The 576716-nt window shown below is 45.3% G+C and overlaps 2 protein-coding genes across 3 annotated transcripts; one reads left to right on the top strand and one right to left on the bottom strand.

The window, feature by feature from the left end:
- Positions 1–124246: 124246 nt before the first annotated feature.
- Positions 124247–417620, bottom strand: REPS2 (RALBP1 associated Eps domain containing 2). Of its 2 annotated transcripts, none has more exons than XM_075336286.1 (20): positions 417275–417620; positions 354541–354664; positions 336922–337064; positions 297395–297500; positions 272096–272196; positions 248991–249129; positions 235844–235907; positions 233091–233233; positions 226229–226305; positions 212097–212174; positions 206903–206969; positions 205641–205709; positions 204190–204235; positions 190877–191013; positions 177911–177984; positions 175462–175542; positions 153261–153338; positions 145303–145448; positions 127508–127613; positions 124247–124930 (listed from the first exon to the last, which is right to left on the bottom strand). In XM_075336286.1, the coding sequence occupies exons 1-20, from the start codon at positions 417473–417475 to the stop codon at positions 124862–124864; spliced, it is 2049 nt and encodes a 682-aa protein (XP_075192401.1). In that variant the 5' UTR covers positions 417476–417620; the 3' UTR covers positions 124247–124861. The 2 variants fall into 2 exon arrangements, with proteins under 2 accessions (XP_075192401.1, XP_075192400.1); XM_075336285.1 differs by having other exon boundaries at positions 248991–249132; positions 417275–417619.
- Positions 417621–524085: 106465 nt separating this feature from the next.
- Positions 524086–576504, top strand: LOC142290249 (uroplakin-3b-like). Its single transcript, XM_075334198.1, has 6 exons — positions 524086–524143; positions 528667–528810; positions 544982–545198; positions 555446–555522; positions 557442–557571; positions 576330–576504. The coding sequence occupies exons 1-6, from the start codon at positions 524086–524088 to the stop codon at positions 576502–576504; spliced, it is 801 nt and encodes a 266-aa protein (XP_075190313.1).
- Positions 576505–576716: the final 212 nt, after the last annotated feature.

The raw sequence follows: 576716 nt of genomic DNA, 5'->3' as shown, positions 1-576716 counted from the left end.
TGTTGATACTCTGCCATCTCTGCCAGACCCTTGGCTCAGTCCTAATGTTACGGGGGCTGTCGGATAATAAGGGAATGGAAGGCTATCCGACAGTCAGGGTCCACCGTGCAGAGCTCTGCTGCAGAGTATGGCAGAGGATAGGGGAAACCTGTACCACCAAAGCGGTACTGACACTGTTGCGTCACAGTGTCACCAAGACCAATAGCGGCGTATACTGTTTAAGTCACAGCGACTACCTTATTAGAATAATATAGGAGTGGAAATGCAAAAGAGTGAGGAATACAACATAAAAGTGCATAGAAGTCTTACAGTCTGTGAGCATGAAAGCACCTGTCTCAGTTAACAGTCACAGAGACTAGGTGTAGTGTGTGCAATATGGCACCTACCTATGTCCGCTCCACTTGTGGTGCAAGGATACGGACAGCAGCAAGGCTGCTAGCTTGAAACTCCTGCCTATGACCGCTCCCCTAGTATGCGAGGATACGGACTGCTGCAGGAGGCAGCGTAGTGGAGCGTTACCCTAGAAGGCAACGACCACCTAACCTACCTATGTCCGCTCCACTAAGGTGCGAGGACACGGACAACAGTATGGCTGAAAGGTACAGGAGCGCTACCCTACCGATAGCGCTCACCTCAGAGTAGAACCACAAGGCCCAGTCAGACCATGTGTAGCAAGCACCTGCCTATGTCCGCTCCACTAAGGTGCGAGGATACGGACCACAGCATAAGCCGCAGGGTACAAGAGCGTTACCCTACCGATAACGCTCACCTAGATAGAATAGGTGCCGCAAGGGACATGCACAGAGCGTCTACTCCTATGCAGGAACCAAGAGGACTGAGCGCTGGGTGGCCTGCGTCAGGGTCTTATATAGACTCTGTGCCTCATCCAAGATGGAGGACACCAGAGACAATCCGCTGCCAGAATGACAGCAATGACGTCACGCTGGCCTATCACCGAGCAAAGCGTCACAAGCACATGACCTGCGACCAATCGGCATAGAAGGTGTCAGAGACATGTGACCACGTGTCACAAGCACATGACCAGCGGCCAATCAGCTTAGAAGGTGTCAGAGACATGTGACCTCGTTTCAGCGATGATGTCACCCGCACATGTGCAATGGCTCCAAGATAGGACTAAAGGCCCTGTCACACACAGAGATAAATCTGCGAAAGATCTGTGGTTGCAGTGAAATTGTGGACAATCAGTGCCAGGTTTGTGGCTGTGTACAAATGGAACAATATGTCCATGATTTCACTGCAACCACAGATCTGCCAAAGATTTATCTCTGTGTGTGACAGGGCCTTTAGTCTCCAGCGCTAGCACATGTGCAGTAGCAAGAAATCCGAACATAGTCTCCAGTGCTCGCACATGTGCAGTAGCAAGAAATCCGAACATAGTCTCCAGTCCCACAGCAACCGTAATAGTACCTCCCCCTCAAGGGCCCCCCTCCCGGCGACGCAGGTAATCGGCAACTAAGTTGGGAGCATGGACAGCCTCCTCAGGCTCCCAAGAGCGATGTTCCGGACCGTAGCCCTCCCAATCTATCAAGAAGAACCTGCAGCCTCGAACCATCTTAGAACCAACTATGGCTCATACCTCATAGCTAAAGCGAGAGGAATCAGAGGCAGGAGAGTGCACTTCACGAGCGTGAGGTAAAATAGCTGGCTTTAACAGTGAAACATGGAATTTGTCATAGATCCTAAGATGGACGGGTATCTTCAATTGGTAGACTACAGGATTTACCTGTCGAAGAACCTCATAAGGACCCAGGAAGCGAGGAGCAAATTTGACAGAGCTCACGCTAAGTTTCACGTTTTTTGCAGAGAGCCACACAAAGTCCCCAGGAGAAAAGACAGGGGCCGGGCGACGAAACCGATCGGACACCGCCTTCATACGGTCCTTAGCTTCTTGGATCGACTCTTGAGTCCGATCCCAAACCTCTCTGGCATTAGTCGCCCAGTCGGCCACAAGAGGAGGAGGTGCAGCAGCGGGAAACGGTACCGGTACCCTAGGGTGTTGCCCATTGTTGAGTACAAACGGTGTCTGCCCAGTGGCCTCAGCCAGAGAATTGTTAAGGGCAAACTCTGCCCAGGGTAGGAGGGAGGACCAGTTATCGTGGTTCTCAGCAACAAAGTGTAGAAGGTATATAATCATGGATTGATTGGTACGCTCAACCAAACCATTGGTCTCCGGATGGTATGCCAAAGAGAGATTCAACTCAATTTGCAGAAGGCTACAAAGATCTCGCCAGAAACGGGAAGCAAATTGCGAACCTCTATCACAAATGAAACGATCTGGCATCCCGTGAAGCCTAAAGACATGCTTGAGGAATAGTTTGGCTAGTACCCTGGAAGATGGGATTCTTGCTAATGGTACGAGATGAACCATCCGGGAGAAATGGTCCGTAATGACCCACGCAAATCGATGTCCCTGTGAACACGGAAGATCACCCACAAAGTCCATGCCTACCACCTCTCATGGTCTATCTGGCACTGGCAAAGGATGCAAGAGCCCAGCTGGTCTCTGCCGTAACGGACGGTTGCGAGCACATGAGTAGCAGGAACTGACATATCTTTTGACGTGGCTGGCTAAGTGTGGCCACCAATACCACCTCTCGAGTAACTCTCGTGTCCGTCTAATACCAAAATGCCCACCCACCTTTGAGGTGTGGGCCCATGACAATATATCATTTTGTCGATTAGGCGGACCAAAGGTCTTGCCCGGTGGGATTTGGTCTAACGTTACAGGAGAGAGTGTGTGAAAAACCCTAGATGGAAGAACGAGACGAGGGTCCTCATTCTCTTCATGAGATGATTCCATAGAGCGAGAGAGTGCGTCGGCCTTATTATTCTTACTCCCGGTAAGATAATTAATGGAGAAGTTAAACCGAGAGAAAAACAAGGACCAGCGAGCTTGCCGAGGATTCAAACGTTGTGCAGTTTGCAAATATGTCAGGTTCTTATAGTCTGTAAAGACCTGAAAGGGCTGCCTGGCTCCCTCGAGCAAGGGACGCCACTCTTCCAATGCTAATTTTAGGGCAAGTAGTTCCCTGTCACCAATAGTGTAGTTCCTCTCAGCAGGAGAGAACGTCTTTGCAAAGAAAACACATGGTCTTTTTCTACCTGAGCTGTTCTTTTGATATAGAACCGCTCCAGCTCCTACAGAGGACGCGTCCACCTCCATGAGAAAGGGCTTATTCTCGTCAGGTCTTTGGAGGACAGGAGCAGATGAAAAGTGTTCTTTAACTGCCTTGAAATCCTGGGATGTCTCAGTAGACCAGACCTTAGGATTGGCGCCCTTTTTAGTCAAAGCCACTAACGGAGCTACCAAGGTAGAAAAGTGTGGTATAAATTGCCGGTAATAATTTATGAATCCCAGGAAGCGTTGTACTGCTTTCATGGAATGAGGTTCAGCCCATTCCATAACTGCAGAAAGCTTTGCAGGATCCATTGCCAATCCGTCATGAGAAATGATAAAGCCTAAGAAGGGTAGAGAGGCTTGCTCAAATATACATTTCTCGAGTTTGGCAAACAGAGAGTGCTCCCTTAGACGTGACAGAACCCTGATCACATCCAACCGATGTGTCTCCAGGTCGGGAGAAAAAATTAGTATATCATCCAGGTATACCACCACTGATGATAACAGTAAATCCCTAAACACTTCATTTACGAAGTCCTGGAACACTGCAGGTGCATTACACAGACCGAAAGGCATGACGAGGTATTCATAGTGACCGTCTCTGGTGTTAAAAGCGCTCTTCCATTCGTCACCCTCTCGAATTCGCACTAAGTTATAAGCACCTCGCAGATCCAACTTCGTAAATACCTTAGCTCCCCGTAGTCTGTCAAACAGTTCAGAAATTAGGGGCAAGGGGTATCTATTCTTTACAGTAATGGCGTTAAGACCCCTGTAGTCTATGCAGGGACGCAGATCACCCTCTTTTTTCCGCACAAATAAAAAACCAGCCCCTGCAGGTGAGACAGACTTGCGGATGAAGCCCCTCTCCAGACTATCCTTTATATAGGCTGACATAGCCTTGGATTCTGGGATAGACAAGGGATAGACCCTGCCCTTTGGTGGAACAGAACCCGGCAAGAGGTCTATAGCACAGTCATAAGGCCTATGAGGTAGAAGAGTCTCAGCACCCTGCTTGGAAAACACATCAGCGAAATCCACATAGGGTGTAGGTAAGGGAGAGAGATCAGTTGATGCAACCACAACGACCTTAGGTGGTAAGGGAAGACATCGGGACTGACATTTCGAACCCCAACTAATAATGCTGTCGGACTCCCAGTCAATTAGAGAAGCATGAGTCCGAAGCCATGGGAGACCCAGACGTACGTCGTCTATACCCTCAGGCAAAACAAGAAAAGAAATCTCCTCTATGTGACCATGAGACAGGGAAAGGCGCAAGGGAACTGTCCTCAATGTAATGGAGTAAGACAACATAGTCCCATTAACAACCCGGACAGGAATAGGCGCCTCTAACATGATAGAGGGAATATTGTGTCTCTTTACAAATCCTGAGGACACAAAAGTCCCGTCAGCTCCGGAATCCACAAAAGCCATAATAGGCCATGTATTCTCAGAGAATGAGAGCTGACCTGGGACACTACACTTAGAGGGTGCAGAAGGCGTCTCTAGTAACCCCCCTCTAATGGTTACTAGGCCTGGGAGTTTCCCTGATGGCTAGGAGACTTGTTGGCATAGTGCCCAGCCTGACGACATATGTAACAGATAGGAGAGCCCGCCTTACGAGGTCGGGAAGTAGTATAACCCAACTCCATAGGAGTAGGAGATATCTCAGATGCTGAGGAAGATGGAGAAGGAACCACAGCATCTGAACCAACTCGACGCTTGGGACGTGACAAGGTAACCTCGAGTCTACGTTCCTTATGGCGTACATCGATCCTAGTTGCTACCATAATTAAGTCCTCCAGAGAAGGAGGAACTTCCCGAATAGCAAGAGCATCTTTGACATAGCCTGCAAGACCCCTCCAGAAGATAGGTATTAACACCTTCTCAGGCCAGTCTAACTCTGCTACCAAGGTACGAAAAGCAATGGCATAAGAGCTGGTAGATAACGAACCTTGAGACAGATCTAGCAGTCTCAAAGCCGCATCATGGGTAACCTGCGGTCCCATGAACACCGCTTTAAGAGCATCAAGGAAGTCTTGATGTCTCTGAGTAACCAAATCAGAGCGCTCCCATAAGGGAGTAGCCAACTCTAAGGCTTTATCATGAAGCAGGGATATAATAAAGCCTACTTTGGACCTCTCCGTAGAGAAGTGAGAGGAATTAACTTCAAGGTAAATCTGACACTGGCTTATGAACCCACGACAAGACCTGGCATCGCCAGAGTATCTGTTGGGTAGAGCAAGTCGTGGGTCATGTAGTGAAGACACCAAAGTTTGAGGTTTATCCTCTACAGTCTTGAGCCTTGCTTCAAGAACCTGTATATACTGATGTAATTGTTGATACTCTGCCATCTCTGCCAGACCTAATGTTACGGGGGCTGTCGGATAATAAGGGAATGGAAGGCTATCCGACAGTCAGGGTCCACCGTGCAGAGCTCTGCTGCAGAGTATGGCAGAGGATAGGGGAAACCTGTACCACCAAAGCGGTACTGACACTGTTGCGTCACAGTGTCACCAAGACCAATAGCGGCGTATACTGTTTAAGGCACAGCGACTACCTTATTAGAATAATATAGGAGTGGAAATGCAAAAGAGTGAGGAATACAACATAAAAGTGCATAGAAGTCTTACAGTCTGTGAGCGTGAAAGCACCTGTCTCAGTTAACAGTCACAGAGACTAGGTGTAGTGTGTGCAATATGGCACCTACCTATGTCCGCTCCACTTGTGGTGCAAGGATGCGGACAGCAGCAAGGCTGCTAGCTTGAAACTCCTGCCTATGACCGCTCCCCTAGTGTGCGAGGATACGGACTGCTGCAGGAGGCAGCGTAGTGGAGCGTTACCCTAGAAGGCAACGACCACCTAACCTACCTATGTCCGCTCCACTAAGGTGCGAGGACACGGACAACAGTACGGCTGAAAGGTACAGGAGCGCTACCCTACCGATAGCGCTCACCTAGATAGAATAGGTGCCACAAGGGACATGCACAGAGCGTCTACTCCTATGCAGGAACCAAGAGGACTGAGCGCTGGGCGGCGTGCGTCAGGGTCTTATATAGACTCTGTGCCTCATCCAAGATGGAGGACACCAGAGCCAATCCGCTGCCAGAATGACAGCAATGACGTCCCGCTGGCCTATCAACGAGCAAAGCGTCACAAGCACATGGCCTGCGACCAATCGGCATAGAAGGTGTCAGAGACATGTGACCATGTGTCACAAGCACATGACCAGTGGCCAATCAGCTTAGAAGGTGTCAGAGACATGTGACCTCCTGTCAGCGATGATGTCACCCGCACATGTGCAATGGCTCCAAGATAGGACTTAGTCTCCATCGCTTGCACATGTGCAGTAGCAAGAAATCCGAACATAGTCTCCAGTGCTCGCACATGTGCAGTAGCAAGAAATCCGAACATAGTCTCCAGTGCCACAGCAACCGTAACAGCTCCCTCTTCTGTGAATCAATTACCAAAATGAGTTAGAGAGTGCCTGGGACAAAACTAATAAATGCCGCCATACACATTACATAATCTGCGCCAAACCAGATCTTTGAATTTCAATGCATGACTCTTGTTCTCTGGGAGACAGGCCACCACCAGGTCTGTATGGCAGTGGGTTTCCCCTTCTCCCATTGAAAATACAGTATATGAGCATTTGGTCAAAAGCTATTGCACTTGTATGGCTAAGTTTGAGTTTAATGACCTGATCCTTAAGGGCTCTATCAAGATGCAGAAATGGCAATTTTACTAAAGATAGACAGGGACAACGTATAAATTCAAAATTAATTTTGGATTTTTTTAATTAGATGACAATTGATTGTCTACAAGACCTTTTAAATGTTATGTGAAATAGGAATATAGGACTCGACCAAGAGCTTCAAGTAATAAATATACTATACTTTTTACTTTCTTGAACAACATTGATTGAAAGGCAAATGACCACATAAGAATGCATTATCCTTGAGGCAATGTATTTTGGCTGATCCATCTTAGATTATTGTATTGGTCTAGAGGCGACAGGATAATTTTGTATTTTAGCAGAAACAGTCAAAATAATAACCTAATAAATGTCAATAGACAAACTGATGGGACTCAGGAGATAAGCAGGAGCTTGCAGAAAAAAATGTGACTCTAATGACTGGTTCTATGAGTAAATTAGCCAAGTATAGGCAAAAACACGTATACATAATTTTTTAAAGCATATGTGTACCTTCCAATATCTTGCAGCTTGTCATTGAGCATTGGTAGGATTCATGTTTTGTTCTGTAGACTAATAAGCTGTGGTGCTCTAGAGATCACTTTTCCTTACTTTTCCAAGATTGTGATGCTAATGAGACATTACAGTCCTTTTAGAATTATACAAAGCCTTGGGTGTGACTTTATCCGATAAGAGTCTTAGGCGGGCTTTGCACGTTGCGACATCGCAAGCCGATGCTGCGATGTCGCACGCGATAGTCCCCGCCCCCGTCGCAGGTACGATATCTTGTGATAGCTGGCGTAGCGAAAATTATCGCTACGCCAGCTTCACATGCACTCACCTGCCCTGCGACCGTCACTCTGGCCGGCGACCCGCCTCCTTCCTAAGGGGGCAGGTCGTGTGGCGTCATAGCGACGTCACACTGCAGGCGGCCAATAGCGGCGGAGGGGCGGAGATGAGCAGGATGTAAACATCCCGCCCACCTCCTTCCTTCCACATAGCCGCCGGCGGCAGGTAAGGTGAAGTTCCTCGCTCCTGCGGCGTTATACACAGCGATGTGTGCAGCCGCAGGAGCGAGGAACTACATCATACCTGTCGCTGCAGCATAATTATGAAAAAGTCGGAGCCTGCAACGATGATACGATAACGACGGTTTTGCGCTCGTTAATCGTATCATCTACCATTTACACACTATGATCTCGAAAGTGACGCCGGAAGTGCGTCACTTTCGATTTGGCCCCACCGACATCGCATGTGCGATGTTGTAACGTGCAAAGCCGCCCTTACAGTCCCCAGACATACTAATATCAATTGATCCTGCCAATTTCTTTGAGATGAACTGACCATATTATATATGGTGTTCTCTGGAGTAGTATTGGAAATTTTGAATTTGAACACTCAATCCTATAACATTACCACCAGCTTAGAAGGACATTAGGGCCCACGTAGGGAAAAGAAAGTTGGAGTATTTTACATCAGTGACACTTTCTTCACACTGTGCATCAATATATCCCCATTTCCACAAATTCTTCTTTAGTGTCACCTCAAGAAGAAGACCAAACGAAATGCGCGTCAGGAGAATCCTATTTTCATTCAGCAGACTAATTGTGGTAATTTTTATGTCCCACTGCATTTAGTCTCCTCATCGGAGGTTTATTGTATAGGGTGCTTTGTGCAGGATAACTTAACATGATAGATACATTGCTCAGTTTGTTGCTCAATATTTCCACCTAAATATTGTTGACATTCTTAGATGGACCCCTGCATTAAGCACTGTATCATTCCTTCTTATTTCATGTGCACACATTAAGTATTTAGAGAGGTTTTTTTTTTTACCTCAGTGTTTGTAATCCAAAACCAGTTATGGGTAAAAAATGTAGAAGTGGTATCCATATTTCTATTATACTTTTCCTCAGATTGTTCCACTCCTGGATTTGGCTACAAAATCTGAGGTAAAAACTCACCAAATACTCAATATATGCACATGGCCTTACAAATACTGAGGTAAAAAACTCACCAAATATTCGTGTGCACATGGCCTTACAGATACTGAGGTAAGAAACTCATCAAATACTCAATATATACACGTAACCTTACAAATACTGAGGTAAAAACTCACCAAATACTCAATATATGCACGTGGCCTTACAAATACTGAGGTAAAAAACTCACCAAATATGCAATGTGTGCACGTGGCCTTACAAATTCTGAGGTAATAAAAGTCACCAAATACTCATGTACACATGGCCCAGTCATATCAGCACTATATGGGTATTACCTTTTTGTATGTTGGAATGGAGATGTATGTAATTGCGCTAGCACCTTCCTACTCCCTCCATGGATTAACCATTAATAGCACTGCATATGTATTACCTTTGGTATCTACACCGTATTTAACCATCTATTACCTAGAGGTTAATATATGTACATGGGCCTTGAGCTTATTACTTTTTCCCACAACTACTGCAACATAGCTATGAAATGTATCCATTTTTGCATTTTATGTTTAGCTGTGCTATAGGTTCTGCTACTTGTTCTGCTATATCTCTTTAATTTTTAATAGAAAAGTCTCCTCTTCTTTGATAGGATTATATAGACTCAGATGTGGTCCTTTCTTTGAAATTCCACCTTGGAGGCACACATTCCTTAAGCTGGGTTTACACACTGCAACATCGCAAAGGACATCGCTGTAACGTCACCGGTTTGGTGACGCAATAGCGACCTCCCTAAGTCTCTGCTAAGTCTCTGGTGAGCTGTCAAACAGGCAAACCTGGCCAACAACTCAACAGCGATCCGGACCTGCAGAGCGACCTAGCTGGTTGTTGGGGACGTTGATAAGCAGCCTTTTGAAAGGGAAGTTGCTAACAAAGTCGCTGCAAAGTCTTCACACACTGAAACTTCATGCTGCACAGCGGGAAACAAAGGACCTAGGAATGGTCCTGAACGATTTGTAACGATTACAACTTCACAGCAGGGGCCAGGTCGCTGATAGGTTTCACACACTGCAACATCGCAAACAACATCGCTATTGCGTCACAAAACCGGTGACGTTACAGCGATGTCCTTTGCGATGTTGCAGTGTGTAAACCCAGCTTAAGTTGTCTCTATACTTTTGATGATGAGAACTAGTGTTTGTGAATACTATTTAACAAAACCCAGGACTTGTGAGGTGTTTGCTTTTCAGATAAGATGTGATGACTTGCGTTGATCCTCATGCACTATCATAAGAGGTGAGGGGGCACCTTTCCCCTACTGGGATCACCACCAGCAATAATGAACCATATTATAACAGAAAGAAAAAGAATTGCTGTATATAGGGACCAACCAATGAGATTTTGTTCAGATAAACAAAAAATATAATTTATTGGTACAAAATTTATGCATACACAAAATCCATACCATATTTGCGCCGATCCTGGGACTTCACACCACCTTATTTTGACTTCTAGCAGGCGGTAATACATTCCTGTGATGAATTTTTGGACTAATCTGGACGGTTAGTGGTCCATTTGGTCTAATCATTGATTTTGGTACACTGATTTCCTTATTACAAGGTTTTTTCAATACTTTCCTGCTAGGATTTTGTATTTGCCATATTGAATATCTTGATGGTGGTGTCAGATTGGGTATTATACATTTGAGTACTATATGGCACATGGTTAGCAGTGACAAGTTGTGCAGAGGTCCTGCATTTAGGCCTGCATATACTATTGATTGGTACATGTAGTGTAGTTTTATTCAGGATCTTGGTGCCAGGTTCCTAACATGGAACTATGTATTGGGGTGTTTGTTGATTGTCTAATTGTGATGTTTTAAATGTTTTTAATTCTTTCACTGTTCCGTGTGGATTTTGTGTATGCATAAATTTTGTACCAATAAATTATAATTTTTGTTTATCTGAACAAAATCTGGTTGATCCCTATATACAGCAATTCTTTTTCTTTCTGTTATAATATGATCCTCATGCACTAGACTAGGCCTCAACTTTTGTTCGACCAAAAAACATATCATCAATACATTGTTAGAGAAAGATATTTCTCTACAGCCATTTTGAGACCATAATAGAACCCACAAATGGTGGTTTTTAAAATTGATATGTTACCGAAAGATGGGCAGTTTAATGGCTTCTTTTAACAGTGCAACACTTTCCAGTTATGCTAACATAATTGCTAAATGAAGGGGTAAATAATGAATTAGTCTTTGAACATGATAGCACTGCAAAATAAAAAGCAAACTCACCATGTCGCCAATTAACCATGTATCCAGTTAAGAATCATATTTGATATCAAGGGCATAGAGGCTTTTAGCCAACAGGTAAATGCACACTTCATCAAAAATACAAAAAATATACCATGCACCAGCACTTCATAACAAATATATACATTTTAATTTTTCATCTTGTTAGCTAGGCCAGGCTCATCTCCCTTCTCCTATGGATGCCATTTTTTACTGTGCTCCAAATCGTGTTTTACAAATTACTCAATGTATTCTAGTGACATCATCTCACTAGGCCTCTGCAGGATCCGTTAAAGACAATCCGGTGTCTTAGTATTGAGACTATAGAGTTGAAATATTATTTGGTGTGCTCCACTATCACACTATGTTGTCATCTTGTAATACTATTGTGATTCCTGCATACCTATAGTCTTGCTGATTAACTCTGTGCTAGTCACCCCATCAGTTGTAGTAAGCATAACAAACTGGTAATGGACTCTGTTCATCTATATATATAATTGCCTTATTCTGTCTGTCTGTCTGTCTATCTGTCTGTCTGTCATGCTCCGAAATTGTGTCCTTACGGTGACACAAAGCTGATTGGCCGCTGGGCTCGCCATGGCCCCGCCCCCCCACACGGATTGGCCTCTCGCCCCGGCTCTCTGCAGGCCCCGCCCCCCTCACGCAATGCACGCTCGCTCTGGCCCAACTGACACGGGGCTCCGATTCCCAGGTGAGTACACACACACATCAGATCACACTCACTCTCACACTCACTCTCACACACACCTCACACATCACAACATGCTGGGATATCGCTTGCTTCTACACCGGCTCCGTCAGGATCCCGGCAGCGCCAGACATAACCTTGCGATGCTGGGATCTTAACGGAGGCCGTGAAAGCTGGTAACCATTATACACATCGGGTAACTAAGGTCCCTTAGTTACCCGATGTGTATCATAGTTACCAGTGTACACCGGCTCACACTCACTCTCACACACACCTCACACACACATCACATCGCATCCACACATCAAGGTCCTGCAGCTGCGGAACATACATGTCACGCTCCCCGGGTCCTCGGCTCCCCTCCCCGGGTCCTCTGCTCCGCTCCCCGGGTCCTCAGCCCCGCTCCCCGGCTCACCTGCCACGCTCCCCGCTCTCCAGCCTCCGGTGCCCGTCCTTCCCAGGCCCCCTGGTCTCCGATCCCGGCGCCCGACGGCTTCCCAGGCCCTGGCCGGCTCCCCTGCGTCCTCCTCTCAGCTTCCTTCCCTGGCTTCTGGCACCCGGGCCGCGCGCATGCGCATTAGGGCGCGCGCGCGGTCACTGACCCTTTCTTAAAAGGCCAGCGTCCATTAACAGGAAATGAGGCTAAACAGGTACAGGGTATAAAGGGGTTTATTGTCCAAGGGGGCGGGGCCTGATCTTCGTGTTTCCTAAGCTAGGAGTCAGGTCTCCTGGTGTCGCTGTGCATATACTCACCTATCTCTCTTGTAGAGCCGTGCCTGCCTCGCCATCCAGTCCTGCCGTATCCTGAACCCCGAACGCTGTCCATCTGCCATCCTGACAGTCCGCACCATCTCGGATCCCTGCGGTGACCCGTCATCTCGCTCCAAAGGTTCCGGACCCCGCCTGACATCATCTCGGCTTCCGAACCTGAGCTGCGTCACCCGGACTACCACCCGTGACTCCGTGGTCCCAGGGACTTCTCCGCTATACTCGTGTGCACGGACTGTTCTGCTGTTTATAGTGTTCCAGCTACCGGACTCTTTACTACCATCTTGGAGTTCGGCCCAGTGGATCCACCTCCTGGGTCTGCCCGTCCACCTGGCCGTGACAGTAAGATCAGGCCATGGATCCCGCTGCAGCACTAGCAGCCGTACAGGAGGAACTCCAACGCCAGCGTGAAGTCCAGACCCGCATGCTGCAATTCATGTCTTCTGTAGACGCCCGCCTGAACACGCTACAAGTGGCAGTTACGACTTCAACATCCCGGGCTTCCACTAGTCAATCCACGGATCCAGCTCCTGTGGCGACTTCTTCAGATGCCACCAGACTTCGGTTGGCTTCACCACCCCGGTACGCCGGAGACCCCAAGACCTGCAGGGGATTCTTAAACCAATGCTCCCTCCATTTCACGCAGCTGCCGCATTTGTTTGCCTCCGACCAAGCCAAGGTCGCCTTCATCATGTCCCATCTAGAGGGTGAGGCACTGGCGTGGATGAACCCCTTGTGGGAGAAGGGGGATCCTGTGACCACGAACATCCAGGAGTTCCTGCAGGCATTCCGTGGTACCTTTGATGAGCCCGGACGCGCCTCCGCGTCTGCTTCGTCTCTTCTCCGGTTACGTCAGGGGACTCTGACGGTGGGTCAATACGCGATCCGGTTTCGCACCCTGGCCTCAGAACTCGGGTGGAACAACGAGGCCCTAACCGCCGCCTTCTGGGAAGGACTCTCAGGGCGAATTAAAGACGAGCTGGCGGGTCGTGACGTACCGACCACCCTGGATGCCCTGATTGCCCTAGCGACTCGAGTGGACATTCGCTTTCAGGAGCGATCCAAGGAAGTGTCCCGTGAGAGACGTCCGGTACGGCATTCCTCTCCCCCGCAGAAACCCTCCGTACTTCAGTCATCGACAGCTGGGGCCCCCGTCCACGAGCCCATGCAGATCGACCGAGTGCGGCAGTCTGAACAACGTCGAGCAGAGCGGCTCGCCAAGGGCCTCTGCTTTTACTGCGGAGAGGACACACACCTGCTACGCTCCTGTCCAGAGAGGCCGGGAAACTCCAAAGCCTAGGGTTGGTAGGAGAGGCCACCCTAGGTGCTGGGACTCTCTCTGACCCGGTTACATGGACAGTGCAAGTGACAACGGGAGAGACGCGGTTCACGGCTGATGCCTACCTCGATTCCGGGGCAGCAGGCAATTTCATCCAGCAGGCCACGGTGGACAAGTACCAGGTGCCTGTTATTCCACTCGACAAGCCCCTAGTGATTGCCTCTGTGGATGGGAGACCCCTCTCTGACATCATCTCCTGGATCACCAGGCCGGTCGAACTGCGTATCGGTGCCCTTCACACCGAGAACATCGCTTTCTACGTCCTCCCACACATGTCCCATCAGATCCTGCTGGGACTTCCATGGTTGCGGACACACGAACCATCAGTCAGCTGGGGCACTGGCGAAATCACCCGATGGGGCTCTTCGTGTCATGAGAGGTGCCTAAAGTCCATACAACCCATCCGACGACCTCCGGTTCCAGAGAACCTACCGGGGCTGCCCTCGGCCTATTGGTCCTTTGCAGATGTCTTTGATAAAAAGGAATCCGAGGTACTGCCGCCACATCGTCCATACGATTGTGCCATCGACTTGTTCCCAGGAACAACACCACCACGAGGACGGATATATCCTTTATCTCCAGCCGAAACAAGGGCCATGTCTGCTTACATCTCAGAAAGCCTGGCAAGGGGATTCATTCGGAGATCCTCCTCTCCTGCTGGAGCAGGTTTCTTCTTTGTCAAGAAGAAAGAGGGCGACTTACGCCCATGCATAGACTACCGGGGTTTGAATCAAATCACCGTAAAAAACAAGTACCCTCTGCCGCTCATCCCCGAATTGTTTGACCGGCTTAGGGGAGCTCGTGTGTTCACCAAGCTGGATCTTCGGGGTGCTTACAATCTGGTACGCATCCGCTCTGGTGACGAATGGAAGACCGCGTTCAATACGCGCGATGGACATTATGAATACTGCGTGATGCCCTTCGGCCTGTGTAACGCTCCTGCCGTCTTTCAAGAACTGGTGAACGACGTGTTCCGGGACCTTCTCTACATCTGTGTGGTAGTGTATCTAGATGACATCCTTGTCTTCTCTCCGGACCTCCAAACCCACAGAGAAAACGTACAGCTGGTTCTACAAAGACTGAGGGAGAATCGTCTGTACGCAAAGTATGAGAAGTGTGTCTTTGAGCAGTCTTCTCTCCCCTTTCTGGGGTACATCATCTCTGAGACTGGACTGCAGATGGATCCCAAGAAGGTCTCCGCCATTCTCAACTGGCCTCCTCCTTCTGGACTGAAGGCAATCCAACGCTTCCTGGGATTCGCCAACTACTACCGCCAGTTTATCCCTCACTTCTCTGCCTTGACTGCTCCTCTCTCCGCTTTGACTAAGAAGGAGGCTAATCCAAAGGACTGGTCACCTGCGGCCGACGCCGCGTTTGGCTCTCTGAAGTGGGCTTTTGCTTCCTCTCCTGTACTCCACCGTCCGGAGTTAAACCGCCAGTTCACCTTGGAGGTGGATGCCTCCTCCTCAGGAGCCGGAGCAGTGCTCATGCAAAAGTCCTCCTCCGGGAAGATGGTGACTTGCGGATTCTTCTCCAAGGGCTTCTCAGCGCCTGAACGCAACTACACCATCGGTGACCGAGAGCTCTTGGCAGTCAAACTGGCTTTGGAGGAATGGCGCTACCTCCTGGAAGGTGCAGTGTACCCCGTGATTATTTACACGGACCACAAGAACTTGGAATACCTACGGTCCGCTCAGCGTCTGAACCCACGGCAAGCCAGGTGGTCCCTATTCTTTGCCAGGTTTGATTTCCAGCTTCACTTCCGACCCGCGGACAAGAATGTACGCGCTGATGCCTTGTCCAGGTCTTTCATGCCCATGGAGCAGGAGGAAGAGACTACCCAACCCATCATTTGTCCTAGTAAAATCATTCCGGTGGCCCCTGTCACCCTGGCCCAGATACCGCCCGGGAAGACCTATGTCTCTGAGGTAGACAGGAAAAAAGTGTTACACTGGGGTCATGCCTCGAAAACAGCCGGTCATGCTGGTCAGAAAAAGACATGGGGTGCGATTGTACGTCATTATTGGTGGCCATCCCTTCGCACGGACGTCGCTGCTTTTGTATCCGCCTGCTCCTCTTGTGCCAGGAACAAGACGCCCAAACACCTCCCATATGGCCGTCTTCTGCCTCTGCCGATACCCTCAGTTCCGTGGCAACACATAGCAATGGACTTTATTACGGACTTGCCATTGTCCTCCGGACACACAGTCATATGGGTCGTGGTGGACCGGTTCTCTAAAATGGCTCATTTCGTCCCTATGGCTGGACTGCCCTCTGCTCAGGAACTCGCGGACGCCTATATACAACACATCTTCCGCTTGCATGGCTTTCCATTACACATCGTATCCGACAGAGGAACTCAGTTCACCTCCCGCTTCTGGAGGGCTCTCTGTAAACATCTGGGAGTGACTCTGGACTTTTCATCTGCATACCATCCTCAGTCTAATGGCCAGGTAGAGAGGGTCAATCAAATCTTGACCTCTTTCTTACGTCACTATGTTAACGCCCATCACGACGACTGGTCCGCTCTTCTTCCTTGGGCTGAATTCTCCCACAACCACCACATCAGTGAGTCGTCCTCCAGCTCTCCCTTCCATGTCGTTTACGGACTTCAGCCTTCCATCCCATTGCCTGTATCCCCTTCTTCGGATGTCCCTGCTGCAGATACTGTAGCCCGTGACTTTGCAACCATTTGGGACTCTGTCAAAGCGTCCCTTGGGCGTGCTTCCCTGCGGATGAAAAGACACGCAGACAAGAAACGTCTGGACCCTCCGTGTTTCTCTCCTGGAGATCTCGTCTGGCTTGCCTCCAAGTACGTCCGCCTGAAGATACCATCATACAAGCTGGGTCCTCGCTACATTGGGCCGTTTAAAGTCCTCAACAAGATCAATGAGGTCTCCTACAAGCTACAGCTCCCGGCCACGATGAGGATACCCAACTCATTCCACGTCTCCCTGCTCAAGCCGGTAGTCCTTGGTCCCTTCTCCGCTGCTGCCAGTCCGGCTCCTCCACCTATTGCCGATGACGACATCTATGCGGTAAGGGATATCGTGGCCATGAAGACCGTACGTGGTCGACAGTTCTTCCTGGTGGACTGGGAAGGGTATGGTCCTGAGGATAGGTCCTGGGAGCCCAGGGAGAACGTGGGCACTCCTCTGATCCGTGCCTTCATGTCCCGGTTGCGGGGAGGGGGGCGTGGGGGGGGGGGTACTGTCACGCTCCCCGGGTCCTCGGCTCCCCTCCCCGGGTCCTCTGCTCCGCTCCCCGGGTCCTCAGCCCCGCTCCCCGGCTCACCTGCCACGCTCCCCGCTCTCCAGCCTCCGGTGCCCGTCCTTCCCAGGCCCCCTGGTCTCCGATCCCGGCGCCCGACGGCTTCCCAGGCCCTGGCCGGCTCCCCTGCGTCCTCCTCTCAGCTTCCTTCCCTGGCTTCTGGCACCCGGGCCGCGCGCATGCGCATTAGGGCGCGCGCGCGGTCACTGACCCTTTCTTAAAGGGCCAGCGTCCATTAACAGGAAATGAGGCTAAACAGGTACAGGGTATAAAGGGGTTTATTGTCCAAGGGGGCGGGGCCTGATCTTCGTGTTTCCTAAGCTAGGAGTCAGGTCTCCTGGTGTCGCTGTGCATATACTCACCTATCTCTCTTGTAGAGCCGTGCCTGCCTCGCCATCCAGTCCTGCCGTATCCTGAACCCCGAACGCTGTCCATCTGCCATCCTGACAGTCCGCACCATCTCGGATCCCTGCGGTGACCCGTCATCTCGCTCCAAAGGTTCCGGACCCCGCCTGACATCATCTCGGCTTCCGAACCTGAGCTGCGTCACCCGGACTACCACCCGTGACTCCGTGGTCCCAGGGACTTCTCCGCTATACTCGTGTGCACGGACTGTTCTGCTGTTTATAGTGTTCCAGCTACCGGACTCTTTACTACCATCTTGGAGTTCGGCCCAGTGGATCCACCTCCTGGGTCTGCCCGTCCACCTGGCCGTGACAATACATAACATAACAGCACACACACACACACACATACACACACAAATCAGATCACTCTCACACACACCTCACACATCACATCGCATCCAAATACTCACAACATCCTGGGATATCGCTTGCTTCTCGGCGGCGATATTGTGCTGTGAGCTTCCAGGACCTGACGGAGGATCACATGGCCAGAAGCATGTGATATCCCCGGATGTTGTGAGTATCAGCGCGTATGTGCAATATCGTCAGTGTCTGTGTGTGTGAGTGTATGCGATCGGGTGTGTGTGAGAGGATGCGATCGGTTGTGTGGGTGAGTGGATGCGATCGGTTGTGTGGGTGAGTGGATGCGATCGGGTGTGGGTGAGTGTCGGCAGAGGAGCACGGCGTGCTGGAGGAGGCTGGGAGCAGAGAGGCTGATCTTGGGGAAGGCTGGGAGGGGGAGGCTGATGCTGAGGGAGGCTGGAAGGAGAGAGGCTGAGCAAACGTGCTCCATCCGCCATACTGCGCACTCCCCATCGTGCTGCATCCCCCATGCTGCGCACTCCCAAACGTGCTCCATCCGCCATGCTGCGCACTCCCCATCGTGCTCTATCCGCCATGCTGCACACTCCCAAACGTGCTCCATCCGCCATGCTGCGCACTCCCAAACGTGCTCCATCCGCCATACTGCGCACTCCCCATCGTGCTCTATCCGCCATGCTGCACACTCCCAAACGTGCTCCATCCCCCATGCTGCGCACTCCCAAACGTGCTCCATCCGCCATGCTGCGCACTCCCCATCGTGCTCTATCCGCCATGCTGCACACTCCCAAAAGTGCTCCATCCGCCATGCTGCGCACTCCCAAACGTGCTCCATCCGCCATGCTGCGCACCCCCCATCATGCTCCATCCGCCATGCTGCGCACTCCAAAACGTGCTCCATCCGCCATGCTGCGCACTCCCAAACGTGCTCCATCCGCCATGCTGCGCACTCCCAAACGTGGTCCATCCGCCATGCTGCGCACTCCCAAACGTGGTCCATCCGCCATGCTGCGCACTCCCAAACGTGGTCCATCCGCCATGCTGCGCACTCCCAAACGTGCTCCATCCGCCATACTGCGCACTCCCAAACGTGCTCCATCCGCCATACTGCGCACTCCCCATCGTGCACCATCCGGCATGCTGCGCACTCCCAAGCGGATGGAGCATGATGGGGGGTGCGCAGCATGGCGGATGGAGCACGTTTGGGAGTGCGCAGCATGGCGGATGGAGCACGTTTGGGAGTGCGCAGCATGACGGATGGAGCACGTTTGGGAGTGCGCAGCATGACGGATGGAGCACGTTTGGGAGTGCGCAGCATGCCGGATGGTGCACGATGGGGAGTGCGCAGTATGGCGGATGGAGCACGTTTGGGAGTGCGCAGCATGGCGGATGGAGCACGTTTGGGAGTGCGCAGCATGGCGGATGGAGCACGTTTGGGAGTGCGCAGCATGGCGGATGGACCACGTTTGGGAGTGCGCAGCATGGCGGATGGAGCACGTTTGGGAGTGCGCAGCATGGCGGATGGAGCACGTTTGGGAGTGCGCAGCATGGCGGATGGAGCACGTTTGGGAGTGCGCAGCATGGCGGATGGAGCACGTTTGGGAGTGCGCAGCATGCCGGATGGTGCACGATGGGGAGTGCGCAGTATGGCGGATGGAGCACGTTTGGGAGTGCGCAGCATGGCGGATGGAGCACGTTTGGGAGTGCGCAGCATGGCGGATGGACCACCTTTGGGAGTGCGCAGCATGGCGGATGGAGCACGTTTGGGAGTGCGCAGCATGGCGGATGGAGCACGTTTGGGAGTGCGCAGCATGGCGGGTGGAGCACGTTTGGGAGTGCGCAGCATGGCGGATGGAGCATGATAGGGGGTGCGCAGCATGGCGGATGGAGCACGTTTGGGAGTGCGCAGCATGGCGGATGGAGCACGTTTGGGAGTGTGCAGCATGGCGGATAGAGCACGATGGGGAGTGCGCAGCATGGCGGATGGAGCACGTTTGGGAGTGCGCAGCATGGGGGATGCAGCACGATGGGGAGTGCGCAGTATGGCGGATGGAGCACGTTTGGGAGTGCGCAGCATGGCGGATGGACCACGTTTGGGAGTGCGCAGCATGGCGGATGGAGCACGTTTGGGAGTGCGCAACATGGGGGATGCAGCACGATGGGGGGTGCGCAGCATGGGGGATAGAGCACGATGGGAGGTGCACACCTCCCCCCAACACACACACACACGCGCACTGCACAACACACACACACTAGGAATCACAAACAACGCCCTACACAGACACCCACACACACAGACAACGCTGCACACACAAATATACGCACATACTGCACAACACACACATTGCTCAAAACATACCTCCCCCCCAAAACACACCACACACACACAAACCGCACAACACACACACACACACAACGCTACAGACACACAGCGCTCCACAAACAACGCAACACACGCAACACACATACAACACCGCTCTCACCCCCCGCGACACTCAGAACATGTACAGCGCCCTACACAAACACTTGGTAACTACACACAACAACATCTATATATATATATATATAACAAAAATCATACATGAACTACACAATACGTAAATTCTAGAATACCCGATGCGTAGAATCGGGCCACCTTCTAGTATTGTATATTTATCTTGTAACACTTCTGTGATTCCTGCATACTTTCAGTTTTGCTAGTTAACTCTCTGCCTGCAACCTCCTGGTTAACCCATTGGTTGTAGTGTAACACAATTGCTATTGGACGCTGTTCATATTGTTGATTCATCTTTGCAAAATATCTGAGGTTCCTTTGCCTTTTAATGTGTGCTGACTCAAAATTCTTTCTTTGTCCACCCTCTTGGTTCTATGGCTTCCATTGTGTCTAAGTCCTTGCTGATCTACCGTGTTTCCCCGAAAGTAGGACCCCCCCGAAAGTAAGACAGGGTGGGGGTTACGGGGGGGTCCTTCAATGTAAGGCCTCCCCCGAATGTAAGGCAGGGTTGGGGGGCCGCTGTGAAATGTAAGGCCCTTACCTTTGGGCCGCCGCTGTCCCCCATTGGGTCCCCAGGCTCCAGAGGTGTCCTCAGGTGCAGCTGGGCGGGTCCAGCGCTCATGGGGTTAACTCGCTGTGTTAACCCCGCAATCCGCCCAGCTCAACAGCTCATTGGCCGCCCCTGCTCCCCACGTCACCACCGGCCCCCGGCTCGAGCGCTGATTGGCCCAGCAGCTCGGGCTGTAATTGGCCGCCCCAGCCCCACGTCACCGCTGTTTCCCTGCTGATTGGCACAGCGTTCCCTGCATCACAGGCCTTCCGCACCCACAGCCGCACCGCAGAGGAAAACGTCCAGCATTTAAAAACCAAGTAGGGAAACATGTACTGTATAGGGTATGGGGCTGTGTGCAGTGGGATACGGCACTGTTATGGGATGTGGGGCTGTGTGCAGTGGGAAACGGCACTGTTATGGGGTATGGGGCTGTGTGCAGTGGGATACGGTACATTTGTTTTATTCTACTGTTTGGTGATGACCGACTCTTCAGCATGTTAATAAATGTTAATTTATTGGTTAAAAAGAAATTGTCATTTTTTTTCGGCTAATGTAAGACCTCCCCTGAAAGTAAGACAGGGTGGGACTTTTTGGGGTAAAATTAATGTAAGACAGGGTCTTACTTTCGGGGAAACACGGTATATGCAATCCAGCCTGCTGAGCCTGTGCCTTAGGTCCGTGCATCCACTCTGACCTGTGACTTCGTGAATTCACCTGACATGGTGAGCCTAAGTTGTTTCTTAAAGGAGTTTTCCATTACTTAAACAATCTCTTCTCATTTCCCATGTTCGCATCATAAAAATAAATAAGCCTATTCTCACCTCCAAAGCTGACACGGTTCCAGAGATGTAAGAATTCTTCTTCCCGGAGTCCACATGACATTGTAATGAGACATGCAAGCCTCGTGACCAATTAATGCCGGCTTCCTTCTCTCCACTTTCAGACACAGGAACAAAACAGGAAGTGAGCGGCAGCCGCAGTGAGTTCCGACATCGCTGGAACCATGCTGGCACTGGAGGTGAGTATAGGCTTTTTATTTTTATGGGGGTGCACATGAGGAACGAGAAGGGGTTGTCCAAGTAGTGGAAAATTCCTTTATAATCTGACACCTCTCCTCCAGGACCTGCATCTTCTGCTCCTGTCACCAGGCGCTGCCAAATTCATGCTGCTAGTGGCGCTGGTGATGAGAGAGAGGTTGATGCAAGAAACTCTGGGTGATGCAGACTCCTTCTAGCCACTGTGACTAGGGTGGCTGGGACCTGTATTGCAATCTAGTCTGGCAGTATGAGAGTGTATGCAGTCCAACTGGAGTAATCAGTTGCCTGCTTTGGCCAATAGGACAGCACCACATCATTAATACTTCTAGCTTACTATTAGGAGCTGGCAGATATAGTTTAACTTGACACTTGAGACTTGACACACAATTGCACTCTAGATATCAGCTCCTCTTGTTCTTCTGCTTTTTCTTGTTAAAGACCTAGGCCTGTTCCCTGACAACTTTTATATCTTCTGATCATGTACCTTGACTACCCTCCTGGTTTTTACCCAGTTACCTGACCACACCTGCCAGTTTTCCAGTTTTCACTGTCGTGAACCTACACCTACACCAGCATTAAAGTGACCTTATATTGATATATGTATATTTTAATGAATTAATACTTTAGTTGTAACTTCTATGTAGTATGTTATTTATATACAGTAGATTCTGCATTGTAAAAAGGTATGTCTATGTAAATATTTAATTAAAAATTAGGCATTTCCACTTATGTTAGTAATTTACAACACTACCAATGTCTACAATGGATTTTTTATTAACTTAGGGGTACTTCTCACATAGCGAGATCACTAGCGAGATCGCTGCTGAGTCACAGGTTTTGTGACATACCAGTGACCTCATCAGCGATCTCGCACTGTGTGACACTAAGCAGCGACCTGGCCCCTGCTATGAAATCGCTGATCGTTACACACAGTGCTGGTTCATTTTTTTGCTCGTTGCTATCCCGCTGTGAAACACACATCACTGTGTTTGACAGTGAGAGAGCAACGATCTGAATGTGCAGGGAGCCGGCGTCTGGAAGCTGCGGACGCTGGTAACCAAGGTACACATCGGGTAACCAAGCAAACCGCTTTGCTTGGTTACCCGATATTTACCTTGGTTACTAGCATACGCCGCTCTCAGGCTGCCAGTGCTGGCTCCCTGCTCCCTGCACACGTAGCCAAGAGTACACATCGGGTAACTAAGCGAAGCGCTTTGCTTAGTAACCCGATGTGTACCCTGGCTACGAGTGCAGGGAGCCAGCACTAAGCGGTGTGTGCTGGTAACCAGGGTAAATATCAGGTAACCAAGCAAAGCATTTTGCTTAGTTACCCGATATTTACCTTGGTTACCAAGCGCAGCATCGTTTCCACGAGTCGCTGCTGGCTGGTGGCTGGTCACTGGTCGCTGGTGAGATCTGCCTGATTGACAGCTCACCAGCAACCATGTAGCAATGCACCAGCGATCCTGACCAGGTCGCTGATGAGGTCACTGGTACGTCACAAAAATTGTGACTCAGCAGCGATCTCGCTAGTGATCTCGCTATGTGAGAAGTACCCCTTACTCTTAAAATGTTAAAGACAGTCATTCATCAGCTTTTGATGTTGTTGATTTATGAAAATGAGGTTTTTGATGGTTTTAGGGCAGAACGAAGCTCTATAAGTTTAGTTTGGAAAATAGACTTCACACATAGAGGGCAGTGTGATCTAGAGTGTCTGAATTATTGCACTAACATTATAGTATACACCTATTTACACAGGTTTAGGGGGACAATAGTTAATGGGAGTGCTTCTTTAATGAAGGCCAAGATATACTGTAGAGAGAACAAGTAAAAGATTAGAATTACCTTCTGGGCACTTGTGACCTAAGGGTACCTTCAGACTTTAGCGATGCAGCAGCGATCCGACCAGCGATCTGACCTGGTCAGGATCGCTGCTGCATCGCTACATGGTCGCTGGTGAGCTGTCACACAGGCAGATCTCACCAGCGACCAGTGACCAGCCCCCAGCCAGCAGCGACGTGCAAGCGACGCTGCGCTTGCACGGAGCCGGCGTTTGGAAGCTGCGGACACTGTTAACTAAGGTAAACATCAGGTATGGTTACCCGATGTTTACCTTAGTTACCAGCTCACACCGCTTAACTTAGCGTGTGCAGGGAGCAGGAGCCGGCACTGGCAGCGTGAGAGCTGCGGAGGCTGGTAACGAAGGTAAATATCGGGTAACCACCTTGGTTACCCGATGTGTACCTTGGTTACAGCTTACCGCAGGCTGTCAGACGCCGGCTCCTGCTCCCTTCACATTCAGGATTGTTGCTCTCTCGCTGTCACACACAGTGATGTGTGCTTATCAGCAGGAGAGCAACAATAAAAAAACGAACCAGGGCTGTGTGTAACGAGCAGCGATCTCACAGCAGGGGCCAGATCGCTGCTCAGTGTCACACACAGCGAGATCGCTAATGAGGTCACAAAAAACGTGACTCAGCAGCAATCTCAGTAGCGATCTCGCTGTGTGTGAAGTACCCCTAACCTGCGTAAATCATCATTTCTTTTCTTTATGTGGCGCCCCTGAGGCTTCCGTCGCCACAGGACATTGCACCCCATCCAGCGGTGTGATGCCCCATTCTGGGTGAGGAAAGGAGTGAACACCGGTCCCCTGGTAAATCTACACAACACCCATTGTTAGGTACACACTGGGACCAGGGACAGTGGCAGTAACCCTCCCATGCTGCATGTTGGGAGGGGCCGTAAGACCCATCCCTGCCCCTATAGGGTACAGCTTAGCAACTGGGGAGGTGGGAGGAGCCACCAGAGAGTAGTCAGAGAAAGGAAGGTCAAGTTTGAGTAGTCTGAGAGAGAGTGGGGAAGGAGGAGGAGGTCTGCAGGAGGCAGACGAGAAGGAGAGAAGGAAAGACAGCTCTAGTCAGTCAGGAGCTAAGAAGAAAGTGACGCTTCCTGGTGAAGATCCTGGGACTCAGAGGGTCCAGGTGACACCAAGCAGAGAGAAGAAGGGATTCCAGGGCCACGGATAGCTGTAGAGCTGTGGTGGCCTGTTCCACAGGAACATCGGTGGAGGGATCAAGCTGCAACAGGGGACGGTCCCTAGAAACCGGAGGAGTGCAAAATTATCTCCAAACAGTAAAAACCGAGGCCCAGGGAAAGTTGTAAACTCCCCGGGCCACAGCCCACCGCAGAACCTCTAAAAAGGGGACAATCATCCGACAGGTGACCCCCCAGCCTGGAGGCTGTAGTGGAGGCCGAGCAGGTTCATCCTAAAAGAGCTAGGCTTAGGAAGACAGCGGAAGACAGAGACACCTTAGAGAGAAGGGTACCAGTTTTCACTCCAGGAATCACCCAGAAACGGCGGAGGTCCCTGACAGTAGGTTCCAGTCGTCTGAGGGCACCAGTGTGCGCATACCAGGATGTGTGAGTAAACAACTTGAAACTGCACCCTAGGTGTTGCCTCTGTTATTCCGTCTGCTTAGACTTCCACTACACCATAGACTCTCACGAGCACCAACTGTGCCCCGGGACACCGCACCACCTGTGGAGAGCAGTACCACCATTGCTGCCACTTCATCAGCCTGGAGGCCTTACACAGCAGCGGCGGCTTAATAGCCGCAAACCACAGGTGGCGTCACGAACACAAACTTTATTCAAACCCGAAGTCACCAGCCATATTTAACTGACACCCACCAGGGCCACGGAGCTAGGCCCCGCCACCACTGACGACCCCCGGACTAGTCCGGCCCGGCACCGGGTGTCCCATAGCCCTGGGGTGGGCGAGTCAATTTTGGCGTCACGAACAGGATTTCGTGCCCAGTCCCACCGGGTACTGTGCGCCTGAAGAATTGTGCTTAAAAGACTGTGTTATAGTGAGAAACCGCCGCCATTGAAGCTACTGAGCGTGGAAAGAAGGGGGGCGTGTGTGCAAGAAAGGGCACGAAAAGAAGCCCCGCCCCTTGTCTAAGAAAAGCGCGAAGCAGTGCCCGCCATGGAGAGCGGAAGAAGAAGATATGGCGACTAGAAAAGCTGGATGGCTGGCAACTCGAGTCTAAATGCCAGACCAGCAGATAAAGAAAATGTACCTAATAGCAAGCGGAGCGGTGCCGGCCGTGATGGGCTGGGCGCCAGTCTGGCGCCAGATGCTGGTGCAGCCTCCGGCCCCGCCTCCGAGAAGGGAATGGGTGCAGCCGAGTGGCGTGGTTGAGCACCCGAGCAGTGTACCAGCAAGCGTTCCCCAGGTTGGCAGCATGGCAGAGAGGCTGCAGAAGTGCACACCAGGGACCGGGAACATGGATCCTGAGCTGGACCTGCTTCGGGAGGAGATGAAGATCCTGGCCCGGAGGCTGAGCGCCATGCAGATGGAGGTGGACCGGCGGAGAGAAAATCCGATGGTGCCGGAGAACGTGGGCCACAGGAGGGAGGCCGCCGAGCAGCGCCCGGATGAGCTATTTACAACCCTGACCCATCCGGACCCACGGCCCTACCAAGCGCCACCGCCCAGTCCCTCCACCGTCCCGCTAGCTTTCCCCGCCAGCCCCGCTAACACCCTGTGGGGCACCGGAGGCCTACCGGAGATCCCCGAAGATGGCGCCTGGGGTGGAGTGGACCCCGAGCAGTTAGTGGGCCCCCTTCCAAAGTCCCCCTGTTAGCCTCCTGGGAGCAACATCACCGGGAGTGAACTGGGACACAGCGCCCATTGAGAGCGGGAGACTGCAGCAGCCACTGCGCCCCAAAGAGACTCCCATGGCAAATGAACTGGCCTGCCAGAAAATGGTGGAGAAGTACCAGTGGGAGCGGGAGGCCCGGGAGGAGAAGCGGAGGGCCAAGGAGGAGTCCAACCTGGCCTCCAAAGAGCAGATCCGAAAGGCCGTCAAGGGATCTCAGGGCCCATTGAGAAGGGGCCAAGTAATAGACTTCCGGCAGAAAGATGGCTGGAGCTTTATCAGAGAGCCCGGGCTGGGCAAGGATGTCTTTGTTGCCCGTCGTGATATAGAGGAGCACCTGCCTAGAGGCCACCCAGAGCGCGATGCTAAGCCTGGCGACACAGTGGAGTACACCAGGCTGATGGGGAGCCGTGGCTGGTACGCTCTGAATGTCCACATCCTGCGGAAAGAGGCAGTCCCAGAAGAATCGGAGTGGCGCCGCACTATGCCAGCGTGCAGTACCGCCCCCGCCAGCAGCACTACCTCAAAGCAGGCTCAGGCCGCAGAACTATGCAGCAGCCCTGCTAAAGCCACGCAGGAGACGCAGACCAAGATCTCCATGGCTTATATGCTGCCCAGGGCCCTGCCAAAGCGCGACCCCAAAGACCACAGCAGTCCCATGTAAGCCAGCAGCCCCCTGCAAACAATCAGTCCTTTGCAAGAACGCCGTGTTGTGCCTGCAAGCAGCCCCACTCTTACCCAGGCTGCAGGGACCCGCAGTAGGTCAGTGACCAGCACCCGGTAGACCCAGACTATGATTTCCTCGGCATACCTGTTGCCTGGGGCAAGGCCGGAGTGGGATCCTAGGATCTATCCCCGCAAATGAAGAGTAAAGGAGAAGAAGAAACTGAACTGTATATAGCCCCTGTCTGCCCCTCATCCCTTTGTGAAGATGTCCCTTTGTGCTGCCCTCATGTTCTTTTTGAAGACGACACCCTACCCTGCCTTACTGCCCCTTGTGCTTTTTGAAGAAGTCACCTCCCCCCCTTTTGTTTATATGTTACCGGGCCACTGGACTGGAATGTGGTCCCTGGTGAATGTGAATGTATGTGTCCTGTGTAACCAGGCCACTTGACTTAGTGGCTGGTTTTGCCTTTGCCCTTTTAGTCTAAGAAGTTGAATGAACTGCCAGGCTACTGGACTTGTTGTAGCCAAGATGTAAATAGTTGCACCTGTTGTGCCCCCTACCAGAAATATGGGGGATGTGCCCAAACCGTGCAATGGACTGGAAGTGCACATATAGAGTTTCTTTATAAGAAAGTTTTTGCAACGTTTAAGTACCTGTGCCTCCCATAAAGGGAAGAAAAGTTTTATTGTTTTTGTTACATGCATGTAAAAATGTTTATGCAGTTTCTTTCCACATTTTCTGTTGTTTTTCAGCCCGAGGACGTGCTGGGATTCACTGTGGGGGAGTGTGGCGCCCCTGAGGCTTCCGTCGCCACAGGACATTCCACCCCATCCAGCAGTGGGATGCCCCATTCTGGGTGAGGAAAGGAGTGAACACCGCTCCCCTGGTAAATCTACACAACACCCATTTTTAGGTACACACTGGGACCAGGGACAGTGGCAGTAACCCTCCCATGCTGCATGCTGGGAGGGGCCGTAAGACCCATCCCTGCCCCTATGGGGTACAGCTTAGCAACTGAGGAGGTGGGAGGAGCCACCAGAGAGCAGTCAGAGAAAGGAAGGTCAAGTTTGAGTAGTCTGAGAGAGAGTGGGGAAGGAGGAGGAGGTCTGCAGGAGGCAGACGAGAAGGAGAGAAGGAAAGACAGCTCTAGTCAGTCAGGAGCTAAGAACAAGAAAGTGACGCTTCCTGGTGAAGATCCTGGGACTCAGAGGGTCCAGGTGACACCAAGCAGAGAGAAGAAGGGATTCCAGGGCCACGGATAGCTGTAGAGCTGTGGTGGCCTGTCCCACAGGAACATCGGTGGAGGGTTCAAGCTGCAACAGGGGACGGTCCCTAGAAACCGGAGGAGTGCAAAATTATCTCCAAACAGTAAAAACCGAGGCCCAGGGAAAGTTGTAAACTCCCCGGGCCACAGCCCACCGCAGAACCTCTAAAAAGGGGACAATCATCTGACAGGTGACCCCCCAGCCTGGAGGCTGTAGTGGAGGCCGAGCAGGTTCATCCTAAAAGAGCTAGGCTTAGGAAGACAGCGGAAGACAGAGACACCTTAGAGAGAAGGGTACCAGTTTTCACTCCAGGAATCACCCAGAAACGGCGGAGGTCCCTGACAGTGGGTTCCAGTCATCTGAGGGCACCAGTGTGCACATACCAGGATGTGTGAGTAAACAACTTGAAACTGCACCCTTGGTGTTGCCTCTGTTATTCCGTCTGCTTAGACTTCCACTACACCATAGACTCTCACGAGCACCAACTGTGCCCCGGGGCACCGCTCCACCTGTGGGGAGCAGTACCACCATTGCTGCCACTTCATCACCCCGGAGGCCTTACACAGCAGTTGCGGCTTAATAGCCGCAAACCACAGGTGGCGTCACGAACACAAACTTTATTCAAACCCCAAGTCACCAGCCATATTTAACTGACACCCACCAGGGCCACGGAGGCGGGCCCCGCCACCACTGACGACCCCCGGACTAGTCCGGCCCGGCACCGGGTGTCCCATAGCCCTGGGGTGGGCGAGTCATTTACAATGAAAAGTATATATGTGACAAGACAGGCATGTTTAAACTGTTGTTTTAGTATACTACCTTGTGCTGTAATTGCTTTTGTGACCACACAGAGGTTAACAAAGTCTGATTTTCAGTAATTCCAAACTATTGAATGGTAGTATACAATTTGCAACAAATGGTAAATCACTTGCTATCTTAATAAGGGACATTATGTAGCTGTGACATTATCTAGCTGTGACATTATCTAGCTGTGACATTATCTAGATTTTTTTCTGAACAGTTCTGGTAATCTATTTTAGGGAGATTTGATTCACATTTTTCTTTTAGTTAATTTATAGCAAAGTAAAGTGATCGCAGCTACAAAAACAAAATGAGATCAAATCTTGGTTCAAAACCAAATTGCACTGACAGCTATCATAGAACAGTTACATTACCATGGAGGAGAATAATCTAAACCTGGCTGATTTTATGAATGCATTCCCTATGAAGTAAGCATTTTATTATATATAAAAATGAGAATAGTATGTGGTGGCATTAGGCCATCTGGCTGCAGGCCACGGCAGGGCTAGTATACTGTTAGCTGTAAAATGAGGCACGGTTATGCGCCTGAAGCACATTTCTTATGTGGAAAGAAATGGAGAGAAGACTAACAATAAAATTATATTGTAATATGACTTTTTATCTGATAAGCATAAAACAGACTGGACAGAGATAAAAAAAAAGAAAATAGGCGACATAACAACCAAGAGGGTATTGATAATTTCCCACCTGTATACAGTACAGACAAAATGTTTGGACACACCTTCTCATTCAAAGAGGTTTCTTTATTTTCATGACTCAGAAAATTACAGATTCACATTGAAGGCATCAAAACTATGAATTAACACATGTGGAATTAAATACTTAACAAAAAAGTGTGAAACAACTGAAAATATGTCTTATATTGTAGGTTCTTCAAAGTACCCACCTTTTGCTTTGATTACTGCTTTGCACACTCTTGGCATTCGCTTGATGAGGTAGTCACCGGAAATGGTCTTCCAACAGTCTTGAAGGAGTTCCCAGAGATGCTTAGCACTTGTTGGCCCTTTTGCCTTCACTCTGTGGTCCAGCTCACCCCAAACCATTTCAATTGGGTTCAGGTCTGGTGACTGTGGGGGCCAGGTCATCTTTCGTAGCACCCCATCACTCTCCTTTTTAGTCAAATAGCCCTTACACAGTTTGGAGGAGTGATTGGGCTCATTGTCCTGTTGAAAAATAAATGATGGTCCAACTAAACGCAAACCGAATGGAATAGCATGCCGCTGCAAGATGCTGTGGTAGCCATGCTGGTTCAGTATGCCTTCAATGTTGAATAAGTCCCCAACAGTGTCACCAGCAAAGCACCACCACACCATCACACCTCTTCCTCCATGCTTCACGGTGGGAACCAGGCATGTAGTGTCCATCCGTTGACCTTTTCTGTGTCGCACAAGGACACGGTGGTTGGATCCAAAGAGCTCAAATTTGGACTCATCAGACCAAAGCACAGATTTCCACTGGTCTACTGTCCATTTCTTGTGTTCTTTATCCCAAAAAAGTCTCTTCTGCTTGTTGCCTGTCCTTAGCAGTGGTTTCCTAGCACCTATTTTACCATGAAGGCCTGCTGCACAATGTCTCCTCTTAACAGTTGTTCTAGAGATGTGTCTGCTGCTAGAACTCTGTGTGGCATTGACCTGGTCTTTAATCTGAGCTGCTGTTAACCTGCGATTTCTGAGGCTGGTGACTCGGATAAACTTATCCTCCGCAGCAGAGTTGACTCTTGGTATTCCTTTCCTGGGGCAGTCCTCATGTGAGCCAGTTTCTTTGTAGCATTTGATGGTTTTTGCCATTGCACTTGGGGACACTTTCAAAGTTTTCCCAATTTTTTGGACTGACTGACCTTTATTTCTTAAAGTAATGATATTTACTAATTTTTGTTTACTTAGAATTTGTATTATGGGAAGAAAAAAGCAGCTAACAGTTTATTCAGTAGGACTATCAGCTGTGTATCCACCAGACTTCTGCACAACACAACTGATTGTCCCAACCCCATTTATAAGGCAAGAAATCCCACTTATTAAACCTGACAGGGCAAACCTGTGAAGTGAAAACCATTTCCGGTGACTACCTCTTGAAGGTCATCAAGAGAATACCAAGAGTGTGCAAAGCAGTAATCAAAGCAAATGGTGGCTACTTTGAAGTACCTAGAATATAAGACATATTTTCAGTCGTTTCACACTTTTTTCATTCCACATGTGTTACTTCATAGTTTTGATGCCTTCAATGTGAATCTATAATTTTCAGAGTCATGAAAATAAAGAAAACTCTTTGAATGAGAAGCTGTGTCCAAACTTTTGGTCTATACTGTATAAGGTTCGGTCAGGTATAAAATCTCTTCTTGAATACGTTTAGGTACAAGCTATTGCTAGCATCAATATGTTTAAAAAATTCAAGTTGCTCATATTCGTCTCCTTTTCAAAATAATGGAGCTGGAGATCACGGTACGTGCATTTGCTTATTTTGGCACCATTTTATTGAAGACAATGGCACAAAAGCAAAACACACGCGCCACCAACAGCGGTAATGGCGGAGGCAAGAAGTTTAAATAAAGAAAAGGAGGCCAGAGGAGGAATCATTACAGAGGTGGCGACCCACGAAGTCGCTCAAGGCACTGCACCAATGACATAATTTCTAAAGGTTTGAACAAGGAGTATTCTGCAATCAAGCCTCAGATTTCTCAACTAAAGCATCGCTTCCACTTGTGTTTTGAATGGGACGAGTGCAATCCGATAAAACATCGGATTGCACTCGCACCAGTGCCAAACTCTGGGACAATGTCGTCTGCAATTGATTTTTCTTGCCATATCAGCATGAGAAAGAATCACAGCATGCTGCATTTAGCAGAGGGTCTCTGCTCACACGCACCCATACAAGTCTATGGGTGCGTGTGAAACATCGTACTGCACTCGAATGACATCCAAGTGCTGTGCGATATACGGCCAGATAGAACAAGGAGAAGAGGGAGAAAATGCTCTCTCTCTCTCCTCAGCAGCTGTGTTCTGATCACAAGATGGGATCACAGTTGCATGACTCTTGGCTCACTTTTGGAGCAGAGCCTGAGCTGAAGGTCATTAGCATATCTGTAAGGTTCCAGGTTCTTCATGACGTTTATTGTCTGTTTGCCCTCATCCAAGATGGAGTCTGTTGCTTCATCCAGCCCTTGAACTTCCTGTCTGCTCTGCCTTTAAGACCCGGTCTGGGGTCCATTCAGTGCCTGATTATTTTGTGCTCCTGGCTAGAGTTGAGCGCGGTTCTAGGTTCGAGGTTCTCCAGTTCTAGGCTCGAGTGATTTTGGGGCCTGTTCTAGATCGAACTAGAACTCGAGCTTTTTGCAAAAGCTCGATAGTTCTAGAAACGTTCGATAATGGTTCTAGCAGCAAAAAAACAGCTAATTCCTAGCTGGCTTTCCGCTGTAATAGTGTAAGTCACTCTGTGACTCACACTATTATGAAATTTCAGTGTATAGTGTGCGTGAACAGCGCCTTCAGATCACTGCTGTTTGTATAATGGCGATCGCCATTTTTTTTTTTTTCCTTGTCTTCCTTCCCTAAGTGCGCGTGTCTTGTAGGGCGGGCCAGCATGTCAGCCAATCCCAGACACACACACAGCTAAGTGGACTTTTAGCCAGAGAAGCAACGGCATGTGTGATAGGATGTCCATGTCACATGTCTCTGCATTATAAAACCGGACATTTTCCTCCAGCACGCCATTATCTGCCTTCTGCGTCCTTGGTGTCAGACATCACTGGCGCAGCTCCGTCCTTTGTCCTATCGCCGATACTGCTGTATGCGCTCCATACACAGCGCTGGACAGCTTAAGGATAGCACTTTCTATAAGTCCTTTTAAGGGCTCGTACCGGCAGGGTCAGAGCCATAGGTGACAGGTACTGAAAACAGAGACAGCGTCTGTGTAGCTAAGGTCAGGGATTTCGTCGCTGCATTTCCCCATTAGGAGGGAATAGAAAGGCAGGCTTCCTTTCCTCTACCCAGAGCCCCACAACCCTGGCACTGTACCCTCCTGTCCTCTGCACACTCCAACTCATTATAACTAAGCCATTATACTAGCAAACACTCAGTGTACCTAGTGGCATCCTAAACGTGGCTATTGGACTTTTGTCTAGTCCCACTAGTGCAAAGATATTTGCAGCACGTCTGCCTGCATTGCACACTCCACCTCATAACTAAGCCATTATACTAGCAAAAACTCAGTGTACCTAGTGGCATCCTAAACGTGGCTATTGGACTTTTGTCTAGTCCCACTAGTGCAAAGATATTTGCAGCATGTCTGCCTGCATTGCACACTCCAACTCATAACTAAGCCATTATACTAGCAAACACTCAGTGTACCTAGTGGCATCCTAAACGTGGCTATTGGACTTTTGTCTAGTCCCACTAGTGCAAAGATATTTGCAGCACGTCTGTCTGCATTGCACACTCCACCTCATAACTAAGCCATTATACTAGCAAACACTCAGTGTACCTAGTGGCATCCTAAACGTGGCTATTGGACTTTTGTCTAGTCCCACTAGTGCAAAGATATTTGCAGCACGTCTGCCTGCATTGCACACTCCAACTCATTATAACTAAGCCATTATACTAGCAAACACTCAGTGTACCTAGTGGCATCCTAACCGTGGCTATTGAACTTTTGTCTAGTCCCACTAGTGCAAAGATATTTGCAGCACGTCTGCCTGCATTGCACACTCCAACTCATAACTAAGCCATTATACTAGCAAACACTCAGTGTACCTAGTGGCATCCTAAACGTGGCTATTGGACTTTTGTCTAGTCCCACTAGTGCAAAGACATTTGCAGCACGTCTGCCTGCATTGCACACTCCAACTCATAACTAAGCCATTATACTAGCAAACACTCAGTGTACCTAGTGGCATCCTAAACGTGGCTATTGGACTTTTGTCTAGTCCCACTAGTGCAAAGACATTTGCAGCACGTCTGCCTGCATTGCACACTCCAACTCATTATAACTAAGCCATTATACTAGCAAACACTCAGTGTACCTAGTGGCATCCTAAACGTGGCTATTGGACTTTTGTCTAGTCCCACTAGTGCAAAGATATTTGCAGCACGTCTGCCTGCATTGCACACTCCAACTCATAACTAAGCCATTATACTAGCAAACACTCAGTGTACCTAGTGGCATCCTAAACGTGGCTATTGAACTTTTGTCTAGAACCACTAGTGCAAAGATATATGCAGCACGTCTGCCTGCATTGCACACTCCACCTCATAACTAAGCCATTATACTAGCAAACACTCAGTGTACCTAGTGGCATCCTAAACGTGGCTATTGGACTTTTGTCTAGTCCCACTAGTGCAAAGATATTTGCAGCACGTCTGCCTGCATTGCACACTCCAACTCATTATAACTAAGCCATTATACTAGCAAACACTCAGTGTACCTAAAAACACAAAAACCTGAGCTGAAACAATGTTCAGTAAACATGCAACATTAAGCATGTGAGTTGCAGCCTTAAGACTAGAAAAAACCAAGGAGAAAAATTGTATGAAAAATACCCTGAATATAAATAAATAAATTGCAAGTGCTTAATAACAGGGTACTTAGTGTATACATTTTTGCAAAAAGGTAAAAAGCTGTCTCACCTCGTCACGGTGTACCCATCTGAGACAGTCCCTAACCTACTGAAGTTAAAAACATTATCAATACCTGACTTGTGTCATGTCAGAACTCCAATATGGATGGTGGCAAGTGGTTACTGCTGTGTCCCAGATAAAATACACAGCAAAGTGAGACGCAATCAGCTGTTCAGTCTCAGTACTAGGAGGGCTGCGCCCCCAACTTGCAACCAAGCAAGAAAACATACAAAAAACACAAAAACCTGAGCTGAAACAATGTTCAGTAAACATGCAACATTAAGCATGTGAATTGCAGCCTTAAGACTAGAAAAAACCAAGGAGAAAAATTGTATGAAAAATACCCTGAATATAAATAAATAAATTGCAAGTGCTTAATAACAGGGTACTTAGTGTATACATTTTTGCAAAAAGGTAAAAAGCTGTCTCAGTGTACCTAGTGGCATCCTAACCGTGGCTATTGGACTTTTGTCTACTCCCACTAGTGCAAAGATATTTGCAGCACGTCTGCCTGCATTGCATACTCCAACTCATTATAACTAAGCCATTATACTAGCAAACACTTAGTGTACCTAGTGGCATCCTAAACGTGGCTATTGGACTTTTGTCTACTCCCACTAGTGCAAAGATATTTGCAGCACGTCTGCCTGCATTGCACACTCCAACTCATAACTAAGCCATTATACTAGCAAACACTCAGTGTACCTAGTGGCATCCTAAACGTGGCTATTGGACTTTTGTCTAGTCCCACTAGTGCAAAGATATTTGCAGCACGTCTGCCTGCATTGCACACTCCAACTCATTATAACTAAGCCATTATACTAGCAAACACTCAGTGTACCTAGTGGCATCCTAAACGTGGCTATTGGACTTTTGTCTAGTCCCACTAGTGCAAAGATATTTGCAGCACGTCTGCGTGCATTGCACACTCCAACTCATAACTAAGCCATTATACTAGCAAACACTCAGTGTACCTAGTGGCATCCTAAACGTGGCTATTGGACTTTTGTCTAGTCCCACTAGTGCAAAGATATTTGCAGCACGTCTGCCTGCATTGCACACTCCAACTCATAACTAAGCCATTATACTAGCAAACACTCAGTGTACCTAGTGGCATCCTAAACGTGGCTATTGGACTTTTGTCTAGTCCCACTAGTGCAAAGACATTTGCAGCACGTCTGCCTGCATTGCACACTCCAACTCATTATAACTAAGCCATTATACTAGCAAACACTTAGTGTACCTAGTGGCATCCTAAACGTGGCTATTGGACTTTTGTCTAGTCCCACTAGTGCAAAGATATTTGCAGCACGTCTGCCTGCATTGTACACTCCAACTCATTATAACTAAGCCATTATACTAGCAAACACTCAGTGTACCTAGTGGCATCCTAAACGTGGCTATTGGACTTTTGTCTAGTCCCACTAGTGCAAAGATATTTGCAGCACGTCTGCCTGCATTGCACACTCCAACTCATAACTAAGCCATTATACTAGCAAACACTCAGTGTACCTAGTGGCATCCTAACCGTGGCTATTGGACTTTTGTCTAGTCCCACTAGTGCAAAGACATTTGCAGCACGTCTGCCTGCATTGCACACTCCAACTCATTATAACTAAGCCATTATACTAGCAAACACTTAGTGTACCTAGTGGCATCCTAAACGTGGCTATAGGACTTTTGTCTACTCCCACTAGTGCAAAGATATTTGCAGCACGTCTGCCTGCATTGCACACTCCAACTCATAACTAAGCCATTATACTAGCAAACACTCAGTGTACCTAGTGGCATCCTAAACGTGGCTATTGGACTTTTGTCTAGTCCCACTAGTGCAAAGATATTTGCAGCACGTCTGCCTGCATTGCACACTCCAACTCATTATAACTAAGCCATTATACTAGCAAACACTCAGTGTACCTAGTGGCATCCTAAACGTGGCTATTGGACTTTTGTCTAGTCCCACTAGTGCAAAGATATTTGCAGCACGTCTGCCTGCATTGCACACTCCAACTCATAACTAAGCCATTATACTAGCAAACACTCAGTGTACCTAGTGGCATCCTAAACGTGGCTATTGGACTTTTGTCTAGTCCCACTAGTGCAAAGATATTTGCAGCACGTCTGCCTGCATTGCACACTCCAACTCATAACTAAGCCATTATACTAGCAAACACTCAGTGTACCTAGTGGCATCCTAAACGTGGCTATTGGACTTTTGTCTAGTCCCACTAGTGCAAAGACATTTGCAGCACGTCTGCCTGCATTGCACACTCCAACTCATTATAACTAAGCCATTATACTAGCAAACACTTAGTGTACCTAGTGGCATCCTAAACGTGGCTATTGGACTTTTGTCTAGTCCCACTAGTGCAAAGATATTTGCAGCACGTCTGCCTGCATTGCACACTCCAACTCATTATAACTAAGCCATTATACTAGCAAACACTCAGTGTACCTAGTGGCATCCTAAACGTGGCTATTGGACTTTTGTCTAGTCCCACTAGTGCAAAGATATTTGCAGCACGTCTGCCTGCATTGCACACTCCAACTCATAACTAAGCCATTATACTAGCAAACACTCAGTGTACCTAGTGGCATCCTAAACGTGGCTATTGGACTTTTGTCTAGTCCCACTAGTGCAAAGACATTTGCAGCACGTCTGCCTGCATTGCACACTCCAACTCATTATAACTAAGCCATTATACTAGCAAACACTCAGTGTACCTAGTGGCATCCTAACCGTGGCTATTGGACTTTTGTCTAGTCCCACTAGTGCAAAGATATTTGCAGCACGTCTGCCTGCATTGCACACTCCAACTCATACCTAAGCCATTATACTAGCAAACACTCAGTGTACCTAGTGGCATCCTAAACGTGGCTATTGGACTTTTGTTTAGTCCCACTAGTGCAAAGACATTTGCAGCACGTCTGCCTGCATTGCACACTCCAACTCATTATAACTAAGCCATTATACTAGCAAACACTCAGTGTACCTAGTGGCATCCTAAACGTGGCTATTGGACTTTTGTCTAGTCCCACTAGTGCAAAGACATTTGCAGCACGTCTGCCTGCATTGCACACTCCAACTCATAACTAAGCCATTATACTAGAAAACACTCAGTGTACCTAGTGGCATCCTAAACGTGGCTATTGGACTTTTGTCTAGTCCCACTAGTGCAAAGATATTTGCAGCACGTCTGCCTGCATTGCACACTGCACCTCAAAACTAAGCCATTATACTAGCAAACACTCAGTGTACCTAGTGGCATCCTAAACGTGGCTATTGGACTTTTGTCTAGTCCCACTAGTGCAAAGATATTTGCAGCACGTCTGCCTGCATTGCACACTCCAACTCATAACTAAGCCATTATACTAGCAAACACTCAGTGTACCTAGTGGCATCCTAAACGTGGCTATTGGACTTTTGTCTAGTCCCACTAGTGCAAAGACATTTGCAGCACATCTGCCTGCATTGCACACTCCAACTCATTATAACTAAGCCATTATACTAGCAAACACTCAGTGTACCTAGTGGCATCCTAAACGTGGCTATTGGACTTTTGTCTAGTCCCATTAGTGCAAAGATATTTGCAGCACGTCTGCCTGCATTGCACACTCCAAATCATAACTAAGCCATTATACTAGCAAACACTCAGTGTACCTAGTGGCATCCTAAACGTGGCTATTGGACTTTTGTCTAGTCCCACTAGTGCAAAGATATTTGCAGCACGTCTGCCTGCATTGCACACTCCACCTCATAACTAAGCCATTATACTAGCAAACACTCAGTGTACCTAGTGGCATCCTAAACGTGGCTATTGGACTTTTGTCTAGTCCCACTAGTGCAAAGATATTTGCAGCACGTCTGCCTGCATTGCACACTCCAACTCATAACTAAGCCATTATACTAGCAAACACTCAGTGTACCTAGTGGCATCCTAACCGTGGCTATTGGACTTTTGTCTAGTCCCACTAGTGCAAAGATATTTGCAGCACGTCTGCCTGCATTGCACACTCCAACTCATAACTAAGCCATTATACTAGCAAACACTCAGTGTACCTAGTGGCATCCTAAACGTGGCTATTGGACTTTTGTCTAGTCCCACTAGTGCAAAGACATTTGCAGCACATCTGCCTGCATTGCACACTCCAACTCATTATAACTAAGCCATTATACTAGCAAACACTCAGTGTACCTAGTGGCATCCTAACCGTGGCTATTGGACTTTTGTCTAGTCCCACTAGTGCAAAGACATTTGCAGCACGTCTGCCTGCATTGCACACTCCAACTCATTATAACTAAGCCATTATACTAGCAAACACTCAGTGTACCTAGTGGCATCCTAAACGTGGCTATTGGACTTTTGTCTAGTCCCACTAGTGCAAAGATATTTGCAGCACGTCTGCCTGCATTGCACACTCCACCTCATAACAAAGCCATTATACTAGCAAACAATCAGTGTACCTCGTTGCATCCTAAACGTGGCTATTGGACTTTTGTCTAGTCCCACTAGTGCAAAGATATTTGCAGCACGTCTGCCTGCATTGCACACTCCAACTCATTATAACTAAGCCATTATACTAGCAAACACTCAGTGTACCTAGTGGCATCCTAACCGTGGCTATTGGACTTTTGTCTAGTCCAACTAGTGCAAAGATATTTGCAGCACGTCTGCCTGCATTGCACACTCCAACTCATAACTAAGCCATTATACTAGCAAACACTCAGTGTACCTAGTGGCATCCTAAACGTGGCTATTGGACTTTTGTCTAGTCCCACTAGTGCAAAGACATTTGCAGCACGTCTGCCTGCATTGCACACTCCAACTCATTATAACTAAGCCATTATACTAGCAAACACTCAGTGTACCTAGTGGCATCCTAAACGTGGCTATTGGACTTTTGTCTAGTCCCACTAGTGCAAAGATATTTGCAGCACGTCTGCCTGCATTGCACACTCCAACTCATAACTAAGCCATTATACTAGCAAACACTCAGTGTACCTAGTGGCATCCTAAACGTGGCTATTGGACTTTTTTCTAGTCCCACTAGTGCAAAGATACTTGCAGCACGTCTGCCTGCATTGCACACTCCACCTCATAACTAAGCCATTATACTAGCAAACACTCAGTGTACCTAGTGGCATCCTAAACGTGGCTATTGGACTTTTGTCTAGTCCCACTAGTGCAAAGATATTTGCAGCACGTCTGCCTGAATTGCACACTCCAACTCATAACTAAGCCATTATACTAGCAAACACTCAGTGTACCTAGTGGCATCCTAAACGTGGCTATTGGACTTTTGTCTAGTCCCACTAGTGCAAAGACATTTGCAGCACGTCTGCCTGCATTGCACACTCCAACTCATTATAACTAAGCCATTATACTAGCAAACACTCAGTGTACCTAGTGGCATCCTAAACGTGGCTATTGGACTTTTGTCTAGTCCCTCTAGTGCAAAGATATTTGCAGCACGTCTGCCTGCATTGCACACTCCAACTCATTATAACTAAGCCATTATACTAGCAAACACTCAGTGTACCTAGTGGCATCCTAACCGTGGCTATTGGACTTTTGTCTAGTCCCACTAGTGCAAAGATATTTGCAGCACGTCTGCCTGCATTGCACACTCCAACTCATAACTAAGCCATTATACTAGCAAACACTCAGTGTACCTATTGGCATCCTAAACGTGGCTATTGGACTTTTGTCTAGTCCCACTAGTGCAAAGACATTTGAAGCACGTCTGCCTGCATTGCACACTCCAACTCATTATAACTAAGCCATTATACTAGCAAACACTCAGTGTACCTAGTGGCATCCTAAACGTGGCTATTGGACTTTTGTCTAGTCCCACTATAGCAAAGATATTTGCAGCACGTCTGCCTGCATTGCACACTCCACCTCATAACTAAGCCATTATACTAGCAAACACTCAGTGTACCTAGTGGCATCCTAAACTTGGCTATTGGACTTTTGTCTAGTCCCACTAGTGCAAAGATATTTGCAGCACGTCTGCCTGCATTGCACACTCCAACTCATAACTAAGCCATTATACTAGCAAACACTCAGTGTACCTAGTGGCATCCTAAACGTGGCTATTGGACTTTTGTCTAGTCCCACTAGTGCAAAGACATTTGCAGCACGTCTGCCTGCATTGCACACTCCAACTCATTATAACTAAGCCATTATACTAGCAAACACTCAGTGTACCTAGTGGCATCCTAAACGTGGCTATTGGACTTTTGTCTAGTCCCACTAGTGCAAAGATATTTGCAGCACGTCTGCCTGCATTGCACACTCCAACTCATAACTAAGCCATTATACTAGCAAACACTCAGTGTACCTAGTGGCATCCTAAACGTGGCTATTGGACTTTTTTCTAGTCCCACTAGTGCAAAGATACTTGCAGCACGTCTGCCTGCATTGCACACTCCACCTCATAACTAAGCCATTATACTAGCAAACACTCAGTGTACCTAGTGGCATCCTAAACGTGGCTATTGGACTTTTGTCTAGTCCCACTAGTGCAAAGATATTTGCAGCACGTCTGCCTGCATTGCACACTCCAACTCATAACTAAGCCATTATACTAGCAAACACTCAGTGTACCTAGTGGCATCCTAAACGTGGCTATTGGACTTTTGTCTAGTCCCACTAGTGCAAAGACATTTGCAGCACGTCTGCCTGCATTGCACACTCCAACTCATTATAACTAAGCCATTATACTAGCAAACACTCAGTGTACCTAGTGGCATCCTAAACGTGGCTATTGGACTTTTGTCTAGTCCCTCTAGTGCAAAGATATTTGCAGCACGTCTGCCTGCATTGCACACTCCAACTCATTATAACTAAGCCATTATACTAGCAAACACTCAGTGTACCTAGTGGCATCCTAACCGTGGCTATTGGACTTTTGTCTAGTCCCACTAGTGCAAAGATATTTGCAGCACGTCTGCCTGCATTGCACACTCCAACTCATAACTAAGCCATTATACTAGCAAACACTCAGTGTACCTAGTGGCATCCTAAACGTGGCTATTGGACTTTTGTCTAGTCCCACTAGTGCAAAGATATTTGCAGCACGTCTGCCTGCATTGCACACTCCAACTCATAACTAAGCCATTATACTAGCAAACACTCAGTGTACCTAGTGGCATCCTAAACGTGGCTATTGGACTTTTTTCTAGTCCCACTAGTGCAAAGATACTTGCAGCACGTCTGCCTGCATTGCACACTCCACCTCATAACTAAGCCATTATACTAGCAAACACTCAGTGTACCTAGTGGCATCCTAAACGTGGCTATTGGACTTTTGTTAGTCCCACTAGTGCAAAGATATTTGCAGCACGTCTGCCTGCATTGCACACTCCAACTCATAACTAAGCCATTATACTAGCAAACACTCAGTGTACCTAGTGGCATCCTAAACGTGGCTATTGGACTTTTGTCTAGTCCCACTAGTGCAAAGACATTTGCAGCACGTCTGCCTGCATTGCACACTCCAACTCATTATAACTAAGCCATTATACTAGCAAACACTCAGTGTACCTAGTGGCATCCTAAACGTGGCTATTGGACTTTTGTCTAGTCCCTCTAGTGCAAAGATATTTGCAGCACGTCTGCCTGCATTGCACACTCCAACTCATTATAACTAAGCCATTATACTAGCAAACACTCAGTGTACCTAGTGGCATCCTAACCGTGGCTATTGGACTTTTGTCTAGTCCCACTAGTGCAAAGATATTTGCAGCACGTCTGCCTGCATTGCACACTCCAACTCATAACTAAGCCATTATACTAGCAAACACTCAGTGTACCTAGTGGCATCCTAAACGTGGCTATTGGACTTTTGTCTAGTCCCACTAGTGCAAAGACATTTGCAGCACGTCTGCCTGCATTGCACACTCCAACTCATTATAACTAAGCCATTATACTAGCAAACACTCAGTGTACCTAGTGGCATCCTAAACGTGGCTATTGGACTTTTGTCTAGTCCCACTATTGCAAAGATATTTGCAGCACGTCTGCCTGCATTGCACACTCCACCTCATAACTAAGCCATTATACTGGCAAACACTCAGTGTACCTAGTGGCATCCTAAACTTGGCTATTGGACTTTTGTCTAGTCCCACTAGTGCAAAGATATTTGCAGCACGTCTGCCTGCATTGCACACTCCAACTCATAACTAAGCCATTATACTAGCAAACACTCAGTGTACCTAGTGGCATCCTAAACGTGGCTATTGGACTTTTGTCTAGTCCCACTAGTGCAAAGACATTTGCAGCACGTCTGCCTGCATTGCACACTCCAACTCATTATAACTAAGCCATTATACTAGCAAACACTCAGTGTACCTAGTGGCTTCCTAAACGTGGCTATTGGACTTTTGTCTAGTCACACTAGTGCAAAGATATTTGCAGCACGTCTGCCTGCATTGCACACTCCAACTCATTATAACTAAGCCATTATACTAGCAAACACTCAGTGTACCTAGTGGCATCCTAAACGTGGCTATTGGACTTTTGTCTAGTCCCACTAGTGCAAAGATATTTGCAGCACGTCTGCCTGCATTGCACACTCCACCTCATAACAAAGCCATTATACTAGCAAACACTCAGTGTACCTAGTGGCATCCTAAACGTGGCTATTGGACTTTTGTCTAGTCCCACTAGTGCAAATATATTTGCAGCACGTCTGCCTGCATTGCACACTCCAACTCATTATAACTAAGCCATTATACTAGCAAACACTCAGTGTACCTAGTGGCATCCTAACCGTGGCTATTGGACTTTTGTCTAGTCCCACTAGTGCAAAGATATTTGCAGCACGTCTGCCTGCATTGCACACTCCAACTCATAACTAAGCCATTATACTAGCAAACACTCAGTGTACCTAGTGGCATCCTAAACGTGGCTATTGGACTTTTGTCTAGTCCCACTAGTGCAAAGACATTTGCAGCACGTCTGCCTGCATTGCACACTCCAACTCATTATAACTAAGCCATTATACTAGCAAACACTTAGTGTACCTAGTGGCATCCTAAACGTGGCTATTGGACTTTTGTCTAGTCCCACTAGTGCAAAGATATTTGCAGCACGTCTGCCTGCATTGCACACTCCAACTCATTATAACTAAGCCATTATACTAGCAAACACTCAGTGTACCTAGTGGCATCCTAAACGTGGCTATTGGACTTTTGTCTAGTCCCACTAGTGCAAAGACATTTGCAGCACGTCTGCCTGCATTGCACACTCCAACTCATAACTAAGCCATTATACTAGCAAACACTCAGTGTACCTAGTGGCATCCTAAACGTGGCTATTGGACTTTTGTCTAGTCCCACTAGTGCAAAGACATTTGCAGCACGTCTGCCTGCATTGCACACTCCAACTCATTATAACTAAGCCATTATACTAGCAAACACTTAGTGTACCTAGTGGCATCCTAAACGTGGCTATTGGACTTTTGTCTAGTCCCACTAGTGCAAAGATATTTGCAGCACGTCTGCCTGCATTGCACACTCCAACTCATTATAACTAAGCCATTATACTAGCAAACACTCAGTGTACCTAGTGGCATCCTAAACGTGGCTATTGGACTTTTGTCTAGTCCCACTAGTGCAAAGATATTTGCAGCACGTCTGCCTGCATTGCACACTCCAACTCATAACTAAGCCATTATACTAGCAAACACTCAGTGTACCTAGTGGCATCCTAAACGTGGCTATTGGACTTTTGTCTAGTCCCACTAGTGCAAAGACATTTGCAGCACGTCTGCCTGCATTGCACACTCCAACTCATTATAACTAAGCCATTATACTAGCAAACACTCAGTGTACCTAGTGGCATCCTAACCGTGGCTATTGGACTTTTGTCTAGTCCCACTAGTGCAAAGATATTTGCAGCACGTCTGCCTGCATTGCACACTCCAACTCATACCTAAGCCATTATACTAGCAAACACTCAGTGTACCTAGTGGCATCCTAAACGTGGCTATTGGACTTTTGTTTAGTCCCACTAGTGCAAAGACATTTGCAGCACGTCTGCCTGCATTGCACACTCCAACTCATTATAACTAAGCCATTATACTAGCAAACACTCAGTGTACCTAGTGGCATCCTAAACGTGGCTATTGGACTTTTGTCTAGTCCCACTAGTGCAAAGACATTTGCAGCACGTCTGCCTGCATTGCACACTCCAACTCATAACTAAGCCATTATACTAGAAAACACTCAGTGTACCTAGTGGCATCCTAAACGTGGCTATTGGACTTTTGTCTAGTCCCACTAGTGCAAAGATATTTGCAGCACGTCTGCCTGCATTGCACACTGCACCTCAAAACTAAGCCATTATACTAGCAAACACTCAGTGTACCTAGTGGCATCCTAAACGTGGCTATTGGACTTTTGTCTAGTCCCACTAGTGCAAAGATATTTGCAGCACGTCTGCCTGCATTGCACACTCCAACTCATAACTAAGCCATTATACTAGCAAACACTCAGTGTACCTAGTGGCATCCTAAACGTGGCTATTGGACTTTTGTCTAGTCCCACTAGTGCAAAGACATTTGCAGCACATCTGCCTGCATTGCACACTCCAACTCATTATAACTAAGCCATTATACTAGCAAACACTCAGTGTACCTAGTGGCATCCTAAACGTGGCTATTGGACTTTTGTCTAGTCCCATTAGTGCAAAGATATTTGCAGCACGTCTGCCTGCATTGCACACTCCAAATCATAACTAAGCCATTATACTAGCAAACACTCAGTGTACCTAGTGGCATCCTAAACGTGGCTATTGGACTTTTGTCTAGTCCCACTAGTGCAAAGATATTTGCAGCACGTCTGCCTGCATTGCACACTCCACCTCATAACTAAGCCATTATACTAGCAAACACTCAGTGTACCTAGTGGCATCCTAAACGTGGCTATTGGACTTTTGTCTAGTCCCACTAGTGCAAAGATATTTGCAGCACGTCTGCCTGCATTGCACACTCCAACTCATAACTAAGCCATTATACTAGCAAACACTCAGTGTACCTAGTGGCATCCTAACCGTGGCTATTGGACTTTTGTCTAGTCCCACTAGTGCAAAGATATTTGCAGCACGTCTGCCTGCATTGCACACTCCAACTCATAACTAAGCCATTATACTAGCAAACACTCAGTGTACCTAGTGGCATCCTAAACGTGGCTATTGGACTTTTGTCTAGTCCCACTAGTGCAAAGACATTTGCAGCACATCTGCCTGCATTGCACACTCCAACTCATTATAACTAAGCCATTATACTAGCAAACACTCAGTGTACCTAGTGGCATCCTAACCGTGGCTATTGGACTTTTGTCTAGTCCCACTAGTGCAAAGACATTTGCAGCACGTCTGCCTGCATTGCACACTCCAACTCATTATAACTAAGCCATTATACTAGCAAACACTCAGTGTACCTAGTGGCATCCTAAACGTGGCTATTGGACTTTTGTCTAGTCCCACTAGTGCAAAGATATTTGCAGCACGTCTGCCTGCATTGCACACTCCACCTCATAACAAAGCCATTATACTAGCAAACAATCAGTGTACCTCGTTGCATCCTAAACGTGGCTATTGGACTTTTGTCTAGTCCCACTAGTGCAAAGATATTTGCAGCACGTCTGCCTGCATTGCACACTCCAACTCATTATAACTAAGCCATTATACTAGCAAACACTCAGTGTACCTAGTGGCATCCTAACCGTGGCTATTGGACTTTTGTCTAGTCCAACTAGTGCAAAGATATTTGCAGCACGTCTGCCTGCATTGCACACTCCAACTCATAACTAAGCCATTATACTAGCAAACACTCAGTGTACCTAGTGGCATCCTAAACGTGGCTATTGGACTTTTGTCTAGTCCCACTAGTGCAAAGACATTTGCAGCACGTCTGCCTGCATTGCACACTCCAACTCATTATAACTAAGCCATTATACTAGCAAACACTCAGTGTACCTAGTGGCATCCTAAACGTGGCTATTGGACTTTTGTCTAGTCCCACTAGTGCAAAGATATTTGCAGCACGTCTGCCTGCATTGCACACTCCAACTCATAACTAAGCCATTATACTAGCAAACACTCAGTGTACCTAGTGGCATCCTAAACGTGGCTATTGGACTTTTTTCTAGTCCCACTAGTGCAAAGATACTTGCAGCACGTCTGCCTGCATTGCACACTCCACCTCATAACTAAGCCATTATACTAGCAAACACTCAGTGTACCTAGTGGCATCCTAAACGTGGCTATTGGACTTTTGTCTAGTCCCACTAGTGCAAAGATATTTGCAGCACGTCTGCCTGAATTGCACACTCCAACTCATAACTAAGCCATTATACTAGCAAACACTCAGTGTACCTAGTGGCATCCTAAACGTGGCTATTGGACTTTTGTCTAGTCCCACTAGTGCAAAGACATTTGCAGCACGTCTGCCTGCATTGCACACTCCAACTCATTATAACTAAGCCATTATACTAGCAAACACTCAGTGTACCTAGTGGCATCCTAAACGTGGCTATTGGACTTTTGTCTAGTCCCTCTAGTGCAAAGATATTTGCAGCACGTCTGCCTGCATTGCACACTCCAACTCATTATAACTAAGCCATTATACTAGCAAACACTCAGTGTACCTAGTGGCATCCTAACCGTGGCTATTGGACTTTTGTCTAGTCCCACTAGTGCAAAGATATTTGCAGCACGTCTGCCTGCATTGCACACTCCAACTCATAACTAAGCCATTATACTAGCAAACACTCAGTGTACCTATTGGCATCCTAAACGTGGCTATTGGACTTTTGTCTAGTCCCACTAGTGCAAAGACATTTGAAGCACGTCTGCCTGCATTGCACACTCCAACTCATTATAACTAAGCCATTATACTAGCAAACACTCAGTGTACCTAGTGGCATCCTAAACGTGGCTATTGGACTTTTGTCTAGTCCCACTATAGCAAAGATATTTGCAGCACGTCTGCCTGCATTGCACACTCCACCTCATAACTAAGCCATTATACTAGCAAACACTCAGTGTACCTAGTGGCATCCTAAACTTGGCTATTGGACTTTTGTCTAGTCCCACTAGTGCAAAGATATTTGCAGCACGTCTGCCTGCATTGCACACTCCAACTCATAACTAAGCCATTATACTAGCAAACACTCAGTGTACCTAGTGGCATCCTAAACGTGGCTATTGGACTTTTGTCTAGTCCCACTAGTGCAAAGACATTTGCAGCACGTCTGCCTGCATTGCACACTCCAACTCATTATAACTAAGCCATTATACTAGCAAACACTCAGTGTACCTAGTGGCATCCTAAACGTGGCTATTGGACTTTTGTCTAGTCCCACTAGTGCAAAGATATTTGCAGCACGTCTGCCTGCATTGCACACTCCAACTCATAACTAAGCCATTATACTAGCAAACACTCAGTGTACCTAGTGGCATCCTAAACGTGGCTATTGGACTTTTTTCTAGTCCCACTAGTGCAAAGATACTTGCAGCACGTCTGCCTGCATTGCACACTCCACCTCATAACTAAGCCATTATACTAGCAAACACTCAGTGTACCTAGTGGCATCCTAAACGTGGCTATTGGACTTTTGTCTAGTCCCACTAGTGCAAAGATATTTGCAGCACGTCTGCCTGCATTGCACACTCCAACTCATAACTAAGCCATTATACTAGCAAACACTCAGTGTACCTAGTGGCATCCTAAACGTGGCTATTGGACTTTTGTCTAGTCCCACTAGTGCAAAGACATTTGCAGCACGTCTGCCTGCATTGCACACTCCAACTCATTATAACTAAGCCATTATACTAGCAAACACTCAGTGTACCTAGTGGCATCCTAAACGTGGCTATTGGACTTTTGTCTAGTCCCTCTAGTGCAAAGATATTTGCAGCACGTCTGCCTGCATTGCACACTCCAACTCATTATAACTAAGCCATTATACTAGCAAACACTCAGTGTACCTAGTGGCATCCTAACCGTGGCTATTGGACTTTTGTCTAGTCCCACTAGTGCAAAGATATTTGCAGCACGTCTGCCTGCATTGCACACTCCAACTCATAACTAAGCCATTATACTAGCAAACACTCAGTGTACCTAGTGGCATCCTAAACGTGGCTATTGGACTTTTGTCTAGTCCCACTAGTGCAAAGATATTTGCAGCACGTCTGCCTGCATTGCACACTCCAACTCATAACTAAGCCATTATACTAGCAAACACTCAGTGTACCTAGTGGCATCCTAAACGTGGCTATTGGACTTTTTTCTAGTCCCACTAGTGCAAAGATACTTGCAGCACGTCTGCCTGCATTGCACACTCCACCTCATAACTAAGCCATTATACTAGCAAACACTCAGTGTACCTAGTGGCATCCTAAACGTGGCTATTGGACTTTTGTTAGTCCCACTAGTGCAAAGATATTTGCAGCACGTCTGCCTGCATTGCACACTCCAACTCATAACTAAGCCATTATACTAGCAAACACTCAGTGTACCTAGTGGCATCCTAAACGTGGCTATTGGACTTTTGTCTAGTCCCACTAGTGCAAAGACATTTGCAGCACGTCTGCCTGCATTGCACACTCCAACTCATTATAACTAAGCCATTATACTAGCAAACACTCAGTGTACCTAGTGGCATCCTAAACGTGGCTATTGGACTTTTGTCTAGTCCCTCTAGTGCAAAGATATTTGCAGCACGTCTGCCTGCATTGCACACTCCAACTCATTATAACTAAGCCATTATACTAGCAAACACTCAGTGTACCTAGTGGCATCCTAACCGTGGCTATTGGACTTTTGTCTAGTCCCACTAGTGCAAAGATATTTGCAGCACGTCTGCCTGCATTGCACACTCCAACTCATAACTAAGCCATTATACTAGCAAACACTCAGTGTACCTAGTGGCATCCTAAACGTGGCTATTGGACTTTTGTCTAGTCCCACTAGTGCAAAGACATTTGCAGCACGTCTGCCTGCATTGCACACTCCAACTCATTATAACTAAGCCATTATACTAGCAAACACTCAGTGTACCTAGTGGCATCCTAAACGTGGCTATTGGACTTTTGTCTAGTCCCACTATTGCAAAGATATTTGCAGCACGTCTGCCTGCATTGCACACTCCACCTCATAACTAAGCCATTATACTGGCAAACACTCAGTGTACCTAGTGGCATCCTAAACTTGGCTATTGGACTTTTGTCTAGTCCCACTAGTGCAAAGATATTTGCAGCACGTCTGCCTGCATTGCACACTCCAACTCATAACTAAGCCATTATACTAGCAAACACTCAGTGTACCTAGTGGCATCCTAAACGTGGCTATTGGACTTTTGTCTAGTCCCACTAGTGCAAAGACATTTGCAGCACGTCTGCCTGCATTGCACACTCCAACTCATTATAACTAAGCCATTATACTAGCAAACACTCAGTGTACCTAGTGGCTTCCTAAACGTGGCTATTGGACTTTTGTCTAGTCACACTAGTGCAAAGATATTTGCAGCACGTCTGCCTGCATTGCACACTCCAACTCATTATAACTAAGCCATTATACTAGCAAACACTCAGTGTACCTAGTGGCATCCTAAACGTGGCTATTGGACTTTTGTCTAGTCCCACTAGTGCAAAGATATTTGCAGCACGTCTGCCTGCATTGCACACTCCACCTCATAACAAAGCCATTATACTAGCAAACACTCAGTGTACCTAGTGGCATCCTAAACGTGGCTATTGGACTTTTGTCTAGTCCCACTAGTGCAAATATATTTGCAGCACGTCTGCCTGCATTGCACACTCCAACTCATTATAACTAAGCCATTATACTAGCAAACACTCAGTGTACCTAGTGGCATCCTAACCGTGGCTATTGGACTTTTGTCTAGTCCCACTAGTGCAAAGATATTTGCAGCACGTCTGCCTGCATTGCACACTCCAACTCATAACTAAGCCATTATACTAGCAAACACTCAGTGTACCTAGTGGCATCCTAAACGTGGCTATTGGACTTTTGTCTAGTCCCACTAGTGCAAAGACATTTGCAGCACGTCTGCCTGCATTGCACACTCCAACTCATTATAACTAAGCCATTATACTAGCAAACACTTAGTGTACCTAGTGGCATCCTAAACGTGGCTATTGGACTTTTGTCTAGTCCCACTAGTGCAAAGATATTTGCAGCACGTCTGCCTGCATTGCACACTCCAACTCATTATAACTAAGCCATTATACTAGCAAACACTCAGTGTACCTAGTGGCATCCTAAACGTGGCTATTGGACTTTTGTCTAGTCCCACTAGTGCAAAGACATTTGCAGCACGTCTGCCTGCATTGCACACTCCAACTCATAACTAAGCCATTATACTAGCAAACACTCAGTGTACCTAGTGGCATCCTAAACGTGGCTATTGGACTTTTGTCTAGTCCCACTAGTGCAAAGACATTTGCAGCACGTCGGCCTGCATTGCACACTCCAACTCATTATAACTAAGCCATTATACTAGCAAACACTCAGTGTACCTAGTGGCATCCTAACCGTGGCTATTGGACTTTTCTCTAGTCTCACTAGTGCAAAGATATTTGCAGCACGTCTGCCTGCATTGCACACTCCAACTCATACCTAAGCCATTATACTAGCAAACACTCAGTGTACCTAGTGGCATCCTAAACGTGGCTATTGGACTTTTGTCTAGTCCCACTAGTGCAAAGACATTTGCAGCACGTCTGCCTGCATTGCACACTCCAACTCATTATAACTAAGCCATTATACTAGCAAACACTCAGTGTACCTAGTGGCATCCTAAACGTGGCTATTGGACTTTTGTCTAGTCCCACTAGTGCAAAGACATTTGCAGCACGTCTGCCTGCATTGCACACTCCAACTCATAACTAAGCCATTATACTAGAAAACACTCAGTGTACCTAGTGGCATCCTAAACGTGGCTATTGGACTTTTGTCTAGTCCCACTAGTGCAAAGATATTTGCAGCACGTCTGCCTGCATTGCACACTGCACCTCAAAACTAAGCCATTATACTAGCAAACACTCAGTGTACCTAGTGGCATCCTAAACGTGGCTATTGGACTTTTGTCTAGTCCCACTAGTGCAAAGATATTTGCAGCACGTCTGCCTGCATTGCACACTCCAACTCATAACTAAGCCATTATACTAGCAAACACTCAGTGTACCTAGTGGCATCCTAAACGTGGCTATTGGACTTTTGTCTAGTCCCACTAGTGCAAAGACATTTGCAGCACATCTGCCTGCATTGCACACTCCAACTCATTATAACTAAGCCATTATACTAGCAAACACTCAGTGTACCTAGTGGCATCCTAAACGTGGCTATTGGACTTTTGTCTAGTCCCATTAGTGCAAAGATATTTGCAGCACGTCTGCCTGCATTGCACACTCCAAATCATAACTAAGCCATTATACTAGCAAACACTCAGTGTACCTAGTGGCATCCTAAACGTGGCTATTGGACTTTTGTCTAGTCCCACTAGTGCAAAGATATTTGCAGCACGTCTGCCTGCATTGCACACTCCACCTCATAACTAAGCCATTATACTAGCAAACACTCAGTGTACCTAGTGGCATCCTAAACGTGGCTATTGGACTTTTGTCTAGTCCCACTAGTGCAAAGATATTTGCAGCACGTCTGCCTGCATTGCACACTCCAACTCATAACTAAGCCATTATACTAGCAAACACTCAGTGTACCTAGTGGCATCCTAAACGTGGCTATTGGACTTTTGTCTAGTCCCACTAGTGCAAAGATATTTGCAGCACGTCTGCCTGCATTGCACACTCCACCTCATAACTAAGCCATTATACTAGCAAACACTCAGTGTACCTCGTTGCATCCTAAACGTGGCTATTGGACTTTTGTCTAGTCCCACTAGTGCAAAGATATTTGCAGCACGTCTGCCTGCATTGCACACTCCAACTCATTATAACTAAGCCATTATACTAGCAAACACTCAGTGTACCTAGTGGCATCCTAAACGTGGCTATTGGACTTTTGTCTAGTCCAACTAGTGCAAAGATATTTGCAGCACGTCTGCCTGCATTGCACACTCCAACTCATAACTAAGCCATTATACTAGCAAACACTCAGTGTACCTAGTGGCATCCTAAACGTGGCTATTGGACTTTTGTCTAGTCCCACTAGTGCAAAGACATTTGCAGCACGTCTGCCTGCATTGCACACTCCAACTCATTATAACTAAGCCATTATACTAGCAAACACTCAGTGTACCTAGTGGCATCCTAAACGTGGCTATTGGACTTTTGTCTACTCCCACTAGTGCAAAGATATTTGCAGCACGTCTGCCTGCATTGCACACTCCAACTCATAACTAAGCCATTATACTAGCAAACACTCAGTGTACCTAGTGGCATCCTAAACGTGGCTATTGGACTTTTTTCTAGTCCCACTAGTGCAAAGATACTTGCAGCACGTCTGCCTGCATTGCACACTCCACCTCATAACTAAGTCATTATACTAGCAAACACTCAGTGTACCTAGTGGCATCCTAAACGTGGCTATTGGACTTTTGTCTAGTCCCACTAGTGCAAAGATATTTGCAGCACGTCTGCCTGCATTGCACACTCCAACTCATAACTAAGCCATTATACTAGCAAACACTCAGTGTACCTAGTGGCATCCTAAACGTGGCTATTGGACTTTTGTCTAGTCCCACTAGTGCAAAGACATTTGCAGCACGTCTGCCTGCATTGCACACTCCAACTCATTATAACTAAGCCATTATACTAGCAAACACTCAGTGTACCTAGTGGCATCCTAAACGTGGCTATTGGACTTTTGTCTAGTCCCACTATTGCAAAGATATTTGCAGCACGTCTGCCTGCATTGCACACTCCACCTCATAACTAAGCCATTATACTAGCAAACACTCAGTGTACCTAGTGGCATCCTAAACTTGGCTATTGGACTTTTGTCTAGTCCCACTAGTGCAAAGATATTTGCAGCACGTCTGCCTGCATTGCACACTCCAACTCATAACTAAGCCATTATACTAGCAAACACTCAGTGTACCTAGTGGCATCCTAAACGTGGCTATTGGACTTTTGTCTAGTCCCACTAGTGCAAAGACATTTGCAGCACGTCTGCCTGCATTGCACACTCCAACTCATTATAACTAAGCCATTATACTAGCAAACACTCAGTGTACCTAGTGGCATCCTAAACGTGGCTATTGGACTTTTGTCTAGTCCCACTAGTGCAAAGATATTTGCAGCACGTCTGCCTGCATTGCACACTCCAACTCATAACTAAGCCATTATACTAGCAAACACTCAGTGTACCTAGTGGCATCCTAAACGTGGCTATTGGACTTTTGTCTAGTCCCACTAGTGCAAAGATATTTGCAGCACGTCTGCCTGCATTGCACACTCCACCTCATAACAAAGCCATTATACTAGCAAACACTCAGTGTACCTAGTGGCATCCTAAACGTGGCTATTGGACTTTTGTCTAGTCCCACTAGTGCAAATATATTTGCAGCACGTCTGCCTGCATTGCACACTCCAACTCATTATAACTAAGCCATTATACTAGCAAACACTCAGTGTACCTAGTGGCATCCTAACCGTGGCTATTGGACTTTTGTCTAGTCCCACTAGTGCAAAGATATTTGCAGCACGTCTGCCTGCATTGCACACTCCAACTCATAACTAAGCCATTATACTAGCAAACACTCAGTGTACCTAGTGGCATCCTAAACGTGGCTATTGGACTTTTGTCTAGTCCCACTAGTGCAAAGACATTTGCAGCACGTCTGCCTGCATTGCACACTCCAACTCATTATAACTAAGCCATTATACTAGCAAACACTCAGTGTACCTAGTGGCATCCTAAACGTGGCTATTGGACTTTTGTCTAGTCCCACTAGTGCAAAGATATTTGCAGCACGTCTGCCTGCATTGCACACTCCAACTCATAACTAAGCCATTATACTAGCAAACACTCAGTGTACCTAGTGGCATCCTAAACGTGGCTATTGGACTTTTGTCTAGTCCCACTAGTGCAAAGATATTTGCAGCACGTCTGCCTGCATTGCACACTCCAACTCATTATAACTAAGCCATTATACTAGCAAACACTCAGTGTACCTAGTGGCATCCTAAACGTGGCTATTGGACTTTTGTCTAGTCCCACTAGTGCAAAGATATTTGCAGCACGTCTGCCTGCATTGCACACTCCAACTCATTATAACTAAGCCATTATACTAGCAAACACTCAGTGTACCTAGTGGCATCCTAAACGTGGCTATTGGACTTTTGTCTAGTCCCACTAGTGCAAAGATATTTGCAGCACGTCTGCCTGCATTGCACACTCCAACTCATAACTAAGCCATTATACTAGCAAACACTCAGTGTACCTAGTGGCATCCTAAACGTGGCTATTGGACTTTTGTCTAGTCACACTAGTGCAAAGATATTTGCAGCACGTCTGCCTGCATTGCACACTCCAACTCATAACTAAGCCATTATACTAGCAAACACTCAGTGTACCTAGTGGCATCCTAAACGTGGCTATTGGACTTTTGTCTAGTCCCACTAGTGCAAAGATATTTGCAGCACGTCTGCCTGCATTGCACACTCCAACTCATAACTAAGCCATTATACTAGCAAACACTCAGTGTACCTAGTGGCATCCTAACCGTGGCTATTGGACTTTTGTCTAGTCCCACTAGTGCAAAGATATTTGCAGCACGTCTGCCTGCATTGCACACTCCAACTCATAACTAAGCCATTATACTAGCAAACACTCAGTGTACCTAGTGGCATCCTAAACGTGGCTATTGGACTTTTGTCTAGTCCCACTAGTGCAAAGACATTTGCAGCACGTCTGCCTGCATTGCACACTCCAACTCATTATAACTAAGCCATTATAGTAGCAAACACTCAGTGTACCTAGTGGCATCCTAAACGTGGCTATTGGACTTTTCTCTAGTCCCACTAGTGCAAAGATATTTGCAGCACGTCTGCCTGCATTGCACACTCCAACTCATAACTAAGCCATTATACTAGCAAACACTCAGTGTACCTAGTGGCATCCTAAACGTGGCTATTGGACTTTTGTCTAGTCCCACTAGTGCAAAGACATTTGCAGCACGTCTGCCTGCATTGCACACTCCAACTCATTATAACTAAGCCATTATACTAGCAAACACTCAGTGTACCTAGTGGCATCCTAAACGTGGCTATTGGACTTTTGTCTAGTCCCACTAGTGCAAAGATATTTGCAGCACGTCTGCCTGCATTGCACACTCCAACTCATTATAACTAAGCCATTATACTAGCAAACACTCAGTGTACCTAGTGGCATCCTAACCGTGGCTATTGGACTTTTGTCTAGTCCCACTAGTGCAAAGATATTTGCAGCACGTCTGCCTGCATTGCACACTCCAACTCATAACTAAGCCATTATACTAGCAAACACTCAGTGTACCTAGTGGCATCCTAAACGTGGCTATTGGACTTTTGTCTAGTCCCACTAGTGCAAAGATATTTGCAGCACGTCTGCCTGCATTGCACACTCCAACTCATAACTAAGCCATTATACTAGTAAACACTCAGTGTACCTAGTGGCATCCTAAACGTGGCTATTGGACTTTTGTGTAGTCCCACTAGTGCAAAGATATTTGCAGCACGTCTGCCTGCATTGCACACTCCAACTCATTATAACTAAGCCATTATACTAGCAAACACTCAGTGTACCTAGTGGCATCCTAACCGTGGCTATTGGACTTTTGTCTAGTCCCACTAGTGCAAAGATATTTGCAGCACGTCTGCCTGCATTGCACACTCCAACTCATAACTAAGCCATTATACTAGCAAACACTCAGTGTACCTAGTGTCATCCTAAACGTGGCTATTGGACTTTTGTCTAGTCCCACTAGTGCAAAGACATTTGCAGCACGTCTGCCTGCATTGCATTATAATACCATAAATTGAGTAAACTTAGTGGCATACAAGAAGTGTCTGTTGTACTCCATTAGTGCCCCACTGGTGCAAATCTATGTGCAGCACCTGTGCAGGACACCCTCCTGCTCTGTTTTTAATAAGCTATAATGATAGCAAAAAATACTGCCATTTAGTGGCATCATAGAACTGGCTGTTGTATTCCATTAGTGCCCCACTGGTGCCAAGCTATTTCTAGAACCTGTGCAGGACACCCTCCTGCTCTGTTTTTAATAAGCTATAATGATAGCAAAAAATACTGCCATTTAGTGGCATCATAGAACTGGCTGTTGTATTCCATTAGTGCCCCACTGGTGTCAAGCTATTTCTAGCACCTGTGCAGGACACCCTCCTGCTCTGTTGTTACTAAGCTATAATGATAGCAAAAAATACTGCCATTTAGTGGCATCATAGAACTGTCTGTTGTATTCCATTAGTGCCCCACTGGTGCCAAGCTATTTCTAGCACCTGTGCAGGACACCCTCCTGCTCTGTTGTTACTAAGCTATAATGATAGCAAAAAATACTGCCATTTAGTGGCATCATAGAACTGGCTGTTGTATTCCATTAGTGCCCCACTTGTGCCAAGCTATTTCTAGCACCTGTGCAGGACACCCTCCTGCTCTGTTTTTAATAAGCTATAATGATAGCAAAAAATACTGCCATTTAGTGGCCTCATAGAACTGGCTGTTGTATTCTATTAGTGCCCCACTGGTGCCAAGCTATTTCTAGCACCTGTGCAGGACACCCTCCTGCTCTGTTTTTAATAAGCTATAATGATAGCAAAACATACTGCCATTTAGTGGCATCATAGAACTGGCTGTTGTATTCCATTAGTGCCCCACTGGTGCCAAGCTACTTCTAGCACCTGTGCAGGACACCCTCCTGCTCTGTTTTTAATAAGCTATAATAGCAAAAAATACTGCCATTTAGTGGCATCATAGAACTGGCTGTTGGACTCCTTTATTGTGCCTCTTGTGCCAAGCAATCTCAAGCACCTCTGCATTCTACCCTCATGCACATTTAGCTATGCTAATTGTATAGCAAACTCAGGAAATTCCTTGCTGCATTTGATCATTAGGAGGGATAGAAAGTGAGGCTTCTTTTACTGTCCTGGTACCCACAGAACACGGCCCCTGTACCCATCTGTCCACTTTTGCCACGCTATTTAATTTGCCCAAAGAGCTTACTCTTTTTCTGCCATCCTAAAATTGTCTGGAATACTAAGTTAGTGTTCCTTTGCTGCCAAGCAAGGTACAACACATGTGCATTCTACACTCCTTTCCATTTCTGGAATGCAATTATTAACTGCAGGTAGTCCAGCCAATCTGTGACGAAGGTGCAGGCGTGGATATAATGTAGCCTGCATCCAATGATGGTTCTCTCGATGTCTGACAGCTCAACAATACCTTCTGTTTCCACTTCCAAAACAAGTGATGACCTGCCAATCACACTCCCTGTTGCGGGTAAAGGAGTGGAAGTTCAGTGTGAAAAACCATGTGTGACTGCTGTCCCCACAGTCACAGATGATGAAGGGCACGCAGATGCACTTGATGGGGCAGGCGGTGGTTGCACAGGCACGCTAGGCTGCGTTGTAGCACAGTGAAATTCACATTGCGACTTATGCTTCATTTTAAGTCGTGTACAGGGTGGGCTCCCCAGTATGCAGCAAAACCAGGCAACAGGAAAAGGACTCTAGGCAGTTGGGTTGATAAATGATTGTTTAACTTTACCAAAACAAACAATAAGAACCATGCATACAATTTAAATAATTGAACAATCTATTCTGTTGCCTACTACCTGCTAATCCCTCTGTGTAGCAGTAATTGTGTGTTTGTGCGTGTGTGTGTGTGTGTGTGCGAACACGACTTACCAGTGGCGCATCACAAGAGCTTCCAAGTTACCTACCTAAACATAGACAAAACACATTACCCCCCCTGAATACCCTTGTTATCTGAAGCCTCACAGATAATGCAGATGATAACAGTGTGAATGCAAACCACACAGCTCTGCAACACAGTCATGGAAATCTTGAAAAGCAACAGTCAATGCAAACATGTGTTGCTGTCCCTCTATGATTTAAACTGTATGTGACAATTTGACAGTGCAGAGGCAGCAAGTCTTATTGTCTATAAATAGTCGGCCTACCCAGAACAGATATGTGTTTTGCTAATAAAACAAAGTGTTGCATGCCCGCATTATTGTCTGGGCACAGCCTACCGTACCCGGGTACTCTGATGTCCAGTTGCCAGAAATACAGACTTTACGCTCCTCTCTCGGTAAACAGTATAGATAGCACTGTAAGAATGTTGGTCTGTGGCACAGGATGCTGCTCACTGGCATTACGGGGCTCATCATCAAAGTACAACATGACTCCCCTCACAATTGAACGAAGTGTTTCCGCGGTGGCTCCTTGCTGTAACACACACCTTTAGCTTTTCCTTCTGTTCATAGACAGCATCTCCAAGTCCACACCCGAAGAGCAATTTGATATTGCTATAGTGACCAAACAAAGGCAGATCCAAAATAACAGCAGCCCCTTGTGTGTAGTCTGCAACAACGCATGCAATGGCAAATTAGCATGTTGCATTGACAGTGGCTAAAGCTGAGCAATACACCTTCACGCTATCAATTCATATCCATGTGACACTTCATGGAGGAACTACTGAAAGGTGTGAGTTTTTGCCTTCTACTTACAGATTGTTGACAAATCTTACAGATTCCATGACATGGGTGATCCTTTGCGATGTCCAAAAATTCACAGGCTAGGCAAGGCTTACAGCCCATGCGACCTGCATAGCCAACACGACTTCTGCTCAGAGTCAAAGTTGTGGTCCAGGATTCAGTTGTTGACGTGCTTCCAGTACTTTGTCTCTGGCCAGGAAGACGCAACGTAACCTCGTCGTCAGTAGCATCCTCCTCCACCTCCTCTGCTGACCTCATCGACTGGCTGACTTTGGTTTGACAGTAAGTGTGGTCTCCAACCTCATCAATAACCCTATGTGTTTTCATTCCCCTCGTCCTGAGTCCTCCGAGACAACCTCTTCCTGCCCTGACCGAATAGTAAAGTTGTTATTCCAATTAGGTATCTGTGCTCCTCATCATGTTCCCCATTGTCTCCACCAGGAGGATTTACTTTTTGGAAATGAGGGTGTAGATTAGGCTCAGCACCTTCTTCATCGGGGCCTGGATCCCACTCACAAAGCTTCTGGCCATCTGCGCAGATCATTTCCCCTGTCTCATGGAACTCGCTACCTCAACACGTCAGATTATCTGCTACACCCGCAAGCTTCAAACTGAATCTGAAAACTCATCTGTTCAGAAATGACTATAATAGTGATGAGCGAGTACTAAAAAGCTCGGGTGCTCGAGGCTCGGGCCGAGCATCCCAAGATACTCGTGTACTCGGCCCGAGCACCGAGCCCAATGTTATCCTATGGGAGACCCGAGTATTTTTGTGAAATGACCCCCGGCAGCATGATAAAACCCTAAAAATGTCACAAAAGTCTCAGAAGAGTGCTCAAATGACATGGCAACAGCATGGGGAAGACCCCTTGAAGCATTTATCACTCAAAAGTCACAGCTGTGAACAATTTTGTCCGCGTTTTACGCCATTTTTATGGACTCACCAGAAAACCTTCAAAAATGACACCAAAATGAATTTTCATGGCGGAAATGTTAAGGGCACATACCCAATAGTGAGATAGAGCTAATGTATGTTACTTTTTGAGATTAATACATGAAAGATTTTACGTAAAACATTGTGTGGCACTCCGATGTCCCTGAGAAGAGACGTACATAAAGGCCTCTGAGTCTAATGTGCCCATTTTGAGGAAGTGAGTCTTTGTAGTTTTTTTCCTTTGCCAGGGCAGTCCAAAATTGTGAGGTTCACCAATGCCCCTGCATACAGACGTGCATGAGGGCCTGTAAACCTGAAGTGCCCATTGTAAGGAAGTGGGTCTATTGTAGTATAGCCCTTTGGCAGGGCAGCCAAAAATTGGGAGGCTCCACGTTGTCCCTGGATAGAGACGTGCATGATGGCCTGTAAACCTGAAGTGCCCATTGTAAGGAAGTGGGTCTATTGTAGTATAGCCCTTTGGCAGGGCAGCCAAAAATTGGGAGGCTCCACTTTGTCCCTGGATAGAGATGTGCATGAGGGCCTGTAAACCTGAAGTGCCCATTGTAAGGAAGTGGGTCTATTGTAGTATAGCCCTTTGGCAGGGCAGCCAAAAATTGGGAGGCTCCACATTGTCCCTGGATAGAGATGTGCATGAGGGCCTGTAAACCTGAAGTGCCCATTGTAAGGAAGTGGGTCTATTGTAGTATAGCCCTTTGGCAGGGCAGCCAAAAATTGGGAGGCTCCACGTTGTCCCTGGATAGAGACGTGCATGAGGGCCTGTAAACCTGAAGTGCCCATTGTAAGGAAGTGGGTCTATTGTAGTATAGCCCTTAGGCAGGGCAGCCAAAAATTGGGAGGCTCCACGTTGTCCCTGGATAGAGACGTGCATGAGGGCCTGTAAACCTGAAGTGCCCATTGTAAGGAAGTGGGTCTATTGTAGTATAGCCCTTAGGCAGGGCAGCCAAAAATTGGGAGGCTCCACGTTGTTCCTGGATAGAGACGTGCATGATGGCCTGTAAACCTGAAGTGCCCATTGTAAGGAAGTGGGTCTATTGTAGTATAGCCCTTTGGCAGGGCAGCCAAAAATTGGGAGGCTCCACGTTGTCCCTGGATAGAGACGTGCATGAGGGCCTGTAAACCTGAAGTGCCCATTGTAAGGAAGTGGGTCTATTGTAGTATAGCCCTTAGGCAGGGCAGCCAAAAATTGGGAGGCTCCACGTTGTCCCTGGATAGAGACGTGCATGAGGGCCTGTAAACCTGAAGTGCCCATTGTAAGGAAGTGGGTCTATTGTAGTATAGCCCTTTGGCAGGGCAGCCTAAAATTGGGAGGCTCCACGTTGTCCCTGGATAGAGACCTGTTAGGTTCTTAGTGCCTCCGTGCTTGCATTTAAAAACCGCACGTGTGTGCCTGTTGGTGGCAGCTTTCCGCTGCACTTGTGTGCGTTTTGCAAAAACTTGGATATAACGCACAAGTCTAGTGAATACACATCAGCACAGCATTGCAAAATGCGCAATGGCGTTGTCAACGAACAAGGAAGTGGACGTGATGGTGGTGCAGGCAGAGACCGAGGTCGTGTGCAAGCTATAATTTTGCCACAACAAAGGGCCACATCTACTCGCTCGCACGTCCTGTCCCAAATTCTTGGGGAACGCAGCAGTACACCGCTCTTGAACCAAGACCAGTGTCAACAGGTTGTTAGTTGGATAGCGGATAATGCTTCCAGTCAGATTGGCACCACCACAAACACTCTGTCTTCCACACGGTCAAGTGTCAGTAGCCGTGATACTGCACCGCACATTTCAGAACCTGATCCTCCTTCCTACCACCAGGCCGAGTACACGTCCACGGACATTACTGATCCCACACTTGGACACTCGGAAGAGCTGTTCGTTCACGTTTCCATTCACACATTGTGGCCTCTCGCCAGCTCCTGTTGAAGTGGGCCATGACGAGATTGTATGTACAGATGCCCAAATATTTGAGCAGCCACGTTATCACGAAGTTGGCAACGTGTCTCAACAAGGGGTGGACGATGATGAAACACAATTGTCAGGAAGTCAGGAGGAGCAGGGTGCGGAAGAGGAAGACGACGTGGTGGATGATCCAGTAACTGACCCAACCTGGCAGGAGGATATGCAGAGCGAGGACAGCAGTGCACAGGTGGAGGGAGGCGTAGCATCCCAACAGGCAGTAAGAAGCAGGGTGGTGGCCCCAGGCAGACGTCAGGCAACCGTTCCCCGGAACAACACGACACAAGGTGCCTGTACAAATGTTAGGTCTTCCCGAGTCTGGCAGTTTTTAAAGTTGGCTCCAGATGATTCTAAAAAGGCCATTTGCAACACCTGCCGTGCCAGCATCAGCAGGGGTACCAAAACTAGCAGCCTGACCACCACCAGCATGATCAGGCACATGTCAGCCAAGCACCCGACTTTGTGGGATGTACAACAGAGTCGAGGAGCAGTGCTTGCTGATGTCACTGCTACGTCTTCGCTTGTTGTGCATGCGAGCCAATCCCCTGTCCATGCTGCCCGCGAACAAGCCTCCTCCGGCCCTGCACCTGCAGTTGCCCACGCAGAAATAACACCATCATCAAGCACGTCCTTGTCCCAGCGTAGCGTTCAGTTATCCATTCAGCAAACCTTTGAACGCAGGCGCAAATACACTGCCAACGCCCCACATGCCACACTTCTAAATGCTAACATTTCGCGACTGCTTGCGCTGGAAATGTTGCCTTTTAGGCTGGTTGAGACAGAAGCATTCCGCGACCTGATGGTGGCAGCTGTCCCACGTTACTCGGTCCCCAGCCGCCACTATTTCTCCCGGTGTGCCGTCCCCGCATTGCATAACCACGTATCACAAAACATCACACGTGCCCTGAACAACGCTGTTTCACCCAAAGTCCACCTAACCACAGACACGTGGACAAGTGCATGTGGGCAAGGCCGCTACATCTCGTTGACGTCACACTGGGTTAATATTGTGGAAGCTGGGACCCAGTCTGAGCGAGGGACGGAACACGTCCTTCACACACCAAGTTTTGCAGGCCCTACCTCAGTCAGGGTTTCACCCACAATCTACAGCTCCGGAATGTCATGCTCCTCAGCCTCCTCCTCCTCCTGCGCATCCTCATCCACTTTACCCTCCACACCAGTCCCAAGCTGGAAGTGTCGCGGGCGGAGGAGGGGACGCTGCGCTCTCCCACTGCTCGGGTCCGGCTGCCGCTGCTCTACGGCTGCTGCTGCTCGGTGGCTCGAGCGATGGCCGGATCCCGGGGACTCGAGCGGCGCTCATCGCCCATGAGTGAAAAGGGGTCGTTTGGGTTTTGGGGATATTGTCCGTGACGCCACCCACGGTTGTGGTGATTGTGTGGACACCACCGCTGCTCTGGACGGGGATCCCAGGAGCCTGTGACAGGGAGCAGCTTTGTTGTTATTTCTCCCCTCCGTGGGTAGGGGGGTTGGTTGTCCCGGGGCCCGGTGATGGGGTAGAGATGGATGACAGGCGGGTTGCGGGGCCTGATGAGGTGCAGGGTCGCAGGGGCAGCGCTGTGCCGCACGGCACGGAGGTACTCACTCAGCCCAATGATGATGACACAGTTCACGGTAAAACAAGTGGCTGGATGGACGGGTCCCTCGGACGGCTGCGGTTGTTCCTCCCTGCAGGTTAGTGATGACTGTCTCTCCCTGCACCTAAGTTCAGTGTTGGTAGTGATGGTTTCCCACCGGTAACCCACTCCCCGACCTGGATATGGGCCGGAGGAGCCCCTTTTGCCCATATGCGCTGGCCCTGGGAGACGGTTGCCCTTGGCGGTGGCGGTGTCTCCCCTTCACGGTTGGACGGTTGCCTTCTATCGGGACTTGGCTGTTTGGAAACCCTGAGGTCCCCTTCACTAACGGATTTGGCAAATTCACGGCGACACCAAGCCTTGCCGGGATCCGAAAGGCCCCTGCCAATGGTGCTGGCTTCTCTTTGTATACCGGTTCGGTACGGCCGGGTCACCACCCGTCCACGGTCCTTACGGCAGACTCCAATCGGCCTCCACTGCAGACGGTCACCACATCCTGCCAACCTTGCTGTCCTGTCCGGGCCACACACCCGGACCAACTTCAGGCTCTTTGCTGTCACTTTTCTCCTCTCTACTACTTTCCTCCTTCCACTTCCTTAGCTTAACTCTCACTGCCTGTGTTTTCCCTCCTCCTTGGTGGGTGGAGACCAACCACCTGGCTCCACCCCCTGGTGTGGACAACAGCCCCTGGGGAAGGCAACAAGGATTTTGTGTTTTGACTATGATATGCCTGCAGGGAGTGTGGGGTGTGTAAGTGTTGTGCTCTGTGGCCCCTCGCTTGTCCAGGGCGACACAGAAGCACTGCAGCACTGCCTCGGCAAAGCGGCAACAGGCTGTGCTGAAGCTAATCTGCATAGGTGACAAACCCCACAATGCAGAAGAGGTGTGGACAGCTCTGAAACAGCAGGCAGATCACTGGCTCACACCTCTGAACCTAAAGCCAGGAAAGGTTGTGTGTGACAATGGCCGGAACCTGGTGGTGGCTTTGAGGCGAGGCCAGCTGACACATGTTCCATGCGTGGCCCATGTGCTCAACCTCGTGGTTCAGCGGTTTCTAAAGTCATACCCAGAGCTGTCTGATCTGCTGGTAAACGTTCGCCGCCTGTCTGCACATTTTCGAAAGTCACCTACTGCTTCAGCCGGCCTTACCGGCTTTCAGCGCCATTTGCATCTTCCGGCTCACAGACTGGTGTGTGATGTCCCCACGCGTTGGAATTCAACTCTGCACATGTTGGTCAGGATATGTGAGCAGAAGAGGGCAGTTGTTGAGTACCTGCATCACCTAAGCCATCGGGAAATGGGTCAAACTCCACACATAACACCTGAGGAGTGGAGATGGATGTCCGACCTATGTACCATCCGCCAAAACTTTGAGGACTCCACCAAGATGGTGAGCGGCGATGACGACATTATTAGCATCACCATACCGCTTCTCTGCCTTCTAAAATGGTCTCTGCTCAAAAAACAACCATGATGCATTGCAGGCGGAGCGCGATGAGTTTGAGCAAGAAACAGTAGTGGGTGTGGGTGATAACACACAGCCCAGCCTCGTCTCATCACAACGTGCAGTGGAGGACTATGACGAGGAGGAGGATGAAGACATGGAGCAACTCTCTGGCCAAATTGAGGATATGACATGCAGTCATATCCTCGGTTCAGCGTGGCTGGCCAGAGGACAGGGTAGATGATGAGGAGGAGGAGGAGGATGAGGAGGAGGAGGACAGCATGTTCAGTCATCGTGTTGGTCAGGATACTGAAGTGATGGCTGTTAAGAGTCTGGCACACATGGCTGACTTTATGGGAAGCTGCCTGTCTCGTGACCCTCGCATTAAGAACATCTTGGCCGACAATCATTACTGGTTGGTAACACTGTTAGACCCACGCTAAAAGGAGAACTTTATGTCTCTTATTCCCGAGGCGGAGAGGTCAGGCAAAATGCAGCAGTTCCAGAAGGCCATAGTCACGGAAGTAGGCAAAGCATTCCCCTCACAAAACGCTAGCGGCATAGGTCAAGAATCAGTGGACAACCAAGGCGTACAGCCGAGAGGGGCACAAGTCCAATCCGCCAGAGGTAGGGGAACAGTCTTTAAGATGTGGGACAGTTTTCTCAGCCCCTCACATACCACAGCCCCTGAGGTGCGGGGTAGTGCCACAAGAAATCCTAAGTTTGCCCAGATGCTCAAGGAGTACCTTGCAGATCAAACAACTGTACTCCGACATTCCTATGTGCCTTACAATTAATGGGTATCCAAGATTGACACGTGGCATGAATTGGCTCTCTACGCCTTGGAAGTCCTGGCCTGCCCTGCCGCTAGCGTTTTGTCAGAGCGTGTTTTTAGTGCCGCAGGTGGAATCATTACAGATAAACGCACCCGCCTGTCAACTGTAAATGCTGACAGGCTGACTCTGATCAAGATGAACAAGGGTTGGATTGGGCCAGACTTCACCACACCACCAGCAAATGACAGCGGAATTTAAAGTTTGTAACGGGAATTTGCCATGTACCTCCACTCACCCATGGTAACACACTTCTGGACTTTGGCTAATCGCTGGACTGCTCCTCCTTCTCCTCATGCGCCACCATGATGGTGACCGTTACAATAGTTAGGCCGTTGTTTCAGGTATACCCCCAGTGGTAAATTTTTTCGCCCATTCTTTCAGAATGGGCATTACAACGACAGGAGACCCGCTCCTTTGCAATGGGAACAATGTTTTGAGGCCCTCATGCACATCTCTATCCAGGGACAATATGGAGCCTGACGCTGCCACCGACAGGCACACACGTGCGGTTTTTAAATGCAAGCACGGATGCAATAAGAACCTAGCAGGTTTTTAGGAGCGACAATTACTGAGAAGTCTGACACTATCAGACACTGCTGACTGACATGTATTATTCACTAGACTTGTGCGTTATATAATAGTTTATGCAAAACGTGCACCTGTACGCTGCCACCAACAGGCACACACGTGCGGTTTTTAAATGCAAGCACGGACGCACTAAGAACCTAACAGGTTTTTAGGAGCGACAATTACTGAGAAGTCTGACACTATCAGCCACTGCTGACTGACGTGTATTATACACTACACTTGTGCGTTATATAATAGTTTGTGAAAAACGCACACAAGTGCACCTGTACGCTGCCACCGACAGGCACACACGTGCGGTTTTTAAATGCAAGCACGGACGCAATAAGAACCTAACAGGTTTTTAGGAGCGACAATTACTGAGAAGTCTGACACTATCAGCCACTGCTGACTGACGTGTATTATACACTACACTTGTGCGTTATATAATAGTTTGTGAAAAATGCACACAAGTGCACCTGTACGCTGCCACCGACAGGCACACACGTGCGGTTTTTAAATGCAAGCACGGACGCATAAGAACCTAACAGGTTTTTAGGAGCGACAATTACTGAGAAGTCTGACACTATCAGCCACTGCTGACTGACGTGTATTATACACTACACTTGTGCGTTATATAATAGTTTGTGAAAAACGCACACAAGTGCACCTGTACGCTGCCACCGACAGGCACACACGTGCGGTTTTTAAATGCAAGCACGGACGCAATAAGAACCTAACAGGTTTTTAGGAGCGACAATTACTGAGAAGTCTGACACTATCAGCCACTGCTGACTGATGTGTATTATACACTACACTTGTGCGTTATATAATAGTTTGTGAAAAATGCACACAAGTGCACCTGTACGCTGCCACCGACAGGCACACACGTGCGGTTTTTAAATGCAAGCACGGACGCAATAAGAACCTAACAGGTTTTTAGGAGCGACAATTACTGAGAAGTCTGACACTATCAGACACTGCTGACTGACGTGTATTATTCACTAGACTTGTGCGTTATATAATAGTTTGTGCAAAACGTGCACCTGTACGCTGACACCGACAGGCAAACACGTGCGGTTTTTAAATGCAAGCACGGACGCAATAAGAACCTAACAGGTTTTTAGGAGCAACAATTACTGAGAAGTTTGACACTATCAGACACTGCTGACTGACGTGTATTATTCACTAGACTTGTGCGTTATATAATAGTTTATGCAAAACGTGCACCTGTACGCTGCCACCAACAGGCACACACGTGCGGTTTTTAAATGCAAGCACGGACGCAATAAGAACCTAACAGGTTTTTAGGAGCGACAATTACTGAGAAGTCTGACACTATCAGCCACTGCTGACTGACGTGTATTATACACTACACTTGTGCGTTATATAATAGTTTGTGAAAAACGCACACAAGTGCACCTGTACGCTGCCACCGACAGGCACACACGTGCGGTTTTTAAATGCAAGCACGGACGCAATAAGAACCTAACAGGTTTTTAGGAGCGACAATTACTGAGAAGTCTGACACTATCAGACACTGCTGACTGACGTGTATTATTCACTAGACTTGTGCGTTATATAATAGTTTGTGCAAAACGTGCACCTGTACGCTGCCACTGACAGGCACACACGTGCGGTTTTTAAATGCAAGCACGGACGCAATAAGAACCTAACAGGTTTTTAGGAGCGACAATTACTGAGAAGTCTGACACTATCAGCCACTGCTGACTGACGTGTATTATACACTACACTTGTGCGTTATATAATAGTTTGTGAAAAATGCACACAAGTGCACCTGTACGCTGCCACCGACAGGCACACACGTGCGGTTTTTAAATGCAAGCACGGACGCATAAGAACCTAACAGGTTTTTAGGAGCGACAATTACTGAGAAGTCTGACACTATCAGCCACTGCTGACTGACGTGTATTATACACTACACTTGTGCGTTATATAATAGTTTGTGAAAAACGCACACAAGTGCACCTGTACGCTGCCACCGACAGGCACACACGTGCGGTTTTTAAATGCAAGCACGGACGCAATAAGAACCTAACAGGTTTTTAGGAGCGACAATTACTGAGAAGTCTGACACTATCAGCCACTGCTGACTGATGTGTATTATACACTACACTTGTGCGTTATATAATAGTTTGTGAAAAATGCACACAAGTGCACCTGTACGCTGCCACCGACAGGCACACACGTGCGGTTTTTAAATGCAAGCACGGACGCAATAAGAACCTAACAGGTTTTTAGGAGCGACAATTACTGAGAAGTCTGACACTATCAGACACTGCTGACTGACGTGTATTATTCACTAGACTTGTGCGTTATATAATAGTTTGTGCAAAACGTGCACCTGTACGCTGACACCGACAGGCAAACACGTGCGGTTTTTAAATGCAAGCACGGACGCAATAAGAACCTAACAGGTTTTTAGGAGCAACAATTACTGAGAAGTTTGACACTATCAGACACTGCTGACTGACGTGTATTATTCACTAGACTTGTGCGTTATATAATAGTTTATGCAAAACGTGCACCTGTACGCTGCCACCAACAGGCACACACGTGCGGTTTTTAAATGCAAGCACGGACGCAATAAGAACCTAACAGGTTTTTAGGAGCGACAATTACTGAGAAGTCTGACACTATCAGCCACTGCTGACTGACGTGTATTATACACTACACTTGTGCGTTATATAATAGTTTGTGAAAAACGCACACAAGTGCACCTGTACGCTGCCACCGACAGGCACACACGTGCGGTTTTTAAATGCAAGCACGGACGCAATAAGAACCTAACAGGTTTTTAGGAGCGACAATTACTGAGAAGTCTGACACTATCAGACACTGCTGACTGATGTGTATTATTCACTAGACTTGTGCGTTATATAATAGTTTGTGCAAAACGTGCACCTGTACGCTGCCACCGGCAGGCACACATGTGCGGTTTTTAAATGCAAGCTCGGACGCATAAGAACCTAACAGGTTTTTAGGAGCGACAATTACTGAGAAGTCTGACACTATCAGCCACTGCTGACTGACGTGTATTATACACTACACTTGTGCGTTATATAATAGTTTGTGAAAAACGCACACAAGTGCACCTGTACGCTGCCACCGACAGGCACACACGTGCAGTTTTTAAATGCAAGCACGGACGCAATAAGAACCTAACAGGTTTTTAGGAGCGACAATTACTGAGAAGTCTGACACTATCAGCCACTGCTGACTGATGTGTATTATACACTACACTTGTGCGTTATATAATAGTTTGTGAAAAATGCACACAAGTGCACCTGTACGCTGCCACCGACAGGCACACACGTGCGGTTTTTAAATGCAAGCACGGACGCATAAGAACCTAACAGGTTTTTAGGAGCGACAATTACTGAGAAGTCTGACACTATCAGACACTGCTGACTGACGTGTATTATTCACTAGACTTGTGCGTTATATAATAGTTTGTGCAAAACGTGCACCTGTACGCTGACACCGACAGGCAAACACGTGCGGTTTTTAAATGCAAGCACGGACGCAATAAGAACCTAACAGGTTTTTAGGAGCGACAATTACTGAGAAGTTTGACACTATCAGACACTGCTGACTGATGTGTATTATTCACTAGACTTGTGCGTTATATAATAGTTTGTGCAAAACGTGCACCTGTACGCTGCCACCGACAGGCACACACGTGCGGTTTTTAAATGCAAGCACGGACGCAATAAGAACCTAACAGGTTTTTAGGAGCGACAATTACTGAGAAGTCTGACACTATCAGCCACTGCTGACTGACGTGTATTATACACTACACTTGTGCGTTATATAATAGTTTGTGAAAAACGCACACAAGTGCACCTGTACGCTGCCACCGACAGGCACACACGTGCGGTTTTTAAATGCAAGCACGGACGCACTAAGAACCTAACAGGTTTTTAGGAGCGACAATTACTGAGAAGTCTGACACTATCAGACACTGCTGACTGATGTGTATTATTCACTAGACTTGTGCGTTATATAATAGTTTGTGCAAAACGTGCACCTGTATGCTGCCACCGACAGGCACACACGTGCGGTTTTTAAATGCAAGCACGGACGCAATAAGAACCTAACAGGTTTTTAGGAGCGACAATTACTGAGAAGTCTGACACTATCAGCCACTGCTGACTGACGTGTATTATACACTACACTTGTGCGTTATATAATAGTTTGTGAAAAACGCACACAAGTGCACCTGTATGCTGCCACCGACAGGCACACACGTGCGGTTTTTAAATGCAAGCACGGACGCAATAAGAACCTAACAGGTTTTTAGGAGCGACAATTACTGAGAATCTGACACTATCAGCCACTGCTGACTGACGTGTATTATACACTACACTTGTGCGTTATATAATAGTTTGTGAAAAACGCACACAAGTGCACCTGTACGCTGCCACCGACAGGCACACACGTGCGGTTTTTAAATGCAAGCACAGACGCAATAAGAACCGAACAGGTTTTTAGGAGCGACAATTACTGAGAAGTCTGACACTATCAGACACTGCTGACTGACGTGTATTATTCACTAGACTTGTGCGTTATATAATAGTTTGTGCAAAACGTGCACCTGTACGCTGCCACCGACAGGCACACACGTGCGGTTTTTAAATGCAAGCACGGACGCAATAAGAACCTAACAGGTTTTTAGGAGCGACAATTACTGAGAAGTCTGACACTATCAGCCACTGCTGATTGACGTGTATTATACACTTCACTTGTGCGCTATATAATAGTTTGTGAAAAACGCACACAAGTGCACCGGTACGCTGCCACCGACAGGCACACACGTGCGGTTTTTAAATGCAAGCACGGACGCAATAAGAACCTAACAGGTTTTTAGGAGCGACAATTACTGAGAAGTCTGACATTATCAGCCACTGCTGACTGACGTGTATTATACACTACACTTGTGCGTTATATAATAGTTTGTGAAAAACGCACACAAGTGCACCTGTACGCTGCCACCGACAGGCACACACGTGTGGTTTTTAAATGCAAGCACGGACGCAATAAGAACCTAACAGGTTTTTAGGAGCGACAATTACTGAGAAGTCTGACACTATCAGACACTGCTGACTGACGTGTATTATTCACTAGACTTGTGCGTTATATAATAGTTTGTGCAAAACGTGCACCTGTACGCTGCCACCGACAGGCACACACGTGCGGTTTTTAAATGCAAGCACGGACGCAATAAGAACCTAACAGGTTTTTAGGAGCGACAATTACTGAGAAGTCTGACACTATCAGCCACTGCTGACTGACGTGTATTATACACTACACTTGTGCGTTATATAATAGTTTGTGCAAAACGTGCACCTGTACGCTGCCACCGACAGGCACACGTGCGGTTTTTAAATGCAAGCACGGGCGCAATAAGAACCTAACAGGTTTTTAGGAGCGACAATTACTGAGAAGTCTGACACTATCTGGACTGTTTTAGACTGTGTACACCAGCCCCAGATATGATGAAGGCTGGTATACGGTCACCACCAGGAATGGCTATATACCCTGCCTGCCTGCCTGCCTGTATACTGCTACAATAGTCCTGACAAGGACTCTTCTGGTCACTAGCCTGTATTCTGACCTGGCTATACCCTGCCTGTATATAGCAACAATAGTCCTGAGAAGGACTCTGCTACTGTACTCCGACCTGGCTATTCCCTGCCTGCCTGTATACAACTTATTGTATGTCCTGAGAAGGACTTCTGGTCACACTGTTTGCAGCCCTGCTCCGGAACTAACTATAAAGGGCCGCAAACCTTTCCCTGAAGCAGCAACACTCTCCCTGCACTGACTGTCTGGATGGCTGTGAGCAGAGCACAGCGCGCCCGCCTGTATAAAGGCTCGGTCACGCTGTGCGGGCCGGCCAATCACTGCAATTCCACAACTAACAGGGCTGTGGCATTGCAGTGGTCTGCCAGCCAATTCCTGCATGAGGGCTGGCTCTCAAAAGAGCGCCAACATGCAGGGATGAAGACCACGAGTACAGCACGAGTATCGCAAGATTACTCGGTCCCCGCCGAGTAGCCCGGGTACAGTGATACTCGTGCGAGTACCGAGTAGTAACAAGCATGCTCGCTCATCACTACACTATAACCTTCAATGACACCACCACCATACGTACTTGACGCTCAACCTAAACCACTCCTACTGTCTCTTTCCAAAAATCCTTTAGAATGTAATCCCGCAAGGGCAGGGCCCTCTTCCCTCTGTACCAGTCTGTCTATAGTTACTTGTATATGTATTCTGTATGTAACCCCCTTCTCATGTACAGCACCATGGAATCAATGGTGCTCTATAAATCAATAATAATAGAAATAATAATAACTTCCTTGTCTGTACTCATTGCAGCTTTGGAGCAGACCTCTGATTCCCAGGCTATAGTGCGACTGAACAGCTATGCAAACTCAACCATCTCTGTTACCCCATACTCAGCAGGGCTGGTGGAAACTTGAGAGCTGTTAGGAAGCAAGTGCGATTGGATTGACACCACAGAGGAATGGAGTATTTGGGATCTTGAAATTGGGGTGGAGGAGAGGCCACTTTATGGAGCACTTGAGATCCATTGAAGCAGCTGCTGTTTTGGCCTCATCTACATTTGTTAGCGATGGTTGTGTCAGTGAAAAAAAGGATCATATCAGATTATCCATGGGAAGAAGTACACCTGTTCTTTTGGATGGTATTTGTTGTTACAAAACCTGTAACCTGAAGCCTGCTGCGGTTTCATTTGCGCCCAGGCGTCAGCTGCCATTTAGGGCTGTGCCTTGGGTTGTCCAGCTGGCTACTTTCTCCTCCACGTCTAAGTGTGGAGAGGCAGCTAGTGCGCATGCGTGTGCCGATTTACCCCAGCCGCAGCCTAACTACAGTGTTTCGCCTATTGAGTATGCTCTGCCTGACTGTGCCATTGCTAAGGCTAAGTCTTCATTTCGGGATACAGCGCATGCTCCCACACTTAGTGCGAAAAGCCTCTTTGCACAGGTACTTGCATTCCGTGCCGGGTCTAAGTCCTGTTTTGTGCCTAGACACCATGCTAAAGCTGATAGTCTTTTTTCAGAGACTGCATTTCATGCTACTGAGCATGCTCAGGCACTTACTGCATCAGAGACTAGGTCCGGTAATGAACTCTTTGGCCCTGCCCCTGATGTGGGGGTCCCATATAGACCACAGGGCATCAGGTGTCCTGATGATGTGGCCAGGCCACTCCCAAATGGCTTGCAGAGGCCCACCCCTATGACTTGTCACCGCATTATTGATGGTCAGACGATGACTGGTGAGGTGTTTGGGTCATGGCAGCCATGAGGTCATCATTGAAGTTGCGGTTCCAAATAGGACGCTACTTATGCCACTCATGACGTGTCACTCTGCTTTTTTCTCCAGGAGGTGCATTGTGGTTCACCCTGGTTTGGGGCGGACCCAGGTTATAAAAGGGGCTGGAGCCAACAAGGAGGTGCGCAGTCTTCTATTATGCTCCGAAGCAGCACACCTCCATGTGTTGAACCCATTGCGGCTTTAGGCCAGAGGTAGGCAGGGATAGGGTGTCGATGCAGGCCACCACCACAGTTGGTAACGCTGAACGGTTAAGACCAGCTCCTGTCCTACCAGTCCTGCTTGTGCAGCCCAGTGGCATTAACAGGCCTGCTGCTGCTGATGCGCCTGCTGTCCACAGGTGTGGCCCCTACGCACACGGTCAGCGTACTCAATGGCCCCTGTGTTGTTAACAGGGAGTTCCTGGGCTGGGTGGGCATGTGGACCCTGTGACGCTAACAGGGCTCCCAGTCTCCAGATCCGAATGGCGTCTAACTCGGTTCAGGCTACTATTAGTTTCATAGCCACACAGCTCTGTATCCTCCACCAAACCTTCCAGTTGCAAACCTCTCCTTTTCCATCTGGGAGCACGGTGGACACTGACTGCTGATGGGGATATATACCTTTCTCTTTCTTTTCTTATTAATTTTCGTTATATAGCGGTAACATAGTATATACCACCTTATCCAAATCTGCCAGTCCCACTGTAACAGATGGTGTTTCTTCAGCAAATGTTACTGTTGCTTAAAAACCAAATCCACGCACCAAAACTTTTTTCCCCTTTCCAACACACCTGTTCCCCTTTCCACCAGCATCTGTCCTTTTTCAACTCATTTTGGTATATGACCAAAAGTGCAACTCTGCAGGGACACCGTACTCAACGCCATCTCAGCACAGCAGCCAGCCCTCTGTCCCTCAGATGTGGACAAGTAAAAGACCATTTTCTCCTATCCATGACAAAGCGTTGAGATTCACTCTGTGCAGCACTGGTGTTTAGTGGAAAAGCAGATCTAAGATTGCGTACCACATTCTGCAGATACTCCTGTATACGTGCGTCCATTTCTATGGCAGGAATTATTTTGCCACATTTTGTCTTGTACCGGGGATCTAACAGTGTGGCAACCCAGTAGTCAGGATTACTTTGAATTCGTACAATCCGAGGGTCATGTTGTAGGTAGTGCAGCAAGAAGGCCCTCATGTGTCTTGTGCATCCAGGAGGACCAAGTCCTTGGTGTGTTGGTGGCAGAGAGGTGAGAATCGTGCCTCCTTCCTCTGCCCTCTCCCCACAACCTCGCACAACCGAAATGTGAGCAAGCTCTCACTCATCTGCTGAGTCTTCCATGCCCATCGCCAGTTCGTCCTCCATTTCTTCATGGGCTCCTGCACCTTCCTCAACACTTTTTGCTGATACTATGCGCCCTTGTTAATCCCTCTCCCTCATCATGACTGCCGCCTAGGTGCCGCTGACCATCTGGACCTCGTAGATCTTGTTATCCCTTCCGCATGTGACTCCTCCTGTACTTCCTCCCCTTCCTCTTGTCCCAACACCTGACTCCGAATAATAATTACAGTGTGCTCCATCATGTAGATGACCAGAATTGTCACGCTGAGAATGACATTGCCAGTGCTAAACATCTTCGTCGACATTTGTAAACTGTGTAGCAGGGTGCATAGGTCCTTGATCTGACACCACTCCAGCAGCGTGATCTGCACCACCTCTGGATCAAGTTATCCCAGGCTATATGTCATAACGTATTGCAGCAGGGTTCGGCGGTGCTGCCACAAACGCTGCAACATGTGCAGATTCAAATTCCTGCGTGTCGGCACATCGCATTTCAGGCGTTTAACCACCAGACCTAAAGACTTCTGTAGCGACGAAAGTTGTTGAGCTGCTGTGTGCGCACGATGGAAGTGAGCACATAGCGAGTGTGCCCGCTGCACAAGGCCATGTAGGCCGGGATGGTGTTTTAAAAATTGCTGGAGAATTAGGTTCAACACGTGAGCCATACAAGGCACGTGTGTCACATTGCCCTGACGGCCCGCAGCCAGGTTTGCATCATTGCCGCACACGGCTGTTAAGTCACCAACGGAGTCCGCTCCGTCAATTTGTACTCCGGTCGCCAGGTGACAACGTGTTCCTTCATGCATAGTGCTGATGATGGGAGAAGAGTCGATGCCAGCGGCGCAGGTGGACGCAGGTTATGCTCACCCACTGGGCTGCATTACCTTGACAGATGCAGAATCTCTGGCTGAATGTAGCTGGTGGGTATCTCACAGATGAAATACCATCATTCAGCTACAACCAATGGGAAGACACCACACCCATTTTTATGCCCATCCTGTCTGCAGACCACTGCCAGACATAGCTATGAACCTCTGGTTACTTTTACCCCCAGTTCAGTTTTATGATTTTGTGTGCTTGTTACCTGACTACTAATCCTGCTTGCTGTTTATGTACCTTGTTGGCCGATCCGCATTTCACCTCTGCTTGTTTTCTGATTAAGTCCTGGCCGTCCCATTCTGTTCCTGTTCCTCAATTAATGTTTTGACCCTGCCTGACTACCATTCTCTGGAACTGCAGCCTTCCACAGGTATTGATCACCTTGGGCCCTGTGTAATTCCTAATCCCTGTATTGGGGTTAAAGGGTTTCAGGGTTCTAGGGGTCCTGCTTGGTGAGTGGCTTCCCTCTAGCCTATCATTTACAGCCCATCTGAGTGTGTGGATCAAGGAAGGCGTTACACCGTGCTCTCTGCAGAAGGCCATGTGGGCCAGGATAGTGCTTTAAAAATTGCTGGACAACCAGGTTCAACACGTGAACCACACAAGGCACGTGTGTCACATTGTCACAGCGAAGGGCCGCACCCATGTTTGCATCATTGTCGCACCCGGCCTTCCCTGGCTGCTGGTTGAGTGGAGACAACCATTGATGAAACTCGGGCTCCAGAGCTAACCGTCCACAACTTCTCAGCAGTGTGACTCACATTTCCCATACATTTCAAAGTAAACCTTTGACCGCCTGATGGCATTGAGCTCTGCTGCCAGCATAGTAAGGAGGTGTGTGGTATTCCTTGTGCGCAGTTACAAGGAAGGGTGGCCTGACCACACAGGGTTTGCGCCAAGGTGGAGGACCCACACGAGGTTGAAGAGGCAGAAGCAGTGTATTAACTTCTACATACAGAAGAAGGATTTACACAACTCGTGGGGACGGCAAGACTTATACAGCAGACCCTTCTCCATCTCTCCCCACAGTAACCCATTGCCCAGTCAGCGACATGTAACGCCCCTGTCCATGCTTACTGGGCCAATTTTCTGTGGTGAAATGCACCCTGTCACACAGAGTTTCTCAAGGAATCAGTGATGTTTAGTGCGACATGCTGGTGTAGCGTGTGCACGCCTTTGTTGGAGAAGGAGTGGCGCCTGGGCATCGGCTCTTGGGGCACTGCGATGGGCATAAGGTCTCGAAAATCCTCGGTTAAAAAGGTTGGAAAGGCAGCATTTTGGTAGCCAACAGTTTCCAGATGCTGAAAGTCAACCTCTAAGCCATGTCATGCCCTTCTAAAAGCATGTAAAACACAGTAAGGGGACTCCAACCACAGTCTCCCTCGTTGTCACTAATTGGGCCACACACACCCCACTTGACTGGCATCAGTTGACCCCCATTTTAAAGCTTACAAAGATGCTTTGCATGAAGCACTATCAAAAATACGCGTGCCTTTCGCCTCCCCTGGCTGAGCCAGGGGAAGAAAAGTCCTCTGAGAGCCATGACTTGTTCATCTTGGTTCTTTTAGAAACACAGCGAGGGGACTCCAACCACAGTCTCCCTCGTTTCCACTAACTGGGCCACACACACCCCACTTGACTGGCATCAGTTGACCCAATTTTCAAGATGAAAAAGATGCTTTGCATGAAGCACTCTCAAAAATACGCGTGCCTTTCCCGTCCCCTGGCTGACCCAGGGGAAGAAAAGTCCTCTGAGAGCCATGACTTGTTCATCTTGGTTCTTTTAGAAACACAGCGAGGGGACTCCAACCACAGTCTCCCTCGTTTCCACTAACTGGGACACACACACCCCACTTGACTGGCATCAGTTGACCCAATTTTTAAGATGAATAAGATGCTTTGCATGAAGCACTCTCAAAAATACGCATGCCTTTCCCGTCCCCTGGCTGACCCAGGGGAAGAAAAGTCCTCTGAGAGCCATGACTCATCTTGGTTCTTTTAGAAACACAGCGAGGGGACTCCAAACACAGTCTCCCTCGTTGCCACTAATTGGGCCACACACACCCAACTTGACTGGCATCAGTTGACCCCCCTTTTGAAAAAGAAAAAGATGCTTTGCATGAAGCACTCTCAAAAATACGCGTGCCTTTCCCGTCCCCTGGCTGACCCAGGGGAAGAAAAGTCCTCTGAGAGCCATGAATTGTTCATCTTGGTTCTTTTAGAAACACAGCGAGGGGACTCCAACCACAGTCTCCCTCGTTGCCACTAATTGGGCCACACACACCCCACTTGACTGGCATCAGTTGACCCAATTTTCAAGATGAAAAAGATGCTTTGCATGAAGCACTCTCAAAAATACGCGTGCCTTTCCCGTCCCCTGACTGACCCAGGGGAAGAAAAGTCCTCTGAGAGCCATGACTTGTTCATCTTGGTTCTTTTAGAAACACAGCGAGGGGACTCCAAACACAGTCTCCCTCGTTGCCACTAATTGGGCCACACACACCCCACTTGACTGGCATCAGTTGACCCCCCTTTTGAAAAAGAAAAAGATGCTTTGCATGAAGCACTCTCAAAAATACGCGTGCCTTTCCCGTCCCCTGGCTAACCCAGGGGAAGAAAAGTCCTCTGAGAGCCATGACTTGTTCATCTTGGTTCTTTTAGAAACACAGCGAGGGGACTCCAAACACAGTCTCCCTCGTTGCCACTAATTGGGCCACACACACCCCACTTGACTGGCATCAGTTGACCCCCCTTTTGAAAAAGAAAAAGATGCTTTGCATGAAGCACTCTCAAAAATATGCGTGCCTTTTCCGTCCCCTGGCTGACCCAGGGGAAGAAAAGTCCTCTGAGAGCCATGACTTGTTCATCTGGGTTCTTTTAGAAACATAGCGAGGGGACTCCAACCACAGTCTCCCTCGTTGCCACTAATTGGGCCACACACACCCCACTTGACTGGCATCAGTTGACCCAATTTTCAAGATGAAAAAGATGCTTTGCATGAAGCACTCTCAAAAATACGCGTGCCTTTCCCGTCCCCTGGGTGACCCAGGGGAAGAAAAGTCCTCTGAGAGCCATGACTTGTTCATATTGGTTCTTTTAGAAACACAGCGAGGGGACTCCAACCACAGTCTCCCTCGTTTCCACTAACTGGGCCACACACACCCCACTTGACTGGCATCAGTTGACTCAATTTTCAAGATGAAAAAGATGCTTTGCATGAAGCACTCTCAAAAATACGCGTGCCTTTCCCGTCCCCTGGCTGACCCAGGGGAAGAAAAGTCCTCTGATAGCCATGACTTGTTCATCTTGGTTCTTTTAGAAACACAGCGATGGGACTCCAACCACAGTCTCCCTCGTTGCCACTAATTGGGCCACACACACCCCACTTGACTGGCATCAGTTGACCTAATTTTCAAGATGAAAAAGATGCTTTGCATGAAGCACTCTCAAAAATACGCGTGCCTTTCCCGTCCCTTGGCTGACCCAGGGGAAGAAAAGTCCTCTGAGAGCCATGACTTGTTCATCTTGGTTCTTTTAGAAACACAGCGAGGGGACTCCAACCACAGTCTCCCTCGTTTCCACTAACTGGGCCACACACACCCCACTTGACTGGCATCAGTTGACCCAATTTTCAAGATGAAAAAGATGTTTTGCATGAAGCACTCTCAAAAATACGCGTGCCTTTCTCATCCCCTGGCTGACCCAGGGGAAGAAAAGTCCTCTGAGAGCCATGACTTGTTCATCTTGGTTCTTTTAGAAACACAGCGAGGGGACTCCAACCACAGTCTCCCTCGTTTCCACTAACTGGGCCACACACACCCCACTTGACTGGCATCAGTTGACCCAATTTTCAAGATGAAAAGGATGCTTTGCATGAAGCACTCTCAAAAATACGCGTGTCTTTCCCGTCCCCTGGCTGACCCAGGGGAAGAAAAGTCCTCTGAGAGCCATGACTTGTTCATCTTGGTTCTTTTAGAAACACAGCGAGGGGACTCCAACCACAGTCTCCCTCGTTTCCACTAACTGGGCCACACACACCCCACTTGACTGGCATCAGTTGACCAAATTTTGCAAGATGAAAAAGATGCTTTGCATGAAGCACTCTCAAAAATACGCGTGCCTTTCCCGTCCCCTGGCTGACCCAGGGGAAGAAAAGTCCTCTGAGAGCCATGACTTGTTCATCTTGGTTCTTTTAGAAACACAGCGAGGGCACGACAAGATCCCCAAGGCGTACGTGTCGAGCTCAGGCAATTTATCCAGATTGGAAGCCTAAAATGAGCAGGGCTCAAGTTGCACAGTAATGGCATCGATGTTTCCTTGCATATACTCATATATGTGTCTCCTCCTCTTTTTTCTTGTCCATCTCTTTTGTTTTCGCATGCGTATATGTCCTTGTCACTTTCCCATGTGTTTGTGTTGTGTTGTGAGTTGTTTATCACCTTTTGGACACCTTTGAAGGTGTTTTTTAGGTGTTTTTATGTGTTTGTGATTGCCTGCCATTGTTTCCTATGCAGTTCGAGTTCGGTTCGTCGAACGTTCGACGAACCGAACTTGAACGGGAGCTCCGTTCGGCGAACCGACCTCAAGCCGAACCGCGACCGGTTCGCTCATCTCTACTCCTGGCTCCTAAGTCATTCTGGCTTGCTCTGGGCTTCCTGCTGCTACTGCATTTTAACCCTGTGTTCTGCCTCAGTACTGTTCGTTATACAGGTCTCATTCATCACAGGCTGTGTGCTGGACTTTTGTGTGGCTTAGTTCTGTCCAAGGTAGTATACTGACACGGCTTGTTTTCTGTGAACTTTAGTCAGGACATTTATTACCTATTGCTGTGCTGATAATATAATGGACATTTCACCATTTGTTGCTGTGCTCATAAAACTGGACATTCACTACCCGTTTGCTACAAGTATTAACCTGGACTTTCACCACCTGTTTGCTGCGTTTATTTCTCTGGACACTTCACCTCTGCTTGTGGTGCTTACAATATTGTGCACATTCATGCACTAGTTTGTTTTGTACTCTTGTATCTAATTCTGGACTTCGGCGTATCGGTTGCTGTGCGCATTATTGCATTTGCTGTCTGAGCAGTCACATAGTAGTGCGGTTGCAATTACATTTAATTTGTAGTTGCCTTCTGTTAGTCTTTGACATTTTACACTGTTTATTGTTTGTTTAATACAGTGTACTCTCCCAACCCTTGTCTCAGTTTCGTTATTTTCCACGCTATTAGATTCCAGTGTATCTACATAAGTGTTACAATATATTTCCCTATGCTCTTGCATCAGAAGCTAAGCGCAAGTGGAGCCGAGGTGTTAGGCCTAGAAGACACGGCATGAAAATTGGTGCAAGTGGAATGCGATGAAACATCGCATTCCACTCGGACCAATATTAGCCTATGTGTCAGCACTCATGAGCGATTATTTTCTTAGCCCTAATCGAACCGAGAAAACAATCGCAGCATGACGCGACTGCAATACGATCCTTTTTTCTCTCGCACCCATTCAAGGCTATGGGGCGAGTAAAAAATCGCACTTACAGGGAGTGTGGGCAGGAGTGTAGTCAGGAAAACCTGGGTCTGTTAACAAGAGGACACGTATGAGCACAAGGAGAAAACAGAGGTGTAGTCAGGGCAATATCCGAGGGTCTCAAGTCCAGGACAGCATGTAATAAGCTCAGGGAGAAAGCAGAGATATAGTTAGGAAACGGTCCGAGGTCAAACAGGCAGGAGGTCAAGACATGAACAGGGAGCGGGCAGAGAGGAGTCAAATAACAGTCCGGAGTTAGAGAACAAAGATCAGAACAGAGACACAAACAAACAGCACAACTGCAGAACCAGACAATACAACTGGCATTGTCCTGGGCAAGCATGCTCAGTAAAGATGCTCTGCACAGAGGAATCATGACAGCATATTTATCAATAGGGCCGGATTCTTAGTGCAAACCTAGGGTCTGATCCATTAAGCATTTTATATCCAAAAACTGTAGCTATAAAGTACATGTAGTTGCTCAACTTTTTTTTTTTTTTTTTTTTTTTTTTACTTTTAGAGCTTTTACTCCATTTACAGCAAGTTTTTGAAAAATAGACTGAGCTTAATGGAAGAGGACCTGACTTAGCATGGCTAAAATTATAAGGAAAAACAAATCCAGTTTATTTCACTGCAATACATTATCTGACACTAGCACATGGCAACCAAAAGATTTGCCAATTTCATTTTTAGATCCATGCTTTTACTGACTTTGGCGCATCTTACTCCAGTGCAGATTGGATCTAGACTAGCATACAAGACGCCAGTGTATTGTTAGACTGTCTATGCTAAGTTTATACCACCTGATATTAGGCTTTGTCTGTATCAGAATATTGGTACACTTCTTGGAGTGCCATGTTTTAAGATAGGTCATACCGCTTTCAACTATGCAATACTCTTTTTTTCAGCGAGGTCATGTCCCCTAGTCGAGAAAGGCCAAAAAAGTATTTAAAACACATAGATTTTTTGGAAGTCATCAAAGATGTTTCTTTTCTTCTTTTGTTTTGCTGCAAATTGCTCCAAAATTCTGCTGCATCTCTCCCAATTTGACTGCATATTGATACAGTTTTGAGTGTGATGCTTTACATATGCATGAGAGACATGACAACATTATTAGGCATGTGTAGCTGTAAGTTTGTGTGCACACACTGCGTTTTTTAGGGCTCATGCGCACGTTGAGATTTTTTTTGCGTTTCTGCAGCGTTTTAAGCTGCAGCGTCACATTGTCAAAATGCATGCGTTGTGCTTCCCCAGCAAAGTCTATGAGAATCATGCAAAATCCGTGCGCACGATGCTTTTTTAAACGCAGCGTTTTGATTGTCAAAAATTTGACAATCTCTGCGTTTAAAAAATCAGCATGTAAATTCTTTTGTCCGTTTTGGCAGCGTTCTACACACATTGAAATCAACGAGTTGTTGAAAAACGCTACCAAAATGCTAAGCAGTGCGTTTGCACTGCATTTTTGTTGCGATCCGCATGTTTATTTCACATAACAAATGCAGATCTTTCGGTCTCTCTCTTTCTCTCTCTCTGTCGGTCTCTCCCTCTCACCCACTCCCTCATACTCACCGATCACCGGCGCGGCGCTGCACGGCGTTCACACTGTGGTGGCTTCTCCTCTTTTGAAAATGCCGGCCGATCATTATTTCATCTTGTATTCCCTGCTTCCCCCGCCCACCTGCGCCTATGATTGGTTGCAGTCAGACACGCCCCCACGCTGATTTGACAGCTGTCTCACTGCAACCAATCACAGCCGCCAGTGGGCGTGTCTATATAGTGCAGAAAAATAAATAAATAATCAAAAAAAACCGTGAGGTCCCCCCCAATTTTGATACCAGCCAGGGTAAAGCCACACGGCTGAAGGCTGTTATTCTCAGGATGGGGAGCTCCACGTTATGGGGAGCCACCCAGCCTAACAATGTCAGCCAGCAGCCGCCCAGAATTGCCGCATCCATTAGATGTGACAGTCCCGGGACTCTGGGACTCTACCCGGCTCATCCCAAATTGCCCTGGTGCGGTGGTAATCGGAGTAATAAGGAGTTAATGGCATCAGCCCATAGCTGCCACTAAGTCCTAGGTTAATCATGGTAGGCATCTCCCCGAGATACCTTCCATGATTAACCTGTAAGTTAAATAAACACACACATCCAAAAAATCCTTTATTTGCTATAAAAGACAATCCCCCCCTCTTTTACCACTTTATTAATTCCCAAATACCCCTCCACTTCCGACATAATCCACATGAGGTCCCACGACGCTTTCAGCTCTACTACATGAAGCTGACAGCAAGCGGCCACAGACCACGACCGCTCTCTGTCAGCTTCACACAGCAACTGAAGTGAGCTGCGCAATCAGCAGTGACGTCACTCAGGTGACCCGCGGCCACAGATCTCAGGTGGAGGACTCCAGCTGGCCGCGGGTCACCTGAGTGATGGTACCGCTGATCGCGCGGCTCACTTCAGTCACTCAGGGGATTTGAGGTCACAGGTGAGTCCCTCAAGTGTGACCACAAATCAGGCTGCGACACAGAGAGAGAGCCGCGCAATGTCAGTGAACTCAGGTGAAGCTCTGACGTCACTGTTGCAGACTCCTGTGTCCTGGCACTGACCTCGGAGGTTCATCTGAGTTCATGACAGCACACAGAGACAGAGCCATGGGATGACAATGAAGGCGGGTGAAGTTCATCCGAGTTCATTCTCATCGCCTGGCTCTGTCTGTGTCTGCTGTCAGCGGGCATGTAGCAGAGCTGAATTGCCGGGGATCGCACTGACAAAAATGCATCCAAAACGCATGTAAAATGCATGCAAAATACATCCAAAATACATGCGTTTTGGATGCATTCTTTTTGCCAAAACGCAGTGTCAAGTCTGCCAGAAGGTGTATTTATTTCTGCACTGGTCAGGATGCAGTGTGCGCACGAGCCCTTATGCAGTTTTGGCACAAATCTGCATGACTATCCTTCTCCCAGCAAAGTCAATGAGAATTCTGAAGTGCTGTGCGCATGTTGCTTATTTTGTCCTTGCAGATTTGGTGCAGAAAATAAACTGCAGCATGTCAATTCTTGGACATTTTTTGCCTTTGTTTTTCAGCTCTTCCAACCATTGACTTCATTATGAAAAATGCACAGCACAAAAATGCACCAAAAAGCCATTGAAAACGCACCCAAAACGCATGCCTTTTTTGAAGCATTTTTCTGCCAGAAGGTGCAGATTTCATGCAAAAAGTTTCTGCACCAAATACCCACATATCCAAATAGTTGAATTAACAAAAAACTGATAGCAGAGAAAGCCATGGAACCCATAGGGTGGAGGGGCGACATGACTAGAGGGAAGGGAAGGAGTGATGGGGTTAATGGAAACAGGAATGGTTTGTTTATAAGGCAGAATAAAAGGGATTGGTGGGTAGGAGGAGTTCCCTGGAGGAAGAGGTGGGACAGTTGAGGGGTGTAAGTAAAGGACTTTGACTTACCCCCTCTCTCTTGACTTCCGGATATGGAACGATCCCCGCCCACCCTCCCTTGTGTTTAATACCGAGGGGAATTTTGTCTGGGTTGTTTCTTTGTCACAGCAGCGGGGGGTAGGTCTGGTCCAGAGGCGGTTGAAGGCAATGGTAACTGGACAGAGAGACACCATCTTGGTATGGTGGCTCCAGGTTCCGGGATGTTGCAGGCACGGGGTTCTGCAAAGTTGGAGGGTTAATCCGTAGGTGATTAATACCTCATCTCTGGGTCGGTGTGTTGCGGCCAGGGATACTGGGGTGAGAAGTGGTTCCTGGACTGGGCCTACTCAGGGTTGTATATTTACTGCATTGGTTACTGTGTTACCTATTGTTATTTGTTGGGGTCGCCCGTTGGACGGCGCCCCCTTGTGTTAGTATGTAAATAATAGGTAATAAAGGCTGCTGTGGCCAATTTTAAACCAAGTCACATGTAGTTCGTGTATTATTTACAGATGGTATTGGTGGGTAACACACATACAGCACGACTGGAGAATCCTTCCTCAATGGTCATGTTCATTAGGTCACCATGTGATTAAAGGCAGAAAAACAATTAAACCATGGTCATGTTTAACTAGAAAGGATGGGTATAAATGCCAGGCTAAACAAAGAGTGGACGTTCTAGTGACAGAGGCACAGGTGAGATCATGTGGCTCCGCTGAAATGTAGAAAGGATTACATTGATCATAAACAATGCTAGCTTTGTACAGTCAGCAGGATGCAAGCATCATTGACTCCAGCACACCTTGGGCAAGCATAGAGCACGGCCGCAGTTTCTTCACTGCCCCTGGAACAAATGCCACCAATATCACATTGCATTTGAGGTTCCATCTATGTTAATTGAACACAATCCCTGTATGTACGCCACATTATACGCATTCATCTTTTAGAATAGTCCGAGCACTTTGTATTGTACTCTCATGCACATAACACCTGCCAGTAAAGTAGATATGTTTATCTTTTTAACTGAGTCTTTGAGAACATGATATCTTCTACCACCTTGCACAATGTGCTATATGAGAACCCTGTTCTCCAAATTTTCTGCAATCACGTTTTTGATCTGTGTGGTAGCTGGGGAGATTCGTTTCAGAAAATAGTACCTTAAAAGTGTGCCAAAGAGACTGTATTGATTTGGGTATTTTTGGCAACGTTTCATACAGTATCTCCATATAAAAGGCAAAAAATAGCAGTAGACCAGAGGTTTGTAAACTATGAGGCCTCATTCACACATCATATTTTTGCATTACTGTTTGTATGCCAAAGTCAGGAGTAAAGATTACAGAGAAAAGTATAATTGAGGGAATGACACCTGTTCTGGGGTTTTTTTTGGCAGACAGTCCTGGTATTGGCAACAAATACTGATCAAAAATACTGATGTGTGAATGAGATCTAAGGCAAGTCACATCAGTGAGGTGGAAGATTTAGGCTGCAGACACATTAGCGTATGGTGTCGCGGGCGGCGGGGCGCTGCTTTCGCTAACGCTCGGGTCCGGCGCTGCTGCTGCTCGGTGGCTCAAGCGGTAGGCCGTATCCGGGGACTCGAGCGGCGCTCCTCACCCGTGAGTGAAAAGGGGGTTGGTTTGTTTTGGGGATTTAGTCCGTGACGCCACCCACGGGTTGTGGTGAAGATGGGCACCACCGCTGCTGGTGACGGGGATCCCGGGAGCGATGGTAGGGAGCAGCTGGGATGTTGTTTTCCCCCTCCGTGGGTAGGGGTTGGTGGTCCCAGGGCCCGGTGGTGAGACGGGGAGGTAGGGTAGGTGAGGTGCAGGGTTGCAGGGACAGCGCGGCGCGGTGCCGGATGGCACGGGTGTACTCACTCAGCAAGAGATGCACAAAGTCTCCGGTAAACCAAACGGCTGGATGGACGGGTCCCGCAGCTGGCTGCCGTGTCCCTCCCCGGACAGGTGATGGTGGCTGTCTTTCCCTGCACCTTTGTGTACCGTCTTGACTACGATGGGTCCCCAACGGTAGTCCGCTCCCCGGTGTATGGATGCCAGAGGAGCCCGTTTGCCCGCAGGCGCTGGCACTTGGGTCTCTAGCCTTTGGCAGTAGCTGTATACTCTCACGGTGTGGACGGTTGCCTTCTAATGGGTCTTTAGTTGTTGGGAAACCCCTGGGGTTCCTGTCAAACTCGGATTTGACTGTTGACGGCGACTCCAAGCCTAGTCGGGGTCCGATGGTCGGCTTCCTGTCCCAGTAAGGGGTGTCTGCATGCCCCCACGCACGGGTCGGGCCCCGCGGGACTTCCTTCACGCTGCCCACAACTTGCGCCCTTTTTGGAAGGTCCCGCTGTGACATGGCCTGGGGTGCTGCCTCACAGCGGCGACTCGGCTCAGCCTCCGCTGAGGTTTGGGGTATGGGAACAGGGGTCCTCACCGGCTGGACCTCCGCCTCCTTCGGGACCGGACGGACTACCGGAGCCGGGACGGACTTAGGTGCGGCCACTTCCGGTGCCGACGGCTCTTCCTCGCGCATGGGCACCTCCCGCTGGATCTTCCATGGCAGCAGTGCGGTTCGTCTGTGGGCATCACTTGCAGGCTGGTCCTCCAGGGCTGACGGCCGGAACTCCGCTACCGGTGGTGGGAGTAGCGGGCCTAGTGGCGGGGCAGCAGCAACCGAAGTGGGTAGCAGGGGAGGCAGCAGGGTGAGCGGGCGTAGACCGCACCCCTCAGCCGCAGCGATTGGTCCCTCAGGGACACAGAGCGTGGGTCACTTACCCGCTCCTCCAACTCCGTCTCCACCTCGCGTCTCCGCATGGCCGCCGCCACTTCTGCCATGTCGGCCATCCATTCCTCCACAAGGGATTTCACTTGGGCCTGCAGGCGGCTGCACATCCGCGCGGTCTGGACCTCCACCAGCACCGCTGTTCCTGGCGTGGGCTTTGGGGTTTTAGCGGTGCCGGACGGACGGGACATTGTGCGCAGCAGTGTTTCAAGAACCAAATGTTTGCTGAGTTCTGGCGTCCCCGCTTTTATGGCCTCAGCTACATTAGGCAGACACACACCCGCCCCCCCTTGGTTCTCCTAAGCACTTCCGCTTGTTGGGGGCGGGGCTTCGCTTTCGCACCTTCCCTACTCGGGGAAGACGCTCGAGCGGGAAATCTTCGCGCCAAAGATGGCGGCGCTTCAAATTTTTCGGCCGGACACCGCCGGCGGGGACCACAAGGCGCACTTCTACTGGTAAGTAGATGGGTTCAATCCTGTTCGTGATGCCAAGTTGTCGCAGGCGGCGGGGCGCTGCGCTCACTAACGCTCGGGTCCGGCGCTGCTGCTGCTGCTCGGTGGCTCGAGCGGTGGGCCGGATCCGGGGACTCAAGCGGCGCTCCTTGCCTGTGAGTGAAAAGGGGGTTGGTTTGTTTTGGGGATTTAGTCCATGACGCCACCCACGGGATGTGGTGAAGATGGGCACCACTGCTGCTGGTGAAGGGGATCCCGGGAGCGATGGTAGGGAGCAGCTGGGATGTTGTTTTCCCCCTCCGTGGGTAGGGGTTGGTGGTCCTGGGGCCCGATGGTGAGACAGGGAGGCAGGGTAGGTGAGGTGCAGGGTTGCAGGGACAACGCGGCGCAGTGCCGGATGGCACGGGTGTACTCACTCAGCAAGAGATGCACAAAGTCTCCGGTAAACCAAACAGCTGGATGGACGGGTCCTGCAGCCAGCTGCCGTGTCCCTCCCTGGACAGGTGATGGCGGCTGTCTTTCCCTGTACCTTTGTGTACTGTCTTGACTACGATGGGTCCCCAACGGTAGTCCGCTCCCCAGTGTATGGAAGCCGGAGGAGCCCGTTTGCCCGCAGGCGCTGGCCCTTGGGTCTCTAGCCTTTGGCGGTAGCTGTATACCCTCATGGTGCAGATGGTTGCCTTCTAACGGGTCTTTAGTTGTTGGGAAACCCCTGGGGTTCCTGTCACACTCAGATTTGACTGTTGACGGCGACTCCAAGCCTAGTCGTGGTCCGATGGCCCTGCTTGTGTGTGACATCAGCCCCAAGGAGGGAGGCAACAAGGGTTTTGTGTCTGGCTAATGTTACTGTCTGGGGTGGTGGGGGTGTGTGTGTGTTACCTGTGATGACCTGGCTAGTCCAGGGCGCCACATACGGCATTTGATGCGAGAGCAACGGATGTGATATGCTAATGACCCCCGGCTCAGGCTCTGCTGCGAGCGTGAGCCGAGTGTCATGCGACTGTGACTCGGGTCACAGCTGCAAAGCTGAGGGCAGACGCTGTGGAGGAGAGGGAGGGTTTAATCCCCACATCTCCTCCATTGTCAACCTGTGTGCATATCGCACTGCACTGGGCAATGCAGCAGAGAAGGTCCTGCACCACCGCCAGTTACCTGCGGTATCGCCAGCATCCAGGTGGAGGGCTGGAAGAACCACGTGTCCAGAAGCGGGGTGCTCGTCAGACTAAGAAGTCCATAGGTAGTGAGGTGAGAGCAATGAAAGACCGCACTCCATCCGCTATGCTGGATATCTTTATTCACATCCGTGCAGGGTAAAAGGCTGAAGGCGCACTGTGCGCTGGCTCCTCAAAGGGGGACGACGGCCGTTTTGCCTACTGATTAGGCTTCCACGGGTACACATGTGGAGCTACGGCAACACCTCTTTTAAAGGAGTGCTCACAGATTGCCACAGACCCACATAAAAACAATGGGAGATTGTATATAAATAAAATCACAAAATAAAACCATGCGACATATCCAATAAGCATACAAAAATGCTTATAACAATCACAGATAAATGTGAAAACAAACAGAGGTGTTGGAACAACAACCTTGCGCCCCATAATTAATAATTAATTTGGCCTCTTCTTGCAATAAAAGCTTGTGCAGGTCACCCCCCTTAGAATGCAGAGTGAACTTCTTTAGACCAGCAAAACATAATACATCTGGGTTGCTCTCATGCTGTTCCTGAATATGTGAAATCAATCTGGGAGAGCCTTTTCCTGACCTTACAGAATTATAGTGTTCCCTAAATCGTATATATAAACATCTGATTGTTTTGCCTATGTAGAATCTGCCACAAGGGCAGAGAACCACATAGACCACAAACCTTGTCTTACATGAAATAAACTGATGGACGGTGTGTACATGCGAGCCCACCTGCAATGAACGACCAATCAAATGAAGATAACAAAACCTACAGTGGCCACACCGGTAATTGCCTGGTCATCTGGACATCTAACCATGTCGCCGGGCTAGTGAGTCTGTTCCTTACAAGTTTATCTCGCAAATTACCGCACTGTCTGAATGACACCAAAGGGTTGGAAGTTGTCATTTCAGATAAGATCGGATCCTTCTCCAGAATGTGCCAATTTTTACAAAGTGCACCCCTTATGGCATGTTCCAAGGGTCCATACTTAAAGTTGAAGACAAACCTATTCAAATTACCGACCTCCTTCCTGGTGCGGTTCTTGCGGGCAGACGCGGGACCGTGTGAACTGGCTCTCTCACAGGCTGAATCAACAAGTTTTTTAGGATAACCCCTTTGTTGTAACCTAATTTTCAACTCCTGAGATTGTTGAAAAAAAAGATTCCTCTGAACTATTTGCCCTACGCACTCTCAGGAACTGGCTATAGGGTAAACCTGTCTTTGTGTGGAGCGGATGGGCGCTTTGGTAATGTAAAAGGGAATTAGATGCTGTGGGTTTTCTGAACAACCGAGTATGAATATCACCATCCCTGATGGAAACCGCACTGCACTGGGATAACATTCGAGTGCAGCCCAATGTTTCTCTCGCACCCATACTCTTGAATGGGTGCGATTGATACGGCTCTCGCAGAAAATCGCAGCATGCTGAAATTTTTTCCTCAGTCCGTTTAGAGCTGAGAAAAAAAATCGCTTATCTGAGCTGCAGCATTGTCTAACATGGGACCGAGGGCAATGCCAGATTTTTTTGCATTGCACTTGTCCGATTTATACGCTCGTGTGAGCGTACCCTTAGAAGAAGCAATCATATGCTGTTTATGGCTTTCTCTGGCTGCACCCACCTCATTTAGAATTGACTCCTTTTGCTGACAAAATTGTTATACGGTACTTGGTTTAGGAAGCAAATAAAATGTAAAATAAGGTGCATTTTTAATTGTGGCATTAGCCTCAACCAATGATGGGGCCCAAGTATCACAAAGTTCTGGGTAATGAGGTTCCAGTAGAAAAAAACTTTTAGAAGGCCTAAGTCACATTACTTGGGCCTGATATCAGATTAGCATACTTATATCACCATTTTTTAGTTAGTTTGATGTATGCATTACCATGACATGACAGATACAATAAAAGAAACATAATATTACATTTGAAAATTCACTTCCTCTTGTTCTAGGTCACTTTGAAATAATGTATTTTCCTGGCTAATTTTTGCACCTATAGGCAACTTCAGTAGACACTTCACTATAGGGCCTATAATTTCAACTTGCTTTCAACTTATTTATTTGAACCTCCATTTCAGCACATCTTTCCAATTCTGGGAGGATGTCTTCAATTATTACACTGAGTGAAAAAAGTATTGTTATCAATTTTCTAAGTAAATATATTTCTAAAAGTGCTATTGACATGAATTTCTCACCAGATGTCACTAACAACCCATCCAATCCACATGGGCAAATAAATCAAACTATAGATGTTCATACATTTAGTGATATGTAATAATGAGAAATGACACAGGGAGAAAGTATTGAAAACATAAAGAAAGAGAGGTGCAAAAAGTCATGGAAAGTCTTGACACCAGCTGAAATCTATCAGTATTTAGAAAGCAATCCTGCCACTTACTGAAAAATTATATAAGCTGGTTCAACTGATGGCCTAAAAAAAAGGTGTGTCATTACCATGATACCACACAAGAAACATCTCATGATGTTACCCACTAGTGAGCTGTCTCAAGACTTTCACAACCTTATTGTTGAAAAACATACTATGGCATTTATTACAGAAGAATTTCTAAGCTACTGAAGATTCCAATAAGCATTGTTGGAGCCATAATTCAGAAGTGGAAAGAACATTATTTCATCATAAACCGTCCACAACCAGGTGCTCCCCACAAGATATCAGACAGAGGAGTGAAAAGAATAACACTGTTCTACATATTTTCCAAAGTTGTCAGGTTCAGTTATGAAATTAGTCATTTCATAAGGATTTTGACCTCCTGAATTCAAATATGTCAATGAAAATTTTTAGTTGGCTCTTGTTTCTATGATATCAAAAAATGTTCCTTTTATTGTTACATATAATTAATGCATAAAAGTTTCAGTACATATTATTTTTGCAAATATATAAAGATGCAAAATATTTTTTTATGATATTCATTTAGAGCAGACCTGGGCAAGGGGTGGCCCGCAGGCCCCATTCGGCCCGCCTACTGTCTGACAGGCTCGCCCATTTTAGTTCAGAGTTGGGGGCGTGGCCTGATCTACACTGCTGAACACTGGCAGACATATTGCCGGTGCAGCTGCACAGGGGCCCCTTGCTCGCCGGTCAGTAATGAGGGCAATCTGACCTGTTGTCCGGGGCTCCAGGCTCCAGGGGGCCCTGACCAGATCGCCCTCATCACATGTTGCACGCTAAGCAGGGAGCGATTCTGAAGTTCCGTACAGTGTTGGCAGTGGAATGTAGGAATCTGTCCTGTGTTCCCTGCCCGGCAAATTTCTCTGTGATCCTGATTTCGTCAGTATGGCGCGTCCTGATTTCGTCAGTATGGCGCGCGTGTGTGTCATTTGAAAAGTTTCTGACTGGCAGGAGAAGAAGCGGCACCAGCCAGGGCCTGTACGGAGAGAAGCAGCGGCGGGGGCCCCTACAAGAACAGCAGCGGCGCAGCCCGTACGGAGGTGCCTGAAGAGGGGACAATAAGGAAGGAGAGGTGAGGGTTGACTAATAACCTGAGGAGGGGACAATGGGGGGGGGTAACTGTTACATCTCGTGGCTCTCCTCTTGCAAGGAATGAGGTGGTCCCCCATTCCTTGTCTGCCGCGAGCCCTCCTGCACTGCAGCGCCAACAGTCTGGGAGACTGCAGGAGTTTCTTCCTCCTAGATGCAGCAGAAGGGTGACACCTAGTGGTTTACTCCTTGTAAGGAATGGGGTGGTCTCCCATCCCTTGCCTGCCACGTGCCCTCCTGCTCGGCATCGCAGAGGGTCGGAGTGGTTGCACAGTGTGCAAAGGATGGATGCTCAGGGAAGCAGCAAGACTTCCCTTAGCTCTGCACATTGTGAAACCGAAGATCCCGCCTTTATGACCCAGAGGCAGGAGGTTGAGCATGTGCCCCACGTGACGTCTTCTGATTCGCTCACTGGTATCACACGGCCAGATAATGAGGCTGGTGATGTGCTGAATCCTGACTGGCCGGGCCAGGACGTCACAGATCATGATTGGGTCACATCCGTCTCGCGCCCGCCCTTGGCTGGAGCTACATCTCCTTAAAAACCCCTCCTGCCATCATGGCGGCGCGCGACCGTCCTTCTATGTTTGGATGTCTGGCAGCGTGCTGCCACACCACTGTACAGACGTCATTGTATTTTGCAGGTCTCGCCCCTGCCTTGCTGCTCCGGCAGTATTCCGTTGAACAGGCTGTGTTCCTGTCCCAGGTGAGCTCCTTGAATCTCTGTCGGACTCACCTAGTTTCTGAAGCACACGTGCGTGGGCACCTCTGTGCTACCCTCGTGCCATATTCCTGTGACTCCCGCTGGCACACGTGCGTAGGCACCTCTGTGCGTCCCCGTGCAACAGGTACACCGAGTTGTGGGTCCCGTGCCATACAACCCTCACGGGTTAGGGCGGACAGGTGTACGCAGATCGTCTGTGACATTCCAGACGATCGCTAGCAGCAACCCGCTCACTCTTCTCCCACCATAGCAGCGGTCCCTTACACCGCACAGTGGACCTTGACCGGCGGAAGCTGTCCATATACCATCTTGGTACGCTTCCCCGGGTCCCCCTCGTAACATTACGGTCGCGCCAAAGGTCTGGCTATGGCAGAAGAGCAACAGCAGTTGCTGCGTTATGTGCAGCAGTTGGAGTCACGATTGGCAGCTGTGGAGCGGTCTTCCCCCGATAAGGCTGCTCTAGCGACAATTGCCACCCAAGCGGCTACTCAGGCTGTGGAATTGAGCGGAAAGTCGCCTCGCCTTGCGCTCCCAGAGCGCTTCAACGGGGACAGCTCCGAGTGCCGTGGTTTCATAAACCAGGTTACCACCTACTTGGAGATGTCCGCTACTCTTTATGCTACTGAGAAGGCGAAAGTAGCATTCGTCCAGTCCCTGCTTACAGGGAGAGCGCTAAAATGGTCCACGCCGTTGTGGGAGCGCGGAGATCGGGTGGTGAATCACCTTCCAGTTTATCTTGAGGCCATGAGAAAGGTGTTCCTCGGGCCTCAAGTCACCCATGACTCCGCGCTGAGACTCCTACGCCTTCGGCAAAAGTCCACTTCAGTCGGGGACTTTGCGGTGCAGTTCAGGACACTCGCCGCAGAGCTGGACTGGCCAGATAAAGTCCTTGTCCCTGTGTTCTGGGAGGGTCTGGCAGGGTTCGTCAAAGACGCGCTGGCCACGCGTGATGTGCCGACCACCTTAGAGGCCTTGATACGGCTTGCTTCTCGCATAGACATCCGCCACGCGGAGCGGAGGCTCGAGGTCTCTTCAGCACCCACGTCTACCTGGCCTACAGAGCCTCTGACTCTCCTTCCCCACCAGACCAGTCTCCCAGCCAGTTCTGTTGATGACTCTGTGGAGCCCATGGAAGTCTCCAAAGTGGTCTCCTCTACCACAGGCTCTCGGCCGCCGGTCGTTTGCTTTGCCTGTGGGCAGAGGGGACATGTAGCTACCCGAAGTTCAAAACCATCGGAAAAGAGACAGTGTCTGGTTTCCATCAGAGGAGGAACCCTAGACGCTGCCTCTCCTTCTAAATTAACCCTCAGCGCCCAGTTGCAGTTCGGCACCACTGTCTTCCCTGCCCTGGCTTGCTTAGACACTGGCGCTGACGGCAATTTCATTTCAGCCTCCCTGGCAACTAGGTACTCTGTTCCCCTGGTCCTGTTGCCTAACCCAATCAGTGTCCAGGTAGTCAACGGGTCCCTACTTGTCAAACCCATTACCCAGATCACCGTCCCTCTCAGGATGGATGTACCACCAGGCCACCATGAGCAGGTGTCCTTTCTGGTGCTTCCAGAAGGGACGGATAAGATCCTACTAGGACTCCCCTGGTTGAAACGGCATGCTCCGATACTCAACTGGACAACAGGGGAAATCTCGTCCTGGGCAGGGTCATGTAAGGAACACCTCGGGACCACCGGGTCACCCACTCCCCTAGACCTGGTGCCACCTGGCCAGACCCTCGTTCCCCCTAGGTTACGGAATGATGTACTTTCCTGGGACCATACCTCCAAGGTCGTGGGCCTCTTCAGGTCCAAAAGGACCAGAGTTCTAGAGGCCAGGCATGATTGGTGGCCGACGGCCGACTCCTCGTCCGACAACCCTGAAGTAGCGAGGTTGGTTAAAACAAAAATCGTTCAGGGCAAGAGGTACTTCCTTGTGGAGTGGGTCGGTCGTGGACCGAAGCATAGGACCTGGGAATTAGAGGATCATGTCCACGCTCCGGGTTTGGTAGCAGCCTTTGAGCACAGGTGGCGGGGGGGCCCTAGATGGGGGGGGTAATGTTACATCTCGTGGCTCAGCTCTTGCAAGGAATGAGGTGGTCCCCCATTCCTTGTCTGCCGTGAGTCCTCCTGCTCAGCAGCGCCAATGGTCTGGGAGACTGCAGGAGTTTCCTCCTCCTAGATGCAGCAGAAGGGTGACACCTAGTGGTTTACTCCTTGTAAGGAATGGAGTGGTCTCCCATCCCTTGCCTGCCACGTGCCCTCCTGCTCGGCATCGCAGAGGGTCGGAGTGGTTGCACAGTGTGCAAAGGATAGATGCTCAGGGAAGCAGCAAGACTTCCCTTAGCTCTGCACATTGTGAAACCGAAGATCCCGCCTTTATGACCCAGAGGCAGGAGGTTGAGCATGTGCCCCACGTGACGTCTTCTGATTCGCTCACTGGTATCACACGGCCAGATAACGAGGCTGGTGATGTGCTGAATCCTGACTGGCCGGGCCAGGACGTCACAGATCATGATTGGGTCACATCCGTCTCGCGCCCGCCCTTGGCTGGAGCTACATCTCCTTAAAAACCCCTCCTGCCATCATGGCGGCGCGCGACCGTCCTTCTATGTTTGGATGTCTGGCAGCGTGCTGCCACACCACTGTACAGACGTCATTGTATTTTGCAGGTCTCGCCCCTGCCTTGCTGCTCCGGCAGTATTCCGTTGAACAGGCTGTGTTCCTGTCCCAGGTGAGCTCCTTGAATCTCTGTCGGACTCACCTGGTTTCTGAAGCACACGTGCGTGGGCACCTCTGTGCTACCCTCGTGCCATATTCCTGTGACTCCCGCTGGCACACGTGCGTAGGCACCTCTGTGCGTCCCCGTGCAACAGGTACACGAGTTGTGGGTCCCGTGCCATACAACCCTCACGGGTTAGGGCGGACAGGTGTACGCAGATCGTCTGTGACATTCCAGACGATCGCTAGCAGCAACCCGCTCACTCTTCTCCCACCATAGCAGCGGTCCCTTACACCGCACAGTGGACCTTGACCGGCGGAAGCTGTCCATATACCATCTTGGCACGCTTCCCCGGGTCCCCCTCGTAAGAGGTAACTAGTGACTAATATTGGTGGTGTAGTGATGTAGTATATGGGGATGCAGTGATGTAGTATATTACAAGTGTAGTATATGGGGAGTGTAGTGATGTAGTATATGGTGATTTAGTGATAGATATATATGTGTGTATATAAATATTTATATGCAGTTTTGTCACCATAAAAGGGGGGGGCAAGGTACAATTTCTTGCACAGGGGCCCCAAGCTGTCAGTGTCCGCCCCTGCTGCTGAGAGCAGACGCTTGATTGTGGTGCTCCCGGCGTCGTCTCCGTGCGGAGCTCAAATAAACATAACTAGAGCGGGTCTGGTACCTAGAGTCAGCACAGAGAAAAGCCCGTAACTGCGAGTGGTACCGGAGTTACATTGGATATCACGTGTTCCCTCCCCTGCCCCCTGCAGTGGTGCGCCGCCATTACAGGGCCTGATCGCGTGACATTACAAGGCTTGATCCCATGCCATTACAGGGCCTGAGCGTGTGCCCATCGGCTCAAGGGAGACGCTGCAACTGAACCCCACATACCTGCCATGTAGCAGTATCTGCCGGTATCCATGACCTCAGAGATGTCTTTTCCTAAGGGGTACTTTACACGCTGAGATATTGTTACCGATATCACTAGCGTGCGTACCCTCCCCCATTGTTTGTGTGTCACGTGCATATTGCTGCCCATGGCGCACAATATCGCACGGAGCCATCACACATACTTACATGCAAAGCGATGTCGCTGTGACCGGCTAACCGCCTCCTTTCTAAAGGGGCAGTTCGTTCGGCGTCACAGCGACGTCACTAAGCGGCCGCTCAATCAAAGCGGAGGGGCAGAGATGAGCGGGACGAACATCCCGCCCACCTGCTTCCTTCCTCATTGCTGGCGGGACGCAGGTAAGGAGAGGTTCCTCGTTCCTGCGGTGTCACACATAGCGATGTGTGCTGCCGCAGGAACAACGAACAACATCGTTACTGCTGCAGCAGCGATAATTGAGTTTAGGGGGGGAATTCACCGATTAGCGATTTTGAATGTTTTTGCAACGATTCAAAATCGCTAATAGGTGTCACATGCAACGACATCGCTAACACGGCCGGATGTGCGTCACAAAATCCGTGACCCCAACGACCTCGCTTTAGCGATGTCGTAGCGTGTAAAGCCACCTTTTAGGCTCCTTTTGAAGTGGTTTAATGAGCACATAAGTATGTAGAGCGCATCCAGTAAGTGTGGATACAGAGTGGTTATATACAAGTCATATCCAGATCTGATCCTATGCCCGAATGCTGGTCTTTGAAAAACTTGCTATTTTAGGTCAAGGTGTGATGTTAGTTTTTTAAACACTGTAAAAGTTGACAATTTTCTAAAGTGAACAATCACAAGTTCAACATTCAACATTAAAGTTTATAATCTCATCATTAAATAATGATGTAATTAGGTCCCCATATTTTTATTGAATCTTTGTATTGTTTAACTTACTGTTTGTTTATGAAGGGATGATATATATACTATATACAGTATTGAGTTGAACTGAGTTAATTATTAGTCTGGCCCTTTAAAACCATCCCAATTTCTCATGCGTCCCCATGGGAAAATTAATTGCTTACCCCTGATTTAGAGGAAACTATTCGTTTTTGCTTTTTTTTCTTGTACTCTTGTTACCATTAATCTGAATGCTACCCATGCAGTCTTTTCCTTGCCCTGCAACAAATGGAGAAACTCATCATCATGAAGTCAAGCCAAGGGGGGATAGCGGAAGTTATGTCGGGGGTTAGGGAGTTGCTAGTGTTGCACCCCAGGGCTTTGGGGTACTCGGTCCCAGGTCTGGTTTCGCAGGGAAGTGTCACGGGTTTAGTGGCCAGTGCCCGGTCCGTGACCCTGGGGGTCGTTTCCAAAAGGGGGTATTTACAGGGATTATAATAAAGTTTTTGTCGTGACGCCACTTGCAGGTTGTGGCTATATGGATGGAGCCGACGCTGCACAGTCTCTCACTGCTGGAGCTGATGTTAATATATAAAGAGAAGGGCTGCACACTGGCGACAGTGCAAGTGGAATAGATGTAAAGCAGAAACTGCTATGTGAATACTGACATGAAAAATTCAATAGCTGTATGTAAAAATGAAAACATGACAATGGTATGTGCATAACTGCTATGAACTTTAAGAATATAGAGAAATTTAGCTATTGAATTGATCAATACAACAGAGCCCCAACACCTCGTCACCTTATTCTCTTACATTGGGGTCCCTAGCTAATGTGTGTCCTCTCTTGTAGTTAAAAAAACCTACCGTGTATGGGAAGCTGAGACCCAGGCTATATATTTATAATGTGGACCGGCAATAGGTGTGCGGGGTGTTGGGTTCACAAACGAAAGACTACAAACTAATTAAGAAATAACATTTGGAACACCATGCTAAGTCTGAACTGGATGCAAAAACCCTTTTAGGGATAGGATAAAAAAAAAGGATAGGATTCACTGGCAAGCGTGATTGGGGAAAAGGCACCGGACAACTGTTCGCACCTTTGCTGCTATATGGATTCAATTGGGTAATCATATAGGGTCTATGGGGGGCAGGCCTGGTTGCGCTATGATGAGCAGTTTTGTCAGCGGAAGGCCGTCCGGCCATCTATATAGTGGGATCAAAAGGACATTGGCTTATGGTTGAGGGTGATGGCCCCCACAAGATATAGGCAGTTCTTTCACAGGGTGTCCAGGAGCACTGGCCATTCCAGGGGAACTTCCGGTCAGCAGTTAGGTGGAGGGTCTGTGGGGCAGTCCGGAGCACAGAAGCCAGGTCTGTGCTGGCAATTTAATGAGGGCCAGTGCAAATTTGGGGTGAATGGTAAATTCAAGCACCTCTGTACACACTGTAGTGGCTCCTCCCATGGGGCCTCCAAGTGTTTCAAGCAAAATAAGACCAATTCAGGAGCCTCTAATACCAAAGGTGGAGACACCGGTGAGGCTTCATGCAATGCTCTCTTATCTAGTAGGTTTCCTAAGCAGGAGGAGGCGGCATTGATGATCGATGGTTTTGGCGAGGGTTTTCGGGTTCCCTCTACGGTTGTTCGGGTTCATCAGTCGTTTAAAAACCTTCAATCAGCTTATCAGTATCCGGTATTGATCTGGAGTTGTGTTCCGTGGTGTATACGTCATTTGATGAAGCAGCAAATTGGGTAAGCTGTTGCATAAAAGGGGCCCTGATGGCTAAGACAGATGTTGAATTGGCTTTTCATTTATTACCGGTTCATCCCGACAGTATGCAGCTGTTCGGTTGTTTTTGGGAGGGGGCTTACTTCGTTGGTAGGTGCCTCCTTATGGGTTGCTCCTTGTCGTGTTTGCTGATTGAATCTTTCAGTTCTTTTCTAAAATGGGTGGTGAGAGATATCTCGGGTTTTACCTAGATGATTTTTTCTGTGTGGGACCAGGGGATTCGTTGGTCTGTCATAATGTCCTTGCGGCGGTAGAGTGGGTGGCTGAATGTTTTGGGTTCCCATTGGCAATGGACAATATGGAGGGCCCCGCAACATGTATTTCCTTGTTGGGTATTGTTATCGACACTAAGGGGTACTTTGCACATTGTGACATCGCTACTGTAATATCGTCTGGGTCAAATCGAAAGTGACGCACATCCGGCGCCGGTAATGACATCGCAAGGTGGAAAGCCTAGGAGAGATGAACGAGCGTGAAACAGTCAAAAATCGATGATCTGTGTCACGTTGTTCATTTTCATAATGTCGGTGCATCCACAGGTATGATGTTGTTTGTCGTTCCTGCAGCATCACACATCGTTGTGTGTGAAGCCGCGGGACCGACAAACATCTCCTTACCTGCCTCCACCGGCGATGCGGAAGGGAGAAGGTGGGCGGGATGTTTACATCCCGCTCATCTCCGCCCCTCCGCTTCTGTTGTCCGCCTGCCGAGTGACGTCGCTGTGACGCCGCACGACCCGCCCCCTTAGGAAGGAGGTGGGTTGCCGGCCAGAGCGACGTCTCAGGGCTGGTAAGTGCTTGTGAAGCTGCCGTAGCGATAATGTTCGCTACAGCAGCTATCACAAGATATCGCATGTGCGACGGGGGTGGGTACTATCGCGCTCGGCATCGCTATCATTGGCTAGCGATGTCGCAGTATGCAAAGTACCCCTAAGAGCTGGGAGTTTCGGCTCCCTATGGATAAAGTGTCGTCTTTCAGGGACAAAGTGGCCCGGGCGCTGAGGATTAAGAAGCTTACATTGTGGGAGGTTCAGTCCTTGCTTGGGAAGCTTAATTTCTCGTGTCAGGTTATGCCATGGTTTATTCCCGGCGTCTATCCGGGGCCATGGCCTTCGTGTTAGCGCCGCACCCTTATGTTCGAATGTTGGTAGAGGAAAAAGCGGATTTGGTTGTGTGAGGACCGTTTTTGGAAAAGTATAATGGGCGGTCATTGTTGATGGAACCCCTGGTTGAGAATGCAGAGTTGGATTTATTCACAGATGCGGCTGGAAGTTTTTGGTTTTGGGGCCTATTATAGGGGGAGTGGTGTATGGCGTGGTGGCCCGAGGGTTGGTGTTTGTCGGGTTTGGTGAAGAATGCGGCATTGTTGGAGATCTTTCCGATTTTAGTTGCGGTCACACTGTTGCAGGAGTGGCTCACTAACAGGAGAATTCGTTTTCATTGTGACAACATGGGGGTGGGGCTGGCGATAAATAATATATCGGTATCCCTACCTCTGGTGGTTAGAGTTCTTCAGCGGTCGGTACTGGCCTGTTTGTCGGTGAATGCTTATATGACTGCCTCCCATGTGCCAGGTGTTCGGAATTCCATTGCTGACGCACTCTCTTGATTTCAGTGGGAACATTTCAGGGAGTTGGCCCCGGAGGCAAAGGCCATAGGATTAGAGTGCTCTCCCAAACTTTGGAGTGTGATGTCAGGACAGTCACACATTTGTTTGAAGCTTCATTGGCTGAGTCAGCGTGGACCGCTTATCAATGGGGCTGGAGGCAATGGGAGCTTTGGATGGAGTAATTTGGTGCGAGTCTGTCTGAGGATGATCAGGTAGGCGTGTTGTTGCTGTGGGTCGGACAGTGGTCGGCGGGTGATTGTTCTCCCGCGAAGGTTAGTCGGTTGATAGCGGGGTTGGCTTTTGGTTTTAAGCTTAGGAATCATCGGGATTTGACAAAAAATTTCTTAGTGCAGCAGGCGCTGAAAAGTTTTTGCAAGGGAAGGACTAGGAAGGATAGTAGGATGCTGGTGTCCCTTGCGCTGTTGGAACACTTGGGGGCGCAGTTGGGATCACTGTATTTTTCTGTTTTTGAGGTGACCTTGTTTTGATTACCATTTATCTTTGTCTTTTTTGGGGCTTTGCAGATCGGGGAGCTGGTTGTGGTCCGTTGACATAGCTTGGGTGGTGTGTTGGCTTAGGATGTTATATTATTAGATGATAGTGTGAGGTTTTGGATCAGGAGGTCGAAAACGGATCAAGTCAGAGAAGGCTGGCAAGTGGTTTTAGGGGCAGTTCAAAGATGTGTCTGGTGCAATGTCTAAAAGCATTTAGGTCACTGGGGCCCCAGTCAGATGGGCAGCTGCTGTGTCATGCGGATGGTTCCTTTCTATCAATTTACAATGATTTTTCGGAGGTGCGTAGGGGCTATCTGTTTGGAGCCGGCATGTTATGCTCCGCATTCATTTAGGATCGGCAACTGAGGCGGCGGCTTGCGGTCTTCTCCCTGCAATAGTTCAGACGATTGGTTGTTGGGTGTCCAGGCGGTATCAGGGCTATGTGAAGCCTCAGGAATATTTTGAGTAATACATAGCTGTTTTTGTTGAATTGGGGCAGGGTTAGGCATTAATTGCTGATTTTGTGTTGTTTATTGACAGGATGGCGTCCCTGTTTGGTGTGGATTTTTGGCCACTCTTTTGTGTTTTGGGCGGTGATCTGGGCTGACATCCGCATGGAAGGAAGGCAAATCGGTTTTCCGCGGAATGCGGTAATCGTCATGTGGTTGGGTTTTTAGGGGTATGTGCAGGGCCGGCCTTAGCCAGAATGGTGCCCTGTGCAAAACTGCCCTTTGGTGCCCCCACCCTACTAATTTTTTTACCCAGTTTCCCAGGAAACAAAAGAGGATAAGAGGATTTATATCCTAAGAAAATTGATCTCTTCACAATAAACTTCTCCAAATTTGTGCTGGAATATCTGCATCTCAAATCCACATTAATGTAACCACGTCTGACCTCGTTCTTATAGGAGTCTTCTGATTTGAACTATTTATGCTATATCCCTGGATATTACATCATGGATGGTACATGTGGATCTCACCAATGGGGCCCACATGTATCTGGAGAATGAGGCGCTGCCGCTCTTCATGGAGAGATGGTTTAAATCCCTGTACACTTGGATGGGAGCTCTGCATCTCTGGACTGAGAGCGGCGCACGTCGTGGCCCCATTGGTGGAATCAGCATCTACTATACAGATCCTGTATACCATGGAGCCGGCGGCCAATGCTGCCTGTACTTCGGACCAAAAAGTCCAAAATACAGATGTTAAAGTGGAATGTAAGAAATTAGAAAACAATCTCTGCTTTCTACATAATAAAGAGTCCTCAGGTTATATGTGTTGCTGCCTCTAAGCTTCATGGACCTGAAGAAACTGAGGTGCAGTACCACATAAACACTATAAGGACGGGGAGCGCTGTGTATGTGTCACTGCCTCTCAGCTTCACTGACCTGAACACACTGAGGTGCAGTACCACATACACACCATAAGGACGGTGGGTGCTGTGTTTGTGTTGCTGCTTCTCAGCTACAATGACCTGAACAGACTAAGTTGCAGTAACACATATATACCATGAGGGAGAGCCCTGTGTATGGAAGAACTATGGCATATATACTGTAATCCCTTTATTAATCAGTCTGGGCTCACACCTGCTGGCAATGCTGCAAATAATTTTGTTGGAAAATTTGTAAGATAAATCCACGCCGAATCATTTGATATTCTGCAGAATATTCTGCTTTTACCTGCTCTGCTGCCCTAGACTGACCAGTGTCTCCCCTGGGTTTGACATTCTGCACATTGACCTCCCGGATCTCCAAAGTGAATAATATACGCTGTCAGGATTTAATTTGCCACTTTGAGTGGTCCTGTGATCACTCACAAGTGATTTGCAGACTCGGGGTCATTTGCAGAATGAATCTCCTCCTGCTTCTCTCAATGTTATAATTTTCAATTTGAGAGAAACAGGAGGAGATATCATTCGGCAGGTGACCACACATTGCATATCGTATGTGACCGATCAGACGACAGCTACTCGAATCGGCAAGTCAAATGCTAACAGAGCACATATTACACACCTTTAGGATATGGCAGGTCAATATTCAGAATTACATTGCATTACACACTATATGTGACACGTACATGGCATATGTAGGGTGTAAAATAAATCTAAATATATGTATTACCCCCTACACATGCTCTGCAGCCACTCTGACCGCAGCTGCAGAGCCCACTGGCATCACGTCACAGGCTCTGTCTGATGTCATTACACCTAGCAGGGGCCCACAGCTGCAGAGCGAGGGCGAAACAGGGAGCCAGTGGCCATCCGCTCCTCAATAGTGTTCAACCATGCATCCAAGGAATTAGCAATGGCCGTTATCACCCACAGTCCCAGTTGTTTTGCCACTGCATAAATTACACCATATACATGACACACACATAGATAGTATATAAAAGATAAATGGATGCAGGGTCGGATGGGGTGTCTGGGGTCTACAGAAGTTAAATCTAGAGGTCACACTACAACTATATGCAAATACCTGCAGGAGCCCCCACACAGCCTCTTATGCACAGCAGGAGCCCCCACACAGCCTCCTATGCACAGCAGGAGCCCCCACACAGCCTCCTATGCACAGCAGGCAACCCCACACAGCCTCCTATGCACAGCAGGCAACCGCACAAAGCCTACTATGCACAGCAGGAGCCCTCACACAGCCTTCTATACACAGTAGGAGTCCCCACAAAGCCTTCTATACACAGCAGGACCCCTAACACAGCCTCCTATACACAGCAGGAGCCTCCATGCAGGCTCCTATACATGGAAGTGGCCTCCACATAACCTCCAATATACAGCAGAGGCCTCCACATAGCCTCCTATATACAGCAGGAGCCTCTTATGTACAACAGGAGCCCCCACAGATCCCATATAGACATAAAAAAGGCAGTGGCCTCCACAGTGCCTTCTATATGCAGCAGGGACCCCCCAAATTGCCTCCTATATACAGCAGGGGCCCCCATATAGCCTCATATATAACAGGAGCCCCCACAGATCTCATATAGACATTAAAAAAAATATTATATTAACCTAATCCTGATTCCCAGCACTGCAGCCTCCATCTCCTCTTCTATGGCGGCCTTGAACTGTATCAGGGCAATGCGACGCCAACACAGTTCAGTACAGTGATTGGAGAAGATTCCAGGATTTGGACAAGAGGTTCTGGGCTGGGGCCTGCATCTTTGATGCCAGCGATGCCCCTGCCGGCGGGTCCCCTCTATGTCCAGTTGGAGAGACCACTGGGGAATTCACCAGTGTCTCAGTGTGCCAGACTGACGCTGGATAGATGATAGATAGACAAATACATATCAGACAGACAGATCGATAGATAATAGAGCAATAGATAGATAGATAATAGATAGACAGAGGATAGACAAATATATGATAGATAGATAGATACATAATAGATAATAGACAGACAGATAGATGGATAGACAGACAGACCAATGGATAGATAGCAAAATAGATGGATAGAAAGATATATAATAGAGAGATATATGGATAGACAGATAAATAATGGAGAGATAGATAAAGGCTGCTTTACACCTTACAATTTCGCATACGATATCGTATGCGATGTCACCTGCCCCCATCGTATGTGTGGCACGTTCAATTTGTTGACCATGTCACACAAATGATTATTTCCCGTCACACGTACTTACCTTCCATACGACCTCGATGTAGGTGGCGAACATCCACTTCCTGGAGTGGGAGGGACGTTCGGCGTCACCGTGACGTCACGCGGCAGCCGGCCAATAGAAGCGGAGGGGTGGAGATGAGCGGGACGTAAATATCCCGCCCACCTCCTTCCTTCCGCATTGCCGGCGGGACGCAGGTGAGCTGTGTTCATCGTTCCCGGGGTGTCACACACAGCGATGTGTGCTGCCTCGGGAACATTAAGCACAATAGAGAGGAAGCCCTGCGTCACCGGTAGGTAGGTGCACGGGAGTAAAAAATCGACAACCAAAAGAGATAACCCCGGCACTCTACTACTCCCAAAAAAGAGACGTGTGTTGATATAATGCTGAATTTTTTTTTTTGATTAAAAAAAGTTGAAAATGTGTACACGTGATTCGTCCACAATAAGTCGACGTTTCGGCAGTATGCCTTCGTCAGACTGGACTTTTTTATCTATGTACAATGAAAATAACAATAATCAATATCATATACATACAATTTTGACAAAAGAGAACATACTATCCAACATAGACATGGTAGACGAGGACAAAATACCTAAAGAAGATGCAGTAATCATATGGTTACAAGATGATAGATGTTCCGCAAGGACATTTAAGTCCAAACAAGGGTATATACTTCATGGAGGGGTATAGAGTAGGGGTGGGGTATCAAACTATGGTGGTTACGTGATATGGTAAAGCTAATAGTGAAGCCGAACCTGCAGTAGGAGAAAAGGGTATGAATTAAGGGAAAAGAAAGGAAGAAAAGAAGCAAAAGAGAAGAAAGAAGGAAGATGGAGAAAGAATGTCTGGTTGGGGCAAGGAGATGTGTGACCATGTGATCATACAGTCAAAGTATAGAGAATGTGGATATAGGAAGGAGATTAGTAACCTATGAAACTCACCAAAATAAGTATGTTGGAGAAAAATATCTGTAATTGATAGATCCTATCGCCTAAGTGGCTTGAAAGAACTTTTTTAGACTGAAATAGAAAGCACATATATCAAAATCATGTGAAACATGTTATCCTAAAAGCCTAGTGTCGCTATGATATATATATATGAGGTATATTATTAATGTGAGATCAAAAAGGATATGCCACACTAATGGTGGTGTACACTTGACCTTACAATGGGTGCCTCTCAGTGTCGCCATGTTGTCAATGATTATCAGAGGTCTACGTCGATTATGTGTGAGCATAACGTAAGTGATTCAAAGCTCAAACGTGAGGTTGATACCTAGAAGTAGGGACGCCCTGAGGTGCTTTATGCACTATATCCTTTTTGGGGTCCCTTCTGCAATGGGGTTGTGCCACAGTGGTCTATGCTTGAGTAGAAATAAAAGAAAGTTACGTCATATGTCATATGTATAAGCTTGGATTAACCATATGAGTATAAATAAGTACCTATGAGCTGTATGTCAAAATTGAACGGCTAGGATTAGACCTCAGCGACATTGGTCAATCAAGGCCTGCCAAAAAAAGCGAAAGATGTCATATGTCATATATCTAGGTTTAGTTTCACAATATAGGTATAAATAGGTACCTATGGGCTATATGACAATATTAAAGTTACACCTCAGCAAGATCGGACAGTCAAATCCTGCCAAGAAAGAAAGAAAAAATGGCTATAACATAATTCTAGCAAGTGAAGTGGGTGTAATAAACCTCTGGTTACTATCTGGTGGTGATTAGTTACCTGCAGGTAGCAATAGGATATGATGATATGTGGTCACATGGGTATAATTATGTGCAGGCTCGTGCCTGCATCGTTCTATACAGAGAAGGAAGAAAAGCGGGACATTCCCAAATAGTCATTCCTACATCAAGTAAGTAATCATGTATCGATGATCAAGGGTAAGCAATAGTGCAGTTTACTTTACCAATAGATAGCGGTCTGTATGTGCAATATCGCCGGTGGGACCGGGAGGGTAAAAGACCGTATTCCTACTGAAGGTGAGAAAGGTAAGAAGAGGAGAATTATACAAACAGCAGATAGAATAAGGAACAAGGAAAAGGAATCGGCTCCCATAGCTCACCTGTGCTACCGCGGAACGTGTGGACTGGTGTAAGGATCCTGCAGAGTGTGCAGTGTCTAGCGCTCCGGGGTTTAAGTGAGGAGTGTGGGCGTGTACCACAGACCCGGCTTCCTGTCTTTGGATACCGGAAGTCAGGAGTCACGGGCGCACAACATGCTGACGACGTGCGCGCCCCTGGCCCCGCCCCCCGCCAGTGCATCCTGGAGAGGTGTGGGCATATGGGGTAAGCCTGGTTTCCTGTTGCTGGAACACAGGAAGTCGGTGTGGTGGAACGCAAGCAGCGCAGGCGCGCATGCGCAGCCCACGCTCCAGTTCCACCGACACGCAGTAGCTTAATGTGAGCTGATCCCAAGTGCTATAGTCGTGAAACTGGCAAGATAAACAGTGCGTCAGTGTAAGTGGGAGCCGATCTTGGTGTCCAGAGTGCTAAATAATGCAGGGAGGAAGTGCAGCTATTAAACTGACGTGCCGGCCAGTGCTCAGGATCGGGATATCTTAGCGTTTCTGTAAAATAAAGGATATTGTGTCAATATTGGCATGAAACAATAAAACAACAGTGCTTATCCATACATGTCATATCCAGATGGAGAGGTTACAACAATAGTGAGAGATAGAATCATTGATATAACTCATTATATGTTTCTGAGATGTAATTTAACTATAAACCAGATTTACACAAAAGTGTCCACAAATCAAATATACATTCATTGGAAGAACCAACTGATGACCTTAAAGAATGTTAATGAGTTATCTCATATTTGCGGTTTAAACCATGGGGTTCTAGTGTATTCAAGGTATGGATCCACCTGGCCTCCCTATCAAGGAGGCTTTTAACTCTGTTGCCTCCTCTGCGTTTTATATCTACGTGGTCGATGACTTGAAACTTGAGCTGGGAGATACGGTGCCCCGTTGTCAAGAAATGGTGGGGGATGGGCAACATGGAGTTGCCACATCTAATGTCAGATTTATGTTGACTAATGCGGTCCCGGATATGCTGGGTGGTCTCCCCAACATATCCGAGACCGCATGGACATTTGATGTAATAAACTACATATGAGCTGTCACATGTGTAGAAACCCCGGACCTGCAAAATCTTGCCTGTTCTCGGGTGTGTGAATGTATTACCCTTGGTTACGTTGGCACATTGTGCACATCCCAAACAGGGAAAGGTGCCTTTTTGTTGGGTATCAAGGAACACTTGACGTGGAACAGTTTTGGATGAGCCGATGTCAGCACGTACCAGATGATTTCGCAAGTTAGGGGATCTTTTTGAGCAAAAGAGCGGTGAATTGTGGAAAGCTTCTATTTTAGGGTATGCTGCCTTGAGGAGTGGCCAATGTTGGTATATGATTTTTTTGAGTAAAGGTTGAAACGGATGGTATGTGGTTATACATGTTACCCGATTAGATGTGCTTGTTTTGTCAGATGCAGTGCTTCTCATCTCATATCGACCACTTCCCGCGGGTAACCCCTAAGCTGGAACTTGAGGCTCATTTCCTCATGTCTGGCCTTCCTAATGTCTGGTTCAGTGACTAGTCTCTCGACCCGTGCATGTTGTGAAACTGGTAGGGCTCGTTTCACATGTCTTGGGTGATTACTGGTGTAAAAGAGGAGACTATTTTGTCTGTGGATTTTGTATAAATATCGGTGACCAGGAAACCCGTGTCGTCCTTGATCACCATGCAGTCAAGGAAATTAATCTGTTTGAGATCATGGTGGATGGTGAAGGTCAACCCTGGCAAAAAGCCGTTGAGATCAGCGTAGAATTCAAGTAGATGATCCAAATCCCCATCCCATACTACAAATATGTCATCTATATACCTTCGCCACATTAGGGCATGCCTGTTGATGAGTGGGTTGGGGTGGACAAATCGATCCTCAAAGAAAGCCATAAAGATATTCGCGTAAGGGGGCGCCATGTTTGACCCCATGGCGGTCCCCTTCCGCTGCATGTAAAATTGGTCTTCGAACATGAAATAGTTCTTCTCCAAGACAATTTTAAGCAGATCAAGACAAAATTGTTTGTTATTGTTAGGGAGAGTAGTGTATTCGTCTAAGAACCACCGAACTGCGTTGATACCTTCTTCGTGGGCAATGCTTGTATACAAGCTGTTCACGTCTAGAGTAACTAGGTATGCCTTAGAGTAACTAGGTATGACTGGTATGCCCAGTCCACACGTTCCGCGGTAGCACAGGTGAGCTATGGGAGCCGATTCCATTTCCTTGTTCCTTATTCTATCTGCTGTTTGTATAATTCTCCTCTTCTTACCTTTCTCACCTTCAGTAGGAATACGGTCTTTTACCCTCCCGGTCCCACCGGCGATATTGCAGATACAGTCCGCTATCTATTGGTAAAGTAAACTGCACTATTGCTTACCCTTGATCATCGATACATGATTACTTACTTAATGTAGGAATGACTATTTGGGAATGTCCCGCTTTTCTTCCTTCTCTGTATAGAACGATGCAGGCACGAGCCTGCACATAATTATACCCATGTGACCACATATCATCATATCCTATTGCTACCTGCAGGTAACTAATCACCACCAGATAGTAACCAGAGGTTTATTACACCCACTTCACTTGCTAGAATTATGTTATAGCCATTTTTTCTTTCTTTCTTGGCAGGATTTGACTGTCCGATCTTGCTGAGGTGTAACTTTAATATTGTCATATAGCCCATAGGTACCTATTTATACCTATATTGTGAAACTAAACCTAGATATATGACATATGACATCTTTCGCTTTTTTTGGCAGGCCTTGATTGACCAATGTCGCTGAGGTCTAATCCTAGCCGTTCAATTTTGACATACAGCTCATAGGTACTTATTTATACTCATATGGTTAATCCAAGCTTATACATATGACATATGACATATGACGTAACTTTCTTTTATTTCTACTCAAGCATAGACCACTGTGGCGCAACCCCATTGCAGAAGTGACCCCAAAAAGGATATAGTGCATAAAGCACCTCAGGGCGTCCCTACTTCTAGGTATCAACCTCACGTTTGAGCTTTGAATCACTTACGTTATGCTCACACATAATCGACGTAGACCTCTGATAATCATTGACAACATGGCGACACTGAGAGGCACCCATTGTAAGGTCAAGTGTACACCACCATTAGTGTGGCATATCCTTTTTGATCTCACATTAATAATATACCTCATATATATATATCATAGCGACACTAGGCTTTTAGGATAACATGTTTCACATGATTTTGATATATGTGCTTTCTATTTCAGTCTAAAAAAGTTCTTTCAAGCCACTTAGGCGATAGGATCTATCAATTACAGATCTTTTTCTCCAACATACTTATTTTGGTGAGTTTCGTAGGTTACTAATCTCCTTCCTATATCCACATTCTCTATACTTTGACTGTATGATCACATGGTCACACATCTCCTTGCCCCAACCAGACATTCTTTCTCCATCTTCCTTCTTTCTTCTCTTTTGCTTCTTTTCTTCCTTTCTTTTCCCTTAATTCATACCCTTTTCTCCTACTGCAGGTTCGGCTTCACTATTAGCTTTACCATATCACGTAACCACCATAGTTTGATACCCCACCCCTACTCTATACCCCTCCATGAAGTATATACCCTTGTTTGAACTTAAATGTCCTTGCAGAACATCTATCATCTTGTAACCATATGATTACTGCATCTTCTTTAGGTATTTTGTCCTCGTCTACCATGTCTATGTTGGATAGTATGTTCTCTTTTGTCAAAATTGTATGTATATGATATTGATTATTGTTATTTTCATTGTACATAGATAAAAAAGTCCAGTCTGATGAAGGCATACTGCTGAAACGTCGACTTATTGTGGACGAATCACGTGTACACATTTTCAACTTTTTTGAATCAAAAATAAAATTCAGCATTATATCAACACACGTCTCTTTTTTGGGAGTAGTAGAGTGCCGGGGTTATCTCTTTTGGTTGTCGATTTTTTTACTCCCGTGCACCTAACTACCGGTGACGCAGGGCTTCCTCTCTATTGTGCTACGTTTTTGGCCCTTGCTCCTGGTCTCCCTCTCCAACATTGGATTACGTCAATGTCACAATCCAATTTTTCGATTTCTCATATAATGACGAGGAAACTTCCACGATTGTTTCCAGAGTATCTACGTCTAACAAATTTTTAGTAATACCACCTGAAGAGTTACGGGGTAGAGACTATGAAAAGCAACTACAGAGAAGAATGGCTCTTGACCTTCACCTAGTGACCTTGGCTGAATATCACCGAACCAAAAGAATACCAAGAGGTCTCAGGGTTTCCCTAAGACCCACTTTGTTTTCCGAAAATCCCTTATTCTGTGATAAGTTTGAAGCAATACTCAACAAGTGCTCCATAGATATTATTACCTTGACTATCGAGTTTCTACAGAAAGAGATCGAACAAGTATCCGACAAGATTAAATCAACTGAAGAACAACTCAAGCAATCTTTATCCGCATCGGATTTGGACCAACTGAAGGCCAAAGCTAACGATCTCATAACCAATTTTCGTGCTAATCTAGAAACTAAAAAACGACACAAGTTTCTTCGTGACCAAGAAGACTACGCTAGAGGCTCGGTCTATAGATGGCGGTCTGGGGAAAATTTCCATTTCCAGCGTGCTTACAGATATGGAGGTTATGCCTCCACCAGCGATTCGGACGGAGAATTTGGAACCACTCGCCAGCCATCCAGTTTTTTAGACCAGCGCAGACCACCCAAAAGAAGACAAGGCGGGGGAAGGGAAAGATTCGCCAACAACAGAGAGGCCCGGGTATGGACACGATCTCAGGTAACACCAACCTTGTCTACAATATTTCCTCTTACAACTTGTCGCCCGCCGAACATGTAGTATTGCAATAAAGGATTATCCTTTTGTCCCACTTCGCGTTATGATACATTTCTTGTAGAACAGGAATTAAACCATTTTTTTAGGTCCTTGAGGTTGAGGGTACATTTCGATGCTGGTGACACGAGACTAATGCCCTTACAGGGCGACAGCGCCTGTTTCAATCTTAAAGATCTTGGGCTAACTGTAACTAGCTCTTACATGCCACCTAGACACTATCACCCGATAGAGACCTTCATTTCGTTGGTCACGAAAGATGTTGACAACCTTAACAAAGACATACATAAAGGGAATTTTCAGTTGAAACACAATTTGAGCATTGAAGAGTCCAGGGCCATTAAGAGTCTAAAAGACAATAGAAATATTATTATCAAGCCAGCTGATAAGGGCGGGGCAACAGTGATCCTGGATCGTGAGTATTATGTTACAGAGATCCTGAAACAACTTGCAGACACAAATACCTACGAACCAATCCCTAGGGACCCAACATCCAAAATATCTTCCCTGATAAGTTCTGTATCTGCTCAATACTCGCAGATGGGTAATCAGAAATTAGCAAATTTTCTCATTAATGTACATCCCACGATCCCTGTATTCTATACACTACCGAAAATACATAAAAATCTTACCCGTCCTCCTGGCAGACCCATAGTAGCCTCGACTGACTCCATACACTCTCCACCAGCTAAAACTATAGAAAAAATATTATCCCCTTTCATACCACTCATTACCTCCTATGTCAAAGACACCACACACTTTTTGGACATAATCAAGGACCTACACCACATTCCTATTAAGGCATACCTAGTTACTCTAGACGTGAACAGCTTGTATACAAGCATTGCCCACGAAGAAGGTATCAACGCAGTTCGGTGGTTCTTAGACGAATACACTACTCTCCCTAACAATAACAAACAATTTTGTCTTGATCTGCTTAAAATTGTCTTGGAGAAGAACTATTTCATGTTCGAAGACCAATTTTACATGCAGCGGAAGGGGACCGCCATGGGGTCAAACATGGCGCCCCCTTACGCGAATATCTTTATGGCTTTCTTTGAGGATCGATTTGTCCACCCCGACCCACTCATCAACAGGCATGCCCTAATGTGGCGAAGGTATATAGATGACATATTTGTAGTATGGGATGGGGATTTGGATCATCTACTTGAATTCTACGCTGATCTCAACGGCTTTTTGCCAGGGTTGACCTTCACCATCCACCATGATCTCAAACAGATTAATTTCCTTGACTGCATGGTGATCAAGGACGACACAGGTCTCCTGGTCACCGATATTTATACAAAATCCACAGACAAAAATAGTCTCCTCTTTTACACCAGTAATCACCCAACACATGTGAAACGAGCCCTACCAGTTTCACAACATGCACGGGTCGAGAGACTAGTCACTGAACCAGACATTAGGAAGGCCAGACATGAGGAAATGAGCCTCAAGTTCCAGCTTAGGGGTTACCCGCGGGAAGTGGCCGATATGAGAAGCACTGCATCTGACAAAACAAGCACATCTAATCGGGTAACATGTATAACCACATACCATCCGTTTCAACCTTTACTCAAAAAAATCATATACCAACATTGGCCACTCCTCAAGGCAGCATACGCTAAAATAGAATGAATGATCATATCATTATATGATAGAACATATAATGAGTTATATCAATGATTCTATCTCTCACTATTGTTGTAACCTCTCCATCTGGATATGACATGTATGGATAAGCACTGTTGTTTTATTGTTTCATGCCAATATTGACACAATATCCTTTATTTTACAGAAACGCTAAGATATCCCGATCCTGAGCACTGGCCGGCACGTCAGTTTAATAGCTGCACTTCCTCCCTGCATTATTTAGCACTCTGGACACCAAGATCGGCTCCCACTTACACTGACGCACTGTTTATCTTGCCAGTTTCACGACTATAGCACTTGGGATCAGCTCACATTAAGCTACTGCGTGTCGGTGGAACTGGAGCGTGGGCTGCGCATGCGCGCCTGCGCTGCTTGCGTTCCACCACACCGACTTGCTGTGTTCCAGCAACAGGAAACCAGGCTGACCCCATTTGCCCACACCTCTCCAGGATGCACTGGCGGGGGGCGGGGCCAGGGGCGCGCACGTCGTCAGCATGTTGTGCGCCCGTGACTCCTGACTTCCGGTATCCAAAGACAGGAAGCCGGGTCTGTGGTACACGCCCACACTCCTCACTTAAACCCCGGAGCGCTAGACACTGCACACTCTGCAGGATCCTTACACCAGTCCACACGTTCCGCGGTAGCACAGGTGAGCTATGGGAGCCGATTTCCTTTTCCTTGTTCCTTATTCTATCTGCTGTTTGTATAATTCTCCTCTTCTTACCTTTCTCACCTTCAGTAGGAATACGGTCTTTTACCCTCCCGGTCCCACCGGCGATATTGCACATACAGACCGCTATCTATTGGTAAAGTAAACTGCACTATTGCTTACCCTTGATCATCGATACATGATTACTTACTTGATGTAGGAATGACTATTTGGGAATGTCCCGCTTTTCTTCCTTCTCTGTATAGAACGATGCAGGCACGAGCCTGCACATAATTATACCCATGTGACCACATATCATCATATCCTATTGCTACCTGCAGGTAACTAATCACCACCAGATAGTAACCAGAGGTTTATTACACGCACTTCACTTGCTAGAATTATGTTATAGCCATTTTTTCTTTCTTTCTTGGCAGGATTTGACTGTCCGATCTTGCTGAGGTGTAACTTTAATATTGTCATATAGCCCATAGGTACCTATTTATACCTATATTGTGAAACTAAACCTAGATATATGACATATGACATCTTTCGCTTTTTTTGGCAGGCCTTGATTGACCAATGTCGCTGAGGTCTAATCCTAGCCGTTCAATTTTGACATACAGCTCATAGGTACTTATTTATACTCATATGGGTAATCCAAGCTTATACATATGACATATGACATATGACGTAACTTTCTTTTATTTCTACTCAAGCATAGACCACTGTGGCGCAACCCCATTGCAGAAGTGACCCCAAAAAGGATATAGTGCATAAAGCACCTCAGGGCGTCCCTACTTCTAGGTATCAACCTCACGTTTGAGCTTTGAATCACTTACGTTATGCTCACACATAATCGACATAGATCTCTGATAATCATTGACAACATGGCGACACTGAGAGGCACCCATTGTAAGGTCAAGTGTACACCACCATTAGTGTGGCATATCCTTTTTGATCTCACATTAATAATATACCTCATATATATATCATAGCGACACTAGGCTTTTAGGATAACATGTTTCACATGATTTTGATATATGTGCTTTCTATTTCAGTCTAAAAAAGTTCTTTCAAGCCACTTAGGCGATAGGATCTATCAATTACAGATCTTTTTCTCCAACATACTTATTTTGGTGAGTTTCGTAGGTTACTAATCTCCTTCCTATATCCACATTCTCTATACTTTGACTGTATGATCACATGGTCACACATCTCCTTGCCCCAACCAGACATTCTTTCTCCATCTTCCTTCTTTCTTCTCTTTTGCTTCTTTTCTTCCTTTCTTTTCCCTTAATTCATACCCTTTTCTCCTACTGCAGGTTCGGCTTCACTATTAGCTTTACCATATCACGTAACCACCATAGTTTGATACCCCACCCCTACTCTATACCCCTCCATGAAGTATATACCCTTGTTTGGACTTAAATGTCCTTGCGGAACATCTATCATCTTGTAACCATATGATTACTGCATCTTCTTTAGGTATTTTGTCCTCGTCTACCATGTCTATGTTGGATAGTATGTTCTCTTTTGTCAAAATTGTATGTATATGATATTGATTATTGTTATTTTCATTGTACATAGATAAAAAAGTCCAGTCTGACGAAGGCATACTGCCGAAACGTCGACTTATTGTGGACGAATCACGTGTACACATTTTCAACTTTTTTGAATCAAAAATAAAATTCAGCATTATATCAACACACGTCTCTTTTTTGGGAGTAGTAGAGTGCCGGGGTTATCTCTTTTGGTCGGGAACATTAAGCAACCTGACGTTCAATTTTTAGTAATTGAACGATGTGCATGCGATCAACGTTTTAACGTTCAATCGCAATCGAATGGAGGAATCACACGCTACAATGTAACTTACGATGCCGGATGTGCGTCACTTACGACGTGACCCCGCCGACACATCGTTAGATAAATTGTAGCGTGTAAAGCCCGTTTAAGACAGATAGATTAGATAGATACAGACAGATAGATATATAGTAAAGATACATACCGTATATAGACAAATATATAATACAGAGATAGCTAGTCAGACAAATAGGTAGATAGATAATAGACAGAGGGATAGATAATAGGTAGATAGATTAGATAATAGACAGAGGGATAGATAGATAATAGGTAGATAGATAATAGAGGGATAGATAATAGATAGATATACATAGACAGACAGACAGCTACAATGGATGTATAGACAGACAGACAGCTAGATATTGCACAGTATACAGGACACACACATGTTACACATAACAAATGCAGACAGCACATAATACATTACAAATATGACAAACAGAGCACATTATACTCTCATACAGTCACTTTCTGGGCTCCAGGATTTCAGTGGGGCTTTAGCAGTATCTCCGGCAGTGCAGGCACCCCTTCTCCCTCTCTCTGGTAAAGACTGGAGAAGAGAGGACACTGAGCCCAGGAGAGGGGAGGGCACCCCCTGCAGTAGACTGTGCAGAGCGGGAGGAGACCAGACACAGGGCACAGAGGAGGGGAGGATGCCGACTGCTGGAGGCTGTGCAGAGCGGAAGCAGACAGTACGCAGAGCCCGGAGGAGGGGAGGGCACCCTCTGCAGGAGCCTGTGAGGAGTGGGAGAACACAGTACGCAGAGCTGAGAGCAGGGGAGGGCGCCCTCTGCTGGAGCCTGTACACCAAAGGAACAGGAGCCCCCACACAGCCTTCTATGCACAGCAGAAGCCCCCACACAGCCTCCTATGCATAGCAGGCAGACATTCTGGTTTTGCAAGTAGGGGGAAACGGTTTAGGTGTTACGTGACGGGATTTAATTCTGGATATAAAACACAACTTGCTGCGGCTTTGGGTATCCTTTCCAGGACTTCGTACGGTCTGGTCGGAGATAGTCACTAGGCGGACATGGCGGAGGGCCCGCTCAGTTGAAAGGCTTAACAAGGCTCGGATTAAGGTGAACAGGGCAATTTCTAGATTTGACGTAAGGAACGGTGGAGTGGCGGTTCGTCACGTGGGTTTGGAGGCGGTTGAACAGGATTATTGGTTGGCCGACAGGGTCCACCTCAATGCGGTGGGGATGGACTTATGGTCTTTGAGGTTACAGGAGGGGATCGAGAGGGCCATGGCATTGCCTGGTGGTGGGGTCTCGACCATTTCAGGTGTTCAAAGTGCTCTCGTTGTGGCGGTTGGGGTGGATCCTCGAAGTTGGTGGAAATTGTTATTGGGGGATTCATGGAGATGTGGCTTCCCTTTACTGTAATTTGTTGGTTCGTGTTGGTGTTCTGGTGATTTTGGGGGACCATCGACAATGGAATGTCGGGTCCCGGGTTTTGGTTTTTACCCCTTCCCCCTCCCATCTTTTACATTGGTGCTCCCGAGCTGGTGGTTGCGGCTGGGAGTAAGTTTTTTTTCAGGGGGAAGGTAATGTTATTAAGGTTATTAGTTAATCACCAGATTTTGAGCTTCGAGGACCCCATTCCAATCAAGGTTTACTTTATGTATATATGTTAAATAAAGGCTGCTGTGGCCATTTCAATCTAACTGGGTTGTTTGTGTTTAATTTCTTAGTTGGTTAGTTTAAGGGGGCCGGGTGGAAAATGGTATGCCTGGGAGTCACCCGAATTCGACTATATCAAAGTCATGTATCTTTATGTGACCTTGGTATGTATCCTTTAGATAAAGAAGTCATGTTCAACATTTTACTCCATCCTATATTGTTATTGACTTTTATTACTACTATTACAGTCATGGCCAAAAGTTTTGAGCATGACACCAAAATTATATTTTCACATCACCTGTTGCCCTCTGGTTTTTAATTGTGTTTGTCTGATGTTTACATCACATACAGAAATATAATTGCAATGATATTATGAGTACCAAAAGGTTATATTGACAGTTAGAATGAGTTAATGCAGCAAGTCAATATTTGCAGTGTTGACCCTTTTTCTTCAGGACCTCTGCAATTCTCCCTGGCATGCTCTCAATCAACTTCTGGATCAAATCCTGACTGATAGCTGTCCATTCTTGCATAAGCAATGCTTGCATTTTGCCAGAATTTGTTGGTTTTTGTTTGTCCACCTGTCTCTTGATGATTGCCCACAAGTTCTCAATGGGATCAAGATCTGGGGAGTTTCCAGGCCATGGACCCAAAATCTCTATGTTTTGTTCCATGAGCCATTTAGTGATCACCTTTGCTTTATGGCAAGGTGCTCCATCATGCTGGAAAAGGCATTGTTGGGCGCCAAACTGCTTTTGGACAGTTGGGAGAAGTTGCTCTTGGAGGACATTCTGGTACCATTCTTTATTCATGGCTGTGTTTTTAGGCAAGACGGTGAGTGAGCCAATTCCCTTGGCTGAGAAGCAACCCCACACATGAATCGTTTCAGGATGCTTAACAGTTGGCATGAGACAAGACTGGTGGTAGCGCTCACCTCTTCTCCTCCTAATAAGCTGTTTTCCAGATGTCCCAAACAATCGAAAAGGGGATTCATCTGAGAAAATAACTTTACCCCAGTCCTCAGCAGTCCACTCCCTGTACCTTTTGCAGAATATCAGTTGGTCCCTGATGTTTTTTCTGGAGAGAAGTGGCTTCTTTGCTGCCTTCCTTGATACCAGGCCTTGCTCAAGCAGTCTCCGCCTCACAGTGCATGCAGAAGCACTCACAGCAGCCTGCTGCCATTGCTGAGCTAGCTCGGCACTGCTGGTAATCCGATCCCGCAGCTGAAACAGTTTTAAGATACGGTCCTGGCATTTGCTGGTCCTTCTTGGGCGCCCTGGAGCCTTTTTGGCAACAATGGAAGCTCTCTCCTTGAAGTTCTTGATGATGCGATAGATTGTTGACTGAGGTGCAATCTTTGTAGCTGCGATACTTTTCCCTGTTAGGCCATTTTTGTGCAGAGCAATGATGGCTGCACGTGTTTCTTTAGAGATAACCATGGTTAACTGAAGAGAAACAATGATACCAAGCACCAGCCTCCTTTTAAAGTGTCCAGTGGTGTCATTCTTACTTAATCATGACTGATTGATCTCCAGCCCTATCCTCATCAACACCCACACCTGTGTTAATGGAACAATCGCTAAAACAATGTTAGCTGCTCCTTTTAAGGCAGGAATGCAATGAGGTTGAAATGTGTTTTGGGGGTTAAAGTTCATTTTCTTAGCCAATATTGACTTTGCAAGTAATTGCTGTTAAGCTGATCACTCTTTATGACATTCTGGAGTATATGCAAATTGCCATTAGAAAAACGTAAGCAGTAGACTTTGTAAAAATTAATATTTGTAGCATTCTCAAAACGTTTGGCCATGACTGTATATGCTGTGCTGATTGTTAATGTTAATGTGTTGTTTGTATATTCTCTCAAAATAAAGAATTTAAAAGACACAGATTTCTTACTATAACTAATTAGGAGGCTACAATGTGTTTCTAAACATATGTACATATCTGTTTAATAGATTTAATAAGCATAGACAGCTAAATTCTACCTTAGGGGTTTACTGAATGTAATTCATAATAAAATTAGATCACAAAAGCTATTCCCATCTTGGAAATGTACTTCATAAAATATTGCGTGCCTAATAGCCTGCGGGTCTCATTGTTTCCAATTTGATCTATGGAGGGATCAGGTTGTCAGACAAATATTTTCGACAGATAATATACGGTAAGTTACAGCCACACCTGTAAAATACAGCTCTATATATTCCCTCTTTATTCTTCGATGGTTTAAGTTATTGCAAAGTTGTTTTACATTTTCTAATAATAGCTTCAAATTATTAAATGGTCACCTAAAAGTGCCACCGAGACCTCAATGCACAGGGCTGTAAGGGCTAAAATAGTTGCATTGAAACCGGCCTCAAACTATGGCCAAGAAGGTAAGTCAAGTTCCCGACTATCTTGTCTGGCAGTACCCTCCATGTGGTGTGAATTGAAGCTCTTGGGCACAAAGCTACATTTTTCATTGCATTCCTAACTAGGTCCTTAATATTAGTCTTCTCAAATAGGCCAAAGGGTAATTTTGGGCCTCTAGGCTCCAGGGCCCTGAATCTCCAATGCCCGGATGTCACCCATGCACCCACCTAATTATTATTGGCATATTGTACAAACATTTCTTCCCCAGGACACTGTGTACTCGATTTATTAATAGGATGCACACTGATGAATCTTCTGCTTTAGCTTCATTATTCTGATGCACTCAGGTATTAGAAAAAGTTTAACAGGGTCTCCATTCTGTTCAAATAACATATTTTTCAATGTATGTACACCAAAATATTTAATTAAAATTAATTGATATATCTGTACCAAATATATTATCATATGTTTGTATCGTTGTCATTCAGAGTTAAATTTACCATTCCCTTTATGCCAGAAAACTGTTCAATAAACGTCACCCATTTTGAAACTCTTCATGTTTCTACATTAGCTCCACCACTTTTCTATAAAGTGAAGCTTAATAGGAGGGGGCATGGCCTACTTCACTTTGTACCATAAAGCTGCATAAAATATATTACAAATTTAGCTCTACAGCAAGTGTAATAGGGTGCCCACTGACCTACAGCCCCTGAATATGTATGGTGAATCGGCTTATGTTAATGTACTGTATTTGTACATGCTTGTGTTTTACTGTATGGGATTTTGCACATGTGTTCTGTGTAAGTCGGCCAGATGCCATTAGGTGTCACTGGGTCCCTGGTCCCCTAGTGTGAGGGAATGCAGAAGGAGTGACAGGATGGCAGGGATTAGGTTGGGGAGGACGGTCCCCAGATCAGAAGGAGATATAGAGCATCGTGATGATGCTTCGTTTGAGTATCCAAGGATGCACTGGGATTCTCAGTGACGCTCGTTTCACGGGTTGGGCTAGTCCCTGCATGCAGTCACTGTGCGATACGCACAATGACAGCGTGATCTGTTGTTGGCTCAGTTTAGTAGTAATGAGCCAGCAACAAAGCAGAACACATTAGCAGTGCACAATCCCAGATACCTGGTGTTCAGAGACCAGTACCCCCCTCCAAGTGACATCAAAAGCAACCAACTATGATGGAGCTGCCGCATTGACATGTGATGAAGAGAAGGCATATTATTGAAGATATAGTTATCTTTTCCCTTTCTCTATGCACAATTATTTGTAGTGCAACTAAAACTCCATTTCTAAATTTTCTAAATGCCCATTACCTGATAAAATACAAGCAAGCATAATGGTGCACGTTTAGCAAATGTTAGCTTAATTTGGGGCAATTCCTTAGTTTCCTCTCTTCAACTCAGCCACTACATACAGTTAGGTCCAGAAATATTTGGATAGTGGCTGAATATTAGTGATTTGGCCTCTGCATACCCCTATTTTTTAATTAAAATGAAACAACTGAGATGCAATTGAAGTGTAGAATTCAAGTTTAATTAAAGGGGTTGAACTTAAATATCCTGTTGGAAGCCATGGATGTTCCACCTTTGTGATGGTTTGCCAGGCCTTTACTGCAGCTGACTTTAGTTGTTGCTTGTTTGTGGGTCTTTCGTATTTGTCTTAAGCATGTGAAATGAATGCTCGATAGGGTTGAGATGTGGTAAAAATTAAAGGATAACCATACTTTTAAGTAACTTTTCAGAAAAACGTTTCTGTGTATGCACAAAAGGAATAACACATTTCTGGATATTATATGACTTGTATCTTGCAATTTTACCAGTTTTCCCCTCTGCATGCAATTTCTCTAAATTTGCATTTGATACTGATCTAGTCGGTAAAGACTGAATACTTTGATCTGTCCCATACATAGCACAGCACAAAGAGAGAGATTCCTGCACTGTATTCCCTTTTTAGCATATAGAGAGAAGAAGAAGCATGGACGACATACTGTAATAGTGCTGAGCTGTATGGATGTGAATCTGCTTTGAAATGAGGTAAAAGACTTGTTAGAAAGCTCAGCATGATCTTTCTATGTCTTCGTCTCCCTGTTTTCTCACTCTGTTTCTCACTCCTCTTCCCTTCTCCATAGAATATAATAGGGTGTGTAGCCACAGTGAGTTGACAGTCCAACATGGATTTGAGATGTTTTTTTCCAGAGTGGAAAATAAGCTCAGGAGGCGGAGGGTGGTAATATGATGCAAGGTTGAAGAAGTGGCTTAAAAGTGAAGAAAAAAATGAAAATTCTCAAATAAAATATATTACAAAGTTTTTATATTCTCCTGTACTATTGAAATATGCGAAGTTGGTTGCAAGTACAGTTCCTTATTTAAGGTTGCGACTATAGAGATCAGCAGATCAGGCAAAATTTTAATTCACCTATTAGCATGGCTATACCTGGCAAATTCTATAAGGGGAGACTCCAGAGCATAATAAATATAGTATGTAATGATTTTTTTTTTTATACTCAACTCACTGATCACTTCACAGTCCCCTGTTTGGTCTTCGTCGTGCCTTCAGATTGCCTTGAGCCTCATTTGCAAGACCGAGGGTTTGCTAGATGCAGGAAGCAATGCAGAGGCTTGAGGATTTCAGCGCGACCAAGGGTGATGGTGATCCAAAGACACGATGAGGCCTGGAGGGATGGCGGTGAGGAAAAATATTTGGATGGCTTTGTCCAGTTCTGAAACATTTTCACCATTCACCATGCAACTGAATCCGCATGGAAGCAAATAACAAAAAAAATCCACATTTTGGTGAATGTAGATTTTTGTACAATTTGAGTAGAATTCAATTCCACTCTAATTTATTTGCACATCTCTACTTGCAACATAAATATATTTTGTTCCTGGCTTTAAATACAGTTTTGACTTCTGTAGAATATTTATACAAAAATGAAATCATAAATATGTACAGTACTTTATTCTTGCGCCCACTTTTCTTATCTTTAATAATTTTCATAAAAATAACAGTTTATGAAATGGCATAAAACATTGATAAAGTATTGATAAATTTGGTGAACGCATTTATGACATGCGAAGATCACACATTGCATAAAATTTACAGCGTAATCGCCATGATAAATATCCCCAATGTCTTAGAATTCTAAAATTAAAAGGAAACATTTATTTCAGTGTGATCCAAAAGTTACATTTTAATATAATGCTCTACTTTACATTCAACAAATTCCCCACACATCTATCTATGTGTGAGAATGGATGCTCTTCATTGGAACTTTGTTGTCTTATTAGATATCCAACCACCATTATAAACTCAGGCTCCTTGGTCCATATGCGCTGGTATAAATCAAGATTTAAATGAGTTGTAGTACATCAGTTGGGATGACTGGCATCAAAATAAACTTATTGTCTTCATTTGCTGTTGTAAACCATGACGTTGGAAAACACCATATCTGCTTCAGCAATCTTCAGCACATCAAAAATGACAAAAAGGCTACAAGATGCGTGCACAGTAGAATATCCTTGTACTTCTTCTACGCGTTTAAGAGAGCCATAGGTCATAACACGGTAAGAGGACGAAGCTGCTCCAGTTGGGTTTCCAATGCAATCCTCTCCTGATGGACCTCCTATGATGTACAAGAAGAAAGAAAGTAAATCTCAATTTATTTCTATCTCCTAATATTAAAAATATACAGATATATCATTGACAGATACAGTAATAAAGACCAGAGGTAATCCGTCCTCGACCCTCTTAAGACACTGCTAACATATGTGCACATGACCATTTTCTGTCCATTCGAGAAAAACAGTCCAATTATGCTAACCAGGCTGTTAGAGTTTAATCAGAATGGGATCCGTTTTTCTCAGAGGTGGAGAGAGAAAAAAAAAGTTTCTCCACCTTCTCCATTATGTCAGTCTGTCAAAATCGGATTGCACTTGTATGTCATCCAATGTTCTCCACGGACCCATAGACACATTGCCGATTTTGATCCAACATTCACATCAAAATCGGACATGTTACCTATTTTTTCCTCGGACCACTAGGTTTGAGAAAAAGATTGGACAGGTGCACAAGCCCATAGAATAACATGGGTGAGAATGCTATTTGAAAAAATACTAAACCTGTCTAAGAAAAAAGATAGCTTGAGAGATTTGGACCAAAATTATTAAAGGGAATCGGTCACCTGTTTTTTTTCTACCCAATGTTCCCGAAACATTCTGGAATACTGCATCTGATACCTTCTTTACACTTCAAATGATCGGAATAAATGAGGGAATTGATGATTATGTAATTGACTATATTAATTATTAACCCCTTAAAGGGAACCTGTCAGGTGCAATATGCACTCACAACTATGAGCATTTCTGGGTGCATATTAGTGATTCCTGCCTAACTGTCACTGTATACACTAGCATAGATAAAGAGATCTTTAGAAAAGGTATTTGTAAGATTGTTTCTTATATGCTAATGAAGTCCATGACTAATCGCAATGACGTGACTTCCCTTAGCTAGCCGAACCACATAGCATATTAGCACACCCCTGTGGGCGTACTAACATGCTAATGAATGCACAGCTTCACCACACAAGACTTCTCACTCTTCATGGCGGCCGGCGGAGGATGGATGAGCACTGCGCATGATCTGGAGTCTCCTGGACTTCCGATCATGCGCACTAAATTGATGCTGGGTGTAAGCTTCCCGGCTTCAGTGAGGTATAGTGCCCATGACCGGAAGTCCCGGGGACTCCAGACCATACACAGTGCGCATCCATCCTCTGCCGGCTGCCATCAAGACTGAGGTATGTGCAGCATCTATGCACATTCGTTAGCATGTTAGTACTCCCACAGGGGCATGCTAACATGCTAAGGGGGCTGACTAGCCAAGGGAACTCACGCCCTTGTGACTAGTCCCTTGCCTAAATAGCATTTAATAAACGATCTTAAGAAATACTTTTTCTAAAGATCTGTTAATCTGTGCTAGTGTATACAGGGACAGTTAGGCAGGGATTAGCAGTATGCATCCAGAACAGCTCCTGCTGCTGGGTGCATATTGCACATGACAGGTTCACTTTGATAATGTATGGCCACCGTTCATGTATGGCAGTGATATTAATGTATGGAGAACGCTCAATGTATGCAGTGTGGGTACCAGCTGTGTTACAAAGACATAACTGATGTATTGATGTGAGCAAAGCTAATTCTGATTGCACCATTTTAACCTTTTAAATGCCATTGTCATCCATGATAGTAGCACTTACAGGCTTCAAAATGGCGGCCCACACTTTTGATCACCTGTGATGGCTGCTGGGGGCTCTGTGAAGTCCATGAAAGATCTCTAATAAAATACCCAGCCTGTAGCTGGGTTTCACAGGAGATTATCAGTTTCACAATACACTGCAATACTTTGGCATTGCAATGAATTGCATAAGCAATCAAGTGATCCAAGTTCAAGTCCCCTATAGGGAAAAATTTGAAAATGTAAAATATATTAAAAAATATATTTAAAAAAAAAAAGATACTTGGTATTGATGCATGAGTAATTGTCTAGACTAATAAAAAGTACAAATATTTATACTATACAGTGAAGGCCAAAATGGAAGCAAAAAATAACACCAATATGGGAGATATTTGGGCATCACAATACCCCCAAAAATGCAATGAAAAGCTATCCAAACATTGTATGTACCACAAAATGTTATTAATAGAAATACCAGCTTGCCGTGCAAAAAAAACCAAGCCTTCACACAGATCCAGCTTATTTTTTTTTTTCACGAAGTTCTAATTTTTTTAAACTAAAATATAAAAACCTTAACAAATTTGTATAGTTGTAATAGAACAGACCTGTAGAATCAAGTTCCAAAGTCATATTTACCGCACAGTGAATGTCGTAAAAGCTAAACCCAAAAAAAACAAAGACGGAATTGAATTTTTTTTCCATTAATTTACCTTGCTTGTATTTTGTTTTTTCCTGTTTTTTACTACGCTATATGAGAAAACAAATGGAGTCAGTCATTGAAAACTATCACTCGCCTGGCACAAAAATGTGCCAACAGAAAAATAAACAAAAATTATGGTTCTTGGAAAGAGGGATGGGAAAAACTAATCTTTAAATAATTAAACAATTTTATTTGTATGTTTGCTAGTAAATTGTAAATTTATATATAAAGTCATAATAGATTTGTTACAATGAATCCACTCCTCACCTTGAGTTGCTGCTGAAGTTCACTATTGAGTCTGGCCAGCACAGCATTGGCTTCCTTGTTCTTACGGATGGCTGTCTGGATAGCTTTCTTCTGCTTGGAAGGCTGCCTAAAAAAAAAAAAAAAAAAAGATACGTACATAGAGACCAGTCCAAAGATAAATCCAGAGGACCACACACCCACATAGCACATGGAGATAATTAGCTGACAATACATGCACCACAGCCTCATAGAACAATGCCAAATGTTGTACCATTGCCTTGATGTGGTGAATAAAATGAGTACCTCCCCTAGTCCTGAGTTTTCCATGTGTCTGCATTACATTTCGGAAAGATAGCAAATGCTTGTCTGCATAAAGTGAGATTATTTTATTAAACCTAGTAATAAATTTGGTACATTACAGTTCCTGGCATCCAGTCAAGATGAGATCATTGCCACGGAAAGACATCTTTCCTATGATAGTAACACTTTTTTACCAAAATCAATCATTACGGTCACCTTTGGCCAATGCTCGGGTATGGTTTCCATCCCTAATAAGCATCACATGTCTTCTTGTTTAATTTAAGAACAGCTCCGTGATACATTGCTGAGCGAGCTGGATTTATTTGCAGGGCTTTTTAATGGTTTTAATCACTAGGCTATGTCGCAGTCAGCACACTGGGTAACACAGCCTGCCTATGATGCAATATCTATTCATTGGAAATATGCTTTCACTTATTCAATGGAGCATCTCACACTTCGGCTAATGGCTGCAATAGTCTAAGGGATAAAAACTATGTCCGTTTCCTAGAACAGGGATAATCTACAGTAATCAGGCTTTTTGTTCACTGGATTAAACTAGGTTACAAGCAGATGATAATGGTGTGCTCTTACAGCTCTATCTAACTGAAAGTGCTGGTCAGCACATCCACCGCTGCCTGCAGATTGCTGAGTAGCAAATGTGTAAGGAAACAGAAAATGCCTAAAAGGACCATTTGGATTAGATGAGTTGATGTATTTTATCAAAGCTACAAAAAAAGGACAATAGTGGCCACAATTGTGTCTCATGGTGAAAAAAATAGGAAAGCCTGTTACATGCAGTACGTAATGTTCTATCATAGGCATGAGTACATCCATGTGTATCCAAAAGAATATACCCTTGTACCAGAAGTGTTGATAACAAGTAAATATGTTATTATAATTTATTTTGTAAAAATGGCTTACACAGAAATTGATGCTTCAATCACAGATTGGTATTATCACAGACTTCATAAAGAGCTTTATAAAGATTAAGGACGTGATAGAGCCTGTTAGATTAAAGGTGCATTTACACTGCAAGATTAACATGAATGAGAGTTCCTAGGTACATTCTTTAAATGAGATTTTTGCACAGCCTAACATTTACCTGTCGAATATGCAAAATGCTCATTCACTGCTTGAATAATTTTTAAAGCGGTGGTGTCACCGCCGCCTCAGGGAAAGAGACTACAGTGTGGGGCCTCTTTCACATGTCAGTGAAAAACACACACGTTTTTCACTGACGTGTTAAAGGTATATATGATTTTGGCACACATGTGTTCTCCGTGTGCTATCCGTGATAATACATCGAGATCAGGCACTTACACTCACCTGTCCACACCGCTGCTGTCTGTGGTACTGAATTCTCCTGCATTGCTGTGTCCAGCCGCCGCTGTCTGCCCTCTGCTGTTACTTCTGGGTCGGCTGTACCATGCATATGCATGAGCATAATTAGCTAGCCAAGGTAGTAGCAGGCAGCAGCGGCGGAAGACTGCATCGCTGGAGGTGGGAGAGTTTAAAAAGTCCATATACAGTATATATAATATTCAGCTCACCGTGTGTGCACCCACTCCTTTTAGCGTCTTCCCTGGAGCACAGACAGGCACTGCCACGACCCAAATAATCCAAAAAAAACAAGCTCTTTAGGTGAAAAAGACTTCAAGTTTATTATTAACATGCAGGCAAGACAGATAGCATGACCAAATGCTACGCATTTCAGGTGAAAAGAATCACCCTTAATCATGATGCTGGTAAGCAGGTACTACAAGGTTCTTATAATGTTACTAATTAACATACTAGTTGTTCACATTGCTTGAGTAACAAACAAGAAAAACAAAAAAAACACACATATCAAATAAAGAAACACACATATCATATATGTTGTATTGTAACTTTCTGATATATGTGTTTTTTTTTGTTTTTCTTGTTTGGTACTCAAGCAATGTGAAAACTAATATGTTAACTAAGGGTGATTTTTTTCACCTGAAACGCGTAGCGCTGGTCATTCTATCTGTCTTAACTGCATGTTAAAATAAACCTGAAGTATTTTTCACCTGAAGAGCTGGATTCTTGGTTTTCTTGAGCTTAAAATGCGTTTAATTTTAAATATACATGTTTTTCTGGTACGTGTTTCATGGATCACACCATAGTGTGGTCTGTGGGACATCAGTGATGCCAGAAAAAAAATGGACTTGTCTCCGTGCGGAACACACGGACATGCATGTATGCCGCATGGAAACACGTCAATGACAAAACACTACCAATTGGACCAATTGATTATAATGACTCTGCATATGTCTGTGATTTCTGGTACATATAAAAACTGCAACATACAGTGCCTTGCGAAAGTATTCGGCCCCCTTGAACTTTTCAAATTTTTCCCACATTTCAGGCTTCAAACATGAAGATAAAACATTTGAATTTTTTGTTGAATAATCAACAACAAGTGGGACACGATTGTGAAGTAGAACAAAATGTATTGCTTATTTTAAACTTTTGTAAGAAATAAAAAAAACTGAAAAGTGGGGAGTGCAATATTATTCGCCCCTTTACTTTCAGTGCAACAAACTCACTCCAGAAGTTCATTGAGGATCTCTGAATGATCCAATGTCGTCCTAAATGACTGATGATGATAAATATAAGCCACCTGTGCGTAATCAATTCTCCGTATAAATGCATCTGCTATGTGATAGTCTCAGGGTTTTGTTTAAAGCACAGAGAGCATAGTGAAGACCAAGGAACACAACATGCAGGTCTGTGATACTGTTGTGGACAAGTTTAAAGCAGGATTTGGTTACAAAAAGATTAGTAAAACTTTAAACATCCCAAGAAGCACTGTGCAAGCGATCATATTGAAATGGAAGGAGTATCATACCACTGCAAATCTACCAAGACTGGCTGTCCCTCTAAACTTTCAACTCAAACAAGGAGAAGACTGATCAGAGATGCAGCCAAGAGGCCCATGATCACTCTGGATGAACTGTAGAGATCTACAGCTGAATTGGAATAGTCTGTCCATAGGACAACAATCAGTTGTACACTGCACAAATCTGGCCTTTATGGAAGAGTGGCAAGGAGTAAGCCATTTCTCAAAGATATCCATAAAAAGTGTTGTTTAAAGTTTGCCACAAGCCACCTGGGAGACCAAACATGTGGAAGAAGGTGCTCTGGTCAGATAAAACCAAAATCGAACTTTTTTGGCACAATGCCAAACGATATGTTTGGCATAAAAGCAACACAGCTCATCACCCTGAACACACCATCCCCACTGTCAAACATGTTGGTGGCTGCATCATGGTTTGGGCCTGCTCTGCTTTTCTTCAGCAGGGACAGGGAAGATGGTTACAATTGATGGGAAGATGGATGAAGCCAAATACAGGACCATTCTTGAAGAAAACCTGTTGGAGTCTGCAAAAGACCTGAGACTGGGACGGAGTTTTGCCTTCCAACAAGACAATGATCCAAAACATAAAGCACAATCTACAATGGAATGGTTCACAAATAAACGTATCCAGGTGTTACAATGGCCAAGTCACAGTCCAAACCTGAATCCAATCGAGAATCTGTGGAAAGAGCTGAAAACTGCTGTTCACAAATGCTCTCCATCCAACCTCACTCAGCTCGAGCTGTTTGCAAAGGAAGAATGGGCAAGAATTTCAGTCTCTCGATGTGCAAAACTGATAGACACATACCCCAAGCGACTTGCAACTGTAATTGCAGAAAAAGGTGGCGCTACAAAGTATTAACTTAAGGGGACTGAATAATATTGCACGCCACAATTTTTAGATTATTATTTTTTTACAAATGTTTCACATAAGCATTATATTTCGTTCAACTTCACAATTGTGTCCCACGTGTTGTTGATTCTTCACCAAAAAATTAAATTTTTTTATCCTTATGTTTGAAGCCTGAAATGTGGGAAAAGGTTGAAAAGTTCAAGGGGGACGAATACTTTCGCAAGGCACTGTACGTACCAGAATCACTGACATGTGAAGGGGGCCATAGAAACAGTGAATAGTCAGTTTTTATATGATTTCTTTTTACCAATTAGTATATTTATGGAAAACCCTGAAGAAATCCATGTAAGGGGAGAACATACACATCAATGTCAATTCCAGGACCCCAATGCAGCATGATAACAGTGCTAACCATTGAACCATGGTGCTGCCCAATTAAGGAAGAAACACCGCATATACTGTCGTCATCCGAGTATTAATATCATCTCTGAAAAGTCAATGTGGTTCACTGCTTATAATGTGTAAACAAGTGAATTAATCATATACAACACTCTTTTACTCGGGTGCCAGTGACAGACGGCATTCCTTCTGGCAGTATTATGTGATAGTCTGCACAGATCTCAATATTTATGGAAGATTGCAGATTTGTCTAGCGCTTATTTCATAAGCAATTTACAATGCCACAGGTAATGACAATTGGATCACCTTTAAATTATGATCACAAGATACTAGTGGGGTACCACTACATAGTGGGGTACCACAGGGGTCAGTATTGGGCCCGCTTCTTTTCAACATATTTATAAATGACCTTGTTGGGGGCATGCGGAGTAGAATTTCAATATTTGCAGATGATACTAAACTCTGCAGGGTAATCAATACAGAGGAGGATAATTTTATATTACAGGGAGATTTATGTAAATTGGAGGATTGGGCTGAGAAGTGGCAATTGAAGTTTAATGTAGATAAATGTAAGGTCATGCACTTGGGTAGAGGAAATAACATTTATGATTATGTACTTAATTGTAGAACACTGGGTAAAACAGACACAGAAAAAGACTTGGGTGTATGGGTGGATGGTAAACTTCACTTTAGTGGACAGTGTCAGGCAGCTGCTGCCAGGGCTAATAAAATAATGGGATGTATTAAAAGAGGTATAAGTGTTCATGAAAAAAATATAGTTCTACCTCTGTACAAGTCACTAGTGCGACCGCACTTGGAATACTGTGTACAATTCTAGTCACCGATATATAAGAAGGACATAGCTGAACTGGAGAGGGTGCAGAGAAGAGCGACCAAGATTATTAGAGGAATGGGTGGGCTGCAATACCAAGACAGGTTATTAAACTTGGGGTTATTTAGTCTGAAAAAACGAAGGCTTAGGGGGGATCTAATCACAATGTATAAATATATGAGGGGACAGTACAGAGACCTTTCCAAAGATCTTTTTACACCTAGGCCTGCGACTGGAACACGGGGGCATCCGCTACGTCTTGAGGAAAGAAGGTTTAATCATAATCACAGACGAGAATTCTTTACTGTACGAGCAGTGAGACTATGGAACTCTCTGCCGCATGATGTTGTAATGAGTGATTCACTACTAACATTTAAGCAGAGCCTGGATGCCTTTCTTGAAAAAATTAATATTACCAGTTATGTATATTAGATTTTATGACAGGGTATTGATCCAGGGAACTAGTCTGATTGCCGGTTGTGGAGTCAGGAAGGAAATTTTTTCCCCATTGGAACTTGTTTGCCACATTGGGGTTTTTTTTTGCCTTCCTCTGGATCAACATGTTAGGCTATGGGTTGAACTAGATGGACTTGAAGTCTCCCTTCAACCTTAAAAACTATGATACTATGATACTATGATACTATATCACATTTATGATTCCAAGGGTGCATAAAGTAGTTTTATACAATTGTGTAACATTTGGTAACCTTCATGTTGTAATTGCATTTCAATACACCAGCTTATTTCAGATGACCATTCCTGAAATCACAATGATTTTCTTCTCAAGAAACCTGTGGCTTTATACACTGTCTGACATTCTAAATAAAAATGTGCCTGTTGGCAATTGTATATGGCGCTTCTTGACCTAAGTATGAATTGCAGTATACAGATGAACACTGGTGGACACAGACTGAAAGGAGCGCTTGTGCAAGAACAATATATGGGCCCTTTGCAGCCAAAGAACGCATCATAATGAACAATTCCATCTGCTTTGGAGGTTGTAATGGGCCCCCTTACTTCTTGGGCCCCTGTGCAGCTGCACAGGTAACACCAATGATATGTCCACCCCTATAGAATAGTATAGTGGTGGTGACGGGTAGTTAACATTTGTACAAGTATAGGTGTAAGAGAAAATTCTCTAGGACTACAGCTGAAGACTGGGTTCAAACCATGTTTAAGCACCCACTCCAAAATACAGAGGTGCCCTTGATGGAGACATAGACCCCAATTCATCAAATTACACAAGAATACTGGCATTTACACATTCAAATGTCCTTTTGCGTTTTCATGTCAGTTTCAGCCAGCTTCACTAAAATGGGGCAGGATGGGGCATGGCAATTCCTGCCAACAAATTAATTAAAAATTGAAGAGTGCCTTATGCCAGAATTATTACCCCAGTCCATGTAAGGTGCATGGAGGCACATGACAGTGATTAGATGCACCAAATTCATTAAATGGTATTAGCCTCTAAATGAATTTGGTGCATCTTATTTCATCATTAAGACTGGTGAATGAAATGCTAATCTTAATGAATCGGAACCATAGCCTTTGATTAGGCAGAGTTTAAACATTAAGTTTTGGATATCTTTTGACTTTTTTCCATCAGTGTCGTTTAAATGAGTTGTCCAACTTTCAATAATCAGAATCACTCCCTAACCCTATCTTCTTGCTTGTTGAGGAGGTGGTCCTGATGACTGACAGTTCAGACCAGTGGCATGGTTACATCGAGTGCTCAAACTGCGCTCTCTCCAATGAAACTATGTGAGATAGTCTAGCCCCTGCAGTATTGAAGGAAGGCAGGGGCACTGAAGTTGGTAGGATCCAGCAAGCTGGCCAACTGCAGATCTATGATTGCAAACTATACAGCATAGAGACTATAAACGTCGTGCTATAAGGAGGTGGCCAGGCTATCGCATACCCCCTGAAGACACCAATCATACAAGTGTAATATTTGTATTTCTGTTTTCCTGTGATAACGTGTTAATTTCCCTGTTGGTTGTACTACCAATCAATGACCACAAGAGGCCACTGTCCTCCTTTTTACTCTAATATAGACTCATGTTTGGAAAGGACAAGGTTAAAACCTAGTCACCTTGGGAAATGGAGGAGTGATAGAGACCAGGGTGAGTCAGCCCAGTGCCACATTACAGTGCTCCTTCCATAGGAGACCACACACCTTTAATAAATTGCAAAGGTGGCTGGTAACCTAAGCAACAAACAATAAACACTAGCGTTAAATAATGAAGTGGATTTAGACAAATGATAGATTGCCAAATTGCGTATTTTTACAATTTTTGAATTGTATCCATTTAAAAAGGTGGGTAAACTGCACACAAAAGCTTTCTTTATTTGTCTATTACCCAAAATTTTGGACTCTGTCTACTTAAAGTGTGTTGCTATTTTAGGGTCACGTTTGATTCACATATTCAGGACTTTAGACTGAAACTCCAAAAGAGTCAGAGAGGGCTCATACATGGTTTGAACCCATACTTCTGAAATAAACTATGATAATAAGTCCAAAAGAATAGAAAAAAAGCGGTAGGCACCAAACACTAAAGGGTACTTTGTTTGTTGCGACATCGCTACTGCGATATCGTCGGGGTCAAATCAAAAGTGATGCACATCCGGCACCGGTAACGACGTCACAACGTGTAAAGCCTAGATGCACCGATAAACGATTGCAAAAGCGTCATAAATCGGTGATCTGTGTAGTGTCGGACATTTCCATAATGTTGCACCAATAGGAGATACGATGTTGTTCCTCGTTCCTGAGGCAGCACACATCGCTGTGTGTGTGTCATGATTCGCCTCCCTAGCCACATGGCTAGGGGGCGGAGCCTTCTCTCAGGCCTCACTTCCGGCCCCTGGATGCCTTAAAAGCTGACACTTCCAGTGAACCAGCGCCGGCTATAAGCTTAGCTCTGCTTTGCCTGTGATTGCTGGTCCTGTGAGTGATATCCTGATCTGTCTGTTCCTGTGCCCCCGTGCCCTTGTCTGTGTTCTGTCCCCTGGTCATCCCTCCTGTCCTGTGTCCCCCCTCCTATTCCCCACTCTGTTGCTTCCTCCGGTACTGACCTTGGCCTAACTTTGACTCCGCTTTTGCTCGTCCCTCCGGTCCTGCTTCTGCCCGTACGGTGTTTGACCCAGCCTGTGTGACTATTCCTTGCATGCTCTGCAGCTCTGCTTCTCAGCTGTGCTGATTAGGCAGTGCATGAGAACGCTGTGCATTTCCTCCCTTGTTCTCATTGCTCTGTGTAGTGTCGTCTGCTGCAGAGCTCTGGCTCCCCCTGGTGGCAGCATTACAGTATAGCCGGCCTCAATAGGCTTTATCTCCCATAGGGGGGAAAAAAAAAAGCCATTTAATTCTTGGTAGTGGGATCCAACTTTGCAGGATAACAGACTGTAATGGATCCACTCAGTACTTTGTGCGAGCAAGTAGCCAACCTTACGCAGCTGGTGCAGGATTTGGCTGCAGAGCATCGCACCCTGGTAGCTTCACACAACATTCTGCAGAGTGAGGTTTCTGCTTCTGCGAGGGCCACCTCGGTGGCAGTTACCTCACAAACCGTAGGACAGCATAGTCCCACTGATGTCCAACTGGCCTCCCCAGAATCCACGGTGATGCTCCCTGATAAATTCTCGGGGGAGAAAAACCTATTTCAGACATTTAGGGAGAGTTGCAGGCTTCTCTTCACTCTCCGGCCTCGGTCCTCAGGGAATGAGACCCAGCGGGTGGGGATCATCATGTCGTCACTTAGAGGGGGTCCCCAGACCTGGGCGTTTTCCCTACCCCCTTCGGCCCCGGAACGGCATTCGGTTGACCTCTTCTTTGACTCCCTCGGGGTGATATATGATGAACCAGACCGCGTACGGGTGGCTGAGGACAGGATCATGTATCTCACTCAGGGAAACCACACTGCTGAGCTATATTGTTCTGAGTTTCGGCAGTGGTCCACTGAGGTACGGTGGGATGATTCTGCACTCAGGTGCCAATTCCGGAGAGGTCCTTCGGACTCACTGAAAGACGCTTTGGCTCTGCACCCTCCTCCCAACACCTTGGATGATGCGATGACGGAGGCAGTTCGTATGGACCGCAGATTACGGGAAAGAAGGGGAACCATGCGTGAGATTCTGCCCCCTCTACCTAGGGCACCTTCTTTGCCGGCTATGGAACAGATGGAAGTTGGAGCCATCAGTCCAGATGAGAAGGAGAGGAGAAGACGCCGGGATCTCAAGCTGTGCTTCTATTGTGGACACCATGGATACTGGAGGAAAGACTGCCCGGCTCGCCCCTCCGCTAAACAGTCGTCGGGAAACTTCTAAGTCTGGGTAACGGTCGAGGAGGTTGCCCAGACTATCAGGTACCTTTCCTCTCCTCCAATAAGATACTTCTGAATGTCGACCTCCGGGTCAAGGAGTCGGTCTGGTCTGCTACTGCCTTTGTTGACTGTGGGTCCGCTATGAACTTCATTGACTCTGAGTTGGTCCAAAGATTAGAGTTAGGGACAGTGAGGTTAGAAGGACCCATTCAACTCCTGGCAATTGATAAAACACCGATGCCTCAGAACCTCATTCAGTTTGCTACAGAAAAATTTACTCTGGTGATCGGATCTCTGCATTCTGAGACTATTTCTTGTTTTGTAATGGCCAATCTCCCTGCTGGATTAGTGTTGGGGTATCCATGGTTAAGGTTACATAATCCCGTTATTGATTGGGAGTGTCGTACCATAGTCAAATGGAGTCCTGCTTGTCATAAAAGGTGTTTGCAATCTGTACCTGTGTTCTCCGTAAGTCCTGAGGGTCTTCCGGAATACCTGAGGGACTACGGAGACGTATTCTCGGAAACAGAGGCCGAGGTTTTGCCGCCTCATCGCCTATATGACTGTGCCATTGATTTACTTCCCAATACCAAATTGCCCAAGGCCCATTTATATCACCTCTCTGGTCCAGAAAGGGCTGCTATGAAATCATACATATCTGAGAGTATACGTAAAGGGCATATCTGTCCTTCTTCTTCCCCTGTGGCTGCTGGGTTCTTTTTTGTAAAGAAGAAGGATGGAGGATTAAAGCCATGTCTCGATTTCCGAGAATTAAACAAAATTACTGTGAAAAACACGTATCCGCTTCCACTCATCCCTGATCTCTACAACCAACTCTCTGAAGCCCGGTGGTTTACCAAACTAGATCTCAGGGGGGCCTATAATCTTATCCGTATTAGAGAAAGGGATGAGTGGAAAACGGCCTTTCTGACGTCAGAGGGGTTAATCGAGAATTTGGTGATGCCTTTTGGTCTAACAAATGCCCCTGCGGTGTTTCAAAATTTCATCAACGATATCTTCTCTGATTTTCTTGGTCGTTTTGTGGTCATCTATCTCGATGACATTTTGATTTATTCTGCCGATAGAGATACGCATATTATGCATGTTCGCTCTGTATTACAGAGATTACGTGATAACCATCTGTTTGCCAAGCTTGAACAATGTGTTTTCTCTGTTCAGGAAATAGCCTTTCTTGGGTTACTCCTTTCTCGTGATGGGTTTAAAATGGACCCAGGAAAGGTGCAGGCTATCGTGGATTGGGTGCAACCCAGGGATATCAAGGCGCTACAACGCTTTTTGGGTTTCGCTAATTATTATCGAAGGTTCATTAAGGGGTTTTCTCAAATTGCCAAGCCATTGACTGACCTTACACGGAAAGGGGCGGATCTGCAGAACTGGTCGCAAATGGCTGTTCAGGCCTTTCTTGAGTTAAAGGACCGGTTCATGTCCGCCCCAGTCCTGGTACAGCCTGACCTCGAGGCGCCGTTTGTTGTTGAGGTGGACGCCTCAGAGATGGGGGTGGGAGCTGTTCTCTCTCAGGGCCCTGCTACTCTGACTAATCTGCGACCATGTGCGTTCTTCTCCAAGAAATTCATTCCAGCTGAGAGGAACTATGATGTGGGTAACCGTGAATTATTGGCGGTAAAGTTGGCATTCGAAGAATGGAGGCATTTTTTGGAGGGTGCTGTTCACCGTATTACTGTGATCACTGATCATAAAAACCTCGCGTATATCGAGTCCGCCAAGAGATTGACGCCTCGACAAGCGAGGTGGGCTCTTTTCTTTTCTAGATTTCATTTTTGTATTACTTTTCGGCCGGGTCTAAAAACGTGAGGGCAGATGCACTGTCTCGTAGTTTGGACCCGGTGTCACCTCCAGAGCCTCCTTCCTCCATTCTTCCACGAGGGGTGGTGGTCGCTGCCTTGTCGTCCGAGTTAGAGGCTGAGGTCAGGGAGGCCCAGTCCTCAGCGCCATCTTCCTCTCCAGACACTAAACTGTTTGTCCCTTTGCACCTCCGGTTACGAGTACTTCAAGAGTTCCATGAGTCCGTACTTAGTGGCCATCCTGGAGTTACAGCCACTCACAGGGCTGTTGGTCGACTGTTTTGGTGGCCGTCTCTTCACTCAGATGTTGCTCGGTTTGTGTCTGACTGTGCTACATGTGCCCCTGCTAAGGTATGTCGTAACCGGCCGGCCGGGGAACTGGTTCCATTACCTGTTCCTGAAAGACCATGGACCCACTTGTCCATGGATTTCATTACGGACCTCCCTGTCTCAAATGGTATGATTGTGATCTGGGTGGTGGTGGATCGTTTTAGTAAACAGGCACATTTTGTTCCCCTCTCCGGTCTACCTTCTGCTGCGACCCTTGCCAACCACTTTATTGACCAGGTGGTTCGGTTACATGGGTTGCCCCTGAATATTGTGTCTGACAGGGGGGTACAATTCATTTCTCGGTTTTGGAGGGCCTTGTGCAGGCGGTTGGGAATTGAGTTGTCCTTCTCGTCCGCCTATCATCCCGAGTCTAATGGACAGACGGAAAGGACGAATCAGACCCTTGAGCAAATCCTGCGGTGCTTGGTTTCTGCTCAGCAGGAGGATTGGTGTACGTTTTTGCCCCTTGCGGAGTTTGCATTCAATAGCAGAGTCCATCAGTCTACGGGAACTTCTCCCTTTTTCTGTAATTATGGGTTTCACCCTCACTTCGGGACCTTCTCTAGAGTGGATTCGGGGTGTCCAGGGGCCGACTCCATCGTTCAGCATCTGGGGGAGGTGTGGAAGGAGGTACGGCGGTGCATCGTGACGGCTCAACAGTCCCAGAAACGCCAAGCGGACAAACGCCGTTCTCTGGGACCCCCCTTTCAGGTGGGGGACAAAGTGTGGCTGTCCACTCGGAATATCAGGCTCAGGGTTCCGTCTGCTAAGTTGGGCCCTAAGTTTATAGGACCCTATGAGATCATCGAAGTGATCAACCCGGTGGCCTTTCGGTTGCAACTGCCCCAGACCTTACGTATTCCCAATGTATTTCATACCTCCTTGATTAAGCCATTTGTCCCTTCGGTGGTGGATTCTCAGACCCCTCCGACTCCGATACTGGTGGACGGTGAGGAGGAGTACAAAGTTCAGCGTATTATCGACTCTCGTTGGGTTCGTAGTTCTCTCCAGTATCTGATTCATTAGAACGGTTACGGTCCGGAGGACCGGTCCTGGGTGCTGGCTCGTTCCGTGCGGGCCGATCGGTTAATTGCGGCTTTCCACCGGAAGTATCCTGGGAAGCCTGGGGGTCCGGTGGCCCCCCTTGAGGAGGGGGTACTGTCATGATTCGCCTCCCTATCCACATGGCTAGGGGGCGGAGCCTTCTCTCAGGCCTCACTTCCGGCCCCTGGATGCCTTAAAAGCTGACACTTCCAGTGAACCAGCGCCGGCTATAAGCTTAGCTCTGCTTTGCCTGTGATTGCTGGTCCTGTGAGTGATATCCTGATCTGTCTGTTCCTGTGCCCCCGTGCTCTTGTCTGTGTTCTGTCCCCTGGTCGTCTCTCCTGTCCTGTGTCCCCCCTTCTATTCCCCACTCTATTGCTTCCTCCGGTACTGACCTTGGCCTGACTTTGACTCCGCTTTTGCTCGTCCCTCCAGTCCTGCTTCAGCCCATACGGTGTTTGACCCAGCCTGTGTGACTATTCCTTGCATGCTCTGCTTCTCAGCTGTGCTGATTAGGCAGTGCATGAGAACGCTGTGCATTTCCTCCCTGGTTCTCATTGCTCTGTGTAGTGTCATCTGCTGCAGAGCTCTGGCTCCCCCTGGTGGCAGCATTACAGTGTGAAGCCGCAGGAGCGAGGAACGTCTCCTTACCTGTCTCCACCGGCTATGCGGAAGGAAGGAGGTGGGCGGGATGTTTACGTCCCGCTCATCTCCGCACCTCCGCTTCTATTGGCCGCCTGCCGTGTGACGTCGCTGTGACCCTGCACGACCTGCCCCCTTAGGAAGGAGGCGGGTCACCTGCCAGAGCGACGTTGCAGAGCAGGTAAGTGCGTGTGAAGCTGCCGTAGAGATAATGTTTGATAATATCACAAGATATCGCATGTGCGACGGGGGCGGGTACGATCGTGCTTGGCATCGCTATCATCGGCTAGCGATGCTGCAGCATGAATAGTACCCCAAACAGTAGGAAAATAAGATCTGTCAGGGCTAAGGATGAAAAAGTAGCTGTGGTGTCCCGTATATAGAGATAAATGAAGCATAATAATAAAGGAGAAGAAATTGGAGAACTCAGCAAGCTGCATGAAAACTTCCTTTATTTCCAAAATAGGGACATATCACAGGAGAGAGTTATGCCCTGTGCACATGCTGCGGTTTTTCATGCGTTTTTTTTAAAAACCTGCATCAAAATTTGCATGTCTCTCATGACGCCAGCAAAGCCTATGGGTTTTTCGATTTGCTGTGCACACACTGCGGTTTATTCCCGTCCAGTTTTGGTCTGGTTTTTGATGCAGAAAAAAGCTGTAGCATGTCACTTATAAGTCCGGTTTAGCAGCGTTTTTCACCCATTGACTTCAATGTGGTCATGAAATAAGGCTGCTAACCTGCAGGTGTATTCACAATGTTAAAAAAAGGTAATCCAGCTCTTCAAGTAGAGGTAGTTTTATTTATAGGAAAATAACAATTTACATGATAGAAAAGTTTAAAAAAAAACGCGTTTCAGCTGAAGCTACATGTCAGCCTTTGTCAGTTGCAAACTGCAACTGGCAAACTGCAACTGACAAGGCTAACATGTAGCTTCAGCCGAAACGCGTTTTTTTTTAAACTTTTCTATCATTAAACTTTTCTATCACGTAAATTGCTATTTTTCTATAAGTAAAACTACCTCAACTTGAAGAGCTGGATTACCTTTATCTTAACTTGCATTTGAACATGGGACCACATGACTTTTTCCGTGCTCTCAGCAATGCTATAAAGCCTCATTGAAGCAACCTCAGGTGAGCTGGTAAAAATTCTTTTTTGCTTCTGTATTCACACTGTGCCAGTTTGAGTCTGGTTTCACAGCGTTATTTCAACCATTCCTGAGTGTCTGTCTCTGTCTGTCTGTCTGTCCCCACTTCATACTCACCGATAACTGATGCAGCTGTCACACTGATCCCGCAGGATCTCATTCTCCCTCCCAACCCGCTCATTAGCCTCATAACATATTCACTGCACCCGCTCATTAGGCTCATCCATATTCACTGCTTCCCCATCTGTGATTGGTTGCCGTCAGACAACGCTGAGTGACAGCTGTCTGACTGCAACCAATCAGAGCTGCCAGTGGGTGGGTCTATATTGTACAGTACAATAATAAATAATTAAAAAAAAATGACGTGTGGTCCCCACAATTTTGATACCCAGCCAAGATAAAGCCTCACAGCTGAGGGCTGGAATTCTCAGGCTGGGAAGACCCACGTTATTGGGAGCCCTCCAGCCTAATAATATCAGCCAGCAGTTGCCTGCAATTGCCACATCCATTTGATGCGACAGTCCCGGGACTTTGGCCGGCTTATCCCGATTACCCTGGTGTGGTGGCAATAGGGGTAATAAGGAGTTAATGGCAGCCCATAGCAGCCACTAAGTCCTAGATTAGTTATGGCAGGCGTCTATAAGACACCCCTCATCACTAATCTGTAACTGGAAGTAAATAAACACAAACACACAAAAAAATCTTAATTTGAAATAAAAGATAAACAAGCCACCCTCTTTCACCACTTTATTAACCTCCTAACAGCCCTCCAGGTCCGACGTAATCCACACGAGGTCCCGCAATGCTTTCAGCATTGCTACATGTGACGTTCACAGCTAGCGGCCATAGAACATGACTGCCCGCTGTGAGCTCCACACAGCAACTGAAGTGAGTTGCGCTAACAGCGGTGATGTCACTCAGGTAACCCGCGGCCACAGCGGGAGTCCTCCACCTGTGACAGCAAATCACCAGAGTGACTGAAATGAGTCACAGGTGGAGGACTCACTTCAGTCTCTCTCTCTCTCTCCCCCTCCCCAAAACTTTATCAGGTTTTTCATCAGCTGTCCGCATGTAAAATCGTGGGTAAACCGACTCCAGCGTGTCCCATTTTAATATGCGGTTCTCTGCTGACCATAACGTTTACCTACAGAAAATATCTGCAACTCATCTTCAGCATGGGCACATAGCCTTACTGGGTTAGATGAGGCATAGATGAATGCAAAACGACTGTTTATGCACTAATTTTGAAAAAAATAGGAAGTTTTTTATGCAGGTTGGTGAGTGCTGTAGTTTCTTCTACTTTACAATTATACATTATGACAATATAGTACATTAATTATGCTTTTGTTTCTCAAAAAATGATTGTCACATCAAATACACTTTACATTGATCTAAGAAATACAGTATATTAAGTGCATGCAAGGCGTAAACAGATGATACAAGGGACCAGATTTTGAAGAAGATCTTGTAAGGGAAAAATGGGAATAGTTAGATAAGTGAGGTAAGATGACAGGTCAGTCTAAACAAACGTGTTTTTAGGGCACATTTAAAACTGTACCTACTGGGAATTCATTGAATTGTCCTGCGTAGTGCATTCCAGAGAATTGTGGCTGCTCATGAGAAGTCTTGAAGATGGGACTAGGATTGCATTATTGAGGATGTTAGTCTTAGGTCATTAACAGAACAGAGGGTGTGGGTAGGGTAGTAGACAGAGATGAGGGAAGAGATGTAGGGTGGTGCACAACTGCTGAGAACTTTGTGAGTGAGAGTGATAAGTTTATATTAAACTCTGTAGCGCATGGCAACCAGTGCAATGGTTGGCACAGGGTGGATGCATCGGTGTCGTGGTTGGAAAGGGATATGATCCTGGCTGCTGCATTCAGGATGGATTGGATCAAGGATAGTTTAGTATGAGGTAGACCAATTAGTAGAGAGTTGCAATTGTCCAGAGGAGATTGAATAACAAAAGCAGTAAGAGTTTTTGCAAGGTCAAAGGTAAGAAAAGGCCGAATTGTAGAGATGTCTTGAGGTGTAGGTCACATGACCGAGCGAGTGATCTGATTTAGGGAGTTCTGGAAAGATCTGAGTTAAATATAACCTCAAGACAGAGGACGTCATACTTGAGAGTTATAGTAGAACCACACACGGAACTGGCAAAATTGGGTATAAGTAGTTTAGTAGAGGATAGAAACACAAGGAGTTACCCTGTGTATGTACTGCCTGGAAAATCTACCTTAATATTTACTTATTCAACCTAAGGATTCCTTTAAGGTTGGGTTCACATTATCCACACAGTCGTTTCAACAATCATGCCGGTCACCTCCACAAATTGCAGGCGTGACTGGAAAGAATAGAGCATGCTTAGGTCTATATGGAAACTCATGTGCATTAGCACATAGCCTACTACTGGTTTGTATGCTGATAAAATAATAGACTGAAAATATTTTTTTTTAACCCGGCCTTAAAGGGAACCTTTCATGTCGTTTTTGTTAATAAACTGCCCCAATGTGTTTTAAACGATGCAATGTGCATCACTAATATGATTTAAAAAAAAAAATAACAAAAAAAAAACAAAAACAAAAAAACAATATAAACTCAATAAAAGAGTTCATATGCTTATGTAAATGTAGTAAACACCTTGTATTTTAGTCATAGATGCGGGCTTTTTCCAAATAAATACATTGATTTTGATTTAAAAAAAACAAACAAACAAAATAAACATGTTAGTAATGCAGATTGCATCATTTAAAACACATTGGGGGTGGTTTGATTTAAAAAAATGACATTACAGGTTCCCTTTAACACTTACATTAGTACTGAAATTTTGACAAAAGGCCTCCTCTTTGAGAAAGCATAAAGAGTTTTTATTTCTAGTTTTTCAATTCTCTCTTACCATTTGTATGTTGATTTATTTGGGGGGCATGGAACATTAGTCTATTAAGTCACTTTTAGTGTAATATTGGATGGTTATCTATCAGAGCATTCACTGTAGATGTACATGTAACAACCAAAGGTCACCATATTTTATTTTTGCAAACACAAAGTATTTATACACGAAATTAGATGCAAATTCTCCTTAATACCCAGTATTTAGATTTGGTAACACTGTAGACTGAATGGAGACACTAGTAGGGAGGTCATTATGAAGCCAGTTATTTATGGATTAGTGGAGGTCAATATCTTAACAAAATATAAACCAGAGAAATAAACCACAGCTATTTATAACTATCTGCAGACTACGTAACATACTTTTGAACAGCGGGATGAGACTTTAAGGATGCAGCAGATGAGGTCACACTTGATGCTGAGGACAAGTCGTGATTTTCCAGCGCTTGGCTATCAGGGTGGAATTTTCTTCTCAATGGCTTGGTGGGTGGGTGGTTCAGTAGGATCTCCTGTAAGAAAGAAACAATTACGTTTCATAAATATTTTAATTTTCATTTTTATTATAGGCATTTCAGTAAAATGTTGCATTCACATTTTTGTATGTTTGTTTTGGTAAACCTGATATCAACTTTTGTTACTGGCTTAATATATTATGGAAATGAATCAAAAGTCATTACCTAAATTAGCTCTCCTCCTGTGAACAGGAACAACGTGGGTTACGGCAGGGAAATGATTCAAACTTCCTGTTACTGGACTATGAGAGATATCAGCAGGATATAGGCTCTATTTTTATGGTAGTTTGCATCCCATTAATGAGGCAGAAAGATTGTCTGGTTACACCAACAGTAATTGTGACAATTTCTCTGGTCTTCCCATGTCCAAAATACCATAGTTTAAAAAAAAAAAATCACAATTTTAACTATAGCTTTAAAGGGAACCAGACAGGTCCCCCATGCCCTCTTATTCATTAGCACTTATATATTTATTACTACCAAGTTTCCCCGAAAATAAGACCCTACCTTGTATTATTTTTTTGCCCAGAAAAAAGCACTAAGGCTTATTTTCGAGGTAGGGCTTATTTTTGGGGAAACATGTGTTGGAGTAAGTTTAAGCCCCCAAAAAAGCAGAACCCCCCAAGAAAATCAAACTTACCAGACCCCGGACATCTGCGTCATTCCCAGATCCTTAGCGCACGCTCCCTACAGGTCCTTGTCTTCTGCATAGCAGTCCTTCCCTGCTTCCAGCCAGCCAGCACTCACACTCACACACATGCACACACACACACACACACACACACACTTGATACACACATTACACACATCCAATGATAACGCACTGCTTCCAGCAGACAGGGGGACCTGGGACGCTGTAAACATGAGTACGTGTGGTAGCGCGCATTAAGGACCTGCAGAGGAACGCATCAATGTTGTACAGCATCCCAGGTCACTGGAACAATATGGTATCACGGGATGTGTGTGCTCCACCGCAGCTCCTTGTGTTCCACAACGTCCCAGTCTGGGGAGTATGATTGTGGAGTTTGTCTGTCTTCTTTCTTTTTGGGCTGTCTTCTTTCTTTAGGAGGTGTCTGCTTTCTATAATGAAGTGTCCTGCAATATTCTTTAACTTTCTCTAGTTGCATGCATACTTCATTATTGAACTGCGACTAGTGCTTATTTTTGGGGTAGGGTTAATATTTAAGACTTACTCCGAAAAGGCTGAAAATTGCTGCTAGGGCTTATTTTCAGGTAAATACCTTGTCTAACAAGCCCTTTATACTACCTGACACCTAAGTACATATTGAAAAAGGTCTTTATAAAATAATTTTATCATATGTAAATTAGTTCTTTGACTAGCCAATGGGGTGTCAGCTCCTCAGACTCTGGTCTCTCCGCATGTTATCATACACCTGTGGGTTTTGATAACATGATTTACAAAGAATTGTCATCATCACCAGCTTTATGAAAATTCCACTTGGCTCTCTTCACTAACAGCATTGAGCAACTGAAGCTGGGTGTACGGTTCCTGACTTCAGAGAAGCACAGAGTATGTCCAGAAGTGAAGAAGATGGCAGTTTTACTTCCGGACATGCTAAGTACATCTCTCTGAAGCTGGGACCCATACACCCGGCTTCAGAGCGCAATGATGTTAGTGAAGAAAGCAGCATGCATGCTCAGAATTTACAGAGAGCTGGTAATAATGATGCTGGTTTTCTGCAAATCATTTTATCATACCTACAGGGGAGTGGTAACATGCTGATAGGACCCACTAGTCTGGGGAACTAACACCTCATCAACTAGTCAAAGGACTAATTTACATATGAAAAAGGACTTTATAAAGACCTTTTTTGAATATGTGTTTAAGTGTTAGGCAGTATTAAGGACTCGTTAGGTAGGGTATCCAGTAATATATAAATGCTGGTGGGTAGGAGGTAGCAGGGGACATGACAGGTTCCCTTTAACACTCTATTTTAGGACTTATAGGTAAGGCTTAGTTCTCATTACATTTCAGCTCCACATTTATAACTTAGTCTGAGGTTTTTTCGTTCCAGGAGGGTCACTGAGCACAATGCAATCAAAAGATCTGTAAGTTTGGACACCTTGCGGCCTTCTATCATTAATTGTCTATCTTTTAAGCCAGACACAATAGTGTAGTTTACGAAGGACGTAGAGCCAAAATGCAATGTGAACCTATGATATGTCCTGACCAACAAAGAGCAAAAACGAGATTGAAAAGTTCCTATTTAGTTCCAATATAAAAGTTCCTTAAGTGTCTTTCTTTACTAAGATCACAATAGGTTCTTTTTAGTAGATCTTAAAATCTCAAGATTAAAAACTAGACAAAGTCATTTACCAAAACATTTTAAAAAAATGAATAAATAATATTAATAGCATCTTATTCATTAACATGTAGTAAAAATAAACTATAAGAAATGGCTTCTGGTAATTCAAGACCTGCAGAAAGATATTTGGAGAATCTGAATTATTTGCGAAATTCAATAGTGTGACCAATGAGTATGATTTTCTCAGGCCAAGTGAGAACACCTCTGTCATATGCTTCATTATGAACAGAGTGATCAATGTCACAGAAAGTATCCCTAAGGACAATATATCAAATAACCATGACCCCTTTGAAACTGCATATAGAAATATGTTCTTTTTTCATTATGTTCTCCATCTAAATAAGTGGGGACAGGGTATAGTTAAAAATAGAATCAACAAAAAAATTAGAAAAATGTTCCCACAGCTCAGTTCCAAAAATATACTATTATACAGTAATGCTACTTCCGTCCCATGTAACTAGGAATAATGTAACTATTACCATCATAAAGCTCACCAGTACCCCTCCATGCACTACACAACCCATGCAAATCATCAAATTGTATATACTGAAAGGAGAAGAGAATACAAGTTGGACCAGAAAAGATGTTACATGTGAGAGGCCTATGAGTGCCTTCTTCTGAGTGTCAACACCAGTAACTGTGGTTAGTACTACTGTATGGCTAGAAGTCATGGTTGTACTGGAGATTATTATTTTGGGGCACTGTAGCTGCTGATAATGAGGTGCTTGGTTACTAACTAGGGATGGTGCTCATATGGAGGAAACTATGGTTTGAACTCATAAGGAAATTGCACTAGCTTTGCTTTAGCCTGCCCTACAAAATAAAAATATATAAAATGGTAAATTGTACATACTGATGTCTATTAGGGAAATAATATTCTAATTCATGTGAAATAAATAATGTATATATGTCACATTATAACATACACACACATCTATATATAAAGCAGATTAAATGTATTGCTTTCGGCCCAATGCAAAGAAATGAAGCCATAGATGTCCATAAATTGAGTTATGTGTAATAATAAGAAATGACACAGGAAACTAGTATTGAACACACAAACAAAGATGAGGATCACAAAGCTATGGAAAGTCATGACACCAGCTAAAATCAGTAATTAGAAAGCAATCCTGCCACTTAGTGAAAAAAAAAATCAGCTGGCTCAACTAATGGCCAATAAAAAGGTGTCTCATTACCAAGGTGCCACACAAGAAACATTTCATGATGGGTAAACCAGTGAGCTGTTTTGAGACCTTCACAACCTTATTGTTACAAAACATACCAATGGCATTGGTTACAGAAGAATTTCAAAACTACTAAATATTTCAGTGAGCACTGCTGGGACCATAATCCAGAAATGGAAAGAACATAATTTCACCTAAACTAGCCATGAACAGTTACTCCCCACAAGATTTCAGACAGAGGAGTGTATGCACTTTTACTACGCAGGACTCCATTGCAGAACAAAAGCATGTTCAAGGACGTTTAAAGTTTGCTCAACAACATTTAGACAAGCCTATGAAATACTGTATGAGTATAGTCTGGTCCGATGAGACCAAAAATGAACTCTTTGAAACAAGGGTGGAATTTTCGGCAGGACAATGATCTCAAACACACAGCCAAGGAAACTCTTCATTGGTTTCAGAGAAAATAAAGATGCTAGAATGGCCCAGCCAATCACCTGACCTGAATCGAATAGAAAATTTATAAAAGGAACTAAGGCTCAGAGTTCACAGGAGAAGCCCACAGAACCTTCACGATTTGAAGATTGTTTGTGTGGAAGATGTCACAGTCCAGACATATGGAGGAGCTTCAGTGTTGTGACTTTCTGTTGTGCCCTCCTGTGAAGCCAGTGTCTGCCTGTGCGGTGCACAGAACAGCCTGCCAGTGTTTCAGGTACCTTTCTGTGACACTGTGATGGGCTGTTTCCCTTCACCGGGTCACTCGCTGGTTAGGGGAGTGGCTTATTCACTTGCTCCATATTCCGGGTGATTGCCATGCTTTATTAGGGAGTGGTCTCGGCCAGGGCGAGAACAGTCATATTTCCTCGTTAGTTGCAGTAAGTGCCTGGCTCCTGGTTTGTTTGGTGTATTGATCTTGGTACTCGACCCTGGACTGTCCTCTAACTTCCCTCTGCTTACTCCCCTGACCCTGTGTGACCGTCTGGCTTCTGACCTCTTATTCCCTCCTGACTACAGCTTTACCTGCCCCTTGTGTCCTTTACGTGCTCTTCTGTTTATCTGACCCCATCCTGTATCCTAACCTTGTTCTTGTCTGCTCCCTGTGTTCTGTTGTGTCTTCCCGCCACTGACCTCGGCTTGTCTGACTTCCCCACTGTTTTTGCAGCACACACGTGCTCACAGTGCCACCTCGTTGCTAGTCTATACTACACACTTCGTGACTAGCATCTCACTAGTATCTCACTGTGAGCAACGTTACAGAAGAATGGGCCAAAATCAAACCTGAGAAATGCATGCGAGTAGTTTCTCCATACAGGAAGCTGTCATCACTAACAAAGGCTTTTCTACGAAGTATTAAATAAATTTCAGTAAGCATGTTCAATACTTTTTCCTGTTTCATTTTTCATTATATTAGGCCAATCTCCTTGTCAGACAAAACACACACAGGGGCAGATTAAGACTGTCAGTCTTAATGAAGCGCTCTCAGGAATATGATAATCCGAACTCATTAGGAGGCGTATGCCACATAAATTTGATGCATCTTCCGGTTGTTGACTGGAGTAGCATTTTGTCATTTTCCCACCAGAGTCCGCTCCTGCGACTTCTGCTTCGATCGCCAGGTGACGCCGTGTTCCCGCCGTGGATAGTGCTGGGGATTGGAGAGGAGTCGGTGCCAGTGGCTCTGGTGGGTGAAGGCTTCGCTCATCCACTAAGTTGGGTTTCCCTGGCACCTGCAGTACTACTGGCTGACTGTAGGTGGAGTGTCTTACAGCTGAAGTTATCATCATTCAGCTACAGCCAATGGGAAGACACCACACCCTTCTTATTTCCCCTCCTGTCTGCTGACCACTGCCAGAGATAGTTCTGTATTCCTAGTTCCTGTCCCGCCCTGTTCTGTTTAGTGATTCTGGTGTTCTGACTTCTGCTTGTTTCCTGACTACCCTCCTGCCTGCTGTTTACAGTGCTGGCCAAAAGTATTGTCACCCCTGCAATTCTGTCAGATAATACTCAGTTTCTTCTTGAAAATGATTGCAATCACAAATTCTTTATTGTTATTATTATCTTCATTTATTTTGCTTGCAATGAAAAAACACAAAAGAAAATGAAACAAAAATCAAATAATTGATCATTTCACACAAAACTCCAAAAATGGGCCAGACAAAAGTATTGGCACCCTTAGCCTAATACTTGGTCGCACAACCTTTAGCCAAAATAACTGCGAACAACCGCTTCCGGTAACCATCAATGAGTTTCTTACAATGCTCTGCTGGAATTTCAGACCATTCTTGCGTGCGTGCGTGCGTGCGATGAACGTTCTTTGGCAAACTGCTCCAGGTCCCTTAGATTTGAAGGGTGCCTTCTCCAAACTGCCATTTTGAGATCTCTCCACAGGTGTTCTATGGGATTCAGGTCTGGACTCATTGCTGGCCATTTTAGTAGTCTTCAGTGTTTCCTATTAAACCATTTTCTAGTGCTTTTTGAAGTGTGTTTTGGGTCATTGTCCTGCTGGAAGACCCATGACCTCTAAGGAAGACCCAGCTTTCTCACACTGGGCCCTACATTATGCTGCAAAATTTTTTGGTAGTCTTCAGACTTCATAATGCCATGCCCACAGTCAAGCAGTCCAGTGCCAGAGACAGCAAAGCAACCCCAAAACATCAGGGAACCTCCGCCATGTTTGACTGTAGAGACCGTGTTCTTTTCTTTGAATGCCTCTTTTTTTTCCTGTAAACTCTATTTACTCTAAATTTACTCTAAATTTGGCTTTATGACAATTTTTTTTTTTCATTGAAGACAAATTAAATGAAGATAATAATACCAAAGAATTTGTGATTGCAATCATTTTCAAGAAGAAACTGAGTATTATCTGACAGAATTGCAGGGGTGCCAATACTTTTGGTCAGCACTGTATGTACCTTGCTGCCATCTCTGGTTTTGACCTCTGCCTGATTTCCTGACTATGTTCCTGCCTTCCGAGTTTGTCCCTCTTTGTGCCTCCTGGTTTGGACCCCGCCTGACGACCACGCTTTCCTGGATTTAAGTCTTCCATAGGCAACAATCTCCTGGACCTTGTGTAATTCCAAATCCCTGTATAGGGGTTAAAAGGTTTCAGGGTTCTTGAGGTCCTGCCGACTTGGTGGCTAGCCCTAGTCTGTCCGTGACAGTCATCTTTAGTCTGTGGTCAAGGGCAGACGTTACACATTTACGAAATACAAAACAACAGTACTTTTGATTCATTTGATGGACAAGTGTAGCCACGCACGTCCCACTCTGGCTTCCCCCCCCATTTTAGCAAAGCTGCTTCAAACTGATGTGAAAATGCCAAAACTCACATTATTTTTGAACAACTCCAAGATGCACAAAAACTTTGTGACTTTTCAAAGTCTTTTCTAACAGTTTTCTGGCATAAAATCTTTGATAAATAATCCCAAATTGTCTAAAACACATATTAAATATGGTGCAAGTCATGAAAGAATACTGGCACATTTAGCGCAATCAATATTTCCTAATCTGACAGTCAATTTGGCTTGTCTGAAGAATAATGGAGTTTCAGAAAAAATTTTTAAGCAAATCTAAAGCCTGCTTTACACGTTGCAATTTTCGCATACAATATCGTATGCGATTTGCAACGCCCCCATCGTATGTGCGGCACGTTCAATTTGTTGAATGTGCCGCACATACGATTAACCCCCGTCACACATACTTACCTTCCATACGACCTCGATGTGGGCGGCGAACGTCCACTTCCTGGAGTGGGAGGGACGTTCGGCGTCACATCGACGTCACGCGGCAGCCGGCCAATAGAAGCGGAGGGGCGGAGCTGAGCGAGACGTAAACATCCCGCCCACCTCCTTCCTTCCGCATTACCGGCCGGGAGCCGCAGGATGTAGGTAAGATCTGTTCATCGTTCCCGGGGTGTCACACACTGCGATGTGTGCTACCCCGGGTACGATGAACAACCTGACGTACAATTCATGAGGAATGTACGACGTGCGTGCGATGAACGTTTTACCGTTAAATCGCAATCGCACATAGCAGTTACACACTGCAATGTAACTTACAATGCCAGATGTGCGTTACTTACGACGTGACCCCGCCAACACATTGTAAGATACATTGCAGCGTGTAAAGCAGGCTTAAGACATCTGCATATAGATAACTATAAGGAACCCCTTCTCCTGTTTTTAATTGGACGCTGTGGAATGTATAAAGTAATGACTGAGTTTGTAAAATGTAAAGGAAATTGGAGATAAACTTGTGAGTGATGGATAACATTGCGACAGTAAGAACGTCTGATTTACCTTTTTGGCTGGACTGCTTTCCTCTGTCTGTGGCAACATTTTATTAGTCTGCAATTCAATCTCTACTCCTCGTTCATTCTGCAGAATTAACAGAATTTACTTTATTAGATAGAACAACTGGAAGGTGTACTTATTTTAAGATAGAAAACAAATGTGAGGGAAACAGATACGCTGATATGCGCAATGCCTATATTAAACCAGTTACACTTACATGGTGTATAGTAAAAACAAATATCAAAATTTTAAAAGCTTCTGCACTACTTTCTATGGACAATATACCATCAAAGAGATCTCAGAGGTTCCTCTCTACCACGTGTAAAGTAGCATGTGACCACATTGGAAAACCCAATGCTACTTGCTACTTTCTACACGTAGTACACAAGGAACCTCTGAGATCTGTTTTCCGGTATATTGTTCATAGAAGGTAGTGCAGAAGCTTTGGAGTCCTCCACCCTTATTGCTGAGTAAGTAACTCAGTAATAAGGGTGGAGGACTGAATCAAAACACCCTTGATCTAAGAGACTGTATTTACACAGTACCCAATAAAACAAATTATAAAAGCTGTCTGAAGTGTTGCTACATGGGTTTACCCAAAGTTTACAATGTGGGCCTACACAAGTGGATAGACTAGTGGGAGTCTATGAACATGAATTTGACATCTGTAGAAGCCCACAGAGTTGGACAACACTTTTAGGCTGTGTGCGCACGTTGCGTTCTGCCGTGACAAATATTCTGCAGCGTTTTGTCACTGCATGTGCGTTTCAAAACGCAGCAAAAAAGCTGCGTTTTGGATGCATTATGAATGCAGAATTCATGCGCTCTGGATGCTTGCTCTGCCATAGACAGAGTGGGAAAAGCATCCAAAACGCACAAAAGAAGTGACATGTTTAGAACGCAGCGATTTGGATCAAAATTTCTGCATGCAAATCGCTGCGCTCTCAAACGCAACGTGCGAATGGATTATGCACAATCTTCATAGATTGTGCTGGCGACGCAGGACACATGCCTTTACGCTGCAGTGCAATACGCAGCATTAAGGCATGCAAAACGCACATGTGCGCACACAGGATTAAAGCCGCTTTACACGCAACAACATCGCTAACGAGATATCGTTGGGGTCACGGAATTTGTGAAGCACATCCGGCCTTGTTAGTGACGTCGTTGCATGTGACACCTACGAGTGACCGCTAACGATCAGAAATACCAAATCGTTGATCGTTGACACGTCGTTTATTTCCCAAATATCGTTGCTCGTGCTGGACGTAGGTTGCTCACCGTTCCTGAGGCAGCACACATCGCTATGTGTGACACAACGGGAACGACGACGTTCCTGCGTCCTCCGGCAATGAGGTGGGAGTGACGTTCATGCGGCTGCTCTCCGCCCCTCCGCTTCTATTGGTGGCCCCCTGATTGACATTGCTGTGACGCCGCACGAACCACCCCCTTAAAAAAGAGGTTGTTCGCTGGCCACAGCGATGTCGCTAGGAAGGCAAGTATTTGTGACGCGTACCGCCGATATTGTTTGCCACGGGCAGCGATTTGCCCGTGACGCACAAACGACGGAAGCGGGTGCGATCGCTAGCAATGTTGCAGCGTGTAAAGCGCCCTTTAAGGATATATGTGCATGACTTTTTCAGGCGGGTGTACCCGCTGAGCTTTTCAAGAGAAAAACACTTAACAAACGACAGCATTTTTTTTTCTTTTTCAGCTTTTTGTTGTTACCTGATCACTTTTTCAGTGTTTTTAACCACAATTCTTTTGTGCGTTTTCCAGTATTTTTGCGTTGTCTTTTTTACTTGCACTTTCCAGTCATTTATAAAACTCAATTCAACAATGCAAAAAACACTAGTAACAAAAAGGAAAGAAGTCCAGCTCACCGATCAGCTGATTGCTGTTAGATATGAGGGCTCATGCGCACGTTGCGTAATTGCATGCATTTACACTGCAGCGTAAATGCATGCGTCCTGCGTCCCCTGCACAATCTATGAAGATTGTGCATGATACATGCGCACTTTGCTGTTATGAATGCAGCGATTTGGGTGCTAAAATTTTGACCCAAATCTGTGTGTTCATAAAATGAGCATGTCAATTATTCTGTGAGCTATGGATGCAGCTCCCACTATGTCTATGGTGGGGGCAGCAGCCATAGCGCATGAAATCGGCTTTTTTCTACAAAAAAAACTGCATATATTATGCAGTTTTTCTGCAGCGATTTGAAGCGCACATGTGCTGTAAAATCGCTGCAGAAGATTCAGGAGTTACGTGCGCATGAGCTCTAAATGTCCTGCGCATGGAATGGTCTGTCCACCAAGTAGAAAGTTAAAAAGAAAAAAATTCCACTGCTGTCCAATAAAAATACTCCACTTTATTAGAAAACTCTTAAAATCCAGCATAACAGTGCATGATATAGATCTCAGTGACAACTACGCGTTTCGAAACGCGTAGTTCTCACTGAGATCTATATCATGAGCTGTTATGCTGGATTTTAAGAGTGTTCTAGTAAAGTGGAGTATTTTTATTGGACAGCAGTGGAATTTTTTTATTTTTAACTTTCTACTGGACAGACCATTCCTTTCTAATGTGGAGTATTTTTATTGGACAGCGCTGTAAATTTTTCTTTTTAAAAAACACTAGTGTTTTTCAGCAAAAACCCTGGCAAATTGATTTCTTTTATAAAGTATAGATTGTCTTTTGAGTTGAAAAACACCTGAAGCATGGTCAGGTCATTTCTTTTAACCACTTGGCATCTTTGAAAAAAGACTGAATATATGGGCAAGTACTAGTGGCATTAGATCAACGTATGATTTTTGGATGTGCGGTCCATGTCTTTTTTTTACAGTACTGGCACACTGCATTACTGTTCTCTCTGCTTTTACTTTATTTGGACCAGCACTCCTCCCATTGGGCACAGGCGTTTTTAATTAGCAGGAGAATGCAGGAGGTGTTGTGTGACGCCCTAGCAAAACCAGGTTGTCACAGAGACTGCACAAATCTTCCAGGTGCAAGAGTTCATCCTCCTTGTCCTACCAACACAACCCCACACAGAGGTACAAACACCAGCCACAAAGCCTAGTCACCCCCCCAGGACTATAGGGACACACCAGTGGACGGGGCCAGGCAGATGGTGACGCCCACCTAGGGGTCCTGAGGTGTCAGGGGAGGGAACACGTCAGTGTGTAGTAGAGAGGGGAAGTGAGAGGAGTGAAGTGGTAGGCGGGGGTTGTAGCTCCCGGACTACCTGAACTGACTAGGTGGCAGACGGCAGAGCAGGGCCACAGGCGACGGAGATCCAGTCGCGGGAGACATTAAGTGGACTGGGGCAGGGTTGTAACCCGCCGGTGCCGACAGCGGGAATCCGGTCCAGAGGCCGAGCACAGTCGGGGTGCCTGGACCCTAGGGCGAGGACAGCTTCAAGCAGGGGACAAGATTCCATGTCTTGTCCCACCAGTGAGCCCAGATAGAGCAAGACGGAAGCCCAACACGGGGGATAGGGCGTCTGCAAGTGCCTGCAAAAATCCCAAGGGTCAGATCTCGCGGGCAACAGCTCCCACAGCAAAGACACCAGGAGTGGACTTTTCCCGTTTCATGCGGACTAGTCAACACACAAGACAAAAACACAAAACTGCAGGAGGAAGGGCCCCTGTTCTGTCAACTGGTGTGCGGGACCTGAGCACACCCCTCCGGAGACTACTGGTATCCGACACTTGGTTTACTACTTGGACTGTGTGTGGTTTATTCAACAACAGTGAGTACACCGGTGTCATCCAGTCCAGCCTGCAGACGACGCCCAAGGACTACCCTCTACCTACACCTGGGCCCCGGGACAACACCTCCCCTACCCGTGGAGGGGGTACCATCCTGCTGCCCCGCTCCATCAGCACCGAGTGTCCCATACAAAGGCAGCGGTGGTGTTACCAACCATCACCGCAACCCATGGGGGGCGTCACTGACAAACTCTTCCCCTGTAAATAACCCCTTTATATTGTTGTGGGCGACGGGCTGCTGCAAGAGCCCTGGATCCGGCTGCCACTTGAGCCACAGCCACGATCCTGGATCCGAGCATCTCGAGTAGGTCCCCACTGGCTGTGGCTGCGCCCCCACCTGCGACATGTTGCACCTAGTTTTGCTTTCAGTCCAGTCTGAGAGCTTGTGAAAGGGGAGTCTAGATCCTTTCATGAGGTCACGGTGCTGTGTTGGTGTGGTTTTGTGCCTGTGGAGCAGCATGGCTTGGAGTCATGAGGACTCAGCCTTACAGCATTGGTGTTGGGAGGCACCAGGTCGCCCGCCCTGCTGGTCCACTGTCACTGCGGTGGTGGCTGACACATTGCTCCGCACCTTTAAGATTATTACAAGTTGGGGACCCACTTAGAGGTTCACCGTGACATGGCAGTGGGCTTTATACAGTCTGATCAGAATGTTAAACCAAGAACCTCATGTTCATGTATAAATTTTTGCCTAGCGGCCTTATATCGACGTATGATTTTGGATGTGCGGGCCCTGTCTTTTTCTATAGTTCTGACATATATGGACAAATTGACTTTAAATAAAAATTCATATGTTCATTTTTTGAGCTTTTTTTTCAGTTAGTTTTTGGAGCAGAATTTACCTGAAAAAATGCTATTTTGCACATACTCTAAGGGCAAGCATGCACTTTGCGTTTCCACTGCTTTTTTGGTCCGTGTTGAGAAGCACCTTTTTTCTGCCTAAATGCATCCGTTTTGATTTTCCAGCAAAGTCAATGGAAACTGTTGATTTTCAGGCCGCACTTTGCGTTTTAAAACGCTGCGTTTAATTTGCATATTTTGTGGCAAAAAACATGCGTTCAAAGAAGGAGCATGTCAATTGTTTTTGCCATTTTAGGTCAGTTTTGCTAACATTGAAGTCAATAAGAAATGGCAAAAACAAAGATTCCTTCAAATTCCTGTGTTTTACCTGCTTTTTCAGTGCAGAAAACATGCGTTTTGGACTACCAAACGCAAAATGTATGCTTTTTGGACATCAAAATAATGATTTCATATGTCCCTTTACACACACACATAATCCGAAAATTTAATTTAAGGAAAATATCCATTTATTGATATTTTAGTGATAAAATGTATATTACCGCTATAATTTTATGAAATAAATCTATTTTCCTTATTTTTTCCATTAATATAGATTTGTCCCGTTTTTTTCTCTTTTTTCATCGTTTGACTGCTTAAACTTTATTTGGCAGTGTATTGATGTTCAAAACGCATCTGTCAAAACGCAGATGAAAAAGCATGCAAAAAGCGCTGAAAACGCATCTAAAACGCGGTAAATACGCAATTAAGCCCAAAACGTGCGTTTAGAACTGCAAGTAGGAGAACGCAAAGTGCGTGCTTGCCCTAAAGCTTCCAACACTTTGGTGTGTGCCTCTCAAAGACTGCTTGTGATGGTAAAATCAGTTGGACTCTGCCGTCAGCCAAGAAGATCCCCAAGAATTCCCTGTCTTGCCAAATGCCAATCCTTTATCAACCCTACCACTTTTGTGGTGGTCATCTAACAGTAATTCCATCCGTACAGCTGCACTGATGGGAAATTCCATGAAGCTTCCCTGCTATCTAATGCTGCCCTCTAGTTAGGTTAGAGATGCACAGCATCTGCATTTGCAAAATCTTTAAACTTTCAAAAATATTGGAAATTCTTTTCATAATTTATCTGCAAGTTTTTCTTCACAACGGAAACATTGAAAACAGACATAAGACATTATGAAAATCAGAGTTATAATAAATTCCTGTAATTCTTTATGGCTTTTTATTTTGTAAAAAAATTATAATTTAGATTAAAAAAAAATAAAAAATTGATAGAACGTAAAAAATGCACAAAAATATTTTTTGCTCTTTTAAATTCCTTGAAAAGATCATTATGTGCGGTGCCATGCTAATCCATAAGTACTACATACAGTTTTCTGCCTGGTCAAAACTTGAAGACAACTTTCTATTAATTCATACAAATAGCATTTCTTTGCTTCTTCACCCGATGTATAATTCTGCTTTTACTTTATATCATGGAGAAGACATTGGACCTCCTCAGACACAGAGGCCGAGGTGTTACAGCATACTTGGCAACAGTGATGATTTTGCTGAAACAGTCCAAGACTTAAGGGGGCTTTACACGCTACGACATCGCTAATGCGAACTCGTTGGGGTCACGGAATTGGTGACGCACATCCGGCCGCATTAGCGATGCCGTTGCGTGTGACACCTATGAGCGATTTTGCATCGTTGCAAAAACGTGCAAAATCGCTCATCGGTGACATGGGGTCCATTCTCAAAAATCGTTACTGCAGCAGTAACGAGGTTGTTCCTCGTTCCTGTGGCAGCACACATCGCTCCATGTGACGCCGCAGGAACGAGGAAGCTCTCCTTACCTGCCTCCCGGCCGCTATGCGGAAGGAAGGAGGTGGGCGGGATGTTCGTCCCGCTCATCTCCGCCCCTCCGCTTCTATTGGGCGGCAGTTCAGTGACGCAGCTGTGACGTCGCTGTGACGCTGAACGAACCGCCCCCTTAGAAAGGAGGCGGTTCGTCGGTCACAGAGACGTCGCCGGGCAGGTAAGTATGTGTGACATGTCTGGGCGATATTGTGCGGCACGGGCAGCGATTTGCCCGTGTCGCACAACAGATGGGGGCGGGTACCCACGCTAGCGATATCGGTACCGATATCGCAGCGTGTAAAGTAGCCTTTAGTGAAAATTTTTGGGGTCTTCCTAGATATTCCCAAGCTATTTTGGAGAAAGTATTTAACCCTTTCACCCTCCGGCAATTTTCAGTTTTTTGTTTTCGTTCTTTCCTCCCCCTCTCCCATAGCTTTTTTTATTTTTCCGTGAATATAGCCATATGAGGACTTGTGTTTTTGCGGGACAAGATGTATTTTTCAATTAAACCATTAGGTGTACCCTATAGTATACGGAAAAACAGTAAAAAATTCCAAGTGCAGTGAAATTGCAAAAAAAAGTGCAATTGCCCGATTATTGTTTTGGTTTTTTATTTACCATGTTCACTATATGGTAAAACTGACTTGGCAATATGATCCCCCAGATCAATACAACTTCAAAGATACTAAATTTGTATAGTTTTACTTTTATCTGAGTGGTGAAAAAAAATACAGAAGTTTGTAAAAAATAAAAAAAAAATAGCACTCATTTTCCGGGATTTTGGGCTAAGCTGGCATTTTTTATTATAGAATTTGTGCGTAGATACATTGCACCCTTTACCGATCAGATTGATTTTATATTTTTCTATAATCGTGCATTTCCGAAAACGGCGATACCAAATATGTGCAATATTTTTTATTATTTTTTATTTTAATTTCAATGGGGCAAAAGGGTGTTGATTTGATCTTTTAAGTTTTTTTTATTTTCTAAGATATTTTAAAACTTTTTTTTTTTACTTTTACTGATTTTACTAATCCCCCAAGGGGACTTTATGACTGCACTATCTGAATGTTTCTCGAGAACAGAGCAATGCTTCAGGAGAAACGCAGTTGTCGCGGGCGGGGAGGTGGACGCTGCGCTCACCACGCTCGGGTCTGGCACTGCTGCTGCTTCGCTTGCTGCTCGGTGGCTCGAGCGGTGGGCCGGACCCGGGGACTCGAGCGGCGCTCCTCACCCATGAGTGAAAAGGGGAATGGTTTTGGGGAATTATTGTCCGTGACGCCACCCACGGTTGTGGTGAGGTTGTGACACCACCGCTGCTCTGGACGGGGATCCCGGGAGCGATGACAGGGAGCAGCGTAGTTGTTGTTTTCCCCTCCGTGGGTAGGGGGTTGGTTGTCCCGGGGCCCGGTGAGGGAGGAATGTGGCAGGTGGGTTACGGGACCTGGCGAGGTGCGGGGTCGCAGGGGCAGCGTGGTGCCGCACGGCACAGTGGTACTCACTCAGCCAATGACGAATGCAAAGTCCTTGGTAAAACACACGGCTGGATGGACGGGTCCCACTGACGGCTGCGGTGGTTTCTGCTCCCGGTAGGTTGATGGTAACTGTATTTCCCTGCACCTTTAGTATGTTCCTGGTACTGATGGCTTCCTACCCGCTCCCCAGCTTAGATGGATGCTGAGGGAGCCCCTTTTGCCCGCAGGCTCTGGCCGTGGGAACTGTAGCCTTGGCGGTGACTGTATTTCCCTTCACGGTGTGAGCTGTTGCCTTCTATCGGGTCTTGACTGCTGGGAAACCCAGGAGGTTCCCTTCGCTAACGGATTTGACCAGTTTTACGGTGACTCCTAGCCTGGTCGGGGTCCGTAAGCCCTGCCAAACGGTGCTGGCTTCTCTTCGTTCCGCGATCCGCCCATCCCCGGTCCTTACGGTTCACTCCAATCGGCCTCTCCTGCAGACAGTCACCACCGTCTGCCAACCTTGCTGTATGTGCCCGGGCCACGTACCCGGACACAGTCAGTCTGCTCCTGGTGTGGACATCAGCCCCTGGAGGGAGGCAACAAGGATTTTTGTTTGACTTCGGTGTGCCTAGCCAGGGTGTGGGGTGTGTTGTTGTAGTACCTGTGACGACCTGGCTTGTCCAGGGCGCCACACTGTGTTACTGTGAGTGCCGATGCTCTGCCGACATTCATAGGAAACATGTCATGGCGGCAACAGGGGTCATCATCTGACTTTGCACTGGCATGTCAACCCATTGGCGCTCCATGATCATGTCACAGAGCCACCGTTGACGGCAGGGAGAAGCACGATCCCTGCCGGAGCACTATAGACTGCACTGCCACAGTTTGACAGCATGATCTGAGGGGTTAACAGGTAAAGGTAGGTGGATTGGAGATCCATCCGTGCCTGTTAGTTGCACATGTGTGCTGATCAGATTGTCAGACATGTGCAAGGATGACCGGGGGGGCGACCTAGGATGTGTATACAGGTCCTAGGTCATGAAGGGGGTTAAAAAGCAACCATTGTTTTTATTTTTACTGTTGACATTTTATTATGACGGGGGGAGGAGGGAGGGGCTAGAGGCAGAGGGAGGGGCTAGAGGCAGATGGAGGGGCTAGAGGCAGAGCTCCACCTCCTCCTCTCTCTTCTATCTACATAGAATCTCACTGAATACAGATTTTACCTCAGAATTGAGAATTTTGAAAATGAGTGATCAATTCTGGCAGAGAAAGAAGCAAATTTGTCTAATAAGATAAATTACACAGTTGCTTATTTTCATGTGTACTATTGATTTATGAAATAAAAATAAAAAAAAGACAGTTACACTTTAAATGTCCCAAATTCTGCCATATAAGGCCTCATTCAGACAGCCGTTTTTCACTTACATCTTCTATTCATGTTTTCCATGGTAGAAAACATACCTAATGTAGTTTATGGTGCTGTTCAAATGTCCAATTTTTTTTTTGGATGTTTGTGCAAAACAAATAATTGACATGTCCATTTTTGATCTAAGTCACCAATCAAAAAAACCCCTCTGGACGCAATCCATGTGCTATCCATTTTTAACATTTTAATGGGTATGAGAAGCTTTGCAATTTTTTAATTTTTTTTTTAAGCGTATGAGAAAATCGAAGAGTTGCGAAGTATGGAACTAAATTATTATGTCCCTTGTTTCACCTAGTGTTATTGCTGCTCCATAAAGAAACCTATTCTTGTCTATAATGCAAGGACTTCCCAGTAAACTAGTTTGGCATCTACTGTCGTTTTGGCACTTAAGGGTGCTTTACACGCAACGATATCGTTAACGAGATACCATTGGGGTCACGTCGTTAGTGACGCACATCCGGCGTCGTTAGCGATATCGTTGCGTATGACACCTAGGAGCGACGATCACCGATCGCAAAAGCGTCAAAAATCGTTGATGGTTGTCACGTTGTCCATTTTCATAATATCGTTGGTTGTTCATGCCTGTGTTGTTCATCGCTCTGTGTGACACCGCAGGAACGAGGAACAACCTCGTACCTGTGGCCGCCCGCAATGAGGAATGAAGGAGGTGGGCGGGTTATTCGTCCCGCTCATCTCTGCCCCTCCGCTTCTATTGGGCAGCCGCTTAGTGACGTCGCTGTGACGCCGAACGAACTGCCCCCTTAGAAAGGAGGTGGTTCAGCGGCAACAGCGACGTCAATAGGCAGGTAAGTATGTGTGAGGGGTGTTAACGATGTTGTGTGCCACGGGCAGCGATTTGCCCGTGACGCACAACCAACAGGGGCGGGTACGCTCGCTAGCGATATCGATATCGCAGCGTGTAAAGTGCCCTTAAGGATAGAGTATAGCTATTTCCTCTGACTGCTGCTAACACCTCCCATTCAACTTGACCAAATGAGGATTTTGCTTTAATTGATGCTTTAACAGAAGCACAAGATATGTCAGGGCCTGGACCTCCACCAATACGCAGGAAGTTCAAGTGCCTACTAAATATGAAAAATCAAGAAGAAAGTTCAGTTACTCTTTAAATGATTATCAGCAGTTGGGGTATATTTTGTCCCACTTAGTCACAATTGAATCTATATGTGACTAGAAAAACAGCGGAATGGAGGTGACAGCATATGCTGCAGAGGCAAGTCCATTTAGATGTACAACACAGATATTCTGGCCAACAAATTACTAGAATAAATCTTCCATACTGAAATATTCTCGCATCACATCATCCTGTGTGAAGAGAATGAGAACATAATGTTCATTGTGCACAGAGCGATCGGATTAGCCTGTCTGTATAGCTTTTAAAGCAGATGAGACCTGTGTATATCTATCTATAGGGCGCACATATTATTGGCTGCACAGGGGCCCAAGAGGTACAAAGACCATTTCCACCTCCAAGGCAGGTGAAATAGTACACTTTAATGAGTTGCTGGACCAAAAAGGGCCCATATACTGTTCTTGTATAAGGGCCATTTTCTGCCTGCATTCGCCAGTGCAAATTTTATATATATATATATATATATATATATATATATATATATATATATATATATATATAAAATTTGCACTGGCGAATATATATACACACACACACACACAATTTTTACTTTGACCCTTAACCACCTGCCTTATGTACATTGATTGTGAGTGTGTATGAATAGACTCAGTAAGCGTTATGTATAATCCTTAGCTATACTTGTGTTTAGGATGTTCTTAAAGTGCCACCTAGTGGTATATTTTGTTAATAAGTGAATATTCTATGTTGTGAAAAAATTAGTAACAAAAACCTATTTTAAAGATTATAAAATACATGTAGTAATTATAAGTTATAATTAATATTACAATATATTCATTCTTTTTATAATTATGATCTTCTGAAATTATGTATTTAAAGCTTTCAAACTTGATTCTAAACAGGAAATATAAAACATTTTTTGGGTGCACTATTTAAATATACTGAGGACCAGACTCCACCAATCTTACATCCTGTTATACCTTTATGACCTGTAAGTATCTTGTTTTAGGTGGATTTATGTCCTGGTGAACCTATTTGCTCACTAGTAGATAAATCTATGTAAACAAGATTCTGTAAGGCCATGGGCTGCCCATGCTCAGAGTAGCATGACTTGCATAGCCTATTCATTAGGGAAGATTAGGTACGGTAATTATAATCTTAAAGAAGTTGTCCAGTACTGGACAACACCTTATTAAAGAAGCATTCTCAGTAAAAAAAATATTATCCCCTAATCCTTTCTACATATGTATGTAACTTAGGGGTGCTTCACACACAGCGAGCTCGCTGCCGAGATCGCTGCTGAGTCACGCTTTTTGTGACGCAGCAGTGACCTCATTAGCGATCTCGCTGTGTGTGACACTGAGCAGCGATCTGGCCCCTGCTGCGAGATCGCTGCTCGTTACACACAGCCCTGGTTCGTTTTCTTCAAAGCCGCTCTCCCGCTGTGACACACAGATAGCTGTGTGTGACAGCGAGAGAGCGACAAATGAAGCGAGCAGGGAGCAGGAGCCGGCGTCTGACAGCTGAGGTAAGCTTGTAACCAAGATAAACATCGGGTAACCAAGGTGGTTACCCGATATTTACCTTAGTTACCAGCCTCCGCAGCTCTCACGCTGCCTGTGCTGCCGGCTCCGGCTCTCTGCACATGTAGCTGCTGTACACATCGGGTTAATTAACCCGATGTGTACAGCAGCTAGGAGAGCAAGGAGCCAGCGCTAAGCAGTGTGCGCGGCTCCTTGCTCTCTGCACATGTAGCTGCATTACACATCGGGTTAATTAACCCGATGTGTACAGCAGCTAGGAGAGCAAGGAGCCAGCGCTCAGTGTGCGCGGCTCCCTGCTCTCTGCACACACAGCTAAGCGGTGTGCGCTGGTAACTAATGTAAACATCGGGTAACCATACCCGATGTTTACCTTAGTTACCAGTCTCCGCAGCTTCCAGACGGCGGCTCCGTGCAAGCGCAGCGTCGCTTGCACGTCGCTGCTGGCTGGGGGCTGTTCACTGGTCGCTGGTGAGATCTGCCTGTTTGACAGCTCACCAGCGACCATGTAGCGATGCAGCAGCGATCCTGACCAGGTCAGATCGCTGGTCGGATCGCTGCTGCATCGCTAAGTGAGAAGGTACCCATAGTGTAAGTGTATTAAAATACTTACAAATCTACCAGTTTCCAGTGTTGATCCAATCCTCCTCTGGGTGAAATGACTTCAAACAGACAAGCCAGATCACACTTGGATTTATTTGTTGTCTGGAAATCACTTTCATAGTGGAAGTCTATGGAGCCTCACAAGTTTAAAAGGCTTACATTGGTAGAAATAGCACTGCCGCACACAACGGTCTTTATGTGAACCAGCAAGGCCCTGAGAAGTGCTGGAAACTGGAGAAAATTGTGATCGATAAGTATTTTAATACACCTACACTACATTACAGATATATTTAGGAAATTAAACATATTGACAGGATGCTTGTCTAATAGCCCAAGGCTGCTGCAAAATGCAATAGAAAAACTTCTGTAAGTACCTTCTGGAGTGACGCCATTCCTCCGATTTCAGTGCACTATCCACAACCAGTCACCTGATGTAAACAATGTCACAGGCCCACTGCAGTCAATTACTAACCACTGGATGGCAATATCTTCACTATTCTGTCAGAATTGAAGAAAATACTGTTGTTCTACTCTAATAGAATAGTGAAGGCTGCAGCCAAATGACACTGTGTCAGGTGATTGGCAGGGGACTCACCACTGAGATTTATAATTTCATGGTGCACTAGGACTATTTAAAGGAGTTTGTTAAATATAAAAAAACTAAATTGTTGAAAAATATCAACAGTCTCAAGGTTACAAGTCTATTTAAAGAGATCTTGTTGTTCCTTTGTCCACAAAGCACAACATAATCAAGAAGTTTACAACCCATGGCACTGTAGCTAATCTCCCTGGATGTGGATGGCAGAGAAAAATTGATGAAAGGTTGCAACACAGGATAGTCCGGATGGTGGATAATCAGCCTTAATCAAGTTCCAAAGAAATTCAAGCTGTCCTGTAGGTTCATTGTGCATTGTACTCTTATTTTGTACTGCACAACCATAGTTTATGAATATGGTATATTTGTTTTTTTTATTATATATCACTTTATTAATCAAGAAATGTTATAATAGTTTCCCACTATATAGCTTTTTCATGTTCATGTGTATGTGTGTGTGCGTGTGTGTGTTTACGTATGTTTGTCCACATGTTTTTTATGTTTCTTATGAATTGCACAATCACAATATGTGAATATAGTATATGAATATTAGTATATGAATATGGTATATGAACCTTATTACCTGCTACTTAAGTGATGTTATAGTAGATTTTTATCACCACTATATAGTTTACATAGGATTTCCTATGTTTACACATGTGTGTGTTTTCCTTGTATGTGTGTGTGTGTGTGTGTGTATGTGTGAGTGTTTGCGTGTGTGTGTGTGCATACGTCTGTGTGCATACATGTGTTTGTGCTCTATGTGTGCATGTATGGATGAGAGTGTGTGGTCATGCACCCCTTCACTTGTATGTGTGGCTGTATATTATCACACTTTAATATTGCATTACATTGCCTTTATATTTCTTTATTTTGAATTCCCTCTGTTATATGTGAGGAATTCATATGTAGATTCTTTATGTTTTTGTGTCTTCACACTTCTTTTATTATTTACACTTTTTTATTTATTTTTTCATTCCTTCACATTTTTCTTGCTTACACCCATACATATAGTTAGTTATTTTATCACTATTATCATGATACATATGTATACACATTTATATATTTTTGCCTATATTAATCAACACTACCACTATATCTTGGTATATTCACTATTTGCTTGTACTCCTCCTATGTGATCCCTATATTATATGCTGTCCTCCCTTTATTAGACAATGTGGCCTTTTCCCTGCGTCTCTCCCCTTTGGGAGTGGGGCAGTGATTCATGCTGCACACTGTTTATCCGGCGGTGTGCACTCTGCTCGCGTCTCACGTGACCGTTACCATGCCTACGCGTCCTGCGCTCGCTTCCCTCCCCTCTGTGTTCAGAGCGGGCGGAAGTGACATAGGACGCCAAAGCATGTGCTTCCGGTGCGGGGTCGGGAGCACGAGCGCCGATGCTACCGCTTAGGTGAGTGATATATAAATCTCGGTACATACACCCTCCATTACCCTCACGAAGAAGCCCTAGGCGAAACGGCCGTCAGGGTATTTGTCCTTCCATCTGCTCCTACTATGGTAGTTGGCAGTCAGGCATCTGCCTTTGTGACTGCTTGTGTATTCCATTCCTCCCCTCTTATCTTTAACTGGCACTTCTTCCATTGCTTCTAGTCAGTATTTCTTTCTGGACAGTACTAATTCTTTCTAATGAATTTTGTTGTCACTGCCCTCTTATTTGTATCCCCTTGGGCATGTGTATAATTTTTGTTTATATGGGCAAGTGAACTTCAATCTTCCTTTATAGTATAATCTTCTGTCCAGAGATAAGCCGCTTTGGCAATAAGGTTTACAACATATACTTGCTTGCGATTTCTTTGCATTTATGGGAGAGTGCAATATTTATCTGTCATTTTGAGGTTCTACAAACCACTGTTGTTCCCTTTCTCATTTGTTTCCTGGGGTTGTGCAATAATTTCCCCGGGACTGTGCAATATTTTTCAGGAGTTTTTTTAGGAGTTTTTTCTTGCTTTCAGCATGTTTATATACAAAAAAACCCCCTATTTTCTGCACTATAATCTGAAGTGAATATCAGTGTTTCTCTGGTTTACACACATATGTAAAGTGAAGCAGTGATGGGAAGGTTGTTTATTGGCTAACATCCCCTTTTCTATTTTTCATATAAAAATATTTTTATATAAAAAATGCTTTTTTAATAAGGTCTTCAATAAAATAATTTTATTCAATGCTATTTTACTCTAGTTGCTTTATTGGTATTCTTGGATTCTAGAGTTAGCACTATTGTGATTGGGCCATTAATTTGGTGTTCTTGTTTTTCTGTATTTTTACAGTATTTAGGCCAAAATGGACATTAAGTCTAGAGAAGAATCTTGGAGATCAAGTATTGACTCCATTTTTAATGGGGATGCTGCCATAAACATGTTTAGTGGTAATGGACGCGTTGCTGAAATTAGGAGTACATACAAGTATCTCCTTAAAAAACGTCTCCGCATTTGGTGGAGCAAAGCTTTTCTTGAGAACTACCTAGTCAAAAACCTTATCCCTAGAGGTCTACGTGTGAGAATTCTGCCATCCTTCCCTGTTGAGGACTCCACCTTTTGCTCCAAATGGGAGGAGGTCTGCAATACTTGTTCTAGATCTTTGATTCAGCTGTTAATAGAAATTAACTCTAAAACGATTACAGATGTGGAACTGGAAATAGAGGAAAATAGAAAACAACTAGCTGAGAGCCTGACCACTACATCTATGGAGGCATTGAAAACTGAGATGGAACAACAATTTATAATATGGGAGAAAGAGATTAAAGATCAAAAAACTGGCAAACTTCAGAGAGATATACAGGATTATGAACAGAAACGTGTCTACAGGTGGCACCATCCACGTCAGTCTAACAATCCAGGCAATAATGTGAAAAATAATACTGCCTCTTCAATTTCATCTATGGAAGAGGATTCTGAATCTTCTGACTATAGACTTAATAACCCTCGAAGACTTGGTAAACGGAAGGCCAAGAATAACAACTGGTCCTATAAAAAGAAACAGAATCCCTCCACTTCCAATTTACAGGCAGTTAATTTGTCTGACATTGAACTAACTCCAGCACAAACTGAGGTCTTAAGCCTTGGCCTGACTTTTTCACCAACAGCTGGTTTTGACTTTTTTCCACAGTAAAAAAAGACCTTCACCTATTTGCCCGCAAACTTGTACTCAAGAAACTTCATGAGAGATCAGGTGATGAAATATGTTGGAGCACACAAGAAAAAGAAGCTCTAGATATCCTTGAAGAGCTATGTGAGGAATCTGATCCAACGCCACAACAAGGTAAATTTATCTTCTCTAAAACTAAAAAATTTCCGCCCCTGAAATTGTTTCCTAACATTGAACTTTTTGTTCAACTTGTTACCAGGGAGTTGGAACAAATTTCTTCCTCAAGAATAGGGGATAATCTTTCAACCAATCAGAGACAAGCCCTTAATGAATTGAAACGCCTCAAAAATATTGTTATTAAACCATCAGATAAAGGTGGGAACATTGTTTTGTGGCCCACACATTTATATGAGAAAGAGGCGTTTAGACAACTAAGAGATAGTAAGTGTTATCGGAGATTAACATTTAATCCAACCTCTTCCTTTCAGATGGAGTTGTATGGAATTTTGGATACTGCTTTTCAAAATGGTGTGATTGATAAAGAAACTAAAGAAGGTCTTTTTTTCAACTCTCCACGTACTGCATGCTTGTATTTACTACCGAAAATTCATAAGGACCTACATACGCCACCCGGTCGGCCTATTGTCTCGGGAAATGGTAGCATGTGTGAAACCGTGGGTAAGTTTCTTGATTTTCACTTGAAACCATTGGTAGAGTCTTTGCCTTCATTTTTGAAGGACACTAATGAATTCTTAAGTAAAGTATCTAATATTCATTTGGAGGATGATATGTGGCTGGTTGTACTCGATGTAGAGTCACTATATACATCGATCCGCCATGAGGATGGCATTGGAGCTGTCCAGTTTTTTCTCAACACTACGAATTTTGAACCATCTTTTCGGGCATTTTTGATCTCCTTGCTTGATTTTTCTCTGAAGCATAATTTCTTTCTGTTTAAGGATGTTCCCTACCTGCAGCTCCAGGGCACAGCTATGGGGGCGTCTTTTGCGCCCTCATACGCTAATTTGTTCCTGGGGCTGTGGGAAAGGGAGATTTTTCAATCACATCCGCTACCTAGGACAGAACATGTGTTAATGTGGACAAGATACATCGACGATGTATTTATGATTTGGCAAGGTAGTGAAGAAGATTTATTGATGTTTACAGGGCAATTGAATGATAACCGAATTAATGTGAAAATGACTTCCCATCATGACCAATCCACTATCGAATTCTTGGACGTTCGCCTGAAGAAGGACAATGAGGGCATGCTACAGACAGAGGTATTTAGGAAAATCACAGCAGTAAATTCCCTTTTACATGCGACCTCATCTCACCCACAGGCTTTAATACAAAGTATCCCAACAGGCCAGTTTCTTAGAACACGTCGGATATGTTCATCAAGGACTACATTTTTCAAACAGGCTGAAGACTTAGCCTCAAGATTCCATGATAGAGGATACTCCAAAAGATCCATTAGGAAGGGATATCAGCGTGCATTAAAGAGCAACAGAGATGAGCTGCTTTGCCCCAGACGACGAGAAGAATCTACACAGCAGGTAAGATTTATTTCTACCTATAGTTGCAGATGGAAGGAGGTGGCAGAAGCTCTTAAAAAATTTTGGCCTATTATTCGGGCAGATAATACCTTGAATAAATGTACCACGAGTAGACCGAATATAACCTACAGGAGGGCTGACAACTTAAAGGATTTACTGACACATAGTAATTATGAGGGACCAAAATCGTCAGTGACCTTTGGATCTAAGGGACCCAAATGGGGTTTTTATCCTTGTGGTACATGTATCGCATGCCCCAACATGGCAAGGAACACTCACTTTTCATCTACGAGTGGATTGCAAGAATTTAGGATTACCAGACATATCACATGTAATACCACACATGTGGTGTACTATGCCTACTGTCCTTGCAAGAAGATATACATAGGATTGACCTTGCGACCTCTTAGAGTACGAATACGGGAACACGTCAGGGACATCAATCATGCTATTGATGTTGATGATCCCTCCATCTTGAAACCCTTGGCAAAACATTTTAAATTGGTACATGCGTGCAATGGCAGCCTTTTGCGAGCTTTCGGTATTGATTGTATTTCCCAAGACCAACGAGGAGGGGATATGAAGAAAAAGCTTTCAGAATTAGAGACAAGGTGGATCATGACTATTGATAGTATCCGACCAAAAGGCCTTAATGAAGTACTTAGCTTTGCGTCATTTTTGTAAATACCACTAGTTTAACAGCGTGTCGTTTTTTAACCTTTTATTCTGTTTTTAATCAATAAACAATTTTTATCTCTTGATCTTTCTTTTTTAATTCTCACCTTTCCTTCCTTACATGTATTGTCTTGGAGGAATAACACCTTTTCATGAAGATTTTCACATTTGGAGGATTTGTATGTATGTGGTGGGATGAGTGGTTGTGTTGCCTGGTATATTCATGTACATCGGCACGTGTACATATGTGTACATATGTACATGTGCATGCCTTATGTATGTTATTGTGTCTGGGGTCTGTATGCGTGTGTGTGTTTGTGTGCTTGTGTGAGTGTGTGTGATTTACGTATGTGTATCGTTTGTACATGTATTCTTATTTTGTACTGCACAACCATAGTTTATGAATACGGTATATTTGTTTTTTTATTATATATCACTTTATTAATCAAGAAATGTTATAATAGTTTCCCACTATATAGCTTATATAGCTTTTTCATGTTCATGTGTATGTGTGTGTGTGTGTGTGTGCGTATGTGTGTGTGTTTACGTATGTTTGTCCACATGTTTTTTATGTTTCTTATGAATTGCACAATCACAATATGTGAATATAGTATATGAATATGGTATATGAACCTTATTACCTGCTACTTAAGTGATGTTATAGTAGATTTTTATCACCACTATATAGTTTAAATAGGATTTCCTATGTTTACACATGTGTGTGTTTTCCTTGTATGTGTGTGTGTGTTTGTGTGAGTGTTTGCGTGTGTGTGTGTGCACACGTCTGTGTGCATACATGTGTTTGTGCTCTATGTGTGCATGTATGGATGAGAGTGTGTGGTCATGCACCCCTTCACTTGTATGTGTGGCTGTATATTATCACACTTTAATATTGCATTACATTGCCTTTATATTTCTTTATTTTGAATTCCCTCTGTTATATGTGAGGAATTCATATGTAGATTCTTTATGTTTTTGTGTCTTCATACTTCTTTTATTATTTACACTTTTTTATTTATTTTTTCATTCCTTCACATTTTTCTTGCTTCCACCCATACATATAGTTAGTTCTTTTATCACTATTATCATGATACATATGTATACACATTTATATATTTTTGCCTATATTAATCAACACTACCACTATATTTTGGTATATTCACTATTTGCTTGTACTCCTCCTATGTGATCCCTATATTATATGCTGTCCTCCCTTTATTAGACAATGTGGCCTTTTCCTGCGTCTCTCCCCTTTGGGAGTGGGGCAGTGATTCATGCTGCACACTGTTTATCCGGCGGTGTGCGCTCTGCTCGCGTCTCACGTGACCGTTACCATGCCTACGCGTCCTGCGCTCGCTTCCCTCCCCTCTGTGTTCAGAGCGGGCGGAAGTGACATAGGACGCCAAAGCATGTGCTTCCGGTGCGGGGTCGGGAGCACGAGCGCCGATGCTACCGCTTAGGTGAGTGATATATAAATCTCGGTACATACACCCTCCGTTACCCTCACGAAGAAGCCCTAGGCGAAACGGCCATCAGGGTATTTGTCCTTCCATCTGCTCCTACTATGGTAGTTGGCAGTCAGGCATCTGCCTTTGTGACTGCTTGTGTATTCCATTCCTCCCCTCTTATCTTTAACTGGCACTTCTTCCATTGCTTCTAGCCAGTATTTCTTTCTGGACAGTACTAATTCTTTCTAATGAATTTTGTTGTCACTGCCCTCTTATTTGTATCCCCTTGGGCATGTGTATAATTTTTGTTTATATGGGCAAGTGAAATTCAATCTTCCTTTATAGTATAATCTTCTGTCCAGAGATAAGCCGCTTTGGCAATAAGGTTTACAACATATACTTGCTTGCGATTTCTTTGCATTTATGGGAGAGTGCAATAGTTATCTGTCATTTTGAGGTTCTACAAACCACTGTTGTTCCCTTTCTCATTTATTTCCTGGGGTTGTGCAATAATTTTCTCGGGACTGTGCAATACTTTTCAGGAGTTTTTTTTAGGAGTTTTTTTCTTGCTTTCAGCATGTTTATATGCAAAAAAAACCCCTTTTTTCTGCACTATAATCTGAAGTGAATATCAGTGTTTCTCTGGTTTACACACATATGTAAAGTGAAGCAGTGATGGGAAGGTTGTTTATTGGCTAACATCCCCTTTTCTATTTTTCATATAAAAATGTTTTTATATAAAAAATGCTTTTTTAATAATGTCTTCAATAAAATAATTTTATTCAATGCTATTTTACTCTAGTCGCTTTATTGGTATTCTTGGATTCTAGAGTTAGCACTATTGTGATTGGGCCATTAATTTGGTGTTCATTGTGCACCAGTGTCAGCATGAACTATCCTTCCACATATGAATAAACTGAAAGGCTAGGAGGACCTCCCTACTGATACAGAGACCTGAAAAAGCTACATTGCAGTTTGCTAAAATGTATGTGAGTAAGTTAAAATCCTTCTAACAAAGTATCTTGTGGACAGATGAGACCAAGATAGCGCTTTTAGGTTAAGCACATCATTCTACTGTTTACTGAAAACGGAATGAGGCTTACAAAGAAAAGAACACAGTACCTACAGTCATATATGGCGGAGGATCAAAGATGTTTTGGGGTTGTTTGGCAGCCTCTGGCAGTAGGTGCCTTGCCTGCGTGCAATAGATAGAGATATCACAGCACTTCTGCCTACACATGTAGGATCCTCCCATATGCTGTAAGAAGTGATACTTGCCACTCAACTGGTGATATTGTTGAATTTATTTCATGTATCAAGAAATTAAACAGGCACAAACGTTTCAGTCAAAGCAACCTTCATCAGTGTACAGCCACATTTAATTATAACTGGCATCAAGATGACCAAGCGCTGTGAGCAGACCGCATTATCCACCGCTGGAGATACAGGAGTTTAATATTTGGATACTTTAAGTAAATTGAACAGTATCACCATTTTACTGCCAAATATTACTTTTTGACTGTGTGCAAGGCATCATGAAGATTACCAAAAGATATTCTTTTGAAATGTGGTGCCCAGTGTCAGAAAGCTGGGTTTGGGCCTAGGTCATGGGTCTTCTAGCAGGACAATGACCCCAAACATACTTCAAGAAGCACTCAGAAATAGATGGAAACAAAGTGCTTGAGAGTTCTGAAGTGGCCAGCAAGGAGTCCGGATCTAAAATTGAGAGATTGGAGAGATCTTAAAATTTCTGTTGGGAGAAGGCACCTTCAAATACGAGATCTGGAGAAGTTTGCAAAAGAAGAATGGCCCAAAATTCCAGCTGAGAAGTGTAAGAAGATTGGTGATGGTTATAAAAAGTGAATGGCAACAATTTTGTCTGGCAAATTTTTGGAGTAAATTTTTGGAGTTTTGTGTGAAATTTACCCTTTATTCTCTTGGTGTATTGTAACAACACAAAAAAATAAACCAAAGAAATTAACATGTGTTTAACAAAACATGTAATTGCAATAATTTTCTTGAGAAATATTTCATTTTCTAGAACAATTTCAAGGGTGCCAACACTTTCAGCCATGACTGTATCTACTAACAGTGCTTTCTCTAGGTGGCATGTTCCCTAAAACATAGTCACTGGCCAAATACCCATGATAAATAAAATACAATTTATAGATACTTTTAAAATATATATTGCATATGCAGATATTGCAAAATGTATTGGAATTTTAGAAATGTGGAATAAGAATAAAGCAAGAATATAAAAACTAACAATGAAATCTGCAGTTTCCATACCTGTTCATGTGACTTGAAGCCTGCAAAAGTTGGCTGTTGAATTTGTATTTTTTGATCGGTGTTGGAGTTGGGATAAGAAAGCTGTCAATACACATAAAATAATTACTGTTAGGCAAAGCTATAGTACATCTGCTTCTCTGCTGGGAATTCTGGAGTCCAGACTGCTTATCTCACATGACCGTCTAGACTGCACACAAGTGTAGAAAATGTCAGTGTTAAGGCCCCTTTACACACTGAGACTTTCTAGCGATCCCACCAGAGATCCCGACCTGGCTGGGATCACTGGAAAGTCTCTAAACAGTCGCTGGTGAGCTGTAAAACAGGCAGATCTGGCCAACGACGCAGCAGCGATACGGACCTGCAGAACGACCTCACTGGTTGTTGGGGACGTGTCACACAGCAGCTATTCGACGACTCACATCTATGTGAGGGGCGTGATGTTTGGTGCTGAAGCCACCTAGGTGTCCTTTTTACACGCCCCCTCAGGTCCGATTCGTGATCGCTAGTGCGTTCTTATTGGCGACCCCGAGCTTTGAAAGATTGGCAAAAGTCGCGCTTGTATATCCTTTGTTCCTGAGCTTCTGTTGCTTAGCGGATCTTTGTAGAGTTCTCTGTGGAGCGACTCCACACTGGTTTATCTATACAGCATCAATACAGCTTCAATCAAATGATGCTTACCGTATATGCTTTATAGTATTGCAGACTGGAGAACTCTCTAATGATCCGCAAACCAGCACGCTCAGGAACAAGGTAGCTGTGAAACAAAGGACGGAAGCGCTAAAGTTGCCTTCTTTTCAGTGAAAGCCGCCCAATCAGATTTCAACAGTGACCACCAATCGGAGGTAAGGGATCGGGAAAGGGAACGCTATAGTACGCCTACAGGCTGGGTTCTAAGTCGCTAACGATGTCATTGTAACGGTGTCAAACACCGATGCATGCTGCGCAGCGGGAAACAAAGGACCAAAAAATGGTCCTGAACGATTTGTAGCGATCAGCAACCTCACAGCAGGGGCCAGGTCGCTGATGCATGTCACACACTGCAATGTCGCTGGGGAGGTCGCTATTACGTCACAAAACCAGTGACGTTACAGCGATATCGCTAGCGATGTTGCAGTGTGTAAAGGGGACTTTAGTCTCCTAATGTAGACTAAAGTAAGTCCATACTAAGAAACTAACAGTAATAGATTTCACATGGAATCTGAACAATTCTTTCGGGACAATTGAAATATAAATTTAAAAAAATGTGACATGAATCCTTTCGGACCCAATGCAATGCATATAGGAGAGGAAAATGCCATACACTATAACAGTAGGCAGAACATGTACAACAGCACACAAACCATGAAGTTCAGAAGTACTAGCCCTGCACTAAAAATACATTAAAATAGGAACAACATTATTATTAATTAGAAATGGCCATGGCTTACTGGTATAGAACTGTAGGCATCATTACTATTGCATATTTGCATCTATACATTTATTCAGAATAAACCAGGAAATGATACAAGAGGTGAAATATTTGTAGGACCCATCAGTGGCCCATGTCCAATGGACAGTAGCCGTGCATATGTCCTCTTCAGATTTGCATGCTTGCCACTTTGTCATTGCTATAGCATGATACATACGTGACATAGCCTTACCAATCAGGAGAAGCACTGGTGATGCCAGCAAATAGGAGGTAGATTGAGGGGTTCTTGCCATTCAGCTCCAGTGTTTATCTAGACAGTAGCCTTCCAAGTCTCCTCTTCAGATTTGTATGCTTGCCACTATGTCATTGTTATGGCATGATGCATACGTGACATAGTCTTACTAATCAGGAGAAGCACTGGTCAGCAGGTAGGAGGTAGATCAAAAGGTTCCCGCCATTCAGCTCCATTCAGTGTTTACATCTGGCAGCCATTGTATCTATGAACGGAAGTGGTTTGGTGTTGGACACCAATCTAATATTGATAACCTACCCTGAACGATAGGTCATCAATATTAAATGCCCAGATAAACACTTTAACATGTGGACAGAAAGATGAGCCAACAATTGACATTTGCCATAAGAAAAATTCATTTAAAAACAATGGACATATTAATTTAAGTTTATTTTAATGATGGGTATAATTACTATTAACTAACAATAATGTTATTCTGTGTTTAATTGTAAAGGCTATAGAATAGATTGACATAGTGAACACCAGTGTATACACAAAGGGGCCAATTCATCAAGACTGGTGTTTTTCATGCCGGACTTGATGAGGAGATGTGCTGGCATTAAATGTTCCTGATTCATGAAGAGGCGTAGCTCCAGACGAGTGGTGTGCACCCCTGTTCACACCTCCCCACAAATCCTACTCCAGTCCCTGCTGAAGTAAGATTTGTGGCACTGCGAACATCGTCACCACACCCACGTCAGGCCCATAGTATTTTCTTCTGTTTTAGTTTTACTTATTACAAATATTACCTGAGATACTACCTGTGACACACATGGTCTTGGAGGTAGTGCAGGTGGAGGAGGTATCCATCCAGCTCGAGGAGCTACATAAACAAACAAAAAAATTATCTTAGGGAGCTGTCACATCTTCATGCGTCAGATTAAATCAATCAAAATAATAATTTATGTAATAATTTAGTACTTTTACATTCAATTAGTAATCAAATAATTGTGGTTGTATTTGTAAGAAGAACGCTTGTCTCCAATCATTAAGCCATAAAAGCATGGCAGTGTTCACTGGACAAAAGAGCTTCTTCATAAGCCGACCACATCTTTCATGTGGCCCAAAAATATAATTGTAAACAGCCTATTTCCCCCTGTATACATGGTAAAATTGCTTCCAACATTATGGGGAATAAATGATCACATTAATGATTTTTTGGTTTCCATTCAGCTTGTATCAGGTCATATAAAATTGATTTTAAGTGAGCACTAATGAACTAACATGGATGAGACCAAATGAGAATCAAACGTATAGGGGTGTGCCCACACGTTATGGCTAGATGTATGGCTGAAGCTCTGACCATCAGTAGAAGGCTAATGGCCATCATATTGGGTGGAGTTAAAAAGGAGGCTAAAAGGAAACTTTAGATTTGGAAGAAAGATCTAAAACTTTAGAATTAACCTTCTTCAGATGAATCTTTGAATCCTATAGAACTGACAAAAGTATAATGAAAAAGGTTTGTGAGATATCTTAACAAATGGGCCTCTACTACCCTATCCTGGCTTGGCAGAATCCACTCTATAAGAATGGTCTCACTTCCCAGATTCTTATATGTATTCCGATCCTTACCCATCAATATCAGCACTAAAACAGTCTCAGAATTTCATAAACTCATCTCAAACTATATTTGACAGGGACAGAGAATGAGAATAAGGCTAAAAACATGTTTCTCCATAAGGAACTATGAGGTTTGTCTCTCCCAAAGTTCGCTTTCTACTATAAGGGGTGCTTCACACACAGCGAGCTCGCTGCCGAGATCGCTGCTGAGTCACGCTTTTTGTGACGCAGCAGTGACCTCATTAGCGATCTCGCTGTGTGTGACACTGAGCAGCGATCTGGCCCCTGCTGCGAGATCGCTGCTCGTTACACACAGCCCTGGTTCGTTTTCTTCAAAGCCGCTCTCCTGCTGTGACACACAGATCGCTGTGTGTGACAGCAAGAGAGCGACAAATGAAGCGAGCAGGGAGCAGGAGCCGGCGTCTGACAGCTGAGGTAAGCTGTATCCAAGATAAACATCGGGTAACCAAGGTGGTTACCCGATATTTACCTTAGTTACCAGCCTCTGCAGCTCTCACGCTGCCTGTGCTGCCGGCTCCGGCTCTCTGCACATGTAGCTGCTGTACACATCGGGTTAATTAACCCGATGTGTACAGCAGCTAGGAGAGCAAGGAGCCAGCGCTAAGCAGTGTGCGCGGCTCCCTGCTCTCTGCACATGTAGCTGCATTACACATCGGGTTAATTAACCCGATGTGTACTGTAGCTATGGTAGGAGAGCAAGGAGCCAGCGCTCAGTGTGCGCGGCTCCCTGCTCCCTGCACACACAGCTGTGCGCTGGTAACTAATGTAAACATCGGGTAACCATACCCGATGTTTACCTTAGTTACCAGTCTCCGCAGCTTCCAGACGGCAGCTCCGTGCAAGCGCAGCGTCGCTTGCACGTCGCTGCTGGCTGGGGGCTGTTCACTGGTCGCTGGTGAGATCTGCCTGTTTGACAGCTCACCAGCGACCATGTAGCGATGCAGCAGCGATCCTGACCAGGTCAGATCGCTGGTCGGATCGCTGCTGCATCGCTAAGTGTGAAGGTACCCTAAGGCAGCGGAAGCAACTCAACTGGCAGTAATCTCTGCCCCTTCCAATGGGCCAAGGTGGGTCAAACTCAAAAATGCATTTTTATTCCCTTACTCTTTAGCAGGCCTCCTATGGATTTCAAACCCTATTCCAGAGAATTTAGCGCAGCTGTCTCCATACACCTTTCACTCCCTCTGCCTATGGCGGCGGCTCAGAAAACAGCACAAATTACAATCCTGCCCTATCCCTTAACCTCGTTACTTCACATCCCCATGTTCTCCCTGGGCTTTGAGACACAAGCTTTTACATGGTGGAAACTCAAGGGGATCATTACACTGCAACACATTAGGTACATTAACAACAAAGTAATGTTCAGAATGGAATTTATTCAAAAGTACAACCCGCCCCCAAGAGAAGCGATGAGGCTTAACCAACTTTTGCATTTTGGAAACACAATAACTTGACGTAGCAACAATGTACTCACACCTTTTTTGAATCTTTTGCTGCCAATAACACCTTCAGAAAAGGAATCTCCTGGCGCTATTCCTCCATTAAAACCTGCCACACCCAGGAAAATTGCCTTATATGACACAGTTAAAAAATGAACTGAATCTATCACTTTCTCCAGAAAGATGGCATCACTGCTGCACCACGATCACTAAGGGTAGCCATCAATCTTCCTCACAGAAACAGCAGTTAAACTGCTTCACAGAACATATTATATCCTGGCTAGACTCAAGCTCCTGTACCCACATGTATCAGATCAATGCTTCAGGGGTTGTAACATAGTTGGTAATATAAAACATATATGGTGGGACTGCCCAAGAGTTCAAGCCTTCTGGACTAATGTAAAGCATCTTATTAATAATACCTTGGGAAGCAATGTCATACTGTGGGGCTTAGCCATTGCATCTGCTAACTTACATTACTATGGCGGTGGAAATTCACCTCGCCTCTAAATGGGAAAAGAAGGGAATTTTGTTTACTTACCGTAAATTCCTTTTCTTCTAGCTCCAATTGGGAGACCCAGACAGTGGGTGTATAGCTACTGCCTCTGGAGGCCGCACAAAGAACTACACTTAAAAGTGTAAGGCCCCTCCCCTTCTGGCTATACACCCTCCCGTAGGAGTACAGATTCCTCAGTTTTAGTACCAAAGCAAGAAGGAGGAAAGCCAATAACAGTTTCAAAAACAAATTCAATCCGATAACTAGATCGGAGAACTTAAGAAACAACGTGAACAACATGTGCACCCGAAAAAAACGAAACCCTAAAAACAGATAGGGCGGGTGCTGGGTCTCCCAATTGGAGCTAGAAGAAAAGGAATTTACGGTAAGTAAACAAAATTCCCTTCTTCTTTTTCGCTCCTAATTGGGAGACCCAGACAGTGGGACGTCCAAAAGCAGTCCCTGGGTGGGTAAAAAGATACCACATGAACGGGCTGTCATACAGCCTCTTCCTACAGGTGGGCCACCGCCGCCTGGAGGACCTGTCTACCTAGGCTGGCGTCTGCCGAAGCGTAGGTATGCACTTGATAGTGTTTGGTAAACGTGTGCAGACTCGACCAGGTAGCCGCCTGGCACACTTGCTGAGCCGTAGCCTGATGCCTCAACGCCCAGGACGCACCAACGGCTCTGGTAGAATGGGCCTTCAGTCCAGATGGAATCTGAAGCCCAGCAGAACGGTATGTGTGAAGAATTGGTTCCTTGATCCACCGCGCCAGGGTGGATTTGGAAGCTTGCGATCCCTTATGCTGACCAGCGACTAGGACAAAGAGCGCATCCGAACGGCGTAGAGGCGCCGTGCGAGAAATGTAAATCCTGAGTGCTCTCACCAGGTCCAACAGATGTAAACCCTTTTCAAATTGGTGAACTGGATGCGGACACAAAGATGGCAAAGTGATATCTTGATTGAGATGAAAGGAAGAAACCACCTTGGGAGAAAACTCTGGAATTGGACGCAGTACTACCTTGTCTTGGTGAAAAACCAGGAAGGGAGATTTGCAAGATAACGCCGCCAGCTCGGACACTCTTCGAAGAGACGTGACCGCTACAAGAAAAACTACCTTTTGTGAAAGCCGAGAAAGGGGAACCTCTTTCAAAGGCTCGAAAGGCGGCTTTTGAAGAGCAAGGAGAACCTTGTTCAGATCCCAGGGTTCCAATGGCCGTCTGTAAGGAGGAACGATATGACAAACTCCTTGGAGAAACGTGCGTACTTTAGAAAGCTGTGCCAAGCGCTTCTGAAAGAATACGGATAACGCGGAGACTTGACCCTTAAGCGAGCTAAGGGACAAACCTTTTTCCAACCCAGACTGCAGGAAGGAAAGAAAAATTGGCAATGCAAATGGCCAGGGAGAAAACCCTTGAGCCAAGCACCACGCTAAGAATATCTTCCACGTCCTGTGATAGATCTTAGCTGAGGATGGTTTTCTAGCCTGTCTCATTGTGGCAACAACTCCCTGAGATAAACCTGAGGCCGCTAGGATCCAGGACTCAATGGCCACACAGTCAGGTTCAGGGCCGCAGAATTCAGATGGAAAAACGGCCCTTGAGACAGCAGATCTGGACGGTCTGGTAGTGCCCACGGTTGGCCTACCGTGAGATGCCACAGATCCGGGTACCACGACCTTCTTGGCCAATTTGGAGCGACGAGTATGGCTCGCTGGCAGTCGGACTTGATTTTCCGGAGAACTCTGGGTAACAATGCTAGAGGTGGGAACACATAGGGGAGTCGGAATTGCGACCAATCCTGAACCAACGCGTCTGCCGCCAGCGCTCGGTGATCGTGAGACCGTGCCATGAAAACTGGGACCTTGTTGTTGTGCCGTGACGCCATCAGATCGACGTCCGGCGACCCCCAGCGGCAACAGATCTGTTGAAACACGTCCGGGTGAAGGGACCATGCTCCTGCGTCCATGCCCTGGCGACTGAGAAAGTCTGCTTCCCAGTTTTCCACGCCTGGGATGTGAACTGCAGATATGGTGGACGCTCTGCTTTCCACCCACGTCAAAATCCGCTGGACTTCTTGAAAAGCTTGGCGACTGCGTGTTCCCCCTTGGTGGTTGATGTACGCCACCGCCGTGGAATTGTCCGACTGAATCCGAATCTGCTTGCCTTCCAGCCATTGTTGGAAGGCACGCAGGGCAAGATAGATTGCTCTGATTTCCAGAACATTGATCTGCAAGGTGGACTCTTCCTGAGTCCACGTCCCCTGAGCCCTGTGGTGGAGAAACACCGCTCCCCACCCTGATAGGCTCGCATCTGTCGTGACCACTGCCCAGGACGGGGGAAGGAACGACTTTCCCTGTGACAATGAGTTGGGGAGAAGCCACCAACGTAGAGAGTCCTTGGCAGTCTGAGAGAGGGAGACAGTCCTGTCGAGGGACGTCGAATTCCCATCCCATTGGCGCAGAATGTCCCATTGGAGAGGGCGCAGATGAAACTGCGCGAACGGGACTGCCTCCATTGCTGCTACCATCTTTCCTAGGAAATGCATGAGGCGCCTCAGTGAATGCGACTGGCTCTGAAGAAGAGATTGCACTCCAGTCCGTAGCGAGCACTGCTTGTCCAGTGGAAGCCTCACTATCGCTGATAGAGTATGAAACTCCATGCCAAGATAAGTCAGAGATTGGGTCGGGGTTAGATGAGACTTTGGAAAGTTGATAATCCACCCGAAAGTCTGGAGAGTGTCTAGCGCCACCTTCAGACTGTGTTGGCATGCTTCTTGAGAGGATGCCTTTATAAGCAGGTCGTCTAGGTACGGGATGACCGAGTGACCCTGCGAGTGCAGAACAGCTACTACTGCTGCCATGACTTTGGTGAAGACCCGGGGGGCTGTTGCCAGACCGAAGGGTAACGCTACGAACTGTAGGTGCTCGTCGTGTATGACGAAGCGTAGGAAACGCTGATGCTCTGGTGCAATCGGCACGTGGAGATACGCATCTTTGATGTCTATTGATGCTAGAAAATCTCCCTGAGACATTGAGGCTATGACGGAGCGTAGGGATTCCATCCGGAACCTCCTGACTTTTACGTGTCTGTTGAGCAACTTCAGATCCAGGACGGGACGATACGATCCGTCCTTTTTTGGGACCACAAACAGATTGGAGTAAAAACCGTGACCCTGTTCCTGAAGAGGGACGGAGGTCACCACTCCTTCCGCCTTTAGAGCGGCCACCGCCTGCAACAGAGCATCGGCTCGGTCTGGTGGTGGAGAAGTTCTGAAGAAACGAGTTGGCGGACGAGAGCCGAACTCTATCCTGTACCCGTGAGATAGAATATCTCTCACCCAACGGTCTTTGACATTTGCTAGCCAAATGTCGCCAAAGTGGGACAGCCTCCCACCGACCGCGGGTGTGGGCATCGGAGACCGCAAGTCAGGAGGACGTCGTTTTGGCAACGGTTCCTCCGGCTGGTCTTTTTGGGCGTGACTGAGACCTCCAAGAATTTGAACGTCTCTGGTCCTTTTGAGTCTTTTTTGACGAGGCGAATTGGGACCTGCCCTGTCCTCGAAAGGACCGATAACCAGACTGACCCCTCCTCTGTTGGGGCTTGTTTTGTCTGTGTTGCGGTAAGGAAGAGTCCTTACCCTTGGAGTGTTTGATGATTTCATCCAAACGCTCTCCAAACAATCGGTCACGAGAAAAAGGCAAATTGGTTAAGCACTTCTTGGAATGAGAATCTGCTTTCCAATGTCTCAACCACAGAGCCCTACGCAAAACAACTGAGTTGGCTGACGCCACTGCCGTGCGGCTTGTAGCGTCAAGAACAGCATTAATCGCGTACGACGCGAATGCCGCCATTTGCGAGGTCAATGGTGCTACCTGCGGGGCAAATGCACGTGTGACTGAGTCGACTCGCGCAAGCCCGGCCGTGATAGCTTGGAGTGCCCATACGGCCGCAAAAGAAGGCGCTAATGACGCTCCAATCGCTTCATAGATGGATTTCAGCCAGAGCTCCATCTGCCTGTCAGTGGCATCTTTAAGTGCCGCTCCATCTTCAACAGCAACCAAGGATCTGGCTGCAAGCCTGGAAATTGGAGGATCCACTTTTGGACACTGGGTCCAACCCTTGACCACTTCAGAGGGAAAAGGGTAGCGTGTATCTTTAAGTCGTTTAGGAAAACGCCTTTCAGGATAAGCGTGGGGTTTCTGGATTGCGTCTCTGAAGTCAGCGTGGTCCAGAAAAGTGCTTAATGTACGCTTAGGGTATCTGAAATGGATTCTCTCGTGCTGCGAAGCTGACTCCTCTACAGGAGGAGCTGGTGGGGAAATATTCAACATCTTATTGATGTTAAATATAAGATCATTAACTATGGCGTCACCATCTGGTGTATCTAGATTGAGAGCGGTCCCAGGATCAGAATCCTGATCAGTTAAGTCCGCCTCATCACCCATAGATTCATCCCGCTGGGATCCAGACCATTGAGATGAATGTGAAGGCCCGTCATAACGAGCCCGCTTAGGCTGCCCGGGGCCATCGTCCGAGTCAGAGTCTTCACCCTGAGGTGTAGATGCCCGTCCCGGAGCTAGGAGCTGAGGGGGACCAGGGGGCAATACATGCACAGTGTCCGTGGTCTGAAGTACAGGCCTAGCTCGCAATGTGTCAAGAATTTGTGACATAGTGAGAGACATTCTGTCAGCAAAAGCTGCAAACTCAGTCCCTGTCACCTGGACAGCATTCACAGGTGGTACACCCTGGGACACGTCCAGCAGAGGTCCCGACTGTGCAAGCGCCGCAGGGGCCGAGCACTGCACACAATGGGGGTCCGTGGAGCCTGCCGGTAGAAAAATCCCACATGCGGTGCAGGAAGCATACAATGTCTGTGCCTTGGCACCCTTGCGTTTTACGGGCGACATGCTGCTGGCTCTCTGCATGTGAGAGAGTCTATAGCCAAAGGGCGACCAGCGCTATGCAATACCAAGTATTTGTAGCCACAAAATACTAAGGATACTACGAGCACAAGAGGGGGTGAGCCCACTGGGCTGCTTACCGCCCGCTGAACAGCGGGTAAGAGGCTGCAGAATGCCTTGTCTGGGTCTCCCCGGCTCCCCTCTGCAGCTCAGCGTGTCAGCAAGAATGGCTGCCGGCTTCTGTGGAGAGGGGCGGTCCGTGGGAGTTCCCAAACAAAAGTGCGGGAACAGTGTCCCCTCTGTGCTGACTGTGAGGGCTGGAGTATGTAAAAACGACTCCAGCCCTCAGCGCTGATGCACTGGCCAGCGTCCCGCCCCTCTCCTGACTGGCAGGTCTGTGGGCGGGAACGAACGAACGCAGGCCGCAAAAGCCGGGGACTCGAGTTATCAGCGCGGCCGCCGTAAAAGCGCGGGCCGCGCTGAAGTCCCCGGCGCACCGCAAGTGCCAGCCGCGCCGCTGTTCAAGCGGCCGGCGCGACCGAGTTCTAGCGTGGGCAGCGTCCCGCCCCTCTCCTGACTGGCAGGTCTGGGGGCGGGAACGAAAGGAAGCAGGCCGCAAAAGCCGGGGACTGTAGTTATCAGCGCGGCCGCCGTAAAAGCGCAGGCCGCGCTGAAGTCCCCGGCGCACTACAAGTGCCAGCCGCGCCGCAGTCCCAGCGGCCGGCGCGGACTATTTCCATAAATGTGCCTGCTTCAGCAAAGCTGAATGAGGCCATGGCACAGGCGCCGCAGCGCTGATGTCCCCCGGCGCACTACAACACCCAGCATGCTGCGGTGTGAGCGCCAGATACACGGGGACACAGAGTACCTTGAGGAAGCAGGGCCATGTCCCTGATGTACTCCGCTCCATCCAGCATCTTCTCCAGGGGCTGTAGATGGAGCACGGTCTCTGTGCCTGGAGACCGGTAAATCCCACTTCACCCAGAGCCCTGTAAAAAGGGATGGGGAAGGAATCAGCATGTGGGCTCCAGCCTCCGTACCCGCAATGGGTACCTCAACCTTACAAACACCTCCGACATAAGTGGGGTGAGAAGGGAGCATGCTGGGAGTCTGTATAGACCCTCTTTTCTTCCATCCGACATAGTCAGCAGCTGCTGCTGACTAAGAACAATGGAGCTATGCGTGCGTGTCTGACCTCCTTGCGCACAAAGCTAAAACTGAGGAATCTGTACTCCTACGGGAGGGTGTATAGCCAGAAGGGGAGGGGCCTTACACTTTTAAGTGTAGTTCTTTGTGCGGCCTCCAGAGGCAGTAGCTATACACCCACTGTCTGGGTCTCCCAATTAGGAGCGAAAAAGAAAACCCATTTATCGATCCAAGCGGTAAGGGATAGACTTGATAAGTTAATGTTATATGAGTGTATAGATTCAACAGGGTCGGATAATTTGGAACACTTTCTTGCCATATGGACTACCTGGTAGATTCCCATCAAGAATGTATTTGCATTATTTGTATTGCTAAAAAATTAATAAAATATTTTAAATAAAAAGGTATAATGAGAAGACAATGAAAAGACAAAAGAACAACAAAAACTATCCTCACCTAAAATGTAAAAAGTTCAAGAGGGCTTTGAAGCCCTTGCAGCAAATATACATTTAACTCCAAGGTAAGTCAGCATTGAAATATTCATCGTATTCAATGCAGAGTAAACGCCCTAGTTATATTTAACAAACTCATCACTTTTTAGAAAATTAAAATTCCATGGCAGTTTAGCACAACATTGAACAACATTATGAGAGGTAAAAGAGTCAAAAGCCCACAGATACAATTCGAATCACCAATATAATGGTATATACACTATGTGCAAAATTATTTGGCAAATGAGTATTTTGATCACATGATAATTTTTATACATGTTGTCCTACTCCAAGCTGTATAGGCTTGAGAGCCAACTACCAATTAAGTAAATCAGGTGATGTGCATCACTGTAATGAGGAGGGGTGTGGTGTAATGACATCAACACCCTATATAAGGGGTGCATACTTATTAGGCAACTTCCATTCCTTTGGCAAAATGGGTCAGAAGAGAGATTTGACGGGCTCTGGAAAGTCCAAAATTGTGAGATGTCTTGCAGAGGGATGCAGCAGTCTTGAAATTGCCAAACGTTTGAAGCGTGATCACCGAACAATCAAGTGTTTCATGGCAAAAAGCCAACAGGGTCGCAAGAAGCGTGTTGGGCAAAAAAGGTGCAAAATAACTGCCCATGAATTGAGGAAATTCAAGCGTGAAGCTGCCAAAATGCCATTTGCTACCAGTTTGGCCATATTTCAGAGCTGCAATGTTACTGGAGTATCAAAAAGCACAAGGTGTGCCATACTCGGGGACATGGTCAAGGTAAAGAAGGCTGAAAAACGACCACCTTTGAACAAGAAACATAAGATAAGACTGGGCCAAGAAATATCTTAAGACTGATTTTTCAAAGGTTTTATGGACTGATGAAATGAGAGTGACTCTTGATGTCTAGAGGGTGGGCCAGAGGCTGGATCAGTAAATGGCAGAGAGCTCCACTCCGACTGAGACGCCAGCTAGGTGGAGGTGGGATACTGGTGTGGGCTGGTATCATCAAACATGAACTTGTGGGACCTTTTTGTGTTGAGGATGGAGTGAAGCTCAACTCCCAGACCTACTGCCAAATCTGGAAGACAACTTCTTCAAGCAGTGGTACAGGAAGAAGTCAGTATTGTTAAAAAAAAACATGATTTTCATGCAGGACAATGCTCCATCACATGCATCCAACTACCCCACAGCGTGGCTGGCCAGTAAAAGTCTAAAAGATGAAAAAATAATGACATGGTCCCCTTGTTCACCTGATCTGAACCCCATAGAAAATCTGTGGTTCCTCATAAAATGTAACATCTACAGGGAGGGAAAACAGTACACCTCTCGGAACAGTGTCTGGCAGGCTGTGGTGGCTGCTGCACGCAATGTTGATCGTAAACAGGTCAAGCAACTGACAGAATCTATGGATGGTAGGCTGTTGAGTGTCATCATAAAGAAAGGTGGCTATATTGGTCACTAATTTTTTGGGGTTTTGTTTTTGCATGTCAGAAATGTTTATTTCTAAATTTTGTGCAGTTATATTGGTTTACCTGGTGAAAATAAACAAGTGAGATGGGAAAATATTTGGTTTTTATTAAGTTGCCTAATAATTCTGCACAGTAAATAGTTACCTGCACAAACAGATATCCTCCTAAGATAGCCAAATCTAAAAAAAAACCCACTCCAACTTCCAAAAAAAAAAAATCTTTGATAGTCTTTTGGGTTGATTGAGAACATAGTTTTCGATCAATAATAAAAAAAAATCAGCTAAAATACAACTTGATTAATAAGTCTGCACCCAGTGTAGTCCACATGGCAAATTACTTTTTCATTTTCAGAGTATGCGCACAGCAAAATGCAGATCACTGTTTCTACACAACCCTTTGTAATTACGTTAATTGAAGGTGAATTACAGCTAACTACAGATTTCTGCAGAGTAAATTACAGTCTAATCTTGTCTGGCTGCCGGATATGAGAATTTATGCGCCTTTTTTACATTTAATACTGCAGTGCTCTGTAATCACAGTTTAATGTACAAAACCAAAGATAATTCTCTGCAAATGGTTACATTACTCCTAAAGCATGGCCCCTTTGCTTTGAGATTTACTATAAGATGATAAATACTATTATATAAAAAAAAATCAAGGGGCTAACGTTCTTTTTGTTACGCCCACTCAATTAGCATGTCAAGAAACTGACTAGCTCCAGACTATCCTCTATGTCCCAATCTCTTGTTCCTCTCTCCTCTGTCAATCCATCACAGGGAATACAACTCTATGTACCTAACATACAAAGCCCTTTACAACATGTGCCCTCTTCAATAACTTAACAAGCTATGATCTTTTTCTTTTATCTTCTTTATACACTCACCTACAGTACTTATCCTGTACCTGTTCTTTTCTGTGCAATTCACTATCACAGGTCGTATGCAATTCCCCTACCAGTCAGTCCTTTACACAAAAAAATTGCTAATCTGCCACCACCTATGATATCTTGGATTAATGTAAACTTTTTATTCTTGCACAGGTCTACGCGTTTCAGGAGACTCTGCTCCCTTCCTCAGGACCAAACAGGCATAAGCTACATCAGATCTTGGAGATCTGGAGATCTGATGTAACTTATGCCTGTTTGGTCCTGAGGAAGGGAGCAGAGTCTCCTGAAACGCGTAGACCTGTGTAAGAATAAAAAGTTAACATTAATCCAAGATTTCATCAGTGATCTTTGGCGCGGTTTACAAAGCCCCATTCTACAATTTCTCTCTGTTATCAGCCACCTGGGGTACTGCTGCCTTTGATCCGGATTTATGCTGTTACAGGAGTTGTGCCTTTCACAACCATCTTTGGTGAGTAGGATCATGTCCTTTATCACCCCCTGTCTGTAAGGGTAAGACCCTATTGTGCTTTTTTGTCTGCAGGTTCTTTTTATCTACCACCTATGATATGGAATATATGAGATAGCTTTCTTGCGAGCAAACTTATTGTTCCAGACTCCCCTAAAATAAAAGGATCAGCCAAGAAAACTTCAACAGTCTGATTCTTCTCTCAACCGACATCATCTGTGGGGAAAATTAAGGGCGAATTAGGAGGCCCCCATACAAATCAGAGGGTCATTAGTGGATTCAACAGATTTTTATGTAATGTGTATGGGGTTTTTACTTTAAAGGGGTTATTCACTACTACACCTTCTCATTCCCTATGTTTGGCCCCATTAAAATAAAAAAGCTTTCACTATTATTACTTATACATATGAAGGCGGAGAGAAAAGCCAGCAGTTGATTGAAAACGGGGCTTGCATGACGTCACAACCTTACAGGAAGCTGAGAACATGAGTGCCGATACCGCTGGAATGGCGCCAGCACAAGAAGTGAGTACAAGTTTTTTTATTTCAATGATGCCAAACATGAGGAATGAGAAGGGGTTGTCCAAGTTTAATACAATCACCTCAGTTAGTAATGTACACTGTGTGCACAACCCTCATCTTCTATACCTATCCTCAATCCAAATTAGTCTGCTCAGCTAGAGTTTTTCCCTTGTCTTACTACTATGTCAAGCAACAAAGTTTTGCACATATATTTATGCTTTCATATACATGCTACATTTGTACTAGTTTTACTATACTTATAACGCACCAATAATAATGACAATTATGTTTACATAGAGGGAAAGGTACTATGGGGAGGATGTAAAATATACGTACCTGGAGAGTGATGCTGTATGATTCTATTCAGGTCCAAGGAAGAAGCTCTTGAATGTGTTTTTTGGGGTCTTGGCGGTGGAGTTGGAGGCTCTTCAACTTTCTTCATGGTTTCTTCAATGGAAGTGCTAGAGTAAGACCTGAAAAATAAGGTGAAATCATAAGCTTTATTGGTTAGCACTGGAATGATCCCATAGGAAAATACACTAATGAGCAAAATGGTAACAATGTTTCGAACTTTTGAATTTCAGTCTCAATATCTCACCATCCACAAGAGCTTCACATTTGAGATTGTCTGTAAAATGAAGGTAATCATTTTGGCTATCTCATACATAAATTTTACTTGCAACAATTTAGCATATGATTAGTTATGCAGATTCTTGTCATGTCACTGCATTATTAATATGGTAGAAAAATCTTTTTCTTCCTGTATACTACAAATTACAACTTATTCTTGCATTCTCTAATAGCTCAGTGTGTTATTAGGTTGATTCCCAAGCAAAAGGTCATTGTTTCAATTCGAGGACCAGCCATGTGGAAGATTTCCCAAGAACACAGAAACAGCATCATCTGGCTCATCGATAGTGGTCTCTCGGCCAAGAAAATTGTCAAACTGCATCATGTGAGTGCCATGACAGTTGGAAGAATACAAAATGAGGTCTGTCCATCCATTCAAAAGTCAAGAGGTGGATGTCCAGGAAAAATATTGTTACTGATTAGGTGATAAAAAAAAAGTCCCAGTCACACTTTGTAAACCACTTTCAGCAGTGGCTAGCGGGTAGCAGGAATAAAAGATCACTTCACATGTAATAGTTGCTGAATATACTTATTAGCATACACAACAGACTTAAAGGGTTCTTTAGTTTAGAAAATGCATACTCTATTAAAGAATAGTTAATATAGGAGGTTCTCTGTTCAGGATCCTCCTCTCATGGTCATGGTGGAGAGTAATTATACATAGTATATATAGCTCTGGAACACCTGTCCATTCCTACAGTACACAGGCAATCCATTTATTTGAATGGGCAAAGTGCAATACGTAATTTGTTGAAAATATGTAATTTGCTCTACAGGGAAACTGAACACCTATTGTCAGGTTTACTTACAATTATAGATAATCCATGGGGGTCCCAGCAGTCATAGTTAAAGAGAAGAAGTCTTTTTAAAGCTGAATTTATACCTGTCAACTAGTAGTGTTAACACTAGAACTACTGGACTCGTGACACCTAATAGAACTACATAGTGTGAAGTAGTCAAAATGACTACCTCAGTAGTTCTAGTGTTAAATGATCCCCGATCAACAACAGTTTTGCCAATCAGTGGTTGCCTAATTGCCTAATTAGACAAGCTGACCACACTTTAGATGCACATAGATCAAACTGTAATATATTGTTCTGTGCACATAGGATGACACTGTTCTTGTCAGTACATGTTCATTTTACAGGACAATGTGCTGTCGAAAACTATGATTTTTAACCAAGCCAAAACATTGGCAGCCTGTTTACACTGCATTATCGGAAAATGAGTGTGTGACGCCTCTGAACTATTCAGGTCGTCACAGGATACTGCACAAACTATCCTACCCGTGCAGTATTCGACCCCCCCATGATTCTGGGTCTCCATCCTGCAGTGCTGCCTCCATCAGCATTCACAAATCCTAGATACACTTTGCACCACACCTGTCAGGCACACCAGTGGGCTGCTTAACCCCTTCACGACCGGCCGATTTTTTTCTTTTTGGTTTTTTTTTCGCCATTCTTTTTCTGAGAGACGTAACTTTATTTTTCAGTCATTATGGTCATGTGAGGGCTCATTTTTTGCGGAATGAGCTGTACTTTTAAATGAAACCATCAGTTTTACCATATAGTGTACTGGAAAACGGCAAAAAAAATTTCCAAATGCAGAAAAATTGCAAAAAAAGTGCGATAGCACTATGGTTTTTGAGATATTTTATTCACTGTGTTCACTATATGGTAAAACTGATGTGTGGGTGTGATGCCTCAGGTCAGTGCGAGTTCGTAGACACCAAACATGTATAGGTTTACTTTTATATAAGGGGTTAAAAAAAAAATCGGAAGTTTGTCCAAAAAAAGTGGTGCACGTTTTACGCCATATTCCGTGACCCGTAGCGTTCTCATTTTTCGGGATCTATGGCTCAGTGATGGCTTATTTTTTGCATCTCGACTTGATGTTTTTAACGGTACCATTTTTGCGCAGATGCTACGTTTTGATCGCCTCTTATTGCATTTTGCGCAAAAGTTGTGGCGACAAAAAAAGTCGTTTTGGCGTTTGGAATTTTTTTGCCGCTACGCCGTATACTGATCAGATTAATTGATTTTATATTTTGATAGATCGGGCGTTTCTGAACGCGGCGATACAAAATGTGTGTATATTTTTTTAACCCTTTAATTTTCAATGGGGTGAATGGGGGGTGATTTGAACTTTTAGGGTTTTTTTTTAATTTTTTAAAACTTTTTTTTAACTTTTTATTTTTATTTTACTAGTCCCCCTAGGGGGCTATTGCGATCAGCAATCCGATCGCTCTGCAGTATCTGCTGATCACAGCTACAAGGCTGTAAACAGCAGATACTCTCTCTTTCTCTTTTGCTGTGCCGCTGGCACAGCGAAAGTGAAAGCAAGTCAGGTGTAGTACAGGAGTCATCACATGACCCTGTGCTACCATGACAACTATCGGAAGTCACGTGATCGCGTCACGTGACTTCCGGTATCGGGCGGTAAGTAAAACTTTACCGCGATCACGCTTATAATGACGCTGTCACATATTGACAGCGCCATATAAGGGGTTAAACGGCATGAGCAGATAACGATTCTGCTTGTGCCTAGCAGGCACACATCCCAGCTGTGAAAATCAGCTGAGATGTGTGCCGATCGCAGCATGATGCTGCCGGCAGACCGCGGGCAGTAACGTTATGACCGCAAGGACGTAATTTTACGGCCCGCGGTCGTTAAGGGGTTAAGGAAGAATAGGACAGCCCACCTAGGGGTCAGACAGGGAGGTGGGAGGTGTCAAGTAGAGAGTTGAGTGGTAGCCCTCGAGCTGTGATGAGCTCTGAGGAAGCTGGGAGTTGGAGCTCCCAGGGGAGAGGAAAACTAGGTAGCAGACAGTGTTTTGGACCTAGAGGAGTTGGACTCCCGGTCGCAGGGGATTAAGGCTAGGTGCCTAGAATTCATCAAGGAGGACGGCTGGCAGCCTGGTCCTATCACCGGTCCGGGACCGAAGGCACGACGAGGTACACAGACCTTAGGTCGGGGAGAAGCTTCAGGCAACCCAGCAATTAACCTGAGGAGAACGGGGTCTTTTTGGACTGTTCCCACCAGCTCCAGAATTGGGGCACTAGCGCAACGAGGGGGATAGGGCTTTCTTAGCAAGACGCCCACTGAAATCCCAAGCGTGAGCTCTGAGAGCAGGATCCTCCACTTAGCCACAGTGAGGAGCAGGGCCCGGATAGCTCCAAGCTACCGGACCACAATGGACAATCTATAACTTAGTGCCAGGAGGAAGGTTACGGACCACCAGCAGCACTGTAGGGGACGGGACCCAGACGAGATCCCCTTGAGAAGCAACAGCGTTCAGAGACTTGGTTTACCCTGTTCTCAGTGTCTGCTTCATTGCTGAGTGAGTACCCGACTGGCCCCTGCACTGCATCCCCGCATCACCAACCAGAGTCCCGGAGCCTACGCCTACCCGTGGAGGGCAACGTCACCAAGCTGCCCCACTCCATCACCCCGGGTACTCCCAACGGCAGTGGCGGTACTCACCATTTACCGCACACCACGGGTGGCGTCACGAACTATACCAAAATCCCCAGTAAATACCCCCCTTTCACATTTGAGTGTGGCCCCTAAGCCCCCGGGTCTGGAGACCCTCGAGCCACGAACGAACACCACCCTCAGATCCGAGCGGTTCGATCCGCTGCTGGGGCGGCACAAGTGCTCCTAAGAACACTTGTACGTGACAACCGGGCAGTGTAAACCTGCCATTACAAGTAAGAATTGGTCAAAGTGGAGAACTTTTTTTTACTTTTCCATAGTACTACTACTGCCAGATTTTAATAATGTTTCATAAAGAGGACTGATCAGATCACCTTACATGTCTGTTTTAAATTTTTCAGCATATACAGCATAGTATACAATTTAAGATAACCAGAAAATAGGACTTAAAAAAAGGGGGAATTGTTTGGATAAATAATAGAACTGAACCCTTACATTTTCTCCTACACAGTGTAAAGATAAAAAAGTCCAGACAGACAGCCCTGATCAGATAATTTAGTTCAATAAAACAAGGACTTCTCTGTCCATATGTCCCAGCAGCATTTGGACAGGAGTTGCCTGATAGAGATCAGAAAATACTCACTTCGGGAAAGTGCTCCATTGTATACCGCTTTCTTACTTCTACATAATAATGGCAATAGCGCAAGTATAAGCCAAAATGTGCAGCCTGAACACTGAGTAATGTCCTCACATGAGATTCTGATGCTTAATCTCATCCATAGAATTTAGCTGGAGAAGAGATTAATCATTGTTCCCTTGAGATGCCAGGTGATTGAGGGCAGGGGGTGATTATCTGACACGATGACACCACTCAACACCATAGGAAGGTTTTTAGTCTTTTAATAATTACTCAAATCAGATTATTTTGAAGCAACCATCTTATTTCTATTAGGAGTGAATCACAAGAGTTTAAATCTTAGATATTGTAACACAATACAGCTAAATGAGCACAATATTCTAAAAGTCATTTTGTGTGCTCTTGTTCCTGGAAGACATGTCAGCGATGTAAAGCATTTCATTCTGGTTACCAACGACCATATGTCCAGGTACAGGTATATACCATAATCCGGTTATCGGATGTAATATCAGTGCAGACCCGGTAATAACCTGTGGCCATAATCAACTGCCCCCTGAACAGGTACATCATTATATTTCAACTAGAAGGTGGCCCGATTCTACGCATCGGGTATTCTAGAATTTACGTATTGTGTAGTTCATGTATGATTTTTGTTATATATATATATATATATATATATATATATATATATATATATATATATATATATATAGATGTTGTTGTGTGTAGTTACCAAGTGTTTGTGTAGGGCGCTGTACATGTTCTGGGTGTTGTCTGGGTGTGATGGGGGGTGAGAGCGGTGTTGTTTGTGTGTTGCGTTGTTTGTGGAGCGCTGTGTGTCTGTAGCGTTGTGTGTGTGTTGCGCAGTTTGTGTGTGTGTGGTGTGTTTTGGGGGGAGGTATGTTTTGTGCAATGTGCGTGTTGTGCGGTATGTGCGTATATTTGTGTGTGCAGCGTTGTCTGTGTGTGTGGGTGTCTGTGTAGGGCAGTTGTTTGTGGTTCCCAGTGTGTGTGTGTGGTGTGGTGTGTTGTGCAGTGCGCGCGTGTGTGTGTGTGTGTGTGTTGGGGGGAGGTGTGCACTTCCCATCGTGCTCCATCCCCCATGCAGCGCACTCCCCATCGTGCTCCATCCCGTATGCTGCGCACCCCCCATCGTGCTCCATCTCCCATCCTGCGCACTCCCAAACGTGCTCCATCCGCCTTGCTGCGCACTCCCAAACGTGCTCCATACGCCATGCTGCGCACTCCCCATCGTGCTCCATCTCCCATGCTGCGCACTCCCAAACGTGCTCCATCCGCCATGCTGCGCACTCCCAAACGTGGTCCATCCGCCATGCTGCGCACTCCCAAATGTGCTCCATCCGCCATACTCCGCACTCCCCATCGTGCTGCATCCTCCATGCTGCGCACGCCCAAACGTGCTCCATCCGCCATACTCCGCACTCCCCATCGTGCTGCATCCCCCATGCTGCGCACTCCCAAACGTGCTCCATCCGCCATGCTGCGCATTTCCAAACGTGCTCCATCCGCCATGCTGCGCACTCCCAAACGTGCTCCATCCGCCATGCTGCGCACTCCCAAACGTGCTCCATCCGCCATGCTGCGCACTCCCAAACGTGCTCCATCCGCCATGCTGCGCACTCCCAAACGTGCTCCATCCGCCATGCTGCACACTCCCAAAGGTGCTCCATCCGCCATGCTGCGCCAGCATCAGCCTCTCTACCTGCAGCATCAGCCTCTCTCCTCCCAGCATCAGCCTCTCTGTCCCCAGCATCAGCCTCTCTGTCTCCAGCATCAGCCTCTCTGTCCCCAGCATCAGCCTCTCTGTCGCCAGCATCAGCCTCTCTGTCCCCAGCATCAGCCTCTCTGTCCCCAGCATCAGCCTCTGTCCCCAGCATCAGCCTCTCTGTCCCCAGCATCAGCCTCTCTGTCCCCAGCATCAGCCTCTCTGTCCCCAGCATCAGCCTCTCTGTCCCCAGCATCAGCCTCTCTGTCCCCAGCATCAGCCTCTCTGTCTCCAGCATCAGCCTCTCTGTCCCCAGCATCAGCCTCTCTGTCCCCAGCATCAGCCTCTCTGTCCCCAGCATCAGCCTCTGTCCCCAGCATCAGCCTCTCTGTCCCCAGCATCAGCCTCTCTGTCCCCAGCATCAGCCGCTCTGTCCCCAGCATCAGCCTCTCTGTCTCCAGCATCAGCCTCTCTGTCCCCAGCATCAGCCTCTCTGTCCCCAGCATCAGCCTCTCTGTCCCCAGCATCAGCTTCTCTGTCCCCAGCATCAGCCTCTCTGTCTCCAGCATCAGCCTCTCTGTCCCCAGCATCAGCCTCCCGCAGCATCAGCCTCTCTGTCCCCAGCATCAGCCTCCCGCAGCATCAGCCTCTTTGTCCCCAGCATCAGCTTCTCTGTCCCCAGCATCAGCCTCTCTGTCCTCAGCATCAGCTTCTCTGTCCCCAGCATCAGCCTCTCCGTGTCCAGCATCAGCCTCCCCATCCCAGCCTTCCCCAGGATCAGCCTCTGTCCTCTCAGCCTCCTCCAGCACGCCGTGCTCCTCTGCCGACACTCACAGATCCGATCGCATACACTCACACACACCCACACACACCCACCCGATCGCATACACTCACACACACCCGATCGCATACACTCACACCCACCCGATCGCATACACTCACACACACCCGATCGCATACACTCACACACACCCACACACCCCCACCCGATCGCATACACTCACACCCACCCGATCGCATACACTCACACACACCCGATCGCATACACTCATACACAAAGACACACACACTGACGATATTGCACATACGCGCTGATACTCACAACATCCGGGGATATCACATGCTTCTGGCCATGTGATCCCCCGGCAGGTCCTGGAAGCTCACAACAGCACAGTATCGCCGCCGAGAAGCAAGCGATATCCCAGGATGTTGTGAGTATGTGGATGCGATGTGATGTGTGAGGTGTGTGTGAGTGTGATCTGATTTGTGTGTGTGTATGTGTGTGTGTGTGTGCTGTTATGTGTGTGTATGTTCCGCAGCTGCAGGACCTTGATGTGTGGATGTGATGTGATGTGTGTGTGAGGTGTGTGTGAGAGTGAGTGTGAGCCGGTGTACACTGGTAACTATGATACACATCGGGTAACTAAGGGACCTTAGTTACCCGATGTTTATAATGGTTACCAGCTTTCACGGCCTCCGTCAAGATCCTAGCATCGCAAGGTTATGTCTGGCGCTGCCGGGATCCTGACGGAGCCGGTGTAGAAGCAAGCGATATCCCAGCATGTTGTGATGTGTGAGGTGTGTGTGAGAGTGAGTGTGAGAGTGAGTGTGATCTGATGTGTGTGTGTGTACTCACCTGGGAATCGGAGCTCCGTGTCAGTTGGGCCAGAGCGAGCGTGCATTGCGTGAGGGGGGCGGGGCCTGCAGAGAGCCGGGGCGAGAGGCCAATCCGTGTGGGGGGGCGGGGCCATGGCGAGCCCAGCGGCCAATCAGCTTTGTGTCACCGTAAGGACACAATTTCGGAGCATGACAGACAGACAGACAGACAGATAGACACACAGATAGACAGACAGACAGACAGACAGACAGACAGACAGAATAAGGCAATTATATATATAGATGATAAAGAAACAAATGTATATTCTATGTGACCCCCTGAGACAACAACATATATTGAGAATATGGGCAGTTTATTATTAGGTAACTGTATGTTAATACTTTAAAAATGAGCTCATTGCCATTTTGTTTATGAGATTGAAACATTTTATTGTAGTCTTTTTTCTATTCTTCATAAGATCTAGAATGCTCCATCTGACCAACATGGTGGACAAGGCACAGGTCTAGATTTTTTTGTCATAGCCCATGGGACTTAAGTTAAATCACTGCTTGGACCAACATTAATATTTGTGGGGGCAGCCAGCTGTGTTGCTAAATTACATACATATGACACCCTGAGACCCCAATGACTGATTGGAATGTGTACATTTTAGATTTTTTTTTCCTCAAATGATGGAGAGGTAGGCCCTGGAAAACTATAAGACACAAGCCAAATTGACATTAAAGGAAAAAAATCCTTCACGAAACATTATCCTCAGCATGGATAAACATTAATACAATGGTTCTATACATTGACAACAAGATTTATCTTGTTTTGTTTGCAAACGATCAACTGTTTATGCTAAAACCATTTTTACAAGTAATCAGAAATGTAAGCCCCATGTCACAAAACCACAACTTCCCTTCCTATCACAAAAGTATTAGAGAACTATCAAAAGTTAGAATAGTATGATTATCACTAAGACCGCAAAACAATCTAGTGCATTTTTTTAACCAGGGTTACATTTATAACAAGAACGTAAAAGAAGAATTATACTTCTTCTTTTTGTGCATCTGCTAAAGCTTCAGCTAAAACATGGAACAGCATTATACATTTTAATCAAGGCTAGGGGAGTTTGCTTATATTGCTTTAAGGTTGATATTGACTGAATCAGCTGACGATCTAATCTGTATAGGGCCGCCCAACTCTCCACTGACAGATGATATTAGCGAAGATGAGAATCGGCATTTGGAATTTTACGTTGGACCCTTCTGCTCTCCTGTAGATAAACTGCCAGATATCTGAAAACACATGTACCCTCAACCAAGCGGAACATATTGAAGTGTATCGTGGAGCCAAGAGAGATAGATGTTGGCCAACAAGTGTCCTGAAGAAGGGGAAAGAGGGAGATAATAGGCTTCTTTAGGTTCAGAAGATTGGCTGGATGGGACCGATTAGTGTTTGAGATTGTGGTTTCACTTCCTGCTGTGAGAGAAATCTGTTCCATAGTTTAGATTCCGACATACTGGTAAAATTGATAATTTGATAGTTTGAGTACTTTTTTTTCAAATATATATATTATATTTTTATTTTTTGTTTTCCACAACACGCACATGCCTTAAGCTAAGTTCCTACGATGAATATTTGGGGCATTTTTTACTTAAAAAAGTCCAGTTCCAGCAAAGTGAATAGGATTTATAGAAATCTCATGCCCACTGAGCTTATTTTTTTTAAGTTGTGTAAACTGACATGCAGTGCATTTTTGGAATCTGCAATATATCAATTTCTCTAGCGATAAATAAGCGTTTTAATTACTTGTTTTCCCCATTGCTTAAAAGAGAAGAGGAAAATCCACATGTAAAAAACATGTGTTTTTGGTGCTTTTACCCAGCAGAAACACAGTAAAAATGCATCTAAACCACACTTGACATTGTCAATAAAGTTTTAGCAAAGCTAAGTAACAGGCAGTATTCAATACAATGCAGCTTTATTTAATCATATGTAGAAAATTGATGACTTTGTCCAGCACTCAATCTCTAAATAAAAAATAAGAACTTTATTAATCCATTAAAAAGATAATGTATGAAAGAGTACAGAAATAAAACAGGATATCCTGGGAAAAATTCTAGGTACTGTTAGTTTCCTGAAGAAGGAGCATGCTTGCTCCGAAATGCGTAGAACTAGAATAATAAAATCTGCTGATTACATTGTTTGCTCTCTTGAATCTTGCAGCGCGGCTTGACAACCCATTTCTTCTCTTCCATCGATTGATGTCTTACCTTGCTGGGTCTGCAGCAGTCGGTTTTTACGCTAACAAACGTATTATAGGAGTTGTGACTTGCACAACTCACCCAGGTGAGTGATTCCCTGCACCCCCTTAAACTGGTTCCTACCATGATAAGATGCCAGTTTTCCGCCTTTTGTATTTTCAGGCTCATCGTTCTAATAGACAACAGATGATAAGGGAATGCCATGTTACACTAAGGCGTTGGACCCTTCACTTACACTCTGGAATTTGCCAAACATAGATACAAGAAATTTCTCTTCCATATGTACATTTTTATGGTAAGAAATGAATCCAAAATGTTCTCATGAAAATTAGCAAAAATAGTAGCAAAAATTAATTTTAAGCCTCATTCTGACATGACGTCAGTATTTTTCATGTACGCAAAAAAAAAAAATGGTACCGGTGTCATCATTGTTGATGCCACACAGTACCTAGATGCTGAAGACATACGGATCCCAGTGTGTCATCATTATTTTTCACGTATAACTAAATTACAAAGCTTCTCCTATGATTTGCAATGTTAATCACAGACAGCATGAGCACCTATATTCACACTATTCATCTGTGCTGCCGAAAAAAAACCACAGAGAAGTCTCCATGACTTTTGCACAAACACATGGTTAGTAAAAGAACATGGACAGGAGAACAGCTAGATAGACTATATTGGGTAGATGTCGTATCTGTGAAAAATAATGGAGATAACATGTACACTACAGACCAAACGTTTGGACACACCTTCTCATTCAGAGTTTTCTTTATTTTCATGACTCTAAAAATTGTAGATTCACATTGAAGACATCAAAACTATGAATGAAAACATGTGGAATGAAATACTTAAAAAAGTGTGAAACAACTGAAAATATGTCTTATATTCTTGGTTCTTCAAAGTAGCCACCTTTTGCTTTGATTACTGCTTTACACACTCTTGGCATTCTCTTGATGAGCTTCAAGAGGTAGTCACCGGAAATAGTTTTCCAACAGTCTTGAAGGAGTTCCCAGAGATGCTTAGCACTTGTTGGCCCTTTTGCCTTCACTCTGTGGCCCAGCTCACCCCAAACCATCTCGCTTGGGTTCAGTTCTGGTGACTGTGGAGGCCAGGTCATCTGGCGTAGCACCCTATCACTCTCCTTCTTTATCAAATAGCCCTTACACAGCCTGGAGGTGTGTTTGGGGTCTTTGTCCTGTTGAAAAATAAATGATGATCCAACTAAACGCAAACCGGATGGAATAGCATGCCGCTGCAAGATGCTGTGGTAGCCATGCTGATTTAGTATGCCTTCAATTTTGAATAACTCCCCAACAGTGTCACCAGCAAAGCACCCCCACACCATCACACCTCCTCCTCCATGCTTCACGGTGGGAACCAGGTATGTAGAGTCCATCCGTTCACCTTTTCTACAAAGACACGGTGGTTGGATCAAAAGATCTCAAATTTGGACTCATCAGACCAAAGCACAGATTTCCACTGGTCTAATGTCCATTCCTTGTGTTCTTTATCCCAAACAAGTCTCTTCTGCTTCTTGTCTGTCCTTAGCAGTGGTTTCCTAGCAGCTATTTTACCATGAAGGCCTGCTGCACAAAGTCTCCTCTTAATAGTTGTTCTAGAGATGAGAAGGTGTGTGCAAACTTTTGGTCTGTACTGTACGTGCCACACGGATGTTTGAATGAGGCTTCAGGCCATGTACACACTGAATCTTTTTGTTGAGCTTTCAAAGCAGAAACTGAATTGAACCTCAAATTATTTTTTATCAAAGTTTTGAGATTTGGAGGATTTGGGGAGTTTTCACTCCAAAAACTTCTCTAAAAATTCAGTGTGAACATAGCCTTACATTGCATTATATGAAGAAATAAATGGACTAATAAATATGCATAACATAACCTATTAATACATAGGTTCGAACTGGCCCACAGGAGATCAGGTGAATCCTTCAGTGGTCCCTGTGCAAAAGTGGGTCCACACCTTCATAAGAGCAGTAGTTGGCACAATACACTTATAATACTTTGTACAGACAAAGGAAGCATCTTATCATTTGTTTAAGCCCTTAACGAAATAAGCTAGTACGCATCTTTGCTGGCAGGTGATGGCTGTGAAAATCAGCCATCATCTGCCTCCAACAGCCACTTGTGCAGCTGCTAACCTGATAATTACAGCTGTCAATCTGTGACATGGGCATTTACAGTTCGCCAGCAGGAGGGCATACCATTCTAACAGTGATTGGACACTGATGGGTTGTTGTGACAGCCAGGGGGTCTGCTTAAAAACCCTGTGCCTGTCATGATGGTACTCCTGTGAAAGCGAGCCCGAGGCTGGCGTTCCTAGGAAACTGGGATTTTGCTATATACAGCGATACTGTGGCATTGTTGTATATACAGTAGCTTAAGCAATCGGAGGATCACAGGTTCAAGTCCCCAAAGGGGACTAACAGTGAAAAGTAAAAAAAAAAGTTTAAAAAAATAAAATAAAATGTTCAAATCATCCCCTTTTTTCTCCCATTAAAAATAAATAAAAAAAAATTGACATATTTGATATTGCTTTGTTCTTAAACGTCCGATCCATCAGAAGATAAAATAAGATGATCCAATTAGTAAATAGTGTAACAAGTATAAAAAAAAAATAAAATGTAATAACAAGCAATCTTAACATCGTATCTACCCCAAAATTATATCAATAAAAATATTGGCTTGGCGTGCAAAAAACAAGGTCTTACAGTTGCATATCTTGAAAATTGAAAATTATGGCTCTGGGAAAATGGCATCACAAGCAATTTTTTTTACAATTTGTTTTACCACTTAAAACAAAATCTATGCATGTCTAGTATCTCTGTAATAGTACTGACCTGAAGAATCCTCTTGCCAGGTCATTTTTACTGTAAAGTGAATGCTGTAAATAAACAATCCCCAAACAATTTTTTTTTTACTATTTCACCATACTTGGAATTTTTTTTATCAGCTTTCTAGTACAGCACATGATAAAATGAACAGAGTTATTCAAAAGTACAACTCATTCCGCAAAATACAAGCCCTCACATGGCTATGTAGAAGGAAAGATAAAAAAAAAGTTATGGCTCTTGGAATAAAGGGAGGTAAAAAACAAAAGCGGAAAAAACGAGAAACAAAAAAATCATCTGGTCCCTAAGGGTTTAATAACTACTCAGTGTATTATTATATAGACATTCAGGTAAATTTGTGAATGGAGTAATATAATATTTGCATGTAGCTAAACACTAAGCCCCAAGAGCTAATGTTATTTGGGCCCTTGGTATCCCAGTCCGGCACTGCCATACCTATACATAGATTGCCAAATATAGATAAGCAAACAGGATTGTGCTGATCTTACCTAGACCTTGGCCTTGTATAATGTGTGTATTGTTCTTGATGAACAGCTGAAAAAAAAAAATGACATTGAAATTAAATATATTTTAAATTAGACTTTCATTTATGTTCAGGATTAATTTTCAGAAATCTATGTTAAATTAAAATATGTCAGGTTATTTTACTGACTATATGCGTGGAAAGCAATGTTCCCAAATTAGATATCTACATATTACAATTGATTTGCTGTTGCATTTACTCTAGAGAAAAGGATGTATGTAACAAAACTGTTTTTCCTTGGAATGTCTACAAAAACTCCGCCAGAAAACAGATTAATAAAATCCCATTAATACTGTAAAATTACTTTGCAAGATAAGGATAAGATTAAGGGATTACCAAGAAAATCCTGCTGTAGATTTCAGGAGTAAAGAGGTTTATTAAAACTGTCCTGGTGTAGACATATACTGTATACCTTCTAGACACTTGCATGATCCTTGCATTATGCCGCTAAAGGCCTCCATACACATTAGATTTCTCTTGGACGAATCCACCAATATTGATGCCTTTGGACGACGATCTAATGTGTTTGGGTGCACTGGCCGACTCATAGCTGGAGGAGATGTCGATTTTAGGCTGTGTTCACACACTGTATCTTTTACTACTTTTTGATGCATTTTAGAGGTCACAAAGATGCACCTAAATGCATGCATTTCCTTCTCCCAGCAAAGTCTATGAGATTTCTATTTTGCGTCCACACTGTGCATCTTTTTTGGCTGCATCTTGGCTGCATTTTTGAAGATGCAGCATGTCAATTATTTTTATGTTTTTTTCCAGCCCTTCCAGTCAATAGATTTGACTTACAAAATGCATTGGGGAAACATGCAGTAAAAATGTGTCAAAAACACGTAAAAAACGCATGTGTTTTTAATGCGTTTTTGTCACAGTGCATTTTTTTGGGGCCGAAAACGCTGCATCTTTGTGGTTAAGAAAAGATGCAGTGTGTGAACATAGCCTTAGCCTGCTGATCACAGTTCTCCTGGAGATAAGCCATCAGCCGATGTGTCATCCAACAATTTTCTCAAGGAGAACACAGGTGTGCTCAGCCCCAGTGTATGGGAAAGGACGGCTGAGATGGCTGTCGGCCAAATGATCGGCCAAATCACCGTTCGCCCAACATCTATCTAATGTGTACGTCCAGAATGAATGGAGCAGGGATGTGCATAACCTATAGATTTTATATATATATATATATATATATATATATATAGATATATGGGATAACTCAAACTTGGTATAAATCAAACCCTTGGTTTACATGGCAGACAAGTCTCCTTGTAGAAAATATATGAACACCCAGCCGATTGCTCATATGAATCGGATTGGCCGGCTGACAGTTATCATAAAGGTATACATCTAGTAGCTAAAGACTTCTGTGAAAACATATAGAACAGCCTTATCACTTTTAGTTCACATTACCAGTTTTGAAGGACTGGAACTTTTTGGTCTCAGTTGGTCCAAGGTGAATTTTTGAGTTTTCTTTTAAAGCTGGATATAAAGAAAAGTAGCAAAATAGTATTTATTTATCTAAGAAACATATGCTGTCCATCAAATGCAAACAAAAACTCTAAGAATATTCCATATTTGGTACCATAAGCATGTTTACGTAGAAAAGGAGATTTCCAGCGCCAGGGGTAAAATGTAAAATCCTTTTTTATTGAAAATAAAGCAATAAAAATCCAGCAGATACCATGATAGATGTCAGAAAGATGGCAGAACAACGCGTTTCGACGCTTCAGGTCTTAGTCATGTTCTGACTTAAAGTATAACCAACTCCCTTATATCGGATCCCTCCTCCACTGATTAAATTCACATGTGTGGTTTCACTCAAAGCAACTCCTCAAATAGTAGTTGCAAGGAGGAGTTGCTTTGAGTGAAACCACACATGTGAATTTAATCAGTGGAGGAGGGATCTGATATAAGGGAGTTGGTTATACTTTAAGTCAGAATATGACTAAGACCTGAAGCATCAAAACGCGTTGTTCTGCCATCTTTCTGACATCTATGATGGTATCTGGTGGATTTTTATTGCTTTATTTTCAATAAAAAAGGATTTTACATTTTACCCCTGGCGCTGGAAATCTCCTTTTCTACTTCAATTTTGGATGGTTGCCGAACCTTGTTCCGTGCGCAGGACTTTGATTACAACCAGCAGGTCAGTCCTTGGTGAGCTGGACTCTCCCTCATTTTTTTGGATAAGCATGTTTACGGTATATAGTCACATTCTGTATCAAGGCTTCCATGTCCAATTCTGTTGAAATTTATACACTTGGTACATGCTGGAACCACATAGCTTATAGAATATCTCAGTTTTTCTGCCATTAAAAGTACTGAGATCTGGTTTAAAGTAAATTTCTGCATATATACTAATTTTCTTTTTAGTATTACAGTATAGCAACCATGCAAAGGTAGGAACTCAACAAACAAAATACAGTATAGATCACATTATCTCATCTTTCTCCTAGAAAGAAGTGGGCAATAAATTATAAAAGTGAGTTATGTCCTAGAATTTTCTTTCCTTCATTGTCATCATCTTGTTTTTTTTTAACTAAAAAGTAGATTGGGAGCTATTCTGGGGGAACAAGAGCATGCAATAGAAGCCTGTAACTAAGAATGGAAACATGGTAGCAGTTGAACAAAACTTCTCCATGAGTGAAAAGGGATACAAACCAATACCGTACCTTCTGATTCCTTCACTGAGTTTTTCTTTAATGCATTTTGACTAGTTGGTATTTCTGTGGTGGTCTTCTAATTGTTAAAAGAAAAAAATGTATGTTTTAAATGTATACATAAATAACAAATGCCCAATTATTGGCATTATAATGGAATTATAAACAAATATTTAGGGTGAATAAACAAATTTGATACAAATATTTCATATTTTGTGGGGAACTGAGAAATTACTTTCAAATTGTGGGGACATCAAATCCCTAATAAAAAAAATGCTTCTAAAAAGGTTTATGTGAAATACAAAGAACTGAATAAAAATATTCTTCACATATGTATTTATGTTTTCCCTTCCATGTGTCTGTGGTTTTTGCTTGGCTTCACACCTAAAGTTTTGGCTATCCAGGTCATAATGTGAAATGTACCGTAAATCATAAAAGTTGTGTGTTTTACACATTCACTTATTTTTTTATATTTTGTGTTCATTGTTGAACCTGGTACCTCTTTATGACAACAGGGTTAAAACCCCCAAAACATTACTGATCACCTTGTTGAGACAATACTTAAATTTGTTGATTATTTTTTTTTTGTTTCCTTCCTACTTGCAACTTTATATTGGACGCCTAGTGATTAGTGATGAGCGAGTACTAAAAAGCTCGGGTGCTCGAGGCTCGGGCCGAGCCTCCCAAGATACTCGTGTACTCGGCCCGAGCACCGAGCCCAATGTTATCCTATGGGAGACCCGAGTATTTTTGTGAAATGACCACCGGCAGCATGTAGAAACCCTAAAACTGTAAATTAATAAAAAAAACGTGCGTGTGTGTGTAAGCGTGCATATATATATACACGCGGAGTGGAGTGCGGGAGGGGCCGTATCCGAGCGGGGAAGTGTCGGGCTAAAGGCACGGTCATGCTGTGAGGGCCGGCCAATCACTGCAATTCCACAACAGGGCTGTGGCATTGCAGTGGTCTGCCAGCCAATCCCTGCATAAGGGCTGGCCCTAAAAAGAGCGCCAACATGAAGACCACGAGTACAGCACGAGTTTCGCGAAATTACTCGGTCCCCGCCGAGTAGCCCGAGTACAGTGATACTCGTGCGAGTACCGAGTAGTAACAAGCATACTCGCTCATCTCTACTAGTGATTAAATATGAATATATAACCAACTAAAACTCTCTTATTTGGAAAATAAGGGCCTGGTTGGCAGTCTATGTTATAGTTCATCCCTAAATTGTTTGATGGGGTTGAAGTCAGGGCTGTATATGAGTCAGAAAATTTCTTAAACAACAATCTCTCCCAACTATGTCTTTTACTTTGTGCACTGGGACATATTTTAAGAGAAAAGGGATCTCCCCAAACTGTGTCCATAAAGTTGCAAGTATACAATTGTCCAAAATGTCCTGGTATGCTAAAATATTAAGATTTCCTTCCACTGGAACTAAACTGCAAAGGTCAACTCCTGTAAAACAACGCCATAGCATTATCCTGGGTCCACCAAATTTCATAGTAGGCACACTGCAGTCATACGGGTAATGTTCTTCTGGTCTTTGCCAAACCCAACTCACCCATAGACTGATGGAGAAGTGAAATGTTTTAAGGGTTTGTCACACAGTGATGCAGTGCTTTCCACCTTTCCATCTGAAGCTTGGCATTGTGCTTGATGATGTAAGGCTTGCATGCAGGTGCTCGGTCATGAAAACCCATGCCATGATGAGGGAGTTTGCAGCTCTGTAGATCATTGGCAACTTTTATGTTCTATGCACTTCAGCACTCAGAGTCCCTTTAGGGCATGTGTGCACGTATGCGTATTGCATGCATTTACGCTGCGTCTAGCACTGCAACATAAATGCATGCGTCCTGCGTCCCCTGCACAATCTATGAAGATTGTGCATAATCCTTGCGCAAATGCTTTTTTGAACGCAGCGATTTGGGTGCTGAAATTTTTATGAAAATCGCTGCGTTCTAAAATGCAACCTGTCACTTCTTTCGTGCGCTTTGGATACATCTCCCACTCTGTCTATGGCTGGTTTCAAACCTCCGTGTTTAATCAGGTACCAATCACACGCATGGTTATGGTCACATGTGAGTCATACGTGTGTCATACGTGTGTCTCATGTGTGGCACACGAGTGACATCCGTGTTTGCATGCATGTGACAGGTACCGGAGAAAACACGGGTCTGTGAAATAAAAAGATTTTTCATGTTTACCTGCATTTTCCGTCTCTGCTGCCTCCCACTCCTGACCCCCGCTCATTATATTCATCAATTATTCACCGCACTCAGGAAGCCGGAGCATCGCGGGTACAGCACTGGGTACAGCACTGCCGAGGACAGCATCGCAGGGACAGGTGAGTATTCACAAAGCACAGTAACATCCAGGAGGTCATCGGAGTTCCCAATGAACTCTGATGACATCCTGATGACCCCCACGACATCCGTGCTACAGCTTCACGGGTTCATCAGAGTTCATTGGGAACTGTGATGAGTCCCCGATGCTGTCCCCGCAATGTTCCGGCTTCTAGGTTCTCACCACATACACACACACACACACATACACACACACACATACACACACACACACACACACACACACACACACTCTGCGTATACTCACCCAGCAATGCGGTCCCCGACACTGAAGTCCCCAGCGCTGTCCCCGCTTCCAGCTCCACAGGGCACTGAATATTCAGTGAGTATAATGAGCGGCGATAAGGAGCAGGAGGCAGCAGAGCCGGAGACAGCATCGCTGGAGAGAAGTAAATATAGAAAATATTTTTATTAAAAAGACCCATATTTTCTCCGGTATGTTTTACACTGATGTCACACGGATCACATCAGTGTGCGATCCGTGTGACATCCGTGCTGCCGGAGATGCCTGCGTCTCTGCATGCTGGGTCATGAAAGGTCACACGGTCCGTGTGAAAATACAGACGTGTGAGGCACATCATAGAATAACATGGGTACGTGTGACATCTGTGTTAAAAACGGATGTCACACGTACCTAAAACACGGACGTCTGAAAACAGCCTTTGGGAGAGGCAGCATCCAGAGCGCATGAAATCGGCATTTATTCTTCTGAAACACTGCATTCATTACGCAGTATTTCTGCAGCTTTTTGAAGTGCACATGAGCTATCAAATCACTGCAGAATTTTCTGCAGTGACATGACGCAACGTGCGCACATGCCCTTACATTGTTTGTTGCTGCATGGTTAAGTATCTGGGGTTCCTAATTACTTCCACTTTTTCATAATACTACTCACAGTTTATGCTGGGATATCTAACCCATTCACAACACCCTCTTTGATTAACAACCCCTTTAAGAAGGAAGACATTTCACAAACTAAGGCCTCTTTCACACGTCAGGATTTTGCATCAGTGCTTGTATGCCAAAACCAGGGGTGGAATTTAGAGAGAACTGTAAAAAGGGCTTTACATGCTACAACAAATCTAACCATGTGTCGGCGGGGTCACGTCGTAAGTGACACACATCCGGCATCGTTAGTGTTGTTGTAGCGTGTGACAGCTACATGCGATTGCGATTGAACGTAAAACCGTTCATGGCATACACGTCGTTCATTTCCTTAAAATTACACGTCGGGTTGTTTAATGTTCCCGAGGTACCACACATCGCAGTGTGTGACACCCCGGGAACGATGAACAGATCTTACCTGCGTCCCGCGGCTCCTGCCGGCAATGCGGAAGGAAGGAGGTGGGCAGGATGTTTACGTCCCGCTCATCTCCGCCCCTCCGCTTCTATTGGCCGGCTGCCATGTGACGTCGCTGTGACGCCGAACGTCCCTCCCACTTCAGGAAGTGGATGTTCGCCGCCCACATTGAGGTTGTATGGAAGGGTAAGTACGTGTGACGGGAAATAATCGTTTGTGCGACACGGTCAACAAATTGAACGTGCCGCACATACGATGGGGGCGGGTACGATCGCATACGATATCGTATGTGATATCGTAAGGTGTAAAGCAGGCTTAATTGAAAGACTGACACCTGTTCTGTGTTTTGGAGACACTTCTGGTTTTGGCATCCAAATACTGATGACACACTGATGAAACACTGATGAAAAACTGATGAAACACTGATGCAAAATTCTGATGTGTGAAAGAGGCCTAACTTGTTACAACAATGTCATCCTATTACAGTACCATGCTTAAATGCGTTGCGCTCTTTAGAACAAGTCATTTTTTCACATGGCTGTAAAGGTGGCTAAATGCTGTTTTTATACACCTGGGGAAATGGGACTGAATAGAAAACCTGAATTTAGTGATTAAGAGTATGTGCCCACGATCAGGAGATCAGGACTCACTGCGTTCAGAACGCAGCGGGTCCTGACCTGCGGAGCAGTGAGTCTCCTCCGCAGGAGAACGCAGGAGACTGCAGCTGCTTGTGCCCATGATCAGGGATCAGTGCACTGCGTTCTCTCACTTGTGTTCTCTCTACGGAGGACGCATGCAATTCCACAGCAAACAATTCACATGCTGCGTTCTGGACACACGCACTGCAGATCAGTGTTTGCTGCAGGAAAAACAAGCACAGTGGGCATGGGATGTCTAGAAATCCATCCACTATGCTTGTGTGCAACACAGCGTTTTGGACGCAGCTGAAGCATGCTGCGTTCAAAACGCTGCAAATACTGATCGTGGGCACGCACCCTAAGGTGTCCCAATGCTTGTGTGTATATTTTTTATCATATATTCCTAGAAATGTTAGACACATCTTTGTCATTTGCTTCACATAATTATGCAGACCACAATGTCCTTATGTTTGTAAATCTGAAATACTAATCGAGGTATACTACAAGAACCTCATTGTCAAAACCAAAAGATTTAAGTAAATAATCCGTGAATGGAGAGACACAGCTGATTAGTGTGTAACCAACATCTACCCACTAGGAAAAAAATTATCTAAAGTTTCCATCTTAGTTCTGAACTAAGGTCACTGATGCAGTCAAAAATAAATTCCATCGCAGTGTAATTAAAATGGAATGAGAACATTTAGGCTTGTAGCAGTCTTCAAAAGCTGTATACAGGTAGATTGCTAGCAATGGAGGCCATAAAAGCACATCTATCATGGAAAGATTATACATGCAACAGGGGTTGTGCTGAGTGAGGTCTTTGAAATGTGCCACGCATTCATGTAATAAGCATTGATGTATACTGTAGGAGTACAAAAACATAAAAACATCAATTATTACTGACTGGCTCGTTGTTACTGGTTTCCACATCAAAGAGGATCAGGGGCTCAGAGTTAGCAGGATCTTCACAGACAGTCTCAAGCTGTTTGGAAGAGAAAATCAGACACCGGGGAATGTTAGATGTGAGAATTCAAGATTTAATCTATGCAAACAAGGCCACAAGGGGATGATCCAAAGTTTTCTAACACAAAAAGCAGGGCAGAATTATTACTTATACATATTTATTATAGTAATGGATAATACTAACAGGAGAAAAATAATCACATAAACAAATCCACACTATATAAGGCGAGACGGAATAGGTAGTAACAATGGAGTAACAATAGCGCTGTACTTTAAATCTATACAATATTCCAAATGTTTAAAAAAAGTTTGCTTTTAGCAGAAAATCTGACTATGAACAGTAAAACTGGCTACTAAATGAGATAAGAGTTGGCCACACATCCGTTCAACAGACAACTATATTGCACTACTCCCTTATACATGGCCACGCGTTTAGGTGTTTGCTGCCAGTCTCTCCTGGTGGCAGTTTATCTGCCCTGAAAACAGAAGTATTGGCTATTAAAATTCCAATGGCCGGATCCAGCGTCGGACTGGCCCACCGGAGCACCGCGGAATCTTCTGGTGGGCTCCGGGGTCCCAGGTCCCAAGTTGGCCCCAGGTCCTCATGCTTTATATTGCGTGGACTTGTTACTGTGGGCTGGGCTGGTTCTCAGTGCACAGTTGCGGTCTCTACAGTTTCTGCGGTTCTAGCAGGACCTGTGGTGACATCACAGTCATGTGACTCACCAAAGGTCCTTGCTCTGAGGGAGTCAGGGCCGGCGTCAGCACTCAGTCATGGCCATATGCCCTGGGACAGCTTGGGGTGCCCAATCTTCAGTCCTGCGGGCCCCGCGCTAAGTTCCAAGGACCGCAGTACTTGAGTTGGCAGCCGCACTATCCTGGATGCTGAATAGTGCGGTTGCTGGCCCTTTAAGTCACACTGGCACCCAGCATTCACTGTTGAATGCTCTGTGCTTCTCCTGCATTGAAGTTCATCTGTGGGAGGAGCTACCACGCATCTGCTTCAGTCCCACAGATGAAGAGCCAGCATCCTCCAGGCAGCACACTGGGCACAGTATGTCCTCCTACACTGTATGGGGCCCCCCTCCACCTGAGCTGTAGGTTTCCCCCCCTCCTGATCTCTATGGGCCCTCACTCAAAGGCTGTATGTGCCCCCCCAGCTGTATGGGCCTCCTGAGCTGTATGTGCTCCCCCACCCTTGCTGTATGTGCCCCCACTCCTGAGCTGTATGTGCCCCTCCCCCTCCTAAGCTGTTTGTGCCCCCTCTCCTGAGCTGTATGTGCCCCTCCCCCCGAGCTGTATGGGCCCCCACTCTTGAGCTGTATGTGCCCCTCCCCCTCCTAAACTGTGTGTGCCCCCACTCCTGAGCTGTATGTGCTTCTCCCCCCCGAGCTGTATGGGCCTCCACCCCGAGCTGTATGTGCCCCTCCACCCCTGAGCTGTTTGTGCTCCCACTATTGATCTGTATGGGCCCCCACTCCTGAGCTGTATGTTCCACCCCTCCATCTTTATGCCACCCCGTCCTGAGCTGTATGTTCCATCCCCATGATCTGTATGCCACCCCTCCTAAGCTGTGTGTTCCACCCCCCCGATCTGTATAGGGTCCCCCCCTCCTGAGCTGTATGTTCCACCCCCCTGATCTGTATAGGCCCCCACTCCTTTGCTGTATAGGCCCTCTCAGAGCACTAGGTGCCCCCCTTGAGCTGTATGGGACCCCCGTAGCCGTATGCACTGCCACCCGAGAGCCGTATGCGCTGCCACCCGAGAGCCGTATGTGCTGCCACCCCAGAGCCGTATGCGCTGCCACCCCAGAGCCATATGTGCTACCACCCCAGAGCGGTATGTGTTGACCCACAGAGCTATATACCACACACCCCAGTGTTGTGTATACCCCACAGAGTTATATGCTACCCCAGTAACATCTTTGCCCCCAGTAATTTGTACGCACTTCAGTAACATGTATGCTCCCCAGTAATATCTATACCCCCAGCCCCTCTTATAATTTATATACTGTAGCCCACAGCACCTTCTGTGATGTATAAATAGCAGTGTCGGTGTGCTCTATGTTCGGCCATGTCTGTTAGTGATGGCTACCAATCAGTGCAGCACAGCCACATGCGTGGGAGGAGCTGGGCGGGAGACAAGCGGGGGAGGTGAATGAGGCTGTTGCCGGCTTCCCCATATTAATAATATCTCTAATATGTCTGTGTGTGCAAGTATGATGTGTATCTATGTATGTCAGTGTGTAAGACTGTGTCTAGATTTATGTCTTTATATGTATTTTTTGTGAATTTGTCTTTAAATATGTATATGTACTGTATGTATCTGTGTATTTGCATGTCTGCATGTGCATAGGGCTCTATGAGACTCTTTTGCCCAGGGCTCACAAAATCCTGGAGCCGGCCCTGCCTGCACAATATGAGCTGTGCGCAGGACCTGCAGACTTCACCTCTCATATTCAAATATACGCACGTCTTTCAGGTGCACATACATTTGAACAGTGCAGTGCCAGGACTGGAGTGGAGAAGTTCCTCAGCACCGCACCGACATCCGTCATCACCGGGGCCACATGGAAGAAGAGAACGCACAGGCACCAGGTATGCGCTCCTGAGGAGTCGAAAAGGGCATGGAGAATCATTTTAAATGCAGGAGCCGTGGTGGGGGAGCAGCGGTGTTACTTTACAAGTGACATTATCGGGCAAAGGGGAACAGGATAGCTAATGGGGGACATGATAGGGCAATGGGGGACATGATAGGGCAATGGGGGACATGATAGGGGAGTGGGGAACAGGATAGGGCAATGGCAGACATGATAGGGCAATGGGGGACATGATAGGGCAATATAGGACAGGATGGGGCAATGTGGGACAGTATGGGGCAATGTGGGACAGGATGGGGCAATTAGGAAGGAGATTGTGATAGGTGGCATAGTATAATTAGTATAACGAAGAGCGAGGGAGACTTTATACAGAGACGTAATATGAGGGAGATATTATAGAAAGGGCAAGTTTTGGGGGGACATTACGGAAAGGGGCACTTTGTGGGGTTATTTTGGAGGGTGGATATTTTGTACAGGAAGCAATTAACAACCTCTTCTGATTCTCCTTGTTTCCCCCAGCTAAAAAAAGACCCTGTATTCACCTCTGGTGCTGGCACCATTTTAACGCTGTCAGTAATCACGATTCATGGCTCACATTACATTGTGACATCACGGGAGCTCCACGTCCAATCACTACCAGCTTCTGTCTCTCCACCTCAGGAATGAACTATCATTTGAGGGAACATAGGGGCCCAGGATGGGAGGCTTTATCAAATAAAGGGGGTCAGGATGGAGACATTATTAAGTAAAGGGGACCAGGATGGGAGATATTATTACTATATGGGGCCAGAACGAGGAACATACATTATGGATTTATAGTGACAAATGGGGAATATAATTACTGTAGGGGCAAATTAGGGGACATTATTACTGCTGTAATATAACCCTAGAGTCTGACCACTTGTATTTTGGGGTCTCTATACCTGCATCTTGAGCCCTTCACCTACAGCATCTCCCCTGATGAATCCATGCGGAGGAAACGCGTCGGGAGGTTCCATGGTGATGAATCTTTAGGGCCAATTTATTCAGGGTCAGTTTGGGACGGCCCTTGTAAGGGCTGGAGCTAATGGGGTTTGAGGGTTCAGCTAGTTCCTGCCAGGGAGAGAGCTCCTACCCGGCCATGGACAGCCACCCGATCTATCTATCCTGATGACCCCCTTCTAACAACTGACCTGCACCTACAACTGGGTGAGACCATTCCATTTCCTATGTACAATTGTATGATGTATAAATGAGCCAGATATTATAAGCAAGAGGCAATAATTATACCTATATGTTTACTGCCGTGACTATACTCTGAATTAAATCCAGGAAACACCACTGTGATCTTGGATGGATTTTTGTTAGGTTATGGTGGTAATTTTTGGTGTTTACATGTATGAAAAGCTTGTTTTTTGGGGGATTTATTAACCCCACACTGTATATTACACTGGTGAGTCCTATTGGGAGGCTTGGTTCCCACTGGAATATATCCTCCTATGACCCTAACCTGACTAATAGATAGAATTATAGGTTGATGCCCTGTTTACCCGGCTCATAGCAGTCATCACTTTACAGTGTCTATGAATCTTGGACACTAATTTGGTGTTGAAGCCCCTCAATGTCCATCTGGTGATTATGGTCTATTACTGACGGACACCACCGAGGGGGCTCCAACACTATCTTTGTTGGTCCTCTTGGACATGAGTATTGTTTCATTTTTTTGCACAAAAAAATATTTTATGAATTGCAGCACTACGCAATTTTTTTAAATAATTCTAATAAAAGTTATGTATTATCCCCTTTCTCCCTGCTGATATTTATTTTACAGGAAGCAATTAACAACCTCTTCTGATTCTCCTTGTTTCCCCCAGCTAAAATAAAAGACCCTGTATTCACCTCTGGTGCTGGCACCATTTTAACGCTGTCAGTAATCACGATTCATGGCTCACATTACATTGTGACATCACGGGAGCTCCACGTCCAATCACTACCAGCTTCTGTCTCTCCACCTCAGGAATGAACTATCATTTGAGGGAACATAGGGGCCCAGGATGGGAGGCTTTATCAAATAAAGGGGGCCAGGATGGAGAGATTATTAAGTAAAGGGGACCAGGATGGGAGATATTATTACTATATGGGGCCAGAACGAGGAACATACATTATGGATTTATAGTGACAAATGGGGAATATAATTACTTTAGGGGCAAATTAGGGGACATTATTACTGCTGTAATATAATTTAATTTTGAGGATACTGTCTTCCATGGGGGGAACAAAAGTCTGACATGGTGCAGAAATTGGGGGAAAAGTGAGGAATGTGCTCTGGAAGTGATCGGCTATAGGTGACTGTGTGTTATTTTCTGCAGAGTCGCGTCATGGCAGGAAGAAGTGATGGCGGTCAGTGCCGGGTGAAGAGGAAAAGCGAAGATGAATAACTTCAGCTAGAGATGTCACTGGTAAATCAGTGTATTACATGTATATGGGGAGATAAGGTATGCACACCAGTGACTATGTAAGGGGAATACATGAAATAGCAGAAACTGCTGTGTGAATACTGACTTGAAAAATCCAATAGCTATATGTAAGAGTGAAAATGTGAGAAATGGCATCTGCATTACTGCCATGAACATATGAATCAAGAGAAATTTAGCTACTGAATTGATCAATGCAATAGAGCCCCAACACTACGCCAAAGTATTTCTCTACGTTGGGGTCCCTTGCTTGTGTGTGTCCTCTCATGCAGTTAAAAAACTTACCGTGTATGGGAAGCTGAGACCCAGGCTATTTATGCGTATGATATGGATTGGCAATAGGTGTGGTTGGGGAGGGTTCACAAACGAAAAACTACTAACAAATAAGAAATAACGTTTGGAACACCATTCTAAGTCTAAACTGGGTGCAAAAACCTAAAAAACATCACTATGGGGAGATAAGGTATGCACACCAGTGACTATGTAAGGGGAATACATGAAATAGCAGAAACTGCTGTGTGAATACTGACTTGAAAAATCCAATAGCTATATGTAAGAGTGAAAATGTGAAAAATAGCTGGTGGTATTTCTTTGTTGTATGTGGTATTATTTGGTCATTTATATGGTCTGGTCATAGTGTTAAGGTGTATTTCTCCCTTGTATGTGGTAATATTCTTTCATTATGCGCTTTGATTATGGTGTGGCGGTTTTTCTCTCTTGTATGTGGTTGTATTCGTTTACTATGTGGTGGTAATATGTTATTGGTCACGGTGTGGCGGTATTTCTCCATTGTATGTGGCATTATTGGTCTTCGTAGAGTGGATTGTGTTGTATCTGGAGGTCACTTTCTCTCTCTATCAATAAAGGGAAGATTATTTCCAGTAAAGATTAAATACTTGAATGTTTAACCCCTCCCTGTTCTGTGACTATTACACTGTAGCAAATATGCTAAGTAATCACCTATTCTAAGGCCATGTGCCCATGTTGAGTATTTGGTCAGTATTTTACCTCTGTATTAGTAGCCAAAACCAGGAGTAGTAAAATCAGAGGGAAAGTCTAATAGAAACACCTCTGTATTTTTCACCCACTCCTAGTTTTGTCTTAGAAATACTGATGTAACATACTGAACGTCTGAACGTGGCCTAAGGATAAGTGATAACTTATTCATTTGTGGGGACTGATTGCTGGGACCTGCACCGATCGGCAACTTTTATCCCGTTGAAAGTGGAGAACATGTTTGACTCGTTCCCTGATCCATTCATTCAATAAGTGATCATCTAACTAAATTGTGGATCGGTGATCACTTGTTTTCACCAAAGATCCCCCGTACTGCAAACTACTGTAATTGTACATCAGTTATGCTGCAGAGGAGATGTGCAGGAACCACCTGTGCTTCACAGTCGATGCTCCACTATTATGGGGATAACGGCTAACAGGTATTTGCATATCGCTGTAGGGTGGGTCCCTGGAGTCAATTCCTCTGGTGGGCCCCAGACACTCCAGTCCGATGCTGGCCGGATCATTCATCATTCTCTTCCCCAACATCTTCTGTGGGGAGGTAACAGATATCCCCACGGGGCGTGGCCTGGACGGCAATGTGAGGAGACGTGTCTGTGGAGCTCTCCTGCACACACCCATGATAAATACCTGAACACTGCTGTTATCACTGCCTCAGCCAGCTGTATGAAAGATAAGGTGATGAGGACTTGTCTGGGGTGAGTCTGGTGGATGCAGAGCGGTGCCATGGTCCGTCGCAGGCAAAAAGATACTGGAGGCGGGAAAGTCCCCAGCTTTCAAAATGGTGCCATGATAAGGCAGGAAGCTGAGAAAGTTAATGCAGCCTGTCAGCAGAGGATGCAGATTGCTGCAAGGCTGGAGAAGTTTGCCTGGACTCCAGAGAAATCACTTCAGCATATAGATAACAGAGGTGAGAAAGGAGAGGAGGGGGAAGACAATGCCAGCTCTGATGAGATGGGGGGATGGTGAAGAGCAGCAAGATAATACAGGAGAGGTGGAGAAAGCACATAGTGCAGAGGAGGCTACAGAAAACCCCACTTTAAAGAACGTTTTTGCAGTGGTGTCTTTTTGTAAAGAAGCTCTGACTACCCTGACAAAACAAGTTGCAGGAATACAGGCAGAGGTGGCTGGCATTAAGAAAGACCTCAAAAAAGTGGACCTGAGAACAGGAGCTGTGGAGGAAAGAGTGGGGATAACAGAGGATCATATTACAAAACTACAAAAGTCTGAAAAAACATTTGCACAGCAGATAGCTGAAATCATGGCAAAAAATGATGATTTAGAGAATCGCTCTAGAAGGAATAACATCAGGATTGTCGGAATCCCTGAGAAAGCAGAAGGAAGAAACCCCACTGAATATGTAGAAGACCGGCTTAAGGAAAAAATTGGTGCTAATGTCTTATCCAAGCTCTATGCCGTGGAACGTGCACACAGAGTCCCGATGCAGCCACAACCAGCAGGCAGGGGCCCTCGCACTATGCTAGCCAAGCTCCTCAACTACAGGGACAGGGACACTATACTGCGAAAGGCAAGAGACATGGAGGATCTTATGATTGACGGCCAGAGAATTTCCATATACCCGGACTACTCCATTTCTGTTCAAAAGCTACATATGACTTTTACTGGAGTAAAGAGGCGCCTGCGAGAGATTGGAGTGCAATACTCAATGATGTTCCCGGCAAAGCTAAGAGTGACAGCGTTGGAGCAGGTGCACTTTTTTACAACTCCGGAGGAAGCCATGCAGTGGTTGGACGCAAACGAAAAGCGGATCCGTTTGAAGGAATGAGCTGACTGTCTGAATCTCCAGTGTGTTGGAGAAGGCCGGCTGAGGCTGTACGACATCCTTAGGAGCTTACAGGGGACCCTTCTTGTTTTTTCTTTCTTTTCTCCCCCCCCCCCCTTTTTTTTATTTTTTCCTCCTTCCCTTTGGAATTGAGGTAGTATGCAGGGGGAATGCAAAGGGTTTGATGTGAGCTTCGCAGGACATGGGGACTGCCTAATTAGGCACGGTGGTGGTGTTTACAATTTGAGATTCCAGTTTAATTACTGTTCGCCATTTTACTGTTATATTGGTTGAGTGGAATATGATTAAACATAGAAAGGGTGGGAGTGGAGAATTGTTGGAAAAGGGACGAGTTTCAAAATGTGTCTAAGGCCTCTTTCACACGTCAGTATTTTGCATCAGTGTTTCATCAGTGTTTGGATGCCAAAATCAGGAGTGTCCCCAAAACACAGAACAGGTGTCAGTCTTTCAACTATAGTTCTTCTCTGTAAGTTCCATTCCTGGTTTTGGCATCCAAACACTGATGACACACTGACGAAACACTGATGAAAAATACTGATGTGTGAAAGAGGCCTAAGAGGGGAAGGCGAGGGAGGTGGGACAGGTTTGGAAAACCCGATGCTTCACGGGAGTACTCAAAAACAGGAAGTGGTGGGGAGCAGGAGGGGAGGGCAGCAGGGTGGGAGGCGGGAAATGGGTAGGGTAGAGGCAGCATGGGGAGATACTACAAGGTTTGATGGTTTTACTGGGTGGGATAATGGGGGATAGAATTAAGGTGTTGAGTTGGAATATTAGTTATCAGATAGGTCTAGTAGAGCGGCAATAATTAAATATGTTCAAGACCAGAACCCGTCAGTAATATGTCTACTAGAAATGCATCTAACAAAGGAGACAACACATGTTTTAAATAGGAGATGGGTGCAGAAGGCCTATCATTCCACCTTTTCCAACTATGCAAGGGGTGTATCACTGCTGATCCATAACTCTGTGCAATATGAAGAGATAGAAGTGTATGTGGATAAAGAGGGACAGTGTGTGGCCGTCAAGTGTAAAATATTTGGCAGACTCATGTGTATAGCTGCAATATATACCACCTCCATATATGTGCACCAAACTAAGGGAGATAAGGGAGTTCTCTGAGAAGGGGGGAGTAATCCCTTTTTTACTGGTGGGGGACTTCAATAATGTGATAGATCTGTACTGGGATAGGAGTAGTAGACCTCCAGGTATCCAGGATAGTTGTATGACTTTGTTTGGGACTCTTATTGGGGAACTTGGAATGGTGGATGCCTGGCGAGTGAGGAATGGGAGGGTATCCTGCTTCTCTTGTTATTCGGCTTCACATAACACTCTGTCCCGCATTGACATGGCTCTAGCTAGTGATCTGATGGATGCAATGATAGGCGAAGTGCAATATCTGACAAGAGTGATTTCAGATCATAGCCCGATTCTAGTGTCCATACGACGGGGGATCCTGACAGGGGGAAGGAGGGGAGAGTGGAAGCTTCATCCAGCATGGATCCGTCATATTAATATGGGGAATATAGAACAGGATCTTGGGGAGTTCTTTATCCACAACGAGGGTAGTACTGGTCCCCTGGTGGTATGGGATGCGATGAAGGCATACCTCAGGGGGTTCCTGTTCAGGGATATCTGTAAACGTAAAACACAGACGAGGCAGGATGAGAAAGATAGCCTGGAGGCCTTAGATAAGGCAGTGCTGGAAGCAATTTGGAGTAATACTACGGACGCAAAGCAAAATCTTAGGCAGGCGCATGAACAGGTTAATAAGATGCCTTTGGAGAAGGCGGTAAGGAAGCAGGCATTCCAAAAATTGCATTTTTATGAGGAGGGAGAAAAAGTTGGTCATCTATTATCAATCATAGCTGCAGCTCACTGGAGTCACCTATTACTATTGATGAACTGGAGGGCACTCTGCATGGCATGAGCACTGACAAGGCACCGGGAGCAGACGGGCTACCAGTTGAAATTTATAAACAGTTAGAAGAAATCCTCTTACCCAAACTATTGAAAGTCTTTGAGGTGGCGGAGGGGGAAGGTGTATTGCCTGAATCTATGAGAGAAGCAATAATAGTAGTAATTCCTAAGGAGGATAAAAATCCGAGGCTTCCAGACTCATATAGACCAATCTCGTTATTAACAGCGGACGTGAAGCTTCTGGCTAAGGTGTTGTCAAACCGGCTGACTGGAGTTATATCTAACCTAATACATATGGACCAATCAGGGTTCATGTCCAATAGGTCGACAGCTGCTAATATCAGGAGATTATATCTTAATCTACAGTTGCCGCCTGACAACCCTGGCTGGAGGGTGATCGCTTCGCTAGATGCCCAGAAAGCATTCGATAGTGTTCAATGGGGGTATCTGTGGAAAGTGTTGCAACATATGGGTTTTGGCTCATGGTTTGTAAAGTGGGTGCAGCTGTTGTATAATAGGCCTGCTGCTAAAGTTAGAGTTAACGGTATGACCTCCTCAGCGTTTGAGTTGCACCGGGGAACGAGACAGGGCTGCCCACTATCGCCGCTCCTATTTGCTATTGCAATAGAGCCTCTGGCTGCGGCCATTAGGAAATCGAAGGAGATCCATGGATTTAGGTATGGGCATTTAGAGGAGAAACTAGCTCTTTATGCTGACGATTTATTACTTTTCTTGGGGGATCTGTCAGCCTCATTGGATCATGCCATGCAGATAATAGAGAAATTTGGAGAAGTTTCGGGACTGACCATTAATTGGTCTAAATCGAGCCTCTTTAAAGTGGATGGGGACGTAACCTGGACAAATGATGATACTGGGGCTAACAAATTGAAGAGTGTGGACGAATTTAAATATCTAGGTATCCAGATATCTCTGCCAGTAGAAAAATACATACAGGTGAACTTATGGCCGCTTCTTAAAAAATTGAGAGCCAAAGTGGACGCCTGGAACAAGCTACATTTGTCAGTTGTTGGAAGGGTTAATTTACTAAAGATGGTAGTAATGCCTAAACTCCTATACATTCTGCACAATGCCCCTGTTTGTATTTCAAAGAAAAGATTTAAAGGGATAAACTCGCTGTTTAGGGAGCTGGTGTAGGGTAAAAAGCAGCCTAGGGTGCGATTAGAGACAAAGGCCGAAAGATGAGGGGGGTCTAGCAATCCCAAATCCAGAATTGTATTATATGGCGGCGCAATGTCAACACCTCAGGGGCTGGTCTGATCGAGAGAAAGATGGGGGCATTAAAGAAGTGCTGGAATACATAGTGGGTAGAAGTCCATTGGTAATGGGACTAGAGGATGGTGGTGCGGTGGGGATCCTGGGTGGAACGTCTCCTACAATGGTACTTATAAACAAGACCTGGGATAGGCCGAAAAGGGTGAGAGGGGTGACCCGATTAACTAAGTTTACACCTATCTGGGATAACAGTAATCTCCTGGAGATTCAGAAAATGGGGAATACTGAGGAATGGAGACGCAAGGGTGTAATAAACATGCATCAGATATTGGACAGAGGAATTTTGAAATTGTTCCCACAGTTACAGAGTGAGTTTCAGTTACCGGCATCTGGCTGGCTCCACTACAGTAAATTAAAACATGCGATTGCAGCCCAAGCGGCTAAACAAAGTGTGGACATACAGACTGACCTGGTACTGGAGTATGTGTGTAAGTGGGGAGGAAGCACTAAAGGGATCATTTCTGACACGTATAAAGATATATTACATACCTTTCTTTTAGACTACCCAATTAAAACTAAATCTAAATGGGAGGAGGAAGTTGGGCCGATAACGGAGGAGGTGTGGGAGAGTATCTTAGAGTATGTCCCTAAACTTTCCATGAGCGAACCGCCCAGACTATCTCACCTATACGTGATTCACCGGGTATATAGGTCTCCCTTACTGATGTTTAAAATGGGGTTGAAAAGGAATTCGGAGTGTCCAAGGTGTCAGGGATCTGACGCAGGTATTTTTCATATGATGTGGTCTTGTCCGAGACTGGTCTCCTTTTGGACTAAGGTTATCCACATGATAGGAAGAACATATGGGTGTGTCCTTCCCAGGGAACCATTGCTATGCATATTGGGATATGTTGAGGAGCTTGGGGTGGAAAATACTATGAAAATTGCCATTGCTAGGCTGCTGTATGCGGCAAGAAAGCTAATCGCCAGGTCCTGGATTAAAAAAAGACCCCCCGACCAGGGGAGAGTACATTAAAAGGGTGAAATGTATTCTTCAGCTGGAACAGGGAGTGTATGAAAGAAGGGGGAATGTTAAAATGTTTGAGATGCTATGGTCTCCTTGGCTGCAATGTGCATAGGACGAGTGATGGACCAGTAAACTGGTCTGGGATCGGGATAGCCGTCGGAGACCTCTGATGTGTGTGTTTTGTTTTATTTGTGTTACTAGTTGTTCCTCCTGCACATTGGGGTGAACGGAATGGTTGCTATACTGCAGTTGGAGGGTATTCTAAGTGTGTACTAAATGGGATGTAGTATCGGGGAGAAGTGTTGCTGCCGGGGTGGGGTGGGGGGGGCGGGAGGGGGAGTTAAAGGGGTAATAGATGTGATAAACTTAATTTGGATGCCGATTTGTTATTCTGTTGTATGTATTCTGTTTTAATAAAAAAGTATCTGATTTAAAAAACAAACAAACAGATATCCCCACACACATCAGATGCACTGTTGGATCTGCTGAAATTGATGGGTCCAGACACTTTAAAGCTGTGTGCACACATTGCGTTTTTAACGTGTTTTTGATTGCAGATTTGTAATAAAACCAGAGGGGAATTCTGATGTCAGCAAAGTTAATGAGAATCCTGAAGTGTCATGCACACGCTGCTTATTTGTGACTTGCAGATTTGGTGCAGAAAATAATCTGCAGAATGTCAAAGCTTTCAGCATTTTCATAGCATTTTTTCAACAATTGACTTCAACAAAGTCAGTAAAAAGCACTATGAAAGCGCAGGTATATAAATAATTGCAGATTTGTGTCATTTTGGTAGCATTTTTTATTGTTATTTTTACGCATTTTTAGACAACAGTAAATGCTACAGAAATATATAATAATCTATTTGGCCTGAGTGTCAGAATGAGTGTCAAATGGCCCTTGGGCATTCCTGGGGCATATTCATATTGTAACTATTTTCCTGCATTGTTTACTGGTGTATTACACATATTATAATGGTTATGTGTGATTGTTGTTTGATTTTTAACCTTGATCTGCTCATTTGCTTGCACTGACTTAGTTCTCTCTTTGTGAGACTCCCATACTTTCACACCTTAGAGAAATTATTGGCACACACCCTGGTGTCAAAAAATACTAGAAAAACGCATGCAAAAATGCATCGAAAAAGTGGCAAAATGCACGTTTTTGCCGCTGCGTTTTTCCTGCCAAGAGATGAAGAAATAGTGCAGAAATTTCTGCATCCAAATACTCAACATGTGCACATACCCTTAATCTAATATATATGGAGAACTTGAAATTCTGTTCAAACTGGATTTGTAGAGTAAGGGCTCATGCGCACGTAACTGCTGAATATTCTGCAGCGATTTGACAGCACATGTGCGCTTCAAATCGCTGCAGAAACACTGCAGAATAAATGCAGTTTTTCTATAGAAAAAAGCCGATTTCATGCGTTCGGGATGCTGCCCCCACCATAGACTGAGTGGGAGCTGCATCCAGAACGCACAAATAATTGACATGCTGCTTTTATGAATGCATGGATTTGGGTCAAAATTTTGTCATCCAAATCGCTGTGTTCATAAAAGCATCATGCGCACGTATCATGCACAATCTACATAGAGCAGGGGACGCAGGACGCATGCATTTACGCTGCAGTGCTATACGCAGCGTAAATGCATGTGAGTACGCAACGTGGGCATGAGCCCTAAAGTTTAATATTGCACATAGGCTCCCATTATAAAAAGTGTATAAAGTGCAGAAAACATTTTTTATGCATCCTATATTGAATATTGCAGATAACCAAACTATTTAGAAAATATGCATTACTCCCCAACAAATGCTATAAGAATCCTCTGCGGTAGATAGGACCCTATAGCTATGTTCATCGTATGCACCAGGAATTTAATGGGGGTTTATATCCTTGCAGGTTGGTTTTTTAAAATAATCACTTCTCATTCCTAAATAGTTTTTGATGCATTTTATAATCTGACTGCACTGAACTTCACTGTGAGAAGACCCAGCTCTGTTGGAATCAATAATGTCTTACCTCCTTCCTGGCTGAGCATGCTGGGTTTGTTCCACGATATCCTTCATATACACCATCTGTTCCAGGATTCACAGGAGCTGTGAAATGAATAATACATGCAATTATTGTATTTCTTATCTTAGAAACCAACTGTATAAAGTTTTTTAAGAAATAATTCTATATTAGTGTTCTTGAATTAGAGTTTTTTCACAGTATGAATTGATGGGAAAGCAACTAAATAACAAGCCATAAGTGTGTGATCAATTAGCGTGCCCCAATTCTTATAGTTAAAATGACCATGGCTCCTTTTCTTAAGTTGCACCACATCTGGACAAGTGATGGGTCAAGTGCTGTAACTTCAAAAGTGGGTGACAAATTTGTTATTGTAGCACTCACAGTGCTCCTTCATTATAGGTATTGTGCTATCCTGGCATTGCATCTATTAAATCAGTACTGTCAATTATTGTTTTTATGAATGAAGGAGACTTTGAAAACCACTTTGGCATATGTTATGTACACATGGCCAGCCAAAATCGTAAAGGCAATGTAGGCAAGCCAGATGATTGTGTCACGGGTTACAGACAGTACTATAGTGTCTGGTAATAGAAAGTTACAGAGTTTGGCCATGCAAAATGCTCCCTGACTTTCTATTATTCCTGCTGTTAGTATTCAGTGTACTAGGTATCTCCTCTGCATGGTTTTCATCCTTTTCCCTTTATGACCCAGCAGAGCTCCTCTTCCTATCAGCTGATAATCATTTGTATTTCCCCCTGGGTTTAAATACTCTCATTTTCCCTGAACTTCTGAACTTATGCTGGTGATATTCAGTACATTCAGGCTCTGGATGTAAGCAGGTGGCTTGCACTCATCTGTGGTATTGTTGCTGAAACGTTGCTGAACTTCTACCTGAGTCATTTGTAAATAAGTAGTTCATGCAGGGACCAGCAGTAGGTTCAGTAAGGGGTCACCATCTCCCCCTTCCCTAGACACAGGGTTTCCCTTTCCTTCTGATGTTTGCTGGGTACTTCTCCATACCTAGCATGTTAGATTGGCTTCCATGAGTGGAAACATATGAGGGGCGGGGGTTATAGCAGGGCTGTGGAGTCGGAGTCGGAGCTCATTTTGGTGGAGTCGGAGTCGGTATAAAATGCACCGACTCCGACTCCTAAAATATATAATAAATTGGGGACAGTAGTGCAATGCAGAATGTGCTGAATATTTTACTAAATAATAACATTTAGCATAATGCTTATATTTAAGTCAAAATGTATTGTAGTGCAATGTGAACATCAGACATTTAATTATTTTTATGATACAATAATCAAGATATTTAGATAGAACATAAAATATATTTATTGGAATACAACTTTAGAACACAAAAAACTAATAAATTGTAAATATGTAATACAATATATATATATATATATATATATATATATATACATACACACATACACACAAGATATATATGTAATCTACTGTATATTACATAGTGTATTACATATTTACAATTTATTAGTTTTTTTGTGTTCTAAAGTTGTATTCCAATAAATATATTTTATGTTCTATCCAGATATCTTGATTATTGTATCGTAAAAATTATTAAATGTCTGATGTTCACATACACATGTTCATGTACTACAATAAATTTTTCACCTAACTATAAGCAATATATGTAGGAGTCGGAGTCGGAGTCGGTGCAAGAGAAATTGAGGAGTCGGAGTCAGAGTCGGAGTCGAAGGTTTGGCTTACCGACTCCACAGCCCTGGTTATAAGAGATGTATGGCTCAGTTAAAGGGCATCCGTCAACAGTTTTTTGCTATGTAATCTCAAGACAGCAGGATATAGGCAATTAAACACTGAATTCAGTGATGTGTCACATGTTTAACTACAATGGTTTTATCATCAGTTGATTATCACTTTCTGGACTACAGTGCACTTGAGCTTTGGTACGACCATGCCCCTTCCCTGATAAGAAATTCACTGTCTATAGACAATGTACATTTAAAGTTGTTGTGTGGATGGGTTTTGCTTTCTGAAATCTGCTACATCTAAGAACACTAATTGTGTCATAACTGCTGCACCCAGTAAGCTAAGAGATACATTGTTAGATTCAGGGTTACTTTTCCTACATCATGCTGTCAAATGAGGTAGCAAAAACCTGCTGTCAGAGTCTCTTCAAATTGAAAATTATAGCTTGCATTTCAGACTGCTCTTTTCAAGGCGATTACCAATCTCTTGTGTTGGATAGGAACACACCCAAGGGATACAGTAGAATCCACACAAGTCAGATAGATGCTTTTATTCGATTGGACAAAACCTACTACTTTAACCAGTAATGGCTGAATTTAGAAAAAAAAAATATATTTTTTTATGTAGTGGTGTTTCTGACATTGTTTTGCTCTTTTAAAAGGGGGACTAAGCATTAATGAGGGGTGAGAACGCCAAAACAGCTGATTTGTTTTCAAGGGATACAACACACTGCAACCACGATGCACAAACTCCATAATTGGGATACTTTTTGGAGGGTCAAAATAAACACTTGTGTGTAGAACTCTTCAAGTCTACCATCTCTTTGCTACCCAGCAAATGCGTGCATTTATGGTAGAAGGTGAAAATAGGCGATAATACAGAGCTGTTACTGTATTGGTTTTTTTTAATGTTTTACTACCTTTGTGTATAAAAAAAATAAATTAAATAAAAAAATAATCATTTATTTTTGTGTTGCAGCCTTCTGAGAGACATAACTTTTTAATTTTCCCTTAATGGAGCTCTGTTAGGGATTCATGACATTTTCATTGGTATCATTTTGTTGTCCATACAACTCTATGACATTTGACCTAAAAGGAAATTATGGAATGTACCAATGTTTAAAGTGTAACTTTCATTTCAGGTGACTTTTCAGACTAAGTTGTCATGTGTGCATAAGAGCAATAACACTATTTCTGGCCATAACGCAGCCATGGTCGAAAGAGTTGAGACCTTGAAATTGTTCTAGAAAATGAAGTATTTCTAACAGAAATGTTTTCAATTCCATATATTGTGTTATACTCATGTTTATTTCCTTTGTGTGTATTGGAACAGCACAAAAATACAGCAAAAAAGGCAAATTGGACATAATTTCACACAAAATCCCAAAAATGGCTGGACAAAATTGTTGCCACCATTCCAAAATTGTGGGTAAACAACTTAGTTTTAAGCATATGATGTTAGTTCAAAGTCACCTGTGGCAAGTAACAAATGTGGGCAATATGAAAATCCCATCTGAAACCATATAAAAAAAGGGAGAAGTCGAATCAATCTTTGCAGTGTGTGTCTGTGTGTGCGACACTAAGTATGGAGAACAGAAAGACGACAAGAGAATTGTCAGATGACTTGAGAACCAAAATTGTTCAACAAACTTAAGGTTACAAGTCCATTTCCACAGATCTTTGTGCTGCTTTGTTCACGGTGCACAACATAATCAAGAAATTTATAACCCATAGCAATGTAGCTAAACTCTCTGGATGAGGACAGCAGAGAAAAATTCATAAAAGGTTACAACGCAGGATAGTCCAGACAGTGGATAAGCAGCTACTATCAAGTTCCAAAGAAAAGTCAAGCTGTCTTGCAGGCTCAAGGTGCATCAGTGCAAATTATGTGTTGATATTTGAATGAAATTAACCAATATGCCAGGAAACCCAGGAGGACCACACTACTGACACAGAGACACAAAAAAGCTAGACTGCAGTTTGCCAAAATATACTTGACAAAACCAAAATCGTTCTTGGAAAGCTTTGCTTTTTGTGGGCAGATGAGACCAAAATAGAGCTTTTTGGTAAAGCACAGCATTCTACTGTTTAGTGAAAACGGAATGAGGCCTACAAAGAAAAGAACACAATACCTACAGTCATATATAGTGGAGGTTAAAATATGTTTTGGGGTTGCTTTACTGCCTCTGGCACTGGGTGTCTGGACTGTGTGCAAGGCATCATAAAATCTGAAGATTACAAAAGGATTTTGGGTCACAATATAGTGCTCTATATGAGAAAGCTGGATTTGTGTCCTAGATCTTGGGTAAGCATCTTGTGAATAGATGAGACCACGATAGAGCTTTTTGGAAAACCACATCTTTCACCTGTTTATGAAAAACGGAATTAGACCTATAAAAAAAAGAACACAGTATCTACAGTCAAATATGTTAGCGGTTCAAATATATTTTGGGGTTGTTTTGCTGCCTCTGGCATTGTGCCTTTACAAAGTGAAAGGTACCATGAAATCTGAACATTACCAAAGAATTTTGCGTGGCAATGTAGTGGCTAGTGTCAGAAAGCTACATTCTAGGGTCTTTCAGCAGGACAATTACCCCAAAAATACTTTAAGAAGCACCTAGAAATGGATGGAAACAAAGTGCTGAAGAGTTCTGAAGTGGCAGCAATGAGTCCTGATCTAAATACCATTGAACACCTGTGCAGAGATCTGCTGAAATTGCTGTTTGGAGAAGGCACTGGAGGAGTTTGCAAAAGAAGAGTGGTCCAAAATTCCTGTTGAGAGGTGTAAGAAGCTTATTGATGGTTATAGGAAGGGATCAGTTTATTACAAAGGGTGTGCAACCAAATATGAAGTTGAGGGCGCCACACATTTTGGCTGGTCCATTTTTGGAGTTTTGTGAGAACTTATGTTTAATTTGCCTTTTTTCCCTCTGGTTTTTTTTTTTGTTTTGTTTTAAATGTTGTTCCAATACACACAAAGGAAATAAACATGAGTATAACAAATCATGTGTAATTGCAATAATTTTCTAGAAGAATACTTCATTTTCTAGAGCAATTTCAAGGGTTGCAACACTTTTTGCCATTATTGTATGACTTGCAGTCAACAATTTTTAGCATTTTCATTCTTTGCAGTCTCACTAGAAGCTGTAGCAGCTTCTCTGTGTCTCTCTGCCTTATTCTCTGTTCAGGTCCCTCTTCTCGTTCTCTGTTCAGCCCCCACTGACTTTTCTAGGAAGAAAATTTAATTTGATTACGCACTAAAAACAGAATTGAACACAGATTTGATCAGTTTGTGAGAGTGGCTGGTCAATGCAGAAAAAATAGAAGAAGAGAAAAATTACCTGATATTTGGGGAAGTATTTTTCAAACTTTTGTATCTTGCTTGTAATGTTGCTTTATACTAAACATTTTAAAAGGTAGCAATTCTTTAAAGCGTAAGTGTAATTTAAATTTTTATTTAATAAATACGTAGTACACATAAAAATGAGCAACTTTTTAATATATCTTATCAGACAAATCTGCTTTTTTCTCCTCCTGGAATAATAGTTCATTCTCAAAATTCTCAATTCCAAGAGAAAATCTGTCATCCGTGACTATAGGCTTTTATATTACTGAGATAGGAGACAGCAGTGGCTACTGACAATATTCTATTGTATAAATGAAGGGCAGTGAGGAGGAAGGAGCTAAAGCTAAAGCTCCTCCTCCCCCTTCCTGCATAGAATCTTATAAAAAACAACTGCCATCTCCTATCTCAGTACTATAAAAATCTTCATTCACGAAAGATTTTACCTGGGAATTGAGAATTTTGAGAATGAACGATCAGTCCAGGAGGAGAAAAAAGCAAATTTATCTGATAAGATATATTATAAAGTTGCTCATTTTCATATGTACTATGTATTTATGAAAAAAAACTTAAAACGTTGTTCACGCTTTAACCCCTTAACAACCGCAGGCCGCAGCATTGCGTCCTAACCTATATAATTGTAATTACCTACCGCTGCTGCGGGAAGCCAACAGTGATCTGTGCACATGTCATCTGATTTGAACAGCTGACATGTGTGCCTCACAGGGATGAGTGGATCTGAGCCAAGTGCTGCTTGTAACAACAGATGAGTATTTCTGGTGATCACAGCTGTGTAGTTGTGATCAACAGAAATGACTGAGCGATCAGACTGCTGATCCTTATAGTCCCCTAGGGGGACTAGTAAAATAGAAAAAAAGTAATAAAAAATAAAAAAATTAAAAAAACCTAAAAGTTAAAATCACCCCCATTAGACCCATTGAATATTAAAGGGTTAAAAAATAAAAAATATACACATATTTGGTATCGCCTCATTCAGAAATGCCTGATTTATCAAACTATAAAATCAATTAATCTGATCAGTAAACAGCATAGCAGCAAAAAAATTCCAAATGCCAAAATTATGTTTTTTGGTCGCTGCAAAGTTTGCGCAAAATTCAATAACAGGCGATCAAAATGTAGCATCTGCACAAAAATTGTACCATTAAAAACATCAGCCTGAGACACAAAATAAAAGCCATCACTTAGCCATAAATACCGAAAAATGAGAACGCTACAGGTCGTTGAAAATGGCGCAAAAAGTGTGCCACTTTTTTGGATAAATTTCTATATTTTTGTTAACCCCTTAGATAAAAGTAAAGCTATATATGTTTAGTGTCTACAAACTCGTATTGACCTAGAGCATCATACTGACATCTCAGTTTTACCACATAGTGAACACGGTGAATAAAATATCCCAAAAACAATCATGCGATCACATTTTTCCACACTTGGGATTTTTTTGCAGTTTTCAGTACACTATATGTTAAAACGTATGGTTTCCTTTAAAAGTATAACTCGTTCCACAAAAAATAAGCCCTTCTATGGCAAGATTGCCAGAAAAAATAAAAAAGTTATGGCTCTCGTAAGAAGGGGAACAAAAAAAATGAAAGACGGAAAATAGTCAGGGTGTGAAGGGGTTAAGAGAAAACATCTATGTTTCTTTAGTGAAGAAACTAAGTGAACTAAGTGAAGAGTAAATCTACAGTATATGTTTAATTTTGGTCTGTAGAAGATACTAAACAAATGTACTGCAAGTTCTCATAAAAAATTTAGGAAAAAAGTCACTCACTTGGCTTAACTATTTCAGATAACAAGGTTTTGGGAAGTGTATCTGGTAAATCGTATCCATTTTTCCTAGCAACAATAAGGTGAAAAGCTGCAAAAAATTCTGCTAGTGTCAAAGCACCATCACAATCAACATCACTAAGGTCCCTGAAAGAGAACAGATCAAAAGAAAATTATATAATAAAAAAATAACACAGAAGAAAACATGAATATCATATTTACACATCTGGCCAGTATTAATTGAATTACAAGAGTCATATAACTTGATAATATAAAATTGAGTCATTTCTCATTATGGGAACTATGTTTAGTCCTGTTCGGTTATCATGTGAATGTAACACACCAGACTAATCCAGGTTCTTTCATATTTTTTAGAATCAGACTACTGGTGATATATAGGTGTAACCAGAATTTAAACACTTGTATATGAAAAATGTATGATTCTGTAAATCAACAAACTAAAAAATACAGAAAAAACAGAATATATCTCTAGATTTTTGCCACCAAATATGAGAGCAGCATAATATAGAGAAAGAGTCCCTAATTCCAGTTATTTTTCACTTACTGCGCTGCTTAGTAAAGTTTTGGTAAAATCACTGTTTTATCAGCATGACATTATCAGAAGAAGACTAGTAAATATATCAAGATATACAGTTAGGTCCAGAAATATTTGGACAGTGACACAATTTTCGCGAGTTGGGCTCTGCATGCCACCACATTGGATTTGAAATGAAACCTCTACAACAGAATTCAAGTGCAGATTGTAACGTTTAATTTGAAGGTTTAAACAAAAATATCTGATAGAAATTGTAGGAATTGTACACATTTCTTTACAAACACTCCACATTTTAGGAGGTCAAAAGTAATTGGACAAATAAACCAAACACAAACAAAATATTTTTATTTTCAATATTTTGTTGCGAATCCTTTGGAGGCAATCACTGCCTTAAGTCTGGAACCCATGGACATCACCAAACGCTGGGTTTCCTCCTTCTTAATGCTTTGCCAGGCCTTTACAGCCGCAGCCTTCAGGTCTTGCTTGTTTGTGGGTCTTTCCGTCTTAAGTCTGGATTTGAGCAAGTGAAATGCATGCTCAATTGGGTTAAGATCTGGTGATTGACTTGGCCATTGCAGAATGTTCCACTTTTTTGCACTCATGAACTCCTGGGTAGCTTTGGCTGTATGCTTGGGGTCATTGTCCATCTGTACTATGAAGCGCCGTCCGATCAACTTTGTGGCATTTGGCTGAATCTGGGCTGAAAGTATATCCCGGTACACTTCAGAATTCATCCGGCTACTCTTGTCTGCTGTTATGTCATCAATAAACACAAGTGACCCAGTGCCATTGAAAGCCATGCATGCCCATGCCATCACGTTGCCTCCACCATGTTTTACAGAGGATGTGGTGTGCCATGGATCATGTGCCGTTCCCTTTCTTCTCCAAACATTTTTCTTCCCATCATTCTGGTACAGGTTGATCTTTGTCTCATCTGTCCATAGAATACTTTTCCAGAACTGAGCTGGCTTCATGAAGTGTTTTTCAGCAAATTTAACTCTGGCCTGTCTATTTTTGGAATTGATGAATGGTTTGCATCTAGATGTGAACCCTTTGTATTTACTTTCATGGAGTCTTCTCTTTACTGTTGACTTAGAGACAGATACACCTACTTCACTGAGAGTGTTCTGGACTTCAGTTGATGTTGTGAACGGGTTCTTCTTCACCAAAGAAAGTATGCGGCGATCATCCACCACTGTTGTCATCCGTGGACGCCCAGACCTTTTTGAGTTCCCAAGCTCACCAGTCAATTCCTTTTTTCTCAGAATGTACCCGACTGTTGATTTTGCTACTCCAAGCATGTCTGCTATCTCTCTGATGGATTTTTTCTTTTTTTTCAGCCTCAGGATGTTCTGCTTCACCTCAATTGAGAGTTCCTTAGACCGCATGTTGTCTGGTCTCAGCAACAGCTTCCAAATGCAAAACCACACACCTGTAATCAACCCCAGACCTTTTAACTACTTCATTGATTACAGGTTAACGAGGGAGACACCTTCAGAGTTAATTGCAGTCCCTTGTCCAATTACTTTTGGTCCCTTCAAAAAGAGGAGGCTATGCATTACAGAGCTATGATTCCTAAACCCTTTCTCCGATTTGGATGTGAAAACTCTCATATTGTAGCTGGGAGTGTGCACTTTCAGCCCATATTATATATATAATTGTATTTCTGAAGATGTTTTTGTAAACAGCTAAAATAACAAAACTTGTGTCACTGTCCAAATATTTCTGGACCTAACTGTAACTGCATCCACACAAATTGGCAACTTTATGCCTATGCACAGTGTACATAAAAAGCTGCCAATCTGTGGTGGGGGCGGGGTTATACACAGCTCAGCATTCAGAAAACTGGTTAAAATGCAACAGATAAAACAGTGCTTTTATCAATATGACAGTAGCCTAGTAGGTGACACACTGCTAGAATCAGGGTCTACATTATGCTGGTTTCTGATTGAGTATCAAAATCCTGGTGACTTAACGTTCTCTATCCAAACACTTTGTTCATTTGATGGAGCCTGGACACACATTGGTTGCTTGACCTCCTCTGTTAATGTTTATCCTTTTACCTTTAGTTCTGTATAGAATATAATAAAATAATGTGTACTGTATGTATCAACAAACTATACTATACCCCATAAATAAGTATGTGTGAATTCTTTCAAACATGTGGGAACGCAGCTTTCTATTGGTTCTTTCATACTTACCAAATGTGTGAAAGTTCTGGGATAGGAAGCTTTGATTTTGTAAAAAAGTTTCTTGCTACAGACCCTGCAATTAAATGAAAAAAATACAATTTAAAAAAAACACATACAACGTGGCTGTAGGACATTTCTATTAAGGCTAAAGCATGCAGCTGTGCAATACCTTTTTCTATATGTCATATTCGAGATACAGTACATATGCAAGTGGTCTTAAAGGGAACGTGACAGCAAAGTCTACCCCTAGGAGGTATTAGGAGAGCTTTCTCAGCTTCCTAATACAGTTTTTAATGATTCCTCTATTATACCTAAATGCCACATGCATGTGTCTAAAAACAATGTTTAAGGGAAACTATCTGTCACTTGAGCACTGTTCGTAGTCACCTGGCAGTTCCAAAAAGGCAACCACAAATAGGCTTGGCGCAAGCTACTCCCATTCCATAAACCCAGGGGTTGCACTGGTTGCATCCTCTAACCCCTGTACAGGTATCTGGCTTTACACAGGAGTCCCTGAGATACAGCATATAGTCGGCTGCTGTTCAGTGTCACCTAATGACCGCTGTTGTCCTGGAGAAACTCAATTGCCTCACTTATTTTCTCTTTTCCACCTGGACGGCACCACACTACACGTATGAGTGGCCTAAGATACATCATATCAACCAAGGAGATATAAAGATATAAAGACAACAGACCAACAACACGACCATTCCCAACCACAGATATATACAACAGAATGTAATTACTTATCCCAAAATTAAACCCCTACCAGCCGCTGAGGCCTAACAGAATAAGAAATGCTGAGACTCCAGTCGGCCAATGTGCCAAACGATTTTGGGGGTCAGACTGTACACCGCAGCATCTCCAATGTTGATAGAATGAGGAACGAAGCGAGTCAGGTCCAAGTTAAAGCCCAAACCACTTAAACAGTTCCTAAATATTTTTGAAACTTATACCTTTATAAAAAAAAACTATCTATGTGAGATAACAAGGGGCCATCCACCTTTGGCCATAGCCTTCTAAAATGCTTAAAACTACAAATATGACACATAACCAAACTGAGGACAGCGCCCAACAACACCCAATTGCCTCATCCAACCTGATAAGTGTTTGATTTCTTAATCCAAAATTCCAGCCCTCCATCAGTGAACACAACGTGTCTGGCTAAAAAACCTCCTGCCTGCCTCTTTGGGGGGGCAACCAACTTTCCCACCGTTAAGGCCCCTAAAAATGCCAGCGAAAAAAACAACTGAAAGAGACTTGACGCAAAGTTGGCACTACACACTGACACCAATTATTTTCCCAAATGTTCCAGCAAACCAAAAGAAATGGAGCGCCTCCTATCCCTCTGAACCCGCCCCTGCACACAAACTCTTGAGTGCACATTTCATTAAAAAAGTTCCCACAACCCAGCAACTTGAAATGTAAAGCAAAACCAGAAATGAAATAATTCACTTTTGACAAAGACCAACTTTCAAATGCTCCCCAAAACATTAATACCCCATACTTGAATATCTTTGGACACTGCTCCTCCAAACCATCCTACGATATTCTCCAAAATTTGCCAGACTGATTGATACACTGCCCATGTATTGCCAGAGAGCGACACCCTAATCAAGGGAGAGCACGAAACAGCAATCAAATTCTAAACGTCTAGCACATGTGATGCCGTAATACAAGCATTTCTAGACAGACACTCCAACATCAATTGCCTAAGAATTCTGACTACTGGAGGGGATGATGCAGTATTGCTGTTAATTGCCAACACTACCCCTATGTTATCACAATTAAATCAAAGCCATTTATTATGAAAATGCTATCTTCACAATGTCACTGCTACAAGTATTGAAAGAATCTCCAAAAGAGCAACATTTTTTACTTTACCAACTGATCGCCTCTCCTTGGGCCATCTACCTGTACCCCATTGGCCATGAAAAGAAGCTACAAAACCTGAACCGTCGACTGCATCCATAAACAAATCAAGTTCAAAATTGTCTATAACCTCCTCCATCAACAATGACCGACTGTTATTGCATTTCAAAATATCCCCCCAAACTGCTAAATCCACCTTGTGCTCACTTATCAACCACACATAATAATGAGGAGCCCTAACCCCAGAAGATGAACCTGTGAGAAAAAACCTGCCCAATAGAAATTCCCCTACAAGCAGAATTAAGCTTGCCCAAAAGGGATTAACCCGCCCTCAAATTGAGTTTCTCAAACTCCTTGCCCTTGCAACCTCAAACCTCATCAACCACATTATCTGTTCAGGAAGCTGAAACTCCCATTTCTCTAAATCAATAAGAATACCCACAAATCAAATACAGATAGAATTTGTCCCTTCAGTTTTTTCAGGAGACAGGGGAACCACAACCAGATAAGCAACTTATTCCATGGTCCCAAGAATGGACCTGCACAAAAGAGAATCCCTAGGGCCAATACAAAGAAAATCATCCAAATAGTGTATGATGGTACCCCCAACAGAAACATCCTGTACGACCCACTCCAAAAAGGTACAAAATGCCTCAAACAATGAACAAGAAAGAGAACAACACATCAGTAAGCAATGATCCACAAACTACGCTCCGTCCCAAAAACAGCCAAGTGACTGCACGCTATCAGAGTGAACTGGCGCGCTGCCTCATCAAAAGACGTATACATGACAGAACAAAGATGAGGTTCAATACAAAGCTAAGATTGAACTATTTGGCCATAATGACCATTATTATGTTTGGAGGAAAAAGGGAGAAGCTTTGAAGCCTATGAACACCATCCCAACTGTGGAACACGGAGTGGCAGTATCATGTGTGGTTGTTTTGCTGCAGGAGGGAATGGTGCACTTCACAACATAGATGGCATCATGAGGAAAGAAGATTATGGGGCAATACTGAAGCAACATCTCAAGACATCAGTCAGGAACTTAAACCTTGAGTGGAAATGGGTCTACTAAATGGACAATGACTAGGGATGAGCGAGTAGTGAAATTCTCGGACTCGCTATACTCATAACGAGTAGGTCCTAATACTTGGGTACTCGTTACAAGTAGTGAGTCCAATGCAAGTCAATGGGAAATGCGAGTAATTGTCTGCTGGACCCTACAAAGCGGTCTGGGGGCTGAGTAAAAGGCTGAAATGGATGCATGATTGTTTAAAAGCCGGGCGGGAAAAAGCCGCCGGCTTTTTTAAACAATCAGCTGATGCACGCTCCCCCGCCTGGTGCTTCACTACCTGCTCCCTGGTGCTGCGCTCCCCGCCCGGTCCTAACTTAGGATCGGGCAGGTAGGTGGCAGGTGAGCAAAGCACCGGGCAGTGGGGAGGGAAGCACCAGGCGGGGGAGCGAGGCAGCGGGGCGGAGGGAAGCATCGGACGAGAAAGCCATCGGTGAAGTCTATCTCTCTCTGTCTGTCGGCAGTCTCTCTCTCTGTTGGTCAGTCTGTCGGTCGCGCTCTCCCTCTCTCCCCCTCTCTCATACTCACTGATCACCTGCATGGCGCTGCATGGCTGACACACTGCTCTGGCGGCTTCTAATGGTTTTGAAAATGCCGGCAGCTCATTAATGCAAATCGTATTACCTGTTTTCCCCGCACACCGACGCCTATTATTGGTTGCATATAGACGCACCTCCACGCTGAGTTACAGCTGTCTCACTGCAAGCAATCACAGCCACCGGTGGGCGGGGCTATATCATGCAGTACAATAAATAAATAATTAAAAAAAAATGACATAGGGTCCCCCCAATTTTGATAGTCAGCCAAGATAAAACAGACAGCTTGAGGTTGGTATTCTCCCCCTGGAGGGGGGCACATAGTTATTCAGGTAAGAATAGCAACCGGCAGCCACCCCAGATTTGGCGCATCCATTAGATGCGCCATATCTGGTGTTTATCCCGGCTCATCCCAATTACCCTGATGCGGTGGCAATTGGGGTAATAAGAGGTTAATAACAGGTGATAATAGACACCTGTCATTAAGCCCCGGATTGGTAATATTTAGGTTTCGATGAGACCTCCATATTACCAATCCTGTAATTAAATAGTTAATAAAACACACACAGAGATAAAAATCCTTTATTTAAAAATAAACACACAGACACCCTCTTTAACCCATTTATTAACCCTAAACATACCCAGCTCTGACGTAAATCCACAACCAAGGTCCAAGGCCGGCTCTGCTGTATCCAGTCCTCGTACTGAGCGGTGACATGAAGCTGCCGCTCAGAGCAAGAACCAACACAGAATGACAGCTCTAAAGCCCACTGTTATCGGAGCGATGATGTCATTGCTGCCCGTCACAGTTTAGCGCTGGCAGAGAGACGCCAAGTCGCAGAATGACAGCTCTGATATCATCGCTCCAGGGCTTAATGACAGGTGTCAATTATCACCTGTCATTACCCCTTATTACCCCAATTGCCACCACATTAGGGCAATTGGGATGAGCCGGGATAAACGCCAGATATGGCGCATCAAATGGATGCGCCAAATCTGGAGCAGCTGCCGGTCGCTATTCTTACCCTGGGGGGGGCATAACTATGTGCCCCCCCAGGGGGAGAATACCAACTCCCAGCTGTCTGTTTTATCTTGGCCGACTATCAAAATTGGTGGCGACTCTACGTCGTTTTTTTATTTATTTATTTATTGTGCTGTACGATATAGACCCACCCACCGGTGGCTGTGATTGGTTGCAGTGGGACAGCTGTCACTCAGCATGGGGGCTCGTCTGAATGCAAGCAATCATAGGCGCCGGTGGGCGGGGGAAGCAGGGAATATGAGATGGAATAATGAGTGGCCGGCATTTTAAAAAGAGGAGAAGCCGCCAAAGCAGTGTGACAGCCGTGCAGCGCCGGGCCGGTGAGTATGAGAGAGGGGTTTAGAGGGGGAAACCGACTGGTGCTTCGCTCCCCCGTCGCCTCCCCGCCCCATCCTACGTTAGGCAATGGACCGGGCAGTGGGGAGTGCAGCACCAGGGAGCGAAGCAGCGGAGAGCGCAGCACAAGGGAGCAAAGGACCCGGACGTGGAGCGTGCAACAGCTGATTAATTGTCTGCTGAACCCTACAAAGCGCTCTGGGGGCTGAGTAAAAGGCTGAAATGGATGTATGATTGTTTTAGACAATCATGCATCCATTTCAGCCTTTTACTCAGCCCCCAGACCGCTTTATCATACTTCCATATCAGCCTTTTATTCAGCCCCCAGACTGCTTTGTAGGGTCCAGCAGACAATTACTCACATTTCCCATTGACTTACATTGGACTCGCTACTCCTACCGAGTAATTAAAAGGATATTCGCGGAGTAACGAGTAGCCCGAATACTGTACTACTCGGCGAGTACCGAGTAGTAACGAGTATACTCACTCATCCCTAACAAGGACCCCAAGTATACTGCCAAACTGGTTACAAAGTGGCTTAAGGATAACAAAAGTCAATGTTTTGGAGTGGCCATCACAAAATCCTGGTCTCAATCATCTTGAAAATTTATGGGCAAAGCTGAAAAGGCCGGTGCGAGCAAAGCAACCTACAAACATGGCTCAGATACACCAGTTCTGTCAGGAGGAATGGGCCCAAATTCCTACCAAATGTTGTGAGAAGCTTGAGGAAAGATAAAACATTTGCCCCAACCCATACAGTTTAAGGGCAATGTAACCAAATAGTAATGAAATGTATGTAAAGTTTTGACTTTGCAGAAAGTAATAAAAATACCTTAAAACATTCTCTCTCTCTCTCTCTCTCTCTCTCTCTCTCTCACTCACTTTCTCATTATTCTGACATTTGGCAAATATAAATAACTTTGGTTCCTAACTGACCTAAAACAGGAAAGGTTTATTCTGATTTCATGTCAGATAGTGAGAAAAACATGCATATGTGTCTTTTTAGATAATGTATGCAAACTTCTGGTTTCAACTGTATTATACAAATATATATAAATGAACATTACTGTACTGCATAATAGAAATAAAATATAACTCCACAATACAACATGGTTGTGTTATAAAGATAGGTATACTGAGAAATCAGTGTTCATTTTGAACAGGCATTTTATTCAGTACTTATTACAAGCTTCCATATTAAAAATCCAGACAAAAATTCAATAAAAATAACATCTCATATAAAACATGATAAACACTGGTAAAGTTTGAGAAATTGATAGAGATCGAGAACGTAAAGGGAATAAAATGTAATATTAGATCACACCCTGCAGTGAATTCCCCATTATACTGCCTTGATGGTATCTACAGCAAGGTAGCTTTTAGAGAAAACAAAACCCTGAGCTGAAATTGTAATTTATACCCATTATTCATACTCGTGTTCACGCTGTCATCATGATCAATTTTCAAGATTACAGGTCTTTAAAGAGCAGCTGTCGCAGTTTAGGTGTTAGAGACAATAGTATGTTATAAGACTATATTTTACATGGCTATAAATATATAGTCTGTAAGTTATAAGGCCACATTTCCATGGCTGCTGGTTGACTTCTCAAATGTAATTTCTTGTTTGAGGAATTAGAAAGTTATGCAGAACAATGGAAGAGATGCTGGCAGGTTTTCCAGATAGAGTTCTCTTAATATACAATGTCCTGCACAACTTTCTAATTTCTCAACCAAGACATTACATTTGAGAAGCCAACCATCAGCTATGTAAATGTAGCTAAATCAGAACTGGAGCCAATAGAAATGATTACACTTGTGTTCAGTTTTAGAATAGTCTTCTACGGTTTCCAACCCATACCTTGTCATCCTGATCATAAAATATATTCTTTTCGATAGTGAGATACACTATCTGGAAAAAAGTATTGGGAAACTTAAAGCAACACTCCAGCTTTTAGTTTTTTTTCTCAGCGCTAGAGTGGTGCTTTACATGTCAGCCCCCTGTCCTTCTGGAATTGTCATGCTTTTTTTGTGCTGCTCCAGTCTTATAGCGCTTTTTTGTGACTGTAACTTCTGACTGAACATCAGAAGCACTCGATACAACTCTATGAGAGCCAGAATAAGGCCAGAACGAGGCTCTCAGACTTGTATTGAATTGTGACCTTCGATGCTCCATGAAACACTGGAGCTGCCAGCAGGTCACAAATCATTGGAGACAGAGGGAGAGAGGTGAGCCGAGGTCAGGATATAAGCCAGAGGTCAGGAAGTCAAGTCACGGTCGGAGAAACAGGCAGAGGAGGGTGCTAGGAACAAGGTAGCGGGACAAGATCAAGACAGTCACTTACAGGAGCCAGCAACAACTGGTTCAACACAGGAACTATAACTAGCTGGTGTTCCGCGTGAATTAGCTCTAAAATAAAATAGGGCAATCACCTGGAACGTGGCTCCAACGAACAGGCCCATCCCACAGGGCCAGAAACCGTCAACAACCAGACTACCAGGAAATAATACAAAACCAAGCATTGGCTCTGCAGAAGAGCAGAGTGACATCAATCAGAATCATGACAGATATTACACAGCTATGAAGAATTCAAGTAAAAATATAAAACAGTTTTCTAACTGTCACAGTAATTTCAACGTCTTTTTTTCTAGAGCTTAATGGAAACTCTTGGCTGAATGTCAAATTAGTTGTCAGAAGCACGGTTTTTGCCTAAATGGTTATCTTGGACAGTTTCCTAACTTTGGGACTGTCAATTTTGTTTGCAGCTGTATTGCCATTATTTTTGTTTGATACATAAGGTGAATCTTTAAGCTACATTCACATGATGTCTTTTTGCATCAAAATTCCAAAACCAGAGTAAAAATCACTGCAGGTTTGGAAAATTGCGGACTAAAAAAATGCAACGCGCATGCATGGTGTAAACACAGCTTCAGATATAACACTTCTATCTGTTTGTCTTCACTTTTTACTGCCCTCTGTGGAGTGAGAAGTTGCAATTTATAAATGTGACTTGGACACTTTTGCATCGATAACCAGGCATACATTCCAATATGGATAAAATTGCGACAGATCACACATTTTTGCACAAAAATAATATGAAAAATTTTAGATTTTGTGACACCAGAAAACTGTTGAAAATGCCTTGATAAATGTCCCCAATAGCCCATCCTGGCTCCTTTCTAATCTCTTCCTGACAGAGACAATTCTAGTTTTTTTCCTCCCAATAGCCATTACTTTTTTTCCATCGACATACTGGAGCTGTTGAGAAAGAAGGAAGGTAATCCAGCTCAACTGGGGCAAGGTCCGGCATGCACGGATTACACTCTGGCAGTGCAAGGGTCCAATAGTAGAAGAAAAAATCCAGCTACCGGAGTTGTAGTAAAACTATTGCAAAATTTTATTGAAGGACGTCAAAATTAATGTGATGACAAGGACAAAAATAGGGAGCCCTTATACGGCATAAGGCTACGCATTTCGAACACTGCCTGCGTTGTTTGTCAAGCTTTGTCTGGCTTGACAAAGAACGCAGGCAGCGTTCGAAACGCGTAGCCTTATGCCGTATAAGGGCTCCCTATTTTTGTTCTTGTCATCACATTAATTTTGACGTCCTTCAATAAAATTTTGCAATAGTTTTACTACAACTCCGGAAGCTGGATTTTTCTTCTTATACTGGAGCTGTATATGTACAGAGTTGGACGAGTTGTACTTTTGAATGATACTATTCACTTTAGCCTATTATGTACTGAATAAACATGAAGCACATTCTGCCTGAAGAATTGGCGAAAAAAAACCTGCTGTTTCACCATTGCTTTTTGTTTTTACGCCTTTCATTGTGCAGTAAAGATAACATGACAATATGATTTTCTAGGTCAGTACAAATATGGCAAATATATATTGGTGTTTTCATATTTTACTGCAAATAAAACTTTCACAACTTTATAAAAACAATGTTGTTTTATTTTATTCTTTTGCGTTGAAGTATATGAACTTGTTTTATATGGGGCAATTTGAAGATTTTGATATATATGAATTTTTGATCACTTTTATTCACTTTTTTAAGGTGTGGTAGGAAGGTGAGCAGAAGAAGTGCAGTACTGGAGTTTTATTTTTTTTTTATGTTGTTTATTATTATATGAATTAATTTTTTCTATATATTTTTGGATTACCAAAAGGTAGGTGATTTGGAATCTTATGTTCTGACAATTTTACACAATTACCCAATGTTTGCCAAATGTATAGTACAGACCAAACGTTTGGACACACCTTCTCATTCAAGGAGTTTTCTTTATCTTCATGAAATAATTGTAGATTCACATTGAAGGCATCAAAACTATGAATTAACACATGTGGAATGAAATACTTAACAAAAAAGTGTGAAACAACTGAAAATATGTCTTATATTCTAGGTTCTTCAAAGTAGCCACCTTTTAATTCTCTTGATGAGCTTCAAGAGGTAGTCACCTTAAATGGTCTTCAAACAGTCTTGAAGGAGTTCCCAGAGATGCTTAGCACTTGTTGGCCCTTTTGTCTTCACTCTGCGGTCCAGCTCACCCCAAACCATCTCGATTGGGTTCAGGTCTGATGACTGTGGAAACCAGGTCATCTGGCGTAGCACCCCATCACTCTCCTTCTTAGTTAAATAGCCCTTACACAGCCTGGAGGTGTGTTTGGGGTTATTATCCTGGTGAAAAATAAATGATGGTCCAACTAAACACAAACCGAATGGAATAGCATGCCGCTGCAATATGCTGTGGTAGCCATGCTGGTTCAGTATACCTTTAAATCCCCAACAGTGTCACCAGCAAAGCACCCCCACATCATCACACCTCCTCCTCCATGCTTCACGGTGGGAACCAGGTGTGTAGAGTCCATCCATTCACCTTTTCTGCGTCACACAAAGACACGGTGGTTGGATCCAAAGATCTCAAATTTGGACTCATCAGACCAAAGCACTGATTTCCACTGGTCTAATGTCCATTCCTTGTGTTCTTTAGCCCAAACAAGTCTCTTCTGCTTGTTGCCTGTCCTTAGCAGTGGTTTCCTAGCAGCTATTTTACCATGAAGGCCTGCTGCACAAAGTCTCCTCTTAAAAGTTGTTCTAGAGATGTGTCTGCTGCTAGAACTCTGTGTGGCATTCACCTAGTCTCTAATCTGAGCTGCTGTTAACCTGCGATTTCTGAGGCTGGTGACTCAGATAAACTTATCCTCCGCAGCAGAGGGGAGTCTTGGTCTTCATTTTCTGGGGTGGTCCTCATGTGAGCCAGTTTCTTTGCAGCGTTTGATGGTTTTTGACACTGAACTTGGGGACAATTTCAAAATTTCCCAATTTTTCGGACTGATTAACCTTCATTTCTTAAAGTAATGATGGCCACTTGTTTTTCTTACTTAGAATTTGTATTATGGTAAGAAAAAAGCAGCTAACAGTCTATTCAGTAGGATTATAAGCTGTATATCCACCAGATGTCTGCACAGCACAACTGATGGTTCCAACCCAATTTATAAGGCAAGAAATCCCACTTATTAAACCTGACAGGGTCCACCTGTGAAGTGAAAACCATTTCCGGTGACTACCTCTTGAAGCTCATCAAGAGAATGCATAGAGTCTGCAAAGCAGTAATCAAAGTAAAAGGTGGCTACTTTGAAGAACCTAGAATATAAGACATATTTTCAGTTGTTTCACACTTTTTTGTTAAGTATTTCATTCCACATGTGTTAATTCATAGTTTTGATGCCTTCAATGTGAATCTACAATTTTCAAAGTCATGAAAATAAAGAAAACTCTTTGAATGAGGTGTGTCCAAACTTTTGGTCTGCACTGTATGTTGATGTCTTTGCAATGCCAACAGTAAAACATAGGTGACTGTGATTAGGGAGTCCATTCCTGACTTATGCCACCTGTTGTTTGGGTGGCATGAAAAACCTGACAGATCCAGTCTTCTGGTCTATATTCTCATAATTCTGGATTGTTTAGTGTTTAAATTATAGGAGAATAATCAGCCTAAAGGCCACTTTACACACAGAGATAAATTTTTGGCAGATCTGTGGTTGCAGTGAAATCATGGACATATTGTTCCATTTGTACACAGCCACAAACCTGGCACTGATTGTCCACAATTTTACTGCAACCACAGATCTGCCGCAGATTTATCTCTGTGTGTAAAGTGGCCTTTAGAAAGAAAATACCTTGTTTTTATTAGAAATCTCTTGAAAGATTGGAGAACTTGGTACAATCTATGTATATTGGTAAATTCTTAGAAAATAATGGAAAACAATGACACTTGATAGATCATGCAGACAAAAATGTTTTTACATTTAACATTTTTGCATAAGTTAACAAGTGTCTAAAAGTCATAATGAAAAAGGATCTTGAGCATGTGAGAAAAAAGTTTCTCATAAGTAGTTTCATTCTTATGCTGCATCCAACCACCTAACTAACCATTAGTAATTTTTGGCATCTTGCCTGGAAATTATTACTAGAATTTTTGATGCTTTGCTTTGTCTTTTTAAGGCCTCTGTCACACATCTGTGCATTTAACGCACGTGTGTGACAGTGCATGGGGACGGTACATATGGCAATCCGTGTGTTTTCTATGTGTGCTGTCCCTGTGCTATCCGTGTGACATCGGTTAGCACACGGACAGCATAAACTTGTATACTTACCTGTCTCAGGTGCGTCTGTCTCCAGCGCTGCTGTTGCTTCTGGGTCGGTGGTCAGTGCAGTGAATATGCATAAGCATAATGAGCAGGCCTGGAAGCAACAGCAGAGGTAGAAACAGCAGCGCTGAAGACAGGTAAGTGTAAAAATTCATTATTTTTAAGGGACAGGAGTTTTCTTTGGTATGTGACCCTGACATCACAAGGATAACATCAGTGTGCGGTCCATGTGACAACTCTGCTGCTGGCAGAAAACAGGCATGTCACCGAGTGGCACACATGGGCATGCGTGTGGTCCACTCGGATACATGGTCCGTGTGAAAACACGGACGTGTGCGCAAACCCATTGAATTTAATGGGTCTATGTGTGTCCGTGTCTCCGGTGAGACACACACGTACTGGAGACATGGATGTGTGAAGGAGGCCTAAAGCTGATATTTAACAAATTGCATGGTGCCAATTCTGAGGGTCACATGTGACATGTAAATCCCAGCTAGTAGATGTAGAAACTTGGCACTCAAGATAAATGTGAATAGTGGTCTATGGCCCACTATTCAAATTTATCTTGAGTGCCAAGTTTCTACATCTGCTTGAGACGGTTTTCGACCCTACTTGAGCACGACCCCAGAAGTGCTGTGTGTATCAACTCATGTAAATCACAGCTGACAAGATTGAGAGGTCATTTTTATTGAATATACATTTTAAATCCTTCATGACTTGCCTCTTAGCAATAACAAGTCTTGAAGGCTGATTGCAATGCTGGTTCTGGTCTATACATGGGAAGTGTGCATACAGGTGGCAGCTATTAATCACTGCCTGGGGGTAAAGGGAACATCACTGAAGATTGGAAGCCAGGATTTAAATAAGAATTTAAATCTATTGAACTGCCTATAGCAATGTTTATACTTACCGACAAGGATCTTTATTGCTTTAGGCCGGTTTCACATTCATGTTCCTAGTACGGACCACAGGGTTAGACTAAATGTGGGTTTCCTGAACTCAAAAGCCACGATATATGCCTCCAGCCGGTTGAGCCTTTGCAGTACATATTCAGGCTAAGAATATCAGATTTGTAAAATTGGGCTAAGGGTATGTCTTATAGACCCTAGTATACCAGCATAAAGCAGAAAATACCAGGAAAATGACAGCTGTATGTTGTTTGGCGTATTTTTTGTCATTTTTGTGTAGCATCTTTTCCTTTTTTTTTTTTTTATTTAATAAGATAGTAACAGCCACCAAAATGATGGACCAGTGGTTTTGATGCACTCAGCAATTAAAAGAAGTTACAAAAGGCAGAACATATGTACGGCGAGTCCTTTTGACATTACTGTTCATTCTTTTTGCAGTTTTGTTAGACCTTTTTCAGGCAGATTTCAGGTGGAATCCAACTGAAAAAGATGGTCAAACTCATCATTTAAAATACCTTAGATTCAGACTAAGATAAACCAATAAAGAAATCTGATTGTGGGAAGCCATGTACAGTACACCAGCACTTTGAAATCTCCAAGAAGTAAATAGGAGCTAACTCATGGGAGTTTCCAGTCTACTTACGAAAGGAATATTCTAAAAAAAAAAAATAAATGCTGAAAAACCATTCAACCCATGTTAACAAAAAAAATATGCAAAATATCCATCTGACTTACCGGAAATAAAGGAATTCAGATCAGGTTGAAGGGATTTGAACTGGTTAGTGTAGTAGTCTCGTTGTTCTTCTGTTATCCTCCAGGGGTCCTCGGAGTAACTTTCTGAACAGTCCCGTGATTCTCTTTCAACTGAAAGTGACTGCTGTGAACAGAAATTTTTTTTAAAGATACTGCAGCATGAAACCTTTCCATGTAAAATCAAGAGGGATTCACAAATGTCCGCTAAATCCAAACTGTAGAATTAGATAAATAATAAATGTAACATATATTCCTGACCGTGTAAGATTACATCACATTTGTCATTGTTATTTAAAACATTTGCATAGCTTACAGAACAGGCTGAAAGCAAACATGGAAAACATGGCGATCAAGCTTCTCTACATGGCCAGAAAGACTACTTGTTATGTCCAACATAGTATTTTCCTGAAGATATAGGATTAATCTGCAGATAAATAGCATTAAAATCCTGCCCAGCTGACTACAGGGAGAAATGTGATTTACAGTGATGTGAAAAAGTGTTTACCTCATTCCTGATTCTTATTCTTTTGCATGATTGTCACACTTCAATGTTTCAGATAACCAAACAAATGTAAATATTAGACAAAGAAAACACAAGTAAAACACAAAATGCAGTTTATAAATAAAGGTCTTTATTTTTAAGGGAATACGAAATCCAAATCTACAGGGCCCTGTGTGAAAAAGTGATTGCCCCCTAAACCTAATAAGTGGTTAGCCCACCTTTAGCAGCAACAACTGCAATCAAGTGTTTTCAATTACTGGCAATGAGTCTTTTACAACGCTTGAGGAATTTTGGCCTACTCATTTTTGCAGAATCGTTTTAATTTAGCTACATTGGAGGATTTAAAAGCATGAACCGCCTTAAGTTCATGCCATAGCCTCTCAATCAGATTATGGGAAGGAATTTGACAAGGACAGTCAAAGTCTTAATTTTGTTTTTCTTAAGCCATTCAGAGATGGACTTAATGTGCTTTGGATCATGGTTCTGCTGCATAACCCAAGTGTGCTTTAGCTTTATGTCATGAACCGATGGACGGACATTCTCCTTCAGGATTTTTTGCTAGACTTCAGAATTCATGGTTCTATTTACCACATCAAGTCTTCCAGGTCCTGAAGCAACAAAACAGCCTCAGACCATCGCACTACCACCACCATATTTTACTGTTGGTATGATGTTCCTTTTCTAAAATGCTGTCTTACTTCTATGCCAGACATAATGGGTCATACAACTCCACATGTTTAACTCTTGTCTCGTCAATCCATAGAGTATTCTCACAAACGTCTTGGAGATCATCAAGATGTTTTCTGGCAAAATTGAGACACGCGTTTATGCTCCTTTTGCTCAGCAGTGATTTTTGCTTAACCCCTTAATGATCGCGGGCAGTAATATTACGTCCTAGCGATCATAATGTTACTGCCCGTGGTCTGCCGCCGGCAGCATGCCGCGATCGGCGCACATCTCAGCTGATTTTCACTACTGAGATGTGTGCAAGCTAGGCACGAGCAGAATCGTTATCTGCTCGTGCCGTTTAACCCCTTAAATGGTGCTGCCAATATGTGACAGCGCCATTATAACGGTATCAGCGGTAAACTTTTACTTACTGAACAATACCGGAAGTTACGTGACATGATCACGTGACTTCTGGTGGTTGTCATGGTAGCACAGGGTCATGTGGGGACTCATGTACCTGCCATGAATTACTTTCAGTTTCACTCGGCCAGGAGCCGAGTGAAGCAGAAAGTGAGCGTATCTGCTGTTTACAGCTCTGTAGCTGTGATCAGCAGATAGGGCAGAGCGATCGGATTGTTGATCCATGTAGCCCCCTAGGGGGACTAGTAAAATAAAAAAAAAAAGTAAAAAAAAAAGTTTTAAAAAATTAAAAAAACAACAAAAACCTAACAGTTCAAATCACCCCCCTTTCGCCCCATTGAAAATTAAAGGGTTAAAAAAAATAAAAATATACACACATTTGGTATCGCCGCGTTCAGAAACGCCCGATATATCAAAATATAAAATCAATTAATCTGATCAGTAAACGGCGTAGTGCAAAAAAATTTCAAACACCAAAATTACGTTTTTTTGTCGCCACAACTTTTGCGCAAAATGTAATAACAGGCGATCAAAAAGTAGCATCTGCGCAAAAATGATACCGTTAAAAACATCAGCTCAAGATGCAAAAAATAAGCCATCACTGAGTCAGAGATCACGAAAAATGAGAACGCTATGGGTCACGGAATATGGTGTAAAACGTGTGCCACTTTTTTCGGACAAACTTCCGATTTTTTTTAACCCCTTATATAAAAGTCAACCTATACATATTTGGTGTCTACAAGCTCACACTGACCTCAGGCATCACACCCACACATCAGTTTTACCATATAGTGAACACAGTGAATAAAATATCTCAAAAACAATAGTGCTATCGCACTTTTTTTGCAATTTTTCTGCATTTGGATTTTTTTTGCCATTTTCCAGTACGATATATGGTAAAACTTATGGTTTGATTTAAAAGTACAGCTCGTTCCGCAAAAAAAAATGAGCCCTCACATGACCATATTGACTGAAAAATAAAAAAGTTACGTCTCTCAGAAGAAAAATGGCGAAAAAAAAAAAAGGAAAGCGAAAAATCGGCCGGTCGGGAAGGGGTTAACACTCTGCCATGCAGGCCATTTTTGCCCAGTCTCTTTCTTATGGTGGAGTCATGAACACTGACCTTAAGTGAGGCCTGCAGTTCTATGGATCTTAGGCGGGTTCTGTCTTAATCCTGGTGGGCACGCTAACCTTTTTGGGGGCAATTTAGAATACAAATGGGTAAGCAAATAACTGCACTTTACTAGCGTCCATTGTGACTAATTTATTGCTGATAGGTATGTACTTATAGTTTAATCTTACCTTTCCTTACAAAAATGGCTAAATTTTAACCGCCACATGTATTTGTAGCCGTATCACCTAGTTTGGGGGTACTATCCATCCCCTTTTACTCATTTTTTTCTGTAACATATCTGTGTATATAATCTTTTGTAGGTAATTTATTCAATATATTATATTATGTATGGAAATAAAGTTTACAATTTTAATTGACCTGGGAACTCCATCTCTTCTTTTGTTGTATATGTAGTCATTTTGGAGTGGTCGACAATGTTTTGCGATATTCCCTTGTAGGAACTGTGGAAATGTTTGTAGTAATATTAGTTCTATGGATGTTTTTGTGGGGTCTTTTGTGACCTCTTTGATGAGTCATTGCTGTAAGATAATTCAGGTAATTTCTGTTACATGTTTTCGCTATTTGCAGGTAATGGCTCTCACTGTGGTTTGCTTGAGTCTCAATGCTTTAAAATGGCTTTATAACCTTTTTCCAGACTGATATATCTCAAGTACTTTGTTTCTCATTGTGTGTGTGTGTGTGTGTGTGTGTCTCTGTATCAGTCTCCGTGCGTCTCTGTCAACGTGTGTTTCTGTCTGTCTGTATGTGAGTTTGTATCTGTCTGTCTCTGTGTGTGTCTCTGTCTGTGTCTCTGTCTCTGTGTGTGTGTCTCTGTGAGTCTCTGTGTGTCTGTCTCTGTGTGTCTGTCTCTGTGTGTGTCGGTCTCCACCAAAATCATATTACCTCATACATAAGCTGTCTTATACTAAGAATGTCCTTTGTTGCCTATAGCAACCAATCAGAGCTGTTATTAATGACCTGTAGCTCCCAGCTCCATTGACTTTAATGTAAGCAAGTTTTTTGGCGATTAACTGTAAAGTGCAGAGTTACATTTTCCCCTCAAAACAGTCTATGACATTCCCTGAGTCAAATGAGGTGGCTGTGCAAAATTTTGTGTTTTTAAATGTGATGGTGCAGATTCCTTTAGCGGACATGCAGGCATACAAACACATGTGACGCCCTGGCAAAACCAGGTAGTCACACATTAGGCCCTCGCATAATACCTTCCCTCACAGGGTTATGTGACGCCCTGGCCAGCCAGGTAGTCACAGATAGGGCCCCGCACTACACCGTTCCCTAACAGGTGACAGCAGCCAAACACATAAAACCCTAGTCACCCCCCCTCAGAGCTTGATGGACACACCAGGGGGCGGAACCAGGCAGTTGAAAGATGCCCACCGAGGAGTCTCAGACAGCCTTGGGCGGAAAAGTGCAGTCTAGTTCAGAAAGTCAAGTCTAGAGGTCAAGTGGAGAGGTGTGTGGGCTGGAGCTGTGTGCAGCTCCAGCAGAGGAGAGACCCCAAAACTAAACCGGTGCCAGGGTAGGAGTCCTGGTACTGCTGGCTAAGAGGCAGATGGCGGTCCCTGTCTGCAGGAGCTGAGAAGACGGCTCAGTGGAACCGTGGTGGACCGGGACAGGGTAGTGGCCCGCCGGTAACGACCCGCGGAACCGACTCGGAAACCGGAGCACAAAGGGGGGTACTCAGACCCTGAAGCTAGGTCCAGAAGCTACTGGGGGCTAGCTAATTCACTGATTGCGGCCAGGACTAGACGTCCTGTCCCACCCAAAGTCCTGACTGAAGACAACAGCCCAACGAGGGGGATAGAATGCCACCGCCACGGCTCAGAGATCCCACGGGCCAGCGTCTGCGGGCAAAAGGGCTCCTCAGGCAACCACAAGCCGGTAGCGGACTCCTGACATTGCAGGGGCAGGTAGTCCACCATCACAAACAGGTGCAGGAGAAAGACGGAGACTACCAACCGGGTGGGGGACCAGACTGCGGCCGGCTGCGGGCACCGACCACCATCACCTTGGGTTACCAGAGACTCGTGTGTTTACTAATAGTGAGTACATCAGTGCCCTCTGGCCGCCCATCTCCCTGCACCGCCAATCAACCCCCAACGGGTCCCAGGGCCACCATCCCTGCCCATGAAGGGGTTAACAACTTGCTGCACAACATCTCCTCCGGGTGCCCCGTAACTGCTGCGGTGGTGTCCACCTTCACCACATCCCATGGGTGGCGTCACGAACTTAACCACGGCTCCAGCCGTACAACTACGTCCCCAAACCACCAACCCCTTTTTGATCGACGTGACCGCAGGACCCCCCGGGTCCGGAGACCCTCGAGCCACTCACTGAGGTCCGGATCCAAGCGTCTCGGATGCCGAGCACGGGGCGGTAGAGTTACATACAGCCGACCTGAAACCCTAGTCACCCCCCCTCAGGGCAAGACAGGCACACCGTTGGTGGGACCAGGCGGTTAGGAAACGCCCACCTAGGGGTCTAAAACTTGTGGTTACTAGAGATGGGGAGACAGAAAGCGCAAATAGGGTCTTACCCGATATAACTTGAATGATAAGGAGAAAAAATATACACTCACCTGATATGGTTGTGCAAGTCACAACTCCTTAGATCGCTTATGAGTGTCAGCAAGGTTAAAAGCAGCGGCCCCGAAAAATAGAAGTATATGGAAAAGGGGGGAAAACGGGTTTAAACCGCGCTAAAAACCACAATGCAGGATTAATGAAGAAGTTTCTTTTTTATTGCAGCATTCCAACGCGTTTCGGAGACAAGGACCGTCTCCTTCCTCAGGACCCGTAGAAGCAAGGTTACTTGCGAAACGGCTGCCGTCGTCCGACGTGGCACCCCCTCATCCTCCCTCACTACCTGTACCCTGATGTGATCGTGGAATAAAAGAAATTCTTTATTTGACCATTGGAGTGCGACCTGTTCATCTCTACCTTGTGGATCATATATATATATATATATATATATATATAGAAAAGCAACAAAAGACGAATATAATTTCCTCCAAAAATTCAGCAATTAGTCAGAGCAACAACAAGGCTGCAGATTTAACGTGCCCAGGCCAAAGGAACTAATGCCCTGACAACTGGGGTCTCCATTCCTGTGTAGTGCACTTATATAGTGCTGGGCACACAAACCTTCACACTGCATAATTGCTTGCATACAGTATAGTGGCCCTCCATGAAGTATAAAGGCTTCCTCTCCAAATAATATAATGGCCCCCTCATAGCATTCCATATAGTATAATGGGTCCCACAAAACCCTTCATATATTAGAATGCACCCCTATAGTGCTATATGTATTATAATGCACTTCCCATAGTCCTCTATGTATAAGGTAGCCCTCATAGTCCTCCAATTATTATAATGCACCTCCCATAGTCCTCCATGTATTATACTGCACCCCATTGTCCTCCATGTATTATAATGCACCCCAATAGTCCTCCATATAGTATAATGCACCCCCATAGTCCTCCATATATTATAATACACCCCCATATTTCTCCATATATTATAATGCACTTCCATAATCCTCTGTATATTATAATGCACCCCCATAGTCCACGTGTAAGGTAACCCCATTAGTCCTCCATATAATATAATGCAGCCCCATAGTCCTGCATGTATTATAATGCAGCCCCATAGTCCTATATGTATTATAATGCAGCTCCCATAGTCCTATATGTATTATAATGCAGCCCCCATAGTCCTTCATATTGTATTATGCAGCCCCTGATACAATTTAATGCACCCTAGAGTCCTCTATGTATTTTAATGCATCTCCATAGTTCATGTATAAGGTAACCCACTTAGTCATTCATATTGTATTATGCAGCCCACATACCGTTTAATGCACCCCCTAGGCCTCTGGTCATTGTTTATTCACTGATTAAAAAACAAATAAATAAGTACTCACCCTCCTCGTTCCCCTGCTGTTACGGTCAGAGCGTCCTGCATGTCTCAGCACAGTGGCGCGCAGTAGTGACGTGACAAGCGCTCCGCTGAGATATCGAGCGCAGGGGGGAATGATAAATGATGGAGTGGAGCGCTCTGCTCCCTCTCTCATCTTTGCTTTGTTTGATGACGGGCGAAGGGGGCCCGGTGTCGCCCTGACTCATGGGCGCCATGATTGGCCACCATTGGCAGTACAACACTGAACAGCACAACTCCGCTCTCACTGAAATGAGCCAGCTGCTTCTCTTCAGGGCGGACACCGGGCCCCTAACCCTGCTAGGCCTGGTCGTAATCTCTGCGACCGCGATCATTACGCCTCTGTCCCTTCCCCATACCTGCCTCTCACTCTCATTCCCCAATAACAGTGTTTCCCAAAATAAATTAAAATGATTAAATAATCCCCTTGCTTTGTATTTAGAAACATACAAATATTTTTTATTAGGACTGAAAGAAACTGCATTTACACACTGAGCCATGGGTGGGAATTTTAGAACTTCTAAAAATTGGCACAGCAGTCCACAATGTTTCAGAATTTCAATAAAAATAATGTGTTTTGGGGCTCCAGGGCCCCTTTTTCAAGCTATCAGAGATAAACCCTTTTGGTTAAATAAAAAAAATAAATAAAATCAATTGCAGTATACCAGAAATTACATAGTGTTGAATTCAACATTACAAGGAAAAGAAACATAGGGCTTTTGGCAACTGTATCCAACCTGGCTGCAGTCACAGATAGTTTGGCATTTATGGAGCAATTGCAAAAATTATGTAATAAATTCTGTAAATAAATAATGTATGTAATAAATTCAAGAAGGCTGAATAAAAAATGATCAAGTGATTCTTGTACTAAGGAAAGAGAGGAACTTAAGACAAGTCACCCAGAAGTGCAAATTCCTCTTGTTTTTTTTCTCCAGAAACAAGGTATTATTAGCAATGTTATTTTTAATTATTATCAGTGAGTCACTTAGAAGAAGATATGATTCTCCTGTTTGAAGTCTTTACTTTTTAAGTCACTTCCACATAAGTGAATTATCAGTCAGCTTCTGGAATATATTAGGTGAATACACCCTAGGCCTAGGCTATATCTGCAGCTGGTGCTTCTGCTAAGAAAATAATCTAGTAAATAAAGTAAGTGAAATTTTGGAACTTTGAATGGAATTGATTATAACTCGTGTTATTTTTTTTTTTTTCATAAATCAATAGTACACATAAAAATAGCAAACTTTGCAATATATCTTTTCAGATTAATCTTTTATGTCTCCTCCTGGACTGATATTTTATTCATAATATTTTCAATTCACTGACAAAATCTGTCTTCCATGAATATAGACTTTATCACTACTGAGATAAGACATGACAGCTAGTGCTCATAAAGATATATGGAGAAAAGGGAGGAGCTAAAGGTAGAAGCAGACATTCTTACTGCTAATTCATCTAAAACAACAGTGACATTTTAAAAGGCTTCTCCAAGAGTGTGATAAAATAATCCCCATCATGTAATTGAAATGGAAGCCCATTCTAGTCATATGTCAAGACAGGCTTCAGCTTGAAAGAAACAGCTCTCAGACCTGTGTCTCAAATGACTGAGGAATTGAATTATGAGCACATATACCTGCGAGCTGCTGGAGCATGTTTGTAACAGGAGAAAAAATAAGTCTCCTCAGCTAACTACGCAAAAAGGACCAAAGCTGGAGAATAAATTCCTTTGTGCGCACTCAACTGAGAAGATTTATTTCTTCTCCTGTCATAGCTCACTGGTATATGTGCTTACGATATTGGTTTTCTGTCAGTTGAAATCCAAGTCTCAGGAGCTGTGTTTCTTCAGACTGCAGCTCATCTTTATTTACGTGATTAGGACAGGTTGCCATTTAAATGATGTGATAGGAGCCAATGTATTCTTGGACAACCCATTTATGTATCAGAAACATCAACCAAACTTAAAAATATAAATTTGTTAAATTTATTCTATGGTTTTATATGCCAATGAGTTAAAAGAGAGCAGGTACTAGTCACACTGACTAAATCTTAGCATCTATAGTCTTGACTGACAGATTGAGGGAGATTTATTATGTTACAAGTGCCAGAAATCTGGCTCAACATGCAACGAAAAAAACCTTGCACCATATTTCTGCACCTTTTTCTAGCGCCTTTTTATTGTGGTTTTTTTTTTGGCATTTTAGCAGGCAATTTTTTAGTGGTTGTACATTTTTATAGAAACTATTGAGTGTGATTAATGGTCATGTATCTTCTTTTAGTCAATTCACACATTTCAAAGCCAAAAGCACTTAAAAAAAGTTGAAAAGACTGAAAATATGCACTGTAAGTTGTTTGGACATTGCAGTGCATATATTCATTCTTTGTAGCATTTTTCAGTAGCATTTCAGGTGGAATCTGCCTTAAAAACATGTGCACATACCATACGTTTGAATTGTTTAAAAGTTACACAATATTTATACATAGTATCCTTTAGGTATATGTTCATGCCAAATACATCGGAGTACATTTTTCTAACTGGATTGAAAAATTAAAAATTGAAAAGTGTAATTGAGATGGGGGGAGAGAGTGGGGGGGGTTAATACAAAAGAGTCTAAGACATACTGTATATCTGTTTACATTCAATATTCCATCATATACACTGAACAAAATGCAAAAAGTTAGAGGTGGACAGAGCCTTAGGTTAGGGCTACACGTTGATTTTGGCCACGACATGGGTTGCAAGGCCAAAAATTGCTACATGCCTCTGTTACATGACAGCATAATGCAAGTGCCTGGCGTGGCATTGTGAATTTGCTGGTCAGAGTTGCAATGCAACACTGTTTACCTTCCTTTCCCTGCAATATAGCAAAAGCATAAAGCAAATGTTGTCCAAACGGCTTGTGACGCGGCCAACGTCGCTATTTTAGCTATTTTAACTCATATTCATTGTGTTTTATATATATTATATTTTGGTTCATGTCCATGAGAACGGATCTCAGGAACCATGATGAGATTATTTTTTATTTTACTCCCTTATGTTTTTACAGGTGTCTGCATTGATGCGGTACAGCTGTCTGTTACCAATTCTCACCATATCTGTAAACTGTTATCTAGAGCAAAACTAATAAATTAAATCAATAAAAAATATTTCTATAATTTAGGCTGAAATCATTTTAAGGATCTAAATATATTTGAAATTGCAGGGAATAGAACAGCTTCTCATTATCTGCAATTTTTATATTTCATAACTTCTAAATGTGATACTAATGGAGGTATTATGTGCAGCAAATGTACAGAACAATGTAGGATAAGAAAAACATGTAGGATAAGAAAAACAAATTTATTTATATGTGCTGTCTGTTACCCAAATCTGATTGCTTTCAACGGTTGCAACAAAATGCTTAATATTTATGCATTTGTTATTTTATAATTTTGAATAAATAAACATGTATAGGATGTATAAAGAACAGGATTTAAGGCTAGAAATATCTATTTGGCCAATATTTTTATTTTTAAATTCAACATATTTTAATATGTAATGCGATTAAGAATATATTCACCAAATCTCTTAACCTTTCATTTTCAAAAGTCATCTTTCAAAAGTAAACATTTTTTACAATTGTCCCACCTAGTAAGAATAGAGATGTCTGTAATTTATATCATAGGTACACTTCAACTGTGACAGACAGAATTCCCCCCAAAAAATCACATTGTATAATTTTTTTAATAAATAATTTGCATTTTATTGCATGAAATAAGTATTTGATACAAAAGAGAAACATTACTTACTATTTGGTAAAGAAACCTTTGTTTGCATTTACAGAGGTCAGGCGTTTCCTGTAGTTCATGACCACGGTTGCACAGACGCACTCAGCAGAGAATTTGGCCCACTTCTCCATACAGATCTTCTCCAGATCTTTTAGGTTTCGGGGCTGTCACTGGACAACATTGAGTTTCCACTCCCTCCAAAGATTTTCTATTGGGTTCATGTCTGGAGATTGGCTAGGCCACTCTAGGACCTTAAAATGCTTCTTACAGAGCCACTGCTTAGTAGCACAGACTGTGTGTTTTGGGTCATTGCCATGCTGAAAGACCCAGCCACGACCCATCTTCAATGCTCTTACTGAAGAAAGGAGGCTGTTGTCCAAAATTTCACGCTATATGATCCCATCCATCCTCCCTTCAATGTGGTGCAGTTGTCCCATCCCTTTTGCAGAATAGCACTCCCAAAGTATAATGCTTCCACTCCCATGCTTCACGGTTGGGATGGTGTTCTTGGGGTTGTACTCATCAATCTTTTTCCTCCAAACACAGCAAGTGGAGTAGATACCAAAAGTTCTATTTTGGTCTCACCTAACCACATGCCTCCTCTGCATCATCCAAATGGTCATTGGTGGACTTCAAACGGGCCTGTACATGTGCTGGCATGAGCAGGGTGACCTTGCATGCCCTGCAGTACTTTAATCTATGGTGTGTAGTGTGTTAATAACTGTAATCTTTGAGACTGTGGTTCCAGCTCACTTCAGGTCATTGACCAGGTCCCCACGTGTAGTTTTGGACTGATTCCTGACCTTTCTCAGAATAATTCTTACATCATGAGGCGAGATATTCTAGGGAACCTCAGACTGAATAATATTGACAGTTAGCTTGTGTTTCTTCTATTTTCTAATAATTGTGCCAACAGTTGTTGCCTTCTCACCAAGCTGCTTGCCTATTGTCCTGCAGCTCATCCCAGCTTTTGCAGGTCTACAATTTTGTCCCTGGTGTCCTTAAACTGCTCTTTGGTCTTGGTTACGGTGGAGAGGTTGAAGTATGATTGATTGTGTGGACAGGTGTCTTTTATACAGTTAACAGGTTCAAACAGGTGCAAATAATACAGGTAATGAACACAGAATAGGAGGGCTTCTTAAAGAAAAAATAACAGGTCTGTGAGAGCCAGAACTCCTGCTGGTTCTTAGGTGATCAAATACTTATTTTATGCAATAAAATACAAATGAATTAATTGAAAATCATACAATGTGATTTTCTCAATTTTTTGGGGATTCTGTCTGTCAGAAATTAAACACCAATACCACAACTAGTATAGAAGGCTATATGCATGAACAACAAGCAAGCCAATTTCAAAAATTCAATAATTCAAAAATTCTTTATTAATAAAATATTAATAAACACATAAAACCCAAATGGACCACCCCAGATGACGTATGGTATTGATATGAGGAGCCAGCACCCACAATACAGGTTTAACAATTTTTAATAGCAGATAAATAGTTACATACAATATGAGTTAACTATACATGGCAGAGGAAAATATTGCCTGTTGTAAAGTTATATATGACACAAATCAATTATTCATATATATAGAAAATAGAGAAGAACAAATAACCATTCAAATAGTAACCAATATTACCAACAGGCAGCTGATCCAATGCTATGAGTGGTGCGGAAACCCCTCACACTGACGCGCGTTTCACAACAGGCGTGCTTCATCCAGGAGTGATTAGTAGCTACTCCGGGGGCTCCTTTTATAGGATCAAACATCCCGCGATTATTAGAAAGAGGGATCTGGTGTATGCGATGAACGAGTCCAATACGTCATATCCGGTCACTAAAACACCTGACCTGCCTGATTTCTATGGACTCGACCGCAGTAGTATAATAAAAGCAAACAGGTGAGGTGTCACGTCCGGAGATCTGTCACATGAATAGCTCGATCTCCATGGGAACAAGTAAATAATTCATCCGATCGGCGAATCACATGACCTGCCCAGTCTCCATGGCCTCGGTCATAATGATAGAAATAGAAACGAAAAGCCGGAACGTCACATCCGGCAGTCATACAAGTCAATGGGTCCATAAAAAAAAAAAGATTCTGGCTAGTTTCCTGCCAGCGTTGAGAAACATGTGATGGTGTCTCCGTGGCATTCTTGTTTTGCATATTTTACCAGGGGGCCTTGTTCTAATGTCACTGCGTTGAGAAACATGTGATGGTGTCTCCGCGGTGTTGGATGTTGATCTCCCCGAGGTCAACCATCTTTACATATGTAGTGTTCTACTAGGCATTGCTCCCACTAGCCAGTTTCCTACTCCACACTGATGAGGGGAAAATACCCCGAAACAGCTGTCTGTGGATGGATACCATGTTTGGCATAGGCGGTTTCCTTGACTGGAGACTGCCCTTCCCGTGGTTGTTCCTTCCCGGTGAAAGACCTGGCTAGTTTCCTGCCAGCGTTGAGAAACATGTAATGGTGTCTCCGAGGCATTCTTGTTTGCATATTTTCCCAGGGGGCCTTGTTCTACTGTCACTGTGTTGAGAAACACGTGATGGTGTCTCTGCGGTGTTGGATGTTGATCTCCCCGAGGTCAACCATCTTTACCAATGGGTCCATGAAAGACATGTACAGCACACGGATGGTATCCGTGTGACATCCATTTGCCATGGAACAGAATTAAATTAATTACTGAATTTTAAAGCACCACTCCAGCAGGGAGTTTTCAGAGCTGGACTGGTGGGATAAATGTAAGTCCCCTATGGGGACTAAGATTTAAAGCCCCCCCCCAGCAGTGCAATAAAAACAAAACAAAACAAAACAAAACACTGGAGTGGTGCTTTAAGTGTTAAAGTTGTGCAAATTAATAGCTAGATAGATAGCTAGATAGAACAGAAATTAACCAAATAAATATTTACTGTATTTTTCGCTTTATAAGACGCACCTGATTATAAGACGCACCCCCATATTTGGTGAAGGAAAAGAGAATTTTTTTTTTTAATGTTAAATGGGGTCCATCTTATAATGCCAGTGTCCGTCTAACAAATCATATAGGGTATATGTCCCTCATAGCCCCCCATCCTAAAATTAGCCCCCTTAATCTGGATATGGCCCCCTTGTATTGAATATAGCCCCCTTGTGCTGGCACACATTCCCCTGTACTGCCTATGGCCCCCTATGGATTGCACACATTCCCTTGTGCTGCCTATGGCCCCCTATGGATTGCATACGTTACCCTGTGCTGTCTATGGCCCCCTATGGATTGCACATGTTCCCCTGTGTTAGATATCGCCCCCATGCTGCTGCCTATAGTAAAATAAAACACTCTTTCCTTACCTCCTCCAGCGCTGATCTCCCTCCTGTCTCCTCCCGTGCTTCTGTTCCTCCACTTCCTGGTTCTTGGTGGCGGTCATGTGATCGGCACAGCAGAGTGATCTCCTCTCTTCGTGCCTGCCTAATCACAGTGGAAGCAGGGACACCGGGAAGAAACGCTGGAGGGGGTAAGTAAAGCTTTTTTATTTTAAGATGACCAGCAGCATGGGGGCCATATCTAACACAGGGGGGGCATGTGCGATCACAGGGGGTGCAGGCTCATATAATATGCACCGCTCCCCCAGCCCGTCACTATGGTGCGATTTCAGCACCATGGTGATGGACAGCGGCTGTGCATATTAAATGAGCGGGAGCAGGAGATCTAACGCTGCCGCCCGCAGCGTTAACCTGCCCCCAGCAGCGCTCCAGAGCTGCTGCCCCCCACCTCTCCTGGACCCTGCAGTGTATATATATATATACATATATATATATATATCCACACACCCCATATATTCGGCTTATAAGACGCACCCCCTACTTTCCCCCAAAATTTGGGGCAACAAAAGTGCGTCTTATAAAGCGAAAAATACGGTAAATGAAAAAACTACATAGAATCTCCCCATTTTTGATAACCAACAAAGGTAAAGCAGACAGCTATGAGCTGATATTATCAGGCTGGGAAGATCCATGGTTATTTGGCCCTTTCCAGCCTAAAAATAATAGCCTTAAAAGTGGCGCATCACAACATGATCCAATTCTGGTACTTTGCCTCGACTCTTCCCAATGTCCTGGTGCAGTGGCAAACAGGGTAATGGTGATTGAAGTTTATGTCTATTATGTAGTGTCCAAAAACACAGCTGGCATTAATCTCTGGTGTTAGTAATGGAGAGGGGTCTATCAGACACCCCTATTAAAACCCAATAATAAAAAAGACACACACACAAAAATACTTTATTAAAATAACCACTCCCCAAAACTTTCACTAACTCCCCTCTAGTCCACAAATGAAAACCTAAAAAAAACCCCGCAACCATACAAACACAGAGAAATAAAACAAGACCTTCACTCACCATTTTATTAAAAAAAAAAATCTCAGACAGATCCGATGTATCAGGCAAACAAAGTCTATAGAGCATCATTATGAAAGTCCTTAGACTTTGCTAACAGTAACTTGCAGGTTGTGCTGCGCAGAGACCCGACGCCTTTGTAGAGTGGTGATATCAGTATCGTTACCACTCTTCAGGGTCATTGGGTCAAGCTGTGCTGTTCATAACTTGTCGACTGTCAGCAAAGTCTATGGAATGTCAGAACGATGCTCCATAGACTTTGTTTGCTTTTGTTAGAATCGCTGGACCTGTGTGGAATTTTTTTTTTTTTTATTTTTTTTTTTAGTAAAATGGTGAATGACAGTAAGTGTCTTGTTTTATTTCTCTGTGCTTGTATGTTTGGACTTTTGGTAGGTTTCCAACTGTGGACTACATCGGAATCGGTGGACTGCCGAGGATTCTCTGGATTATGACGGACCTGCATGGATTTCTTTAACTTTTTTGTAATTTTCAAGGAGACAGCCATGTGGGTTGTTAGGCCAGCTATTGGGGAACTCAGTGAGCATATTGTATACTGTATATGCAACTGATTTCAAGCTCCACAATAACCCAAGAAAAAATATTAGCTGCCACCACCAGACGTTTCTACAGGTAGATTAAACGTAGCGTATGGCTTTAGGGATGCAGTTTATAGAACAAGAGGAACAAAGCTATTATATTTCATATATTTAATCTGAAAGATAGGATGTGTTTATAAAAATTAGGAGGAGGAGGAGTTGCACAATTCTCTTTTTGGAGGGAACTTCTGATAATAGAAAATATGGATAAATCCTACACCGAAGTGCATTTTCCCACATCAAACAATGTGTCAATTCATCCTTCTGTATTTATTAATGACCAGTCTCTCCCACATACCTCCCCTTGGTGACCTCATGTGGGGGTTGTTTGTGGGATGTGCTCAGCCCTTAACAATTTTATGAGACCCCCAACTTTTTCAATATCTTCCTCCCTGGAACTAGGAGGGAGATATTACCATTATCTTTCCTATCATAATTTTATCTGGTCATACATAGGAAACATGACATAGATATTGTCATCTATCGACCTGATATTAATGTGAAGCTCATAGGCATGTCTCACAGTCATGAAAAAATATGTATGTTCTTCTTCTGGGAATGTATTTCCCAGCAATATCTGATCACTACAATCCCCAATTTACCACCTGTGCCCAATTGTCTGAAAACATCTTTTGAATGGAACACCCTGATTAAGGATACTTCTCCACCCTTAAATATACAAAGTACATGCTTCATGTCTGGACTGGTACATCTGCCAAATAGCAATTACTTGTCCACACTAGGAGGTCTTGCTTCAAAGAAGTTGGAAGTGCCAGCTCTCCCTCTCTTGTTATTAATTTATTTCTCAATAATTACCTGCTTTTCAAAAGAGGGGGTCATGTGGAGGTTGTGTGTTAACCTGCTTTAGTATTAATAATAATTATGAGACGTCTTGTAGATTTGTAATCATATCCATAACACCACCCCCTTTTAGATGTGGCAAGGGAGACATATTTACAGATTGTCTCTCAAGCCCATCTCATGACTTAACATCCCCGAATCCCACAATACCCTCACTTTGTTGGAGTTAGAAAAAGGCTTTTCCATGAGGTCCGTCAGCACCGCAAGACTGGCATTTATGTGTAGTGCAGTCTGAAACTCCTGGCTAGAGTTAGCCAGAAGCGGCGTTAAGACCCCAACCTCACAGTAATCCTCTGGGTCCTGCTCTCAGTCAGTAACTGGTCCTTTTATCCCACTGGGGAATGTGGATACAAAAGGCAGCATGTTGCCTGCATTCTGGACACTCTGACTGTGGGTGACAATGGCTATGTAGACTGTCTCCTCAGAGGATGACAAAACATCTCCATAAGCCTGACTGGCTTAAGTTAAAACTTTTTGGACATCTTGACAGGCTGGAGATACCAATTTCCTACGTCCCTGACAGGCTGGGGATAAAACTTTCTCATCACCCTGACAGGCCATGGGTGCTGCTTTGCAATCATCCTGACAGGCTGTCAATACTATTTTTCCCTCACTTTGATAGGCTGTAGGACAAACTTTCTCACCACCCTCACAGGCTGGGATAAGATTTTCCCATCACTGTGACAGGGAATGAATAGCTCTTTCTCACTATGCTCACAGGTTTCCCATCATCCTGACAGGTTATAGGTACCTGCTCCCATCACCCTGGCAGGTTATGGGTACTGTTTTCCCATCATCATGACAGGCTATGAGTGACTCTTATCACACTGACAGGCTGTGGGGTACACTTTCTCTTTCTCCTGGAATACTTCAAGGTCAGTACTAATCATGAAGCAGTGATGACATATGACACTGACAAGCTGCACGTGACCACTTTCCTAGTGTTAATCGTGCCTGTGTTGATCTCCCTTAGCATTGATTCTTTCTCATTTGATAGGATCTTTGATGGGATTTGAAGTTTTCATGGGCCCTCCCACAAAAAGAACAGTTGCACTAGGGCCTTCAACATCAGATGCGGGGGTTCCTCTTCTGCCTCTCTGGGCAGGCTTAGCTATATATGTCCAGGTTGATTGCAGGTATAGGACTGGCGGGTATTAGATGCAGGCCGGATGCAGGCAAATGAGTTAGACCTCTGGAAGGTTGGCTGGCAGGGACATTAGTGTTGTTTGTCTGCTTACCCCATTTCCAGCTGTCGACAATCAACTTCCACAGCACAGGCATATGACTGACCACGTACATATCAGCAATTTGTGCTGTCTTGGCTTCCTCCTTTGGCACCCATTCCATCACGAACTGTTGCACCTCCACAGGACAAAAATGCATAAATTGGTCCTTCACCATTTGATCTTTTAATTCCTTGAAGGTGGTAACTGATAGTCCTTAGACAAACTGCTCAAAGTTGGTTTTAAGTGCATCCACCACATCACCATAGACATAATGTGGTCCAGGTTGGAGGGTCTAGAATATTTGGCAGTATACCTCTGGAGTCAGCTGGTATTTCTGTATTAGGGCCTGTTTTATGGCCTCATAGTATTCATCTTGCTTTCAAGGAAGAATGATGAACATTTCCAGAGCTTTCCCTCGTCGTCCTGGGGTTAAGTATCATGCCCATGGGTCATCGTGCAACTGGTATTGTCTGCAAGTCTTCTCAAACCACCTCAGAAATATGTCCAAGTTCATATTATTTTCCATCACAAGAAAATGCTCGGGTCGGGGTTTAAAGGTTTTGACATTATTGTACTCACTGTTCAGTGGGGTAAATTGCTCCTTCTGGATTCAGATTAATACTAGCTGGCAGTTTAATGCAGGTGAATGAGGTTGCATTGGTAAGGTAAAGCAACCGAGACAAGCAAGTAGCAAAATATCCAACTGGTTTTGACTTTTTGCAACTTGCTTGTCTCAGTTGTGCCACAGTACACCAAAAGTAACAAATTACAATAGAACTCCTTTCACCTGGGTTACCCTTAGATGTAGTAGTAGTAATACAGAGCAATCTTTGGCCATAAAATCTGTGTCAAGGCCAAAGTCACTGTCTAGCCCCAGTTTAATAAATATGATATAAAGACTGACACTCAAAATTTGTATGAGGACCTCAACAGGAGTTTGAAATATTTTTTGGTCCAACAAAAAGAGTGATTGCAGTATTAATGAGATTCTTATTTCTCTTTCCCCCTCTGAACCTATAGAAGCATGCTGAGTGTGTGTCATTGTGTCATGGTTGAATGGTGTCATTCTTGGCATTTCAGTAAATATTATGATACTGTTAAATTTTATCAAAGATATGCACTATGAAGAATGCAGGAGCCCCCTGAGCGCTCCGGGGAAGCCAAAAGATGTGACAAAAAGTGTGGAGTTTCTGTTCCCCACTCTACTGCTTCCTGTCTTTTACTACTTCTGTCCTCTATCAGTGTTTATGATTCATTTATGCTTTGCAGTTTAGTATTGTGGTATTGTTTGCTATTCATTCTGTGTAGGCCACTTATTGGTGATCATGTAGATGTGTTCTTTCACGTTTGAGCATTGTTTAATTTTAGTGGGACTGCTTGTGCTCCATCTACAGTATGGTAATTTTATAGCACAGCTGCATTTTAAATGTTTGTTGCTTCCTCTTATTTTATTTGCATTTATAAATATGTACAGTTTGTTGTCAGCTAGGTCGAGTGTAGTTCAGTATATATTTGCATTTTGTTTTATATTTTTCTTCTTTTTATATTCCAGATTTGGTTTTAGGTCATACTTTCTGGCTATTTGGCATTTATTTGAGGTGCCTTTGCAACTGTTGTGCCATAAAGAATACTGGAGCAACATACTGTCTCCTCCCTATTATCCTATAGAATGTAAAGCCGCAAGAGCAGGACTCTCTCCCCTCTGTACCAGTCTGTCTGCTGTATTTTATAGCTGTATTTTGTATGTAACCCCCTCATGTACAGCACCATGGAATCAATGGGGCTCTATAAATAAATTGTCACGCTGTACAAAGGGCTAGTAAGACGTACAGCATATTTGCCACTAGGAGGCAGCAGAGTAATGAAGGAGAGACTAAAGGCTACTTTACACACAGCGATATCGGTCCCGATATCGCTAGTGTGGGTACCTGCCCCCATCTGTTGCGCGACACGGGCAAATCGCTGCCCGTGCCGCACAACATCGCCCAGACCCGTCACACATACTTACCTGCCCGGCGACGTCGCTGTGACCGGCAAACCGCCTCCTTTCTAAGGGGGCGGTCCGTGCAGCGTCACAGCGACGTCACTGAGCGGCCGCCCAATAGCAGCGGAGGGGCGGAGATGAGCGGGACGTAACATCCCGCCCACCTCCTTCCTTTCTCATAGCGGCCGGGAGGCAGGTAAGGAGAGCTTCCTCGTTCCTGCGGCGTCACACATAGCGATGTGTGCTGCCGCAGGAGCGACGAACTACATCGTTACTGCTGCAGTAACGATAATCGAGAATGGACCCCCATGTCACCGATGAGCGATTTTGCACGTTTTTGCAATGATGCAAAATCGCTCATCGGTGTCACACGCAGCAACATCGCTAATGCGGCCGGATGTGCGACACAATATCCGTGACCCCAAACAACTCCGCATTAGCGATGTCGCAGCGTGTAAAGCCCCCTTAAGTCACATTGTAATAGAAAGACAGCTGAAGTACAGCAGAGAAACTTCAGCAGGCAGTTAACAGGCAAACCACCAGGGGGCAATAGAGTAGATAAACAGTCAGAGTCTAGCCAGAAAAGTCACGTCACTGGAAAGGAGGATCAATGTCAAGTCAGAAAACAGAACTGAATCAGAAGCCGTTAGATCAGGTATGCAGAGGGAAACAAAAACAACAGACAGGAGCGGAAAGTCAGGGACCGGGACAGGCAGACGAATGGGGGAGGGTACAAGTCAGGACACAGTAGCAGGGAGCTAGGACAGATTGGGAACACTCACCAGAGCCAGTATACACACTGCAAGACAGACATATCACTGGCACTGAACCATAGGTAGAGAGGCAAGATATAGTGTCCTGGGATTCAGAACGAGGCAAGGGAAGTTAATCCCTGATATGACCAGGCTAGAGCTGGGTGTAACCAGAGCAGGGAAAAGCCGGCCTGGATCATGATATAAATAATAATAATAATAATAATAATAATAATAATAATAATAAATAATAACAACATAGATCTTATGTCCATGGCAATTCCTTTAGATCAATATTTGAAAGCAACTTCTTGTACATTTGGGATGCAAAAGTCAAATATGAAGTCTGATCTTAGACCACCACTGATTTCTGTAGGGTATTGCAACTCACTACCCAAAATGGTATACAGTATTTGAAACCAAGGGCCATTCATTAGATGGACATATTTCCAGACACATTTTGTTGTATCTTACTTCATTTCCCAGGAGTGACAACATTTTTCAGGTTTTCCTTCAATGTTATAAGGTTTTCAATCTGCGTTATATAGGATCACAACTATTTTTAATTCTTATTGGTTAAAGCTGCTGATTCTAGCAGCATTTGCTGACAATCTAATGTGAATTTGCCATAATATATACTATACTTTGACAGCAAAGACTTTAAAGGGGTTGTCCACTACTTGGACAACCACTTCTTATTCCACATTTCTCCCAGGTAAAATAATGAAGACTATACTCACTTCCCATACTGGCGCCATTCCAACGGTGTCTGCGTCCAATCAGCGCAAGCTTCTGTCTCTGCGCTTTTGGACCAAACAAATAAATGAACAGGAAGTGAGTGCTGCAGCTGCACTCACTTCCTGTTGATTGCTCAATAGGTCCAAAGGCGGGGAGAAGGAAGCCGGCATTGACTGAACAAGTGGCTCGCATCATATCACAACCCCAAGGGAGCCCCGGGAACGCAAACCGCAGTACCGCTTGTATGCAAGGTGAGTATAGGTTTTATTATTTCACCTGGGGCAAACATGTGGAATCACAAAGGGTTGTCCTAGTAGTGGACAACCCATTTACAGCTGTGTGCCCATAATGGGTTTTTGCTGAGTTTTTAATATTGTATATTTTTGCTATGTCAAAAACGCAGCATCTTACAATTCCAGTAAACTGCATGGGATTTCTAGAAATCTCACACACACTGTGCTTATTTTTTACTCCACATAAACTAATTTGCCGTGCGTGTTCCAAGTCCACAACATGTCACGTTCTCATAGAGATGCACTGAGTTTTATGTGCAAACTTTCCCCATAGACAAGCATTGGATGCAGAAAAAAACACAAGTAAAAACGCTCACAAGTTTTTAGTGCATTTACACTGCGGAAAAGCATCAAAAACACATGTAATTCGTAACGAAGTATATCAATAAAGTTTCGTTAAGCTAAAAAATCAGCTTTAATTAAAACATGATACACCAAGAAACAAACGCATGTAAGAAAAAGAAAGAAAAAAAGGGCACAGGAAAGTACAATGAAAAAAACAGAAGTAACCTAATTTACACAATATGTGCAGAAATTCTGCAACATCAAACACTATCTGTGGGATCGTAGCCTAACATGCCTGATCTTTTGTTCCCATAGTGCCTGGAAGTGGCTAAGGAGTTCTATTTTAATGCTTAAATTCTCTCACCCCATTGAAAATATATGAATGTACATTCAGCCTTAGGGGCTTGTTAGCACTCTGTAACCCAAACCTATACCAGAAGTACAAAAGTGGTAAGGGTATCTTTTATAGCAACAAAACTTTTACCTTTTAGTAACAAAGAACAAAAAAATGAGTAAGGCAAAATTTCCATAAATTGTTTCGACTTTGCAAAATTCATAATTAAGAATTAGTAGCCAAATTATGTTTTGGCAACTAGAAAAATTACATTCTAAATATTCTGCAATCCAATAATGGAAGCCATGATAGTGGTGTTAACAGAGCTAAATAATGATAAAAAGAATAATCACTTTTATTTATATGATGATATCAAATTGTGCAGCACTTTACATTTTTGGGGGGGGGGTGTATTTTACAATGACTCCTATGATACTTTCTGTCGCTGAATGGACATTTAGTTCCTTTTCACTCTATGTTTATGAAAAAACAGTTTTGTTTTCTTTTTTAATCATTATATACCGTAATACCATCTGATTATAACAATGAAGCTATGTATCCGACATCTAGATTTATAGATTTTTCCCATTTAATTCAGTAACCTTTAGTAGAATTTGAGCCCCACATTCTGTTTTGTCTCTTTTCTTGCACTGACCATACATAAGAGCTTTTAATACAGTCGCGTTTGTCGAAAACATAAAGCAATAATGACATTTTTTTAACCTGTATTTCCCAAATACGTGACAATAGTATATATATAAGAATGCAATTGTATCCACATCATTAGTGGCATGTTTGACTGACTTGATAAAAACACTTTATCCTTTTTCTAGCTCATTATCTATGATCTTGGCGTATCCTGTGTTCTGCGGTTATGGGATATATAGTTACATGTGATAATGACAGCAGGCAGAAGTGATGGATGCATTGCTAGTCACTAGAACAAGCCTATAGAACAGATGAGTACTCGCTGCCGCAATTTTCACATCCAGCCTTCCTTCTCCATAATCTCATTCAATCTTTACGTTCCACAATGAGCAGCAATTATTTATAATGGTGGATTCCTAGAAAACTGAAGCAAAAATCCAGGTGCTGCAGTTTGATCACAGGCAGTGACAGCGGTGGATCCCTATAATATATATACATATGCTGCGGAATCTAGTACACTGCATCACATTTCAGATTTTGCTGATTTGATCATGTATCCTTACCCTGCTAATAGAAGGCTGCAGAGGGGCAGGCTGGTTTCCATAGTTCAGCGGCAAGTGTCCATCCTGCTGAAGTAGAGCAGGTTGTCTAGTCTCGTATGCTGCTGCAGAGAGGGAATAATAAAGAAGAATCGGTCATGTGACTCAGGCTGCTGTTGCATGGTTACAAGGCTCCGAGTGGTAATTAACTGAATTTAAAGCAATAGATGGCTGCTAAAAGTCACTTAACCAGTTCATTCCTTGCAAAACAGAATTTTTATCATCGACGTGTATAGACATAATAAAGAATATATTGATATAACACAAAACATTATATGCAATCATTAAGGCCAGGATCAGACGGCAGTATAACACGGATGACGATCGCATCAAAATGCCCAGACTGACTGGCGGTTCTCCTGACCTGAGCGTGAGAGCTGTATACATAAAACTGACAGGCTCGGGTTAGGAGAGCCGTGGCCAGTGAGTGCACTGTGATGGGATGGTCGTCCGAGTTTTACAGCCGTCTGACCCCTGTCTTAGCCAAAGTATCCAAAGGGGCCATCAGCTCTAGAAAGTACAATTTGGCTGCATTTCAAAGGGTATTTTTTTAAGACAGTTTAAGGCCAATGTTCACACGTTGAGTATTGGGTGACTTTTTCATCTCAGTATATGTAAGGCCACGTGCACATGTTGAGTATTTGGTGAGTTTTTTACCTCAGTATTTGTAAGACGACGTGCACATGTTGTGTATTTGGTGAGCTTTTTACCTCAGTATGTGTAAGGTCCCGTGCACACGTTGAGTATTTGGTGAGTTTTTTTAGCTCAGTATTTGTAAGGCCACTCAACTGATCCCAAAAACGCCACAAACCAAATATTATTGGTAGTTATGAGCGAGCATGCTCAGCAGTGCTCGACATTCGATCAAGCATCAGGGTGCTCGAGACGCTTGGTACTCAATCGATTATCTTGAGGGTACCAGAGGAAAGAGAGAGTGCTGAGCACTCAAGCATTTTGACGCTTGCTCATTACTTGGCATTTGCCTTGTGGTTTTTCCTTCCTCTGGATCAACACTGCTGGATAATTGGCCCAACTGGATGGTATTTCACATGTTACTCTGTCAAGTTAAAATTACCTGGAAGCAGACAACTATTTCATGTTGTACAAAATGGAATTATTTAAGTACAGTTGTATAAATAACTTTAATTATTTTGTGTCCTGTAATTTGATCAGCGCTTAAAAAATAAAAATGCAAATGATGGAGAAAAAGAGGTTCATTTTTAATTGTAAGTTTGATCTCTTGGATAGAGATATTCGGTCAGCTTTGAGAAAAACTGATATTTACTGTTAGGCTTCATGACCATGATAAGGGTTCAAGACATCCAAAATGCTGCGATGTACAGCACAAGAGCAGTGGATGGGATTTCTAGAAATCCCATGCCCACTGTGCGTGCAGTGCTGTTTTCCGAGCTGCAAGCATGTTAATTCTTTGCTGCGAAGACGCGAGTGCTCTCTGCGGGGAGAACACAGTGAGAGACCTTAACTGCCCGGGCTCGGATTGTGAGTACGACTAGCTGCGGTCTCCTGCAGAGGAGACTCGCAGGTCAACAACCACCGCGTCCAGGATGCAGCGGGTCCCGAACTTGTGCATATATCCTAAAACAACAAGGTATTAGAGGCAATAGTGTCTCGCAGACCATTAATTACATACAGGAGATGTAATAATCTCAAAGACATGTTAGTTCGGAACAGTCTAAAATCAGAATCTAATTGTCCTGTAGGCAATTTTAGGTGCACAAACTGCCTCTTTTGTAAGTTATTTCATGTAAAACCAAATTTGTTGTCTACATGGTCTTTTGCCTCTGTGTCTTGTTTTATATTGTAAAAACTATCAGACCTCTTTATGTGAGATTTAGAGAGCAATACAAATCCATTCAGTCAGGTAAGGTTCACCCTTGTTTAATTAAGCACATTTGTGAAGTACACCATGCAGGTTCTGATGTGTTAACTTTTGCAGGTTTTGAGAGGGTTAATCTGCCTCCACAAGGTGGTGATTTACATAAGATTTTACTAAAAGGTTAAGCCAGATGGATCATTTTCACAAAAGCGCATTGGGTCTTAATGATAAAAATGATTTATCAGTGTTTTTATGAATTGTTTGATGTAGTCTATGATTCTTTTATGTATGTTCCATGTGAGTCCGATGATTATTATGACATGTTAAAGGGATGGGCTTCATAAAGGAAGCGGGGACACGTCATTCCGTAGTAGGACTTGTTGAAGTGCACCTGTGGGCCAAACGGATGCCATCCAAAACGCCGTGTGCCCGTTTGTACCTGCAAGCAATGTTTTTACAGGATTGTGAATACAAAGGTTATTTAATGGGGTGGTGTGTGCCAACTCTTTTTCCTTCTTTTCACTTTGCCATGCTAAAAATGGACTCATAAGGGAACCCAAGCAGACCCCACAGATTGGGGTTCCTTTGCTTTCAACTGTATCCGACAACAGATCCATTTTGGACATTGTATTTCCTTGAAAAGAAACAAATGTATAGTTCAAATAAGTGTGAATGTAGCCTTATTATCCTAGACAGCCTGCATCTTATCTGTTTGTGTTTCCATACAGCTGTCTGCAGTATGGTTCTGCTTTCAAAGTACACAGTACCACCATCAAAATATCAAGCTGTTTTTGTACATTGCATTAAACCAGACTGTGAATTATATTTTACTAGAAATAGGCCCAATGCTATCGCGTCGCGAGTGCGGTGAAATGAACATCTATCTATGCTTAGTAGTGCTGACAGGAGCTGTAGACATGTGTCACACTGTTTGCACTTTCCAATATATCTGTTGTATGTTATCCCTCTGCATTTTTCTATTGTTTGTGTTGAGTCATTTGACCTCTTTTACCCCTGTGCACTGTCTCTTTCTTGTTGTGTGCTGTGTATTGGTATCTGGTGTTGTGTTTCATGAGCTGTGTTCACTATGTGGTGTCTCCCCTGTGTGCTGTGTGTGTGTGTGTGTGTGTGTGTTTACACTATATGGTCTCTTGTAAGCTGTTGTGACTATAATTGGAGGTGGTATATTGTTTTCTGCAGTTTGATGTGTGTGATTGTCCGTTCCCAAAGTGGCCAAAAAACACGAAGGAAGTGAGAGGATACAATTTACTCACATGTTAAAAATAATGGCAAAGCTTCTTAGGGGCACTTTGGACACTACGACATCGTAAGCCGATGCTTGCGATGCCGAGCGCGATAGTCCCAGCCCCCGTCGCAGCTGCGATATCATGGTGATAGCTGGCGTAGCGAACATTATCACTACGCCAGCTTCACATGAACTCACCTGCCCTGCGACGTCGCTCTGGCTGGCGACCCGCCTCCTTATTAAGAGGGCGGGTCGTGCGGCGTCATAGCGACGTCACATGGCAGGCGGCCAATAGAAGCGGAGAGGCGGAGATGAGCAGGACATAAACATCCCGCCCACCTCCTTCCTTCCGCATAGCTGGCGTGAACCACAGGACGCAGGTAGGAGATGTTCCTCGCTCCTGCGGCTTCACACACAGCGATGTTTGATGCCGCTGGAACGAGGAACAACATCGTAACATCGGTCATTTCCAAATTATGGAAATGACTGACGCTGCACCGATGATACGATTACGACGATTTTGCGCTCGTTAATCGTATCAAAAAGGCTTTACACACTACGATATCGCCTGTGGCGCCGGAAGTGCGTCACTTTCAATTTGACCTCACCGACATCGTACCTGCGATGTCGTAGTGTGCAAAGTGCCCCATACGTTTACATAACAGTAACAAAAAAAGACAATAAATAGAAATGTTTTTATATTCTATTTTATGTATTACTTTACATTGATGTAAATATATTATTTATGTATGTATGGGTAAACTATGTATATCTTTATCTATAATGTCTCCTCGATCTATATATGTCTATATATCTATCATCTATGTTTATCATATTAAGAAATGATATATCTATGTATTTCACTGTGTGACAATGGGCGGAGAGGCCCCATGCTGGGAGGTGTAGTTCCTTCTTTTAATTATATAACATGGACATGCTGGGAGCTGTAGTTCTCTCCTGTAGTAATATAACATGGACATGCTGGGAGGAGTAGTTCCCTCCTGTAGTTATATAACATGGACATGCTGGGAGGTTTAGTTCCCTCTTATAGTTATATAACATGGACATGCTGGGAGGTGTAGTTCCCTACTATAGTTATATAACATGGACATGCTAGGAGGTGTAGTTCCTGTCGTCTGTGTGCATATGTGTATATGGCTGTACGCTATGTGTACGTGTTGTCTGTGTACATGTATGTGCATTTGGCTGTATGCTGTGCGTACGTGTCGTCTGTGTACATGAGTGTGTATATGACTGTACGCTGTGTGTACGTGTCATCTGTGTATATGTGTGTGTGTGTATATATGGCTGTACGCTGTGTGTATGTGTCGTCTCTGTATATGTGTGTATATATGGCAGTATGTTGTGTGTACATGTCGTCTGTGTACTTGTGTGTGTATATATGGCTGTATGCTGTGTGCACGTGTAGCACCCAGAGATATGGGGTATCTGGTTCCGGGCAGTGTACGCCTTAGGAATGCCACGATGGTGGCTGTTACCCGGTTCCGTGCCCTGGGCCCTTTTTGTAATGGGGGTATTTACAAGGGATTTGTGAATAGTTTATTCGTGATGCCACTTGCAGTGTTGCAGCTAAGTATAGGGAGCCGCCTTCTGTAGAATGTCTCTACTGGCGCTGATGGTATTAGCAGCTAGTGTGGAAGTCCCTCTGCAAGTAGGGTATTGCCCCAGAGGGTGTATGTGCGGTGGGCATCGGAAGAAGGAGTCCAAATAGGTATTCAGTGCAACTGGTTTACTCACTTTAGATGTTAACAGGTTGCCCGAGGCCGGCTGTTTCACCTTCAGGTCTCCTTCGTCCCAGTGCCAGTCTGGTTCTCTGGTACCTTCTTCTCCTGCACCTGTGTCTGGTAAATGGGTCCCCGTGGTATAGAACACTGGGGGTCCCCGGTCTGTGGTTTGTCTACTTCTGTCCACCTGAGGGTAGTGTGAACCCTGTGGGGTTGGAGTCTCTGGTCCTGTCCCTGGTTCTCCCATTTCTACTGCATCTTTGGATTCTTTAGGGTCAGTAAGGTGACCTTGAGGGTCACCGCAAAGGGGACTTTGATGGTCCCCTTTGCTGTGCAGGTGTTAACAGGTCGGCCTGAAGCTCTTTCCTGTCCTAGGGTCCTGTACCCAGTCGGTGTGTCATTTCGGGAGTACTCCACCGTACTCCACCGGCAACAACCTCTCCTGCGTACCAGGTTACCCGAGTCAGGGTGTCACTTTGCTTCGACCTTCACACTTCCACAGTCACTACTAAAATGACTATGTCTGCTCTCTTTCACTGCAGACTCCCTTCTTACTACTGTCTTCCTGTGTCCCAACTATTCTCCCCAGTCTGCCCCTCCCACCTGGTCAACTAGTGGACCGGAGTGGCTTCACCTCTAGTTCGCCATCCATTGGTCCCACCCTAGCCAAGAACCACCATATGGGGGATTGTTGGGGAAAACTGGAATTACCTGGGCTTTTGTTGGTACCGGCACTGGGGTTCTGGGTCCCTAAGGGAGTAGGCCCTGCATCCTGTGTGTACCTGTTTTCGGTGTATATGTGTGTGTATTTGGCTGTACGCTGTGCGTACCTGTAGTCTGTGTGTATGTGTGTGTATATGGCTGTGTGCTGTGTGTAGGTGTTGTCTGTGTGTGTGTATATATGTGTGTGTATATGGCTTTACGCTGTGTGTAGGTAGCGTCTGTGTTTATGTGTGTGTGTGTGTACGGTTGTATGCTGTGTGTAGGTGGCGTCTGTGTGTGTATATATGGCTGTACGCTGTGTGTAGGTGGCTTCTGTGTGTGTATATGTGTGTATATGACTATACGCTGTGTGTAGGTGGCATCTGTGTATATATGGCTTTACGCTGTGTGTAGGTAGCGTCTGTGTATATGTGTGTGTATGGTTGTACGCTGTGTGTAGGTGTCGTCTGTGTGTGTATATGTGTGTATATGACTATACGCTGTGTGTAGGTAACATCTGTGTGTATATGGCTTTACGCTGTGTGTAGGTAGCATCTGTGTATATGTGTGTGTGTGTATGGTTGTACGCTGTGTGTAGGTGTCATCTATGTGTGTATATGTGTGTATATGACTATATGCTGTGTGTAGGTAGCGTCTGTGTATATGTGTGTGTGTGTGTATGGTTGTACGCTGTGTGTAGGTGGCGTCTGTGTGTGTATATATTGCTGTATGCTGTGTGTAGGGGGTGTCTGTGTGTGTATATGACTATACGCTGTGTGTAGGTGGCATCTGTGTGTATATGGCTGTACGCTGTGTGTAGGTGGCGTATGTGTGTGTATATGGCTGTACGCTGTGTGTAGATGCAATCTGTGTGTGTATATATGTGTGTATATGGCTGTACGCTGTGTGTAGGTGGTGTCTGTGTGTGTATATATGTGTGTGTATATGGCTGTACATTGTGTGTAGCTGGCGTCTGTGTGTATATGTGTGTGTATATGACTGTACGCTGTGTGTAGGTGGAATCTGTGTGTCTGTGTATATATGTGTGCATATGGCTGTACGCTGTGTGTAGGTAGCGTCTGTGTATATGTGTGTGTATGGTTGTACGCTGTGTGTAGGTGTCGTCTGTGTGTGTATATGTGTGTATATGACTATACGCTGTGTGTAGGTAACATCTGTGTGTATATGGCTTTACGCTGTGTGTAGGTAGCATCTGTGTATATGTGTGTGTGTGTATGGTTGTACGCTGTGTGTAGGTGTCATCTATGTGTGTATATGTGTGTATATGACTATATGCTGTGTGTAGGTAGCGTCTGTGTATATGTGTGTGTGTGTGTATGGTTGTACGCTGTGTGTAGGTGGCGTCTGTGTGTGTATATATTGCTGTATGCTGTGTGTAGGGGGTGTCTGTGTGTGTATATGACTATACGCTGTGTGTAGGTGGCGTATGTGTGTGTATATGGCTGTACGCTGTGTGTAGATGCGATCTGTGTGTGTATATATGTGTGTATATGGCTGTACGCTGTGTGTAGGTGGTGTCTGTGTGTGTATATATGTGTGTGCATATGGCTGTACATTGTGTGTAGCTGGCGTCTGTGTGTATATGTGTGTGTATATGACTGTACGCTGTGTGTAGGTGGAATCTGTGTGTCTGTGTATATATGTGTGCATATGGCTGTACGCTGTGTGTAGGTAGCGTCTGTGTATATGTGTGTGTATATGGCTGTACGCTGTGTGCAAATGGCGTCTGTGTGTATATATTGCTGTACGCTATGTGTAGGTGCTGTATATGTGTGTATATGGCTGTGTGTAGGTGGCATCTGTGTGTCTGTGTATATATGTGTGTGTATATGGCTGCACGCTTTGTGCAGGTGGCATCTGTGTATGTGTGTATATGGCTGTGCGCTGTGTGTAGGTGGCGTCTGTGTGTGTATATGGCTGTACGCTGTGTGTAGGTGGTGTCTGTGTGTGTTTATGTGTGTATATGGCTGTGTGTAGGTGGCATCTGTGTGTGTGTATATGTGTGTGTGTCGCGGGCGGAGGAGGGGACGCTGCGCTCTCCCACTGCTCGGGTCCGGCCGCTGCTGCTGCGGCTGCTGCTGCTCGGTGGTGGCTCGAGCGGTGGGCCGGATCCCGGGGACTCGAGCGGCGTTCCTCGCCCGTGAGTGAAAAGGGTGGGGATTGATTGTGGGGATTTGAGATTGTCCGTGACGCCACCCATGGTTGTGGTGAGGTTGTGACACCACTGCTGCTCTGGACGGGGATTCTGGGAGCGATGACAGGGAGCAGCCTGGGTGTTAGTTCTTCCCTCCGTGGGTAGGGGGTTGGTTGTCCCGGGGCCCAGTGATGGGGTAGGGATGGATTGCAGGCGGGTTATGGGGCCTGGCGAGGTGCAGGGTCGCGGGGGCAGCGCTGTGCCGCATGGCACGGTGGTACTAACTCAGCCAATGATGTACACAGAGTCTCCGGTAAAACAAGCGGCTGGATGGACGGGTCCCACAGACGGCTGTGGTGTTTCTCCTCCCGGCAGGTTGATGGTGACTGCCTTTCCCTGCACCTGTGTAGTGTGCACGGTTCCAATGGGTTCCCACCGGTAACCCGCTCCCCAGCTTGAAGGTTGCTGAAGGAGCCCTTTTTGCCCGCAGGCTCTGGCCCTGGGAACTTTAGCCTTGGCGGTGACTGTGTTTCCCTCTCTCGCTTGGACTGTTGCCTTCTGTCGGGACTTGGCTGCTGGGAAACCCAGGAGGTTCCCTTCGCTAACGGATTTGGCAAATTCACGGCGACTCCTAGCCTTGCTGGGGTCCGTAAGCCCCTGCCGGATGGTGCTGGCTTCTCTTTGCGTACCGGTCCGGTACCGCCGGGCCACCGCCCGTCCACGGTCCTTACAGCTAGCTCCAATAGCCCACTCCTGCAGACGGTCACTACCGTCTGCCAACCTTGCTGATCCGTCCGGGCCACACACCCGGACCAACTTCAGTCTGCTCCTCTACCACTTTCCTTCCTCTCACTTTCACTTCCAAACTCTATCTGCCTGCTTTTCCCGCCTCCAGGACTGTGAACTCCTTGGTGGGCGGGGCCAACCGCCTGGCCCACCCCCTGGTGTGAACATCAGCCCCTGGAGGAAGGCAACAAGGGTTTTTGTCTTACTTTGGTGTGCCTGACCGGGAGTGTGGGGTGTGTTGGTGTTGTTCTGTGATGACCTGGCTTGTCCAGGGCGCCACATTCCCCCTTAGTAAAATGCAGACCGTCCGCGGGCTGCCCGTTCATCACCGGTTTTATTTTCACAACTGAAAAGAGATAAACGGTAAACAGATTACAAGCATATTAACTTCTTCCCACATCGGAAGGCATAAGTACTTAAACGTTACTAAACGGTAACGGCTTCCGCTCTCTCCCACCCAAGTAACCTGGCCCTGATGCTGCCCCTAAGCAAACAGGCAGCACCCCTTGACCCCAGTCCAGCACACGTTACCCGAGCGGGTTCTGTCCTTTTCAGGGGACCCACGTCCATGGGGAACCCCTAAAACCCCCAGAGGATTGCCACCGGTTGCGGTAGTGGCGGGCCTGGGCCATCACTTCCCTCCAGGCCCATCCTCCAAATCAGCCTCTCCGGAGGCGGTAACGATAAAGCCAACATTTTTATTTACAGACCACAAGTTCGTGGTTGCCCTGCCAGTTCTCGGGCTTGTCCGTAGCAGTTTCTACGCATTGATTGCAAACAGTCCCCACGGGGACAACAGTTCTTCATAGCCAACAGGCTACCACAAACAAAACTGTAGGGTCCCAACGGAGACTTGCCGTAGGGTCCCAACGGGGACTGTCAGCTGGGTCCCAGGGGCCATCCACAACACCTGGCTCCGGTACAGCTTCCTCCTGCAGCTTTCCCACAGTCCACCATCGAACAGCACGAGCCCCCAACGCCTCCTTCACACAGGGGTGACACTGTCCCACAGGACTCCATTTTCAGCTGCCGATGATGCGGTTACGACTGCTCCTCCAACCGAACTCCTTAGCCTTGAGGGCTGTCTGGAACGTCAGCAGAGTCCCAATGGGGACCGACAGCAAGGTAACCGGGGACCGCTACCATGCTCTAACTTTTCTTTCTTAATCTTCAATCCCGCGGCGCAGCTGCCTTTGCTGCCGCTCCCGGTGTGGAGCACTTTCTGCTTGCTCCGGTTCAGGCGGTGTGGGGGACGGGCCCAGCCGGAGTCCCCCTGTGCCAGCTACGACCGGTACCTTCGGTAATGAGGGACCCCGCTGTGACATGGCCTGCTCTGCCTCCTGGCAGCTGCATCCTCGCCGTGCCTCCGGTGCATCTTTGCTGACGGGCTCAGCCTTCGGCTTCCTCCATGGAAGCGGATCAGGGCGGCCACGAGCTTCTGCTGCAGGTCGGTCCGCCGGGGCGGATTGGCAGGGTACCGCTACCGGTGGTGGTGGTAGCGGGCCTAGTGGCGGGGCAGCAGAAGCCAACACGGGTAGCGGGGGAGGTAGCAGGGCGAGCGGGTATGGACCGGGTTCCTCGGCCGCGATGACCGACCCACTAGGGGTACAGGGGCGTGGGTCACTTACCCTCCCTTCCAAGACTCCCTCCACCTCACGTCTCCGTATGGCCGCCACCACTTCCGCCATGTCGGCCTCCCACTCCTCCAGGAGGAGCTGCATGCAGACCTGCAGACGGCTGCTTAGCAGGACGGTCCGGACTTCCACCCACGCTGCGGTGCCAGGCACGGGGACCACGGTGTTGTCGGTCGGACTCAGCATCCTTAGCAGCGGCCTCTTCCAGGAACCAGTAAATGGCCGCAGGGTCCTGGCGTCCCTGTTTCCATAGCCGCGGGCTACATGCGGCCAGACGCCATCAGTCCCCCTTAGTCTCTTTCCGGCTCCTCCTCTACAGGGGCGGGGTTTTGGCCTTCGCGCCTCCACTGCTCGAGGAGACGCTCGAGCTGGAATTTTTCGCGCCCAAGATGGCGGCTTCTCCAAATTTTCGGCCGGACACCTCCGGCGGTCACAAGGCGCACCTCTACCAGACGGCAGAGCGGTAAGATCCTGTTCGTGACGCCAAGTTGTCGCGGGCGGAGGAGGGGACGCTGCGCTCTCCCACTGCTCGGGTCCGGCTGCTGCGGCTGCTGCTGCTCGGTGGTGGCTCGAGCGGTGGGCCAGATCTCGGGGACTCGAGCGGCGTTCCTCGCCCGTGAGTGAAAAGGGTGGGGATTGATTGTGGGGATTTGAGATTGTCCGTGACGCCACCCACGGTTGTGGTGAGGTTGTGACACCACCGCTGCTCTGGACGGGGATCCTGGGAGCGATGACAGGGAGCAGCCTGGGTGTTAGTTCTCCCCTTCATGGGTAGCTGGTTGGTTGTCCCAGGGCCCGGTGATGGGGTAGGGATGGATTGCAGGCGGGTTACGGGGCCTGGCGAGGTGCAGGGTCGCGGGGGCAGCGCTGTGCCGCACGGCACGGTGGTACTAACTCAGACAATGATGTACACAGAGTCTCCGGTAAAACAAACGGCTGGATGGACGGGTCCCACAGACGGCTGTGGTGTTTCTCCTCCCGGCAGGTTGATGGTGACTGCCTTTCCCTGCACCTGTGTAGTGTGCACGGTTCCAATGGGTTCCCACTGGTAACCCGCTCCCCAGCTTGAAGGTTGCTGAAGGAGCCCTTTTTGCCCGCAGGCTCTGGCCCTGGGAACTTTAGCCTTGGCGATGACTGTGTTTCCCTCTCTCGGTTGGACTGTTGCCTTCTGTCGGGACTTGGCTGCTGGGAAACTTTTCCCGCCTCCAGGACTGTGAACTCCTCGGTGGGTGGGGCCAACCACCTGGCCCACCCCCTGGTGTGAACATCAGCCCCTGGAGGAAGGCAACAAGGGTTTTTGTCTGACTTTGGTGTGCCTGACCGGGAGTGTGAGGTGTGTTGGTGTTGTTCTGTGACGACCTGGCTTGTCCAGGGCGCCACCTGTGTATATGGCTGTACGCTGTGTGCAGGTGACATCTGTGTGTGTATTCTCTCTCTTCCCCTCCCCCCGGAGAAAACACGTGTCTTTATTTACCTCTCTTCAGCAGTGCTGTCTCTGGCTCTGCTGCCTCCCGCTCCTTATCGCCGCTCATTATACTCACTGAATATTCAGTGCACTGAGGAGCTGGAAGCAGGAGCAGCACTTGGGACTTCAGTGTCGGGGACCGCATCATGTCACGCTTTCTTGTCCCCGTGCCCCGCTCTCCGGTCCCCGTGGCCCGCTCTCCGGTCCCCGTGGTCTGCTCCCCGGTTCCCGGCGGCATCCCCTGCTCACCTCTCCGGTCCCGGTCTCTTCTTCCTCGCCTGCGCCCTCCATGTGTCCTGCTTCCCACTCCCGGCGCCCCTCTGCGACGTGGGACACTCACCCGGGCACTCCTGCATCCTCTGCACCGCTCCCTGGACTGGCGTCTGGCACACGGGCCTCGCGCATGCGCATTAGGGCGCGCGCGCGGTCATTGACCCTCTCTTAAAGGGCCAGCACCCAGAAACAGGAAATTGCATAGACAGGTACAGGGTATATTAGGATTCTCTTTCCTGGTAGGCAGGGCCTGTTCTACGTGTTTAGTAAGCTAGGAGTTCAGGTCCCCGTATTGCTGGGTCAAGTATTAACCCCTGTCTGTCTTGCAGAGCCTGTCCTGCCACGCCAGCTGGTCCTGACCACGTCCGTTCCAGTGCTACTGCCGGTGACTTCGGCGGAAGTTCCACCACCTCTGCAGCTCCGCCAGTCTCCAGTCCCTGGCTCCATTTGGTGATCCGTTCCCTCGCTCAGCAGGTTCCGGATTCCGCCTGACCCTACAACCCGGCCTCGGACCCTGAGCCTCGTCACCCGGACTACCATCTAGAACTCCGTGTTCCCAGCGACATCTACTTTCCAGCTTTCCTACGGACTGGCTTGCTACCAATAGTGCTTCGGCTGCCGTGCATCAAGACCCTGTGGCGGGGTGACCGGCCTGGCTGCCCCACCAGGGGAACCCGGTGTACGGTCCAGTGTTTCCACCACCCGGACGTAACACATCACTGGGTGAGTGTTTTGTGTGTGTGTGTTTGTGTGTGTGTGTGTGTGTGTGTAGTGAGGGCCTGGAAGCCGGAGCATTGTGGCCAAAGCATCGGGGACTCACCAGAAGCTGCGGTAACGTGCATGTCACTGCGCCACCGACACCACCATCGCCACAACTGATGATTATGTATGTAGATAGAATAGTAATCAATGAGAGACTAATGTGTCCCATTAGTTGTTTTGAGCTCTGAAACCTTCTTTTTAAAATGACCAAAAGCTGATGTTCTCTCTGGTGCTTTCTTATCTGTTTTTATACCTTTGTAAAAACACTCCAATTGTTTGTATTGGGTGCAGGAAGGAAGCTCACTGCGAGACCTTTTAAGCTGACACCATATGTGTATAGAGCTGCATTGTTTCTCGGTTGCTTTCTATTTTTACTTGGAAGGTTCCCAGCTTCTTAAGTTTTACCAAATTTCTAGCTCCAGATACTTACAAGCCACTGTAAATGATTCTCTTTAGAGGCAATAATACCAAAGTCATTCTGTAACGGGATATCTTTTGATTTCTACATTCATACAATAGTGGAAATTGCCAGAAAGGTCACAATACAATGGCATAGCAAGATTGCTATGAAATAATCAAAGTAAGGGCTCACTCACACAAGCATATACATCGGACGAGTGCTGTCCAATGGTAGGCTATGGTTTTTTGCCAAGATAATTCGGCATGAGAAAAAGTTTGCAACATACTGCAAATGCCAGCGTATATTGGATCATGGGCACCTATTCATGTCTATGGGTGCATGTAAAACACCGGACTGCAAACGGAACCCATTAGTACAATCCAATATATGTTCACACATACAATGGAGTAGATGGAGAAATTAAGTTCTCCATCTTCTCCACACCTGTGATACAATTCTCTCAATTGAGAGAAAAGAATCACAGTAAACTGTCACTCAGATCCAAACTCTAATCAGTTTGAGCTGAGTGTCAATAGCATAATAATCGATTCTCTCTCATGAGAGAATGTACGGGCCGTGTGAGCAATCTCTTATGGTTTAAAGCCATAATGCTTGATCTTTGTTTCCCTAGGAACATAAGGTACAATATGCACAAATACACATTAAATTGTCAGATCTGTTAAAATTATTGGAATCCAAAGTAAAAATGAAAATTAGTCTACATGTAAAGTTCTACACATCCTTTCACATGTTTACATGTGTACTATGTGTTTAACAAGCTTTGCAGAAAACAACAGAACAGGCAGATATAGGAAATTTTCCAATATATCTTAAAGAAATTTGCTCCACTTATAAGCCTTTTCATTCCCTCCCCATCTCCTAAACTCATTGTTCATTCTTAAGCAACAACTCAAATCTTTCTTGCTGAAGACAAGATTGACTTTCAGCATGGTTAGCTTTCAAATTTCACCTCCTATTGTAGTCTTTGGAGAACGGAGAGACTGAGGAGGATAGAGGAGCAGAGCAAGGAAACAAGCGGAGACAAAGAGAGATTGAAAAATTGTGATGCATTTTCATTTAGCTTATCTCATTCACAACCACACTGCTGAATATTGTTTTCCGTGCCTCTGCTAATTCTCTCTGTGTGCTACCTAAAGAAAGAAGGGAAGGAATCTTTATTTGCCTGTATCTGCTGTGCATAGGAGACTCACATCAGCTAGTCTTCTTGCACCAGCTCAGAGTGAATGGCAAATTTGAGATAGAATCAGCTGAGGGGAAAAAGGTGAAAAATGCAGGACACAAGTCATAAATAGTGTTATTCCTCATGTACAAAGAGAGGCATTGGTTTGATAGGGACCCAACAAAAATGAGGTCGCTTTGACGCTAGCTGTTGGGCTTACATAAACTGGCCAATTTTGTGTGCTAAGTATCTCAATTTTTACGTTTTTTCAAAGCAGTAATGCATGTTTATATTCCCATATTCATTGTTCCATGTATCTTAGCACAACAGAGTGCAGCTGTCTCCATTTTGTTAATATGTTTCATTTTCAGTCTGCACTTGTTCACATTAGAAAGGTAGGATGTGCCATCAGACTTTTTCTTAGATTACAGGGTCATATTTTCTGATTGAGCACTCCCGCTCTTCAGCCTCAGTCAATTTTAATTCTCCATTTGCTGGTTCCTGTCTGCCCAGAAATTGTTGTTTTTTTAACCGATAGAGAGGCATTAGTTTGATAGGGACCCAACTAAAATTAGGTCGCTTGGATGCTGGCTGTTGGGCTCACATAAAACTGGCCAATTTTGTGAATTTATACATGTTTGTCATAGCAGTAATGCATGTTTATATCCCCATATTCATTGTTCCATATATCTTAGCACTACAGTGTGCAGCTGTCTACTTTTTGTTACTATTGCTCATGCACACAAAGGACAGCTTTTTCTGAAAATATATGAAGGTATAGGTCCCCTTTAAAAACTGGATGTATGAAAATATAGCTTGGTCTTAATTACAGCCTTACCATATATATTTTCATCACGTGTCATTTCACATCACAAGGTTTATACCCACCATATATTGAGTATATATAGAGTATTTAGAATTTATGGGGTAGTTTAAAGTTTTCCACTACTAATTTAACCCCTTCTCATATGACCTAAATCTTTCTAATAATCAAATTCCTAATATACTTTTATTACCTGCCCTGCTCTTGAAAGCTCATCTGTTTGTGGCTGTTTTATTACTGTGTTGTGATGTAGGAATTGCTATTTCCGATCTGGGAACCAGAATCGGACCTACTGAATAGTGCACTTCAATGAAGGGAAGAGTTGCCTCTCTGTGAGTGACATCAGTCTGAGCACGCATGCTCAGATCAGACCTCACTCTCCTCTCTGCCTCCGTCTGATATGCTGGGAGATATGAACCAATGCAGGGAAGTACAGGGAGAAATAAACCAAATACCCCTACTTTTAACTTCAAGCGCACCAATCACCAGGATTTTCCTAGATAACCTAAAGCCAGTGCTATACTGGCGCTATCATGCTGATTCTATACATCCCTTTAATTGTTAGCTAGGATGTATAGGTTTTGAAACACAAGCAAGTAAACTTTGTAAACTCAGCAGCTTATTGAATGGCAGAAGCTGCAGCAGCTGATAGCTGGGGTGGGGTATTCATAGTTATCCCCTCCCCCTGTTATTTATGCTAATTCTATTATAGAATTGATTTATTTTGTGACTAAAGGGACCTGTGCTGATGTCATACCCATGTGACCAGAAGGGGAGGGGCCTCAGCCAACATAGCTTATACCAGGAAGTAACATTTTTTCTGTTGGCTGAAGCCCCACCCTTTCTGGTCACATCGGTATGACATCAGCACAGGTCCTTTTAGTCACAAAGTAAAATGATTGTATAATAGAATTAACTTAAATAACAGGGGGAGGGGATACCTATGAATGCCCACCTCAGCTATCAGCTGCTGCAGCTGCTGTCACTCAACAAGCTAATGATTTTACAAACTTTACTTGCTTGTGTTTCAAAACCTATACATCCTAGCTGACAACTAAAAGTGTGTATAGAATCCTCATGATAGTGCCAGTATAGCACTGGCTTTCGGTTATATAGGAGAATTCTGGTGATTGGTGCTCTTTAATATTTCCACCCTGATATTATCAAGCTTGGCATCAGATTTTTCTATTGCCTGCTTCTTTTGATTAAACCCAAAAGAGCTTAAACATTTTTATGCTATGTCGTTTAGGCACATGTAACCTAAAATGTGACTTCCCTTAAGGGAAATTAAACATTTTTAGTTGCTATAATTTATAATGTTATTTCTTTACTTTGTATTATTATTATAGCACCATTTATTCCATGGCGATTTACAAGTGAGAGTATACGTACAACAATCGTTAACAATAGAAAACAGACTGGTAGAGGAGGAGAGAGGACCCTGCCCGCGAGGGCTCACAGTCTACAGGGAATGGGTGAGGGTACAATAGGTGAGGACGGAGCTGGTTGCGCAGTGGTGTACTGGTCTGAGGGTTATTGTAGGCTTCTTGGAATAGATGGGTCTGCAGGTTTTACTTTTGTTTTTCTTTCAAAGGTTTAAGTGTTATATAATGGTAATAAAGAAAACCTTTTTATGGAAGACAGACAAAAGAAAAGAAAAATCACATAGTTCATAGGAGGCTGGTAGTGTGTCCTTGGATACAGTTTACTCATGCTAACCTTTTTATCAACTGGTGTTTTCTTTCCTAGATTCTTTCCTTTTTTATTATGTATAAATATTTTTTGCTAATGTAATGTTGGTAGAAACCGATTTTTGTATATTAGAACTAAATTTTAGTAAACAAATCACTTAGCATTGAAAAACAAACTAAAGATGTCAGTTCACATAATGACTTTAGTGTGCTGTAACAATGGACAAATAAGTGAATAAACTTAGACTGACCTAAGCCTTTAATACTGTAATTACTGGAGGAAATTGTATAAATACTTCCATGTTGTAATCAAATTATAGGCTGATAAATCTAATGACACTATAATTAGACTATTTCTTACGTGCCTGGGCCTGCTGTCTGTTATTTAGCAAATCTAGAAAAATCATCATGCACTATTTACTGCATCCTTATAAGCAGTAAAGTATTAATAAAATATAATAAGAATTCTCAAAGTCTAACCTAGTAATAAAGAGTAAGGACACCCTACATGCACATTGACTGAAATACTTACTCCTACTGAAATTACTTGCCTCCCGAAATAAACATGTTAAAACTATGCACATTACTTTTTGTCAATTTGAAAGGCCACAGACAGAGAATAGTTAAGAGATTGATAAATAGATAGCCAGACAGTTAAGGGTGCTTTACAAGCTGCGACATCGCTAACGATATATCGTCGAGGTCACGGTGTTTGTGACGCACATCCGGTTATGTCGTTAGCGACATTGCAGCGTGTGACAGCTAGGAGCTACAATCAACGATTGCAAAAACGTCAAAAATCGTTGATCGCTGACATGTCACTCCTTTTCATAATATCGTTGGTGGTGCATGCCGCTGGTTATTCGTTGTTCCTGCGGCAGCAGACATCGCTATGTGTGACACCGCAGGAACGACGAACATCTCCTTACCTACGTCCACCGGCATTGAGGAAGTAAAGAGGTGGGAGGGATATTCTGCCAACTCATCTCTGCCCCTTTGCTTCTATTGGATGGCTGCCGTGTGACGTCGCTGTGACGCCGCACGAACCGCTTCCTTAGAAAGGAGGCAGTTCGCCAGCCACAGCGACGTCGCAGGGAAGGTAAGTCCATGTGACGGGTGTTAGCGATGTTGTGCGCCACGGGCAGCGATTTGCCCGTGACGCACAACCGACGGGGGTGGGTACGCTCGATAGCGATATCGCAGCTTTTAAAGTGCCCTTTAGAGGGATACATTACTGTTCAGACATTTTAGGAAAGTATGGAAAAAATGCCACAAAAAATGCTTTAAAAAATTGTGTAAATAAGTCTTAATAGTTTATTGTTATCAACTGACATAATACAAAGTGAATGAGCACAAGAGAAATCTAAATCATAGGCTGAGGCCACACGGGGATTAGTGAGAGTCCTCGCATGACACACGGATCACGCTCGCAGCACAGCGGGAGCCGAGTGTCATGAGAGTGTCATGTGGCTGTGGTCTGATCCTGCAATAAGACCACAGCTGTGGAGGGGAGGGCCGCCACTGTGGAGAAGAGGGCCAGTGCTGTGGAGCGGAGGGCTGGTGAGTCGGTGGAAAGGGAGGGATTTATTTCCCTATCTCCTCCATTGCCGACTGATGCGAGAATCGCATTGAACTCCGCTGTAATGCGAGTGCAATGTGATGTTTCTCTCTCCCCCATAGGCTTGAATGGGTGTGAGTGAAACAGGATCGCATTCCACCTGCAGCATGCTGCGATTGTTTTTTCAGTCCTTTTAGGGCTGAGAAAAAAAATCGCTCATGGGAGCTGCCCCATAGAGTAACATTGGTCCGAATGGAATGTGATTTTTTTTATCGCATTCCACTCGCTCCGTATTACTCGCCTTTTGTGCTGACCCAAACTTTTAAAACCGCATCAAAGTACCCCTTCTCCTAGGTAGATGTCACAGCATATGTCATAATGGAACAGGGGCTCCTAGGCTGACCTGAAGACTGGAGCCCCAGTGCTGTCCCTTATCTCAAAGGTAGGCTCAATAGTAACCAGAGGAAGAGACAAAAATGCGATCAAACGCCCATTTATGAAACAGAGAAAAATCTTTATTAAGAAAGGTGAAAGTGACTGAGTGTTACACTGACAACATGTGGCGGGCGCACATTCCAGAAAAAAAGTAAATAATTTGTAGAAAAACAATACACAAATATGAAGTACCCCAAAATATAGCACCCAACCAGTATAGACACTATAATGAGTGAATCTGCATAGAGAGAGACAGGAGTGTCACAGAAGGTGTAAAGATCAATAATGACCATACATTTGGAGGCAGAGTGAAAAAGCCTATTGTGATCACCTATGCAGATTTAGGGTTGGAAGGTGCTTGCAGGAATGGTTCGAACCCTCAGCGTCACTGTCTCCTGTCCGAGTCCTGATATTACTCCACCCCCACGAAGGAAGCGGGCCGGAAACCCAGTAAAGAAAGCCCCACAAATAGACACAGTCTAGGGTAAATGAAAACTCATACGCACTGCACTCAAACACAAAGTTGGGAGAGTATGTGAACTGGGGAGCAACGCAATAAAGGGGTAGGAAATAAATGCACAACTGGAAAACTCAAACACCATGCAGAACTGCAACTGTAGATCATCACAAGACTGGATAATCACTGGAACCGAGGAAGCAAAAAGCTATATCTGGCAAACAGCCCCAGAATCCAGAACCTTATAAAGGCTGGAGATGGTGATCAGCCGCCTGAGCTCCCAGCAGCTGATCACAGGCCAGCAGAAAGTAATTCCCACCGTACTGGAGAGCAGGTGTACCGCCCCCGTGACAGCGGCCAAGCCGCACGGATCCGGAGTCGCGGTGGCTCGAGGGGTCTTCGGATCCGGGGAGTCCGCGCGGACACTCGAATTAAAAGAAGAGGGGGGATATGTACAAGGGAGTTAGAAAGTTTGTGACACCACCCACGGTACGTGGTAATGTGAGGGACCACCGCTGCTGTTGGGGAGCCTGGTGACGATGGTGCAACAACCGGATGTTTAACCCCTCCGTGGGTAGGGGGTTTGTGTCCCGAGGCCCGTTGGATTGTTGGTGCTTGGGGTGCCGTGGGGGATAGGAAAAGGGGTTTCCAGTGTACTCACTCAGTCCAGGAATAACACTGACAGCTTGTAAACCAGAGTTCTGAGCACCACTGCAGCTTCTAGGGAGCACGCTTGGGTCCGTGCCCTTGGTGTTGCTGTTAGCTTGTGGCCATTTCCTTGGCACCTTTGTCTCTATTTGGACCCTTAGGTATAAAACTCTTCGGGTCCCGCTCACCTGTATGGCTAACGGAGTGAGCTTGCTCTCAGAGTTCACGCGTAGGATTTCTTTAGACTGTATTGGGAAAGTCCTATCCCATCGGTGTGCTAGTACCCCGATTTTGGAGCAAGTTGGGAATGAATCTTGAAGTCTTCACCCCCGTCGGGTAAATTACCGGAACGCGTGAAGCTACTTTGCGGCTTAGGTTCCACGTACCCCGTCGTGCCATAGTCCCTGCCCGGTGATAGCTCAAGGCCGCCGGCTGCCCTCCTTGGCACAATCCCTTGCAACCGGGGTTCCAGCTCCTACCAGGCCCAGACCAATGCCTGCCACCTAGTAACTACAGGAGCCCTGCTCCAAGCCGGTGACCTCTCTCTCCCAGAGAGTCACCTGCACCTCCTTCCTCTCCTGGCTCACTTCACTCTCTCCCCAGCTCTACTGTCACTTTTCCACTTTCCCCTACCAACCCCCATATGAGCGGCCCTATTCCCTTCAGGCCCCCCAATGGTGTGTCAGGTGGGTACAGTGTAAAGTGTTCATAGGATTTTGATTGGCTAAGCTGTTAGCAACACCAAAGGACCAGGACCCATAACCAAGGAGGGTGGATACTGTGCAGAAGGGCAGATTGCACAATACCCAGTGACGACCTGATAGGCCAGGGCGTCACATTCCCCCTTGGTTAAACGTAGCTCATCCGCGAGCTACAGAACACCAGAGATTTATTTTTGTTTTGCTTTTAACTGTAGAAAGGAAAAATGTAACAGGTTAACACATTTTTATTAACAGGTCCATCCCACACAGGGGAGGCAATTCACTTAAACGTTACTAAAATTGTTAAAGAGTTCGTCGCCCAACCGTGGGACGCTACCAGTTTCTATGGTAACGGAGGCTCAACCTACTCCGTTGAAGCCCCTTCCTGCGACAGTCCAGTCCCAACGTCCCGGATCCCAATAACCTGCCACCCAAACAACCTGTTCCCCCTGGAAACCTATGGTGGGTCCGTGACCGAGTTAAGGTCCCGGGAGTTGTCTTTTAGATGACTCTGGTTGGCACAGGAGGTGCAACTATTATACAAGACACAAGTTTGTGTTGGTCACTCCAGTCAGGTACCGTGGTCCATATTTACTTATATATAAAACTTAAACGAAGTCCATGTACCGGTTGTACACCTTTCAACAATTTGCTGGCAAACCTGGTAATTTTTACTCTTTTCATTAAAACTGGTTGATTAGGCACTCATTTACTAACATTTTCTATATACAAAATAACAAACTAAAAAAAATAACAAACAAAAACACAGATACCTAACAATTCTATGGCATCGCAACTACTGGTACTGTAACAGTTTTTATTCACGCGCACTGGGAGGCAGGTAATCAACAGCGGCGGCTGGTACTACTTGCTCATCGACTTTAGTGAGCTGCTTCACATCTAGGGCATACCAGCCCCGTTTAACACAATGGCGGGTGTAGCTGACCACTTCGCCGGCCTTCAGGTTATGACCTGGGTGACCACTGGGGAGATGCTGCTCAACATCTCGGCGGGTGACAAACACTTCCTCTGAGAGATTCGCTTCCCACATAAAACCCCACCCCTTCACGGGGTGAAACCGCCGGATGTACCCTATGTGCTGCGGCCCACGGACATGGAAGGTGACCTTCCTCAGGTACTCTTTTTTCCTTCCAGGTTCGGGCAAGCATCTCCTGCTGTTGTCGCTCTTGCATGGTCATCACTGGCATCATCTGTTGCTGGTGTGGTTGTCATTCCCAGTAGGGGGCATCAGCATCCGGCCTCAGCTCCCTATCTGGCTCTGGCATTACTAAAACTCTGGCGGCCCCAACAGCTGTCGGAATGCTGCATGGTAAGGAACAGGCAAACATCCTGGTTCCGCTCCCGTAGGTGCAAACTGAAGAACCGACTGCTCCGCAGCCGGGGTTGCCGGGTCAGGGTGCTTTGCCTCTGAGGACGGGCCCGGTGATGCGGCCGGGTCTGTCTGGCCGGTGTCTGGGTGACCGCTGTCATGGCTGGAATGAGGGTCTTGGTCTGGATCTCTGCAACTGGAGCTTCTGATAAATACATTGAAGGTTCCGCCGCTGGGTTGGTGGGGGCAGCTCGGCATCCGCCGAGGACGAGGTAGTTGGTGGTGGAGTGCTCACCACGAGCGGGGACGGTCCGGATCCTTCAGCCGCTGTGGCCAGATTTGGGCAATCAATAGGGACTGGGTAGCCGCTTACCCTCTCTTCACGTGGGATATCGATCTCACGGGCTCGCACCGCCACCGCCAGGCTCCTCATATCTTCCCTCCAGTGGTTCAGGATGAACAGGAATTGCGTCCACATTCTCCTGCACAGCTGCTCCGTTTCCTCTTCTATCCATGCCGCGGTCCCAGGGACAGCACGCTCTGGGAACCAGTCTCGCTCTGCCATCTTGCCACTACGTCTTCCAGGAACATTGTCACAGAGTCCTGGCGTCCCTGTTCCGCTTCCGCTAGTTACACATTCTGGCCCGCCCCCTTGGTCTTTTCTCAGCACTCTCTCGCTGTCCGCTGACTGAGAACTTCGTTTCGGCCCGGAAGACGAAGGGTGGGGCTTAGGCTTCACGCGCTTTCTCGATGAAGACGGAGTTTTGACACGAAAAGATTGGCAGAAAATGGCGGAATTGGCGGGAAACAGAATCTTGACTCGCGGTTTTCAGCTTTCAAGACACACGTCACCCAGGTAAGTGGGTCCTGTTCGTATCCTGTTCGTGACGCCAGGTTTTTCAAGGTGTACCGCCCCCGTGCCAGCGGCCGAGACGCTCGGATCCGGAGCCGCGGTGGCTCAAGGGGTCTCCAGATCTGGGGGGTCCGCGCGGACACTCGAATTAAAAGAAGAGGGGGGATATGTACAAGGGAGTTAGAAAGTTCGTGATGCCACCCACGGTGCGTGGTAATGTGAGGGACTAGCGCTGCTGTTGGGGAGCCGGTGACTATGATGCAACAGCCGGATGTTTAACCCATTCGTTAAATCTAAATATTTAGCAACTATAAGCTCTGGCCACCACCAGTGGGCTCATATAAATGTGATGCCCCTAAGGCTTTGGTCGCTACAGGGTACTGCATCTCACTTAAGGTGCAGTGCTCAACCTGGAACCAGAGGAGATTGGTACCTGTTTCACCACTTACACATTTCAAATACACAACCAGGGTGCCCTCCCCACTGGTTACAGGGCTAGGGTAGGGTCTTAAGGCAGTCTCCAAACATGGGGGGCCACCACCAACTAGTGACATGTACCCAGGAGAGGAGCAGCCACAAGGGGGGAGTTAGGAACCAACACAACAGTTAGAGAGTTCTCCAGCAGGAGAGGAAGGGAGCAGACAGTCTCACCAGTGGCTCTGGTGGGACACAGGAGTTCATACAGTTGCCGAGGGGAGAGCCTCATTGCTCCCTCGGGACCGGCGCCACACAGGGTGCAGGACCCTAGCAAAGATCATTCTTCAAGTTGGTTTTCTAGAATCTGCCGGGAAGGGGAGATTGCACGTCTTCCTGGCCAACACAGTGCCTGAAGCCCAGTGCTACAAGGATCCGGGGCTTTGATCTGCGTCAGGCACCATTGCGGAACCGTGGCACCTGCAAACAGGACGGGAGTTTCACTCAACACGAACTGGGGTCCCAAGTAGCTTTAAGCCACGGGGATCCAACTTACATAGTGCTAGGAGGAAGGGCCCACCGACCACTACACCGGACTGACCTCCGAAGGGATCTGGGTTCGACGGGGCCCATCACAGCGGGTGACAGGTACTACCTGGTCACGCCGCATAACAGTGAGTAAAAACAACCTGGAATCGCAGAGATTGTGTGAGCCTTTTATTGCCGGCGCCGCCGCCCCGCGCCTTGGCTCCCGCCATTACTACTCCCCTCATCATCCTCCCCGTGGCCCGCTCCACCTGCGGGAAGTGAAGCCATCTTTGCTGCTACTGTCATCCGCTCCAGAGGACAGCGACAGCAACGGCAGATAATTCCCCGGCTGCATACCGCAGCTGGCGTCATGACAATAACCTCCTATCTTTCCCCTTTTATTGTAGACACCGCGGGGCACAAAACCGGGCAGGCCACCGCGACATCCCAGATCTGTACACCGGCCCGATGATGAGTAAACGGTGCCAGACCAGACCTGAACCCTCCTGCCCCCCCTGGGTTCCACATATACAGCATTCCAGAATTAGGTGAGTAGTATAAAAGTGTTTTTTACGTTATATAGCGCGGCATGGACTCATATACAGTATTCTAGAATTCTGTATATAAGAGCTCGGTGGTGGTGGCCGCAGCTTATAGTAGCCAAATCTGGTGACAGGTTCCGTTTAATAAATGTTATTGACTTAGAACACCGTAGTAGAATGTTTTAAAGAATATTTATTCAGGAATTGTCGAGAAAATGAAAACCATGATGTAATATAAACAGCAAATCTAGTGCTCAAATATGTTCATAGGGCAGTGGGAAAATCTGGAAGAGGGCAACATGAATACAGCGGCCATGATAATTTTTTATATACTGTCTTATGGTTATATATTCTAAGATCTTACAGTCAGTAATTATTTATATATTGGATATCTAATAGATAGATGTTCGCAGGCTTAAAGTACATAACTTAGAGGAAATGCTAAATATAGAGATAGGTGCAAAGCTATAAAATGATTTATGTTTAAAGGGAGGTTGGTTTCTCTATGCAACAGAAATATTACTGATACAGCATTATGCAAGCTGTTCCTTAAAGTAGCTCCATAACATAACATATAATTTCACATATTCACTGTAAATAAACATCTAGACAGATAGATATATAGATAGATAGATAGATAGATAGGTGGATAGATGGATGGATAGATTGATAGATAGATGATAGATGATAGATAGATAGATAGATAGATAGATAGATAGATAGATGGATGGATAGATATAGACAAATAGATGGATAGATAGATAGATGGCTTGATAGATAGATAGGTGGATAGATGGATGGATGGATAGATAGATAGATAGATAGATAGATAGATGGATGGATGGATGGATGGATGGATGGATAGATATAGACAAATAGATGGATAGATAGATAGATAGATGGCTTGATAGATAGATAGGTGGATAGATGGATAGATAGATAGATAGATAGATAGATGGATGGATGGATGGATGGATGGATGGATGGATGGATGGATAGATAGATAGATAGATAGACAGACAGACAGACAGACACTCTAAGGTGTAATGGAATTTTCAGCACAAAACAAAAAAATATATATCAATTTCATTATCTCACCTCCACTGTGTTGTTCGGGACTGTTTTGTATTTTCCCACATGCATATTCTGGGGATGTTGAAAGAGGAGATTTCTTAGGAGATGTCAAGCAGGTCTTGGCTTCTGACTTAATGGAAAAAAAAATAAGCGGAAAAAAGACAAATCTATTGTTAAACAGTGATAATATGTACATGGTATTGGAAATTACAGCAGCTGCAGGAGCACAGGCCATGATGCTTAGATGCTTTTATTAGGAAAGACAAAAAAAACTATGGTATATTCTTTACACTAATTTGTATTCATTGTTTTCACAGTTCCTGCTTATATTTAGACCAGATGCTGTGAGACACTGGAGTAAATAGGTTGATTCATATTCGGTGAACATAAGGGACATTCCAAAGATTCAGTAGAAGAACTGATTCGATTTCTATAATTTATGCTTATTCTTTAAAGGATTCACCTAACAGGAGAAATCTTTTCATATTAATTATTAAACTATAGAGGATGATGTCTATTGCATGGTCTTCAATTGATGTAAATAGGCCTTATGTATAACAAGCAATGTTTAATGGTTGGAAATCCTTTCAAAGGAACCTAACAGCTGATACATGCTGTCCAAACTGTGGGCAACTTGTATCAGCCACTTGTTGCATTATTCCTTCCAGGTATGTTTGACTCTGAAAGGGAGTGGCATTTCAGAGAAAAGCATGCTTTAAAAGCCGAACCGTACTGTAGACTAGTCGGACAGGGAGGTCCCTGGTGACTCCTCTTCGTTTCCCTGGATTGACAGGTCTCTGCCTATATATGATAATATAATATAAATATGTTTTTGTCTGAAATGCCGCAGCGTTTCAGAGTCAAAAATACTTGGCTGGGATAACAAATCCAGTGGCAGAAACATCCTGCCCACAGTTTGGGCTGCATGTACCAGCTGTCAGGCTCCCTGTAATAGCTTGCTTACTCAGGCCAATCCTGCTTCAGTTGTGCAAACCAAAAACTCTTTTCACCGGACGATCTCGAGCAGCTAGCATTTCCTCACTCGTCAGGTGAACAGCAGCCTGGTTAGACTACAGCAGGGGTGGCCGCAGTGCTCGGGCAGCCGCTCATCTTGTCTATTGCCGATCGGGACTTCCTCCCTCCCTCTGGCTCCTACATGCTCCCCTGTGAGATTGCAGCTAGAAGCAGAGTGATGGGGGAGGGTCCTCCACGGCATTAAGAATGGTTGTATGGTTGTAACAGTGTGTCCCTCCCTTGCCTATGTGTCTGGACTTTAATGTAATCAGGCCTAGGTCAACATCTAGTGGGCGACTGTGTCTTTGTTCTTCTCTGCATGGCACTTAACCAATACAAGCCTGCAGTTCCTGGAATCCTTTCCATATAAAGTCACATACTAAAAAGTGGGTGTTAACCCTTTCCCATCTAGTGGGTGGATCTAAGGAGAGGTGGAAGAATCAGCCACATGTTTTGGAGTTAGTTATGCTTTGTTGGGTGAAGGGCAAGGACCTGTGCTCAAGCCAGCTCCTTTTTGCCCGTACATAGACGATTGGACATTGAGGATCAGCTGTCACGCTGCTGGATTTAGGGAACTCATCTGAGGACTGTTGCATTCTCCTTGGCGTCGGATTGCCCAAGATCTGTTTCCTTTGTGTGGACTCTAAAGAACCATTTGGATATTGGATATTTTATGCTCCCTGCCTCATTAAATCTTCTTGGATTGTTCATCGGTCTGGTGTCCCTTACTGCTCTGTCGCATACCCCATCACAAACTGGTGGCAGCAGTGGGATCAGAGCAGAAGAAATGGAGGACAACGGCCCATCAACGTCTGAAACCAGAACCTCAGGATACAGGAACTGGACTATGTCGAACCTCAAAACAAAGGCTCATTGTTACGGTTGCTGTGGCACTGGAGACTATGTTCGGATTTCTTGCTACTGCACATGTGCGAGCACTGGAGACTATGTTCGGATTTCTTGCTACTGCACATGTGCGAGCACTGGAGACTATGTTCGGATTTCTTGCTACTGCACATGTGCGAGCACTGGAGACTATGTTCGGATTTCTTGCTACTGCACATGTGCAAGCGCTGGAGACTAAGTCCTATCTTGGAGCCATTGCACATGTGCGGGTGACATCATCGCTGACACAAGGTCACATGTCTCTGACACCTTCTAAGCTGATTGGCCGCTGGTCATGTGCTTGTGACACGCGGTCACATGTCTGACACCTATGCCGATTGGTCGCTGGTCATGTGCTTGTGACGCATTGCTCGGTGATAGGCCAGCGTGACGTCATTGCTGTCGTTCTAGCAGCGGATTGGCTCTGGTGTCCTCCATCTTGGATGAGGCATAGAGTCTATATAAGACCCTGACGCACGCCGCCCGGGGCTCAGTCCTCTTGGTTCATGCATGAGAGTAGACGCTCTGTGAACATCCCTCTAGACATCTCTCTGTCTATGCTAGGTGAGCGCTACCGGCAGGGTAGCATTCTTATACCTTACAGCTTCGGCTGCGGTCCGTATCCTTACATCTTAGTGGAGCAGACATAGGCAGGTGCCTGAGGCACATGGTCCGGCTGGGCCTTGTGATTTTACTCGTAGGTGGACATTGCCGCTAGGGTAACGTTCCTTATACTACGTCTGGCAGTTGTTCGTATCCTCGCACACTAGGGGAGCGAACATAGGTAGGAGCTTTGTGCAGCTTATGCTGCTGTTCGTCTCTTTTGCACCACTAGTGGAGCGGACCTAGGCAGGTACCATATCTAGTGGTTCGTGTCCTCGCACACTAGTGGAGCGAACGCAGGTAGGAGCTTTGTGCGGCTTACGCTGCTGTCCGTCTCCTGGCACCGCTAGAGGAACGGACCTAGGTAGGTGCCATTTCACACTCACTGCTTTTGTCTCTGTGACCATTAACAGAGACCATACCACACACCCTCCAAGCAAGGGAGGAATTGCTTTATTTCCTAATTATATTCCTCTGTGAGTTTAACAGAGGTATTGCACTCTGCACTTGTGCTATTACTATTTACAGTGGCACACTTATATACCCCTTATCCTCTGCCATAGTCTGCAGCAGAGTCTTTGCACGGTGGACCCTGACTGTCTGATATTCCTTTGGGTTTTATTATCAGACAGCCCCCCCGTAACACTCGTGAATTAGGAGTCGGCTACAAAGGACTCTCTAAGGAGCAACTAATTGAGGCGTTGGAAAACGCTTGCTTGCAAGATGGCACCGATGAACAATTTCCACAGCAAGGGGAGGAAAGACAGGAGCTGGAGGTAAATACCCCAAAAAGTCAGTGGGTTGTGTGGTATGAGGAGGACGTGGCACTGCTTGGAGATGAGGTCACCATTGAATATAAGATGGATGCTATTCGCAGAGCTCAAGAGAGGGCAGCACTGCTGGAGAGGAGATTTGCTGTGGAAGCATCTAGAGGCTCCAGACAAACTGTAACCACTGCACCAACTATGAGGGAATTCTCCAGAGTGTCCCGCAAGGACTTTAAACCATTTAATGAAGCTGCAGGCAACATTGAGGGCTTCTTCCAGGACTTTGAGCATCAGTGCCGATTAATGGAAGTCCCAGAAAGAGAGCGAGTCAGACACCTGGTGGGCCTCTTGGAGGGTGGAGCTGCCGACGCAAATAGAGCTATGGACCCTGAGTGGAATTGTGAGTATGGGGAGATGAAACAGACCATTCTAGAACCCCAGATACTTATAGGACTCAGTTCCGTACGTTAGCCTGTGATGGGGAAGTGTCTTTCAAGATGTATGCCCACAGACTGAAACAAGTATGCCATCGCTGGCTGGAGGGAGAGGGGGCCTTAACTTGGGAGACGTTCATCCAGGTCATCCTAAAAGAACAGTTTCATGCTAAGTGCCCTACTGAGATCCAGGAATGGGTGTGCGAGAGGAGACCAGAGACAGTGGAACAAGCTGCTGCTCTAGCTGATGAGGTTCTCACTATCAAACCTCAGTGGAAGACGTTGCTAGCAGAGAGAGCAAAATTGACCAGCTCCCCAACACCAGAGGTTCCTTGTCCTTCAGTGCCCAATGTGGATACCCGTGTGTATGTGCCTCCAGTTGTTTCTACCACATTTTCTAGAATGCGACGAGGAGAGAAAGTAGAAGAGCGCAGATGTTATAGCTGTGGGCATCCCGGGCATCTGAGGGCCACATGCCCATCTATCCAGTGGAGTCATCCTCCAAATCGACAATCACCTCCAGCACCTGCACCTCCCTATCAGTCACCAAGGTCTCCAACCTACTTCTCCAGAAGGCAAACTGGAAGGAGTGAGACGCAGCGCATATGTTATCGATGTGGGCAGCCTGGTCATCTGCAAGCTCACTGTCCAGGTGTTCGGAGGCAGAACAGCTGCAGACCACCTTTGCCTGTCCATTATCTACAGACACCCCCAGTAGGAGAAGAGCTGGATTCAGGCCCTGATGATTTGCCAAGTGACTCTGATATGTTGCAGAGAAACGAGAACAAGTCCTGCACTGCCTGCCCTCAAATTACCTTTAGGTTCAGTGGCTCACGTGCTGATGGTTATCGTGTAGCGCTGGTTTCAGGCGCAGCGTGCTGGTCGGTAGCAGACAGCTAGGGGATCCAACAGCAGGGAGACGAAAAATCGACCGCAAACAGCTGCTATGCCAAACAATTTCTTTTATTTAGACGATTTTCTCCATAAGTGCAGGTAAAAATGCGGGAGGTGGCTTGGATGCGAGTCCCTCCAAAGGACGACGGCCGTTTCATCTGTAAGTCAGACTTCTACGGGTCCACCCGTAGAAGTCTGACTTACAGACGAAACGGCCGTCGTCCTTTGGAGGGACTCGCATCCAAGCCACCTCCCGCATTTTTACCTGCACTTATGGAGAAAATCGTCTAAATAAAAGAAATTGTTTGGCATAGCAGCTGTTTGCGGTCAATTTTTCGTCTCCCTGCTGTTGGACACTCTGATATGTTGACTTCCCTACCAGGAGTCTATGGGGTGCGAGCCACAGCCACCCGTTCTTCTGATCTTCAGCATAAACATCTACAGGAGGTCATGCTAGATGGCCAAAAAGTTGTTGGCTTTCGTGACACTGGGGCTTTTCTCACCATAGCAGATCCCCGAGTAATTCAACCAGAAGCAATTCAAAAGGGACCAGGAATTGCCATTGAATTGGCTGGAGGTACTCAGAGATATATTCCAAGAGCAAGTGTGACCCTGGATTATGGCTTTGGGGCAAAACAATGCATAATCAATGTGATGAGCGGCCTTCCTGCAGACATTCTCCTAGGCAATGATGTGGGAGATATACAATGCCAATTTGTGGGTGCAGGAAGCAGTGTTTAAGTGAAGGAGGATACAAACTGGAGCCAAACATTCAACCCCACATCTTCACCATACACTAAAGAAGATGGAGCCAACACCAAAATGCAGATGGATTGTCCAGGCAAGAGGAGCCCTGAGTCAGGTCCACCATGTTTACGTGCACTTGACAAGCGACCTGTTGAGGTCACTAGTTCGTACACCACTTGAGGGGGGAAGGGGCTGTAACAGTGTGTCCCTCCCTGGCCTATGTGTCTGGATTTTAATGTAATCAGGCCTAGGTCAACATCTAGTGGGAGACTGTGTCTTTGTTCTTCTCTGCATGGCACTTAATCAATACAAGCCTGCAGTTCCTGGAATCCTTTCCATATAAAGTCACATACTAAAAAGTGGGTGTTAACCCTTTCCCATCTAGTGGGTGGATCTAAGGAGAGGTGGAAGAATCAGCCACATGTTTTGGAGTTAGTTATGCTTTGTTGGGTGAAGGGCGAGGACCTGTGCTCAGGCCAGCTCCTTTTTGCCCGTACATAGACGATTGGACATTGAGGATCAGCTGCCACGCTGCTGGATTTAGGGAACTCATCTGAGGACTGTTGCATTCTCCTTGGCGTCGGATTGCCCCAGATCTGTTTCCTTTGTGTGGACTCTAAAGAACCATTTGGATATTGGATGTTTTATGCTCCCTGCCTCATTAAATCTTCTTGGATTGTTCATCGGTCTGGTGTCCCTTACTGCTCTTTCGCATACCCAGTCACAATAGTACAGTGCGTTCTGCCTCTCACCCTCCTGTTCTGTTCACTCTGCCTGTGCCTCTGTGCTCGGCTGTTCAGGTCTAGCACCGCAGAGGAGAGAGAAGACGAGAATGAAGCCAGCGCTGATTGGCCACACATTACCCATTCAGTGCCTGGCTGCTGCGTCCATCGTACATGAGGAGGGAGCGTCAGTCAGGAACTTGTGGTGCACCTGATCTTACAGGGGCAACTAAGCAGCAGATACTTATATCTGAGCTAAGTGTGTTTATATCTAATATATACCACCATATATCAAACGTATTTGTGACTTCAATATCCAGTGTGCGTGTGTGTGTGTGTGTGCTGTGTATACGGCGTGTGTGCGTGCATGCTGTGTATACAGCGTGTGCATGCGTGCTGTGTATACGGCGTGTGTGTGCTGTGTATACGTCGTGTGTGTGCTGTGTATACGTCGTGTGCGTGCAAGCTGTGTATATGGTGTGCGTGCTGTGTATACGGCGTGCATGTGTGCTGTGTATACGGCGTGCGTGCATACAGCGTGTGTGCGTGCATGCTGAGTATACGATGTGCGTGCTGTGTATACGGCGTGCGTGCTGTGTATACGGCATGCGTACTGTGTATATGGCATGCATGTGTGCTGTGTATACGGCGTGCGTGCTGTGTATACGGCGTGCGTGCTGTGTATACGGCGTACATGCATGCTGTGTATACAGCGTGCGTGCTGTGTATATGGCGTGCATGCTGTGTATACGGTGTGCGTGCTGTGTATACGGCGTATGTGTGTGCATGCTGTGTATACGGCATATGTGCTGTGGATACGGCGTGCGTGCTGTGGATACGGCGTGTGTGCATGCCTGCTGTGTATACGGCATGTGTGCGTGCATGCTGTGTATACGACGTGTGTGCATGCTGTGTATATGGCGTGTGTGCGTGAGTGCTGCGTATACAGCGTGTGTGCGTGCTGTGTATACTGCGTGTGTGCGTGCGTGCGGTGTATACGCCGTGTGTGTGTTCGTGCTGTGTATACGGTATGTGTGCGTGCTGTGTATACGGCGTGTGTGCGTGCTGTGTATATGGCGTGTGTGCGTGCTGTGTATACGGTGTGTGTGTGCTGTGTATATGGCGTGTGTGCGTGCTGTGTATACGGTGTGTGTGTGCTGTGTTTGTTGTGTTTGGCACTTAATAAAGTTTCTTATTTTAAGGTTTATTGGTATATCTAATTCCTGGTGTGCACATGTTTACATGCAGAGCTTTTTTCATTCTCCTTATGTGCTGTGTATACGGCGTGTGTGCGTGCGTGCTACGTATAATATGGCGTGTGTGCATGCGTGCTGTGTATATGGCATGTGTGCGTGCGTGCTGTGTATATGGCGTGGTGCGTGCATGCTGTGTATACATGTGTGCGTGCGTGCGTGCTGTGTATACGGCGTGTGTGCTTGCTGTGTATATGGCGTGTGTGCATACGGCGTGTGTGCATGCTGTGTATACGGCTTGTGTGCTTGCTGTGTATATGGCGTATGTGTATGCGGCGTGTGCGTACTGTGTATACGGCGTATGTGCGTTGTGACGTATCAACCGGCTGTATTACAAAGGGCCGGTATGTTTTGCAGAAGCATGGGTGCTCTGCAATGTGAAGTTGGCTGGGACCTGTGGTTCCACAGGATTGCATTACATGCAGAGCCATGATAGGGTGTGTGATGCTGATTACACACTCCTTACCACCTGTGGGTGTGGCTCCAGGGGTTAAAGCAATCCTGTCTCTGAAGCTAGGTGGAAGTGTGTCTAGGGCAGTCTAGATAGAGACTAGGTCTAGACTTCCAGTGTGTGCTGGAGACGGGGAGAGCAGAAGCAGGGTGCTTTGCTCTGCTCAGGAGACCTTCTCCTGAAGGAAAGGGGCTTTTAGGTCCATGTGCAAAGCCTGGCTGGAGCCAGGGGGAACTTGGTAAGGACACGAGCCGCCTTCAGAGGAAGGTAACCCGGATTGGACTTTAAGGATAAAGCCAAGTACTGACAAGGGTCAGTGACACGTGTGAGGAAGTCCAAGAGCGTGTGGACTTTATGTTATGTGTTGGACTTGGAGGATAAAGCCAAGGCATGGCATCTTTCTGTTATGGGACCTAGCATGGTTTATTTGAGCTGTTAATAAACCCTATGGTCTGTTAAAGAGACAAATTGTTCCGGTGTGCGTTAATCCCGATACCTGATGTGGGGCCCCAAGTGTATGGGGGCCACACGTCAGGTATCGGGATTAACGCACACCGGAACAATTTTTCTCTTTAACAGACAGCTAAGCAGCGATCATAACAGCGACTTACTAGTAGAGTTGAGCGCGGTTCGTGGTTCGAGGTTCTCCAGTTCGGGGCTCGAGTGATTTTGGGGGCTGTTCGAGATCGAACTAGAACTCGAGCTTTTTGCAAAAGCTCGATAGTTCTAGATACGTTCGAGAACGGTTCTAGCAGCAAAAAGCAGGGCTTTTTACAGCTAGAGTGTGCAGGAGCCATCGCTGGCAGCCTGCCAGAAGCTGGTAACCAAGATAAACATCGGGTATCCAAGCAAAGCGCTTTGGTTAGTAACCCGATGTTTATCTTAGTTACGTGCAGGAAGCCCACACTTTCCCGCTCAGCTCGCTCCGCCCCCTCCTGCCCGCGGCATGTACACATACATACATACAGACACACACACACACACACACACACGGTCCCGCTCGGCTTACCTGCGGTCGGCCCGGGGGCAGCAGTCCTTGGCACTGGAAACTGTGCCTGCCGGCCCTTTAAGGCCACTGTGTTCTCCTGCATTGAGCATCATCTGTGGGCGGAGCTACCGCCCGGCGTCCTGCTCGGTCGCACAGATGAAGGAGTCACAGTGCCAGCCAGCGACCCCCAGCACATCGCTTCCCTCCGGCGCTGTGTGGGCCCCATCTGCACCGTGACCTGATCAGTATGTGGGACATCACTCCCTCCCCGCCCCTCCCTGTCCCCCCGTGCGTGTGTGGGCCCCGCAGAGCCGTGTGTGTGACCACCGGAGCCGCGTGTGTGGGCCCCGCAGAGCAAGGTGTGTGTTTGTATGTATGCATGCAGCAGAGCAGTATGCGTGTCTATATGTATGTATGCATGCAGCAGAGCAGTATGCGTGTCTATATGTATGTATGTATGTATGCAGCAGAGCAGTATGCGTGTCTGTATGTATGTATGTATATATGCAGCAGAGCAGTATGCGTGTCTGTATGTATGTATGTATATATGCAGCAGAGCAGTATGCGTGTCTATATGTATGTATATATGCAGCAGAGCAATATGCGTGTCTGTCTGTATGTATGCATGTATATATGCAGCAGAGCAATATGCGTGTCTGTCTGTATGTATGTATATATGCAGCAGAGCAGTATGCGTGTCTATATGTATATGTATGCAGCAGAGCAGTATGCGTGTCTGTATGTATGTATGCATGTATGTATGCAGCAGAGCAGTATGCGTGTATGTATGTATATATATGCAGCAGAGCAATATGCGTGTCTGTATGTATGTATGCATGTATGTATGCAGCAGAGCAGTATACGTGTATGTATGTATATATGTAGCAGAGTAGTATGCGTGTCTGTCTGTATATATATATGCAGCAGAGCAATATGCGTGTCTGTCTGTATGTATGCATGTATGTATGCAGCAGAGCAGTATACGTGTCTGTATGTATGTATGTATATATGCAGCAGAGCAGTATGCGTGTCTATATGTATGTATGTATGCAGCAGAGCAGTATGCGTGTCTGTATGTATGTATATATGCAGCAGAGCAGTATGCGTGTCTGTATGTATGTATGTATATATGCAGCAGAGCAGTATGCGTGTCTGTATGTATGTATATATGCAGCAGAGCAGTATGCGTGTCTGTATGTATGTATATATGCAGCAGAGCAGTATGCGTGTCTGTATGTATGTATATATGCAGCAGAGCAGTATGCGTGTCTGTATGTATGTATATATGCAGCAGAGCAGTATGCGTGTCTGTATGTATGTATATATGCAGCAGAGCAGTATGCGTGTCTGTATGTATGTATATATGCAGCAGAGCAGTATGCGTGTCTGTATGTATGTATATATGCAGCAGAGCAGTATGCGTGTCTGTATGTATATATGCAGCAGAGCAGTATGCGTGTCTGTATGTATGTATATATGCAGCAGAGCAGTATGCATGTCTGTATGTATGTATATATGTAGCAAAGTAGTATGCATGTCTGTATGTATGTATATATATATGCAGCAGAGCAATATGCGTGTCTGTATGTATGTATGCATGTATGTATGCAGCAGGGCAGTATACGTGTCTGTATGTATGTATGTATATATGTAGCAGAGTAGTATGCGTGTCTGTCTGTATATATATATGCAGCAGAGCAATATGCGTGTCTGTCTGTATGTATGCATGTATGTATGCAGCAGAGCAGTATACGTGTCTGTATGTATGTATGTATATATGCAGCAGAGCAGTATGCGTGTCTGTATGTATGTATGTATATATGTAGCAGAGCAGTATGCGTGTCTATATGTATGTATGTATGCAGCAGAGCAGTATGCGTGTCTGTATGTATGTATGTATATATGCAGCAGAGCAGTATGCGTGTCTGTATGTATGTATGTATATATGCAGCAGAGCAGTATGCGTGTCTGTATGTATATATGCAGCAGAGCAGTATGCGTGTCTGTATGTATGTATATATGCAGCAGAGCAGTATGCGTGTCTGTATGTATGTATATATGCAGCAGAGCAGTATGCGTGTCTGTATGTATGTATATATGTAGCAAAGTAGTATGCATGTCTGTATGTACGTATATATATATATGCAGCAGAGCAATATGCGTGTCTGTATGTATGTATGCATGTATGTATGCAGCAGAGCAGTATACGTGTCTGTATGTATGTATGTATATATGTAGCAGAGTAGTATGCGTGTCTGTCTGTATATATATATGCAGCAGAGCAATATGCGTGTCTGTATGTATATATGCAGCAGAGCAGTATGCGTGTCTGTATGTATGTATATATGCAGCAGAGCAGTATGCGTGTCTGTATGTATGTATATATGCAGCAGAGCAGTATGCGTGTCTGTATGTATGTATATATGCAGCAGAGCAGTATGCGTGTCTGTATGTATGTATATATGCAGCAGAGCAGTATGCATGTATGTATGTATATATGCAACAGAGCAGTATGCGTGTCTATATGTATGTATGTATGCAGCAGAGCAGTATGCGTGTCTGTATGTATGTATATATGCAGCAGAGCAGTATGCGTGTCTATGTATGTATATATGCAGCAGAGCAGTATGCGTGTCTGTATGTATGTATATATGCAGCAGAGCAGTATGCGTGTCTGTATGTATGTATATATGCAGCAGAGCAGTATGCGTGTCTGTATGTATGTATATATGCAGCAGAGCAGTATGCGTGTCTGTATGTATGTATATATGCAGCAGAGCAGTATGCGTGTCTGTATGTATGTATATATGCAGCAGAGCAGTGTGCGTGTCTGTATGTATGTATGCAGCAGAGCAATATGCGTGTCTGTCTGTATGTATGCATGTATGTATGCAGCAGAGCAGTATGCGTGTCTGTATGTATGCATGTATATATGCAGCAGAGCAGTATGCGTGTCTGTATGTATGCATGTATGTATGCAGCAGAGCAGTATATGTGTCTGTATGTATGTATATATGCAGCAGAGCAGTATGCATGTCTGTATGTATGTATATATGCAGCAGAGCAGTATGCGTGTCTGTATGTATGTATATATGCAGCAGAGCAGTATGCGTGTCTGTATGCATGTATATATGCAGCAGAGCAGTATGCGTGTCTGTATGTATGCATGTATGTATACAGCAGAGCAGTATGCGTGTCTGTATGTATGCATGTATGTATGCAGCAGAGCAGTATGCGTGTCTGTATGTATGCATGTATGTATGCAGCAGAGCAGTATGCGTGTATGTATGCATGTATGTATGCAGCAGAGCAGTATGCGTGTCTGTATGTATGCATGCAGAGCAGTATGCGTGTCTGTATGTATGTATGTATGCAGAAGAGCAGTATGCGTGTCTGTATGTATGCAGCAGAGCAGTGTGTGTGTGTGTCTGTATGTATGTATGCAGCAGAGCAGTATGCGTGTCTGTCTGTATGTATGTATGCAGCAGAGCAGTGTGTGTGTGTGTCTGTATGTATGCAGCAGAGCAGTATGTGTGTGTCTGTCTATATGTATGTATGTAGCAGAGCAGTGTGTGTGTGTCTGTCTATATGTATGTATGCATGCAGAGCAGTATGTGTGTGTCTGTATGTATGCAGCATAGCAGTGTGTGTCTCTGTATGTATGCATGTATGATGTGTATCTATGTATGTCAGTGTATATGACTGTATAGATTTGTCTGTTTATATGTATTTTTGTGAGTTTGTCTTTAAATATGTATATGTACGTGTATGTATCTGTGTATGTGTGTGTGTCTGCGTGTGTATGGGACCCACTGAGACTCTTCCGCCCGGGGCCCACAAAAACCTGGAGCCGGCCCTGCCTGCGGTGATGAAGTCCCGCCATCCCGACCTCAGCGCTGTCACTGTCCTCCATGGTCGCCGCTTGTCACATCACCTTCTCTCGCTTCCGACCCGAGACTGACTAGCGGTGACGTCACGGGCCTCTCGCGATTCTTGGCTGTGAAGGCGGCGGTCATTGAACTCAGTGACAGGGGCTGTCAGTGTGCTGGAGATCAGCGCAGGTAATGTACCTCGCTGACAGCAGCACTTGTCATGCCCTGCAGTGACCTGGGCTGACCCATTGATGTTAGCTCAGGTCACTGCACTGCTCTCCCAGCCAATGGGGAACATCCTGCTCTTCATTGACTGGGACAGTGTGGATCGTCATGGCAACCCCTTGGATTACACCAGACCTGGATTTGTTTTTCATTCTAATAAATTGGTTAAAGAGGGAATGTTTTGGGGAGTGTTTTTTCAAATAAAAATGTGTTTGTTGTCTATTTTTTTTATTACTGACTGGGTTGGTGATGTCTGGTATCTGATAGACGCCTGACCTCACCAACCCCAGGGCTTGATGCCAGGTGACATTACACACCTGGTATTAACCCCATATATTACCCCGTTTGCCACCGCACCAGGGCGCGGGATGAGCTGGGGCGAAGCACCAGGATTGGCGCATCTAATGGATGCGCCACTTCTGGGGCGGCTGCGGCCTGCTATTTTTAGGCTGGGGAGAGTCCAATAACCATGGACCTCCCTAGTCTGAGAATATCAGGCCCCAGCTGTCTGCTTTACCTTGGCTGGTGATCCAATTTTGGGGGACCCCTAAGTGTTTTTTTTTTTAATTATTTATTTAATTTAAAATAACAGCGTGGGGTGCCCTCAGTTTTGGATTACCAGCCAAGGTGAGGTTGCCAGCTGTGGTCTGCAGGCTGCAGCCGTCTGCTTTACCCTAGCTGGCTACAAAACTAGGGGGAACCCTACGTCATTTTTTTTTTTTCATTTTTTTGGCTAAATACAAAGCTAAGCACCCCTTAGTGCCACATGAAAGGCACCAAAGGGTGCTCCACTTTTTCTCCTCTTTTCCTCCTCTTTTCCTCCTCTTTTCCTCCTCTTTTCCTCCTCTTTTCCTCCTCTTTTCCTCCTCTTTTCCTCCTCTTTTCCTCCTCTTTTCCTCCTCTTTTCCTCCTCTTTTCCTCCTCTTTTCCTCCTCTTTTCCTCCTCTTTTCCTCCTCTTTTTCTCCTCTTTTTCTCCTCTTTTCCTCCTCTTTTTCTCCTCTTTTCCTCCTCTTTTCCTCCTCTTTTCCTCCTCTTTTCCTCCTCTTTTCCTCCTCTTTTCCTCCTCTTTTCCTCCTCTTTTCCTCCTCTTTTCCTCCTCTTTTCCTCCTCTTTTCCTCCTCTTTTCCTCCTCTTTTCCTCCTCTTTTCCTCCTCTTTTCCTCCTCTTTTCCTCCTCTTTTCCTCCTCTTTTCCTCCTCTTTTCCTCCTCTTTTTCTCCTCTTTTTCTCCTCTTTTTCTCCTCTTTTTCTCCTCTTTTTCTCCTCTTTTTCTCCTCTTTTTCTCCTCTTTTTCTCCTCTTTTTCTCCTCTTTTTCTCCTCTTTTTCTCCTCTTTTTCTCCTCTTTTTCTCCTCTTTTTCTCCTCTTTTTCTCCTCTTTTTCTCCTCTTTTTCTCCTCTTTGTCTCCTCTTTTTCTCCTCTTTTTCTCCCCATTAGCTCTGCCATGCATACTGTAGCTCTACACCTACTGCACATGTTACTTTATGATTGACATCTCTTTCGTACCAGAGCTGTCTAAGCCTACTCTGACCCCATATTTGTCATTACTATATTGTCCTTGTACTGTATTATGACATTTGTATCATGTGTTTCATTTCTTGCTGTGTTGCAATTTTTTTGCTGCATCCCAATTGTACCTCTACATTGTTCGAGTTTATGTTATTGTTCTCTCACTCTTATGTGATACTGATTATTGTCATTTTTCATGATTACATGCAGATAAGTCCAATCTGACGAAGGCTCAGGCTGAAACGTCATTTGTAACTTGTTTTGGACAAAAACATATATGCTTATGAAAATTTTTTTTTTCTTAATACGGACCAATAAAGAGTGATTTTGCATTACTATCCGTTGTGACTTACTGACTTAGTCTGGGAGATTTAGAGTGCCGAGGTTACTCACTAATTTTATCTATTATTACCTCTGAGCACCTATATACCAGTGAGCAGAGCTTCCTCTACAGTAGTTCTCCTGATTAGGCATGCCCTTACCTCATGAGCAGGGCATTGCAGCTTTGGTAGCAACCATTACGACATGGACTCTGCTGCTGTGGACCCGGGGAGAGTGAGTGCAGATTCATTGCACCCACACTCCTCACATGAAGGGTCCGCACACCTAGAAAATGGGGGATACGTTCCCTGAGTGTCTCCCCCCCCATATTCTAGACGGTCCAGAGTCGTCGTGGGACCCCTTTATTTTTTTTCTTACAATAAATTGGTGAAAGAGGAAATGTTTTGGGGACTGTTTTTTAAAATAAATTTCTTTTGTCGATTTTTTTGTTTTTGTTAGTACTGACAGTTTATGATGTTGGGTATCTAATAGATGCCATGACATCACAAACTGCTGGGCTTGATCTCAGGTGACTTTACAGCTAGTATCAACCCGATTTATTACCCCGTTTGCCACTGCACCAGGGCACGGGATGAGCTGGGGTGAAGCGCCAGGATTGGCGCATCTAGTGGATGCGCCACGTCTGGGGTGCCTGCGGCCTGCTATTTTTAGGCTGTGAAGGCCCAATAACTATGGACCTTCCCACCCTGAGAATACCAGACCACAGCTGTCCGCTTTACCTTGGCTGGTGATCCAATTTGGGGGGGACCCTACTTTTATTGTGTAATTATTAATATTTATAAAATAATTATAAAAAAGAGCCTGAGGGGACCTCCACATTGGATCCCCAACCACGGTAAAGCTGCCAGCTGTGGTTTTCAGGCTACAGCCGTCTGCTTTACCCTAGCTGGCTATCAAAAATGGGGGGACCCAACGTCATTTTTTTTTTTAACCATTTTTTAAATAGAAAAAATTAATGGGCTTCCCTGTATTTTGATTGCCAACCAAGGTAACGGCAGGCAGATGGGGGTGGCAACCCATAGCTGTCTGCTTTATCTGCGCTGAGAATCAAAAATACCGCGGAGCGCTACGTCATTTTTTTAAAGATTTATTTTTACAGCACTGTGATGTCTAGCAATCAAAATACAGGGAAGCCCATTTTATTTTTAGTTATTTAAATAAATAATTAAAAAAAATATATATGGGCTCCCGCTGCATTTTTTGTATTGCTAGCTAAGGGTAATCCAAGCAGCTACTGGCGGCTAACCCCCACTGCTTGGTGTTACCTTCACTGGCAATGGAAAATCCAGGGAAGCATTTTTTATTTTTTTTGCCAAAAAACTACAAAAAAAAAAGGACGTGAGCTTCGCCATATTTTTGTATGCTAGCCAGGTACAGCAGGCAGCCACGGGCTGCCTCCAACCCCCAGTTGCCTATTTGTACCCGGCTGGGAACCAAAAATATAGGGAAGCCCGTTTTTTTTTTTAATTATTTCACTTATTTCATGAAATAATTAAAAAACAAATGACGTGGGCTTCGCCCCATTTTTGTGTCCAGCCGGGTACAACTAGGCAGCTGGGGATTGGAATCCGCAGCACAGGTTAGCCCGAGGTTTCTGGGCCCCTCTACTGCGGATTTCAGTCCGCAGCCGCCCCAGAAAATGGCGCTCTCATAGAAGCGCCATCATCTGGCGCTGTATCCAACTCTTCCAACAGCCCTGGAGCCGGGTGGCTTGTTGGGTAATCATGAGTTAATACTGGCTTTGTTTTACTAGCCAGTATTAAGCCAGAGATTCTTAATGTCAGGCACGTTTGACCCGGCCATTAAGAATCTCCAATAAAGGGTTAAAAAAAACACCACACAGAGAAAAAATACTTTAATAGAAATAAATACACAGACACATTAGAGACTCCATCTTTATTACCCCCTGTCAGCCCTCCACGATCCTGCTCTTCTGTCTTCTTTCTTTCTAGTGTAGTAGTAGTGACGATTGTAGTGAGGATGAGATTCACCAGCTCATCACTTGGGGCTGGGGAACCTCCATCCTCACTACAATGCTCACTACAATCCTCACTAGTGTAGTAGTAGTGACGATTGTAGTGAGGATGAGATTCACCAGCTCATCACTTGGGGCTGGGGAACCTCCATCCTCACTACAATGCTCACTACAATCCTCACTAGTGTAGTAGTAGTGACGATTGTAGTGAGGATGAGATTCACCAGCTCATCACTTGGGGCTGGGGAACCTCCATCCTCACTACAATGCTCACTACAATCCTCACTAGTGTAGTAGTAGTGACGATTGTAGTGAGGATAAGGTTCACCAGCTCATCACTTGGGGCTGGGGAACCTCCATCCTCACTACAATGCTCACTACAATCGTGCAGCCTTCACTCCGTGAGTGATCAGTGCTGGCTGTCAGCGGTAACAGCAGTAACGCTGACAGACGCGTTACCATAGCAACGGTGCTCTCGGAGCCGCGGTTAGCGGTGACATCACCGCTAACTGCGTTGCTATGGCAACGGTGATCTCCGTTAATGACCGGCTGTGACAGCCGGTCCCTAACGGAACGGGGAGTCGACCGTGTGCTAGAGCATGTCGCCGGTACACGGCGATACACATATGTGCACCGTGTACCGGAGAGATGCACTCGCAGGTCCTACATGACGTGTCATAGTCATGTGACCAGTCTGTAGCCAATGAGATAATAGCCACGTGACTGGTCACATGGCTATTCTGACGTCCCGACAGGTCCTGCATCTCTGCTGGCAGTGCCGGTCACGGGAGGATTCAGCGATCATCGGATGGAATAGCGGCAGGAGACAGAGTGCAGAAGGGATCGCGAGGACCGGTAAGTGTTATGGCAATGTTTATTAACTGTTTGTGTACATTTATCATGCATTTTTATGTGTTTGTGATTGCCTCCCATTCTAGCCTATACGTTCGAGTTCAGTTCGTCGAACGTTCGACGAACCGAACTCGAACGGGACCCCCGTTCGGCGAGCCGACCTCGAGCCGAACCGGGACCGGTTCGCTCATCTCTACTTACTAGGTCGCTGTTGCGTCACAGAAAATGGTGACGTAACAGCGACGTCGTTGTCGCTGTCGCTATGTGTGAACTCAGCTTAAGGGTGAGTTAATTAATTGTTTGACCAATTATAGCCAGGTAATTTTCAAGTTGATAATTTTTTATGGACCCCGAAGATTGGTGTAGAATTTTCCAAATGCCCCCGGCAGTAAAAAGGTTCCGGTTCCCCACACTTGGACTACAGGATTATCGTGAATGCAGCGTTTATAGGAACGCTTGTTCATGATAATTGTGCAGTGTGAAGGGACCATAAGTCCAGGACATTATACACATATGGCATGTATCCACAATATGAATCGGCCCATATATTTCATTGACATGTGCCATCTATTGCTCCATTTCATAGGTTTACTGTATCTGCGTAGGACATGACAATCTAGGAAGGATTATCCGTTTCTTTAATTGCTAACCTGTTTTGCACCCAACCACCCCTTTAATAAACGCACACACTGCATACAACTTGGGTTCGATGGCCACAGCAACCTTTTTATTAAATAATTAAATACAAAACCAGGCAAGCCCCAACAATGCCACCCCCTTTAAACCAATATAACATTAAAACATCAATAACATACAGTGGGTACGGAAAGTATTAAATTAAATTTTTCACTCTTTGTTTCATTGCAGTCATTTGGTAAATTCAAAAAAGTTCATTTTTTTCTCATTAATATACACTCTACACCCCATCTTGACAGAAAAAAAACAGAAATGTAGAAATATTTGCACATTTATTAAACAAGTAAAACTGAAATATCACATGGTCATAAGTATTCAGACCTTTTGCTCAGACACTCATATTTAAGTCACATGCTGTCCATTTCTTTGTGATCCTCTTTGAGATGTTTCTACTCCTTCATTGGAGTCCAGCTATATTTAATTAAACTGATAGGACTTGATTTGGAAAGTCACACACCTGTCTATATAAAACCTCACAGCTCACAGTGCATGTAAGACCAAATGAGAATCATGAGGTCAAAGGAACTGCCCAAGGAGCTAAGAGACAGAATTGAGGCAAGACACACATCTGGCCAAGGTTACAAAAGAATTTCTGTAGTAGTCAAGGTTCCTAAGAGCACAGTGGCCTCCATAATCCTTAAATGGAAGAAGTTTGGGACCACAAGAACTTTTCCTAGATCTGGCTGTCCAGCCAAACTGTGCAATCGTGGGAGAAGAGCCTTGGTGAGAGAGGTAAAGAAGAACCCCAAGATCACTGTGGCTGAGCTCCAGAAATGCAGTAGGGAGAGGGGATAAAGTTGCACAAAGTCAACTATAACTGCAGCCCTCCACCAGTTGGGCTTTTATAGCAGAGTTGCCGATGGAAGCGTCTCCTCCGTACAAGATATATAAAAGCCCGCATAGAGTTTGCAAAAAAACACATAAAAGACTCCCAGACTATGAGAAATAAGATTCTCTGGTCTGATGAGACAAAGATAGAACTTGTTGGTGATAATTTAAGCAATATGTTTGGAGATATCCTGAAAGAAAACCTCTTCCAGAGTGCTCTGGACCTCAAACTTGGCCGAAGGTTCACCTTCCAACACAATGACAAAGACAATGACTCTAAGCACAAAGCTAAAATAACAAAGGAGTGGCTTCAGAACAACTCTGTGACCATTCTTGACCGGCCCAGCCAGAGCCCTGACCTAAACCTAATTGAGCATCTCTAGAGAGACCTGAAAATGGCTGTCCACCTACGTTCACCATCCAACCTGACGGAACTGGAGAGGATCTGCAAGGAAAAATGGCAGAGGATCCCCAAATCCATGTGTGAGAAACTTGTTGCATCATTCCCAAGAAGCCTCATGGTGGTACTAGCTCAAAAGGGTGCTTCTAATCAATACTAAGAAAAGGGTCTGAATACTTATGACCACGTGATATTTCAGTTTTTCTTTTTTATAAAGTTTGCAAAAATTTCTACATTTCTGTATTTTTTTTCTGTCAAGATGGGGTGCAGAGTGTACATTAATGAGAAAAAAAATGAACTTTTTTGAATTCCCCAAATGGCTGCAAGGAAACAAAGAATTAATAATTTAAAGGGGTCTGAATACTTTCCGTACCCACTGTATATGTATATATATATATACAAAATTAATAAAAAGTACCGTATTTTTCGCTTTATAAGACGCACCTTTGTTCCCCCAAATTTTGGGGGAAAGTAGGGGGAGCGTCTTATAATCCGAATATACGGGAGGGGGTGTATATATATATATACAGAGCCCAGTGGAGGTGCGGGCCGCTCTGGAGTGGTGCTGGGGACTGGTGGGGGCAGGTGAAGCTGTGGGCGGCAGCGTTAGATCTCCTGCTCCCGCTCATATAATATGCACAGCCGCTGTCCATCAGCAGCGTGGTGCTGAAACTGCATCGCGCTGATGGTCTGGGGCAGCGGGGCATATTATATCTGCCTGTGCTTACCTTTGATCACACATGCACCCCTGTGTTAGATATGGCCCCCATGCTGCTGCCCATAGTAAAATAATAAACTCTTTACTCACCTCCTCCAGCGTGTCTGCCCGGTCTCCCTCCTGGTGCTGTGATCATGCACGCAGAGATATCTCTCTGCTGTCTCGATCACATGACCGGCACTAGAACCAGGAAGTAGGAAGTGCAAGAGACAGGAGGAGCTCAACCCCGAGGAGGGAGACACGAGACAGGACAGTGCTGCAGAAGGTAAGGAAACAGTTTATTTTACTAAAAGCAGCAACATGGGGGTGATATGTAACAGAGGGTGATGTGTGCCTGCCACAGTGGGCCTGTGTGCCTGCCACAGTGGGCCTGTGTGCCTGCCACAGTGAGCCTGTGTGCCTGCCACAGTGAGCCTGTATGCCAGCCACAGTGGGCCTGTGTGCCAGCCACAAGGGGCCATGTGGAGCAAAAGGGTGCCTGTGTGCCAGCCAGAGTGGGCCTGTGTGCCAGCCACAGGGGCCGTGTGCCAGCCATAGAGGATGTGTGCCAGCCATAGGGGAAATGGGGTATCACTGGGGGACGTGTTCAATATAAGGTGGCTATATCCAGATTAAGGGGGCTAATTTTAGGATGAGGGGGCTATAAGGGACATATACCCTATATTATTTGTTAGACGGACACTGGCATTGTGTGTTTATATATATATATATATATATATATATATATATATATATATATATATTACATACATACAGTCATATGAAAAAGTTTGGGCACCCCTATTAATATTAACCTTTTTTCTTTATAAGAATTTGGGTTTTTGCAACAGCTATTTCAGTTTCAGATATCTAATAACTGATGGACTGAGTAATATTTCTGGATTGAAATGAGGTTTATTGTACTAACAGAAAATGTGCAATCCACATTTAAACAAAATTTGACCGGTGCAAATGTATGTGCACCCTTATCAATTTCTTGATTTGAACCCTCCAAACTACTTTTTTACTGACTTACTAAAGCACTAAATTGGTTTTGTAACATCATTGAGCTTTGAACTTCATAGGCAGGTGTATCCAATCATGAGAAAAGGTATTTAAGGTGGCCACTTGCAAGTAGTTCTCCTATTTGAATCTCCTATGAAGAGTGGCATCATGGGCTCCTCAAAACAACTCTCAAATGATCTGAAAACAAAGACTATTCAACAAAGTTGTTCAGGGGAAGGATACAAAAAGTTGTCTCAGAGATTTAAACTGTCAGTTTCCACTGTGAGGAACATAGTAAGGAAATGGAAGAACACAGGTACAGTTCTTGTTAAGCCCAGAAGTGGCAGCCCAAGAAAAATATCAGAAAGGCAGAGAAGAAGAATGGTGAGAACAGTGAAGGACAATCCACAGACCAACTCCAAAGACCTGCAGCATCATCTTGATGCAGATGGTGTCACTGTGCATCGGTCAACAGTACAGCGCACGTTGCACAAGGAGAAGCTGTATGGGAGAGTGATGCGAAAGAAGCAGTTTCTGCAAGCACGCCAAAAACAGAGTCGCCTGAGGTATGCAAAAGCACATTTGGTCAAGCCAGTTACATTTTGGAAGAAGGTCCTGTGGACTGATGAAACAAAGATTGAGTTGTTTGGTCATACAAAAAGGTGTTATGCATGGAGGCAAAAAAAAAACACGGCATTCCAAAAAAGCACTTGCTACCCACAGTAAAATTTGGTGGAGGTTCCATCATGCTTTGGGGCTGTGTTGCCAATGCCGGCACCGGGAATCTTGTTAACCCCTTCAGCTCCCGGGCACTTTCCGTTTTTGCGTTTTTGTTTTTTGCTCCCCTTCTTCCGAGAGCCGTAACTTTTTTATTTTTCCATCAATCTTGCCATATGAGAGCTTGTTTATTGTGGGACGAGGTGTACTTTTAAATGAATCCATAAGTTTTACCATATAGTGTACTGGAAAACGGCAAACAAATTCCAAGTGCGGAAAAATTGCAAAAAAAGTGTGATCGTACAATAGTTTTTGGGATATTTTATTCACTGTGTTCACTATATGGTAAAACTGAGGTATCTATATGATGCCTCAGGTTGGTGCGAGTTTGTAGACACCAAACATGTATAGGTTTACTTGTATCTAAGGGGTTAAAAAAAATTCACAAGCTTGTCCAAAAAACGTGGCGCACGTTTTGTGCCATTTTCCAAAACCCGTAGCGTTCTCATTTTTCAGGATCTGAGGCTCAGTGATGGCTTATTTTTTGCGTCTCAACCTGACGTTTTTAACGGTATCATGTTTGCGCAGATGCTACGTTTTGATCGCCTGTTATTGCATTTTGCGCAAAATTTGCGGCGACCAAAAAACGTAATTTTGGCGTTTGGAATTTTTTTGCCGCTACGCCGTTTACTGATCAGATTCATTGATTTTATATTTTGATAGATCGGGCATTTCTGAACGTGGCGATACCAAATATGTGTGCATTTTTTATTTTTTTAACCCTTTAATTTTCAATGGGGTGAAAGGGGGGTGATTTGAACTTTTAGGTTTTTAGTTTTTTTTTTAGTTTTTTTAAAACTTTTTTTTTTTTACTTTTTTTTTATTTTACTAGTCCCCCTAGGGGGCTATAGCGATCAGAAATCAGATCGCTCTGCACTATCTGCAGATCTCAGCTACAGAGCTGAGAACTGCAGATTTGCTGCTTCAATTTCAATGCCTGCTGTATTCCGGCATTGAGAGGAAGTGAGTCATGTTAGCTACAGGCGTCATCACATGACCCTGTGCTACCATGGCAACCGCCGAAAGTCACGTGATCATGTCACGTGACTTCCGGTGGGGGCGGGGTAAGTGACTGTCATGGCGGTGCCCATATACATATCGCTGCCAAGATTTTGGCAGCGAAATGTAAGGGGTTAATGGCCGCGGGTGGAAGCGATTCCACCCGCGGCTAGCAGGCACACATGTCAGCTGTTGATAACAGCTGATATGTGCGCGGACCGCACACGATCCATGGCTTACCGGCACACAATTCATGACGTACCCAGTTCGTCATGGGTCGTTAAGGGGTTAAAGTTGAGGGTCGCATGGATTCAACTCAGTATCAGCAGATTCTTGACAATAATGTGCAAGAATCAGTGACGAAGTTGAAGTTACGCAGGGGATGGATATTTCAGCAAGACAATGATCCAAAACACCGCTCCAAATCTACTCAGGCATTCATGCAGAGGAACAATTACAATGTTCTGGAATGGCCATCCCAGTCCCCAGACCTGAATATCATTGAAAATCTGTGGATGATTTGAAGCGTGCTGTCCATGCTTGGCGACCATCAAACTTAACTGAACTGGAATTGTTTTGTAAACAGGAATGGTCAAAAATACCTACATCCAGGATCCAGGAACTCATTAAAAGCTACAGAAAGGGACTAGAGGCTGTGATTTTTGCAAAAGGAGGGTCTACAAAATATTAATGTCACTTTTATGTTGAGGTGCCCATACTTTTGCAGCGGTCAAATTTTGTTTAAATGAGGATTGCACATTTTCAGTTAGTACAATAAACCTCATTTAAATCCAGAAATATTACTCAGTCCATCAGTTATTAGATATATGAAACTGAAATAGCTGTTGCAAAAACCCAAATTGTTATAAAGAAAAAAGGTTAACATTAATAGGGGCGCCCAAACGTTTTCATATGACTGTGTATATATATATATATGTATATATAAATATATATATATATATAATTTTTATTCTCTTTCCTTCTGCTTCTTTTTCTTTATTTTTTTAACACATATATGAGTATACACTACAAACACTACAGTTCAAAAGTTTGGGGTCACCCAGACAATTTTAGCTTTTCCATAAAAAAATCATACTTTTATTTATCAAATGAGTTGCATAATGAATAGAAAATATAGTCCAGACATTGATGAGGTTAGAAGTAATGATTTTTACTTCAAATAATACATTTCTCCTTCAAACCTTGTTTTCGTCAAAGAATGCTCCCTTTACAGCAATTCCAGCTTTGCAGACCTTTGGCATTCTAGCTGTTAATTTGATGAGGTAATCTAGAGATATTTCACCCCATGCTTCCAAAAGCCCCTCCCACAAGTTGGATTGGCTTGATGGGCACTTTTTGCATACCTTACGGTCAAGCTGCTCCCACAACAGGATTGAGATCTGGTGACTGGGCTGACCACTCCATTACAGATAGAATACCAGCTATCTGCTTCTTCCCTAAATAGTTCATGCATAATTTGGAGGTGGGCTTTGGGTCATTATCCTGTTATAGGATAAAATTAGCTCCAATCAAGCGCTGTCCACAGGGTATGGCAAGGTGTTTCAAAATGGAGTATAAATCTCCTACTTTACCAGCACCAAAGCAACCCCAGACCATCACATTACCTCCACCATGCTTGACAGATGGTGTCAGGCACTCTTCCAGCATCTTTTCAGTTGTTCTGCATCTCACAAATGCTCTTCTGTGTGATCTAAACACCTCAAACTTCGATTCGTCTGTCCATAACACATTTTTCCAATCCTTCTCTGTCGAATGTCTGTGTTCTTTTGTCCATATTAATCTTTTCCTTTTATTAGCCAGTCTCAGATATGGCTTTTTCTTTGCCTCTCTGCCCTGAAGGCCAGCATCCCGGAGTCGCCTCTTCACTGTAGACGTTGACACTGGTGTATTACGGGTACTATTTAATGAAGCTGCCAGTTGAGAACCTGTGAGGCATCGATTTCCAAAACTAGAGACTCTAATGCACTTGTCTTGTTGCTCAGTTGTGCAGCGGTGCCTCCCGCTTCTCTTTCTACTCTGGCTAGAGCCTGTTTGTGCTCTCCTCTGAAGGGAGTATTACACACCGTTGTAGGAAATCTTCAGTTTCATGGCAATTTCTCACATGGAATATACTTCATTTCTAAGAACAAGAATAGACTGTTGAGTTTCACATGAAAGTTCTTTTTTTCTGGCCATTTTGAGAGTTTAATAGAACCAACAAATGTAATGCTCCAGATTCTCAGCTAGCTTAAAGGAAGGTCAGTTTTATAGCTTTTCTAATAAGCAAAACTGTTTTCAGCTGTGCTAACATACTTGCACAAGGGTTTTCAAGGGATTTCTAAAAATCCATTAGCCTTCTAACATAGTTAGCAAACACAACGTAGCAGTAGAACACTGGAGTGGTGGTTGTTGGAAATGGGCCTCTTTACACCTATGAAGATATTGCATTAAAAAACAGAAGTTTGCAGCTAGAATAGTCATTTACCACATTAACAATTTATAGAGTGTATTTCTGTTTAATTTAATGTTAGCTTCATGGAAAAAAAATGTGCTTTTCTTTCAAAAATAAGGAAATATCTAAGTGACCCTAAACTTTTGAACTGTAGTGTTTTTAACATCACCCCTTTGGCACAAATCCAAGAATTTGTAATTTTTTTTCTTTCTTTAAATAATATAGCAATTATACACCAACAAAACGGGAAAGGGGATGGGCAACCAGGTCCTGAAGATCAAAGAAGAGGTACCATCCCCATCCTTCCCATATATAGCCTCCCCCTTTAACTCAGCCCTATTACCTGCAGCACCCCTCCGGCTCCCCTGCAAGTCCACCATAACCTCTGTATGCCCTGATATTAACCCTTTCAAATACCACCATCCATATTGTCATGGGCCCCATCCACCCTATCATGCTCCCTGGCCTTTCTTGACAATCTAGGAGGAATTATCCGTTCCTTTAATTGCTAACCTGTCTTGCATCCAACCACTCATTTAATAAATACATATACTGCATGCGACTTGGGTTAAATGGCCACAGCAGCCTTTTTATTAATATAAAACCAGGTGCCCCAACATTGTCACCCCTTCTAAACCAATATAACATTAAAACATCGATAACATATATAACATGTGATAGGTCTGTCCCAGAGGCAAACCTAGACCCTTACCCCTATCCCCTGGCCATAGCCACCAGCCCAGGGGTAAGGTATTAACATCCCCTTGTTAATACCTCAAACTTGCAGGACTTATGCCAGAAGCCACTACTCCCCACCAGTGACCTCCTACTATCAGGACACAACCACTGAAACCAGCCTTTGAGCCAGACCTATCCTCCACCACAATCCTGGCCACATGACACCTTACGGTGCCCGGTCCCGCCAATCCCCCATTGCTTGTTTGATGTCATCCCGAAAAACCAACCACCACAAATCCGTGCCTATTAAATTGACAATAGTATGAATCAGCTCACCGTGGAAAAAGCTCAGTCTTGATTTCGTCCTGGAGCACGGACAGGCACTGCCACAGCCCAAAATAATGCAAAAGATAAGGATGTCCAGCTCTTCAGGCAAAAAATCACGTCTTTATTTTATCATGCAGACACAAAGAATGACATGACCAGCAAGTGCTGGTCATGTCATTCTTTGTGTCTGCATGATAAAATAAAGACGTGATTTTTTGCCTGAAGAGCTGGACATCCTTATCTTTTGCACTATTAAATTGAGATGTACACTGTCCAGCCACATAAATAACTGCGACAGTCTCTCCAACTCTGCATGTCTGACCATTACACCGCCATCTTTTGCCACAAAGCGCCCCACGTTCTTATTGACTTTTTATATCTGACCACACTATTATCAATCCCAGGAGCAATGATCATAGTCTCAACAGATCAAATTTTATGTCCCTGATCAACTCCCGGGACAAACGAACCTCTAAGTCTTCGCCGCCGATGTGCAGGGCCAGCACACTTGGTGTCTGATCCACTCTCAAATAATAGGACACCTCAGGCAGCACCCTCCCCCAAGTCATCCTGTGGACACCGATCCATCTGACCACCGCCGCAGACCTGTCCTGACCAAGTTGCTGGCCCTCAGGATGCACTCTGGCTTGTAGCGCTCTTCAGAACACATAGGAGTGCCCCATAATCCAAATCTAGCATGCACCTATGATAAAGCAAAGCAATTACCAATAAAAATATAAACATCACCAACATATAAACGCCAAAATAAAACTACCCCAAACTATGCCCCATCAAGTTGATCGCAGGTGAGGGCAAACATAAGAACTGAAGTCAGACAACTCTCATCTCCCAATCCTGCAACCACATTGTCCCCCAAACCCCACTTCAAAGCCTCAGTCGCCGCACCAATCTTAAAAGAATGCGACCCATGCTCCGCCAGAGCTTCCCCAAAACGCAACAGACACTTCTTCAGGATAGCCACAAATTGGAACCTAGAAAGTGAAGATACATCCTAATGACTGAAAAAAGCACCAAGGTGCCCCCCACGCAAGCAACCAAAAAATGTTGAACAATGCCAACTGGCCACAACAAATGACCCAGAATCGCATACACAACCACCAATCTCCCCCAACCCACCTGATCAGTTTTTAAATGCCTCAAGCAGCATTCCACCCTATCTTCAACCAGATCAATCTCACTCAATGAAAGACACCCAACCATTTTCCTGGAAGGGCTGAATAACTCACTGATACGAAAGGCACCATAAAAAGCCAGACCATAAGTCGCCGAAAGCAATGCCACCTCATATCCCAAAAACCAGATTGCTTCTAAGCAACTGAACAGTCTGCTTAACAGGTCAAAAGACCTAAGCCTTGTTTTATCCTGGGTACGCACAGCCTTCCGAAAAGGTTTTAGCACCTGATGTACCAAAAATCCTTTGTTGCATCCTTTACACCTTGCAACTTAAACAGGAAGATCAACGTCGCCATCTGCTGTGCCACTGCTGACACTTGTGTGAGAAAAAGACCTCGCATCACCTCATGTAGGTGCTCTGGAGAAAACAGACAGTAATATAGGATAACTCCGGCACACTACCTATTTCCCATAAGAACCAAAGAGACACAGTAAATTGATTTCAAAAATCCTTTTCTTTTATTTTGCTTGTGCAAATGTGAAAAAAAGTGCTGTACAAGGGTCCGCCAAGTAACGTTTCGGCCAATCGGCCTTCCTCAGGTCGGACAAACTGGAGAGCAACAGGATGTAGAGGAGAGTAGAAGACATAAGTAGATGTGCTTGACCGTATGCTGAACAACAGGGTAAGTGGTGGTATAAATAGGAGAACCTATATGCGGTTGTGTTGTAGGTAGTAGATGACTCTGTCGTCAGGAAAGCACATCAAGTACAATGCTCCTATAGTAGCCGCGGTGTGGTGACTTGTGATCATGTACAAGGAGTCACCAGAGTTAGCAAATATGACACGAGACCTCATGAGTCACCTGTGTTGAGGTATGCTTCCAGCACAATTTAATGTGCTGTTGTTCAGCATAAGGTCAAGCACATCTACTTATATCTTCTACTCTCCTCTACATCCTGTTGCTCTCCAGTTTGTCCGACCTGAGGAAGGCCGATTGGCCGAAACGTTACTTGGCGGACCCTTGTACAGCACTTTTTTTCACATTTGCACCAGCAAAATAAAAGAAAAGGATTTTTGAAATCAATTTACTGTGTCTCTTTGGTTCTTATGGGAAATAGGTAGTGTGCCGGAGTTATCCTATACCACTGCTGACACTGACTTCGAAGCCCCGAAATCACAACCCATGAAAGACAAAACTAAAAATAACAAACGAAGTGGAGCAAAGCTTGACACGCTCAATGGAATAGGTCACCACACATCCATGGAGTGCAACGACATGAAGTCTGCCAGGTAGACTATAACTTGAATAGGAGGAAAAAATGTTGGCATATCCAACGTAAAATTATTTCTTTCTTTATTTTCACATGGTATTAAAAAAGTCCATCCATATTTAGAAGACCCTGACGCATTTCCGACGCCTATGATTAAGGATGCTCTTTTGCGTTGGAAACGCATCAGGGTCTTCTAAATATGGATGGACTTTTTTAATACCATGTGAAAATAAAGAAAGAAATTATTTTACGTTGGATGTGCCGACATTTTTTCCTCCTATTAAAACTAAAAATATCCTATCCTGATACCCAGAACTGACCTCCGCAGTAACCACAAAATCTCCCCATTCCTCCTAAACTCTCTGGTCTCGGTAATAAATAGTAGCTTCAGCCACTGACTGTCTGATCAACGCAAAAGCTAGACTGTTACCAAGTCCCATAGCCTGCTGGGACACTCCGCTCCCATCTCAACCGCCTGATGGACTAGGCTTCAGAACCTGTGAAACTAAAAATGGGACAGCGAGTAAGCCACTTCATTAAAAACACCTGGAACATGCTTTCCCACCACAAACATATTCTGCTTTAGACACGGCAACACCAGGTGCCGAAGACATGTGACCACTGGAGGAGACTTGGTCGACAGTGCGTTGATGGACTGAACCACTGACAAATTATCGTAATAAAAACAACCCCACAACTCAACTTCTACCAAAATTAGAAAAATCCCCAGCAATGCCAAATTTTTAACAAACCTTGACCTTCGACACATGACAGGCCACTGCCCTGTACACCAATGGCAATGGAAAAACGCCCTCAGTCCAGCTGACAATGTTGCGTCTGTGAAAAGCTGTAAACTATCATTGGACACCACCTTGTCCATCCACAGAGTCTGACCATTGTAATTTTCCAAAACAGACAGCCAAATTCTTAAATCTGCTTTGATTTCCTTGGTTTTACAGATAAAATGATGTGGGGGCAACTTTCCTGCCAAAGACACTGCCAGCCGCTTAGAAAACACCCGTCCCAATGGCATAATGCGACACACAAAATTCAATTTATCTAACAAAGATTGAACCTCCTTCAAATGGACACTTCTCACGTGCAGCAATGCTGCCACTAATGACCACAGATCCGCCAATTTCTCCCCCTGCAACCTGCACTCCATTGCTGCTGTGTCCATCTCTATCCCAAGAAAACGTAAAACAGTGGCAGGGCCCTCCGTCTAATCCTGGGCTAGTAGAATACCAAACGAACCTGCAACCTTCATCAATACAAACAGCAACATTGAACAAACCAACGACTCTGCAGGCCCAACGTAAAAGAAATCATCCAAGTATTGAATTATCCTTCCTGACCACTAATCCACAAAAGAACTAAACGTCTCCAAAATACGCACATGAGATGGAGCAGTCGACAGGCAAACAACAATCAACATAAAAGGCCCCAAACTTCATACAACTCAGTAAATGGAAGCTGTCCCGGTGTACTGGAAGCAGGCAAAAAGCCCCCCCTTCCAATTTTGCCATCAGCGCCCCGTTGCATGCCACCCTCACCACGTCCAAGGCCCTGTTGAATGATACATAAGACATTGCCAACAATTCCTATGCTATACCATTGTTAACCAAGTTACCCTCCAGATAAGACCAGTGATGTATCAACCTGAACTTTTTAGGGTCACGCTTAGGCACAACCCCCAATGGGGAAACCCTCAAGTTAGGATATGGCGGGTCCTTAAATGAACCCGCCATCCTGCGCAATTCTACCTCCTTGTGAAGTGTTTCTGACACCACACCCGGATGCTCCTTAGCCAATTTCAAGTTACCTGGATGAAACAGAGAAAGGAACCTGAAGCCGTCATAAAAACCCTGGTACAACAATTCCTCCGCCTCAGCATCCAAGTACCTATTTAAATACAGCAGCATCGTCACAACCTTCACTAGTGTCCTCCCTCTTTCCAGCCCCATCGCCAGACACTTGGAATGGCTGTGATTGCCTCCACAGCCAGAGCATTCGTGCTTGAATTTACACGAAGTCCCAAGCTTACAGTGTACCTCATTAAATTGCCAACAGAACCATTTCTTCTTACTGGGTGACGACCCGCTTCCTGAACCCAAGCTCCCGTCCCCCCATGAAAGGATTGTACTGGAGCCGCCATTAACCACATTCACAGCAAGATATCCTTTTGATCCCAACACATCCATGCCCTCCTTCTTCTGACAAAACTGCTCATCATAACGCAACCACACTAACCCACTGTAAACCCTCTGTGCCTCCTCTACAGCATCCATATAGCCAAAATGAGCCGAACAATGCTCCAATTCTTTTTCTTCAATCACGCTTGCTAAAATTGCAAAGGCCTGAAGCCAACTGGTAAATGTCTTTGAAATCAACCTATACCTCCGCTTTTCTTCCTCGTTCTTTTCCTTCTTATAATCGCTAGGCTTCACCTTAACCAAAATAACCAGCAGCCAACCCATTATACAACAGTCATTCAGAATAAATAAAATGATTTGACAATCAAGTAATCATAAAGGGCGGACCAAGGCAAATCGCTGTAGATACATGAACCAAGAAAAAAACAAAAAACGATCAAATATCCAAATATTGAAGGTATAAAACTTTATTAGTCAGGTGAAAAATTGGGATGATGATATGTGACACAAAAAGACAAGATTGGGGCGCACAATCCAGGGGGACCCAGAATGTAATAAAGTCTGTGACATGCCTTGTTACAAGCAAAAATTGCCACTAATACAAATTGTACATATATATATAATATACTGTGTATATGTGTATATATATATATATATATATATGTATGTATATAAATATATATATATCTCAAAGATAGAATTGTTTGAAACATCTTTTTTTGAACATATAATAACAAGACAAAGTGTTCAGGGTACAGCATATGCAAGGGGGCCACAAAAAAAAAAAGGAAGCTGGACAGATAATCTGATTAAATCCTCAGCATGTAGCCTTAAAGGGGTGGTTCACCTATTTTTTATTTTCTATATGACTGTAACTTACTATTTTAGGTGTCTACTTAATTGGCCTCTATTTCCAGTTCTGGCACTGAGCGGCGCTATCCTGCACGCTCAGTGCTGGTCACATGACCCCCTGGTGCTGTGGCCGCTGGTGCTGTGGCCGCTAGTATCCCCTGACGTCATGTCAAGTTCCGGGCTCTTGACCTTACATCAGGAGTTTGCCAGCGCAACTCACACTGATTGACTGAGCTGTGGGCGGCTACTACTGCACGTCACAGCCCAGCATCGAGGGGAGGATCCAGAGGGCGCCAGTATGGAGCGGTGAAGAGCGCTTAGCATCCGGCAGATTTGTGAGGTACGAGGCGCCAGTGTGGAGTACAGGGAGGGTTTCTTCAGCTGAAACCCCCCCTGTCACGTAAGTATCTGATCTCACTATCCAGGCGCCCGCTCTGCTCAGCTGTCAAGAGAGTGTGTGGTGTCGGGCAGTGTGATCTTGTACTCCCACGAGCAGAACAGGTGATCGGACGCAGCAAGAGACTGACAAGTTGGTGACATGTAGCACAGCATGTGTCAGAGCAGAGCATGTCACCAACTTGCTCTGCTCTGTCACCTGTTGTGCTGCATGTCACCAACTTACTCCACACTGTGACTTGTTGTGCTGCATGGGACCAACTTTCTCCACTCTGTCACTGGCACAACAAGTCACAGAGTGGAGCAAGTTGGTGACATGCAGCACAGCATGTGACAGAGCACCTCTCTTCTCTCTCTCTCTTCCCTCTCTCTTCTATCTCTTCCCTCTCTCTCTTCCCACTCTCTCTCTCTTCCCTCTCTCTTCCTTCTCTCTCTTCCCTCTCTCTCTCCTCTCTTCCCTCTCTCTGTTCCCTCTCTCTTTCTCTTCCCTCTCTCTTCCCTCTCTCTTCCCTATCTCTCTCTCTTCCCTCTCTCTTCCCTTTCTATCTTCAATTTCTCTCTACCATCTCTCTCTTCCCTCTCTCTCTCACTTCCCTCTCTCTCTTCCCTCTTTTTCTTCCCTCTCTCTCTTCCCTCTCTCTCTCTCTTCCCTCTCTCTCCTGGTATGGTCAGCACAGAAATCTCTATCTATTGTGGAAGGGTGAGAGGGAGTAATAAAGATGGAGTCCCTATTGTGTCAGTGTATTTATTTCTAATAAAGTATTTTTCTCTGTGTGATGTCTTCTTTTTAACCCTTTATTAAAGATTCTTAGTGACCGGGTCAAACTTGGCCTGACATTAAAAATCTTGGGCTTCATACCAGCTGGTAAAACAAAGCTGGCATTAACCTATTATTGCCCAGTGTGCCACCTGGCACCAGGGCCACTGGAAGAGTTGGATACAGCGCCAGAAGATGCCACTTCGATGAAAGCGCCATTTTCTGGGGTGGCTGTGGCCTGCAATTCACAGTGGAAGGGGGGGGGCAGAAAGCTTGGGCCACCCTGCGCTGCGGATTCCAATCCCCAACTGCCTAGTTGTACCTGGCTTGATACAAAAAATGGGGGAAGCCCACGTATTTTTTTTTTTTTTTTAATTTCATGAAATTCATGAAATAATTTTTTTAAAAAAAAGCTTCCCTATATTTTTGCTTCCCAGCCGGGTACGAATAGACAGCTGGGGGTTGGGGCAGCCTGTACATGCCTGCTGTACCCAGTTGGCATACAAAAAATATGGCGAAGCCCACGTCATTTTTATTTTTTTAGTTTTTAGGCAAAAAACTTAAAAAAAAAAAAAGGGCTTCCCTAAATTTTCCATTGCTAGTGAAGGTAACACCAAGCAGTGGGGGTTAGCAGCCAGTAGCTGCTTGGGCTACCCTTAGCAATAGAATATTCAGCAGGAGCCCACGCATTTTTTTTTTTACCCCTAACCCTGGGGTTATGTGTTTGGGTTTTTTTTTTTTTTTTTTATTTTTTAATGAATTTTGAAAAAAAAAAAATCAACATGGGCTTTGCCCATCGAGCACCAGAGCATTTTACTGCTGATTCATCCCTACTCCTGACCATACAGCCAGCAGAACAAGTAATCAGATAACTCCAGTGTCGGCCGATTACTTGTTCTGTGTGCCTCTGCATCCATCGCATCGTGTGCAGACTGTGAGGTCAGCTGAGTTCAGTCCGGCACTGGAGTCACTTAATCTGAACTCAGCTGAACTCCAGCCCGCACACGCTGTGATGGATGCAGTGGGACAAAGAACAAGTAATCGGCCGACACTGGAGTCAGCTGATCTGATTACTTGTTCTGCTGGCTATTAGGTCAGGAGTTCACCTGAGTTCAGATCAGCTCACTCCAGTGCCGGCCAAATTCAGCTGACCTCACAACCCGCACACACTGCGATGGATGCAGCGGAACACAGAACCAGTAATCGGCTGAAACTGGAGTCCTCAGCTGATCTGAACTCAGCTGAGCTCCTGACCACACAGCCCACACATGGTCACATGTGATCGGCAGCAGGCAGTGACTGCTGTTAACCTGCATCCATCGCAGCGTGTGTGGGCTGTGAGATCAGGAGTTCAGCTGACTCCAGTGCCGAACGATAAATTCTGTATCCCGCTGCAAAAGGATCCGGTAAAATAATTGTGGTTGCATGCGCAATCCACAATTTCATCCACAGGATCCGGTCATATGCGGTTTGCGTTTTTTTGCCTACAGGCAAAAAAAACACTGATGTGAAAGTAGCCTGCAAAATGCATGCCACACGGATGATACTGACGACACACAGAAACTAGGAAAGAGGGGAAAAAGCAATCTCATGACCCCATTATTTTTTTTTTACATAATCATTTATTTTTTTCACATGTTGCGCCGGCTAAGGCTGCTTTCATACATCAGTTTTTTGCCGTCAGGCACAATCTGGCGAAAAACGGATAAAGCCGGATCCGTTTTTTTCCTCATTGAATTTTATTAGTGCCGGATTGTGCCTGATTCCCTTGCGTTGCATCCGTTGTGCACGGATCAGGTGAAATTTATGTGTCCAGCTGCCGGAAAGGATGCAGCATGCAACGTTTTTTGGCAGCGGCAAAAAAACAGACCGCGCTGAATCCGGCGCCGTCCGGCGTAATGTACAATGAAATCCTATGGGCGACGGATCCGTCATAATGCGGCATACAACGCATTACAGCAACTGATTCCATTTTTTCTACTGAGCATGCTCAGTAGCACAACGGATCCATCCAAAAACTGAAGGAACTGATGGAAAAAAACTGATGCAACTGAGCCGTTTTTTTTGCCTGATCTGTTGCATCAGTGTTTACACCGGATTGTGCCTGATGCCAAAAAACTGATACACACACACACACACACACACACACACACACACACACACTATGAACTATATGAGGACAAGCAGAAGATAGATGCTTTCTTCCCCTGGTTGTGCAGAGCTTCGAGCTCCTGCTGTGTCACTGTTTTGATTTCTCTCAGTGCTTCCACACAGGGAAGACGACAGGGAAGTGTCTTTGTGTGGTGATCTGAGTGGGTGTGTTAGATACAGTCCTACAGCTGCAAAGAATTATGGGAGTAGTAGGAACTGAATCCAGGAAGTCAGGAGAGAGATTAACCCCATCAGAGCTGGAGCCAGAAATGAGGATGTGCTGCTAGAGCACGATAAAAGGTAATATTGCTGAATTAGCATAACAGATGTGTGGAGACGCGCATATTAGCAAAATTTATGAGAAAAAAAAAATCAGTGTTGGTAACTGGACAACTTCTTTAATAGGCAGGAAACATACAATAAGATTTAACAATTTAAATGAATGAGTAGTGGCCCACACTGTTATATGGTTGTATCCTGAATAGGTTTTAGTTACATACCACCCAAACCCCCTGGTGTTTACCTTTATGTGGTAATTCCAGATTTTTGACTGGTATTTGGTATGGGGCATTGTGCACCATATAACAGTGTGGGCCTGAATACTTTGTTACTTTGTCTTGTTATTATAAAAAAAAGATTTTTCAAACATCTCTTTCTTTGAGATATAAAATATATATATATATATATATATATATATTATATATAATATATATATATACACAGTCATATGAAAAAGTTTGGGCACCCCTATTAATGTTAACCTTTTTTCTTTATAACAGTATGGGTTTTTGCAACAGCTATTTCAGTTTCATATATCTAATAACTGATGTACAAATGTATGTGCACCCTTATCAATTTCTTGATTTGAACACTCCAAATTACTTTTTACTGACTTACTAAAGCATAAATTGGTTTTGTAACCTCATTGAGCTTTGAACTTCATAGGTAGGTGTATCCAATCAGGAGAAAAGGTATATAAAAGGTGGCCACTTGCAAGTTGTTCTCCTATTTGAATCTCCTATGAAGAGTGGCATCATGGGCTCCTCAAAACAACTCTCAAATGATCTGAAAACAAAGATTATTCAACATAGTTGTTCAGGGGAAGGATACAAAAAGTTGTCTCAGAGATTTAAACTGTCAGTTTCCACTGTGAGGAACATAGTATGGAAATGGAAGAACACAGGTACAGTTCTTATTAATCCCAGAAGTGGCAGGCCGAGAAAAATATCAGAAAGGCAGAGAAGAAGAATGGTGAGAACAGTCAAGGACAATCCACAGACCACCTCCAAAGACCTGCAACATCATCTTGCTGCAGATGGTGTCAATGTGCATCGGTCAACAATACAGCGCACGTTGCACAAGGAGAAGCTGTATGGGAGAGTGATGCGAAAGAAGCCGTTTCTGCAAGCACGCCACAAACAGAGTCGCCTGAGGTATGCAAAAGCACATTTGGACAAGCCAGTTACATTTTGGAAGAAGGTCCTGTGGACTGATGAAACAAAGATTGAGTTGTTTGGTCATACAAAAAGGCGTTATGCATGGAGGCAAAAAAACACGGCATTCCAAGAAAAGCACTTGCTACCCACAGTAAAATGTGGTGGAGGTTCCATCATGCTTTGGGGCTGTGTGGCCAATGCCGGCACCGGGAATCTTGTTAAAGTTGAGGGTCGCATGGATTAAACTCAGTATCAGCAGATTCTTGACAATAATGTACAAGAATCAGTGATGAAGTTGAAGTTACACAGGGGATGGATATTTCAGCAAGACAATGATCCAAAACACGGCTCCAAATCTACTCAGGCATTCATGCAGAGGAACAATTACAATGTTCTGGAATGGCCATCCAAGTCCCCAGACATGAATATCATTGAACATCTGTGGGATGATTTGAAGCGTGCTGTCCATGCTTGGCGACCATCAAACTTAACTGAACTGGAATTGTTTTGTAAACAGGAATGGTCAAATATACCTTCATCCAGGATCCAGTAACTCATTAAAAGGTACAGGAAGCGACTAGAGGCTGTTATTTTTGCAAAAGGAGGATCTACAAAATATTAATGTCACTTTTATGTTGAGGTGCCCATACTTTTGCACCGGTCAAATTCTGTTTAAATGCGGATTGCACATTTTCTGGTAGTACAATAAACCTCATTTAAATCCAGAAATATCACTCAGTCCATCAGCTATTAGATATATGAAACTGCAATAGCTGTTGCAAAAACCCAAATTGTTATAAAGAAAAAAGGTTAACATTAATAGGGGTGCCCAAACTTTTTCATATGACTGCATATATAATATATATATATATATATATTGTGTGTGTGTGTGTGTGTGTGTGTGTGTGTATGTATGTATGTGTATATATATATGTACAATTTGCATTAGTATCAATTTTTGCTTGTAACAAGGCATGTCCTACGACTTTATTATTTTCTGGGTTCCCCTGGATTGTGCGCCCTAATCTTGTCTTTTTGTGTCACACGTCATCATCCCAATTTTTTCACCTGACTAATAAAGTTTTTCACCTTCAATATTTGGCTATTTGATCGTTTTTTTGCTTTTTTCTTGGTTCACCTTATCCAAGTTAAAGTTTTCCAAGGGGAGCAGTGAAATCATTTTCCACATACTCCCCTTTCCAGGTCTTATCCCTAACCTCCTTATTCAAATGCGCCCCCAAGGGGCCGTCAAAGCACTCATAAATCTCACTCCTGGCCCTATCATTCAAACATACCACCTCATCCTCCTATTCCTTATCGCCCATGGGTTTTTCTGCCATAACCTCTGCTCTGCCACACTGCCAGCCGACCTCCACCCTATGCTGTGCAATACCAGCAACTGAATCCCCGCCGGTCCCAACCACGCCTCCACCATGGGCCTACTCTCAATCGGCAACGAATGCTCTACTACCAAACTCTGCAACACGCCTAGCAACTGACCCCACAAGTCGAGCCCACCAGCACATGAAACCTGACCACCTCCCGAGGCTAATCCAAAAATACTGACACTTGAAACATTACCGGCCCCACCAACAGGTACATTACTAACAATCGCCGTATGCTCACCAGGCTGCCGTTGACTTGGACCAGCCACAAATGAGTCACGAAGGGGTTGGTCATTCGCTAACGATGTTGCTGATGCCGCAACTCCTTCTCCACTGGACTACGAACTATGGACGTCATCAGGGGTGACTTCCGGAGGAACAGACCGCTGACACAGACAGTCAAGCTCCTCAGTCACCACGCTCTGGTCGTCCTCTCCCGGCCGCCAGCAAACCCGCCGACCTGTGTGATGTAGCACCACCAAAGGCCCAGGCCTGATCCACCACAGGTTGCATAACAGCGCCCATCCACGGCGTGCATGGTGCACTCAGCCCCTCCTGCTGACTGCAGGAGGGCTGCACACCACTGTCAGATCACCAAATTCGACCCCCAGCCACACCAAAGCCCGGGGCCACCGCCACCACTAATCGCATCCTTGGTCCTCCCTGCCAGCTGCAGGGAGGTTCCGCCGCCACCTCTGAACATACACGCCGCCCGGCATCCTGCTGCTGCAACACCAGCCGGCTGCACGGGGTCACCCAACCGTCCCCAGAAGACTGAGTGCACCCACTGCAGCATCAAAGTAGGCCACCACCGCACTGCTCCAGAGTCCTCGCTGACTGCGACCCGGAAGTGGACTGCAGAGTGGGGGCAGGCCCTGGACTGCAGGGTGGGGGCGGGCCCACCCAACCCACCCAACCCACTTACTTCTTGCCGACCGCGGCACCGGCAAGGATTCCTTACAGAGACCGGAGAAGGCGCTGCAGGTGCTGTAAGCCCCTCTTGCCCTGAAGGGTCTCGGGGGCCTGCTGAGCATGCACTACAGGGCAGGCAGGAGAGACTGGAGGCACCAAAGGGGAAGCGCAGGCAGCACGTAGCTGGTCCCTCACTGCCTGGGCCCCATGATCGGCTGTGTCAGCCCTCACCATCTCTAGGAGGGTTGCAAGGTCGGGCATCTTCAGCTGTGGACATCCTTTCCAACCGGGTCCCAAAGATCAAACAGGAGGTACCATCCACATCCTTACCATATATAGCCCACCCTTTAACCCAGTTCCTATTAACTGCTCCACCCCACATCCACCATAAACTCTGTATGCCCTGATATTAACCCTTTCATTCAAACCCTGCATATTGTCAAGGGCTCCGTCCAACCCTGCTTCCTGACTGCCTGTCCTGATAACTGCCATATATTGGAAGTTGTTGTTGTACATATAGTTAGGGGAAAGTGGTGTATGGGTAATTTGCTACTTTCAGTAAAAATAAGTACAACTACTGTAAAAGTTATCTAAATAAATATTGCAGCAAAAAACTAATAAAATGATCTTAACGTGTTAATTATTGGTTGTGCACTTCTGTTCAAGTCTGTTTTTTGTCTAAGCTGCATTTTACGCTTTTCCTTCTTTCTTACCTTACTTTCTACTTCCCCAAAGGATTGAAGTGAGCCTTTGTCATTGACACTATGTTTTGATTGGTGTGCATCTATGCCCGCCGATTGAATGCCATATTTTAGGTTGTCAGATTTCAATGATAGGAAACAAGCAAGTGGTAATTCTGTAAACGAAAGCAAAGAAAAACATAACAGATCATGAGTACATTTCAGTCTACAACATTTATTAATCATTCATGTTCTCATTACTTATTTAAGTAAAGAATACCAACGTTCAGACATGGCAAGCTGTCAAGGAGTAGAGCTGAACTAATGACTAGACCTGTGTCATGTAATGCAGATGGCAATTCAGCCCCGGTAAAACAACCTGTGCTATCATCTAATCTTCTATTAATTGTGGGAAAACAGTCTGACATATATATGCTTGTTAAAAAACATGAAGTAGATTACAGTAGCAAAACATTGTGTGAATGTGTTATTTTTTGCCATTTATATATTGAGTGGTTGTTGATTTTTTTTTCATTATTTTTATTTGTATTTAGGGATGAGTGATCTCGAACTGTAAAGTTCGGGGCTCGTACTGAACACCAGGAGACCAGGTCTTGGACTTGAACACAGACTAAAAAAAAAGTCTGTTTCCAAGTTCAGGTAATGTGTGCATGTTAATAAACAGTGATGGGCGGACTCACAGATACCCGGGATCGGCGGCTCCAATTGGATTTAAAAAGAACCCCGGTTTGGACCTAGAATTGATCCCGGCTATATGTGGCCGAATGCCGATCCCCATATAAGTCTATGGGGACCAGAATCTAGCGCTTTAAAATGGTGGTAGAAGGCATAGGGGATTGGAGTTATATTTACCAGTCTCCCGCGTGACTCTAACGCTACTTCCGGGGCCGCTCATTTTCATTCATGCATATGCACTGCTTCCCCATCCCACTGGCAGTCCTCGCGTTTCTAATGGGTTATAATCAGACACGCCCCCACCCTATGTGACAGCGTGTCTGCCTGCTTTCAATCAGAGACACTGTCTCTGTTTTTTTGTATTTCATTTCAAATAAAGGATTTTTTCAATGATTATGTTTATTTCTTTTCACTTACAGATTAGTAATGGAGGCGTCTCATAGACGCCTCGCATTACTAATCTAGGGCTTAATGGCAGCTGTGAGCTGTTACTAACCCTTTATTACCCCAATTGCCACTACACCAGGGCAATCGGGATAAACCCAGTAAAGTTCCAGGATCGACGTATCTAATGCATGCGAGAATCCTGGGTGGCTGCAGACTGCTATTTTTAGCCTGGGGGGACCCTGAGAATACCAGCTCCCAGCTGTCGGCTTTATAATGGTTGGGTATAAAAATGGGGGGGAAACAGAATTCCGGTTTTTAAAATGATTTATTTAAATATTTTTTTTTTTAAAAAAAAGCTGCATGTGATTCTTCTTATTTTGATACACAGCCAAGATAGCACACATGGCTGGGGGCTGCAACGGATGCTATATCATGGCTGGGTATCTTAATATGGGGGGACTCTATGTCAATTTTATATTTATTTATTTTTACGTCAATCTAGAGGTAGACAGCGCTTCTGATTGAAAGCAGTCAGCCACGCTGTCACACACAGTGGAGCCGCTGTCTGACTGCAACGAATTAGAAACACAGAGACTGCAGGTGGGCAGGGGAAGCAGTGACTATGCATGAAGATAATGAGTGGTACCGGAAAGAGTGTACAGTTAAGCAGAGACTGATAAGTATGAAGCGCTTGTTTTAATTTTATTATCTTTGATTTTTATTTTATTAGCCAGGTTGTCTGACCCAGATCATTACCCCGAGTTGCCTGAGAACTCTGGGCCCGGGGTCAGTGCTCGGGTTTGTGAAAAGACACCTGGTGCAGTTAGCAACTAAACTACCAGATGTTGCTAAAGTACAACCAACAGGATATACTAACAGAACTCTAGGAGGAGAAGAATCCAGGGAAGAGTAATCAGGTCGATGAACACAGAAGTAACGTCAGGAAAGAAAGGGAAAACTGAGACAGTGTTAGAACAAGCCAAGATCAGTAAACCGAGGAAGTCAGTCAGAAGGCAGGGGAGAGAACGGACAATAGAGATGGGAAAGAAAGGAGGATGGTAAGACAGCTGGGGGTCTATGAAGGGGGCTGGGCAATACACCGGCAGAGACAAGGAGGGGAGACAAGGGGGTCACAGGGAGGTCAGGAAAAGCAAACACGGGTGGAGGAAGGCAGTCAGAAGGGCTGGAGGAGGGGCGCAATAGCTGGACAGGATCAGGGAAGACACAAGCAAAGCACTAGCCGAGCACTAACCTAAGCCGGAAATATCACTGACAGCTTGACAGCAGGGTCGGCTTAGCTATAAAGTGGAGGAAGGGCCAAATCAAGGTTAGAAGGACCCCTCCCTCATGGTCAGGGAGAGGCTGAAAACCCAGAGGGAATCGCATGGGGTAAGCCAGCTCTGCAGGGGGCCGGCCAGCAGAGCAAGGCGAGAACCTGGCTCCGCAGGACAACGGGCCTGCAGAGCATGGTCATGACAGGGTTCTTTTGAATCCGCGTAGATACAGACTTTTACAGTCCAGGTCCACCCATTACTATTCATAAAGTTTGTTGAAAGGCTGAAGCACATTCAATCAACAAACTTTATTGCATGTGTAAGTTGCCTGTCTGCTGATGTGAACAATAAAGATTAAAAAAAAAATAATTATAAGGGTTCCCGCCTATATTTGATAACTAGCACAAGTAAACCTGATGACTGTGAGTTGCAACCCCCAGCTGTCAGCTTTATCTTGGCTGGTTATCAAAAAAAGAGGGATCCCACTCTGTTTTTTTTAAATTATTTAAAAGTCCCACCTATTTTTGATAACCAGCCAAGGTAAAGTAAACAGCTGGCGGATGGTATTATCAGGGTGGGATGGCTCATGGATATTTGGCCCTTTGCAGGCTAAAAATAGGAGCCCGCAGCCACCCCAGATGTGGCACACCCATTAGATGCTCTGATTCTGGAGCCTTACCTGACCCTTTCTGATTGCCCTGATGTGGTAGCAATCTGGTTAATAATTGTGGGGTTGATGTCAGTTGTGAATTGACAGCTGGCATCAAAACGAGGGGATAGTAATGGATATGCGTCTATCAGGTACCCCCATTACTAACCCATCAAGCATAGATTTAAAAAACACAGACACAGGAAAAAAAGTTTATTTTAATAAAGACTCCCCCACACTCCCTTGCTCACCAATGTATTATTTCAAAATAAATCCTGGAAGTTCAAACTTAATCCAAAGAGTAATATCCCACAACGTCCAATGATTTCTATGGGACGTTGTTCCGAGAACTTCCTCAGAATGAAGCTCCATAGGTTACTGTCGGTCAGTGGCAGCCCAGAATTTCTCATGAGCGATGACGTCAGTAAAGCCGGTGTCACACTTGCGAGTGCCTCGCGTGTATCTCGCGGTGCATCACCCGGCACAGACTCACAATCTCCTCACAGGAGCGGGTCGGTTGCATAGGGATGCATACAACTGAGCCGCTCCTGTGTGGAGAATGTGAGTCCGTGCCGGGTGATGCAACGTGAGACTCGCGCGAGATACATGCGAGGCACTCGCAAGTGTGACACCAGCCTAACTTAGTGACTCATGAGAAATTCCTGGATGCCACTGACTGGCAGTAACCTATGGAACATTCTCAGAATGAGCAAGCATAGGTCACTGCAAATCAGCAGCCTGGAATTTTTCATGAGTGGGGTGTCTTTATTTACAAATTTGATTTTTTTTATTAATAAATTGGTGAATGAGGGCATCGGGTACTTTTTATTCAAATAAACTTTTCTTTCTTGTGTCTTTTCTTTATCTCTACACTTTCCGGGTTAGTAATGGGGGTGTCTAATAGCTGCCTCTCCATTATTAACCCCTGGGCTTGATGCCAGCTATCAATTCGCAGCTAAGATCAACACTACAAATATTACACTGATTGCCACCGCACCAAGGCAATCGGGAAGAGCTAGTCAAAGCACCAGAATTGGCACATCTAATAGATGTGCCACCTCTGGGGCAGCTGCAGGATGCCTATTTTTAGTCTAATAAGGCTAATAAGAGTCAAATAACCATGCCGCTGACTGGCAGTAACTTATGGAGCCTCGTTCTGAGAACATTCTAAAATGAGGCAGCATAGGTCACTGCAGGTAAGCGGCCACCCAGAATTTCTCATGAGCAAGAGTGTCTTTATTCACCAATTTAATTTTTTGATTAATAAATTGGTGAACGAGGGCATGGGGGAGTGTTTAGTAAAGTTAACCTTTTTTTTTCCTGTATCTTATTTTTTTTTTTAAATCTACACATGCCGGGTTAGTAATCGGGGTGTCTGATATACGCCTATCCATTACTAACTCCTGGGCGTGATGCCAGCTATGAATTCACAGCTGACATCAACCCTACAAGTATTACACTGAATTACCACCGCACCAGGATAATTGAGAAGATCCGGGCAAGGCGCCAGAATTGGTGCATCTAATGGATGTGCCTCCTCTGGGGTGGCTACGGAGTGTTATTTTCAGGCTGTGAGAGGCCAAATAACCATAGACCCTCCCACCCTGATAATTCCAGCCCCCAGCTGTCTGTTTTACCTTGGCTGATTATCAAAAAGAGGGCAGTGCCCATGCCATTTCTTTTAAATATTTATTTATTTAATCTAAACCCCCTCCAAAAAACGTCATGTGATCTCCTCTATTTTTGATAACCAACCAAAGTAAAGCTAAGAGCTCAGGGTTGCAGCCTGCAGTTGTTTGATTTACAGGAGCTGGTTATCAAAAATAGGCAGGAGTTTGAGGTTTTTTTTAATATTATTTATTCCCTATCCACATTTGTTTGCAGGGCAATTGTCTCTATTTTGCATCCTTTTTGCAGCCCCCTAGCACTTAGTACAACTATATTACAGCCATTTTACAACACACAAATTCGGGTCTTTATTGACTTATATGAAGTTCAGTATCCAGGGTCAAGTTTGGGTCCTGAACCAAACTTTTTTTGAAGTCTAGCTGAACCTAGCAAACCCGAACGTCCATGTATCCACTTATCACTATCTGTATTATCAATTAATTTAATATACACAAGATACAAAAAGGTCAACAAGTCAACTGTAAAGGCCGCTTTACATGCAACGACATCGCTAACGAGATATCGATGGGGTCACGGAATTCGTGACGCACATCTAGCCTCGTTAGCGATGTCCTTGCATGTGACACCTATGAGCGACTGCTAACGATCAGTAATACTCACAAAATCGTTGATCGTTGACACATCGTTCATTTTCCAAATATCGTTGGTGGTGCTGGACACAGGTTGTTCGTCATTCCTGAGGCAGCACACATCGCTACTTGTGACACCCCGGGAACGACGAACAACAGCGTTCCTGCGTCCTCCGGCAACGAGGTGGGAGTGACGTGAATGCGGCTGCTCTCTCCCCCTCCGCTTCTATTGGTGGCACACTGATTGAAGGTAAGTCCGTTTGACGCGTCCTAGCGATCTTGTTCGCCACGGACAGCGATTTGCCCATGATGCACAAACAACAGGGGCGGGTGCGATCACTAGCGACATCGCTAGCGATGTTGCAGCGTGTAGAGCGCCCTTAAGCCTTTACTAACCGCCCACTGCTTTTTATTAAGGCTATGTGCCCACGGGAGCTTGCTCCTGCGGATTTTGTCGCGGAAAACCTGCAGATTTATCTGGATTTTCCAGATAAATCCGCAGCTTTCAGCAAGTACAGACACTCCCCATGTTACCCTATGGGACATGGGGAGTGTCTGTGTCCATGCTGCGGAATGTGCAGCTGCGGAATATAGTGCGGATGTCCCGCAGCCGCACATAACTGCATGTCAATTATTCCTGCTGATTTACCTGCGGAATTCCCGGCCCTCCACTATGGAGATAGAGGCTTACCTGCCTTGGTCTCATACTTACCTGCCTTAATAGCAGACACCCGAGTCACTTTCCTCCGGTGCAGAGGACGGGAGCTAGGAGTAGGAAGGAGGGGGTCGGCGGGGCCTGCACGAGCTCCGGTCATGTGACAACCAAAGCTAGTTCAGGCCCGCCCACCTTCTCTTGCACAGTGCAACCGCTGACAGACACCGGAAAGTGAAGTGCTGCGTGATGGAGGTATGTTTGAACTCCCCCGATCACTCCAGCACTTGTTCTGCATTGAGGATGCAGTGCCGAAGCCATGGTACTGTATCCTCAATGCAGAATGTCCGCAGCATATCCGCAGGACATTCCGCAGAACATCCGCAGCATTGAAACAGACAAAGTTGTGCTGCGGATTTCTGGGAGCTCCTGCGGAATGTCCTGCGGATATAACCGCAGGACACTTTCCCCGTGGGCACATAGCCTAAAGTGAGTGCAGGTCTTTAACCTGCAGTGACATCTTTTGGAAAACTTACAAAGTTGAAGGGGGGCTTTCTATCGAGTGTAGCTATTATAAGTCGCTAATTGCCTATTTAAGGGTGTATTCCAGCATCAACACGCTATCATCTATGCAGTCAACAGGTAATAATTACTATTAGATCCATCTGGATTCCACATGGACCTCCATTAATCACTGATTTACCCTTTGCTGCAATAATGTATTTAATATTTTCATGAGTGAGAAAGACTTGAATGTAGTGGAAAAGTGCATAGACTACTCCTTCAGGAAAAAAACAATCCAGTTAAGCTCACACTATTCCAGCTTCAAAGAGAAACTGAAACAATGTATCTTTGTCTCCTCTAATGCAATATATTCCCCTTACACATCCTGTAAAAATATACCATTGGGTTCAAAAGTATTTGGACTGTGGCAGATTTTTCCTAATTTAGACTAGAAGAAAAGAAACAATGTATGTATGGTAATAGCAATAGTTTACAAATTCATGGCTTAGAATTCCTGAACCGTGTTAAGCCTGCTTTACACGTTGCAATTTCGCATACGATATCATATGCGATTTGCAACGCCCCCATCGTATGTGTGGCACGTTCAATTTGTTGAATGTGCCACACAAACGATTAACCCCCGTCACACGTACTTACCTTCCATACGACCTTGATGTGGGCGGTGAACATCCACTTCCTGGAGTGGGAGGGACGTTCGGCGTCACATCGACGTCACGCGGCAGCCAGCCAATAGAAGTGGAGGGGCGGAGCTGAGTGGGAACTAAACATCCTGCCCACCTCCTTCCTTCCGCATTGTGGGCCGGGAGCCGCAGGACCTAGGTAAGATCTGTTCATCGTTCCCGGGGTGTCACACACTGCGATGTGCGCTACCCCGGGTACGATGAACAACCTGACGTGCAATTCTAGAGAAAGATACGTTTTAACGTTCAATCGCAATCGCACGTACCTGTCACACACTGCAATGTACCTTACGATGCTGGATGTGCGTCACTTACGACGTGACCCCGCCGACACATTGTAAGATACATTGCAGCATGTAAAGCAGGCTTTAGAGTGAGTAGTTTGTTAAATAAGTGATGAGATGTTGCTTCTACTTATTCATAGTGAATCAAGTGTATTGTGCCAACTACTGCTTATGTAAGGGTGTAAGTGGCCCATTCCTGCACAGGGGTTTACCAGGGGATTCACCTGTTCCCCTGTTGGTCAATCGGAGCCTGCTGTTGAGGCCAGAGATTGGCAGTAGATGTCACATGTGGCCACTGATGGACACAGACAGGAGAGAGCCCCTGTGTAGTCAGAGCAGCTGTCGAACAGCCGGGAATGAAAGGCACAAATTCTATCATTTTATATGTCGCAGCTTTATCTTGGACAATTCCTTGAAAGAAATAGGGATATTCACAGATGTAAGGTGCTGAGTAGTGATGAGCGGACCCGTGCATGTTCGGGTTCAGACGGAATTAAAAAAAGTTTGGTTCAGGATCCAAACTTGACGCCGGATGCCGAAAAGTTAATGAAGTGGTTCACCCATATTTATTATTGGCCACAAAAAGGTTTCTCTCAAATACCTTGTGTTGCCAATAGTGCTTGTGAGTGGTGCTATTGCGGACCACTCTTCTTCGCCTGACCCCCGGGCTCCGTGACTTCGGGTATCCGGTGATGAAATGACAACTTTCTGCTCACCTCAACCTCACTTCACCGCGGCTGGCCCCAGTCTCCGTGAGTCACTGGGCTGTGGGCAGAGTTTCACCGCTCATCACAGCCTAGCATTCTGACAACTGTGGGCTGCTATTATCAGGTAGGGAAGAGCCATGGTTATAGGCCCGTCCCAGACAAAAAATATCAGCCCAATGCCTCCCCAGAATTGGCACTTCACAATAAATGTGCCAATTATGGTGCTTTACCCTGGCTTATCTGGATTGCCTTGGTGCAATGGCAATCAGGATAATATATGGGGTTGCTGATAGCAGCTGTTGTTTTTGACAAACTAAAGCTATCAAGCCCTGGGTTAGTAATGAAGAGCTGATGAAACACCCCCATTACTAACTCTGTAAGTTAAAAAAAATAAAAAAAACACAGACACTCTCTTTCACCATTTATTAACCTAAAAAACACCCCCACAGTTCTGACATAATCCACAACAATGTCCCATGACAATCCTTGGCTTTGTTACATCTGGAGGCCACGGTGAGCAGTGACATTAGAAAACATACTGCAGCCTCTGGAACACAATGAGGGTAGCATGGGTAACCACAGTTCACAGCTGCTGGTTCTCACAGTACCAAATGTGAGCATAGGTGAACTCAGTGCCGGTGTCAAACAGTATTTGGCTCCTAACTTGCCGAGTGGCATGGTAGCATCAGACATTGTTCAGATTACAGACTCTGACACTCTATACTGTGCTTTCTCTGGTGCTTTTGAGTTGCACAGGCAGGTTTGGGAGTCGACCAGCTGTGTGCTCATTAGTAATATCTGCTAGCCTGCTGATTACTTTAAAGATCACATGTTGCGGGAGACCAACCAGAGTTGCTCTCCGCCTTTTTAAGATGGAGGAACCTGTCTTCTCATGCTGACTATAACTTTTTGCTTATCCAGTCGATATGCTGTTGTGTTCCAATAACTGATTTACTGCGTGTTGCTTGGTGTGCTGTGGAATTCCTCCTGTCATCTGGTTATTTCCTCCCTGCTCTTTATTTTCCTCATTTGTTGTCTGATAACTATGTGTGAGCGTGCTGTGAGATACAGTTTTGGTCTCCTGTTTGTCCATATCAGTGGGTTCAGCCACTCCTGTCCTGGCCTTCACCTGGGGTGGGGCAGGTGGAGTATTAGATCAGGGCTGGCAAGGAGAATCGCAAGGAAATAGACCCAGACATTGTTACCATTAGATGTATCTCTTGGAGTAGGGCCAGTCTACTAGCCCCGGTCTCCTGTTATCCCCTCACACTCCATGACAGCCGGACTGTCAGCTTCCTTTGCCGTTGTGAGTTCAACCTGCAGTCACAGTTGATACAGTGAGAACCGCCAGCTGTAAACTCTGGTGACATCACTGACATGCCCGCCTCTCACAGCCTGTGGCTCCCTGTGCTGCCCTCAGTGTGTTCCAGAGGCTGCAGTGAACGGTCATGTTTTCTAATGTCACTGCTCACTGCTTCATCCATATGTACTTTAGCTATAAAAAGACCCTATTACCTATAAAAACTAACACACTGCCTTAGCCCACTATCAATGATAAATCTATACTACCCTAGGGCACCAGGGATGTTATAATTAACAATTTCACTGCCCTAGCCCACCAGGGATGTTACTATTAATAACTTCACTGCCCTAGACCACTAGGTATTAGCATCTACACTGCCCTAGCCCACCAGGGATATTATAATTAACAACTTCACTGCACTAGCCCACCAGGAATGCTACTATTAACAACGTCACTGCCCTAGCCGATTAGGTATTAACATCTACACTGTCCTATCCCACCAGTGATGTTATAATTAACAGCTTCACTGCCCTAGCCCACTAAGTATTAACATATACACTGCCTAAGCCCACCAGGATGTTATTATTAACATCTACACTGCCCTAGCCCACTAGGCAGGGCTGGCTCCAGGTTTTTGTGGGCCCCGGGCAAAAGAGTCTCAGTGAACCCCACCCACATACAGACACGCACATACAGATACGTGCACATACAGGCATACATACATTTAAATATTTAAAGATAAATTCAGAAACATACATATAAGCAGACAAATCCATACATAGCCATATACACTGACATACTGTCACGCTCCCCGGGTCCCGGCGCCGCCTGTCACTCACCGCCCCGGTCCCCGATTTCCCTGCCCGCGGCTCTGCGTCCTGCTCTTCCTCCTGTGCGTCCTCCGTGCCTCCCGCCCGCTGGCCCCGGTGTGCAGCTGCGTCTCGGATCTCTCTGCCTGGCTCCCCTGCATCTCCTTCACTGCTTCCTGCACTGGTTTCCGCCACCTGAGCCTCGCGCATGCGCATTAGGGCGCGCGCATGCTCACTCACCTCTTCTTAAAGGGCCAGCGTCCCGGAAACAGGATATGGGTGAATTCAGGTACAGGCTATATAAGACTTCCTTTTTCATATGGCCGGTGCCTGATCAATGTGTTCCCTGAGCTAGATGTTCAGGTCCCTCTGTGCCTTGCACCTATATTAACCCTGCCTCTTCTGCAGAGTCCGTCTGCCATCCTGACCGGGTCCCAGAGTGCCGATCTCCCAGGAAGTGTCCCGGTGACCGTTTGCTGAGGATCCCGCCATCTCCCGTCAGCCTGAACCCAACACCTGGACTTCACCTGGATACTTCAGCCTGCATGTCCCACTGAATCCGGACACTGTCGGCTGGGACTACTCGGCACCTGTACCCGGTTCCCGTCATCTGTCCTGCCTCCGGTTCCCGTTGGACTCTTAGTCATCTCCCGTGCCAATCTCTGAAGGACCCGTACCCCGTACTACCTGTGTTCCGGCTGCCGTGCATTTAGGCCCTCTGGTGAGGTGACCAGACAGTCCCTGTATAGGGGTTAGCTCTTGGTTGCCTCCCTGGGGGAGTCCGGTGCACGGTCCCGTGAATCCACCTCCAGGACCTTACACATACATAGATATACACATCATACATACAGACACATTAGAGATATTATTAATATGGGGAAGCCAGCAGCAGCCTCACTCCCCTCCCCAATTGTATCTCGTCCAGCTCCTCCTGGGCATGTGGCTGTGCTGTGCTGATTGGTGGCCATCACTAACAGACATGGCTGCACACAGAGCACACTGACACTGCTGTATATACATCACAGGAGAGGCTGGGGACATACACATTACTGGGGGGCATACACCTTACTGAGGAGGGGGCATACAGCGTCAAAGGGGGGATACAGCTCTGAGGGCTATACAGCAGTGGGGTAGAGGGGGACATACAGCTCTGGGGGTTATAAAGCACTGGGGTGGTAGGGACATAGAGCCCTGGGGGGTATACAGCACTGGGGTGGAAGGGACATAGGGCTCTGGGGGGGTATACATCACTGGGGTGGAGGTGACATACAGCTCGGGGGGTATAGAAGTTTTCAGCCCCCATATTCCTCTATATAACATAGTGCACCCATACTGCTCCACATAATTTAATGCAGCCTCATATTACTCCATATAATGCACCAGCATATTCCTCCATAGTATTATGCAGCCCCAATAGTCCTCCATATAGAATAATGCACCAATTATTCCTCCATATGATATAATGCACCTCAGATTGCTCCACATAATGTAATGTAGCCTCATATTCCTCCATATAGTATTATGCAGCCCCCATGTGGCAGCATTATGCAGCCCCCATGTGGCAGCACTATGCAGCCCCCCATGTGGCAGCATTATGCAGCCCCCATGTGGCAGCACTATGCAGCCCCCATTTGGCAGTACTATGCAGCCCCCGTTGGCAGCACCATGCAGCCCACATGTGGCAGCACCATGCAGCCCATTTGTGAATGTCGTCTGTGTGACTGCTGTTCTGGAGCTCCCTCTGGTGGCCAGGTATGGTAGTGGAGTTGAATCTGAGCCTGTGACTCAGACAGGTATCGGCGTTAATTGGAAATTGGGGAAGTCCAATTGCAGACAAGTCTGGTCTATATAGGAGAGCATTTTCTGCCCTGCGATCACCTTTTATAATTGTATTTTTCTCTGTGTCTGTTCCTGGCCTGGAGATTTGTCCTTCCCTGTATTCCTGAGCAAGACTTCTGCAGATAAGTTTTATTTTTTGCCTTGCTTTTTGGTTTATACCTTAGGGTGTTGTTTTTCCTTGTTTTGCTGTGTATCTGTTTTCTTGCATGTGATGTTTTGTTTCAATTGTGTTGTGAACATGGGGGTTCCCCCTTTGCTAGCTCTCCTGCAGGAAAAGGAATTTTTATCCCTGTCTGATTTGATTATTTTCTTTTCTGTATTTTGTGTTCTTTTGGTTTTTTGTTCTCCCATTATTTACAGGAGTACCTGATATAGTAGGGGTGAGGTCGTATGACCTCCAGGGCTATTTTTACCATCAGGAGTTTAGTATTTTTCTATAGGGATTTTGCACTGACCACAATCAGTTCCTTTCCTTTGCTTTCTATCAAGTTAGTTGGGCTTCGCCTTTGCTAAATCTATTTTTCCTGAGTATTGTTTTTCCTATATCACCATAATCTTTGCATGTGGGGTGCTACCTACTCCTTTGGGGACTGCTCAGAGGCAGGGTAGATTTTCTCATTTCATTCTGTGAGGCGTAGCTAGTTCCTCAGGCTGTGACGTGGCGTCTAGGTTTTTAGGAACACGCCACGACTACTTCTAGTGTGTTCTGATAGTCAGGGGATTGCGGTCAGCACAGGTTCCAACTACTCCTGTTTCTTGGTGTTTTTTCACCAATGGGAGTTTTTTGTAATCTTCCACGGTTACCGGATCATAACACAGCCCCCATATGGCAGCACCATGCAGCCCCATATCGTTTAATGCAGCCCCATAGTTGTCTGGACACTGTGATTAATACATACTCACTTCTCCCCATTCCCCCACTTCTGCGGTCTCCTCAACGCGTCCACTGTTCTGCCGCTCTGACAGCTCAGGACACAGGCGCGCACACTAATGACGTCATCGCGCTCCTCTATACTGAGTTGTTAGAGGCAGAGCGCAGACAGATTCTGCAGGAGAATGATGAGAGAGGAAGCACGCTGCTCCCTCTGTCATCATTGCTTTCAATTGTATCAGCATCTGCTGATACAGCCCCTGTGCTGGCACCCGGCCTCTCTGACTCATGGGCTCCATAGCGGCTGCGTGGCCTGTCGCCATTGGCGGTATGCCACCTTACCGTCTGCAAGTGGGCCCCCTTGGCGGTCTAGGGCCCCGGCACTTGCCCAGGTGTTCAGGGAGCTGACGCCAGTCCTGCCACAAGGGATTGAATTATTACTTAGGTTTCAGATAATTCCATTTATTTGCATCTGATCTATAATGGGTTTGCCTTGATTGGAATGTTGTAGTGAGTCTCATCATTATATATATTTGATTTATTATGTCCTCTTGGATGATTAATTAAAGAGGGGTGTTGGGTGGGTGATTTACTATGGCTGTCATAACCCATTTAGATATTGGGAGCTGGCGTGGATGTAATAATGGGCATCGCCATATCATTCACTGTATCCTTTTGTAGGCCCCTCATTTAGGCCAGCAGCACCTTTTAGTGTTTTGAGTGTAGGGCCTTAAGGGTTAGCCATTGTTATACTAGGGTGCCAACCTCCGCAGTTAGGAAGGGAGATACTAAGGATTCTGCCCTGGGCCCCTTCCCCTTACCTGTATGTGTAACAACATGGTTTTTAATATATGCACTGGTGTGTGAATTTGCAGTTTATAATAAAGTTGATTATTTTAAGTAAGGTTTTTTTCTTCGGTGGTTTGTTTATAGCCCTTTCTTGATATTCAATTGGTATTGTGTTATACTTCTTGTAATTATATTAATATCAGCTTCACTGCCCCATATTTCCAGGGATGATGCCATTGACATATCCACTGTCCTAGCCCACCAGGGTTGTTGCTTAGGGTAGCATTACTGGTGAACTAGGGCAGTGTAGATGTTAATAATAACATCGTGGTGGGCTTGGGAAGTGTAGATGTTAATATCTAATCAGCCAGGGCAGTGACGTTGTTAATAGTAACATCACGGTGGGCTAAGGCAGTGAAATTGTTAATTATAACATCCCTGGTGCCCTAGGGCAGTGCAGATGTATCATTGATAGTGGGCTAAGGCAGTGTAGGTGTTAGTTCATCCACATGTAGCAAAGCTGAGGATCGTCATAGGATATCATTTTGTAGATTATGTCGGACCTGCGGGGCTGTTCTGGGGGTTAATAAATGGGTGAAAAAGGGTGTTTGTGCTTTTTATTTCAAATAAAGGATTTTACTGTTTGTGTTTATTTATTTTGTCTTACAGGGTTAGTAATAGGGGTGTCTCATAGACATCTCTTCATTACTAACCCAGGACTTGATGGTAGCTGTTATTTTTGACAAATCACAGCTATCATCAACCCCATATAGTAAAATGATTGCCACCGCCCCAAGGCAGTCAGGATGACCAGGTTAAAGTGCCACATTTGGTGCATCTAATGTGATGTGCCACTTCTGGGGCATCTCCAGGCTTCTAATTTTTGGCTGGGGCACGCCAATAACCACGGCCCTTCCCAGCCCGATAGAATCCCACAGCTGTCATCTTCATCTGCCCTAGTTGGGAAAAATAGAGGGGACCCAACATCATTTTTTTTTAAATGATTTATTTTGCATATTTTCTCATGGAGTACTGCTTTGGAAATAAGTCTCTGTACATGCCTGGGTATTTTCAATGAGATTTGTTACCTTCTTGCTACAGATTGACACATCTGAGCAGATTTGGATGGAAAAGTCATGTTTACTACCATAGTACCCAGATTGTTTTCACCATATTAAATTGGTTTTCCAGGCTGAAATGAAAATATTGAATACACTATCACAGTTCACCCTGAATACTACGAAGAAGTGCATGGTCTTGTGTCCAAATGTATGCGATTTGCATACTTATATTCACATCAAGTGCCGACTAATCTCATCCAGCTTCTCAATTTTTTATTGAGAGAAGCCGGATGAGAATAGTCTGCACATGAATACACGTATGTAAATCACATATATGCAGCACAAGATCACTTGGGATTCATGACAGTGTGCACATCATATAATGTAATTCAGCAATCTGCAGTCACATAGTGTGATTACAACTAGAGCTGCTCAGACTCCGGCGGGTCCGGCGGCTTGCTGCTCAATTAAAAGAAAAATCCTATCCGCTCCAGAATCCAGTACCCATATAAGTCTATGGGGACCAGAATCCAGAGATTAAAAACGTCACAGAAGGGATAGGGGCGTAGGAGTGCGTGCAGTATACTCACTGAGGCTGTGTCATGGCAGCATATTCCTTGCGGGTCATTTCCCTTCCGGAACCGACAATTGACTATTCACTGCTTTGCTCACCCATCGGCGCATGTAATTGGTTGCAGTTAGATGCACCCCCACCCTCAGTGGCAGCAAGTCAGGTGACTGCAACCATTCATAGGCGCCAGAATGGCCGGTGGGCAGGGAAAGCAGTGTAAATGTCTGCGGGCCAGTATGGTGGTATAAAAATAAATCAATAAATAAAACAATTAGTGCAGGGTCCCCGTATTCTGATGCCAGCACAGATAAAGCCCGCGGCCGCAGCCCCCAGCTGTCAGGCTTTATCTGTGCTGTGTATCCAGAGCTCAGAGTCACACGTGCGAGGGACTCGCATCACATCACCTGACAGCTGCACACTCTCCTAACACGTGCATGCATTTACGTAGAAACACATGTGGCCGACCTGCTCCTGTCAGAAGAGTGTGCGACTGTGCCAGGTGATGTGACGCGAGACTCGCACGAATCCCTCGCAAGTGTGAGGAACCTAAGAGAAACCAAATGCAGCTTTTTTTTTATTTTTATTTTTTAATTTTTGTTATTATTATTTCAATAAATAATTTAAAAAAAACCACGTGCCCCAATTTTGATACCCAGCCAAGATAAACCAGCTGGGGGCTGGTATTCACAGCCCGCAGCCGCCCGTATTGCCGCATCCATTAGATGTGACAATCTCAGAGCTTTACTGGCTCCTCCCGTTGCCCTGCTGCGGTGGCAATCGGGGTAATATCAGGGGTTAATAACAGCGCACAGCTGCTACTAAGCCTTAGGTTTGTGATGGCACAGGCGTCTATGAGATACCTGCATCACAACCTGTACATGAAAGTAAATAAACACAGACCCCAAAAAATACATTATTTGGAATAAAATACAAAAAACACCCTCTTTCACCACTTTATTAACTCCAAACACACCTCTAGGTCCAAAGTAATCCACACAGGATCCCATGGATATTCAGCTCTGCTACATCTGAATATCACAGCGATCGGCCATAGAACAATACCGCTCGCTGTGAGCTCCAGAAAATAAATGAGCTGCGCAATGAGCGGTGACATCACTCAGGTCATTTGAGGTCACAGCTGGAGGTTCCCACGGTCCTTCACCTGTGATCGCAGGTAACCCAGGTGGAGGTCACTGAGTTCATAGACCTGCATCTCCTAGCAGAAAATCCCATTTTTTTTTTGCCAAGAGATGCAGATTTTGTGCTGAAATTTTTACACCATATTCCTGCACCCAATCTATATCTCCTGGCAAAAAAAGCGTTGTTTTTTTTTTTACGCATTTTTTGCTGCGTTTTTTGTTACGTTTTCTTCCCAGGCTGTTTGCTGTGGTTTTGTGCCAGGAGGTACATATTTGGTGGTGAAATTGTTGGCAACAGATTTCAGCACCAAATTTCCACCTCCTGGCAAAATTTTTCTTTTGCATTTTTGGGCCAAGGAATGCAAATTTGATGCTGAAATTTTTACACCATATTTCTGCACTCAATCTATACCTCTTGGCAAAAAAACCAGCGCACTTTACTAGCACTTCCCATTGCCCTGGTGCGGTGGCAATCGGGGTAATAACAGGGGTTTATAACATTGCATAGCTGCTACTAAACCATAGGTTGTGATGTCACAGGTGTCTATGAGATACCTGCATCACAACCTGTAAATGAAAGTAAATAAGTACAAACAGAGAAAAAATCCTTTATTTGGAATAAAATTCAAAAACACACCCTCTTTCACCACTTTAACCCCCAACACACCCCTCCAGGTCTGGTGTAATCCACACGAGGTCCCATGCTGCTTTCAGCTCTGCTACATCTCGCAGTGAGCGGCCGTTGAACACTACCGCCGGCTGTGAGTGACAACTGCAGGAAGATGCTGTCACAGGCTGGGGGCGCATCTGACTGCAACCAATCACAGACGACAGGATGGCCAGTGGGCGGGGAAAGCTGTTTTTATACAATGAGCCTAATGCGGAGTACAGGAAGTGAATGCGCGACCCAGAAGCAGTTTGCTGCCATGACACCCAGTCATGCTTTACATTGTGCATACTACATGCTTTACTCCAAGTGCATAGGAGCTGAGCTCAGCTTGGCAAAGGCCACTACACATTGAATAGATAAGCATGTAAGAATAGATAAATCTAGATTACGTATATAGATTTACAGATAGTAATGGTTGCACCTGCTTAATTTGATTAATGATTGCACCAAAACAGACACATCTACAGCATACGATACCATTTCCTCACCAGACTTGATGCTCTCCATGTGAACTGCAAGACCAGCTTGTGCTGCAGAGATTAATTTCAAAGCAATAAAAAACTGAGCTGGACCGAAGAAACCCACATGTTTTGCTCCGCACAATTCTGTGATCTAAGAGAAAAAAAATGACAAAGAGAGCAATTCTATTGGTAAGTACATATTTTACAAGAATAGGTTAGAATTACAAATTTACTTCTATAACCTGACTCTCAGGCTATGTGCCCACGTTGCTTTTTTATGTGCTTCTTTTCTACACACAAAAAAACATGTTTTGGCAGGAAAAAAGTAACTGAAAAACTATGTATTTTTAATTGTGTTTGCATGTTTTTTTACTTGAGTTTTTTCTTGCTTCTGTTTGTGTTTTTTTTTAGTTATGGCGATGTGACGCCCTTGGCAGGCCAGGTAGTCACAAATAGGCCCCTGCACAACACCTTCCCTCACAGGTAACAACAGCCGACCTTCAAAACCCTAGTCACCCCCCTCAGGGCTAGATAGACACACCAGGGGGCGGAACCAGGTGGTTGGAAGACGCCCACCGAGGAGTCTAGACAGCCCGGGGCGGGAAAGTAAACAGTCAAGTGTTAGAGTTCAAGTTGGAGAGGAGTGTGGGCTGGAGCTGTGCCCAGCTCCAGCAGAGGCGAATACCCCCAAATTGAAAGGCGCCAGGGTAGGAGCCCTGGTGCCACTGGCTAGGAGGCAGACGGCGGTCTCCATCTGCAGGAGCCGGGAAGACGGCTCGGTGGAACCGAGGTGGACCGGGACGGGGTTGTAGCCCGCTGGTACCGACCTAGGGAACCGACTCGGAAACCGAAGCACACAGGGGGGTACTCGGACCCTGAAGCCGGGACCAGAAGCGATTGGAACCGGTTAATTAACCGACTGAGGCCAGGACTAGAGGTCCTGTCCCACCCAAAGTCCCTACTAGAAGACAACAGCCCACCGAGGGGGATAGAAGGCTACCGCCAGGGCTCAGAGATCCCATGGGCCAGCGTCTGCAGGCAACGGGAGGGGTTAACAACTTGCTGCATAACATCTCCCCTTGGTGCCCTGTAACTGCAGGGGTCGTGTCCAACCAACCTCACACATACCGTGGGTGGCATCACAAACTTAATACGGCTCAGCCCATACATATGCGTCCTACATCCACCACCCACCACCCCTTTTCATTCGGAGTGTCCGCGGGATCCCCCAGGTCGGAGACCCTCAAGCCACCACACCTGAAGGCCCGGACCCGAGCAGCGCCGGCTGCTGGCACGGGGGCGGCACAGCGATCGCGGGAGTTCAGGCGCTCTACGCTTGAAGAGCCCAGGTTACTGAGCTACAGAGAGCCTCACACACCGTGCTGTATGAAGGATGTGTTAGGCTAGATTTACATTTCCGTTATTTTGCATCAGTCACATGCGTTGCTTGACGCTTGTACAACGGATGACAAGAATTGGAATTAATTGTCATGATAAAGCAGATTCCGTTGTAAAATGCGCGAGAGAACAATCAGCTGATTGTTCACAATAGCCAGCTGCCGGCTTTTGAGAGCGATCAGTTGATCTCCCAGCCGACGGCTTTTGAGTGCGATCAGCTGATCGCCCAGCGGCTGGCTTCTGTTTACAATCAGCTGATCGGCCGGCTATTGTGAACGATCAGCTGATCACTCACAGAAGCCGGCCGCCGGGCGATCAGCTGATTGTTCGGCCGCCGAGAGAGACATTCATTTGAATGATTAAACACAAGATTTGAGCATGCGCAGTGAAAACATAAGGATTTCGCTACTCAAAAAACGTTACATGCTGCGTTCCTGCCGCCCGACAGTCAGTCGTTCCATGACTGATCAGTCGGGCGGAGGATGCAACGCAAGGGCATCAGTTTCAATCCGCCGCTCATACAAGTCTATAGGAAACAACGGAATCCGCCAAACGGATTGCGTTGTTTATCAGAGCGGCGGATTGTGACTGATCATAAACAACGGAAATGTGAACCGAGCCTTAGGTGAAATGCTGTGCTATAATCCACTGTAGCGATAAAGCATTGCAGTGGATTATAGAAACGCAGAAAAAAAACACAGAACCAGTTGACGTGCTGCTTCTTTATTCAGCCACAAAATCTGCAAGTAAAAAAGAAGCAAGTGCACAGCAACTCACAATTCTCATAGACTTTGCTGGGATGCTTTTTCCTTGCTTTTATTGATTAAAGTAACCAAAGAGAAACGCATAGAAGGGCAGGAGCTACTCACATGTTTGGATTTTTATTGCAATGACACTGTGGTATAATTAATATACTAACTTTAGTTTGAAGCTCAGCATGATTACAGCGAAACTAAATTTATATATTACTTTTTAAACCCTTGCCAATCAGGCAAATTTAACCTCATAACGACGGCCGTACGACTTAAAGCGGCGGCAAAACAGGGTACTTATTCTGTTCCGCCGCTTTAAAGCGGCGGCCCGAAAAAACCCTGTAGCGCCCCCCAGCGACCGAAAATCTCGGGGGTTTCAGCTACCGGGGGTAGCTGAGACCCCCCAGATTATGAATCGGGGTGTTTTTTTTGGACCCCGACCATGTGATCGCCGGTATACACCGTATACCGACGAACACATGAAAAAAAAAGAAATGGCCGGTAAAACTGATTTCTTTTTCATCTGACATGATCAAACATGTCAGATGAGAAAGAAATCTAACCCCCTAGTGCCCCCAAAGCCCCCGGTACCGGAGAGTCCCCCCACCCCCACCCCTACCCCCACCGGACATCCAAAATGGCGCCGAAGCGCACAGAAAACTGCCGCCGGCGCCGGCTCTGCAGTCATTTCCCTCCGATCTGAAATGATCAAACATTTCAGATCGGAGGGAAATGTCCTCCCCCTGACCCCTCCTCCGGTCCACCGGAGCCCTCTGGTCACCGGAGCCCCCTCCGGTCTCCAGAGCCACCCCCCCTCCCCCCTCCGGAGCGTGGAAGATGGCGGCGCACAGCGCGCGGCCGCCTTCATTCTGCTCTTTCTGCCGCATGTGACACGTCACATGCGGCAGAAAGGTGTCCCCAGGTCCCACTAGGTCACCCCCGGTCACCCCCCGTCACCCCCCCCCCCCAAGCCCCCGGTTATACGTTACCGGTCTGCCGCTCCGGGCCCGCGATCGCCGCCTCCTTCTTCAATGCTGGCGGCGCATGCGCAGACAGCGGCTGTCAGCTGGATCCCTGCAAGCAGGGATCCTGCTGACGTCGCTGATGCACAGGCTCCACTGTGGACCGGGGGAGGGTGAGTGCAGTGATCTGCAGCCACACTCCTCACATGGAGAGGCTGCTGTTCCAGAAAATGGGGGGTACGTTCTGTGAGCGTGCCCCTCATATTCTGGAATGAGCTTACTGCAGGTCACTCTGCCCTAGGTTGGACCGGGGCAGAGTGAGTGCAGTATTCTCAGATTACTGCACCCACACTGCTCATGGAGAGCTTGCTCTTCCAGAAAATGGGGGATACGTTCCCTGAACGTGCCCCCCATATTCTAGAAGGTCCAGAGTCGCCGAGGGACCTCCAAAATGGATTACAGCGACCGAAATTTCTTTATTTTCAATAAATTGGTAAAAGAGGAATGTTTCGGGGAGTGTTTTTTCAAATAAATTTTTTTTTTGTCTTTTTTTTTTCTATTACTGACTGGGTTAGTGATGTCGGGTATCTGTTCAGATGCCGTGACATCACTAACCCCAGGGCTTGATGCCAGGTGACATTACAGCTGGTATCAACCCCATATATTACCCCGTCTGCCACCGCACCAGGGCGCGGGATGAGCTGGGGCGAAGCGCCAGGATTGGCGCATCTAATGGATGCGCCACTTCTGGGGCGGCTGCGGCCTGCTATTTTTAGGCTGGGAAGAGTCCAATAACCATGGCTCTTCCCACCCTGAGAATACCAGACCCCAGCTGTCCGCTTCACCTTGGCTGGTGATCTAATTTGGGGGGGACCCCACGTTTTTTTTTTTTTTAAAAAAACGCCTGGGGAGCCCTCCAAATTGATCACCAGACAAGGTGAAGCTGTCAGCTGTGGTTTGCAGGCTACAGCTGTCTGCTTTACCCTAGCTGGCTATCAAAAATAGGGGGGACCCCACGTCATTTATTTTAATTATTAATTTTTTGGGGGGCTAAATACAAGGCTAGGCACCCTTTAGTGCCACATGAAAGGCACTAAAGGGCGCCAGCTTAGAATATGCAGGGGAATGGGACGTTATATTTGTTTGACATCTATCCATTCATCCATTGTAGCATTTTACGCTGTGTGCCCACAATCAGGGTTTGCAGCGTTTTGGGCGCAGAGTGTTTTCCCTGTGTCCATAATGCTGCGTTGTGCAGTAGAAGCACAGTGGCAGGATTTTTAGAAATCCCGTGCCCACTGTGCTTCTTTTCTCCGCAGCATAAACCGACCTGTGGCGCAGCTTCCCGAGCCTCAGCATGTCAATTTATGCTGCGGAGATGAGTGTTCTCTGCAGGTAGCATAGAGCTCCACAGCGGCCTGAACCCAAATCGTGGGCTTGGGCAGCTGCGTTCTCCCGTGGACAACACTCACATCTCTGCAGGAGGCTGACACTGTGTACTAGATGCCGTGTCGCTGGATCATGGCCACAGAGCCTAACAGTGAGACATTTGTTGCTACAGCAACATTTTTGTGAAGTACCTGTGGATTCAAAATGCTTACTATACTCCTGAATAAAATCCAGTTTCCAAAATGGGGTCACTTGTGGGGGTTTTCTGATGTAGGGGCCCTGCTAATGTGACATGGTGCGCGCAATTTATTTCAACTTTTCCAGAATTCAAATGGTGCTCCCTCCATTCCAAGCCCTCCCATTTATCCAAACAGAGGTTTTTGGCCACATGTGGGGTATCCCTGTGCTCATAAGACATTGGATAACAACCTGTGGGGTCCACGGTTTGTTGTTGTCTCTTGAAAAAGTGAGAAATTTGATGCTAAAGCAACAGTTTTGTGAAAAAAATGAAAATTTTCAATATGGCAACCTAAGCTTATCAAATTCTGTGAAGTACTCGTGGATTCAAACTGCTCACTATACACCTTGATAAAAGCCTTGAGGTGTCTTGTTTCCAGAATGAAGTCACTTGTGGGGGACCGCCACTGTTTAGGCACCTCAGGGGCTCTCCAAATGCAACCTGGCGTCCGCTATTGATTCCAGCCAATTTTGCAGTCAAATGGCACTCCTTCCCTTCCGAGCCCTGCCATGCGCCCAAACAGTTGATTTCCACCACATATAAGGTATCGCCAAACTCAGGAGAAATTGCACAATAAATGTTATGCTGAATTTTTTCCTTTTACTCTTGTAAAAAAAAAAGCTACCTGGTTGAAATAACAATTTTGTGGTAAAATTTTATTTTTTTTTTTTCATGGCTCAACGTTATAAAATTCTGTGAAGCACCTGGGGGTTCAGGGTACTCACCAAACATCTAGATAAATTCCTTGAGGGGCCTAGTTTCCAAAATGGGGCCACTTGTGCGGGGTTTCTGCTGTTTAGGTACCTTAGGGGACCTCCAAATGCGACATGGTGCCCGCAATCTTTTTCAGCCAAATTTCCTTTCTAAAATTCAAATATTGCTCCTTTCGTTCCAAGCCCTCCCATTTGTCCAAACAAAGGTTTCAGACCACATGTGAGGTATCACCGCGCTCATAAAAAAGTGGTTAACAAACCTTGAGGTCAAATTTTTGGAATTACCTCTTGAAAAAGTGAGAAAATTGATGCTAAAGCAACATTTTTGAGAAAATTATTAAAATTTTCAATATGACAACGTAACGTTAACAAAATCTGTGAAGTACCTGTGGATCTAAAATGCTCACTATACCCCTAGATAGAAGCCTTGAGGGGTCTAGTTTCCAAAATGGTGTCACTTGTGAGGGATTTCTTCTGTTTAGGTACCTTAGCGGACCTGTAAATGCAACATGGTGCCCGCAATCTATTTCAGCCAAATTTGCTTTCCAAAATTCAAATATTGCTCCTTCTGTTCCGAGCCCTCCCATTTGTCCAAACAGAGGTTTCTGACCACATGTGGGGTATCGGCGCGCTCATAAGAAAGTGGGGAACAAGTTTTGAGGTCCATTTTGTTGTGTTATTTCTTCTAAAAGTGAATAAATTTGGGTTAGAGAAACATTTTTAGGTAAAATTTAATTTTTGCTTTTTTTCATTCCACATTGCTTTTGTTCATGTGAAGCACCTGAAGGGTTAATAAACTTCTTGAATGTGGTTTTGAGTACTTTGGGGGGTGCAGTTTTTAGAATGGTGTCACTTTTGGGTATTTTCTGTCATCTAGGCCTATTGAAGTCACTTCAAATGTGATGTGGTCCCTAAAAAACTGGTTTTGTAAATTTTGATGTAAAAATGAGAAATTGCTGATAAACTTTGAACCCCTCTAACTTCCTAACAAAAAAAAATGTGGTTTCCAAAATTGTGCTGATGTAAAGTAGACAAGTGGGAAATGTTATTTATTAACTATTTTGTGTCACAGAAATCTCTGGTTTAACGGTATAAAAATTCAAAAGTTGAAAATTGCTAAATTTTCAAAATTTTTGCCAATATTCAATTTTTTTCATAAATAAACACAAAAAATATTGTCCTAAATTTGGTACTAACATGAAGTCCAATATGTGACGAAAAAACAATCTCAGAATCACCGGGATCCGTTGAAGCGTTCCAGAGTTATAACCTCATGAAGTGACACTGGTCAGAATTGCAAAATTTGGTCTGGTCATTAAGGTGAAAATTAGCTCCGTCACTAAAGGGTTAATTTTTGAGCTTTAGTTTTTTTCCCTTCTACCAAGAACCATAACTATTTAATTTTATTCTTTGAATTAACTATCCATATTAGGGCTTGTTTTTTATAGGACAAAGTGTAGTCTTGTATGGCAACATACATTTTATCATACATTATCCTATTTTCATCTTCATGACCAGGCCGATTTTTAAAATTCTGACCAGTGTCACTTTATGATGTAATAACTCTGGAACGCTTAAACGGATCCCAGTGAATCTGAGATTTTTTTTGTGACATATTTTACTTAATGATAGTGGTAAATTTAGGATGATATTTTTGTATTTATCTGTGAAAATATCAGAAATTTGACGAAAATTTTGAAAATTTTGCAATTTTCATACTCTGAATTTTTATGTCTGTAAACCAGAGCATTCTGTCACACAAAATAGTTAATAAATGACATTTCCCACGTGTCTACTTTACATCAGAAATCATTTTGTTTTTGTTAGGAAGTTAGAAGGGTTCAAAGTTTATCGGCAATTTCTCATTTTTTTCAACAAAATTGACTAAATCATTTTTTTAGGAACCACATCACATTTAAAGTGACTTTGTGAGGACTAGGTGATAAAAAATACACCAAAGTGATACCATGATAAAACTGCACCCCTCAAACTGCTCAAAACCACATCCAATAAGTTTATAAACCCTTTAGGTAGTTCACAGGAACTAAAGCAATGTGGAAGGAAAAAAATGAAAATGTTACTTTTGCATTTTTACAAGGGTAACAAGGCAAAAAGGACATAGAAGGGAAAGAGCGCAATTTGACTTTTTAAATGCAAAATTGGCTGGAATCATTAGCTGAAATGGTCTGCACCAGATTTCAGCAGCAAATTTCCACCTCCTGGCAGGAAAAACATTTTTTTTTTGCATTTTTGGGCCAAAGGATGCAAATTTGGTGCTGAACTTTTTATACCATATTCCTGCACTCAATATACAAGACAAAAAGGACATAGAAGGGAATGAGCGCTATTTGACTTTTTGAATGCAAAATTGACTGGAGTCATTAGCAGATGCTATGTTGCGCTTGGAAAACCCCTGATGTGCCTAAACAGTTAAGCTGCCCCACAAGTGACACCATTTTTGAAATGAGACCCCCTCAAAGAATTTATCTAGACATGTGCTGTGAAAGAAATCTAACGTTGAGCTGTGAAAATTATTATTTTTTTTTTTACCACAAAAATGCTGCTTTAACCCCAAATGTTTCATTTTCAAGAGTAAAGCCCACTTTACACGCTACTATATATCTTACGATGTGTCGGCAGGGTCACATCGTAAGTGACACACATCCGGCATCGTAAGTTACATTGTAGCATGTAACAGCTACGTGCGATTGAACGGTAAAACGTTCATCGCATACACGCCGTTCATTTCCTAAAAATTGAACGTCAGGTTGTTCATCGTACCCGGGGTAGCACGTATCGCAGTGTGTGACACCCTGTGAACGATAAACAGATCTTACCTGTGTCCTGCGGCTCCCACTGGCAATGCGGAAGGAAGTAGGTGGGCGGGATGTTTACATCCCGCTCATCTCCGCCCCTCCGCTTCTATTGGCCGGCTGCAGCGTGACGTCGATGTGACGCCGAATGTCCCTCCCACTCCAGGAAGTGGATGTTCGCTGCCCACAGCGAGGTCGTATGGACGGGTAAGTATGTGTGGCGGGGGGTTATTAGATTGTGCGACACATTCAACAAATTGACCGTGTCGCACATACGACGGGGGCGGGTACGATCGCATACGATATCGTATGCTTAATTGCAAGGTGTAAAGCAGGCTTTATAAGAACAAATTGACAGTGAAATTTGTTGTGCAATTTGTTCTGAGTTGTAAATACCCCATATGTGGTCAAAAACTACTTCTGAGAAACAGTACAACGTGAAGAATGGTTTGCAGGTGCCATGCTACATTGGTAGAGCCCCTGAGTTGCCAGGGCAGCATCTATCCCCCAAAAGTGACCCCATTTTACAAATTACACCCCTCAATGAATTAATCTAGGGGTTTAGTGAGTATATTGACACCATAGGTGTGTCAAAAATGTTTATCCTGTTGGGCAGTGAAGAAAAAATAATTATATATTTACCACTAAAATGTTGTTAAGATTTCCAATTTTCATATGGTGAATAGGTAAAAAAAATACCCCATTGTGTATTACACAATTTCTCCTGAACATGGCAATACCCCACATGTGACTGTACAATATTATTTGGCAACACGGCAGGGCTTGGGAAGGAAGGAGAGCCATTAGACATTTATAGCACAGATGTTCCTAGAATACTTTGCGGACTCCATTTTCAGAGACCCTAAGGGCCAGAACCACAGAAACCCTCTCAAGTGCCCACATTTTGGAAATTACACCCCTCTGGTAGTTCATATACGGGTGAAGTGACAATATTATTATTATTATTATTATTATTATTTATTATAGCGCCATTTATTCTATGGCACTTTACAAGTGAAAGAGGGTATACGTACAACAATCATTAACAGTACAAAACAATAGAAGAATACAAGGCACTCCCAAGATTGGCTGCAACGTGTGATTTATTTAATGTGCATAACAACAACAAAATGTTTTCGGTCCGTAGACCTTCCTCAGTAAGCACATTCGTGAAGAGGAGTTCAGCGTGGGTGATAAGCGCGGTGTCCACCGCCGCATGGAGGCAGCCTCCATGCGGCGGTGGACACCGCGCTTATTACCCACGCTGAACTCCTCTTCACGAATGTGCTTACTGAGGAAGGTCTACGGACCGAAAACGTTTTGTTGTTGTTATGCACATTAAATAAATCACACGTTGCAGCCAATCTTGGGAGTGCCTTGTATTCTTCTATTGACAAAAGGCCTTGGAACCTGAAGCGCACCCCTACATCTATTATCATCAGCACAGAGGAAGTGCCATTTACTTCTTGTTGTAACAGTACAAAACAGACTGGTATAGGAGGAGAGAGAACCCTGCCTGTGAGGGCTCACAGTCTACAGGGAATGGGTGATGGTACAATAGGTGAGGACACAGCTGGTTGCGCAGTGGTCTACTGGACTGAGGGCTATTGTAGGTTGTTGGCTTTGTGGAAGAGGTGGGTCTTGAGGTTCCTCTTGAAGCTTTCCACGGTAGGTGAGAGTCTGATGTGCTGAGGTAGAGCAGTCCAGAGTATGGGGGATGCACAGGAGAAATCTTGTACGCGATTTTGGGAAGAGGAAATAAGAGAGGAGCAGAGAAGGAGATCTTGTGAGGATCTGAGGTTGTGTGCAGGTAGGTACCGGGAGACTAGGTCACAGGTGTAGGGGGGAGACAGGTTGTGCATGGCTTTGTATGTCATTGTTAATGTTTTGAACTTGAGTCGTTGGGTGACGGGAAGCCAGTGAAGGGATTGGCAGAGTGGCGAGGCTGGGGAGTAGCGAGGGGAGAGGTGGATTAGGCGGGCCACAGAGTTTAGGATAGATTGGAGAGGTGCAAGAGTGTTGGAAGGGGGGCCAGAGAGCAGGAGGTTGCAGTAGTTGAGGCGGGAGATGATGAGGGCATGCACTAATGTTTTTGCTGATTCTTGGTTAAGGAAAGCACGGATCTGGGAGATATTTTTTAGTTGTAATCGGCATGAGTTGAAGAGGGCTTGGATGTGTGGCTTGAAGTATAGAGCAGAGTCGAGGGTTACTCCAAGGCAATGTGCTTGTGAGACTGGGGAAAGTGAGCAACCATCAAGTTTGATGGAAAGGCTTGTTGGAGCAGATGAGTGAGGAGGGGGAAAGACAATGAACTCTATTTTGCCCATGTTAAGTTTTAGGAATCGCGCAGAGAAGAAGGATGAAATAGCAGACAGACATTGTGGGATTTTGCTTAGTAGAGAGGTAATGTCAGGTCCAGAGAGGTAGATCTGTGTGTCATCGACATAGAGATGATACTGGAAGCCGTGGGACTCTATGAGCTGTCCCAGGCCGAAGGTGTAGATGGAGAACAGCAGGGGTCCAAGAACTGAGCCTTGGGGGACACCGACAGATAGGGGGCCGAGATGAGGAAGTGGTGTGAGAATGGGAGACGCTGAAAGTTTGGTCGGTTAGGTATGAAGAAATCCAAGATAGGGCCAAGTCTGTGATGCCCAGAGATGAGAAAATCTGTAGTAGGAGGGAATGGTCTACTGTGTCGAAGGCAGAGGACAGGTCCAGTAAGAGGAGGATAGAGAAAAACAAAAAGCCAGCACTAAATGTGCACTTCAGCACTAAAATTCCAAACTGTACTTATAAAAATTTTGAGATTTTTGGCAAAAAATTGCAATTTCTTGAGCTGCCTCGCCACGTCACGGCAAATCTCATTTCAGGCAGTCCTACACTAAAATATTTTTATAAAATGTGCCATACGGCCTCACATATGAATAGTAGAACTGCTCTTAGCAGCACTCACCTGGTCTATTTCAATCCCGTACCCATAACTGAGTCATGGCTATGGGCGGGACAGGTCCAAGCAAATGCTGCATGAAGTAAATAGCCTGTGGACAAGGCCTGATGACTTAAAGTACAGTTTGGAATTTTTAGTGCTGAAGTGCACATTTAGTGCTGGCTTTTGGTTTTTCTTCATTGAATTGGTCGGTGGCTGACCCCCACCAAGCTATGCACCCCAATTTGGGATGTATTCCATCTGTCTAGATTTTGGCGGTTGTGACTGTTCACATTGTCATCAGGCCTTGTCCACAGGCTATTCACTTCATGCAGCATTTGCTTGGACCTGTCCCGCCCACAGCCATGACTCAGTCATGGGTACGGGATTGAAGTAGACCAGGTGAGTGCTGCTAAGAGCAGTTCTACTATTCATATGTGAGGCCGTATGGCACATTTTATAAAAATATTTTAGTGTAGGACTGCCTCAAATGAGATTTGCCGTGACGTGGCGAGGCAGCTCAAGAAATTGCAATTTTTTGCCAAAAATCTCAAAAATTTTTATAATAAGTACAGTTTGGAATTTTTAGTGCTGAAGTGCACATTTAGTGCTGGCTTTTTGTTTTTCTTCATTGAATTGGTCGGTGGCTGACCCCCACCAAGCTATGCACCCCAATTTGGGATGTATTCCATCTGTCTAGATTTTGGCGGTTGGTGACTGTTCACATTGTCATCAGGCCTTGTCCACAGGCTATTCACTTCATGCAGCATTTGCTTGGACCTGTCCCGCCCACAGCCATTACTCAGTCATGGGTACGGGATTGAAGTAGACCAGGTGAGTGCTGCTAAGAGCAGTTCTACTATTCATATGTAAGGCCGTATGGCACATTTTATAAAAATATTTTAGTGTAGGACTGCCTCAAATGAGATTTGCCGTGACGTGGCGAGGCAGCTCAAGAAATTGCAATTTTTTGCCAAAAATCTCAAAAATTTTTATAATAAGTACAGTTTGGAATTTTTAGTGCTGAAGTGCACATTTAGTGCTGGATTTTGTTTTTCTTCAAGGAGGAGGATAGAGTAGTGTCGCTTGTCTTTGGCGGTTAGTAGGTCATAAGTGACTTTAGTTAGGGCAGTTTCAGTGGAATGATGCGGTCGGAAGCCAGATTGTAGCTGGTCAAAGAGGGAGGAGGATGAGAGGTATGAGGACAGTTCAAGATGGACATGCTGTTCTAGTAGTTTTGAGGCATAGGGGAGAAGGGATATGGGGCGATAGTTTGACACAGAGGATGGGTCAAGGGAGGGCTTTTTGAGGATGGGTGTAATAGAGGCATGTTTAAAGCATGAAGGGAATACACCAATTGTTAGTGATATTGCCTCTGGAAAACACTCATGGGGTCAAACGCAGTGAATGTTGCAGAATGGAAAAATGCAAATAAGCCCTTGCAATGCCCAATACATTTTAATGCCCGTAAATTGTGCTCAGCTTGTGCTCCCGGAGATACACACCCCATAAATTAACCGGGTTTCCTCTCAATGACAAGCATGTGGACATTTACTGTAGTTTAGGGACATTGTGGTGCTCAGAAGGGAAAGGGGCATTTGGGTTTGGGAGCGCAGATTTTGCTGCATTTCGTTTTTGTGGGGGAGCCATAGCACTTCTCCAGAAGCTTTGTGCTACGAGTAACGTGGAAGCCCCCTTAACTTGTGTTAACAGATGATGGACCTGAGTGGGGACTTGTTTTTTGTAGGTTGAGTTCTATACCATTTGGTGGTAATTTGGGGTAAGGTACATTTTGGAACAGTTCACATTTGTCTTGTGCTCTATGCTGAACACTTACATTTGGGTTTGCATCTACACCTCGGAAATGCATGATTCAGGTGAAACCACTAAAGGATCCATCCACTATAATGAGGCAGTAAAGTTACTCTGGACTCTATTTGGCCTCTGTTCAGTGGTGTCCATATTTTCAAAGGTGTACAAAACCTATTGACTGCATGCCTAAAAAGACACTTAAAAAGATGGACACCACCTAAGTTCAAAGTGACTCCCTCTGCCACACAACAGTAAATTTTCCACTGGGAATTTGTGTGTCCCTTACGTTTTCTAGTGTGACCACACACTGCGACCTCAGGATGCTGTAGAGCTGGGATCGTCATGGGACCTCATGTGGATTACGTCGTACCTGCAGGGGTGTACTGGGGGTGGTTAATAAATTGGTGAGAGCGGCTGTTTTTTGTTTTAAATAAAGGATTTTTAACTGTGTTTTGTGTTTATTTCTTTTACTTACACAATTAGTAATGTGAGGGTCTGGTATGGCTCTCCCAATTTAACCAATCACAGCTGTCATTAACCCCTTATATTACCCAATTTGCCACCGCACCAGGGCAATCGGAACGCATCTAATTGTTGCATCTAATGGATGCAACAATTCTGGATGAGGCTGCAGGCTGCTATTTTTAGGTTGGGGGGGCAATAACCAGATAAAATAGCAAAACCAACTGGCATATTCCCTTTAAGTATCTCTGCACTTACTTAGGTTCTGTTGTTATGTTTATTTTGTAAATTTAGTTCTGGTACTGTGTCTATGTAGTAACTGTTAGATATTCTGTGAAGATTCATTGAGCTTATCTTTCACCAGCTTGCTTTTTATTATGGCTGATATAAAGTAAGCTGATCTGAATAGATGTCCACTGTTATATACAATCTATGTACTATATACTAATACCAGATTCCCATTTAAGATGTTGATGTTCCATCACGCAGACTAGTTATAATAAAGGAATATTAATGGTACTATGCTATGCTCTTTATGCAAATTAAATAATTTGCTAAATAATTGAACTGTTAGTAACAGTGTGACCTGGAATTTAAAACAACTTCACTAACAAATTTATGGCAAATTTAATCCCACCTTGTTCAGAGTGGGTCGCTATTCATGGTCCATTACTAAAATTTGCTAGCTGGGGCAATGACTACAAAATGTAAATTCTGCTGTTATTCTTTATGGTGTTTATCTATTTGATCAGTAATAACAGGCTGTGTTTCATAGGAGTACAAAATGGCAGTAATAGGGACCTTCAACTGGCTACCATGACAATCCATGACAACCCATTGGCACCCTGAGATCGAGTCGCTAGAGGGTTGAATGAGCATTCGTACTGACCACTGCCTCAGATAATACCACTTAAAGTGGTTAACTTCTAATTACCAGCGCCTATTTTAACCTTTCTGACGGAGCCTGTATTTTCACAAATGATATGTCCGTTTACAAAGTATAGCCTTTGAAATGCTTCTTCCAATCCCAGTGATTCTGAAGTTGTTTTTTCGTAGCACCTTGTACTTCATGATGCTGCCATATATAGGTCGATAAAGTTTGTGTTTATTTATGAAAATATAAAAAAAAGTTGAAACATTTGAAATTTTCAAATTTTGAATTTGTATGTCCTTTTAACAAATAGCCATACCACATAACATATTTAATATATAACATTTCCCACACATCTACTTTACATCTATACCATTTTATTTTCTTAGGATATTAAAAGGGTTAAAAATTTTGCAACAATTTTAGCTTTTTCAACAATGTTTACAAAATCTATTTTTTTCCTGAGGTAACAAAGTGACTTTAAAGGAACTATTTGTTAGGAAACTACAAAAGTGATACCATTTTAAAAACTGCACCTCTTAAAGTATTCAAAACCACATTTAGAAAGTTTGTAAAATTTTGAGATGCTTCACATGAAATAACGCAAAGTGGAATGAAGAAGTTGAAAATTACATTCTTTCACATTATGTTGCTTTTCATTTTCACAAAATGTAACGCGAGAAAATGCACTAAATGGTGTGTTGAGCAAATTCTACTGAATGTGCTAATGCTACTATGTGGTCATAACTACTGTTTGGGCACACCACATGGAAGGGAAGGAGGGCTATTTGATTCTTGGAGGACATTTTTGGCTGGAATTGATTGTGGATAGCAAGTTGAATCAACATAGCCACCAAACTGCCGAAACAGTAGAGAACAAATTACAAGTGACCTCATTCCGGGACTGCAAAATGATCTGATCCGTGTGACATCAGTGTGACACGTATTAGAGAAAACACTTAAAATAAATAATTTTTATACTCACCTGTCACCAGAGCTGCGGTTGCTTCCAGGTCCCGCTCATTATGCTCATTGCATATACACTGCACTCACCGCGGACTGAAAGTAACAGCAGCATGGGAGACAGCAGCACCAGGCACAGGTAAGTATACCAGCTCATGCTGTCCGTGTGCTATCCGATGTCACGCGAATAGCGTAAGGACGGCACATGCAAAACACATACACGCACACAGATACACACCTACACCACGGACCGTGAAACACGTGTGTTTTACACGGACGTATGAAGGAGGCCTAAGAGAGAAGTGAATTGTGAGCTTTTTGGACCCACAGGTGCTTCACAAAAAGTCTATAACATTGGAACCCAAATATGAAAAATTACATTTTTAACACCAAAATCATGCTTTGGCCCTAAATTCCTCATTTTCACAAAGGTTAATAGGACAAAATGAATGCAAAATTTGTAAAGCAAGTTCTGTCCAACACATTAATATCCTTGTTTTGGTCAGAAACTACTGTTGACATACACGGCTCATTTTAGAAGTATAAAAATGGCGTTTGGCTTTTGGAACACAAATTTGGTTGGCATAGTTTTTGACCGCCACGTACCGAGTCCCATAGGTTCCAAAACAGCAGAAAACCCCCAAAGTGACACTCTTTTTGAAACTATATGAAATTCATGTAGGGGTGCAATGAGCATTTTTATCCCATAAGTGTTTTGCTGATTTCTTTACCATTGGGCAGTGGGAAAATTAAACTTTTTTTTCAATAAAAATTTCTTACAATAATAAGTAGATTTTGCTCAAAAGTGTTTATCTTTACCATGGCTAATAAGAGAAAAAGAACTACTAAATTATTGGTCCATTTCTCCCAGGTAAGGGAATACTCTCCATAAAATCATACACTACTGTTTAGGCACATTGCAGGTCTCAGAAGAGAAAGAGCACCATTTGGCCTTTTGGCACAACGTTTCCTAGAGTAGTTTGTGGGCACCATTTGCAAAGCCACTAAATTGCCAAAACAGCAGAAATCCCTCAAAATTTACTCCCTTTGGCAAATTACACTCTGGGTATTAATGATTCCAAGGTGTAGTAACTCCATTGTGCTACTCAGACTTTGATTACAGTGTGATCAGAATGGAGTCTTAGTTACATAGTTACTTAGGTTGAAAAAAGGCCTAGGTCTATCTAGTTCAAGCTTCATCCATCAGTTCTACATTTGGTCACTAAAGCGGGCTTTACACGCAACGACATCGCTAACGAGATGTCGTTGGGGTCACGGAATTCGTGACGCACATCCGGCCTCGCTAGCGACGTCGTTGCGTGTAAAACGCCGGAACGACCGTTAACGATCAAAATTACTTACCTAATCATTGATCGTTGATGTGTCGTTCCTTTCCCGATTATCGTTGCCGTTGCAGGACGCAGGTTGTTCGTAATTCCTGCGGCAACACATATCGCTACGTGTGACACCGCAGGAACGAGGAACATCACCTTACCTGCAGCCCGCAATGAGGAAGGAAGGAGGTGGGCGGGATGTTCGGCCCGCTCATCTCTGCCCCTCCGCTTCTATTGGGCGGCCGCTTCGTGACGGCGCTGTGACGCCGAACGAACCGCCCCCCTTAGAAAGGAGGTGGTTCGCCGGCCACAGCGACGTTGCTAGGAATGTGTGACGGGGACTAACGATATTGTGCACCACGGGCAGCGATTTGCCCATGACGCACAAACAACGGGGGCGGGTGCAATCAGCAGCGACATCGCTAGCGATGTCGCTGTGTGTAAAGTGGCCTTAAGTCATTTATAACCAACAATGTTGTATATACTGAGGAAATCATCCAGCCCTTTTTTAAAAGCTGTTATAGTATCTGCCCTTACTACCTCATGTGGTAGGGCATTCTACAGTCTGACTGCTCTAACTGTAAAGAACCCTTTCGTATTTATCTGCCGCAATCGGAATCTGTTCGAGTTGGACAATAAAAAATAAAAGAAATTATTCATCTTTTCCATTCTGTAAGTCCGTGAAAATCTGATCGCACTCGGATTACTCTGATTTTTTTCATGCACATATAGACTTGAATAACCACGTGCCATCCGATTCTTGGAGGAAAATTGTGCTTGCTGTTATTTTTTTCCTCAGACCACTCAGTCTGAGGAAAAAAATCAGACATGTGCACTGCCTCATTAAATAACATTTGTCTGAATGTGATCAAATGTTTTGACAGATAGCACGCGTGCCCTTACCGGCAGGTTTAGTAGGTAGTTAAACTTGAGCCTACTGCGGGAACCTATTTCCCCTGGGTGCCTGGCCTACCAGGAGTCCCCGTACTCAACCACCCCGCTTCTTCCTGAGGTGTCTTTCAGGCTTACTGTGTGACAGCCGAATTCCCCCGCAAGCAGCCACTACACCGGCAGGGTCTGACTAGCATGTTTGCGTGCCCGCTCTCCGCTTCAGACTGACATGTGTCCTCCTCCACTGCTTCTCTCTGACTCACTGCCACTTCATCAGTAGTTTCCAGCTTCTCCACCGCACCACTACCTGAGATGTGGAGGCGACGCCTCCTGCTGGGTCTGCCCAGGGGTCCCCTCTATGGTGTGTGTGAGATCTTGTCACTATGTGTCTGTGCGTACACACCCTATTCAGCCTTTGGGATTACCTGTTTGTCCTCACCCAGCATGGGTGCAGTACTCAGTGGTGCCTGACCATGTCAGGGGTGCCACACTTATTTTTGGGGGATATATTATATTGCATTGGAGTAATTGACTGGGTTGCCTGTTAATGAAAAATTAATATTCACTCCTTCCCTTGCCCATAATCATGCCCACGCCTCTGCTGGCTTCAGTGATTGGAACTTGTGTTAGTGAAATAATGAATATTCACCCCCCTTCCTAGACCACCCCTAGTGAGGTCACTAAGTTTACAGACCTGCATCTCCTGGCAGAAAAACGTATTTTATTAGCCAAGAGATGCAGATTTGGTGCTGAAACTTTTACACCATATTCCTGCACCCAATTGTCATGCTTGGGTTAGTGGACAAGGAGGAAGTGGCTCTACTAGACCAAGGTACCGTTCACTGACCCAAAGGAGCGGACCTGGGTGGTCACTGAGTCTTCACTGCTACCACTGTAGGTGGCAGCAGGTACACACGCTGGTAAGTGTCCGCCCGGAGGCAGTCCCTGGGGATCCTGATACCTCAGCAGCTGGCGCTACAGGATGAAGACCAGGAAAAGGGACAGATGAGGCAGAGACTGGTGCAGTCCGGGACTGGCTGGCACTGGTGGTAACAGGCTAGCGGTAGATGCTTGAAAGAACTGAAGGTAACCAGATGGACACAAGCGGGAATGCGGGCACTACTAGATGGAAGCAGACACAGAGTCACAGACTTAAACGGAGTGCGGGATAGCACAGGGGACCTGGCAACTAGTATGGGCAGACTGGCTACGAGGACACGTTAAACAGGCACCTCCTGATGGGGTAGGATGCCTTAAATACACAGAACCATGTGTCGGAGACTGGGAGACACTTTTGGGTTAGGTTGCGCTGGCCCTTTAAGAAAAGGGAGACTAGCGTGGCTGTGCCCTAAGCGCACTCCCGAGAGCCCTACCGTGTATTCGGGGACCACAGGAGTCAGGAACTAAATGGGGGAGCGTGGAGCTGGCGGGGTCAGCAGGAGAATATTAATGCCCCTGGTAAACAGGGAACAGACGTAGGTGGGAGAGGTGAGTCGGGAGGAGCATCATTATTCCTGGGGTCAGATTACCTTCGAACACAGGCGAGGGACTGGGGGAACCTCCAGCTGTAAGCGCAAATAACCTGAGTGATGTCACTGCTCATCGCGCGACTCAGTCTCTGCCTGAAGCTCACAGCGGACAGTCATGTTTTATGGCCGTACGCTGTGCTTTCACATGTAGCAGAGCTAGAATCGTCATGAGACCTTGTGTGGGTTACGTCAGACCTGGGCCTTGGTGTTTTGGGGTTAATAAAGGGGTGAAAGAGGTTTTATTTATATTTTATTTCAAACTAGCTGTAGTACCCGGGCGTTGCCCAGGATAGTAACTGTCTCTCTGTCAGTCTCTGTCTGTTTGTCTGTGTCTATCTGTCATCTGTGTCTGTCTGTCTGTCTGTGTCTGTCTGTCATCTGTGTCTGTCTGTCATCTGTGTCTGTCTGTCATCTGTGTCTGTCTGTGTCTGTCTCTTTCCCTGTCTGTCTCTGTCTGTCTGTCTCTATCCATGTCTGTCTGTGTATCTCTGTCTCTGTATCAATCTGTGTCTGTCTCTGTCTGTCTATCTCTGTCACTATATCCCTGTCTCTCTTTATCTCTGTGTTTGTCTCAATCTCTGTATCTGTGTGTCTGTCTCTTTCCCTGCCTGTCTCTTTCCCCGTCTGTCTCTTTCCCCGTCTGTCTCTTTCCCCGTCTGTCTCTTTCCCCATCTGTCTAATTCCAGGTCTGTCTCTTTCCCCATCTGTCTCTTTCCCCATCTGTCTAATTCCAGGTCTGTCTCTTTCCCCGTCTGTCTCTTTCCAGGTCTGTCTCTTTCCAGGTCTGTCTCTTTCTAGGTCTGTCTCTTTCCAGGTCTGTCTCTTTCCCTGTCTCTGTCTCTTTCCCTGTCTCTGTCTCTTTCCCTGTCTCTGTCTCTTTCCCTGTCTCTGTCACTTTCCCTGTCTGGCTCTCTGTCTGTCTTTCCCTGTCCGCCTGTCTCTTTCCCTCTATGTCCATCTCTGTTTCTTTGACCATCCCTCTCTTTGTCTCTTTCCCTGTCTGTCTCTGTCTGCCTCTTTCCCAGTCTGTCTCTTTACCCATTTGTCTCTTTCCCCGTCTGTCTCTTTCCCCGCCTGTCTCTTACCAGGTCTCCCTCTTTTTAGGTCTGTCTCTTTTCCCATCTGTCTCTTTCTCCATCTGTCTCATTCCCTGTCTGTCTCTGTCTCTTTCCCTGTCTTTTTTCTGGTCTCTGTCTCTTTCCCCGTCTGTCTCTTTCCCCATCTGTCTCTTTCCCCATCTGTCTCTTTCCCCATCTGTCTCTTTCCCCATCTGTCTCTTTCCCCATCTGTCTCTTTCCCCATCTGTCTAATTCCAGGTCTGTCTCTTTCCCTGTCTCTGTCTGTGTCACTTTCCCTGTCTCTGTCACTTTCCCTGTCTGTCACTTTCCCCGTCTGTCTCTTTCCCCATCTGTCTCTTTCCCCATCTGTCTAATTCCAGGTCTGTCTCTTTCCCCATCTGTCTCATTCCCCATCTGTCTCTTTCCCCATCTGTCTAATTCCAGGTCTGTCTCTTTCCCCGTCTGTCTCTTTCCCCGTCTGTCTCTTTCCCTGTCTGTCTCTTTCCAGGTCTGTCTCTTTCCAGGTCTGTCTCTTTCCAGGTCTGTCTCTTTCCCTGTCTCTGTCTCTTTCCCTGTCTCTGTCTCTTTCCCTGTCTCTGTCTCTTTCCCTGTCTCTGTCTCTTTCCCTGTCTCTGTCTCTGTCCCTGTCTCTGTCTCTTTCCCTGTCTCTGTCATTTTCCCTGTCTGGCTCTCTGTCTGTGTTTCCCTGTCCGCCTGTCTCTTTCCCTCTATGTCCATCTCTGTTTCTTTGACCATCCCTCTCTTTGTCTCTTTCCCTGTCTGTCTCTGTCTGCCTCTTTCCCAGTCTGTCTCTTTCCCAGTCTGTCTCTTTACCCATTTGTCTCTTTCCCCATCTGTCTCTTTCCCCGCCTGTCTCTTACCAGGTCTCCCTCTTCTTAGGTCTGTCTCTTTTCCCATCTGTCTCTTTCTCCGTCTGTCTCATTCCCTGTCTGTCTCTGTCTCTTTCCCTGTCTCTTTCCCTATCTTTTTTCTGGTCTCTGTCTCTTTCCCCGTCTGTCTCTTTCCCCATCTGTCTCTTTCCCCATCTGTCTCTTTCCCCATCTGTCTCTTTCCCCATCTGTCTAATTCCAGGTCTGTCTCTTTCCCCATCTGTCTCATTCCCCATCTGTCTCTTTCCCCATCTGTCTAATTCCAGGTCTGTCTCTTTCCCCGTCTGTCTCTTTCCCCGTCTGTCTCTTTCCCCGTCTGTCTCTTTCCCCGTCTGTCACTTTCCCCGTCTGTCACTTTCCCCGTCTGTCTCTTTCCCCGTCTGTCACTTTCCCCGTCTGTCACTTTCCCTGTCTGTCACTTTCCCCGTTTGTCTCTTTCCCCATCTGTCTCTTTCCCCATCTGTCTAATTCCAGGTCTGTCTCTTTCCCCATCTGTCTCATTCCCCATCTGTCTCTTTCCCCATCTGTCTAATTCCAGGTCTGTATCTTTCCCCGTCTGTCTCTTTCCCCGTCTGTCTCTTTCCCCGTCTGTCTAATTCCAGGTCTGTCTCTTTCCCCGTCTGTCTCTTTCCCCGTCTGTCTCTTTCCCCGTCTGTCACTTTCCCTGTCTGTCACTTTCCCCGTTTGTCTCTTTCCCCATCTGTCTCTTTCCCCGTCTGTCTCTTTCCCCGTCTGTCTCTTTCCCCATCTGTCACTTTCCCTGTCTGTCACTTTCCCCGTTTGTCTCTTTCCCCATCTGTCTCTTTCCCCATCTGTCTAATTCCAGGTCTGTCTCTTTCCCCATCTGTCTAATTCCAGGTCTGTCTCTTTCCCCGTCTGTCTCTTTCCCCGTCTGTCTGTTTCCCCATCTGTCTAATTCCAGGTCTGTCTCTTTCCCCGTCTGTCTCTTTCCCCGTCTGTCTCTTTCCCCGTCTGTCACTTTCCCTGTCTGTCACTTTCCCCGTTTGTCTCTTTCCCCATCTGTCTCTTTCCCCATCTGTCTAATTCCAGGTCTGTCTCTTTCCCCATCTTTCTCATTCCCCATCTGTCTCTTTCTCCATCTGTCTAATTCCAGGTCTGTCTCTTTCCCCATCTGTCTCATTCCCCATCTGTCTCTTTCCCCATCTGTCTAATTCCAGGTCTGTCTCTTTCCCCGTCTGTCTCTTTCCCCGTCTGTCTCTTTCCCCATCTGTCTCTTTCCCCATCTGTCTCTTTCCCCATCTGTCTCTTTCCCCATCTGTCTAATTCCAGGTCTGTCTCTTTCCCCATCTGTCTCATTCCCCATCTGTCTCATTCCCCATCTGTCTAATTCCAGGTCTGTCTCTTTCGCCGTCTGTCTCTTTCCCCGTCTGTCTCTTTCCAGGTATGTCTCTTTCCAGGTATGTCTCTTTCCAGGTCTGTTTCTTTCCCTGTCTGTGTCTCTTTCCCTGTCTCTGTCTCTTTCCCTGTCTCTGTCTCTTTCCCTGTCTCGGTCTCTTTCCCTGTCTCGGTCTCTGTCACTTTCCCTGTCTCTGTCACTTTCCCCGTCTGTCACTTTCCCCGTCTGTCTCTTTCCCCATCTGTCTCTTTCCCCATCTGTCTAATTCCAGGTCTGTCTCTTTCCCCATCTGTCTCATTCCCCATCTGTCTCTATCCCCATCTGTCTAATTCCAGGTCTGTCTCTTTCCAGGTCTGTCTCTTTCCAGGTCTGTCTCTTTCCCTGTCTCTGTCTCTTTCCCTGTCTCTGTCTCTTTCCCTGTCTCTGTCTCTTTCCCTGTCTGGCTCTCTGTCTGTCTTTCCCTGTCCGCCTGTCTCTTTCCCTCTATGTCCATCTCTGTTTCTTTGACCATCCCTCTCTTCCCTGTCTGTCTCTGTCTGTCTCTGTCTGCCTCTTTCTCATTACCTTTCTGTCTCCCTCTGTCTCCCTCCCTGTCTGTCTCTGTCTGCCTCTTTCCCAGTCTGTCTCTTTCCCAGTCTGTCTCTTTACCCATTTGTCTCTTTCCCCGTCTGTCTCTTTCCCCGCCTGTCTCTTACCAGGTCTCCCTCTTTTTAGATCTGTCTCTTTTCCCATCTGTCTCTTTCCCCGTCTGTCTCATTCCCTGTCTGTCTCTTTCCCTGTCTCTTTCCCTGTCTTTTTTCTGGTCTCTGTCTCTTTCCCTGTCTGTCTTGTTCCCTGTCTGTCTCTTTACCTGTCTGTCTCTTTGACTATCTCTCTTTCTCTCTGTCTTTTTCCTTGTCTGTCTGTATAAGCCTTTTTCTCTTTGACTGTCTGTCTCTTTCTCTATCTCTTTCCCTGCCTGTCTCTGTCTGTCTGTCTATCTGTCTGTCTCTTTCCCTGTCTGCCTCTTACTCTGTCTGTGTCTATGTCTGTCTGTCACTTTTTGTCTCTCTCTCTGTCTCCCCACCAACATCTTATTACCTCACACACAAGCTTCTTATACTATCAATTTATTTTGTTCCTATAACAACCACTCATAGCTGTTATTAATAACCTATAGCTCGCAGCTCCATTGATTTTAATGGAGGACGGGTTTTTGGAGAGTAACTGTAAGGTGCAGGGTTAAATTTTCCCATCAAAACATAGTCTATGACTCTCCCTGAGACACATGGGGTGTCTGTGCAAAATTTCGTGATTGTAAATGTGACGGTGTGGATTCCTTTAGTGGACATACACACACAGACAGAGACATACACACACACACACACACACACACACACACACACACACACACACACACACACACACAGTGTGCAGAATTATTAGGCAAATGAGTATTTTGATCACATGATACTTTTTATACATGTTGCCCTACTCCAAGCTGTATAGGCTTGACAGCCAACTACCAATTAAGTAAATCATGTGATGTGCATCTCTGCAGGGCCGGCGTCAGCACCCGGCATACCCGGGCAAATGCCGGGGCCCTGGAGAGCCGGGGGGGCCCACTCGGCCTCGTCAGCTCTGGTGCACCTTGGCCGGGGCCCACTCTCCTTAGTTCTGCGGTCCCCGGGCCGAGTTCCGGGGACCGTAGTCCTCGGCAGGAATCTGCGGCGCCGTCTCTTTAAGGCGCGCAGACTTCCTGGTTTGAACTTCATCTGTGGGCGGAGCTACAGACCGGCATCCTGCTCAGTCCCACAGATGAGAGTTGCAGTGCCAGCCAGCGACCCCCAGCACAGCGTGTCCCTCCGGCGCTGTGTGGGCCCCTTCTCCTCCGTGACCTGAGCGGTATGTGCCCTCCCCAACCCCGATTTATGCCCCCCCCCGGAGCCGCGCGTGTCTGTCTCTGTCTCTATGTAGCAGAGCTAGGTGTGTATGTATATAGCAGAGCTATGTGTGTATGTATATAGCAGAGCTATGTGTGTATGTATATAGCAGAGCTATGTGTGTATGTATATAGCAGAGCTAGGTGTGTATGTATATAGCAGAGCTATGTGTGTATGTATATAGCAGAGCTATGTGTGTATGTATATAGCAGAGCTAGGTGTGTATGTATATAGCAGAGCTATGTGTGCATGTATATAGCAGAGCTAGGTGTGTATGTATATAGCAGAGCTATGTGTGTATGTATATAGCAGAGCTAGGTGTGTATGTATATAGCAGAGCTAGGTGTGTATGTATATAGCAGAGCTATGTGTGTATGTATATAGCAGAGCTATGTGTGTATGTATATAGCAGAGCTAGGTGTGTATGTATATAGCAGAGCTAGGTGTGTATGTATATAGCAGAGCTATGTGTGTATGTATATAGCAGAGCTAGGTGTGTATGTATATAGCAGAGCTATGTGTGTATGTATATAGCAGAGCTATGTGTGTATGTATATAGCAGAGCTAGGTGTGTATGTATATAGCAGAGCTATGTGTGCATGTATATAGCAGAGCTAGGTGTGTATGTATATAGCAGAGCTATGTGTGTATGTATATAGCAGAGCTAGGTGTGTATGTATATAGCAGAGCTAGGTGTGTATGTATATAGCAGAGCTATGTGTGTATGTATATAGCAGAGCTATGTGTGTATGTATATAGCAGAGCTAGGTGTGTATGTATATAGCAGAGCTATGTGTGCATGTATATAGCAGAGCTAGGTGTGTATGTATATAGCAGAGCTAGGTGTGTATGTATATAGCAGAGCTATGTGTGTATGTATATAGCAGAGTTATGTGTGTATGTATATAGCAGAGTTATGTGTGTATGTATATAGCAGAGCTATGTGTGTATGTATATAGCAGAGCTATGTGTGTATGTATATAGCAGAGCTAGGTGTGTATGTATATAGCAGAGCTAGGTGTGTATGTATATAGCAGAGCTATGTGTGTATGTATATAGCAGAGCTAGGTGTGTATGTATATAGCAGAGCTAGGTGTGTATGTATATAGCAGAGCTATGTGTGTATGTATATAGCAGAGCTAGGTGTGTATGTATATAGCAGAGCTAGGTGTGTATGTATATAGCAGAGCTAGGTGTGTATGTATATAGCAGAGCTATGTGTGCATGTATATAGCAGAGCTAGGTGTGTATGTATATAGCAGAGCTATGTGTGTATGTATATAGCAGAGCTAGGTGTGTATGTATATAGCAGAGCTAGGTGTGTATGTATATAGCAGAGCTATGTGTGCATGTATATAGCAGAGCTATGTGTGCATGTATATAGCAGAGCTAGGTGTGTATGTATATAGCAGAGCTAGGTGTGTATGTATATAGCAGAGCTAGGTGTGCATGTATATAGCAGAGCTAGGTGTGTATGTATATAGCAGAGCTATGTGTGCATGTATATAGCAGAGCTATGTGTATGTATATAGCAGAGCTAGGTGTGTATGTATATAGCAGAGCTATGTGTGTATGTATATAGCAGAGCTATGTGTGTATGTATATAGCAGAGCTATGTGTGTATGTATATAGCAGAGCTATGTGTGTATGTATATAGCAGTGCTATGTGTGTATGTATATAGCAGAGCTAGGTGTGTATGTATATAGCAGAGCTAGGTGTGTATGTATATAGCAGAGCTAGGTGTGTATGTATATAGCAGAGCTAGGTGTGTATGTATATAGCAGAGCTATGTGTGCATGTATATAGCAGAGCTATGTGTGTATGTAGCAGAGCTATGTGTGTATGTAGCAGAGCTATGTGTGTATGTAGCAGAGCTATGTGTGTATGTATATAGCAGAGCTATGTGTGTATGTATATAGCAGAGCTATGTGTGTATGTATGTGGCAGAGCTATGTGTGTATGTATATAGCAGAGCTATGTGTGTATGTATGTGGCAGAGCTATGTGTGTATGTATGTAGCAGCGCTGTGTCTGTATGTATGTATCCAGCAGAGCTGTGTGTGTTTGTCTGTATGCATGTATGATGTGTATCTATGTATGTCAGTGTATATGACTGCATAGATGTGTCAGTTCTATATGTATTTTTGTGAGTTTGTCGTTAAATATGTATATGTATCTGTGTACGTATGTGTGTCTGCGTGTGGATGGGGCCCACTGGGACTCTTCCGCCCGGGGCCCACAAAAACCTGGAGCCGGCCCTGCATCTCTGTAATGAGGAGAGGTGAGGTGTAATGACATCAACACCCTATAAAAGGTGGGCTTAATTATTAGGCAACCTACTTTCCTTTGGCAAAATGGGTCAGAAGAGAAATTTTATGGGCTCTGGAAAGTCCAAAATTGTGAGATGTCTTTAAGAGGGATGCAGCAGTCTTGAAGTTGCCAAAGTTTTGAAGCGTGGTCTCCGGACAATCAAGCGTTTCATGGCAAATAGCCAACAGGGTCGCAAGAAGCGTGTTGGGCAAAAAAGGCGCAAAATAACTGCCCATGTGAGGAAAATCAAGTGTGAAGCTGCCAAAATAACATTTACCACCAGTTTGGCCATATTTCCGAGCTGCAACGTTACAAGAGTATCAAAAAGCACAATGTGTCCCATACTCAGGGACATGGCCAAGGTAAGGAAGGCTGAAAAACGACCACCTTTGAACAAGAAACATAAGATAAAACGTCAAGACTGGGCCAAGAAATATGTTAAGAATGATTTTTCAAAGGTTTTATGGACTGATGAAATGAGAGTGACTTTTGATGGGTCAGAGGCTGGATCAGTAAAGGGCAGAGAGCTCCACTCCGACTCAAACACCAGCAAGGTGGAGGTGGGGTACTGGTATGGGCTGGTGTTACGAGGGGGACCCGGGGAAGCGTGCCAAGATGGTATATGGACAGCTTCCACCGGTCAAGGTCCACTGTGCGGTGTAAGGGACTGCTGCTATTGTGGGAGAAGAGTGAGCGGGTTGCTGCTAGCGATCGCCTGGAATGTCACAGACGATCTGCATACACCTGTCCGCCCTAACCCGTGAGGGTTGTATGGCACGGGGCTCACAACTCGGTGTACCTGTTGCACGGGGACGCACAGAGGTGCCTACGCACGTGTGCCAGCGGGAGTCACAGGAATATGGCACGAGGGTAGCACAGAGGTGCCCACGCACGTGTGCTTCAGAAAACCAGGTGAGTCCGACAGAGATTCAAGGAGCTCACCTGGGACAGGAACACAGCCTGTTAAACAGAATACTGCCGGAGCAGCAAGGCAGGGGCGAGACCTGCAAAATACAATGACGTCTGTACAGTGGCGTGACAGCACGCTGCCAGACATCCAAACATAGAAGGACGGTCACGCGCCGCCATGATGGCAGGAGGGGTTTTTAAGGAGATGTAGCTCCAGCCAAGGGCGGGCGTGAGACGGATGTGACCCAATCATTATCTGTGACGTCCTGGCCTGGCCAGTCAGGATTCAGCACATCACCAGCCTCGTTATCTGGCCGTGTGATACCAGTGAGCGAATCAGAAGACGTCACGTGGGGCACATGCTCAACCTCCTGCCTCTGGGTCATAAAGGCGGGATCTTTGGTTTCACAATGTGCAGAGCTAAGGGAAGTCTTGCTGATTCCCTGAGCATCTATCCTTTGCACACTGTGCAACCACTCCGACCCTCTGCGATGCCGAGCAGGAGGGCACGTGGCAGGCAAGGGATGGGAGACCACTCCATTCCTTACAAGGAGTAAACCACTAGGTGTCACCCTTCTGCTGCATCTAGGAGGAGGAAACTCCTGCAGTCTCCCAGGCCTTTGGCGCTGCTGAGCAAGAGGGCTCGCGGCAGACAAGGAATGGGGGACCACCTCATTCCTTGCAAGAGGAGAGCCACAAGATGTAACATTAGCCCCCCGTCTAGGGCCCCCCATCTAGGGCCCCCCCGCCGCCTGTGCTCAAAGGCTGCTACCAAACCCGGAGCGTGGACATGATCCTCCAATTCCCAGGTCCTATGCTTCGGTCCACGACCGACCCACTCCACGAGGAAGTACCTCTTGCCCTGAACGATTTTTGTTTTAACCAACCTCGCTACTTCAGGGTTGTCGGACGAGGAGTCGGCCGTCGGCCACCTATCATGCCTGGCCTCTAGACCTTTTGGACCTGAAGAGGCCCACGACCTTGGAGGTATGGTCCCAGGAAAGTACATCGTTCCGTAACCTAGGGGGAACGAGGGTCGGGCCAGGTGGCACCATTTCTAGGGGAGTGGGTGACCCGGTGGTCCCGAGGTGTTCCTTACATGACCCTGCCCAGGACGAGATTTCCCCTGTTGTCCAGTTGAGTATCGGAGCATGCCGTTTCAACCAGGGGAGTCCTAGTAGGATCTCATCCGTCCCTTCTGGAAGCACCAGAAAGGACACCTGCTCATGGTGGCCTGGTGGTACATCCATCCTGAGAGGGACGGTGATCTGGGTAATGGGTTTGACAAGTAGGGACCCGTTGACTACCTGGACACTGATTGGTTTAGGCAACAGGACCGGGGAACAGAGTACCTAGTTGCCAGGGAGGCTGAAATGAAATTGCCGTCAGCGCCAGTGTCTAAGCAAGCCAGTGCAGGGAAGACAGTGGTGCCGAACTGCAACTGGGCGCTGAGGGTTAATTTAGAAGGAGAGGCAGCGTCTAGGGTTCCTCCTCTGATGGAAACCAGACACTGTCTCTTTTCCGATGGTTTTGAACATCGGGTAGCTACATGTCCCCCTCTGCCCACAGGCAAAGCAAACGACCGGCGGCCGAGAGCCTGTGGTAGAGGAGACCACTTTGGAGACTTCCATGGGCTCCACAGAGTCATCAACAGAACTGGCTGGGAGACTGGTCTGGTGGGGAAGGAGAGTCAGAGGCTCTGTAGGCCAGGTAGACGTGGGTGCCGAAGAGACCTCGAGCCTCCGCTCCGCGTGGCGGATGTCTATGCGAGAAGCAAGCCGTATCAAGGCCTCTAAGGTGGTCGGCACATCACGCATGGCCAGCGCGTCTTTGACGAACCCTGCCAGACCCTCCCAGAACACAGGGACAAGGACTTTATCTGGCCAGTCCAGCTCTGCGGCGAGTGTCCTGAACTGCACCGCAAAGTCCCCGACTGAAGTAGACTTTTGCCGAAGGCGTAGGAGTCGCAGCGCGGAGTCATGGGTGACTTGAGGCCCGAGGAACACCTTTCTCATGGCCTCAAGATAAACTGGAAGGTGATTCACCACCCGATCTCTGCGCTCCCACAACGGCATGGACCATTTTAGCGCTCTCCCTGTGAGCAGGGACTGGACGAATGCTACTTTCGCCTTCTCAGTAGCATAAAGAGTGGCGGACATCTCCAAGTAGGTGATAACCTGGTTTATGAAACCACGGCACTCGGAGCTGTCCCCATTGAAGCGCTCTGGGAGCGCAAGGCGAGGCGACTTTCCGCTCAATTCCACAGCCTGAGTAGCCGCTTGGGTGGCAATTGTCGCTAGAGCAGCCTTATCGGGGGAAGACCGCTCCACAGCTGCCAATCGTGACTCCAACTGCTGCACATAACGCAGCAACTGCTGCTGCTCTTCTGCCTTAGCCAGACCTTTGGCGCGACCGTAATGTTACGAGGGGGACCCAGGGAAGCGTGCCAAGATGGTATATGGACAGCTTCCGCCGGTCAAGGTCCACTGTGCGGTGTAAGGGACCGCTGCTATGGTGGGAGAAGAGTGAGCGGGTTGCTGCTAGCGATCGTCTGGAATGTCACAGACGATCTGCGTACACCTGTCCGCCCTAACCCGTGAGGGTTGTATGGCACGGGGCTCACAACTCGGTGTACCTGTTGCACGGGGACGCACAGAGGTGCCTACGCACGTGTGCCAGCGGGAGTCACAGGAATATGGCACGAGGGTAGCACAGAGGTGCCCACGCACGTGTGCTTCAGAAAACCAGGTGAGTCCAACAGAGATTCAAGGAGCTCACCTGGGACAGGAACACAGCCTGTTAAACAGAATACTGCCGGAGCAGCAAGGCAGGGGCGAGACCTGCAAAATACAATGACGTCTGTACAGTGGCGTGACAGCACGCTGCCAGACATCCAAACATAGAAGGACGGTCGCGCGCCGCCATGATGGCAGGAGGGGTTTTTAAGGAGATGTAGCTCCAGCCAAGGGCGGGCGTGAGACGGATGTGACCCAATCATTATCTGTGACGTCCTGGCCTGGCCAGTCAGGATTCAGCACATCCCCAGCCTCGTTATCTGGCCGTGTGATACCAGTGAGCGAATCAGAAGACGTCACGTGGGGCACATGCTCAACCTCCTGCCTCTGGGTCATAAAGGCGGGATCTTTGGTTTCACAATGTGCAGAGCTAAGGGAAGTCTTGCTGCTTCCCTGAGCATCTATCCTTTGCACACTGTGCAACCACTCCGACCCTCTGCGATGCCGAGCAGGAGGGCACGTGGCAGGCAAGGGATGGGAGACCACTGCATTCCTTACAAGGAGTAAACCACTAGGTGTCACCCTTCTGCTGCATCTAGGAGGAGGAAACTCCTGCAGTCTCCCAGGCCTTTGGCGCTGCTGAGCAGGAGGGCTCGCGGCAGACAAGGAATGGGGGACCACCTCATTCCTTGCAAGAGGAGAGCCACAAGATGTAACAGGCTGGTATCATCAAAGATGAACTTGTGGGACCTTTTTGGGTTGAGCATGGAGTGAAGCTCAACTCCCAGACCTACGGCCAGTTTCTTGAATACAACTTCTTCAAGCAGTGTTACAGGAAGAAGTCGGTATCGTTCAAGAAAAACATGATTTTCATGCAGGACAATGCTCCATCACATGCATCCAACTACTCCACAGAGAGGCTGGCCAGTAAAGGTCTAAAAGATGAAAAAATAATGACATGGCCCCCTTGTTCACCTGATCTGAACCCCATAAAGAACATGTGGTTCCTCATAAAATGTGAGATCTACAGGGAGGGAAAACATTACACCTCTCGGAACAGTGTCTGGGAGGCTGTGGTGGCTGATGCATGCAATGTTGATCGTAAACATATCAAGCAACTGACGGAATCTATGGATGGTAGGCTGTTGAGTGACATCATAAAGAAAGGTGGCTATATTGGTCACTAATAATAAACAAGTGAGATGGAAAAATATTTGGTTTTTATTAAGTTGCCTAATAATTCTGCACAGTAATAGTTACCTGCACAAACAGAGATCCTCCTACAATAGCCAAATCTAAAAAAAAACCCACTCCAACTTCCAAAAATATTAAGCTTTGATATTTATGAGTCTTTTGGGTTGATTGAGAACATAGTTGTTGATCAATAATAAAAAAAAGATCCTCTAAAATATAACATACCTAATAATTCTGCACACGGTGTACATACACACATCTTTATATATTAGATTAAGGATTTTATCTGTATTTGTTTTTATATCTTTTTACTTACAGATTAGTAATGTGGGGGTCTCATTGACCCTCTCCATTACTAATCTAGGTCTAAAGGCCACGTCTCACTAAGCAACATCGCTAGCAACATCGCTGCCGAGGCACGACTTGCTAGCGATGTTGCTGTGTGTGACATCCAGCAACAACCTGGCCCCTGCTGTGAGGTCGCTGGTTGTTGCTGATTGTCCTGGACCATTTTTTAGTTGTTGCTCTCCCGCTGTGAAGCACACATCGCTGTGTGTGACAGCGAGAGAGCAACAACTGAATGTGCAGTGAACAGGGAGCCGGCTGCTGCTGACGCTGGTAACTAATGTAAATATCGGGTAACCAAGAAGCCCTTTCCTTGGTTACCCGATATTTACCTTCGTTACCAGCGTCCGCCGCTCTCACGCTGTCAGTGCCGGCTCCCTGCTCTCTGCACACATAACCAGACTACACATCGGGTAATTAACCCGATGTGTACTCTGGCTAGGAGTGCAGGGAGCCAGCGCTAAGCGGTGTGCGCTGGTAACCAAGGTAAATATCGGGTTGGTTACCCAATATTTACCTTAGTTACCAAGCGCAGCATCGCTTCCACGCGTCGCTGCTGGCTGGAGGCTGGTCACTGGTTGCTGGTGAGATCTGCCTGTGTGACAGCTCACCAGCAACCCGTGTAGCGATGCTCCAGCGATCCCTGCCAGGTCAGGTTGCTGGTGGGATCGCTGGAGCGTCGCTTAGTGTGACGGTACCTTTAGTGGCAGCTGTGGGCTGCCATTAACCCTTTATTACCCAAACTGCGACCACACCAAGGATATAGGGAAGAGCTGGGTAAAGATCCAGATTGTCACATCTAATGGATGCGACAATCTAGGATGAATGCAGGCTGCTATTTTCTGGCTGGGGTGTCCAATAAGCATGTTTTACTCTGATTTCATGTCAGACAGTGAGAAAAACAAGCATATGCGTCGTTTAGATAGTGTATGCAAACTTCTGACTTCAACTGTTTGTGTATATATATATATATATATATATATATATATATATATATATATATATATATATATATAAAAATATACACATTTTACATATAAAATGTCCAATCATCCTCTTTTTCCAGGAAGATAAAGTCTAAGAAATTTCAAAGAATAATGGTATTGTTGTATCATTGCATGCATAACTATATTAATCCCGTATAGTGACCATAAAAACTTCAGAATCACTATTATTTTGTCACTTCACCTCCCCAATAAATAAAATAAAAGGAAACTTGTATGGACCACTAGATTGTAAACTACACCTTAATCAAAAGATTCTCGGACGATGAGGAGGAAAAATTAAAAGCAAAGAGTTTGCCCAAGAGCCTGTATTATTCTCTTTTGTTGTCTATATAAAAATAGAAGGATATTTTTGGGAAATATCCAAGTTCCCAAGATGGCCAATTTTGCAATCAGACAGGACACGTTATGCAGATTCTGCAACTTTACATAATATTTACACAGTGAGACAATGTAACCAGCAGTTAATACAATTACCAGGTGCAGTCTGATCTTTTGGAACAGCTTTTTATAGAAGCTTCCTTTTTGTAGAGGAACTCACTTCCCATACTGATCTCATACATCACAGAAGACCAAAGATTTCCCATTGTTTAAAATATTATCACAATTATACAAGGAAACAATGTGTTTAAAAGTCTGCCTGCAGCAGGTAAATAAAGCTCAGATAATCGTGATATTGTGGATGACAATGGAGAAATGCTATACTCATTGCTTGTGTCTACTCTATTCCTTTTGCCACGTTCATATTTTCAGTAGTTGGTCAGTATTTTACATCAGTTTTTGTAAGCCAAAATCAGGAGTGGAGCAATCAAAGGAAAAGTACAATAGAAAAACGTAGGGCCATATATGGTGGGCCTATGTGGCCATCATACTTTGTATAGGGAAGCTTTGGGATCATCATACTGTATATATTGGGCTGTGGGGCTATTATGCTGTATGTACAGTCATGGCAGAAAGTGTAGGCACCTTTGAAATGATTCCAGAAAATTAAGTATTTCTAATAGAAAATTACTACAATTACTCATGTTTTGTTATACACATTTATTTCCTTTTGTGTATATTGGAACAACACAAAAAATCTGAAAAAAAAAAATCCCAAGTTGGACATAATTTCACAGAAAAAAAACTAAATTGGACCGCACAAAATTGTTGGCACTTTTCCAAAATTGTGGTTAAACAACTGTGTCTCAAGCATGTGATGCTCATTCAAAGTCACCAATACCAAATAATAGGTGTGGGCAATATGAAATTCACACCTGAAACCAGATAAAAAGAGAAGTTGACTCAATGTTTGCATTGTATGTCTGTATGTGCCATACGAAGCATGGAGAAGAGAAAGGGTAAGAGAACTGAGGACTTGAGAACCAAAATTGTTGAAAAATACCAACAATCTCAAGGTTACAGGTCCATCTCCACAGATCTTGATGTTCGTTTGTCCATGTTGTGCAACTTGATCATGATCAAGAAGTTTATAACCCATGGCAATGTAGCTAATCTCCCTGGACATTGGTAGTAGAGAAAAATTTATGAAAGGTTGCAATGCAGGATTAATCGGACTGCTCAATCAAGTTCCAAAGAAATTAAAGCTGTCCTGCAGGCTCATGGTGCAACAGTGTCAGAACTAATGTCGACATTAGAATAATATTAAATAATATAGCAGTAGACCTAGGAGGACCCTACTGCTGACACAGAGACATAAACAGCTAGACTGCAGTTTGCCAAAATGTAAGTAAGCCAAAATCTTTCTGGGAAAGCATCTTGTAAATAGATGAGACCAAGATAGATCTTTTTGGAAAACAACATCTTTCTACTGTTTACCAAAAACGGAATGAGACCTACAAAGAAAAGAACACAGCATCTACAGTCAAATATGTTACCGGTAAAAAGATGTTTTGGGGTTGTTTTGCTGCCTCTGGCACTGGGTGCCTTGACTGTGAAAGGTACCATGAAACCTGAACATTACGCAAAGGATTTTGGGTGGCAATGTAGTGCCTAGTGTCACAAAGCTGCATTCTAGGTCATGGGTCTTCCAGCAGGACAATGACCCCAAACATACTTTAAGAAGCACCTGAAATGGATGGAAACAAAGTGCTGGAAAGTTCTGAAGCGGCAGCAATGAGTCCGAATCCTAATCCCATTGAAAATCTGTGGAGAGATCTTAAAATTGCTGTTGGGAGAAGGCGCCTTACAAATATAAGGGGTACTTTGCACACTACGACATCACAAGCCAATGGTAGCGATGCCAAGCGCGATAGTCCCCGCCCCCATCGCAGCTGCAATATCTTGTGATAGCTGCCGTAGCGAACATTATCGCTACGGCAGCTTCACATGCACTTACCTGCCCTGCGACATCGCTCTGGTCGGCGAACTGCCTCCTTCCTAAGGGGGCGGGTTGTGCGGCGTCACAGAGACGTCACACGGCAGGCGGCCAATAGAAGCAGGGGGGCGGAGATGAGCGGGACGTAAACATCCCGCCCACCTCCTTCCTTCCTCCTTGCTGCCGGGACGCAGGTAAGGAGATGTTCCTTGCTCCTGTGGCTTTATACACAGCAATGTGTGCTGCCGCAGGAACGAGGAACATCGTAACATCGGTCCTTCCGAAATTATGGAAATGACCAACGCTACACCGATCATACGATTTTGACGCTTTTGCGCTCGTTAATCGTAGTCAAAAGGATTCACATATTCCGATGTCGACAGCGACACCGGATGTGCGTCACTTTCGATTTGACCCCACCAATATCGCACCTGCGATGTCGTAGTGTGCAAAGTACCCCTAAGAGATCTGCAGCAGATTGTAAAAGAAGAGTGTCCAATATTTCAATTGAGAGGTGGAAGAAGCTTGTTGATGGTTATAGGAAGCGATAGACTGCATTTATTCATTCCAAAGGGTGTACAACCAAATATTGAGTTGATGGTGCCAACAATTCTGTCTAGACCAGTTTTGGAGTTTTTGTGAAATTATATCCAATTTGCCTTTTTTTTCTGTTTTTTTGTGATGCTCCAATAAATACAAAGGAAACAAACATGTGTAACAAAACGTGTAATTGCAATAATCTTCTGGGACAAATACTTCATTTTCTGGAACAATCTCAAGGTTGCCAACACTATCGTCCTTGACTGTAGGAGGCTATGCGGTTGGGCAGGATTTAGCAACTTGCTTGCTGCAATTGCAATACATAAGACTTCACAATACTGTGCCATTTACTTGTATGACACCTCATTGTAATGGTACACTATTTTTTGTATTTAATACATAGGAGATTTGAAAGGAACAGTAGTATAGAAATGCCAGTAACACTAATATTATAGGCTTCAATTAATTCTGCTAACATGGATGGAAATGACTAAAGTTCTGCCATCTGGAGTGAGCTCAAGTTTGGTATTAGAAAATCACCTCAACAAATTTCAGACTAGAAAAAAAAGAAAATTGATTTTCTACAAGCATCGTGAAAAGGATTAGGTAAAGAAATTAGGCCACAAAGAGATTTACATTCCAGCTGTACTCAAGAAGCCTCACAAGAATCAGGGTGAGGAATAACTTATCAGTGCTCAAATTAACCTGATTGTCTTTCACTAATTCCAACACAAAGAAACAACCTTAGTTATATGAACCGTATCTGTTATGGTCACAGTGACACCATAGTTGACAACTTTTTTCAAAATAAATTCCAGAAAATATTTATATATAGTCATGGCCAAAAGTTTTGAGAATAACACCAAAATTATATTTTCACATGATCTGTTGCCCTCTGGTTTTTAATTGTGTTTGTCTGATGTTTACATCACATACAGAAATATAATTGCAATCATATTATGAGTACCAAAAGGTTATATTGACAGAATGAGTTAATGCAGCAAGTCAATATTTGCAGTGTTGACCCTTCTTCTTCAGGACCTCTGCAATTCTCCCTGGCATGATCTCAATCAACTTCTGGATCAAATCCTGACTGATAGCTGTCCATTCTTGCATAAGCAATGCTTGCATTTTGCCAGAATTTGTTGTTTTTTGTTTGTTCACCCATCTCTTGATAATTGCCCACAAGTTCTCAGTGGGATTAAGATCTGGGGAGTTTCCAGGCCATGGACCCAAAATCTCTATGTTTTGTTCCATGAGCCATTTAGTGATCACCTTTGCTTTATGGCAAGGTGCTCCGTCATGCTGGAAAAAGCATTGTTGGGCGCCAAACTACTCTTGGACAGATGGGAGAAGTTGCTCTTGGAGGACATTCTGGTACCATTCTTTATTCATGGCTGTGTTTTTAGGCAAGACTGTGAGTGAGCCGATTCCCTTGGCTGAGAAGCAACCCCACACATAAATCGTTTCAGGATGCTTAACAGTTGGCATGAGACAAGACTGGTGGTAGCGCTCACCTCTTCTTCTCCTAATAAGCTGTTTTCCAGATGTTCCAAACAATCGAAAAGGGGATTCATCAAAATGACTTTACCCCAGTCCTCAGCAGTCCACTCCCTGTACCTTTTGCAGAATATCAGTCGGTCCCTGATGTTTTTTCTGGAGAGAAGTGGCTTCTTTGTTGCCCTCCTTGAAACCAGGCCTTGCTCAAGCAGTCTTCGCCTCACAGTGCGTGCAGAAGCACTCACACCAGCCTGCTGCCATTGCTGAGCTAGCTCGGCACTGCTGGCAGTCCGATCCTGCAGCTGAAATAGTTTTAAGATATGGTCCTGGCGTTTGCTGGTCCTTCTTGGGCGCCCCGGAGCCTTTTTGGCAACAATGGAAGCTCTCTCCTTGAAGTTCTTGATGATGCGATAGTTTGTTGACTGAGGTGCAATCTTTGTAGCTGCGATACTCTTTCCTGTTAGGCCATTTTTGTGCAGAGCAATGATGGCTGCACATGTTTCTTTAGAGATAACCATGGTTAACTGAAGAGAAACAATGATACCAAGCACCAGCCTCCTTTTAAAGTGTCCAGGGGTGTCATTTTTACTTAATCATGACTGATTGTTCGCCAGCCCTGTCCTCATCAACACCCTCACCTGTGTTAATGGAACAATCACTAAAACAATGTTAGCTGCTCCTTTTAAGGCAGGAATGCAATGATGTTGAAATGTGTTTTGGGGGTTGAAGTTCATTTTCTTAGCCAATATTGACTTTGCAAGTAATTGCTGTTAATCTGATCACTCTTTATGACATTCTGGAGTATATGCAAATTGCCATTAGAAAACCTTAAGCAGTAGACTTTGTAAAAATTAATATTTGTAGCATTCTCAAAACTTTTGGCCATGACCGTACACATGTCCAGTTCCAAAATACTTACCCCAACCACCCATAAAGACATCCAATGTGCTTTCAAAACAATTTTGCAAAAAAAAAAGAAAGCAGAAATGCAATAATTAATGCCTGGCAGAGTGCCCTTTAAATGATGCCCGTCACAATGTTAAAGAGAACCAGCCATCAGGATTTTCCTACATAAAGTAAAGCCAGTGTTATAATGCGCTAGGATGCTGAATGTAACCATAACTTTTGTTCAGAGATTGGAAGTTTTCTATCAGAAATATGTGCAAGTAAAGTTCCAGCAACGCACTGCTATTTGATTGACAGGTGCTACAGGAAGGAAATATGTGGGTCGGATCTTGCTATCTATTCCTGCCCTAAATAAAGAATTCCAGACAGTCTGTGTGTTGAATTAAAAAGGAGAAAAAAAATGTCACCTCTCCATCATTCTTTCATATAGAGCAAGTCCTAATGTTCTCTGCAGAAATTAGCCATTTATGTAATGCCTGGATAAGCTGGGTTCTCCAAACAATGAGCTTCTCTTTGTATCAAGACTTTGCCCTAGCTAACATGAGTTAAGTCCTAAGAGGGATTGTTTTAAACAACCTCTTTAAAACTTTCAATACCACCCTGAGAGAACGTTTTATCTTAGGTCAGTGCATTGTGAACCTGCTCACACTACACAATATCTGTAAGGAGCAAAAAATACATAATGGTCGTCAATGCCAAACATTGGCAGCCTATAATTTCATTGTAAAATAATGGCAGTGAGAGTAATATTAATTTAAAAAGTTGCATCAAAGTACTCATCTTGCCTTTTTTGTGCTCATCGCTGTGCCTCGACTTTTAAAGAGTATTTTTCATTACAAAAATAATAGAAACTCAATTCATATCCTTAATCACATATTTATTCCTTTTATAAACACTCATCCTTTTTGTTAAACATTGACATAAGGGATTTGAATGGATCCTGCTCCTGTTCTTTTATTACTTACGGTTCCATTAACAACATAAACAGACACATATTATATTCAGTTGAAATATATTGCGGTGCAGGAAACCCTTCCAGCACCCCTATAGTTAAAATAGCTGCTGGCCTATTTGAGGCTGGCAGCTGACGTCAACATGGATGTCACCGGCATCAGCCTCTAGCCTTTCAGAGTTTGTCAGATGATGTCGGCACGCACATCACCGTCAGCCACCGGCCTATCAGAGGCCTACCGATTACATCAGCACGCACGTCACTGGAGTATGATGTCACTGCCACTAATGAAGAAGAGAACGCTGCTGGACCACAGACAGGTAAGAACAATCTTTCATTTTTTTAAATTATTTTATTCATATGGGGACCAGGATGGATGCCATATGGGGACCAAGATAGGGGATTATATGGGAACCAGGATGGATGACATATGGGGACCAAGTTTTGGGATTATATTTGGACCAGGTGGGGGATTATATGGGGACCAGGATGGGGGATTACATGGGGACCAAAATGAATGACATATGGGAACCAGGATGCGGGATTATATGGTGACCAGGATGAAGGATTCTATAGGGACCAGGATGGATGATATATGGGGACCAAGATGAGGGATTATATGGGGACCAGGATGAATCATATATGGAACCAAGATGGGGATGGAGTAGTTTATGCGGGACATAGGAGAACAAGGATGAGAAACATATGGAGTGCAAATAGGACCAGGATGGGGGATTTTATGGGGGCCAGGATGGAGGGCATATGGGGACCTGGATGGGGTACATTATTACAAAAGGGGGTCAGGATGGGGGACATTACAGGAAAGGGCCCAAGATGGAGGGCATTATTTCATGAAGGGGCCCAGGATATAGAACAATATTACAGAAAGGGGCCAGAACGAAGGAAGTTATTACAAGATTGGAGACATTATTTCAGAAGAGGGCCAGGAGGAAGGAAATTATTACAGAAAGGAGCCAGGATGAGTAACATAATTACTGTATGGGGTCTAGAATGAGTAACATAGATTATTGGTTTATGGGAACGGGGGGGGGGGGGGCATAATTACTATAATTACTATAGAAGCCAATTAGGGGACACTATTACTGCTGCAGTATATTTTACTTTTGATGATACTGTTTTCCATGGGAGGGGGAGCAAAAGGGAGGTCCTATTTCTGTGCAGGGTGACGCCATGTCACTTTTTTCTTCGTCTGGTGCAATGTAGAAGTTGGAAAAAGTGGGAATGTGTTTTAGAAGCAATCAGTTATAGATGACTATGTTATTTTCTACATAGTGGAGTCCTGGCAGGACGAAGTTATAGCGGTCTGTGTTGGATGAAGAGGAAAAGTGAAGACGAATTACTTCAACTACAGATGTCACAGCTAAATCACTGTATAACCTGTACACTTACACTATATAATAGATATAGAGCTCCTGTGTATATTGTCACTGGTGAACCCTATATCACCTGTACACTATACACTATATACAGAGTTCTTGTGTATAATGTCACTGGTGATTACTGTATTACTTGTATACTATACACTATATAGAGTTCCTGTGTAAAATGACACTGGTGATCACAGTAGTACTTGTATACTATACACTATATACAGAGCTCCTGTGTATCAGGTCACTGGTGATTCCTGTATTACCTGTAAACTTACACTTTTTAGTATATCTAAAGCCCCTATGTATAATAACACCAGTGAGCCCTGTTTTACCTGGACACTACTCACTATATACAGAGTTCCTGTGCATTAAGTCACTGGTGATCACTTAATTGCTTGTATTTAGAGTTGTATAAGTACATAACTATTCATACTCGCTATCAGGGCCGGATTATAGGCGAGGCAGACGGGGCTTCAGTCCATGGGCCCCCACCACAAGAGCTTCTGAGGGGGCCCCCACCACCATCTGTGTGGCCGCCATTTTATTAACACCGCAGTGTTCAGGACCACACTGTACCTTTAAAGATTTTCAATCCCGGCCGACACTGTGCTGCAGACACGCCCACTGCACGCTGTGTGGGCTGCGTCTGCATGGATGACGTCACCGCGCGCCTGCTGTTGCTGCTTCTTCGTGCTGTAGAGGAGCTTGTGGGAGGACCGGAGCAGAGGCCTCTGTGGATGACGGTGAGTGTGACGTCATCCATCATGGTGCCGGGTAGGAGGTTGCAGTGAGGAGGGAGCAGGACCGGATTCCATAGTGTCAGCGGCAGCTCTGCCGGCAGGACCAGTGTGAGTTATTGCAGGAGTGTGACCTGCTGCAGATCAGGTCGGGCTGTCAGTGCCGGGTCTTGAGCCTCATCCCTCACCTGCAATAACTCACACTGATCTTCAGCAGAGACATCACTACACAGATTCTGCACTGATCACATCTGAGACTGCAGCACACATTATACTATATGTCCCATATTACATATAGAATATGTGAGGTGCTGTAGGCCCAGGTGTGATCAGCGCAGGACATTGTATATCTGTGCACATGGTATACCACATCCAGTGTACAGAGTAGTGTGATATACTGTGTACATGGGATACCACATCCAGTGTACAGAGCAGTGTGATATACTGTGCACATGGTATACCACATCCAGTGTATAGAGCAGTGTGATATACTGTGTACATTATATACCACATCCAGTGTACAGAGCAGTGTGATATACTGTGCACATGGTATACCACATCCAGTGTACAGAGCAGTGTGATATACTGTGTACATGGGATACCACATCCAGTGTACAGAGCAGTGTGATATACTGTGTACATGGTATACCACATCCAGTGTACAGAGCAGTGTGATATACTGTGTACATTATATACCACATCCAGTGTACAGAGCAGTGTGATATACTGTGTACATTATATACCACATCCAGTTTACAGAGCAGTGTGATATACTGTGTACATGGTATACCACATCCAGTGTGCAGAGCAGTGTGACATACTGTGTACATGGTATACCACATCCAGTGTACAGAGCAGTGTGATATACTGTGTACATTATATACCACATCCAGTGTACAGAGCAGTGTGATATACTGTGTACATTATATACCACATCCAGTGTACAGAGCAGTGTGATATACTGTGTACATTATTTACCACATCCAGTGTACAGAGTAGTGTGATATACTGTGTACATGGAATACCACATCCAGTGTACAGAGCAGTGTGATATACTGTGTACATGGGATACCACATCCAGTGTACAGAGCAGTGTGATATACTGTGTACATTATATACCACATCCAGTGTACAGAGCAGTGTGATATACTGTGTACATTATATACCACATCCAGTGTACAGAGCAGTGTGATATACTGTGTACATTATATACCACATCCAGTGTACAGAGCAGTGTGATATACTGTGTACATGGTATACCACATCCAGTGTACAGAGCAGTGAGATATACTGTGTACATGGTATACCGCATCCAGTGTACAGAGCAGTGTGATATACTGTGTACATTATATACCACATCCAGTGTACAGAGCAGTGTGATATACTGTGTACATTATATATCACATCCAGTGTACAGAGCAGTGTGATATACTGTGTACATGGTATACCACATCCAGTGTACAGAGCAGTGTGATATACTGTGTACATTGTATACCACATCCAGTGTACAGAGCAGTGTGATATACTGTGTACATGGTATACCACATCCAGTGTACAGAGAAGTGTGATATACTGAGTACATTATATACCACATCCAGTGTACAGAGAAGTGTGATATACTGTGTACATGGTATACCACATCCAGTGTACAGAGCAGTGTGATATACTGTGTACATGGTATACCACATCGAGTGTACAGAGCAGTGTGATATACTGTGTACATTATATACCACATCCAGTGTACAGAGCAGTGTGATATACTGTGTACATTATATACCACATCCAGTGTACAGAGCAGTGTGATATACTGTGTAAATGGTATACCACATCCAGTGTACAGAGCAGTGTGATATACTGTGTACATGGAATACCACATCCAGTGTACAGAGCAGTGTGATATACTGTGTACATGGGATACCACATCCAGTGTACAGAGCAGTGTGATATTCTGTGTACATGGTATACCACATCCACTGTACAGAGCAGTGTGATATACTGTGTACATGGGATACCACATCCAGTGTACAGAGCAGTGTGATATACTGTGTACATGGTATACCACATCCACTGTACAGAGCAGTGTGATATACTGTGTACATGGTATACCACATCCACTGTACAGAGCAGTGTGATATACTGTGTACATGGGATACCACATCCAGTGTACAGAGCAGTGTGATATACTGTGTACATGGTATACCACATCCACTGTACAGAGCAGTGTGATATACTGTGTACATGGGATACCACATCCACTGTACAGAGCAGTGTGATATACTGTGTACATGGGATACCACATCCAGTGTAGAGAGCAGTGTGATATACTGTGTACATTATATACCACATCCAGTGTACAGAGCAGTGTGATATACTGTGTACATGGTATACCACATCCAGTGTACAGAGCAGTGTGATATACTGTGTACATGGTATACCACATCCAGTGTAGAGTAGTGTGATATACTGTGTACATTATATACCACATCCAGTGTACAGAGCAGTGTGATATACTGTGTACATGGTATACCACATCCAGTGTACAGAGCAATGTGATATACTGTGTACATGGTCTACCATATCCAGTGTACAGAGTAGTGTGATATACTGTGTACACACATCAGATGGTATATAATGTGTATATTGTATAACATCTGGTGTCTGTATCACAGTAAACCCGGTACTATGTGAGGATGCCTAATACTATCTGGGTCTGTACTGTGCTATATACTGGCTGTATACTACATGAGGATGTCTAATACTATCTGGCTCTGCACTGTGCTATATAGGGGCTGTGTACTACGTGAGGATGCCTAACACTATCTGGGTCTGTACTGTGCTATATACTGGCTGTATACTACATGAGGATGCCTAATACTATCTGGCTCTGCACTGTGCTATATAGGGGCTGTGTACTACGTGAAGGTGCTTAATATTATCTGGTCTTCTCTGTGCTGTATAGGGGCTGTGTACTATGTGAGGATGCCTAATGCTATCTGGGTCTGCACTGTGCTATATAGGGGCTGTGTACTACATAAGGGTGCCTAATGCTATATGGGCCTGCATTGTGTTATATGGGGGCTGTATAAGACATGAGGGTTCCTACTGCTATATAGGTCTGCATTGTACTATATAGGGGCTGCTTAATGTAATATGGGGGTTGCATAGTTACATATGGGGGCTGCATAGTGCCATATGGGGGCTGAATAGTGCCATATGGGGGCTGAATAGTGCCATATGGGGGCTGAATAGTGCCATATGGGGGCTGAATAGTGCCATATGGGGGCTGCATAGTGCCATATGGGGGCTGCATAGTGCCATATGGGGGCTGCATAGTGCCATATGGGGGCTGCATAGTGCCATATGGGGGCTGCATAGTGCCATATGGGGGCTGCATAGTGCCATATGGGGGCTGCATAGTGCCATATGGGGCTGCATAATGCTACATGGAGGCTACATAATACTATATGGAGGACTATGGGAGCTTCATACAACTATTCCCCCAGAGTTGTATGTCCCCTCCACCCCAGAGCTGTATACCCCCAGAGCTGCATGTCACCCCCCCACGTCAGAGCTGTTTGTCCCCCCCACTTCAGAGCCACTGTCCCCCTCTAGAGCTGTATGCCCCCATTGATATATACCCCTTTCCTCAGTAATATGTATGCCCCCCAGTAATGTGTATGTCCCCAGCCTCTCTTGTGATGTATATACAGCAGTGTTAGTGTTCTCTATATGCGGCCATGTCTGTTAGTGTCAGCCACCAATCAGCGTGGCACAGACACGTGCCCAGGAGGAGCTGGATGGAGACAAGCGGGGAGGTGAATGAGGCTGTTGCCGGCTTCACAATACTAGAAATATATATAAAAATTTAAAAATGTGTCTGTGTGTGCATGTATGATGTGTATCTGTGTATGTCATCTATGTATGTCAGTGTATATGACTGTGTCTAGATTTATGTCTGTTTATATGTGTTTTTGTGAATTTCTCTTTAAATATATATGTGTACATATGCCTATATGTGTATGTATCTGTGCATGTCTATGTGTGGATGGGGCCCACTAGGACTCTTTCGCCCAGGGCCTACAAAAACCTGGAGCTGGCCCTGAGTGTACCAGTCATGTATTCTCCTGTACACTGTACAGGGGCGTACCTTTGGAAGGCATGTGGCATATTTGTCCCTGCACAGCAATCAGGGGGGCACCATTGGAAAGTGTGAGGCAGCAGTATGGTGGGAGAAAATTGTAAGTGGATAGTATTGAGAAAGAAAGTGTAAGGGGCATATAATAGAGACTGTGTAGTGGGGGGGGATAAGCAGTACAGAGAAGTAGCAGCATGGTGGCCAGTGTGAGGTCACAGTATGGAGGGCACAGTATGCTGAGGAGGGGGAATGTGAGACGGAGGTACAGTATAGAGAAGGGGCAGCATGGTAGCCAGTGTGAGGGTACTGTATGGAGGGCACAGTATGCTGAGGAGGGGGAATGTGAGACTGAGGTACAGTATAGAGAAGGGGCAGCATGGTGGCCAGTGTGAGGGCACTGTATGGAGGGCACAGTATGCTGAGGAGGGGGAATGTGAGACGGAGGTACAGTATAGAGAAGGGGCAGCATGGTGGCCAGTGTGAGGGCACTGTATGGAGGGCACAGTATGCTGAGGCGGGGGAATGTGAGACTGAGGTACAGTATAGTGACTAGATAATGAAGCAGGTAGGCAGTATAGAGAAGGGGCGGCATGGTGGCCAGTGTGAGGGCACTGTATGGAGGGCATAGTATGCTGAGAAGGGGGAATGTGAGACTGAGGTACAGTATTTATATCTAAATGCTACAGTTCGTGCTCTACAGTTATGGCTAAAAATGTTAACGTTATTGGGCCCCCACCAGATTTTCTGCCCAGGGGCCCCCACCAACCTTGATCTGGCCCTGCTCGCTATACTCATAACATAACAAGTACTGTCTAATACTCATGCATTCATTCCGAATAGCATGTGCAATGCAAGTCAATTGGGAAAAATATCGCAAAGTAATAAGTAACCCGAATGCCATACTATTCGTGCGAGTAGCGAATAGTGCAGAATTCGTATTACTCATTACATTGCAAATATCCCCCATTGACTTGTATTGCACATGCTATTCAGAATGAATATGTGAGTATTAGACAGTACTCGTCATGAGTATAGCGAGTATGAATAGTTAGGTACTTGCTCAACTCTTGTATTCTATACACTCTATGAAGAGTGCATGTGTATGTCACTTGTGATCTCTGAATTACCTGTACACTATACAACATATACAGAGCTTCTCTGTATAATGTCCCTAGTGATCACAATATTACAAGTACACGCTACACTATATACAGAGCTCTTGTGTATATTGTCACTGGTGATTACTGGATTACCTGTACTCTACACAAACTATATAGATCTTCTGTTGATCCGTGTATTACCTGTACCCTATACACAATTTACAAAGCCCATGTGTATAAAGTCCCTTGTGATGTTATTAGTTTTGTGACTTTTATTAATGATCAGTATTGTATTATTCAGTCAGCCCATCCACTCAGAACAGATGGAATGAAGCTGGTGTGGGTAGTATCCTCTGTAAAGCACGCAACCATCTCCTGTTGCTCCTTAACCTCCTCCTTCTACTTCTCCTCATTATCACCCAATCCACGGTGAGAAGATGAGATGAGGCTGGGTTGGTAGTATCACTGTGTACTTTCTTCGCCCATCTCCACTTGGTCCACATGCAAAGCTTCCTCTTTAATTGTGAGTAGAAACCATTTCAGTAGATATAGAAGCGGATGGTTACACTGATTATGTAAATATAAAGGGTCGCGGGTGCTATCGCTCGCGACATTGCTAGCAATTGCTAGTGATGTCGCAGCGTGTAAAGCACCCTTTACACAGCATGGGCACATCGCACAGTCAGTGAGCTGGCACTTGCATGCACTGCTGCAGCACTGCCAGACAGATGGTAGGTTTAGGTGGCTTGTGGAAATGGGTGCTCACAGGTATACCTTCACGAGTAGCTCAGGCAAATCTGGGTAGGTTTTTAGAAACTGTAGAACTACTAAGTTGAGTATGTGGGCCAGGTATGGTATGTGTGCGAGCTTGCCAAGCTTCAGTGCCATCACTAGATTATGGCCATTATCACACATGACCATGCCTGGTTGTAGGTAGTGGTACAGCAGCAAGAGCCACAGATCAATCTGGTCTGTTATAGCTTCCAACATATCTGTGACAATGTGCCGTTTGTCACCTAAACAAATTTAGTTTTAGCAAAGCCTGTGGCAGCTTCACCGAGGCAGTGCTGCATTACTTCCAGCTTGAGACTGATATAGACAACATGCCCCAAGGTGACAATTCAGAGATGGAGGGTGAGGAGGAGCAGAGGGGAGCAGGAACTGGTGTAGGAGGTGTGGGAAACCCTGATGGAACTAGGGCTTGTAATCCTCAATGTCGGTAACACGTGTGCCATGCCAGGGTCCCAGCCTCCACAAGGTTCATCCAGCAATCTGTAAGGGAAATATAGCATCCCTGGCCACAAGCACTTGTCCACATGTTGGTCGTTAAATGGACCTTCTTTTTAACTGTGATGGACAAGGCAGAGACGGCCCACTGCCATGGTGGGGGAAAGAAGGATCAGAGTGAGGATTATGTGGTCTGGCCTCTTGGCTAGTGAGAGTGGACTGTGTGGAAGACAGAGTGGTGCTGATAAACATACTGGAAGCATTATCTGTTATTCAACCAACCACTTGTTTACACTGTTCTGGCTTCAACAGTGTTGTCCTGCACTCCCTTCTAAGTGGGACATCATAATAGGTCTTGTGGGTGAGCATGTTGGTTGTGCTCCCGCAGCAGGCACAGTTTCACCTGGCCCACTGCTTTGGTCTCTGAGCGCACCCTCAGAAGCACGTCCATTTCCGTATCCCTTACTGCATACTTGCATAGTTTAAGTAAGTTTAAGATACTATATATGCCTGCAAACCTTCTGGTATTAATAGGGAAAGAACATATGTAAGCTGAAAAGGACTTCTGTTTTAAGGTTGCAGCAGTAGTATAAATATAGAAGACTATAAGGCAATAAACTCTGCCTATATGACTCTGATAAAAAAACTACCCTTCCTCCACCAGCTATCACTACACTGAATGCAGGTATAAGTGGTTTTACTAAAGAAAGGACAGTATGCAGCCCTGAAAATAACTTTTGTTTAAATTTGTGCAGCAGCGGTATACAACTACTGCAATACCAATTAAACATTGCCTATATGCCTGCACTAAGGTCAGCTCACCCTCCTACATCAACTCTCCCTGAATTGCTTGCAGTGGATAGTGTGCAGAGGATCACCCCGTCTCTCATATAATGGCTACGGCATTACTGTGTGTGGCAGGCATGTTGATTAGTAGTCTAAAAGCCGCAAAAGATGTGGGGTGGAAACTCGATCATGGCACTCGAGCACTTGCAATGGTCAATCGAGTATTGAACAGTGGCAAGCACACTTGCTCATCATTAATTGTTACCATTTTGCTTGTCTGTGTATGTGGTATTATTCATTCAGTATGTGGTGGTAATATGCGGTCTGGTCATGTTGTGGTGGTATTTGTGCTTTGTATGTGATATTATTCGGTCACTATGTGGTAGTAATATGTGGTCTGGTCATGGTGTGGTGGTATATCACACATATTTGGCCTGTAGCTGCTGAGACCAGAAATTAGGTGGAGCAGACAGTTGAGGTGGCACATTGACCGAAGGTCATCCTTTCATATTGGAGCAAAGTTTCTTTAGTAATAATTTTAAAAACTTGTAGAAAACCCTTTAATACTTATCACCATACTAAGAAGTGATTGGCAGTGACTGAAACAACGTGGGCCTGACAAGGGACAATGAGACAATAAATAAAGGTTTAAGACGGGTAAGGCACTTTTACTTTTAACTGCCATTACTTGTCTTTTTCTGTTTGAGGAAAGTGTGTGAAAATGATAATGGTTAACAAAATGGGTGTGACTTAAAAATTTGAATCCCACTCTGGACAAGCAGTTCATTTCATGCCACTCCGGTCCAGGTCAGTGGTACCTGGCGGCTGGACGGAAGGCTACGAATCTCTTACCTTCTAGTGTCACCTGGTGAAGATTTTTCTTATCTAGGGCTGTTGCAATGTCATCTGTGCATCCGGTTCGTCTCTAATTGGGACATATGGATTTATTTTTTGTTCATTCATTCATAGTCATAGCTGTCAGAACTTTCTCATTTTGATGTACAGTAGCTTCACTTGACTCGTATATAATATATGGCTTTTTTCTGTTTGTAAGGCCGTGTTCACATGTTGCATAAATGCTATGCTTTTGTTTTCTCAAGGTGTCTGCACCAAACTATAAAATAACAATCTTCTCAGGTTATTGCATTTTTGGTGCATTTTGAATGCCCTTTCCTTCTTATTTGATGCATCTTTGGTCCAGATGTGAAGCTTTGTTTTTAATGTGTTTTTTATAGTGCTTAAAAAAGTAACTGCTGTTTTTTGCTTTTTTTTTTTTCCCAAAAACCACATAGAAGCCTCTAAAGAAAAAAAAAAAAACAATAAAACCCCATAGTTAAGCAACGTCACTGATTACTAATATGTCACTTCTTTTAACCTCCTCAGGGTTTCCAAACCATGAATTGGTTAAAAAAAATGACATAAAACGGAACATGTGCACAATGTTTATTTTATGGAGTGTTTTTGAATCACTTTTTCACGTGGATTCAGGTTGGACCTTGCCTGAAAAAGACATCATATGCACGTAGCCTAAAGGCTGCTTTACACGTAACGATATCGCTAGCGATGCCGCTAGAGATTGCACCCGCCCCTGTCGTGCGTGCATCACGGGCAAATCGCTGCCCGTGGCGAGCAATATCGCTAGGATGCGTCACACGTACTTATCTTCCTAACGACGTTGCTGTGGCCGGCGAACAATCTCTTTTTTCAGGGGGAGGTTCATGCGGCGTCACAACGATGTCCCACAGCAGGCAACCAATAGAAGCGGAGGGGCGGAGAGCAGCCACATTAACGTCACTAAAGATATACAGATATTCCCAAAATTACAAATTTTATTATAGTAAAAAAATATCACACCATCAGTGTAAAATACAAATTTGACCAAATAGGTCATGCACATATAAACATTGTCAATGAACAATTTGGATATAAACAGGTTTCAGAGGGTTCACAAAAAGGAGGTTGTATTAGAGCATAGGACTTAACGTATAGGCTGTAGCTAATTAATTCCTTGCTGTGCCACAAATAAGGGGCGTAACAGTCCATGTAGGTCCAAGCATTTATATGCTGTTGCTCTTCAAATGTCCTTTGTAGCAAGAGTGAACCATCAGCCTTCATATATAGCAAAAGAAACTCCACCTCATGTATGTGCATGGCCTATTTGGTCAAATTTGTATTTTACACTGATGGTGTGATTTTTTTACTATAATAAAATTTGTAATTTTGGGAATATCTGTATATCTTTGCTAAGTATAATATTCCCGGGACACCCTGATCCATAATTCCTAGAGCACATTAATGTCACTCCCACCTCTTTGCCGGAGGACGCAGGAACGCTATTGTTCGTCGTTCCCGGGATGTCACACGTAGCGATGTGTGCTGCCTCAGGAACGATGAACAACCTGCATCTAGAATGAGCAACGATATTTGGAAAATGAACGACGTGTCAACAATCAACGATATGGTGAGTATTTCGTTTCATTAGTGGCTGCTCATAGGTGTCACACGCAACAACGTCGCTAACGAGGCCGGATGGGCGTCACGAATTCCGTGACCCCAGCGATATCTCGTTAGCTATGTCGTTGCGTGTAATGGGGCCGTTAGAGTGGTTTATCTTTAGTAGTTGTGTCCTCTGGTCTCTGTCACATATGTCAGTTGTGGTCAATCACTATTAATGATCAGGTGATGACTATCAGCTGCTTTCAGATACTTGGTTGTCATTATGTATACGGTGATAATACATTCAGATATGGCAAAAATAACAAAACTGAATAGCATACAATTAACTTAAAGGTGTTCTCAGGTAATGTGATAAAAATGGCCCTTGTCAGATAATTCAAACTGCAGCCCGTTCTAGTCACGTGTCAGGATGGGTTGCAGACTCAAAAAACGCAGATCAACAAGGGTCTCAACTGTCAAAGGAGCATCAATTGTGAACAAACATACGTCGCTCAGCTGTGGAGCAGGGCTGTAACATGAGAAAAAAATCAATCTCTCTGCTGACTGAGCACAACTGTTTCTTTTTTTCCCTCCTGCTTCATTTTCCTTTGTGATTTTTATATACCCATTGTGCTCAGTCAGCCTGACGGTGTTAGGCTATGTGCGCACATTGCGTTCTCTGCAGTGCAGAAAAAAGAACGCACCCTCTGGCATACTGGACACTGCGTTTGCATACCTCCCGGATTCTGCGGGACTGCCCCGATTTTAGAGGTGTGTCCCGCAATCCCGCGGCTCACAGCTGATGTCCCAGCTCCTCCCCTCAGTTTTTTTTTTTAATAAATTAAATTAAATTCTCATCAGGTCTGGATTATCAGGGCAGCCGGGACTCAAACCCATGAACTGTGAAGCTCATTGTTCCGTAGGCAGCAGCTCTACCACTGAGCCACTGCATGTATTGAAAAACATAGGAAGATTTGGTAATCTTAACCTCTATATTGTAGAGTAGAGAAATTAGAAGCAGATTATTCAGCTGCAGGGAGAGAGGGAGAGAGGATAGAGGAGGCCGTTCACTTCAGTTGCTGTGTGGAGCTAACAGGAGCGGCGGTGTTCTACTGCCACTCCTGTCAGCTTCATGTAGCAGAGCTGGATGTGTCGCGGGACCTCTGTGGATTACGCCGGACCTGGAGGGGTATTTGGGGATTTTAATAAAGTGGTGAAAGATTGTGTTTTTTTGTCTTTTATTCCAAATAAAGGATTTTTTTGGGTGTGTGTGTTTATTTACTTTCACTTACAGGTTAATCATGGAATGTGTCTCATAGACGCCTGCCATGATTAACCTAGGACTTAGTGGCAGCTATGGGCTGCTGCCATTAACTCCTTATTACCCCGTTTGCCACCGCACCAGGGCAATTCAGGATGAGCCGGGTAGAGTCCCGGGACTGTGGCATCTAAAGGATGCGGCAATTCTGGGCGGCTGCTGGCTTATATTGTTAGGCTGGGGAGCTCCCCATAACGTGGAGCTCCCCATACTGAGAATACCAGCCTTCAGCCGTGTGGCTTTACCCTCGCTGGTATCAAAATTGGGGGGACCGCACGTCGTTATTTTTTAATTATTTATTTATTTATTTTACTGCACGATCTAGACCCGCCCACCGGCAGCTGTGATTGTTTGCAGTGAGACAGCTGTCACTCAGCGTGGGGGTGTGTCTGACTGCAACCAATCATAGGCGCTGGTGGGCGGGGGAAGCAGGGAATACGAGATAGAATAATGAGTGGCCAGCTTTTTCAAAAGAGGAAAAGCCGCTGGAGCAGTGTGATAGCCGTGCAGCGCCGCGTCAGTGATCGGTGAGTATGAGAGAGGGGGAGAGACTGACCGACGGACAGAGAGAGGGACAGACAGAGAGAGAGACCGACCAGCAGAGAGAGAGACAGACAGAGCAACCAACTGACAGAGAAAGAGACCGACCGACCGACAAACAGAGGGAGATTCACCGACATCCACAGACACAGATTGACCAACATTGAAAACCTGCGTTTTGCTTGTCAAAAAAGCATTCAGAATGCAACAAAAATGCAGTCCAAGTGCACTTTGGTTGCGTTTTGACCCACATCATTGATTTCAATGGGTGGAGAACGCAGCTTTAACGCACAAAAGAAATGACATGCTGCTTTTTTTTCCGCAGCGATTTTGGGCATCCAAAACGCTGCGTTTACAAACGCAGCGTGTGCATTGATTTTTCGGCTTTCTCATAGACTTTGCTGGGGAAGCAGAACGCATGCAATTTGGCACTGAAAACGCTGCAGTTCAAAACGCAGCGTTTCCGCGGGAAAAAACGCAACGTGCGCACATAGCCAGCAGTGGTCAGAGACTGTCTGAGCAGCAGGACTGAGGCTGGAGAAAAAAAAAACCCACACTGTGCTCAGTCAGAAGGGAGATGTCACAGCTCTGATCAATGGCTGAGTGACGCATGTTTGTTCACTGTGCTTCTCTGACAGTTGTCACATTTCTCTGTGTTTAAAGTCTGCAACGTGTCCTGATATGTGACAAGGATGGATTGCAATTTGAAATGTGATGGGAGCAATTTTTGTTACATTCTTGGGGAACTCCTTTGAGATAATGTAAACTGATCAGTTTACTGCTTTGTCATATCTAAATACTGTCACCCAATGCATAATAAGGAGAACCACATAGTTTGAAAGTTATTAGTCATCACCAGATCATTAAAAGTAGTTGTCCATAACTGATACATACCAAAGAACAGAACTACTAAATATAAACGACGCTCACAGATATTAAATAAGAGAACAACCACTAAATAATAAAGCTCTAAAAACTCACCTCAATGCACCATAGGGCCAAGGACCGACTAATGCAGACCACACAAAACTCTCAAGATACAGACATCAAACATCAATTATTTAGGACCCCATAGCAGAGACCAAAGGTTTACCTTAAATACAAAAATCTTCACAGAAAACTCCCCTTTAAACTCTCCCTGACCTTTCTTATACATTACAAGGATTTTCACTCTACACTATGCTTCCACATACAGTAGTATCTGTATTATTCTTTATAGAATAGACTGCACAATACTTCTGTCCTGTATACTTAGTGTAGTTCTCATAATCTTTATTGTTTTGTATATTTACACTGCACAGTACCACTTCTCCTGTCCTGTATACTGTGTGTAATAACCATTATCTGTATTATATTTATTGTATACAGTATATGACAAAAGGGAGTCTACCACACACATTTTTTTAAAATATATTATTATATGTTTTCATGGGACAACACTGAAACTAGGACACTTTGATACAATATAAAATAGTCAGTGTACAACTTGTATAACTGTGTAAATTAGCTGTGCCCTCTAAATAAATTAACACAACTATTAAAAAGGTGGTCCACTATAAAACATTGTGGCCACAACAATTTATAGCAGGGAAAGGCTTTTTCTAAATACCTTTTTTTTCCCCAATTCAGCCTGTCAACGGCACTATCGCTGTCTGCTCATCCCACATCACGTGACCCCCGGCTGCTATAACCTCAGATGTCCAGTGATGTCACATCAACTTCCGGAATTGTCAGTTGACCCGGCGTCACCGAGGCGGGGCCCAGTCTCCCTAAGTGACTGGGCTGTGGGCAGAGTTTCATCACACGTCACAGCATTGCCCTGTTAAGCGGTTAAGGTGAGAGCGCGCGAGATGCTGGGCTTTGACATGCGATGGCACTCTGCCCACAGCCCAGTCACTCAGGGAGATTGGGTCCCGCCTCAGGGATCCCGGGTCAACTTCCAATTCCGGAAGTTGATGTGACATCACCGGATATCAGAGGTAACAGCAGCCCATATCACGTGATAGGGATGAGCAGACAGCGATAGTGTCGCTCACAGGCTGAATTGGAAAATGAAGATATTTACAAAAAGCCTTCTTTGCTTTAAATTGATGTGGCCACTATGCTTTGTAGTGGACAACGTCTTTAATGTCAAAACCACTGGCAACAAAACTGAGTACAACCCTAAGTGAAAATGGTCAAATTGTGCTCAAAGTGTCAATATGTTGTGTAGCCAGCATTATTTTCAAGCACTGCCTTAACTCTCTGGGGCATGGAGATCACTAAAGATTCACAGGTGCCACTTCCACGCCTCCATGACGACATCATTGAGCTGTTGAATGTTATAGACCTTGTGCTCCTCCACCTTTTGTTTGAGGATGCCCCACAGATTCTCAATAGTGTTTAGGTATGAAAATACGCTTGGCCAGTACAGCACATTTACCCTCAGTTTCTTTAGAAAGGCAGTGGTCATCACAGAGATATGCTTGGGGAAGTTATCATGTTGGATCACTTTCCTGCAGCCCAGTTTCTGAAGGGAAGGGATCGTGCTCTACTTCAGTATGTCAAAGTACATGTTGGCATTCATGGTTCCCTCAATTAATTGTAGATCCCCATAGCCAGCAGTATTCATGCATCCCCAAATAATGACACTCCCACCACCATGCTGACAGTAGGCAAGACACACTTGTCTTTGTACTCCTCACCTGGTTGCCTCCACACATACTTGACACCATCTGAACCAAATAACAGGATATGGTTCCAGTAATCCATGTCCTTAGTTTGCTTGTCTTCACAAACTGTAGGATTTTTTTGTGCATGATCTTTAGAAGAGGCTTTCTTCTGGGATGACAGCATGTAGGAAAATTTGATTCAGTGTGCAGTATATGGTCTGAGCACTGACAAGCTGACTCCCCCACCCCTTTAACCTCTGCAGCAATGCTAGCAGCACTCATATGTCCATTTTTAAAAGACAACCTCCGGATAGGATGCTGAGTATATGCACTTAACTTCTTTGGTCGACCATGCCAAGGCCTATTCTGAGTGGAACCTGTCTCGTTAAACTGCTGTATGGTCTTGGCCACCATGCTGTAGCTCAGTTTCAGAGTCTTGGCAATCTTCTTATAGTCTAGGCCAGTGATGGCGAACCTGTGGCACTCCAGCTGTTGCAAAACTACAATTCCCATCATGCCTGGCCATTCAAAGCAAAAGCTTTGGCTGTGAAGGCATGATGGGAATTGTAGTTTTGCAACAGCTGGAGTGCCACAGGTTCGCCATCACTGGTCTAGGCCATCTTTTTGGAAAGCAGCAATTCTTTTTTTCAGATTCTCAGAGAATTATTTGCCATGAGATGTCATGTTGTACTTCCAGTGACCAGTATGAGTGTGTGCGCGATAACACCAAATTTACCACACCTGCTCCCCATTCACAATGGAGACCCTGTAACACTAATGAGTCAGATGACACTGGGGAGGGAAAGTTTGCTAATTGGGCACAATTTGGCAATTGTCACTTAAGGGTGCTTTACACGCTGCGACATCGCTAACGATATATCGTCGGGGTCACGGTGTTTGTGACGCACATCCGGCGTTGTTAGCGACATCGCAGCATGTAACACCTCAGAGCGACCTAAAACGATCGCAAAAGAGGTAAAAATCGTTGGTATTGGAGAGGTCGCTCCAACACCAAAAATCGTTGACAGGTGAGTTGCGAGGTTGTTCGTTGTTCCTGTGGCACCACACATCGCCATGTGTGACACAACAGGAACGAGGAAACTCACCGTACCTGCATCTCGCCGGCAATGAGGAAGGAAGGGGATGGGAGGATGTTTGGCCCGCTCATTTCCGCCCCTCCTCTGCTATTGGGCGGCCACTTAGTGACGTCGCTATGACGCCGAACGAACCGCCCCCTTAGAAAGGAGGAGGTTCGCCAGCAACAGCGATGTCGCTAGGCAGGTAAGTAGTGTGATGGGTGTAACCGATGTTGTGCGCCACGGGCAGCGATTTGCCCGTGTCGCACAACCGACGGGGGCGGGTACACTCGCTAGCGATATCGGTACTGATATCGCAGCGTGTAAAGCACCCTTTAGAGGTGTACTCACATTTTTGCAAGCGGTTTTGACATTAATGGCTCTGTGTTGAGTTATTTAGAGGATACACCAAATTTACACTGTTATATAAACTGTACACTGATTACTTTACATTGTATAAAAGTGCCTATCTTAACTGTTATCCCTTGAAAAGATATAATAAAATAGTTAAAAAAATGTAAGGAGTGTATTCACTTTTGTGATATACTGTATCTATGCACAGTGCCACTTGTTATCCTTCATGCTGGGTGTAAATTTCAGTATGCGATCTTACTCTGTATTATTTTGGACATCTCACATCTCAGGGGGCATAGTTGTTATTGATCTTTATTAAGGGACATGGCAAATGTCCGTAAAAATTTGAGATAATCTGTGAATTTTGGTCCAATTGTCCAGAAAAATTGAATAGTACCGTAGGTTGGCAACCCTTCACTTGGTTTGTCAAAAGAGGTTGCTGAACTGTGCAGTTTTAGTGCTTTTTTGTCTCTAAAGGTTTCTATGTGAAGTCTTAAAAAAGGGCTGTTGAATTTTTAAATGCAGAATGAAAGCTTTTCTGTGCTATTAAAAAAGTATTACAAACCCGCATTCACATCTGAACCAAAACACATCAAATAAGAGGGAAAAAGCATAAAAATAACGCAGCTAATGTGAAACAATCAGAGAAACAATCAGAGAAATGTGTTACTGCTTTCTGTGGTGCGGAGACCTGCAGAAATAAAAACCCACTTAAAAAAACGCAGAATTTACGTTACATGTGAACACTGCATCAGAGTTTCAATTTTAATACTTTTTTATGAGTTTAATAGAGAAAAATAATCAATTATGCCATTTTATTTACTGATCACCATATATAAACTGATTGCAGTGTTGTGTGGGTCATTATGATTACAGGGACACCATATATGTCGTTAATATTTGCTTATTTGTGATGCTTATTATTAAAAAAAAAAGCGAAATAAAATTGGCATTATTGTATTTTTTTTTAATTATTTTCTAGTTAATTTATATGAAGAAAATAATATCTCTTTTATTCTATCTCTAGAATATAGGGACATAGAAATACACTGTTATGTATCTCTATGTACTAGTATAATCTACCTGTGACGTCAGAGGCTGCATTACAGCTTCATCTATACGTAATTCTTCCAGTGACAACAGCAGAGCCAGGGGCTCAAATGTTCACCTGCTGCCTACAATGCTGAAGGTTGTTGGTTCTAGTCCCCGGGTGAGGGAATACAAAAATTTCATATGTTTTTGTATTTTATTATTATTATTATTATTATTATTATTATTATTATTATTTCAGTTGTATAGGAACAAAAGAAATCTGATTTTTCTTCACCTCTAGTATATAGGTACATATAAACACAGTGCAATCTACAAATGTATCTCTATGTATAATCTACATCTGGATTCACTACTTGCACTACAGGTCAAGTAAATCAAATCCTCCTACCGCTTTCAGTGTGGGCAGTGGCTTATCGGTAGAGCTCGAGTCCCAGGGTGACCAGTGAAGATGAAAATTGGTAATTTTTTTATGCAGAGATGCCAGGGGAAGAGCTAAGTAATGAGAGGAAATCGACAAAAGCCATGACTGCCGGGGCATCTGGGTCAGTTGGGAGCCATATCTAATGTAATGTACAAGTTTTTTTATAAATTATCCAAAAACATACATTACTCTATTAAGGGAGGTGGAGTGAAAATAATTTTGATTTTTTTTTTTAATATCAAGCTAAACACCAACATTCCCCATTAGTGATACATGGATCTTTGCTCTGACCTTTGTTTTGAATTAGCTCCCATGAGAACCGAAACACATGCACAGTACTAGTTTAAAGATCACAACGCTTGCAGTATATTCAGACAGGTTTTCACACACCTCAATATCAGCACTGTAAATGGTTTTTTTTTTATGAATAACACTTCATGAGTTTTGCAACTGCTCACAAATGTGCTTTATTTGCCAGTAGTTAAAGAAAGTTCGCATAATATATACAATATTGTGCTCCACAGATGAAAAAAATCTCATGCATTATTAATAGCCATTTCTACTTGTAGAAACCTATTGGCACTCTTTCTTATCCTGCTTCAAAAAGGGCTCATTATAGCCCTCTACTACTTTGCTTTTCCTGTGTATACAGTTTAATTGAAATGAAAAGTCAAGCTAATGCTAATTGATGCAGATATGCCCACCAATCAGCCATAACATTAAAACCAACAGCCGAATGTTATGAATGTCCCTTCACCATAATAGCTCTGATCTATTGATGTGCCATGTGGTTCAGTATCTGGTATCAAGAAGTTAACAGACGTGTGTAGTTGTCAGAAAAAGAAAGTCAACTTTTTCAAATGACCTATATTTCTGCATTGATTATTGCATTTATTAAGGCTATGTGCCCACGATGAGTTTTTGGTGAGTCTTTGATGCTGAGTAGTTTTGCAAAGTGAATGAGGGTCATAGAAATCTCCTGCCCTCTGTGCTTCTTCTTTACTCCGCATAAACTAACCTGCGAATCTTGTTTCAAATCTGAAAAATGTCAATTTCTTTTCGGGGTATGCTGACTTTTATGGGCAGATTTTTCTCATAGACTTACTTGCATTAGATGCGGAACATCCGTAGGTAAAAAAAAAAAACGCTTATGCGTTTTTAGTGTTCTTGTAATCAGCACATAAGTACTGTATTTTCCAGATTATAAGACGCACTTTTCCTCCCAAAAACTTTGGGAGAAAAATGAGGGGTACATTTTAAAATCCAAATGTAGCTTACAGGGAGGTGATGAATGGGCGCTGTGCTGGCTGCCGTGCGGGCTGTGGTGGGGGCTGTCTGTGCGAGCAGCTGTCTGTGCAGGCAGCTGTCTGTCTGTGCCGGCAGCTGGCTGTCTATCTGTGTGGGCGGCTGGCTGGCTAGCTAGCTGTGCGGGCGGCTGGCTGTGCGTGCAGCTGTGTGGCGCATGGTGATATGGCGGGTGTCCCAGATGCTATGGCTTCAAATAATGGCGCCTGGAATCGGCGTGTGCGCAGATGGAGCTCTTGGCTTAAGATCTCATCTGTACACGCGCCGCCTCCGGGCGCCATTTCTTTGAAGCCCACACCACCGACAGAACATCTGGAACACTCGCCGCACCAGCAGTGGCAGCACAGACCCCACCTCTGCCAGCACAGCCCCCACCACAGCGCCTGCAGCATTGCCCTGCCTCCTGTGACCCCACTCAACCACTGCTGCCACCTGCCCTCCAATAAGACACCACCAAAGTATAAGACAGGCTCCTTTTTTTTATACCTTTTTCATCTCTAAATTTGGGGTGTGTCTTATAATTTGATGCGTCTTATAAAACGAAAAATTTGGTATATCAAAAAAACTTTTTCAAAGCAAAATACCAGGAAGTATGAAACACAAAGCAGCTTTGCTTAAAGCATGACATATCAAAAAGACACAAAAAACACAGGTAAAAAACGCATGTAAAAACAGGACACAAAAACCCATGTAAAGAAAAATACGAGAAATTCAGCAATATCAAAAACTCACCAAACTGTTAATAGAATGTAGCTTAAAGGTTGTAGATACTTTTTTTTAACTCAGGTGTTTATAAAATAGACCACATTTACTCAAGGTATGCTCCAAACGTTTGGCTTAAAAAGTAAGCATTCTTAAACATTGCGACATATTTGTCATCCTGCTTAAGCCATTGTGATACTTGAATTGTATGTTAACACTTTGTAGTCTATGTTTGCATTGTTTTATTATTACACAGGCAGGGGGAAGACAAATCATTGGTAGAGATGAGAGGACCATTGGAAGTTGAGGTTCGGCGGGTTCAGCAGGACTTTAGATACAGTTTGGGTTTGGTTTCGGACCCTGTCTTGACCTGAACCCCTTTGAATGTCACTGATTGGGCAGTTCTGGTCTACGCCCACATGCAGCCAGCCATAAACAGCGCTGCATGACCCAGAGAGAATGGCAGTAGGTGAGTATATTAGTACACTCACACTACATTACATGCACATGTATACACATTTAATCAATAAACATTTTTCTGGGAGAGCTTCTTTAAGTATTGGCTAAGGGAGTAACTGTACTGTGAAAGGTAACACAATTGTTAAAATGTACTAATACTGTGCACACCAACAGATACAATTGGAAAAGGCTCCCTGTGCAAGAACAGTATATGGGCCCTTTTCAGACCCAATAACTCATCAAAATGCATGATGTTACCTGTCTTAGGGAAAGAAATGAGCGCCCTTGCCCCTTACCCCTTGGGCCCCTGTGCGGCTGTACAGATTGTACCAATGATTAGAGATGAGCGAACCCAAACAGTAAAGTTTGGTGTTCATACTCAACAGGCCCTTTAAAAAGAAATCAATGTTGGAGTTTGGAGGTCAGGTGCTTTGCGGATGCAACCCAACTCGAGCGAGCATCGCAGAGTTCAGCCCAGTGCGAGCCGCGTGTAGTGTTTGTTCGGCTCGCTTGGAGTAATAGCATGATCAGATGTAATGTGTACTAAGCAAAAAAAATTTAATAAATGCCACCCCTGGAAGTGATCTGTTTATGGCTGGCTCCATGGGGGCGTAGACCAGAACTGCCCTATCAGTGACATCCAATCGGATGTACTGTGTATCAAGCGAAAAAAAAATAATAAATCCCACCCCTGGAAGTGATCTGTTTATCTCCAAAACTAAGTCTGGGCACTCTTCTCCAATACCCTGCGACTGGGTTTCCTACTCCTCCGGTCCCAGACCACTGTCTGCGACCTAGCCAAAGTCTTCCAGGGAGCTACAACTCCCTTCAGCTACTCACTCTCTGAGGGCTACCACTCAACTGACTATGTCCCTCCCAACAGTCTGCCTGACCCCTAGGCGGGTGGCCCTTTTCAAGCTAGACCACCCACTGGTGTGCCTGACGGGTGTGGTGTGAGGTGTGGTTAAGATTTCAATGCTGATGGAGCAATACCAAAAGTTAGGACCCCAGAACAATGGAGGGTGAGTTCTGCACCGTAAGAGAAAAGAGTGCAGTTCCCTGTGACACCCTGACTAGTCCAGGGGCGTCACATTAACACATTTTAAGGGAATAATGGTCATAAATGCCTCCTCAGCATTACACAAATCTTATTTGTAGCTGCAGGAAACATTTAGTTGAGGTCATTGCTGTAAAAGGAGGATCTACAGGATAATAAAGTCAAGAGTCTACTCACATTTTCTTCCTATACTATGAATGTTGTAAATGTTTACTCAATATGCTCAATAAAAGACATGAAAAAGAACAACTGTCTGTTCAGTATATGTGACCGATAGTTTGCATGAATGACCCCGACTCCCATAGACTTGCATACGCATTTCTGTTCACACAGGGGACACTAGACCGCTTTGCTTAGGTGATAAATATTGTTCGTGAAATAAAACTCTTAATTATTTAATGTCAGAGTAAAATTTTTCCCATTTATTCATAAATGTGTTTTCAGGTTTTCAAGTTGCTGTGAAAGATACAATGTATATGATTCTGTGATTCTTTGTTTATGAGGTCTGAGCACTAATGCAAATCAATAATAATAAAAACAAAGCACAACATAATAACATTATAAGCACTCTCATCTTTTTATATAATAACTGTACATAATAGGTCTCTATAAATATCTCCTACTTTGCAAGAAATATGGACTTTAAAAATTTGGTCATAAATAAGGTAGATATGGGCAAAGCAAGCATAACATAGCCCAGATAAATTAATATTCCATTATATGCCACCCAGCAAAAGTAGGCTTGGAGCAACCTGTGCAGACTGGTAAAACAAGAATCAAGAAAAGGCCTAACTGGTCAAGTAAGTCAGTAAAATTCCAGGTGAGGTCACCAGAGCTCAGGCTACAAGCTTGACATTGTTTACTAGCATTAATAGGAGAATATCACAGGAAATATGGAATTCTTCTATTTACACTCCTAAAGAAATAAATAAAATTAATGAACAACTATCAACAAAGTGTTAAATATCCAATTAAGCAGAATCAATGAGTGGGATGACCTGTCTCCACATTTAGGACTCACCTGGTGTAAAGTTTCAGCTGGAAGCTGGGATGCCAAGAACAATTCTGCCACCTTGCTGCTATCTGCTGCCAATCGTGAGGATCCTTCAACTTGGCACAAGGAGAAAAGCTCAGAGTAACATTTCTGCTCATTGTCACTGAGAGCTAGATAGAGTCCTCCAGCTGGTAGACCAGCAGACACCACTGGAGATCCTGGATCCATAGATCACCTCCTGTATGAAGCTCCTGATCTAAGAAGCCCAATCCAATAAATAGAAGCCCTGCTTCTCTTCACTTTGTAGGGTTGTCACTCTCTTCCTGTGCTTTCTCAACAAGAGGTAAAGGAGCTGAAAAGAGGAGGTGTTACTACTGCAGCTGGAGAAACATCCCCTCTGCATTGCTGCTGCCACAGCTCAGCATTTTACTTGTGCAGCTCTCTGCTGCCCTCTGCTGCTGGAAACACTGTATTTCTCTAAATAGAATTCAATAGTGCAGTACAGATGTTCTGTCTTCTAAAAACACAGTCTAGTTAAAGAGAAACATACACCAGGTTCTTTCCATGAAAAAGAGACGGAAGGCACTCACCAAATATGCTCAGTAAAAAAGCTATTTTATTCAACCATCAGGTCAGGGGGAAAAGCGTATAGTGCCATATAGTGCGTTTACAAGCCTGGAGATTCTACTGCCACATAGTGCGTTCACAAGCCTGGATTAAGTGGATTGAACGGTTAGCTTGCTGAATAGTGGCGGTGGTTCCTTCTTCCCTTTGGATACACCAGGTTCTTGCTATGCCAACTAAAAGCAGCAAGATGAAAGGGCAGAGACTGTGCTACCAGCAATGTGTCACTTATTGTGCTGCTTATTTGTTTGATGAAATCACTATTTTATCTGCTGCAAATCTGCCATTTCTCTGAATGATGATCTCTGTATAATGCCACCCATACCAGGGGTTATACAGAGCTCATGAATATCATGGCAGCAGGTTTACTAGTCCTCCAGTGATAATCACCTACTGATGAAACAGAGAATTTATCAAAACTATAGCAAACAGCCCAGTAATTAATACATTGCTGGAATCGGGGGTCTCTGTCTCTGCTGTTCTCAGAGTAGGTTGTAATAACGTGGTAACAAATTTCCTGTAAATATATTGTATTACGTGCCTCAATGTGAATTATTTCTTACACATTGTTTTTCTCCCTTTTCTTTACAATACTTAACTAGATATGGTGGAACAAATAAAAAGTAAAACTCACTGAAAATCAGGTATGGATCAGGAAGAGTTTGTCTCATACCTTCAAATTTTACAACTTCCTCCAGAACCAGCATGATACAGAAACCCTTAGGCTGGTGCTACACAGCTTTTTGGTTGCAACACGTCTGTAGCGAGAGATCATTAACTAGTTAAATTAGACCTGGATCTAAACCCAAACCTTCCTATATAATTAGACAGAGCTAAGGGGAAGGAACTTATGCAGGAGGCACTTGTTTAGATTTTAAGGAAATGTCATATTTTTATAAGTGCCAGGCAGTTAAACATGGCAGTTAGACAGGGCAGGAGACAGGTAAACCATGCAAGACAATCAAACATACTTGTTCCTAGTTCATTTGTGCTGCAAAATGTATTCACCATATGTATCTGTATAATTTATGTTCTAGTGGCTTCAATCCCTCATATCTACCGCCCTTTCAAACACTGTGCACTCCATCTATATCAGTCCGTCTCTCCTCCCTTCTCCTATGTACAACTCTCATGCTCTTTCCACATTCTTATACCATAAAGATCTGTGACACCCCAGGGCTGTGGGGTACTCGGTCCCGGGCGTGTGTTTTACTCAGGGGAGTCGGGGTCACGGCCGATGCCCAGGGTAAAGATAAAATAAAATAAAATAAAAGGGTTTTTGTCAACTACACCACTTGTGGTATGCGGCCAGGTTATTTGAAGCCGCTGCTGCAGGGTTCTGTTGGGCCTGATGGAGTAGTGCAGCTTAAGTGTTTTGGGCCCTCCGCAAGCAGGGCTGGACCCCAGCAGTGGATGATGGGGGTTGTAGTGGGGAACAGTCAATGTGTGTGTACGGAGGCGGTAAGGAAACAGTCCACACCAGTATTGCAGTTTTACCTTGCCTTGCTTTTTACTTGAGTGTTTGGACCCACTTGTGCCGGATCCAGGTGTTCCCGCTCCCTTTGTTCTCCGTGCCAGCTGTGACCTGGGTTGGCTGTCCTCCATGTACTCTTGTTGTTGATGCACTCCCATGGCCTAGAGCTGCTTGGGAACCCATCCGTTTCTGTCTTGGTCCTATTGCAGGCAGCCTGGACTATTTAAGGGGGTCAATCCCCAGTCCCCTCTTTGCTGCTGATGATTCAGACTCTTTGGTTGGCGATGGACCCTAGAGATCTTCTCGCCTGGCAGATTTAACAGTTGACCATAAAGTGTCCCACTGTCCTAGGGTCTGCACCCTTCCTCGTGCTGAGTCCTGTGAGCCTAGGTTCCAGACTTCCACAGGCACCCCGCAGTCCCTGGAGTTTTCCACTTCCACAGGTAACTCACGGTCCCTGGAGTCCTGGTCCCTTACTCCACAGTCCCTCACTCCTGTTACAGCACTCCGTTGTTACAGCAGGTCTTTACTTTCTTTCTGTACTTTCACTCTTTAACTATTACTCTCAACTTCCTCATCCTTCTCCTCTCCTTTCCTGACTCTGACTGAACACTTCCTCCCACCAACTTTCCAACTGACCATTGGCCCCTCCCCTTGCTGGGTCTCTCCCTACAGATTGGGTGGCGACTATCCAGTCAGTGCCCATCCCTTTTACCTGTTACTATGCAGTGTCCCAGTTTGGTGTTGGGATTGTGTGTGTGGCCTGAAGGTGCTGGTGTGTTGACTGGCACGGATATTCCGGGGTTTGGTTTCCACTTACATTTTGTGGTACCTGCAGATCCAATCACTTCCACCATACAACACAAGAAACACTTTCCCAAATCCCTTAACCATCTATTCACTCTCTATTTTTCTTCTCCTAGTTGCAGAAGATATGTCCCCTGACCCATGCCCTTCTTGTAATAGTAAGTTTAACTCCTTCCCTGCTACATTGAGAAAATCCACAAATCTTATCCAGAGGTCTGCATCCATGTTTTTGGTGCAGATCTCACACTCCCTTGGGGAGTTTTCCACACACAGAAACACACCATCCAATCAGGTCCCACTTACCCCCTCCCCAGGAAAAGGAGGGGGGAGGAGCTCAGAAAGAGCAGAGCAGAGTTTAGTTTTCAGTCAGTCTGCAGGAGGAGAAAAGTCTGGAAGCAGCCCCTCTGTGGGGCTGGGGAAAGTGGTAGTCAGGGCCTCAGGAATAGGCCAGCCGCTTTTGGGACCCGAAGTGGACCGGGAGAGGGTAGTGGGCCCCCCTGGTGCCAGCTGTCGGGACCCAGTCCGGACCAGTGTGCAAAGCAGATGCAGACCTCGGGCAGGAAAAGAGCACCTGAATTACACACACGGGTGTGGGACCCGTCCTCACAGCAGCCGGCTGTGGGCACCAGTTACCAGCAACTTGGTTAATTCCTGGACTCATGTCAGTTATTGCTTTATACTGTGAGTACTCCTGCACCACCCGGTCCAAGCCGAGGACTGCACCCGTCACTCCCCAAACCACCACTCCCAATTGGGCCCCGGGACTATAACTCCCCTACCCGTGGACGGGATCCCACCTTGCTGCCCCACACCATCAGTCCCGGGAGCCCCTTATACCTTCACCGCATCGTTGGTGTCTACAATCACCACAACCCGTGGGTGGCATCACGAGCTGTCATTCCAAACCAAACACCCAAATCCCTGCGTGTAGCGCCAACTCCCTTGCAGAGCGACGTGACCCCCGAGAGGCTCGAGCCACCACCCGCATTACGAGCACGGATCCGAGCGCCTCGGCGGTCGCAGCCGAGCCCGCGGGGCGTTACACATGTAACAAACTCTCCTACATGCATGACTTTTTAATTTCAAATTCCCTTAACCTCCTAGCTCTTAAGTAGAGATGAGCGAACCAGTCGCGGTTCGGCTCGAGCTTGGTTCATCGAACGGAGGTCTAGTTTGAGTTCGGTTTGGCGAACCGGTTCAGCGAACCACTCGAACCCATAGGAAACAATAAGAGGCAATCACAAACACATAATAACACCTAGAAAATACCCTCAAAGGTGTCCAAAAGGTGACAAACAACTCACAACACAACACAAACACATGGTAAAGTGACAAGGACATATGCTCATGTGAAAATAAAATAGCTGGACAAGGAAAAAGAGGAGGAGACACAGATATATGAGTATATGCAAGGGAACATCAATGCCATTACTGTGAAACTTGAGCCCTGATCATTTTAGGCTTCCAATCTGGATAAATTGCCTGAGCTCACCACGTACGCCTTGGGGATCTTGTCATGTCCCGCAGCCAGCGTTCTCTCGGAACGTGTCCTCAGTGTTTCTGGGGGTCTGCTGACAGATAAGCACACGCGTCTGTCCACTGACAATGTGGACATACTAACGTTCACCAAGATGAGGAAGTCATGGCTCTCAGAGGACTTTTTTTCCCCTGGGTCAGCCAGGGGAGGCGAAAGGCACGTGTATTTTTGAGAGTGCTTCATGCAAAGCATCTTTTTCATCTTGAAAATGTGGGTCAACTGATGCCAGTCAAGTGGGGTGTGTGTGGCCCAATTAGTGGAAACGAGGAAGGCTGTGGTTGGAGTCCCCTCGCTTTTGAAAAAAGAACCAAGATGAACAAGTCATGTGTTACGGTTGCTGCGAGCACTGGAGACTATGTCCAGATTTCTTGCTACTGCACATGTGCGAGCGCTGGAGACTAAGTCCAGATTTCTTGCTACTGCACATGTGCGAGCGCTGGAGACTAAGTCCAGATTTCTTGCTACTGCACATGTGCGAGCGCCAGAGACTAAGTCCTATCTTGGAGCCATTGCACATGTGCGGGTGACATCATCGCTGACACGAGGTCACATGTCTCTGACACCTTCTATGCCAATTGGTCGCTGGTCATGTGCTTGTGATGCCTTGCTCAGTGATAGGCCAGCATGACGTCACTCCTGTCGTTCTGGCAGCGGATTGGCTCTGGTGTCCTCCATCTTGGATGAGGCACAGAGTCTATATAAGACCCTGACACACGCCGCATGGCGCTCAGTCCTCTTGGTTCATGCATAAGAGTAGACGCTCTGTGCGCGTTCCTCTAGGCATTCCTCTGTCTATGCTAGGTGAGCGCTACCAGCAGGGTAGCGTTCTTATACCTTACAGCTTCGGCTGCTGTCCGTATCCTTACCTCTTAGGGGAGCGGAGATAGGCAGGTGCCTGAGGCACATGGTCTGGCTGGGCCTTGTGGTTCGACTCGTAGGTGGACGTTGCCGATAGGGTAACGTTCCTTATACTGCGTCTGGCAGTTGTTCGTATCCTCGCACACTAGGGGAGCGAACAGAGGTAGGAGCTTTGTGCGGCTTACGCTGCTGTTCGTCTCTTTTGCACCACTAGAAGAGCGGACCTAGGCAGGTGCCATATCTAGTGGTTCGTGTCCTCGCACACTAGTGGAGCGAACGCAGGTAGGAGCTTTGTGCGGCTTACGCTGCTGTTCGTCTCTTTTGCACCACTAGAAGAGCGGACCTAGGTAGGTGCCATTTCGCACACATTGTCTTTGTCTCTGTGATTATTAACAGAGATCATTCCACACACCCTCCAAGTAAGGGAGGAATTGCTTTACTTACTTATTATATCCTTCTGTGAGTTAACAGAGGTATTGCACTCTGCCATAGTCTGCAGCAGAGTCTTTGCACGGTGGACCCTGACTGTCTGATACTCCTTTAGGTTCTTATCAGACAGCCCCCCGTAACATTAGGACTGAGCCAAGGGTCTGGCAGTTATGGCAGAATATCAGCAGTTACACCGTTACATACAAGTACTTGAGTCACGGCTCAAGAGTATAGAGGATAAACCTCAGACCATGGTGACATCTGCACATGATCCTCGACTTGCTCTGCCAAACAGATATTCTGGCGATGCCAGATCATGTTGTGGTTTCATTAGTCAGTGTCAGATACACCTAGAGGTCAACTCTTCTCGCTTCTCTACGGAGAGGTCCAGAGTAGGCTTTATCATCTCCTTACTTCAGGACAAAGCCTTAGAATGGGCGACTCCCCTATGGGAGCGCTCTGATGTGGTTACTCTGAGACATCAAGACTTTCTTGATGCTCTTAAGGCGGTATTCATGGGTCCGCAGGTTACCCATGATGCGGCCCTGAGACTGTTAGATCTATCTCAGGGTTCGTTATCCACTAGTTCTTATGCCATTGCTTTTAGAACTCTGGTGGCAGAACTAGATTGGCCAGAGAAGGTGTTGATTCCTATCTTCTGGAGAGGGTTGGCAGGCTATGTCAAGGATGCTCTTGCTACTCGTGAGGTCCCTGCTTCTCTGGAGGACTTGATCACAGTAGCAACAAGGATCGATGTACGCCATAAGGAACGTAGACTCGAGGTCTTTTCCTCACGCCCTAAGCATCGGGCTATTCCAGTTGTTGAGGGTCCACTACCATCTTCCTCAGCATCTGAAACATCTCCCACTCCTATGGAGTTAGGTCATATGTCTTCCAGATTACGCAAGTCTGGTCCTCCTATATGTTACGTATGTCGTCAGGCTGGGCACTATGCCAACAAGTGTCCTAGTCGTCAGGGAAACTCCCTGGCCTAGTAACCATTAGAGGGGGGTTACTAGAGACGTCTTCTGCACCATCTAAGTGTTGTATCTCAGGTCAGCTCTCGTTATCTGAGAATACATGGCCTATTATGGCTTTTGTGGATTCCGGAGCTGACGGGACTTTTGTGTCCTCAGGATTTGTAAAGGGACACAATATTCCCTCTATCATGTTAGAGGCGCCTATTCCTGTCCGTGTTGTTAATGGAACTATGTTGTCTGACTCCATTACATTGAGGACAGTTCCCTTGCGCCTTTCCCTGTCTCAGGGTCACATAGAGGAGATTTCTTTTCTTGTTTTGCCTGAGGGTATAGACGACGTCCTTCTGGGTCTCCCATGGCTTCGGACTCATGCTCCTCACATTGACTGGGAGTCTGACAGCAATATTAGTTGGGGTTCGAAATGTCAGTCCCGATGTCTTCCCTTACCACCTAAGGTCATTGCGGTTGCATCTACTGATCTCTCTCCCATACCTACACCCTATTTGGATTTCGCTGACGTGTTCTCCAAACAGGGTGCTGAGGTTCTTCCACCCCATAGGCCGTATGACTGTGCCATAGACCTTATCCCAGGTTTGGTTCCACCTAAAGGCAGGGTTTACCCCCTGTCGATACCTGAGTCGGAGGCCATGTCGACCTATATAAGAGAGAGTTTAGAGAAGGGGTTCATTCGTAAGTCTGTCTCTCCCGCAGGAGCTGGGTTTTTCTTTGTTCGGAAGAAAGAGGGTGATTTGCGTCCCTGCATAGATTACAGGGGTCTCAACGCAATCACAATAAAGAACAAATACCCATTACCTTTAATTTCGGAGCTCTTTGACAGACTGAGAGGAGCTCAAGTTTTTACGAAGTTGGATCTGCGGGGTGCGTATAACTTGGTACGAATTCGAAAGGGTGACGAATGGAAGACCGCTTTTAACACCCGAGACGGTCACTATGAATACCTCGTCATGCCTTTTGGGTTATGTAATGCACCCGCAGTATTTCAGGACTTCGTAAACGATGTGTTCAGGGATTTACTGTTATCCTCAGTAGTGGTGTATCTGGACGACATCCTGATTTTTTCTCCTGATCTGGAGACTCATCGCCAGGATGTCGTTCGTGTCCTTTCCCGTTTAAGGGAGCACTCATTGTTTGCTAAACTCGAGAAATGTGTATTCGAGCAGTCCTCATTGCCTTTTTTGGGTTACATTATCTCACAAGAGGGCCTGGCTATGGATCCTGCGAAGCTCTCTGCTGTCCTGCAATGGTCCGAACCTCATTCCTTGAAGGCGGTGCAACGCTTCTTAGGATTCATAAATTATTACAGGCAATTCATACCCCATTTTTCTACTTTGGTGGCCCCTTTGGTGGCCTTGACTAAGAAAGGTGCTAATCCCAAAGCCTGGTCTACTGAGACATCTCAGGCTTTTGAGGCAGTAAAAAGACACTTTTCAACTGCACCCGTTCTTCAAAGACCCGATGAGAGTAAGCCCTTCCTCTTAGAGGTTGATGCCTCTTCAGTGGGTGCTGGTGCGGTCTTGTATCAAAAGAACGGTGCAGGTAGAAAAAGGCCGTGTTTCTTCTTTGCGAAAACCTTTTCACCGGCAGAGAGAAACTATACCATTGGGGATAGGGAACTGCTCGCCTTGAGATTAGCCTTGGAGGAGTGGCGTCACTTGCTGGAAGGAGCGAAACATCCTTTCCAGGTCTATACAGACCATAAGAATCTGACGTACTTACAAACCGCTCAGCGTCTGAATCCTCGCCAAGCCCGCTGGTCCTTGTTTTTCTCCCGCTTTCACTTCTCCATCAACTATCTGTCTGGTAGTAAGAATAACAAGGCAGACGCCCTGTCTCGCTCTATGCTTTCTACCCAGGAAGAGATTGACGAACCTCGTCTTATCCTTCCCTCCAGGGTTTTTCATACGCTCTCCCCTGTGACGTTAGACCAAATCCCACCGGGCAAGACCTTTGTTCCGCCTGATCGACAGAATGATATACTGTCATGGGCCCACACCTCAAAGGTGGGTGGGCATTTTGGTATTAGGCGGACACGAGAGTTACTGGAGAGGTGGTATTGGTGGCCACACTTAGCCAGCCACGTCAAGAGATATGTCGGTTCCTGCTACTCGTGTGCTCGCAACCGTCCATTACGGCAGAGACCGGCTGGGCTCTTGCATCCTTTACCAGTGCCAGATAGACCATGGGAGGTGGTAGGCATGGACTTTGTGGGTGATCTTCCATGTTCACAGGGACATAGATTTGTGTGGGTCATTACGGACCATTTCTCCCGGATGGTTCATCTCGTACCGTTATCGAGAATCCCATCTTCCGGGGTACTAGCCAAACTATTCCTCAAGCATGTCTTTAGGCTTCACGGGATGCCAGATCGTATCATTTGTGATAGAGGTCCTCAATTTACTTCCCGTTTCTGGCGAGATCTTTGTAGCCTTCTGCAAATTGAGTTGAATCTCTCTTCGGCGTACCATCCGGAGACCAATGGTTTGGTTGAGCGTACCAATCAATCTATGATTATATACCTTCGACACTTTGTTGCTGAGAACCACGATAACTGGTCCTCCCTCCTACCCTGGGCAGAATTTGCCCTTAACAATTCGCTGGCTGAGGCCACTGGGCAGACACCGTTCGTACTCAATAATGGGCAACACCCTAGGGTACCGGTACCGTTTCCCGCTGCTGCACCTCCTCCACTTGTGGCCGACTGGGCAACTAATGCCAGAGAGGTTTGGGATCGGACTCAAGAGTCGATCCAAGCAGCTAAGGACCGTATGAAGACGGTGTCCGATCGGTTTCGTCGCCCGGCTCCTGTCTTTTCTCCAGGGGACTTTGTGTGGCTCTCTGCAAAACATGTGAGACTTAGAGTGAGCTCTGTCAAATTTGCTCCTCGCTTCCTGGGTCCTTATGAGGTTCTTCGACAGGTAAATCCTGTAGTCTACCAATTGAAGTTACCCGTCCATCTTAGGATTCATGACAAATTCCATGTCTCACTGCTAAAGCCGGCTATTTTACCTCACGCTCGTGAAGTGCACTCTCCTGCCTCTGATTCCTCTCGCTCTAGCTATGAGGTACGAGCCATAGTTGGTTCTAAGATGGTTAGAGGGCGCAGGTTCTTCTTGATAGATTGGGAGGGTTACGGCCCGGAACATCGCTCTTGGGAGCCTGAGGAGGCTGTCCATGCTCCCGACTTAGTTGCCGATTACCTGCGTCGCCGGGAGGGGGGCCCTTGAGGGGGAGGTACTGTTACGGTTGCTGCGAGCACTGGAGACTATGTCCAGATTTCTTGCTACTGCACATGTGCGAGCGCTGGAGACTAAAGGCTACTTTACACACTGCGATATCGGGGGCGCGATGTCGTCGTATGTGCGGCACGCCCTGTTCGTTAGTGCGATGTGTGTTCATCGCTGTGTGTCCATGTTTTAGTCGTGTGCTTACGGTCACATGTCACAATCTCTTTTATAGTCACCTTCCAAGCTATCTCGTTTCCCGATGTGATGATGAACATTAGCATCGTTGTGTAGCGGTCTCACCGCATGGATTTCCAAGTGTCATGGCGATATGGGCGTTGTTTCCCCACACAAAGTGCATCTTGATGTAGTTGAATTGTAAACTCGCTACACCCCTTCTTGCCTCGACTCATTTGTGTAATCAGCGCTATTGATTTTCATTGGATGTTGGTAGTATAAATGTGCGCAGATGCGTGTTCATTCTTGCAGCTGTTGTCTACCCATTTGCGTTTGTCCTCGCACAAGTGATTTTTGAAAACAACTGTCATCTGGACTTGAGAATCTTTGCAGCAAGGTATGTGTTATAGTATTTTCTCACTATATTTTTTTTTATTTTTTTTTTTTTTTATTGCAATTCTTAAAATCAGTGTTTGTACTGATTTATCTCCAATGAAATGTTTTCCAGCTGTATATGTGTTATAGTATTAACTCTATAGAAAATATTTTTTTTTTTTTTTTTAATATGTTAAATCAGTGTTTATACTGATTTATCTCCTATTTAATGTTTTCCAGATGTGTACTAATAAGGAGGAATTCCTACGTGAATTCATAGAGGTGTACCAGACGCAAACACCCTTATGGAAAATAAAATCCCCCGAGTACAGTAATAGGCAACTTAAAAAGGATGCGTACCTTAAAATGATTGTAATATATGACAAATACCATCCTAATCAAAAAGGTACCGAGGATCTCGTGAAAAGAAAAATACAGGCAATACGCACAGTTTATAAGAAAGAACTGAACAAAATAGAGGAATCCAAACGTTCTGGTGCTGGCACTGGTGATGTCTACGTCCCAACGCTCTGGTATTTTGATTTATTGAATTTCACAAGGGACCAGGAGCTTCACAGGCCATCAACCAGTAGCCTCAATATTGGTGGTGATATTCCCCCAGATGCTAACAATGAAGTGACTATATCTGAGGTATAATTTTTATTATTGTCCTAATTTGTCATAAACTTTTTTTTTTTTTTTATCATTATGATGAAATGAATATTTGTATACTTTCCAAGATATATGTAAAAGTATTCAAATGTTGTATTTTAAAAATATATTTAAATGAAAATTTTATTTATTCATGTATTTTTTGTATTGCAGGAGCCAACAACAAGTCAACAATCATCATCAGAACACCTAATGGAAACTCCTGCTAGCCAATTAACCAATGTGGATTTGGTTGAGGCAGGCCCATCCAATGTGTTATACACACAAAGTTGGCAAAGGAAAAAAAAAACCATCCCTGCAAACACTACTACTGCTGTAACCAAACTGATGGGAGTGGCACAAAACATCCTAGACCAGCACAACAGACCACCCCTTTCTGGTATTGCTATGTTCGTGGATGATGAAATGCGGGAACTTACCCCAGACCAAAAATACATTGCCCAATGTTTAATCCAGGATGTCTTACGTTTGGCAAGAGCTAAAAAACTAACAGACTCATCCTATGTTGCCATTGGCGATGTTCCTCATCCTGTTGATCCTGTAGATCCTGTTGATCCTGTTGATCCTGTTGATCCTGTTGATCCTGTTGATCCTGTTGATACTGTTGATCCTGTTGATACTGTTGATCCTGTTGATGCCCCTGAAAATCCTCAAGCTGCAGCAGAGCCATCAAGACAACCACTTCGAAAGGGTGGTGTGCGTGGCCGTAGGTCACGCATGAGTTTGGTTAACAAACGCAAAAAGAAGTAGTTTATAATATTTAATATTTTTTTTATTTTTTTGTTTTTTTAATATTTTTTTATTATTGTATGCCTTCTGTTGCCTGATATTTCGTGCATATTTGTGAAAAATAACAAATGTGTAACTATTCCACAGACAATAAACCTGCCATATGAAATAATGTATTTTTCGATTCTATTACGCACATTTGTTTTAAAATTTTTATTAATTTTTATTTTACTTTAGAATCATTTAGGAACTTGTAAAATTTTTTATTTTTAAAATATTTTTAAGTTTAAATATTCTTTTAAAAACCTTTCTACATACATGTTAAACATAGAAAAATCCTAAACAAACATCATTTATTTATGACGTTGATTAATATATTTATGGATTAGGGCATCATGCGCCGCAGAGGCTTCTTTTAGTCGGTTTGCAGACACATAAATATCATATAGTGTTACTATTTCTGTGAAAAAACAAAAACAAATGTCAGTATTTGGTATATATTGTAGAGTTTGGTTTTAAAAAAAAAATACAACAAAAAAAAATAATAAAAAAAAAAAAAACATGGACCATTATGTTGTACACTCATGAAACTTACCATTACTGACAACTTGTTCTTCACGTTCATCTCCGGATGATGCGCTCATGTCCCAACCTGATCCTTTCCCACCTAATTTCAACATAAGTTCATTTTGTTAGAGTTTTATCCATCTAGCAAAATATTTACCACTGTACTAACTTTGTCAAACCACATCATTACCATTGTCCTCCATTTTCTCTTCTGACATTACATCAGCATCAGCATGTCCTGATGATGGTGAAATTACATCATAATCAAGGCTGGCTGCTTCCTCATTTAAAATGTGTAGGCTATTTTCACGGTTGGAATCCATGCTTGGAGCCAGCTGCTGTACAACATTTTCTTCATTATTGTTAGTGGCCTGGCTTGACTCATTATTCAAGGAATTTACATCTGTTAACATTAAATTAAAAAAATAAATAATTAAACAATAAAAAAAAAAAAAATAATGTGATTTTTAGATCTAAAAAATCACAGCAGACCGTTAATGATTTTAAAAACAACAACTGTTATGTTTTTATATTATAAATCACATATATATATTAGGTATGGATGAAAATATTATCTTACCAGCTATCACTACCAGGTCACTTCGAATTTCTTCTATTCTCTCCTTATCCCTGTACTTTAAATCAGCCCATTTCTTCAGTACCTGCGTTGATGTGCGTCTGATATGAAATTTACGGTACAGGCCCCTGCATATTTTTTTAACAACACTTCTTTTATGTGCCATAGGACGTTGATATGTCTTTGCACATATATAGTCCAGTGCATCCATCCTTTTCACCAAGTATTGGACCTCCCCTTGGCCCCAGACCTTTGCACGTTTGTTGGTTGACATTTTCTCTTTCAGTTTCGCTTTAGATCAGCAGGTACACAGTGTGGCGTGTCACATGGTCCTTTAGACGTTTGGACGTCATGACGTTTCTTTATTGATATGTTAACAAACTGAACATTGTATGTCGCCGTAATGTACTTTAATAATACTTATGTGCTCATTTTTGTATGCGCAAATGGGTTTTTTTTTTTTTTTCTTTTTTTTTTTTTTATTTTCTATTGGTTGTTTATTTTTTATAAAAAAATTTCTGTGTTTAATATTTTATTTAAGGAAATGTGGCGTATATTGTTTGAATCATAATGTTTTATGTCATGTAAATAACAAACATATTAATAAATGTTAATTATCATACGAGATAAATGATTGACAGAATGCTTGTAATGCTTAATTCGTTTTTTATAGTTTTTGGTTAATATTTACATTAATATGTTTTCCTAAAGAAATATTTTGTTTACAATCATACATTCATTTGTGATGATTATAAATGTTTTCACAATAAAAAAAAACCAATATTCACAATGTTGTATTAAGTAACATCAAACAATTTACTTTCATAACACAATAAACATTTTTCCACTCCAAATCATAATCTTTACACCCTTAAGGCAATTTTTTTTTAAAAAAAAAAACATTTTCAAAAATATGACTTACATTATTTAAACACAACCATGCAATATCATGTTTAATGAGCACCTAAACTCATTAATTAAGTATAAACATGCTGCCATGACACAGCCCCTGGGCCATTAAAAAAATTACAATAATTAGTTCTGTTTTCCATTGCATCCATCATACTACGTGTCAGGGGTGGCTGTGGCAAAAGATTATCCAGTGGGTTAACTTGCTGATGCCATGCCCCAAGCTCAACAACACCATTACTTTGATTTTCTACATCTACAAAGCCAGGTGGAACATATTCAAGACCATCTCTTTTTCTGAGAAAATTATGCAAATAACAGCATGCAAGCACAACATTGTCAATGGATTCAAGTTTTAAGTTGATTGGCATGGAAAAGATACGAAATCTACTGCTTAAGATGCCAAAAGCATTCTCAACAACTCTTCTAGCTCTGCATAGACGATAATTAAAAATGCGTCTTTCTACATTCAAGCCTGTAAGTGGATATGGCCGTAACAAATTACGTTGTAATGGAAAGGCCTCGTCCGCCAAAAAAACAAAATTTAAATTTCCAATGGTATTTTGGTTATTGGGTAATTGGAGTTGATTTTGTTTTAGCCGTAATGCAAACTCCGTATGTTCAAATACCCCACCATCTGAAACTCGGCCATTCATGCCGATATCAATGTACAGAAAATCATAAGTGGCGTTGACAACCGCCATAAGGATAATGCTGTGGTAGCCCTTGTAGTTGTAATAATATGAGCCAGAATTATGTGGCTGCATTATCCTTATGTGTTTGCCGTCAATTGCGCCACCACAATTAGGGAATTGCCATAATAGGTTGAATGTATTTGCAATTTTGTCCCAATCACTAGGACTATTTGGCAAATGCATGTAGTCATGTAAAGCATGTGCTATTGCCAAACATGTCTCTGGAATTAATGAGCTAAGTAGAGAGCGGGACACTGCTGATGAATACTGAAGGTCAGTCAAACTGCGTCCTGTAGCCAAGAATCGAAGAGTCACCCCCAAACGCTCGTCTACAGGTACTGCCTGACGCATTACGGTATTATTGCGCATGATATAAGGGCGGACTTTCTCTAAAAGGTATGAGAACGAGCTTTCCGACATGCGTAAGTAGTTTCTAAAGTCATGTGGGTTATGCTCTTGTAGGTCTCTTACAAGGTGCATGTGTGTATAGCGTTGTCTCTCTAGTAGCCATTTGCGTGCCCAAATTCGTCTTTTTCTAGTTCTGCATCGCATTTCATGATCCTCGGCAAGTGCAAGGGCTCCTCCGGCTACAAGCATGGCAGCTATGACGGCATTTTCAGGCTCACTACGCATATTTAGCCTGTATAACAGAGAATAATTTTGTAAATGTTTTTTTTTTTTTTTTTTTTTTTAAAATAAGAAACCATTTTTTTAGGGTCTGCCAATATAAACATTTTACAAATATGAATCTTATTCTTATTGGTCACAGTCATGTTTGACGTCTTTTAAACTTTAAAGTTTGGATGCCTGCAATCTTGAATAACATACAATAATGGATAATATAATATATCTAACTGTAATGTATTAAATAAACACAAATACAGTCATGATATAGGCTATTTACTAAATTATGATAAACCCAATTTAATACTACAAACATATGTAAATGTTATAATACAAAGGAAGACATAAATTTAAAAAAAAAAACCCACATTTTCAACAATTATTGAGAAAAAATAAAAAAAAAAACCAAAAATAAAAAAAAAAAAAAAAAAATTACTCACATGCGAAGTTTCTCTCACGGACGAATGACGCCAAACTATACGCCGGACACGGAGGCAGCAGGACACGTCCAAAAACTACGAAATGAACCTAGGAAATGAACCCACCAAATGGAGAAACGCAAAAAGGATGCTAGCGTATTATATATATTATGCTCCAATCATGGAGCAGATGCGTTAGCAAATAGGAAACAAGTAGGCGTATTGAACATTTAAACCACCATACACGCCCGTATCGATGATGACGCAAGAGGCAACAATTTTTTAAGTCGCTGTAGTAGTGTCACACGTAACGTAAAGTATGTTGAAAGGAACGAGCAACGATAGTTACAAAGAAATAACAACGATTTTTGGGAATTAGGACCCGTGTAGCCGATTAGCGATAAATCACGCTTTTGCGACGATTTTACATCGCTGAACGCTGTTACACAAAGCTATATCGCTAACGATTGCGGAAGTGCGTCACCAAAACCGTGACCCCAACGACAAAATACCGGCGATATCGCAGTGTGTAAAGCCCGCTTTAGTCCAGATTTCTTGTTACTGCACATGTGCGAGCGCCAGAGACTAAGTCCTATCTTGGAGCCATTGCACATGTGCGGGTGACATCATCGCTGACACGAGGTCACATGTCTCTGACACCTTCTATGCCAATTGGTCGCTGGTCATGTGCTTGTGATGCCTTGCTCAGTGATAGGCCAGCATGACGTCACTCCTGTCGTTCTGGCAGCGGATTGGCTCTGGTGTCCTCCATCTTGGATGAGGCACAGAGTCTATATAAGACCCTGACACACGCCGCATGGCGCTCAGTCCTCTTGGTTCATGCATAAGAGTAGACGCTCTGTGCGCGTTCCTCTAGGCATTCCTCTGTCTATGCTAGGTGAGCGCTACCAGCAGGGTAGCGTTCTTATACCTTACAGCTTCGGCTGCTGTCCGTATCCTTACCTCTTAGGGGAGCGGACATAGGCAGGTGCCTGAGGCACATGGTCTGGCTGGGCCTTGTGGTTCGACTCGTAGGTGGACGTTGCCGATAGGGTAACGTTCCTTATACTGCGTCTGGCAGTTGTTCGTATCCTCGCACACTAGGGGAGCGAACAGAGGTAGGAGCTTTGTGCGGCTTACGCTGCTGTTCGTCTCTTTTGCACCACTAGAAGAGCGGACCTAGGCAGGTGCCATATCTAGTGGTTCGTGTCCTCGCACACTAGTGGAGCGAACGCAGGTAGGAGCTTTGTGCGGCTTACGCTGCTGTTCGTCTCTTTTGCACCACTAGAAGAGCAGACCTAGGTAGGTGCCATTTCGCACACATTGTCTTTGTCTCTGTGATTATTAACAGAGATCATTCCACACACCCTCCAAGTAAGGGAGGAATTGCTTTACTTACTTATTATATCCTTCTGTGAGTTAACAGAGGTATTGCACTCTGCCATAGTCTGCAGCAGAGTCTTTGCACGGTGGACCCTGACTGTCTGATACTCCTTTAGGTTCTTATCAGACAGCCCCCCGTAACATCATGGCTCTAAGAGGACTTTCTTTCCCCTGGGTCAGCCAGGGGAGGCGAAAAGCATGCATATTTTTGAGAGTGCTTCATGCAAAGCATCTTTTTCATTTTGAAAAGGGGGGTCAACTGATGCCAGTCAAGTGGGGGGTGTGTGTGTGGCCCAATTAGTGGCAATGAGGGAGACTGCGTTTTACATGATTATCGAAGGGCATGACATGCCTAAGAGGTTTAGTTTCAGCATCTCAAACTTGTTGGCTACAGAAAGGCTGCCTTTACACCCTTTTGAGACCGAGGATTTTCGAGACCTTATGCTCATTGCAGTGCCCCAAGAGCTGATGACCATTCGCCACTCCTTCTCCAAGAAAGGGGTGCCCGCGCTACCACAGCAGGTCGCACACAACATCACCGATTCCTTGAGAAACTCTGTGTGTGCATTTCACCACAGATACTTGGACCAGTAAGCATGGACAGGGGAGTTACATGTTGCTGATTGGGCACTGGGTAACTATGGTGAGAGATGGAGAAGGGTCTGCTGTACAAGTCTTTCCATCCCCACGAGTTGTGTGTCAATCCTTCCTCTGTATGTACAAGTTCTTCCACTGCTTCTGCCTCCTCAACCTCGTGTTGGTCCTGCACCTCGGGCCAAAGCCTGTGTGGTCAGGCCACCCTTCCTTGTAACTGCGCCCAAGGAATCCCACACACCTCCTTACTATGCTGGCAGCAGAGCTCAACAGCATGATGCGGTCGACTCTTTACTTAGAAATGTCTGGGAAATGTGAGTCACACCGCTGAGGAGTTGTGGACGGTAAGCTCTGGATAGTGAGACCGAGTTTCATCAATGGTTGTCTCCACTCAACCAGCAGCCAGGGAATGCCGGGTGCGACAATGATGCAAAACAGTCTGCGGCCCTTCTTCAGGGAAATGTGACACACGTGCCTTGTATGGTTTACGTGTTGAATCTGATTCTCCAGCAATTTTTAAAACACTATCCCGGCCTACATGTCCTTCTGTCGAGGGCACGGTGTAACGCCTGCCTGGTTCGACACACTCAGATGGGCTGTAAAGGATAGGCTAGAGGGAAGCCACTCACCAAGCTGGACCCCCAGAACCCTGAAACCCTTTAACCCCTATGCAGTGATTACACAGGGTCCAAGTTGATCAATACCTGTGGAAGGCTGCAGTTCCAGAGAATAGTAGTCATGCTGGGTCAAAACATTAATTGAGGAAGAGGAACAGAATGGGAGGGACAGGACTTAATCAGAAAACAAGCAGAGGTGAAAGGCGGATCGGCCAACAAGGAAAATAAACAGCAAGCAGGAAAAGTAGTCAGGTAACAAGCACACAAAATCATAAAACTGAACTGGGGGTAACAGTAACCAGAGGTTCATAGCTATGTCTGGCAGTGGTCTGCAGACAGGATTGGCCTAAAAAAGGGTGTGGTGTCTTCCCATTGGTTGTAGCTGAATGATGGTACTTCATCTGTGAGATACCCACCACCTGCATTCAGCCAGTGGTCCTGCTCTGTCAAGGTAACGCAGCCCAGTGGGTGACCATAACCTGTGTCCACCTGCGCCGCTGGCGTTGACTCCTCTCCCATCATCAGCACTATGCACGAAAGGAACACGTTGTCACCTGGCGACAGGAGTACAAATTGATGGAGTGGACACCGGTGGTGACTTAACAGCCGTGTGCGGCAATGATGCAAACCTGGCTGCGGGCCTTCGTCAGGGCAATGTGACACACGTGCCTTGTATGGCTCACGTGTTCAATCTGATTCTCCAGCAATTTTTAAAACACCATCCCGGCCTACATGGCCTTGTAGAGCGGGCACGCTCACTATGTGCTCACTTCCATCGTTCGCACCCAGCAGCTCAATAACTTTCATCGCTCCTTAGTCTTAAGGTCTTAAGGTCTGGCGGTTAAACGCCTGAAATTGCGATGTTCCGACACGCAGGAATTGGAATCTGCACATGTTGCAGCGTCTGTGGCAGCACCGCAGAGCCCTGCTGAAATACGTTATGACGTATACCCTGGGCTAACTTGATCCAGAGGTGGTGCAGATCACGCTGCTGGAGTGGTGTCAGATCAAGGACCTATGCACCCTTCTACACAGTTTACTAATGTCGACGAAGATGTTTACCACTGGCGATGCCATTCTCAGCGTGACAATTCTGGTCATCTACATGATGGAGCACACTGTAAACATTATTCGGAGTCAGGTGTTGGGACAAGAGGAAGGGGAGGAAGTACAGGAGGAGTCATATGCGGAAGGGATAACAAGATCTACAAGTACCAGACGGTCAGCGGCACCTAGGCGGCAGTCATGGTACGGTGGGGGAGAGGGATTATCAAGGGCGTATAGTGCCGCAGGTGATGGGGCCGCGCTCGCTACGCTCGGGTCCGGGGCTGCTGCTGCTCGGTGGCTCGAGCGGTGGGCCGGACCCGGGGACTCGAGCAGCGCTCCTCGCCCACGAGTGAAAAGGGGGGTGTTTTGTTTGGGGAAATAGTCCGTGACGCCACCCACGGGTCGTGGTGATAATGTGCACCACCGCTGCTGGTGACGGGGATCCTGAGAGCGATGGCAGGGAGCAGCTAGGATGTTAGTTCCCCCTCCGTGGTCGGGGTCTGATGGCCCTGCCTTTGTGCTTGGTGCAGATCTGCTCCCCGGCTCGGTACCGGCGGGCCACCGCCCGTCCCCGATCCTTAGGTTCCGCTGACTTGCACCACCTCCTGCAGACGGCCACCACCGTCTGCCGACCTTGCTGACAGTGCCTGGGCTCCTACCCAGACACTAGCAGTTTCTACACTCCAAACTCAAGTCCTCACTCCACTTCCACTGAACTCCAAAACTGAACTACACACTAACTGCTTTTTCACGCCTCCAGGCCTGTGAACTCCTCGGTGGGTGGGGCCAACCGCCTGGCTCCGCCCCACCTGGTGTGGACATCAGACCCTGGAGGAGGCAACAAGGATTTTGTTTGACTGATGTAGACTATCCAGGGGAGGGGGTGTGTGTGATGTTATGTTTGTGACTACCTGGCTAGTCCAGGGCGTCACATTCCGCCTTGGTGAAAATCAGACCGTCTGCGGGCTGCCCGTCCATCACCGGTTTTATTTCTGAAAAATATAAGTTAACATAGAAAAACATATAACAATAAGCATATTTTTAATTCTTCCCTTACGGGAGGCTTTTCTCTTAAACGTTACTAACGGTATAAACATTTTTATTAATAACGGATGGGTTCATGTTCCTCCGCTTCCTCACCCAAGCAACCTACACCTTGATGCTGCCCCTAAGAAACGGGCAGCACCCCTCTTCCCCAGTCCGGAAGCAGGAACTCGGTTCCAGGTCACCCAAGCGGGAACGGGTATGGTGTCTCGCGCCCGGCTGTCATTTCAGGGGACCCCACGTCCAGGGGGATCCCTGACCCCCGGAGGATGGTCACCGGTCCTGGTGGTGACCGGACCCCAGCCTGCTCTGCTGCGGGTCCTTCCTCCAATCTAACTCTCCGGAGGCGGTAACGGAACACAGCCCAACAAATTATTTACAAGGCCACAAGTTTGTGGTTGGCCTGCAAGTTCTCGGCCCTGTCTCTGGAAGGGGGTTAGTGGGAACACAAAAAGTCCCTACGGGGACAACTTTCTTCTTTACGGACGGCAATCAGGTGAAGTATTCAGGTAATTGGTGTTCATTTATTCGTTAAAACTTAAAACGGTAACATGGTGCTGATGGTCCCAACGGGGACAACTGGGTTGCAACGGAGGACCGCTGCCTTACTTGAGGCCGCCTTCCTCATGCGCCTCCTCCAACTCTACATCCAGACGGTACGGTGGGGGAGGGGACTGGGACCGCATCTGGACACCGCGGCCTTCCCTCTGCTTCACATCTAGGGCAAACCAGCCCCTCTCCCCACAATGTCAGGTGTAGGTCACCAGGTTGTCCGGTTGCAGGTCACGACCAGGGTGACCCGTTGGGAGGTAGGAATTGACATCTCGGCGTGCCACAAATATTTTGGCCTCCAGGCCCGGCTCGTAGATGAAGCCATACCCACGTTGAGGGTCAAACCGTCTGACGTGGCCCTCGTAAATCGGGCCCCGCACCCGGAAAGTGGCGTTGCGGAGATTGTCCTTCTCTCTTATAGTGCATGCCAGCACTTCAGCCCTCTGTTGCTCTCTGGCGGCAATCTCGCGGCCCAGCTGGTTCAGCTCTCTGTCCCAGTAAGGGGCGTCTGCATGCCCCTGCGCGCGGGTTGGGCCCCGCTGGACCTTCCCCACACCAGCCACGACCGGTATCCTCTTAGGGGGGTCCTGCGGTGACGCGGCCTGGGATGCTGCCTTGCAGCGGCGACCCGGTGCAGCCTCAGCCGAGGTGTGGGGTTTAGGGACAACAGGCCTCACCTGCAGGGCCTTCCTGCTCACAGCTTCTACTTCTTCCGTAGCCAGACGGACTGCCGGAGCCGGGACTGTCTTGGGTGCGGCCACTTCCGAGGCCGATGGCTTCTTTTCACGGACGGGCACTTCCCGAGGGATCTTCCATGGCAGTGAGATCAGTGCGAGTCGCTCGCGGGCAACGCCTACAGGCTGGTCCTCTAGGGCAGATGGGCTGAACTCCGCTACCGGTGTTGGGGGCAGAGGACCTAGTGGCGTGGCAGCAACAACCGATGCGGATGGCGGGGGAGGCAGCAGGGTGAACGGACGCAGATCGGGCCCCTCAGCCGCAGCGACCGGTTCTTCAAGGACACAGGGGCGTGGGTCGCTTACCCGCTCCTCCAGCACTGTCTCCACCTCGCATCTCCGCACGGCCACCACTACTTCCTCCATTTCGGCCACCCATCGCTCCATAAAGAACCAGGCCCGGGCTTGCAGGCGGCAGCACATCTGCGCGGTCCGGGCCTCCACCCACGCCACTGTTCCTGGTGTGGGCTCCGGGATCCAGCATTGCCGGACGGGACGGACATACTGGCGCTTGTGCTTCCAGGAACCGGATGTGTAGCAGAGTCCTGGCGTCCCTGCTCTTTATACCTTCGGTTACATCAGGTACACCTGCACCCGCCCCCCCTTGGTTCTTTCTATCACTTCCTTCTTCAGGGGGCGGGACCTCATTTCCGCACCCTCCCTTCTCGGGGAAGATGCTCGAGGGGGAAATCTTCGCACCCAAGATGGCAGAACTTCAAATTTTTTGGCTTGACACCGCCGGCGGGGACTGCAAGGCGCACTTCTACCAGTAGGTAGATTCGTGACGCCAAGTTGTTGTGGGCGGAGGGGCCGCACTCGCTACGCTCAGGTCCGGGGCTGCTGCTGCTCGGTGGCTCGAGCGGTCGGCCAGACCCGGGGACTCGAGCAGCGCTCCTCACCCACGAGTGAAAAGGGGGGTGGTTTGTTTGGGGAAATAGTCCGTGACGCCACCCATGGGTTGTGGTGATAATGGGCACCACCGCTGCTGGTGACGGGGATCCCGGGGCGATGGCAGGGAGCAGCTAGGATGTTGGTTCCCCCTCCGTGGGTAGGGGTTGGAGATCCCGGGGCCCGGTGGTGCTACGGGAAGGCAGGGTAGCTGGGGTGCAAGGTTGTGGAGGCAGCGCGGCGCGGTGCCGGATGGCACTGTTGTACTTACTCAGGCACAGATTCACAGAGTCTCTGGTAAACCAAACGGCTGGATGGATGGGTCCCGCAGCCGGCTGCAGTGTCTTTGCTCTCCCCGGACAGGTTGATGGTGGCTGTCTTTCCCTGCACCTTTGTAGAATGTCTTGACTCCGTTGGGTTCCCAACGGTAGTCCGCTCCTCAGCATGTATGTACCGAAGGTGCCCGTTTTGCCCGCAGGCATTGGCCCTTGGATCTCTAGCCTATGGCAGTGGCTTTTTATCCTCACTGTGTGGACGGTTGCCTTCTGTCGGGACTTGGGTGTTAGGGAACCCCTGGGGTTCCAGTCACTCTTGGATTTGACCGTTGTCGTCGGCTCCTAGCCTGGTCGGGGTCTGATGGCCCTGCTTTTGTGCTTGGTGCAGATCTGTTCCCCGGCTCGGTAGCGGCGGGCCACCGCCCTTCCCCGGTCCTACGGTTCCGCTGACTTGCACCACCTCCTGCAGACGGCTACCACCGTCTGCTGACCTTGCTGACAGTGCCTGGGCTCTTACCCAGACACTAGCAGTTTCTCTACTCCAAACTCAACTCCTCACTCCACTTCCACTGAACTCCAAAACTGAACTACACACTAACTGCTTTTTCCCGCCTCCAGGCATGTGAACTCCTCGGTAGGTGGGGCAAACCGCCTGGCTTCGCCCCACCTGGTGTGGACATCAGACCCAGGAGGAGGCAACAAGGATTTTGTTTGACTGATGTAGACTATCCAGGGGAGGGGGTGTGTGTGATGTTATGTTTGTGACTACCTGGCTAGTCCAGGGTGTCACATTAGTAAAGCACAACTGTTGAGGAAGGTGCAGGAGCCCAGAAAGAAATGGAGGACGAACTGGCGATGGGCATGGAAGACTCAGCAGATGAGTGAGAGCTTGCTCACATTTCGGTTGTGTGAGGTTGGGGGGAGAGGGCAGAGGAAGGAGGCACGATTCTCACCTCTCCGCCACCAACACACCAAGGACTTGGTCTTCCTGGATGCACAAGACACATGAGTGCCTTCTTGCTGCACTACCTACAACATGACCCTCGGATTGCACGAATTCGAAGTAATGCTGACTACTGGGTTGCCACACTGTTAGATCCCTGGTACAACACAAAATGTTGCGAAATAATTCCTGCCATAGAAAGGGACGCACGTATACAGGAGTATCAGCAGAAGGTGGTACGCAATCTTAGATCTGCTTTTCCACTAAACACCAGTGGTGCATAGAGTGAATCTCAATGCTTTGTCATGGATAGGAGGAAATGATCTTTTACTTGTCCACATCTGAGGGACCGGGGGCTGGCTGTTGTGCTGAGACAGCGTTGAGTACGGTGTCCCTGCAGAGTTGCACTTTTGGTCATATACAAAATGAGTTGAAAAAGGACAGATGCTGGTGGAAAGGGGAACAGGTGTGTTGGAAAGGGGAAAAAAGTTTGTGTCCGTGGGTTTGGTGGTTAAGCAACAGTAACATTTGGTAAAGAAACAACATCTGTTATGGTGGGACTGGCAGATTTGGATAAGGTGGTATATACTATGTTACCGCTATATAAAAAAATTAAGAAGAAGAGAAAGAGAAAGATATATATCCCAATCGCCATTCGGTGTCCACCGTGCTCCCAGATGGAAAAGGAGAGGTTGGCAACTGGAAGGCTAGGTGGAGGATACAGAGCAGGTTGACTCTGAAACAAATAGTAGCATGAACCGAGTTAGACGCCACTCGGATCTGGAGACTGGGAGCCCTGTTAGCGTCACAGGGTCCACACGCCCACCCAGCCACGGAACTCCCTGTTAACAACACAGGGGCCATTGGGTATGCTGTCCGTGTGCGTAGGGGACACACCTGTGGACAGCAGGCGCATCAGCAGCAGCAGGCCTGTTAATGCCACTGGGTTGCACTAGCAGGACTGGTAGGACGGGAGCTGGTCTTAAACGTTCTGCGTTACAAACTGTGGTGGCAGCCTGCATCGACACCCTATCCTTGCTTACCTCTGGCCTAAAGCCGCAATGGGTTCAAAACATGGAGGTGTGCTCTTTCGGAGCATAATAGAAGACTGGGCACCTTCTTGTTGGCTCCAGCCCCTTTTATAACCTGGGTCCGCCCCAAACCAGGGTGGATCACAATGCACCTCCTGGAGACAAAAGCAGAATGACCCGTCATGAGTGGCATAACTAGCGCTCTATTTGGAACCGCCACTTCAATGATGACCTCATGGCTGCCACGACCCAAACACCTCACCCGTCATCAGTAGCAAGAAATTGGCCATAATAAAATACCAACTTATGGGACCACTCAGTGATGCCCCATAAGGATTTGCCTACTCCAAGAACCATAAATGACTGGAGAAACGAAGGAGAAGAGGCAACCACCCCGTGGCGTAACTACCACGGTCGCAGCGGTCGCGATCGCGACCGAGCCCGGGAGGTTAGGGGCCCGGCGGCCACCAGGCAGATCAGCAGCCAGCTCCTGTCAGTGTGAGAGGAGCTGCGCTGATCTGTCACAGACCTCGCGGCCGCTATTTGACCCGCTGCCATCGACACCGGGCCCCCCTGCCTGATGTCAGCGGCGGCACCGGGGCCCCCTGCCTGCTGTCAGCGGCTGCAGCGTCTGCCCCGTCACCGCGCACAGTAATGATGAAGCATAGCGCGGCCGGTGCCGCGCTATGCATCACCATTATTCTCCCCCTGTGCGATGACGTCACTCCCAAGTGACTGCTGTGCTGAGTGCACAGAGTGCAGGACAGGAGGACGCCGACCGCAGCACCGGGAGATCGAGCAGCGGGGAAGACAGCAGCGGTGGAAGGAAGAGAGAAGGTGAGTACTTGTTTTTTTTTTTTTAATATAAGTGAGTAAACGATGGCCAGAGGCTTGGGAAGGCAGTTCTGGGGAAGCTGCATTATTGTATATGGAAGCCTGGAGAGGCTGCTTTATACATGGAGGTCTGAGGAAGCTGCATTATATGTGGAGGTCTGGGGTAGCTGCATTATTATACATGGAGGCCTGGAGAGGCTGCTTTATACATGGAGGTCTGAGAAGGCTGCATTATATATGGAGGCCTGGAGAGGCTGCTTTATACATGGAGGCCTGTAGAGGCTGCTTTATACATGGAGGTCTGGGGAGGCTGCATTATATATGGAGGTCTGGGGTGGCTGCATTATTATACATGGAGGCCTGGAGAGGCTGCTTTATACATGGAGGTCTGGGGAAGCTGCATTATTATACATGGAGGCCTGGAGATACTGCATTATACATGGAGGCCTAGAGATACTGCATTATACATGGAGGCCTGAGGAGGCTGGGTGCATTGTTATACATGGAGGCCTGGAGAGGCTGGCTGCTATATTATACATGGAGGCCTGAGGAGGCTGCGTGCATTGTTATACATGGAGGTGGTCTGGAGAGACTGGGTGCTATATTATACATGGAGGCCTGAGGAGGCTGGGTGCATTGTTATACATGGAGGTGGTCTGGAGAGACTGGGTGCTATATTATATATGGAAGCCTGAGGAGGCTGGGTGCATTGTTATACATGGAGGCCTGGAGAAGCTGGCTGCTACATTATACATGGAGGCCTGAGGAGGCTGGCTGCATTATTATACATGGAGGCCTGGAGAGGCTGGCTGCATTATTATATATGGAGGTCTGGGGGGCTGCATAATACAAAATGAAGGACACCTTATACATGGAATATAGGGGTGCCTTATGCATGGAGGAGTATGGGGCTGCATAATGCAATATGAAGTTTTATGGGGTTGCGTTATAATACATATAGGACTACATTATAATATATGGAGGACTATGGAGGCTACCTTATACATGGACTATGGGGGTGCATTATAAAACATTTGGGACTATGTGGTGCAGTATAATATATGGAGAACTATGGGGTGAATTATAATATATGGAGAACTATGAGAAATTCATTATAATAATTGGAGGGCTACTTTATACAAGGGGGACTATAGGGCTGCATTATAATATATGGAGGCCTATGTGGTGCAGTATAATACATGGAGAACTATGGGGTGAAATATAATACATAGAGAACTATGAGAAATTCAAGATAATAATTGAAGGGCTACTTTATACATGGAGGATTATGGGGGTGCATTATAATATATGGAGGACTATGTGGTGCAGTATTATATATTGAGTACTATGGGGTGAATTATAATGCATGGAGAACTATGGGAAATGCATTATAATACATGGAGGACTATGGAAGTGTATTCTAATATATGAAGGGTTATGTGGGACCCTTTATACTATTTGGAAGGCTATATGGGTGCCATTATTGTATTTGGAGAACTAGATACAAGGGAGGACAAAGATATAAGCAGGGGATGGGAACGTTTTGTGCTGAGGGAAAAAGGCTCTTTTCCCTCAGCACCCAGCTTTCCCATGCTCTGCTATACATCTCTCAGCACCCAGCTTTCCCATGCTCTGCTATACATCATGTCTCAGCACCCAGCTTTCCCATGCTCTGATATGGGAAAGCTGGGTGCTGAGGGAAAGATGTATAGCAGAGCATGGGAAAGCAGTGTGCCGAGGACAAGATGGATATCAGAAAATAGGAAAGCTGGGTGCTTATAGAGGGATTTCAGATCATGGGAAATCTGGGTGCTGTGGGTAAGAGCCAAGTGTCAGCATCATTATCCTGTACCCCGAGTGTCAGTGTCATTGTCACGCTCCCCGGGTCCCCTGCCTTGCTTCCCGGCTCCCCTGTCTCGCTCCCCGGCTCACCTGCCACACTCCCCGGCTTCCCTGCCTCGCTCCCCGGCTCCTCTGTCAGGCGTCCCCCGCTCCACAGCCTCCAGCCCCCATCACCTGCTGTCCCCAGGCGGCCCGGCCCCCGCTCCCGGCGTCCGTCGGCAGCTCTGCTCCAGGCCGGCTCCCCTGCCTCCTGTTCACCGCTCCCTGCCCTGGCTTCTGGCACCCGGGCCTCGCGCATGCACATTAGGGCGCGCGCGCGGTCATTGACCATTTCTTAAAGGGCCAGTGTCCTCCAACAGGATATTGAAGGATCAGGTACTGGGTATATAGGGGGATCCTTTCCAAGTGGGCGGAGCCTGTTCTTCGTGTTTTCTAAGCTAGGAGTCAGGTCTCCTTGTGTCTGTGATATACTCACCTATCTCTCTCGTAGAGCCGCTCCTGCCTCGCCAACCGGTCCTGACGATACCCGAACCCCGAACGGTGACGGCCTGCCATCCCGTCAGTTCCTGCCATCTCCGATCCCTGTGGTGACCCGTCTTCTCGCTCCATTGGTTCCGGACTCTGCCTGACGACATCTCGGCCTCCGAACCTGAGTTCCGTCACCCGGACTACCATCAGAGACCCCGTGGTCCCAGGGACTTCTTTACTCCACTCCTCTAAACGGACTGTCCTGCTAGTGCTCCGGCTACTGGGCACCTTGCCCTCGGTGAAGATCCACCTCCTGGGTCTGCCCGTCCACCTGGCCCTAACAGTAAGAACAGGCCATGGATCCCGCTGAAGCACTAGCGGCCTTGCAGCAGGAACTCACACGCCAGCGCGAGACCCAGACCCGCATGCTGAACTTCATGTCTTCTGTGGATACCCGCCTGAACACGCTACAAGCGACGGCCACATCCTTGGCATCTCAGGTTTCCACTGTACAATTCACGGCCACAGCTCCCGTGGCAGCCTCCTCGGATGCTTCCAGACTTCGTTTGGCCTCACCACCCCGGTACGCCGGAGATCCCAAGACCTGCAGGGGATTCCTAAACCAGTGCTCCCTTCATTTCAAGCTGCTTCCGCACTTGTTTGCCTCCGACCAAGCCAAGGTGGCGTTTGTGATGTCCCATCTAGAGGGTGAGGCACTGGCCTGGATGAATCCCTTGTGGGAAAAGGAGGACCCTGTGACTACCAACATCCAGGACTTCCTGCAGGCATTCAAAAATACCTTTGACGAACCTGGACGTGCCGCTGCATCCGCCTCATCACTCCTCAGGCTACGTCAGGGGACTACGACGGTAGGGCAGTATGCCATCCGCTTCCGCACTTTGGCCTCAGAATTGGGGTGGAACAATGAAGCCCTCACCGCCGCCTTCTGGGAAGGACTCTCCAGCCGTATTAAGGACGAGCTGGCAGGCCGTGATGTTCCTTCCACCCTGGATGCCCTGATCGCACTAGCCACCCGCGTGGACCTCAGATTCCAGGAACGATCCAAAGAGGTGTCCCGTGAGAGACGTCCGATACGGCATTCCTCTCCTCCGCAGAAGCCCGCCGTACTTCAGTCAGCGTCGTCTGGTGTCTCTGTCCACGAGCCCAACAACGCCGAGCAGAACGGCTCGCCAAGGGCCTCTGCTTCTACTGCGGAGAGGGCACACACCTTCTACGCTCCTGTCCAGAGAGGCCGGGAAACTCCAAAGCCTAGGGTTGGTAGGAGAGGCCACCCTAGGTGCTGGGACTCTCTCAGACCCGGTTACGTGGACTGTTCAAGTGACAACGGGAGAGACGCGGTTCACGGCCGAGGCGTACCTCGATTCCGGGGCAGCAGGCAATTTCATCCAGCAGGCCACGGTGGACAAGTACCAGGTGCCTGTTACTCCACTTGACAAACCCCTCGTGATTGCCTCGGTAGATGGGAGACCCCTCTCTGACACCATCTCGTGGATCACCAAGCCGGTGGAACTACGTATCGGTGCCCTGCACACCGAGAACATCGCTCTCTACGTCCTCCCACACATGTCCCATCAAATCCTGCTGGGACTCCCCTGGTTACGGACACACGAACCGTCAGTCAGCTGGGGTACTGGTGAAATCACCCGATGGGGCTCCTCTTGCCACGAGAATTGTCTGAAGACTATACAGCCCATCCGACGACCTCCGGTTCCGGAGTCCCTACCGGGACTGCCCTCGGCCTATTGGTCCTTCGCGGACGTCTTTGATAAAAAGGAATCAGAGGTACTTCCGCCACATCGTCCTTATGACTGTGCCATCGACCTACTCCCGGGAACTACACCACCTCGAGGACGGATATATCCGCTGTCTCCTGCTGAAACAAGGGCCATGTCTGCCTACATCACGGAGAACCTGGCAAGGGGATTCATTCGGAGGTCCTCCTCTCCTGCGGGAGCAGGCTTCTTCTTCGTTAAGAAGAAAGAGGGCGATCTACGCCCATGCATTGACTACCGGGGATTGAACCAAATCACCGTGAAAAATAAATACCCCCTGCCGCTCATCCCCGAATAGTTTGATCGGCTTAGAGGAGCTCGTGTGTTTACCAAGTTGGATCTTCGGGGTGCCTACAACCTGGTCCGCATCCGCTCTGGGGACGAATGGAAGACCGCATTCAATACTCGCGATGGGCACTATGAATACTGTGTGATGCCCTTCGGCCTCTGTAACGCACCAGCAGTGTTTCAGGAATTGGTGAACGACGTGTTCCGGGACCTTCTCTACGTCTGTGTGGTGGTGTATCTTGACGATATCCTGGTCTTCTCTCCGGACCTCCAGACCCACAGAGAGAACGTGCAGCTGGTACTACAAAGACTGAGGGAGAATCGCCTGTACGCCAAGTACGAGAAGTGTGTATTCGGGCAGTCTTCTCTTCCCTTCTTGGGTTACGTAATCTCCGATACCGGTCTGCAGATGGACCCGGAGAAGGTCTCTTCCATTCTCAACTGGCCCCCTCCTTCCGGACTGAAGGCAATCCAACGCTTTCTGGGATTCGCAAACTATAATCGTCAGTTCATCCCTCACTTCTCTGCTCTGACTGCACCTCTCTCCGCCTTGACCAAGAAGGGGGCTAATCCAAAGGACTGGTCACCTGCGGCCGACGCCGCGTTTGGCTCCCTGAAACAGGCATTTCCTTCTTCCCCTGTGCTCCACCGTCCTGAGTTAAACCGACAGTTTACCTTGGAGGTGGATGCCTCCTCCTCGGGAGCCGGAGCAGTGCTCATGCAAAAGTCCTCCTCCGGGAAGATGGTTACTTGCGGTTTCTTCTCCAAGAGCTTCTCAGCGCCTGAACGCAACTACACCATTGGTGACTGAGAGCTATTGGCAGTCAAACTGGCTCTGGAGGAATGGTGCTACCTTCTGGAGGGAGCAGTGTACCCCGTGATCATTTACACGGACCACAAGAACCTGGAATACCTGCGGTCCGCTCAGCGACTGAACCCACGGCAGGCCAGGTGGTCCTTGTTCTTTGCCAGGTTCGATTTTCAGCTCCATTTTCGACCCGCGGACAAGAATGTACGAGCAGATGCTTTGTCCAGGTCATTCATGCCCATGGAGCAGGAGGAGGAGACATCCCAGCCCATCATCTGTCCTAGTAAGATCATTCCGGTGGCTCCTGTCACCCTGGCCCAGATACCGCCTGGGAAGACCTATGTCTCTGAGACTGACAGGCAAAAAGTGTTGCACTGGGGCCATGCCTCGAAAATAGCCGGCCATGCTGGTCAGAAGAAAACATGGAGTACAATTGTACGTCACTACTGGTGGCCATCCCTTCGCACGGACGTCGCTTCTTTTGTCTCAGCCTGCTCCTCTTGTGCCAGGAACAAGACGCCCAAACACCTGCCATATGGTCGTCTTCTGCCTCTGCCTATACCCTCCGTTCCGTGGCAACACATTGCGATGGACTTTATTACGGACTTGCCCCTGTCCTCCGGACACACAGTCATATGGGTCGTGGTGGATCGGTTCTCCAAAATGGCTCATTTCGTCCCTATGGCTGGACTGCCCTCTGCCCAGGAACTCGCTGACGCTTACATACAGCACATCTTCCGGTTGCATGGCTTTCCATCACACATTGTGTCCGACAGAGGAACTCAGTTTACCTCCCGCTTCTGGAGGGCTCTCTGCAAACATCTGGGAGTGACTCTGGACTTTTCTTCAGCCTACCATCCTCAGTCGAACGGCCAAGTGGAACGAGTCAATCAGATCTTGACCTCCTTCTTACGTCACTACGTTAACGCCCATCACGACGACTGGTCCACGCTTCTTCCTTGGGCTGAATTCTCCCATAACCACCACGTCAGTGAGTCCTCCTCCAGCTCTCCCTTCCATGTCGTTTACGGTCTTCAGCCTTCCGTCCCATTACCTGTATCCTCTTCCTCGGATGTCCCTGCTGCTGATGCTGTAGTCCGTGACTTTTCTACAATTTGGGACTCTGTCAAGACGTCCCTTGGACGTGCTTCCCTGCGGATGAAGAGACACGCAGACAAGAGGCGTCTGGATCCCCCGTGTTTCTCTCCAGGAGATCTGGTCTGGCTTGCTTCCAAGTACGTCCGATTGAAGCTACCATCATACAAGCTGGGTCCTCGCTACATCGGGCCGTTTAAAGTCCTCAGCAAAATAAATGAGGTCTCCTACAAGCTGCAGCTCCCGGCCACGATGAGGATACCAAACTCCTTCCACGTCTCCCTGCTCAAGCCGGTTGTCCTTGGTCCCTTCTCCGCTGCTGCCAGTTCTGCTCCTCCTCCTATTGCTGATGATGACATCTATGCGGTAAGGGATATCGTGGCCATGAAAACCGTACGAGGCCGACAGTTCTTCCTGGTGGACTGGGCAGGGTATGGTCCTGAGGATACGTCCTGGGAACCCCGGGAGAATGTGAGTACTCCTCTGATACGTGCCTTCCTGTCCCGGTTGCGGGGAGGGGGTCGTGGGGGGGGTACTGTCACGCTCCCCGGGTCCCCTGCCTTGCTTCCCGGCTCCCCTGCCTCGCTCCCCGGCTCACCTGCCACGCTCCCCGGCTTCCCTTCCTCGCTCCCCGGCTCCTCTGTCAGGCGTCCCCCGCTCCACAGCCTCCAGCCCCCATCACCTGCTGTCCCCAGGCGGCCCGGTCCCCGCTCCCTGCGTCCGTCGGCAGCTCTGCTCCAGGCCGGCTCCCCTGCCTCCTGTTCACCGCTCCCTGCCCTGGCTTCTGGCACCCGGGCCTCGCGCATGCGCATTAGGGCGCGCGCGGTCATTGACCCTTTCTTAAAGGGCCGGTGTCCTCCAACAGGATATTGAAGGATCAGGTACTGGGTATATAGGGGGATCCTTTACAAGTGGGCGGGGCCTGTTCTTCGTGTTTTCTAAGCTAGGAGTCAGGTCTCCTTGTGTCTGTGATATACTCACCTATATCTCTCGTAGAGCCGCTCCTGCCTCGCCAACCGGTCCTGACGATACCCGAACCCCGAACGGTGACGGCCTGCCATCCCGTCAGTTCCTGCCATCTCCGATCCCTGTGGTGACCCGTCTTCTCGCTCCATTGGTTCCGGACTCTGCCTGACGACATCTCGGCCTCCGAACCTGAGCTCCGTCACCCGGACTACCATCAGAGACCCCGTGGTCCCAGGGACTTCTTTACTCCACTCCTCTAAACGGACTGTCCTGCTAGTGCTCCGGCTACCGGGCACCTTGCCCTCGGTGAGGTGTTCAGCCCAGTGGATCCACCTCCTGGGTCTGCCCGTCCACCTGGCCCTAACAGTCATTATCATGTACCCTAAATGTCGATGTACGTGGAGGGGGGGCACAGGTCTGAACTTTGCACCGGGGCCCATCAAACTCTAGTTACGCCCCTGCAACCACCATATGTGAAAAGTTCCATATTTATTCATAACAATCACATGTATAAATAATTACAATATATGTCAATAGGAAAAGGTCAGACAATGTAGCAGGAATAAATAGGGGGAGGTAAAAGGTGTGTGTGGGGGGCATCCCTTGCCATTCAGAAGCAGCCACAATAGGAAGGTGTGAGAGACTGCATGCCACCAGTTACATTAGGGTTAACCCATGGAGGGGATTTGTTTTGAAAAAAGTGGCGGGGTAAAACCCAAATGGGAAAGGACCGTGTGATTACATGTCCTGTATGGAATGGAAAATATTATGGACACACAACGGGTGGGCACCCATGCAAAAATATAAGAGGAAAGTTCCAATCATATAGCTGCGGTAGGAGGTAATTCAAAGAGGAGCTATAAGGGTACATGTGCAGGGATTGTACACCAACCGAGGTGAGCATATATATAATTCCCCATTAGGATTTTCCAGCCACAAAAAAAGGTTTGTGTAATGCTGCCGGGGCTACAACAGGGCTGAGACCGAAAAGTCATTTCAGCATAAATATGCATGCAATGAATCATAGCCTGGAGCACCGTGCGGTCATGGAGAAACCACATATAATAAGGACAAGGCAGAATGATGATAGCTGGTGGCTGGTTCGGAGAGCAAGGAACAGGCTCCTGACAGCTGTTTCGCAGCGTTGGCTTTATCAACATGCTTAAGATTAAGGACTTATCTACATTCCAACTGTCCGAAACGCGTCAAGCTATGATGTTTTCATGGAACCGATGATGTTTTTCTTGGATTTTTAATCGTTGAATAAAGTTTCTACACTTTTATATATTTTTCGTTGGATTTATGTTTTTCCTATCCTGGAATTGGTGCTGAGTCCCGTCCTTTCTCTTTGCTATTGCCTCTACGGACCTGCCTGTCCGGTGGACATCCTGCATCCCATCTGAACTGAGCGAATACATATACGGGTGAGCTGAATTTTTCTTTCTTCCCTCCATGGGTTAACCCTATTGTAGCTGGTGGCATGCAGTCTCTCACACCTTCCTATTGTGGCTGGTTCTGAATGGCAAGGGATGCCCCCACACATACCTTTTACCTCCCCCTATGTATTCCTGCTACATTATCTGACCTTTTCCTATTGACATATATTGTAATTATTTATACATGTGATTGTTATGAATAAATATGTAACTTTTCACACATGGTTGTTGCCTCATCTCCCTCGTTTCTCCAGTCATTTGTACCTCACCAGTCATAGTCTGACCAACAATAATGAGGTGACAAGTCATAGGGGTGGGCCTCTGCAAGCCAGTTGGGAGTGGCCTGGCCACATCGTCAGGACACCTGATGCCCTGTGGTCTATATGGGCCCCCCACATCAGGGGCAGGTCCAAAGAGTTCATTACCGGACCTAGCCTCTGATGCAGTAAGTGCCTGAGCATGCTCAGTAGCATGAAATACAGTTTCAGAAAAAAAAAATATCCGCTTCAGCATGCTGTCTAGGCACAACACAGGACTTAGACCCGGCACGGAGTGCAAGTACCTGTGCAAAGAGGCTTTTCGCAGTAAGTGTGAAGCCCCACAGGTGTTGTGTCGGTGCATTACCTTCAGGGACTCTACGTGGAGGAACAGTCTGGTCACAGGTAGGTTGCTCCTTTATATGTATTTTTGTGACGCCACTCTCGGTATTGCGGTTAGTGGGGACCGCCACTGCAGTGTAAGGGGACACCTGGGGCTGATGTTGGGTGCAGTTAGTTGTAGTGGCCTCCCGAGAGTGAGGCAAGCCCCAGGGCCCTGTGTAAGTGTGTGGAACCGCAGGTTGCAGAATGACTCAGGCACAGTCCAAATGAGCATGCGCTGTAGCCCAAAATGAAGACTTAGTCTCAGGAATGACACAGTCAGGCTGAGCATACTCAGTAGGCGAAACACTGGAGTTAGGCTGCGGCTGGGGTAAATCGTCACACGCATGCGCACTGGCCACCTCTCCACACTTAGACGTGGTGGAGAAAGCAGCCAGCTGGACAACCCCAGGCACAGCCCTAAATGGCAGCTGACGCCTGGGCACAACTGGAACCGCAACAGGTTGCTTGCGTTTATGGTGGCACCAATTCGTAATAACAAATAACAGCTAAAATAACAGGTGTACTTCTTCTCGTAGATAATCTGATATGATCATTTTTTCACGAACACGACCATCGTTAACAAAAGTAGATGAGGCACCAAAACAGCAGCTGCTTCAATGGATGTCAAGTGCGCAATAAAGTTGGCTCTCCTCTACCTCAAGTTCAATATCACAAATACTACATTCCACAGTGGTGTAAACCCAATCGCACTTGCTTCATAACTGCTCTCAAGTTTCCACCAGACCTGCTGAATAAGGGGTAACAGAGATTGTTGAGTCTGCAGAGCCGTTCAGTCACACTATAGCCTGGGAATCAGAGGTCTGCTCAAAAGCTGCAGTGAGTACAGACAAAGAAGTTCTTATTATTAGTATTATTATTAATATTTATTTATAGAGCACCATTGATTCCATGGTGCTGTACATGACAAGGGGGTTACATACAGAATACATATACAAGTAACAATAGACAGACTGGTACAGAGGGCAGAGGACCCAGCCCTTGCAGGATTACATTGTAAAGTATTTTGGGGAGGAGACAGTAGGTGGGGTGTAGGTTGGGCAGAGGCTCCGCACGGTGGTGGTGTCATTTAATGGTTATATTCATTTATGAACAGATGAGTTTTCAGGTTCCGTTTGAAGCTTGCGGGTGTAGCAGATAATCTGACGTGTTGAGGCAGCGAGTTACAGGAGACAGGGGAAATTATCTGCACAGATGGCCAGAAGGTTTGTGAGTCGGATCCAGGCCCTAATAAAGAAGGTGCTGAGCATAATGTACACCCTCATTTCCAAACTGTACATCATCCTAGTGGAGACAATGGGTAACATGATGAGGAGACTCAGATACCTGATTGTAACGTCAACTTTGCTATTCGGTCAGGGCAGGAAGAGGTTGCCACGGAGGACTCAGGACGAGGGTATTGAAAACACACAGGGTGATGATGAGGTTGGAGACACCACTTACTGTCAAACCAAAGTGAGCCAATCGATGACATCAGCAGAGGAGGTGGAGGGGGATGCTAATGACGACGAGTTTACGTTGTGTCTTCCTGGACAGAGACAAAGTACTGGAAGCACGTCAACAACTGAATCCTCGGCCACAACTCTGCCTATGAGCATAAGTCATGTTGGCTATGCAGTTCGCATGGGCTGTAAGCCTTGCCTAGCCTGGGAATTTTTTGGACATAGCAAAGGATCACCCAAGTCATGTAATCTGTAACAATCTCTAAGTAGAAGGCAAAAAATCTCAACTTTGAGTACTTCCACCATGAAGTGTCACATGGATATGAATTAATAGAGTGAGGATGTATTGCTCAGCTTTAGCCGCTGTCAATGCAACATGCTTATTTGCCGTTCATTGCATGCATTGCTGCAGACTACACACAAGGGGCTGCTGTTTTTTTGGAGCTGCTTTTGTCTGTTTGGTCACTATAGCAATAGCAAAACGATCTTCGGGTGAGGACTTGGAGATGCTGTCTATGAACAGAATGAAAAGATAAAGGTGTGTGTTACTGCAAGGAGCAACCGCGGAAATACTTCGTTCAATTGTGAGAGGAGTCATTTTGGAGTTTGGTGAGGAGTACCGTAACACCAGTGAGCAGCATCCTGTGCCACACACCAACATTCTTCCGGTGCTGTCTATACTGTTTACCATGATAGGAGCGTAAAGTCTGTATTTATGGCAACTGGACATCACAGTACCTGGGTACGGTAGGCTGTGCCCAGACAGTAATGCGTGCACGCAACACTTTGTTTTATTATCAAAACACATATCTGTTCTGGGTAGGACGACTATATAGACAATCAGACTTGCTGCCTCTGCACTGTCAAATTATCACATACAGTTTAAATCATAGAGGGACAGCGACACATGTTTGCATTGACTGTTGCTTTTCAAGATTTCCATGACTGTGTTGCAGAGCTGTGTGGTTTGCATTCACACTGTTATCATCTGCCTTATCTGTGAGGCTTCAACTAACAAGGGTATTCAGGGTGGGTGATGTGTTTTGTCTATGTTTAGGTAGATAACTGGGAAGCTCTTGTGATGCGCCACTAGTAAGTCGTGTTCGCACACACACACACACACACACACACACAATTACTGTAGCTACACAGAGGGATTAGCAAGTAGTAGGCAACTGCATAGATTGTTCTATTATTTCAATTTTATGCATGGTTCTTATTGTTTGTTTTGGGAAAGTTAAACAATCATTTATGAACCCAACTGCCTAGAGTCCTTTTCCTGTTGCCTGGTTTTGCTGCATACTGGGGAGCCCACCAAATACAAGACTTAAAATGAAGCATAAGTCGCAATGGGAATTTCACTGTGCTACAATGCGGCCTAGCGGGGCTGTGCAACCACCGCCTGCCCCATCAAGTGCATCTGCGTGCTCTTCATCCTCTGTGACTGTGGGGACAGCAGTCACACATGCTTTTTCACACTGAACTTCCACCCCGTTACCCGTAAGTGGGAGTGTGATTGGCAGGTAGTTACTTGTTTTGTAAGTGAAAATAGATGGTATTGTTGAGCTGTCAGACATCGAGAGAACCATCATTGGATGAAGGAAACATTAAATCCACGCCTGCACCTTCGTCAAAGATTGGCTGGACTACCTGCAGTTAATAATTGCATTCCACAAATGGAAAGGAGTGTAGAATGCCCATGTGTTGCACCTTGCTTGGCAGCAAAGGAACACTAACTTAGTATTCCAAACAATTTTAGGATGGCAGAAAAAGAGTCAGCTCTTTGGGCAAATTAAATAGCGTGGCAAAAGTGGGCAGGTTGGTACAGTGGCCGTGTTCTGTCTATACCAGGATAGTAAAGGAAGCCTCACTTTCTATCCCTCCTAATAATGAAATGCAGCAAGGAATTCCATGAGTTTTCTATAAAGTTTGCGTAGCAAAATGAGCAGGAGGGTGTAATGCAGAGGTGCTGGAAATTGCTTGGCACCAGTGGGGCACAAATGGAGTACAACAGCCACTTTTTGGATGCCACTAAGTTGCAGCATTTTTTGCTATTATTATAGCTTATTAAAAAATGAGCAGGAGGGTGTAATGCAGAGGTGCTGGAAATTGCTTGGCACCAGTGGTGCACAAATAGAGTACAACAGCCACTTTTTGGATGCCACTAAGTTGCAGCATTTTTTTCTATAATTATAGCTAATTAAAAAATGAGCAGGAGGGTGTAATGCAGAGGTGCTGGAAATTGCTTGCCACCAGTGGGGCACAAATGGAGTACAACAGCTACTTTTTGGATGCCACTAAGTTGCAGCATTTTTTGCTATTATTATAGCTTATTAAAAAATGAGCAGGAGGGTGTAATGCAGAGGTGCTGGAAATTGCTTGCCACCAGTGGGGCACAAATGGAGTACAACAGCCACTTTTTGGATGCCACTAAGTTGCAGCATTTTTTGCTATTATTATAGCTTATTAAAAAATGAGCAGGAGGGTGTAATGCAGAGGTGCTGGAAATTGCTTTGCACCAGTGGGGCACAAATGGCGTACAACAGCCACTTGTTGGATGCCGCTAACTTGCAGCATTTTTTGCTATTATTATAGCTTATTAAAAATGAGCAGGAGGGTGTAATGCAGAGGTGCTGGAAATTGCTTTGCACCAGTGGGGCACAAATGGAGTACAACAGACACTTTTTGGATGCCACTAACTTGCAGCATTTTTTGCTATTATTATAGCTTATTAAAAATGAGCAGGAGGGTGTAATGCAGAGGTGATGGAAATTGCTTTGCACCAGTGGGGCACAAATGGAGAACAACAGCCACTTTTTGGATGCCACTAAGTTTCCTCAGTGTTTGCTATTATAATGTGTCAGGACCGGGAGGACTGGTAGACCCAGGAGGTGGATCCGCTGGACCGAGCACCCATCCGGGGGGTAGGGTACACGGCAGCCGGAGCACTGGCGTGGCCGGGACGGGAGCCGCGTCCCACAGGGGACAGGAAGAACATTAGAAAGGCCATTAGAAAGGCCACCTTAGCTTGGTCTGAAACAAACAAATGGGGAAGCAACTTGAAATGCAGGGAGCACTGGTTCAAGAAGCCTCTGCAGGTCTTGGGATCCCCCGCATAGCGAGGCGGAGCAGCGAGGCGGAGTTGCGAAGCCGAGGGGATAACAGCTTCGGACTTAGATGCTGTCTGCTGTGTCGACGGAGACGAGGTGGCGGTCTGTAACGTGTACAACCGGTGGTCCACAGACATCAGGAACTTCAGTATGCGGTGTAAGGTGTCACGCTGTTGCACCAGTTCCTGGCGTAGTTCAGCCAGCTCAGACGTTTGTGCTCCAGCGGGATCCATGGCCTGATCAATCTGTCAGGACCGGGAGGACTGGTAGACCCAGGAGGTGGATCCGCTGGACCGAGCACCCCACCGGGGGGGTAGGGTACACGGCAGCCGGAGCACTGGCATGGCCGGGACGGGAGCCGCGTCCCACAGGGGACAAGAAGAACAAAGTCACTGGGGACACAGAGTTCCTAAGACTGTACGGTATACTGGTACAGGTGCCGGGTAGGAAAGACAAACAGTAGTCCAGGACACGGCACAAGGGGACCTGAGCACCTAGCTCACAAGACAAGGCTTCAAGACACGTTGATCAGGTGCCGCCCACATGGAAAGGCCAGTCTTATATACCCAGCACAGCCTCATGTCATTTCCTGCTGCAGGTGTGCTGGGCCTATAAGACCAGGAGAGTGGGCGCGGCCTGGTCCTATACAGAACCATGTGGCTAAGACTCAGAGTCAGACTCATAAGACCAGGAGCGGGACACAGGAGAGCACGAGCATGAGCGGCAGCCATGACCGGTGGACACGTGGACTGGATCAGTGGTTAAGGAGCAGTGCAATGACGGTGAGGCCGGATAAGTGGGTACGGAGCGGTGCCGGGATGGTGCGACCGGATCAGCGGGTAAGGAGCGGTGCCGAGGCATCGGGAGCGTGACATAATGGCTTAGTAAAAATGAGCTTGAGGGTGCAATGCAGAGGTGCTGGAAATTGCTTGACACCAGTGGGACACTAATGAAGTCCAACAGCCACTTTTTGGATGCCACTAAGTTTCCTCAGTGTTTGCTATTATAATGGCTTAGTAAAAATGAGCTTGAGGGTGCAATGCAGAGGTGCTGGAAATAGCTTGGCACCAGTGGGACACTAATGAAGTCCAACAGCCACTTTTAGGATGCCACTAAGTTTTCTCAGTGTTTACTATTATAATGGCTTAGTAAAAATGAGCTTTAGGGTGCAATGCAGAGGTGCTAGAAATTGCTTGGCACCAGTGGGACACTAATAAAGTCCAACAGCCACTTTTTGGATGCCACTAAGTTTCCTCAGTGTTTACTAATATAAGAGCTTAGTAAAAATGAGCTTGAGGGTGCAATGCAGAGGTGCTGGAAATTGCTTGGCACCAGTGGGACACTAATGGAGTCCAAGAGCCACTTTTTGGATGCCAGTAACTGGCAGCACTCTTTTCAATTAAAATGGCTTTGCAAAAATGTGCAGGAGGGGAGAATGCAGAGGTGGTGGGACTTGCTTGGCACAAGTGCCACAATAATGGAGGACAGTAGCCACTCCTTGGATGGTACTAACTGGCAGCACTCTGCAATTAAAATGCCTTTGCTAAAAAGAGCAGGAGGGTACAGTGGCAGGGTTGTGGGTCAGTGTAGAGGAAACGAAGCCTCACTTTCTTTCCCTCCTAATGGTGAAATGCAGCAAGGAAGTCCCTGAGCTTAGCTACACAGACGCTGTTATCTGTAGCTGTTAAAAACTGTTTCCACGGACCTGACTGTCACATATGGCTCTGAGCCGGATGAAATGAACCCTGAAAAGGGCTGAATTAAACTTCTATCCCTAATCTGTAGAGCACCCACCACAAATCACCCCCTTTTTCACTCGTGGACGAGGATGCGCTGCTCGAGCCCCGGGTCCGGCCCCGTGCTCGAGCCACCGAGGAGCAGAAGCACTGGACCCGAGCGCCAGCGATACCAGACGAGCGGCGTTCCCATCCCCTCCGCCCGCGACATTAATATCCAGAAACGTATGAAGAATTTGTAGACATCATTGGCTTCAATCTCCTCCCTCTCATGTCCTGACTCTGCTCTGAAACATTAAAATGAAACAAACACACCAATAAACCAATTGCAAGCCCAAATTTATTAAAGAATATCAATAAATCTTTATTACAACCATTAAAATCTATAAAACGAATGGACCAACCCCAAGTGATGGATGGAATTGATATGGGGGACCCAGAATCTAATAAGAGAATAACAGACCTATAAGGCCGGGGCCACACGGGGCACTACTGCGATGCTCGCATGACACTCGGCTCGCACTAGCAGCACAGCAGGAAACAAGTGTCATGCTAGTATCCCTGCGACTGCGGTCCGACTGTGCGAGCGGACCTCAGCTGTAGGGGACGGGCCGGCTCTCAGGAGGGGCGGGTCAGTGCTAAGGAGGGGAGGGAGGGATTTCTCTCCCTCTCTCCTTCGTTGCCGGCTATTGCCGTTCTTGCCCTGCACTCACGGTACACACTGGTGTACCGCGAGTGCAGTGCGATTTTTCTCTCGCCCCATTCACTTGAATGGGTACGAGAGAAATGAGTCTCGCATTACAGTTGCAGCATGCTATGATTGTTTTCTCGGTACGATTAGGGCTGAAAAAATAATCGCTCATGTGCGCTGACACACAGGCTAGAATTGTTCCAAGTGGAATGCAATGTTTTATCGCACTCCACACGCACCGATTTTCTCGCCGTGTGGCTTAGGCCTAATCCTTAGCCTCAGGTTATATATATCTCTCAAGGCCGGATGCAAAATACCCAAACCATATGCAGCATAGAAAATCACTATCAATTGTTATGCTAACTAAGCAGAGTAATATACAGTCATATGAAAAAGTTTGGGCACCCCTATTAATGTTAACCTTTTTTCTTTATAACAATTTTGGTTTGCAATAGGGTTTGGGTTTGCAATAGCTGATTTTCAACAGCTATTTCAGTTTCATATATCTAATAACTGATGGACTGAGTAATATTTCTGGATTGAAATGAGGTTTATTGTACTAACAGAAAATGTGCAATCCTCATTTAAACAAAATTTGACAGGTGCATAAGTATGGGCACCCTTATCAGTTTCTTGTTTTGAACACTCCTAACTACTTTTTACTGAATAACTGAAGCACTAAATTGGTGTTGTAACCTCATTGAGCTTTGAACTTCATTGGCAGGTGTATCCAATCATGAGAAGAGAAAAGGTATTTAAGGTAGCCACTTGCAAGTTGTCCTCCTATTTGAATCTCCTATGAAGAGTGGCATCATGGGCTCTTCAAAACAACTCTCAAATGATCTGAAAACAAAGATTATTCAACATAGTTGTTCAGGGGAAGGATACAAAAAGTTGTCTCAGAGATTTAAACTGTCAGTTTCCACTGTGAGGAACATAGTAAAGAAATGGAAGAACACAGGTACAGTTCTTGTTAAGCCCAGAAGTGGCAGGCCAAGAAAAATATCAGAAAGGCAGAGAAGAAGAATGGTGAGAACAGTCAAGGACAATCCACAGACCACCTCCAAAGACCTGCAGCTTCATCTTGCTGCAGATGGTGTCAATGTGCATCAGTCAACAATACAGCGCACGTTGCACAAGGAGAAGCTGTATGGGAGAGTGATGCGAAAGAAGCCGGTTCTACACGCATGCCACAAACAGAGTCGCCTGAGGTATGCAAAAGCATATTTGGACAAGCCCGTTACATTTTAGAAGAAGGTCCTGTGGACTGATGAAACAAAGATTGAGTTGTTTGGTCATACAAAAAGGCGTTATGCATGGAGGCAAAAAAACACGGCATTCCAAGACAAGCACTTGCTACCCACAGTAAGATTTGGTGGAGGTTCCATCATGCTTTGGGGCTGGGTGGACAATGCCGGCACCAGGAATCTTGTTAAAGTTGAGGGTCGCATGGATTCAACTCAGTATCAGCAGATTCTTGACAATAATGTGCAAGAATCAGTGATGAAGTTAAAGTTATGCAGGGGATGGATATTTCAGCAAGACAATGATCCAAAACACCACTCCAAATCTACTCAGGCATTCATGCAGAGGAACAATTACAATGTTCTGGAATGGCTATCCCAGTCCCCAGACCTGAATATCATTGAAAATCTGTGGGATGATTTGAAGCGTGCTGTCCATGCTTGGTGACCATCAAACTTAACTGAACTGGAATTGTATTGTAAACAGGAATGGTCAAATATACCTTTATCCAGGATCCAGAAACTCATTAAAAGCTACAGGAAGCGACTAGAGGCTGTTATTTTTGCAAAAGGAGGATCTACAAAATATTAATATCACTTTTATGTTGAGGTGCCCATACTTTTGCACCTATCAAATTTTGTTTAAATGCGGATTACACATTTTCTGTTAGTACAATAAACCTCATTTCAATCCAGAAATATTACTCAGTCCATCAGTTATTAGATATATGAAACTGAAATAGCTGTTGCAAAAACCCAAATTATTATAAAGAAAAAAGGTTAACATTAATAGGGGTGCCCAAACTTTTTCATATGACTGTACATTCACATGTGTGAAAAGGGTGAAAGTGTAAAAAGGCAAATATAAACAGTCATTCAAGCTTACCGGCAAGCAAAAGTCCAAGCAAAATAGTGGTGCAGTGTGGGGGGATGCAGATTTGAAGCCCTGTTTTTAATGCTCTTTAATAGTACAGAAAATATTTGACTAAAAATGAAACAGTGGGGATATTTTATGCTTTTTTTTTCCACACTCCACATAGCATCCTACAGAGAAAAAGAGAAACAAAACCTCACAGTTCTAAAGACTGTTGAACTATATGGTTTTGGTGCTTTTTTTTCTTTAGAGGCTTCTTTGTGGAGCCTAAAAACCTGCATTTACTTTTTTAAGTGCAGAATCTGGGCTTTTCTGTATTATAAAAAGCACATAAAAAATGCTGCTTTAATCCTGCAACAAAAAAATCATCAAATAAGAGGGAAAAGACATAAAAAATACAACAAAAATTCAATATTAAGAGAACATTTTTATTGCATAGTTTGGTGTCGATGTGCCGCCCCCGCGTCAGCAGCCTGCCGCCGCTGCTTGGATCCGGATCCACGGTTGCTCGAGGGGTCTCCGGACCCGAGGGGTCGGGGTCACGCGGCCACTTGGAATGAAAGGGGGGCTATTTAAAGGGGATTGAATGGACAGTTCATGATGCCACCCGTGTTGCCTGGTAAGGTGTAGTGCCACCACTGCCATGGGGAGTTCCTGGTGACGATGGTGTGGGCAGCCAGATGTTTAACCCCTCTACGGGGAGAATACCAGCCTTCAGCCGCGTGGCTTTACCCTGGCTGGTATCAAAATGGTGGGAACCGCACGTTGTTTTTTTTTAATTATTGATTTATTTTTTTTACTGCACAGTATAGACCCGCCCACCGGCGGCTGTGATTGGTTGCAGTGAGACAGCTGTCACTCAGTGTGGAGGCATGTCTCACTGCAACCAATCATAGGCCCGGAGGGCAGGGAAAGCAGGGAATACGAAATTGATTAATGAGCGGCCAGCTTTTTCAAAAGAGGAAAAGCCGCCGGAGTTTAGTGATCAGCCGTGCAGCGCTGCGCTGGTGATCGGGGATCGGTAAGTATGAGAGAGGGGGGAGACTGACTGACAGACAGACAGAGGGACAGACAAGACAGAGAGAGAAAACAAAACAATAGGATAAAGAGTTGCACACCAGTCACAATGTATAGGGAAATAATGAAAAGCATAACTGCTATATGAATACTAGACTGAAAAATACAATGGACTATCTGAAATAAGTGAAAAACATGAAAATGGTATCTGCATAACTGCTATGAAAAATAGAAATGAGAGATATTTAGCCATTGTATTGATCAATGCAAAGGAGCCCCAAAACCAAACGCCAAGGTAATCTCTAATTTTGGGGTCCCTAACCTATGTGTAACCTCACCTGCAGTTAAAAAACTTGCTCTGTATGGGAAGCAAGGGACCAAGCTATATATGTGTGAAATAAGAGACATGGCTATGGGTGGGGCAGGGTTCTCAGACAAAAAGTGCATACTAACTAAAGAATGTATGTCTGGAACACCAATGGTGTGAACAGGGTGCAAGACTCAAAAATATACAACTAAACAATAGGATAAAGAGTTGCACACCAGTCACAATGTATAGGGGAATAATGAAAAGCATAACTGCTATATGAATACTAGACTGGAAAATACAATGGACTATCTGAAATAAGTGAAAAACATGAAAATGGTATCTGCATAACTGCTATGAAAAATAGAAATGAGAGATATTTAGCCATTGTATTGATCAATGCAAAGGAGCCCCAAAACAAAACGCCAAGGTAATCTCTATTTTTGGGGTCCCTAACCTATGTGTAACCTCACCTGCAGTTAAAAAACTTGTTCTGTATGGGAAGCAAGGGACCAAGCTATATATGTGTGAAATAAGAGACATGGCTATGGGTGGGGCAGGGTTCTCAGACAAAAAGTGCATACTAACTAAAGAATGTATGTCTGGAACACCAATGGTGTGAACAGGGTGCAAGACTCAAAAATATACAACTAAACAATAGGATAAAGAGTTGCACACCAGTCACAATGTATAGGGGAATAATGAAAAGCATAACTGCTATATGAATACTAGACTGAAAAATACAATGGACTATCTGAAATAAGTGAAAAACATGAAAATGGTATCTGCATAACTGCTATGAAAAAAAAAAATGAGAGATATTTAGCCATTGTATTGATCAATGCAAAGGAGCCCCAAAACCAAACGCCAAGGTAATCTCTATTTTTGGGGTCCCTAACCTATGTGTAACCTCACCTGCAGTTAAAAAACTTGCTCTGTATGGGAAGCAAGGGACCAAGCTATATATGTGTGAAATAAGAGACATGGCTATGGGTGGGGCAGGGTTCTCAGACAAAAAGTGCATACTAACTAAAGAATGTATGTCTGGAACACCAATGGTGTGAACAGGGTGCAAGACTCAAAAATATACAACTAAACAATAGGATAAAGAGTTGCACACCAGTCACAATGTATAGGGGAATAATGAAAAGCATAACTGCTATATGAATACTAGACTGGAAAATACAATGGACTATCTGAAATAAGTGAAAAACATGAAAATGGTATCTGCATAACTGCTATGAAAAATAGAAATGAGAGATATTTAGCCATTGTATTGATCAATGCAAAGGAGCCCCAAAACAAAACGCCAAGGTAATCTCTATTTTTGGGGTCCCTAACCTATGTGTAACCTCACCTGCAGTTAAAAAACTTGTTCTGTATGGGAAGCAAGGGACCAAGCTATATATGTGTGAAATAAGAGACATGGCTATGGGTGGGGCAGGGTTCTCAGACAAAAAGTGCATACTAACTAAAGAATGTATGTCTGGAACACCAATGGTGTGAACAGGGTGCAAGACTCAAAAATATACAACTAAACAATAGGATAAAGAGTTGCACACCAGTCACAATGTATAGGGGAATAATGAAAAGCATAACTGCTATATGAATACTAGACTGAAAAATACAATGGACTATCTGAAATAAGTGAAAAACATGAAAATGGTATCTGCATAACTGCTATGAAAAAAAAAAATGAGAGATATTTAGCCATTGTATTGATCAATGCAAAGGAGCCCCAAAACCAAACGCCAAGGTAATCTCTATTTTTGGGGTCCCTAACCTATGTGTAACCTCACCTGCAGTTAAAAAACTTGCTCTGTATGGGAAGCAAGGGACCAAGCTATATATGTGTGAAATAAGAGACATGGCTATGGGTGGGGCAGGGTTCTCAGACAAAAAGTGCATACTAACTAAAGAATGTATGTCTGGAACACCAATGGTGTGAACAGGGTGCAAGACTCAAAAATATACAACTAAACAATAGGATAAAGAGTTGCACACCAGTCACAATGTATAGGGGAATAATGAAAAGCATAACTGCTATATGAATACTAGACTGAAAAATACAATGGACTATCTGAAATAAGTGAAAAACATGAAAATGGTATCTGCATAACTGCTATGAAAAATAGAAATGAGAGATATTTAGCCATTGTATTGATCAATGCAAAGGAGCCCCAAAACCAAACGCCAAGGTAATCTCTATTTTTGGGGTCCCTAACCTATGTGTAACCTCACCTGCAGTTAAAAAACTTGCTCTGTATGGGAAGCAAGGGACCAAGCTATATATGTGTGAAATAAGAGACATGGCTATGGGTGGGGCAGGGTTCTCAGACAAAAAGTGCATACTAACTAAAGAATGTATGTCTGGAACACCAATGGTGTGAACAGGGTGCAAGACTCAAAAATATACAACTAAACAATAGGATAAAGAGTTGCACACCAGTCACAATGTATAGGGGAATAATGAAAAGCATAACTGCTATATGAATACTAGACTGAAAAATACAATGGACTATCTGAAATAAGTGAAAAACATGAAAATGGTATCTGCATAACTGCTATGAAAAATAGAAATGAGAGATATTTAGCCATTGTATTGATCAATGCAAAGGAGCCCCAAAACCAAACGCCAAGGTAATCTCTATTTTTGGGGTCCCTAACCTATGTGTAACCTCACCTGCAGTTAAAAAACTTGCTCTGTATGGGAAGCAAGGGACCAAGCTATATATGTGTGAAATAAGAGACATGGCTATGGGTGGGGCAGGGTTCTCAGACAAAAAGTGCATACTAACTAAAGAATGTATGTCTGGAACACCAATGGTGTGAACAGGGTGCAAGACTCAAAAATATACAACTAAACAATAGGATAAAGAGTTGCACACCAGTCACAATGTATAGGGGAATAATGAAAAGCATAACTGCTATATGAATACTAGACTGAAAAATACAATGGACTATCTGAAATAAGTGAAAAACATGAAAATGGTATCTGCATAACTGCTATGAAAAATAGAAATGAGAGATATTTAGCCATTGTATTGATCAATGCAAAGGAGCCCCAAAACCAAACGCCAAGGTAATCTCTATTTTTGGGGTCCCTAACCTATGTGTAACCTCACCTGCAGTTAAAAAACTTGCTCTGTATGGGAAGCAAGGGACCAAGCTATATATGTGTGAAATAAGAGACATGGCTATGGGTGGGGCAGGGTTCTCAGACAAAAAGTGCATACTAACTAAAGAATGTATGTCTGGAACACCAATGGTGTGAACAGGGTGCAAGACTCAAAAATATACAACTAAACAATAGGATAAAGAGTTGCACACCAGTCACAATGTATAGGGGAATAATGAAAAGCATAACTGCTATATGAATACTAGACTGAAAAATACAATGGACTATCTGAAATAAGTGAAAAACATGAAAATGGTATCTGCATAACTGCTATGAAAAATAGAAATGAGAGATATTTAGCCATTGTATTGATCAATGCAAAGGAGCCCCAAAACCAAACGCCAAGGTAATCTCTATTTTTGGGGTCCCTAACCTATGTGTAACCTCACCTGCAGTTAAAAAACTTGCTCTGTATGGGAAGCAAGGGACCAAGCTATATATGTGTGAAATAAGAGACATGGCTATGGGTGGGGCAGGGTTCTCAGACAAAAAGTGCATACTAACTAAAGAATGTATGTCTGGAACACCAATGGTGTGAACAGGGTGCAAGACTCAAAAATATACAACTAAACAAGAGGATAAAGAGTTGCACACCAGTCACAATGTATAGGGGAATAATGAAAAGCATAACTGCTATATGAATACTAGACTGAAAAATACAATGGACTATCTGAAATAAGTGAAAAACATGAAAATGGTATCTGCATAACTGCTATGAAAAATAGAAATGAGAGATATTTAGCCATTGTATTGATCAATGCAAAGGAGCCCCAAAACCAAACGCCAAGGTAATCTCTATTTTTGGGGTCCCTAACCTTTTAACTGCAGGTGAGGTTACACATAGGTTAGGGACCCCAAAAATAGAGATTACCTTGGCGTTTGGTTTTGGGGCTCCTTTGCATTGATCAATACAATGGCTAAATATCTCTCATTTCTATTTTTCATAGCAGTTATGCAGATACCATTTTCATGTTTTTCACTTATTTCAGATAGTCCATTGTATTTTTCAGTCTAGTATTCATATAGCAGTTATGCTTTTCATTATTCCCCTATACATTGTGACTGGTGTGCAACTCTTTATCCTATTGTTTAGTTGTATATTTTTGAGTCTTGCACCCTGTTCACACCATTGGTGTTCCAGACATACATTCTTTAGTTAGTATGCACTTTTTGTCTGAGAACCCTGCCCCACCCATAGCCATGTCTCTTATTTCACACATATATAGCTTGGTCCCTTGCTTCCCATACAGAGCAAGTTTTTTAACTGCAGGTGAGGTTACACATAGGTTAGGGACCCCAAAAATAGAGATTACCTTGGCGTTTGGTTTTGGGGCTCCTTTGCATTGATCAATACAATGGCTAAATATCTCTCATTTCTATTTTTCATAGCAGTTATGCAGATACCATTTTCATGTTTTTCACTTATTTCAGATAGTCCATTGTATTTTTCAGTCTAGTATTCATATAGCAGTTATGGTTTTCATTATTCCCCTATACATTGTGACTGGTGTGCAACTCTTTATCCTATTGTTTAGTTGTATATTTTTGAGTCTTGCACCCTGTTCACACCATTGGTGTTCCAGACATACATTCTTTAGTTAGTATGCACTTTTTGTCTGAGAACCCTGCCCCACCCATAGCCATGTCTCTTATTTCACACATATATAGCTTGGTCCCTTGCTTCCCATACAGAGCAAGTTTTTTAACTGCAGGTGAGGTTACACATAGGTTAGGGACCCCAAAAATAGAGATTACCTTGGCGTTTGGTTTTGGGGCTCCTTTGCATTGATCAATACAATGGCTAAATATCTCTCATTTCTATTTTTCATAGCAGTTATGCAGATACCATTTTCATGTTTTTCACTTATTTCAGATAGTCCATTGTATTTTTCAGTCTAGTATTCATATAGCAGTTATGCTTTTCATTATTCCCCTATACATTGTGACTGGTGTGCAACTCTTTATCCTATTGTTTAGTTGTATATTTTTGAGTCTTGCACCCTGTTCACACCATTGGTGTTCCAGACATACATTCTTTAGTTAGTATGCACTTTTTGTCTGAGAACCCTGCCCCACCCATAGCCATGTCTCTTATTTCACACATATATAGCTTGGTCCCTTGCTTCCCATACAGAGCAAGTTTTTTAACTGCAGGTGAGGTTACACATAGGTTAGGGACCCCAAAAATAGAGATTACCTTGGCGTTTGGTTTTGGGGCTCCTTTGCATTGATCAATACAATGGCTAAATATCTCTCATTTCTATTTTTCATAGCAGTTATGCAGATACCATTTTCATGTTTTTCACTTATTTCAGATAGTCCATTGTATTTTTCAGTCTAGTATTCATATAGCAGTTATGCTTTTCATTATTCCCCTATACATTGTGACTGGTGTGCAACTCTTTATCCTATTGTTTAGTTGTATATTTTTGAGTCTTGCACCCTGTTCACACCATTGGTGTTCCAGACATACATTCTTTAGTTAGTATGCACTTTTTGTCTGAGAACCCTGCCCCACCCATAGCCATGTCTCTTATTTCACACATATATAGCTTGGTCCCTTGCTTCCCATACAGAGCAAGTTTTTTAACTGCAGGTGAGGTTACACATAGGTTAGGGACCCCAAAAATAGAGATTACCTTGGCGTTTGGTTTTGGGGCTCCTTTGCATTGATCAATACAATGGCTAAATATCTCTCATTTCTATTTTTCATAGCAGTTATGCAGATACCATTTTCATGTTTTTCACTTATTTCAGATAGTCCATTGTATTTTTCAGTCTAGTATTCATATAGCAGTTATGCTTTTTATTATTCCCCTATACATTGTGACTGGTGTGCAACTCTTTATCCTATTGTTTAGTTGTATATTTTTGAGTCTTGCACCCTGTTCACACCATTGGTGTTCCAGACATACATTCTTTAGTTAGTATGCACTTTTTGTCTGAGAACCCTGCCCCACCCATAGCCATGTCTCTTATTTCACACATATATAGCTTGGTCCCTTGCTTCCCATACAGAGCAAGTTTTTTAACTGCAGGTGAGGTTACACATAGGTTAGGGACCCCAAAAATAGAGATTACCTTGGCGTTTGGTTTTGGGGCTCCTTTGCATTGATCAATACAATGGCTAAATATCTCTCATTTCTATTTTTCATAGCAGTTATGCAGATACCATTTTCATGTTTTTCACTTATTTCAGATAGTCCATTGTATTTTTCAGTCTAGTATTCATATAGCAGTTATGCTTTTCATTATTCCCCTATACATTGTGACTGGTGTGCAACTCTTTATCCTATTGTTTAGTTGTATATTTTTGAGTCTTGCACCCTGTTCACACCATTGGTGTTCCAGACATACATTCTTTAGTTAAGACAGAGAGAGAGACAGACAGACAGAGAGAGATCGACCGACGGACTGAGGGAGATTTACCGACATACACAGGAAAAGAAAGAATGACCGACATCACTACAAAAAAGCACAAAACGTACACGGAGCATACAGAGATGCATCCGTGTCATGTACTTGTGCGCACCAAACCATTGACTTTCATGGTGTCTGTGTGTGCATGTTCCGTGCAGGAAACGGACATGCTGCCGTGAAAAACGGAAACACGTACGGATCACGGACACAGACACACGGACAAGATGAAAAACGCAAGTTTGACCACAAACATAGATTAACAATGGTGCACGTTTGTCCGTGTCTCTGGTATATACGGAAACGGACAAAACACGCACGTTTTTAACGGATGTGTGTCGTAGGCCTCACAAGAAGCGGCATAAAAAGCAATACAAAAATATTATGTAGAGCGCTGCCACACCCCAGGCCCTTGGGATACTCGGTTCCGGGTGGTGGATAATGGGGATCACCGTCACAGGTGGCCGTGCCCGGTTCCGTTACCTGGGGGCGCTTGGTAACAGGGTTATTTTGTATGTCACTTGTGACGCCACTGGCGGGTTGCGGTAATAAGATGTCCCGCCGCTGCTGTGGTTTTAGGGACAGATGGTATAGCAGCAAGTGTGTTTGCACCCTCCGCCAGTAGGGGCTTAGTTCCCATGTAGGTGTGCTGCGCCTTGTGGTTCACCAGTAATAGACACGACACAGTTCTTGCAGATTAACTGATATTTACTCACTTGATGTTGCAAGTGCAGTTTGGTACGGCTGGTTAACCGACTTTCCTTTGTCCCGGTGCTGACGGAGTCCCAGTTGAGCCCTCCGTGCACATGCAGAGCTGATGGTCCGCTTGCCTGAAGCTGTTGGTGACCTGCGGCGCTCCGCTCCTTTGTTTTTCTGGGCCCAGTATGACAGGCCTCGCAGTCCCTTGTGGGGTAGGCTACTTCTTTGTGCCCTCTCCCAGGTCCTATATATGAGGCTGTGTCCCTGAGCCTATGGGTGGTGTGGTACCCTGGAAGTCACCACACACGGCTGGATCCGGAGACCGCCTGGAGCTGTTGTCTACTCTGGGGTCCAGTACCCCCTCGTGCGTAGTGCCTGGGATCTGTCTACCCTCAGGCTACTACCTCCTAGTTGCCCTTTTGGGGGTCTCCTCACAATCCTCACACCCCTCTCACTCTCTGGCTCCTTTTAACTGTCACTGCTTCAACTGTCGTTTTTCCTCTCTGCCAACTCTGCCTAGCAACACCTGTTGCTTCCCACAAGCCACACTCCCTCCGCTCCACTGCAGACCCTCCCTGTGACTTCCGGCTCTCCTTTTAGGGTGTTGGGAACAAAAGTTCAGTTCCTGGGTAATCCCAATGAATAGCACCAAGTGTGCAACTATATACAAGTTTTTGTGCCACGCCAGTCCTGTGGCTTAGGTCCATAAAAACAAAGGATGGGGAAAAACCTGGATTCTTCCCAAAGGGAGGCACAGTTCTTAAACAAACATTACGAACAGTTGTTAGTGACCCAAAAGTCCATACAGGTCAGTCTCTGTAGGGCAACATGCTTAATATACATTATTTACATTTTGCATACAGTTAATATGTATTTAATGACCATCTTTAGTAGTATTCCCACTCTCCTAGTCTGGATGGGGGATGACCAATGTTGCTTCTGTTTAACCTACGCAGCACTGGTGTGTCAATGTTGTCTGTGTTTTGTACTACACTTGGTATGGTAGGTTGACTTGGTAAGTATCTACGTGTTCTTACCCTTACTGTAGGATTGACAAGGTCAATGTTTGCAGAACATTCTGGTTCAACTTCCCCTGAGATTTCTTCTGGTTCTTGTACTGGTACAAGTTCTTCTTGTCTTGGTACAGGTTCTTCTGGTACTTGTGGAAAGGTGATACAAGGTATTACTATGGCTCCATTGTATTGCGGCCAGTCTTCTGGGAAATCTCCTAATACAGTATGGATCATTTTCTTCTTTGGCTCAAGTTGAGGTAGATTTACAATTCTTTCTGTACTTTCCTTTGGCACCAACTGTTCTGGGCATTTCTTTAAATGGTCTCTAGAAACAGCTGTTGATGTTTTTCCTTCATCTTTGCTAATTATACAGACTTTTTTGTTGTCAAAGTTAGATGTTTGGACAATGTAAGGTTCTTCTTCCCATTGATCATCAAGTTGATGAAGTCTTCTTTTTCTTTTTAGTACCCTTTCTCCAGGTGTCAATGGTACAGCTTTTGCGTTTTTATTGTAATCTCTTTCTTGTTTTTCCCTACTTTGGTTTAAATTCCTTTCAACACATTCTTGAACTTTCTTGTATTGAGCTTGACGAGCTGTATTCCAATCACTTTGTGGATGGTCTTCAGGGTTTAGGACTCCCATGTCTAAGTCGACGGGTAATCTTCCTGGTCTTGCTCGCATAAGATAAGCTGGGGTGAAGTTTGTAGACCCTACGGGGATGTTGTTATACATATCCACTAGGTCAGGCAATTTTTCTGGCCATTTGTTCCTATCTTCCAGTGGTAGGGTCTTTAGCATATCAATGATGATCTGATTCATTTTCTCACACATTCCATTTCCTTGAGGGTGATAGGATGTTGTACGAATCTTTTTACAACCATACATATTACAGAACTCTTGAAAAACTTCTGCTTCAAACGCTGTTCCTTGATCTGCAATTACTTGCTCTGGATAACCATGAGGTCTGCAAAAGTAGGCTTGAAACACTTTTGCTGCTGTATGTGCTGTTAGGTCCTTGACTGGTACTACTACAAGGAATCTTGAATAGTGGTCTACAATAGTAAGGGCATAAGTATAACCTTTGGTACTCGGTGTTAACTTCACATGGTCTAAGGCGACTAGTTCTAGAGGTTGTTTGGCAACAATAGGCTGCAGTGGTGGTCTTTGACTATCTCTGTCTTTTCTTCTTAAAGCACATGGACCACAATTTCTACACCAGTTTTCGATAGAAGATCTCATTCCAACCCAGTAGAATATTTCACGGAGTAATATCTCAAGTTTCTTTTAACCAAAGTGTCCGGCGTCGTTGTGGTACGCTTCTAACACTATTGGTACGTCTCTTTTTGGTATTATCACTTGCCACCTCATCTCGTGAGTTTTTGGATTGATGAATCGTCTACAGAGTGTTCCCCGGTGGATAAACAACTTATTTCTGTTCTTCCACAGGTGTTGGGCTTCTTGTGGAGCCTCTGGTGCAAGACTAGAATCGGTTTGGCTTACCAGTCTCTTGATTAAGCTGACAGCGGGATCACTGTCCTGTGTCTCTTTCCAACTAAAATGTGATAAGGAATTCAAGGTTGCTTCTTTTGGTCTAGAACCAGTTTGTTGACATTGGCATGTTCTCTTGCGATGGAAGGCAGGTAACTCTATCTTCTCTAGCTCATCTATGTCTTCTCCCTCTTCTTGTAAATGGGGCATTCTTGACAGCGCATCTCCATTTTTGTTGTTACTTCCAGCTCTGTATTTGATGGTAAAGTCATAGTTGGATAACCGAGCTGCCCAGCGTTGTTCTAATGCGCCCAACATTGCTGTGTCTAGATGGGTAAGAGGATTGTTGTCAGTGAACACTAGAGATGAGCGAACCGGTCCCGGTTCGGCTCGAGGTCGGTTCGCCGAACGGAGCTCCCGTTCGAGTTCGGCTCGTTGAACGTTCGATGAACCGAACTCGAACTGCATAGGAAACAATGGCAGGCAATCACAAACACATAAAAACACCTAGAAAACACCCTCAAAGGTGTCCAAAAGGTGACAAACAACTCACAACACAACACAAACACATGGGAAAGTGACAAGGACATATACTCATGCGAAAACAAAACAGCTGGACAAGGAAAAAGAGGAGGACACACAGATATATGAGTATATGCAAGGAAACATCGATTCCATTATTGTGCAACTTGAGCCCTGCTCATTTTAGGCTTCCAATCTTGATAAATTGCCTGAGCTCGCCACGTACGCCTTGGGGATCTTGTCGTGTCCTGCAGCCAGCGTTCTCTCGGAACCTGTCTTCAGTGCTGCTGGGGGTCTGCTGGCAGATAAGCACACGTGTCTGTCCACTGACAATGTGGACATGGCTCTCAGAGGACTTTTCTTCCCCTGGGTCAGCCAGGGGACGGGAAAGGCACGCGTATTTTTGAGAGTGCTTCATGCAAAGCATCTTTTTCATCTTGAAAATTGGGTCAACTGATGGCAGTCAAGTGGGGTGTGTGTGGCCCAGTTAGTGGAAACGAGGGAGACTGTGGTTGGAGTCCCCTCGCTGTGTTTCTAAAAGAACCAAGATGAACAAGTCATGGCTCTCAGAGGACTTTTCTTCCCCTGGGTCATCCAGGGGAGGCGAAAGGCACGCGTATTTTTGATAGTGCTTCATGCAAAGCATCTTTGTAAGCTTGAAAATGGGGGTCAACTGATGCCAGTCAAGTGGGGTGTGTGTAGCCCAGTTAGTGGAAACGAGGGAGACTGTGGTTGGAGTCCCCTCGCTGTGTTTCTAAAAGAACCAAGATGAACAAGTCATGGCTCTCAGAGGACTTTTCTTCCCCTGGGTCATCCAGGGGAGGCGAAAGGCACGCGTATTTTTGATAGTGCTTCATGCAAAGCATCTTTTTCTTTTTCAAAAGGGGGCTCAACCGATGCCAGTCAAGTGGGGTGTGTGTGGCCCAGTTAGTGGAAACGAGGGAGACTGTGGTTGGAGTCCCCTCGCTGTGTTTCTAAAAGAACCAAGATGAACAAGTCATGGCTCTCAGAGGACTTTTCTTCCCCTGGGTCATCCAGGGGAGGCGAAAGGCACGCGTATTTTTGATAGTGCTTCATGCAAAGCATCTTTGTAAGCTTGAAAATGGGGGTCAACTGATGCCAGTCAAGTGGGGTGTGTGTGGCCCAGTTAGTGGAAACGAGGGAGACTGTGGTTGGAGTCCCCTCGCTGTGTTTCTAAAAGAACCAAGATGAACAAGTCATGGCTCTCAGAGGACTTTTCTTCCCCTGGGTCAGCCAGGGGACGGGAAAGGCACGCGTATTTTTGAGAGTGCTTCATGCAAAGCATCTTTTTCTTTTTCAAAAGGGGGCTCAACCGAGCAAGTCAAGTGGGGTGTGTGTGGCCCAGTTAGTGGAAACGAGGGAGACTGTGGTTGGAGTCCCCTCGCTGTGTTTTACATGCTTTTAGAAGGGCATGACATGGCTTAGAGGTTGACTTTCAGCATCTGGAAACTGTTGGCTACCAAAATGCTGCCTTTCCAACCTTTTTAACCGAGGATTTTCGAGACCTTATGCCCATCGCAGTGCCCCAAGAGCCGATGCCCAGGCGCCACTCCTTCTCCAACAAAGGCGTGCACGCGCTACACCAGCATGTCGCACTAAACATCACTGATTCCTTGAGAAACTCTCTGTGACAGGGTGCATTTCACCACAGATAATTGGCCCAGTAAGCATGGACAGGGGCGTTACATGTCGCTGACTGGGCAATGGGTTACTGTGGGGAGAGATGGAGAAGGGTCTGCTGTACAAGTCTTGCCGTCCCCACGAGTTGTTTCAATCCTTCTTCTGTATGTAGAAGTTAATACACTGCTTCTGCCTCTTCAACCTCGTGTGGGTCCTCCACCTTGGCGCAAACCCTGTGTGGTCAGGCCACCCTTCCTTGTAACTGCGCACAAGGACTACCACACACCTCCTTACTATGCTGGCAGCAGAGCTCAATGCCATCAGGCGGTCAAAGGTTTACTTTGAAATGTATGGGAAATGTGAGTCACACCGCTGAGAAGTTGTGGACGGTTAGCTCTGGAGACCGAGTTTCATCAATGGTTGTCTCCACTCAACCAGCAGCCAGGGAAGGCCGGGTGCGACAATGATGCAAACATGGGTGCGGCCCTTCGCTGTGACAATGTGACACACGTGCCTTGTGTGGTTCACGTGTTGAACCTGGTTGTCCAGCAATTTTTAAAGCACTATCCTGGCTCACATGGCCTTCTGCAGAGAGCACGGTGTAACGCCTTCCTTGATCCACACACTCAGATGGGCTGTAAATGATAGGCTAGAGGGAAGCCACTCACCAAGCAGGACCCCTAGAACCCTGAAACCCTTTAACCCCTATACAGGGATTAGGAATTACACAGGGCCCAAGGTGATTAATACCTGTGGAAGGCTGCAGTTCCAGAGAATAGTAGTCAGGCAGGGTCAAAACATTAATTGAGGAACAGGAACAGAATGGGACGGCTAGGACTTAATCAGAAAACAAGCAGAGGTGAAATGCGGATCGGCCAACAAGGTACATAAACAGCAAGCAGGAAAAGTAGTCTGGTAACAAGCACACAAAATCATAAAACTGAACTGGGGGTAAAATTAACCAGAGGTTCATAGCTATGTCTGGCAGTGGTCTGCAGACAGGATGGGCATAAAAAAGGGTGTGGTGTCTTCCCATTGGTTGTAGCTGAATGATGGTATTTCATCTGTGAGATACCCACCAGCTACATTCAGCCAGAGATTCTGCATCTGTCAAGGTAATGCAGCCCAGTGGGTGAGCATAACCTGCGTCCACCTGCGCCGCTGGCATCGACTCCTCTCCCATCATCAGCACTATGCATGAAAGGAACACGTTGTCACCTGGCGACCGGAGTACAAATTGACGGAGCGTACTCCGTTGGTGACTTAACAGCCGTGTGCGGCAATGATGCAAACCTGGCTGCGGGCCATCGTCAGGGCAATGTGACACACGTGCCTTGTATGGCTCACGTGTTGAACCTAATTCTCCAGCAATTTTTAAAACACCATCCCGGCCTACATGGCCTTGTGCAGCGGGCACGCTCGCTATGTGCTCACTTCCATCGTGCGCACACAGCAGCTCAACAACTTTCGTCGCTACAGAAGTCTTTAGGTCTGGTGGTTAAACGCCTGAAATGCGATGTGCCCACACGCAGGAATTTGAATCTGCACATGTTGCAGCGTTTGTGGCAGCACCGCCGAACCCTGCTGCAATACGTTATGACATATAGCCTGGGATAACTTGATCCAGAGGTGGTGCAGATCACGCTGCTGGAGTGGTGTGAGATCAAGGACCTATGCACCCTGCTACACAGTTTACAAATGTCGACGAAGATGTTTAGCACTGGCAATGTCATTCTCAGCGTGACAATTCTGGTCATCTACATGATGGAGCACACTGTAATTATTATTCGGAGTCAGGTGTTGGGACAAGAGGAAGGGGAGGAAGTACAGGAGGAGTCATATGCGGAAGGGATAACAAGATCTACGAGGTCCAGATGGTCAGCGGCACCTATGCAGCAGTCATGGTGAGGGATAGGGATTAACAAGGGCGCATAGTATCAGCAAAAAGTGTTGAGGAAAGTGCAGGAGCCCATGAAGAAATGGAGGACGAACTGGCGATGGGCATGGAAGACTCAGCAGATGAGTGAGAGCTTGCTCACATTTCGGTTGTGCGAGGTTGTGGGGAGAGGGCAGAGGAAGGAGGCACGATTCTCACCTCTCTGCCACCAACACACCAAGGACTTGGTCCTCCTGGATGCACAAGACACATGAGCGCCTTCTTGCTGCACTACCTACATGACCCTCGGATTGTACGAATTCAAAGTAATCCTGAATACTGGGTTGCCACACTGTTAGATCCCCGGTACAAGACAAAATTTGGCGAAATAATTCCTGCCATAGAAATGGACGCACGTATACAGGAGTATCTGCAGAATGTGGTACGCAATCTTAGATCTGCTTTTCCACTAAACACCAGTGCTGCAAAGAGTGAATCTCAACGCTTTGTCATGGATAGGAGGAAATGGTCTTTTACTTGTCCACATCTGAGGGACCGAGGGCTGGCTGCTGTGCTGAGATGGCGTTGAGTACGGTGTCCCTGCAGAGTTGCACTTTTGGTCATATACCAAAATGAGTTGAAAAAGGACAGATGCTGGTGGAAAGGGGAACAGGTGTGTTGGAAAGGGGCAAAAAGTTTTGGTCCGTGAATTTGGTGGTTAAGCAAAAGTAACATTTGCTGAAGAAACACCATCTGTTACGGTGGGACTGGCAGATTTGGATAAGGTGGTATATACTATGTTACCGCTATATAACGTAAATTAATAAGAAAAGAAATCGAAAGGTATATATCCCCATCAGCAGTCAGTGTCCACCGTGCTCCCAGATGGAAAAGGAGAGGTTGGCAACTGGAAGATTTGGTGGAGGATACAGAGCTGTGTGGCTATGAAACTAATAGTAGCCTGAACCGAGTTAGACGCCATTCGGATCTGGAGACTGGGAGCCCTGTTAGCTTCACAGGGTCCACATGCCCACCCAGCCCAGGAACTCCCTGTTAACAACACAGGGGCCATTGAGTATGCTGACCGTGTGCGTAGGGGCCACACCTGTGGACAGCAGGTGCATCAGCAGCAGCAGGCCTGTTAATGCCACTGGGCTGCACAAGCAGGACTGGTAGGACAGGAGCTGGTCTTAACCGTTCTGCGTTACCAACTGTGGTGGTGGCCTGCATCAACACCCTATCCCTGCCTACCTCTGGCCTAAAGCCGCAATGGGTTCAACACATGGAGGTGTGCTCTTTCGGAGCATAATAGAAGACTGCGCACCTCCTTGTTGGCTCCAGCCCCTTTATAACCTGGGTCCGCCCCAAACCAGGGTGAACCACAATGCACCTCCTGGAGACAAAAGTAGAGTGACACGTCATGAGTGGCATAACTAGCGTCCTATTTGGAACCGCAACTTCAATGATGACCTCATGGCTGCCATGACCCAAACACCTCACCAGTCATCGTCTGACCATCAATAATGCGGTGACAAGTCTTGGGGTGGGCCTCTGCAAGCCATTTGTCACGCTCCCCGTGTCCCAGCACCACTCCTTACCCACTGATCCACTCCACGTGTCCACCGGTCATGGCTGCCGCTCCCGCTCGTGCTCTCCTGTGTCCTGCTCCTGGTCTTATGAGTCTGACTCTGAGTCCTAGCCACATGGTTCTGTATAGGACCAGGCCGCGCCCACTCTCCTAGTCTTATAGGCCCAGCACACCTGCAGCAGGAAATGACATGAGGCTGTGCTGGGTATATAAGACTGGCCTCTCCATGTGGGCGGGGCCTGATCAACGTGTCCTTAAGCTTGTCTTTAGAGCTAGGTGCTCAGGTCCCCTTGTGCTGTGTCCTGTTACTGTTTGTCTTTTGCTACCGGGTACCTGTGCCTGTTTCCTGTATTGTCCTAAAGAACTCTGTGACCCTGGTGACCTGGTTATACCCGTCCCGGCCACGCCAGTGCTCCGGCTGCCGTGTACCCTGCCCCCCGGTGGGGTACTCGGTCCAGTGGATCCACCTCCTGGGCCCATCAGTCCTCCCGGCCCTGACAGATTGATCAGGCCTTGGATCCCGCTGGAGCACAAACATCTGAGCTGGCCGAACTACGCCAGGAACTGGTGCAACAGCGTGACACCTTACACCGCATTCTGAAGTTCCTGACGTCTGTGGACCACCGGTTGTACACGTTACAGACTGCCGCCTCGTCTCAGTCCACGCAGCAATCTGTGTCTGGATCTGAACCTGTTGTCTCCGCAGCCTCGCAACTTCGCCTCGCTGCTCCGCCTCGGTATGCCGGGGACCCCAAGAACTGCCGGGGGTTTTTGAACCAGTGCTCGCTGCACTTCAAATTACTCCCGCACCTCTTCGCTTCCGACCAAGCCAAGATAGCCTTTGTGATGTCCCACCTGGAAGGCGAGGCATTGGCCTGGATAAATCCGTTGTGGGAGAACGAGGATCCGGTGACGACCGACATCCGGGAATTCCTTCAGGCTTTTCAAAGTACCTTTGATGAACCGGGACGCACTACTGCGGTTACCTCCTCGCTCCTCCGGCTACGCCAAGGAACCCTGACGGTGGGCCAGTACGCCATCCAGTTTCGCACGCTTGCCTCCGAGCTAGGCTGGAACAACGAGGCATTGACGGCAGCCTTTTGGGAGGGCCTGTCAGGCCGCATTAAGGACGAGTTAGCCGGTCGTGATGTTCCCCATACCTTGGATGCTTTGGTATCACTAGCCACCCGGATTGATCTCCGTTTTCAGGAACGGTCCAAGGAGGTATCCCGGGAAAAGCGACCAGTCCGTCACGCCTTTGTCCCGCAGAGGTCTACCATTCCCCCGCCACTGCCGTTCTGCGATTCCATTCCTGAACCAATGCAAATCGACCGACTGAGTCAAGCTGAACAACGCAGAGCAGAGCGACTTGCCCGGGGCCTGTGTTTCTATTGTGGAAGCGGTACACATCTGCTTCGTTCTTGCCCGGAGAGACCAGGTAGACCCCAAGTCCAAGGGATGGTGGGAACCGCCACCCTTGGTACCGGAATCCCTTCAGTCCCGGTTACACAGAATGTCCAGGTCACGACCGAGAAGACCCAGTTCACGGCAGAGGCTCACATTGATTCGGGAGCAGCGGGTAATTTCATCCTACAAGCTACCGTGGACCGTTATCGGATACCGGTCATCCCGCTTGCAAAACCCCTCTGGTTCGCCTCCATGGACGGAAAACCACTATACGAACCTGTCCGGTACACCACCGAACCTGTGAGACTCTGTATTGGTGCCCTGCACACTGAGACTATTGCGTTATACGTCATCCCGAGAATGACTCCTGTGCTCCTGCTGGGTCTGCCCTGGTTACAACTCCATGACCCTGACATCAGTTGGCGCTCTGGCGCAATCTCTCGCTGGAGTCCCTCGTGCCATGATAACTGTCTACAGCCCGTTCCTCAGCCCCTGGCACCTGACCCTATCATGTCACAAGAAGAGGAGAATATGACGCAGTCCAGCGTTGTACCACAGCTCCTGGCACTTGTGCCTGTGGTGCCACCAGAACCAGAAGTGACGACGCACTTCAGCGTCGTTCCACCGTCCCTGACGATTGAGACTCTAATGCCACCGGCTACCGGGGATGAGTCACTGTCCTGTGCCCGGTCCGAGACGCCCGGGCCGGTCGTCCACGATGCCAGTCCTGTTTCTGACGGTCCTCCTCTTCCCGTTGCCACTGCTGGGAGATCGGCTAAGCGCCGTGCGGCTAAGAAGGCGGTACGGGGTCAGCGGTCCTTCCCCGCCTTTGCGTTGGGTCCCGGTCCGGTGTCTCGATCCGGGGTGCCCCTGGGGTTCTGTGCTCGGAGGGGGGGGCTTAGAGGGGGGGGGTACTGTCACGCTCCCCGTGTCCCAGCACCACTCCTTACCCACTGATCCACTCCACGTGTCCACCGGTCATGGCTGCCGCTCCCGCTCGTGCTCTCCTGTGTCCTGCTCCTGGTCTTATGAGTCTGACTCTGAGTCCTAGCCACATGGTTCTGTATAGGACCAGGCCGCGCCCACTCTCCTAGTCTTATAGGCCCAGCACACCTGCAGCAGGAAATGACATGAGGCTGTGCTGGGTATATAAGACTGGCCTCTCCATGTGGGCGGGGCCTGATCAACGTGTCCTTAAGCTTGTCTTTAGAGCTAGGTGCTCAGGTCCCCTTGTGCTGTGTCCTGTTACTGTTTGTCTTTTGCTACCGGGTACCTGTGCCTGTTTCCTGTATTGTCCTAAAGAACTCTGTGACCCTGGTGACCTGGTTATACCCGTCCCGGCCACGCCAGTGCTCCGGCTGCCGTGTACCCTGCCCCCCGGTGGGGTACTCGGTCCAGTGGATCCACCTCCTGGGCCCATCAGTCCTCCCGGCCCTGACACCATTTGGGAGGACACCTGATGCCCTGTGGTCTATATGGGACCCCCACATCCGGGGCAGGGCCAAAGAGTTCATTACCGGACCTAGTCTCTGATGCAGTAAGTGCCTGAGCATGCTCAGTAGCATGAAATACAGTCTCTGAAAAAATACTATCAGCTTTAGCATGGTGTCTAGGCACAAAACAGGACTTAGACCCGGCACGGAATGCAAGTACCTGTGCAAAGAGGCTTTTGACACTTAGTGTGGGAGCATGCGCTGTATCCCGAAATGAAGACTTAGCGTCAGGAATGGCACAGTCAGGCTGAGCATACTCACTAGGCGAAACACTGTAGTTAGGCTGCAGCTGGGGTAAATCGGCACACGCATGCGCACTACCTGCCTCTCCACACTTAGACGTGGAGGAGAAATTGCTCTTCGGGTGTGAACTTGGAGATGCTGTCTATGAACAGAAGGAAAAGCTAAAGGAAGCCTCACTTTCTATCCCTCCGAATTATCAAATGCAGCAATGAATTCCCTGAGTTTGCTATAACATTAGCGTAGCAAAATGTGCATGAGGGTGTCATGTAGAGGTGCTAGAAATAGCTTGGCACCAGTGGGGCACTAATGGAATACAACAGCCAGTTCTATGATGCCACTAAATGGCAGTATGTTAAAAAGAGTTTGAGTGTGCAATGCAGGCAGACGTGCTGCAAATATCTTTCCACTAGTGTGACTACACAAAAGTACAATAGCCACGTTTAGGATGCCACTAGGTACACTGACTGTTTGCTAGTATAATGGCTTAGTTAAAAAGAGTTGGAGTGTGCAATGCAGGCAGACGTGCTGCAAATATCTTTCCACTAATGTGACTACACAAAAGTACAATAGCCACGTTTAGGATGCCACTAGGTACACTGACTGTTTGCTAGTATAATGGCTTAGATAAAAAGAGTTTGAGTGTGCAATGCAGGCAGACGTGCTGGAAATATCTTTCCACTAGTGTGACTACACAAAAGTACAATAGCCACGTTTAGGATGTCACTAGGTACACTGACTGTTTGCTAGTATAATGGCTTAGTTAAAAAGAGTTTGAGTGTGCAATGCAGGCAGACGTGCTGCAAATATCTTTCCACTAGTGTGACTACACAAAAGTACAATAGCCACGTTTAGGATGCAACTAGGTACACTGACTGTTTGCTATTATAATGGCTTAGTTAAAAAGAGTTTGAGTGTGCAATGCAGGCAGACGTGCTGCAAATATCTTTCCACTAGTGTGACTACACAAAAGTACAATAGCCACATTTTAGATGCCACTAGGTACACTGACTGTTTGCTAGTATAATGGCTTAGTTAAAAAGAGTTTGAGTGTGCAATGCAGGCAGACGTGCTGCAAATATCTTTCCACTAGTGTGACTACACAAAAGTACAATAGCCACGTTTAGGATGCCACTAGGTACACTGACTGTTTGCTAGTATAATGGCTTAGTTAAAAAGAGTTTGAGTGTGCAATGCAGGCAGACGTGCTGCAAATATCTTTCCACTGGTGTGACTACACAAAAGTACAATAGCCACGTTTAGGATGTCACTAGGTACACTGACTGTTTGCTAGTATAATGGCTTAGTTAAAAAGAGTTTGAGTGTGCAATGCAGGCAGACGTGCTGCAAATATCTTTCCACTAGTGTGACTACACAAAAGTACAATAGCCATGTTTAGGATGCCACTAGGTACACTGACTGTTTGCTAGTATAATGGCTTAGTTAAAAAGAGTTTGAGTGTGCAATGCAGGCAGACGTGCTGCAAATATCTTTCCACTAGTGTGACTACACAAAAGTACAATAGCCACGTTTAGGATGCCACTAGGTACACTGACTGTTTGCTAGTATAATGGCTTAGTTAAAAAGAGTTTGAGTGTGCAATGCAGGCAGACGTGCTGCAAATATCTTTCCACTAGTGTGACTACACAAAAGTACAATAACCACGTTTAGGATGCCACTAGGTACACTGACTGTTTGCTAGTATAATGGCTTAGTTAAAAAGAGTTTGAGTGTGCAATGCAGGCAGACGTGCTGCAAATATCTTTCCACTAGTGTGACTACACAAAAGTACAATAGCCACGTTTAGGATGCCACTAGGTACACTGACTGTTTGCTAGTATAATGGCTTAGTTAAAAAGAGTTTGAGTGTGCAATGCAGGCAGACGTGCTGCAAATATCTTTCCACTAGTGTGACTACACAAAAGTACAATAGCCACGTTTAGGATGCCACTAGGTGCACTGACTGTTTGCTAGTATAATGGCTTAGTTAAAAAGAGTTGGAGTGTGCAATGCAGGCAGACGTGCTGCAAATATCTTTCCACTAGTGTGACTACACAAAAGTACAATAGCCACGTTTAGGATGCCACTAGGTACACTGACTGTTTGCTAGTATAATGGCTTAGTTAAAAAGAGTTGGAGTGTGCAATGCAGGCAGACGTGCTGCAAATATCTTTCCACTAGTGTGACTACACAAAAGTACAATAGCCACGTTTAGGATGCCACTAGGTACACTGACTGTTTGCTAGTATAATGGCTTAGTTAAAAAGAGTTTGAGTGTGCAATGCAGGCAGACGTGCTGCAAATATCTTTCCACTAGTGTGACTACACAAAAGTACAATAGCCACGTTTAGGATGCCACTAGGTACTCTGACTGTTTGCTAGTATAATGGCTTAGTTAAAAAGAGTTTGAGTGTGCAATGCAGGCAGACGTGCTGCAAATATCTTTCCACTAATGTGACTACACAAAAGTACAATAGCCACGTTTAGAATGCCACTAGGTACACTGACTGTTTGCTAGTATAATGGCTTAGTTAAAAGAGTTTGAGTGTGCATTGCAGGCAGACGTGCTGCAAATATCTTTCCACTAGTGTGACTACACAAAAGTACAATAGCCACGTTTAGGATGCCACTAGGTACACTGACTGTTTGCTAGTATAATGGCTTAGTTGAAAAGAGTTTGAGTGTGCAATGCAGGCAGACGTGCTGCAAATATCTTTCCACTAGTGTGACTACACAAAAGTACAATAGCCACGTTTAGGATGCCACTAGGTACACTGACTGTTTGCTAGTATAATGGCTTAGTTAAAAAGAGTTTGAGTGTGCAATGCAGGCAGACATGCTGCAAATATCTTTCCACTAGTGTGACTACACAAAAGTACAATAGCCATGTTTAGGATGCCACTAGGTACACTGACTGTTTGCTAGTATAATGGCTTAGTTAAAAAGAGTTGGAGTGTGCAGAGGACAGGAGGGTACAGTGCCAGGATTGTGGGGCTCTGGGTAGAGGAATGGAAGCCTGCCTTTCTATTCCCTCCTAATGGGGAAATGCAGCGACGAAATCCCTGACCTTGGCTACGCTGTCTCTGTTTTCAGGACCTGTCACCTATGGCTCTAACCCTGCCGGTACGAGCCCTTAAAAGGACTGATAGAAAGTGCTCTCCCTAAGCTGTCTAGCGCTGTGTATGGAGCGCATACAGCAGTATCGGCGATAGGACAAAGGACGAAGCTGCGCCAGTGATGTCTGACACCAAGGACGCAGAAGAGATAATGGCGTCCGGACGGGCAGATACTCGTTTTTATAATGTAGGGACATGTGACATGTACATCCTATCACACATGCCGTTGCTTCTCTGGCTAAAAGTCCACTTAGCTGTGTGTGTGTCTGGGATTGGCTGACATGCTGGCCCGCCCCACAAGACGCGCGCGCTTAGGGAAGGAAGACAAGGAAAAAAAAAAAAATGGCGATCGCCATTATACAAACAGCAGTGATCTGAATGCGCTGTTCCCGCACACTATACACTGAAATGTCATAATAGTGTGACTTACACTATTACAGCGGAAAGCCAGCTAGGAATTGGCTGATTTTTTGCTGCTAGAACCGTTCTCGAACGTTTCTAGAACTATCGAGCTTTTGCAAAAAGCTCGAGTTCTAGTTCGATCTAGAACAGGCCCCAAAATCACTCGAGCCTAGAACTGGAGAACCTCGAACCGCGAACCGCGCTCAACTCTAGTGAACACTGTGAACTTAGTGGCTGCTAAATAGTGCTTAAACCTCTCAGTGATCGCCCAGACCATGGCCAGCAACTCCAACTTGAAAGAGCTGTAATTTTCCGGATTTCTCTCAGTAGGCCGAAGCTTCCTGCTAGCGTAGGAAATACTCGCTCTCTCCCATTCTGGACCTGTGACAACACTGCTCCTAATCCCACGTTGCTGGTGTCTGTATACAGCACAAAGGGTAAGTTGTAGTCTGGATAAGCAAGAATTTCTTCCCCCGTCAGAGCCCACTTCATTTGTTTGAAGGAACTTTCTTCTTTTTCGCCCCATTCGAATGGAGGATCAGACTTCTTGCCTTTCTTTGGTTGACCAACCAGGAGGTCTTGCAAGGGGGCAGCCATCTTGGTGTAACCTTTGATGAATCTTCAGTAGTATCCTACCAGGACCAGGAACTGACGTACCGCTTTGATAGTAGTTGGTCTTGGCCAGCTCTTGATGACTGTTATCTTGTCTGGATCTGGCACGACTCCCTCAGCGCTGACTATGTGTCCCAGATACTGAACCTTGGGTTTAAGGATATGACACTTGGATGGTTTCAGCTTCATGCCGTACTTGGATAGTGCTTCAAACACCGCTGCCAGATGTTCCAGATGGCTTTCGTAGGACTTGGAGAACACAATGACGTCATCTAAATAGAGTAGTACAGTTTCAAAGTTCAGATGCCCCAGACAACAGTCCATCAGGTGCTGGAAGGTTCTAGGTGCGTTACAGAGTCCAAACGGCATACTGTTGAACTCGCACAGGCCCATCGGGGTGGCAAACGCAGTCTTCTCCCGGTCTTCCTCTGCTACAGAGACCTGCCAATACCCACTAGTAAGGTCTAAGGTGGAAAAGTAGTTAGCAGTCTTGAGTGCAGCTAGTGACTCTTCTATGCGGGGTAATGGGTAAGCATGCTTATGTGTAATGCGATTTATCTGCCTGTAATCTACACACATCCGCATGGTGCCATCTTTTTTTCTCACTAAGACTAGTGGAGCTGCCCAAGGGCTACAACTATTTCGGATAACCCCAGCCTCCTTCATGTCATGTAGCATTTCTTTGGCCCTCTGATAGTGTTTTGGTGGAACAGGTCTGTATCGCTCTCTGATGGGAGGATGGTTCCCAGTGGGGATATGGTGTTGTACCTCTTTAATTCTCCCGAAATCCAATGGATGCTTACTGAAGACTGGTTCATATTCCTGCACAACCCGGTATACTCCTTGCTTCTGGTAAGAAGGCGTGGAGTCGGTACCAACATGGAGTTCCTGGCACCAGTTTGCTAATTGCTCATCTGCCAGGTCTGTTAGGGCAAGTGGTTCTGCTGCTTGAATGGTATTTTTAGTGACGGTAAACAATTTACCAATGGTAGCGTACCTGGGCAATTTGGCTTCCTCGTCCCCGCAATTTAATATACGTACAGGAACTCTCCCTTTGTGTACATTGACTACCCCCCTGGCTGTCAGGATTGTGGACCAGTCCCCTGAGTACACGGGCTCTACCACTGCCTGGTAATCTCGCCCTCTAGGACCTATGGATGCCCGACACCACACCATCATTTCACTTCTTGGAGGTAACACAATGGGGTTAGAATCCATTACCCGCACGCACACTACCCAGTTCTCCACCAGACTGGTTTACCTGTTGTTTTAGCAAGAGGGTTTTAATCTCCTTCTGCAGGACCCTCTGCTGCCTGGCATCGGCAGTCTTGGCGATCTGTTGGAGCAAGAAAAATACTTCTCCCAAACAATTTTCGATGACATTGGTACCTATGATCACATGGGGATTTCTATCATTTGCATCAGTTTTAACAACAATCAATCCCTGACCCCTAAGCTTCACCCTCCCCACCTTTATGGTTACTTCTTTAAATCCTATCTGCTCTACCGGTAACCCGTTTACAGCATATATGGTGAGGCTTGGATGAGTTCTTCATCACACCAGAATCGGCAGTACAGCTGATAGGGAATGGTGGTTACCTGTGAACCGGTGTCCAACAGTGCAGAAGTGGGGATCCCGTCCAAGGTAATGGACAGAATCGGACGTCCTCCCACATACCGGTCACGCCATTCCATTGGGCCTTGTCGACTTACACCTGGGGATTGGCCCGTGGCCCCAGGGGTTGCATATTTAAAGGACACCTTCTTGCAAGATGGCCTGTTTTACCGCAATGCCAGCAGATGGGTTGTCCTGAAGAACAATAGCGATCGGTGGGTCTTCCTCGCAGTGGGGGACTACTCCGGTTCCTCATCCACGGGACGTCCTCAGGGCAGTCAGGAAGCAGGATACGGTCTGGTGGCTTGGGCTCTGGACCAAGCTGCATGGCTTTGAGGATCTTTGCTACGTCCTCGCTGAGTTGCTGCACTTGGTAACGCAGGTCCTCTGGTGCACTAGGGGTCGCAACCTGCCCATTGGCCTTTGCTGGAGTAGAGGAGGCAGGTTCCACTTCCAAGGAAGAGACACTGGTAGGTAGCACAGTCAGGGTAGAGTCTGAGGTTGCCGGGGGCTGCAACGCCTTGATAGCCCGATCATTTAGAGTTGCAAAGTCCGCATCAGCATGTTCAAGGGACCACAGGCGCAGTTGCTTGCGGTCCTCTGATGACAACAGGCCCTGTATGAACTGCTCCGTTAGCATCCGGTTTTCCTCTCTGGCACTGAGAGGATCGACATGTTTTAATGTCCTTATTGCTGCTTGGAGTCTCAGGGCATAGTCCCTGATGTTATTCTGGAGTTTCTGCCTGCAGTTGTAGAACTCCATCCGCAGTTCTGCCTCAGTTCGGGTCTCAAATGCAAGTTTCAATTTGTCAAAGCTGGTGGTTACTGACTCGCGTTCAACGTCTGACCAAGTTTCTGCTTCTAGCTCCGCTGCCCCTTTAAGCTGACCCAGTATAATGGACGCCCTTTGCTTGCCGGTTAAGGGATACATGTCCATTGAAGTAGTTATTTTCTTTTTGAACCCGGCTAATGTACCCGATTTGCCATTGTACTGGGGCATCCAGGTCGCGCCTGGGAGGTAGGGTAGCATGAGCGGCATGATCGGTGCCACCGCCACAGCGTCTGCGCTCCAACTCGGTCTGGCAGCGTCTCCGTTCTCTTGCGCTTCCAATTTAGTCCCCCTTGGTTAATTTCAGCAACCTGTAAGGATCCTGAGCGGCTCAGGAGCTCCTGAAGTCAGGCTACTGCTCGGTGCTTGGCTTCTCTGCAGATTCCCTGTGGGGGGCGGAGCCAGGTTTTCCTGCGCACTTTTTCAAACTTTGCGCTCTTTTACAGCCAGAGTGATGGCGCAGTAGTTTTTACTGAGGCAAAATGGCGACAAAAGTCTATATACAATTTTAAATGGTTTAAGGCACACTGCACCCAGGGTTGCTGGGCCTAGTTTGCATCCTGTTCGTGACGCCAATTTGTAGAGCGCTGCCACACCCCAGGCCCTTGGGATACTGAGTTCCGGGTGGTGGATAATGGGGATCACCGTCACAGGTGGCCGTGCCCGGTTCCGTTACCTGGGGGTGCTCGGCAACCAGGTTATTTTGTATGTCACTTGTGACGCCACTGGCGGGTTGCGGTAATAAGATGTCCCGCCGCTGCTATGCTTTTAGGGACAGATGGTATAGCAGCAAGTGTGTTTGCACCCTCCGCCAGTAGGGGCTTAGTTCCAATGTAGGTGTGCTGCGACTTGTGGTTCACCAGTAATAGACACGACACGTTTCTTGCAGATTAACTGATATTTACTCACTTGATGTTGCAAGTGCAGCCTATGGGTGGTGTGGTACCCTGGAAGTCACCACACACGGCTGAATCAGGAGACCGCCTGGAGCTGTTGTCTACTCTGGGGTCCAGTACCCCCTCGTGCGTAGTGCCTGGGATCTGTCTACCCTCAGGCTACTACCTCCTAGTCGCCCTTTTGGTGGTCTCCTCACAATCCTCACACCCCTCTCACTCTCTGGCTCCTTTCAACTGTCACTCCTTCAACTGTCGTTTTTCCTCTCTGCCAACTCTGCCTAGCAACACCTGTTGCTTCCCACAAGCCACACCCCTTTTCCATGCTAACAGCTAAGGGATTGGTTCTCACATCTGATCACTGTTAACCCTCTACATGCTGCGCCCAGGTCTCAGGGAATGTGCCCCTACCTGTGTGTGAGGTGTGGGTTGTCAGCATAGGGTGTTCCAGAAAGCCTTAGGATCCTGCAGATTACTGGGGAAGCATATCCCAGGGTGCTGCAATTATGTGGCCTGAAATGGTACTAATAAAACTTCAACTCATCCCGCAAAAATAAGCCCTGACATATAGGGTACTTCTACGTTACTGATAGCACAAATGCTCTGGAAAAAACGCTATAGCTACCTCTTTCAAAAAATAGATCCAGCAAAATCTGTGCTCTCAAATCCAAGATCTGAGTATAATATACTGGGCACAACAAGGGCTTATTTGCAATATTTAATTCTGCAACATTCACTGTGTTTGACACCATGAGTGTTTTCCAGACACTAAATCGTCACTGCACCCATAGATGAACTCGCAGAGTGACGTAGTTTCCGAAATGTGGTCACTTGAAGGGGATTTTGTTGTTCTGGCTTTAAGGGGCTTTGCAAATGGACTCCGCGATCTATTCTAGGAAAATCTATGCTCCAAAAATCAAATGGCACTCCTGAGGGGTTTCTGCTCTTCTTCTCTTATTCACTTTGCACTGTGCCTCAAAAGTTGTTTTTGACCACATATGTGTGTGGTATCGGCGCACTCAGGAGAAATAGTTCAACAAATTGTATGGTGTGTTTTTTTCTGTTCACCTTGTGAAAAGGAAAAATTTGGAGTTAAAGCAACATTTTTAAGGTTAAAAATGCATTTTTTCATTTTCACGGCTTAACATGATAAAATTATGTGAAGCACCTGGGTGTTGAAGATATTCAAGAACAATCTAAACAAATTCCTTGAGGTGTCTAGTTTCCAAAATGGGGTCACTTGTGGGGGAGCTCCACTGTTTAGGTACCTCAGGGGTTTTCCAAACACAAAATGACCTCCACAAACGATTCCAGCTAATTTTGTATTTAAAAAGTCAAATGCTACTCCTCCCCTTCTGATCCCTGCCGTGCACCCAACCAGGAATTTTCCAACACATGGGGGGTATCGATGTACTAAAGAGAAATTTCACAAAGTAACATTTTTGCAGAAAAAAGTAAAATTTTCATTAGTTTCCAAAATAGGGTCAATTATGGGGGAAGTCCACTGCTTAGTAACATTGGGGCATCTCCAAATGCAACATGGAGTTTGCTATCTATTCCAGACAATTTTGCGCTCTAAAATTTAAATTGCGCTGCTTCTCTTCCGAGCCCTGCCATGCACCCAAACAGTAGTAGTCCACCACAAATGGAATATCGGCATACGCAGGAGAAATTGCATAACAAATTAATTTTCTCTTGTTACCCTTGTAAAAATGCACAGTATGGGGCTAAAGTAACATTTTTGCGGGAAAAAGTGAAATTTTCATTTTTTTTTCCTTCCACATTTCTTTAGTTCCTGTGAAGCACCTAAAGGGTTAATAAACTTAACTCTGAACCCTTCTTACTTCCTAACAAAAAAAAAATAATGTTCCAAAAATTGTGCTGGTGTAAAGTAGACAAGTGGGAAATGTTATTTATTAACTATATAGTGTGACATAATCCTCTGCTTTAAGGGCATAAAAATTAAACTTTGAAAGTTGCTACATTTTCAAAATTTTTGCTAAATTTCAGATATTTTCACAAATGAAAACAAAAATATTGTCCTAAATTTACCACTAACCTGAAGTACAATATGTTAAAAAAACATTGTCAGAATCACCAGGATCCGTTATAGCATTACACAGTCAAAGTGACATTGGTCAGAATTGAAACAATGGCGCGGTCAGGAAAGTGAAAACCAGGCTTAAGCGTAATGGGGGTTAATACAAAATAATGCTTACATCTTACTTAGCTAAATTTATGATTCTGACAAAGCAGGCAATAATGTTGCTGATGATCTTTCAGCTTCCCTTCTTAACGCATTTTTGCAGGGTTCATCAGGAGATAGTTAAGAGTTGGCCCAATTGCTCAGAAATATCCGCATATAAGTTTGCATTCAATTTGGGGAGCACTAAGAACATTGAGTGCAGACTTACATATGGATGGCTGTTGGCGATTGGGCCATCTCCTAACAATCTCCTGATGAACTCCGTAATATTGTCAGAATCATCAATTAAGCTAAGTATCCTGCAAGCAATTCATTTTGTATTAATCGCTTTTTTCTAGCATGCTATCACTTATTTTATAGGTATTTACAGGGAGTAAGGGACATTTTAGGGACAACCATCGGTGAGTGGGGGCACCATATTGAATATAGGGTGCCAACCTCCATGGTTAGGCGAGGCGTATCTAGGCGTATCTAGGGGGGGGCTGTCGGGCTGCTTGATGCAGTGCTTTGAGAGTTTCGTTTGCCGCCCTCCTGGTGGGAGACTGCTATTCTCTGCAGGGGCAGGCTGGCCGGGAGACAGAAAGGTAAATACCTCTATGCTGGTCCCTTAGCGGCAGTTTCAGGCCCGGCTGTCTACTGCAGGCCTGCATAGCGCCTCAGACAGAGCCACACTAGTGCTGTGTGGGCGTCTGCTGACCTATCTCCCCAGCGCACCGGCCATGCTGCTTCCTCATCAGACAGCGAAGAGAAGAGGTTGCAGCGGCCGTGCAGGAGGTCAGAGTCAGGGCCAGATCCTGTGAGTCTGTGGAGGCGCTAAGATGTGGTGAGTTATGGCTCCAGCCTCTGCACAGATCAGTATATAAGAATAAGGCTGCACATCAAACTTAGATAATGGTATAATGCCTCAAGCATATGGAAAAATATTGGAATATACAATGAAAAATGCTACTTGCTAATTTGAACATGTGAATAATGAATTGCATACCTGCTATGAATATTAGGAAAAAGGAGATATTTAGCAATCGCATTGATCAATGTAACTGAGCCCCAAAACCTCGTCAAGGTATATCTCTATATTGGGGTCCCTAGCTCTGTGACCCTAACTGTGTGTCATCTCATTGCAATTAAAAACTGCTATGGGTGGAGAGGGGTAACTAAGGACTTTCTTATATAGGAGATGGAAAAAACATGGCCGAAAGGGGCGGAGCTGTGTTCACATTCAGAAAAAAAAAAAAAAAAAACAAAACTACATATAACTGAATAGGATAACTGAAGTGAGCACTAATATATATATATGAGTGCAAGCCAAAAATACATACTATATATAAGAATAAGGCTGCACATCAAACTTAGATAATGGTATAATGCCTCAAGCATATGGAAAAATATTGGAATATACAATGAAAAATGCTACTTGCTAATTTGAACATGTGAATAATGAATTGCATACCTGCTATGAATATTAGGAAAAAGGAGATATTTAGCAATCGCATTGATCAATGTAACTGAGCCCCAAAACCTCGTCAAGGTATATCTCTATATTGGGGTCCCTAGCTCTGTGACCCTAACTGTGTGTCATCTCATTGCAATTAAAAACTGCTATGGGTGGAGAGGGGTAACTAAGGACTTTCTTATATAGGAGATGGAAAAAACATGGCCGAAAGGGGCGGAGCTGTGTTCACATTCAGAAAAAAAAAAAAAAAAAAACTACATATAACTGAATAGGATAACTGAAGTGAGCACTAATATATATATATGAGTGCAAGCCAAAAATACATACTATATATAAGAATAAGGCTGCACATCAAACTTAGATAATGGTATAATGCCTCAAGCATATGGAAAAATATTGGAATATACAATGAAAAATGCTACTTGCTAATTTGAACATGTGAATAATGAATTGCATACCTGCTATGAATATTAGGAAAAAGGAGATATTTAGCAATCGCATTGATCAATGTAACTGAGCCCCAAAACCTCGTCAAGGTATATCTCTATATTGGGGTCCCTAGCTCTGTGACCCTAACTGTGTGTCATCTCATTGCAATTAAAAACTGCTATGGGTGGAGAGGGGTAACTAAGGACTTTCTTATATAGGAGATGGAAAAAACATGGCCGAAAGGGGCGGAGCTGTGTTCACATTCAGAAAAAAAAAAAAAAAACTACATATAACTGAATAGGATAACTGAAGTGAGCACTAATATATATATATGAGTGCAAGCCAAAAATACATACTATATATTTTTTTTTTTTTTTTTTCTGAATGTGAACACAGCTCCGCCCCTTTCGGCCATGTTTTTTCCATCTCCTATATAAGAAAGTCCTTAGTTACCCCTCTCCACCCATAGCAGTTTTTAATTGCAATGAGATGACACACAGTTAGGGTCACAGAGCTAGGGACCCCAATATAGAGATATACCTTGACGAGGTTTTGGGGCTCAGTTACATTGATCAATGCGATTGCTAAATATCTCCTTTTTCCTAATATTCATAGCAGGTATGCAATTCATTATTCTTATCTAAGTTTGATGTGCAGCCTTATTCTTATATATAGTATGTATTTTTGGCTTGCACTCATATATATATATTAGTGCTCACTTCAGTTATCCTATTCAGTTATCTGCACAGATCAGGTCGCTTGGCCGAGCCACCTAAATACAGTGAGTGACAGCAGACACCTTTATACAGCATGACACACTGACTGCTCTTGTGCCTGGCTCCAGGACAGTATACATCATATACAAGGCCTTACATTACATGTGTGATGTCCTGGTGTGATCAGTAAATAAAAAAAATAATACAGTATATATGCATGTGTGTATATATATATACAGTATATTTTTTTCATTTTTTTATTTACTGATCACACTTGAGCCTAAATATATATATATATATATATATATATCATAGTATATCTACAGATTAGTGTATGACTAGCATATGACACACTGTGATTCAGACATCACATATTGGTATATATCATCTCCTGTCTGTAATCACAGTATATCATATACCAGACCTAGGAAAATACAGCCCGCAGCCGACATCTGACCAGGGGTGGGATTAAAATTTTTAACAAAAGGTTCTCTGTAAACCCCGCCCATTTGAAAACCACACCCATTCTGTAACCACACCCATTTTGTTAGCCACACCCATTTTCATGCACTTTCCTCAACCAAAAAATCCAAGTAATTTAAAGTTAAATCTCTTTCCCCTTCTTCCCCTCCTCTACCTTCACTCTCCTGTCCAATACCAGTTGTTCCAGTCACTGTCAGTCATAATGTATTAAATGCTTTTTCTACAATAATTAAAAATTATTACCAAAGGAGCCCTGCCAAAAAACGGACGTCCTTCCCCATACAGATCTCATCCCATGTGGCTGCTTTCCCCTACAGATCCCATCCCATGTGGTCTCTCCCCCCCTGCAGATCCCATCCCATTATGGCCTCTTTCCCCTGCAGATCCCATCCCATTATGGCCTCTTTCCCCCTGCAGATCCCTTCCCATTATGGCCTCTTTCCCCCAGCAGATCCCATCCCATTATGGCCTCTTTCCCCCTGCAGATCCCATCCCATTATGGCCTCTTTCCCCCTGCAGATCCCATCACATTATGGCCTCTTTTCCCCTGCAGATTCTATCCCATTATGGCCTCTTTCCCCCTGCAGATCCTATCCCATTACGGCCTCTTTCCCCCTGCAGATCCCATCCCATTATGGCCTCTTTCCGCCTGCAAATCCCATCCTATTATGGCCTCTTTCCCCCTGCAGATCCTATCCCATTATGGGCTCTTTCCCCCTGCAGATCCCATCCCATTATGGCCTCTTTCCCCCTGCAGATCCCATCCCATTATGGCCTCTTTCCCCCTGCAGATCCTATCCCATTATGGCCTCTTTCCCTCTGCAGATCCCATCCCATTATGGCCTCTTTCCCCCTGCAGATCCCATCCCATTATGGCCTCTTTCCCCCTGCAGATCCCATCCCATTATGGCCGCTTTCCCCCTGCAGATTCCATCCCATTATGGCCTCTTTCCCCCTGCAGATCCCATCCCATTATGGCCTCTTTCCCCCTGCAGATCCCATCCCATTATGGCCTCTTTCCCCTGCAGATCCCATCCCATTATGGCCTCTTTCCCCCTGCATATCCCATTCCATTATGGTCTCTTTCCCCAGTAGATCTCATCCCATGTGCTCCTTTTCCCTTGCAGATCCTGTCCCATATGGCTCCTTTCCCCATATAGCCCCCATCTTTATGCGGCTCCTCTCCCCATATAGCTGCCATCTTATGCGGCCCCTCTCCCTGCATTTTCGGCTCACTGAGTGCTTACCTGCTCCAAGCAGCGGCAGCCTCTCCTCTGTCTTCCGTCCTCCTCTGCGGCTCGTCTCTGCACACTGACAGATGGCAGTAGGAGGAGCTACCTCCCCACACTGCCGTGACCTCTCTGCAGCGTCAGCGCGTCGCTACATGCCGGGTCAGGGAGCAGACAGGCTTCACTGTACCCGGAAGTGCGGCGCACTAGTGCAAAGAGACACTAACACAAATTAATACAGGGAACCAGATCGCCGGAGCTGTTTCTTGCCGGTTCGGGGAACCAGCTGCTATTTTAACAACCGGTTCTCCCGAACCGGACAGGACAGGCTGAATCCCACCCCTGCATCTGACCCTCTGACTGCTCCAGTCCAGCCGAGACAGTCAAAGGGTTGAAATCAGTGGCCCACAGGCCTCACTACACCCTCCCACTCCCACGTCATGCTTTATGATGTCACCGCTATCCCCAGCCTCATGATGCAGATAGTAGTATATACATTGGTGGAGACCAGAGCCGCCGGTTCCTTCTTTTACCAATCAGTGCGTGTGACTGAGACAGCAGAAGCAGATGTGATGACGTCACCTCATCCTTGTCTGCTGTATGGAGTCAACGCACCAGAAACCAGAGCAGAGTGCCAGGGAATGGGAGCCAGGGAAGGATTGTTTTTATATGTGTATGGGATATGTGTCTGTATATAGGAGCGAAGGGGGGGACTCATACTGAATTTAAGGGGACTGTGTGGGAGCTCATGCTGTATATGAGGCTTATACTGGGAGCTCATGCTGTATATGAGGCTTACACTGTATATCGGGGTAGGGGGGTTTGAGCGTACTTAATTCTGGTCAATATTAAGTGACACAATTCATATTTATATAAAATTAATTTATATGTTAATATTAATATTGAGCAGAATTAGTTTCAGCCCATTTTTTCGGCCTCCACACCAGTCACCGTCTCTCATGTGGCCCCTTGGGATAATTAGTTGCCCACCCCTGTTATATAGTATATAGATTAGTATACAGTCATGGCCAAAAGTTTTGAGAATGACACCAAAATTATATTTTCACATCATCTATTGCCCTCTGGTTTTTAATTGTGTTTGTCTGATGTTTACATCACATACAGAAATATAATTGCAATCATATTATGACTACCAAAAGGTTATATTGACAGTTAGAATGAGTTAATGCAGCAAGTCAATATTTGCAGTGTAGACCCTTCTTCTTCAGGACCTCTGCAATTCTCCCTGGCATGCTCTCAATCAACTTCTGGACCAAATCCTGACTGATAGCTGTCCATTCTTGCATAAGCAATGCTTGCATTTTGCCAGAATTTGTTGGTTTTTGTTTGTCCACCCATCCCTTGATGATTGCCCACAAGTTCTCAATGGGATTAAGATCTGGGGAGTTTCCAGGCCATGGGCCCAAAATCTCTATGTTTTGTTCCATGAGCCACTTAGTGATCACCTTTGCTTTATGGCAAGGTGCTCCGTCATGCTGGAAAAAGCATTGTTGGGCGCCAAACTGCTCTTGGACAGATGGGAGAAGTTGCTCTTGGAGGACATTCTGGTACCATTCTTTATTCATGGCTGTGTTTTTAGGCAAGACTGTGAGCCGATTCCCTTGGCTGAGAAGCAACCCCACACATGAATCGTTTCAGGATGCTTAAAGGTTGGCATGAGACAAGACTGGTGGTAGCGCTCACCTCTTCTTCTCCTAATAAGCTGTTTTCCAGATGTCCCAAACAATCGAAAAGGGGATTCATCTGAGAAAATGACTTTACCCCAGTCCTCAGCATTCCACTCCCTGTACCTTTTGCAGAATATCAGTTGGTCCCTGATGTTTTTTCTGGAGAGAAGTGGCTTCTTTGCTGCCCTCCTTGAAACCAGGCCTTGCTCAAGCAGTCTCCGCCTCACAGTGCGTGCAGAAGCACTCACACCAGCCTGCTGCCATTGCTGAGCTAGCTCGGCACTGCTGGTAGTCCGATCCCGCAGCTGAAACAGTTTTAAGATACGGTCCTGGCGTTTGCTGGTCCTTCTTGGGCGCCCTGGAGCCTTTTTGGCAACAATGAAAGCTCTTTCCTTGAAGTTCTTGATGATGCGATAGATTGTTGACTGAGGTGCAATCTTTGTAGCTGCGATACTCTTCCCTGTTAGGCCATTTTTGTGCCATGACTGCACATGGTATACTACGTGGCAGACATCCAATGTTATATGTGCCACCTGCTTTGGGAGCAATCTATAGAGTTCCACCCACATTCACCTCTACAGATGTTGCTTCTTTGGTTGAACTGGAGAATACTACAATTCCCAAGGTGCCTTGCAAATCTGGGTTAGGAGAACAAAGGACGGAGGGGTGGAAGGAAGTTGAGCCATCTTGGAGGGGTAAAGCTGCAACTCTGTGTGATGAGAGACTGAGTTCTGAAGCTACAGGATGTACCATTAGTAGGAGCTGCTGTCCTCCAGGTTTACCACGCCGAAGAAGGATTTTGCCTGCTGTACCCATTACTCTCTGCAAGACATTTAATCCAGTTGCCCCAGTGTGGAATAGTCTGAGAGAACAGACCTGCTGCAGACAGAAGTGAGTAGGACATTGCTGTGACTTGTAGTTCTACAGTTTGAGAAGTGTGCTGGAGCAAATTACAAGGCCTTGCTAAAGAGGACTTTTGATTGCACTAATTGGGAGTTTGTATAGGACCAGCCCTGGGGAACTACTGCCTTCATTACTTTAAGTGTACCAACGTACAGCAAGCGCGCCAACATCCGCGGCAAGTGGGGCCCCAATTTGGGACTGTGTCATTTGTGAGGCTGCAGCTGTTAGTTGGTAGATAGTAATTAGTCAGCAGAGTGTGTGGTGTAGGTTAAAGAGGAAGCATTACCCCTAACCTTCAGGTCTATTACAAAGAGCCCCTCCTTTTTGTAGAATACTGCATAACGTATCTTGTTGTTCAGTGTTATTTGCTTTTACCCTGCAATTGCCATTTTTAATCCTCCTGCAAACAAACCTGTTAAGATTTCTAACCTCAGTTATTGTGAGTGTGTACGGAGCGTGGGCAGCGGTTTCCCGAGTCGACCCCTAGCAGAAGACAAAGAACCTTCTACATTCCCCTAGAGCTCCTAGCAAGATTGGGGTGGAGGCACTGCGTCATATCAAGGTGAGAACTACTGAACACCCTGCCCCAGCGGCAAATTAAAGGGGTGTTACAGTGGAGGCACTGCTGAGATCGATCAAGACAGGTATTGCTGACATGGAGGCTTTAACTGAAGCACAAGTGTCCACATGGTGTGGGGAAAGAAGCATACTTGAAGAACACAGTTTTGCAGTATGCTGTGAACTCTCCAAGGTATCGGATGAAGAAGTACTGCATATTGTGAGCCTAGTTCATGGAGTTGTCCATCCCAGAGTGGTTGACAGAAGGACTGATGAAGGAAGTCCATTATCAGCAGTTCTAATTACTACTGAGGGGACATTGGATAAAGGGTACTTTCCATTTGTCATAGCTGTGCCATTAAAACATGGACTGCATTGGAAGATCACCTGACCTATGAGACCTGAAGCTGGGATATCATCTTCAGGTGTAAGTTCACAGCCTAGGAGGTCTAGTCGATGTTTACCTTCCACTCCTACTCAGGACAAATCTGAAGGAACAACCACGATGGTTGACGTGGTAGTGGCAGCCATGGAGAAGTTAGTCACCCAGTTTACAAAATTGCAACCTGAAGGGGTCTACCGTCATCTAAGAACCTTCTCGGGTGTCACTCCTGTCCCAGCTGGTGAAGACGGGTATGACACGTGGAGGGATGTTACTCTGCAATATCTAGAAGAATGGCAGTGTACTGATGCAGTGAAGAAGCAGAGAATTGTGGAGAGTCTGAACTGCCCTGCTATGGTCCAGGCTGCTTGGAGAAGTCAGTCAGAGACAATTTATAAAGATTACATGACTGCCCTTGAAGATGCTTTTGGGTCCCCAGAGGATGCCACAGATCTCCTTTATCGACTCCGCACCACCTATCAGAACTCTGGTGAGAAGATGTCAGATTATCTTTATTGATTGGACAAATTGGTGCATAGGGTCGTATCCAAGGGGGGGACTTAGGCACCAACAAGTTGATCAGTGTCGTCTAGAACAAGTGCTCCGAGTTGCTCTGACTCACGATCCCATTGCTCAACAACTGAGGTGTGGTGATAAAGAGCAGATTCCCCGTTCTTTTCCATCAGTTGCTTAAAGAAGTCAGACAAGAGGAAGCGCTCCTGTCCGCCAGAGAACAAGTTACCCAGCGAGTGTCTGCTGCCCCTGTACATCTTGAACCCAGCAATCGAGAGGGAGAGTTCTTGAAGGTCATTGAGAGGCAAGGGGAACAGATTGCCCAACTTCTAGATGCCCAGGCTCTGAAGGTTGACCAGCTAACGCAAATTGTTGAGACAGCTTTCAAAAGTCAAAGACCGCCTTTGCAAGTGGCAAGTGATGACCACCGTCTGGTAGAAGATACAGAGCCAGAAGAATGTTTGTCTGGGGGAGCACCCATCATATGGCTCGCCAGTGTCTGAAGAGGTGGAATCTGAAGAGATCTCGGGACACCCCACCTAACAAGAAGGGGTAGACGGGAAACGGGGGAGGGGGCCAGTAGAATCCTATACTGGCCCCCCTTCAAAATCAGAGGTATATTCTACTGCTCCATCTAACCCTGTCCAGTCAGAGCAATTTCCTAAAGGTCTCGTAGGACCAGCACCACATGTACCGGCCTGTATCAATGGGCAACCATGCACTGTATTACTGGATAGTGGTTCACAAGTGTCCATCATTTTTGAGAAGTGGTACAGAAAATACTTGTCAGACGTGCCCTTGCAACCCCTATCTGGACTTGCAGTCTGAGGTTTGAGTGACAACAGTTACCCCTACAAAGGATACGTGTCTGTCACACTACGATTACCGGAGACTATAGCTGGGGTGGAAAGAGAGGTACCCATCAATACACTAGTCTGTCCAGACACTGATGAAGACCGAGAAACAGTGCCTGCCATAGTAGGGACAAATACCAACCTATTCCGTACTCTTGCTCAGTGTTGTCGCGAAATTGGAGGTAATAGATACTCGCAGGCCCTCGCAATCAATCCTGTCTGTCTGGCTGCTTATGAGAAGAAAGAGGAAGAGGAAAGGAAGGAACTACGTCCTGAACATTTTGACCTCTGTTTTGAAGGTAGTGATCTGAAGAAGGAGGAAAAGCAGTCAGTGATAAGTGGTATGATGAAGCGTGCCGGACCCTTCTCATTGGGTGATTGGGGCCTGGGCCTTGCAAGAGGAGTGGAGCATCACATCCAGCTGACTGATGAGAAGCCATTTTGAGAAAGATCCCGCCGATTGGCTCCCACTGATGTGGAGGATGTTCGAAAGCATTTACAGGGTTTACTGGACACTGAAGTCATCATAGAATCCAACAGCCCATACGCATCTCCGATAGGGATCGCTCGGAAGAAGAATGGAGCTATTAGGATGTGTGTGGATTATCGAACCCTAAACAAACGCACTGTGCCTGATCAATATATTGTGCCCAGGATTGACGAAGCTTTAGATTGTCTGCAGGGAAGCCAGTGATTTTCTGTGTTAGATCTTCGAAGTGGATATTACCAGATACCCATGACCAAGCAGGATCAAGAGAAGACTGCTTTCATTTGCCCTATCGGTTTCTATGAGTTTCAACGGATGCCGCAAGCAGGGACCGATGCCCCTGCTACTTTCCAGAGATGTATGGACAAGGTGATGGGAGACATGAACTTTTGTGATCTGATTGTATTTGGCCACACCTTGGAAGAGCACAACCTGAGGTTATTTAAGGTGTTGGACCGGATAGAGGAAGCTGGGCTAAAAGTATCCCTCGACAAGTGCCTGTTCTGCCAGAAATCTGTGAAGTATGTAGGACATATTGCCAGCCGAGAAGGAATCTCCATGGATCCAGCAAAAATAGAAGCTGTGATGGAGTGGCCCAAACCCACCAAATTGAGAGAGCTTAGATCTTTTCTAGGCTTCAGTGGGTATTACAGAAGATTTGTGCCACAATATTCCAAGATCGCAAAGCCATTGACAGCCCTCACTCAAGGGTATCCCCCACCCCGAGGGACAGCTCGCTCCTAGAAGCCTGCAACAAAAGCCTACTTCAAGGTGAATGAGCCTTTCGGAGAGAGATGGACATCAGAGTGTGATGAAGCCTTTGAGAAACTGAAGTCCTGCTTGACCCAGGCACCTGTACTGGCCTATGCAGACCACAAGAAGCTATACATACTTCATGTGGATGCTTCTTTTGATGAACTTGGAGCAGTTTTATACCAGGAGCACCATGGTGTCCTGCGGCCAGTCTACTACATCAGTTGTGGATTTTCTCCGAGTGAGCGCAATTACCCAGCACATAAACTGGAGTTCTTGGCCTTGAAATGGGCTGTGGTGGACAAGCTGCATGACCACCTCTATGGAGTGCATTTCCAAGTTCATACTGACAACAATCCACTGACCTATGTGAGCACTACAGCAAAGCTGGATGCTACTGGCCATAGATGGCTCACCGTGCTAGCTATATATGATTTCAACCTGAAGTACCGACCTGGTGCCACCAACATCGATGCAGATGCTCTGTCCCACCTGCCCAGGCAGATGGTGAATGAAGAAGAAGAAGCCTGGATTGGGTTTCCAGCCCCAGAGGTGAAAGCTATGTGTCATCGACATCAAGGCAGGATCGCTCAATCAGGGGTTGTGCTACCTTCTTATGGGCTCCAGAGGAAGCTCTTCCACTATTGTTCTGTCAATTGACCAACATTGATGCCCGCTCCCTGCCTCAACTGACTCAAAACCAGATTGAAAAGGCTCAACAGGAAGATCCTTCTGTGGGAGTTCGATGGTGGGTGAAAAGGGGCCAAAGGCCTGAGAGGAATGCTCTGAAGACACAAGAGTCCATTCTCTTGACCCGACAGTTAGACTTTCTGGTGGTGAGAAATGGATTGCTGCACCGCGAGGTCAAACGCCAAAATCGAAAAGTTCGTGTCCAGTTGGTGCTTCCTGCTCAGTTCCGTGAGATGGTCATAAGCGCGCTGCATGACAATCATGGGCACCTTGGGGTGGAAAAGACCACCAGCCTCATAGCGGATCGGTTCTATTGGCCAAAGATGGAAGCTGACATTGAACAATACTGTAAATCTTGTAAGCGGTGTATCCTAAGGAAAACCTTACCTTCTCGGTCCGCCCCCCTTGTCAACATCACCAGTCATGGCCCCCTTGATTTAGTGTGTATCGACTTCCTTTTCATTGAGCCTGATGAAGGAAACGTCAGCAACGTTCTAGTGGTTACTGATCATTTCACAAGATATGCTCAAGCTTACACCACCAGAAATCAGAAGGCAACCACTGTGGCTAAAACCTTGTGGGAGAAATTCTTTGTGCATTATGGGCTGCCAGCATGCATCCATTCTGACCAAGGGAAAGATTTTGAGAGTCGGCTAATTAAGGAGTTGTGTGAGGTTTGCGGGATCAAGAAGTCCAGGACCACACAATTTCATCCGCAAGGAGACCCCCAGCCTGAAAGATTCAAGCGTACCCTTCTTAACATCCTGGGCACTTTGGATTCAAAACAGAAAGGAAGGTGGATCCGACACATAACTCAATTAGTTCGCGCCTACAACTGTACCAAAAATGAGTCAACAGGGTACTTGCCCTACTTCCTCATGTATGGAAGGGAAGCCAGACTACCTGTGGATATTAGTTTTGGAGTGTCTCCTGGCCATTCATATGGGAATAACTACCTGAAGTATGTGTCACAGTTGAATGAACAATTAAACGAGGCCTACAAGTTGGCTGATGAGGCCTCTGGTCGATCGGGGAGGCGAAACAAAACATACTACGACCGCAGAGTCCGGGACCAAGTCCTGCAACCTGGAGATAGCGTCCTCATCCGTCAGTTGGGACTCCATGGAAAACACAAGCTTGCTGATTGATGGCGTTCAGAACCTTATGTGGTAGTAGAGAAGTTGCATGGCATCCCAGTCTACAGAGTGAAGCCTGAGAAAGGCGGGGGGTGGGTGTAAAGACCTATCATTGTCAGCAATTGGTACCTATAGGACAGAATGTCCGATTCCAGTCGCCACAACACACTGAAGCCCATCCAACCACCTGACCTCACCGAAGGAGTCTTCGGCCACCGCAAGCGACCCATTCTGTGGTCCCTCCTGAAGGTAATGTTAGTGATTCCAGTGATGAATGTGGACCATGCTTCAGATGGACAAGTGACCCAGACTCTGTAATTCCCGATCATACAGAACAACTAGCTGAAGAAGTGTTCCAAGGCGAGTGTGGTCCGGCACCAAGCCCATGTTGCTATCAGTCGGGGGAGAGTTTAGAAAATGCAGAGCTACCAAGTAAAGAGGTTGCTGTCATAGAGCCTGAAAGTCAAGAGCTAGGGGTCGATGAGGGGGTCCCTGTCCCTGCCGGCACATTCGTCCAAAAAGGGACATTAGACCCCCCCATGATGCTGACATATGACCAGATGGGGCAAGTTACTGAGGTTCCTAGAGTAGTACACCCCCATTCCAACTATGCGTAGCCCTATTTCCCCCTTACAGCTATGTGGCCTGTTAGTGATTTGGGTTTAACTGGTTGTGGTGTTAGTCAAGATGCTTTATCACAAAATTTCCTTCCAGGTGGTGAGTCTTCATTTTGTGCTTGGGAGCCTACAGCAACTCACCAGGGGGAGAGTGTGGCACCTGCTTTGGGAGCAATCTATAGAGTTCCACCCACATTCACCTCTACAGATTTTGCTTCTTTGGTTGAACTGGAGAATACTACAATTCCTAAGGTGCTTTGCAAATCTGGGGGAGGAGAACAAAGGACGGAGGGGTGAAAGGAAGTTGAGCAATCTTGGAGGGGTGAAGCTGCAACTCTGTGTGATGAGAGACTGAGTTCTGAAGCTACAGGAAGCACCATTAGTAGGAGCTGCTGTCCTCTAGGTTTACCACGCCAAAGAAGGATTTTGCCTGCTGTACCAACTCTCTGCAAGCCATTTAATCCAGATGCCCCAGTGTGGAATAGTCTGAGAGAACAAATCTGCTGCAGACAGAAGTGAGTAGGACATTGCTGTGACTTGTAGTTCTACAGTTTGAGAAGTGTGCTGGAGCAAATTACAAGGCCTTGCTAAAGAAAACTTTTGATTGCACTAACTGGGAGTTTGTATAGGACCAGCCCTGGAGAAATACTCCCTTCATTACTTTATGTGTACCAACGTACAGAAAGCGCGCCAACATCCGCGGCAACTGAGGCCCCAATTTGGGACTATGTCATTTGTGAGGCTGCAGCTGTTAGCTGGTAGATAGTAATTAGTCAGCAGAGTGTGTGGTGTAGGTTAAAGAGGAAGCATTACCCCTAACCTTCAGGTCTATTACAAAGAGCCCCTCCTGCATTTTTGTAGAATACTGCATAACATATCTTGCTGTTCACTGTTGCTTTTACCCTGCAATTGCCATTTTTCATCCTCCTGCAAACAAACCTGTTAAGATTTCTAACCTCAGTTATTGTGAGTGTGTACGGAGCGTGGGCAGGGGTTTCCCGAGTCGACCCCTAGCAGAAGACAAAGAACCTTCTACATTCCCCTAGAGCTCCTAGCAAGATTCGGGTGGAGGCACTGCGTCATATCAAGGTGAGAACTACAGAACACCCTGCCCCAGTGGCAAATTAATCGGGTGTTACATATATAATATGTGATGGTAGAATTAGTATTACTTCGCATGTCTGTAGTTAATATATCATACAGTGTAAGAAAGGAAGTGGCAGCTCATTTGGGAGATGGCAGGAGAATCTTTATTCTGCTATAGCAGACATAAGCATGGGAATAGTCGGGGGGGGAGAGTGCAGGGACGGGAGACGGACAACAGTCGTTTTGCGCTGTGGCTAGCGCTTTGACAAGTCCTAGAACTTGTCAAAGCGCTATCCATAGCGTGAAATGGCTGTTGTCCATCTCCCGTCCCTGCACTCTCCTCCCTCCCATATCCTGTATATACCATCTGATGTCTGTGCACATACAGTAGTATATTACATCCAGTATACAGGAGAATACATGACTGGTGTATGATATACTGTGACTACAGACATCCGGTGTTATATACAAGATGACATTTTATTGTCTGTGGTCATAGTATAGTATAATCCTCCTTGACCCCTTACATTCTGTGTAAATATTAGTGTACTGCAGTGTCAGTGGGTTAATATATTCCCCTAGTGCCTTCTCCGGTGTCCAGCACCGCTGTGCTGCTCTTCTGAGTCACGTGACGCCAGTTCAGACTCTGTGGATCACTTTGCTCTGTGTGTGAGTGATGTCTCTCTCAGTTTAAGTCTATGGAGCCTTGTTCTGGGCCTCGTTCTGACACTACATAGACTTAAGTTGTAAAAGCCACTTCTGTGTTGTGTAGAGTGGAGTGTTACCCGGAGAGTTTGTAGAGCCATCAGGTGACTCAGGAAAGGACCAGAGCGGTGCCGGACATCAGAGAAGACTTTGATCGGAGGGTATATAAACACACTGACACTCCACTAACCTTACACAGGTTTAGAGACGTTACTTTGCGGCTTCTTTAGATGGACGTTTTTGTCTGTTTTACAATGGAGCCGTGTATATCTGCATAAACTCTGAGGACAACATGCAATTTCCAAGTTATACATTTTTTTTTCAACACTGTTTTCTGAGCTCTAGACAGTTTTCTGTAGTCACTATGTGACAGCAGACTGATGAATGGTGATAGAGCACTGTGCACACTGTCAAGATTCCTCTGTATTCCCAGGATAGGTCATCAATGTCTGATTGGCAGGGGGCCAGACCCCATCCAATCAGCTGTTCTAGGTACCAGCAGTGGCAGCAGGTGGCCGGAGTGCTCAATTTTGCCCCATCTTCTGATAGTGGCCACAGTCCGATACTGCACATCCACTCCTATTCAAATCAATGAGACAGATGTGCAATACCTGGCAAACTTGTCCTCATATGACCGTCCACTCTCACCACTGACTTGAGAGAACCCTAAAAGTATACAGAGCATGCGTTGCGAGAATTCAAAAGTCTGCAGTTACCTAGAGGAACTACAGACTTTTATCATAAACCTGGATAACCCCTTTAATTATAACATTAAGCTCTGTAGCCCAGTCCTAACAGCGTGTAATATATTCACTGTCAGGCCGGGGTCACACGGGGTACTACTGCGATGCTCGCATGACACTCGGCTCAGGCTGGCAGCACAGCAGGAGCCGAGTGTCATGCTAGAATCCCTGCGTTTGAGGTCCGACTGTGCGAGCGGACCTCAGCTGCGGGGGGGCGGGCCAGCGCTGCAGAGGGAAGGGCCGATGCGGACAGGAGGGAGGAATTTCTCTCCCTCTCTCCTCTGTAGCCGGCTATTGCGATTCTCGCTCTGCACGCGTGGTACACCGGTGTACCACGAGTGCAGTGCGATTTCTCTCTCGCCCCATTCACTTGAATGGGTGCGAGAGAAAAGAGTCTCGCATTAGTCACAGCATGCTGCGATTGTTTTCTCGGCCCGATTAGGGCTGAGAAAATAATCGCTCATGTGCGCTGACACACAGGCTAATATTGGTCCGAGTGGAATGCAATGTTTTATCACACTCCACTCGCACCGATTTTCTCACCGTGTGGCTTAGGCCTCAGTATTCAGCTCTGCATTCTGACTCCAGCAGTTATCACATGGCCGCTCCACTCATGTGCGATTTTCATATTTAGTCATGTGACAATTCTCTGCTGTTTCTACTTCTCTGATTTTCATTGAATAATGAGAGAGTTAGGAAGAGCAGCTCGTCTACATGTGACTGAGTGCGCAAATCATATATGAATGAGCGGTCACATGACAACTACCGAAACTGTGGAGGTGGGGGGGCGCCGAACTGAATTCTTGCCCAGGGTGCCAGAAACCCTAGATACACCTCTGGGTTAGGAAGGTTAAAGCACTCAGGGATCAGCTAGCAATTATTTTATACTGTGTTTCATCCTGTGCCTACCCATCCCAAAATTATATATATATATATATATTCCCATCTGCTGAATGTGCCCAAAATAGCACTATTTCTCTGTGATTGTTTATGTATATTTTGTAGGTTTTTAAATAGGGCTTTAATAAAATTTGTTTTTATATTTATTACTGGCTGTAGTACTCGGCATTGCCCAGGATAGTAACTGGCTCCCAGTCTCTGTCTGTATGTCTGTGTCTATCTGTCTCTTTGTGTCTGTCTCTGTGTGTCTGTCTCTCTCTGTCTTTTTCCTGTCTGTCTCTGTGTGTCTGTATCTCTGTCTCTATCCATGTCTGTCTCTGTCTTTATGTCTGTCTCTGTCTGTCTGTCTCTGTCTTTATGCATGTCTGTCTCTGTCTGTCTGTGTCTATCTCTATCTGTCAATCTCTCTGTCTGTGTCTGTCTGTCTCTTTGTCAGTCTCTCTGTCTGTCTCTATCTCTGTCTGTCTGTCTGTATCTCGGTCTTTCTGTATCTCTCTATTTCTGTCTGTCTCTATCTCTGTCTGTCTCTCTTTATCTGTCTATCTGTCTCTCTCTATCTCTCTCTTTTTATCTCTGTGTCTTTCTATCTCTCTATCTGTCTGTGTCTGTCTGTCTCTCTCTATCTCTGTGTCTGTCTCTTTATCTGTGTCTGTTTCTCTATGTCTGTGTCTGTCTCTCTCTATCTCTGTGTGTGTCTGTCTGTCTCTCTCTATCTCTGTGTCCGTCTCTCTGTCTCTTTCCCCTTCTGTCTCTTTCCCCGTCTCTGTCTCTTTCCCTATCTGTCTGTCTCTTTCCCCATCTGTCTCTTTCCCCGTCTGTTTGTCTCTTTCCCTGTCTGTCTCTCTCTGTCTCTTTCCTTGTTTCTCTCTGTCTGTGTCTGTCTCCCTACTGACATAATATTACCTCACACATAAGTTTCTTATACTATGAATGTCCTTCATTCCTATAGCAACCAATCAGAGCTGCTATTAATGACCTGTAATTCCTAGCTCCATTGACTTTAATGGAGGCAGATTTTTTGGAGAGTAACTGTAAAGTGTGGGGTTAAATTTTCCTGTCAAAACATAGTCTACGACGTTCCCTGAGTCACATGAGGCGTCTGTGCAAAATTTTGTGATTGTAAATATGACGGTGTAAAATCCTTTAGTGGACATACAAACACACACACACATACACTCAGCTTTATATATTAGACTAGCTGTAGTACCCGGGCATTGCCCAGGAAAATAACTGTCTCTTTGTCTCTCTCCTAGTCTCTGTCTGTTTGTCTCTGTCTGTCTCTGTCTGCCTTTGTCTGTCTCTCAGTCACTGTCTGTCTCTGTCTGTCTGTCTGTGTCTGTCTCTGTCTGTCTATGTCTGTCTCTGTCTGTCTCTGTCTGTCTCTGTGTGTCTGTCTCTCTGTATGTCTCTTTCCCCGTCTATCTCTTTCCCCGTCTGTCTCTTTCCCCGTCTGTCTCGTTCCCCATCTGTCTCTTTCCCCTTCTGTCTCTTTCCTCGTCTGTCTCTTTCCCCTTCTGTCTCTTTCCCCGTCTGTCACTTTCCCCTTCTGTCTCTTTCCCTTTCTGTCTCTTTCCAGGTCTGTCTCTTTCCTCATCTGTCTGTTTCCCCGACTGTCTCTCTCCCCGTCTGTTTCTTTCCCCGTCTGTCTCTGTCTCTTTCTCTTTCTATTTCCTTGTCTCTGTCTTTTTTCCTTGTCTCTGTCTCTTTTCATGTTTTTGTCTCTTTCCCTGTTTTTGTCTCTTTCCCCATCTCTGTCTCTTTCCCCGTTTCTGTCTCTTTCCCCATCTGTCTGTCTCTTTCCCTGTCTGTCTCTCTGTCTCTTTACTTGTCTGTCTCTGTCTGTGTCCGTCTCCCCACTGACATAGTATTACCTCACACATAAGTTTATTATACTATGAATGTCCTTCATTCCTATAGCAACCAATCAGAGCTGCTATTAATGACCTGTAATTCCTAGCTCCATTGACTTAATGGAGGCAGGTTTTTTGGAGAGTAACTGTAAAGTGTGGGGTTAAATTTTCCCATCAAAACATAGTCTACGACGTTCCCTGAGTCACATGAGGTGTCTGTGCAAAATTTTCTGATTGTAAATGCGACGGTGTAAAATCCTTTAGCGGACATACAAACACACACACACACACACACACACACACACACACATACACTCAGCTTTATATATTAGACTAGCTGTAGTACCCGGGCATTGCCCAGGATAATAACTGTCTCTCTGTCTCTCTCCTAGTCTCTGTCTGTTTGTCTCTGTCTGTCTTTGTCTGTCTCTCTGTCTCTGTTTGTGTCTGTCTCTGTCTGACTCTGTCTATTTCTGTCTCTGTCTCTGTGTGTCTGTCTCTGTGTTTGTCTCTGTGTCTGTCTGTCTCTGTCTCTGTATGTCTCTGTCTGTCTCTGTGTGTCTGTCTCTCTGTCTGTCTCTTTCCCCGTCTGTCTCTTTCCCCATCTGTCTCTTTCCCCGTCTGTCTCTTTCCCCGTCTGCCTCTTTCCAGGTCTGTCTATTTCCTCATCTGTCTGTTTTCCCGACTGTCTCTTTCCCCGTCTGTCTCTTTCCTTGTCTGTCTCTGTCTCTTTCTCTTTCTATTTTTTGTCTCTGTCTCTTTCCCTGTCTTTTTCCTTGTCTTTTTCCTTGTCTCTGTCTCTTTTCATGTTTTTGTCTCTTTCCCTGTTTTTGTCTCTTTCTCTGTCTCTCTTTCCCTGTCTCTGACTCTTTCTCTCTCTTTCCCTGTCTGTCTCTTTCCCTGTCTGCCTATCTCTTTCCCTGTCTGTCTCTGTCGCTTTGACTGTCTGTCTCTCTCTGTCTCTTTCCCTGTCTGTCTGTCTCTGTCTGCCTCTGTCTCTTTGACACTGTCTGTCTCTCTCTGTCTCTTTCCCTGTCTGTCTGTCTCTGTCTGTCTCTTTCCCTGTCTGCCTCTTACTCTCTCTGTATCTCTGTCTCTTTCTGTCTCTCTCTATCCGTCTTCCCATCGACATCTTATTACCTCACACATAAGCTTCTTATACTAACAATTTATTTTGTTCCTATAGCAACCAATCACAGCTGCTATTAATAACCTATAGCTCACAGCTCTATTGACTTAATGGAGGCAGGTTTTTTGGAGAGTAACTGTAAAGCGCGGGGTTACATTTTCTTGTCAAAACATAGTCTATGACGTTCCCTGAGTCACATGGGTTTGTCTGTGCAAAATATTGTGATTGTAAATACGACGGTGCGAATTCCTTTAGCGGACATACATACACACACGTACACTCAGCTTTATATATTAGACTAGTAATGCAACCCCCATACAGTAATCATTTCACCAACCTGTAATAATGTCTTCCATCTTGGTCTTTATCCTCTTACTAGCTGTAGTACCCGGCCGTTGCCTGGGATAGTAACTGTGTCTCTGTCTCTCTCCCAGTCTCTGTCTGTATCAGTCTCTCTGTCTTGTCTCTGTATCAGTCTCTCTGTCTGTCTCTCTCTATGTCTGTGTCTGTCTCTATTAACCACAGAAGAAAACTCTGATCCATATTAGGGATGCATATAATTTGACAAAAGTCACCAATGCAGGAATTGATTTATATAAATTGACTCTGTTCATAGATACAATAAATCATTAAATAAAGGCTACGTGCCAAGGAGTTTACCAAAGTATAAAATATATTTTATTAAACAATGCGACACAGGGACACACAAATAGTGCAAAATGGTGAGAATAAAATCAATGCACACAGACAAAAACAGGGCAGCCGTGCGTGTTAGGATTGAGTCAGCGCCAAGGTCTTGGCTACATGGAGAATATAGTTGCTAAAGGACCAAAGGTGATTGAAAATGGCATGCTGCAAAATTGCATGGGTATATGTATATCTAAACAGGGTATACTAAATTCAACCACTAGAGATCTCACATGGTTGGGTCACAGAATTAATACAGAATGATACACTAGCCAACTGAATAGCTTAGCAACAATGTGGCAGGTGTATATAGTACAATTTAATAGATATAAGAGTTATAGTGATACATTAATAATAACCAAAATGGTATTTCACACTCTCATAATCCACTATCAATAGGAAGAATCTTATCATAAACCATATACATGCTAGCTATTTCAGCAACAAGATAATATACATACAGTGTACCTATATAATTACAGACAGAGTTTATATAAACAGTCGCTGTTAATTCTGCAGAAAGGCAATACAATCATAGAATAGTGAACCTGTATTATGTGCAGCATCACATACATTGTACATAGTTACAAACCATTTAGTGAATGGTAAAGAGGCATATTGCCAGAGGTAAGTAAGGGGAAATTATGCTGCACATTAAGGAGAAAATGCTCCAGCAAGGTAGAACGACCCACCAAGGAACGGCCTGACTGATCACGCTGCCCTGCACCTTAACACGTGTTTCACTTCCGCTTCATCGGGAGGTGCAGGGAGTGTGCTGCCAGCGGTTTAAATCCCACATTGTGGCACTTACCTGCCAATAGCGGCGCGCGTCGGCAAACCGAGGCCCATCCCACACAGCACATGGGCGTCCAGGAATCATCAGCGTGCACAGGTGTAACACTGAAGATCCTATTGGATGTTACCAACAATTTACATAAGAAGGAGGCTCATTGGATTACAATCCTCGATACCGTTAAACCTAGGAGACTGAATGATGCCGTAAGCTTCAAGCCTTTTCTTAAATAATTCTAGCCTGTGATGTATATCACGATTACCTTATTTCCACCATGCCCCTTCATATCTCTATATGCCTTTTCCTCTTCATGTATTTTCATGACATTGTTATGTTTGAGTCGCTTTATACTATGTATCATTTTAAGAAATATGACTTTGTGGTTGAGCTGATAGTGGCTCCGGATCACGATTCTACCATGACATTTATTTTATTTTTAATGTTTGTCCTTATAGATCTGGCGGTCCCCAGTAGATGAATGAGGAAATGTTTCCTGATCCCTGTGAATAAATCCACTTTTATCATCATGCAACAAAGGATGGCATTTTCATATTATGTCTATTTTGACTATTGCTATGTTTGCCCACACTTTGCCTGACCCTGTAATGGGATCTCTGGCTTCCTGCCTGTGCGTGCGCTGGCTTCCTGACGCCCCTCCCCCTGGCGCCTGGCGTCCAATAGGATCTTCTGTGTTGCACCTGTGCACGCTGGTGATTCCTGGACGCCCATGTGCTGTGTGGGATGGGCCGCTATTGGCAGGTAAGCACCACAATGTGGGACTTAAACCGCTGGCAGCACACTCCCTGCACCTCCCAATGAAGCGGAAGCGAAACACGTGTTGAGGTGCAGGGCAGCGTGTTCAGTCAGGCCGTTCCTTGGTGGGTCGTTCTACATTGCTGGAGCATTTTCTCCTTAATGTGCAGCATGATTTCCCCTTACTTACCGCTGGCAATATGCCTCTTTACCATTCACTAAACGGTTTGTAACTATGTACAAGGGATGTGATGCTGCACATAATACAGGTTCACTATTCTATGATTGTATTGCCTTTCTGCAGAATTAACAGCGACTGTTAATATAAACTCTGTCTGTAATTATATAGGTACACTGTATGTACATTATCTTGTTGCTGAAATAGCTAGCATGTATATGGTTTATGATAAGATTCTTCCTATTGATAGTGGATTATGAGAGTGTGAAATACCATTTTGGTTATTATTAATGTATCACTATAACTCTTATATCTATTAAATTGTACTATATACACCTACCACATTGTTCCTAAGCTATTCAGTTGGCTAGTGTATCATTCTGTATTAATTCTGTGACCCAACCATGTGAGACCTCTAGTGGTTGAATTTAGTATACCCTGTTTAGATATACATATACCCATGCAATTTTGCAGCATGCCATTTTCAATCACCTTTGGTCCTTTAGCAACTATATTCTCCATGTAGCCAAGACCTTGGCGCTGACTCAATCCTAACACGCATGGCTGCCCTGTTTTTGTCTGTGTGCATTGATTTTATTCTCACCATTTTGCACTATTTGTGTGTCCCTGTGTCGCATTGTTTAATAAAATATATTTTGTACTTTGGTAAACTCCTTGGCACGTAGCCTTTATTTAATGATTTATTGTATCTATGAACTGTGTCTGTCTCTGTCTGTCTCTCTCTATCTCTGTGCTTGTCTCTCTCTCTGTCTCTCTGTCTCTTTCTATCTCTGTGTCTGTCTGTCAGTCTCTTTCCCTGTCTGTCTCATTCACCGTCTGTCTCTTTCCCCATCTGTCTCTTTCCCTGTCTGTCTCTTTCCCTGTCTGTCTCTTTCCCTGTCTGTCTCTTTCCCCGTCTGTCTCGTTCCCCGTCTGTCTCGTTCCCCGTCTGTCTCGTTCCAGGTCTGTCTCTTTCCCTGTCTGTCTCTTTCCCCGTCTGTCTCTTTCCACGTCTGTCTCTTTCCCTGTCTGTCCCTTTCCCCGTCTGTCCCTTTCCCCGTCTGTCCCTTTTCCCGTCTGTCCCTTTCCCCGTCTGTCGCTTTCCCCATCTGTCTCTTTCCCCGTCTGTCTCTTTCCCCATCTGTCTCTTTTCCCGTCTGTCTCTTTCCCCGTCTGTCTCTTTCCCTGTCTGTCTCTTTCCCCATCTGTCTCTTTCCCCGTCTGTCTCTTTCCCCGTCTGTCGCTTTCCCTGTCTGTTGCTTTCCCCATCTGTTGCTTTCCCCGTCTATCACTTTCCCCGTCTGTCGCTTTCCATGTCTGTCTCTTTACTTGTCTCTGTCTCTTTCCCTGTCTGGCTCTGTCTCTTTACTTGTCTGTCTCAGGTTCTGTCTCTTTACTTGTCTGTCTCTTTCCCTGTCTCTTTACTTGTCTGTCTCTTTCCCTGGCTCTTTACTTGTCTGTCTCTTTCCCTGTCTCTTTCCCTGTCTGTCTCTGTCTGTCTGTCTCTTTCCTTGTCTGCCTGTCTCTTTCCCTGTCTATCTTTTTGCATCTTTGTTTGTCTTTCTCTCTGTCTGTCTGTGTCTGTCTGTCTCTTTGGCTGTCCGTCTCTCTCTGTCTCTTTCCCTTTCTGTCTGTCTCTGTCTGTCTCTTTCCGACATCTTATTACCATATACAAAAGCTTCTTAAACTAACAATTTATTTTGTTCCTATAGCAACCAATTACAGCTCTTATTAATAAAAATGACCTAATAGCTCGAATGGAGATTCACTTTAATGAAGGCAGGTTTTTTGGAGAGTAACTGTAAAGCGCGGGGTTAAATTTTCACGTCAAAACATAGTCTATGAAGTTCCCTGATTCCTTTAGCGGACACACACAAACACACACACACACACACAAACACACACACACACACACACACACACACACACTCAGCTTTATATATTAGATTACTTTTTTAAGAACATTATCTGTAAGCTACCTACACAAAGGACAAAAATGTATATATTGGTAGGCATACACCATCATAATCTTCAGTTCACCACAAAAATCAGTTTGACCAACACAAAATCAAAATCAGTTTGCCCAACACAATTAATATTTCATATTCTATGTGATTACCCTAAAATAACTCCATCGGAATTACATACTAAAAAGATGCTTCACAAGAGAAAAAAAATCCTTATAAGTATATACCAGATAAGAGTACTTAGATTTCAGCTATATTCATACATAATGATAAGACGCTCCAGTGCATATGTAAATATGGTTGTTTTTTCCAGATATAGGTTGGAACTGCAGGCCAAGGGAATGTTGCCCATCAGGTGTTGCAGGCCAAAGGGATGGTGTCCTATGGGCAGAGCAACTAAGACTAAACAGGACCAGCAGTTGCCACCCTATTGCAATATGCATAAGCTGCAAAAGAATGTTAGTTAAAAGAAAAGATTCATGAAAACCACTGCACAAAAAACATGGAGAGGTGGAGAGAGTTCAAATAACTTGTAATGCTAGTTTATTACCACTAGATGGCAATGTTGAACGCAATTCCAATTCCTTCATTGCATGTGCAGTCTGTATAGCAGGGAGCAGGCAACGTAGAAATGGTTGAGGTCTATTGCATAGCAGAAAATATAAATCTCAGTAATAAAATCAACAATAAAATGTCTACTCCTGTTGCGCCACAAACTGCTACATGTATCATAACGACAACATGAAGGTTCACCTACTGTTCTCCAGGATAGCAGTCATTTATCAGGGGTTAAATCTGCCAGCAGCTCTACAAAAAGCTAAAGGATGAATGCAATTTCCATGGCTTTTTCAGAGTGAGAGGTGACAAACAAGCCTCAGAAACTTGCTCTGCTTTAGAGAGCTGATATCATTCCTTCAGAGTTTAAGGAATAAAGTGGAAGAACCATGGATCTTTCCCTCTATTCTGGGTGGTCACGGTAAAAGTGATGTGTCTAAATTGGAAGAGGCATATGAGGGGGCACGTGATTGGCAATATCCTGATAGTAATAGCATAGGACAGAGCTGTGCCGGAGTAGATGATTAATACAGGAGTTTGTTCATAAGTAGAGAATTTGATCTTGAAACAATTTTACTTTTATATCATTAATCAGTAGTGCACATGAAAATAAACAACTTTGTTGTATATCTTATCAGAGAAATCTTCTTGTTTCGCTGCCAGAATTGATTAGTCATTATCAAAATTCTCAATTCTGGAGGTAAAATCTGTATTCAGTGAAGACTTTCCAATTACTGAGATAGGAGATGGCAGTTGCTACTGATGAGACTATGCAAATAGAAGAGGGAGGATGGGGTGGAGCTCTGCCTCTAGCTCCTCCTTCTGTCTCAAGCTCCTCCCTTTGCCTCTAGTTCTCTATCTATCCACATAGTCTCAGCAGTAACTGTAACTGTAAAAGTCCAGATCTGCGCGGTTTCAAAAGTACCCATGTTCTTAGGGTAGTCTGGGTAATGGTCCAGATCCGCCAACTTGAGAAATAAAAAATAACTAAAGAAAATAAGAATAAATCAAGCGCGTTATACTTAGAGTCTCCCACGTGGTTGCAACTACTTCCGGGGGTACGCATTATCACTCATCCATATACACTACTTTCACCGCCCCTGACAGTCCCCGCATCTGTGATTGATTGCAGTCAGATGCGCACCCAGCCTGTTTGACAGCGTGTCTGACTGAAACCAATCACAGACCCTTTCTGTCGGTCCCTACCGTGGTGTAAAACTAAATGAATAAAAAAAATGGTGTAGGTTTCCCCATATTATACCCAGCACAGATAAAGCATATGGATACAGGCTGCAGCCCCTAGCCGTGTGCTTATCTTGGCTGTGTATCAAAATAAGAGGAACCATATGCAGATTTTTTTTTATTTAAATAAATCATTTAAAAAATGTCATGCAGTTCTTCCAATATTGATACCAAGCCTTGCTAAAACCAGACAACTGGGAGCTGATATTGTCAGGCTCAGGAGACCCATAGTTATTGAGCCCTCCTCAGCATAAAAATAGTAGCCTGCAGCTGCCCAGGATTGTTGCATTCATTAGATGCAACAATCCCTGAACTTTACCCAGCTCATCCCGATTGCTCTGCTGTGGTGGCTATAGCAATAAGGAGTTAATGACAGCCCACAGCTGCCACTAAGCCCTAGATTAGTAATAGGAGGTGTTTATAAGATCCCCATTACTCATCTGTAAGTGAAAAGAAATAAACACAAATAGCGAAAAAAATCCTTTATTTGAAATAAAATACAAAAAACATCCTCTTTTTACCCCTTTATTAACCCCCAAAACACCCAGGTCTGAAGTAATCCACACGAGATCCCACGATGATTTCAGCTCTACTACATACTGAAGGCACAGCACGAGGCCATAGAATATGATCGCCTGCTGTGAGCTTCAGGCAGAGACATCCATTTGATGAGCGGTGACGTCGCTCTAGCTATTTGTGATCACAGCTGGAGGTTCCCATGGTCCTTCACCCATGATCACAGGTAATCTGACTTCAGGTGACCTCAGTAAACTCAGTGACTCACTGAGTTCACAGACCTGTATCTCCTGCCAGAAAACCACAAATTTGGTGATGAAATTTGTACACCATATTTCTGCACCCAATCTACACCCCCTGGCCAAAAAACGCATCCCTACCGCATGCATTATGATGCGGTAGTGATGCATTTTTTTGTCAGGAGGTGTAGACTGGGTGCATGAATATGGTGTAAACATTTTATCACCATATTTGCATCTTTTGGCTCAAAAATACAAAACAAAAAATGGTTTTCACATCGTTTCAGTGCGGTATTCTGCCAGGAGCAAATTTGGTGTTGAAATCTGGTGCAGGCATTTTAGCACCAAATTTGAATCTTCAGGTAGAAAACTGCACCGAAACGGAGTCAAAACAGTTTTTGGTTTTTTTTGCATTTTTGGTTCAACAATTGCAAATTTTGTGATGACATTTTTACACCATATTCATGTATCCAATTGAGTGCAGGCATATGAGGTAAAAATTTCAGCACCAAATCTACATCTCTTGGCAAAAAAACCCTCGGTTTTCTGCCAGGAGATGCAGGTCTGTGAACTGAGCAACTTCACCTGAGGTGAGGTCACTGAGTTTACTGAGGTCAACTTACCTGCCATCACAGGTGTAGGTCTGTGGGAACCTCCAGCTGTGACTATAAATAACCTGAGTGACATTGCTCGCTGTCACTTCAGATGTAGCAGAGCTGGAATCGTCATGGGACCTCGTGTGGATCACGTCAGACCTGGATGTTTTAGGGGTTGATAAAGGGGTGAAAGAGGGTTTTTTTATATTTTATTTCAAATAAAGGATTTTTTTTTGGTGTTTATGTTTATTTCTTTTCACTGACAGATTAACCCCTTTACCCCCGGCCACTAAAACACCCTAATGACCGGGCCATTTTTTGCAATTCTGACCAGTGTCACTTTGACAGGTTATAACTCTGGAACGCTTCAACGGATCCTGGCGATTCTGACATTGTTTTTTCGTGACATATTGTACTTCATGTAAATTTAGGCCGATACTTTTTGCGTTTATTTGTGAAAATTTAGGAAATTGTGCGAAAATTTTGAAAATTTCGCAATTTTCAAACTTTGAAAATTTATGCCCATAAATCTGAGAGATATGTCACACAAAATAGTTACTAAATAACATTTCCCACTTGTCTACTTTACATCAGCGCAATTTTCGAAAGAAATTTTTTTTTCGTTAGGAAGTTAGAAGGGGTCAAAGTTCATCAGCAATTTCTAATTTTCCCAACAAAATTTACAAAATAATTTTTTTTAGGGATCACATCACATTTGAAGTGACTTTGAGAGGCCGAGGTGACAGAAAATACCCAAAAGTGACCCCATTCTAAAAACTGCACCCCTCACACTGCTCAAAACCACATCCAAGAAGTTTATTAACCCTTTAGGTGCTTCACAGGAACCAAAGCAATGTGGAAGGAAAAAATGAAAATTTTACTTTTTAACACAAAAATGTTACTTTAGCCATAAAATTTTCATTTTTACAAGGGAGAAAAGAGAAAGTGCACCCTACAATTTATTGTGCATTTTCTCCTGAGTACGCTGATACCCCATATGGGGTAAAAATCAATTGTTTGGGTGCACGGCAGAGGTCGAAAGGCAAGGAGCGCCATTTGAATTTTTGAACGCAAAATTAGCTGCACTCATTAGCAGACGCCATGTCGGGTTTGAAGACCCCCTGAGGTGCCTAAACATAGGAGCTCCCCCACAAGTGACCCCATTTTGGAAACTAGAGCCCTTAAATAATTTTTCTAGATGTTTGGTGAGCACTTTGAACACCTGGGGGCTTCACAGAAGTTTATAACGTTGAGCCGTGAAAAGAAAAAAAATTTTTTTTACCACAAAACTGTTGCTTCAACTAGGTAGCTTTTTTTTCACAAGGGTATCGGGAAAAAATGCAACATAAAATGTATTGTCCATTTTCTCCTGAGTACGCAGATACCTCATATGTGGTGGAAATCAAATGTTTGGGCACACGGCAGAGCTCGAAAGGGAAGGAGCGCCATTTGAATTTTTGAATGCAAAATTAGCTGCACTCATTAGCGGACGCCATGTCAGGTTTGAAGATCCCCTGAGGTGCCTAAACAATGGAGCTCCCCCACAAGTGACCCCATTTTGGAAATTAGAGCTCTCAAATAATTTTTCTAGATGTTTGGTGAGCACTTTGAACACCTGGGGGCTTCACAGAAGTTTATAACATTGAGCCGTGAAAAGAAAAAAAATTTTTTTTACCACAAAATTGTTGCTTCAACTAGGTAGCTTTTTTTTCACAAGGGTATCAGGAAAAAATGCACCATAAAACGTATTGTGCAATTTCTCCTGAGTACGCAGATACCTCACATGTGGTGGAAAGTAATTGTTGGGCGCATGGCGTGGCTCAGAAGAGAAGGGCACCATTTGACAGCAAAATTGGTTGGAATCATTAGCGGACGCCATGTCACGTTTTTAGACCCCCCCTATGGTGCCTAAACAGTGGAGCTCCCCCACAAATTACCCCATTTTGGAACTAGACCCCTTAAGGAATTTATCTAGATGTTTAGTGAGCCCCTTGTACCCCCAGGGGCTCCACTGAAAGTTGATAACGTTAAACCGTGAAAATTATTTTATTTTTTTTTAAAAAAAATTTTAATTTTTGCAGCAACAAGGTAGCTTTTTTTTTTTTCTTTTTACAACGGTATCAGGAAAAAATGCACCATAAAACTTTTTGTGCAATTTTTCCCGAGAACGCAGATACCTCATATGTGGTGGAAATCAATTGTTTGGGCGCATGGCGGGGCTCAGAAGACATGAACGCCATTTGACTTTTCAAACGCACAGACGCAGTGCACTGATCGGCCGCTGCAGGAGGCACAGTCGGATGAGATACAAAAAGCGCTGGGGATACGGAAAAAAAAAAGTCACGCCAAAAATTGAGCAGGGATGCTGATCCGCGCTTAGCGGGATGCACGGACAGATGCGATACTTTTTTTTCCGTATCCCCGACGCTTTTTGTATTGCATCCGTCCGTGCGTCCCGCCGAGCGCTGATCAGAGATGCACATAACGGATCGGCATCCCTGCTCAATTTTTGGCGTGACTTTTTATTCCGTATCCCCGACGCTTTTTGTATCGCATCCGTCCGTGCGTCCCGCCGAGCGCTGATCAGGGATGCACATAAGGGATCGGAATCCCTGCTCAATTTTTGGCGTGACTTTTTTTTCCGTATTCCCGACGTTTTTTGTATCGCATCCGTCCGTGCATCCCGTCGAGCGCTGATCAGGGATGCACATAACGGATCGGCATCCCTGCTCAATTTTTGGGGTGCCTTTTTTTTCCGTATCCCCGACGCTTTTTGTATCGCATCCGTCCGTGCATCCTGCCGAGCGCTGATCAGGGATGCACATAAGGTATCGGCATCCCTGCTCAATTTTTGGCGTGACTTTTTCCGTATCCCCGATGCTTTTTGTCACGCCAAAAATTGAGCAGGGATGCCGATCCGTTATGTACATCCCTGATCAGCGCTCGGCGGGACGCACGGACTGATGCGATACAAAAAGCGTCGGGGATACGGGAAAAAAAGTCCCGCCGAAAACTGACCACGGATGCAGATACGTTATCTGCATCCCTGATCAGCGCTCGGCGGGACACATGGACGCATGAGGTGTAAAAATGGACAGGGGATAGAGGAAAAAAAAATGAGGATTAGCAGGAGGAACAGCTTTACAGCAGCAGCCAGCAGGCAGGAAGTTGGACAGCTCAGCAGAAGACCCAGGAAGAAGGACCCAGCGATGGATGCAGATGTGATCGGCCAGTGAAGACAGGTAAGAGGACGTCGGGGGGACAGCAGAGGGGGAGGGGGACAGCAGAGGGGGAGAGCAGAGGAGGAGGGAGATACCGGAGGAGCTGCAGAATAGAGATCACGGGGGAGGCCGGCAGATTGGGATGTCGGGGGGCAGATTGGGATGGCGGGGGGCAGATCGGGATGTCGGGGGGCAGATCGGAATGTCGGAGGGGCACATCGGGATGTCGGGGGGGAAGATCGGGATGTCGGGGGGCAGATCACAGGGGGGCATGGGCAGGGGCCATTACGGGAGCGTGCAGGAGCAATTACAGAAGCGCGCAGGGGCTGCAAGGTGAGCACAATACTGACCGCTCCTGCTCCGGCTCCTGCTCCGTGACAGCAGCGGCAGCAGCAGCGGTGGCGTGGTACCACTAGTACCAGCCAGTGCTGCACGCTGCAGACATGTTGGGGGAGGGTCCCCAGACCAGCACAGGCCTGGGGAGGGCGGCCCACTGCACACTGATTGGAGCGATTGCGCGTCATAGCACGATCGCTCCAATCAGTGCTGCAGGGGCTGGGGGCGGCATGTTTGAGATCCACCTATGATCTGCTGTACCTGCTATGGCATCTCATAGCTGGATCTCACAGTATCGCACTATTTCCGGCATTATTTTTACCGAAATCAGTGCGAAAGATGTGGTTGGCGGTTCAGATTTGAACAGCCAATCACATCGATCGTCGATGGGGGGTGGCGATGCCACCCCCCCTGGGGTGAAGCAAAGGTCCCCTGCTGTAAGAATCAGCAGGGAACATCATTTGAAAGCCGTTGCTATGGCCACGGCAATCAAATGAAGTTTAGGCAGTAAAATTACGTCCCTGGTCGTTAAGTCACGTTAAAATAGGACGTAATTTTACTGCCCGCGGTCGTGAAGGGGTTAATAATGGGGGGGTCTCATAAACATCTCCTATTACTAAACTTGGGCTTAGTGGCAGCTGTGGGCTGTTATTAACCCCTTATAACCCGATTGCCAATGCACCAATCAGGAAGAGTTGGGTAAAGTTCTGGGATTGTCGCTGGAAAAATAAATGATACTAATGAAAAAGAGTTGGAGGGTCAATTTTCAACTAGCATGACTGTGTAACAAATATGACCATCTCTCAGCAGGAAAGATGGTCAGAGGTTCACCATTCTATGATCAACTGCATCGAAAAATTGTGGAACAATTTCAGAAAAATGTTACTCAAAGTAAATTTGAAATGCTTTAAATATCTCATCATCTACAGTGCATAATATCAAAATATTCAGAGATTCTGGAGAAATCCATGTGCACAAGTGACAAAGGAGATGATCAATACAGAACGCTCATGATCTACAGGCCCTCAGGTGGCAATGCGTTAAAAACAGACATGAACTGGTCATGCAAATCACTGTGATGTCTCTTCCAAAAATCATTGTCTGTGAACAAAGTTTGCTGTACTGTATAATCCACAAATGCAATTTCAATTAGTACCATGGAAAAAAGAATCCACAATTCAGAAACACTGCCATTTTATGTAAGCAAAAGCTCATATAAAATGGCATGAAGCAAAATGGAAAACTGTGCTTTGGTCACAAATGAATCAAAATCTTACATTCTTTATGGAAACCATGGACGCCGTGTCCTACGGACTCAAGAGGAGTGAGACCATCCAGCTTGTTCTCAGCACACAGTTCACATAGCTGCATCTCTGATGGTATGAGGATGTATTAATGCCTATAACATGGGCAGGTTACACATCTTGAAAGGCAGTGTCAATGCTGAGCATCATATAGCGGTTTTAGAACATCATGTGCTCCCATCCAGACAATGTCTATTTCAGAGAAGGCCTTGCATATTCCAGCACGACAATATTAAACCAAATACTGCATCCATCATAACAGTATGGCTCCACAGAAAAAGAGATCAGGTCTGCAGTCGAGACAGTTCACCAATGGAAAATATTTGGTGCATTATGAAAAAGAAATGAAAAACTTAACATAAAAGACCCAAGACTATTGAGCAGTTAGAATCCTACATTAGATAAGAAAAGGACAGCATTGTTCTCCCAAAACTCCAGCAATTGGTCTCTTCCTTTCCTAGACATTTACAGATAGTTGTAAAAAGAAAAGCGGACGCTACACAATGGTAGATATGGCTCAGACTCAACTTTTTTAAAATGTATCGCTGCCATCAATTTCTAAATGAATTCTTTATATTTTCAATTTAAATAGAAAAATGAATATTTTCAATTTCTGATCTGTTCTCTGTTCTGTTGTAAATAAAATATGTCTATAAGAGATTTCCATATCATTGCATTCTTGTTTTCTTTACATTTTCCACAGCATCCCAACCTTTTTTGGAATTGGGGTGGTAGATGAAATTTACTCACTAACAATTATTAAAAAGCATTTTGTCTGACATATAGGTACAGAAAAGTCATAACGGAAGAAAAAATGTTGTTAAATAAATGTACGTGCGTATGTGTGTGTTCAAGCCATACATACTGTATATTTGTATCAGAAAACATTTTTACTGATAAGTAGGGACGTGTATCAATACAATATGCGATATGTAGACGGACATTTCATGCCCATACCATTGCCAGATATTGTCTGTTTCATGCACTATTTTACCTGCAGTTAGGGTTTGTCTAGCTAAAAATACCTCAAGACCTTACGCAAAACATGAAAAACCCACATTCTTACCACACCTAGTATTATATTTACTCTGTACAAGCTTGGGAATCTGGGTCACTGCACTAATGTTATCACATAATATATCATGAATGCTCCATCAGGACATTCATTAGCAGTAAATCATGAACTTTAGTGCTCTTAATTTTCTTATTTGAAAATGAGAAGATCCCTTAAAAATTATATTATTCACTAAATAACCTTTTATTACCTGTTATTATTTGTACTCTAAAACAAGTCTGACGTGTATGTCCTCTATTCTTCTCTTCATTATGTCAGGAATGCATGAACCATTATATGCGAGGGACCATTATATCCTCAGGGGAGACACCAACCCATCATAGAAATATTCGTAAAAGTTCAGAATCGTCTGGAGAGAGACAAACAAGTACTACGTCTACTTTACGTACACCATTGCATTAAAATTGTAATACACTAGTCAATCATGGATCTGCTCTTAAGACTGGGGCTTCTGCTGCTGGGGGCCACAGCAACATTAGCAGGTAAAGCAGTTTATCTTTTCTCATCTTTACTATTTTAGCATTCCTCGATCTGATTTTCTCAAGAGTGTACAGCACCTTTTACATAGAGGAAAGGCATTGGGGGCAATTATTAAATATTCCCAAAAGCGAGGTCTACTGCTGTCACTTAAGTTTTTTGAATGTCTCAGTATTCTGACAATCAGAAGAAATGTAACATTTTCTTAGTTATGATTATCAGTTAGTATTTAGTTGTTATGTTTACATTGTATCATATGTAAGAGGTCTTCAGAAATAAACAGAAATGCAAACACGATAGGATTTATTCAGACTTTTTGTAATTTTTAACATTAGGGCTCACAAGAAAAGATTCTGTAGGCGCACAATAAATATATTCTCACAACCCAATTGCTATATATATTGCATACATGACAAAAGTACATGTAGATCTCGGTTCAATAAACGTTACTTCAAGAAAATATATTTAATTCTCACAATTCTTTCTTTAAAATGTATCAATTGGCATGTCTCTAGATTTAGACTACATAATAAAAAGTCAAAATAATTTTCCTTTAGACCAGGGGTCTCAAACTCAGCTTAGTATATGGGCCGCATATATAAAAAAAAATTAGAGGGGCCGCATTATTTGAAGGATAAGTGACATTTTTAATGAATCCATGTTTTTTTCTATACACCTTTGGATCACTTTTTTTTAACCTTTTTTTGCTTGTATATTATAACCAACTTGAATTTTTTTGTTAAGTTTATATATAAAGAAAGCATTTCTAAAGAAAAAAAATATTTCATGCTTTATTTTGAATTTTTTTTTACATTTTATCACCTTCTTGTAATATTGTTTTACAATTAGCAGCATCATAAGCCAACATCTTGTAGTAATGTCCCCCATCCATGTGCCCTGTAGTAAGGTGCTCATCTTTGTGGTACTGTGCCCATCCTTGTGCCCAGTAGTATTGTGCCCATCCTTGTAGTATTGTGCCCAGTAGTATTGTGCCAATCCTTGTGCCCTGTAGTATTGGGCCCATCCTTCTGCCCTGTAGTATTGTGCTCATCCTTGTGCCCTGTAGTATTGTGCCCATCCTTGTGCCCTTTAGTATTGTGCTCATCCTTGTGCCCAGTAGTATTGTGCTCATCCTTGTGTATTGTGCCCTGTAGTATTGTGCCCAGTATTATTGTGCTCATCCTTGTGGTATTGTGCACATCCTTGTGCCCTGTAGTATTGTGCTCATCCTTGTGCCCTGTAGTATTGTGCCAATCCTTGTGCATTTTAGTATTGTGCTCTCTAGTATTGTGCTCATCCTTGTGCCCTGTAGTATTGTGCTCATCCTTGTGGTATTGTGCCTTGTAGTATTGTGCTCAGTACTATTGTTCCCATCCTTGTAGTATTGTGCCCAGTCATATAGTGCTCATCCTTGTAGTATTCTGCCCAGTAGTATTGTGCACTGTAGTATTGTGCTCATCCTTGTGCCCAGTTGTATTGTTCTCAGTAGTGCTCAGTAGTGCAGTAGTGCTCATCCTTGTGCCCAGTACTATTCTGCCAAGTAGTATTGTGCTCATCCTTGTGCCCAGTCGTATTGTGCTCCTCCTTGTGCCCAGTAGTATTGTGCCCATCCTTGTGTCCTGCAGTATTGTGTCCTGCAGTATTGTGCCCTGCAGTATTGTGCTCATCCTTGTGGTATTGTGCCCATCCTCAAGTAATACCCCCCAAAAAAAATCTCACCTTTCCTCTGTTCCCTCTTATTAGGGTGCGTGCCCACGATCAGTGTTTACAGAGTTTTGGATGCAGCATGTTTCAGCTGCGTCCAAAACCCTGTGATAAAGGCACAGTGGATGAGATTTCTAAAAATCGCATGCCCACTGTGCTTGTGCGTTCCGTAGTGAAAACTGACCTGTGGTGCGGATATCAGAGGCCGCAGCATGTGAATTTATGCAGCAGAGTCACAAGCGTCCTCCTTAGGGAGAACACAGCACCCCGAACCCTGATCATGGGCCAGGTGAAGACCCGCCGCGTCCAGGATGCAGCGGGTCCTGATTGTGAGCACGTACCTCACCTGCTTGTTGCGGCCTGTGATGATTGCAGCTCTATGCCCGAGGGTCGGCGCCAGCAGGACTTTACTACAATTTAATCTATTTTCAGTACCATGCAGAGGAGCTGTCAGCACTATACCAATGGCTGCTGCCCGCCAGTCAGTTGCAAAGAAGTGACATCGCTGTATGACGTCACCTCCTTGCATCTGATTGGCAGGCAGCAGCCATTGGTTTAGCGCTGACAGCTCTTCTGCGCGGCACTGCAAATGGATTCAATTGCTGTAAAAGTCCTGCCGGCATCGTCCCTGGGCATAGAGCTGCGATCGGCAGGGGGTCTGCGGGCCACAACAAGCAGCCTCAGGTGCCGCATGCAGCCCGTGAGTCGCGTGTTTGAGACCTCTGCTTTAGACCATGTAGAATAAAATATATTTGCTCTAACTATAACAAGGAACATAATAGGTAAAACAAAAGGAAAAAATAAAGAATATCTTTTTTTTTTTCTTAATACGAGTGGTAATACTTACAAACTACATTTTATATTATCAAATGTAAAGTGAAAGGCAGAAATAAGTTGATATGAACTGTTTAATACTAAACTGAAGTCGTATCTAGATACATCTATAGATCATATATAATGATTTTACAAATAGAAACTTGGTTATCTTGAGTCTACCCTATCGCTATGAAGAACAGAGGTAAAGACTAACTGGGTTTGTGTGTTTTAGCTTAAAGAGTAACCATAATTTTAATTTTTAGTTCATATATCAATTTTACACATTAAAAAAAGCAACTTTGTAATATATCTTATCAGAGAAATCAGCTTCCTTCATCTTTTGGATTGACCTTTCCCTTTTAATTTAAGAGTAAAAGCTGTAAAATCTATATACTGTGAAGATAGGTTTTTGTATTATTGAGATAGGAGATTCCAGTTTCCATTCATAAGAATCTATGAAGAGGGGAGGAGGGGCGAGAGCTGAAGGCAGGCACAGTAACAGACTTCCTACCGCAAGTTCTCCTGAAACCACAGGGAACTTTCATTTCAAGAGGACTTGCAGCAGAATGTTTGGTTCTGCCTGTATCTCCTCTCTCCTCTATCCCTTCCCTCTCCATAGAATATTATAAGCATCATCTGTCATCTCCTATCTCACTAATGTGAAAACAGAATTTTACGCATGTATTGTGCAGTGAAAGATCAGTGCAGGTACACAAGGAAGCAGATTTGATATAGATATATATATATATATATATATATATATATATACTGTACAAACCAAAAGTTTGGACACACCTTCTCATCTTTAGAATGACTATTAAGAGGAGACTTTGTGCAACAGGCCTTCATTGTAAAATAGCTGCTAGGAAACCACTGCTAAGGACAAGCAACAAGCAGAAGAGACTTGTTTGGGCTAAAGAACACAAGGAATGGACATTAGACCAGTGGAAATCTGTGCTTTGGTCTGATGAGTCCAAATTTGAGATCTTTGGATCCAACTACCGTGTCTTTGTAGAAAAGGTGAACGGATGAACTCTACATGCCTGGTTCCCACCGTGAAGCATGGAGGAGGTGGTGTGAGGGTGTGGGGGTGCTTTGCTGGTGACACTGTTGGGGAATTATTCAAAATTGAAGGCATACTAAACCAGCATGGCTACCACAGCATCTTGCAGCAGCATGCTATTTCATCTGGTTTGCGTTTGGTTGGATCATTTATTTTTCAACAGGACAATGACCCCAAACACATCTCCAGGCTGTGTAAGGGCTATTTGACTAAGAAGGAGAGTGGTGGGATGCTACGCCAGATGACCTGGCCTCCACAGTCACCAGACCTGAACCCAATCGAGATGGTTTGGGGTGAGCTTGACCACAGAGTGAAGGCAAAAGAGCCAACAAGTGCTAAGCATTTCTGGGAACTCCTTCAAGACTGTTGGAAAACCATTTCCGTTGACTACCTCTTGAAGCTCATCAAGAGAATGCCAAGAGTGTGCAAAGCAGTAATCAAAACAAATGGTGGCTACTTTGAAAAACCTAGAATATAAGACATATTTTCAGTTGTTTCACACTTTTTTAAGTATTTCATTCCACATGTTTTCATTCATAGTTTTGATGTCTGATGTGAATTTTTAGAATCATGAAAATAAAGAAAACTCTTTGAATGAAAAGGTATGTCCAAATGTTTGCTCTGTACTGTATATATGTATATATATATATATATATATATATATATATATATATATATATATATATATATATATATATAAAACAAAGTTGCCTCTATTCATGTGTACTATTGACTCATGTAATGAAATAAAAATTGAGAAAATGGTTAGACTATAGCACCGGCTTAGAGTTGTCTACTGTTCAATGTTATGGATCGTGCTATGGTATTTAACATGCCAGATCCCTGCCCACTACAGGTATCCTGGTACTTTAGTGAGCCTAACTGACCCTGCACATAAATATTATGAATTAAATACTATTAATGAATTCTTTTACCTTCTTTCAGAGGTTCGATATTATATTCCTCAAGTTACAACCAAGCCAATCTTAGGGAGAGTGACGAATAACAGTTTTGCACTTGATGAACCACAGTGCATTTTTCACATGTATAATACAACTAATGTGTGGTTGGTTGTTGCACTGAATACAGGTAAGTGAATATTATTAAATGATATTCTTAATGGGACAGTCTTTGTAAAAGGCGCTACGGTGCTACTGCGAGAGGTTAATTGTTTTAACTGCTCGATAAGAAGGAATTTGTTCAGTGAAATGAACAAGGATGCATTGTGTAACACAGTTGCTACTAAAAGGTTGAAATCATCTTTTGGAATTTGGAATTGGGAGCACAGATTTTGCTGGGTTTCTATTTTTTTTTTGGTGGGGGAGCCACAGAATTTTCCAGAGTCTTTGTGCTATCAGTAACATGGAAGCTCCCTATATTTCCATTTACAGATGATGGACTTAAGTGGGGGCTTCTTTTCTTTTTTGTAGATTAATTGGAGCTGTTATTGAGCAGATTTTAAATAAAATATTGGATCACATTTATCCCACGCTCTACGCTGAACTCTTACAGCGGGGTTTTTATCTAAATCTCCAATTTATGTGATTCTGATGACAACCTGAGGGATCCACACACTACTATGACGAGACAGCATAGTTACTCCACTCTATCTGGCCTTTGTTCAGCGGTATCCTTTTCAGAAGTGCACAAAACTGCGGTCGACCGAACTTTTATTCATGCTTAAAAAGATTGACACTGCTGCATCACAGGAAAGACTGAGTTCAAGGTGACTCTCTCTCACTCATAGGAAATCTTCCCATGGGGTTCCATCTGAATCACATATTTCAGAGATTTACATGATAACCTGATGTAAGCGCTCAGCATAGAGCACAGGATAAATGTGAGCCGAGCCTTACTGCAATTTTTGGTAGGAAGATTGAAAAAAAAAAATCAACAGCAGGTTAGGAATTGCTTTTAGTTATTTTTACGCTGTTTACTACATGGTATAAGTGATTAGACGGCTTTATTTTCTGAGTTGGTGAGATTACAGCAATACCAGATTTGTATTTTTTTTTTACGTTTTGCTACTATCACATACTTAAAAGCACTTTCTTTTACAAAAAGAAGTTTTGGTATCTCCATATTTTAAGAGCTAACATTTAACATTTAGGCCTCTGTCACACGTCCCTGAAAAACACGAACGTTTTTCACGGACGTGTCAGAGGTGCGGATTGTCCTTGGTGTGCTGTGTGTATGGCCTACATGTGTTCTCCATATGTTATCCGTGATAACACACTGAGAACAGGAACTTTCTACTCACCTGTCCCTAGCGTCACTGTCCGTGGTGTTGAACTTTGGTCTCCAGCCCTTCTGACTCCCCACTGCTGCTGCTTCCGGCCGCAGTGAAGTGAATTTTAAATGAGCATAATGAGCGGCAGTGGCAGCAAGTGACAGCAGCGGCAGAGACAGGAGGGCTGGAGAAGGTGAGTAAAGATTTGTTTTTTTTTTTTAAAAGACACATGTTTTTTCTCTGGCGCGTGTCACAGGGAACATATCCGTGTGGTCCGTGTGTGTTACGTGTGACACGTTTGCGTTCCGTGTGACACCCGTGATGCCGGAGAAAAATGGACATGTCGGCGTATGGAACACACGGGCACACGTAAGTATGGAAAGGACACACGTTCCGTGCAAAAATACTTACGTGTGCCCGAAACTATAGGAAAACATATGTCAACGTGTGCCCGTGTCTCCGGTACATGAGAAAACTATCCATACATGTACCGGAGGCACGAACGTGTGACAGAGGACTTAGGCAGTGAGTTGGCAAACCTCTATTTTTTTCATTTTGTTGTCACAATTTTGACTTTGCCAAGCACATGTTTTTTGTTTTTTTTTTAAATATCTTGAGCCAGGTTCCATTACTATATTAGAAAATCTATTTTAAAAACTAGAGAAGAAAGAGCAGCATGCATATTGGGTGAAAGAAATTAATCTTCTGTCATTTGTATGTCTATATTGGAAAACATGCGTAGATTAGAAAAACATATGTCTAATGATACCTAGCTTTGTTGGGGTTTTACAATGTTACAAAAATATATTAACAAGGATATAATCCCTCGTTGTTTGAGATTGATGAAAATTCCCACCAAAATGAATAATGCAACTTTTTGGGAGGAGTGGAATTAAATCCTGAGTGATTACTCTCTCAATTTAATGATAATGATTGTTAAATATGAAGAACCTAATCTTAAAGACATACAAGCTGAGATAGATCTCACTAAAAAATCCCTCATTGAATGTCATGGTGCATCTGAAGTTAATGAATTGTTTTCCAAGATTCAAAAATCAATTTCCAAATTGGAAACAAACATCATTCATATTAACACAACTTTCAGCGTGATTTGATAGACTATTCATTAAATTGTACATATGATTGGATTAGTGAGAATGCAGTTGTGAATACTCTGAAATCCATACTGTATTGTAATCCAAAACACCCCTTCCTTTTTTTGTTTCCAACTTTCGTTCCTCTTAAATTATCACTTTGCTCAAGCAAACTTGACATCTTCCTGTGCTTGATTGCCAATCTTCACAGTCAGAGTTGTCATCGCCAGGCCTCACTTTCCAGCACCGCCGCCTGCACACTCATTGGCTGACAGTATTCTGCCCCAGCACTGACCTCTCATCATTTGAGCTTTGGAAATAACATGAGACATCCTGCTTCTCTCATCTGTGACAGCGCAATCACCTCATATCACATCCACAATGGTGACAGATAGAGAGTTGTTACATGTTCCCCACCCCTTATAGATAAAAGAATACTGTGTAATGAAGAATATATATAGCACCTAATGTGTATCTATAGCAGATATGTGTGTATAGTATATATATATACACATATATATATATATATATATATATATATATATATATACATATATACAGTGCCTACAAGTAGTATTCAACCCCCTGCAGATTTAGCAGGTTTGATAAGATGCAAATAAGTTAGAGCCTGCTGTGAGGCAAATCCCGGGATATGAAGATGAATTATGACTCCAGTCATAGTCCCTCATCACTCCCTGGCAGTGCCCCCTCCCTTCTTGTTCTCAGTGTTCCACTTACACCTCCATGGCCATGTCCTGTGATATGGAAATGAGGTGGTGTGGGAACAATGGACACAGGATGACTCCCTGCCGTCACCCTGTAACAAGAGCTGTATCTCATTAGCAAGGCTATGGAAATAGCCAGACAGAACGACTCCAGTAAAAAATGGTTCATATCTCGCAAGCCATATTTCCGATAAATATGGCAACCATAAAAATGGTGTCTCCGCATGCGGACGATGCCGGCACACCCTTTTTATGGGAGCAGGACATTGGGGAATGCCCCAGGCGTGATATCAGCCAATGGGGAACTGGCAGACAGGTCATGAGTCCCCTCGTTCTGTAGCTAAATTCATAACTGTCACAATGAGAGCATTGGCGTCTGCCTACGACGCTCCCAGGCAAAGTTATGGCCAATATCCCCTTTGCTGGATAATTCTGATCCATGCAGGGGGAGTGGCAGTGCTTCCCTGTGAGGTCACTAAGGTAGGAGGGGACCTGGATCTGCCCAGGTTGATAACCCTACTTCGGCCATTTTCCAGGGTTCTTCTCGCTGGGGGCACGTGTAGGAAACATCTGTGGGAAGGATCCTAGAAACCTGGGTACAGCGCCCCCCTGTGGCCAGACGCAACAAGGTAACTGCTGGAACTGTGTATGCCTGTTTGTAACCCATGCTTTGATTGTAACTGTACTCTGACATATGTATATTCTGTAGATTCCCTATTGTATATATTGTAGTTTCTAGTGTGCTTTAGGCTGATTAAATTATATAATTAATCTTGGGCTGTTCTGTTATCTCGATCTTGAATCCCACGTCTGTGTGTTCGGCTAATAGTTACCGTGAAGCGGTTGGTGGCAGCGAGTTTGTGCCAAGGATTATTGTGGGGAGGCCAGTGAGATTCGGGGAGATTTTATATATTCCGCCCGCGGAGGTCGGGGGAATATATACCCTACTCTCACCGGGGACCCTTCAATAATCGGCATAAGTAGTATAGCGGCCTCCTTGCTTATGGTCGGGCAATTCCATAATTGGCCTGACTATAAGAGGGGCGCTAGAGAGCGCGTCACGTGCTCTGTCTGTCGGTCGGGAGGTATAAAGGAGGGGTGACCCCCACTTGTTACCCCCCGATTGTGACGTACTGGTAGCCAGCGCGGGGATTTCGGAGTGACCCCCCCGGTGGTTTGTGACATATTGGTGGCATAGCGGTGGGATCGAGATAATAGTGTGTGTGAGTGTGAGACCCATACTCCCAGACACTAAAGACTGCCTGCAGCAGCTGTGGCTGCTGGGGTCTTCAGACTAGCTCAACACTAGAGTGTCAGAGTGCAGATACTGTAAGGTGTGTGGAGGCATCAGGTGTCAGTTCTGTGTCAGTGACCAAAAGTCTGCAAGAATGGCTGATGGCACCAGGAGCAGAGCTATGCAACTGGCCAATGCTAAGGCAGGAGCCGAAGAGAGGGAGGACGGTGCTGTGGACAGCAATGAGGAGGTTGCCCACGAGTCCTCCAGGAGCTCGACGCCAGAAAACCGTTCTGCCGAGGACATTGCGCAACCTGGCACTGCTGGACAAGATGAGGAGCAGCTCACCCAAGGGTCCTCAACGAGCCAGATGCCAGCCCTCCGCTCTGCAAGGGACAGTGAATCACCAGGCTCCGCAGCGGGCCGCAGATCACCACGTGCCATTCCACCGAGCCTGGGAGGCTCGGATAGCCTTCTTCAAATGGCTATGGCCCTTCTCCAGGCTGGAGACCAGGAGGGCTACAAGGGACTCCTGGCAGAGCGCAGGGCAGAGCGGCAAGCAGCGCGTGAGGCTGAGGCTGCGGAGCGGCAGGCAGCGCGTGAAGAGCGCCAGGCAGAGCGTGACTACCAGCTGCAGCTAGCCCAGCTCCGGCCCTCATCAGCCACACGTGACCTTCAAGACACCAAACTTCCAAAGGTCCGTGTTGAGGACTTCCCAGTGCTGGAGAAGGATGGAGACTTGGACTCTTTCTTGACTGCTTTTGAACGGACTTGCTTGCAGCACCATCTGAACAAGGACCAGTGGGCCAAATACCTGACCCCCCGTTTAAGGGGTAAGGCCCTGGATATCCTTGGTGACTTGCCTGCTGAGGCAGATCAGGGCTACGACACCATCAAGCGGGCCCTGATCCAACAGTACAACCTCACTCCAGAGTCCTACCGCAAGAAGTTCCGGAGCCTACAGAAGGGACCAAAGGACTCCTGGGCTGACCACCGGCGGGCACTTGCCCGAGCTGCCGACCACTGGACCCAAGGCCTGCAGCTTTCCACCGGACCGGAGATCCTGGACTTGTTCATCACGGAGCAACTCTTGTGGAACTGCCCTGAGGATCTCCGCCAGTTCATCCGAGACCAGAAGCCAAAGGGGTCCACGGCTACAGCTGCCCTTGCCGATGACTACACCAACAACCGGGCCCCTGAGGCCAGGAGAGCGGCCACCAGCAGCACCTGGAGAGGGGGTAAGATGAATTCTGCGACTGCCCCACCTGCCCCTAGACTGCAGGGGGTGTCCCCCTCAACTCCCCTCTCCAGGCCCGTGGCGGAACCAAGACGGTGCCACCAGTGCAACCTACCTGGACACTTCAAGGCCATGTGCCCTCAGCGTCCCAAGGCCCCGGCTCCGTCCCCGTCCCAAGGGCCGCCCAAGGTGTATTGTGTGGGTGGGGGTGGTGGTAGGTCCCTGGACAGCTTCCAACCTGTCACCGTCGGCCGGTCTGTGACCATAGGACTGCGAGACAGCGCCTCGGAGGTGACTCTGGTGCGGCCTGAGATGGTGTCCCCCCAAGACTTGATCCCTGGAAAAACCCTCGCTGTCTCCGGGATTGGAGGCACTGACCCGGCGCTGCCTGTTGCTGACATTTATGTGGACTGGGGCGCAGGGCGGGGGGTGAGGGAGGTGGGGGTAACTGATCGGATCCCTGCAAACGTGCTACTTGGGACAGATTTGGGGCAGATAACCTCCCAGTTTGGGCCCCAACCAAGGGCTGAACCTTCAGCCCGTACTGACATGCCTCCGGACAATGTTAATGTGTTATCTATGAATGATGTAAGGGAGGAGGGAGTGAACTCTGATATTTCTGCTTGCATAGACACCATAGACACACACTCAGCTGCAGCTGTGACAGGGGAGGGGGTCAGAGAAAGGTGTGACAATGCCTCTACAAGTAACCAGCCTGTGAGCTGGGATCTGTTGCCCTCTGCAGGGATAAGCAGAGAGCAGGGTGCTGCAGGGGGAGGACCAGTGTGTGGGGTGGGGGCTACCACAGCAAATGTGGGGTCCCCAGAGATTTCACAGCGGGGTTCTGTTGCTGCAGGAGGGGAACAGGCAGGTGAGATTGGGGCCGGTCCAGGAGCGGAAGTGCTCCCAGGTAAGATCTCGGTGCATGGTTCCCCCACAACCGGGGTGTCAGGAAGCCAGGTAGGTCTGCCTGAACCGGCGACTTGGTCAGGAACGGAGGAGGAGCAGGCACGACCCACGGTCGCAGCGGCTGTGGCCGCTGTCACCCGCAGTGGGAGTGCTGGAAGCCAAGGGGCCTCCCGGAGGTCCGATAGCTCTTCCCCTTCTGACCAAGTGGCAGCCGAGTCAGGTGGAGGCCAGGACACAGGTCCCGGGGTACTGACTGAAGATGTGACAGTCTCGTCGATTCTGGCCACATCTAGTCAGGGGTTTCAGGCAGCGTTAGAAGCTGACGACAGCCTGAAAGCTCTTAAGGAGCAGGCGGCACAGCCTCCCTCGGACTCGGACCCGGAGCGAGTGGTCTGGGACCAAGGACGGCTGTACCGGGCCACGGTCCAGCAGGGTTCACCGGAGGCGTGGCCCAGGGACCGACAGTTGGTGGTACCCTATCCGTTCCGGACGGAGTTGTTGCGGATCGCACATGAGATTCCGATGGCCGGACACCTAGGGATCGCTAAGACCAAGGCCAGGTTAAACCAGCATTTCTACTGGCCAAAAATGGGGGCCGATGTGGCTGCCTACTGCCGTTCGTGTGAAACCTGTCAGAGAGTGGGGAAGGCGGGGCCACGCCCCAAAGCCCCACTAGTATCTCTGCCAATCATCGATGAGCCTTTCAGGAGGGTGGCTGTGGATCTGGTCGGCCCGCTGGCCATCCCCAGCAGCTCCGGGAAACGCTTCCTACTGACGGTAGTGGACTATGCCACCCGGTACCCAGAAGCAGTGGCCTTGTCGTCCATTCGGGCTGACAAGGTGGCCACCGCATTGCTGGAGATTTTCTCCCGAGTGGGTTTTCCCCAGGAAATGCTCACTGACCGGGGGACCCAATTCATGTCCCAGCTGATGGAGGCCCTCTGTAAGCAAGTCCAGGTGCGACATCTGGTGGCCAGCCCGTACCATCCACAGACTAATGGCCTGTGCGAGCGGTTCAATGGCACCTTAAAGCAGATGCTTAAGATGTTGGTCGACTCCCATGGGCGTGACTGGGAGCGGTATCTCCCACACCTGTTATTTGCTTACCGGGAGGTTCCACAGGCCTCAACAGGATTCTCACCGTTTGAGCTCCTGTACGGGCGACGTGTGCGGGGCCCCCTGGCTCTGGTGAAAGAGGCTTGGGAAGGGGATTTGGCCACCCCTGGAGTGTCGGTTATCGAGTATGTCATGCGCTTCCGGGACAAAATGCAGGCCTTGACGCAACTGGTACACGACAATATGGCTCAAGCCCAGGCCGATCAGAAGCGTTGGTACGACCAGAACGCTTGTGAGAGGACCTACCAAGTGGGTCAAAAGGTGTGGGTACTGGTCCCCGTACCACAGGACAAGCTTCAGGCAGCCTGGGAAGGCCCATACCTCGTGTACCAGCAGCTCAACCCTGTAACGTACCTGGTCACCCTGGACCCTGCCCGTGGAAGGCGGAAGCCCTTCCATGTGAACATGATGAAGGCACATCATGAGCGGGAGGCATGTGCGCTCCCCGTGTGCAACCTGCCCGAGGAGGGAGAAGCGGAAACCCTCTTGGATATGCTAGCCCAGGTTAGGGCAGGCGGATCCATTGAGGATGTGGAGGTTGGCCACCAGCTCTTGGAGGACCAACGGTCCCAGCTGTGGGCCACCCTACACCCCTTCCGGGGGTTGTTTACCAACCAGCCCGGAAGGACTGACTTGGCTGTCCATCACGTGGACACTGGGGATCATCCCCCGATCCGGCGTTCAGCATATCGGGTCTCCCTGGAGGTGCAGCAACACATGCGCCAGGAGATTGACGAGATGCTGAAGCTGGGGGTGATCCAGGCATCCAACAGCGCTTGGGCCTCGCCTGTAGTCCTCGTCCCTAAGAAGGACCGAACCACTCGGTTCTGCGTGGACTACAGGGGGCTCAATGCGGTCACGGTCGCCGATGCGTACCCGATGCCACGCATCGATGACCTGCTCGATCAGTTGGCCGGGGCTCAGTACCTGACCATCATGGATCTGAGCCGGGGATATTGGCAGATCCCCCTGACTCGCAAGGCCAGGGAACGCTCTGCCTTTATTACCCCATTTGGACTGTACGAGTCCACGGTGATGCCATTCGGGATGAGGAATGCCCCTGCCACTTTCCAGCGGATGGTCAACACCCTGCTCAAGGGACTTGAAGGGTACGCGGCCGCGTACCTGGATGACATTGCCGTCTTCAGTCCCACCTGGGAGGACCACCTAGAGCATCTAGCACAGGTGCTCAGGCGGATCCACCGGGCAGGTTTGACCATCAAGCCGGGAAAGTGTCAGCTGGCCATGAGCGAGGTCCAGTACCTCGGTCACCGGGTAGGTGGGAGAACACTGAAGCCCGAGCCTGAGAAAGTGGAAGCCATCGCATCCTGGCCCACCCCCAGGACCAAGAAGCAGGTGATGTCCTTCTTGGGGACCGCTGGGTACTATAGGAGGTTTGTTCCATGCTATAGTAGCCTGGCAAAGCCCTTGACGGACCTCACCAAGAAGAAGCTGCCCTCTGCAGTCGATTGGACAATGGACTGCGAGACAGCCTTCCGGGCCCTAAAGGACGCCCTGTCCAGCCCGCCCGTGCTACAGGCAGCCGACTTCACGCGGCCGTTTGTAGTACAGACCGACGCCAGTGACTTCGGCCTCAGTGCGGTGCTCAGCCAGGTGGACTCTGCGAGCCAAGAGCAACCAGTCTTGTACCTGAGCAGGAAGCTGTTACCAAGGGAAGTTGCCTATTCCACGATGGAGAAGGAGTGCCTGGCCATAGTGTGGGCCCTGCAGCGTCTGCAACCCTATCTATACGGGCGCCACTTCATCGTGGAGACGGACCACAATCCCCTCAGCTGGTTGCACACCGTCTCTGGGACGAATGGGCGATTGTTGCGATGGAGCCTTGCGCTCCAGCAATACAACTTCACCATTCGCCACAAAAGGGGCCGTGACCACGGTAACGCAGACGGGCTGTCCCGACAAGGAGAGGTCGCGGACGGGCGCACGGGGGAACACCGGAGTGTGCTGCCCCCTAGCGCCCTCAAAAGGGGGGAGGTGTGAGGCAAATCCCGGGATATGAAGATGAATTATGACTCCAGTCATAGTCCCTCATCACTCCCTGGCAGTGCCCCCTCCCTTCTTGTTCTCAGTGTTCCACTTACACCTCCATGGCCATGTCCTGTGATATGGAAATGAGGTGGTGTGGGAACAATGGACACAGGATGACTCCCTGCCGTCACCCTGTAACAAGAGCTGTATCTCATTAGCAAGGCTATGGAAATAGCCAGACAGAACGACTCCAGTAAAAAATGGTTCATATCTCGCAAGCCATATTTCCGATAAATATGGCAACCATAAAAATGGTGTCTCCGCATGCGGACGATGCCGGCACACCCTTTTTATGGGAGCAGGACATTGGGGAATGCCCCAGGCGTGATATCAGCCAATGGGGAACTGGCAGACAGGTCATGAGTCCCCTCGTTCTGTAGCTAAATTCATAACTGTCACAATGAGAGCATTGGCGTCTGCCTACGACGCTCCCAGGCAAAGTTATGGCCAATATCCCCTTTGCTGGATAATTCTGATCCATGCAGGGGGAGTGGCAGTGCTTCCCTGTGAGGTCACTAAGGTAGGAGGGGACCTGGATCTGCCCAGGTTGATAACCCTACTTCGGCCATTTTCCAGGGTTCTTCTCGCTGGGGGCACGTGTAGGAAACATCTGTGGGAAGGATCCTAGAAACCTGGGTACAGCGCCCCCCTGTGGCCAGACGCAACAAGGTAACTGCTGGAACTGTGTATGCCTGTTTGTAACCCATGCTTTGATTGTAACTGTACTCTGACATATGTATATTCTGTAGATTCCCTATTGTATATATTGTAGTTTCTAGTGTGCTTTAGGCTGATTAAATTATATAATTAATCTTGGGCTGTTCTGTTATCTCGATCTTGAATCCCACGTCTGTGTGTTCGGCTAATAGTTACCGTGAAGCGGTTGGTGGCAGCGAGTTTGTGCCAAGGATTATTGTGGGGAGGCCAGTGAGATTCGGGGAGATTTTATATATTCCGCCCGCGGAGGTCGGGGGAATATATACCCTACTCTCACCGGGGACCCTTCAATAATCGGCATAAGTAGTATAGCGGCCTCCTTGCTTATGGTCGGGCAATTCCATAATTGGCCTGACTATAAGAGGGGCGCTAGAGAGCGCGTCACGTGCTCTGTCTGTCGGTCGGGAGGTATAAAGGAGGGGTGACCCCCACTTGTTACCCCCCGATTGTGACGTACTGGTAGCCAGCGCGGGGGATTTCGGAGTGACCCCCCCGGTGGTTTGTGACACCTGCAAACTTCAAACAAGAGCAGGATTTATTAACAGATGCATAAATCTTACAAACCAACAAGTTATGTTGCTCAGTTAAATTTTAATAAATTTTCAACATAAAAGTGTGGGTCAATTATTATTCAACCCATAGGTTTAATATTTTGTGGAATAACCCTTTTTTGCAATTACAGCTAATAATCGTCTTTTATAAGACCTGATCAGGCCGGCACAGGTCTCTGGAGTTATCTTGGCCCACTCCTCCATGCAGATCTACTCCAAGTTATCTAGGTTCTTTGGGTGTCTCATGTGGACTTTAATCTTGAGCTCCTTCGACAAATTTTCAATTGGGTTAAGGTCAGGAAACTGACTAGGACACTGCAACACCTTGATTTTTTCCCTCTTGAACCAGGCCTTGGTTTTCTTGGCTGTGTGCTTTGGGTCATTGTCTTGTTGGAAGATGAAATGACGACCCATCTTAAGATCCTTGATGGAGGAGCGGAGGTTCTTGGCCAAAATCTCCAGGTAGGCCGTGCTATCCATCTTCCCATGGATGCAGACCAGATGGCCAGGCCCCTTGGCTGAGAAACAGCCCCACAGCATGATGCTGCCACCACCATGCTTGACTGTAGGGATGGTATTCTTGGGGTCGTATGCAGTGCCATCCAGTCTCCAAACGTCACGTGTGTGGTTGGCACCAAAGATCTCGATCTTGGTCTCATCGGACCAGAGAACCTTGAACCAGTCTGTCTCAGAGTCCTCCAAGTGATCATGAGCAAACTGTAGACGAGCCTTGACATGACGCTTTCAAAGTAAAGGTACCTTACGGTCTCGTCTGGAACGGAGACCATTGCGGTGGAGTACGTTACTTATGGTATTGACTGAAACCAATGTCCCCACTGCCATGAGATCTTCCCGGAACTCCTTCCTTGTTGTCCTTGGGTTAGCCTTGACTCTTCGGACAAGCCTGGCCTCGGCACGGGTGGAAACTTTCAAAGGCTGTCCAGGCCGTGGAAGCCTAACAGTAGTTCCATAAGCCTTCCACTTCCGGATGATGCTCCCAACAGTGGAGACAGGTAGGCCCAACTCCTTGGAAAGGGTTTTGTACCCATTGCCAGCCTTGTGACCCTCCACGATGTTGTCTCTGATGGCCTTGGAATACTCCTTTGTCTTTCCCATGTTGACCAATTATGAGTGCTGTTCACAAGTTTGGGGAGGGTCTTAATTAGTCAGAAAAGGCTGGAAAAAGAGATAATTAATCCAAACATGTGAAGCCCATTGTTCTTTGTGCCTGAAATACTTCTTAATACTTTAGGGGAACCAAGCAGAATTCTTGTGGTTTGAGGGGTTGAATAATAAATGACCCTCTGAATCAACTTTTCACAATTTAAAAAAAAAATAAAAAAAGAAATAACATTCTTTTTTGCTGCAGTGCATTTCACACTTCCAGGCTGATCTACAGTCCAAATGTCACAATGCCAAGTTAATTCTGAATGTGTAAACTTGCTAAATCTGCAGGGGGTTGAATACTACTTGTAGGCACTGTATATATGTGTGTATATATATATATATATATATATATATATATGTATACATATATATATATATATATATATATATATATATATATATTTACACATATACATACACACACACACATACGAAAAGCCCTTTTTTATGTTGAAAATGACCCCCTCGGCTTATACACAACTGAGCTCCACAGAAAATTCTTCCCACCTGTCCTCCATTCCCTCGGTGTCCTGTTTCCTGCTTCTTGCAGCCCCCATCCCCCTTTATGAACGCTGTCGGTGCGCAAGGGGCTGCTGCTGACAGAGCTTTATATCAAATGACTGATTTCCAGTTGCTGTGCTATGAGATCTTTATACAGCTACTCCCATTATCAGAAGCATAAGGGGCCGCATGTGGCCCACGGGCTGTCTATTGATTACTGCACTACAGAATGTGTGGGAGGGTGCGGGGGTAGGGGGCGGTACTCCTATGCCCTGTACCTGCCCCACTAAGCAGTAGGGTGCCAACATGACATCGGCTGTGATGCCCATCAACAAAGGCGGGGCATAAGCTTCTACCCCTGTCTACTTGACATCACAGGAAGCAGCAAAATCCCACCAGGAGCGGTGACATGACCCCTCTGAGCCTGGGGAAAGGGGCTGATAGCTGCTATCTACCTACATGCCCCTATGTAGCCCAATAGTGAAATAAAAAAAATAGGCAAATAAGCCAGATAGCCCTTTTAATGGTTTTCATTCACATGAATGAACTAAACGGACTAATACCTCAAAGTCAACAAAAAATGTTAAAGGTGTGGTGGAAGAAAGCACAGAAATAACACCCAGCATGACAACTCGGTGCAAGATAACACAATGGTGGAAAACAATTATTTGGGTGCACGGCAGAATTCAGAAAGGAAGGAGAGCCATTTTGGCTAGAATAAATTGCTGACATTATGTCATATTTAAAGAGCCTCTGACATACAAAAACAGTAGAAACCCCCAAAAGTGACCCCATTTTGGAAACGACACCTCTCGTGGAATTCATTTAGGGCATTAGTGAACATTTTTAACCCTCAGGCGATTAACAGGATTGCATATCATTGGGTCGAGTAAATTAAAATGACCATTTTTTCTTTACACTAAAATGTTGTTTTGGCCCTAAATTTGTAATTTTCAAAAGGGGTAATGGGAGAAAACAAACAATATAATTAATTATGCAATTTCTCCTAGGCTTGCCAATACCCCAGATGTGGTTGAAATCTACTTTTGAGGGACAGTGCAAAGCTCAGAAAGGAAGGAGCACTATGTTGTCGTGCAAATTTTGAGGGTATTGCTTGTACAGTAGGTGCCCTATGTCACACTGGTAGAGCCCCTGTGGAACCAGAATCTTACAAGCTACACCTCTCAGAGAATTCGTCAAGGGGTGTAGTGTATCACTGACATCACAGGTGTGACACAGAATTTTATATCATTGGGTTGTGAAGAAAAATAATTACATTTTTACCCCAAACATTTTGTTTTAGTCAAAAACTTTACATGTTTACACAGGGAAATTTCTTGTGAAAATGCATAATTTGGGGCTAAAGTAACATTTTTGTTGGGAAAAAGTAAAATTTCATTTTTTTTTCCCTTCCACATGGCTTTACATCCTGTGAAGTACCTGAATGGTTATTAAACTTCTTTAATGTGGTTTTGATCACTTTGAGGGGTTCAGTTTTCAGAATGATGTCACTTTTGGGTATTTTCTATCACCTAGGCCTCTCAAATTCACTTCAACTGTAATGCGGTCCCTTAAAAAAATGATTTTCCAAATTTTGTAGGAAAAATGAGAAATTGCTGATAAACTTTGAACCCTTTTAACCTCCGAACAAAAAAATTATGTATCAAAAATTGTGCTGATGTAAAGTAACATGTGGAAAATGTTATTTATTAACTATTTTGTGTGACAGAACTCTCTGGTTTAAGGGTATAAAAATTAAAAGTTTGAAAATTGTGAAATATTTAAGATTTTTGCCAAATTTCTGATATTTTCACAAAGAAAATTAAGAAATATTGTCCAAAATTTACCACTATTATGAAGTATAATATATCACTAAAAACTATTTAAAAAACACTGTCATCTGTTGAAGCGTTCCAGACTTATTACGTCATAAAGTGACACTGGTCAGAATTGAAAAAATTGGAGGAAGGTAAGAACAGGCTTTTGGGGTGAAGGGGTTAACCCTTGTAGAGGGATCTGGTCTTACAACGGCATCTACTGTATTGATTCCATAGAAGAACTGCTGGCCAGAAGAGCGAACCAGAGGCAAGAGAATGGTCGGGTAGCCAGGATAGAAATGGGAAGTCAGTGCAGAGACAAAATCTGCGAGTTCGCTCATCCCTTTGAGGGACAAATTTACAAGGATGGTGGGCATATCTACCAGGATGGGCCCAAAATGGGGGACATTTACCAAGATGGGGGACATATTTACTAGGAAGGAGCCAAGGATGGGGTACATTAGAAGAGGATGAAGGACATAATGAGGAGGACGGCAACTCATATGTCTTTATATGATTTAGAATGCTACAAGTGCCTATATATCTGACTCAATATGTGGGGGCAGGTCCAAATTTTGCACTGGGGCCCATAAAAACTCTAGTGACGCTACTGCTTCTTTACATTTCAGTATTATATTGAAATAGAATAAAAATATGCCATATCAAAACATATGGCAAAAAGGGTGAGATACAGTGAACTGATATTCATTATATATATAGTAGAAACCATCAATCTAATCATCAGATAGGACTACGTGTGAGGGAAAATCGCATGAACATGTGAACAAGAAAGGAGAAAAGGCGATCATAGAAGCCCAGACACACAATAAGATATAATTCAATTTTTTATTTTTTATTAGTATGAACAATCTTTAGTGCAGGCAGTGGTAAGGAGACCAACATAATATGCATGATATTCATATATGCTCTAGACAAGGTAATGTCACAAATATATTACATTTCATAAACATCATATATATCTGTAATTTAGTATCCATAATTCCAATTACTCTGACTCATAAAAATATATATCAAGGAAAATAGATTATCCACCATACAATATGTGAGCTAAATTGATGTAAATAAGGCCACATGGCTGATAGCAATCCTGTCAAAGCGAATCTTAGCTAGTTAGATAAATACCGCCAATGTTTATATAGAGGTCAAGCAACAATTGTTATATATCAAAAATAATTATATATATCTTAAAGTGGTCAGTCCTGATAGTTGTATAGCACCACCGGCTCAAATAAGCCCAACCCTATCACAGTCAGGACTGAATATACCACAAGTTTTTATATATATCACTTCCAATATACACAGTGGTGGTAATCATCACCCACAAAATGACGTAGATTGCAACCTGAATCAGGCTTATTTGAGCCGGTGGTGCTATACAACTATCAGGACTGACCACTTTAAGATATATATAATTATTTTTGATATATAAAAATTGTTGCTTGACCTCTATATAAACATTGGTGGTATTTATCTAACTAGCTAAGATTCGCTTTGACAGGATTGCTATCAGCCATGTGGCCTTATTTACATCAATTTAGCTCACATATTGTATGGTGGATAATCTATTTTCCTCGATATATATTTTTATGAGTGAGAGTAATTGGAATTATGGATACTAAATTACAGATATATATGATGTTTATGAAATGTAATATATTTGTGACATTACCTTGTCTAGAGCATATATGAATATCATGCATATTATGTTGGTCCTTACCACTGCCTGCACTAAAGATTGTTCATACTAATAAAAAATTGAATTATATCTTATTGTGTGTCTGGGCTTCTATGATCGCCTTTTCTCCTTTCTTGTTCACATATCGAAACATAAAAGTTTAAATAAATGGATGGTTTTGTTATTTTCACTGACTTTAAATTTGTTTTACCCACAGTTGTGCCAAATCTGACAGTACAGGATCTCAGTAATCCATCTGATTTTAAGTTCTTCCCATCTAAAAAATATCATCATCTCTACCAGCAGCCAGCTGCTAACTACCCATGTGCTGATACTGTTCCACAACCTAAAGCTTTGATTTCGGTTGGAGTAGAATTGAATTGCACCAATGTTTCTTTTTGTAATGGCATTTTAAATGACAATGGACCTTATCGGTAAGATTGTTTATTAAATATTTAATTATTGTGATTACGGTACTATACATCTTAAATAGTACAGCCAATGCAAACCTACTGATTTAACAGCAAGTTAAAAAATGCAGCACCTTACATCATCCTTGTCAACAGGACATAATACGGTGCATTACATGTAACTGACTAGGACTTTATGGAAACTTATTATGTGTGCAATTGGAATACTATGCAGTCAACCCCTCATGAATAATGGAGGGTTCATCAGTGTTTTGCACGCATGCTATATACTCACATAACATTGTTTTTATATATTTTTCTGGGAACTGATTTTACTTCTTTATGTTAGGGGCACTGCAGTCTCATTACATATTAACCTCAATTGACTATAGTGGTCACTTGCATGTATGGGAACATCATTACTGCAGGGAACAAAACAAAGACCACTGGACCATCAGTGCTTAAGCTGTATTTTTACATTTTACTAAATTTTCTATTGATGGAAATGTCTTTTTAATTCCAGAACAACCCTTTATACATACAGTCATTAACGAAAGTGTTGGCACCTTTGAAGTTGTTCTAGAAAATGAAGTACTGCTCCTCTGAAATTATTGAAATTGCACGTTTTATTATAGACATTTTTATTTCCTGTGTATATGTGAAAACAACCCCCCCGACTCAAAAAAAAGAAAAAAAGGCAAATTTGACATAATTTTACATAAAACTCCAAAAACGGGCTGGACAAAATTGTTGGCACCCTCAACTTAGTATTTGGTTGCACACCCTTTGGAATCAATAACTGAAATCAATTGCTTCCTATAACCATCAACAAGCTTCTTAAACCTCTCGGCTGAAATTTTGGACCACTCTTCTTTTGCAAACTGCTACAGGTCTCTCATATTTGAAGGGTGCCTACTCCCAACAATTTTAAGATCTCTCCACAGGTGTTCAATGGGATTTAGATCCAGTCTCATTGCAGGTCACTTCAGAAGTCTCCAGCATTTTGTTTCCATCCGTTTTATAGTGCTTCTTGAAGTATGTTTTGGGTCATTGTTCTGCTGAAAGACACATGACCTAGGTTGCAAACCCAGCTTTCTGACACTGGGCACTACGTGGTGACCCAAAATCGTTTAGTAACCTTCGGATTTCATAATGCCTTATACACAGTCAAGGCACCCAGTGCCAGAGGCAGCAAAGCAGTCCCAAATATCTTTGAATCTTCACCCTATTTGACTGTAGGTACTGTGTTTTTTTCTTTGTAGACCTCATTCCATTTTTGATAAACAGTGGAATTATGCGCTTTACCAAAAAGCTCTATCTTGGTATCGTCTGTCCATAGGACACATTCCCATAAGGATTTTGGCTTTCTCATGTACATTTTGACAAGCTGCAATTTAGCTTTTTTATGTCACAGTGTAAGCAGTGGGGTCCTCTTGGGTCTCCTGCCATTGTGTTTTATTTAATTCAAATGTCAATGGAGAGTTCTCGTTGACACTGATTCACCCTGAGCCTTGAATTTTGTTGGAACTTGATTGAGACTGCTTATCCACCACGGACTATCGTGCCTTGCAACCTTTCATCAATTTTTCTCTGCTGTCCACGTCCAGGGAGATTAACTATAGTGCCATGGGTTGTAAACTTATTATGTTGAGAACCGTGGACAAAAGAACATCAATATCTCTGGAGTTGGACTTGTAACCTTGAGAATGTTGATATTTTTCAATCATTTTGGTTCTCAAGTCCTGAGACCTTTCTCTTCTCCTCTTTCTGTTCTCCGTGCATAACATGGCACACGATACTTCATTTTGTGGAACAATTTAAAAGATGCCAACACTTTCGGCCATAACTGTAAAAAACATTTACAGAATGAAAATATATTCATCTGCTAAACATTTTTTGCATCTTTAAGGGGTGAAAAAGTGTTTACTCAATTTCCCTCACAAATTAGAGAGATGTTCTAGTATCTCTTTTATGACTTCCTTTCAATTATATTCTACTCCATTTGCTAAAAATAGCAACAAAAAATTGTCAGCTGCTTATAAATCAACGAGGTGAACATTATGCCGTATGTACAATATACTATTTAATGCATTTGTGCTTTATTGACCTCCCAAAATGCATTATAACCCCTTCACAACTGAGGAAGCTGTGCAGCTCTGATGAACAGAAAAGCACAAGCGATAAGACTGCTGATCCTTATTGTACCCTGGGGGGGGCTAATAAAATTAAAAAAAGTAAAGAAAAGTTTTAAAAGAATTAAAAAAACCCTAAAAGTTCAAATCACCCCTATTGAAAATTAAATGATTAAAAAAAATAAAAAATGTACACATATTTGGTATCGCAGAGTTTGATAACACCCGATGTATCAAAATATAAAATCAATTAACCTGATTGGAAAACAGTGTAGCGGCAAAAAAATTCCAATCACCAAAATTACGTTTTTTGGTTGTCGCATACCTTGCGCAAACTGCAATAACAGGCGTTCAAAACATAGCATCTGCAGAAAAATGGTAGCATTAAAAATACCAGATCAAGACACAAAAAATAAGTCATCATTGAGCCCCATATCCTGAAAAATGAGAACAATACAGGTCAAGGAAAATGTCAGTAAAAGTGTGCCACTTTTTTGGGACAAACGTCTGATTTTTTTTTAATCCCTTAAATAAAAGTAAACCTATTCTTGTTTGGTATCTACAAACTCGTACTGACATGAGGCATCACACCAACACATCAGTTATACCATATAGTGAACACAGTGAATAAAATACCCCAAAACAATCATGCAATCACACTTTTTTAGCAATTTTTCCACATTTGGAATAATTTTGTCGTTTTAAGGTACACTATATGGTAAAACTCATGGTTTCATTTAAAAGTTCAACTTGTCCCGCATAAAAAAGCCCTCATATGGGAAAATTGACGAAAAAAAGTTACGGGTCTTGGAAGAAGTGAAGGAAAAACAAAAACGAAAAACAGAAAATTGCCCAGGGGTGAAGGGGTCAAATTGGCTCCACAGTGCTAGCATGTGTGTGCATGTGCACTGCCTGTATCCCTGGCCACACACACAGTGACTAGTTGCATACTCTTCCCTGTTGTCTTTTATACCGCTTGCTACACTAATATACCCAGAAGTGCAGCGAGCAGCTTCAGAGAAGAGAAGAGGGCAGAGAGCAAATAGGTGTGGCTCCTGAGTGAAAATGAAACTGCAGCATGCATAACTGTAGCTTCAACCAAAATTCAGCTACTGCTAATATCTTAGCATACATGTCTGTGGCAGACCTAGGAGCGCATACCTTTGTGCCCCTCCAAATTATCCTGACCTCTGCTACCCAGTTAACCTACTTTCCATTCCACTTATCACCCATTGCCCAAAGAATTCAGTTAAAAATAATAAAGGGAACCTATCATTAGATTCATGAGAACCTTGAATTATAGAATAACTAGGCGACTGAATCATAGTTCATAGTTTTAAGGTTGAAGGGAGACTCTAAGTCCATCTAGTTCAACCCGTAGCCTAACATGTTGATCCAGAGGAAGGCAAAAAAACCCCAATGTGGCAAACAAGCTACAATGGGGAAAAAAATTCCTTCCTGACTCCACATACGGCAATCAGACTAGTTCCCTGGATCAACACCCGGTAATAAAATCTAATATACATAACTGGTAATATTACATTTTTCAAGAAAGGCGTCCAGGCTCTACTTAAATGTTAGTAGTGAATCACTAATTACAACATCATGCGGCAGAGAGTTCCATAGTCTCACTGCTCGTACAGTAAAGAATCCTCGTCTGTGATTATGATTAAACCTTCTTTCCTCAAGACGTAGCGGATGCCCCCGTGTTCCAGTCGCAGGCCTAGGTGTAAAGAGATCTTTGGAAAGGTGTCTGTACTGTCCCCTCATATGTTTATACATTGTGATTAGATCCCCCCTAAGCCTTTGTTTTTCCAAACTAAATAACCCCCAAGTTTAATAACCTGTCTAGGTATTGCAGCCCACCCATTCCTCTAATAATCTTGGTCACTCTTCTATCTACCTGTAAGATTATGCTATTTATAACCTTCCATACTTTTGCTATCAAGAAAAGCATCCATTCCTCTCTTAAATTCATTCAGTGAGTTGGCCATCACCACTTCCTCAGGAAGAGAGTTCCAGAGCCTCACTGCTCTTACCGTGAAGAACCCTCTTCTATGCTGATGTAGGAATTTTCTTTCCTCCAATCGTAGAGAATGCCCCCTTATTCTTGTCATAGTCCTTAGTACAAACAGATCATGGGAGAGATCTCTATATGGCCCTCTGATATACTTGTACATATTTATTAGGTCTCCCCTAAGTGTTCACTTTTCTAGAGTAAATAGACCAAATTTTGATAACCTTTCTGTGTATTGTAATGCACCCACTCCATTTATTATTTTAGTAGCCTGCCTCTGAACCCTTTCAAGTTCAGTAATGTCTTTCTTGAGCACCGGCGCCCAAAATTGCACACAATACTCCAAGTGTGGTCTGACGAGTGATTTGTACATAGGGAGAATGAGGTTTTTATCTCGTGCCCTCAGACCTCTTCTAATGCATACCATCACCCTATTTGCTTTCGTGGCTGCTGCCTGACACTGGGCACTCCAATTTAGCTTCTTATTGACTAATATGCCTAAGGCGGGCTTTGCACACTACGACATCGCAGGTGCGATGTCGGTGGGGTCAAATTGAAAATGACACACTTCCGGCATCGCATGCGACATCGTAGTGTGTAAAGGCTCGATGATACGATTAACGAGCGCAAAAGCATCGTAATCGTATCATCGGTGCAGCATCGGCGTAATCCATGATTACGCTGACACGACAGTCCGATGTTGTTCCTCGCTCCTGCGGCAGCACACATCGCTGTGTGTGAAGCCGCAGGAGTGAGGAACATCTCCTACCGTCGTCACTGCGGCTTCCGTAGGATATGCGGAAGGAAGGAGATGGGCGGGATGTTTACATCCCACTCATCTCCGCCCCTCCGCTCCGATTGGCCGCCTGGCGTGTGACGTCGCTATGACGCCGCACGACCCGTCCCCTTAACAAGGAGGCGGGTCGCCGGCCAGAGCAACGGTCGCAGGACAGGTGAGTCCATGTGAAGCTGCCGTAGCGATAATGTTCGCTACTGCAGCTATCACAAGGATATCGCAGCTGTGACGGGGGCGGGTACTATTGCGCTCGGCAACGCAGCATCGGCCTGCGATGTCGCAGCGTGCAAAGTACCCCTAAGTCTTTTTCCATGTCTGATTTCCCCAGCAGTTTTCCACTTAGTAAGTAATCGTAGCATCTGTTTCTCCTTCCCATGTGCATAACCTTACGCTTATCTGTGTTAAACCTCATTTGCCATTTTTCAGCCCAATTCTCCAATTTACTCAAATCCAACTGTAGTTGCAAACTGTCCTCCTTTGTGTTAACTACCTTACATAGTTTTGTATCATCTGCAAATACTGATATTTTACTCTGTAAACCATCCACCAGATGGTGAATCCATTATGTTTTTCTCTGAATCGCTGCAATTTTAGGGAAAGTAGTTTGAAAAGCCAGGCAGTATAATGTGAGACCTTACTAGTCTGATCACACCTCCGACTGGCCTCTTTCTGTCTCTCTACAGTTAACAGATCTCTCCCATATATGTACATATTGAGAGACCTGTCAATCAATTCAACTAGAATAGTGAGTGGAGAAGCCGGATGGGGACAGCACCGGACTAATCGGGCCTCTTTCTATAGTCCCGGCTTTTAAAACTCATCCAGGTTACTAAGGAACTTTATATCTTATCCTATAATGTCTTCTTTAATTGAAGCCATTAATAGGTTAACCATCTAATATGTATAAGGACTTCCAAACTTTCCCCTATTCATGATGTAGGGGTAGAGAAGGACTGGCCAGTATTGATTCAAATGCCCTGTCCTTTTGTTATAGTGGGAGATAAGCTTTTCATTGCAAACACATAATAGCCTGAATAAGCCAAGTATTCATGTGTGGGGGGGAAGTCGAGAAAGATAGTTGTTAGGTGAACAGTTATCTCAAGGTGGTGTCACACACAGCGACAACGACAACGACGTCGCTGCTACATCACCATTTTCTGTAACGTTGCAGCGACGTCCCGTCGCTGTCGCTGTGTGTGACATCCAGCAACGAGCTGGCCCCTGCTGTGAGGTCGTTGCTCGTTGCTGAATGTCCTGCTTCATTTTTTCGTAGTCGCTCTCCCGCTGTGATGCACACATCGCTGTGTGTGACAGCGAGAGAGCGATGAAATGAAGCGAGCAGGGAGCAGGAGCCGGCGTCTGGCAGCTGCGGAAAGCTGTAACCACTGTAAACATCGGGTAACCAAAGGAAGACCTTTCCCTGGTTACCCGATATTTACCTTCGTTACCAGCCTCCGCCGCTCTTGCTGCTAGTGCCGGCTCCTGCTCTGTGCACATGTAGCTGCAGTACACATCGGGTTAATTAACCCGATGTGTACTGTAGCTAGGAAAGCAAGGAGCCAGCGCTAAGCAGTGTGCGCGGCTCCCTGCTCTCTGCACTGTGACATGTAGCTGCAGTAACTGAATAGGATAACTGAAGTGAGCACTAATATATATATATGAGTGCAAGCCAAAAAATACATACTATATAAGAATAAGGCTGCACATCAAACTTAGATAATGGTATAATGCCTCAAGCATATGGAAAAATATTGGAATATACAATGAAAAATGCTACTTGCTAATTTGAACATGTGAATAATGAATTGCATACCTGCCATGAATATTAGGAAAAAGGAGATATTTAGCAATCGCATTGATCAATGTAACTGAGCCCCAAGACTTCGTCAAGGTATATCTCTATATTGGGGTCCCTAGCTCTGTGACCCTAACTGTGTGTCATCTCATTGCAATTAAAAACTGCTATGGGTGGAGAGGGGTAACTAAGGACTTTCTTATATAGGAGATGGAAAAAACATGGCCGAAAGGGGCGGAGCTGTGTTCACATTCAGAAAAAAACTACATATAACTGAATAGGATAACTGAAGTGAGCACTAATATATATATATGAGTGCAAGCCAAAAAATACATACTATATAAGAATAAGGCTGCACATCAAACTTAGATAATGGTATAATGCCTCAAGCATATGGAAAAATATTGGAATATACAATGAAAAATGCTACTTGCTAATTTGAACATGTGAATAATGAATTGCATACCTGCCATGAATATTAGGAAAAAGGAGATATTTAGCAATCGCATTGATCAATGTAACTGAGCCCCATGACCACGTCAAGGTATATCTCTATATTGGGGTCCCCAGCTCTGTGACCCTAACTGTGTGTCATCTCATATTAGTGCTCACTTCAGTTATCCTATTCAGTTATATGTAGTTTTTTTCTGAATGTGAACACAGCTCCGCCCCTTTCAGCCATGTTTTTTCCATCTCCTATATAAGAAAGTCCTTAGTTACCCCTCTCCACCCATAGCAGTTTTTAATTGCAATGAGATGACACACAGGGTCACAGAGCTAGGGACCCCAATTTAGAGATATACCTTGACGAGGTCTTGGGGCTCAGTTACATTGATCAATGCGATTGCTAAATATCTCCTTTTTCCTAATATTCATGGCAGGTATGCATTTCATTATTCACATGTTCAAATTAGCAAGTAGCATTTTTCATTGTATATTCCAATATTTTTACATATGCTTGAGGCATTATACCATTATCTAAGTTTGATGTGCAGCCTTATTCTTATATGGTATGTATTTTTTGGCTTGAACTCATATATATATATTAGTGCTCACTTCAGTTATCCTATTCAGTTATATGTAGTTTTTTTCTGAATGTGAACACAGCTCCGCCCCTTTCGGCCATGTTTTTTCCATCTCCTATATAAGAAAGTCCTTAGTTACCCCTCTCCACCCATAGCAGTTTTTAATTGCAATGAGATGACACACAGTTAGGGTCACAGAGCTAGGGACCCCAATATAGAGATATACCTTGACGAGGTCTTGGGGCTCAGTTACATTGATCAATGCGATTGCTAAATATCTCCTTTTTCCTAATATTCATGGCAGGTATGCAATTCATTATTCACATGTTCAAATTAGCAAGTAGCATTTTTCATTGTATAGTCCAATATTTTTGCATATGCTTGAGGCAATGTAGCTGCAGTACACATCGGGTTAATTAACCCGATGTGTACTGTAGCTAGGAGAGCAAGGAGCCAGCGCTAAGCAGTGTGTGAGGCTCCCTGCTCTCTGCACATGTAGCGACGTTATGATCGCTGCTGCGTCGCTGTGTTTGACAGCTAAGCAGCGATCATAACAGCAACTTACAAGGTCGCTGTTACGTCACAGAAAATGGTGACGTAACAGCGATGTCGTTGTCGTTATGTGTGACACCAGGTTAAGATGTATGGCATCTCCAATATTTTTCTGTGTTGTGTGTGTTTTCTTTATACTCTAGTGATAAACATGAGAGCTATTAAAGGTGTTGTCCACTACTCTGACAACCTCTCACGATGTTTCCCTCAAGTATAATAATAACAGCTATGCTCATTTCTGGTGTGGATGCTGTTCCAGCGGTGTCAGCATTGACTGTCCCAGGGCAACCAACCAGTGTACACTTCACTGGACAAATCAGACTTCTGCCACAGCTCTTCCTCCTGATGTCAAAAGTGTGTTTTTTTGTGAATAAAAAAATCATTTCAACATAATTCATTAAATATCAAATGAATGCATTTAAATTTTTTTATTAAATCAACTAATAAAAAAACACAAAACGTATTATCACTTTAAGTGATTAGTCCATTAACTATCGCACAGGTCACATAAATAGTGATGGGCGTACCCGGACTGTAAAAGTCCGGATCCATGTGGGTTCAAAAGTACCAAAGCACCGACTCCAAGCCCAGAGTTCTCAGGTAAAGATCCAGATCCAACAACTTGGGTAATAAAAAAAAATAAATAAAAAAGAAAATAAGAATAAAGTAAGCACTTTATACTTACCAGTCTCTGTGTGGCTGTAACACTGCTTCCGGGCTACTCATACTACTTCTGGGGCTGCTCATTATCCTTAATACATATGCACTTCCCCCCCCACCCACTGGCAGTCCCGACATCTCTGATTGGTTGCTGACAACGCCACCACCCTGTGTGACAGCGTGTCTGACTGCTGTAAATCACAATCACTGTGTGCCTGTCTAGACTGGTGTAAACATAAATAAATATATTAAAAATTTGGCAAAGGGTCCCCCCATATTATGATACCCAGGACAGATAAAGCATATGGCTACAGGCTGCAGACCCCAGCTGTGTTCTTATTTTGGTGCTTTTTTTATTACATAAATAATTAAAATAAACAACGTGCGATCCCCCCAATTTTGATACCTCACCATGCGAAAGCTGACAGCTGGGGGTATTCTCAGGCTGGGGAGACCCATGGTTATTGGGCCCCCCTAGCAGCCACCCAGGATTGTCACATCCATTAAATGAGACAATTCCTGATGCACTGGCAATTGAGGTACTAAGGGGATAATGACAGCTCACAGCTGCCACTAAGCCCTAGATTAGTAATGGGGGGGTCTATGAGACCCTCCCATTACTAATCTGTAAGTGAAAATAAATAAACACAAACACCTAAAAAAATCTTTTATTTGAAATAAAATACAAAAAAAACCCTCTTTCACTCTTTTATTAACACGAAAAACACCTCAGTTCCGACGTAATCCACATGAGGGGCCACGACGATTCCAACTCTGCTACATTCTGAAGCCGCAGCGTGTGGACACAGAACATGGCCGCACACTGTGGGCTTTAGGCAGAGACTGAGCCTTAGCGATGAGCGGTGACGTCACTCAGGGTATTTATGGTCAGAAGACGACTGTGGGAACCTCCAGCTGTGACCGCAAATGACACCGGGACTGTCGGTGGACAGGGAAAGCGGTACATATGTATGAGGTTAATGAGCTGCCTCGGAAGCAGTGTTACAGCGCACAGAGATTGGTAAGTATATAGTACTTGCTCTAATCCTCCTATCCCTTCTAACACAATTTTTATGCCCATGATTCAGGTCCCTATAGACTTATGTGGGAACTGGCGTCCTGCAAGATATTCGGGTCAATTTCGTACCAGGGTTTGTTTCTTTTTTTTAACTCGGTTGGACCCACCGATCCCGAATATCTTCAGGTCTGCCCATCACTACACAAACTATAAAATACTGTTTAACATGCTTATTTTTCACAATTTTAAAAGTTTGAAATCTGTTCTTATTTTTAGAGTTAAATTTGTTTTGCTGAACAATACTACACTAGCCAGAGAGACACGCTGGTCTGAAAAATTCAACCTCCTAGCAGGTATCATATTTTAGAATGATGTTTGACTGCTACTTCACAGCTTATTAATGATTAAAAAGTTAAAACAAATGAGATGGTAGTTAGAGTCATTGTAACCCTGCTCTGACTGTAGTACTCACTGCAAAACCTCTCTTAGGGCAGTTGTACACATGGCATCATGACTAGTGATGAGCGAGTACCAAAAAGCTCGGGTGCTCGAGGCTCGGGCCGAGCATCCCAAGATACTCGTGTACTCGGCCCGAGCACCGAGCCCAATGTTATCCTATGGGAGACCCGAGTATTTTTATGAAATGACCCCCCGGCAGCATGTAGAAACCCTAAAAATGTCACAAAAATCTTAGAAGAGTGCTCAAATGACATGGCAACAGCATGGGGAAGACCACTTGAAGCATTTATCACTCAAAAGTCACAGCTGTGAACAATTTTGTCCGAGTTTTACGCCATTTTTACAGACTCACCAGAAAACCTTCCGAAATGACACCAAAATTAATTTTCATGGCGGAAATGTTAAGGGCACATACCCAATAGTGAGATAGAGCTGGTGTATGTTACTTTTTGAGATTACATGAAAGATTTTACGTGAAAACATTGTGTGGCACTCCAATGTCCAAAACGCACGTTTTGTGCTTTTTACTAGCGATGTCGGTCATTTTTTTTTTTCATTCTATCTCCCTCAGTCCGTCGGTCGGTCTCTCTGTCTGTCTGTCGGTTTCTCTCTGTCTTGTCTGTCCCCCTCTCACAGTCTGTCGGTCAGTCTCCCCCCTCTCTCATACTTACCGTTCCCCAATCACTGCCGCGGCGCTGCACAGCTGTTCACTAAACTCCGGCGGCTTTTCCTCTGTTGAAAAAGCCGGCCGCTCATTAAACAATCTCGTATTCCCTGCTTTCCTGCTTTTCGGTGCCTTTGATTGGTTGCAGTGAGACACGCCCCCACGCTGAGTGACAGGTGTCTGTAATTTACAGATTAATCATGGAAGATTTCTCGGGGAGATGCCTGACATGATTAATCTAGGATTTAGTGGCAGCTATGGGCTGCCATTAACTCCTTATTACCCCGATTTGCCAACGCATCAGGGCAAATCGGGAAGAGCCGGGTACAGTCCCAGAACTGTCGCATCTAATGTATGCGGCAATTCTGGGCGGCTGCTGACTGATATTGTTAGGCTGGGGGGCTCCCCATAACGTGGGGCTCCCCATCCTGAGAATACCAGCCTTCAGCCGTATGGCTTTATCTGGCTGGTATTAAAATTGGGGTGATCGCACGCCGTTTTCTTTAATTATTTAATTATTTATTTCACTGCACAGTATACACACGCCCACCGGCTGCTGTGATTGGGTGCAGTGAGACACCTGTCACTCAGCGTGGGGGCGTGTCTGACTGCAACCAATCATAGGCGCCTGTGAGCGAGGAAAGCAGGGAATACGAGATGGCTGTGTGCAGCGCACAGCGCGCCCGCCGGTATAAAGGCTTGGTCACGCTCTGCGGGCCGGCCAATCACTGCAATTCCACAACTAACAGGGCTGTGGCATTGCAGTGGTCTGCCAGCCAATCCCTGCATGAGAGCTGGCTCTCAAAAGAGTGCCAGCATGCAGGGATGAAGACCACGAGTACAGCACGAGTATTGCGAAATTACTCGGTACCCGCCGAGTAACCCGAGTACAGTGATACTCGTGCGAGTACCGAGTAGTGACAAGCGTACTCGCTCATCACTAATCATGACACATTTTCGTGGTGTTGTATGTCTTTTTTTAGTTCAAAAACATTATTGCAAAATGTTACTTTAAAATTTTGTAATAAAATATTAGTTACTATCCACAAGATATATATTTTTACTATTCCATAGTTGCAATGTCTTTGTGAGTGCAGCCTAGCATATACATTTATACTATGTATGTGAAATTGTATTTTCTTTTAACAGGAAGGAACAAAAGTACTATTGATACTGGATTCAGAGGACATAGTGCGGGAATGATCGTAATTGTTGTGATTCTCTCGGTTCTTCTGGCAGTTTTACTTGCATTACTAATAGCTGCAATTGCTGTTGGCAGGTAATTACATTACTATTAATCATCATTGATATCATCATAATTTTCAGAACATTCCTTAGTTTCTTATGACAACATCTATTATCCAAATGCCATACTTGACAGCTCTCTTCAGAAACTTTTCATGAGTTGGCAAATCCCTAGGCCTAGGGTATAACCAAAACTGAAAGGAAATCAAGACTTCTGAAAGGTTTCCTTTGTGTGACTCTCGCGTTCTCTGTCTTTAAACAGAGCCCAGTGTCCAAACGAACATTAAAGAGAATCAACATCATATAACAATGCAAATTAAAGACATGTCTTAAAATGGTGCTGTAATACTGATTACAGTAATACTTTTAGTAAAAAAAAAATCCATTTTGTCGTTCTTGTTTAATCAGCGTTTAAAGTTTTCTTCCAATGAGATTTCAGATTTCATCATAAGTTTGTACTCCCATAGTCTCCTGTCTCTCTGGGACTTGAAATTTCCTTTCAATACCAGCAATTTCATGTCCGTGATGCTGTGGTCTGGGGTACAAAAATGTTTGGCCATAGGTAGATCTATCCTTTTTTTCTCTAATTGTGTGGCGGTGAGAATTTATCCTTGTCCTGAGCTGTTGTCCTGTCTCCCCTACATACAGACCCCCAGTTGGACATTTGGTACATATAATTAAGTACACCACATTAGTTGTGGTGCAGCTGAAGGTACCTGGGATCTTGTAGTCCTGATGTGAGCCGGGAATCTTTTATCTTGTCCGTTGTCAATACTGTATAAATGGACAGGTCTTACATTTTTTCTGGTTGCAGGGAAATGTTCCTGTTGTTGTTGGAGAGGACAGGGAGCTTCTGACAATGATGCTTCTTAGATTCGAGGAGTACCTAAAACACAGAAGTGGGGGGACTGGAAAAATAGATTTTAATAGGGCATCTTTTTGCAGTAATGGTTGTAGTTTCTGTGCAGCTCCTCTTAACACCTCCAGATGTGGATTGTAGGTGATTACAAGAGGGACCCGGTTGTTTTCTTCATTAGTTTTATAATGTAGGAGATGGTTTCTTGATGTTCTGGTGGCTCTTGTAATCTGGTTTTCAATTGTTCTTGGGTGGTAGACTTGATTCAGAAAGGTCTTTCTGAGGCCCTCAAGGTGATTGTCTCTATCTGTAGTGTTGTAACATATCCGATTGTACCTGACGGCCTGACTGTATACAATAGAGTTTTTTATGTGTTTTGGATGAAAACTGTCCCATTTCAGGTATGTTGGACGGTCAATTGGCTTCTTGTACAGGGATGTCTCTATTTCATTGTTCCGTAGTTTAACACTAGAAGTCCCAGAGAGGGGTCATTTAACATTTCTACCATTGGAACCCTATGGAGCTCGAAATTTCTGGGACTTCTAGTGTTAATGATGGTGTCCAAAAAGCTGATTTCAGTGCAGAAGTAGTTGAGTGTTAGGTTGCGGGTGGGATGAAACTGATAAAAGTGTTCATGGAGGTTCTTCAGCTGCTCCTCAGACTCTGTCCAGATGATTAAAATATCGTCAATGTAATGGTAGTAGGTCAGAGGCCTGATAGGATAATAGGATAAAAAGTCACTCTCAAGCTTGGCCATGAAAAGATTTGCATATTGTGGTGCCATTTTGCTTCCCACTGCAGTCCCAGTCTCCTGTAGATATATGTTATTGTCAAATGCTAAGTAATTATGGGTGAGAATGAATTTTGTAACTTCACCACAGAATTGGCATCAGTTCCTGTATTTTCAGGAAGACTTTTCAGGCATTCAATCCATCCTGGTGTGGAATATTCGAGTACATGGATTCCACATCCATGGTGGCAAGGATGGTTCCCTCTGGAAGAGGACCTATTGCTGATAGTTTTTTAAATAGGTTAGTAGTGTCCTGGATGTAGCTGGTTGTATCCCTTACCAAGGGTTTAAGGACACTCTCTACCCATCCTGAGACTTGTTCAGTGAGGGTGCCCACACATGAAATGATGGGTCTTCCTGGATTTCCAGATTTGTGAATTTTGGGAAGCATGTAGAATGTGCCTATTCTTGGACTTAGCAGTATCAGTTCATCAGCTGTTGAGGATGTGTCAGACAGACAAAAGACCAACTTGCTAAGTTCTTTGTAATAGTCCTGTATAGGTTCAGACTCCAATTTTTTATAGTAGCGTGTGTCCATCAGTTATCTATGTGCTTCATTCATGTAGTCTTATTTGTTCATCATGACTATTGCACCCCCCTTATCTGCAGGTTTAATGATGATTTCTTTGTTGGTTTTCAAAGATTTTATGGCCCTTCTCTCCTGGGCACTGATGTTGGATGGTTGCCTCCTGTGTGTGTCTAGGATAGTGGATTTTACCAAATGTCTGAAAGTGTCTATATGATTATCCAAATGAGGGTTGCGTCCAGGTGGAGGTGTCCAATCTGACCTTTTCCTGGTTGTCAAGATCCGTCTTCCTTCTTGCTGGGTGGATTCTGAATCATCTGCATTGTTAAAATATTTCCTCTGATGCTGTCTCCTGAAGTAATCTTTCATGTCGCTGCAGAGTTCAGTTTTGTCTAGAGCTTTAGTAGGACAAAATGAGAGTCCCCTAGAAAGCACAGCAAGTTCTACTTTGTTGGGTTTATAATCCAAGACATTGATAACACAGTTAGATGCTTTTGTGTCTTGAATGGAGTGGTTGTCCAAGTTGTCAGGTTTGCCTTTGTTCTCAACCTGTTTGTTCTAAGTCCTGAATTGAGGCGCAGTCTATGTAGCTTATTTTCCTTGTTGTGAATCAGAAGGGTTCGTAGTTAGTGATGAGCGAGCATGCTTGTCACTACTCGGTACTCGCACGAGTATCACTGTACTCGGGCTGCTCGGCGGGGACCGAGTAATCTCGCGATACTCGTGCTTTACTCGTGGTCTTCATTTCTGCATGTTGGCGCTCTTTTGAGAGCCAGCCCTCATGCAGGGATTGGCTGGCAGACCACTGCAATGCCACAGCCCTGTTAGTTGTGGAATTGCAGTGATTGGCCGGCCTGCACAGCGTCACCGAGCCTTTATATAGGCCGGCGCGCTGTGCTCTGCTCACAGCTATTCTGACAGTGAGTGTAGGGAGAGTGTCGCTGATTCAGGGAAAGCTTTGCGGCCCTTTATAGTTAGTTCCGGAGCAGGGCTGCAAACAGTGTGACCAGAAGTCCTTCTCAGGACTATTCTAGTTGTATACAGGCAGGCAGGGTATAGCCAGGTCGGAGTACAGTAGCAGAGTCCTTCTCAGGACTATTGTTGCTATATACAGGCAGGGTATAGCCAGGTCGGAATACAGGCTAGTGACCAGAAGAGTCCTTGTCAGGACTATTGTAGCAGTATACAGGCAGGCAGGCAGGCAGGGTAGTGGTGACCGTATACCAGCCTTCATCATATCTGGGGCTGGTGTACACAGTGTAAAACAGTCCAGATAGTGTCAGACTTCTCAGTAATTGTCGCTCCTAAAAACCAGTTAGGTTCTTATTGCGTCCGTGCTTGCATTTAAAAACAGCACGTGTGTGGCAGTCGGTGGCAGCGTACAGGTGCGCGTTTTGCACAAACTATTATATAACGCACAAGTCTAGTGTATAATACACGTCAGTCAGCAGTGTCTGATAGTGTCAGACTTCTCAGTAATTGTCGCTCCTAAAAACCAGTTAGGTTCTTATTGCGTCCGTGCTTGCATTTAAAAACAGCACGTGTGTGGCAGTCGGTGGCAGCGTACAGGTGCGCGTTTTGCACAAACTATTATATAACGCACAAGTCTAGTGTATAATACACGTCAGTCAGCAGTGTCTGATAGTGTCAGACTTCTCAGTAATTGTCGCTCCTAAAAACCAGTTAGGTTCTTATTGCGTCCGTGCTTGCATTTAAAAACAGCACGTGTGTGGCAGTCGGTGGCAGCGTACAGGTGCGCGTTTTGCACAAACTATTATATAACGCACAAGTCTAGTGTATAATACACGTCAGTCAGCAGTGTCTGATAGTGTCAGACTTCTCAGTAATTGTCGCTCCTAAAAACCAGTTAGGTTCTTATTGCGTCCGTGCTTGCATTTAAAAACAGCACGTGTGTGGCAGTCGGTGGCAGCGTACAGGTGCGCGTTTTGCACAAACTATTATATAACGCACAAGTCTAGTGTATAATACACGTCAGTCAGCAGTGTCTGATAGTGTCAGACTTCTCAGTAATTGTCGCTCCTAAAAACCAGTTAGGTTCTTATTGCGTCCGTGCTTGCATTTAAAAACAGCACGTGTGTGGCAGTCGGTGGCAGCGTACAGGTGCGCGTTTTGCACAAACTATTATATAACGCACAAGTCTAGTGTATAATACACGTCAGTCAGCAGTGTCTGATAGTGTCAGACTTCTCAGTAATTGTCGCTCCTAAAAACCAGTTAGGTTCTTATTGCGTCCGTGCTTGCATTTAAAAACAGCACGTGTGTGGCAGTCGGTGGCAGCGTACAGGTGCGCGTTTTGCACAAACTATTATATAACGCACAAGTCTAGTGTATAATACACGTCAGTCAGCAGTGTCTGATAGTGTCAGACTTCTCAGTAATTGTCGCTCCTAAAAACCAGTTAGGTTCTTATTGCGTCCGTGCTTGCATTTAAAAACAGCACGTGTGTGGCAGTCGGTGGCAGCGTACAGGTGCGCGTTTTGCACAAACTATTATATAACGCACAAGTCTAGTGTATAATACACGTCAGTCAGCAGTGTCTGATAGTGTCAGACTTCTCAGTAATTGTCGCTCCTAAAAACCAGTTAGGTTCTTATTGCGTCCGTGCTTGCATTTAAAAACAGCACGTGTGTGGCAGTCGGTGGCAGCGTACAGGTGCGCGTTTTGCACAAACTATTATATAACGCACAAGTCTAGTGTATAATACACGTCAGTCAGCAGTGTCTGATAGTGTCAGACTTCTCAGTAATTGTCGCTCCTAAAAACCAGTTAGGTTCTTATTGCGTCCGTGCTTGCATTTAAAAACAGCACGTGTGTGGCAGTCGGTGGCAGCGTACAGGTGCGCGTTTTGCACAAACTATTATATAACGCACAAGTCTAGTGTATAATACACGTCAGTCAGCAGTGTCTGATAGTGTCAGACTTCTCAGTAATTGTCGCTCCTAAAAACCAGTTAGGTTCTTATTGCGTCCGTGCTTGCATTTAAAAACAGCACGTGTGTGGCAGTCGGTGGCAGCGTACAGGTGCGCGTTTTGCACAAACTATTATATAACGCACAAGTCTAGTGTATAATACACGTCAGTCAGCAGTGTCTGATAGTGTCAGACTTCTCAGTAATTGTCGCTCCTAAAAACCAGTTAGGTTCTTATTGCGTCCGTGCTTGCATTTAAAAACAGCACGTGTGTGGCAGTCGGTGGCAGCGTACAGGTGCGCGTTTTGCACAAACTATTATATAACGCACAAGTCTAGTGTATAATACACGTCAGTCAGCAGTGTCTGATAGTGTCAGACTTCTCAGTAATTGTCGCTCCTAAAAACCAGTTAGGTTCTTATTGCGTCCGTGCTTGCATTTAAAAACAGCACGTGTGTGGCAGTCGGTGGCAGCGTACAGGTGCGCGTTTTGCACAAACTATTATATAACGCACAAGTCTAGTGTATAATACACGTCAGTCAGCAGTGTCTGATAGTGTCAGACTTCTCAGTAATTGTCGCTCCTAAAAACCAGTTAGGTTCTTATTGCGTCCGTGCTTGCATTTAAAAACAGCACGTGTGTGGCAGTCGGTGGCAGCGTACAGGTGCGCGTTTTGCACAAACTATTATATAACGCACAAGTCTAGTGTATAATACACGTCAGTCAGCAGTGTCTGATAGTGTCAGACTTCTCAGTAATTGTCGCTCCTAAAAACCAGTTAGGTTCTTATTGCGTCCGTGCTTGCATTTAAAAACAGCACGTGTGTGGCAGTCGGTGGCAGCGTACAGGTGCGCGTTTTGCACAAACTATTATATAACGCACAAGTCTAGTGTATAATACACGTCAGTCAGCAGTGTCTGATAGTGTCAGACTTCTCAGTAATTGTCGCTCCTAAAAACCAGTTAGGTTCTTATTGCGTCCGTGCTTGCATTTAAAAACAGCACGTGTGTGGCAGTCGGTGGCAGCGTACAGGTGCGCGTTTTGCACAAACTATTATATAACGCACAAGTCTAGTGTATAATACACGTCAGTCAGCAGTGTCTGATAGTGTCAGACTTCTCAGTAATTGTCGCTCCTAAAAACCAGTTAGGTTCTTATTGCGTCCGTGCTTGCATTTAAAAACAGCACGTGTGTGGCAGTCGGTGGCAGCGTACAGGTGCGCGTTTTGCACAAACTATTATATAACGCACAAGTCTAGTGTATAATACACGTCAGTCAGCAGTGTCTGATAGTGTCAGACTTCTCAGTAATTGTCGCTCCTAAAAACCAGTTAGGTTCTTATTGCGTCCGTGCTTGCATTTAAAAACAGCACGTGTGTGGCAGTCGGTGGCAGCGTACAGGTGCGCGTTTTGCACAAACTATTATATAACGCACAAGTCTAGTGTATAATACACGTCAGTCAGCAGTGTCTGATAGTGTCAGACTTCTCAGTAATTGTCGCTCCTAAAAACCAGTTAGGTTCTTATTGCGTCCGTGCTTGCATTTAAAAACAGCACGTGTGTGGCAGTCGGTGGCAGCGTACAGGTGCGTGTTTTGCACAAACTATTATATAACGCACAAGTCTAGTGTATAATACACGTCAGTCAGCAGTGTCTGATAGTGTCAGACTTCTCAGTAATTGTCGCTCCTAAAAACCAGTTAGGTTCTTATTGCGTCCGTGCTTGCATTTAAAAACAGCACGTGTGTGGCAGTCGGTGGCAGCGTACAGGTGCGCGTTTTGCACAAACTATTATATAACGCACAAGTCTAGTGTATAATACACGTCAGTCAGCAGTGTCTGATAGTGTCAGACTTCTCAGTAATTGTCGCTCCTAAAAACCAGTTAGGTTCTTATTGCGTCCGTGCTTGCATTTAAAAACAGCACGTGTGTGGCAGTCGGTGGCAGCGTACAGGTGCGCGTTTTGCACAAACTATTATATAACGCACAAGTCTAGTGTATAATACACGTCAGTCAGCAGTGTCTGATAGTGTCAGACTTCTCAGTAATTGTCGCTCCTAAAAACCAGTTAGGTTCTTATTGCGTCCGTGCTTGCATTTAAAAACAGCACGTGTGTGGCAGTCGGTGGCAGCGTACAAGTGCGCGTTTTGCACAAACTATTATATAACGCACAAGTCTAGTGTATAATACACGTCAGTCAGCAGTGTCTGATAGTGTCAGACTTCTCAGTAATTGTCGCTCCTAAAAACCAGTTAGGTTCTTATTGCGTCCGTGCTTGCATTTAAAAACAGCACGTGTGTGGCAGTCGGTGGCAGCGTACAGGTGCGCGTTTTGCACAAACTATTATATAACGCACAAGTCTAGTGTATAATACACGTCAGTCAGCAGTGTCTGATAGTGTCAGACTTCTCAGTAATTGTCGCTCCTAAAAACCAGTTAGGTTCTTATTGCGTCCGTGCTTGCATTTAAAAACAGCACGTGTGTGGCAGTCGGTGGCAGCGTACAGGTGCGCGTTTTGCACAAACTATTATATAACGCACAAGTCTAGTGTATAATACACGTCAGTCAGCAGTGTCTGATAGTGTCAGACTTCTCAGTAATTGTCGCTCCTAAAAACCAGTAAGGTTCTTATTGCGTCCGTGCTTGCATTTAAAAACAGCACGTGTGTGGCAGTCGGTGGCAGCGTACAGGTGCGCGTTTTGCACAAACTATTATATAACGCACAAGTCTAGTGTATAATACACGTCAGTCAGCAGTGTCTGATAGTGTCAGACTTCTCAGTAATTGTCGCTCCTAAAAACCAGTTAGGTTCTTATTGCGTCCGTGCTTGCATTTAAAAACAGCACGTGTGTGGCAGTCGGTGGCAGCGTACAGGTGCGCGTTTTGCACAAACTATTATATAACGCACAAGTCTAGTGTATAATACACGTCAGTCAGCAGTGTCTGATAGTGTCAGACTTCTCAGTAATTGTCGCTCCTAAAAACCAGTTAGGTTCTTATTGCGTCCGTGCTTGCATTTAAAAACAGCACGTGTGTGGCAGTCGGTGGCAGCGTACAGGTGCGCGTTTTGCACAAACTATTATATAACGCACAAGTCTAGTGTATAATACACGTCAGTCAGCAGTGTCTGATAGTGTCAGACTTCTCAGTAATTGTCGCTCCTAAAAACCAGTTAGGTTCTTATTGCGTCCGTGCTTGCATTTAAAAACAGCACGTGTGTGGCAGTCGGTGGCAGCGTACAGGTGCGCGTTTTGCACAAACTATTATATAACGCACAAGTCTAGTGTATAATACACGTCAGTCAGCAGTGTCTGATAGTGTCAGACTTCTCAGTAATTGTCGCTCCTAAAAACCAGTTAGGTTCTTATTGCGTCCGTGCTTGCATTTAAAAACAGCACGTGTGTGGCAGTCGGTGGCAGCGTACAGGTGCGCGTTTTGCACAAACTATTATATAACGCACAAGTCTAGTGTATAATACACGTCAGTCAGCAGTGTCTGATAGTGTCAGACTTCTCAGTAATTGTCGCTCCTAAAAACCAGTTAGGTTCTTATTGCGTCCGTGCTTGCATTTAAAAACAGCACGTGTGTGGCAGTCGGTGGCAGCGTACAGGTGCGCGTTTTGCACAAACTATTATATAACGCACAAGTCTAGTGTATAATACACGTCAGTCAGCAGTGTCTGATAGTGTCAGACTTCTCAGTAATTGTCGCTCCTAAAAACCAGTTAGGTTCTTATTGCGTCCGTGCTTGCATTTAAAAACAGCACGTGTGTGGCAGTCGGTGGCAGCGTACAGGTGCGCGTTTTGCACAAACTATTATATAACGCACAAGTCTAGTGTATAATACACGTCAGTCAGCAGTGTCTGATAGTGTCAGACTTCTCAGTAATTGTCGCTCCTAAAAACCAGTTAGGTTCTTATTGCGTCCGTGCTTGCATTTAAAAACAGCACGTGTGTGGCAGTCGGTGGCAGCGTCAGGCTCCACGTTGTCCCTGGATAGAGACGTGCATGAGGGCCTGTAAACCTGAAGTGCCCATTGGAAGGAAGTGGGTCTATTGTAGTATAGCCCTTAGGCAGGGCAGCCAAAAATTGGGAGGCTCCACGTTGTCCCTGGGTAGAGACGTGCATGAGGGCCTCAAAACATTGTTCCCATTGCAAAGGAGCGGGTCTCCTGTCGTTGTAATGTCCATTCTGCAAAGAATGGGCGAAAAAATTTACCACTGGGGGTATACCTGAAACAAAGGCCTAAGTATTGCAATTTGTAACGGTCATCATCATGGTGGCGCATGAGGAGAAGGAGGAGCAGTCCAGCGATTATCCAAAGTCCAGAAGTGTGTACCCATGGGTGAGTGGAGGTACATGGCAAACTTTAAATTCCGCTCTCATTTGCTGGTGGTGTGGTGAAGTCTGGCCCAATCCAACCCTTGTTCATCTTGATCAGAGTCAGCTTGTCAGCATTTTCAGTTGACAGGCGGGTGCGTTTATCTGTAATGATTCCACCTGCGGCACTAAAAACACGCTCTGACAAAACGCTAGCAGCAGGGCAGGCCAGGACTTCCAAGGCGTAGAGAGCCAATTCATGCCACGTGTCCAGCTTGGATACCCAATAATTGTAAGGCACAGAGGAATGTCGGAGTACAGTTGTTCGATCTGCAAGGTACTCCTTCAGCATCTGGGCAAACTTAGGATTTCTTGTGGCACTACCCCGCACCTCAGGGGCTGTGGTACGTGAGGGGCTGAGAAAACTGTCACACATCTTAAAGACTGTTCCCCTACCTCTGGCGGATTGGACTTGTGCCTCTCTCGGCTGTACGCCTCGGTTGTCCACTGATTCATGACCTATGCCGCTAGCGTTTTGTGAGGGGAATGCTTTGCCTACTTCCGTGACTATGGCCTTCTGGAACTGCTGCATTTTGCCTGACCTCTCCGCCTCGGGAATAAGAGACAAAAAGTTCTCCTTTTAGCGTGGGTCTAACAGTGTTACCAACCAGTAATGATTGTCGGCCAAGATGTTCTTAACGCGAGGGTCACGAGACAGGCAGCTTACCATAAAGTCAGCCATGTGTGCCAGACTCTTAACAGCCATCACTTCAGTATCCTGACCAACACGATGACTGAACATGCTGTCCTCCTCCTCCTCATCATCTACCCTGTCCTCTGGCCAGCCACGCTGAACCGAGGATATGACTGCATGTCATATCCTCAATTTGGCCAGAGAGTTGCTCCATGTCTTCATCCTCCTCCTCGTCATAGTCCTCCACTGCACGTTGTGATGAGACGAGGCTGGGCTGTGTGTTATCATTCATCACCCACACCCACTACTGTTTCTTGCTGAAACTCATCGCGCTCCGCCTGCAATGCATCATGTTTGTTTTCTGAGCAGAGACCATTTTAGAAGGCAGAGAAGCGGTATGGTGACGCTAATAATGTCGTCATCGCCGCTCACCATCTTGTTGTAGTCCTCAAAGTTTTGGCGGATGGTGCATAGGTCGGACATCCATCTCCACTCCTCAGGTGTTATGTGTGGAGTTTGACCCATTTCCCGACGGCTTAGGTGATGCAGGTACTCAACAACTGCCCTCTTCTGCTCACATATCCTGACCAACATGTGCAGAGTTGAATTCCAACGCGTGGGGACATCACACACCAGTCTGTGTGCCGGAAGATGCAAACGGCGTCTTAAGCCGGCAAGGCCGGCTGAAGCAGTAGGTGACTTTCGAAAATGTGCAGACAGGCGGCGAACTTTTACCAGCAGATCAGACAGCTCTGAGTATGACTTTAGAAACCGCTGAACCTCGAGGTTGAGCACATGGGCCACGCATGGAACATGTGTCAGCTGGCCTCGCCTCAAAGCCGCCACCAGGTTCCGGCCATTGTCACACACGACCTTTCCTGGCTTTAGGTTCAGAGTTGTGAGCCAGTGATCTGCCTGCTGTTTCAGAGCTGTCCACACCTCTTCTGCATTGTGGGGTTTGTCACCTATGCAGATTAGCTTCAGCACTGCCTGTTGCCGCTTCGCCGAGGCAGTGCTGCAGTGCTTCTGTGTCGCCCTGGACAAGCCAGGGGCCACAGAGCACAACACTTAAACACCCCACACTCCCTGCAGGCATATCATAGTCAAAACACAAAATCCTTGTTGCCTTCCCCAGGGGCTGTTGTCCACACCAGGGTGTGGAGCCAGGCGGTTGGTCTCCACCCACCGAGGAGGAGGGAAAACACAGGCAGTGAGAGTTAAGCTAAGGAAGTGGAAGGAGGAAAGTAGTAGAGAGGAGAAAAGTGACAGCAAAGAGCCTGAAGTTGGTCCGGGTGTGTGGCCCGGACAGGACAGCAAGGTTGGCAGGATGTGGTGACCGTCTGCAGTGGAGGCCGATTGGAGTCTGCCGTAAGGACCGTGGACGGGTGGTGACCCGGCCGTACCGGACCGGTATACAAAGAGAAGCCAGCACCATTGGCAGAGGACTTTCGGATCCCGGCAAGGCTTGGTGTCGCCGTGAATTTGCCAAATCCGTTATTGAAGGGGACCTCAGGGTTTCCAAACAGCCAAGTCCAGATAGAAGGCAACCGTACAACCGTGAAGGGGAGACACAGCCACCGCCAAGGGCAACCGTCTCCCAGGGCCAGCGCCTGTGGGCAAAAGGGGCTCCTCCGGCCCATATCCAGGTCAGGGAGCGGGTTACCGTTGGGAAACCATCACTACCAACACTTAACTTAGGTGCAGGGAGAGACAGTCATCACTAACCTGCAGGGAGGAACAACCGCAGCCGTCCGAGTGACCCGTCCATCCAGCCACTTGTTTTACCCTGAACTGTGTCATCATCATTGGGCTGAGTGAGTACCTCCGTGCCGTGCGGCACAGCGCTGCCCCTGCGACCATGCACTTCATCAGGCCCCGCAACCCGCCTGTCATCCATCTCTACCCCATCACCAGGCCCCGGGACAACCAACCCCCCTACCCACGGAGGGGAGAAATAACAACAAAGCTGCTCCCTGTCACAGGCTCCCGGGATCCCCGTCCAGAGCAGCGGTGGTGTCCACACAATCACCACAACCGTGGGTGGCGTCACGGACAATATCCCCAAAACCCAAACCACCCCTTTTCACTCACGGGCGAGTAGCGCCGCTCGAGTCCCCGGGATCCGGCCATCGCTCGAGCCAACGAGCAGCAGCAGCCGTAGAGCTGCGTCAGCCGGACCCGAGCAGTGGGAGAGCGCACCGTCCCCTCCTCCGCCAGCGACACTTCCAGCTTGGGACTGGTGTGGAGGGTAAAGTGGATCAGGATGCGCAGGAGGAGGAGGAGGCTGAGGAGCATGACATTCCGGAGCTGTAAAGTGTGTGTGAAACCCTGACTGAGGTAGGGCCTGCAAAACTTGGTGTGTGAAGGACGTGTTCCGTCCCTCGCTCAGACTGGGTCCCAGCTTGCACAATATTAACCCAGTGTGACGTCAACGAGATGTAGCGTCCTTGCCCACATGCACTTGTCCACGTGTCTGTGGTTAGGTGGACTTTGGCTGAAACAGCGTTGTTCAGGGCACGTGTGATGTTTTGTGACACGTGGTTAGTTATGCAATGCGGGGACGGCACACAGGGAGAAATAGTGGCGTCTGTGGACCGAGTAACGTGGGACAGCTGCCACCATCAGTTCGCGGAATGCTTCTGTCTCAACCAGCCTAAAAGGCAACATTTCCAGCGCAAGCAGTCGCGAAATGTTAGCATTTAGAACTGTGGCATGTGGGGTGTTGGCAGTGTATTTGCGCCTGCGCTCAAAGGTTTGCTGAATGGATAACTGAACGTTGCGCTGGGACAAGGACGTGCTTGATGATGGTGTTCTTTCTGCGTAGGCAACTGCAGGTGCAGGAGTGGAGGAGGCTTGTTCGCAGGCAGCATGGACAGGGGATTGGCTCGCATGCACAACCAGCGAAGACGTAGCAGTGACATCAGCAAGCACTGCTCCTCGACTCTGTTGTACTTCCCACAAAGTCGGGTGCTTGGCTGACATGTGCCTGATCATGCTGGTGGTGGTCAGGCTGCTAGTTTTGGTACCCCTGCTGATGCTGGCATGGCAGGTGTTGCAAATGGCTTTTTTAGAATCATCTGGAGCCAACTTAAAAAACTGCCAGTGTCAGAGTTCCGGGTTTTCCAGTTTTCTTTTGAAAGAGCTTGCCCTTTGTTAACATGGAGTTTTCTGTTCTGTTGCCCTACTTCCTGTCCATCTGTTTAAAAGCCGCCCCTAAAGCTTAGTCCAGTGCCTGAGTATACTGCTTCCTGTGTGCTCCTGCCCTGCTGCTTTTGGTTCCTGATTGTTATTCGGATCCTCTTGGAAAACAACCGACACCGACTCTGGACTTCATCTGGTATCATCTAGCTGTACCTGGACTCCGTTTGCCGTCTTTGGTCGGAACTTCTGCCCGGTTCCTTCCGTTTAATACCACTCTGGACTCACATCACGTACAGACATTTTTCGACTTACCTATTGCCCTTTTGTGTCCCGGCTGCTGCGCATTTAGGGCTTCTGGGGTGATTGCCAGACAGTCCCTGTATAGGGGTTTGCTGTTGGTGGTCTCCCTGGGGGAGTCCGGTGCGCGGTCCCGGGAATTCCCTTTCGCTCAGTCCCTGGAAGGTATTTCCTGTATTTATGTTCTACTGTGTTTTTGTTCCGTTTATGTACATATTTGCTGGTTGCATATTATAAATGTCTTGCACCAAGAACTCGTCTCTGGTTGTCATTGCCCTAACGCAATCGAAATCCTCAATACATACAATAGTATTACAGCCAGACTCGGGAAGACCTAACATTTGTACAGGCACCTTGTGTCGTGTTTTTCCGGGGAACAGTTGCCTGACGTCTGCCTGGGGCCACCACTCTGCTTCTTACTGCCTGTTGGGATGCTACGCCTCCCTCCCCCTGTGCACTGCTGTCCTCGCTCTGCATATCCTCCTGCCAGGTTGGGTCAGTTACTGGATCATCCACCACGTCGTCTTCCTCTTCCGCACCCTGCTCCTCCTCCTGACTTCCTGACAATTGTGTCTCATCATCGTCCACCCCTTGTTGAGACACGTTGCCAACTTCGTGAGAACGTGGCTGCTCAAATATTTGTGCATCTGTACATACAATCTCGTCATGGCCCACTTCAACAGGAGCTGGCGAGAGGCCAGAATTTGTGAATGGAAACGTGAACGAACAGCTATTCCGAGTGTCCAAGTGTGGGATCAGTAATGTCCGTGGACGTGTACTCGGCCTGGTGGTAGGAAGGAGGATCAGGTTCTGAAATGTGCGGTGCAGTATCACGGCTACTGACACTTGACCGTGTGGAAGACAGAGTGTTTGTGGTGGTGCCAATCTGACTGGAAGCATTATCCGCTATCCAACTAACAACCTGTTGACACTGGTCTTGGTTCAAGAGCGGTGTACTGCTGCGGTCCCCAAGAATTTGGGACAGGACGTGCGAGCGACTAGATGTGGCCCTTTGTTGTGGTGAAATTAGAGCTTGCACACAACCTCGGTGTCTGCCTGCACCACCATCACGTCCACTTCCTTGTTCGTTGACAACGCCCTTGCGCATTTTGCAATGCTGTGCTGATGTGTATTCACTAGACTTGTGTGTTATATCCAAGTTTTTGCAAAACTCACACAAATGCAGCGGAAAGCTGCCACCAACAGGCACACACGTGCGGTTTTTAAATGCAAGCACGGAGGCACTAAGAACCTAACAGGTCTCTATCCAGGGACAACGTGGAGCCTCTCAATTTTTGGCTGCCCTGCCTAAGGGCTATACTATAATACACCCACTTCCTTCCAATGGGCACTTCAGGTTTACAGGCCTTCATGCACGTCTCTATCCAGGGACAACGTGGAGCCTCCCAATTTTTGGCTGCCCTGCCTAAGGGCTATACTATAATACACCCACTTCCTTCCAATGGGCACTTCAGGTTTACAGGCCTTCATGCACGTCTCTATCCAGGGACAACGTGGAGCCTCCCAATGTTTGGCTTCCCTGCCTAAGGGCTATACTATAATACACCCACTTCCTTCCAATGGGCACTTCAGGTTTACAGGCCTTCATGCACGTCTCTATCCAGGGACAACGTGGAGCCTCCCAATGTTTGGCTTCCCTGCCTAATGGCTATACTATAATACACCCACTTCCTTCCAATGGGCACTTCAGGTTTACAGGCCTTCATGCACGTCTCTATCCAGGGACAACGTGGAGCCTCCCAATTTTTGGCTGCCCTGCCTAAGGGCTATACTATAATACACCCACTTCCTTCCAATGGGCACTTCAGGTTTACAGGCCTTCATGCACGTCTCTATCCAGGGACAACGTGGAGCCTCCCAATTTTTGGCTGCCCTGCCTAAGGGCTATACTATAATACACCCACTTCCTTACAATGGGCACTTCAGGTTTACAGGCCCTCATGCACGTCTGTATGCAGGGGCATTGGTGAACCTCACAATTTAGGACTGCCCTGGCAAAGGAAAATACTACAAAGACTCACTTCCTCAAAATGGGCACATTAGACTCAAGAGGCCTTCATGTACGTCTCTTCTCAGGGACATCGGAGTGCCACACAATGTTTTCACGTAAAATCTTTCATGTATTGATCTCAAAAAGTAACATACACCAGCTCTATCTCACTATTGGGTATGTGCCCTTAACATTTCCGCCATGAAAAATCATTTTGGGGTCATTTTGGAAGGTTTTCTGATGAGTCCGTAAAAATGGCGTAAAACGCGGACAAAATTGTTCACAGCTGTGACTTTTGAGTGATAAATGCTTCAAGGGGTCTTCCCCATGCTGTTGCCATGTCATTTGAGCACTCTTCTGAGACTTTTGTGCCATTTTTAGGGTTTCTCCATGCTGCCGGGAGGTCATTTCACAAAAATACTCGGGTCTCCCATAGGATAACATTGGGCTCGTTGCTCGGGCCGAGTACACGAGTATCTTGGGAGGCTCGGCCCGAGCTTCGAGCACCCGAGCTTTTTAGTACTCGCTCATCACTATTCGTAGTCTGTAATAATATTGTTGTAATTTTTGTTTTGTGCTTTCTGGAAGTGTCTCCTTTGTGTTTCAAATTCCCTCTGGATTTTACTCTTGCTGCTGTAGAAAACATGTAAAAGGTGGTTCCTTAGCCTCTCAGAAGTCCTGTGACAAAGGTTTTGTGCATAATGGGTACTGTAGGTATGTAGAATTGGGTTTTTAATCCAGAGTCCTTTTGGGAATCAGATTCTCCTTTTTGCATTTGGATACGAAAAATATGTCGCTGTCTAGTTGTGCACATTTCTTCAGAAGTGCCTTTAGTTCCATAAAGATGCGGTACATTCTGGTACCCTCCATTTTGATACAGGTAAAATATATCTTTGTACAGTGTTAGCCAGTAGAGATAAAAAATTATTGAAATGAACTGAAGTCCTCAGTGGTTGATACCTTTTTAATGGCTAACTGAAAAAGATGGTAATAGCAAACTTTTGAGACTACGCAGGTCTCTTCATCAGGCTCAGTATAACACAAAATCTGAGAGTCACCTATACTGTATATACACAACAGGACATAAAATGGGGCAGTAAATAAAACAAGTTTTGTGAAGCAGAACAATCAGTATGGCAAGAGGACAAACTGTTGTGGCCATAAATATTGCAACAGTTCATAGATAAGGAGTGTGAAAGTTTTATTGTCCTCTGATTGGGGTCTGGTCCAGAGCTTTAATGCCCCTAGATGGTCTGAGGAGCACTAATCTTAATTGATGTAAAAAGACATAAAACCATGAGACACATTAATTCCTGCTCTGAATCTGTCAAAGGTCATCATAAGTTTGTATTCCCATAGCCTCCTGTCTCTCTGGTACTTGAATTTTTTTCTTTCAATACCAGCGAGTTCATGTCCATGATGCTGTGGTCTGGGTTACACAAATGTTTGGACACAGTTAGATCTATCCTTTTTTCTCTAAATGTGTGGCGGTGATGCCCGCACCCCCACCTCTCACCCCTGTGATCGGCTGCCCGCACCCCCACTTCTCACCTCTGTGATCGGATGCCCGACCCTCACCGCCGTGATTGGCTGCCCGCCTCCTCACCTCTGTGATCGGCTGCCCACCCCCTCACCTCTGTGATCGGCTGCCCGCCCCCTCACCTCTGTGATCGGCTGCGCACCCTTCACCTCTGTGATCGGCTGCCCGCCCCCTCACCTCTGTGATTGGCTGCCCACCCCCTCACATCTGTGATCAGCTGCCCTCCCCCTCACCTCCGTAATCGGCTGCCCGCCCCCTCACCTCTGTGATCGCCTGCCCGCCCCCTCACCTCTGTGATCGACTGCCCGCCCCCTCACCTCCGTGATCAGCTGCCCACCCCCTCACCTCTGTGATCGGCTGCCCGCCCCCTCACCTCCGTGATCGGCTGCCCGCCACCCTCACCTCCGTGATCAGCTGCCCGCCCCCTCACCTCTCACCCCCATGATCGGCTGCCCGCACCCCCACTTCTCACCTCCGTGATCGGCTGCCCGCACCCCCACCTCTCACCTCCATGATCTGCTGCCCGCCTCTCCACCTCACCTCCGTGATCTGCTGCCCGCTCCCCCCTACCTCTCACCCCCATGATCTGTTGTCCACTCTCCCCCCATCTCTCACCCCGTGATCTGTACTCCCTCACCTCTCACCTCTCACCCCCGTGATCTGCTGTCCACTCCCACCACCTCTCACCCCCGTGATCTGCTGTCCACTCTCCCCCCACCTCTCACCCTCATGATCTGCTTCCCCCTCTCCCACTTCTCACCCTCCCCGATCTGCTGCCTTCTTCATCTCCTGTGATCCCGCTGCCTAGATCCATCCTGGTAACTATCTCCAATCTCACCTCCCACTCCCCTTCCCCCCTGTCCCCCCCTTTCCCCCCACCCTCCGCTGCTCCTGCATCCACTGGGCCCTCTCCCAGCCACCGCCGTCTCACATCCACCGATGCTCCCTTTGTCTGCCACTGCCCCCCCATCTGCTGTCCCCCCATCTGCCTCAATCTCTCCTGTGATTCTGCTGCTGTTCTGATCCGTCCTGTAAGTATTGTTCGTGGCTCTTTTCTAACTATCCCCAATCACATCTCCCACTCCCTCTCCACCCAACCCCCCCACACCCCCCGCTTGCTGCCAAGTGCTGATCAGCTACGTGATTGGCTGATCAGGTATGTAACCGTTGCTCAAGTTTTTGCTTTTTTTTTGTGTCATGTCATATATGCATTAAAATTATATAAAGAAAAATATCACTGAATGCTTAAAAAACAAGCCCTCACACAAGTCCATCAATGGACAAAATTAAAAAAGTTACGGATCTCAGAAAATGGCACACTAACTGAATTATATATTCCTTTGAAAAATCCACAAATAAAAAAAACGTTTTTCAAAGTTCAATCCTGTTTTTTTTTCCTGTTTTTAGTATTTTGTGTGGTAAAATGAAAAGTGTCACATAAAACTGCAACTCATCCTAGAAAAAAAAAAGCTTTCATGTGGCCATGTCAATGGAAAAATAAAGTTGTGGCTCTCAGAAGGAGAGGAAAAAAACGAAAGCATAAAAACATGACATCGCTCAATTGCAGCACTGTTCACATTTCTTGACTCACTGCTTTTTCACACATTTAGCTATACAAGTGTTCTCTAATTGCTGTTCAGATTTTTCCATATTTGATTCTGACATGTTTTCCTTACATTTTTTATTTACAGCAAAGACATTTGCTGGTGTCGCACTATTGATAATGAAGGATTCCTGGTGAAAGAAGAACTTGATTTGGATGACTACAATATCCCTCCATATCGCCCACACAGTATATATCTGACTCACTCAAAATGGATCCAGGCTCAACAAAACAGAACCACAGTGTACACAGTGTTTAAATGAATTGTTTGTTTTTTTATGAATATCCATTGCAATATTTTTCATCTATGCCTGTACATAATATAACAATTCAATAAGAGTAAATATAATAAAATATATACTTGCTATTGCTTCCCTGATTCTAGATTCTGATGTATCCCTTGTCTAGAGTAAGGTTTGGCAGGTCTGGGCAAAGTGTGCACTGAGACAGCGAAGGGCTGAAAATAGTGGACCGT

Source organism: Anomaloglossus baeobatrachus, chromosome 2 (genome assembly GCF_048569485.1).
Source record: "Anomaloglossus baeobatrachus isolate aAnoBae1 chromosome 2, aAnoBae1.hap1, whole genome shotgun sequence".
Classification (NCBI taxonomy): domain Eukaryota; kingdom Metazoa; phylum Chordata; class Amphibia; order Anura; family Aromobatidae; genus Anomaloglossus; species Anomaloglossus baeobatrachus.
The sequence above is the reverse complement of the archived record's forward strand: the minus strand, read 5'-3'. Positions and strand labels throughout refer to the sequence as shown.

Excerpts from the sequence above, each read along its gene's own strand:
- REPS2 (XM_075336285.1), bottom strand. The coding sequence starts at position 417,475 with ATGGATCCAGGATCTCCAGTGGTGTCTGCTGGTCTACCAGCTGGAGGA. Across the intron at positions 337,065-354,540 it reads CATGGAGAGCATCAAGTCTG|AATTACCACTTGCTTGTTTC; the intron begins GTGAGGAAATGG and ends TTTCGTTTACAG. Across the intron at positions 127,614-145,302 it reads TCTCATCCCGCTGTTCAAAA|GCAGCCTTCCAAGCAGAAGA; the intron begins GTATGTTACGTA and ends TTTTTTTTTTAG.
- LOC142290249 (XM_075334198.1), top strand. The coding sequence starts at position 524,086 with ATGGATCTGCTCTTAAGACTGGGGCTTCTGCTGCTGGGGGCCACAGCA. Across the intron at positions 545,199-555,445 it reads AATGACAATGGACCTTATCG|AGTTAAATTTGTTTTGCTGA; the intron begins GTAAGATTGTTT and ends TCTTATTTTTAG. Across the intron at positions 555,523-557,441 it reads AAAATTCAACCTCCTAGCAG|GAAGGAACAAAAGTACTATT; the intron begins GTATCATATTTT and ends TTCTTTTAACAG.